The 576,716-nt window shown below is 41.1% G+C and overlaps 1 protein-coding gene across 6 annotated transcripts; it reads right to left on the bottom strand.

Annotated features, from left to right (window-relative positions):
• Window positions 1-244,428: 244,428 nt before the first annotated feature.
• On the bottom strand, window positions 244,429-558,027 carry UNC5D (unc-5 netrin receptor D). 6 transcript variants are annotated; one of them, XM_050939898.1, is made up of 17 exons: window positions 557,737-558,027; window positions 402,106-402,324; window positions 388,268-388,411; window positions 381,273-381,376; window positions 320,874-321,054; window positions 319,601-319,768; window positions 317,483-317,647; window positions 305,642-305,674; window positions 297,180-297,365; window positions 292,108-292,485; window positions 287,047-287,131; window positions 269,588-269,756; window positions 268,048-268,275; window positions 264,900-265,049; window positions 258,366-258,530; window positions 253,428-253,606; window positions 244,429-248,284 (listed from the first exon to the last, which is right to left on the bottom strand). In XM_050939898.1, exons 1-17 carry the CDS (start codon window positions 557,831-557,833, stop codon window positions 248,080-248,082), a joined length of 2,856 nt encoding a protein of 951 aa, XP_050795855.1. In that variant the 5' UTR covers window positions 557,834-558,027; the 3' UTR covers window positions 244,429-248,079. The 6 variants fall into 6 exon arrangements, with proteins under 6 accessions (XP_050795855.1, XP_050795858.1, XP_050795856.1 ...); XM_050939901.1 differs by having other exon boundaries at window positions 557,847-558,027; XM_050939899.1 differs by lacking the exon at window positions 305,642-305,674.
• Window positions 558,028-576,716: the final 18,689 nt, after the last annotated feature.

Below are 576,716 nucleotides of genomic sequence, written 5' to 3'. Positions count from 1 at the left end.
TTTTCAGTGGTGTCTGGTGTCTGTGTTGCTCCGCTCAAGCCTGGTCAAAATTTTAAAGTTTTATTTGTATAACTCTTGGGTTAGAGGGGCTATTTATTTATTTATTCATTCATTTATTTTTACCAAAACAATTATATCCATACAATCCCTGGTGTGGCTTCAACAACAACCATATAAAGCTGTTTTATACAAGTAAAATTATTCCTCCTCTTGTATGGGAATAATTATACCAGGATAAAGCACCTTTATACCAACATAACTGCATGCACACTAGGAGGCTGTACTCCTTCAGCTGCATCAGGAAAGTGCTACAACTTTTCAGTGTAGACAATCTTTCAGTTGAATTCCGACTGAAAGGGTCACAGACCAACCCTTGAAAACTTTACAGTTTTGCTAACTTCTTGGAGAACAATCATCCCAATCCCACCTCAGGGTTGAGATAAGAGGGCTCTTCTTTGCAACAACATTCCAGATAGCCTGCTTTTGTTTTAAGAGCACTTTTTCATCTCCAATCTATAAGTCTGTCATAACAAGGCTTTATAAATTACTGCCAGTGCCTGCCACTTACCACCTACAGTCTTTCTGTAATAATATATGCCCATAAATCTTACTGACACCCCTTTTCCACTGCTGTCTCTAATGTGCTCTTTCTCTCTCCTTCCCTCTGCCCTAGACTAAGAAGTCTGGTGTTTCCACCAAAATGAAAAAAGGGATACAATGGCATGTAATCAGAACTTGTGCAGAACCCAAATATAATAAGAAGTCAATCAGCATTGGATGTGGAGTTCTGCTTCTTTAAGTACTTCACATCCTAAAAATTGCTGAAAGATTGGCCAGTGGACATACGTTCTTTAACGAAATGTGTGCAGCAGAGATGGTTCTGGGAGCTCACACAATCCTGTTCACTGTGGATTTCTCCTTGTTGTTGGATTTGTATCTTGGGGAGGCTGTCTCTTCAGATTGAGTCAGATTCAACACTGGATTAATTGGGTGTTGCAGGAGCTACACGTGATTATGATAGCAATGAATCTGACTCTGCAGATCTATTTCAAGTTCAGAACGTACGCACACATAGACACACACACAAGTATATGAAAATTCATTTTATTGCACAATATATACTGTTAAAATTACTGAATGAAAGATATTCTCTTAGCAGGAAAAATTATACAGAAATGATTTGTACAATGATTACCAAACATGTCTTCTCATTAATTAGCCTCTGTCACCACTAATTTTTTATTTAATTTACTTTTTTGTTCTTTTTCATTTTTTCTACTTTGACAGCAAATGCCTCCGCTGGCTGCAGCCAGATCAGTACCTAAGGCAGGATCTAAACTTAAGTTTTACTAGAATTACTATACCTTACCAAATTAGAAATATTGGGATAAGCCCTAGTATGGCTGCAGTTATACTGATATAAAGGTGATTTAAGCCACTCACACTAGAAACACTTTACCAGTACAGGATTACTGGTCTGCTATACCAGAAAAGCCCTCCTGGTGTGGACACAGTTGTACCAACAAAGCTGCACCTTATACCAGTATGGTAAAACTACACCCCATGAGCGAAATAAGTTAGACAAGTAAAAGTGCAATATACTATGCTACGCTGCACTGGGGACTTCTGCCAGAGCAGCTCTGTCCATTAGAGGTCACCCTTTATCATGCCTCTGACCAGTGTAGTTAAACTGAGACCATCACAGCTACAACACTCCTGCATACAATATAGCTAAATTGGCAGAAGTCTGTAGTGCATCCATAGCCTCATATTGATATAGTTATTCCCCTTCCCATGCACGAATAGCTATACCAATATAAAGCACCTTTACACTGATATATCTGTCCACATGATGAGTGTTGTATCACTTTAATTATATTTGGATACTGTTTTTGTTCTCCATTCAACTTGTAAATTCAGCTTGGTGAGAAGAAACCCGAAACAAGATCTTCAAAACTCTGAAAATCCAGTTTGGTCAAATTCATTCCAGGATAATTCCACCCCCGAGGCTTTAGTCTCCAAGAAGTAAGATCAATTCATGGTAATCACACCTACTTTATTTGCATTGGTGCACTAGTAAAAGGCTCCTATTGTATTGAACAAAAAATGCCATTTAGGGAACTTGCTTGAAGAATATAGAATCAATAGCTCAGTAAGATGCTGAATTGCTGTTAGTTAAAATGTACACTAGATTAATTTAACCCTTTACAATCTGCAGCAGCCAGTAATAATAAATCTTAGTCTGAACCACTTTGATATAACAATCATGCCATGCTGTTCTCTGATAATGTAGAAATAACAAAGCCCGAAATAGTGCAGCAGGGAGTTAATCGACCTTCTTTATACAACCCTTGTTAGACATCATCTGGAATACTGCATTCTGTCTTGCATACCTCAATACCAGAAAGACACAGACTAAATGGAAAGATTTGACATAAGAGGAACCAGTTATGTGAGACTCAGTAAAGGTATTTAATATGTGCATGTCATAAACAGATAAGTAAGAGTTAATAGAACAGAAGTACTTCATATCTCTTTTGCCTGTAAAGGGTTAACAAGATCAGTGAGCCTGGCTGTCACTTGACCAGAGGACCAATCAGGGGACAGGATACTTTCAAATCTTGAGGGAGGGAAGTTTTTGTGTGTGCTGTTAGATTTTGGTGGTTGTTCTCTCTGGGTTCTGAGAGTGACCAGACGTGCAACCAGGTTTCTCTCCGATCTCCCTGATACAGGTTCTTATAGATTCAAAATAGTAAGTACTAGATGATAAGGTGAGTTAGGCTTATGTTTGTTTTCTTTATTTGCAAATGTGTATTTGGCTGGGAGGAGTTCAAATTTGTATTTTGCTGAAAGGATTTTAATTTGTACTTGTATACTTAGGGTGGCAGGGTATTTCCAGTGTCTATAGCTGAAAGACCCTGTAACATATTCCATCTTAAATTTACAAAGATAATTTTTACTGTTTTTCCTTCTTTAATTAAAAGCTTTTCTTGTTTAAGAACGTGATTGTTTTTTTATTCTGGTGAGACCCCAGGGGACTGGGTCTGGATCCACCAGGGCATTGGTGGGGAGAAAGGAGGGAAGGGAGAGAGAGAGGTTAATTTTCTCTTTGTATTAGGGTTACTTTCTCTCTCAGGGAGAGTCTGGGAGGGGGAGAGAGAAGGAGGGGGAAGGTGAATTTTCCTCTCTGTTTTAAGATTCAAGGAGTTTGAATCACAGTAATCTTCCAGGGTAACCCAGGGAGCGGAAGCCTGGGAGAGGCAACGGTGAGGGAAAGGGTTTACTTTCCTTGTGTTAAGATCCAGAGGGGCTGGGTCCTGGTGGTCCCTGGGCAAGGTTGTGGGGGGACCAGAGTGTACCAGGCACTGGAATTCCTAGTTGGTGGCAGCGCTACAAGTACTAAGCTGGTAATTGAGCTTAGAGGAATTCATGCTGGTACCCCATCTTTTGGACGCTAAGGTTCAGAGTGGATAATTATACCATGACAGTGCAACTTGGTGAAAGAATGACAAAGGAGTTGGAGGGGGCCTAGAGAATATAACCAGGCTTGGAAGCTTCAGAAGGAAGTAAAGGAGAGTAAGGCATCATCTCATTCCAATGCACAGGGTATGACTCATGGGTACCAGTGTAGGGAGGAGGGCAGCTTGCATGGGGCTCCTACATTCCTCACTATCTGTGCAAATGAACAGAATGAGACAGTAGTTAAGACTTCTCCTCCCAGCAAGCATAGCTAGACTGATGTGCTAGGGTATGTATGCTATATAGGTATAGGCTCTCAGGGCACTATTGTTTTAATTTAGATGGAATAAAGAGGGGGCAGAGAGTCAACGGTGTAAACATGACCCTGAAACTGTTCAACATTAAACAATGTTAAACAAATTTCAGGATACAGAGACCTCAGTCTGCTTAATACCATGGCAGTCACACCACTAAAAATCCTTTTAACCTTTTATTAAAGATACAGGAAAGCAGGGGAAACAGTTAAAACATTTGAAATGTAAAGTATTAATTTAAGCTCTCACTGTAACAACACCTCTTGTTCCTTTTAGAGATTCTTGAGCGGAGGGGAGTGGAATCTTGTCTGACTGTCTCTTAGCTGATATTAAAGATGACAATGCCCTTTTGGGGAAGAGAGAAGCTAGTTTAGATGGGCTGGAGTTGTTATTGCTGTTGTTGTTAACGTGCAATCCCATTTCCTTGAAGACAAAACAAGACACACACATGCAAAAGGGGCAGACAAAAGAACAGCAAAGCTAGAAAATCCAGCATCTGTCTCTGGTGCTGACTTTCATTTACAGCCTCGCTTCTGGAAAAACACCGTGCCGGGACATGGTATATCAACCACTCCAAGACTTGGCAAACTTTTACCAGCATCAGCCTTTTTAGGGCATTGCATTTAGCTGTCTCTTTCTGGTCACAGACATACAGCAGTGTTTCAAAATATAAAGAGTTGGCTGGTGAGGCCAGATACTCAGTAGACAGAAGGAGAAAAGGAGAGGGATAGGAAAGAGATTAAACAAAGTGAGGAAGCAAAAAGGACATGCTAGGTGGAGCTGGGCTGTGACCAAGTCTCACATCCCAGCAGTTTTAGGGATTTGGCCAAAGCCAGTGGAGGCTGCAGTGTCATCTGGCTTCCTCTCGCTGGCCCAGTCTGCTCAGCAATCTCTCAGGATTAGGATGAAGACAGTCTGTCATACAGAAGATGATGGGGGGAGGGTATCCATGATGGTGAAGCTCCCTCATTCCCCTTGTCTTTCAGTCAGCCAGCATTTTGGGTGCCGCCTCCTCATTTCTCAAAAAAACCCACTCTTCTGTAAGGCCCCCGAAAGGGAGTGATGAGTGGAAGAGCCTGTCCTTTCACTATTTTGTACATTAGTTTGGACACACCAATTTTGGCCCCATCAATTTCCAGTCCCCCATATTTTTTGATTACAGGCATGAAATCCTTGAGTTATATCTGGAGGCCTCTTTATTTGGACAAATTCAGTCTTTTTTTGTCTTTGTTTTGCACCTTTTACCATCAGTGTCTGTTGTGATAGTTTATTGTGGCATTTTCTGAACTTTTATTCCTTTTTTACAGTGCAGCTCACAATTAGGGTAAATTTGTAGGTGCAGTTATCACAACAGCACTTACCCCATGGAGCACTGATTCAGAGACACAGTGTGATTCCCAGGCTGCTCCTGAGGCAGCACAACAACACGCTGTCCCTTATCTGGCACTCTTGGTAAAGCCACGATGGAACAAAAAAGATAGAGAGGAATTTTTTAGGGTGACATAAGGGTGGACCTAGGAGGGATGGACTTAAGCCAAGATAAGGAAAAATATAACTTGACTGAGGAGAACTTCCCAAGTGTGAAATCTATCTGACTGTGAAAGTCTCTGGAGCAAAACAGTGGAAGCCACATGATTTGAGAAGCCGAAAATAGATGAATATAACATGAGAACAATCTTGTGGCTGGTTTACACTAGGGAAGGGGATCGATCTAAGATACGCAACTTCAGCTATGTGAATAACGTAGCTGAAGTCAAAGTATCTTAGATCGAGTTACCTACCGTTCTCATGGCGCGGGATCGATGTCTGCGGCTCCCCCAGTCGACTCCGCTACCGCTGTTCGTGTTGGTGGAGTTCCGGAGTTGACAGGAGCGCATTTGGGGATCGATATTGCTCGTCTAGATGAGACGCGATATATCGATCCCCGAGAAATCGATTGCTACCCACCGATACGGCCGGTAGTGAAGACCTACCCTTGCAGTGAGACTTGAGATGGAATCGTGCATCCCTATAGCTCTGTAATAAGTTGGCAGGATTTTCCTGCTGCAGGTGCTGGAGCCCTGCAAGGAGCTATGGGGTAATTGTCAGCTGATTGGGAGCGAGTGTGGCTCATTGTGGCTGGGACAATGGGAATGGTTCACTTGCTGATTACCTGTTCATTCCCTCGGAAGCACCAGGCATTGACTACTGCCAGAAGACAGGATACTGGGCTAGACAGACCTTTGATCTGACCCAGTATGGCCATTCCTATGTTCACTAGACTGCCTAGAAGGTGGAAGTAGCTCTCTGTCAGAGGAACAGTCTCTGGGACTGCTCTGGCAGTTGAAAGAGAATTGGCAGTGGAAATAGGGTGACCAGATGTCCCAGTTTTATCGGGAAGGTCCCGATTTTTGGGTCTTTTTCTTATATAGGCTTCTATTATCCCCCACCCCCTGTTCTGATTTTTCACATTTGCTGTCCGGTCACCCTAAGTGGAAAGGCCCCTTTACACTGCAAGAATAGCATGAAGGCGTCTCAGGGTATGTCTACACTTGGATCTGGGGGTGTGATTCCCAGTTCGTGTAGACATACTCATGCTAGCTGTCATCAAGGTATCATGCTAAAAATAATAGTGTAGCAGGGGTCAACACAGGCAGTGGCAAGCAGAAGCACGGGCTAGCCACGCAAAGTACAAACCTGTCTATACCCTGTGAGTATGTACACAGCATGGCTAACCCATGCCGCTGCTTCCAAGCTCGATGAAAGCTAGCGTAAGTATGTCTACACAAACTGGGAATCACACTCCAAGCTCCAAGTGTAGGCATACTTACAGTGTACATGAGAATCAGGCTCATAGCTCCTTAGGGATGGATCCTCTAGAAGCAGCCAGGCATGGGGAAAAGACTGAAGGTTGATCTACACTTAAAACACTGCAGTGGGACAGCTACAGCACTTCAGTGAAGACTCTACTTATGTGGATGGGAGGGCTTCTCCCATTGGTGTAGGTACTCCAACTCCCCAAGGGGCAGTAGCTATGTCAACAGGAGAATTCTCCCATTGATTTAGCATTGTATACACTGGGATTAGGTCAGTTTAACTGTGTTGTTCACGGATTTTTAACTGTGTGGACTTTTCACACCCCTGAGCGACATAGTTATACCATCCTAATATCCTAGTGTAGACATGGCCTCAAGCTGGGGAATTGTGTCATGTTAAGTTTCAATTATTTTTTAAAAAATCAAATCAAGTCCCGATCAAGATGTGTGACAGAGGGTTCTGCAGATATTTTATTTCCATTTTTGAAAAAGAAATAATTTTATAGTTCCAAAAGAAAAAGAAAAATATATTACAGGGAGGCACTGTCTATTTTAACCAATCACCTGGAGGGATGCAAATAAGGGAGCACAAAATTCAAATCCATCATTGTCAAGGCCTGGCAAAAATGTGACCATTCTTGACTTCTTCCTCAGTAATTTGAAAGTTAAGTGGATTCCAAGCAGAGCAATTAACCGGGCTGATGTGACTGCGATAAAAAGTAGCCAATTCCTGTGAAAGAAATGGACTATTGTAAATAAATAAATAAATAAAAAGGACTCTAGAATGGTCCTTATGGGAAAATCAATTCAAGGGAATAATGCCAGCATAGACACCAGGAGAAACAATTACATTAATTGATGCCTAATTTTATAAATAATTCATGAGCTGGAAACTGGACAGCAAAAGGGAGGTTCACAACTCCTAATTTAAAAATCAGGTAGAGCATTTCTGGATTGTTGTGTTGACTAGCCAGATAGCTGGACAAGCAACATACAGTCTGGGACTTCAGTGTAAAACCTTTCTGAAGCTGCGGTGAATGCATGAAAGGAAAGGATCATGTGTGTTCCTGGGAAAGTCCACATATTAGCTGTGGTCGTTTGGCAGCTTCCTAGCAGCAGTTCTCCATTTATTTTGTTGTGAATTAGCATAAATATATCAGTACAGCAGTATAATTAAAGTGGTACAATGCCCCATGCTACCAACATAGATAGTTATATGTATATATATTTTTACTATATAAAATGTGGTATTAAAAATAGAACTGGTTGAAATTTCCCAAATTTTCAGTTTTCAATCAATTTTTTTGTCAAAAATTTGATTATTGACCAAAAAAAACTCCAAACCCAGGAAGATGTTCAGGCTGATTGAGAATAAGGGGCCATCACATACAGATGTCCTTACACTCCTTCTCTGATACACACAAGCTTTTCCCCCTCTCCTCATCTCTCCTGAGGTAGATTTACAGCAACTCTCTGCCTTTTACCTTTGCCAGTTTGGTCTCAGCATGGAGAAATCTGTGTTTCAGTTTTTAACACATAATGCTGTAAATTGATGTGATATTAATCTTGAGACAATTAAGATGCAAAATTATCATGCTTAGTGCTACTCACGTCTTGGTGAGAACCAAAATTCAGGTACCCCCAAATTATTAAAAGAGAAAATGTCTATGCAAGTTGAAAGCACCTTCTCAATTGACTGTAGACTGGACACATTAATATTGCCAACATTGACTCTTCTTTTAAATCTCCATTCCTTACCAATGGGAAACAAAATTCTAATGCCATTTTAAGCGACATTCCTTTGAGCTATACAAACACTGTGCATTTTTGACGAGAGCATAGTCAGTTGATATGGCAAACACTGGGTGTCATGAGCTATTTTTGTTACTATCGTTGCCTCTTTTTGACCTGAACAGCTAGCCAAAGTTCAGAGCACTGGGGATGTTCCAGTTGTGAGTAGAAATTAATAATTATATCTGGTATTTTCTTTGATGCAATCTTGTTTATTTACAAGGATTATACAAAGTCCTGCCGCTGTGAATGCAGACAGAACCCAACTCAAGTCATTTCTTTACTTACATCTCCAATTCTGTTTAGCCAGCACCAGACTCAAAAGTTCTCTGTCTAGCTTCTTCCAAGGTTATACACCAGACTGCTGCTTGGCTTTCCTGCTCTGCTTCTCAGTCTCAGTTTCTTTTCTGTCAAGTGTGCCCCAGCTAGGGTCTTCCACACCCACAGACACACGTATACAGCTGGTCAGAACAATAGCTGGTGGAATTAGGGTGACCAGATGTCCTGATTTTATAGGGACAGTGCCGATTTTTGGGTCTTTTTCTTATATAGACTCCTATTACCCTACCCCCCCATCCCGATTTTTCACATTTGCTGTCTGGTCACCCTAGGTGGAATGTTCCAGCCAGATGTTGCTAGTTTTGAGGCAGACTCCATTATGCCTTATTTTAGGCATGCCCCATATTTGTCTCTTTTTTTTTTTATAACTGTCTTAAAAGAAGGACGAGGTCATACCTCAGTTGCAACAAGGTTTTAACTCAACCAATAACAAGGTTTAGCCTAGCTCACAACAGTACAGTGCCCAGAGTAGAGTCAGGGAAAGCAAGTACTTAAATGTTCAACACTATTTTAAGCAAAGGAGCATTAGCCGGGCAATGAATGCATTAGAGATCTCTCTCTTTGAAGTTTGTGCACATATATTGATGAAGAATGCTTAGCAGGAGGCTGTATAGCATAATCCTTTGTGTGTTTTGGAGAAATTACAGAGTTTTCAGCTTCCTTTCTTTTTGGAGCTCTGGTGGTGGGGATGGGGGTGTTGGCTTGGGAATCATATTTGCTTTTATCATTTTGCATCTGAGGTAGGGGGGCACCTGAGAAGTCTTCAAATATGTTAGGGGCTGTTATAACGAGGACTATGATTGGCTGTTCTCCATGCACTCTGAGGGTAGATGAGGAAGTACCTGGCTTAATCTGCAGCAAGGGAGATTTAAGTTAGATATGAGAGAAACTTTTAAGCTATAAGAATAGTTAAGTTCTAGAATAGGTTATCAAAGGCGGTTGTGGAATCCTCATAATTGGAGTTTGTCTAACCTGTTCTTAAAAACCACCTGTCACAGATGGTCTTGGTTTATTTAGTTCTCCCTCAGTGCAGAGAGCTGGACTAAATGACCTCTTGAAGTCTCTTCCAGCCCTCCATTTCAATGCTTCTATGATTTAGAAAATGGCAACATTCCAGCTTGTCAGATAAAGGAGAGCAAAATTACATGGAAAAATTGCAGAGACATCCTGTCTTTGAGAGTTAAAGCAGTTTGCACTCATATCACTGATTTTTTAATTTGCTTTGTTCAAAAACTCACATTTGGTGCCTGTTACCACTCTTTACTTGTAAAGAGACAGGTGCTCTTGTCCTCTGGCCTACATATAGTTCAAGAGCTTTGGCTCTAGACTGTGTTACTTACCCCCTGAGGTTCTCAACCTTTTTTTAATCATGTCTCACATTAGTTTTTAAAAAAAATTTTACTTGAGGCCCACACCTCCTTACAAAGTTTTACTAATGTGTCTGTTCTGGAAATACAGTGCAAATTACTCAAAAAGTGAGTCAAATGGTACTACAAAAACATGTGACCTATATTAATGCTGCCGATGTCTGTCAGTGAGAGAATTGACTGAGTGACTTTGCAACCTAGCACTTAGCTAACCACTTTTACTATAATTACAGAATTATCAGAAGGCGCGCCATGGCCCCCTAGAAAGTTTGAGGCTCCCCCGGTTGAGAACCTTTGACTTAATTTCTTTGTTTCCTTATGTGTAAAATGGGGACAACAACCCAAATGTTCAAAAGTGACTTGTTGCTTTGGGTTCCTCAGTCAATGGGTAGCCACCTTAAAGGAACTTGGTTTCCAAAGGGTGGATATCCTAATTAAGAACCCAAAATTACTAAAAACAGTGAGGAGTACTCATTGCACCTTAGAGGCTAACACATTTATTTGTGCATAAGCTTTCGTGGGATATAACCCACTTCATCAGATGCATGGAGTGGAAAATAAAGTAGGCAGATATTACTGTATACACAGTACATGAAAAGATGGGAGTTGCCTTACCAAGTGGGGGGGTCAGTGCTAACAAGACAATTCAATTAAAGTGGAAGTGGACTATTCTCAACAGGAGAAAACAATTACATTTGTAGTGGTAATGAGGCCAATGTAATCAGGGTGGCCCATTTCAAACAGTTGACAAGAAGGTGGAGTAACTGTAGGGGGAAATTAGCATGGGGAAATTAGTTTTTATAGTGACCCATCCACTCCCAGTCTTTGTTCAGGCCAAGGACCTAACCACATTATTGATCATAGGACCTAACCACATCAGCCACACCACCAGGGGCTCGTTCACCTGCACATCTACCAATGTGATATATGCCATCATGTGCCAGCAAGGCCCCTCTGCCATGTACATTGGCCAAACCAGACAGTCTTTATGCAAAAGAATAAATGGACACAAATCAGATGTCAAGAATTATAACATTCAAGAACGGAGAAAACTTCAATCTCCTTGGACACTCAATAACAGACTTAAAAGTCGCAATTCTTCAACAAAAAGACTTCATAATCAGACTCCAACAAGAAACTGCAGAACTGGAATTTATTTGCAAACTGGACACCATCAAATTAGGCCCGAACAAAGACTGGGAGTGGATGGGTCACTACAAAAGCTAATTTTCCCATGCTAACGTGAGGTACTAGCTAGTGTAGCATCTAAGCACCTCACTATCTTTGATATATTTAACTTCTCTCTGTGAAGTAGAGAAATACTATAGGAGGGAGAATAAGTGAACTCTAATTAGTTAATGTTTTCAAAACACTTTGAGAGTGAAAAGTGCTGAGAAGTTTTACTAAATCCTTTCTAAAAAAAATCTGTTCTCATTGCACTCTGATGTCCACTGCTCTGCACCAGTGAATCAAACAGGAGTTTGTGATTACTCACTCAGCTTTATGGCATGTTTTTGGTTTGATGTTTTTAGCATTATTATATTGCTTTATTTAAACTCTTCAGGCTCTCTCAGTGCCAAATTTGTAGCTCTTAGGGTCTTTGGGTAATTTATTTGCTTAAATCTGATAAAGTGCCTACTCCAAGTGCTAGGCATTATTCAGGATTAAAATCCACAACCAGATAAATATCTTAGCACAAGGACTGTATGTCCAAACACTGCAGAACAGAGCCTATCTAATAGTTTTACAACAGTAGTGTGGTTCATAGATTTGAAGGCCAGAAGGGACCACTGTGATCAGGTAGTCTGACCTCCTGTATAATACAAGCCACAGAACTTCCCCAAAATAATTCTTAAAGCAGATCTTTTAGGAAAACATCAATCTTGTTTTAAAAAATTCTCAGTGATAGAGAATCCACCACCACCCTAGAGAAGCTGTTCCAATGGTTCATTACACTCACTGTTAAAAATGTATGCCTTATTTCCAGTCTGAATTTCTCTAGCTTCCAGACAGTGTATCATGTTATACCTTTCTAGGTGAGGTTGAAGAGGCCATTTTAAAATATTTGCTCCCCACATAAGTACTTTGCAAACTATAATTAAGTCCTTACCCCCTTAACCTTCTCTATGCTAAACTAACTAGCTCGAGCTCCTGGACTCTATAACTCTGAGGCAGGTTTTCTAATCTTTTAATGATGTTCAAGGTTCTTCTCTGAACCCTCTCTAATTTATCAACATTCTTCTTGACTTCTGCTCTGAGGAATGAAAATGGTGAGCTACATGGATGGAAATTCATTGTAATGCTACATCTACAAATGCAAAGAGAAAGTAAAGGCCTGATCTACACTTAAAACTTACAATGGCATAGCTCTGTTGGCCAGACTCCCTAGCCAACACAGCTATGGCGAGAAAACCCCCAGTGTAGATGCAGCTATGCCAACAGAACAGTGCTTCTGTTGGCATAGCTAATGTTGTTTGGGGAAGTGGTGTTCCCACGCTGGCAGAAAAACTCCTTTTGTTGTTGGAAGGTTGCACCTCTACTAGGAGAGCATGCCAGAATGGCTATGCCAGCACAGGTTCTGTGGTGTACACAGAACCTATTAAGAGACACTTGTGTTGCCTTAGACCACCACTCTAGGACCTTCTGCTGAGATCATTAAGGGTCAAATTGTGGCTCTTACTACATTCCTGCAGCAAAAAAACATGAATGTAAGGAGTCCTTTTATTTCCCTTCATGGGCTACCTGCATCATAAGTAGAAGCTGAGAGTGGAGGGAGGGATGGGGGACCAGCCACAGCTGGGCCTGCTGCTCCCCCTCCCATACAGGTGGGCAGGAAATGGGATGGCAGGGAGTGGGCAAAATCTTGGCTCTGTCCCCACTGGCATGCTGGTGAGTGCACAATTTGGTCCCTACCCAGCTCCTGTATTTAATGGGGAGGAAAATCTGCTGCGCGCTGACTGCAACTCAATGCCAAGAACACATGAAGAGAGCCAAGGCCTCTCTGAGACTCTAATAGGATGGCAAATCAATACCCCCCTTGTTCAGAGAGCGAAATGAGCGGAGAATTTAGAGTGAAACTAATGGGAGGGCCAGGAAAGAAAAGCCCCAATTGCCGTTGCCATGACAAATAATGACAAAAATGACTGAAGCATTTTAAAAGTAACGTTGCAATAACAAAATATCCTGTGAGTCACTTGGCTATAATCAGGCTGAGCTTTGTTAGAGCTGAGAGCAAGCGCTCCGTAGCCACATGAGCAGTGTGTGCACTGCGTGATTTATAGAGAGGGAGGTAGAGTTCTTGTAAAAAGGGAGAGAGAGAGATTTAATTCCTGCCACATTGCAAGGGCAGGCTGTGAAGGCTAGTGGTTAAAGCAGGTGGCTCAGAACCAGGACTTCTGTGTTCTAGCCCTGGCTCTGAGAGAGGAGCTAGGTCTAATTTTTAGAACAGGTGGTTAGAAATGAGGACACCTGTGTCTTTTCCTGGCTCTGCCCTTGACTTGCTACATGGTCCTAGTCCATCACTTCACCTTGCTGTTCCTTAGTTCTACCTCTCCATAAAATGTAATAATACTACACCTCTGCCTCGATATAATGCTGTCCTAGGCAGGGCCAGCTCTAGCCATTTCGCCGCCCCAAGCACGGCGGCACGCCATGGGGGGCGCTCTGCTGCTCGCCGGTCCCACGGCTCCGGTGGACCTCCCGCAGGCGTCCCTGCGGAGGGTTCGCTGGTACCGTGGCTCCGGTGGACCTCCCGCAGGTGTGCCTGTGGATGCTCCACCAGAGCCTCAGGACCAGCGGACCCTCCACAGGCACATCTGCAGGCGGTCCACCGGAGCTGCCTGCCCCCCTCCTGGCAACCGACAGAGCGCCCCCCGCGGCATGCCGCCCCAAGCACGAACTTGGCGTGCTGGGGCCTGGAGCCGGCCCTGGTCCTCAGGAGCCAAAAAATCTTACAGCGTTATAGGTGAAACAGTGTTATATTGAACTTGCTTTGATCCATCGGAGTGCGCAGCCCCGCCCGCCCGGAGCACTGCTTTACTGTGTTATATCCGAATTTGTGTTCTATCGGGTCGGGTTATATGGGGGTAGAGGTGTACTTTGAAATCCTGGGATGCAAGGTTTGAGGAAGGGGAAAGGTCATTTTCTATCTGGTGCTTCTCTAATATACATGATGCATAGCACATGTTTACCTACCTCCTAGTCATGGGGATGAATTGGATAACGTGCAAATATGACTCGTGTGTCCAAAAACTCAAAACCAGAAGGCAAATAAAAAGAACCAAAAGTATTATTTGTGGTATTTTTCAACTCTCATGATTTGAAAATCAATCTCATGCTTTTTTGGGATCTGACTCATGATTTTTTAATACTTGGCTTTGCCAATATTGTGTGTGTGTGTTCTTTTTGTGGTGCTTTCTCTAATTTGCCCAAAGGACAGGACTTCAGTTGTCTAATCCATAAGTAACTAGCAGTCAATCTCATGTCTGACTAAATCCTGGTCCATTAGAGAAATGCAGGCTACTTCTCTGGTCCCATGAATCTTAGACTGAACCAGTTGATTGTATCACTTTCCTCCATTTCTTATGTACTTTTTAAACTCAAATCCTGACCGGCAACTACACTGTTAGGACACAAAGACCTTCAAAGGTTAATGTCTAGGTTTGGAACTAGATTATTCATGGCTACTTGAACCAGTGCTCTAAGAAATAAATAATAAAGTGCAGATAACCAAGTACCCCATCTGCTTCCTGACCCAGAAATAATATCTCACCAATTACAGGGATCAATAAAGCTTTGAACTAGTTCTCATAAGAGCATGTTCAATTTCAGAAAAGCTCCATATCTTGTGTGTGTGTGCGTGTTCTTTTTTGAATGTGGAGGCTGTCGCTTGTAATATATGGGGTGGGAGGAGGAACCACATTGTGGGGTTATTTTTTACAGTCATGCTTGATTGCATTCTACCTAAATAAGTGCAATCCAGCCAGACACTATAAAACTGAAATCCTGCAGCATAGTAGATTTTTATTCATGAACATACAAGTAGCTGTCAGAAATGAAATCTCCAGGTAGTTTATAACAGAGACGTGAAGAGAAGCTAAGGTTGGCCACGTGTGCAGTTATAGAAAGCTGCAACAATCTTGCGTTAGACCCTATGAGTGTGGGAGTATCCATCTTCAGGAGGAAAACACAGAGTGAGAAAAAAGACAAACCCTTCTAATTAACTGTGCGTTGCAAGCTGAAAAGTGGGAGCAAGGGGCTGTCCTGCGACTATTCTGCTTTTTAAAGTGTTTCATGATGCTGCTGGGATAGAGGGGAAAAAAACAGAAAAATCCAGTTCTGCTGGCTCACCCTATGCCATCCCATTCTGGGATGGAAATCCTTATATCTAGAAAATGGCTGTAGAAAGTTCCCTAAATACCTGTGGGGTTTTTTTGCCATACGCCATGTCTTGCTGATAATGTTATGGGGGCCACTTATCTTTATAGCCCCTATGGTGTTGATAAGCAGTATTAATACAGCCAAGACTTGTAAACCACAAAGTGCAAACATTGCAAGTAGAGATGGGCCAAAACCAAGTCATTACATCTGAAAATCTCCAAACTCTAGCAAATCCAGATCGCAGCTTCATTGCTGCTTCATATCACTATGAACAATTTTTGAAATTTTGGGGAAGTTCAGGTTCAAAACAGGATTCTGAACTTGTGTGCATTGGATCCAGCTCTAGTCTGGTGTTGTCCAGTAAGACAGGCCAATCCGAATTTGCATTCAGAATGGTTGAGAACTGTTGTTACTGCTCTTGAAAGTTTTGGGGAAGAATTAATTCTGACCACCAAAGTTCATCAAAGTCCTCTTCATTTCTAATCATCTTGGCAAACCATTTCTCATAAAGTGATGTGTATGCATAACTAACTCTAGGTTATCTGGATCTTCAAGATAGGGTTGTCTGTGGGTTGATAGACAATGATGTGAGATAGCCAATACGTGCTCTAAATCAAACATGCCAGTTAGTGAGAGGCCTACATGGCAAATTATTCTAAATATCCACAGATTGAAAAAATCCTGCATACCTCTATGCAATCTTTCTTCTTCCATCATCTTAAATGATTGCAAAGAGGTGGAGTGTACCTTCAAATTGGCTAGCACATGGCTAGTTTTTAGATATTGTACACAGACTCATAACCAATAGCAGCTCATTATGCACTTTAGAAAGTCTCATTTTTTTTCCAAGTTAAGACCAACACAGCCATCCACAAGAGCACACAGAATGAGTTAGCACCAGTTTCAATGGGAAAAAAAATCCAGTAGGATAGAAAATACATAATTTTTAATGTGCCTCCAAGTGCTCCCACTAGCCTGTGGTGTGACCACAGACTGTCTGAAAGCAATAATTCCAACATGGAATCACTTTAGAGCAATAACATTATATGTGGAGGCATCAAACATTCATAACCACATCTGAGGTTTTTCCAGTCCATAAACCTTCTCTGAACTCAAGTAATAGAATTATCAAAAAATAGAGCAAATGTTCATCATAAACTGAATATATTCATAGCCATCAATGAAGTGTTGCAGTCTGTATTGGAATCCTGTGGTCTATTGTGTAATAGATTCACTGAAAACCCACAAAACTAGACTTATAAGCACCTTATCCGATTAAACTTCCTTTCCATGTCTGATTCCTCAGGTATTTAGAATAGGGTCACGTCCACTTTTTGCCACCTTGATAGAAAGCTGAATTCAGTCAGTTTTTCCAGTCTCCTGTATTCCAGGGTCTTTAACATAAGCTATGTGCCCTTTGTGTATGTGGACTGATTAAGTCTATAACATATTGGCCATAGGTAGGTGTTGGTCTCCCTAGTAAAGTGCAGCTTTTCTTTAAAATGTTCTTTTTTTTTTTCAAGCAAATGGACTGTTTGAAGCATTGAAGCTCTGTGGAAAGTTCTGTATTCAAAGTCATGCAGAACTTTCTCCATGTTCCCAGTGGGTGAAATTAATATGCATAATTTAAGTCTCACTTAAATCTCAAGTGGAACTTGACTGGAACATCAGCCCGCTCCTGCACAGGGGTGACTTTCACATACAGTACATTACATTCCACCCTGAAATGGACATTACACAAGTGAGCTGAAACATGGGCAGGTCTGCAAGTATTTCTGATACAAATGTAAGGTCATCCTATAAAATGGGATCTTGCCTTGTAAAGAGTCAGATCCACAGCCCATTGACATCCATGGAATAGGTGGATTTCCCTTGACTTCCATGGACTTTCGAGCCCATTATGTAATATGCCAATTTCTGTGTTACAATTTGTTTTCAACCAACAAAACATTTCAACAACTCTCCAGATGACCTTGAACAAGACTGACAAGTAAGCAAGGTCAAATTATAACATAAGGCAGAGTTTTGATGTGAGATGACTCTTCTTTTTTTCTCCTCCCCTTTTACATGCTGAGCAGTCAAAGGACTGAGGAACCCCTGCTGAAACAGTTGCTTAATTGAGTCTTCCATCCTCACAGAAAAGGATGACAGAGTCATTTAAAAGGGAATCAAATTAAAAAACCGTCTTAGTTCAGAGAGGTCCCTCCAAAAACACTAATAACGAGTTGTCAGAAATCATGATGAAGAACTGATACAAGGTATTTACAGTACATATTTTTATTTCAGCTCAAGGGCCCCAGCACTTCAAATAAAAATCCCTGTTGCTGAGCTATGTTTAAGAGAATATTATGTGTAAAATTTCACTTTTTCACATTTATTTTCTCAAATTTTTGTTTTTTTCATAATGTATTTTATGCACATAGTCAAAATGAACATGGTTCTGGGTAGATTCTATTCTAGTCTGTTCACAGCTGGTGGAAAAATGGGTTGGAATTTTTGTGAAAATTTTCATTGAAAATTACTACTCTTTTTTCTATGAAATTTTGAAAAGACAATTCAGTCGACTCTAATTGTATTTTGTTGTATTATAGTCGTTCCATCCCAGATAGCTAGTGATCGGCATTTTTCATAGATGATGACTTCATAGATCCATTTTCATCCAGTCTGGGGTCAGTCAGTATTTACCTTCTTTCATGGCTTTAGCATAAGGCTGAACAATTTCACTTGCCTGAAGTGAGGAGGATGTTACTGATGTTCAAAATGGATTATTTGGCAGCCATCCTAGTTTTGTGTTTAGAGATAAGACCCGCAGAGACTACAACTGTGAATAAGTGAACTGTCTCTTGACTCATAGACTCATAGGTCAGAAGGGACCAATCTGATCATCTAGTCTGACCTCCTGCACAAGGCAGGCCACAGAACCCCACCCATCCAATTTTATAACAACCCCTATCCCAGGACCGAGTTATTGAAATCCTCAAAAATGGTTTGAAGACCTCAAGCTGCAGAGAAACCACCAGCAAGCGACCCGTGCCCCACGCTGCAGGGGAAGGCGAAAAACCTCCAGGGCACCTGCCAATCCGCCCTGGAGGAAAATTCCTTCCCGACCCCAAATATGGCAATCAGCTAAACCCTGAGCATGTGGGCAAGAGTCAACAGCCAGCACCCAAGAAGGAATTCTCTGCAGCAACTCAGTACCCATCCCATCCAACATCTCCCCGCAGACCATTGAGCAGACCTGTCTGGTGGTAATTCAAGATCAATTGCCCAAATTAACGATCCTATCATAACATCCCCTCCATATACTTATCAAGCTTCGTCTTAAAGCCAGGAAAGTCTTTTGCCCCTACTACTTCCCTCGGAAGGCTATTCCAGAACTTCACTCCCCTAATGGTCAGAAACCTTCGTCTAATTTCAAGTCTAAACTTCCTAATATCCAGTTTATACCCATTCGTCCTCGTGCCTACATTAGTACTAAACTTAAATAATTCCTCTCCCTCCCTAACGTTAACCCCCTTGATATATTTATATAGAGCGAGCATATCCCCCCTCAGCCTTCTTTTGGCCAGGCTAAACAAGCCAAGCTCTTTGAGTCTCCTTTCATAAGGCAGTTTTTCCATTCCTCGGATCATCCTTGTAGCCCGCCTCTGAACCTGTTCCAGTTTGAATTCATCCTTCTTGAACATGGGACACCAGAACTGCACACAGTATTCCAGATGGGGTCTCACCAACGCCTTATATAACGGTACTAACACATCCTTATCCTTGCAGGAAATACCCCGCCTGATGCATCCCAAAATCGCATTTGCTTTTTTAACAGCCGTATCACATTGGCGACTCATAGTCATCCTGCTATCAACCAGTACCCCAAGGTCCCTCTCCTCCTCCGTCGCTTCCAACTGATGCGCCCCCAACGTATATCCAAAATTCTTATTATTAATTCCTAAATGCATGACCTTGCACTTTTCACTATTGTATTTCATCCTATTTCTATTACTCCAGTTTACAAGGTGGTTCAGATCTTCCTGAATAGTATCCCTGTCCTTCTCCGTGTTAGCAATACCCCCCAGCTTCGTGTCATCCGCAAACTTTATTAGCACATTCCCGCTCTTTGTGCCAAGGTCAGTAATAAAAAGGTTAAATAAGATCGGTCCCAAAACCGATCCTTGAGGGACTCCACTAGTGACCTCCTTCCAGCCTGACAGTTCACCTTTCAATACGATCCTCTGGAGTCTCCCCTTTAACCAGTTCCTTATCCACCTTACAACTTTCATATTCATTCCCATCTTTTCCAATTTAACTAACAGCTCCCTGTGCGGAACCGTGTCGAACGCCTTACTGAAATCTAGGTAAATTATATCTACCGCATTTCCTTTATCTAAGTAATCCGTCACCTTCTCAAAGAAGGACATCAGATTGGTTTGACTCCATGTCTTACTGGTGCTTTCCATTATAGCAAATGTGTGCACACACATAATAGGCCAGAATCTGTTCAGCACCCTTTATGGAAAAGTCTTACAGAACTGAAGAAAGATTAAACTAATTAAGTTTCTATAGAAACTATTCTATAATCCTACAGAATTTAATAGAAAATAATGTGATAATTGCAAACCAAGTGAACAGAACCCTCTGGTTAAAGTACATTTGCCAGCTTGTTTTACTGTTACTTCCTCCGTGTCTTCTTTTCCTTACTTGCTTCTCTGTCTCATTCACCTTTTGCATCTTTCTATAACTTCAATTGTGAGCTCTTTGGGCCAGGAATTATTTTTTACTATGTCTCTGCACAGTGCATAGCACAATGGGTCCTCGATCTTTATTTGGTACCTACAGGCCCTAGGTATATGGAAATTGTCAGACAGAATCAAAGTGGTGATACCCCTAGCCCAGCACCAATTGCTTCAGAGGGGAGGTACAAGAAACCCTGCAGTAGCAACTAGGGAATATCTTGCCCTCAGAGAAAGCTTTTGTTCTTGTTGATTCAAAATAAATAATAGATAAATAATAATTTCATTTAACCATGCTGTAACATCCTATAGCAGAGACACATTTCTCTATGATAGTCCATTACCGTGGTCCCCAACCGTGACCCTGTGCCTGCTGGGGACAGAGAACTCTGGGGCTGTGGGTGCCAGTGTTCTCTATCCCCAGCAGGCGTGGGGCCTGCCTAGTGCCCAGCATGGGAGAGAAACCACGGCCCCGTGCCTACCAGGGACAGAGAACACTGGCGCCCGCAGCCTGCAGCCCCGCAGTTCTCTGTCCCCGGCAGGCACGGGGCCGTGGCTTCTCTCAGGCTTCTCCGGGACTGCAGGCTGCGGGTGCTGGTGTTCTCTGTCCCTGGCAGGCGCCAGGCCGTGGCTAAGCCTCAGCCCTGCCCCTGCCGGTGACAGAGAACTCTGGGGCTGCAGGCTTCATTCTATGTTAAAGTAAGAATAATAAATATATTTGGACCAGCAGTTCAACAAAGTTTTTCTTTTTAAAAATAAATAAGATGAAAACTGTTTATGATATTTATTTTGTAAAAACTCCTTAATTTTTCTTACAGGTTGATAAAAAAGAGCAAATTCACATGGTAAGGTGAAAGAGTAATTGCCGAATAATTTAATTAATACCTTTTACATGTAAAATTACCCTTTTTATCTTATGGATTCATATATTATGGAATATTAAATATGATGTTTTTCATATTATTTAATGTACAAATACAAAATAAGCCTTGAAAAATTGTTGGCACCCGCCACACTCTTCTGAAAACATGAATGTGCTACTGGCCACAAAATGGTTGGGGACCACTGGTCTATTAAATTCCCTAGGACTTTTCCATAAGAGGCTGAGTGCCCTCAACTATTGGCATGGGGAGCTGAGGGCGTTCAGCGCTTGGGAGGATCAGGCTCTCTAGTGGTAATAGCTCTACATCAGTGAACCAATGTAGCTGGATAGCCACCTCTCTGAGCCAGCTGCAGTAACTGAACAAAAAATTCTATTGATCAGGATGGTTAAAAGGTCTCTACGACCTAGTGAACATTGAACACACTTGGCTGTAGTGAGGTGTCCTCAAGTTGCCATTGTTTTGCGATGATATTTTGCTAGTCTCTCCAAGATGCAGGGAGGAGGTGCTTTCTATGCGCCTACCTGCCATTATAAGTTGCAGGAGAGGGAGGTGGCAAATGGCTTTTCATTGTTCTCACTGGAGAAAATGTATAACAGAATATTTCAGCGAGGTTCACCTGACCTTCCTATTGAATCACCAAATGAACAAACATAAATCAAAGTGGACAAGGTTGAGTCTCTCTCTTCAGAGCTTTGAAAATAATAATCTATCATCCCGTAACAATATGGCATCCTCTTCCATCCTCTCTCCCCCAAACATGCACCGATTTCTTGGTGTCTTCTCAGCAAAAGAGTGTACCATCAACCAAACAAACAGAAAAACAGCTCCTTTTTGTACAATTTTAAGTGTAATTCAGGGAGAAAAAAAATAAAGGGTGGGGTGGGGGTGACGGGGAGTTCACATGAAAGATGTTATTTTATAGCAGTCTCCTAGGGATCATTATATGCAGTAAACCAACTGATAACAGTTTTAATACAAAAAATATATTTCATATCTGGATATCTACTAAAAAAAATTTTTTTAAACAAACATATGACGTCCCGTTCCAAACATTCCGATTTCTGAGACATTCCCTGTGGATGCTATTGTAACTGTGCATTCCAGCCCGGACAAGGGGCAGCACATAGTCGCAGTTCTTTCCTTGCTTTCCCCGGCCCATTGGGAGAAGTAAGCTGCACAAGGCTCTCTCATTTGAGTTGCCCGAAGCTGTTTTGGCAGAGATGAAAAGTCGTGCAGCCAATTCAGCCCTCAAAGCTTTCAGTCTTCTGCTGTTTGCCCTTTAGGCTTGCAATGATGAGCCAGATGAAATACGCCCCAGTGAACTGCTGAGCCTTTAGGGAAACTTCAGACTCTCCAGGCATGTGAGGCAACTCCCCCGTGGGAGGCATAAGATCATCAGTTTGATCTGCTCCAGGTATAAGAGCACTTTTTATTGTTGCCGAGAAAGCGAAGAAGAGAAAGGGGTCAGAGGTGGGGGGAAGTGGACTGAGGAACCTAAAAATCTTATTTAAAAATCTCTCTTCACATTAAATGAGTTTTTTTTGTTTGTTTGTTTTTGTAAAATTCCTTCCTCCTTCATGGGCCAAATTCAGCCCTGAAAAAATCAGGTGCAATCAGGTGAATCTTTCTCATCAGAGGGCAAAGGTAGCTTGTGCTCTAAACCAAAACTTTTAGAGAGGGACTGAGAGATTCCTTGGATTTAGTGGTTCAGGCATGAAATCTGAAGCCATGACTCAGTGCGTGACCTAGATGCTGCTTCTGCATCCCGAGTCTGTAAAATGTGTATGGATAATCATTCTGCCCTGTATCTCTGGTGTATTGTCAGGCTCCATCAGAGTTTGCAAACCTATCAGAACCTGTGATGGGAGGTGCTATGGAAGGGTAGAATTTTATTATTACTTGAATGAAGCTCTTTGTAATTAAAAGGATAAAAAAAAATCCTATTGCACATTCAAGCTGTCTTTCACGCCACTTCAGACATTTGGGGACTGCTTTTCAGAGTGGTGGCGTACTTACAGTTCCTATTAACATCAACCAGAATGGTGGAGTTTAGCATTTCTGGAAATCAGACCTAACGTATCCAAGTGGGGTATCCAAAAACAGAGGCACTCAGAATTAGGGACCACTTGTGTAACGATTGGCTATAAAGCCAAGAGAGACAGATGTCCTCTGTCTCCAGACTGGATTCCCCATCACCTTTCAGCTCTGCTGTTCAGTAAAGTTTTTGTGTTATAAAAAACCCCTAATTCTAAAGAGTAGAAAATAACCATTTTTCACAATGACAAATATCCCTCCTATAATTTCCAGCCTAAGTGATATCTTTGTATCCAATCCAAGAAGTCAAACATGGCTCTCAAGTCATAACATTCAAATGATGAAGGCTATTTGCAAACCACTGGACTTCTTGACAGAAAGTTATCTTTAGCAATTGTAACTCCATGGGAAGGGACATTAAAAGTGGTTAAAAATCTTACAAGTCACTCTGAGGTGCCTCCTTCAATATGTTGCATGGACATGTGTTCACAGAATTCAAATTTAGTTCCATATGCCACGTCCTGAGCAGCTCCCCATAGCAAGACACCATTGTGAATCCAAGTTATTCTCTGAATTCTTATTTCTATTTGACGAAAAAGGAAGGAAAGACGGGGTGTAAGAACCACACATACTAAACCCAACAATGAGTCTGCATTGAGCCAGCACTGTCATTTGCTCTCCTGTTACTTGATTATTTCATGTTTTTTGTTAATGTAAGGAAACAGATTCTAAATGCCCTTAGCTATTCTCTTATCCCTGTCCTCTTCATTAAACACATCCTCCTTTTTCTCCCTGGGTGCCTTGTCTAGCAGTGAGCATGCCTCCTTTTACATCTCTGATTAAAAAGCAACTTTTTCTACCTTTTGTCTGGGGGGGTCTTTCCTTTGCCTCAGCTAAATTATATAGGATTTCCCACTGGCTTCAAAGGGATGAAAGAGTGTAACCTATAGGCCATGCTTTTAGCTGTTTTGTTTTGTTTTTAAACAAAATTTCTGAGGCAGCAAAGCCAAAACTAAAAAGATACAGAGGAGTTTTAAAAAATCAGTCAAATGTATTTTCTGATGTCTTGACTCCAGAAGATAAGGCTGTTGTTTTACCAACTTTTGCGTATTTTAGAATGCTAATTATCACATTTAGGTACCAAAGATGCAAAGATTAGCACCACAAGCCACTGGTAATGCAGCTACATAAGGATAATTCCAATTGTCTCTCTCAGAGGCAGGTCAGCTGGTGGGCTGAGATGCCATGCAAATTGCAGAGCAGATGGGTTGCAACATCCTGTTTTGTTATATGAAAAAAGGCAAGAGTTTTTGTTTGCCCCCCTTCCCTCCCACCCCCCATTTGACAAGCAAAGTCTGGAGAAGACTGAGGGAGAAAAAAGGACTAAACTTGGAGAGAAAAGGATTAATTGTCATTTAGTTTTTGTTATTCATTATTTAATTATTGTGGTGGCTCCCGAGGGTCCAGCAGCTTGTGCTAGGAAGTGTACACACTTATAACAAAGAGACAATCTAAAGGGTTTACAATCTGATCATAGATTAGGATGTCATGGTGGACTGTAAGGAAGAGCAAGAATGTGAATTGTTTGTTATTCATATTTCTGAACCAATTGTGCCAGATACTCAGCTGGTGTAAATCAGTGTAGCTCTGTTCACTTCACTGGAATGATGCTGATTTACACCGGCTGGTGTCTCATTGATGTCAATAGAGTTACACCCTCTGGGGATGTTGACCATTGGTTTCAATTGAGTTTTGTTGATTTCCACAAATTGGAGATTTGACCTATTGATATCAATGAAATTGCTCCAGTTTAAACCAGCTGAGCATCTAGAACATGGGCTTCAATGGAGTTATATTGGGAATTTGGCCCTTTGTCTGTTATAATTGGCTAATGGCTTTAATCAAAGTGGCTATTTGAAAAACAAAACAAATAAAAAGCTTCTGTACAGAACCACTGGAAAAAGTAATCTAAAACAAAATAAACTTCAACTTCTTTCCTTTCTGCAATATTAAAATAGTAAGGGTGTTTTTTAAAAAGCGAGAATAATAATAAAAAAATGTTCCCAAGCTGAGTCTTTGATGTATATCAGATTTCAGCTTCAAAGCCAATTTCTATGACTGAGTAATAAACCCCTGAAAATATGAGTGTGTGGTAAATCGTTGATACAGAACAATCTTAACTACAGCTATACTAGCAAATGTGCCGGTAATCCATGTCACGAAGGCCTACTAATGAAAACTGTTCAGGATTATGATGCGTTCTCTGCACTGGAATCATCTATCCAGTTAGGGGCAGATTTTCCAGAGTACAGCAGCCAGCATTCCCCCAGCATGCTGAGCTTGCTCAGAACTCCAACCACTTACTTTGGGGCCTAAATGGGAGCTGAGCTCTTCTGGTACCAATGGTGGGTGCTCAACTCTTTTGAAAATCTGTCTGCAACAAAATATGATTTATCGGCTCAACTTCCAAGATTGTGTGGGAAAAGGGAGTGGTTTTTGGTCACCATCTGCCCCTAAAACAATAGGGAAATACCTTCTCCTGAAACTTTGAACTGGCAGGAATACAGCAATTCGAACGCAATACCTGAACCTTAGATTACTGGGTCCAGATTTCCCTAGGGCATAAGCTAAGAGCAAATATGCACACACAGGCCAAGGAGATAACCAAGTGGATCCCTCATGCATAGGGCCCTGCAAGGTGAAAGAATCTGGGAATGTAAGGCACCTGTACTTTGCTTTGTTCTAGGAAGGAACAGGATCATGGGATCAAGGCATTGCAAAAGTAGACATCTCACCAGTGAAGCTGCTGAGAGACCAAGGAGGAGAAGGAGGTTCAGGTAGCTTTAAGTTCACATTGGTCTTGTTTGCAGAATTTGATTTTTAAAATGTTATAGTTTCTTCCCTCTATTTTACTGCATCTGTAGCTATATCTATATTTTACTTGGTAAGAGCATGGGGAGTTTTGCTGGTTGTGATGTTTAGACTTCAGACAAATGTTACTCTCCCATGCCAAGGCAAGATCTTGTCATTTCTGCGCCCACCCCTAGGGTCCCATGACATGGGTAAGGGTTACAGTGGGCTTCATAAATCAGGTATTTCCAGTTTGGTCCATACAATCCAATACATCAGATTTCATATGAATTAGGACATATCTACTAGGGATGGTGGGGAAATATGTATTTTCTGTGAAATTGTTTTGTTCAGAATCTAACACTGAATTTGTTGCTTTGCCAATTAAATGAAACCAAATGAAAATTTCAGTTTAAACTTAAATGATTTTTTTTTATAATCTTTTTTCAATTTCTCATCTCTTTCCCAATCCCATTTTCCTCTGCCTTTTTCCTCAATGAAAAAGGAGAGGAAAATTTTAAAAAAGGCAGATAAAAGAACTGGGCAGGAAGAAGAATCTCCAAAAACTGAATACTACAGTATTTTTTTTCATTTTTCCAATTTTTCAACAAAAAGCTTTAATTGAAAATTCTCAATTTAATCAAAAATAGCTTTTTCACACAAAAAAAATGCTTTGCCAGACAAAATTTTGACTAGCTCTAATATCTGCTGAATGCTTCTAGAGTATTCAGTGGCAATCCTTCCCTTGATTTCAGTGGGTGCTGGATAAGGGCCAGGCCTCTCTAATTAGACTAGCAAAAGGAAAATTAATATGACACTTGTTCTAGTTGAATGCTTTTTAGAGGGCATAGGTTGAAGGGCTTCACTAGGAGAATCACAGCCAACTCTTAAATGTGTAAAGTAAGCATTACACTTAATGACCCATTCTACAGCTCTATGCTGGTTCCTTTAACCACCTATAATGTTCCCATGCAAAGGCCAGGCCTGAAGGGAGACTTGTGCTCTGAAGCCACTGAGGAATGGAGACAGTTGTATATAACAAGCAATGCCCTTGGCAAGTCATTTCCTGTCTGTTTCCTTTGCTGCCAATGTTTTTTTTCTGGTACAGTATTTGGGGTTGAACACACAAGGCCTTTCTTTTCCACGGGCAACCAGACATCTCCTCCTGATGGCTCTGAGAGGGAAAAGTGCCAATGTTTTGCAATATATCAGACCTTTCTCATCTTGTAAGATGGGGGTCACAACAGAAAAAAGTTTCAGCACACCCCTCTGATAAGGTAAGGGACAGAACCTCCATCCCAACTTCCACGTAGACTAAAGAAAAGGAGGGTGATCTTGATCCCCAAGTTGAGAACGTGCCATACGTAGTCCCACACTATGGGAAACTCAGCTACTTTGAGGGATAAGGTCAATTAAAGCAGCTGAATTTTCTGCACAAGTGTTAGGGATCTATCAGCCTTTTACATGGAAGCTCAGGAAGCAAAAGGTTGCTGTCTCTACAGACCAACTGAGTTTTGTGGCTTTGCTTTCATTTTTTTAAGAACACTCGTGACAATGGGTCATGAAGTGGCTTTTTACACTTTGATGAATCTTCATAAATTCATGTACAGTGGAAGAAACTCAAAGAAACACCATATTTTTTCAGTCCCTTTCATAGTACTTGTAAGCCTATTCCAGAGCTTAATTGTCCTTATAGTTAGAAAGTTTTAATATCTAATCTAAATCATCTTAGCTGCAGATTAAGCCCATTACTTCTTGTCCAACCTTCAGTGGAAATGGAGATCAGTTGATTGCTGTCCTCTTTATAAAAACTCTTAACATATTTGAAGACTGTTATCAGGTCTGCTATCAGTCTTCTTTTCAGAAAACTAAACATGGCCAGAGCTTTTATCCTTTAGTCACTGGTCAGGTTTTCTAAACCTTTTATCATTTTTGTTGCTGTCCTCTGGACTGTCTCCAATTTGTCCACATGTTTCCTAAGGTATGCTGCCCAGAATTGGATGCAGTAGCTGAACCTGGTGCCACTTGACACAGAATTAAGTGAACAATGAGCAAAGCTGTGTGTTGTCAAATGCTCCCAAAAAGAAGGCCAAAGGGAGGTGAATATAGCATGCAGCTTCAACTCTGTCTAACCAGACTGAAAAGGGCTGTCAGGACTTACAGTTTGTCTTTTTGGGTTTTGTCTTTGCTTAAAAAAAAAACCCTGTGCTTTTTACATTGATATAGCTAACTCGAGACAACTATCTTGATGTAAAATCCTAGTGGAGACAAGGCACTGTGGTTTTTACCTTGATGTCGCTGAGAGAATCCCTATTTGAAGCGTGTAAGATTGACCTCAACTACCTACATCAAGGTAAAAATTACCCATGCCTTGTCTGCAGTGGGATTTTACACTGATAGCTACCTTGATACAACTATGCCAATGTAAAAATACATTCTTTCTGCAGCAAAGACATAGCCTGTGTTTAAAGATCCAACCCAGAAAAGCTTTTATGTTCTAACCTTCAGCACCAGAGCAATCCTAGTGATCTGGATGTTTAAAGTTAAACATGTGAGTAATTCTCTGGCTGGATTGGTGTCAAAACATATTCATAATAAGCAATCCAAATGGAAATACTATTTGTTTTCATCTCCAGTTTTGTAATCCAGCGGGGGGTAATAAAGCCCTAGAGGCATTGTCTTTTACCAGGAGAACTGCAACTGTGTGGAGTAATCCTAACTCATATCCAACCATTGAGGAACAATAACATTAGTTAGAAGTAAAAGCATCAGGTGCTTATTGTCTGAGCTGCCAAGGGCCTTTGGAAAGAGTACAGAGTCTCTTTCAGCTCGTCAGTAATCTCATTTGCTCTACCAAGGTATATGTGATTGACAGAGACAACATGTGGAGGGCACACAGGTTCATGTGCCTCCCTCCCCACCCCTGATTTTTGCCAGAGTTTAGATGCTCTGCCCTAGGGTGACAAGATAGCAAGTGTGAAAAATCGGGATGGGAGTGGGGGTAATAGGCATCTATGCAAGAAAAAGCCCCAAATATCGGGACTGTCCCTATAAAATCGGGACATGTGGTCACCCTACTCTGCCCTGAACCCTGTACATATCATATTAAATTGTACCTTTCCGCTATCAACAGTTACGTGTCATCTCTGGTAATTGCTTTGCCTGCTCTAAAGACTTGATAGTTGGCATAGGTGGTCACAACATTTAGGAACTTCATGGCACATGGGCGAAATAGGCAAAAGTCCAGCCTGAAAAAAACAGGATAAGAAGAAGCTTTTCTGTTTCCCAGAGCTCTAATCACCACCCTCCTGACACCTGTTGGCTCAGTAAACTAAGCCCGTAATAAAATGAACCATCCTTTGATATTCTAATAGGTACTCCCAGGATGGAGGTACATACACCACATAAGTGCATATTGGGTTTGGTCCCTCTGCCCCTGCAATGGAGGATTTGTGCAATCTCCAAGGGAGGAGGGAATGGGTATCCCCTTGGAGAAAATCATTACCTGCTAGTCACCTGAAGAAGAGTGTGTGTCACTTGTGGAAACTGCAAATTGAAGTGCAAGCAAAACTGCAATCTGGAGAAATAAATAATCCCAAAATCCAGAGAGTTAGAAGATCTAGTCCAGATTCTCACTACCTTACACCTGGTACAGCCATTGACACTTTGAAAAAAAGGGCTAAATCCTCAGCTAGAATAAACTTGACAAGCTCTGATGATGATGATGCTAGCTGAGGATCTAGCTTTAGGAATACAAAGTGGATATCAAATGCTACCATGCCACAAGGGCAGCATTTTACATTCATTTTTGCACAAATGCAAACAACTGTGCAAGATGGAAGCCCATGGGGTATCTGACCCTCTGTGTGTTTCTGGAGGAGGAGACAGGAGACTGCAGGTCTCCCAAATTTGATTTGCCTAGTTATCTCTGCAAAAATGGCTTTCAGTGGGACCTTTGTGCTGAAAGGAATAGTTAAGAGCGGTTCTGGTAATTTCATAATTAGCAAAACCAATTGGTTCAAGGGACATTGTCAAGATAAAAATAATCATATTGACCTAAGATGACTAGTTATAACCCGTTAAAGACACCATTGATGCAGTTTGTTTACAACTTGCACTTCCTTCATCTCAGACACTTGAACTTACATGTGCAATTTCATTTTTTTCTTCTGGTCCCTTTCACTTCCCAGTTTCTTTCCCTAGCACAATGCTGCTGTGTTTGCGTGTATAGTGCTGCAAGAAGAGGTTTCCATTTTTAAAAATAAATGTTTTAACTGAAATAAAAATCAAGTTATGAAAAAAAATTTTCATGTTGGATTCTGCAAAAAAACATTTTTAAATACAAACCCCAAACGTGAGGCTTGAGTTACATGCCAGTGAGCCTTTAAGTGTAATTATAGGTACCTGTGACTCTGATGCCTTCTGTCTGAGGCAAGACAATATCATGTTCGATATGGCAAAGTGTATACAGTGAAATTAGACTTGCTTCCTCCTCCTCCTAGTGCCTAGGTGCACCAGTGCCTGCAGAAATATCCAGACAGCTGGATAAAGTGGGACCTGTCTGACCTCTTGCAAAAGAGATTGAATAATGAAAAATAGAGCAGACTTGAAAATGCTGCATTACAATCATGTGCACAGACTTCTATAAAGCGGTGCCTGCCATTTGAGGGCCTCATCTCCTTGTACATATTTCTCTATCTATTTTACAGTTAAAGAAAATAAGGTATACCCAGGTCACAGGACAAGTCAATGGCAGAATAGGGCCTAGTCTACACTACAGGTTTATCTCGAATTTAGCAGTGTTAAACCAAATTAACCCTGTACCCGTCCACACAATGAAGCCCTTTATATAGATAAAAAGAGCTCTTAATATCGATATCTGTACTCCTCCCTGACGAGGGGAGTAGCACTTAGATCAGTATTGCCATATCGGAATAGGGTTAGCGTGGCCGCAATTCGACGGTATTGGCCTCCAGGAGCTATCCCACAGTGCACCATTGTGACCGTTCTGGACAGCAATCTGGAGTTGGATGCACTGGCCAGGTAGACAGGAAAAGCCCCTCAAACTTTTGAATTTCATTTCCTGTTTGCCCAGCGTGGAGAGCTGATCAGCACAGGTGACCATGCAGAGCTCATCAGCACAGGTAACTATGCAGTCTGAGAATCGAAAAAGAGCTCCAGCATGGACCGCATGGGAGGTACTGGATCTGATCGCTATATGGGGAGAGGATTCCTTGCGAACAGAACTCCATTCCAAAAGACGAAATGAAAAAACATTTGAAAAAATTTCCAAAGCCATGATGAAGAGAGGCCACACCAGGGACTCAGTGCAGTGCCATGTGAAAGTTAAGGAGCTCAGACAAGCCTACTAGAAAACCAAAGAAGCAAACGGAAGGTCCGGGGCAAGGCCGCAAACATGTTGCTTCTATGCTGAGCTGCATGCAATTCTAGAGGTGTCTGCCACCACTACCTCATCCCTGTCAGTGGATTCTGAGGTGGAGGTAATCTTAGCCGTACCTGACGATTCTGCGGATGGGGAAGATGAGGAGGACGAGCTTGCAGAGAGCACACAGCACTCCATTCTCTCCAACAGCCAGGAGCTTTTTCTCAGCCTGACAGAAGTACCCTCCCAGCCCTCCCAAGCCACTATCCCAGACAATGAAGCCATGGAAGGGACCTCTGGTGAGTGTACCTTTGCAAATATAAAACATGGTTTAAAAGTAAGCATTTTTTAATGATTAATTTGCCCTGAGGACTTGGGATGCATTCGCAGCCAGTACAGTTACTGGAAAAGTCTGTTGACATGTCTGGGGATGGAGCGGAAATCCTCCAGGGACATCTCCATGAAGCTCTCCTGGAGGTACTCCAAAAGCCTTTGCAGAAGGTTTCTGGGCAAGGCAGCCTTATTTCGTCCTCCACGGTAGGACACTTGACCACACCATGCATGCAGCAAGTAATCTGGTATCATTGCATGACAAAGCCTAGCTGCGTATGGTCCCGGTGATTGCTGGCATTCAGGCAACATCCGTTCTTTATCTCGCTGTGTTATCCTCAGGAGAGTGATATTCTGAATTGATTCATTCTCTGCCAGTTCTGTGTCTAGCCATTGTGGATCTTTTCAGCATAGCTACCTTCTTTAGACATGTTTGCAGAGGCCATGGATCTACGACCTAAGCATGGTTCTTAAAATCCTTCTTTGAGTATCATTATGCCATGGTTTTAAATCTAATACTTGCCTTAATTTTCCATGTGATGCTTTGCAATGATATTGAGTGGCTAATTTCACAGATTTTGTATGCAGCGTAGTTGTCGCTATGTTGGTCTCAGGATAGTAGAGACAGGAGAAGTTGGTCCAATAAAAGAGATTCCCTCGCTCACCTTGGCTCTACAATTCCACAGAATTCTTTGGGTTCGAAAGAACTTCTAGTGGGTCATACAGCCAGTCCCTCCTGCCTCATGTGGTGAATCTACCTAACGTTATCCATTTCATCCCATTGTTAATGGCCATCTGAGGGCCTGATCCAGCAACTTTTACGGATTTTGAGTAGTATCTTACTCCTGAAACCCACCAAGTTCAGTGGGACAGATTGGGCAAATAAATGTTGCTCAATGTGAGTAAAGGTTGTGGAACTGTGTTGTTAGGAAGACAGGACCTGATTCAGTGCCCAGGAAAAGATTCCCATTGAGTTCAGTGGGCTTTGGATCAGGCCCATAGTTATTTTTGACTGGCAAAGTTCCTACTTACAGAAAACCTCATTCCTGGTACAGAAACAAAATTATGCATTAGCACCAATTACTCTGTAATAAATGCACTGGGAGAAGCAACAATTTGACACAATTGTTGCCAAACTCCATTGAATCTGATATGATTAATGATCCATCATTTCAGTTTAATTACGAACCAAAAGAAAACTGGTCAAAACAGCTTGCATCAGAGATTATTTTTACCTTCAGAAGACTTTTCTCCAGATGCCACTGGGGTTTTTAAGTCACTGATGTTTTTTGTTTGTTTGTTTTTTATAAATATCTCAAAATCAAACAGTGAAAATATCTCAAGGCAAAAATAAACAAAATAATAACGTAATTATCCAATACAGTGCAAAAACCTTCAGAGGAGGAGTTTTGTCTTTTGGGAGGAAAAATGAGAAAAAAAATCTTGAAATACTTTTCTTTTCGTGGACTAAACACGTATCTCTAAACATTTGGCATAACATGTTTTGTTTGCTGCTTAGCTTTTTCAATGGCCGATTGTGGGGAAAAGCTGGCCCCAATCATTCCTAACGTTTCATTTAATTCATAGTTTGAATTGACAGTTATGAAGCTAGACTACATATCTGAATCCTAGCATCAAACTATCAATCCTACTTTCACTGGTAAAGACACATTATTTACACTGTAGGCCTAATCTCTTATTGACACAGAGAGTCCTTCAAACCAGCCTAATCATATTTGGTTTGATCATTTTCAAGTGTTATCAAGTTTGCAAATCACGCAATCAACATTGTGCAAATCTGTTAAAGGGAAACTCAGTGTCCATAAAAGGAAAATCTGCTTTTAGATAAGTGCCGGATTGCTACATGCATATTCAAGTATCACTGCAGAAAGCAATGTCTTAAGAAACTAAAGCCACCCAACATTAATGCAGGGATTTTCAAAGATGCTTGAGGATTTAGATTCCTGATTCCTTTTAGAAACGAGAGGTTTTGAAAATTCTATATTGAGTCTATATAGATTTCCCTTGCGTAAGTCGAACAGCAAAGAATGTCAGGCTGATGTTCCCTGGAAAGGCTCCATTTAATATTAAAGCACTCTGCTGACAGGTACATGAATGAAGAACAAACAGTTATTTAGCTGGGCATAGAGAAGAAGCAGCCAGATTTAGATTATAATTAAACTGGTTTTAAAAGCAGAGTTGGTAGAAATCATGTCCTCAGAGCACATTTTATGGCAAAAAAAAAAAATGGCCTTTTGATCAAAATGTTTGTGAAATTATTTAATTTTGATTGAAATTTTCCAGAAACCAAAAATGATAATTTTCTAAACATGATTTTTGAAAACTGAAAATTTGTGAAACATTTTTGTGGGAAATTTAATTTTTTAAAAAAATTTCTGAAACATAAAAATTAACAGTCATTTTTCAATTAACTCTACCTTTTCGATTGACACATTTTTGTTCATTTTGGAAAGTGGGAGTCAGGAAAGGGTTCTCTTCCTGGCTCTGCAGAGTCCCTATGTAAACTTAAATGTCTCTGGATGAAATCCTAGCCCCGCTAAAGTCAGTGGGGAAAACTCCCAGTGACTTCAAAAGAGCCTGGATTTCACCATCTGTGTCTGTTTTCCTTCTTATTCTGCCTTGTCTGTTTAGTCTTCAAGGTGTTCTGTTCAAGACCTCTGCTGTTTTAAATGGAAGTCGATTAAAACTAGGTAGGAAACTTTTAGTACATGATATCAGGGTCCATATGGCCAGTTAGCACGCAGCCTGCTAGTGCACTGCAGATTTACATCCCAGCTTGCCACGAGCTAACTTTCCATCTTTCTATCTAGACAATCCTGGAGTCTATGTACAGCTCCTAGACAAAGAAAGAGAAGTCTGTTGACCCTGTTTGGGAGGCTCACTGCCACAGGCATATGCTAACTGCTACTATTATAATAATTAATTATGATGATAGTTTTGAAATACATAGTAGCAATTTTGAAGACAATATGGCCTTGGTCTTGTAAAGGCATATGCCCGTGCTCACCATTAAATATATCATCAGTGAGACTCCTAACAGGTCATAAAGTTCAACACATGCATAAAACTTGGTGGAATTTAGGGCCTGTCTCTCCAGTTTTTGCATATGTGGTGCATTTGCACTTTTCACACTTTACATAGGAATAGTGTAACTTACAAGCACTTTGAAGAACAGGCCTCATCTAAAGCATTGGTTGGTTGCGAGAGAATTAGAGGCATAGCTGTTTTCCTGTCATGTGCAGAGCAACTTCTTGTTGCATAAATTATAGTGATTTTTGTGGATTTCATTAAATATTTCACCCTCTGTGTGTCTAAACAGCCAAGCATTGCAGTTTCTAGATTGTGCATGTAAATAATTTATGAAAAATATTGTATGGGTTTTAACCCTTCCCCTTTTGGCATCTGCCTTTTTATCTCTGAATGTTACTTGTGTATTACAGGTCTGTGCTATATCAGCTATTTAGTGTGTTGGTTATGGTGGATTTTTAGGGGGAAGCTGAAGTAACTGTTACTCATGCAAATATGCAAAACTTTCCTGGGAACAAACTAGAAAAAAATAGCTAATTAGTGTAATTACCATCATTATAATTTTAATTTAACTGCATAGACTTGCAGTGCGGTAGCATCAGAGCTGTCACATTTGCAAACTGCATAATTATATGTATTAAGTTCTGTCTCTGTTGCACCCAATATATAAAATGGGCTGTTACCTTAAAACACTATACCAAAAAAAAATGTTAAAATGTCATTAAAGGTCTGACTTAATCAGACAAAATCAAGGAAATTGCCAGTAATAGATGAAACATAAAGCTTTCCTTTAAAAATAAATGCTCAAAAATCAGTGCTAGAAGGCAGGCTTAAAAATGACAAACATTTCTTGTTTGCATTTACTTGCACTGCTGCTTTTTACTGGATGGAATCAGAACTGTTTGATTGTGTGTCAGAAATGCTATACTCAAAACAGCCGTGGAAGAGTCTCCTTTAGGGCAACTGGTAGGAGCCTGTGCTTTTGGAACAAGAGGATAACCTCTCTGAGATTCTGATAGGCCACAGTGTGTAGCATAGTGACAATCATGAAATTCTGAGTGCTCGTTATTTTATAACAAATATAAAAAAAGTATATGGAATAGAATGGAAATGTAGTTCTGTGAACTACATTAGCAGCCTCAGTCCATTCCCTACAGGGGTCCGTCTCACAAAATTGACCGGCAAGATTGATATTCTAGCTGGTAATCAAACCCCTTGGAGAAGCCAGAGGTTAACAGGGTATAAGTAGATAGAAGGGCCAGAACATACAGATTTTGGGAATTCTTTGGTGGTAGTGGAGAACTATCTAAACTCAAGCTCAGCGACACATGCTTTAACTGCATCTTCACTACAAAGTGGGCAGGTGAGAGCATGCCTTAAAGTGAAGAATGGGCTGTATCCTGTACCCTCAGCTGTGTAGGCAAGCATGAATTCAAAAGCACATGCGAGCACATGCGGAAAGGTTTTGTGCATGGATGGTAGAGGGGTTTGGTCTAAAACACATGTAAGAATGTGGCATAAATCTACAGTGTAGTCATACCCTAAGAGATGGTACTTGAAGAAGAAAGTTGGGCACATTGGCATGGCAGTTGAGGTACAGGAAAGTTGGATTGCTGTGACGTTTGCCATACATAAGGCCCTATTTCAGCAAAGCACTTAAGTGCATGCCTAAAGTTAAGAATGTGCTTAAGTGCTTTTGCTGAAGTGGGGGTCAAATAGAAGATATCTGCTTGCAAGACTGATGATCCAGGACCTTTCACCAGCACAAGCTGAAATAAAAATGTACTTTTTAAAACAAGTACATAAAAAAAATGCATTTCATTAGCATTAAACTTTAGATTCCTAATAGCTGATTTAATCACAATTAACATGTATAAGTGATTGTTGTGCTTTGGATATCAAATGTGCTTCAAGGGTTGTCAGATCCTGGATGAGCTTGAACATCATGATTGCTGGGGCATAATGGCACCATTAGGTGACAACCCAAGTAGCATGAATTACATCTGGGGCTTTAGCTGTTGTATGGTTCCTCAATCTGTAGCTATCCAGTGCCAGTTTGCCCCCGAGTCGTCCTCATTAAAAGCAAACGCATCAAAATGCCAATGCAAATTGGAGCTAAATTCACCTGTTTAATTGGGCTGGGTGAGATCTGTGGTTACTTTTCACTGTTTTATTCTGGAGATGCTAGATAGGTATTTCTCGGTTTCTAAATTGAGAAATATTATACTTCATAGGGACTACATGTAATTTGAAATTCATTAGGTGGTAATGTTCATTCTGTGAAAATGAATGGTACGTTTATATTCTCATGAGATTTTCATACTCAAACTGCTATTAACATAATAGGGATGCTAATCTTGTTATATGTTGTTTGAAAGATTCTGTTCTCTTCTACTTTGGTCTTTATATTGCACCCGTCACTGTAATAACTGTGAACCATGTTACCCCCATATCACAGATGGGGAACCTTATGCCCTGAGAAGTTAAGGTCAAAAACTTGCTCTCTTTTAGAGTGTCCTATTTTTTGAGACACTGAGCCCCTGATTTTGGAGATGCTGAACATCTGCAGCTCCCATTGACACACACAGACACACATCCCCTCCCACCCTCCCTCTGCCCCAAGTGGAGTTATGTCTGATCTATACTTCTGAAAATCTGACCCAAATTGTCTAACGTTAGGCTCCCAAAAACTGAGGAACCCAGAAATGTGGCTTAAACCATAAGTCAGTGGAAGAACCAGGAATAAAACCTGAGTCTCTTGACTGCCCACCCCATGTTGTATCAGCCAGACTGCACCTCCTCATGCAACTCATATCTTGCATCCTAGAGTGGTGGTTCTCAAACTTTTGTACTGGTGATCCTTTTCACATAGCGAGCCTCTATGTGTGACTCCACCTTATAAATTAAAAACACTTTTTTACATATTTAACACCATTATAAATGTTGGAGGCAAAGCAGGGTTTGGGGTGGAGGCTGATAGCTCATAACCCCCCATGTAATAACCTCGTGACCCCCTGAGGGGTTCTGATCCTCCAGTCTGAGAACCCCTGTCCTAGAGAATCCCACTTCCCTGTACATACTTTATACACTGCACCACTGAAATTCATTCAGTTCCAGTTTGGAGGTTAGTAACCAATCTATGCAGCAACTGAAAGGGGGATTTTTGTCTAAGGACATCCAGACAAACTCTGACTTTTATATGAAGTGCTATGGGGCCTTTGATGTTCATGTGCTGGTTTTTAAAGCACTTAATAGATTGGGTTACAGACACCTTTCTGAACATCTATATCCCTCTTAGATGTAAGAGGGTATGAAGTTCTTGAACAGTGGAGTTTGTAAGGGCTGTGAGAATAGTGTACTGCATCTTTAAATCAAGAAGAGGGTAAGGATGGGAAAGGTTCCCTGCAGAAGCTCTCCAGTGAAGCAGAAAGAGAGAGAGAGAGAGAAGCTTTTGGGGTACTACAGATTTCCTTGTTTTAAGAAACGTTGTTGTTCAATGTTAGATGAAAATGGCTGTCATTTTAGTAGGGGTACTCTACATGTCTTTTCCTTAATGGCCTTGCAGCTATGGAATAGCTTACCCTGTTAGTCTGTGAAAAATCATGGAAGTTCTTTCTGGGTTGTTATGCTTGACCCAAACCCGCACCCTTATTAATGAGGTTGAAAAAAACCTATTTGTTTCTGGTACAACGTGGTCATATTTTCATGGTTTTATGCTTGTTTTAATAATTGGTTTCATCTTACTTGTTTTCGGTATTCTGCATTTTCAGATGGTTTGATAAATAGGTTCCACGTTAATAACATGTATGATAGTGAGTGTTAAAAGAAGAAAAATAAAAAAAAATACTTTTTATATTTAGATTCTGTTTAATTTGCTCAGAATAATCCATAGAGCTAGAAACAAGCAAAGGAAAGCACTAAAAAATGTACTGTTGGGGAAGGCTGGATTAAAGCATAGGTACTATAGGCCAATTTCTAGGGCCCCAGTTTCTGGAGACACGTGATGAGCACAGAATTTTAGCTTCCATTAAAAAAAAAATTATAGCTCCCATGGTTGTGAAGAAAAGCTTTAAAATGTGACCCGAATATAACTAATGCAGCATCCACCTGAGTCTGCAGACAGCCTGATACAATAACTGAGAGGTATGAAGTCCCTATGCATCTCAATGAGGTATTAACTGCAAGACTCACTTCTCCAAGAAAGCCCCATCATAACAACCCCAACTGAGGACTGTGTGTGGGAGGTGGGGAAAAGTACGGAGCGTCCAGGCCACACAACCAACTAGATACATATGGGCTGCTGGAGTAAGTACTAGGGTACCTCTATGATACCATGCCGGAGGAAAGAGAATCCCTTGCTGACAACCTTGATATGACAAAGGGAGGGGAGACCCTGCTGCTGCTCCTAATATGACAAAAGGACCCTCAAGTCATTGCCCCGGCCTCTCTGGGAGGGAGGAGAGGACCTTGCCACTGAAACTCCAGGTGTAGGTACAGCCAAGGCATGGGGGTGGGACCATGGCTCCATGTTGTCATGTTCCAGGGGCCACAGATTACCTTAATCTGGCTTTACTGTCAGGAATAAGCCTTCACTGTCTCCAGCAAAGAGGATGAACTTGATGCTTTTGTAAATGTTACCCATCTCCAGCTTCTGTAATTCCTCTCAAAACTGTTTTTTGATTCATTTACCAAACCTTATATACTTAACCCATTTCCTTTGCACACACATCAGCAATCGAATTTCATAATCTCACTATTAAACCACATAACTTGTGCCTTGATCTGTTCATTGCTGTAAAGAAGCAATATGCTTTTTCAACTGAAGGTGTCGCAGACTCGGCTGATTGAGTTGCAATGTTTAGTAACAATGATATACAATTTACTCTCTGCTTCATTTGTGGCATTAGTGGTAAGGTAAATTTTGCTGATATAATTCTTATTATTTTGGGGGGTTGTTTTTGTTTTTTTTAACTGCAGCTGCAGACTTTGCTGATCAAGCTGAAGTTGCAGCTGAAGTTCCTTATACCTCACATACTAAACTGCACAATGGGTGAAATACTCTGTGTGCAGATGGCCTGTGAATGATTTAAATTTAATTTAAACTATCGAAACAGTGGTTCCTTGTGTCACAAAGTGTGGGGGAGTCAGGACCCTGCACCCCCAACTTCCTGCGATTTATTGTGATTCTCATCCAGCCAGTAAAACAGAAGGTTTATTAGACGACAGGAACACAGTCCAAAACAGAGTTTGTAGGTACAGAAAACAAGACCCCTCAGTCAGGTCTATCTTGGGGGGTAGGTCTCCCTTTTGGGCCTCCCTTCATTTCCCAGCCAGCTCCAAACTGAAACCCCTTCCAGCAGTTTCACCCAGCCACCCGCCCCCGGGCAGAAAGTGTCACCTGACCCCTCCTGGGCTCAAGTTACATGCTCACGTATCATCCCTCAAGAGAAGTCACATCCTGATGTTCCACCACTATCCATCACCAATGCAGTAAAACTCCCATGGAACATTACCAGGTCAATATTCCCCACTCCCAACTCCGTCACACCTTGGCCTTGCACAGCCATTCTGAAGAGATCCACTTAGCATAAGCTGTTTACTCCTATTTTTCTCTCTTACTAGTAGAAGCCCCACTCGTAAGCCGTTGTGCATTCGTCACTTAACACAGCTCACCAGTGATAACTATGCAGTAGCTGAGATTCATACATGTGCTGCAAATAAAACACACTTTGCAGATCAAACCACATGACATGCATGTTCTGATTTATAAGATGAACTGCACACGTTACTTGTAGAGATGAATGCATGGTGCTTGCTGAAATGTAGAGAAGAAGCCCAAGTGACATCGGGAAGAATTCTGGAGTTTCACATTCATTTCAGTATTCAAAGAGTAAGTTCCCAGCCTTGCCCCTGGCAAGAACTGAGTAATTTTCACCAGATGGCACTGCACTTCATGCTGTTGAGGTTTCTTTTCTTCTTAAAAAACAAACAAACAAACTTTATTTTGTAAAGCTGCGTATTTCAAGAGTTGAATGAGCATGTACTTTGCCAAACAATTTACATGAATGTTGATTCTGATGAGGCTTGTTTTATCTATCTGTCTGTCTGCCATTATACAATTTGAGATTCAAATCTGGATGTTATAAGTTTCAAGCATTTAAAAACATGAGGCAGACCCTCCAAAATGATGAGATTTGACTTAAATTTTATGAGATATTTTAAAAAATACATTTTGGCTTCTCTTTCTTTACTGTGTGGATTTTGAACCTTTAGGGTACTCTCACCTCATGTTTCAAGTTTTTCTCAACAACCACAAAGGCTGGAACCTTACTTTAAAAAAAAAAAAAAAGTCTGAGGTTCTCATCTCCAGCAGCTGGGGCTTTAATGCATACACCAAATAATACAAGACTCAAGATAAAATCACGAGAACTGGCAATACTTCTGGTGAAGTATTGTACCTAAGCTGTGTATATGTTATTTAGTGCTGGGTGAAGTCTGTGTCCTATTTAGACAAATATTCAAAAAGGAAATCCCAGACTGTGAAAATCGATCTGGTCTAAAAACTCAGAACTTTCTAGTACTTCCAACTCCATCCCAGGGCAGATATGCTGTAAAACAGTTTCTCGCTCTCATTCTATTTCTACAGTTCACATGGCTCGCCATGTTTCAAAAGTTTGGCTTGTGTTTGGCTCTGCAATGGGCAAAGGTCTGGGCAAGATGGTGAGGGATTTTTGTTTCTGAACAACTCCATCCATCCCTGTTTAATGTGCATAACTTGCTAATAAAACACATATCTGCCCCAAGACCTCCGATCCAAACAATCCTGAACTTTGAGGCTGTTAGATGAGCCAAATGAACCCCCCATATATGAACAATCCCAGGTGCTGTCATGTTCCAAATGCAGATCTGGATTTGAATCTTGTTGCTTGATTTCATCCCTTGAGACCAATACACTTTACTGCTCCCTTTCCCAGACAGCAAAAGCACATCCTATGAGACTTCCTCATTTAATATGTATTTATGCTTCTAAAGCACTCTTGACAGTTTTTCCTCCCCTTCCTACATAAAAAAGAATTGCTTTTGTACTGCTCAGCACCACATTATCAATATTAATCTGGGGTATTTTTGTTATTCTAAGACCCCTTGTATCCTTTGTAAGGAGAAAAATGAGGATATAATTAATCTCTTTGTTAATCTTGATATTTGCATGGAGCAAGAGAACCAAGCTCTTCCAACTACTCGCTTCAGTCTTAAGAAATATTTGCACTGTGGTTCAGAAGGAAACTCAAGGGCTTTTTATTTATTTATTTTCATCTTCTGAGATTCAAAACACACAGTGGGAGACAAACATCCTAATTCCCAGTGAGTTTTATCTGGCACAGCATAGCAGTCTGAAGGCATTTTGAAAGTGTCTGTAGCAGAGGGGTGTGGAGATGTAACAATTTGAAAAGGCAGCTCGTTCAATAAAACATGTGGCCTGGCTTGCTGTGTATGTCTACAGCCTCCAAATGCAAGGGGCTAAGCAAGCAATCACTCAAATGCATGTTAAAACTCAGGACTCGTGCTAAGGGGTGCTGAGTGCCTGCAGCAGCATTGAAGACAAAGGGAGCTGGGGATGCTCAACACTGCTGAAAATCATATCCTCCCACACACCCGGTATCTGTCTGCATTATCTTAAGCGGGGAGATGTGTGCAGTTGGAGGAAGGCTACAATATTCTGCAGCCTTAACTGCGGAATCAGTATATCTTGTGGTCTATGTACTGGACTGCACTCAGGAGATCTGGGTTTAAGTGTGGACTCTGCCTCTGGGTGACCTTAGGTCAGTGCCTTAACCTCTCTGTGCTCAGTTCCCCATCTGTAAAAGGGAATAATACTCTCTGTGTCTGGCTTGCCAATTTAGACTATAAACTCTTTGTGGCATGGACTGTCTCTCACTATGGGTTTGTACAGAGCCTAGCACAAAGGGGCCCCATCCTTGATTGGGTTTTGTAGGTGCTACTGGAATATGAATAACAATCACTAGTGGTGTCATTGCTGGTGACTTCACTATACAGCGGAATGGGGGATTAAACAAGCCCAAAAATGCTAAGAGTTAACCCTTTCCTCCTTTTTAGGTGCAGAGGTCCGCTACCTACAGGAGAACCAGTGCTGTTCTGCAGTGCATTCTGGGATCTCTACATGGACTGTCTTGACTTGATGTATGAAATAGGATTTGTCCCTCCCAGGTCTTATACAATTTGTATATACATTTGGCGTTCACTGTGCCAAAGGGAAATCAAGATTTGTGCAGCCTTATACAGAATTCTATAGCATACCAGTCAGCTATGCAGATAGAACTTAGGAGTGGGTTTCACATCCAACTATATCAGTAAAGATCAAATTATTGAATGCAGATGTAGCATTTCTGCTCTGTGCAAAAAACAACAACAGAAGAAATATTGAATAGTGTACCTGCTCAGCCTAGCTCTGTATCCCAGCATTTAATGTATCAAGCTTCATTTTTCAAACCTGTGAGATCTAGAACGGTCAAAGTAAACCATCTGGCAGAGCTGGTGCAACCATTTAGGCAAACTGGGCTGCCGCCTAGGGCGCCTAATAGTTGAGGGCGCCTAAAAGCCCGCTCAGGAGAGGAGGTGGAGTGGAAGTGAGGTGGCGTGGGGAGGGCCGCCCGCAGTAACGGGGGGGAGGGCGCATACAGTGGAACCGCTCCCCGCCCCAGATCACCTCCACTCTGCCTCCTCCGCTGAGCACACAGCCCCTGTTTTAGGTCTCCTCCAATCGGCACCGCAAGCCTGGGAGGGGAGCAGAATTAGAGCGACGCCGGCGTGCTCAGCGGAGGAGGCGGAGTCGAGGTGAGCTGGGGTGGGCTGCCCAGGCAGGGTTAGCTGCCATGGGGTGAGGGTCTCCCCAGGCAGGGTTAGCTGCCGCAGGGGGTGTCTCCCCAGGTGGGGTTAGATGCAGAGGGGGGGTAGCTGCTGCGAGGATGGAGGGTTCCTTGGGTGGGGGGTATGGTTAGCTGCCACAGCGGGGGAGGGGCTCCTCTGGCGGAGAGGTGGAGTTAGCTGGGTGGTGGGGTGGCGCAAGGTGGAAGTTTCGCCTAGGGCACCAAACTTCCTTGCACTGGCCCTGCCATCTGGAAGCTATGTTTAAAACAAAACAAAACCAACAATGAATCTAATAAGTGACACACTTTTATCACATGCTGTCACTTCATTTGCAGGAACAAAAGGCTCCACTCAGATGCAATCTGGCAGATTTCCTGCTGTTTCAACTCTAATACATTTTTTAACTTTATCCAGCAAAAGTTTTCTTCAAAAAATTCTTGAGCATACAGGCAAGGCTCTTTTACTTCTGTAGGATCTGAACTGGGTTCCAAATTCTTCCTTGTAGCTACCTGTGCTATTTTTTATTATTATTTATGTACAGTTGCTAGGCACATTACAATCAGTGCTGCGTCTTCAAGAGGCACTTAATGTGAACTGAGCTGCGGCTACCCAAGAAAAGTTTGGTTTATGTCTTGGTCAGCATCACAAAGGAACTCTGTGAAAAGCAGGGATAGAGTCCAGTTCTCCAGGGTGACATTTAGCAGCCTTAACTGAGAGAAACATCCTTTCTCTTCTTGCAGTTTACTACATCATTCACTGCACACCCTCCAACTTCTGCCAGAAATGAAGCAGAGCAGAGGTCCTACAAACAACAGCCTCATTCACTACACAACCCGGCTTCATTCCCAAAACACAGTTCGTCTGCTGTACTGAATGAGGCAGGGATCTTATGGAAACTACAGTATGCGATCACGCAATTAAAGACTGTATGATAGCACATACTCACAAGGAGGGTGAATTAAGGTTGCAGGAGCCACTTTAATTCTGACATTTCCTGAGTGCTTGACCTTGCAACCTTAATGTTCTTTTAACTTTTGTTTTGTTTTGGTTTGGTTTGGTTTTGGATGTGACAGGTAGATTAGATCGTTAGTTAGATTTTTATGCTAGAAAGTTATTTCCATAGGGGGAAGTGGTATGGAATAAGAGAGAAGCTCCAGTAGTATCCTTTCTAAAATATGTAAAGATACATCATTGGATCACAGATCCACATCATGCATGCAAAAAGAGGATGAAATGTAGCATCTGGATAACCAGTATAATAAATAGCTGTATTTTAAGTGGAAGGTCGAGATTTATATTAGATTGTATTAACAAGCAGTTTGTAAAAAATGCTTCAAGTGCCATGCAAATGTGAACAATATGCAATACCTGAAAACAGTTCAGCGGTACAATCCAACTTGATAGCTTGTCTTTCTGATCATTATTACATAGACTGGATCTTGATTTCTTAAGGCAAAGAGTTAGTCTTATTGCAACACTGTCTTGGCTGCTGTGTTACTGGCTTCTATAATGGACACGGCAGAGCTGTGAAAGAAATATCCCAGATATTTATGAATTTTTAATAAGCGTCACATAGTGCATAGGAATCTGAATTTGTTTGATCTTGTGTTGTTGAGCTGCTGTTGTTTTTAAAAGAGAGAGAGAGAGAGGGAAAGAAAAATGCTAATTAAATGGAGGGAAGGATCGTTGCACTACTTAAATCAATATGGATCAGCACTGCCTTGAAAATGAACAGGATTATATGTGGCAGGCTGGAAAATGTTACTTTCTCCAACGCTGAAATTAAAGACTCATTTCCTATACGCAGAAACTGGGAGACAAATAGTCCCCCATCTCGACAGGGCCAGTATCCTGCCTGTGGCTGGGGCCAATACGTGTTGCTTCAAGAAAGTGAATAAATCAATAATGAGTAGATGACTCCACCAGGGCTGGTAGGGGAGTTTGTATGCAGCACGTTAGCCACCAAAAGCGTGAGTCTTTAGCATGTGAAGTAAAGCAGTGAATCTGTTCTTTAGTAGCTGTAGCAGATTCATAAACCTCTGTGGATCAGCAAGAGTGGGACATGTCACTCATAATGAACCATGGTGTTTAAATGCACCTGGCGAGTTGTATAATGTGTAGCTCGTCATAGGGGAGATGGAATCCTTCCTGACCCCAGGAGGCATCCTTCAGGGTGGAGTGACTCCCCAGCAGCACTGGAGGCAAAAGGAGGAGGCTAGCCAGGCTTTGTTGCCTGCCTCCACCACACTGGAGCCTGACTTTTGTGGGCACACGTCATTGACTCCACTCCTGTCCCAGCAGCACAAAGAGGCTGAATCTGTTGAGAGGAAATGGGGTCTTTTTGTGGTTACAAAATCCTTCATTGAAAGGCTAGGCCAGCAGTTAGGGCAATAGTCTAGGATGTGAAAACCTTGGCCTCAGTTCTCCATTCTTCCCCAGGCTCCCTGTGTCACCCTGGAAGTCATTTGGGCCCAGATTTTAAAAGATTTTAGGTGTTGTTGCTTTCAGTCTGGCAACACCTAACTGATTTAGGTGCCTAAGTCATGTTCAGAAGTGATGTAGGCACTTAAGACTTTTGGCACCTAAGTGTCTAAATCCCTTTTGAAAATGGAATTTGGGCTCCTAAATCGGTTAGGCACAGCAATGCCTAAGTATCTTTAAAAATCTGGGCTTTAGTTTGCAGAGGCATCAGTTCCTCATCTGTACATCAGGGATGATGGCACTACAGTACTACTGCTAGGAGAATGATAAACACATTCCAAAAGACTGTGAGGGGAACAGATCCTATGGTCTAGGGGTCACATAACTATCTTGGATAGATTGTGGCTCATGGATTTTATGTAAAGGGCTCTGGCCTGCTAAAGCAGCCATGTCATAGAAATGCTTTTAAATGTCAATCACACTTAGCCTAGAACAAAACTGGGATTATTTGCAATTCTAATTTGTATTCTAGTAGTGCCTTTTGGGATTGCAGCCTCATTGTGCTCGGTGCTGTACAAATTCATAGTAAGAGACAGTCCTTGGCCTGAAGACTTAACATTTAAATAGAGGCAAGACAAACCAAGAGTGGGCGGGGACATAGAGGGCAAATGATTTGCCCATGGTCGGACTGCAGGTTAATGGTCGGACTGCAGGTTTTCTGGCTGCCAGCCCGGTGCTGTTCTTACTATCCTTCACTTTGGTGAATCCATTGCAACCTGACATTGGAAGCAATACCAAAAAGCTCCCTAAGTAAGGAGGTTCAGCTCATATACACAGCCATATTCAATTAAATTACACAGTAAAAATCCCTCCCACTCCTCATCCAGCTGATAAGACACTACGAACAATGATGAGACCAATTTAAAGAGCACTGACTCACTGTCAGATTTCACTTGAATCTTGCTATTCAAGCCATATTCTCTTCTTTTTCAAGAAGTACACCTTGAGCCAGATCCTCCTAGGTTCTAAATCAACACAGCTCCCCTGCAGCCATTAGAACTATGTCAGTTTATACCAGCTGAAGACCTGCAATGCTCAATTTCCCTCAGACAATAGAAGCAAAGGTTCCTTACATATCTCATTTGAATAACTCGACCTGCATTTGTTCAGTCCATTAAGAGCAAGTATCTGCAATTGGATTTTTGTAAGCAGAGGCCTTGCATGAGAAAGCTCATAGGCTTTTAATAAGTAATGCTTTAATTTTGTAACTGGATATGCAGGGGTGGATCTTCTACCTGCATAGAATCCCACTGATACCAATGGGGATCCATGAGCATGTTAGGTTCCACTCACATGGATGCAGTTACAGGACTGGGGCCCAAGTGATGTTCTTTTATTTAATTTTGGGGAGGGGGGAGGGTTCCAGCTTGATTTTTCTCTCTTCCATATGTTTTTTTTTCTTTCCTCTTGGACTTTCTGAGAAGAAGTGCTTGGATAGAAGTGTATTCTGGGAGAAGGGCATTTATTATGATCTCCTTTCCATTTAGAAACACTAATTCTTCATTGCCTTGCACTGTGTGTCATTGACTCCTGTGCACAGTGGGTATAAAATGCTCCTCCTCTGCACTAATAGTTTTGTGCTAATCCCAAGACAGATTCTGTTCCACTTACACTGAATAGTATATTTGTTCAGGAACAGCCCAAATGGAATCATTGGGACTGCTTCTGGAGGAAGGCAGTATTCAACCCGAGTAACTGAGCAGAAGTTTGACCCTTGGAGCAAGAATATCTTATGGTACCCGGTGCGCACATCAGTGAACAGTTGAGCCCACTGAGTGGGACAGTGCAGCACGGGGGAATTAGCGATTAGAGCTTAATCTTTCAGGATGCTGAGCATCCTTCAATTTTCACTGGTACCCAGTGGCATTAAGCCCTCAGGCCTCAGAGATGCTCACGTCCTGTCTTTTGCTTAAATCATGCATGTGAGTCTTAATCCTCCCCAGTTGTCGGGGGCAGGACTAAAGAGTAGTGCAGATAGCCTGGTGTATAGCAGTAGAACTGGCTGGAAAACAAGAATTCTGTTTTGCCAAAAAAAAAAAAAAATCAAGGTTTCACCATATGGTTTTGTTCCACATTGAGATGAAACTGATACCTTCCAAGGTTCTTTGTGAAAAAACAAAAAAAAGAGAGAGAGAGAGAGACCACACCAGAATAGCCAGTAGCCTTGTGGTTAGGACACTCACCTGGAATATAGGGGGATCCAGGTTTATGTCCCTGCTCTGTCTGATTCTGTGCCTTAACCAGCAGGCTATAGAGTCTGCCTCTCTTCATGGCCCAATGAATGATGTATACGCAGTAGAATAGATCCAGCAGGAGAGACTGAGGGAAGTCCAGAGATGTGGGAGATGCGAAGCAGACAGGGCAGAGATTTGAATCTGAGTTTCCCATGTCCCAGGTGAATGTCCCGATCATTGGGCAATTGACTGTTCTGTGGTGGGTCTCTCTTGTGACCAGAAATTCCATCCTGGACCTAAGAAACCAGTCCATTGAAAGTTTTGTCAAAACTGATACATTGCTGGGACTTTTCACTATCAATTAATTGATATTTTCCAAACAAACAAACAAACAAACAACCCAAACACATTTTGCAAAAAATTCCCGACCAGGTGCAATAGGAAATTGAGCTGAATTTTGGGAGGGGGAGGAGAGGATGGGAAAGCCCTCAGATAAACCTGCTGCCTATTATTTTTGTCTTGTAAAGTTACTTGCAAATAAGAGGCACATAAAATGTCTAAGTGTATTAAGAGAACTTACAAGTGGATTTCCCTTGCCTTGCACTTCTAATGTGATCTGCTCAGCAGACAGACATTATTTTAGTTCATTTGTCTCAGGGCTCCAGTGCACACTCTTTTCCAAAATCCCCTTATTAAATGAAGTCACAGCTCAAAACCTTGCGAAATTAAAGTATGTATCTTCTAGGAAACAGTTCATAGATTCATAGACTTAAGGTCAGAAGGGACCATTATGGTCATCTAGTCTGACCTCCTGCACAATGCAGGCCACAGAATCTCACCCACCCACGCCTGGAACAAACCCCTAACCTATGTCTGAGTTATTGAAGTCCTCAAATCGTGGTTTGAAGACCTCAAGGTGCAGAGAATCCTCCAGCAAGTGACCCATGCCCCATGCTGCAGAAGAAGGCGAAAAACCTCCAGGGCCTCTGCCAATCTTCCCTGGAGGAAAATTCCTTCCCAACCACAAATATGGCGATCAGTTAAGCCTTGAGCATGTGGGCAAGCACCCAGGAAAGAATTCTCTGTAGTAGCTCAGCTTCCACCACATCTAACATCCCATCACAGGCCTTTGGGCATATTTACTTGCTAATAATCAAAGATCAATTAATTGACAAAATTAGGCTATCCCATCATACCATCTCCTCCATAAACTAACCAAGCTTAGTCTTCAAGCCAGATATGTCTTTTGCCCCCACTACTCCTCTTGGAAGGCTGTTCCAGAACTTCACTCCTCTAATGGTTAGAAACCTTTGTCTTATTTCAAGTCTAAACTTTCTAGTGTCCATTTGTTCTTGTGTCCACATTGGTACTAAGCTTAAATAATTCCCCTCTCTCCCTTATATTTATCCCTCTGATATACTTATAAAGAGCAATTATATCCCCCCTCAGCCTTCTTTTGGTTAAGCTAAACAAGCCAAGGTCTTTCAGTCTCCTTTCATAAGACAAGTTTTCCATTCCTTAGATCATCTTAGTAGCCCTTCTCTGTACCTGTTCCAGTTTGAATTCATCCTTCTTAAACATGGGAGACCAGAACTGCACACAGTATTCCAGATGAGGTCTCACCAGTGCCTTGTATAACGGTACTAACACCTCCTTATCTTTACTAGAAATACCTCACCTGATGCATCCTAAAACTGCATTAGCTTTTTTAATGGCCATATCACATTGGCTGCTCATAGTCATCCTGTGATCAACCAATACTCCAAGGTCCTTCTCCTCCTCTGTTACTCCCAACTGATGTGTCCCCAATTTATAACCAAAATTCTTGTTATTAATCCCTAAATTCATGACCTTGCACTTTTTTCTCTTAAATTTCATCCTATTACTATTACTCCAGTTTACAAAGTCATCCAAATCTTCCTATATAGTGTCCTGGTCTTTCTCTGTGTCATCTTTGTGTCATCCGCAAACTTTAATAGCACATTCCCACTTTTTGTGTCAAGGTCAGTAATAAAAAGATGAAATAAAATTGGTCCCAAAACTGATCCCTGAGGAACTCCACTAGTAACCTCCTTCCAGCCTGACAGTTCACCTTTCAGTACGATCTGTTGTAGTCTCCCCTTTAACCAGTTCCTTATCCACCTTTCAATTTTCATATTGATCCTCATCTTTTCCAATTTAGCTAATAATTCCCCATGTGGAACCGTATCAAATGCCTTACTGAAATCGAGATAAATTAGATCCACTGCATTTCCTTTGTCTAAAAAATCTGTTACCTTCTCAAAGAAGGAGATCAGGTTGGTTTGTCGCGATCTACCTTTTGTAAAACCGTGTTGTATTTTGTCCCAATTACCATTGACTTCAATGTTCTTAAGTACTTTCTCCTTCAAAATTTTTTCCAAGACCTTGCATACTACAGATGTCAAACTAACAGGCCTATAGATACTCGGATCACATTTTTTCACTTTCTTAAAAATAGGAATAGGTTGGAATGTAATGCAGCCAGAATCGGTCGTGAAAGTGGTATAACACCATCCTTGTGCTGGTATTTTACCCTGCTTAGTAGGAGAGGGGTAGAGTGGGTGCCAGGTGATGAGGATGGGATCAAATCCTGCAAGATGTAGAAAATATCCTAGCATGACTCAGACAAACTTATCCTGGGATGTGGCAACTCTTTTGTAAGACTGAGTCAGTGCAGCTTCTACTGGCTGACCTATTGGGTGGATCTCTGTTGTCTTTCCTCAGAATGCTGCTGCCTGTGGATTCTGGTGGATTCTTAGGGGAAGTAGCATACAAGAGACGCATGCAGAAAATCCAGCTACCTGGTGGCGGATTCAAATAACGGGCTAAGTTCCACTCTACGGTGTGGTCACCAGCTGACAGCAATAAAACCATGCATTATACCCCACAATGCAGTATGATTAGTCGATGTTGTAAAGGAAGCTATTCTTTTTCTAAGACATCCTCTTTATATTGAAATCTAAGAGCTAAAGTTATCTCTGGTGTAACTCCACTGAACTTCAGTAGACTTACACCAAGGACATAAACCCTGCATCTGAAAAATAAATTAGACCAATATCGAAGCTTTGCTGGAAACAATAACCCTGTTTTGAAGGCTCCTGTTTTATGAAAGGTTCTTTGAAGGAATTCATTCACTCTGGAATGAATTCACACTATTCATCCTGCCACTCACAGAACAAGTTATAATAGCAGTCAGTCATGATTGCAGTCATCTATCAACAGTTCATTACATACCCGTTAGACTAAGGGTAGCATTTGTGAAAAATATTACTCTGTGTGTGTTGAAAAGCAAAAGCAGCAACATAAAGGAAAGAAAGAAAGAAAAGATTTAGCCTATTTCCCTACAAAACTGGATATGTAATATTTTGAATGTTGAGAGATTGGGGCCAAAGAGGGTATGTCTACACTGCGGTGTAAGCCCCGTGTTTGTAGAATTAGAGTTAGTTTGAATGTCTATACTCACGTGTAACACCAGGTCAGGAGCGGCGCCAGAGTTTCTGGTGCCCTAGGCAGAATTCAGGGGGTGGCATTTTGTGTGCTCCCCATGGGGTGCGCGGGACCTTCCGGTTCCACTCCCATTGCGCTGCCGAAGAAGGACCCTCAGCCGAAATGCCGCAGGCGACAGCGGCAATCATTGAGCTGCTCAATTGCCTGCCGCTGTTTTCTGCAGCACGTCGGCAGAAGGTCCTTCTTCAGCGGCGTGACGGGAGTGGAACCGGAAGCTGCCGCACGCCATCAGGAGCACATAAAATGCCGCCCCCGAATCCTGGCACCCTAGGCGACCGCCTAGGGTTGCCTAATGGAAGCGCCGGCCCTGCACCAGGTTAGGAATTGTTGAACTCTGGTTCCCAGTCTCAGGCTCCAGCATCTATGCTGCATTATGCTGGCATGAGACAAACCACCTATATTACAGTCGTCTTAGCACCCTCCCAAAATGTAGCTCCTCCAGGCCTTTGTTTGTGATGCACTATAGGGAAACTTGACCATCCAGAGGACAAAGAAAATTGTCTCATGGAATTGTGGGATACTTTTGGCAGACTCCCAGAACATGAGTCCAGTGGAGCTGTTCCTACACTGCAAAGCAAGAGGACTTGAATCCTGGGTCCCAGCTTAACTCCAGATCAGACTCTCCACCCTTGTAGGGTCCTGGGACTCTGAGTCTTAGGATGTTACAATTTGTGTGTAAACAGAAGAGGAGCTAGGCTGGATCCTCAGTTCGAACCCTGGGCTTAAACTGTAGTATAGATACATCCTGACACACTTCACCAGATCCTCACCTGATGTAAATTGGTGCAGTTCCACTGGCTTATTTCATACCTGTGCAAAGAAGGTGAAACATGTTACCATATCAGACCAGTAGTATTTTACACCCACTTTGCATGCACAAGTGCAAATGACTGCATATGGTGAATCAGGGGTAATGTAACTGTATGAGATGGAAGATTGTATACACCCACACTTGTAATCGCCTGCATTTCTGACCAGGACTTTGAAAAGACCAAAGAAGAGACTTCCCACTGCAGAACCAATCTCTTGTTTTAAACCTAACCCATTGCATTTTGGAGGTTAGAGCCTCAGTTGGCATAAGTCAGCATCACCCCATTGAAATCAATGGAGTGATGTGAATTTACATGAGACAAAGATCTGGACCAGAGTTTAGCTTGTGTTGCATGGGTAGTTGAGCAGTACAGGCATGATCAATAAAGCTGGAAGTTAGGTACGGCACTATCAAGGCTAAACTCTTCAAGGTGCTCTGGCTACTGTGAGAATTGAGGGTGTTTGATGACATTTAGGTTCAAGCCCTCAGTGCCTTAATTTGAGGAGCTCCCTAAAACAACATAAAGACATTAAATGGCAGAGGGGAGTGAAAGAGACAGGCACATGGAGAGAGCGAGTGAGACCAAAACATAGGGAGAGTGGTGAGGGAGTAACTATTATTCAGTCACTAGAGAAGAAGGATGGTCCAATGGTACAAGTGTTGGCTTTGACTTTGAGAGATCCACATTCCATTTCCTGCTTCTCCACATATTTCCTGCAAGACTTGGGCCAGTCACTTAGGATGTGTCTGCCCTGCATTGTAAACCTGGGTCTGTGGCACCTGCACTTCTAGAATTGGTGTTTCCAAGCCCGTGCTTGAGCATCCACATTGCACTGCACACTGGGTTTACAATTGCTGGACCTGGGTCACACAACCATTCTAATGAGTCCATACTGCACTACACAGACCTTCTGAATTGAGTCTGTGTCCACACGGCAAATGACAGGGCTTGGACCCAAGTCACAGTGGGACTCGGGAACCCTCCTTCCGCCCACACACACTCACTCCCCAGGAGGGTCCTAGGACCTGAGTCCTGAATGCTTGCTGCCCAAATTGAGGTAGATTTGGGTGTGGGACATTAGGGGAGAGGTTGGGCTCAAACTCTTAGGCCTGGTCTACACTGGAGGGGTAGGGGGGATCAATCTAAGTTATGCAACTTCAGCTACGTGAATAATGTAGCTGAAATTGATGTATTTAGACCTACTCACCGCAATGTCTTCACTATGGTGAGTTGACTGCTGCCGCTCCCCCGTCGACTCTGCCTGCGCCTCTTGCAGCGGTGGAGTACAGGAGTTGATGGCGGTTAATTTATTATATCTAGACTAGATGCGATAAATCCACCCCCGCTGGATCGATCGCTGCCCACCAGTCCGGCGAGTAGTATAGACATACCCTTAGAGTCTCTCTGTGCCTCAGTTCCACGTCTGTAAAATGAGGGGAATCCCTACTTCATGAGGCTGTTGTGAAGATAAAAACAGTAAAGACTGTGAGGTGCTAAGATAGCATGGGAGGCATAAAAAAAAAAGCATAGTGTCTATTCTAAATTAATTTCTCTACTTACCAAAGGTTTTCTACCACAGATTTCTGGAGTGGTCTTTAGATTAAGGTAATGAAGAAATATATGTCATTGAAAGCTGTTGTTTCTTTTTGTTTAAAGGATAGGAGGACAGGAGTGGATCTGGGCCAATTCCCTGTTTTGCCTTCCCACAAGGTAAAGAACCAGTAACGCCAACATTCCCAAGAAGAATAAATCTTGTTCAGTTGTTTTGGCAGTACCCACTAACAGGACATGAATAATGAGCCTACGGTGCTCCCATTGGGAGCTCAGCACTTTGGCATATGTCCTTCAAATTGTTGGTATTTCTTTTCTGCTTCCACTTCACGGAGCCCAGCCAAATTCTCATTGTTTTTGCATGGAGCTGGAACCTGCCAGTTAGCAATGTCGGTCATTTATTTACAAGGCAAGTTGGACTCCTCTTGCTGCCAAAATAGCTGCTGCTTGGGGTTTGTTTTGTACGAGGGCAATCATGGCTTGGTAGGGACAGAAATTACAATATCTCTTTTTTTTCTCAAGGGTGGAAAGAAAGCACGATAGAAAGCTGGATGAACCTATCCTGATCATTACACAAAATCAAGACAAAAAGTCACCGCCTACTAATATTGAGCCCGATTTTGCCACCTGTGGAGGAAAGTTCTAGTCAACAGGACTAAAGGTGGCAGGGAGGGCCAACCTTGTGGGTGGACAATGTGGGCAATGGCTCAGGGCACTGTGATCGGGGGGGAGGGTACATTCTGAGTGTCGCAAGTTGGCAGGCCTGGGATGCTGGAAAGGAGGTGAGTGTGGGCAAGCCTGGGGCTAGAGGCCCTGGCCAGCCGGGTGGGGGGCAGGCGATGTTGCCTGGGGCTGCCAGCCTGGAGGGGAGAGACAGGCAGTAGGGTTCACTGCTGCGGAGCCAGCGGGCCAGCCCCTGAGTCCCGTCTTCCTGCGGGCATGGGCGGTGGCTGAACACTTGCTCTCCTCTTGCTAGGTGGTCAAGAGGAGTATAGCTGAGAGTGTCCCAGGCTCAGAAACTCCTCCCCATGCAGCCTGACTGGGTTCTGGGGCCAGGAGCTGGTCCTTGCATCCTGCGCCCCATGCTGCTGTTCTCAAACTAAAAGAAAGGGTCCCAAAACACAAGTTCACCCGCGGCACCATTTTCCCTAAGTCCTTCCCATTGGGCCAAAAATTATGATCTCTTCATACCTTTCTTCCCCTGCTTGATAAAGAGAGTTAATAATACTTCCTGCCACACAGGAATAACTCAAAAATAAATTCATTAATGTATGTGAAGAGCCCAGGCAGTATAGTGATGGGAAGGCATAGAAAAGCCCCTGACTACATAATAATAATACCAAACTCTTATAGCATTTTAATTAAAACTAATAGTGTGTTTCTCATAGTACTAAGCAGGATGAGATCTCTATATACCAAAGCACAAACTTTATTTATATTTTGGAGAATAACTGGGTTATGTTAACCCCTTTGGCCCATATATTCCATTACATTTAATACAACACTATACAGTGTTCCCATAGCCCCACCCGTTTTACTTGCACTCCTCCAAGAACAATTAATTTGGCTTATTACTTTTTTATGTAACAAGGCCCACACTGAGAGGATGCTTTAGCACAGGGATCAGCAACCTTTCAGAAATGTTATTCCAAGTCTTCATTTATTCACTCTAATTTAAGGTTTTGCATGCCAGTAATACATTTTAACATTTTTGGAAGGTCTCTTTCTATAAGTTTATAATATAAAACTAAACTATGGTTGTATGTAAAGTAAATAAGGTTTTTTAAATGTTTAAGAAGCTTCATTTAAAATTAAATTAAAATGCAGAGCCCCCCAGACTGGTGGCCAGGACCCGGGCAGTGTGAGTGCCACCAAAAATCAGCTCGCGTGCTGCCTTCGGCATGCGTGCTGTAGGTTGCCTACCCCTGCTTTAGCATTTCATAGTGTAGCTAGACAGGTGAAGACAACTGCTGGCAAGATATGTTAATATGCTTTCCCACCCAAGGTGGTGCTAAATTTTCACATTGTCATGGTTCTGAAACAGGTTCTCAGTGCTAGACTGAAAACAGTATGCTGTTTACTTGAGAAACTAGGAAAGGAAGTGTTTCTGAGGAATTAGAGCATAGGACTAGGTGTTAGGGGTCCTGGGACCTGTTTTCAGCTCTTCCCCAATGCACTTTGGTCCATATTTTCAGAAGTGCTCATTATGCACAACTGGGGCTAGATTTTCTCAGCATACTGGGTGCCAAGCTATTTGGAAAATCTGGCCATGAACGTCGCAATGGGCAATGTTGCATACTGAGCGCAGTGAGCCCATCTAGGCCTTATTTTGGTCTGTAAATGAGAGAAGAGCTCTTTGGGCAAATCTGTCTCCAATTGTGGGTGCTGAAGCACTTGAAAATCTGGTCATGTGTGACCTTGACATTTGAACCTCAGTTTCCCCATCTGCATAATGGAGATAAAACATTCATCTACCTAACTTATAAGGCTTAATTAACTAACATTTGTAAAATAGTTTTAGATCCTTGGATGCCACCTTCTCTCTAGAATAAAGGCAAAATATTAATACACAGGCTATAATGGCAGTGAGTACAATTTTCCCCAACTCTCTGAAGAATAATTGAGTTAATAACTAGTTAACTACTTGCAAATGTATAATTTTCTCATTTATACAACTAAATTGTAATTAACACATATGGCCTAAGGATACATGGGGTGGGGGTGGAATCTCATTTTCTCCTCTTTTTTTTCCCAAGTATGGATAGATTAAAATGTCCTGTTTTGTGGGAATTACATTTTAATGAACATTAATATGTACGGATCCATTTAAAGACAGCTTTTTTTATCAGTTCTTTTAATTACAGGGATCAGCTTGAAGCAAAAGGACTTGAAAAGCTTTGCAACCTCCCCTCCCCCAAAAAAACCTATATTTTGAAATAAAAGCCTCCAGAAAGTGTTTTGACTTTATTTTTCTTTTGTTATACTCATGGCAGCATTGTGCTTGCAATTACCATCTTTCAAATCAAAACTTCGACAAGCTGCTAACCATCAGCTCATCAACAACATTGTGAGGCTTGCTAGGAAATATTTAAAGATGGAGAGAAGGAAAAAAAAACTCTCATGAGGGTCTGATATGCACCCAAAGATCATTTTTATCTCAGAAGTTTTGATTGAATCAAAGCAGGATGATGCCCCATGATTAACGAAGGGCATTTTTTCCTCATGTTTTTTCATTTCCAGGACTGAAATTGTACAAAACTGATTAAATTTGATCATGAGGCAGGTTCTGATCTCTGTCAATTGAAACAACACTGCAAATCTGTCTTATTGTTCTATTAGAATGAAGGGTGAACCCCAACAGAATCTTAGCTCATGCTCAGCTGAGCTGGAGACGGGGCCAAGTTGCCAAGTTCAGATATGTGATACAAAGTTTGGAGCATATTTGAATGAGGCGTAGCGGGCTTAGTTCAGGCCATAGCTTGTAACTGGATCAGAAAATTTAGGAATGCTCAGATCTGGGAGCTTTGGGTCAAGACCCTCTTTCTAGTTTTGAACCTTTAGAGTTGGTTCTTTGGATTGGAATTTTTTGTAAGAGCAGGTTTCTTTCCATGATTTCCAGTTCTTTCCTGGTTTGAGATGGGCTATTAGGGATGGTCTAGACAATATTTGGTCCTGCCATGAGGGCAGGGGACTGGACTCGATGACCTCTCGAGGTCCCTTCCAGTCCTAGAGTCTATGAGTCTCAACAAGGCTTTGTTATACAATAATGTCATATCTCCTCAAGGTAAAGGTTGGAATCCATTCCTTGTTTGGTAGTTGTTACTAGAGGACAGTTGTTTGACTACCTATGTAAAATGAGTTGGTGGGGCTTGTTCCATATGCTAGTGAACAAGTATCCACATCTCTTTCTCTCTCTCTCACTCTCACTCTCACTCTCTCTCTCACACACACACACACACACACACACACACACACACACGAGAATAAAAATAAACCTCCTCCCCAGTTAACATTGTTTGATGAGTCTGTTTGACAGCCTTTGGCAGACAGACATGGAGCTATCACCCTTGTGCATACATTTACACTGAACACTAAGCCTAGGCTCTGGCTCAGGTTTCAGCCCAAGCCCCCATTCCGTCCACACACACCAGTCTGACTTGGCTCAGCAAGTACTCAGGACCAGTCTCCTTGTGACTCAGGTCCTAGCCCTGTCATTGTGCAGTGTGGATGCAGGTTAAGCCACAAACCCGACTCAGAAGGTCTGTGCAGTGCAGTATGGACATGTTAGCATGGCTGTGAGACTTAGGTCCAGCGACTGTAAGCTAACTTAACAATGCAGTGTGGATGCTCAAGTGAAGGCTTGGAATCACCAAGTCCACAAGCCTGGGTCCCATAGATCTAGGCTTAGTGTGTAGTGTAGACATACCCAGAGTGGGGACACACTGAGGGGAGGTAGGGGTCAGTGTGTAAAAGAAGGCAGCCTTGCTGCTTCCCTGGAGGTACCTCTGCTGTTGATAAAGAACTTCAGTCTCCAGAGTTTCCAGCCCAGCACCTTTTCTTCCCTGTGTGGAGCAGTGGATGTTGTCTGCAGTTCTTTGATCAGTGTTGCCCTCTGGCAGTCTTCAATCACACCTTTGTTTCCATTCCTTTCCCTGCGTGTTTCATTTGTCTTCTGGAGTCAGTTAACTCTGATTTCTTGTTGGTCCCTCCCCTCTTGTGAGATGGCAGCCATTGTTGTTCCTTGACAAGCACTCTCTCCCTTCACCAGAGGTCGAATGAGCTGGTACCTGTCTTTCCCTCACCAGCTCTCTTCTGTTACCCTTCTGATCTGGCACTGTGTCCTCCCCACTTCCCTTGGCCCTTTAAGTTGACCTCAATACTTTTTTGTGGTCCCTCTCATCTCCATCAGAGAAAGAAGCCATTGCTATTCCTCTGGGGAAGACTTTTCAGCTCCCTGCCTCTATACACAACTCATATGAACCAGCAAGTGTCTCCATTATGGGATGAGAAAGAAGGATGGTAGAGTTGGCAGGCTGGTTTTGCTGTTTAGGCATTGGGACAGGGACTCAGAAGAGTGGGGTTCTGTCCAGATCTCTGCTACATATAGATGCAACATAGGACAAATCACTTGGGGTCAGATTTGCAAAAGAACTGTGCATGCTGCTTTGACAATTCAGCCCTTTTTAGGTGTCAAAATGGGAGCTGAGCTTTTCTGATAGGTGGCCCTCAGCGTGGGTGCTAAGCACATGGAAATATGTCCCCACCTCTTAATGTACCTCAGTGCCTCATCTGTAAAATGGGGATAATAATATGAATCTAGTTCTCGTGGATGCTCTAGAGATAAATTAAATAGTGGTTAGGAGGTACTCCATACTATGGCAAAGGGGGCACTATATAAATCCAGTTAGACACATCTTGTGTCTTCTCCTCCATCCTCTAATCCACCCTATTTAATTTCTCCATCACAATGCTGTGACCACCTGCAGCCCTGGCTCTTGCCTCGTCTACAGCTATTATGTGATGGATTCTGATGGGTGTCATATTGTAACACTGTCCCAGCAACAGCAAGGGTCAATCCTGCAACCTCAGAGATGGTGAAATGGATTTTTCTTTAATGCACTCAACTGAATATGTGAAGAAAAAAACATCAGTGTAATCCAATGTGAATGACATAGCGAGCAGGCATCCTACTAAAAGGTATTCGAAGAGCGGAGCCCATACATGAGACACTAGCACAGTATTTTTCCATCAGTTTAAAAATCTATGTTTTACACACTCTTGCCTGTAATAACCACCTCCTGGAAGCATGAAATTGAAACCTTTCCTCCCCCTGCTAATATCTCCTCCTTTCCCATCACATGCACACATACAGGCTTGTTGCATTAGGGTTGTTTGTGAGCACTGTTCTGCTGGCATTGATTTTTGTTTGTTTGTCTCTCTGAGTAAGAAGAGATCAGAAGGACACTTATTTTCAAAATAAAAACCACATCTGAAGGATTTATTCTGACTTTGCAAATAGATGAAAGGGGGAGGGAGGGAAGGAGGTTTGATATGAGGCCAACCCAGGCAGACTTAACAAGTGTTCAGAAAGCAACATGCATCTGACGAAGTGGGTATTCACCCACGAAAGCTCATGCTCCAAAATGTCTGCTAGTCTATAAGGTGCCACAGGATTCTTTGCTGCTTTTACAAAAAGCAAAAGACTTTTTTAGGATTAGGATGAAGAAACAATTACAGTAGCGCCCAGATTCTCATTGTCCTTGGTGCTGTATATACACATAATAAGGGGCAGTGCCTTCCCCAAAGTGTTTGTAATCTACATAGACAAAGGAAGTATCATTATCCTCATTTCACAAATAGGGAATTAGAACACACAGATATTACTTGATTTGCTCAAGATTATGAGTGGAATCTGCAGCAGCACAGAGAACTGAACCCAGATAGCCTGAGTCTAGTTCCTTAACCAGAAGGTAACAGTCTCAGTTATGCAAGTATAGGGGCAGAAGTGTGCTAGAGAAGAAAGAAGATGCAAAGCATCTAAGCAGTAGTTCCTTGTGGGAGTGCTAGTGTGAGCTTCTGTTACCCCAGCACAGCTTTGGTGGTGTGCAGCAAGGTCCAGGCCATGATCCTCCCTCATCCCACCCAGAGATAGCTTTTCTGGGATCACCAACACTCGTAGTGCTTGCCAGCCTTGCTGTCCTCTTGCACATATTTTCCCCCATCCCCTAGTGCAATGGTTCTTAACCAGGGGAATGTGTACCCCTGCGGTATGCAGAGGTCTTCCAGGGGATACATTAACTCATCTACATATTTGCCTAGTTTTACAACAGGCTACATAGAAAGCACAAATTAAATTTCATACAGCCAATGACTTGTTTATAGTGCTCTATATACTATACAATGAAATGGAAGTACAATCTTTATATTCCAAATGGTTTATTTTATAATTATATGATAAAAATAAGAAAGTCATCAAATTTTCAGAAAATTCTAATAATGTGGCTGTGACACCTTTGTATTTTTATGTTTAATTTTGTAAGCAAGCAGTTTTTAAGTGAGGTGAAACTTGGGGGTATGCAAGACAAATCCTGAAAGGGACACAGTCGTCTGGAAAAGTTGAGTACTACTGGCCCAGTGGCTAAGGTCATACAGTGGGACTTAAAAGACCTGGATTCTAGTCACCAGCTCAGCCACTGACGTGCTGTGAGACCCTGGGCCAGTCACTTCCCCTCTCTGTGGGAGTGCGATGAAGTGAGATTCGCAATACCTGTACAACAGGTGTGAGGTCCTGCTTTCCCAACACAGCTTTGGTGGTGTGCAGCAGGATCCAGGCCATGACTCTCCCTCATTCCACCCAGAGATGGCTTCTCTGGGACTACCACTGGTAGTGTTCACCAGCCTGTAAAAGCCTTGCTGTCCTTTGCACATATCTTTCCTCATCCTCTAGTGCACCCATGCTAGAGGACCCCAAACACTTGTGCATGGGAAATTAGAATCCATATTCCATTAGAAGAGAAGAGATTCAAACCAAGAAATCACATGAGGTTCTTGCACTTTTGTAGATAAAGCTAAACTGGAGAAACTTAGACGGACCCATATTCTGCTGGAATATGCATTTCTCCTGAAATGAAAATGCTTCCCCAAACTGGGTTTTTTTGACTGTCATTTCATTTGGGGGTTGGGGAACAGAAAAAAAGTTCCAACAATGTCAAAACTTCACATTTTGACATTTTAAAAGCCTTTTTTAAAAATTTTGAAATGATTTTTCATTTTGAATATTTTTATTTTGTTGTATAATATATTATAATGTAATACAAAATTTTACAGTCAAAATCATAACAAAGGACCTTTTGAACAACCCAAAACATTTTTCCCCTAGAATTTTCCTTTGCAGAGAATTTTGAAATTTTTGATTTTTGCTCTGATTCAGATTGAAACCAGATTTCAAAACCTAGACCTCCTTTGTGAAATGGAATTTCTGTCCTCTGAAGAGCTCTGTTTGTTGGGTCTGCCTTCCCTCCTCAGCAACCCTACCTGCAGGACAAAGCAAACTAGGGCGATGTTATTATTAGTTGGATTCACATCTGTTATCTGGCTAATAGCAACAGCTGATATTCAATATCTGGCAGATCTGAATAAGGGAGTTTTGTCCTAGCACTTCTGTCTTCCTTACAAAGCTGTCACTAGTGAAACAGGAAAACACTAAGGTTTTCCATTTCTTACCATCCACCTGCAGCAGCACACCCCTCTTGGGCAAGCAGTGATGGATATTCAGAGCAAGGAAGCCTCTGCCTTTTGGATCAGCAATACCACTTCTAAAAAAATAGCCCAGGTTCCTGTTTGATGTCTCCCCTACAATCACTGACCCACCCTGTCTTACTTAGTTTTCTAGCCCTATTCATAACACAATGCCTGGTGATCTCACTAGTGCCACTACCTATCAGTGCTCTGAAATAGCTCTGAGAGGGAGATGCCTGCTGGCATGCAAATTAGAAACCAGAATTCCCATACATGTTGCAGCCAGATTGGCACAAAGCTTGTTCAGAATTGGTGTGGGCTTTCTCTAGGCTGTCAGTAACTGTAGCCAGGTATCATAGGCTGTACAGTGAAGTCTGCACACCTTCTTGGGGTCTCAGATCCTGGGGTCCAGCCTGAGCCTAAACATCTATACCGCGATTTTACAGCCCCACAAGCCGGAGTCAGCTGCTACTGATCAGCAGAGGGTGTTCTATTGCTGTGTAGACATACCTAAAGGGCCCTTATCTTTGCTCAGCCACACTACTGCTACGCCAGTGGGATCACAGCATTGTGAAAGAGGGTAGAATTTGGCTTAAATAGGGTTAATGGCTGCAGTGAACAGTTCTGCAGTAAAGTGGTCACAGGTGTAATCTTTAACTAGGAGTTAATGAGGAGGCAGAGGGAGATGTGTATAAATAAGAGGCACTGAGGGGATGTGGTTTTGGTGTGGAGGAGGAAATAGCATGAGCATTCATGCTGCTACTTCAGATAGGACAAACTTTAGGCTACTTCTACGCTGCACACCTTACTGTGCCAATGCACCCGCACCTTTGTAAGGTGCACTCTGTGGCTGCTCTTTGCTGCCGAGAGAGCGCTCTCCCGGCGACGATGTAAAATAACCTCCAAGGAGGGTGGTAGTTTTGTCACTGAGAGTGCAGCTTCCACCAATGAATCACTGTCCACACCGGTGCTTTTTGTCACTAAAACTTTTGTCGGTGGGGGGTGTTTTTTCACGCCCCTGAGAGACAAAAGTGCCAGTGCAGATATAGCCTAAGTCTCAGTTGCTTTGACTGTAATTTTTGTTGGAAACAGAAGGCAATTCAAGATGGGGGAAGAAAAACCTTCCTCTCTTCTTGTTTGTAGAGCTGATTGCTATAAGGCAGTTGATATAACTAATAGCTATTCTAATATTCTGGAGAGTATTACAGCAATTCATGCTGGTGAAGAGGAACTAGGGGGTGTGGGGCTGCTTCTCTGCCCCCTGCATATTGTATAATCAGTTGTGCCTGTGGGTAGTATTTTTATTTAACACTAAGGCCCCAATTCTGCAAACATTTGTGTATGGGCTTACCTTTAATACCATGTGTAATTCCCTTGATTTCAATGCGACTGCTCACGATAGTAAAGTCACACGTATTTGTATCTGTTTGTAGCTGAGTGTTCAATCCAGTAGGCCACCTGGCTCAGAGTTTACAGTCTAAACTGCTACTGTTTGATGCCTACTTTGCTCTCAGCAGGCACTAGCATAAATGACAACACACGGTGCAAGGCAGATGAGAGTGGGATCCAGTGCCCAAATCATGTGGAAAGGAAGGCATGTGGCTAGACTGATACTATGGGATGTTATTACAAAGAATGTCCAATTTAATTGGGGAAGGGAATATAATCCCCCCTAGTGCTGCAATGTTTTAATGAGGCAAACAGCATCATGATGCAATGAAGTGCTCAGATTTTTACAGAGGAAAGCAAAGAGAGCAGCTTGCTCTACAGAGATTACCCTGGTTTAAGGAAAGGGGTGGGTGTCACGGTGCGTGAATGAACTAAACAGACTGCTGGACTGAGGTGGTAATGCAGTTTCAGTGACCTGTTCATCAGGAGCTTTTGTGCCCTCTGTACAAGCCATGAATCCGAAAATATGCACCTTGCTTCCTCTTGTGCCAAGGCCTGGTCCAATCTCCTATAGCCTGGTCTCCATAGCAAGAACGGGCTGAGCTCTCCTGATTCCCAGTGATCCCTGGATCAAGTGTAGCTCAGTGGTTTGAGCATTGGCCTGTTAAATCCAGGGTTGTGAGCTCAATCCTTGAGAAGGCCATTTAGGGAACTGGGGTAAGAATCTATCTCAGGATTGGTTCTCCTTTGAGCAGGGGGTTGGACTAGATGACCTCCTGAGGTCCCTTCCAACCCTGATATTCTATGATGAAGTGTGTATGAGATTCAGGTATCATATTGGCTCCCCCAAACTGCCCTCTTCTCCAATCCTTGTTGTCCCAATTAGAACTATGCTTCCACCTTCCCTATTTCTTGCACATTCACCTTAGTCATTTTTTGTAGGTCCTGCTAATCTTCTCCCTTCTAGTGATTGGACAGGGTGGCTGGCTGGACCTCACAGGATCAGCAGTACGCTGGTGTTGACTGAACAATACCATGCTGTTTTGCAGCTGCAGAATTTGATTCATCCACATTGCGAGATTTCCCAGAGACCCAGCTGAATTGGGTCACCCAAATGCAATTACTGGCTGAATTCTGGCTGAAATAAATTGCCTATTGCATTTCCTTGATGGAAGTCCCTCTCCTCCAGCCAGCCTATTGATCAGTGAATACACACAGACTGTAATATTGTTTGAGTTCCCACCACCACATACACACACGTCAATACTTGGATAATATGCTACATAACATAGTCTGGATTGACTTGTTTGTAATGTCACCATTCACCAGCAGGTGTCCCTTCAAGCTCACCAATTTTCTGCATTTCTTGAAGAGATGCCAGATGAAGCTATTATTAACTGCAAGAAATTAGCTCATACAAGATTGGGTGAAACTTCATGGTGCATAATATGCTCCAGTGAGCTTCTAGTGTACAGAAAGGCACAATGTGAAAATGTGAGGTTTGTAGCAGAAATCAGCCTCAAACCAAACCCCATGTCTGAAAACCCTCAAATTCTGGGAAGGTCTTTATGCTCATGAGGAAAGAATGATCTTGTGGTTAATGCAGTGGGATAGGGGAGAATCTGATTTCATTTCCCAGCTCTGTCATATACTTTCCGTGTGACCTTAGGCAAGTCACTTTATCTGTGGGTGCTTCCCATCTGTAAAATGGAGAGAATTATTTCTTCTTTAAAGGCTATGCTCATTCATTAATGATTTTGAAGGGTTCAGTCAATGTGATAACATAGCCATATAAATACCTAAACAGATTATTTTAAAAAGCCAAAGCCAAATACTCCCAACACATTGGTGGTTTGAATTTGGTTGCCGGTCCATATTTTTATTTCTTATGGCTACAATTTGTAGTGCTGGTAAGGGAAAAAAATGATGGTTCTTTCTCTGTATGAAAACGGACATTTTCCACAAAAATTCCCATTTTGTCAAAAAGCTATTCATTGCTGGAAAAAAAAATTATTGATGGAAATTTTTTGACCAGCTCTCAATTGCACATGTTTAGGCCAATCTGTGGCATATCTGCAAAGCTTATTTCTGAAAAGATGCTTCAAAAATCTACTTGTCAAGAACTGCCAATTTTAAAACCAACAATCTCTGTAGCTGAGACTTAGCTAATGCATGAGATCAAATCTCTACTCTAACTTTTTGGTGTGTAGGAGATTGCTTAGTTGATTTGGATATTTTGTATATTATTATTTACTGAGCACCGCTACCGTGCTGGTGCCATACAAACATGGGGCTCTATCACACATGGGGTATTGTATGTGCTCAGGGTTCCACCTGTGTTCCATCTGATTGTAGAACAACGGTCATAAAGGAAGACATGGTGCCTGCTGCATCTTCCTCACAATGTAAAGCAGTTTGCTAATGATGCATCAGTTTCTCTGAAGCAATGAGAGAGTGTATGAGGGCAACAGGATGCTTGAGACAACATTTTGATACCCACTGAGTAATAAATGTTACAAGGCAACTTTAGAGCTACCTTGTAAGACTAGACCAGGGGCCAGCAGCCTTTCAGAAGTGGTGTGCCAAGTCTTCATTTATTCACTCTAATTTAAGGTTTTGCATGCCAGTAATACATTTTAACTTTTTTAGAAGGTCTCTTTATATAAGTCTATAATATATAACTAAACTATTATTGTATGTAAAGTAAATAAGGTTTTTAAAATGTTTAAGAAGCTTCATTTAAAATTAAATTAAAATGCAGAGCCTCCCAGACTGGTGGCCAGGACCCGGGCAGTGTGAGTGCCACTGAAAATCAGCTCACATGCTGCCTTCAGCACCCATGCCATAGGTTGCCTACCCCTGGACTAGACAAATTATTTAAAGACATCATGTAGGATACAATCCTGCCTTGCCTGGAGAGATAATTCAATAACCTATCAGGCCTCTTCCAGATATTGTTTGTAGGAGGATGATTCTGATCTCACACCAGCATTTATGCTAATGTGACTCAGTGGAGTTGACTCTATATAGATTAGTGTAAATCTGAACAGAGTCAGGCCCTGTGGTTCTACAGCACATCAGGCAAAACTCATCTCTCACTGTGTCTGTAATATATTTTATGCTTCCATGGCACCTTCCATTCACAAATTTTAAAATTCACATAGGGATCAATCTTCACTGACTTCCCATGAATTGAGGATTAGGTCCTTAACAAACCAAGCTTCGTCATAATCCTGTGAGGTAGCTGTTTTCCTCATTTTACAACGGAGGCATGGAGAAATTAAAGGCAACATTTTCAAAAGCTGGCTTAACCTTGAAAGGACCTGATTTTCAGAAAGTGCTCAGCACTCACAGCACCTTTGAAGATCAGACACAAGTTGTCTCGATTTAGACTCAAGTGCATCCTGTGAAAATGTTGTACTTAGTGACTTGTGAAAGATCACAGAGTGAATTTAATTCAAGTTCTCCTGAATCCCAGGCCTGGGCTCTAAATGAGGTGACGGTTCCTCCGTGTTGGATAATTCCTCCAGTGGTAACTCATAAACTGACTCATGTCACCCCTCTGAGGGTAATCATTGCTAATGAACTTCAATTACACATAAGGCAATCACAGTCTGGGCCCATGGCATTAGCTGGGGATTAATGATCGCCTGCAAGAGCTGATCCCCAGTTAACCCCAGTTGGCTGTCAACTTCTCAGAAATGCCTTAAATCAAGGTCATTATTGCAACAATGAGCAGTAAATTCAGTGAAAGCAAAGGCAAAGAGAACTTTTATTCCAGGTATTTTTATTCTCTTGTGCAACATACCTGTACCAGTTGTTTTGGGGTCACATTTCTGATGGCAGCAGCAGTTGTTTCCATGAATGCTACATACTGTGTGGGTAGCTTTACGCCACTTTGTTCTTCAAAATTTGTAAATAAGTGCCTAGTTGCTAAGGTGACAGGAATTTTATAATAGTCACTCAGATAAATAAATATCCCAGGTATTGCTAGGTAATTAAAGTTCCGTAAATTGGCCAATCTCAGTTTTCATTTCCATTCTTCATGTTCCTCTTAACGTAGTGAGTGCATTAAACAGCCCTTATCACTCCACTGCTTCCTACAGAAGCCTGTTTCTTTTCAGTCTTATCCTTGGCAAAACAAGAGATTGGCATCAGATAGCAGAACAGTAGCAAAGACAGAGGAACATAGGAATTGCCATACTGGATCAGCCCAGACGTCGGTCTTGTCCATCAGCCCTTCTCCAACAGTGGCCAGGCCTAGGTGCTTCAGGGGAAGATGCAAGAAATCCCCATAGTACACAGTTAGGGGATGACCTGCCCCAAAGGAAGATTTTCTCCTAACTCTCATTAATCATAGATCGGTTTATGCCCTGATGGAGGAGGGATTTTTATAGGGTCTCAGTAACACAAGTGATTATTTCCATTGGACATTCTGAGCTAGATTCACCTCTGATATCAATTTATTGATTTCTAGTTGTAGCCCTGCCTCAAGAGAAATGTTGAAAAGAGAAATCTACATGTTAATTGATGATGATGATGGCTGGCATTTAAACAGAGATACATTTAATCAATGCTCCTTACCTCTCAAACACCTGTATATGAACTTTCTTTGCTTTATTCTTTGAACTTACACACACGAGGGTAACCTGATATCTCAGTATTGTCCTAGCTTGATTTTTGTTAAATCCTTATTTAGGGGTGTTGTGTTTCCTCTCAAAATCTTATTTATGCTTTCCATGGTTTCCAGACTGCCCTCCATTCCAAACGGTGAACTCATCTATATGATGCTGTCATTATCAGGCTTGCAATAAATTCTTACACAGATGGGCTCTCTTCCACCCAGAAAATGATGGATTTTTCCCCCTGCTATTAATAAGCAAAATGTACAGAAAAGGAAAGTTAAAAACATATGATCAGTTGTTGCCTCCGTAGGCAATTTGTGGCCTCTTCTGTTGTGAGTTCAATCTGGCTATTGATCATAACAAATTAGCAACTGGCATTCTGAAATCTGATTTATGACTGAAGCACAGAGAAGTGAAGTGATTTGTACAAGGTCACACAACCAGTCAGCGACAGAGCCAGAAATAGAAGTCTGGTCTCCCAGTCTTCTGCCTTATCAACTAGACCACATTCCCTCTCCTTATAGGATATTTTAACATTCATCTGAAGTCAGTATTGTACCCCTATCTCCCCACTTCTTTCTGTCATCTCCACCTATTGTCTCTTGTCTTCAATTTAAATGATAAGCTCTTCAGGGCAAGGACCATCACTTTGTTATGTTTTGTACAGAGGTTATCACAATGTGACTATGTCCTCTTAAGTGCTACTGTAGTAGAAATAATAAATAGCACATAACACACGCACCAGTGATCTGTTCTGCTCTGACAAATTCTTTCTTTGTACACAAGAAGCATTTACAAAGATTATTTAGGTCCCTAGAAATATTTGGGACATGTTCTTTACAAACATGTTTACCCCCCCACCCCCACCCCCAAAAAAGAGGGAAATGTCATGTGATTTTCCTATTGCAGTTTAAAATTTATCCTCCCCAAAATCAACAAGCCCAACTATCTTGAGAGCTGCTTGTTGTGAAGCTTAGCTAAGTGCTGGAAATGTCAGTACTCAGTGGGTTTTGGTGACATTTGTGGATCTGCTGGGAGACAGATTCAGGCAGCTCCCCATGGAGGAATCTGGGCTGAATGTAGAAGGAGAGGCATTTTTAGAACAGCTTTTGCATAAGTTTGAACTGACTTAGCTCAGCTAAGATAAACAATTTTGTTTGCTTGAAAAGATTAAAAAGAACTAGCAGCTCCTATCAGCACATCAGTGCAGAGATCTCACCAGCTTGACAGGAAAAAATGAGGAATATTAGGATATTGTATTAAAAATATGTAAATGAGATACTTTTACTTAATTTGAAATAATCATGACCACACTCATTCAATGTAAGGGTTGTCAGCACACAGGCCATGTCTACACCTGTTGCATCAGTTTCACTTAATTCTCTTTTTAAACCATTTTAGTAAAACTGGTACAAACACCTCTCTCTTTTTTTTGGGTGGCTTATTTTAGTTTAATTTAACCAATTCCTAACTGAAGTAAGTGAAGCCAAAATAAGCCCAGTTAAAATTGAATACAAATGTCCACTCAACCTTCTGCAGTGGTTTAACTAAATCTGTTTAAAATCACACTGTTAGTAAAACTGGTGCATGATGTATGTTTACACCAGGCCTTTGAAACAGGGGCATGATTCACCGCTCCTTACCACTGGTGTAAATTGGGACTAAATCCACCAGATTTATACTGGTGTAAAACTTTTATGAGATAAAGCCTCACAGGTCTAGGAAACGGGACATTTATATGGGGAAAGGATACAAGTTCCAAAATTATGAGATGTTTAGTTAGAGGAAGGGATAGGAACATCCTGACAATTAAAACTACTTGGCCAACATGGGAAGACTAGAACTCACTGTACATCCCAAAAAACACCATCACAGTTGGCATGTTTGGTATCTTTGTTGACAGTCCTGGCAGAAAAGCTAGTGTATTAAAATTGTAGTTTCTCCCCTGGAGATGTGGGTTTGGACAATAGCCAGGGTCTTCTATCCTGCCAGGGAGATGAACTGTCTACCCCATCTCAACCTTCTGCAACTTGTAAAAAGCGACAAAGAGTTCTATGGCCCCTTACAGGCTAACAGACTAACAGGTGCCACAGGACTCCTTGTCACTTTTTACAGATCCAGACTAACACGGCTACCCCTCTGATACTTCTGTGTCTTGGTGATTGAATGGGTCAGAATTAACTACCTCAGGGTCAGTGTAGAGTCGCATTGGTGATGACAGCTTTTCCTGGGAAACATGGACTCCATACCAACTTAGACCCCATTCCTACAGCCACCTTCGCACACTTTTAACTTTACTCCCTTGAGTAAAAGAAAATCAATGTAAAGTTAAACCCATGCATAAGTGTTTGCAGGATCAGGGCTTTAGAGAATGGAGATTAGACTTGAGCAAATACAATATGGATATTCGTGTAAATAAAGCTCACCTATTCACTTCCCTTGTATAGGCAATCCCTTTTATTCACTTACTCACAGACATCTGAGTGAGCAAAAAACCCCACCAGGAATGCTAATGCAGATAAATATTTGCAAGAATATACACACCAGAAGTGCTCTGTGACCATTTTGCAAAGCTCTTTTTATTATTCACATAACAGATCTGTCAAAAAATTACAAATAGTCAAGCATATCTTATGTACAGAAAAAGAGACTCCTGATTTAAAACTTAGGTCTACCCACGCAGAAAAAAAGAACCAATACCATGTGACTTGGTGGCCAAACTGACAGTTCAAGCAACAAACAGTGAATACTCACAGGCTAAAGCAGTATGTGAACAAACCATTGGCAAAAAATTGTTTGCAAATAATAATCCAATAATCAAGAATAAATGAATTAGCAAAGAATCAATCAGTTCATGTTTATTTTCAGGAAAAAAAAAGAGCTACACTATACTTCAGCCATCTCTAACAGGGAATATGTTAGAAATTTCAGCCATGCTACTGAGGTTGCATTTTGAATTAAATAAAAAGAAGACATTATGTAGGTTTAAGGAAAAATGGTTAGTATGTAATTAAATATCAGGGGATTGTTAAAAGTATTTTAGAAAAAAATAAGGAGCTAAAGAGGGCTGCTATCATGCCATACTTACACAACATTACACAAGCTGAGAATATGTAATTAGGGTGGAGAAATGTAGATCCACACACTGTGGTGGCATAAAATTACAGTGGTTATTCCAGTTATAGGAGCAGTAGTGCCAGTAAACATGCTCTATATTTTGGTGTTATTAACACACACATGCAGAGTCTCCTCTCATTTGCTGAACAAAGGGACTTTAACATAACACTCCAAGCAGCAAAGAATAAGTTAAAGTTTGTTTTAATATTATGGGCCTGATCTTGGTCTCACTTATACTTGGGAGCATCAGGAGTAACTTTGGTCCCTTTGGAACTATGATGCTTAATATCACCTCCAAGAAAGTAGCACCGAGTAGGAAAAGAATATAATTTAAGTTTAGTTTCATCTCTAAGGCAAATAATATGGATTGCAGCTGAAGCAAATGATCTTAAAAAAAAAACATGCTGAGGAGAAAAAAAACAAGAAAAAATGCTAATGGCAGTTTAAATTTTTGCAAACATCTGATAAAGTACTTTGAAATATTTCTTTAAATATATATATATATATATATATATATATATATAATGTTGATTCAAGGTAAAATATCCAACTTAATATTCTGGAACTTTTTGCTTTTTTTTTAAATGCCACGTTTCAAAGTTATCCTCCTGTTTCCATATGCATTCATTCAAGGCCTATATTTGGTTCCTCCACCTCTCTGTAACACACATGTTTATAATGGCATTATGATTTCAAATCTAACTTTAAATGAAAGGAAACCTCTTACCTGCTGCAAACAGGATGGTTTCCCATGAGCTGCCCCTTGGCTTGTCATCAGTTGAGTTAGTACATTTTCCTTTCATAATGTTTGGCTGGGGGGAACTAGAATGCTTTTAAATTGGGGAAATGGAGACGGCTGAAGTGAAGATGAGCTTGGTGTGCTATGCAAATATCCCCTTTATGTAAGAAGCAGTGTGGCTTAGTAGAAAAGTTAGTGGCTTTGTATTCCGATTCTAACGTTTACTTGATGTGTGGCATTGTTACTTCCCCCTCTCTGTTTCTCCTCCCACCCCTTGTTTTCATAATTTAAATTCTATGCTCCACAGACCAGGGGTTCTCTTATATTCATTTTGCTGTTACACTGATATAAATTGGGGGTAACTGCCTTGAACTCTGTGGTCCAGCTCTTCAGTGAGTGTAATCAGCATAGTTCCATTGGCCAACCTAACACTGGCTGAGCTTCAGGGACAAGGAGAGAAGGGACATCAGCTTTGTACTAAGCAAAATAAAGAGACCCAGGCAAGGAGGAATTCCTTTCTGGGGTCTGACACACGTGGACGTGGTGGTGGGGGAAATGGCTTTCAGAGAGGAGAGAGTAGTGTTTTCCCACACACAAACCAAACAGCCTTTGATTCTGTCTAAACCCACTTCCTCATTTACATTTTCTGGTAGTTAATCAGTCACTGACATTTCCCATTCGTAGGCTGAGCTTTTAAAACAATCGATAAATAAACATCCAGAATATGGTGCCCCGCCACCACTAGTCACCAGAAAGCCGGTATCAAAGGTATATCAAGAGATTTAAGTGTTGCTGCACTCAGCATTGCAACACCTAAGTCTTATTTTCAAAAGTGACTTAGACACTTAGACTTCTAAATCCAGCTGAAAGGTGTAACAGGAAAGGTATAATGTGATACAATGGCTGGAAGTTGAAGCTAGACAAATTCAGACTGAAAATAAGGCTTAAATTTTTTTAACACTGAAAGTAATTAACCATTAGAACAATTTGCCAAGGGCTGTGGTGGATTGTCCATCATGGACAATTTTTAAATCAAGAATGGATGTTTTCTAAAGGATCTGCTCCAGGGCTTATTTCAGGGAAGTTCTGTGCTTGTGCTTGTGCTATACAGGAGGCAGACCAGATGATCAGACTAGTCTCTTCTGATCTTGGAATCTCTTAATCTCAGAAGTGAATAGGATCCAAGTGAATTTAGGTGGGGAGGGATAGCTCAGTGGTTTGAGCATTGGTCTGCTAAACACAGGGTTATGAGCTCAATCCTTGAGGGGGCCACTTCAGGTATCTGGGGCAAAAATTGGTCCTGTTAGTGAAGGCAGGGGGCTGGACTCAATGACCTTTCAAGGTCCCTTCCAGTTCTAGGAGATTGGTATATCTCCAATTATTATTTATTTATTATAAGTCAGTTAGGCATTGCAATGCTGAGTGAAGCAACATCGGAGTCCCTTTAAAAACCTGGGCCTTAGTTTCTTTGTGCTTCACATCCCCATCAGTAAATAGGGTTAATAATACTCCTTTTAGTCTGTGTTGTCTATTTAAATTGGAAATCTTTCATGCAACCACTGCCTTTTGTTACCTGACTATACAATGCATGGCACAGTTAGGCCTCTAGGAGCTATCATAGTACAAATACATGATGATAATAATAATTAATTAATTGGTTGCCTTAGAGGGACAGAAGAATTAACTCTGTAAAGGGTTTGTTTCCAAAAATTAATGTTCTACCAAAAAAAAAAAAACCACGTTGATATGGTTCTAACTTCTTTTCCTTTTGTGAGCAAATCTCTGTGACAGCTGCAATGCACTCCATCTCCCCGGATCCTTAAGGTCACAAGAACTCATATCCCACATAGTGGCTCCCACCCAAATGATTATTCTCTCTGATGCCACATCATTTTGTGGCCTCGTGCTGCTTTCATGTTTTCCTGGAACCCTAATGAATGGATTTCCCATCCTATCCAAGGCCGTTCATTATTGCAGTTTACGAGTTAGCTGTGCTTCACTCCGCACAACTAGTTTGCCGCTTTCCTGCAGGCATCCTAATGCCTAATTTTCGTCAGTCAGCCTCCAAATGAAAATCACTATCAGTATGGTAAGCGTTTGGAGTATTAGTATTGATTTATGCCTTGGGTGAAGAGGTTAATTAAATGTGAATTTTAAGCCGACAACATGATTAGGGGAGTGAGGAAACCTGAATTCATGAATACTTCCAGGGCTGTTAAAACCATTTAAAATGAACAATGACTGGAAAAAAACCCATCTGTTACCAGCAACTGGATTAATGCCATTCTGATGACTTTAAGAGAAATAACAGATTCTTTCTCAGATATTTAAGTCCAGCTGGGTTTTTTGTTTTGCATTTATATTGACATTAGCACTGAATTTCATACATTTTTATTTAAACTGCCCTTATAAATTCTGTTTTTGTTTCTCCTCTTTCTTTTTTTTGCCCTTTAAAATTTAATCATACAGTCATTAGTTCATCTGGATCTATCAAATTTGAGACCAAGGCTAGTCTCAGGCCATGTCTACATCTAAAATTTTGCAGCGCTGGTTGTTACAGCTGTATTAGTACAGCTGTATAGGGCCAGCGCTGCAGAGTGGCCACACTTACAGCAACCAGCGCTGCAAGTGGTGTTAGATGTGGCCACACTGCAGCGCTGTTGGGCGGCTTCAAGGGGTTTTGGGGAAGGCGAGAGCAAACCGGGGAAGGAGACCAGCTTCGCCGCGGTTTGCTCTCGCGTTCCGCGAACCACCGTGCAAACCGCAGGGAAGGAGACCTGCTTGTTCGGGGAACGCGAGAGCAAACCGCGGCGAAGCTGGTCTCCTTCCCCGGTTTGCTCTCGCCTTCCCGGAACCACCCAGCAAACCTCAGGGAAGGAGACCTGCTTGCTCGGGGTTCGGGGAACGCGAGAGCAAGCCGGGGAAGGAGACCAGCTTGATTACCAGAGGCTTCCTCAGGTATGCTGGGATACCTGCTTATTCCACGGAGGTCAAGAAAAGCGCTGGTAAGTGACTATACTTGATTACCAGCGCTGGATCACCAGCGCTGGATCCTCTACACCCGAGACAAAACGGGAGTACGGCCAGCGCTGCAAACAGGGAGTTGCAGCGCTGGTGGTGCCCTGCAGATGTGTACACCTCCTAAGTTGCAGCGCTGTAACTCCCTCACCAGCGCTGCAACTTTCTGATGTAGACAAGCCCTCAGTCAGTACATCCTTAAAGAGCTGCTGAATGGCCTTCAACAGAAAACTTTGAACAACATTGGGCCAGATCCCCACCTGGTGTAAATTGACATGACCCTATTGAAATCAATGGAGGAACATCAATTTACACTTGTCTACTCCCTTTAGAAATGATTGGACTCATAGAGTAGCACTTGATCCAACTCCCACTGAAGTCAAGACTCTCATTGATTTCAGTAGGAAATTAGGACATATGTATGATACTATAGGGTGCTAAAACACCCCATAGAGATTCTGAGTGTCCCTCCCATTGACCTCAGTGAGAAATTAAGGCATTTGGAATTTCCAGTAGCTGCGTATCACCTTTCAAGTTGGAGTTTATCTTGCATAGATTTTTCTTCCCTCTTACATAGTGTCATTTGCATTAAACCAGGATATTTGTTAGGTAGAAATTTGTCACATTTACGTGAACAAGAAAGAAAATGAAATTCAGGTTGGGAAAATGGAAGACAATATGTAGTATAAGGGTGGGGGTGAATGGAGAAAAAAAAACCCTAATGGGCATATATTCAAATGGAAGGGAAAAGAAATATTTGGAAAGCAGTAACCCTTTAAGAGATCAAGTCACTAAGGTACCAGGGTTCATTATAGGCACCTGAAGAGAAGAGTGGGCAGCTTGCTTGCTAGGTCATGTCCTGGCTGTTACTATGCATTAGTGCTCTCAGACAGGTTGTATTCCATGAGTGGGGTTACTCATTCTCCAGCCATCCAACTCTGTCTCCAACTCCTCACCAGAGACATTTTCACTGGGGCTATCTTATCTGGGAGCTGGTCTACACTAGGGGAGGGGATCAATCTAAGATACACAACTTCAGCTAGGTGAATAGCGTAGCTGAAGTCGAAGTATCTTAGATCGAGTTACCCCTACCATCCTCATGGCACGGGATTGACATCCGCAGCTCCCCCTGGCGACTCCGCTACCGCCGTTCGCATTGGTGGAGTTCCGGAGTCAACAGGAGCGTGTTCGGGGATCAATATATCTTGTCTAGATGAGACGCGATATATTGATCCCCGAGAAATCGATTGCAATTGGCCGATACAGCCAGTAGTGAAGACATACCCTGGGCCACGGTGACTTTCTAAGGTCACACAGGAAGTCTGTGGCAAAGCCAGGAATTGAACCCAGATCTCCTGAGTCCCTGCCCAGTGCCTGAACCACAAATTCAGCCTTTATATTGTTTAAGAAACACTGGCAAGGGAGGAAAAGGATGTTTTCAGATGAGAAGTTCAGTCAGGTGAAATCAATGATATACAAGAAGGATTGTTCATGACAGAAGGAGCTACTCGGGTAGAAGCTCTCACATAGCAACTGCAAGAGGGTAGAAGGGGAAAGAGAGGAGGCTGGCAATGGAGAAGCAGGAGAAGCTGGGAGAAAGACACCAGGCCTGGTTCTCCTTTGCCTTGCACCTGTGCAAAGCAAGCAAAAAGCTGAGTGAAAGGAGACTTCTAATTTGGCAGCATGTTGCATCCACTTGACCAAGGTGTAGGTGGCTACACAAAGAGCAATACAGAGGAGAATCAGGCTCAATATATGGGAGAGAAACAAAAGTAATGCAAAGCTGGAAATCTAAACTTGGTGAATTGAACCTAGTCAGAATGTTCACACATACACGAGTACTATGAATCATTGAGTTTCCCAGAGTCTTAGCACAGTGCAGACGCACCACAATGCCAGTCTTATTTGTCAGAGACTTTGATGGTATCAGTAAACATCTGGATGCAGTTGAGGCTTCAGTGTTTGAAAGGACTGATGGAAGATTTCAGCAAAGCTAGTGCTTCGGAGATTCTTTGTGAGAAATCTAGAATGGAAATTAATTTGGAGACTGGGAAGACAAGTGAGATTCAAAAAGTTTTGGGGGATGGAGGAAGAATAAGATATAAGGACAGAAAATGTATAGAAGAGGGGATTTTTTTAAAACAATAGGCCAGATTTATCCCTGTTTTAACTCAATTGAAATCAGTAGAATGTGATCAAGAATGAATTTGCCCCAGTAAACTGGGGAAAAAGAAAATTATGTTTTGCATTTTGCCTCAAGCAGAAACCTGACATTTGGTAGATGATCCTTTTCCTGGGCTAAATTTTGGAGTGTCAAAAAGAGAAGGGACTGCCCCTCTCGGAATGCATCTGCTAAAATAACAAACCAAAAGACATTATTGAATGGACCTTAAAATATGACTTGATCTATTCCTGAAGCCTGCATGGCCCCTGAAATAATAACGAATGATAATTGAATAAATAATTACTACCCAGCTGAGGTTTAATTAGAGGCTGAGACATTAGAATGAAGCAGTTTAGTAAGAGGCGTTGGGTTTCTTTACCTGCTGTAGTCAGTTGTCCTTTCTCATGAAGAGTTCACATCTCTCAGTGCCAGAAATATGAGCAGCATCCAACAGATGGCTCAACAATACATGGCGAATGAGCTGCCAATAGCTCCTGTAGCCCTAATACATATGAACTATGATTCAGCTGGGAACTCAGCCACATGCCTAACTTTAAGTATGTGGCATATATTTGAGTACCTTGATGAACCGGGGCCTTAGATCCTAAAGTAATGGATGAAATACTGGAAAACTTTATGACAGATACAATTCACACAACTATCTCTGGAGTCAATGAGAATTTTGCCTGCATTAGGACTGTAGAATATGGGACAGAATATAACGGCTAGACAAAATAAGTTGAGATTTGACATTAATATCATTGTCTTACCTTCCTTGCCTTTGCCAACCCCTCAGGGTTATCAAAAGAGTTGCTAATTTTTCTTTTAACCTTTGGGAGGAGGATGAGTTTGTTCCGACATGATCCTATTGAGTCTAAAAATGTTAAGAAGAAGAAAAAATGACTGTTAGGTCCTACACCAGGGGCATCATTGGGCTTATATTTTTACCAGGAATGCAGATGGAAAATCCCATAGCAATTCAGTGATTCTAATGGGTCCATCGTGGTAAAAACTATCTATATTTGAGGGGGAATTTTTCAAAGGGCTGAGGCTCAGCTGCCTATTTTTTTCACGTATCAGTTACACCCACAAATGTGTGACTTCGTATATTGCAGCAGATGCAAACTTGAGTTCTTGCATCTTTAACTCTCTGATTTATACCCATCCTTCCACTGGAAGCTAGTGGTTGGTGTATCTTCAGTGGAATTGTTAACTAAAGCCCCAGGTCAGCAAACCTCTTAGCCTTGTGTTTAGAGTTAGGCAGGCTCTTAAGTGCTTACCTGCAGACAAAAATTGTCATCAATATTAGCTATGTGACCGGCCTGATTATAATGGAGTTGCATGAGCATGACTGAAGGCAAAACATGATGCATACAAAGGACCATATTCTGTCTTGCATTACCCTAGTTTTTAACCTCCATTGAAGTCAGAGGAATTCCAGTATAGAACAAGAGCAATACAGAGGAGAATCAGATTGAGAATGGTTATCACTCATACTGACATTTAGATTAGAAAGAACACTGCTGACTTTAAAATCTCAAGTTGAGTTGCATGGGTGACTGATACAGGCAAAAACACCTGAGCCCATCTTTTTACTTGTAAGCTGATCAAATTTTAAGTGGAGTCATTGTAAGATGATAAATCTGGAACCCCACAATGCTCTTTTTACCGAGTCACTCTGCAGAGTACAACTGTGCTCCAAGCCCATTAACTTTCCGTTCTGCCCTAATTGGCCAGTAATAATAATTAGCCCCTCTGCTTCTTATTGCCTCCCTTTATGTGCTGGTAGACTGCTAACCTATCTCCACTCGGTTTTCTTTAGCCTGAACAGAAGGTACACAGCAGTTTTAAGAGCCTGGTGACTGGAGCTTTTAAATATCCCATAATCTTTCCTCTCCAAGTGAACACAAATGGACATATGCTGTAGTGGGCTGAATTAAAAAAAAATGAAGTAGTTGGTGCTAATACATCTGGACAAAAACCCACACAAATTTCATGTCAAACCCAGCTAGAATCAATACAAAGTTTCTGTTGCATTCATGCAGCAAAAAGAAAAGAGTTTGGTGAATGGAGACCTGCTCTTTCACTTTCATGAGTCTCTTCTTTCCAGCACCTAAAAGGTCATTTGTAGGCTAAAGCCTACATTCTACCATTTCAGCACATAATGGCATGGTGCTTCCAAGCTTAAAAGAACAACAGTTAGGATCTTATTTCCCTGGGCAAGGGAGTTATAATGTACTATAATAGATTCTGTTTTGAAACCATTTCTTGCTGAGACAGTCTTGCCAGGTATGCTGCTCATGTATTGACTCTTTATAGCTAATATAAGCAGAGTTATTTAGTTGTGCATATTGAGGTTTTATTGTTGTTTTAACTTGAGCACCAAAGTCTACTTTGTTTCCGTGTTACTTTAAAGTTTATCTGTTTCTTGATAAATGTTAGAAGAAGCCTGGCAATTATTTCTGAAGATGAAAACTCCTGTAAGAGGTAAAGGGAAAAATCTGTAATGGTCAATTGATGAATATTCTGGTATATTTCACACAAACATATTCCCTTTCTCCACAACTTCACGGTGGAAAAAAAGAGAGAAAATTAAATTAAAAGGTCCATTTAAAAAAAGACATTTGAATGTAAATTATTAGAGGGAGGCAAAGAATTTCATATAAAAGATACTTACTCCCTTTCTGAGACTTAGGATCCTGAAAAAATAGATGTAGTTTTTGCAAAGAGAGGCATTTTCTTTTAACATTCTGAAAAGAGAATAGATTCTCTTTGACAGCAATATTACCATACTGCTGTCAAATAGTTTAACACACTGTTAAGGAAAGAATTAATGGCATTAAATAATAATCATAGCACTGTGCTGGAAAAATCCAGTGCCTAGAAAAAACAGAAGAATTGCTGACAGAGAAAGGTTAGAGATAATATTTTAAAAGGGCCTCTTGGAGGCACCAACTCATGTGCAGTGTCTAAGGATGGTCTTGTGGTTAGAGCACTGACTGGGACATAACAGATTTGCATCCATCTCTGGTTTCTCTATTTGATCATGGGCAAGTCACTTATTTCTGCTATGGCCTCAGTTCCTCATCTGTAAAATGGGGATAATAAGAATTCCTTTTCCATTGTCTGTTTTGTTTCTGAGGGGACCTGGGTTCTATTCCTGAACCTGTCAGTGAATTGCTGTGTGACTTCAGCAAGCCACTTCTCCACTCACCCTTTGTCTTGTCTATATAGATGGTAAGTATTTTGGGGCAGGGACTGTCTTTTACTGTATGTGTGTACATGACCTAGCATAATGGAGTTCCAAATCTCATTTGGGCCTTTTATCCTCTGTCATAATCCAAATAATAAATACTAATGCTGCAAAATATTCCTTGAGCAAATTAATGTTTCTTCACTAGCCTAATTCTCTAGGCTCAATGTGTAATGAAATCATGTGCAACAGATAACTGATATAGGTACATAAATGACATTCACGTATGTGACAAACTGAGAATGTTCTTAGTGTTTTCTCTGAATACTGTGTTGGTGCCCCAGTGTCCCCTATGCAGTTCTTAAGTATCTAGGTGGTGAGATAATGGTGTATGGTTGTTGCAGAGCAAAGGGCCGGTGTACATAAATGCCTGACACTCTGCCTCCTAGCAACTGATGGCCTGGGCCTCTCCTCTACAAAGGTGCCAACTGAAGGTGCTGGAGACAAAGATCAGGTGGCCTGCTGGCCTGGGAAAGAGACAAAGGCCAGAAAGGAGGGGTTTTCAGTCTGGAGCTGCCTGGAGACGAGGAGTGAAGTGCAGATGTGGGTGTCTGGCTCACTGCCTCCCAAAATGGACTCAGCTGAAGGGTCCCGTTCGCTGTACCTACAAGCTCTGTTTTAACCCGTGTTCCTGTCATCAAATAAACCTGTTTTACTGGCTGGCTCAGAGTCACGTCTGACTGTGAAGTGGGGTGCAGGACCCGGTGGCTTCCCCGGACCCCACCTGGGTGGACTCGCTGTGGGACGTGCACAGAAGGGCAGAGGATGCTGAATGCTCCAAGGAGAGACCCAGGAGGTGAAGCCATGTGAGCTTCTTGCCCTGGAGACAGTCTGCTCCAAGGGAGAGGAGGCTCCCCAAAGTCCTGACTGGCTTGGTAGGGAGTAGTTCCAGAGCATCGCCCGGGGACTCCGTGGCAGCATACACAACCACTGCAGAACCACTGCAGCATACACAACCACTGCAGGACTTTGGTCTTTCAAAAAACACAGCCCTCTACTTCCTGAGCTAAAAGAGAATGACTTTAATACTCAACATTAGTGATATCACTAGTGGGCTAAGCACAATAAGGTATCATTACTCACTGACTTAGATATGTAAAGGCCAGAACATTACAGACTGCCGCCGCTTCCCGCAGAACCCATTGGCTGGGAATGGTGAACTGCGGCCACTGGGCAGTACTGCGGGCAGCTGTACAAATGTAAACAAATGGTCTAGCAGCACACCAGCAACTTGCCCTGATGCGCAGCAGGTTGCCCACCACTGCTCTAGAATGTGCAATTAGGTTTATTTTCTATAGTGAAGGTGAAGATTGCCTGGGTCAGTGCCATCCTTCCGTAGGCTGAGATGTGCAGAGGTGATGAGAGAGTAGGTAGGGGTCACTCAGAAGGCAGATAACAAATAACCCTCATTCCAGTTATCACTCACATGCAGGATAAATCTTAGGGTTCTGCTGAAGTCTTCTTCATGTGTTTGCAGCTGCTCAGTAGCACAATGCATTCATGAATGCTAGCCATCACTTCAGGCTCTATTTCAGCTTGTCACATCCCATTTATAAACTGGGGTCTTTAGCGGGGAGAAGTAGTTACTGAAGAGGGAAGGTCTCAGCAAATAAATACAATAAAAATTGAGGAAGTCAGTGATCATTAAAGATGACACCATCTTACTTGTTTATTAATTATGGATCCGTTTAGAAAAAGAGCTTTGTGAAATTGCTGACAGGTGCATTCAGCATATTTCTGGGAAGTTCTTTGCCCAACTCATCATCATTTGAGTACTGGGAACCTGAAAGCCTAGATTTCAATGTTTTAAAGTGAAATTCACCACTATGCTAGAAGCCAGGCCAAGGTCTATGCACCACTTAGCTTCCATTTAACCACTAAGGCTGAAATCCTGGCCCCATAGAAGTCAATGACAAAACTCTCTTCTGACTTCAGTGGGGACAGGAATTCAGCCTGGAGAGGGTGAATAAGATGTAAGTGATGCATAGATGTTATGCGGGCCTCTGCACAGGGTAGCTTTCCCTGTACTAAAAAAACCTGGAAAGCTTGTGGTCACTTTTGTAGGCTAGGGGAGAGTGTCCCAGATTAACAAAGCTGAATTCCTATCTTTATTCCCATTGCAGCTACAGAGAGAACAGTATCAAGACATGCTTTCTCCCAGCAACTCTCCGCCAATGTGCTTCTTCAACCCTGCCTTCCATATATAAAAGAAAGACATCTACACATGAAAGAAAAGTTCCACGTCCCATGCCATTCTGAGCGCCTCTGAAGAGTGTACCAGTAGTGGTTCCAACTCTAACCCTGGTTTCCATAAAAAATCCCATCCCCTGGGATTTGGGCTGAGAATCTCTAACCCATTTGACATACACACCTGCACAGTCAACAGACAGCTTTCTTGGTTACTACTGACCTGAGTTGTGTGTAAGCCAGTGACCTAGAGGTGAATACCAGTGCATTCCATTACTAAGTACATCCTCCCGAAGAAAGCCTTCAGTTTGGCAGATGTGCATCAAAGCAGATTTTTAAAAAAACTGGGTCATGATCACTGTTCTTCTTTCCTTACTTTTAAAGCACAATTTTCCCCACTTTCTTTCTTCATTGTTTCCCCTCTCTGGAATCCCACAGACTTTTTTAGGGTTCATTTTAAATTGTTCATGAAAGTTTCAGTGAACTTCAGACTCCTACTGACTGACTTCTTCTATGGCCGAGCAGGCTCAGAAGAGCAGTGAAATCAATACTCCAGTCTTTTAAATGACTTACTGAAACCCATATTAATAAATAAAAAAAAAGGACAAGGGAAGATACCTGTGAAACGGTCTAGCAGCCCACCAGCAACTGAGGCCATGTCTACATGACAAAATTACATTGACTTAACTTAAATTGGCATACAGCCATCACAGTTATTAAATCGCTTGTGTGTGCACACTTGACTACTTGTGTTGGCAGTGCATGTTCTCACCAGGAGTATTTGTATCAATTGTATTGTCAGTGTGGGGCTGTAGCAGAGTGGCTCTCTGCTCCGGCCCTGAAGGAGTTAAAACAGCCCCTGGATAAGGGCTGGGGCTGGAGAAAGCAGCCTTTTAAGCTGGGCTGATTGGGGAAATGGCAGCAGCTGGGGCCATGCCCCAAACTGAGCAACAGGCCCTTATATAGGGGCAGAGAAGCCAGGAGCCCAGATAGTCTCTCTCTGTATTCAGAGAGAGAAGGGCCTGGCTGTAGGGAAACAAATAAGGTACCTAGGGTGAAGCAGGGCTGGGGAAAGGCAGAGGAGCTGGGGAGTTCCTGCCTGGAAAGCCCCAGGCTGCAGCCTAGCAGAAAGCCAGGAGGTACTGAGGTTGCAGGGTGCAACCCAGGGATAGGCCAAGGCAGCAGGTCCAACCCCCTTTGCTGATGATGAGAGGCTAATACTGCAGTCTGCCCCAGGGCTTGGGGCTAGCTAATGACTGGGCAGTTGCCAAGACACTGAGGCAAAGTGGGGATAGAGTGTGGGGGGTTCCCAGGGAGGGGAAACCCCGAAGAGGAAGGGGTTACTGCCAGGGGGCAGAACCCCACATAACAGGGGCACCGGGGTCCAGGGAGGGACAGGGGGCCTGTAGCCAAAAGGCTGATCACTGGCCTGCAGAGGGTGCTCTGAGCTGGAATTTGAGCTAATTCCCAAAGCGACCAGTAGGAGGTGCCGCGGGGGTGAGTCATGCCCGGTTACAGGGGCATTATGTGACATCTCCTGAAAACCAGTAACAGTAAACATAAGCAACACAGGATCTACACCGATCCTGTGTTGACCATGGTTGTATGCCACTTGGGGAGGTGGTGTTGTTAAGTCAGCGTAGCAGGGCAGTTATGTCAGCAGATGTGAAAATCACGTGTAGACACATCCACAGCTCGGTTGATGTAAACTGCCTTGCACCTCGTAACATAATATAGATCAGGCCTGAGCAGCCTTGAAGTAAACTTCTAGAGTTCAACAGCAGACAGACACTTCTGCTTTTCCATAGGCTACCTAGGACTTTAATAATAAGAGTTTCACGAAGTTATATTTTATCCTTTTGGTTATCAGTTGAATGAATATCAGTGACCTCAATGAAGTTTTATTATCATCTCTAACAAAAGTAAGCCCAGATGAAATACCTTCTTATCACAGAGGCAATTATTAATTCCATTGACTGATCATCTTTGAGGAGGGATAAAAACAAAGCAGATTCTGATTCTCCACTGCCTTGCACTTTGTCATCATTCAGACTGAGTGCAAAGTAAGTGTCAAATAACGTTTTGATGGGGGGGAGATGGCATTTTACATCCTCTTTGTACTGGTGTAAATGACAGCATGAGTTACAGGGCCAGAGAGACGCAGGTCACAGTGTACAAGGAAAGAAAAGGAGAGTAGTAATTTTAATCTGAGATTTTCTAAAGCCTGAAACCTAAAGGATTTATTTGCTGTGTAATAGGCATCTGAATCTCTTAGGCCAATTGGGAAATCTCAGCCTCAGCTTTTACACATGGGTTAATGTTACTCTACCATAGTTATAGATTTCCTCCTCCTCTAGAGATGGGAAAAATGGAAAAATATTGGTGACAGCTGAAAATGGGCCTTTTCTGATGTGTACATATATACACACTCACACACGTAAAGTACATTAAGAAAGGCATAGACAGTACATTTGTCTCGCACTCTTGAAAGTATTTTATGGGTCCTCTCGCCAGCCCTTCTGTACTCTTTTCCAGCTGCAAGATCCTCAAAGAGCAATTTCAGGCTGAGATGAATCATGTGCATCTCCCACCAGCTCCCAACAGGAGGAGGCTCTCCTGTAGCCCATGGACCACAAGCAACCCAGTCTGAATATGTAGGTCAGAAAGATGCAGCCAGTCCTTCCCGATGGCAGGCTCCACTAATTGATTAATTACATTCGGAATGTCACCAGATGCCCTGCCTGACAGATGATGTTCCCCTTTAACAGCTGTCTTTCTGACACTAAATATAAGGCATATTACAAATAATAACTTTGTAATTACCTTTCTTAAACAAAGGCAGAAGCTGAAAAGTAGCCAGCTGAAAACCACAGGAAGCATTTGGGACAGATTTTTCCATTAAATGAGTTTAAGTGTTCCCGTGTTGTGCAGCTCAGGATGCATGCCAGCAGAGAGGGAAAAGCTGCCTAAACATGCACCCAGCCATAAATCTTCCAGACCCCATGATAAACAAACTATTCCAGCATCTGTACAAAGAGCTGATGAGTAGCTAAGAAACAGACAAAATGGGACTCAGAGCATGGAATTTTCCAGCATGTTAGAACTCTCACAAGTGCCTAAATATGCAAAGCTTTATAAAAGAGGAGGCCTACAGTTAAGTTCCTAATTTCATGGGAGCTATTAGGTGCTTTTGAAAATCAGGTCATTTTCTTAGGTGCCTAAATATGGATTAAGAGCTTAAGTGCTACAGTACAAGCAGTATTGCAGTGGTTTAACGTAAGGTGTGTTTTTAAACCAGTTTGTTTACTTCAGTGCAAAAGGCTGTATGGATACTTATTTTCTTTTAAACCAGACCTGCATTGATTTAGCTTAAGGGAACAGGCTTAAGCTAAACCTAAATAAGCCACTCAAACATAAATAAGGCCTGTCAACACTTGAAAATTAATGCATATTAAGGCAGAGTGTGAATTTGCAATGCAAGAGCTATTCCAGAACAACTTCATTACATGGATTAAGTTAAACTGGAACCTGGCACCCTTATCTGGAAAGGAGTGTCCACATAATGGAGATTTTCAGGAACAGCTCTTCAGGAATATCTCTGTGTGTGGACAAGCCTCAAAAGTATCCATACAGTGGTTTAATTAAACGAATTTAATTACTGTTATAAGTTTGTATGTAGATGAGGTTTAACTTTAGGCATTCATTTTTCATTTTCTTGGCCTATATACTCTCCCTTCCTCAGCTCCCCTCCCGCCCAGATTAATTGAAGCAGTAAAGACAAGACATTGCCAACTTGGGCCAGATCTGGGCACAGTCTCTGTTCTGAATCCATCAAGCCGTCCTATTTTTCCTTTTCTGCTTCTCTCAAGGGCAACAAGAGGACTCCCTGAAGCCTGGACCAAATGCCAATCTATAGCATAAACTAGCACAGGGTACTCTGTGTCTATGCTGCAGCTGCTGACTGATCCTGGGGCACTTTGTTGGTGACCTCTGCAATATGCACTGTCTCCACAGCTCTTGCGATGGGAGCCTCAGGTAAGCTGCCATATGGCTTTGCTTGTTGGCCTTGTATGTTGCTTCCAGCCAATTGAGAGATCTAGAAATAATTCGTACTATATGTCCCGTACTTTCCTTCGTGTGCCCTGTGTATCATTCCCAGTCATCTCCTCTTCATCTGCACTGACTGTTTAAAATTGCTGAGTCAAACATTTTTAGCCTTGTTAGCAAAAAGTTTCCCTTGATGCTATTTTTTTGCAGCTCCCTCCCTCCCAGGCTAACTGCTAAATCAGGACTGCCATGTCCTCAGAGTCAGCATTGTCTCACTCATCAGGAAGGAGGAATTTGTCTTGATGTAATAACAAACACTAATACTTTGCAACTTGTATAGTATCTTTCAGCTGAGGACAATGAAAACATTTAAAACGTTAAACCTCGTGACTAGAACTGGCTGAGAATGTTTCAATAGAACTTTTTGTTGTTGTTCTTGGAAAATGCCTATTTGTCAAAAGCAAAATTTTTCACAGAAATGTGATAGTTTTGATGAATCTTTTGTTGGGAAGGATTCCCACATCCAAGATGGAATTTCTCAAGAGAAAGAGACACACCTCAGAATACCCTGAGGGCTAGGTCATTCACCTGGGATGTGTGAGTGCCACAGTAAAGTCCCTGATCTCTCACAGGGACTTGAACTAGGATCTCCCATATTGAAGGTGCATGCCTTATTTACTAGGCTACAAGCTATTCTGGTAGTGTTATATGTTCTCTCTCACACATATATTGGTGAACAATTTTTAGAGGTCTTGGTTTCATCCCTCACTGGAACAAAAACAAATTGAAAAACCTTGACATTTTGCAGGAAACAGAATTCTTGTTTTCTGCCCAGCCCTAAGCATGATGCACCAAGGAGACAGAGAAATTGTTATTCCAATGATGTGAATGAATAATTAAACCTACAGGTGGTATAAGTGGCCTAAAGCCACACAGTGAGCCATTGATACAGTTGCGACTAGAACTCAGGGGTCCTCACTCCTAGCCCTCCAACCCACAGTCTCACACTAGCAACTGATTCCCAATCCTTCCAGAGCTGGGCATAGAGTCCAGGAGTCCCCACCCCTCTAGATACAATAACCTAGAACCCTTCCAGAACTGGAAATAGAATCGAGGATTCCTGACTCTCTGTCCTCACCAGATGATATTCTTCTATCCCAGAGCAGGGAATGAAACCCAGGAGTCCTGATTTTCACTTCCTCAATCCCCTATAGACCCTCCCTACACCATCTTAAAATCATCTTTTTCATAGGACTCAGTGTCACACGGTGCCAAATTCCTGCTATGGACCCTCAACGACCATTGCCTCGCTGAGCCTATAGTTTAAATTGCTAATAAATTCTTCAACCATAAACTTTCAGATAGTGGTGGAGGAAAACAAAAATCAAGGAGAATTTGTTTGTTGATGTTATTATTCAAGAATTTCTACACTGGGTTATTGTCCTGTGTTGAACCACAGCACATGGTTTAGTAAACGAATTTGGATTTTGTTACATATACTCTCAACAATGCATCTGCATATTTAAGTGTTACAGTTCAATTACAAAACAAAAGTATTCTGCAATTTAAACATTCTTATTGGTAATTACATTTTGATTGCAAAGACATTATCAGGGCATCTTTCGAGCCTTGATTAATGCAAACCTAATTCTCCCTTAATACCAATCCCAAGAGGAGTTTAATTTAAGAATACTGAGATTTATCTTCTAGCTACTAGATGATGTCAAATGCCTTCTTGTTAAATTTTTATATTATGTGTATGTGAGCATATAAGTGGTCAGTGAAGCTGCACTGATTTATACCAGCTGAGGCCATGGCCACACAGTTCTTACCACAATGAAGTTCTAATGTTGGTTGACAGCCTTAAGTATACCGATTTTAACTAAAGTTCCTAACACAGTACTTAGTCTTCTGCTGTGACCAGAAAGTCCGCAACATGAAAATAATTGTATACAATTCTCATCAATCTCAAAACTTCTTTGTGCCACATTAGGTAATACTACTAATAAAATATAAAAGAACCACCAAATAACTAACAGACATTTATTGACTTACACTTTTGTGCTTAAATACTGCTGGAGTGTCAGGTCAGTGAGTAGTAGTGCAGACTTCATAATTTGTTCCACATTACTCTATCATAATGGGACAGTGTTAACTTTTAATTTATTTCCTATTGTCAGTATGTAGTTTTTGTGTGCCTGCGGTGCTTTGATATACTCCTATTGTGAGTATAAAAATTAAATGTGCATAGCAGTCAGCATTGCTTATTTCAGTCAAGTTATAGGTTTCATTAACATCACAGGACTTCTTTTTTTATGGGTGTCCGTGAAATAAAAAAAGGAATAAAATTTGTTTCCGGTTTAAAATTTTATAACTGAAGTAACACTGAACATTAAGTAGATTGCTTACTAATACTGCAAAAGCATAGCAGCAAAAATATTGATGTGCACTGCTTCCATAAAGTTGGAGAGATCTGTATCAAGTTTATGTAGTTCTCCCAAGTAGCTTCGTCCAACCTAAAATGATTTTTTAAATTGCCAGTGAACCAAAGGATTCACCAGCTCCAGTTATGAGACCTCAAACACAAACTTATAGAAATGCTCAATATTATAATTTTATTAATTATTATCCTAAATATCTACCCAGAAATGTTCCTGACAGAGATAAGTTTGTCTTTACAATGGTATACCTATTATGTACACCTCAAGTTGCTTTGGAAGGTTTTCATTATATTTTAATTAGGTCCCTACTTCCTACCGTCAGTCTATAGTTACTGGTATATTTGGCTACTGGACCTCAAAATATCCTTGTCTTCACCTCAAGACTGCTGGAAACTGTAGAAGCATCAGACAATAAGAAAATTAATTAAGTAATAATTTCCTAGCACCTTCCAATGATCTTTAAGTTACTTATAAATATTAATTAAATCTTGCAAGGCAGATGGATTATCTCCATTTTACAGATGGGGAAAGTGAAGCTCAGGAACGTGAAATGAATTACGTAGGTTGCCGCTGTCATTCATTAGCAGAGCCTTGGAGTCCTGATTGCTGGTCTTCTGCTTGTATGGTTAGAATGCAGTTCCTATAGGGGTAGATTCTCAAAGGCACAAAGGTCTTTTAGGTGCCCCAAACTCATTGAATGTCAGAGCTGGTTAGGTGACTAACTCCCATGAATTGCTTTGAAAATCAACACTTTAATATGTTCTCTCATGAGCTCTCAGATCCTGAGTAGGCCCTGTTAGAAAAAGCCCTTGGACTCTTCCTCCCTCAGGATATTTGTTTTTTTGAATTTCAGATTCATGACTTGCATTTGGAAAAATAATTGGGTTTTGGAAGCAGCAAGCTACCAAATCAATGTTACGTTTACAGCATACCATCTTAGGGTGCTACAGCCTGGTTCTTCCTTCTACCTTCCAGGAGATGCTTACTACTGCTTGACAGCTGGAGTCTACGTATAGCAATACCTCCCTTTGGAGATAATTAGACCCACTGTCTGTCTCACTGCTGGACTTTGATTCATCAGTTTAGATTAACTGAGAGCCCAAATCTATCCTCAGCCAATACACAACATCCTTTGCATCAGCTCAACACCTTGACAGAACTTTCCTTGGATGACAGGATGGGTTACTCATGCAGAATAAAGCATATGTTGGTGTTTTCAAGTGGTCTTAAGATTCAATCATGCCAGTTTTAAACAGCCTTGTCAGAAATTCAGAGATGGTTGAGAACCAGCTCAAATTAAAACAGGGCTCCTATTTTCACAAATCAATCTTCCATCCATCAGCAGGTGCCTAGGGAAAATTGTATGTAATAGGAAAATGGTAAGTAATTATGCAAGAATACAAGATTGGCCCAGGGAATGAATGCTGAGCACCAACTGATGGAAAAACAAAGTACTAGATGCCTTATTCTCACTGACATTAAAGCTCTTTTATACCACTCTGGCAGTGATGGGAAGCTTGCCCCACACAAGGCCTGAATAGACAAAAAGGGCTAGTTAACCCTGTGACAGGCTGCACCTGGAGGAGAATCCATGTGGATAAGCTTTTAATTGATGGTGAAGCCCAGTTGGTCAAGGGCAGGCTAAACTGCTATAAAATCAGGAAGCAGTACATAAGAAAGGGGGCTGCAGTTACTCTAGGCTTAGCAATGGAAAGGGGTAAATGAGAGGGAGAATAAAAGTTCTGGGATCCAGGTTTTGAGGGACAGGCATACCCAGAGGAGGATGGAATAGGAGCTTTTGATAGAGGTAAAGAAGGAAGCAGACCAAGGAAAGAGCAGCAAGGTTGGGGATGATGTAGTTCTTGGCTGCAGGTTGTAGAGTCCCTAGGCTGGAACCCTTAATAGAAGGTAGGTCTGAGTTCCCCTATCAACCATGGAGGAAGTGGCATCACCTGGGCATGAATGGGAAGATTGCCTGAGTCAGTTTTTGTGGAGAGACTTTAATACTCTGGAAGGAAGAAAACACATAGGAACCTGGCTGGAGGGCCAAGCCAGGAACTGAGTTACAAAGAGAGAAGCTCCCTGAGTTGCAGAGGAGAGAGAGAGAGAGGCTGTGGGGTTTGTAAAGGAGAGAAGGAAGAGGGTGTCAGACCTGGGCAGAGCTAATCCCCAGAGCAGCTGGGAGGAGCCCCACTAGTAGTGAGTGAACCCCATGACACTGTTATTATAGACTGAACTTCAAGTGAATGTACATATAATATGCATGCATATTAAGGCTCGTTTATGCTTCCAGGGCAGTATGAAGGGACCTATTAGTGTCAATGAGACTAAGGACCTTCCTCTTAAGGCTCACATCTTTGGGCACAGATGTTCTCTGCTCTGGCAACATTCCAAAGGGTTAGGAGCAAGACTTTCCTTAGCTTGGTCAAAAGAGGAGATTGTAGTGCCAATCGTAGACAGGCAGGCTCCAGCTGAAGCAAACCAAAGCAAAGGCCAAATAAATAATCTTAATGAGAAGTATTCTGGTAAGACTCAAACAGTCCATCTCCAGAGATCTTCAAGTAATGGCGTGGTCTGGGAGCCTCTTGCCTCCATTCTCTCTTAGGCTAGGAGAATAGAGAGGGAGATCATTTCCTTCTCTCCTCTGAGGGCCCTCAATTTACTTATGATTTATATTATTGTAGGACTAAAGGCTCCATGTGCCACTATTAATTCACTGAGCTATTTGGGGCCCCTTCTAGATTAAGTTTATTGAAGCTCCATAGAGCTGATTGCTACCGTTCCTGGGAGGTAGCTATCATAGAATATCAGGGTTGGAAGGGACCTCAGGAGGTCATCTAGTCCAACCCCCTGCTCAAAGCAGGACCAATCCCCAACTAAATCTTAACACCACTATTGTTCTAGCAGAAGGCAAGTACATGAGCTAATGAAACCCCCAAAGCTATCTTTCAACAGAATTCAGCTGCTTCTACAAAGTCTCAGTTTTATTCTCAAGAGTGGATTAGAGAAATTGTATTTAGAAAATATATATATATATATTATGATCCAGAAAGATGAACATCTTATGACCTGGTGTGAGTATAGACACACAGGCATGCACACACACATATGCTTGATTCTACATCCAACAGGGCTGCAGAAGGCAGCACAATAAAGCTGGATTTACAGAGTGGGATGAAAGAGTATATTGTGACTTAAAATTTCTGTGCTCCTCTTGACTGAGTGGGACTCTACTAATTCTAAAAGCCTGAGGATTCAGAGGAGGAGAGATTTGTGGAATTGAGCAGGATTAAGGAAGCAGCTTTAAGGTTCAGGATTACCAGGATGCCGGTGATACGTGGCAAAACATTGACAACTGTTTCCTGAATTTTACTTACATAAAACTTGGTGGGGATGAGAGCTGTAAAAACCTGATCCAGCTGTGGAATTTAAAGGTCTTTCTCTATTTACCATGATCCTTCCTAGCATTTTCTAAAATATGCTGGTATTGAACAATGGAACACTTTTCTTGTCCTCAGTCAATTATCTCCCCTCTGTTTTTATTAAATTTGGAGTTTAAATCCAAGATTAAATCCAAATTTGTAGCTGACTCCTTCATATGGATAGGTTTGCAATTAAATAATAGCTCTTAATACAGAAATAATTATATATTTCCCAAGAGGTTATCTGTTAGTCTTTAAGGTGCCACCAGACTCCTCATTATTTTTGTGGATACGGTAGAACACAGCTTGGAGGCATGGGGTTTCATAGGGAAATATGAACATCCTGGTTCTTATCTAAAATAAGGTCCCCATATGCCACTTTGACAGTGTAAAGGGACCTTAAAGTGCATGTGACTAGTACATATTTACAAATGAACAGTACATAGTTCCATTCATTTTTAGGCCCCTTTTCACTACCAGAGTGGTGTAAAGGGGGCCTCAATGTAAATAAGAATCAGGCCTGAAGACTTTACAAATCATAGACTCATCAGTTTATCATCACTGTTATACTTGCCCTTCAGAAGAGATTATTGGTGGGGGGGAAAACCTGCAGGGACTTCTGGACAGTCAAGCATCAACAGAGCAGAGGTCTGGCACAATCTCTCAGCTGAGGGTCGTCTGTAATGAAACCTTGGATGTGGGTCTGTAGAACATGGCTGAAAACAGCAGTCCTTTGTGCATGAGTTGTAGTGATTATGAAAAGGTGATGGAACCTCAGAGGCACTGCAAGGGAAGAAAAATAGCTACATAGAAGAAACCCTTAACCAAATCTAGCAGGATGTGATTAGTACAGTGGCATTTAGAACTTTAAAAAAAGAAACAGAAAAGATCAAGCTAAAACCTAAAGCTAGTAAAAGCAAAATTATCTCATTAAAACCTTTCCTTTACTGCCTGGAGAAGATCTACAAAAACCTTGAATAGGATTAAGAAAGGACATCAAGATGAATGGAATGCAGCTAAATCTGCTCAGGGTCTTGCAGATGGCATCACTCGCTTTCATGGAAATCCTTTTAGACCTTAAAATAATGTTCAGACAGCTCAACATGAGACAGTGAGCAATGTGGACTCAAGAATGAATATGCAGGAGGCAAATATTACAGGCCATGCTAAAGAGAGAATCTTTTTTTGTTTGTGTTTTTTGGGGCCAACTGGATTTCAGGCTGAGGAAAGCATCCTTATTCCAATGTTGCTAACTTTCATGAGTCTAGCAACAATGAGTGCTTTTCTTAACGTCCCAGCTCCTGGATTCAGGTGGCTACATGAGAATCTCATATTATATATTTTTTTTAAAATGTAAGTGTCTAGCCTTCATGGTTGCAGAGAAGAGCTTGAAAACGTGACCCCCCAATGATGACAATATCAAAAGATAAATAGAAAACTCCATATTTATTATTTTTTAAAAAAAATGATTTTTTTTAGCCCATGCTCTCATGAAATATGGGAGCTTGACTCATGATTTTTCACTGCATGGGGAGGGGAGGGGCAATGCTCATTTAAACATGTGCTTAAGTACTGATCTAATTAGAGATGGATGAAAACACTTGCTTAAGTGCTTTTCTAAACCAGGGCCTTAATGAGCATCAGAAACCATCTAAGCAACATGAATTCTCAATGAGCACAGTATAAAAGCATTTTTGTGTGTGTGTAAAATCATCAAAATTAATGTAGTCACTTCCCAACCGGCCACATAATTATATGGTCCTTGCTTGACCATTTCCCCTGTTTGTGGATTTCTCCCCCAGTTGAACTTATCTTCATTTAGACACCCATCCTGCATTGCACAATCCTCATACAGAATCCCATTGGGGTTGCTGAGCACAAGGTCTGTGGGAGCCAATTTAGAAGTAGAATCAAGGTATTAGGTCTGTAAGCTTCTATTAGCCAATCATTCAACTTGGTTTGTGAAGGAAAATGCACATTGGCACTATACTACTACAAGATTAAATGACATTTTTATGATAATTTATTATTTGTATTATCATAGCACCTAGGAGCGCCAGTCATGGACCAGATCCACATTGTGTTAGGCGCTGTACAAACACAGTGCTTCATTCCATGTAACATGTCATAGTGCCCTTTTGTCTCCTTTGTTATATACTTGCTCCAATAGCTCAGCCTCATACTTTCTTTTTCTGATTCCACATTGTTATTAAAAATCATGTCCACTATTTTTATAATTATTTACCAAGCAATGTTGCTGCACTCTGCTCTGTATAGCATATCTCAACAGAAATAATCCTTATCCTTGAGGCATTTATTATCTAAGGCTCCAATCCTGCAAACATTTGCACTTATACATAACTTTGTACATAAGAGCAGCTCCTGCTAACTGAATCGGGCCTCTCCCCTGAGTATAATTATGCAAGTGTTTGCGAGAATGGCACCTTGCTGAGAGACAAAAGCAGTTTAAATGCAAGAGGACACGGAGACATTGCTGGTGAGATCAGCAGAGGGGGGTGTTTTGTGGAAGAAATGTGGTGGAAAAAGAGGACAGAAGAGACTTCAACACATGGACAGTGGGCAGGTATTTCAAAGGATAAGGTGTGGCATGAAAGAACGTACATCTCAAGTACACATCAAGATCCACAAAATGTAACTTTCAGACACCTCCTCTGAAACATGCAGATTTTGAAAAAAAATATCTTTACACAGTTGTCAAAAACCCCACTGACAGCCTTGAATGCAAGGCCTGAATTATTTCCCATTTAGCTCCTAAGAGGGAATATTGACCCAGTTGGTTTCTCTTCCCACCCCACCCCCACTTCTTTTAGTGTCACTCAGTCACAAGATTCTTAAACACAGCTTGCTACCAAACATTATTTATGCTCCTTTTCTGAGCTGTACCTAATAACTGCTAATTAAGTCTTTTGTAGCCTGACTCTGAACTAATTAGGGTTAATCGAGCCTGCTTGTATATTAGCTACTCCAGCACTTGCCCTGATAATCAGAAGGTTTGGAGCAGATTGAATATGTTGTCATTAGGTAGCCTAGAAATCACATATTCACCAGTTTCTCCATGGCCTTTAGGATTATTCTAATATCCAACAGGAATCTCCCTTTGCTAACTTCTTTTTATGCCAAAACAATAAGATGGAGGGAATTATTGGTCAGGACTGCTGGCTTAACCTCAGTCCACTTTATGATGATAGCAGTGACATAAGCACGTAGGCTCAGATTTCCAAAGGTATTTAGGCACCTAAAAATGCAGACATTGTAAAGAGACTAGTTGCCTAACTAATACTGGTTTTGTTTAATCCAAAACAGCAGCACCCAACACTATGCAGGGGGACTGATTAAGTACTGACTAAGAGGGAAGAATGTCCCCTACTGAATCACTGTCACTATTTACTGCAGCACAATACTTTTTGTTCCCCACTGGAGGTTTCCCATCCAAGTCCTTGACCCAGTCTGACCATGCTTGGCTTTGTTGAGAATATAGCCATAGTTGAACATGATAAAGCAGTCAATCACATGGCCTCTCTGAAGCAGTCAGTTTTATTTGTGGTTAATGACAGGTGGGATGGTGAGATTCTCATCATGCTATCCAAGACACTTTACATTCATCAGGTTACGGCTGACAATGCAAACCTCTGTCTGTAGAAATGATGTTGCAGCTGTAATTCTAACCCCAAAGCATCCACCCCCGTGTACTTTTAACTGCTAGGTACATTGCATTTGCAAACTTGGTGCAGTGTCAGACATACCCTGTTGCAAATCACATGTGCTTCAGTGAGCATGTATATGCGTGAAAAGTGGTGGCATTGCTTCATACTGAGATGATGACAGAGGAGATGAACAGTGTAATTCAGGTATGTTTCATGCAAAGTGAGGATTTTAAAGCATTAGTGCAGACTGTTCTCTCCCTGAATGTGATTAGCACCAGCAGGAGGCTCCCTTTCCCTCAGTATTGGGACCATGTAAGTGACAAATACGTTGGATTTCAAACTCTCGGAACAAATGCACATAGAACATACTGTAGCATGCCATTAAGCAGCAGGCTATGTATGAATATTTATTTTCTTGACTTTGTTAGTTACACACATTTGATGTAAGACAAATCTTCCCTACAATCATTTTAGCTTTTTCCTTTTTTACAATATAGTGTAAGAACCAGCAACACATATTCTTTCATTCCCTCTTCTCTGTTTTCCCTTCCTGTTCTAATACTGGAACTGTGACCATATAATAAGGTAAAATGGTAATAGTCATTCTCCCTTTTGACATAATCTCATTTTAAAGATCCTGGGCTTCACTCACCACTCACTCAACGTCAGTATATGCTAATCTAAATGCATTGATCTGAGTAGTGTTACACTGGAGTAAAACTATTGTAAAGTGGTTTAGTAGCCTATCTCTCCCTGTATGATTCTTTTTTGTGTGTGTGTATATTTGTGCATGCATATATTTATGCATATATACATATATATTAATTTAATTAGGCATTATTTTTTCTCTCTGTCTATGTATGGCACATACAAGCATATATATACACACACACACACACACACACACACACACACACACACACACACACACACACACACACACACACACACACACACACACACACATCCATCAGTAGGCAATACAAAAAGAATAATGCCTAAATCCCAGACCAGTTAGAGAAACAGGAACTATAACTTTAAAATAAGGAAGCAGCTATTAAGATTTATGATCATAACAATAAAGCTGATATCAGGGTTTATTTCATAATGAGCATTTTATGATTCAGGGAAACAGCAATAATGCCTGAGAACAAAGTTAAACAAATGGATTTCCATACTAAATTTCCTTCACACAGAGTGGTATTAGTAAGTCCTGGCATATTTACTGGATAATTCCATCTCTTTTTATTCTTACTGCTCCCTTACTAGAATCTAATTAAAATTAATTGTTCTGTTGAATACCTCTGGTTTGCATACATGGGGATAGCTATTCTGCTGTTTCTGTTGTTTGGTTAAAAATCACAGCCATGCCATGCTGTCTAAAATGCCTGTCTCGTTTTCCACTAGTATTCCTGCAGTAGCTGAAAATTGCAGCACAATGTGGGTGAAGTTTAATAAAATATCAAGAAAGTCAGGCTCTTTTTTAGTGCAATTAAAAGGCTTTTTAGATGGAACTGGGCAATGAACTGGACAGATTGTTCCTCTCCTTCATGTGATCCTGAGCTGAGGACATTTTCTACACTGAGTAATAAGAACATCAGAACAGCCATACTCAGTCAGACCAAAGGTCCATGCAGCCCAGTATCCTATCTTCTGATAGCAACCAATGCCAGGTGCCCAAGAGGGAATGAACAGAGCAGGAAATCATCAAGTGATCAATCCCCTGTTGCTCATTCCCAGCTTCTGGCAAGCAGAGGCTAGGGACACCACCCCTACCCATCCTGGCTAATAGCCATTGATGGACCTATCCTTCATGAATGTATCTAGTTCTTTTTTCAGCCTTGTTATAGTCTTGGCCTTCACAACATTCCCTGGCAAAGAGTTCCACAGGTTGACTGAGCATTGTGTGAGTAAATAGTTCCTTTTATTTGTTTTAAACCTGCTGCCTATTAATTTCATTTGGTGACCCTTAGTTCTTGTGTTATGAGGAGGAGTAAATGACACTTTCTTATTTAATTTCTCCACACCAGGCATGACTTTATTGACCTCTGTTATATTCTCCCTTAGTTGTCTCTTTTCCAAGCTGAAAAGTCCCAGTTTTTTTAATCTCTCATCCTACGGCAGCCGCTTCATACCCCTAATAATTTTTGTTGCCCTTTTCTGAACCTTTTCCAAGTCCAATGTATCTTTTTTGAGATGGGGCAACCACATCTGCACGCTGTATTCAAAATGTGGGCATACCATGGCTTTATATAGAGGCAATATGATATTTTCTATCTTATTATCTATCCTTTTCTTAATAATTCCCAACATTCTGTTCACTTTTTTGACTGTTGCTGCACTTTGAGTGGATGTTTTCAGAGAACTATCCACAAAGGCTCCAAGATCTCTTTCTTGAGTGGTAACAGCTAATTTAGACCCCATTGTTTTATATGTATAGTTGGGATTATGTTTTCCAGTGTTCATTACTTTGCATTTATCAGCACTGAATTTCATCTGCCATTTTGTTGCCCAGTCACCCAGTTGTGTGAGATATTTTTGTAGCTCTTCTCAGTCTGCTATGGACTTAACTATCTTGAGTAGTTTTGTATCATCTGCAAAATTTGCCACCTCACTGTTTACCCCTTTTTCCAGATCATTTATGAATATGTTGAATATGACTGGGCCCAGTACAGACCTGTTGGGGATACCACTATTTACCTCTCTCCATTCTGAAAACTAATGATTTATTCCTACCCTTTGTTACCAATCCACGAGAGAACCTTCCCTCTTATCCCATGCCTGCTTACTTTGCTTAAGAGCCTTTAGTGAGGGTCCTTGTCAAGGGCTTTCTGAAAATTAAGTACACTATATCCACTGGATCCCCTTGTCCACATGCTTGTTGACCCCCTCAAAGAATTCTAGTGGATTGGTGAGGCATGATTTCCCTTTACAGAAACTATGTTGACTATTCCCCAATAAAATATGTTAATCGATGTGTCTGTCAATTTTGTACTTTACTATAGTTTCAACCGGTTTTCCCGGTACTGAAATCAGGCTTACCAGCTTGTAACTGCCAGGATCACCTCTGGAGCCCTTTTGAAAAATTGGCATCACACTAGCTATCCTCCTGTCATTTGGTACAGAAGTTGATTTAAATGATAGGTTACAAACCAAGTTAGTAGTCCTGCAATTTCACATTTCAGTTCCTTCAGAACTCTTGGGTGAATACCATCTGCTTCTGGTGACTTATTGCTGTTTAGTTTATCAATTTGTTCCAAAACCTCCTCTAATTACACTTCAATCTGGGACAGCTCCTCAGATTTGTCACCTAAAAAGAATGGCTCAGGTTTAGGAATCTCCCTCACATCGTCAGCCGTGAAAACCGATGCAAAGAATTCATTTAGTTTCTCCGCAATGGCCTTATCTTCCTTGATTGCTCTTTTAGCATCTCGATCGTCCAGTGGCCCTCATGGCTGTTTAGCAGGCTTCCTACTTCTGATGTACTTAAAAAAAAATGTTGCTATTACTTTTTATGTCTTTGGCTAGCTGTTCTTCAAATTCTGTATTGGCCTTCCTACTTACATTTTTACACTTCATTTGCCAGAGTTTATGCTCCTTTCTATTTTCCTCATTAGAATTTAACCTCCACTTTTTAAAGGATCTCTTTTTGCCTCTCCTTGCTTCTTTTACTTTGTTATTTAGCAATGGTGGCTCTTTTTTGGTTCTCTTACTGTGTTTTTTAATTTGGGGTATACATTTAAGTTTAGCCTCTATTATGGTGTCTTTAAAAAGTTCCCATTGAGCTTGCAGGGGTTTTACTTTTGGCACTGTATCTTTTAATTTCTGTTTCACTAACCTCCTCGTTTTTGTGTCGTTCCCCTTTCTGACATTAAATGCTACAGGGTGAGGGATAGCTCAGTGGTTTGAGCATTGGCATGCTTGAGGGCTATTTAGGGAACTGGGGTAAAAATCTGGGGATTGGTCCTGCTTTGAGCAGGGGGTTGCACTAGAAGACCTCCTGAGGTCTCTTCCAATCCTGATATTCTGTGAGTGTTGTGCAGCCTTGGTGTTGTCTCCACCGCAGTGATGTTAAATTTAATTATATTCTGGTCACTATTACAAAGTGATCCAGCTATATTCACCTATTGGACATGATCCTGTGCTCCACTTAGAACTAGATCAAGAATTGCCTTTCCTCTGGTGGGTTCCAGGATGGGCTGCTCTGAGAAGCCATCATTTAAGGTATCAAGAAACTTTATCTCTGCATCCCTTCCTGAGGTGACATGTATCCTGTCAATATAGCTGAAGTCCTCCATTATTATTGAGTTTTTTATTTTAGTAGCCTCTGTAATCTCCCTGAGAATTTCACAGTCACTATCACCATCCTAGTCAGGTAGTCTGTAATATATCCCTACTGCTGTATTCATATATCCATATATATATTCATATATCCATAGAGATTCTATGGTAAAGTTTGGTTCATTTAAGATTTTTACTTCATTTGATTCTACGCTTTCTTTCACATATAGTGACACTCCCTCAGGGGTGAAAGTAAGCTGGTATGGGCCGGTACAGCATACTGGTAAGAAGTGGCCACCGGTACTGGCTTGTACACAGCCGATGTTAAAGTGCTGCCGTGGCAGTGCTTTAAGGACCCTCCTTAAAGTGCTGCTGTGGCAGCACTTTAACGTTGCTGCCCCTTTTGCCCCCCACCCCTGGCAGCGCTGCCAGTAGGGATCCTACTGGCAGGGCTGACAACGGAAGGGGCGGTGTGGGGAGGGTAAAAGAAGCAGCTGCCCTGGGGCTCCAGCGGTGGTTTAAAAGGGCCTGGGGCTCCCAGCCACTACTACTGCTACCATGGCAGCGCCTGGAGCCCCAGGTCCTTTTAAATTGCCGCTGGAGCCCCAGGTGGTGTAGGCCAGGTAGTATGGATGCGCTGGCTGGGGGAGGCTGACCCCCCTCAGCCCCACCCCTTCTGTCCGAGGCTCCACCCCTTGCGGGAGCCCAGAGCTGGGGCCCCATATTGGTAAGTATTTTATTTTACTTTCACTTCTGCACTCCCTTACCAGCACTACCTGTTCTGTCCTTCTCATATATTTTGTACCCTGGTATTACTGTGTCCTATTGATTATCCTCATTCCACCAAGTTTCTGTGATGCCTGTTATATCAATACCCACATTTAATATGAGGCACTCTAGTTCACCCATCTTATTATTTAGACTTCTAGAATTGGTATGTAAGCATTTTAAAAACTTGTCATTTTTAGCTGCCTGCCATTACATGATATAATTGAATGGGACTTTTTTTTAATTTGACTGTTTCTCATCAGATCCTACCTTATTAGGGCATAGGGAATCTCCATTTATAGATCCTCCCCTAAGGGATGTCCAAACCATGTGGTCCTCTGCACCTGTCAGCTGGATCCATTTAGGTTTAGGTGGAGCCCATCCTTCCTATATAGGCTCCCCCTTTCCCAAAAGTTTCCTCAATTCCTAATAAACCCCTCCTCCCTAAACCATCATCTCATCCATGCATTGAGACCCTGCAGTTCTGCCTGTCTAACTGGCCCTGTGTGCGGAACTGGAAGCGTTTCAGCAAATGCTACCGTGGAGATCCTGGACTTCAATCTCTGACCTAGCAGCCTAAATTTGACCTCGAGGACCTCTCTCCTATCCTTCCCTATGTCATTTGTACCTATATGTACCAAGACCATCGGCTCGTACCCAGCACTACACATAAGCCTATCTAGATGTCTTGAGAGATCCGCAACCTTCGCACCAGACAGGCAAATCACCATGTGGTTCTCCCGGTCATTGCAAACCCAGCTATCTATTTTTATATTGATTGAATTGCCTATTACTAATACCTGTCTCTTCCTAATAGCTGGAGTTCCCTCCCCTGGAGAGCTATCCTCAGTGTGAGAGGATACCATGACATCATCTGGAAGGAGGGTCCCAACTATGGGGTCGTTTCCCTCTCCTCCAGTTGAATGTTCTCCTTCCCTGAGACTTTCATCCTCCTCAACAGCACAGAGGCTGCCAGACTTGGGATGGGACCATTCTACCATGTCCCAGAAAGTCTCATCTATGTACCTCTCTGTCTCCCTTAGTACCTCCTGCTTAGCCACTTTCGTCTCCAAAGCCCATACACCATTGGTCCCCAACCTTTTCATCTGGCGGGTAACAAAACGAATTTCTGCGGCATTTCAGTGGCAAAGCCTCTCGATGACATCACTTGTCAGTGGCAAGCAGCGTCATTGAGAGGCGTCACTGCCAAAATGCCGCCGAAATTCGGCGGCATTTCAGTGGATGCTCCACCGCCGGCCAGGACACAGGTGCATTTAGATGCCCCCGTGGGTGCAATGGCACTCGCGGGCACCACGTTGGGGACTCCTGCCATACACGGTCTCAAAGGGCCAGGAGCTCCTTGCACCAAATGCACACATATGCCACCTACCCATAGGGCAGGTAATCATACATGCTGCATTGGATGCAATAAACTGGGTAGAGCCCAACTCTGTTGCTGGACTTCTGCCTGTGTTATCTTTTTACTCCTGCCACTGGTTCCTTTGTTGTCATTTTGTTTTTATCAGGGGGTGGTTTTTAGCTTAAGTTTAAGGAATGTTAAGTGTATGTAGCCCTCCTCCCCCCACACACACACATACTCCCCTATAAACTCCCTCGCAAAACTCCCCTGTTCCCTAGCTCCTCTGGTTGCTTAGAAGCTGGCTTTTTAAAGACCTGGTCTTCCTGAATATCTCCACCTCCTGGGTAAGGGTTGATTGGATGCCTCATTAAGAAGCTCTCAGCTCTCAGACTTGCCTAGCAGACCACTGGGTTCAGCACCCACACGGTGAGCACACGGTCCCCCAAACAAACAGACCACACAGTATATTTCAGTCCAGTAGCAAGCACACCACAACAAACATAAACACACACAACAGACAACACACTTACCCTAAGGGTCACGTAATTGCTCCTTCTTCACCTGTAGAAGTCCCTTGTGAAACTCCCGTTAACCACTCTGGTTCGCTAGCTCAGACTGTTCATGATAATAAGCACAGTGCTGGCAAATAACCTTACTGGGTCATTCCTGTCTAGAAACAGGTGGACTAAAGCTAAGCAAATAAACTGACCTTCCATCCTAGTGAAGCCAGGCAAATACTGAAAAGCTCGTGAGCATGCTATCGCAAAGTCGCCATAGCCTGTTCAATTCTTGTCCTCTTTGCAGAGATTCCCAATAAGGCTGTCAGTTATGGGGATTGTTTTTAGGTAGTTGATAGGTTCCTACCTAGGAACTAACATAAATCCTCACAATTCATTCTGCACAAGCTACTGAAACACTAGTGAACAGGAAAAACCACCAACCTAGAATGTATTTGAATGGGTGAACAAAGGAAAAAAGACTCTATATCCCACTGGCACAAATAAGGGGCATCTGCTGCAAAGTTTTCCTCAAGAGAGAAAAGTTTTCAAGTGTGGACAGGGAGGTACAGGCTGTGGATTCTGGCATATCCCAAGGCTGAATCAAACTCACCAAGTAATCTTTCCATCTGTCTACTCAAGATAATTTATATAATGTATCTATCCATCTTCATACATATAGCCCTACCTACTTGCTTACCTATTTAAGCTATTTCCATACATATTTCTTTATCCATTCATCCATCTATCCACTCAAAGGTCATATACTTAAATATATATTTTCCATCCCCTTTAAATTTTAACCTCACCAGGACTGGGACCTTGCTTCCTTCTTCTGTTTGGAGACCACCTAGGACACTTGGTCATTACCTGAAATAAGTAATCATAATGATAATTTGTGACTACAAAGTTATTTGCCAGTACTGACAAAGTATTAACATTTTTTAAAAAGTTATGCATAGTGTAACAAAAAGGAAGTGTCATCTGGAATGGTACATTATGTAAACGAAGCATCAAAATTATATTTTTTATGGAAATCAATATCCTATCTGTATTACCCAGCTGCAAGCCTAAAATTTAAGTCACGTCAATTAGAAAACATAACTGATCTTGATGAAAGCTATAACAATACATCCAAGTTACTAATGCTCTGATTAAACAAGGTGATATATTGTGGGGAGGAAAGCTAACTTCCTTGGCTTCTCCTGAATGCTGGTCATGCTCTGTCTTACCCTAACATGCCCCGAAACAATGGATGGAAAGTTAACAGACAAGCTGTTTATGACACTTCCTATTTCAGTAAACACAGTGCCGGAGGGTGGGGGAAGGATCTGGGCTTCTGTCCTGAAAGTTAAATATCAAATCCTGGGAAGCTCACGTTACTGAATGTGTCAACACTTCAAATGTTGCAATCAATGTAATGTTTAGCCAGGCGGGAGGCTGGAAAGGAAGCAGAATTCATTATCGGATGCTGGACTTTTAATTCAGTCACCATCCGCTCTCCTTCCACCTACTGCCGTGCATATACACTTCTATCTAAATATCTTAAGCTTTAAGGAGGCACGTGACTGAATTGCAGGAGTAGAATAAAAATTTCCTGTGAAAGGCAAAACTGACAACACTTTGCCTTTCTCTTAGATATTTCCTCTGATAATCTTAAAGCACTTTGCATCTGTGAAAAGGGTATCATTATTAGACTCACTGAATAGATGGGAAGACTGAAGACAGAAAGGGGAAGATACTTGCCTGAGGTCACATAGTGACAGATTTTCAGTTCCTAGCTCTAACTAGCAGTCAACACACACACTCTGTCAATCCCAAGAATGTTCTTTCAACTTTTGAAACCCCTGACCCATTTCACCTATTGCTGCTTTTAATGTTGTTTACAAGCCTTAAATGAAGCTTGCTATTGAGGCATGTTACATGAGGCCTGATATTGCTGCATGCAATATTAAATCAGAAACCTACTTGCTTTCTGCAGAGAGCAATTTAATTACTGCTTCGGCTGTAATAAATATCTAGAGAAAAATCAAGTAACTACTTCCATTGCCATTCCAGACACATTTTATATTTTTTTCTATTTTCAGTATGTTTGTTTACATTGGAAATCATGGCAATTGGAGTTCACGGAGGTAGACCTGATGCTAGTGAGTTCATTTAGTCATCCTAGTATTGTTGCATTGAGAACAACTCAATATATTCGCTGTTTGCATATGCATCAAAACAAAGTTCTGGCAAACTCAAAAAGCAGCCAGTTTGGGGAGTGGATAACCTAGGACTGCTCAGAACGCTTTTCACTGGTTTGATTCTGTCACGGAGTCCCCGGGCGATGCTCTGGAACTGCTCCCCACCAAGCCAGTCAGGACTTTGGGGAGCCTCCTCTCCCTTGGAGCAGACTTGTTCAGGGCAAGAAGCTCACACAGCTTCACCTCCTGGGTCTATCCTTGGAGCATTTAGCATCCTCTGCCCCTCCGTGTGCTTCCCACAGCGAGCCTGCCCCAGCGGGGTCCTGGGGAAGCCACCGGGTTCTGCACCCCCACTTTGCAGTCAGACGTGACTCTCAGCCAGCCAGTAAAACAGAGGTTTATTCGATGACAGGAACAGGGTCTAAAACAGAGCTTGTAGATACAGCGAACCGGACCCCTCGGCTGGGTCCATTCTGGGGGGCAGTGAGCCAGACCCTCAGGTCTGCCCTCCACCCTTGACCCCAGCCAGCTCCAGACTAACAACTCCTCCCAGCCACTCCTCTCTCCTCAGCCCCTTTCCCGGGCCAGGAGGTCACCTGATCCCTTTGTCTCCAACACCTTCAGCTGGCACCTCTGCAGAGGAGGGGCCCAGGCCATCAGTTGCTAGGAGACAGAGTGTCAGGCATTTAGGTGCACTGGCCCTTTGCTCTGCCAGATACTTAAGAACTGCCATGGGGACACTGAGGCACCAACACAGTATTCAGAGAAAACATTAAGAACTTTCCCAGTTCGTCACAGATTCCTAATGATGTTGGCAATGAATAGAAGTTGCTGTTTCTAGGCTGTTTCAATTCAGTGTAAGATTTGGTAGGAATTTTGCCGATGAAAGGTAGGGTTGCCAATTTTAGTTGAACGTATTCCTCGAGGTTTCATCAAATGATATAAACTTTAAGTGAAGATCACTCTTTAATTCCTGGAGACTCCAGGACAATCCTGGTGGGGGCAACCCTAGTAAAAGGACTAAGTGAAATTGAAATTGAAATTGAAATTGAAGAAGGACGTCAGGATCGGACACTATAGGGATGGATCTGACACTTGTAGGAAATGAAATAGTGATCTTAGCCTACTTCCCAGAGGGCAGGTTTCCACATTACAAAACCCGCTACAAAAGCTGGCTCTAGTTGATGCTTTTAGCCAAAGGTTGCATGAGACTGAACAACACTCTGGCTCCTGCCAGGGGTTACTCCAGGAAGGGGGTGAAGTACGGTTGTAGCGACACCTGTATTTAGGAAGGTAGAAGGTTGTGAGAGGAATTTTCCCTGCTGCTGCTATGATGATCCAGTTCTGAAGGAGACCAGAAGACTTCTATCTCCAGAGTTAGGAAGGTACCTTTCACCAGCATGAAATTCACTTAAAAGAAAAAAAGGTAGGGGTGGAAAAGGCATAAAGCTACAATGACACTCCTCAGCTGCTGGCAGTATGCTGCAAATCTCACTCAGACTATGAAATGGAAGAGAAACAAAGACTTGCATCATGTGTTCACTGGCTTAAAATATTTTGTGCAACACAAAGACTGTGTCTCCCTGGGGAAACCATGAGAGAAAGAACAGGCCTCCTATGACAGATGTTGGCCATGTTGCTCAGTGCACAACTAGAAGGTGAGGGTGAGATACGAACCAGAAAAGAATAGAATAATCTGGTCACACAGCTCATCAGGGACGCCTAAGCCGATGACACCCTCCACGTGGATGCTGGGGATATACTATTTTCAATGATGAGTTCTAAATTGTGGAATTTATTCCCACAGGCAATGAGGAAGAATCACCATTTCTAGGAGGGTTAAGCCACAATGAAAGGGACATCTCTTTGCGAAGGCTTTCCAAAATTACTACAGTACAGAGAACAGCCCTGCTGTGCCTTCTAGGGAAGGAAGCAGGAAGGAATATGAATGAATCCAGCTAGATAGCAGATTCTGTTAAACTATATTGTTTTCCTGGGGATCCTAAAATATTGTATTCAGTATCCAGGAGCCACAGTAATTAGCAAGAAGGGAGGGGCTAAGCAGTTGAAGTTAAAACAGAAACAAATGCAAGGAGTTTCAGATGGCACTTTCTTTTAGCTGTGTTGAAAGAAAACTGATTTTTCTTCTGAAGGAATTATCTGTTGATCAGCTAACAATATCCTTTTATCTGGGTCAGGCTGGGTCCATACCGCATTATGCCCTATGGGGAGTCAGGGGGAACAAACAAACCAGTAGCACTGACACAAGTGCGCACAGTTCCCTGCTGCCCATCCATCACAAGACTCTTTATTGGCTCTTTCGAGTTGATGTTGTTAATGTATTGTGTGAGGTCCTTGAAGCAAAAATGAAATAAGTTTATTAAGGAGTGGCAAAGCAGCTCTCACCGGCGTGTGTGCACAGCCGATCGATGCAGTGGGATGCTTTTTAAAATAGGCTATAGCCTTCACAGCATGCCCATCTTCTAGTCTTTTTTTCACTTTAACTTCTACTAAAGGTCAGGAACTATATTTATCACAACCAAACATACACTGAAGAAGGGGGGCAAGCTTCTTTTGACAATGTTGTTCTGAAGTGGGGACAAAATCTATTTACTTGTGTTTCTTGATTACCGCTGCTAAAATCTATAAACATTAAAAAATATTTTCCACTTCTCTGGAGCCTTTTATCCAGGGGCCCAAAGTACTTTACTCATAGACTCATAGACTCATAGACTCATAGGTCAGAAGGGACCAATCTGATCATCTAGTCTGACCTCCTGCACAAGGCAGGCCACAGAACCCCACCCATCCAATTTTATAACAACCCCTATCCCAGGACCGAGTTATTGAAATCCTCAAAAATGGTTTGAAGACCTCAAGCTGCAGAGACACCACCAGCAAGCGACCCGTGCCCCACGCTGCAGGGGAAGGCGAAAAACCTCCAGGGCACCTGCCAATCCGCCCTGGAGGAAAATTCCTTCCCGACCCCAAATATGGCGATCAGCTAAACCCTGAGCATGTGGGCAAGAGTCACCAGCTAGCACCCAAGAAGGAATTCTCCGCAGCAACTCAGTACCCATCGCATCCAACATCTCCCCGCAGACCATTGAGCAGACCTGTCTGGTGGTAATTCAAGATCAATTGCCCAAATTAACGATCCTATCATAACATCCCCTCCATATACTTATCAAGCTTTGTCTTAAAGCCAGGAAAGTCTTTTGCCCCTACTACTTCCCTCGGAAGGCTATTCCAGAACTTCACTCCCCTAATGGTCAGAAACCTTCGTCTAATTTCAAGTCTAAACTTCCTAATATCCAGTTTATACCCATTCGTCCTCGTGGCTACATTAGTACTAAACTTAAATAATTCCTCTCCCTCCCTAACGTTAACCCCCTTGATATATTTATATAGGGCGAGCATATCCCCCCTCAGCCTTCTTTTGGCCAGGCTAAACAAGCCAAGCTCTTTGAGTCTCCTTTCATAAGGCAGTTTTTCCATTCCTCGGATCATCCTCGTAGCCCGTCTCTGAACCTGTTCCAGTTTGAATTCATCCTTCTTGAACATGGGACACCAGAACTGCACACAGTATTCCAGATGGGGTCTCACCAACGCCGTATACAACGGTACTAACACCTCCTTATCCTTGCAGGAAATACCCCGCCTGATGCATCCCAAAATCGCATTTGCTTTTTTAACAGCCGTATCACATTGGCGACTCATAGTCATCCTGCTATCAACCAGTACCCCAAGGTCCCTCTCCTCCTCCGTCGCTTCCAACTGATGCGCCCCCAACGTATATCCAAAATTCTTATTATTAATTCCTAAATGCATGACCTTGCACTTTTCACTATTGTATTTCATCCTATTTCTATTACTCCAGTTTACAAGGTGGTTCAGATCTTCCTGAATAGTATCCCTGTCCTTCTCCGAGTTAGCAATACCCCCCAGCTTCGTGTCATCCGCAAACTTTATTAGCACATTCCCGCTCTTTGTGCCAAGGTCAGTAATAAAAAGGTTAAATAAGATCGGTCCCAAAACCGATCCTTGAGGGACTCCACTGGTGACCTCCTTCCAGTTCGACAGTTCACCTTTCAATACGACCCTCTGGAGTCTCCCCTTTAACCAATTCCTTATCCACCTTACAACTTTCATATTCACTCCCAGCTTTTCCAATTTAACTAACAGCTCCGTGTGCGGAACCGTGTCGAACGCCTTACTGAAATCTAGGTAAATTATATCTACTGCATTTCCTTTATCTAAGTAATCCGTCACCTTCTCAAAGAAGGAGATCAGATTGGTTTGGCACGATCTACCTTTAGTAAATCCGTGTTGCAATTCATCACAATTACCATTGACCTCTATGTCCTTAACTACTTTCTCTCTTAAAATTTTTTCCAAGACCTTACATACTACAGACGTCAAGCTAACAGGCCTATAATTACCCGGATCACTCTTATTCCCTTTCTTAAAAATAGGAACTACATTAGCAATCCTCCAGTCATACGGCACATCCCCCGATTTCATCGATCGCTTAAAAATTCTCGCTAACAGGCTCGCAATTTCACGCGCCAGTTCCTTTAATATCCTCGGGTGGAGATTGTCCGGGCCCTCCGACTTCGTCCCATCGAGCTGTTCAAGTACGGCCTCTACCTAAGTTGCAGTAATATCCACTTCCAGATCCACATTCCCGTTTATCATCCTTCCGTCATCGCAAGGTTCCTCACTAGTCTTATTAAAAACCGAGGCAAAGTACTTGTTTAGATGTTGGGCCATGCCTAGGTTATCCTTAACCTCCATTCCATCCTCAGTGTATAGCGGCCCCACTTCTTCTTTCTTTGTTTTCTTCTTATTTATGTGGCTGTAGAACCTTTTACTATTGGTTTTGATTCCCTTTGCAAGTTCCAGTTCAATGTGGCTTTTAGCCTTCCTCACTTTATTCCTACATGTTCTGACCTCAGCAAGGTAGCTTTCTTTACTGATCCTGCCTTCCTTCCACTCCCTGTAAGCTTTCTGCTTTTGTCTAATCCCCTCTCTGAGTTGCTTGCTCATCCAGTTTGGCCTACAACTCCTGCCCATGGTTCTTTTCCCCTTTCTCGGGATGCAGGCTTCCGACAGTCTCCGCAGCTGTGACTTAAAGTAATTCCAGGCCTCTTCCACATTTAAATCCACTAATTCCTCCGTCCAATCCACTTCCCTAACTAATTTCCTTAACTCTTTAAAATTAGCCCTCGAGAAGTCAAAAACCCTAATCGCAGATCTACATTTGTTTATCCTTCCATCTAGTTTGAACTGAATCAGCTCATGATCACTCGAACCAAGGTTGTCCCCTACCACCATTTCTTCTACGAGGTCCTCACTGCTCACCAACACCAAGTCTAAAATGGCATCCCCTCTTGTAGGTGCTTCAACTACTTGATGAAGAAATCCATCCGCTATCACATCCAGAAAAATCTGACCCCTATTATTTGTGCAAGTACTCGTCCTCCAGTCTATATCCGGGAAGTTGAAGTCCCCCATAATCACACATTTCCCCTTTGTGTTTACTTCATTAAAGACATTAAAGAGGTCTCTATCCATATCCCAATCCGATCCTGGCGGTCTGTAGCACACCCCAAGCACTATCTCAGGGGAAGCTCTAGTTGCTTTTTTACCCAGCGTGATTTTTGCCCAGACGGACTCTGTCTTCTCCATTCCATCGCATCTTATTTCACTACATTTAATTTCATCATTGATGTACAAGGCTACTCCACCACCTTTGCCTTTCTTCCTGTCTTTTCTGAACAGCACATAGCCTTCAATACCCGTGCTCCAGTCATGAGTACTATTCCACCAGGTTTCGGTAATCCCTATAATATCCGGCTTCACTTCCTGCACGAGTAACTCCAGTTCCTCCATCTTGTTACCTAGGCTCCTCGCATTAGTGTACAAACCTTTTAATTTTCGGCGTTTGGCGTCAGTGACATTCTTTCCCCCGTCGTGCACAAACTTTCTACCACCAGCATCACCCGTTACTCTGGTTTCTACTCCACTATTCCTCCTTGGATCAAATCTTGGGGCCGCAAGGGTATCCCCGCTCACTTTGTTTACTTCCCTCTCCAGGTTATATTCCGGCGTGGAGATCTCCCGAACATTTCCCAACCATCTCCCCTCCTCACCCTATGGGAAATGGGGAAATTGCTAATACCCTCCTCACCCTATGGGAAATGGGGAAAATTACTGACCCTGATAAATTCTGTCATGGAGATGAGTATTCAAACTGCTTTGCAGAAGGAAAGTGAGTCATTGGAGGGGAGGGGGATGTCAGGACTCACATTTTCAAAAGCAGCATCTAATTTTGGGTGCATACCACTTTTAGGTGCAGAATTTCAGGTGTATAGGGTCTGATTTTCAGAGGTGCTTTGGACTCCTAAGCAAGCAGAGTTAACCAGGCAGCTAAAGGTAAAACCGAGCCTTCAAATATAATGTGAAATCAAAATATTTGTAAGTATTGTAATAAATGAAATTAGATTAAACAGTGGAAATATCACCTCCCAAGAAAGCCCATGAAACAGACACACAAATCAAGATCTGTAAAGACACCACCGTATCTCCTTCAACTCACTCCTTACAACTCATCTCTGTCATAATGCTTACAGGAAACTGACCTCTGACAATGGCTAGGCAGGTGGTGAGGTATGATTACTGGGGTTGCTGCTACTGATTGACTAAGAGCTGTGAACACAGCTAGTCTATGCTAAATCATCCCATTAGTTGATTATCCTGTACTACTTTTCCCCCTTACCCACTTCTTTGTTTCATCCATCTTTGCCAGTCTTGTTTATTTAGAATGTATGCTCTTTGGGGCAGGAAGTGTCTCTTACTATGCTGTTTCTGAACTGAAACCTTTGTTTGTTTCATCCAACAAATAAAAGAGCACTTAGGAATTACTGGGTTAATGTAAAAAGTATAACATTATAATAATAAACTATAACTCATTTGTTGCATACCAACTATAAGGGACAAATGAATTTGTTTATCAATCTGGAGCCAGTTCTGAACACTAACTTATGTATAGGTGAAAGGCTCTATGTTCCCTTCCCAATCCCCTTAGCCAACCATTCTCCCCTACTAAAGAGTAATTTAAGATTTGCATCTATTTGGATCAAGTATTTTGGTTTGCTTCTAAAACATGTTCACCCTCCTCACCCTATGGGAAATGGGGAAAATTGCTATCAGTTGTTGCATTGATATTTAAATTAAGCTTTTTCAGAAAACTAAAGATCTAAAACAAAATCCCATAGATGTGGAATTAATTGTTGGATCTGCACTGAATCACCAAGAGACATAATTTTATTTCTGTGTCACAGCCAAAAGTGCTTCATCAATAGGAATTCATGTGGAGGAAAACCAAGCATGTCCCACTTATTTTGTGTTCAATATGCCTGAGATGTTTAATTATTTTGTGATTAATTCATTTAACATTTAACTCATCAAGGACTTTAACGTATTCAGCACTGCATGGTTTGCCACCTATACACACCTTCAGCTCTTATTTAAATCCACCTTGTGGTTTTTACCTGCAGCTGTTGTGAATGAATTAGCTTTTCAATTCAAAGCTACCTTCATTACCCTGAAGAAATGCACGGATACACACTGGAGCCTGAGATGATTTGAGACATCTGTGGTTAAATTTAATGTAACATAATCCACATTTTCAAAGATAAAATATCCTTTTGGTTAAAGGGCAGGAGTTGGTTAAAACATATATAAGGCATTAGATTAATTGTTTGGAAACATTATTTTTTTCTTTATTGTGCATTTTTAATGTGAGTTTAATTATTCTGAAAGGTGGTTAAATTAACACATGTAGAGACTAAAGTCTACAAATTAGCCAAAAATATACACACAGGCATAATGCAGAGACAGCAGCACAAACTACTCCTGAATCTCTCTTCAGTATATATCAGCCCTGACTTAGAGACAACAACGGATGCAAGATCTCTTCCCCTCACCCTTTAGCCACTCTGTTGAGACTGCCAGCTACCTTGCTAAATTGCCATTGATGTTCTTATTTATTTGTGCTGTGGTAGCACCTAAGAGCCCCAGTCACGGACCAGGGCCCTGTTGATCTTACAATCTAATTAACAAAGTCCCTAGTGACAATTAGGTAGTGTTGTTTTCTTCTGGGGATATTTGCCTGGCCTTGGAACTAGAAGGAGAACCACTATAGGCTACCAAAGAGCCATCAAGTTGGGACTACTTTAAATCACGGCTGATCAGGGTTGGATTGTAACCAAAAAGAGGTTCTATTGCCCATCACCAGGCTCTTGCATTTTTACATGCTGACATAATGTTAGTGCTTGTGATAGATTATAAATCCCTTACCCAATCTGTCCTCTATTACTATTATTAATTTGTAATGTGTTGATGCTCAGGGACCTTAAATATCCTTGGGGCCTGTTGTGATAGGTGCTCTGCAGACATGTAGGTTAAGGAGACACAGTGTAATCTTGCACCAAGTGATGGTTCTCATTTGTAAATGCCTCAGCAATTAACCTACTCCAACAGGAATCTTATTTGACTGTATTCATTATGATCATAATGCGGGCACAATATTTACGATGATATGTTTTATACCTTATTCTAGAGATGGGTGACAGAATTGCTCAGGGCTTTGCGAATGGGCTAAAGAGGCTTTCATGGTAGGTTACAGGTGGATAGCAACTACCAGCTTTCAACTAGAATAGCAACCCAGTGAGAGATTAGTCATCAGGCATCTTGGTGATCTGTTTGAAAGGAGCTGATGGGTCTTAGTCTAGTCCACAGAATTGTCTATATCATAAAAATGTTGTTGGTAGTCCCAGTAGAGCAGCCTGGAGACTTAATTCCAGCCTCAGCCCTGAAGATGATTCATCCAGATCAGGGCTGACGCACATTGAAAGGGTACTGAATTGCACTGAGGTCACCAATTCTGTGCTTTTTTGGACTCCAGTCTCCAGAGCTATCAGCCAAAGAACTCTGAGGAACAATACATTTTACAAACACACAAACACAGACAAAATCAGCATTCCTAAATAAAAAAAAAAGCAGAAATTAAATCAGCAGCTTCTGACAATACTAATATGATCATTACTGAATAAAAAAATATGTCTCTTTTCAGGATAACCAGCCAGGCATATCTATGCCAAGATAACCCCTGTAGGCCTTGTTTGGAATTATGAATACTCATAAGTACTCCATTGCTAATTGCAAAGAGCAATTCTGCAAAGTATCCCTTAATACCTTACATAATATGCATCATTAGTGTGAACTATTCTTCTTTATTTATTAAGGCTAAAATTGATATATTTTAAGGTCTTGGCTTGTTTTCCAACTGGATTTCAAGGGAAGAAATTTATACCACAAGAGAAAAACAGACAATCAAAGATATGATGCCTAGGTAAAGAAATCAAACCTCACTTTTGATACCCAGACATAACTCAGAGCAGGAGGAAGGTATGCAGAGGGAGCCTAAGAATTGCATGCCATGTTGCCTCCAACTTCAGATACCTTCATCTGTTCATTTTGCATTCATTTCAAAATTGCCCTTTGGTTTCTCAATACCCCATGACTCACTGCAGCTCTGAAACAGTTGTCGCTTTTTATTGCCTTTTGAGCTCCCTTTGTATACCTAGAACCATTCGCTTTCCCCTCACGTCTCAAAGGCTTACCACTTATGCCACAACACCTTTGTCCTCTGCACCTCCTGGTGCAGCCTCCCTTAGCCTTGCCTCTCTTCATCGCTCGCCTGATTTTCTGTTGTCCAGCATTTTATGTCATCACTTACACGAGCACAAGGTGAGTGATAGAGGGCCTGACTTTCATTTACACTAAAGCCAATTTACACGACTGCTTGTGTAAAGGGGCCTTAAAGCAGATGTGAATTATATTACACGTACACTGCCAGAATGGCGTAAATGGACCTCATTGTAAATGAGACTTGCATTTTACATTCACTTTGCATTGGTTTAAATCACTCTGCAAGGTACAGGGCAATAGACTGTCAGGCCCGCTTTCGTCTCAGATCTCATCTGAGAACAAATCTTTTTGCTTTCTGCAGTTATTGTTGTTGTTAATTTTAACTCTGTCATCTGTACCACAATAAAGTGCTGTGTGCACGGAGTGCATGCAAAGGGCTAGAGAAAGTCAAGAGGCATTTGTAATGAAGTCTGCAAAGCCAAAAGACTTTCAGAATGAGGAGAGATGTCGTCAGTGAAAATTTTATAAATCAGGAAGGGCTGTGCTACAGACATTACCATAAAGGCAGGGCTTAGCAGTGCCAAATGGTGTCAGCTCAAAGTCTGGCAAAGCAGTATGCCAAGGCACAAACAGAAACCACAGGATATCTTTACATTTATTGGGGGCTCATCAATGAGGGTGCAGCTGTCCATTTAATTTGCGGAAGTTGGCTTCTATTTTTTTTTAATCTCCCTTTTCATGATCCATGTCAACTATATGAAGATTTTCAAAGGTATCTTTTTCTAAAAGAAAGTGTTACTGGGTTATGCCTCCATGTGTAGCATCCCCCATAATTCTGAGCTGGATTGCATGAAACACTGTCTGTTTTCTTCCTCATCCAGAGAAATCTGGCAGCTAGCACTTCTGCCAGTGTCCATTAATGCCTAGCAGTTGCTGTCTGCAATAGTCACACATGGTATCTTGCAGCAATACCTCATGCCAGACGTTAGCACCAGTGTAGTAGCTATGAAAGTCTGCACCCCACTGAGCACAGAGGTTGGAGGCCCAGCTTGGAGGTATTTCAACCGTTTTGGTGCAATATTAGACGTATCTGGTCTTTCTAAATCTTTCTCTTAGTGAGTGCAGAGAACTGTATTTTGTATTCCACTCATTAGTTGTACAAACCTGCACACACACCATGATACAATGATTACTCTACTGGAATAGACAAATGGGCCATTAAGTCACTTGTGTGGTACCTCCAGTGCTGGATGTCCTAGCACAGGGAGTCTCAAACTTCATTGCATCGCAACCCCCTTCTGACAACAAAAATTATTACATGACTCCAAGGAGGCAGGACTGAAGCCTGAGCCCTCCCAAGCCCCACTTCCCCAGGCACAGGGCCCAAAGCCAAAGCCCAAGAACTTCAGCCCCGGGCAGGAGACCTGTAACCTGAGCCTCGCTGCCCCTTGGGCTTCAGCTTTGACCCCAGGCAGTAGGATTCAGGCTTCAGCAAATCTAATCCAGCCTTGGTGATCCCATTAAAATGGGGTCATGACCCACTTTGGGGTCCCAACCCACAATTTGAGAACCACTGCCCTAGAGGAAGACATAAACCCCACCAACTTTCTTCCCTAAGTGAAACTGAGGATCTGACTGTGGCTTCTCTCACAGGGGAGCTATGGAGAAGCATATCTGCAGCTTTCAATGAGGAACTAGCCCTTGGGTGGAAAAACTGCCATGCATGGGTTTTATGGTAAGAATCTATGTCCTGAGCCCTGCCAAAATTGCTTGGGGTGTGTGTGTGTGTGTGTGTGTGTGTGTGTGTGTGTGTGTGTGTGTGTGCGTGTGCGTGTGCGTGTGCGTGTGCGTGTGCGTGTGCGTGTGTGTGTGTGTGTGCGTGCGCGCGCGCGCATACTGGGTTAATTTTGGAAGGCTAGATAGCAGCTAGGGATGATGATGATTGTTGATCGATTGATGAATAGGAAGGAAGGAAGGATACATTTTGGATAGTAATACCTAGTTCTACCATAGCAATTTTCATTAGCAGATCTCTAAGAGCTTTAATGGAGGAAGTCAGCAGCATTATTAGAGCTGGTTGGAAATTTTTCAACCAAATTATTTTTTTTAAATGCTGACTCACCAAAGGCAGAACTATTCACAGGCAAAAGTTGGTTTCCTGACTTAAAAAAATCTTGAAAATGTTTTTGAAATTGTCAGAAGTCCCATTTTGACATTTTTAAAACACTACATGCATCCGACGAAGTGGGTATTCACCCACGAAAGCTCATGCTCCAACACGTCTGTTAGTCTATACGGTTCCACAGGACTCTGCTGCTTTCTCTCCTGAAGTATGATATTATATTTATTTATAAGATGTCAATAAATTAATACTGGACTCATGTCTCAGAAATGCACACTCTTGGCCATCTGTCTATCAGTCTAAAATACTGGATCGGTGGGGAAAGGTTTATAATTACTGCAGTCATAAAGTTTAATAAAATGTTTTGATTTCATCAGCCAATTTAATTTAGATGATAAACTGCCAGGAAATGACAGTTTTAATAAATCCTTATTAAAAAGGTTTTGGGAGCCACCAGCTGTGAAGGAATAGTGCTGTGTTTCCTAGTAAGTGGTGGAGAGGGATACCTAGTTCTTTGAACATCTCAGATGTGTAGGTATTCAGATACTATGGTAATATGCATGGCATAAGAAACTAGACAGAAAAAAAAGACCTAAGGTACTAGAAGCAAAGGAATCAGAAAACCAGATTAGTCTATTCTTTTGTCCTGACAGTGGCCAGTATCAGATATTCCAGAGAAAGGTGAAAGAAAAACCCTATAATTGGCTATTATGGAATAATTAGCAGCTTGGGAGTTAGTCGTTGGCTTTTGCTCTGAAGCATAAGGGCTTATATCTCTCTTGTTTCCATATGTGATGTAATTGTGCTTGATCTCATCATGCACATAAATGTGCAATAGTTTTTTTATGTAATGCTGCTTAGCTCTTGACTTAAGTGATATCTTGCAGCAGTGAGTTCCACAGATTGTGTTGTTCAAAAAAGTATTTATCTTTGTTCAGGTTTAAATTTTTGTTTTTCAACTTCATTAAACATTTCCTTCTCTTGTGTGATAAGGAAGTGTAAATAAGAGTGACTGATCTAATTTCTTTATACCATTCACTATGCCCCCTCTGTCATGCCCCCCTTTTTCTACTTCTCGTCTCTAAATGAGTAACAGTCTTTTCAACATTTTCTCATACAGAAGTCTCCTCAGTGCTCTGATCATTTCCATTCCCTGTCTCTGGACATCTCCTCTATAGCTTTTCTTTAAGGTAGAGTGGCCATATCTGAACACAATATTCCACTACTATTTTATAGGCCTTTCTTTACATACAGAAATAGAGGCTCACCAATGAAATGGTGTTTGCAACTCATAAAGAGTGACAGTCATCCTTATTTCCTGATTTATGACCTGATTCAATGAGGCATTTAGGCACATGCTTGACTTTAAGTGGGTGAGTGGTCCTTTCTACTTCAGTAGGACTGCATCTGCTTAGAGATAAGCTTGAATACTTTGTTGAATCAGGTCCTTATATTCAGGACTTCTAAAATTGTAGATGCTGCCAAGGTAAGCAAAGCTTGCCACTTCTGAACAGCTCGAATTCACTGGTTGAACATCCTCCCAGGAAGTAGAGTCTAGTTCTTTTCACACTATTTTAGATGGTCAAATTGATCCAAGCAGAGAAACTCCAAAGGCTATGTGAAATGGTAACTATGAAGCTCACATAGAGCATTCTGCCCAGAGACCTTCTAAATATTAGCTGCCATTGTCAAATGAGACCAGCCACACAAGGCCTTTGCTGAATGCTTAGTAGCTCATGGGTGTAAAAAACAGAATTAACTTTTGCTTAGAGTGAGCAACTCTGAATTCCATTAACAAATGCAAAGCCCATCATCAAGCAAACAACTACAGTGAAATATGTTCTGCTTTTTCGCCATAGACTCAATTAATCATAGAAACTTATTTCTTTTAATTAGCCTCCATCCCCTGTTCCCTCCTGATGAAAATCATTATTGGCTGCAAAGTGCTCTGGTTCCTGGAAACATTCTGATGTGCATTAAGTCAGCTGGGAGCTGCAGAGAAATCCAGCTGCCAGCATGTTCCAGAAAGTTGAGTACAGCCTTAGGTTTGTCTTCCATTTTGATGCCAAAAAATAGAGATAATGGATGGGTGAGTTCATTAACTTTTAAGGCCCTGTAGCTGGAGGTTCATAGTCTTTGTGAAAAGATGTGGTCTGTTCTGAATTTGTTGTAGTGGCTGCCAAACACCTTCCCTATTGAAGTGAAAACTGTGCTTGGGTCTAGATAATTACCACAAAACCCTGCCAAGCTCAGACATCCTCCTCCGTGGACCAGCTCTATGTGGTTTGAAATTTACATTTATAATAATTTGCTTTCAATAGAACTGTCTTATGGGCCAAATCTCAGACATGCAAGCTTGGGGTTACACTTGGCTGCAGCCTGAGGTGTGACTGCCACATCTGTTAAGGAAAATCAATGTTTTCAGATGCTTCTTTGCACTCAAAAATAGTTTGAGCTTCATTCTCCATTTCCTTGTACTTTTTGCAACCATTTATCCCCATACAAAGTGAGTGTAAATCACTACTGTTCTGATTGATTAGTATTTCAAATCTACTCGGCATGTAAATGACTGCACAAGGTGCAGTGCACAGGACAATCAGGCCCTTCATGCTTAAATTTAAACTGTGGCAGGAGGCTGAACATTACGTAAGAAGCTGTTATTCTTGTATTTCTTGCCCAGACCAGCAGTGACTGACCTAGAAAATTCACAGGCATACTTCTCTAGGAGCCCTCACTTCTAGGGATATTACTGAGTGTTGTTCCAAAACTCCCTAGAATCCACACAGATTTGGTGGTCTCACCTCACTTTTATTGTTGAAAATGACTTACATCAGAAATAAAGAGTCACAGGACAGAAGTTAAAGAAAGATGTTTTCACTAAAGGAATGAATCCCAACAGCATTTTAAGTTTTCATAGATTTTAAGGCCAGGATCACCTAGTCTGACCTCATGCATAATACAGGCCTGCAAACCTCACCCAGCAATTCTTGCAACACGCCCACAAATTCTAGCTGAGTTACAACATATCTTTCCTTCATGAATATTATTTTTGTATCATTTTGGGACTTTAGTCACACATTGCATCCAACATTTGGGCCTTGGCAGGTTGAGAGAGATGTCCATGAGACAGCTTGTTCTTGTGAGATTTCCAGCTCATTTCTGCAACTGCCAGATGATTTTGATAAACATTTGAATGTTGGGGTGTTTTACCAAACCAGATCCAAGCTCTGAAGGCCTGATCTTCAGCCAGTATAAATCAGAATAGCTCCACTGATGTCAACAGAGCTATGTCGATTTACACCAGCATGGGATTTAGTCCTGAAAATGTTGAGGTTCTCCCATTACTAAGTAGAGTAAAGATTTCACTGACTGTTAGGGAATAAATGAGGCTTATAAGAAGAAATGGAGCCTTGAATGGAAAATACAATGGGGTTCCACTATATTGGACGACGCAAACTGAGATAAGTATCTAACATAAAAGAATAGATAAGAACATTTAGACTATAGTACATGGTGCTTATATGGCATTTTCCATCCGTAGAGCTCACAGAGCTTTACATCATTGGGGAAAAAATATCTTTATCCCTATGTTACAGAGGGGGGAAATGAAGCACAAAAAGGTGATGTGACTGACTCCTCTCTCTGAGGCGTTTGATAATGAACTACGCTATGAGATCCAGGGTTTTGGTTCAGCACACTGTCCAAATAGAGTTCAAATCTGAAAATCCTTCCAGAAGTTTGAGGTGAACTGGGGGTTTTGTTCTATGTGTAAGAGAGTGTTTTTTCAAAGTAGCCTTAACTTCTGAGTCTGATCACACGTACACCAGTGTAAATCAGGATAACTTCATTCAACTCTGTGTAGTGACATGGTGTAAAACCCTTACAACTGACTCAATTAATCATAGAAACCACATCAGACCCACTGTATAAAGGAGCAAAGACTTTCTTCAGAAACATCATGATTTCATACTCTGCAAGTCAACCCCTAATGCAACAAAACCATTGATTTATTTCCTTTTTTGCTGAAGATGCATCACATTTTTCCCGCATGCTCCTTGTTCTATGTCAAGAAAATAAAAGCAGCATTAATTCCATGTGATTGAAACCTGATCTGTGTCAAGTCACAGAGCTATGGAGAGGTAAACTCCCATGAACTCTTCCTAGCTCTATTCTGATTCCCAGTGGCTTAGATGGCACTCACCTCACTGCTGCTTTTTCCCCTCTGAGAATCCATTCAGAAGAGATTGTGACAAGGACAATATATTACTGACAAACTTTGAGAGAATGTTAGGAAACATCATTCCAACTGTTAGAGTCAATGAGCAAAACTGTGAGTCTTGTCAAGTCCTTTTGCTTCTTCACAGCATAAAACTGTCACTTCATTAATCAGATGAGCCTGTTGCTACTAGACTCCAGCACGAACACCATTCATCCCTGATCTTTGTCAATTTCTTGCAATAAAGCTGCAGTTTAATAATCCCCCCTTGCACATTAGCAATCATTTTATGGTAGAATTTCAGTTTCCTGATGATGCACTTGATTAATCAGTCTGGGGAGGACAGGAATAGATCTATTAGGAAGCTTAATTAAAAAGCAGAAAACTAAAAAGCATGCTGGAAGAAGAGTATTATAGATGCAAGTTCCTTTTCATGCATCACAGTAGTCATATACACCCAGATTCCTGGCTGCAGCTTGGGAACACACAGTACAGCTTGGGGGGAGACAAGGGTGGAATTGTGCTTCTCTCAAACTAGCCTGCACACTGGGAAGGTCCTTCATCGTAAATTAAAGTAGCTTAAGGATGCTATAAAGTAGCATAAATACAAGCCAGAGGTTCCCAAACTGGGGTTTATGAACCCCTGGGGGTTCATGAAATGTTACAAGGGGTTCTCGGGAAAAAATTCCCTAATACTGGACAGAGCTGTCACTAGGGACCCCAGGAATCATGGGGCCAGCAGTCTGGAGCCCCTGGACTTCCAAGAGCTAAGCAGATCAAAGCAAGCATATCTATCACACTAAGGAGATTTAAACTTCAAGACTCCTTATAAGAAATGGAAAAAGAGGTAGTTATTTTTAAAATAGGCAGCTAGTATTGTTTTTTAAATTATTATGAAGAACAAGTTTAAGCTTTGTTTTAATGTGCTTTGCTTGCCTGGACTGCTCAAGACCTGAATGCTTGTGTAGGAGGAACTCTTTGAGTTGGCTTCTTAAATACCTATATGCTGTGTCACATCTGATACTCCCCAATGAAACATAGGAGCCTTGTCTTATAACAGGCTTATTCAAAGTGATACAAGCTATGAAAGTGAGATCTTGGAAGAGTGTTGCCATTTTCATAATGTAATAAAAATACTGTAATGCTAAATAGTAATTAATAATAGCGTGTAATAAGCATGTCATAAAAACAAATTTTATATTTCCAAGATCACTGTTTTCATAATTTATACTCAGGTAAAGGAGAAAATCCCTGGAAATATTCATTTTTAGGAGGGGGTTCGCAAGACTTGACATTTTAGTGAAAGGGATTCACAGGTTGTTACAGTTTGGGAATCCCTGGTATAAGCTGTCATTGGATAAGAGGGAAGGTCCTCTCATGGATCAGTAACTGGTTAAAAGATAGGAAACAAAGGGCAGGAATAAATGGTCAGTTCTCAGGATAGAAAGAGGTAAATAGTGGTGTCCCCCAGGGGTCTGAACTGGGCCAGTCCTATTCAACATATTCATTAATGATCTGGAAAAAGGATAAACAGTGAGGTGGCAAAATTTGCAGATGATACAAAACTACTCAAGATAGTTAAGTCTGTAGCAGACAGCGAAGAGCTACAAAAGGATCTCACAAAATTGGGTGACTGGACAACAAAATGGCAGATGAAATTTGATGTTGATAAATGCAAAAGTACATTGGAAAACATAATCCCAACTATACATATAAAACAATGGGGTCTAAATTGGCTGTTACCACTCAAGAAAGAGATCTTGGAGTCATTCTGGATAGTTCTCCGAAAACATCCACTCAATGTGCAGCAGCAGTCAAAAAAGTGAACAGAATGTTTGGAATCAGTAAGAATGGATTAGATAATAAGACAGAAAATATTATATTGCCTCTTTGCAAAGCCATGGTACACCCACATCTTGAATACTACGTGTAGATGTGATTGCCCCATCTCAAAAAAGATATACTGGACTTGGAAAAGGTTCAGAGAAGGGAGACAAACATTATTAGGGGTATGGAATGGCTGCCAAATGAGGAGAGATTAATAAGACTGGGACTTTTCAGCTTGGAAAAGAGACAATTAAGGGGAGGGATATGATAGAGGTCTATAAAATCATGCCTGGTGTGGAGAAATTAAATAAGAAAGTGTTATTTATTCCTTCTCATAACACAAGAACTAGGGAAGTATTTTTTTCACACAATGCACAGTCAACCTGTGGAGCTTCTTGCCAGAGGATGTTGTGAAGGCCAAGTCTATAACAGGGTAAAAAAAAAGAGTTAGATAAATTCATGGATGATAGGCCTATCAATGGCTATTAGCAGGCAGAGATGGTGTTCCTAGCCTCTGTTTGTCAGAAGCTGGGAATGGGCAACGAGATGGTTCTCCTGATGATTCCCTGTTCTGTTCATTGCCTCTGGGGCACCTGGCATTGGCCACTGTTGGAAGACAGGATATTGGGCTAGATGGACCTTTGGTCTGACCCAGCATGGCTGTTCTTATGTTCTTATTTCATCTGTGAAAGGCCCCAATAAGCCACAATAGTGCATGCTGGCTTTTTTCCGAGCCACAACATCTATGTTGGCTGCAAGGGTCGGCATGTGGCATAGACACAGAGACACTGGCTTTGTGTACATGGAGGATTCCCCATGCTGGGTTGGAGCTCACATAATTGCAGTACAGCAATAACTCAGGCTGCAAATAAACACAACAAACTAACTAATGAGCTTCCTCGATAGGACTGGGAAGGACAAGGACCCTATGATGGAGGCAAAAACTACCCCTTTCTCTAATAATAAAAATGACCATCCACTTTCAGCCAACACTTGATGATTCACAGAAAGAATTTCCCTTACAGACCAGATGATCAACCAGCAGATCAACTGAGGCCTTGTCTACACTGGGGATTTGCACTGATTCCATCTACTGATGTCGCTGCAGGAGTGTAAACACCAAGTGCAGGCAAAGCAGCTATTTGCACCTGCAGATCTTTCTTTAGCTATTTGCACCAGTGAAAACTGTGGATTTTTTATCTAAAGTAGGAGTTTGCACCATTATATCCGCACCAGTAGCTGGAATCAGGGCAAATCCCCAGTGTAGACAAGTCCATGGCTTCTAAAATCACAGCTCAGATATTCTATATTTCCTGATGTGAGCTGAGGACATAAAACCAAATCCTTTGCCAGCATAAATTTGCAGAACTCCATTGATGTTAAAGACACAGTGAAGATTTCCACCAGCAGAGAATTTGGTCCACAGGCTTAAGTAAAACAATATTTAAAAAATAAATAAATAAAATCGGTGTCGCTGCTGTGGACCCGTCAGCACATCCTTCGCTGCTTTTCATACAGACTGCTGCTCTCAGACTCCTCAGATTACAGCACTCACCAATATTATATACAAGCAGTTCCTTAGCAAGTGTGAAAGAGGGAGATATTGTATCAACTCAATCAGTAGTGCCCATGAGAGCTTGTTGACCCTGATTTTGGTTTGCTTGTTTATTTCTCTTTGCCCGGCTCTTTATGAAAAACAAATCAAAGCACTGAAAAGCGGTAGAGAAATATGTGAAAATAGACACCACAGACCGGGGGGCAATGGAATTACATAAAAGTAGAACAAAAGAAGTGTAAGTTGCGGCTTAAAAAGCTGCACACTGGGACCATACTCTAAAGTCAAGTGGGAAAGCATTACCTAGCCACTCAGTTTTTCAGGCCAAGGCTAAGCCACCCAGGAGTGGATCTCAGTTGTTCCTTAGAATTCAATGACTACATTTAATAGCACAACAGGCACTTCATACACAGATAGCCACCACAGGAGTTATCTATCCATTACAGCCTAAGAGGGTCAAGCTTTCTTACACCATAATCAGTCCAGCTGTAATATCAGTGATTCCAAACATTGTCACTTCGGGTTTGCTCCTGCCATATGCTGCACGTCCCCAGTTCTCACTGAGTTATCTATGCTGTACTGTGGGTGCTTAACACGTCTCAGGAGATGCTGAGCACCTTGCAGGACTGTGCTGTATATAAGCTAGGCAGGCTGCTATAGGGTGGTAAGAAGAGAGGGGTTAATTTCTAAAGACGTGAAGTGTGGACTCTGGTCAGAGGCTTACACAACAGTTATATGTACCTCTTCAGCTCTGCAAATTTGTGGTGGAAACTTCATGAGAACAGACTTTCTCATGGGAGGTTCTGTGATCAAATGGAAAAGGCTTCTGTTCCCAGCTCTGCCAGACAGCTTCTGTGTAACCTTGACCTGACTACTATTACTTTTTTCTTGCCACCTCGCTATCCTGGCTTGGCTGTTTTTATAGTCTTCTTCCAAAACTCATGATTGTATGCCTGGCTATCATGCAAATTGATATCTTTAAGCTCTGCTCACATTTGGTCCGTGCACCAAGTCTTTGGTTCCTCCTTGGTTTTCTTCTGTCCATTATCATTGCCAAGGTCACCCTACCAATATAACACTTAGGTCTCAGCTGGACATGTTCATACCAGTGTAGCCTAGTTTCCCTCAACTTGTCTTCAACTGGAGCAACCCTCCTTAGACCCCTCACCAACCTCAGTTCATTTCTTATCATGGCATTTGACCATCTCAACATCTTCATTTCCACTCCATTTTCCCTCAGATCCTTCTAGTCAGTTATAGAGCTCATGATAGACAAGATTTTTAGCTGTAGCAACACTTCCTTTGACTTCTTTTTTTGCCTTCATATATGCCAACTTATCACTGCTCAAGTCACTGGCCTGCCATTTTTTAAAAGTTACTTTTTTCTTCTCAACAGATTCTTTAACTTGAGGACTTCACAACCCTCTTATCCTTTTTGGTACTTCTTTCATCACAGCTAGGACTTCATGTGCTGTTTCCAGCAATGGTACTTTTAGTTTGTACCAGTTATTTTCCACACATTGTTTTGTGTAATCAGGAATTCTACCCATTACTTTTTGTTTAAAGATTTTTTTATTCACATCTTCCAGTTTCCACCACTTAGGCCTTTCTGAAGAGGTTCAGATGTTTCAGTTTCTTGACCAGACTTGTGTGTCACCATTTATCCTCTCTGTACCACAGTTTTCTCACCTATAAAAATGGAGATGATACTTGCCTTTCTCTGAAAATCCCTTTTCAATTTTTCGTATGAAAAGTATTACACGAGAGGTAATTATTATTATTTCAGCAACCTGATTTCAATCTTGGTCAAAAACTTCAAGTGTGACAACCCAATTGCTTACCTGAACATTCCGGAACCTCAGAAAAGGTTTAGTTCAAAACAGTTTTTAAAATAAGTAGAAGTTGAGGCAAGAAGAGATTCTTGGAGGTCACTGAAATTTCTCAAATTTCAAAATTTTAAATTTTGATGAAAAAACACAGGGAAAATATTGAAAATATTTTTGTGAATACTTTTCCTGCTTTTTGAACAGCTCTAGGTCTTTTCCCATATCCAAACCACTTCATCCATCCCTTTAGATTAAACTGATAAATGATGTAAATACTGAGTCAATTGTGCATATATAAACCTGTAGAAATTTCACTTAGGTCAATAAACAGTGCAATTCAGAGAAAAAAGATGGGCAATTATGACAAGATTACAAAAATTGGCAGAGAAAAATAATATCCAACTAGATTCAATGAAAGTCTTTTTTGAAATATTTGAAATAAATTTGGGCTACCTTAAAACACGCAACACTATTGAAAAGTTTGGTTATGGATCCTAACTTCATGGCTGAAGCTGATCTGATCCATCCCTATTGTCTTGAACTTGAGGAAAGTTTAGACCCTCCCCTATCATTGTGAGTGTTCTCTGTAAAAAAAAATAAAAGCTTGAAACACAGAGTTGATGGGAAATTTTTCATCAAAATAACTTTCCATCAAAAATGCCATTTTGACAAAACCTACATTTATTTGGAAACCATATAAAGACTGATTAAACATTGCTATGGAAAAATTGCTGGGGAAAAATGTTTCCAAAAAGGTGTAAATATCCCATTTCACTCTTTTGGGGAATGAAAAGTTTAGAGTTTTTTTGTTTTAAACTGACTTTTCATTTTGAAATTTACTTTATTCTATATTTTTAAAAAGTAAAAATAAAATGAAGTATTTCAAATTTATTGAAACAAAACAATTTAATTCACCCAAAACACAATTTTTTTCCAGCATTTCAGTTGGCAAAAAAGAATTCAAAACTTTTGCTTCTTGTTCCGCTTCAGGATCTTTGTCTAAATATTGAGGGTGGAGTTTTTTTGTTTGTTTTGGTTTTTGTGGCATGTAAAATACATTTTTTAGTCAGCTCTACTGCTCCTAAGCTTTCTGAAGTCAAAAGCATTCTTTTCATTGACTTCAATGTTAATATAGGTTTTCAAATGCATAGTGTATTGTTTACCAGAATGTTAACAGCCAGTGAAAAAGCAGTGACAACTGCAGTTCAGCAATGCCTAATTTATGCCAACATCCTCACAATCATGATTCAGGCTGGGCCACAGCATAGTAATTGCTTTTGAAGTGCTGATAGATGACCTCCTCATGGCTATGGATAGAGGCCAAACCTTAGATAGATAGATAAGATTTTTGTGTCAGAAAGTCAATGAATGAGAAATGTTTACTGGAGAGTAGTCATTCCAGTCCATTCTAAGTTACACTGTAATTGCCAGACATCTGTATATCTACGGAAGTTGGCCATAGAAGGAAAAGGGAGAAAATAGAAGGCAAATATGAATCCTCAACTGGTGAGCACAAAATGAAGTGAGCAAGGAAGTGAGGCAGAAAAAAGGGAGTCACTATTAATTGTCTGGTGAATCAGAGTGTAATTTAAAAAAGTAAATGAAAGGAAAAGAGATCAAATGAATTTTGGAATCATGATCAAAGCAACACAGTTCTGAATTTTCTTTCCAGAAGGTGGGATTTGATATTATCCATGTCCTTACCCCAAAGTGCTTACAATCTAAACAAACAAGAAGGATAGGAAAACACTGGCATAGACAGGAGAAGAGACCTGACCACAGTAGGTCAGCAGCAGAGCTGGGAGTAGAAAAGAAGGTCTCCTGACTCTTAGTCCAGAGTCTTATCAAATAGATCACACCACTTTGGCTCTCATTAGTACACTAGCTACTCAAGATTCACAAGAACAGGTGAAGATCACTTTCCTGCTGTATCAGCAGCCATTCCTTGAAGCATGCTGCTAACAAGAATCAAGTGATCAATCCGCCTAAGATGCTATTAATTTTATTTTCTCTTGGGCACTTAGACTCCAGCTTTGTGCACTTCCACAGCTTTTGATCGTGTCATAGTACAGTAATTCTTTGCTCAGTAGAAGGGATACTTTCATCATGATACCATTAAAGGGCAGAAAAGGACTCAAAGCCAGGCTCATTTAGACATGTCACTCCATATAAATGTCATCAGCTCTGCTGTGTTATAGTCAGAATGGAGCCAATAAGCCATTAATATTTTAGCATGTAGTTACAGAAGCAAAACATGAAGCAGTACTTTGATCAAGAACAGATGAGAGCACAAAGGTATGAAAAATATTTTTCAATCAATTAGCAGAATAGAGTTAAACAGTCAAGTCTATCTCTAGGTTGAAAAATACAGCAGTCCAGAGGGGAAGAGTGTTGGAATTCCATGGCAAAGCTCAGTGGTTCTAAAATATGCCACAGTAAATATTTTACAAGTTAAAAGCCAGTACCACTGTCCCGAGAGCAAAGTGTACTTGACCTCCACTAGGACCTCAGACATGGAGCTGAATCCTAAATCTGGTGAGGTGTGATCCCGAAAATGTTTAAGTTAGGACTTATTAACTTCTGTGTGAATGCTCTTATACAGACAGACTTAAGTCTATCTTCACCTGTTGACTCTTGTCTTATACTTAATCCTTTTCCAAAGTGTTGCCTGACCCTTTTGAAAGTTAATAATATTTAGATTAATGGCCAATTGAGCTGGCTGTGATCAGGGCTGGCACCAGCATTCCAAGCAGGTGCTTGGGGCGGCAATCTGCAAGGGGCAGCACTCCCTGTGGTTTTGCCCCCAGGCAGCGTGCCAAATTGCCACCTCGGACGGTGAGGGCAGACCGTGTGCCATTAGGGTGGCAAGCATGTTTCCGCAGCAGCGGCAATTTGGCGGCAGCTTCTATGTTCAGCTGTCCGCGGTGTCGCAGCTTCTGTCTTCTGGCTGAAGACAAAAGCTGCTGCCAAATTGCCACTGCCCTGGAAACGCACGTGCCGCCCTAATGGCACACGGACTGCCCCCACCATCAGCGGCGACAATTCTGCACGCTGCTTGGGGCGGCAAAAACAGTACAGCCAACCCTGGCTGTGATAAGATTCTTCCTCCAGAATCAGGCTACAGAGAAATAACACTACAGAGTTCAATATATTCTGGAGAGTCTTGCAGTGGATGACAAGACACTCACACTGAGGGCAAAGTGAAACCTTCATTATCTTTATTAAAATAATGAATATGGCTAGAAAAGATTCAAGCCACATAACAAGATAGAGATTGGGATTATCTGTAGTATCATTCTATGTATAAGCTCCTAGAATGGCATACTCATACCCTTAGCTGAGGACCTGGTGGTAAGAGACAAAAGGACCAGCACTGCCTCTGTCATGCCACAGTGTCCAGTGGTCCAAGTTCCTCAATGAATTGAAGGGTCAAGTAGTAGAATAGCAGACAGCAATGGAAGAAGCCCAGGAAATATCAAGCCCCAGACCACAAGCTGACTGCCCTGTGATAGGGCCTGAGCATCATCCGCTCATGCTCAGTCCTCCATCTCCATACTTCGCCTTTGCACTCACCTAATACATAGCTGTACTTATTCTATAGGTTAACAGATGGATACGATACGTGTAGCTGCTATTTCAGCTCATGATCAGACCCATGACCCCTTGCTCAAGTGGATTTGTGGTTATTACTTCCATGTTCCTTGTGGTAGCACTGACTGGAACATTCTAACTCCTACCATTCAGCAAGCTCTTCTTAGTTCCAAGCATCTAAAGATAACTGTTGATCTATGTCAAGGGTTACAGACTATTTAACCTCATTTATGCTAACCTATGCTTCAGATAATGTCTTACAGGACACAAGCCTGTAGGTTTCTTTCATTATGGCTGATTATAATGAAACCAGTTAAATATAATGAAGGCAAACTAGCCTTGTGGGCTACAAAAGTGGATTAAGCTATTTTAGAATAAGAATGTGCATACAGACTGTTAATTGGGAATAGCTGTTCCACTTTAAATTCACACCCTACCTGGATCTGAATTAATTTCCCAGTGTACACAAGCCTACAAATTTATATGCTCATTTAAAATTACCAGAACTTTTAAACTTGCAAAACTGAGTTAGAAATGCCAACTGAACAGATTTTCCCATGATGATTTAGCATGTCTCCTTCCAGACCTGGCTGGCCTAAACTAATAAAGATTTACATCAAAGAAAGAAAGAAACGTTAAACATACATTTTGGAACCTCAGAGTTTCAGGACGAGTTAATTTCAAATTTGAGAGGAAAGTTTGGGCCAATTCTTATTTTATTTTCATAGATGCACAGATTTTAATTTCATAGGCCTCAATTCTCATTTAACCAAGGCCTCTTTATGTCACTCTGGCTATGTAAAAGTGCCTTTAAATGAGTGTAAATTATGGTCCATTTAAGGTCCATTTTACACATCCAGAGTTGTGTTAAAGGGCATTAGTGTAAATGAGAATCAAGCCCATACAGTTTCAGGCAAAAGGAACCACTATGATAGTCTAGTCGGTCTCCTTCATAATACAAGTCATAGAATTTCATAGAATTGCTGAATGTAGGGAATTATTCTTCCCTACTGCATAAGTGAACATTATCAACCCAATAACTTGTCGATTAACTTTTAGGAAGATGTCCAACCTCAATTTAAAGACTCAAAGTGATAACAAAGGTACCACTTCCATTTGCAAGTTGTTCCAATGATTAATTAATCTCTCTGGTAAAAAGTTGCAATCTTTTTTCCAGTTATATCTTCTTTTTTTAACTAGTTGATTGAGAGTTATACAAATGTATGTCTGAGGATATGCTGAAAGAAGCATAGCTATTGTGCAGGTTTAGCATAAGTTTACGTTCTTATATTTGGCTGGAACTTGTAAATAGAGTAGGTTGAATAGAAAAGGTTAAAAATGTGAATTTTCTTTTCAATTTAAAAAAAATCAAAATTTCAAATTTTACCACATTTTGAAAAATTTCAATCAGATCTATATTTGATCAAGAAAGAGGAAAAGGTTTTGGCAAGTCAATCATCAACATTGTTTTCAAGTTTCAGAATTTGACAAATGTTGACCAGCTCCACTAGAACCCATTAGAAAGCTGGGAATTTTGTATTCCAGTGGCCTCTCTTAGACTGCAAGAATGTAAAGGCAGGGAATGTTTTCCCCCTGTGTTTTGTAGGGCACCAGTTAAATTAGTGGGGGGTTATCCATTTAAAATTATAATACAAATGTAGGGCTAAACCCTGTAAGATGTTAACTGTGAAGTCAGTGGGATTGAAGTTATCAGAACAGCCCAAATGCATTCAGGAGCTGTAAATTTCCCCAAGTACTGTTCTCACTTACCCTGGTGTAAATTGAGGGTAACTCCATTGAAGCCAGTGTTAGAGACCATGCTTAAGGTTCAGTGCTATAGCTGGGGCAAAACGAGCTTTCATAGCACTTGCCTGTATAATACCAGCTCAAGCTTATGCCATCTTACTGCACTCACTTATAGACGTTATATTGAAAATGCATCATTCAGTCTTCGGAGCCAAATCTTCAGCAGCTCACTTTATAAACAATGGAGAATCCCTTTCTCCACGTAGTTGACAATGATCATATAGAAAGAATAAATTGCGATCTATGGTTTCTCTGTGAATCACACTTAAGAATATAAGAATGACCTTCCTGGGTCAGACCAAAGGTCCATCTAGCTCAGCATCCTGTCTTCCAACATTGGCCAATGCCAGGTGCCCCAGAGGGAGTGAACAGAACAGGTCATCATCAAGTCATCGGTCACCTGTCGCCCATTCCCAGCTTATGGCAAACAGAGGCTAGCAACACCATTCCTGCCCATCCTGGCTAATAGCCATTGATGGACCTATCCTCCATGAATTTATCTAGTTCTTTTTTGAACCCTGTTATGGTCTTGGCCTTCACAACATCCTCTGGCAAGGAGTTCCACAGGTTGACTGTGCATTGTATGAAGAATTACTTCATTTTATTTGATTTAAACCTGCTGCCTATTCATTTCATTTGGTGACCCCTAGTTCTTGTGTTACGAGAAGTAGTAAACAACACTTCCTTATCTACTTTCTCTACACCAGTCATGATTTTATAGACCTCAATCAAAATAAGGAATTATACCAAAATGAGGAATGATACCTCCTTACTGCCTCATTGTGCTCCTTCAGTTCCCTTCTTAAAACTCTCCTTTGACATAATGCCTACAAAAAGCCTTAACAATGGCTCAGCAGCTGGTGGGCTGACATCACAGTCCATTGTGCTGAATGATATTATTTCTTTGTGCTCCCCGGTTTGTCTATCTCTACCTGTTGTCTCTTGTCTTAGACTGTAAGCTCTTGCAGGTGGGGACTGTCTTTTTGTTTTGTGTTTGTACAGTGCCTAGCACAAAGGGCTCCAGGTCTATTGTTGGACTCTTAGGTGCTACAGTAATACTAATAAATAACAAAATATCATTAAGAAAAAGTACAGTAGAAAATAGCCAGTTGATAAATATAACAAAAATTTAAGTATACAGGATTAAATTATAAAAGGTTGGTACAAAGTAGCAAATGACTGTAAAAGCAGTGGGGCCTGCAGATTACAGCAGGGGACTGGGAGCTGAGTTCTGGCGCTCTAAACCTAGATCTGCCACACACTAGTTTCATGACTTTAAACTCAGTTTACCCTATTTGCAATATGGGAATAACAACACGTTGCAGCCCCCAGAAAGCTGTTGCGAGGCTCATGTTTCCACAGTGATTTGAGATCCTCAGATGAAAGCTCACCTAACTGCAAGGCATTCTTTTTAGTACTAAGGAATCTAAGTTTTAAGCATTCCATTTCAGAGATGGAATTAAAAGGTGAACTGTGAAGCGGTAAGAGGAGTGCACACAAAGTGCTGAGCGGAGCTAGTAGAGGTGAAAACTGCAATGCAGGTATAATCCCAGATTGCTTGCAAAGCAAGTAATGAGCGGAAAGCTACAGTACAGCTAGAATTCTGAATTTATAAACTGCAGAGTTGTAAAGGCTCATGAACAGAGCTAGGTGAGAAAGTTCTCAATAACAAAAAAATGGTATTAAATATTTAGTTTGCAAAAATGGGAAACACTTTGCAATTTTGCCATGAATTTAATTGTGGAGATGAAAGACAGTTTTCAGAGACAACAGAAACTGTCATTTTAACACCTAAAGCTGTAAAACTAATGAATTTCTGCCTGGGGCAAATCCACAAAGAACTACTAATTTTGCTATGGGTATGTGTATTCCCTATCAGAAACAGTGGTATTTCACCCTGGCTGAATTTCAGGAATGCCCCTAATAGTACATATGAGAGCCTAGTGCAACTCTTCTTAAACTGCTACCAGTGGAAGTAAATCAGGAAAACAGCTGCACTAGAGTGGTTTTCAGAACAGTGATCATGGCCTCATCTCACCCATCAGATTGAGGAAAATCTGCTTGACCAAAGCAGATATCATTCCTACTCCTTACTTGGCTGGATTGCCATTGATCATGTGAGCAAATAGGTGTCAGTTAGGTAAATGCATGGGGAGGTGGGGATTCTTGTATCCTGCCAAAAAGAGTAAGGAATAATCTGTGAGGCCTGAAGCTGGGCATGGAAAGAGAACTGCCCCCTGGGCCACGTCATATTTTGGGATCACTCCATAACAAATCTGGGCAAGATCTATAGAAAGACCATAGGATGGAGAGATTCATTTTGTGTCTACACATTCATTAAAGTAACTCTGTGTAACAGAGGAAGAAGCACTGGTTCTGGGAACCTTTAGGCATTTGTTTACTATTGTATGGATTGGCGAACCTTAACCAGAACACATGTATTACATCAGTATTACTGGGCATTGACAATCCACAGAGGAAGACAGAATCTCATAATCTAACTCAGGTGGACAATATGATTCAGCCACAAAATACATCCGAGTTGTTGATGGACTGGAGATCATTGCTTTAACACATTTTTTAACTCATAGGGTTAAATTTTCATAAGCACCTAAGTTAGGAATTTAATGCCCATTTTCAAAAGAGACTTAGGGCCAGATTTTTTAAATTATTGAGGCACCTGAAGGTACAGGTCGGTGCCTAGTAGGATTTTCAAAAGTGCCTAGACACCTAACTCCTATGGGAGGCATTTTTGAAAATCCTTGTAGATGCCTTCCTGCATCTTCAGGTGCCCTTATACTTTTAAAGTCTGCCTTTAGGCTTATATGTTTTACTGAAAGTCAATTGGAAGCTTTCATGGGGCAAGACATGGACTTGAAGTAGGGATTTGAATTAAGAGAGAGTGGTGGTTGAAGGTCTCAGTCCTGCAAACACTTTGGGTAAATCCCGGCCCCACTTAAGCCCATGGGAGTTTTACAATTGACTAAAGCAGGGCCAGATTTCACCCTTTGACTTCAGTTGGACTACCCATGTGAGTACAGTTAACAACATGTACAAATGTTGTAAGGATCAGAGCTTTATTGCACAAGGAGGAAGAAACTGTTCCAAGCAACAGTTAACCGTCAGTGCTTGTTTAAAAAGTTCACTGCAGGTTCTTGTGTCCTGGCTTGATCTCTTAGTTCCTCCTAGGCCCCTCTGCTCATAAAAGGTTGCAAGATCTCATGCAAGGAAGGCAGAGTTGAACTTCCCATAAATGTAGCTGGGAGTGGACTCCCCAGCCTTTGGGAAGATGGCAGTGTAACTCCCAAACTGTTGTGCAAGGCCTTTGTGGGACTTCTCAGATAAGTGGTGGCCTAATCTGGAGAGGTGCTGAGTACTGGTAACTCACCTTGATCTCATTTGGATTTCTGAGTGCCCTGTACCTCTCGGGATCAGTCCCTTAGCACTGAAATCTTGTGAAGAGAAGTCAGCATCAATTTTTCTGTCATATTTTAATAAACTGAGTAGTTGGTGAATGAGAAACAGGGTGGATGAGGTAATATATTTTTATTAGACCAACTTCTGTTAGTGAAAAAGACAAGCATTTCTTCAGGTATTGCCAGAAGAAAAGGACATAGCTGGTCACTTACGGATGGATTTTTAAAAAGACATTTAGGCTTCTGGTGATGCAGATAGACGTGTAGTGGGATTTAAAAAATGCATAGGCAACTAGCTCCCATTCAAACCAATAAGAGTTAGGCACCTTGGCGCTTTGGAAAATTCCACTAATCACCTACCTGCATCGTTAGGCACCAAAACACCTTTAAAAATCTGGCCCTTAGTCCATCTTCTGGCTAGTACAGAATAGTTACCGGGCAATATCAAGTTGCTATGCTGTTCTCTGTGCATGTAGTGTTGAATTATGCTGTGAGTTTTGTCAAGATTTCCTCTGAGACCTTTCCCACTCAGTTTGCCCAGAACTCCTCATCCAGTTCTGGGAGAACACTATATCGAGTTCTCTGGAATCCAAAAGCTCTATTCAAATCTGGGCTCATCACTGTGTTTTCTCTATTGGTATTTCATAAAGCTACATCTGAAGTGATCAGGCTAAGGTTCAGGGGGATAGGTTAGGGTGCACCACAACTCCATCATACATAATGATATATATCAGATTCTATAGATATTCTAAAACAGACCAATATATGCACATTATTACATTGTATGTCGTGTATTGCACACTTTATGATTGTTTTGCTAATTTTGTGAACCAATCCCTGTATAGATCCTAAACTATCCATGTGCTGCAGATTGTGCTAGTAAGCCTACAGTGGCAGGCTTATCACACGTTACTTCTCTTACTATTTCTTTACTAGCCATATATTATTTACAAGGCCACTTGTGAATTTGTGTTTTGTCCATTGTTAACCTCTGTTTTCTTACTTGTTTTCTTTCATTGCTCATGAAAGGCCTACAAATTTTTGTTTAGGCACAGGCCTACTGGATGCCATTACTCGGCAATGTATCATTGCTTGTTAGTTGGATTTAGGGTGTAAATCTGTGTGAGTGGAGGCAACACTTAAACCTGGAAATGGCCTCACAATGCAGGAGTGAGTCACAAACCGATGAGCCAGGTGAGAGAAGCCGAACTCAATGTTTGTAATAAACAGCAGCAGAAGAGAGCAGCAGGGGGTGAAGGAGAGAGCAGGCATACCATAGTTCAAAGCAAATGGCAAGGCAAAAATTACTCACAACATGGGCACTGGTGGCAACTTTAATATGTTGTGAGGAGCCTTGCTAACTGCTGGGCCAGATGGAATCACACGGAGATTGCAATAAAAACAAGAAGAACTAAAAGAGAAATTACAAACATAACATCATCTGAGCTCCCCAAACCATCACACAGAATTCCTGACATTCTGTCAATGTCACAGCAATAGGCAGAGAGTAGCTAGTTGAAAGGGGGGGAATGGTGAGACCCATTTATTGGAGATCTACATGTAGTATTGTTGATTACAAAGGACAATATTTCAACAGATTTTAAGGCCAGAAGGGACCACTGCAATCATGGCCATCCCTAACCATATGCAAAGTATGCAGCTGCATAGGGCACCAGGAAATTTGGGGCACCACATTTCCTGGTGCACCTCCGGAGCTGCGTGCTGCACCACCTCCTGCTCCGCCTCTTCCTCATGGCCCCTGCCCCTGCTCTGCCCCGCCCCAGCCCGGTTTCTTCCTGCCCCTGCTTCGTCCCAGCCCCAGCCCCTCTCCCCGAGGACTGCAGCAGGGGACAGGCCTGCACTCACCGGGGGCTGTAAGTGGAGCAACCTGGCCCCAGCCCCCTCCGCTCCCCTGGCTCCCAGCCAAGCTACCAGGGAGTGCTAGGGGGCAGTTTCCCCCGGCCCCTCAAGCCAGCCTCCCACCACCACCCCGTAGAGGCCTGGGGCTGCGTAGGGCACTAAAATGGCTAGGGACAGCTCTGACTGCAATTATCTAGTCTGACCTCCTGAACAACACAGGCTGAGGCATTTTACCCAGTCATTCTTGCAATAAGCCTAATAACATTAAAAAACGCTCAGCACTCAGCAGCTCCCATTGTTCTCAAGGTTTCTGAAGGGTGGAGAAGGGGATTCTCTTTTGTTCTCAATGGGAGTTGTGACAAGATGTCCATTGTTGCCAACTGGCAAAAAGTTCACAGTTCTTTACAAGCAACTCCTGTCTCAAACCTGACAAACTTGCTACACCTGCTACACCACTTCCAAGGAATTTATCCAGGATAAAGGATAGCATGTGAGATCTCCCCAGAAAATTTGTACCTTGTCGATACTTATAAACATTGTAAGATATGTGTACAGGTAATATTTAAGGAATGATGGGACTATTTTGAAAACTATGGCTTATGGTCTCGGAGTGGAAGTGAGTCACCTGGGAATTGTACGTCTCACTGATGGTGTAGTTCCTAGTTAGTATTTTATGATTTTGTTTTGTTGTAACCATTTGTTTCCATCACTCAAGCTTGTTTCTTGCTGAATCTCTATTCTTTCCTAAATAAGTTTCCTTTTGTTTTACTATTCTTGAACTCAGTACTGTGTGTGATACAGGAGTGGTGGGCTTAGATAAAACGGGTAAATTGGGGTACACTGTTCCTTTAGGGGAAGAGGATCTGGAATTTCTGTATGTAGCCAGTGGTTAGGGGCTGGATACCACAGGGGGACACTTTGAAGGGACTCAGCTGCTGGGATGCATCTATTGTCAGCTGGCAGGACTGGCTCGCCCACAGGAGAGTGAGTGTTTGGCAGGCTGGTTACCTTAGTGAGTTAGCACCCAGCTGGTCCAGGCAAGACTCTTTTATGCTGGAGGCAGGTTGGAAAAAGTGACTCACAGCCCAAGGAGACCCAAGAAGCATCACAGAGGATTTATGAGACTGATTAATGATTTAAAAAAAAATCCAGAGGTGAATGTAGTACTCCTGAAAATGAAGAGAAGATGGCATGAGCTCGAGCTGGGTGTTATACAGGTAAGTGCTCTGAAAGCTTGTCTGATTCCAGCTATGCCAATACACCTTGAACATGGCCTCTAAGATTGATTTAAATGGAGTTACTCTTGATGTACCCCAAAGAGATCAGAATCATGCCCATTATCTTTATTCAAGGTTCTTGTGAAATAAGTTCTACAAAGGGGGTTGTTAATAGCTCCTCCACCTCTGACATATGTAAAGACTGCAGACAGACATCTTGTACAGCTGGGGATGTAGCATAGGCAGTAAGTAGAGAAAATGATCTGAGTGAAATTGAGATTGCAAAAAAAAAACAAAACAACCAACTCCTAAAGGAAAAGAAGTGTCCCCAACACAAAAGCTGCCAAAGCTCTAAGCAGCAAAGTGCCTGCAGCGGATTGAGTGCAGTCCCAGGAGACGGATGTGTTACCAGGTGCAGGCACTTAAGGGGAAACTCTGCAGAGGCTATAAATGCCTGACTGTGGAGTTGCTCTGGTTGTTTGGAAGGGGTTTCTTTTAGGCAGGGACTTCCTTTAGTTGACAAACATATAGATACATAAACTTTGTAGCTGAGGCCTGGTCCACACTACAGCGTTAAATTGATTTAAACAGCATTAAATCGATTTAACCCTGTAACCGTCCACACTACAAGGCACTTTAAATCGATTTTAAGGGCTCTTAAAATCAATTTCTGTACTCCTCCCCAATGAGAGGAGTAACCCTAAAATCGATATTACTATATCGATTTAGGGTTAGTGTGGACAGAAATCGAAGTTATTGATCTCATTCTTTTACTGAGCTACCCAGAGTGCACCGCTCCGGAAATTGATGGTAGCCTAGGACCATGGACTCACACCACCGAATTAATGTGTCCTATTGTGGACGCATAAAATCGATTTTATAAAACCAGTTTTATAAAACCGGTTTTAATAATTTCGATTTTATGCTGTAGTGTAGACGTGGCCTAAGATTCATCACTTTAGTTCTTTCCTTTGTTTTGTTTGCTATGTTAATGAATGGCTTATGTTTGAAGGGTAGGTAATATCCAAGGACAGGTTTCCACTTACAACTCCTCACCTGGCTCCCCCTCAGAGCTGTTCCTTTTCCCAGCAGATGTAAAAGAGACCAAAGAAATTTCTAAAAAGTTAAAATTACTTTTGATCTATTTTTATTACAATATCTACTAGTTTGTATAGGGGTCTCTGAAGGGAACAGGCTCTAAGAATTGCTAGAGCAGGGGTTAGGACAAACCTTGCATTGTTTGTGAAGCACCATAACAGAGTCTCTAGTCTCTGTACTAGCTCACACTCCTAATAGTGATTCATAAAGGTATCTTCCAGCTTCTGGCATGTCCTATTAAACATTTAAAGCAATGAATATCAGGAAAATGTTTCCTATTAGTGGTGGTACTCTTTGTCTTATGTATGGGTTATTACAGTTAGGGAAGGGAACATTTGCTAGAACTGGTAATCTAGACTGCCTAATTAGTCAATCAAATCAAATTGCCTTTAGCAGCAAGAATGACACAGTTGCACTACAATGGAAACACAAGGGGAGTCAGTTTTTACTGCTATTCTGCAAGAATGTAACTCGGAGAGAATGAGATGCGTTTCTCAGAACAAATATTAGCCCCAGTGGTACAAGGCAAAGAGTGTCAAAGAAATTCACAGTACGGGCCACATCTTAGCAGAGGAGTTGTCTCACAAACATTTCCTCTCCCATTCACAATCAGGTCATTTCCCTGTGGCAATTAAGGCATTTGATTGCATGGAAAATTAATATTTAGGAGAATGTTTAGTGAGCTCTTAACTGTCTTTATTCAGATAGAAATACTAGAAAGAAGGGGGAGAGACAGCATCATATAACCAACAAGGGCCCTGTGGATTGCTAAGTGTCCAACGAATGCAATCTGGGAACTACTGGCATAGGTTATTACTTTCCATGATACTGCAGGGGGAGAAAACAGAGCACAAATGTGCACATGGGGATGGAGATAATACATTATAATTTCCCTGTGTCTGTACAGCATGAGCCTATCAGTGGTTAACAAATAGTAATGTAATTATAACTTTTATCTTTGTTGCCACTCTCCTGTCATACACTCAGTTCTACCCTCATGTGGACGGTGGAATAGTTAATTGGAACAATAGATTGTGCTACATGAGGGAAAGCTCATACTGGCCATTTTACTGGCAAACAAAGAAATGTTACTGTGGTAGAAAGCTGGGCATGTTTAAGAAATTGTATATGAATAATGCCAGAACCCAACTGGAGTAGCAACGTGTCTATGTAGCTGGCTTTATATGTTATATATCTTCAATAAACAAAGTTGTTAGGAGCCTGGCTGAGTCTGTCCAGTTTTTACATATTATTTAATTGTGTAAAGAGCAAAATCCACAACTATTTCACAGACATAGATTCTAAGGTCAGAAAGGGACAGCTATGATCATTTAGTCTGACCCCCCAGTATAACACATAGGCCACGGGATTCCATCCATTAATCCATCCAGTGGAGGGAATTATTCCTGCTGCCATATTAGAATGATGCTATCAATCCCAATAATTTTGGCCTGAGTCAGAAAACATCTTTTAGGAAGACATCCATTCTGTCTCTGGTGGTATTGCTCTAGACAGAATCTTCTTTGCTATTATAAACTGTTACAAAATCAGAGAGGGGAAGAAATAAGTATTATCTGTGTGATGTTTTGAATTGAATAAAGCACTTTGAATATTTTCCTTGAATTACAGGAGTAAATGTATGCAGTCTAGTGCATTTATTAAGCAGAAAAGAGAAGCAAATATAGCACTCCACATTGCAGGTGCCACTCTGTGCATGGTTAGAATCAACTCCTATAAGCATCATAACGGAGCAGGAAAAATAGTGCTTGCAGAAAGAATGAAAGAGGCTGAATTTGCTGAGTTTCTAATACGGAATTCATTTCAGGAGAGATTCTTTCCATACAGGAGAGAAAATGCATTTATTGATCAAGCCAGATCAAGAGAAATGAAAGAAACACTGGTTTCATTCAGTGTATCACTTAGATTCTGGAAAATAACTGTATTCTATAGTCAGCACCCAACAATATTTATTTAATTTGAAGTATTGTTTTTAAAAGAAACACAAATCCATGGAGTGTCTTGTGCCAATTAAACCACAACTGGAGCATTCTGTCCAGTTCTGGCCACCCCATTTCAGGAAAGATGTCGACTAATTGGAGAAAGACCGGAAGAGCACAAAAATAAATAATAATAATAATAATAATAAAAGATAAAAGGTCTTGAAAATGCGACCTATGACGAAAGATTTTTAAAAATGGATATGTTTGTCTGGAGAGGAGAAGACTGAGAGGGGACATGACAACTGTTTTCAAGTACATAAAAGATTGTTACAAGGAGGAGAGAGAAAAATTGTTCTTAACCTCTGAGGATAGGACAAGAAGCAATGGGCTTAAATTGCAGCAAAGGCAGCTTACATTGGACATTAGGAAAAACTTCCTAACTGTCAGGTGGTTAGGCACTGGAATAAATTGCCTAGGGGTGTTGTGGAATTTCCATCATTGGAGTTTTTTAAGAACAGGTTAGACAAGCACCTGTCAGAAATGGTCTAGTTATTACTTAGCTTTGTCTTGAGTGTAGGGGACTGGACTAAATGACCTATTGAGGTCCCTTCCAGTCCTACACTTCTATGATTCTATAACCTGAAAGCTAGGATTGGCCCATGTCCAATATGAAAAAAAAGTATTTGGCAAGAGGATATATATTCCACACACAGGCCTCAGATGACGTAAAGGAAAAAATCCATTCATCCATCTAGATTACTTTATATCTGCTCTGAGTTCACATTTGGAAAAGGAAATTTCAAGACTAGGGAAATATTTCAAAGAACAATCTTAAAAACAAGTCAAAATGTACCTGCCATTTACATATTTCCCTTGCAACTCACTTGCCCTGTACTGTGGAAGTATTCAGTAATTCATTGTGGAATGTAGAGTCCTATTCAATTTCCATTTGCTATTTTTGCTTCCATTATACAATTTTACATTAACATTAATTAACTCTCCCTCCCAACCCTGGGATGTCTGTCAGTAGTATTAGGCCAATTTTACAGGTTGGGAAACTGAAGCACAGTGAGATTAAAATGACATATCCAAAAATCCTGAAAAAAGTGTCTTTGTCAGAGTCGTATTAGAACTCACGCACTGTCTGTAGAGACATGTCTGACATCTTTGCCTCCCATTTGTTAGAATGCAGTAAAGTATATTGCTCTTTGAATATCTTTACACAGAGACATAGGGCAAATCTACACTCAAGCGCTACATCAGCTGTTGTAGCACATCTGGTGAAGACATGATATGCCAATAGGAGAGCGCTCTCCCATCGGCATAATTACTCCAGCTCTACAAAAGATGGAAGTTATGTCAGCAGGAGAAGCTCTCCGCCAACATGGCGCCAGTGTGGACAGTGCTTAGATCGGTGTAACTTACATCACTCGGGGAGTGTCTTTTTCACACCCCTGAGCAACGTGTAAGTTACATCAACTTATGTGGTAGTGTAGACCAGCCCATAGGCTCTTAGGAGGAAAGGAAATAGCAATATAAGCAGTTTTCTCTCATTGTTTCTTTTGAACCCTGTAGACAGAGTCCAAAGTTAAATACACTTCTTAGCATGGGGAAAAGATGAATCTATTAGCATGGGGTAAAAATCTAAGGGGGATGGGGTGGGAAAGAGTGAGTAATCTGCCTAGACTTTTATATTAGAAAATAATTTTTGCTTCCCACCTATATGTGGCACTTTAATTATAAAACATATTGTTTAAATCATAGACAATAATTGAGTTTTGTTTTGTTTTTTTAATAAATGCTGGAGTAGTTTAAATATTCACTATGCAGGTTTGATACTCAAAAGAATTAATCAAACTGTCAGGCCTGAGACCAGACTGCAGAAAACACACAGTGGTGTGTCATGGTTACTTAGCAACCATAGCTGAAGAGGTTAAGGTGGAAACGGCTGTCATTTTCTTATATTGGAGCTTGTTTTTTTTCTCTCCACTCTCTGTGTATATTTCTTTTTCCAGCAGATGAAGTCTTTTGTATGTTTTAATGATTCTATGTTATAGCTTCCAAAATAACTTACTATTTTAGAGACTAATTTGAAATAAATGCAGAATGCTGAGGCTTTGAGCATGACATATAACACAAGCAGGAGCTGTTAACCTGTAATGTCTTTGTAGAGCTTCCCAATTTAGAGTAGCAAGATGCTTAATTTTACTGTAATTTATTTCTGCTGGGCAAATGTTGTCAACCAGGGCAGGCACAGTTCCCTCTAAGTCAGTACTGAACCAACACTCCAACATAGTGCGGAGGGATGGGGATGTACACTGCCCTGCTGGAGATGCTGCCTTTCACTTAAAAGTGAGGTCTTCCCCACTTACAGGGATTAATGATTCCCTTGTGCTTTTGATAAAAGTAGGGATGGTTAGTACTGATGCACTGGCCAAATCCCTGTTCGGGTAGTACTTTCTACATCCTTTAATTTCCCGTGTCATTTTACAGGTTGTTTCTTCACATTCACATCTGAAAGCCAGAGACAGAATTGGAGATAAAAATAGTGGCATTCTCCCCAGTTCCACCCAGTTCAGACACCAAAATGAGACACCAAATACATCTCTCAAAATAGACTGCAGAATTTCATGTGTGATTGTCACTTTTATTTCTTCTGTGCTTTGATTAGCAGTAAAAAGGGGGAAATGTGATGTTTTAACATTAACCTCCAGCATTATTAAGATAAACAGGAGCAGCTCACACATCTCAAACCCATTGTTTCAGGATGTCTGCAGACTCAGATACATGATGCTATGTCAGCTACATTCTGTTCACATTCTGAAGGTTTATTTCACAAGCATAAAGGCTAAAAGTTTAATTTTTTTTTCATGAATGCTCAAAAACTGGAGCACAAGATGACTATGTACTTCCTCAGTAACCCCCCTCTGTCTATATGTAGCTGCTCTTCAGCAGTGAGTGAATTGATTCTTCTCTACTTCTACTGACTCCTTGACTAGAGTAGCACTGGAGATGGTTTGAAGGGGTTTCTCACTGGCTTGTAACAACCCCTTACATTTTCACAACTTCACTGTTGTTTGCCCACAAGGCAAACATCTGCCAGATTGACTACTGCTGCTGCTCATTTAATGAACGCTCTGATCTCTTCCCATGCCAAAGCTATCCCCTGGAATCTGCATCATGAGTCCAGGTTGACTTGGAAGGAAGCACTGGGAGATATTGTCTCTTTCAAGTAAGCTGGCTGACACGCAGTCTATGAAACATTTATGGAACCACAAGGTTTGCAAGCTATGGATAACCTAGGAATATTCCATTAGAAGTGAGGACTCTGCAGAATGCAAAGGGGGATTATAGCTTCCATTTCTTAAACCAAATGAAATAAAACATGAGGAATGAATTTGCTAGGGAGAAGCAGGAGGTCGCAAAGGAAATGAAAGGCTGGGGTTTCCACCCCCATCAGAAGTCTTTGAGCTAGTTGCTATATTCTTGAAACTGCTAACATAGGCCAGATATTTTGAGTATTCTGGAAATATGCTATTTCCAGCCACAATTTGGAGACTATTGTGTGAGAAATATTCAAAGGAGTGTAGGACCTGTTGTACCATTGGCCCATCCAGTCAGAGATTTACCATATTGCAAGTAGAAAACTGTACAATGCTGCACATAGGGGGGTGTATGGAGGGGGGGGGTTCCTCCTTCTGCCCTTATGGTGATCATTTTATGCCTTACAGCATAAAATGCAATTAGTTTTGTTTCAGTTAGCATCACTATCCAGTACTAATTTTGCTTATAAATTATCCAGCCATAGAATTTGACTTGATGACATCTAACTTGATGACCTCCACCTCAGGATTTGACTATACACACTATATGAAGCAAATTATTTCCTTTTATTTATTCTGAATGTACCGGACATTAATTTAATCACCTCGAACCCTTGTTCTTGTATAATGGGATTTGGTAAAAAAGAAATTGCTTGTTCAGCTTCCATTGTAACCCTTTTAATCTGAAACAGCTTAGTTCAATCCTCTCTCACTGGTCTCTAATACAAGCTCTCCAGCGCTCTCCTGACACCATTATGGAAAGAGGGACCATTTTGCTGAGTGAACAGTCCTGGAGACTGATTACCTCTATTCCTCCACAGGAGTGGGCAAGGTCATTTTCCATCACACTGCTCTACCATTGGGCCCCACTCTGAAATGGAGAGTACTGCAAGAAGAAGGGTTCATTCAGTGGGTCATTCAATCCTTGGGCCTTCTGTTCAGAGTTCCTAAAGGGGGAGCCTGTTTCATGGCGGATGTCATGATGTAACTGTGATGTGAAGAGCTTTTTCTTTAAGGACTGGTAGAGACCCTTCTGTCTCGGTTGTCACAGGTCTATAGAATGGAAATGACTTGATCACTACACCAATCAGAGCTGGTATTGAATTGGTGACCTGATTATAAAAAGGTCTGGGTCCTACTCCCAGTCCTCAGTCATCCTTTCACCTGGCTTCCTTGTTCATCTCAGACTTGGCTTATATCAGTCTCAGATAAGATTTTCCTCTTTGCCAAGAATTTGTGTCTGCCATCAGTCCCATTGAAATCACACTGTGATACAGCCAGTTAAGCACTCCCAAGGCACCCCAAAGTTAGAGGGACTTGTCTTTTCATTAGTATTATTTAATTTATTCTAGAAAATATATAAAGTTTGCTTGCTTAAGAGGGAATTTCTGGCCTCTCTCAACGCCATTTGCAACATCATCTGCTGGAAGATTTGCCTCTGGCAACGGGGTAAAAATAATAGCGGTTCTGCAAAATTGATGAAAGCTTCAGGGTAAGTGTTCCTTTAACATTGGCAGCTATCACACAAAGAAGACTTAAACCCTGCAACTTATGAAAAGATAATGAGAAAAGAATTCAAAACTTCCATTGTCTTTATAGTTTTAAAAAAGGCACTTTGGAATCAGGCAAACAAACAAAAGATGCAGAAAACCTTTGACAGGAGCAAACCCTCTAAGCCAAGCTAATATTGAAAGACTGATATGATTTCCAGAATCCAATTCTTGTGGAAGTTTAATAATAATATTAATGCTTAGGTCTCCTATTGCTCCATATTGTTAACCATGTTTACTACAGTGTTGCCAAGGTTGGGACTCCGTTGTGCAAGGCGCTGTACAAACATAGTAGACAGTCCATAGAACTCAAGCACTTTACTCAAAGTGGTTTGGTATCATTATACCCCCTATAGAGATACAAAGTGCCTCACCCACATTTCACACAGCATGTTAGTAGTGGAGCCAGGAGTAGAACCCAGGAGTCCTGACTGTCCATTACCTACCACAGGATAGGCAGTAGTGGGACAAAATGTATTTGTTGCAATGCCATAATGTCACAGAGATGTGTTGTATAAATACCTAGGTAGATTTATTGTTTTTTAATTAGTAATGCACTAGGCAATATTTTGGTTGTTATATTTAGTTTATCCTAATTTGGAGGAAAGTGCGTCTAGACTAATATAGCTTCTTAGTTACTAGAATGGAACCGGGGTATCCTACTTCTGCTTTGAGAACACAGAGTGTATATATATAAATTTATATCCTTCCAGAAGAGAAAGCCCGCTCCCTAGTAGAAGTACACATGAGATTTCATTGACAGATGATATCTGGGATTAGAGGATGGGACTGAAAGTTCAACATTAAAGTCCCAGCTTTGCCAGTGACCTGTCCTGCCATTTTGGAAAGGTTGTCTATCTCTGAGCTTCAGCTTGCTCATCTGTAAAATGGGCCTAGTAATATGTCCCCTACCTCACAGGGATGTAAATCATGATATAGACAATATACATGATAAGCAGGAATTGCTTCTCAGGGGATGTCATGAAGAAGTATTTGGTTGTATGAAGCTTTGAAAATGTAAAGCTCTAAAAGTTCTAGTATCTTTCATCCTTAAGGGTTCCCAAAGTACTCTGCAGACTGAAGAGTTTAAATTACAGTGCAGGTAAAAACATCGTCATATACACCATGCAATATATTCCATCGCTGTCAGGTTACCTGTGTGCAGATTTGAGAATGGGAGAGGTTGATGGGAGAAACGTTGATGTAAATATTAATGATGTAAGAGGCATTAGTAATTTAATAGTGTACATAGCTAACTGGGCAGGCAAAACCAGTGAGGCAGTTGTGCAAGAGAACCACCCATTATTGTGGCAAACAGAACAGATTATCACCTGCTAGATAGCATTTATTAAAGCCGGCTCATTTCCTCACTATTTAGCTAGATGTTGTTAATCATTTTCTGGACCTCTATTTTCGTTGCAATAACGTGCATGTGGTTTGAGAAAAGTGACTCTGGCACATTTTCTTATGGATAAATGCAGAGTCCCAAGCATGTTAAATCCAAGTCTCCGAGGACAAGAAGTTGAAGAGAAGCGATAACATCTGCAGTGAAAAGACTTAAATGCTGTCATCCACTTCTCTGCTTGTTTAGAGACCAGAGACAGAGCAGAGAGTGAAAACACCTCAGTAACCTTTAAAAGGAGTCCCAGTCCATTTCGATGCATCCTCCAGTGCTCACCATGTTTTCTCACAGTGAGTGCACATCATCATCGAGATGACATTCGTGTCACCTCATTACCCCTTGTTGAATGTGTATTCTTTCATTGTATTTAGATCCTGCCTATTGCCAATATCAAAAACAGCTAGTTTAAAAAAAAACACGTGTGTAAAACAGATTACCCTTGGGATAAAATGTACTGCAGACATAGAACCAGTCATGTGCTTCTATAGCACACATCCACCAGTTCAGGAGATGTGGATCTGTATTGCTTTAATGGCAGTGCACATGGGTTGCAGCTTGAGAGAGGTCGAGGTCTCTCCAAAGGTACGCTGGTTGAATCTGCAGCCTTATGGGAGTTTTCCCTTTTCATGTAGCAGTATAATTGCATCTTTCCTGGCCCATGTTAAGAGCTGCACAAAGGAAGCCCTTTGTAGTGCACAACAGGAAGTTTTATAGGTTCTATAATATCTGTTCTTGAGCCCAATTTACTGGCACTTTATTAACAAGCTATTTACATATCTATGGACATAGAGCACTCTCGTAATACCCTGTCTCCTTTAGGAAGGATGGTTTAGTGGGTTAGAAACTGGACAGGGAATGTGTCTTCCTGGCTGTGTTTGAGATTCCCTTTGTGACCTTACGCAATTTACTTAACCTCTCTGAACTTAATTTTTCTGATCTGTAACTTGGGGATAATACTTACAGTATTGTCGAATCCACACATCTAAAAATAGTGAGTCAGACACCTCAAAACCATGAGATCTTGGGGAAAAAAGTATATTAAATTGTGTATGTTTTTAGTTTGTCTTCTGCTCTCTGACCCTTAAGGGAGCACTTGTGTTGAGTTTTCAAGCTATTCTCCACATCCATGTGGGCTATAAACTTTTTTTAAAAATGAAAGCTGAAACTCATATTTTCACATGACTCCAGGAGCTGGGGGTTTAAGAAAACACACAAACTATCATCAGACTGTCAAAAAAATTGTGAGAGTTAGCAACTTTGTACTTACAACAACCCTGGGAGGTAGGTGAGAATAAATTTAATTAAAGAATAGCTTCATTTAGTTCCATTGAAGTCAATGGGACTATTGATGTGCTTAAAGTTAAACACATAAGAACATAAGAATGGCCATGCTGGATCAGACCAATGGTCTGTCTAGCATAGTATCCTGTTTTCTGACAGTGTCCAGTGGAAGATGCTTCAGAAGGAACAAGCACAAGAGGATAATCATTCAGTCCCAGTTTCTGGCTGTCAGAAGTTAGGACACCCACAACATAAGGTTGCGTCCCTGACCATCTTGGCTAATGCAGTGTTGATGTAGCGATGTTGGTCCCAGAATATTAGTGAGATAAGGTGGGTGAAGTAATATATTTTATTGGACCAGCTTTTGTTGGTGAGAGTTACAAGTTTTTGAGTTACACAGAGCAGTGGCATAGCCAGGTGGAGGAAACAGGGGGAGCAATTTAAAAAAAAAAGGCGCCACCCACCGCGGTGCTTTTACTCACCCGGCAGCGCTCCAAGTCTTTGGCGGCGGGCCCTTCACTCGCTCTGGGTGTCTTTGGCGGCACTGATGGACCTGTCGCCGGAATGCCGCCAAAGACCCATGGAGAGACTGAAGGTCCCACCACTGAAGTATTGCCAAAGACCCAGAGTGCCACCAGGTGAGTAAAATAAAAGCGCCGCAGCAGGTGGTACCTTTTAAAAAAAAAATCCCTCCCCTGGGTGAGTAAAAAGGCGCCAAGGAATTGACAAGGCTCAGTGGGGGAGCAGCTGCTGCCCCGCTCCCCCCCAACAGCTATGCTACTGACACAGAGCTCTTCAGAAGAAGAAGAGCTCTGTCTAAGCTTGAAAGCTTGTCTGTCCCACCAACAGAAAATCCAATAAAAGATATTATGTCACCCTCCTTGTCTCATCTTGGCTAATCACCAATATCCCTCCCGGGATATTTTCTAATTCTTTTTTTGAACCCTGCTACACTTTTGGCCTTCACAATATCCCCTGGCAACGAGTTCCCCAGGTTGACTGTGCATTGGGTGAAGTATGGTACTTCCTTACAACTATTTTAAACCTGCTGCCTATTAATTTCATTGAGTGGTCCCTGGTTCCCTGGTGTTATGTAAAGGAGTAAATAACACTTCCTTATTCACTTTCTCTGCACCATCCATGATTTTATAGCCCTGAATCGTATCCCCTTTCAGTCTTTTCTTTTGTAAAATGAACAGTCCCAGTCTTTTTAATCTCTCCTCATATGGAAGCTGTTCCAGCCCTCTAATCATTTTTGTTGGCCTCCTCTGTACTTTTCCAATTCTAAAATACCTTTTTTTAGATGGGACAACCAGAACTGTACACAGTACTCAAAGTGTGTGGGTGGGTGCGGGGGCATACCATGGATTTATATAGTGGCATGATGACATTTTTCCGGTTTGTTAGTTTTTTGACTGCTACTGCACGTTGAGCAGATATTTTCAGTGAACTATCCATGATGACCCCAAGACCTTTCTTGAGTGGTAACTGCTAATTTAGAACCCATTACTTTGAATGTGTAGTTGGGATTATTTTTTTCCAGCGTGCATTACTTTGTACTTATCAATGCTTAAATGCTTTGCTAGGGCCACAGTGACTTGGGAAATGGTGATAACCAAAGAAATAAATTGTTACAAATGAATGAGAATGATATAAAGCCAGTGACATATGATGTGATTTCTTTTTCCAGAAACTGTATGACCAAACAGCATAAATAATGCATTCTATAAATATAATAAACATTAATTTTACTGCAGTTGGGCTGTTTATGGTGCGGTCTTGTCTTCCCTCTCCCTTTTTCCTGAAAAACCAATCAGCTACAAAAAGAGGACACAATTTTAAATATAAATGCTGGAGCATTGAGCTCCCCATGTCAGATGTTAGGATTGAGGAGATAGGTCCTTAGCATCAGAGGACCTTACTGCTAGGCATATGCAGTTGGATTAAATCTTAGTCCCAGTGGAAACCAACGATAGTTTTGGTAAAATGGTCCTTCCAAGAGAAAGGACGACAACAAGTGTGATGCAGTCAGAGACTCTTAGCTGTATGACAGATGACTGTAAGTACTGAGGATATTTGGCATTTAAAGAGAAGTTTGGGGCATGTGAGCTCTGGACAGTTGTATTGCTGACTATTATTTTTGTACAGTCATTCTTTATTTGGCAATGTGCCAACAATGTGCCTGAGCACTGCACAGGACACGGATCAAGGCAATCCTTAAATATGATTCTGCTTTATTTATTATTTGCAGGGTTTTGAACATCTTAGTGTTATATCTTAGGGTTCCATTGATTTTTATGGGTTGTATAATTTAGCTGCCCATTGATTCATTTGCTTTCTAGAAGTCAACATCTGTTCCTGTAATTTCCCTGCTTTAGAGGAGGGGGGAGGAATGAATATGAAATATACGTTCTGCTTCACCCATTGCTTTTTCACCCATTGATTGCGTCAAGTTAAATTCTTTTTTTTTTTTTTAGTTACTGATGATCATTCTCACCCCACGAGTTTTTCGTTCTTTACACCAGTCTGAGTGAAATTGATCCAGGGTTCCGGATGTTAGTTACTAAGGAGCTAGAAGCATGAGGTTAATTTGCATCTCTTGTTCAAACCTTGGGTAAAATGTTCTTTGTGCAGGGGACACATGTGAGAGTAGGAATCCACCCCCTGCCTAAAGGCTGGGTGCACAAAGCTGTACATCTGGGCTCCTTGATTCTATTGTGTAGCCCATGTGGGTCACGACTGAACCACTGCACAGCCCAAAGGGGGTGGGGGGAAGTATTGTACCCAGTGGATCATCCTCTCATTTCCTGGTCCTATTGGCCAGTGCTCCAATCAAGAACTACCCAGGCTCGCCCACTGTCTTTCTCAGCATCCCTGTTGCACAGATAGCCATGGGAGTCTCACATGGGCACTGGGAAAAGAGACTCCCAAGGCATAGCCCAAACCTGTAGACCTACTTCATGCTTGTGGCATTGTCGGAATGTGGGGGAAGGGAAAAGGTCTTTTGCTACCAATATTTTTGTCATCCATCCCAAATAGCACAAAGCATTCAAGGAACTTTGGGGATTTTTTATTTAATGTTTTTTTTGGGGGGTGGGTATTAATAATTGCACAGCTCCTTTGGTGCATTATAATTCCATAGCACCTCTTCAATGTTTTTTCCTTGTATAACAGATCCAATTAGAGCACATTATATTGTCATAGGCATCAGAGGAAAAGAGAGTTAATATTAAACCTCCAAACACAGACAGACAGACACACACACACGGAACCAAAAAAACACTACCTAAAACCCTTCCACCTCTAAAGCTTGGAGGTTCATTCCAACTGTAGTAACTATTGAAAAGTCAGATGCAGAATAGCCTACAGATGCTGAGAAGGAAAAAAAAAAAGATGCTCTCAGGGTCAGAGCAGCACCCTCACAAAACACTTGGTGAAGTGATAATTTTATATGCTTCCTTGCTTATACAGATAGAGAGCATGTAAGAAGGGTATGTTTGATAGATGAGACAGCCAATTTGAGCTTGCAGACAATAGCAGGTGATGGAGTTGAATAACAATGACCACAGAGTAGCTTTCATTACTTACAAAGCAGTACTTCTGTGACTGCAACTTAAAACTAGAAATAGTTCATCAAGACTCATGGAGGACCAATAGCCAGTGTTCCTTACGTCTCTTGAAATGGTTTCCAAAGGGTCACCAGATGCCAATCACCATCTCCAATAAATGCTCCCACTTCTATATTTATTCAGTGCAAACTTCAAAACCACATTATTATATTACAATATCTCCAAACTCTCCCTTTTGAAGATGTCCTGTGTTCTTTGGATAATATACAATTCAATTTAACGCGACATTCCTCCATGCTGCATTAGACAAGCAGGTAGAGATTGGAATAACAATGCCTGCTGCAGCCTTTATCAGAGGGAAGTTGTTAAAAAGTCATCAGATATTTTCTTCAGGGAGTGAATATTGAAGGAAATAAAAACCAGTTTGTTTGTATTTCAAATTTTTCTTACAGCTTAAATATTAAAATAAGAGTAAATGAAGTTACTGTACAAGCTGTCTACTGAATCTCCCGCTGTCGCTTCCACATGAATGAATCATTCTTCATATCCTTTCTGAAGAACCTTGTGTAGCCTTGCTGGTGAGGAATGGTCCATCCCAGACACAGAAGTAGTTGAGTGATAGGCCATGTGACTCTGACACTTTTATGCACCCATAAAGCATTGTTCAGATGTGTAAATTGGATGCCCTAACTTAATCTTGTTGTCTGTAATGTATAAGTGGAACTTGATCCATCATTGTAAGATATGGTGATGATTCTTCATATTCTGACATGGGGCAACAACTATGGGACATTAAAATAATCATATTTAAAACCAACTCTAGACTGATGATGGGTTAATTTATAGTTTTAGTGGATTAGTTCTGACCAGACAGGCACTGATGTTTTTGGGGGCTTATCCAAAATCTCACTGGATTTGAAATCAGTCTGAATATCTAACACTTACTCCTTGGATTTTCAATAATACCAGTTTGGCAGAATCAGAAATTACTCCAGAATAATCTGTTTCATGGTATTTCCTCTTCTTTTCCTAGCATAAGACAGGAAGTGAAAATATCCAAGAAAGGCTTGTGGGTTTTTGTTTGATTTTTATCTAAAATGATTTTAAAAACAGTGAGGGACACAAGATGGGTGAGGTAATATTTGGACCAACTTCCACTGGTAGAAGGGACAAGCTTTCGAGCGACACAGAACTCTCCCTCAGGTCCATTTCAAAAACAGTGTGGCACATTGATATTATAGTAGCACCTATGTACCTCAGTCATGATGTGAGACCCCATTACTCTAAGCCAGGATTTCTTATTTCATGTGACCCCCCAGGAATGTCCAAAAAAGCAATCAAGGGAGTTGCAAAGTGTTGAAAATTTTCAATACATCTAAAGCAAAGAAAATCTCACTCCCTGCACACCCTTTCCCTTCAAGACCAAGTATTCAGTGTCAACCTCTCAAAACACACACATTACAGGCTTATCTTGAATACATTTTTTATTTTTACGATAAATGTAAATGGGATTGTGAACATTTTTGACCATGAGTAAGGGACCACCAGCCTGAAAAGGCTGAGAAACATTGGGCTAAGTAATCTAGGACCCAAAGCAAATTCCCAGATCTTGAACACACTTAAACTTCGGGGAAGGCTGGTTGTAAATTGTCTTCTCTGCTAGCCTCACTAGTGGCAAAATTGCCTTCTAGAGGCAGAAGTAATACACAAATCTCATATAAGCAGAATCTGGGAAGAACACAACAAACACACCCCTTGCGGGTTTTATACCGTTTGTGTGTGGCATTATATAGGCATTTATTTCAAAAGATAAGTGAGAGACGATCCTAAATCTAGACAGCAGATTAACATCAGAAGCGATCCCTGCTGCACATAGATTTAGAACAATGACACAGAACTTTGTTGTTCTTGTTTCTTCTACTCTTGGTTACTCAGCTCATATGCATGACACAATATAACAAAGGACTAGGTGATTCCAACTGGTAGGCACATGGAAACTGGCAAGAAATACCTGGGGGCATGAGGAGGAAGCTTATACAGGAGGGAAGCAAATAGAAGAAAGATGTAGAAACAGATTAAATACAAACCTGTAAGGTTAGATATCAGTCTTGGGGGAAATAGGAGATTCTCTGACCTCTTCATCATTGTGCAGTATTCACTCACTCACACACACTCTGTGTGAACTATATCCCTGATTCTATAAAGGATTCCATGCTTGCTTATATATATATAATTGACTGCATTATCAGTGTTTAGCTTATTATAGTAAAGTATTCTGGGATACCTTCACTACAAAGGCACCATATAAAAATTAATTCTTTGCATTCCACAGTATCTACAGTCTTCTTTATTTGTGTCCTGAAAGGGGCTTATTGGACTCAAACTGCAATTTATCAGTGTGTGGAACTGAAACCATTACCTGTTAAATAGCAGAAAGTAGAAAAAACTAGTTTATATTAATGCAGATAATTTAATGTTTTGACTTTGTCCTTGCAGTTCAATATTAAAGTCAAAAAGGTTAATTTTATGAAAGTGTTAAGTGTATTAGACTAAATTACAAGCAGTACTTCAGGAGACAGTTAAAGATTTGTCCAGTATGCAATTTAAAGTGTGAAGGAATTCCAGATATAGTCTTGTCTATGTCTTTGATTCATTATTTACTGAATCTAACTATAGCTGGACCACAGATTGATTTTCTGTGATCAGGGTTCACTCTTGCCTGTCATGGCTTGTGCTTATGGGTGGGGAAGGGGAGAGAATGCTGGATTCTAATATGAGAAATGATTTATTGAGTAGGATCCATGCTGATAACTAACCAGCTCTGAAAAGTGAACCCGGGGCTTACCCAGAAACCACCATTGTGCAATCTATTCACAGGGGGAGAACCAAACTGTTGTTTTAGTAGAAGGTAGCTCTTACAGCACAGCACAACACATTCAAACAGAAGTAAACCAAGAGAGCCATCATGATCCCCCTTTCAAAAGCTAGCACATAAACTTCAATGGTCCAGTATCCGGCTCCTGTTTGGATGAACGTAATTGAACTGTCTGAAATGTCTTTGCTCTGATGATTGGAGTGCAGTGTTTCTATACTGGCATAACTCCACTGGTTATAGTGCAATTGTTCTTGATTCACACCAGTATACGAGAGAAGAATTGGGCCTCTTAGGTCTAAAATCTGGGTATGAAACCAAATCCCAGAAGAAATGGGCATTTTTTTCCCAAGCAGTTCTAGTGCCAGTTGTGACCTGAAAAAATCATCTGTGTTTAGTTACTAATTTTTTCATGATCGGTAAACAGAATTGACAATACCAGTTATTTTCTTACATAAATGAATAATATAGGGGGTGGCAGATGGAATACACATACCAAGTATACTTGTAATACATCTTAATGGAAAAAGAGTCTAACGTCTCCTTTTTGATCCTACTTGCAATTTTCCTGAACTGCCTTCCCTCCCATTTGCCAATTGCATATCTGTCCCTGGGGCAGCTTACAATATTTTCTGACAAGGAAAGTAATAGTAGGAAAGTATTTAATACAATTTTAACCATCTTTTAACGCAATATAGCAGCTGGAAACAAGAAAAGAAGTCAGTTCTTCCCAGGCGATCACATTTTGAACACCACTGGTTTGAAGTATATTCCTTTTTGCTCAGGAATTTCTGGATGTAAGAGGATCTCTCTTAGCTGTTTGGTGCCCATTGTCTCTCTTAACTGCAACATAAAATACATGTTGCTTGGCCTAATTCTAGGAACCACATGCACAAAATTTAACCCCAGTTGTCACTGCATCTTTAGAGTCACTGGGAAAAGCATCAGCAAAGCAATGAATTTAAACAAAGATGTAATGAATGAACAAAGCAGTCCATTTAGAACTCGTTCATCCAGATAATCATTTGACAATAATCTATTTGGAGTAGAAATAGAAAACGGCTTGAAATTTCCTTTTAACAAGAATAAATAAATATGACTTACTGAATAGCTTCCACAAACAAATGACAATACAGACAAGAGTGCTTATCAGTTATTGGTAAGGGACTATATAGCAACGTTGACATTCTAAATCACCACCTCAAAGTTGATCCTAGAGAGGTAGAGGTTGGGAGTTTATCACCTGGTGACTGTTTAAATGACTTGACATGGGCTCAAGCCATTTGCTAGAAAACAGGTGATAATCCTAGAAAAAATTACAATTGGAACCTTAGTCCCAACCTAGATACCAGTGGCTTGAATGGACAGGGAGAGCTGAAGCACCTTCACTTGTTTGTATTGTGACGGACTCAGGCCAGAAGGATATAAGAAGGTAGTTCTTTTGAGTACCGGGATATGGGCGAGCACTAGCTCGCTCACTGCTGAAAGCCCCTCCTCCAGCCTAGGGAGGGGTCATGAAACCCAGAACCCAACTGAGTTCGGGGGACAACAAAGGCAACAACAGGAACAGGGGTGGGGGTCAAAGGGCCAAAACTAAGGAACCAGAAGGGGATACCGAGCAGAGAACCCCGGACAGTGCCCACTTCTCCTCGAAGACATTGAGAGAGCTGGTGGACGCTGCCCAGAGGAACTCTGCCCTAATATGTGAATGGATGAAAGAACAAAAAATGGCCCCACGGTTGCAGCCTCCCCGTCCTGCCAACCTCCCCTCCCTGGTGTTCCGAATGGCCACCTTGGCCATAGCTAGGAGGAGGTTGACGAGGTGGTCCCGCAACTTCGTGAGGCCTTGGATTGGGTGTGCATAGAGAAATAAATGTGGAGAAAAGTGCAGCCAGAACTTCAATAAGAGGTTCTGGGGGAGCCAGAAAAGGGGCTGCAGCCTGGCACACTGAAGGTACACGTGCACCAGGGTCTCCCTCATGTCACAGAAGGGACAGGCGTCAAGGACAGTGGTAAACCACGCCAAGTACATGCTTGTGCTCACAGCTCCATGCAGGAGCCGCCAGCTGATATCCCCAGCTGGCCATAGGTCTAAGGTGGAATAGAAACTGGTCCACCGGGGTTCCCCACCCGCCGCTGCTGGTAAAAGGTCCCGCCACTTGGTGTCTGAGTGGGACACAAGGGTGGGGTAATGAAGAGTGTGCAGCACGAGTGCGTACAGATGGTCCCTTGGCGAAGTTTGGAAACGAACCGGCTGCATGACATGCAGCTGGCTAAAGGTATGCCGGGGGGAAGGCCAGGAAGGCTCACAGGGCTGGGGGCCAATAGAAAGGTCCGGAGGGCCCGGAGTGAGGGGCGGGTGGGGCTCACCCTCTCGCAGGACCCGCTCGAGGAAGAACCGAGCTGTGGGAGGCAGGGCTGCCTCCACCTCCTGGAGTACTCGCCGGAGGGTCGTAAGGGTGGAGAGCCCCACGCGTTGACTGAGCAGCTGGGGATCCACACAGCTCCTCAGGTCGTAGTCCAGGAGGTCTCTGATCTTGGTGACTCCCGCCAGGACCAACCTCTGGCACACCGAGGAGGACTCCGTCACCTGCACACGAAGATAGAGATTGTGTAAGAGGGGCTCCATGAGGAAATCTACCTCCTTGGTGGCCACAAAGGACCTGGTTGCTGAAACCAGCCTACAGGTCCAGAGGAGGTCTTGGTAGAAGACCGGCAGCTCGGAGAGGTCTCGCAGAAGACCTCTCTGATGGAGAAAAAAGAGCTGCCAGTCGTATCGGAGCCCTAGCAGGCGGCGGAGGAAGGCGTGCGCCAATATGCTACACGCCGAGCTGCCTGCAGTCACCCTGCTTTCTAAACCGTGCCAGTTCTCCGGTGGAGACGGATGCGTGGCTGAGAAATAAACGCCAAGATAGAGCAGTGGACCCACGCCCCACCGAATAGCTTGAAGCGAGGGTGGGAGGGGGCTCGCCAGCCACCCGGCCCCAACCACCAGGCCAGAGCTCCTAACCCAGTTGACCCAGGCAGAGGAGGCCGCTGAATAAACAGCTTGACAAGCCTCCACCTGCACCAGGTTGTCTGGGTCCGGGACCACAAGGAGCACATCGCGGGGCCCAGTACCGGGTTTATTATTTGTCGGGGGTGGCCCGGTGCTTTTTCTGTCAGGGACTTTGTTTCTATTTTTGCCAAGATAGAGGCCCTGGGCTTGACCTCAACCACTGAGAGAGTGGATGCCCTCCTGCTGGAGGGCCTCAGTGCGGGCGATTGCTACCTGGAGCCCCCAGTTCTCACCTTCCCTCCGTCTCAGGTGGTTGCCCCTGTTTTGGCCTATACAATGCCCCCGGCCCTGACCACCTGCCTGGCTGCTACTGGTAATCTGGCTGACGCCGCCGTGCCCATTGCGGCAGCGGCCGATGCTGAGCAGCCAGGATCTGAGCCCACGGGTGCCCTACTCCATGAGATGGGACCACAGTTTTGCTTCCCCTCAGCACTGTAATCGTGGATGCCTCGTTTAGTGGGGCACCTGAGCCTAGTGCTGTGGAGGCATCCCATTCTCTTGCTGTCCCTTTAAATGCCATGTCGGGTCAAGAGGCACTGTGCTCTGGTGGTTCTGTCGCTTGGGCCCTAGATGTTGTCCCCGTTTCCTGCCCCCAACCCTGCTCCCGTCCTAGATCTGTGTCCTGTCCCTATCCCTGACCCTGTTCCAACCCTTGTTCCTGTCCTTAACCTCTCTTCCCTTCCTCCTTCTGTTGCTGCCAACCCGAAGGTTGCCTCATTTTCTTTTTATAAGGCTCTCAGGAGGCGGGTTTTGTTTTTCCTTATTCTGGCCCATCTGTGACTGCAGTTCTCCCTCTGCCATTGTCCTTAGGGCTGAGTGTTGCGTCAGGTGGCGCGGTGCCGGACGGACAGGTGCCGTGGCGGGGCTTTGATCCCTGCATGCCCGTTTCTATAGGCCATGGGACTGGCAGGGGGTCCAATTGGGAGACTCCTCAGGGTCCATGACCCCAGGCCTTGTCGCACAAAGGAGTGAGATGCGCTCTTTCTTGGAGGACACTTGTGGCTCTACGAACAGAGCGCATCTCACTCTTCAGCACTGGGGCGATTTCCATCTTGTTTTCCAGACTGTGAGAGCCATTATGGGGGAGGGCAAAGGGACCGGGAAGTGAGATGCTGTGGTTTACCAGAGGACCCACTGCTTCCGTGACGCCCTGCTAGCTTTCGGGGTTGGTCACGGTTTGCTGCATGGTCCAATGGGCGCCACTAGTGCCCCAGACCACGAGGATCATCCCCAGCCCTCTTTATGTCACTGTCCATCTTTGCCACTTTGAACACCCACGACTGTAGGTCGGATCTCCTCAGGTGCCAGGTGCTCCCCTTCCTTTGGGAGGGGGGGTACTCAGTTATTTTCCTGAAGCAGACCCATGCTGACCCAGCCGCCGAGGCGAGCTGGCAGTTGGAGTGGGGAGACGGGGTCTATTTTAGCCACCTTTGAGCCTATCAGGGCGGGGTGGCGACCCTATTCTCCTCGCACTTACAGCCTGAGGTGCTGGGGTTTACCAAGGTCGTGTCGGGTCGCCTGCTGCACCTCTGGGTTCGGAAGGGGGAGCTAACGTTGAATCTTGTCAATGTCTATGCCCCAGCATCCGGCCCGGTGACAGTGTGCTTTTTTCGCGAGGTGTCCACCTTCCTCGGTACCTTGGATCCTCGCGAGTGCCTGGTCCTGGGTGGATACTTCAACTGCACCCTCAAGGAGCAGGACCGCACAGGGATCGAGCCAAGCCCAGCTGCTGCAGACATCCTCAGGGAGATTGTAGTCCATCACTCCCAGGTGGACGTCTGGCGTGACCACCACCAGGATGATGACTCTACCTTCACTTGTGTCCGGGTGGAGGAACACCGGTCGAGCCACTCCCAGTTGGATCGCATTTACTTTTCTCGATGTCATCTCTTGCAGGTTCACTCCTCCAGCATTCGACCGGCCTCGTTCTCAGACCACCATTTGGTAGCCGTGATGGTCTCTCTTTCTTCGGAGAGGCTGGGGCCAGCCTATTGGCATTTCAATAACAGCCTGCTGAAGGATGTGGGATTTGTGGCATCCTTCCGGGAGTTTTGGCTGGCCTGGCGGGAACAGAGGCATGCCTTTCCCTCAGCGTGGCGGTGGTGGGATATGGGGAAGGTGCACACCCAGCTCTTCTGCCGCAGCCACACCCGGGGCGCCAGCCGGCGAAGGGATGTGGTGATAGAGCTGTTGGAGCGAGAGGTATTGGAGCTGGAGAGGCGTCTGGCTGCCAGCCCTAAGATCCACTCCTCTATGGAGCACACTGGGAGAAGCGGGAGGAGCTCCAGTTCCTTGACAATCTTCAGGCCCAGGGTGCCTTTGTACAATCCCACATCCATCTCCTGCGGGAGATGGACCGTGGCTCCCGCTTCTTCTACGCCCTGGAGAAGAAGAGGGGGGTGATAAAGCACATCCTCTGCCACTTGAGAGAGGACGGCGCCCCCCTCATGGTCCGGTGGAGATGCGCGAGAGGGCCAGGGCCTTCTACGCTGGCCTTTTCTCCCCGGATCCAACTGATGCCGATGCCTGCGGAGCGCTTTGGGACAGACTCCCGACGGTCAGCACGGGCGACCGAGACTGGCTGGAGCTGCCTCTCACTCTGGCCGAACTCTCGTAAGCCCTCTGTCTCATGCCCACTAATAAATCTCTGGGCATGGATGGGCTGACCGGGGAGTTCTACCGTGTGTTCTGGGACGTCCTCGGTCCAAACCTTGCCATCGTCTGGGCCAAGTCCTTGGAGAGCTGGGTCCTCCCTCTTTCGTGCAGGCGAGCGGTACTCGCCTTATTGCCGAAGAAGGGGGACCTCCGCGATCTCCGGAATTGGCGTCCCGTCTCACTCCTCAGCACGGACTATAAGGTCGTGGCGGAGGCCATCTCGCTGCGGCTGTGGTCCGTGCTGGCAGACGTGGTCCATCCAGACCAGACCTACACCATCCTGGGGCGTACCATCTTTGACAATCTTTATCTAGGCCGGGATCTCTTGGAGCTTGGGTGTAGAGATTGTCTGTCTGTCATTCACCCTTCTGTCCCTGGATCAGGAGAAGGCGTTGAACTGGATGGACCACGGGTATCTCCTGGGCACTCTGTGGGCTTTTGGCTTCGGACCCCGGCTTGTGGGGTTTCTCCAGGTGCTGTATGCCTCCGCAGAGTGTTTGGTCAAGCTCAGTTGGACCCTGACCGCACCTGTCAGCTTCGCGCGAGGGGTGTGTCAAGGCTGCTCGCTGTCGGGTCAGCTGTACACTCTGGCCATTGAGCCCTTCCTTTGTCTCCTTTGCAAGAGGTTGATGGGGTTGGTGCTCCGTGAGCCGGAGGTGCGGCTAATTCTGGCAGCATATGCCGATGACATGCTCCTTGTGGTCCAGGACTCGGATGACCTTGTGCGGGTGGAGGCTTGTCAAGCTGTTTATTCAGCGGCCTCCTCCACCCGGGTCAACTGGGTCAAGAGTTCTGGCCTGGTGGTTGGGGCCAGGTGGCGGGCAAGCCCCCTCCCACCCACGCCTCAAGCCATTCAGTGGAGCGCAGGTCCACTGCTTTATCTTGGCGTTTATTTCTCAGCCACGCATCCGTCTCTGCCAGAGAACTGGCATGGTTTAGAGAGCAGGGTGACTGGGCAGTTGTGGAGCTGGACGGGACTGCTCCGGTGCCTCTTCCTCTGGGGGAGAGCGCTGGTGCTTAACCAACTGGTCCTGTCCATGCTCTGGCACTGACTCAACATCCTGTGCCCGCCCCCGGTGTTCCTGGCCAATCTCCAGAGGTTGGTTCTGGGGTTTTTTTGGCCGGAACTGCACTGGATCTCTGCAGCGGTTCTCCAACTCCCCTTGGAGGAGGGCGGACAGGGCCTGACATGCATGCGCATGCAGGTCCATGTCTTCCGCCTCCAGGCTCTGCAGAGACTCCTTTATAGCGCAGGTGGCTCGGCGTGGAGCACATTGGCGCATGCCTTCCTCCGCTACCTGTGAGGGCTCCGATAAGACCGGCAGCTCTTCTTTCTCCATCCGAGAGGTCTTCCACGAGACCTCTCCTAGCTGCTGGTCTTCTACCAGGACCTCCTCCGGACCTGTAGGCTGGTTTCAGCAACCAGGTCCTTTGTGGCCACTGAGGGGGTAGATCTCCTCGTGGAGCCCCTCTTACACAATCTCTATCTTCGTGTGCAGGTGGCGGAGTTCTCCTTGGTGTGCCGGAGGTTGGTCCTGGCTGGAGTCACCAAGATCGAAGACCTCCTGGACTATGACCTGGGGAGCTGGGTGGATCCCCAGGCGCTCAGTCAGCGCATGGAACTCTTCACCCTTACGACCCCCCGGTGCATACTCCAGGAGGTGGAGGCAGCCCTGCCTCCCACAGCTCGGTTCTTCCTCGAGCGGGTCCTGCGAGAGGGTGAGCCCCATCCGCCCCTCACTCCGGGCCCTCCGGACCTTTCCATTGGCCCCCTGCCCTGTGAGCCTTCCCAGACTTTCCACCGGCATACCTTTAGCCAGCTGCATGACATGCAGCCGGTTCATTTCCAAACTGCGCCATGGGACCATCTGTACATGCTCATGCTGCACACGCTTCACTACCCCACCCTTGTGTCCCACCCAGACATCAAGTGGCAGGACCTTTTACAGCAGCAGTGGGTGGGGAACCCCGGTGGGCCAGTTTCTATTCCACCTTAGTCCCATGGCCTGCTGGGGATATCAGCTGACGGCTCCTGCCTGGAGCTGTGAGCACGGGCGTGTACTTGGCGCGGTTTACCACTGTCCCTGATGCCTGTCCCTTCTGCGGCATGAGGGAGACCCTGGCGCATGCGTACCTTCAGTGTGCCAGGCTGCAGCGCCTTTTCCGGCTCCCCCAGAACCTCTTATTGAAGTTCTGGCTGCACTTTTCTCCACATTTATTTCTCTATGCACACCCAATCCAAGGCCCCACGAAGTCATGGGACCACCTTGTCAACCTCCTCCTCCCTATGGCCAAGGTGGCCATTCGTAACACCAGAGAGGGGAGGTTAGCGGGGGGGAGGGGCCTGCGACTTGTGGGACCATTTTTTGTTCTTTCATCCATTCACGTATCCAGGCAGAGTTCCTCTGGGCAGCGTCTGCTGACTCCCTTGATGCCTTTGAGGAGCAGTGGGCGTTGTCCGGGGTTCTCTGCTCGATGTCCCCAACAGGTTCCCTTCGTTTAGCCCTATGACCTCACTCCCGATCCTGTGTTTTTCATTAGTTGTCCCCCGTACTTATTTGGTATCACAGACCTGTGGATCCTCCCCTTCGGCTGGGGGGAGGTCCTTTACCAGTGGGCGGGCTTTGCCCACCCACTTCCTGGATACCAAAAGGACTTCAGGACTACCCTCTTATCCTTCTGGCCTGAGTCCGTCACAGTATATATAAGGGAGGAGGGGACAATGCATGGATTTTACATTACTGCTGCATTTGCTTTGTCTAAACAGCGGACTTCGGTCTCCAGGACAATCTGAAATCTTTCAGCCAAACAAAATCCACTTCATCTGATCACTGCAGATTTCTGCTTGATGTGCCTTAGCTGCTGGTGGTAGTGCACAAGTGTAAAAACCAAACAAAAAAACAACTTTGTAACCTGGTGGGGCTTGCTTTGCATGACACCATCAAGCTTTAATTCACCTCTTTGAGTCATTATTTATGCTTTGAGACTAACATGGTCTTGAAGTATAGAAATTTAATAGCAAAAGCAGGTTAAGTACACTTCTTCAGCACCATAGTAACACAGGCTAAAATCTCATCAGATCTCACATGCCCAATAAGGTCAAGCCTAGCCAGTAACTTGAATAGGAAAACTCCAAAGCAATCCTAGGTTACAAAAGAATGTTATGTCGATGATTCAGCAGGTGGTACTCTTTCCCCAATGGCATCATATTGAATTGTTATCCCAGCCTGGTGCTAGGAGATCATGCATGTGGAGATGCCTAAACAAACGACGGTCCTTTTCATAAAGACTAGAAATATTAACCCTATCACTTGGGTAATTAAAACCTATACAAATCCCACTTTTAAAGTACTTAATTATTTATGGTATTCATTTCCCTCAACCCCCTTCCCATCCATGTACACACACTTGTTGTGTAGGATAGTGCTACATGAGCACTATAAAATAGTATTTGACCCTGGTGCAACCACTGCTGGAACACTGTGTTCAGTTCTGGCTACCACAATCCAAGAAAGATGTTGATAAATTGGAGAGGGTTCAGAGAAGAGCCACGAGAATGATTAAAGTATTTGAAGGCATGCCTTATAGTGATAGATTGAACTCCTTGAGTCTATTTAGTTTAATAAAGGGAAAGTTCAGGGGTGACATGATCAGTCTATAAGTACCTACATGGACAATCTAGCAGTGGAGCAGAGTAAGGCATAATCTGATCCAAGGACTGGAAGTTGAAGCTAGAGAAATTCAGACTGGAAATAAGATGTAAATTTTTAACATTTAGGATAATTAACTGCTGAGACAATTTGCCAAATTTGTGGTGGATTCTCCATCACTGGCAATTTTTTAAATTGATTGGATTTTTTTCTAAAAGATATGATCACGGAATTATTTTGCAGAAACTCTATGGCTTGTGTTATATGGGAGGTCAGACCACAGTTATCCCTTCTGGCCTGGGAATATCTGAATCTAGGATCAGCTGTTATGCATTACCCTACATTTGGGTACATTACAGTGTTTGGTGATATGTTGTAAATACTATGTAGAAATGCTCTGTACTTCTGTAAAGTACTATGAAGCCTGGATGATTACTCTGTCTTAATCAATACTTAGAAACACAGGTACCAATTCAGGAAAGGATTGATTTCAATGGGACTAAAATATGTGCTTAAAATTAAGCATGTTTAAGTGGTTTTCTAAACTGGGACCTTAGATTCTAAATTCTCTGGGACAGGGGCTGTCTCTTACTATATATTTATACAGCACCTAACACAACGGGTCGCCTATTTCAGTAATATAAACAGTAATACATCATGATTCCACTGGAAGATCTTGTAAAAATAATGAAATGAACATTGGAATACCACTTTATATAGATTTGCCTAACTATTTTTTAAAACTATTAAGTTACGTTATTGTTCCCATCACCTTCCTTTAAGTAAGATTCACAACAGACCTGTAAAGCGATATCATCTGTTATTAACAGTCATTAAGTTAAAATTTTCTCCAGTGGAATAATTAAGAAATATAAGGCCATTATGTTCTAAATCTAAAGAAGAAATCATATTCAATCATATAGCTCTTTTCCTTTATTTGAATGTAATAAATGCACTGTATTTAAAAATATAATCAGGGAATGTTTATATCTCAAGTTTTTCTGACAAGAGAAGGATAAGAAAATCACTAGTTAAGGATTTCCTGGTTGTTAAATGGTTTGGAGGTGTTGTTATTGATGTGATTTTTATTGGAGCTATTTTCCCAAACAAGTTCTCAGTGGCAGTCCACTAGAGTGCAGTTAATTCATGAGAGCAAGAAGAACTTGAGTTAAATGCATTATAGATGAACTGTTCATATGTAATAAGGTCAACTCGTGCCTAGCAATTCCTTGCCCAGTTATTCAGCAGTTAATGTAGGATCCTAGCAACAAATTCCTTTGTTTTTCCTATGCTTGAGACGATTCCCGTACAATTATTTACTAGCTTTGCTTAAATTCCCTTTGCTGCTTATGCAGAGCAGTATTTTTAAGTCTAAACATATGATTCTCTACTAAATAAAAATTCAGGATCCAGCATTGGGTTCAAAGAGTGGGGTTCACACCCAAAGTTTGATATTGCAATGCAATATGGTTGGTATAGATGAGATGATGAAATTCTACTTTATCATCCACCACCAGGGGGTTGATTTCATGGATTTTTTTAATAAAACAGAGAATAAAGAAAAAAGAACAGACAGTGTCCTGACTAATATACCTTTGTGAAGGTTGTGATGTCCCAAGATCCAGGATAATATTTGAGTAGCAGTCACTGCATTCCCAGGAATCTGCATCTTTGTTTTTCCAAGCCATGTAGTAGAATATAAAATACATGAAAACTTGATTTTGTACTTGTCTTAATCATCTTGTATATATTCTTAGACAGATCCATTTGAACTTCAATGGAGATAAGATATGCTGATTCAGAGGATTTGCCCTATAAAATGTACTGTACAAGTTGCAATTAGGAAGAAGAGTCATATCTCCAGTAACAGGAATATTACCTTTGCTACTGCATCAGAGAGATGCTAGGCTTAATTAGCTGTTTGCAAAGGAGCTGGAAAAGGTATAAAGTATTACATCAATGCTAAAGGTTAGCTGGGTGTATTCTGAGTCCAATCTTTGTGGGAGGACAGGGAGAGGAAAAAATTGGAGTCAAAATAGTCTGTGCTGGATACAAGAGGAGAAATTTACTCTTATCAAAAAAGCATGACAGAAACAGCTGTGTATGTGCCTTTCATTGTTCTATTATTTCACAGTGGAGAAGTGTTTAGCTGAAGCACTGAATAGTAAGGGTTACCCCCAGCCCAGATGTTCATGGAGTTTTCAGTTGCAAATCCAAACTGTTCTTTTTTTTTTTCTCCCCTCTCCCTTCAAGCAGAATGGTATAACTAACTTTGTGAGGCTCTTGCATCTCTTTCCCTCAGTTTTGACACAATAGTATGGACCTCTGCCGGCTGCTGAAATTATCAGCTTTCATGGGAAGACAAATGAAGGGGAAGGGGAAGGTAGTTTCTTCCCTGACTGAGACTTATTGCCAGCCAGTTTCTCAGAATGGGGTATACATTCATAACTCCTCCTTCACTTCCTCCTCCTTCAGGGAACTATTTCTGAAAACACATGGAATTGCTACTTATGACATCATTGGCTATATCATCAAGTAATCTGTGCCAAGGAATTCCCAGCACCAGATATTTCATGGGAAGGTGCAATTATGAAAAAGACCTGCTGACCAGGAAAATATCTTCCAAATCCTTAGAAGCTGCTTTATGCCTTGAAGCCAGCTTTTAAAAAATGCCATTTGCTCTTATTGTTGTGGGTGTTCCCTTTGTCTATATAAATGTCCAAGGTGTAAAAACTGAGCTTTGATTGGATTATCCAGTGGTCCCTTCTGGCATTCAATTCTATGAAACTATTAAATACTTGTCTGAATCCTGCTAAATTCTTGGTATCTCAATGGTATAGTGCTTGTGGCAATGAGTTCCACAGGTCAGTTGTCCATGGGGGAGAGAATATTTCCTTTGTTCAGTTTCAAATTTGCTGCCTTTCAGTTCCATTGACTGTCCTTTGTCCATGCAAAGTGGGAATGGAAGTGACTGATCTATCTTCACTTATGCGATTAATTTATATACCTCTATCATGTTTCTTCAGTTAAAGCAAACAGTCCCGAGTCTCTTCAACTTTCCTTCCTAGAGATGATCCTAATGTTGTAGATGAATTCACCAACAGGGAGGAGGAAAACTTGTAAAGTGGTAGTCATCCCTGAACTTGCAAAAATAAACTGAACACCAGGGCTTACCCCTGCAACAGATTAGCTTTGTCATTTTAAATTGCTTAAGCCATAATGTGATGAAGAACACAAAATGCCATTCTCTCAATATGTCTTCCAGCAGGATGTCCTTGGAATTCCTCAGCAGCTCTTTGTATGTCTTCAGAAACGTCCAGTCATGTATAATGTGCTGTAATGGAGCTAGCTGCTAAACTAACCCTGATAAATCCAGGCCCTCAGAGACTGCCTCTGTGCTCGTAAGGCATGGACTAACTCCCTATCAGATATGGCTTCCACAAGTGCTGCTGAGGTAAAAATCATACCCAATTACCAGTTTTGTCTAAAGAGTGCAAAACTGGAACAACTACAAACAACATAAAAATGATTCTTTTAATTAAAGATAGTTTAGAAAAGATCCAGATGTGTCTAAAGCAAAGTCCAACCTTGATGCCTTATCCTGGCTTAAGGATGTGACCATGATCCAACTGTTGGACCTCTATGATTCTGGAGACTTTGCTTTCTTATAGGTTAAGGGGAGTTCTCCTTTAGCTAAAGTGTCAGGAGCTTGTGCTTTTGAGCCTGAAGCCCCCAAGTTCCCATTGATGGCCATGGAAACTGTTCCTTATGAAATGGGACCCCAGATGGGATTTGAACTACTCTGGAATATTTCGGGGAAGCTCATTCATTGGAGTGTGTATGTAAAATGCTGGCCTAGTGTCTGTGGTCAGGGATCAATCTAATGGTTGGTACCAATGGCTATGTGAAGCCTCTTACTTTCTTGCAGCAAAACGAATTTTCTGTAGTTCAAGTGGTATGTTTGGTGCTGAAAATTCTGGATTTGATACCCTCTGTCTCTGTGTGAGTGAAGCCATGACTTGTTATCTCTGCATTAAATGGGTACTCAGTCTTGTGTTTGCTGGATCAGTTTTTTGTGTTGTCGGAGAAAAACTCAGTTCTCACTTTTTGTTTGGGTGCAGCAGAGTCAGATACTTTATTATTTCTCAAGCAATTGCAATTGAGGGAGGGAGTGCCCTAGGACACAGGGTCGCCCCAGTCCCGGACAGGTCTCTCAACAGGTAAACAATTACAGCAAGCATTTATAGTTTTGTTACAGACAATAATAAGCAACAGCTGCATTTTGTTTATACATAGGTCATCCTGATATCTTGTTTTTCTCACTTAAGAGACTCCAGTCTACATTTCATATTATCTACACATTTTCTACACAAGGTTGAAACAACTTCTCACATAGTTCTTTTCCACTCACCTCACACAATCCTCACTTCTACAAATCTCGCGTTCTTAGGGTTACTCACTCACTCACTCATGCCCATTACCCCAATCGGGGTATGGGCCGCCAACAACAGATCTCCAGAGTCCTCTATCATGGGCCATTCGTTCTAACTGGTTCCAGGTATAGCCCATTTTTTTGCTATCAGCCTGAAGGTCACGTCACCAGGTGTTTCTTGGATGGCCTCTTTTCCGCTTGCCTTGTGGGTTCCACCGCAGTGCCTGTCTAATGATGTTAGTTGGCTGCTTGCGTAGTGTATGTCCTATCCAACCCCACCTTCTCCTTCTGATTTCTTCCTCTGCTGGGAGTTGACAGGTCCTCTCCAAGAGGTGGATGTTACTGATGGTGTCTGGCCAGCAGATCTGGAGAATCCTTCTGAGGCAGCTATTTATGAAGGTCTGGATCTTTCTGATGGTTGTTTTGGTTGTCCTCCAGCTTTCAGCTCCATACAGTAGGACTGATTTCACATTGGAGTTGAGCAGTTGAATTTTTATTGCTAAAGACAGCTCTCTAGAGCTCCAGATGTTCTTGAGCTGTAAGAAGGCTGCTTTTGCCTTACCAATCCTTACTTTGATATCTGCATCTGTGCCACCCTGCTGGTCGATGATGCTACCTAGGTAGGTGAAGGACTGCACTTCTTCCAGAGGGCTTCCATTCAATGTGACTGGGTCATTGCTAGTGGAGTTAATCTTAAGGATCTTGGTCTTGTCCTTGTGAATGTTGAGGCCAACCTGTGATGATGTAGCTGCCACTACGTTGATCTTCTCTTGCATCTGCTGTTTACTGTGCGAAAGGAGTACAAGGTCATCAGCAAAGTCCAGGTCATCAAGCTGGGTCCACAACGTCCACTGGATTCCGTTCCTACGCTCGTAGGTGGATGTCTTCATAATCCAATCGATGATGAGAAGAAAGAGTAGTGGTGACAACAAGCATCCTTGCCTGACTCCAGTTTGCACCTGGAAGCTGTTTGTAAGCTGCCCTCCATGGATCACTCTACAGTGTATACCGTCATATGAGTTCTTGATCAGGTTGACCACCTTTGCTGGGATGCCGTAGTGCCGAAGGAGCTTCCAAAGGGTCTCTTGATCCATGCTATCGAACGCTTTCTCATAGTCAACAAAATTGATGTACAACGAGGAGTTCCACTCTATAGACTGCTCGACTATGATGTGAAGCGTTGCTATCTGGTCCGTGCATGATCTGTTCTGCCGGAAACCTGCCTGCTCATCTCGTAGCTGTGGATCGACGGCATCCTTCATTCTCTCTAAGAGGACTCGGTTGAAGACCTTTCCTGGCACCGACAGGAGTGTGATTCCTCTATAATTGGCACAGTTGCTAAGGTCTCCTTTCTTGGGGATTTTGATGAGATATCCCTCTTTCCAGTCTACCGGAATCACTTCTTCTTCCCCTATCTTCTCAAAGAGGGGGTACAGCATTTCCACTGAAGCATCCAGGTCAGCTTTCAGGGTCTCTACTGGGATGTCATCGGGTCCAGCCGCCTTCCTATTCTTCATCATGGTGATGGCTTTTCTGATCTCGTCTCTGGTTGGTTTATCGCAATTAATTGGGAGGTTCTCATTAGCTGAGTTGATATCTGATGGATTTGGTGGTGCTGGTCTGTTCAGGAGTTCCTCAAAGTGCTCTGCCCATCTGTTCATCTGTTGTTCTATTCCTGTTATAGACTTTCCCTGCTTGTCTTTAACGGGACGTTCTGGCTTGCTGAACTTTCCAGACAGTCGCTTGGTAGTATTATACAGCTGTTTCATATTACCGCTGTATGCTGCCTGCTCTGCTTCTGCTGCCAGTTCATCCACATACTCTCTCTTGTCCTTCCTGATATTCCTCTTCACTGCTCTGTGGGCTTCAGCATACTCTTTTTGAGCTTTGGCCTTTGCTGCTCTAGTCCTGCTGTTGTTGACTGCTGCCTTCTTCTTCTTTCTGTCTTCTATCTTGATCAAGATCTCTGCTGTGATCCACTCTTTCTGCTGGTGTTTCTTAATTCCAAGCACTTCCTGGCATACTTACCTAAGTGTCTCTCTCACTTTCTGCCATCTGTTTAGTACACTGTCTTCCTCTTCCTCAGACCGATCCTGTAATACTGAAAACTTATTCTTCAGCCTCAGTCCAAAGTCTTCCTTGGTCTTATGGTCCTTCAGAAGGCTGACGTTGTACTTCACTCTTCTGTCTGACGCATCTATCCAGTTCTTTTTCAGCTTCAACTTCAATCTGGCCACCACTAAGTGATGGTCGGACGCCACGTCTGCTCCTCTTCTAACTCTAACATCCTGCAAGGATCTTCTAAACTTCTTACTAATGCAGACATGATCGATCTGATTTTCTGTCGTGCCTGCTGGTGATACCCAGGTACTCTTGTGGATCCGCTTATGAGGAAAGATGCTACCTCCTATGACCAGGTTGTTAAGTGCACACAGATCCACAAATCTCTCTCCATTCTCACTCATCTCTCCCAGAGCATGGGTCCCCATGACTTGTTCATATCCTGTGTTGTCAGGTCCAATTTTGGCATTAAAGTCTCCCATAAGGATGATGATGTCTTTGTCTGGGAGAATCTCTAATATTTTCTGGAGTCTGTTGTAAAAATAATCTTTGTCCTCCTCTTCGCTGTCATTAGTTGGAGCCTAGCACTGAACAACATTCATCTTAATCCTCTTCATTTTAGTTCTGGAGGATGCTGTGATGATCCTGGGACCATGTGCCTCCCAACCAGTCAGTGCTCTCTGTGCCTGCTTGGACAACATGAAGCCTACTCCCTGTGTGTGGGGTGCGTCGCTCTCTTCACGTCCTGAACACAGCAACAACTCTCCTGTCAACAGTCGTCTCTGTCCCGCTTGCGTCCATCTTGTCTCACTAATGCCTAATAGGGTCAGGTTGTTGCTCCTCATCTTTGCTGCAACCTGCGCTGTCTTTCCTGACTTGTACATGGTCCTCACGTTCCATGTGCCTATGGTAATCCTCCTGGTTGCAAGAAGGGTAATTGGCTTAGTGGCTTCCTCACGGCTTTTACCACCCAGCGTCATGCATCTTCGAGTTGAAGACCCTTCTTTTTCCAGGGTAAAAGTCTCTGTTGTCTCTATGGTTGGCATTTCTGTAGCAGGTTGATTTTTACAGGGTGGATTTGCTAGCCCCACGCCCAACCCTCCTCCTTTATCCTGACTTGGGAGAGGCAGATGGCCCCAAAGGACCTCTCTGGTGGAGTTTTCTTAGGGTTACAGTTAGCCTAACTCTTGCTCACAGAGACTGTCATGCATTAAGATCCCCTACAAATCCCTGTCAGTAAGGCTGAAAGGAGGAGGTGGATATTTAACACTGATACTCCCTTTTAACAGCTTGCATCTTTCTACTCAGATACCATGGTGATGAGTGTTTTATGTACAAATGTTGAGCTGACTGAAAAATGGTAGTCCTATTCTGTGAAAATTTTCAAAATAAATTTAAAATGTTTATTTTGCATTACATATTAGGCTTTCCAATTAAAAAATATTTTAGGGAGAAAAAAAGCCATTATTTTTCCCAATTTTTTTCTAGTGGAAGAAAGTTTTGTTTTGTTTCTAGACTGAGTAAAAGTTTTTCCCCTTGTACTCTAGTGAAACTTTTTTTTTGGCAAAATTTTGAAATTGTACTTAGAAAATCTTTGACCAAATGTATGTTTGTGAATTTTTTTGTCTTGGTTGAAAGGGTATTTTCCATCAAAAAAGGAGTTTAGATAGAAACTTTTTTTTACCAAGCTCTCTCTAACTGCTTAGATGGTATAGCCCATTATGGGGAAGGCAACTCAGTACTTGCAAATTCTAGGATTAATCCAGACCTTTTCACCTGATCTAAATTCATTTAATCTTCACAAAGGGAAGATTCATCCATTATATAGAGAAGTGTTTTTTAATTCATTAGCTTTAGGGATATTTAAGCTAGTAAACTGTATTTATCTAAAAGACATAAAAGGGACAAAATGAGCCAGGGGCAATGAGGAAGCAGTCCTGACAATGCTAGTTACTGACCTTGAGTTAAAGTGAACATGGCATTGTGAAAGCTATTGTGTGCATTGTAGACTGCAGACTCTTTAAAGTTTAGCTAGGTACTTTTCCTATGCTAAGTTCATTTCAATGGAAGTTTTAATTATTAGCAGAGTTAGACAGATCCAGGTTTGCATCCATTTTTAGTGAAAGGGGCTGGTGAAGGGTACCAAATTATTTCTCCTGGAGCCGTAAACTCTCTACCCTCCAGAACAAAAACATGTGCAGAATGATGCAGTGTTGGCACAAGATTTTTGTACATAATGTCCCCTATAATGTCTGGCCATATAGACACCACTACAGGAGGGTTTGATCCCTGGTATGATTCAGAGCTTTGCTAAGACTTGCATTTAAAAAATATAACAAAACACGAGTTCATTTTTGTGTATGAAGTAGTGATGATGCGATGCTATCCTCCGGTTTACATGTCCACATGGATTGCATATTTCAGAACTACATTTTTAGGGTAGCATGGTTTACAGAGCAATAGATTTCTGCTTTCTCTATAAGTAATATAGAGCATGCTAGGTTTAATGTTACACACATTTAGTATCCCACACCAAAAATCTTTGTGAAGATGATGTTAAGATGACAGGCATCTATGATTTGGTTTGAATGTGTATTACCTTTCAAAAATATTAGTTTATAAACTCAAGATATTCAGATTGAAGGTCAAACCTGCAAACAAATCTAGCTCTTTGAAATTATGGAAATTCATAGTTAAAATTAAATTTCTTTTTGGAAAGAGGAAGAGAGATAGAACTAACACATGAGACACATGCTAGACATGTCACTCAATGCACTTCTGGAAGGTGCTCAGAAATTGGTGATGAGGGCCATAAAAAATAGACTAAGTGGGCAAACTACCTGTACTGTACTCACTGCTATGGGGTAGGATGCTCTATTAGATAAAAGCACCAACAGACTGTATTTTTCAGTCTTGTTAACTTGACTGGCTTGGAACTAACAAGCTAGAGGCAAAATGCTTTATCCTATTTTTAATCTTCTGAGTAATGAGAGGTTGGGAGAGTGGCTTATGTTCTACCTAGCATCAGGTCACCATGACACTGCTCCAGTTAGAATCCCAACATACCTGACTTCTTCACACTTGATATACATCTAAGAACTTTCCAAATCATGCTCTCTTTCCCTTCAGCCCCCCGGGACAATTCATTCTGATTCCTTGTTAGTGAAAGATGTTTTCTAGTTGCCTTTCAACTTTTGACTGTAAGCAGCATACATCAACTACTTCAAAAGGTAGCATCATGCTGTTTCAGATCAATGCAGACCCCACATTTCTGTCTTACTGTGTGCTGCTCTTTTTTGACCAAGAAAAAAACTGAGTTTGAATACTTGAAAAAATCTTCTAAATACTTGCTGTAACTTTGTTTCTCTTCTTGGATTGAAATAACCTAGACTACAAGACATTAGAGAAAGTAGGTCGTGGAAGGAAAATTCATAAAAGCATTCTTGTGCTTTGAAGCCCCACGCCCCTATACATTCTGGAGGTGGGGGGTTGCTTGTTGTTTTTCTTTCTTTTAAGAAATTAGTTTAAGCTCTGAAAAAAAGTCTTGAACTCTGAGAATCCAAAGTGAAGCTGTGGTTCTACAAGTAATTTCTGGTCACAAGATCAAATCTGTAAATTTTTTGCTCTGAGAACATTGTGTCAAAATTCCAAAGCAACTTTAACTCATCCTCTACTGTTACTTGCTCTTGTCATTTCTGCACATAGAAAAATATCAAGGAGTCAGATGCAGAAGCAGAAGTGAAGGTTTTTACTCATGAAAGCTTATGCCCAAATATATCTGATAGTCTTTAAGGTGCCACTGGACTCTTTGTTGTTTTTGTGGATACAAACTAACACAGCTACCCCTTGATAATAGAAAAATGTCTCTTTCCCTGTGTCATCCTGCTACAGCCCCTGTAACTTGCTTCCTTCCTGGGTCTGAAATAGTCTGAATTTTGTGACTTTCCAAGTATGCTGCCAAATACCTCTGTTTAGAGCGCTTTTCTAACATAGCACTTTTTACTTAATAGATCTCAAAGTGTTTTAAAAAGAGGTTAGTATGATTATCCCCATTTTATAGATGAGGAAACTAAGGCAGAGAGGAAGTGACTTGCCAAGGTCTCCAGCAGGCCAGTTTGAAGAGCCTTATAGAACCCTCCCAATCTAGTGCTGTGCATTCAGTCACACTGTTTGCTTTTCAGAGCAATGAAATGGGGGAAGGCCGAGTTCCATGAAGTAGTTACTGTAATGCTGCTGGGATTTTTATTGCGGTGTTGATGATGCTAGAGCACCTACATCCTTTGATATGTCTCTTTTCATACTTTTAAAATCTAAATAAATAAATATGTACTTGCAAATACTAATTTGTGTATACAAATGGCAATTAATACATTTGCATGCACAGACTCTGGGTTTAAGGGAGGGCGCTTATGCATTTGCATGTATAACTGCCAGTAAAACATTCAAGTGCATGAGTATTCAGAGATAATAGCAGGCAACTATGTGCAAGAAAGCTATTCCCCTCATGGATGCCAGTAGCTCCTGTTAGCATAAACGGGAATTCATATGCTTGCACCAAGATGTACACAATCCCTTTAGTCTAGAGCAATTTTGCATTTGTTCTGCATATTTAAAGTTTTACTACAATGTGGAAAATTTGCCTATGTAAGTAATGCCCTATACACTTCCCCATAGTAAAAGTAATTAATTATCCGCAGTTTTTTATCTATCGTGCACTCCATTCTTTTATGGAAAAAAAGTCTTTAAATATAGTTGCTTTAATTAGCACTTTTCAGATGTGTGTTTCCATGTGCCCAGTAGATTATCAGTAAAGTTGGTCTTTACGTTATTTTAAAGGAGCGGGGAGAAGCTTGCGTATCTATACAATCTGAATTGGTGATGTTTTTCCATTTGTTCCTATATCATAACCACTACATAATGATCTGCCTACAAACCAGAGGTCCAAAAGTAAAAGAGAAAAGTTTGCTGCAGATCAGAAAAGCAGGAATGCATTTGAAGAGCTCTGGATGAGGAGCTCCAGGACTGGAATAGCTCAGGGATTGTAGACCAAGTTTAAAGAGCAACAGTACAGGGAGCCCAGGACTGGAGTAGCAGAAACTTTTGCAGGTCAGGTAAAGATGGATGAGGAAAGTTTGCACATTACCCATTTACACTCTGTGTACCAGTTCTTTACTTTCTTTGAAATCACACTGACATCTAAGAAAAGAAAAAATAAATTAAAAAAAGTAGAATGTAATTAGCTTCCATGAATCAATAACTTGTGTTATTTAACATGGTTAAATTCTTTGCTGGGCCTCATGTGCATTTGCCCGATTCCTCCTGATGCTGCTTATGTTTCATTGTAAAGGATTGGGGTGGAGCTTTTATGGAACATTCTATGAGGATCTCAAAGGGTAAAGAATGGGCACAGAAAGTCAAAGCTTTTCAGTTCTATTCCTGGCTATTCTTGTTCTATTCCACTTAGTGGCAGTGGAAAATCATTTTACTATGTTTCCTTGGTTTACTTATTTAAAAAAAAGTCTTACATTGAACTATTTTTGGAATTGTACAGCACTTTGAGTGAGAATTGATAAAGAAAAAGAATTATTGACGCTTTCATTGTACCCGGGAATCCATACTTTGGAACTCTCTAATTTGATATCCAAATTTCCTTCCAAGTGTTTGATGGGTGTGAACGGGAAGAATGGACTGTATATTGTAATTATTGATGGGATCAGAGTTCAAGGCCAGCAGCGACCATTAGTTCAGCTTGTCTGACTTCTTGTATATCACAGGCCGTTAAATTGCACCCATTTACTCCTGTAATAAGCCCAGTAATTTATGTAATCTGAAGTTTTAGGGCTAGGAATAATGGGATGAAAATACTGGTTGAATATTAGAAAACATTTTTCTAAAGGTTGAGATCAATATTTCAGTGGAAAGTTAAATAGGAGCTTATAATTTCAAAGTGCCTCTTTAACAGTATAGCATAATATGTTCAACCCCTGTAATACTAAGCGTCTCTCTAAATATCCATATGGCTGCCAGTCTGGAAAATGCCAGTGTCCTAAGAGTTAACATTGCACATCTTTCAGAGACTACGCTCACAGTGGGCTCAGGAGCTGTGCTGAAATGGAAAGCCCCCAGCATCTTCCTTCTCTGCAGGCTATAATGTTCACTAGAGCAGGATAGGCTAAAAATGGATGCAAAGGGAGCAGAGTGTTTGCAAAGAAGATAAAGTGCAGCTCTTGTGACAGTGGGCTGGTATTTTCTGCTCTGCTTTTTCAACTGCCAGTTTATCATTCATATTCACCACCCCTCATGTAACAATGTTGTATTCTCTGAAGGTTTTGATTTTTGTTATGCTTAAAGCTTCTCCAAAGTTCATGCTGCTCTTCTGGAACTCCCACTTAACCTTTAAGAAACAAGCTGAAGGCTCAGTCTATGACCTTGAAGAACGGGGGCAGAGGAGGTATGAAATATCACTGCATTTTGCTAAAGACACCTTTAGAAATATCTAACAAGGCGTTTAATCTAAACTGGGAGAAAAGGATACTTACTATAAGTGATACCATGTTTTTTGGGGGGAGAGGGGGCATGCAACAGTGACTAAAAACAGCACCTGACATGAATGGTGCCACAGAAATTAAGTACTGGGATTTTAGTCTGGTGAAGTTGTTGTTTCAGCAAAGGATGCCAGAGAATTGAGGCTAGGAGCAACACATACACAGGAGAGAATGAAAGCCAGCTCCTGTGGCAAGATTTTTTTTTTAATGACAGATGTAAGGTTACCAATCCTCATGTTTCCAGGCAATAAAGTAGTCGCAGGCTGTGGCCAGGAAGAAATACTGCTCCTTTCTTTCTCCCCTCCTCCTCTCCCCTGCAACATGGTACTGCACAGTAAGTTCATACCTTTCTTTGAAACATCTGGTATTGAGCATTGCTGGCATCAAAATACTGAACTGCATGACTAATGGATCAGTCTGCTATAGCAAATTCAAATGGCCTTTATGAGACTTCTGAGTTTTTGGCTCTAGTGGTTGACCCTCAGCTGATGAAGTTATAATACTCAAAGAGAGAAATGAGAGAGTCATAAATCATCAGTCTTCAGCACCATTAGACTGAACAGTGACTTTAAAATAGCTCTCAACACTGCAGCAGCTGGGCACCTCCCAGTCATTGGGTTTTTGTTTTTTGTTTGTTTGTTTTTTAATGCTCACAACAGCTCTCTGAGGTGGGGAAGTACAATCCTCAATTTGCTGATGGGGAACTAAGGCACAAGGAAGACTAGGTGACTTGCTCAAGGTCACACAAAATATGTGGCAGAGCTAGTAACTGAACCCAGTCTGTTACGTCTAAGTCCAGAAACCTATCCAGCTGGCCACACTGCCCATCCTTTCTGTGTCTCCAACGTTCTCTACTGACCTAACAAGGCTGTAGTTACAGGCCCACACTTCCTGTGAAGGATATGGTGCCCCTCTCCAATGCAATTTTTCCCTCCATTTGTTGCATCATCATCCCACCCAGTCATCATCGCCCAGGAAGGAGTCAACTGAAATTAGCTTTTTTTTCCCCTCTGTTGGCTTGGCACAAATCTATTGATGATGCCACCTCACACACACGCCATTGCATCCTTCCTCAGGAGAATGCAGAGTGGGAGGAATCAGTCAACGCTAAACAAAAATCCATGTTATATAGCTGCTAATAATGACCATCAAAACGTTTTAAATTCCTCAGTGTCTGCTCTCCACTTTAGTTTCAGTGCAAGAACTACCTGCTTCACAATCATAAATACACTGCACCTCCTTGTAGATCTATAATTGAGTTAGGAAGGTTTCCATAGCAACTGCTATGATTAATTAAAATACTTGGGCATGGTAAGTTTTATAGATGCAGAAAATATTTTCATGTTTAAATAGTGTAATCTGTTTATACTCAAAGGATTTCTCTCCCCCTTTCTCACTCCCAGTCTCTGCTGAGAAATTGGGCTATTTTTCCTTTTTGGTGTTGATAAATCATTGTGTTATTCCCCACAAAGTCTATAAATAATTCCCAATGATTAGTGTCCACTGAAGACCTGGGTTAAATATGGTGAAATACAGAAATCTGTGTGAGGCTTAAAACATTCAACTATTTTGCATGAGGAAAGAGTGCAGAATGGGCTTAGTGGACTGGGGCAGCTGCCTACCTATACGTGCACATGTGCCTGCAATGGGCATGCTTCCATATGCCCTCCCTTGGGTGTCCTATCTGCTCCACAACTCTTCTGTTGTTGAAGTAGGCAACATTGTCTAGTGGTTAGGGCACTAGACAGAGTACAAGTCTGTCCCTCACTCTGCCACTGACTCACTGTGTGACCTTGAGCAAGTCAATTAAGGTCAGACTATGATCCATTCATTTATAGTAGTAAGAAGTTACTTTGAATCATGGCCCAATATCTTTGTTGCCATTAACCTAGCTGAACTTCTCATCACTGTGGAATGAACAACAGAACAGTGAGTCCATCAGTAACTGAATGATTTTCTCCAAAGAAAAAAAGCTGGGTTTTATTTGTTTTGTGTCCTTTATCGGCCTGCTGGCAACAACCTTAATCTCCATTCTCTGAGATTAAAAAAAAAAAAAGGAAGGAGAAATACTGACGGACAAGGCCTGATTGACAGTCATCTCCTCTAATCTCTGGGGGTGGGTGAATGTTTTCCTCTTGTTTGTTTTTTCCACTGGAAATGATAACCTGTTGTCAGCTGTCAGCATCAGACAGAATGCAATTGGGGGACAATATCATGAGTTAGTACAGCAAGAAATATGGGCAAGGTGAAGGTGAGACTTCCAAACAGAGTGACCAGTCAGACATTAGGAGCCGGCGGGTTTCATGTGTGATAAGGAAAGGAAATTGAAAGGTTATAAAATATAAGGCTTTTTTTTTTTTGGTGCCTGTCAGATTGCTTCCTCTTGAACAAACCTCATTCTCTATGCCTGCTTCCAAGTATATTAACAGGCACTGCTGACCGGCCTGCTTCACTGGGTGACATTAATAATGATATTCTGTTACTCCTAAGCTAGGATAAAAAAGCAACAACCCCCAAAATCTCAGCTGCATACAGAATTGTCATCCTAATGTGGGGCCTCCACTGCCTCACGTCTTGTCCAGTCATTGACATCTCTGCAATTTGGATGTATAACTCCATCAAATCAGACCAGGGTGTAGCCTTTCACACTCACTTGGCACAGGTGTCAAGACAAAGGACAGGGGCACTGGAGAATCAACCCCAGTTAATGCAATTTTTAATGCAAATACCAGTTAATGCCTATTTGCATATGCAAATAATCAAACTTCCCTGCATAATTTTATGCAGCCCTGGGCTTCTGATTAATCTAAAAATCTGGCCAGCAGGTTTTCATCTAGGGCTCTCTAAGTGGTTAAATAAACATAGTTTATTTAAACCTCACAAACAACTGCCTGTAACCTTGTTTACATATTTCTATTGTATCATCTCCACTTTGCAGGTGAGGAAACTGAGACACAGAAATGATAAACTGCCACAGTTCTTGAGTCAACTACACTTCTGACCCACTCCTGGTTTCCTTAGGAGTACCCCACTTGGGTCTTAGGCCTCTAACTGGCACCTTTCTCAGGGCAGAAACTTACCATTCACTCCCTCCAGAGGGGACTTGCTGGCTGCTGATTCCTGCTACTCACTGTGATCACCACCTAGCAGATCTAATTTCAGTTCAGCACCTCAAGGGGAGGGTTGCCCAGAGGATTCAGGGGGCCTGCGGCAAAGCAATTTGGGGGCCCCTGTGGAGCCTGGGGCAAATTGCCCCACTTCCCATGCCTCCGGGCAGCCCTGCTCAAGGGCTACGACAGGGTAAGTGACCAGCCAGATCTCATAAAGCAATGTGCTATTTATTCAGAAGAAAAGCATTTCAGAGAAAACATACTTTAAACTCCTCTCCAGAAAGCTCAGATGTATCCCTAGCTTCCCAGGTCATCACTCCTCTTCCAAGCAGAGACCCTGGAAGCTCCAAAGTATTTCAGGTCCTCAACAAGGCCATGTTTCTTGGTCATGGTCTCATACCTGTCAGAGTTCTAGGATAGAGTCTGACTGACGCTCCCCTCTAGTCAGGGCCGATATTTTGAACAGTTTCAAGCTCTATGTTTTCTGAGGCTTTTTGATCCAGGTCAAACAAGTCTATGCTATTCCCTGGGGGAGGAGAGCAGGGGAACTTCAAAAGACTTGTTACCTGCATTGCTTCAGCATTGGGGATTTGCACTAATTAATCCCCATTGACTTCCATGCCCTGCCCACAGGAAACATCTTTCATCTTACCAATTGAGCTACAGATACAATCCCTAGCAAACCCATAAAGACACATGTCACATTTATAACATTAATACAATAGCCTTTTGGATAGTCCATGTTTTCACAGCATTACATTTATCACAGAAGTGACTTGCTCTGTGGTCAATCAGTGAAAGAGCTGGAAACAGAATCCAGGAGTCCTGGCTCCCAGTCCCCAGCTTGAACCAATAAATCAGACTTTCTCTTTGTTTACTTTACCTTCAGGATCTGCTAATGTAAGATATACTGTCCTCCTTTACTGGGTGGGGCTGGGAAAAGACTTTTCACATGAGCATGATACTCTGTTATGGCCGTGTTTGCACAAGCACTGGACCTTACAACTCCACCTGTAATCTGGCCCCATTATGGACATTGGGTGCATGGTGGGTGCTCAACTTTTTTCAAGATCTGTCTCCATTTGGGTTTTACCTCTTTGTGGCACCAACCATTATGAGAGACCTGACACCAGACAAGATGGGACCAATGGTTTGATCCATACTGATAATTCCCAGCTATGTTCTGATGTGACCTGATTCATATAGGGAGCCACTTAAGAGAGGGTCAATGTAACTGAAAACCCTGGAACTGGATACACTGCATATTAATCAAATCTGCTTATCCGGTAGAAAGGTCTCTACCAACTGTCTGCTAAATCAGAGGGATAATGGCAGAGGGGTATTAAAAAGACCGAGCTTTATGCATTAGGTGCTAACAGTATTTTGTTCAAATGAAACAGAAAAAGCCCTCCATCAGCTTCCATTTTCTTGCCCTGCTCCTGGAAGTTTATTCAAAAGAGTTATCAAAGTACAGAGCATAAACTACTTAGTAAATTACTTTCAGCATCTAATGCAACAAATTGTTCAGTACTGTGTGAACAGACTTCCATGTGCAGGCTGAAAGTTTCCTCAATGAGGATGAGAGGCGAGGCTGCTGCAAATGGAGATGAAAGGGTGTTAGGAATCCCAGGCTGAGTAGCCATCACTGGGTAATCAGGTCACCCACAGCCACCTGGCACATGGAAATTGTGCAGGGTGTATAGTCTCAAAGCCAGGCCCTACAGCAGTGGTTACATGAAAATGATGATTAGCTGCCATCACACCTGGTAATGAGACATCAGCATTCAGCGCTGCTGCAAGAGACAGAAACTCATGTTAACACACAGCCCTATGGCTGCCCACGAATGCATACAGAATGGACCTGATTCATCTTTACCATAGTGCCCCTTGGAATGAAAATAGATCATCAAGCTGGATTAAGGCCCCACCAGGATATCTATGCTTGACACAACTAGGTGTGCTTCCACAGCAGCCTCAGGAGGCATTTCAAGGTCTGGGGGCAGGGAAAGGAGGCTGGTCAGGATATCAGATGAGCTGGGTGCAGAACTCATCCTTACCCTCTTCTTAATCCTTCTCCGAAATGTAGGAAAGCTCTAATCTCTACCTGTAGCCAAATCATACAGTTTAAAGCCTGACTTGACAATGGGCTTGGATCTGAACATCCTTGAACTTGGGGGAAAAAAATGTGTCTATCCAAAGGCTAATGTTGGGCCTTGTGCTTGTCTCAAATCCTGTAATCAAGAAGAACTCAGGGAAGGAGATAACAGATAAGCAGAGAAATAGGAGGAAGGTCTTTTTTGTGATCCACTCTCCTGGAACATTGCTGCCTGGAGGGCTAAGGGATCCAGCATCCTGCTGCCCGGAGGGCTGCTGGACCTTGTCATAAAGTATATTGTTCCTCCAAGCATAGAGAGAGATTCCGTCTCCTTCTCTTATGAATACTTTTGACTCCCGGTATATACCATTCAGAGCTGCTGGTTAAGGGGCACATGAATGGACAGGTAAGAGGAGAGAAATCTGCATGTTAAAACACTATTTGGTGAGCTGGTCACACGTACACCCGGCACCACGCTTCCCATCAGCTCTAAAGATCTGTGAGGACATGGGAAATAGAAATGTCATAGCCAAGTACAACCATCTTCTATTAACAGGCTAAGAAGGAGAAGTTTTATTTGTTACACTTCCTCTTCATGATTCTTAATGGCATTATGTGAGTGTTTCTACAAGTTTCTGTAGCTGTTAAATAATATCTGAGTATGAATTGAACAGAGTTCTTGACATTCATTAGCAGACATGGCTCCATCTATCTCTGTCGCTATTCTGCTCTGGGAGCCATCCTTGCATTGCAAAGAAATGTACGCAGAGACTATAAAGACCTGATGATAGAGTGATAGATCTTTTTTAAACACTGGGGCATTACATGGTTTTATGATGCAGTAAAATCTTCTCCAGGCATGACAAGTGCAGACTGACAGAGACCATTTTATCTATAAAGCATTAAAGTATAAGTGCCACATTGGACAAGCATAATAGAAGGGAAAAATAATCTCCAAGAAGACAAGAGCTCCTGCAGCAACAAAACAAATGGACAGGGATGTCACTTAGTGATGGAGCAGACAACTCAGAGCTGGCTAAATTTCTAAGGACACGGCTGACAGTGAGAGAGGGGCATTTTCTAAGAGTGCTTTTGTTCCTTCAAATTATTGTATATACTGCTCTTACTTCTTGCTTAGGATTTGATAAAGAAAGAGGAAGTCAACTGTGTCATGAGGGAGTGTATCTCGGTTTCTCTCTTCTATATAAGGTTTTTCTAAATCAGATGGGCTTGAGTTGATGAAGATGCTCTTGACTGGAGTTCGAGAGAGACAGACATGTGATGTGATGCATTTTTCTCTCCAGAATCTTCAGATGTGTGTGTCTATACTTCGGGGAAAGTGAAGTTTTATTTTTCTGAGCTCTTCTCCAGTTCTCCCTATCATTTAGCCATTTTATTTATCAGCTTGTAGTCAAATGCACTGGGGATTCCTAAATGGTGTGTAAAGTGAACATCTGTCCACTAGCGAGACGGGCACATCTGGACCCACTAATTTTTCATCATTTCCCAATATTAGAGGTCAGCTGTTCACAATGTAGTAATGTCCTGGAGTCTTTCACTGGTGGTTTTAATGTGTCTAAAGCAGATAATTCTAATTACAAGATTGTGTTAAAAAATATTGGAAGCATCAAATACAGTCGTATATCTCATTTATTATAATGCTTCTTATCTGAGGATGTTGGAACACTTAGCCAAATATCAAGTATCAGAGGGGTATCCGTGTTAGTCTGCGTCCACAAAAAAAATGAAGAGTCTGGTGGCACCTTAAAAACTGTCAGATTTATTTGGGCATAAACTTTTGTGGGTTAAAAAAAAACACTTCAAAAATGGGGTTTTTACCCACAAAAAAAGTGCAGGTTTTACCCATAAAAGCTTATGCCCAAATAAATCTGTTAGTCTTTAAGGTGCCACTGGACTCCTAGCCAAATATCAAATTAACTAAGCTATGCAACCCAAAGTATTGCACTTGCTTGCCTTATCTGCCCTCTGTTTAAACAAAGGATCATCAGCTTTCTTATTAATGCAAGCAATTATGTCTAATGTTCCTAAGCACTGCCTGTACCATAGATAGGGCTCCTTGCTATTCCATTCCCAAAGTTAATAATTTTTTTCTCCTTCTTCTGTGATGTCTGCTAAAGAGCCATTAGCTATATTATTATTACCTCTTTCTTTTCTCCTCTTCCACAGTAGAACTGCAGCACAGATTCCTACTAGCTGGCTAGCAAACCCTCTCTTCATAAGCAGCTGCTCTGTTTTGCTTCCTTTCAAATGGCCATATTATGTGGTGCACATCTCTCAGAAAGACAGCTGCAGGTGATGAGTTATAAATGTACTAATAAATGTTTACTTTAGGCGGTGGTGGCATTTAAAAGGGTGAGGGAAGAGAATCCCCACCCTAAATATTGCCCTTGTATACTCAGTATAGTAACAATCCTTTCATAGGAACCATGTCATGTTAATTATAAATCTCATGGTGTATTAAATATCTAAAAGCAACTATTGATTATTCTTCTACATGGAGAGCAATAAAAGCCCCAGGCTGGGAGAGGATGGAAGCTACTGTACTTAAAATAAATAAATAAATAAATCAAGACTTGGACATGGTCCCAGCTTTTCACTTTTCAGGAGGGCAAAGGGGGATTAACAGATTTCACAGACAGTAGTGAAGTAAAGAGGGTTTTTTATTTTGCTATGCTTCACAAACCTGTGCTATCTTTGCAGGATCTGCTTAGGCTCTTCCTCCTGGCTTTGCATCATGCACTACGAAGAAGAATCTTTTATGTGCTGAGAAGGTACTAAAAGACTTATTTGCTAATGCTTAACCTCTGTGAGGAAAGTCAAAGTCAACTGGCCCTAACTTTTACTCACATAGGCTCTTCTTTTCCTCCTCCTTTTTTTCTTAGATATGTCTGAAAAATCTTAGACCTACTTCTATAATCTCTAAGTCTTTCTTGTTTGGGCTTTGGGGGGTGGGAATGAGGAGAATGCTTCTGGCACTCTTTATAAATACATTTTTTAAAAGCAGCATTTGTGAGCAGCTGTACAATGACAAACTGGTGTGGATGTGCAGAGTGAATGGAAATTCATTTGGAGATGCAGCTTTCCACTTTGGCCTTGGAGAAAGTTAATAATTAAAAATTAAAACAGTAAGAAAAATGATTTTATAAGTCAGGAATAAATGATGACCATGTCCTTTGAATGACAGTGCTCTCTCCCTCCCTCATCTGTTCATGAGGCTCTGTGTATGTAACAGGAGCCCAGATTCAGCACAGCTCTTGAGCACATGCTCTATCTTTATGCATGTTCTTCAGTCGCAGGGAACCCGAAAGGTGGAGATTGGGTGGCTGTTGCTTTAGTCAGCTCTGGGACAAGCACAGTGTTCTGGAGACCCCTCTTCCCCCCAGATTGTTCACCAGGTCTTTGAGAGAACAAAAGAGCTGGGACTGTACTCCTGAGAATCTTGCCCAAGGGCTTGTCTACATCACAAAGTTGCAGCGCTGGTGAGGGGGTTACAGCGCTGCAACTTAGGAGGTGTACACATCTGCAGGGCATCACCAGCGCTGCAACTCCCTGTTTGCAGCGCTGGCCGTACTCCCGTTTTGTCTCGGTTGTAGAGGATCTAGCGCTGGTGATCCAGCGCTGGTAATCAAGTGTAGACACTTACCAGCGCTTTTCTTGACCTCCGTGGAATAAGCAGGTATCCCAGCATACCTGAGGAAGCCTCTGGTAATCAAGCTGGTCTCCTTCCCTGGTTTGCTCTCGCGTTCCCCGAACAAGCAGGTCTCCTTCCCTGCGGTTTGCTGGGTGGTTCCGGGAACGCGATAGCAAACCGCGGCAAAGCTGGTCTCCTTCCCCGGTTTGCTCTCGCGTTCCCCGAACCCCCGTGCAAGCAGGTCTCCTTCCCTGCGGTTTGCAGGGGGGGTTCGGGGAACGCGAGAGCAAACCGCGGCGAAGCTGGTCTCCTTCCCCGGTTTGCTCTCGCGTTCCCCGAACCCCCCTTGAAGCCGCCCAACAGCGCTGCAGTGTGGCCACATCTAACACCACTTGCAGCGCTGGTTGCTGTAAGTGTGGCCACTCTGCAGCGCTGGCCCTATACAGCTGTACTAATACAGCTGTAACAACCAGCTCTGCAAAATTGTAGATGTAGACATACCCCAAGTTTTATACTGAACCCAAAGCACGCTGAAGACAGGACTTTAGATTTAGATCTCAGCGCAGGGATGGTTCTTTAGCATATGTATGTGCAGCTCCTAACACTAAGGAGGCCCTGATTTCAGCTGAGCTACAATAATCTAAATAACAGTGGGAGTTTAGTCAGTGCTTTGCTGGTGCTCCTAAAATGCAGAGACTATACATAAAGCTTGTAGTTATGCATCTCACTAGTGATTCCCAGTGCTTTTATTTAAGGAATTTCCCAGAAATATAAGAACTAGCACTTACCTGCGCATTCCCATTTTTTCCCTGCTGTAGACTGTATGTGGCAATATTTTCATCTACTTCAACAAGAGCAGGCTTGGCCCTAGACAAATGCACTCAAATCATGCACACATCCTTCACTCAGATTGTAAGATCTTTGGGAAAGGGGCTGTCTTTGAGTGGATTGAATACTGTATTAAAATTACATGCTATCACTTTAAATGTAAAGTATTTCCTGGTCCTGCTTGCAGGCTGAGGGACTCTATAGGGAAGCATGGGGATTTGGTTCTTGAGCATCAGTTTTTAAAGAATCAGCCTAGAACAAACTGGATTGAGTTGTGCATCTTTGCCTTACGGAGCAGCCTGCTTTATCCCTCTCTGCTTTTGGTTGCTATGTGTTAAGGTTCTGGATTCTAAGAAACAAAATAATGTAACATTGCAACCTTCCAGAAAAAGTATTTTGTTTTTTATCCAATGTCTCTGTTTGCATATTGTGAACATAGGTCTTGTTCAGTATCTGTACAGATCCTAGCACAGTGGGGTTCTGGTTCATGAGTGAGGCTCCTGGGTGCTACTAAAATGCAAACGAGTAATAATAATGAGAGGGGATAGATTTTTCTTGTGGTTAAGATGTTGAACTTGGCTTCAGAAAATGTGGTTCTGCTATAGGCACAGCTGTGTGACCTTGGAAATGTCACTTAGTCTTCCTATAAACTGAGGCTAATAATGACCTTCCAAACTTGACAGGGGTGCTATGAAGGTGAGTTAAAGTTTTTGAGGCTCAGGCACTAGAATAAGGGTATGTTTGAGAGACATCCTTTCTGTGCCATCACTGAATCTCACCCTGGGTGGAAAGAGTTTTCTCTGCATATCCTGTCATTTGGAGTAGCCTTTATATATTAGTTTTGCCTCATCCACTCCCTCTCTCCATTGCATTTCAAACGTGAGCTTGAAGGTACCTTTTCTGTACCTGCTACTAGTGATGTCCCTTTCCGTTTGCTATTATCTCCGTGAACTCTGGAAATTACTTTGAGTTACTGTGTATATTAGAGAAGCTGCACAAAATAAGTGTGTCTATGCATACCACACAGTCGTGTTGGTGTCTCAGGATCCAGTTAAACAATCTAGGATCACCTTGTAGTTAAGTTAGTACCTATTGATTTTGGGATTCTTTCGTTTATCATTTTTAAGTATAAAAGGTTGGTCCTGGCAAAATCAGTGGATTTTGGTTTTGCAGACATTTCAGATCCAGGTCAAGAATGTTTCAGAATCCAGGCCCTATTTTATCCAAAACCTCAAAGTCTACAGGTGGGACCACACAGCTCTAGCTTGTCTCTATCAAAATGCAAGCCAATATCTCTCCATCCATTATCTACAAGCTGTTTTAGGTAACAACAGTGCACAGCTACCTACGAGTCTAGCCGTCAGGCCTGGCTCTGACTGAGGGGGCATTTCTGCACTGCCATTTCAAAAGAGAAAATAAAACAGTTTCACCATATTGTGCTAAGAGCCTAGAGGTTAAAACAGGAATTCAGTCCCTTCGTTTCTCTACATCTGTTAATCTAGCACTTGACATTTAATGACACGCTTGGTCCCATGTCAGAGAAATGAATTATCACATCATCTTGGCAACCTCTCACAAGGCTCTTCTCCACTCCCTCTTTATCCCAACCCTCTGCCAGATGTCAGCCTAATGTAGGAATAACAATCCCTGCTGGTGAGACTTGAGGTGATAAATATTTCAAAACAGATAAATAGTTTCATCTTGTTTTCATTTTCTTTTCTATAATTGTGTGTAAAGAGCAACGTCTTTTCATTTAGCAGGGTCCCAGTGATGTTTTTTCTTGATATTTGGAACATTTAAATAAACAAGAGCTCCTCCCCTCTAGACCTACCCCTCAAAACCACGTGTTGCTCATCTTAAAGTTATGGGAGTTCTGTATCATGTTTAGGAGTACCTTTCAGAAGGCAGATGCAAAGAAATGAGTGGGGAGAGAGTGCTATAGTATGAAGCTTCTGATCTTTCTGTAAAGACAAGAAAATGACAGGCACTTGAGGAAAAAAAATGAGGTGGCTTCTCGTTGCTGTCTGTGTCAGGTTTCAGTTCATGAACAGCAGGACGAAGTTTGCTTATCACAAATGTTCAGTTCACACCAGACTCTGGTGTTATTTCTGCTGGGAAATCTAAGAGGTGAACTGAGCCAGAGTTTCCACAATGTAGCAACGTGATGAGCCTAAATGACAAAACACTTGCATGCTGAATATTTAAAAGCGTGTCAACTACTTGTTACTTTGAGAAAGGGAAGGGGGGGAAAAAAACAAGCCCAACATGTTTTGTGTTGTGTTTTAGCTGTGAAACAAAATGAGCAATGGGGCCAAAGTGTAAAAATTTACAGAGGGGATGGAACGTGGTTAAGAATGGGAAGTGAATCTTTTTGCTTCTGGATCCTCAGCTCCATTCAATGATGTGTGACCCCCTCCATGACAGTTGATTGGTGGCCTGTGTTAATAAGCTTGTGAGAAGAGATTCTCAGGCCAAATGCTATTGGACCAGGTGTCCAGATCAGATCTGTCCACCTTGATGACAACAAAGGAAAGAGCTGAATGAGCCCTTGAAACTGAAATGACCTGGACACAGTACTCCAGATGTGGCCTCACCAGTGCTGAATAGAGAGGAATAATCACTTCCCGTGACCTGCGGGCAATGCTCATACTAATGTCCTTGTTGAACCTCATCAGATTTCTTTTGGCCCAATCCTCCAATTTGTCTAGGACACTCTGGATGCTATTCCTGCCTTCCAGCATATCTACCTCTCCCCACAGCTTAGTGTCATCTGCAAACTTGCCTCAGGAGGAAGCCTACATTTGTAAGTACATTTCTCCCTTTGGGGACTGGGCAATCTGTCTCGTGTGTGTGTGTGTGTGTGTGTGTGTGTGTGTGTGTGTGTGTGTGTGTGTGTGTGTGTGTGTGTGTGTGTGTGTGTCACTGTGCTAGAAGAGGATGGGAACACTGCCAAGTTTCACCTCTGTTCACAATCAGTAGAGGTGGACCAAGCCCCTCTGCTTCTCTACACACTTCTGAACTCTGAGGAAGTTCACATTTGGATGGGAGTCTGAATGCTGCAGTTTGGGCTGTGTTGCTAATCAGCAGCCGCTTGATTGAAGCAGATCAGGAGGAGTAGTCTGTGATCAGCAGGCCCTTCATCACACACATTGAAAACTTCATTCTCAAGTGCTTTTTCTTAATGGATTATTATTATTTTCATTTGTATTATTCCTCTTGAAAGCTTCAAGAAATACATTTAACTGGAAGAAAGTAGGAGCTCATTCCCTGGTATGTGGGACTGGCAAAGGCTTCCAGCATGGCAGAGACCCCCATAGAGATATGGGAGCATGAGGACACACTTAAGTCCAACCCCTTATGGCCAACACAGAAACAGCTTTGATAGGCCGAGAACAGAGGATTGCTCTGCTCTGCTCTCCTCTGACAGAAGAGTAGGTTGACCTGCTGTAGGAGCTTTCCTAGTGGAGTCAATGAATGGGAAAATCAAGGAGATCCCAATGGATTCCCTTTATTTTTGCAAAGTAAAATACAGCTTCCTTCTCTTTCCATTTAGAAAACAATAATGTAGCTTTTGGGGTCCTGGTCGATGACTGGAGATCTTCACAAATAATAACTGGGACAGTAGCAGGAACTAAACCACAGAACCTCCGGCTGCAAAGTACAGATTCCTACCACATAAGCTGGTGAACTAATGTCATTGGAAAGTAGCTACTCCCTCTGTAGTTGAGCCACAGAGTTGGGGACACACATGCACTTGGACAGTGTGGTATAATGATTTTTTCCAGCCCCCTCTGCTCCAGAAGGAAATGAAGCCAGAGCAATAGCTCTTGGCTATGTCCTGTCTTGCTTGTGCAATCAGAATCATCAGAGCTCAGCAGGGACATTGCATAGCTCTGGGAATGATTTTAATTATTTGTTACTGAACTGTCCTACACACACAGTATGTATAGCTAAAATTCTCAGAAACAGACAACGGAAAATGGAGAGGACTTCAGTTTCCACTATCTGCCTCTGTCTTCACCAGCACTGACTACAGAGAGGGGCTTGAACTAAGCCTGCTTGTGCTTCCCACACCTAGATTTGAAATTAAGTGTGCAGCTCAAAATCCCCTCTGTGGTGGGTCAAACTCAATACCCCAAACTGAAAGTCTCCAATTGGAGGCATCATAAAGGGGCCCTGATTTTCAGAAGATGGGTGCTCAATAAAATCTCAGGTCAGGCCAGGGGTGAAAGAAAGGCCATACAGGCTGGCATGGCATAACGGTAAAAAGTGGTCACCGGTACTGGCCTATACAGCTGACTTTAAAGTGTTGAAGGACCCTGCTTCAAGTGTTGCTGTGGCGGGTGATTTAAAAGGGCCCGAGGCTCTGGCCGCTGCTGCTGTTACTGTGGCAGCAGCTGGAGCAACAGGAGCAGCCGGAGCCTCGGACCCTTAAAATCAACACTGGAGCCCTGGTTGGTGCAGGCCAGGCAGCGCAGATGGGCTCGCTGGGGGATACTGACCCCCAGCCCCACCCTTCTGCCCGAGGCCCCATCCCTTCCGGGGGAGAGGCAGAGCCAACCCCCGTACCGGTAAGAGCTCAATTTTACTTTCATCCCGGGTCAGGCATCTACACTTTGGGAAATTTAGGCCACATCCACAATCAAGCACAGACTGACCACATGTCAAGCCCACTTCCTTATGTCATTCTGGGCACATGCAAACTAGTCTCGCTCATCTTTGAGAATCTACTGTGCTAAAATCTGTTATGGAACCTGTGATCTCACATGACCTTAATTTCTCCAAAGTGGAAGCTTCATTTTCAATAGGATGGCCTCACTTAGAGAATTAATTTAATTATTGTAATCATTAGACTAAGGACCTTTAGGTGAACTATCAGACATATTTAATTTCATATTTATTTTCATATTTAATTTCTGTAATCAACAGTCCATAATGAATGAGTGACCAAATTTCAGGCTTTGAATGGTTGAAATTAGTTGATAAAGACTTGGTGACCTTTTGGGAGACCTCTGGTGAAAAGGTCAAAGGTTTAAAAAAAAAAAAAGGTATCCCTTCCCTGCTCACCTCCTTGTACTAAGCAGCCTGTACCTGTAACATGAACTGATACAATATGTAATTAAAATGTCAATATATGAATGAGTTGTACTAAATCTCAAGATACCTCTATGGCAACATGGAAATGAATTGTTAGTCACTTCCCCATCGTGACACTTTGAATAGTAACAGAGAAATTCCGCATCCTAGATCAGACAAGAGCTCCATCTAGTCCAGAGGGTCTCTCAACAAAATTTGGGAGTGGGGGCTCAGAGTGCGGCCACCAACTCCTTTCTGACAAATTTTCCTAAAATGCTTAATTAACTTTAGGAAAAACAAATAAATATGCACATGTCTAAATCTTTGTCATTTATTTATGTAGAGTTTTTTTTTTTGCAGTCTCAATAATAAAAATAATGTACAGTTGTATTTAGGTGCCTTTGGTCCCTGCTGCCGCCCCTGGCCCGCACCTACCCCCTGGGCTCCACTGCTTCCTCCTCCCCTCATTGCTCCGAGCTCCCTTCTGTGGTCTCGCACCCCAGGCTCACCCTGCTCCTTGCCTCTTGACCATGGTGTCCAGTAAGGTGGTCCCTGCTGTAGTCCCACCACCCTGGGATGAAGCCCAGAGTCAGAGCCAGGGGAGGCAGCTGGAGTCTGGAGCCCTTCAGCTGAAGAGGAGGGGAGTATAGAGCCTGCTGCCAGAGCCCCAAGGCTGAAGGAGGGAGGGGGATTAAGCCCAACCTCTTTTCCCCACTGTGTAGCCGGATGGGGGGAGTAGGCTAGAGCCTGCCACTAGTCTCTCCAGCTGAAGCTGGGGGGAGTAGGAGGGTGAAGCCTGCTGCCGGAGCTTCTGGCTGAACCAGCAAAGAGGGGATGAAGTGCCCCCCTCCCCCTAAAGTCCTGCATATGAAGATGGGAGGCCTGAAGCCCTTCCCTGGAGCCCCTGGGCACTGCAGGGATGGGGCACAGCTTTTCCCCCTTCCTCATCTCTGCTCATGAGGCTGTAGTGGTGGCAGGAAAAAAACCTGGTGGCTGCATTTGATAAACACTGCTCTACTCTCTTATCCTTTCTCTGATCATAGCCAATACCAGATTCTTCACAGGAAGATGCAAGAAAGACTGCAATAAGCAATTATGAAATAACCTGCCCACAGGGAAAGTTTCTTCCTAACCTCTATTTGTTTGAGGTCAGTGTATGCCCTGAAGCATGACATTGAGCAATTTTTCAGTGTTGGATTTTCAACAAAGTGTGTGTGAGAGACAAGTGCTTGTGTTCGGCAGAAAACTTGAATTTTTCATTTAAAAAACTGAACATCTGATAACTGATTTTTTTTCTTTTTGGTATGTGAATTTCAACAGAAAAATCAAAATGTTTTCATTGCAGCTTTCTGTAGTGGGGAAAAAATACTCGTTAACTAGCTGTAGTCTGGATCTAGATTTTTCCTGGATTTGGCCAATCTGAGAGGAAAATTTGAGCTGCACACTTGGTTTCAGATCTGGATGTATAACCCACACAGGTCCTAAAGGGGTTAACATGAGCCTCAGAGGCCAATTATGGGACCTGGCTGCACCTGGAGGTAGCCAGGCTTAATTGATCATGAAGCCCAGCTGAGCAGGAGCAGGCTGGTTAGTATGCTGCAGGGAGATAGTGTGCAATCACTCCCTAGAGGGGAAACAGAGTTGGCTACTGGTTAGGGGAAGAGTAAGTCTTGGGGTTTTGCCTTGAACTGGGGCAAGAGGCTGAGAAGGGTGAAGTAACCACAGGAAGCAGAGGAATTTCTGTATACTCCACAGATAGGCAAGAAGATAGAAAGGTTGGTTAGGCAGGCACCCAGAGAACCAGCAACAGGCTCTGAGACTGAGCAGACCTGGATTGCTAGTCATAAGATTCCTGGACTGGAACCTGGAGTAGAGGGTGAGCTGGTTTACCCTTCCAGCCCTGGCAGAGTGGCACAGGACCAGATGTGGGAACTGAAGACTACCTGAGATGGCATACAGACAGCTTGTCTGGGATTTTGTTACTTTGGAAGGGGGATGCTAAAGTGACCTGGCTGGAGGACCAAGTCACGGAGAGGAAGTGCCCTGAGTCATGGAGAGGGAGGGGCCGTAGCACGACCAACTGATGAAAGGGGCACCAAACAGCTCAAGAGCTGATTCCCAGATCTAGCCACAAGAAGACAATGTGCGGTGAGTGGAATCCGCTTTACAGGGGAGCATAAGGGGTTTGCTTCAGGGGATTATATGTAATTAGTGCTAGCGAAGACAGAGGCAGATAAATTATGGTGGAAACTGAAGTCCTTTCCATTTCAAGGGTGTGAAGAAACAAAAAAATCCAAGAAACTCTTTACTACCAGTTGTTAACAAGACAAACAAAGAGGGAGCCTGGAATATATCATGCTCTCCATTATTAAATGGAATTACCTGTGATTGCTTGTTTTCTTTTCCTCACCCTGACCCCACCTCATCCCCTTCTCCCTCCCACCCCCCGCAACTAGAAGCTTGACAGAGTATATTTCAGTTCCTCCAAATTCATCTGCCTCTTCTAATCCTTAGTTGTCAGTTCTGTGCTTTCCTCAGGAAGTAACCGCCTGCTCAGTGACAGATTAACAGTGTATCTTCTTGTCTTTCCATCCATCCTTCCCTTGTAAGTTGTAGCCTATGGGAGTCCAACTGCAACTCATATGTTTGAGTGAAGTCAAGAGTCATTTTACACTATCTGCCACTCTGGGTGGCAGAAGGGCAGGGTAGCAGACAAATAAATAACCACTGAATCACTTAAAATAAATGAGAGAAACTTTTAAGACCTGAAGTTACAAACTCAACAAGAAACACATTCAAACCATAAAATCTGCCTGGCATTCCGTAGCTTTCTCTGTAGGCAACTGGAGGGGCTCCAACTTGATCTATCATGGCAACCATAATACATTTTATAAAGCCCAAGGTCCTCACAGTTACAGCCCCAATCTCAAAGTGTGTGTGTGCGCGCGCACGTGTGCATCAGGGAGGAAAGTATTTCAGTTTAAATGGTATCTACTATCGCCTTGGAGACAACAGCAGAAATAAGCAGATGCAATTTGTTACACTTGCACTGCTGACAAGATTACCATGGAATGCTATGGGCAAAGACAACAGCGAAGAGCTTATTTCTTCTGCCAGCCATTCTGTGTCTTAGGGGAATGCGTTGATTCACTGAGTTGACTGAGGGAAGCTATTTTGCAAAATATATGACTCTTGCCTTAGATCCAGGCTCTTAATAACAACATTGGGTGTTGTGTTCTTGGTGTTGCACATGTCCTGTAACCTCATAACAGCACTTTCTTACACAGGGAAATAACTTTGTCTCCAGCCACAGCAATGCCTAAGCACTTGTTTGCTCCTTAGGCTCAGAAACCATGTAGTACAGAGATGGAAAAGAGCTCTGAGCAGCAGTTGCATTCTGGGTATGACTGACAGGCAAATGAGAGAGGTTGGAGCTCTGAAGGATTATATAATTCAAATACAATTGTTAATTCTTAGGAAACTGTCACACTTGAAGAGAAGGAGCCCTGTTTCTTGGGTTTTAGGGAAGTGCTAATAGGGCACTCAGATGCCAAAGTAGTGAGCACAATATATACATATAGCAGATGCTGGTCCACAGGAGGGATTATAATCTGGAACCTTCCCCTCTGTCCCTTGTTTCACTTCTGCTGGAATGCCTTCTGTGCCCTTGTTGCCAAGAAGGCTAACAGCATTTTGGGCTGTATAAGTAGGGGCATTGCCAGCAGATGGAGGGAAGTGATCATTCCCCTCTATTTGACATTGGTGAGGCCTCATCTGGAGTACTGTGTCCAGTTTTGGGCCCCACATTACAAGAATGATGTGGAAAAATTGGAGAGAGTCCAGCGGAGGGCAACAAAAATTATTAGGGGTCTGGAGCACATGACTTATGAGGAGAGACTGAGGGAACTGAGATTGTTTAGTCTGCAGAAGAGAAGGATGAGGGGGGATTTGATTGCTGCTTTCAACTACCTGAAAGGTGGTTCCAAAGAGGATGGATCTAGACTGTTCTCAGTGGTAGCAGATGACAGAACAAGGAGTAATGGTCTCAAGTTGCAGCGGGGGAGGCTTAGGTTGGATATTAGGAAAAACTTTTTCACTAAGAGGATGGCAAAGCACTGGAATGGGTTACCTAGGGAGGTTATGGAATCTCCTTCCTTAGAGGTTTTTAACGTCAGGCTTGACAAAGCCCTGGCTGGGATGATTTAGTTGGGGATTGGTCCTGCTTTGAGCAGGGGGTTGGACTAGATGACCTCCTGAGGTCCCTTCCAACCCTGATATTCTATGATTCTCTCCTCCCACTGTGGCCTGCTCCTCTTGCTTATAGAATGTGCAATAGCCCAGTAAGAGGCATATTCCACCATAGTGAATGGTCCACATAAGAGCATAGGAATCTACTACTGATACTAGTAATGAGAGTTCATTCCTTTAACTCAAGTCTGTGCTTTTGGTGCCAGAGTTCAAACCCTGCTGATGATCCAAGCAGTTACACTGGGAATAAGCAGCAGGAGCAGATACATTGCTAAGCAACAACCTTATTACTGATGGAGTGTCCCTACCATCACTCACAAGTGGTTTGTTCTTTGTTTTAAAGTGTGCATGTACACATACAGATATCATATCATCAGAACATTGTCTGTATAAAATGTTCACCTAATTCCCTCATTGCTCTTTTAGAGAGGATATATATGTATAGTATGGTTTTAACAGCCCATTTCATGAAAGTCAGATTCCTTTTTGCTCCTCTATAAAGGGGGGATAGAATAGTGTATACATGACAGGAGCTATGTTATGTTTGTGTGTGTGTGCGTGCACACGCATGTTTCTTGCTTCCAACTACTAATATATCTAAAGGTTGCACTATTGATTCTCAGTCAAGAGAATTTTCCATGTGTCTAGCATGCTATTAAATAATATGTACACTAATTATGGTAGATGTAATAGTGAGAACACACTGACATTGTTAAAGTTAATGATCTGAGACACTACCACTTAACACACCTTTTGAAGTTCACTCAATTGAATTAATTGCATTATTGAAGAATTCTGAGTGCATTGGTTCCAGATGTTCTGTAGCACCATCTTAACCAGGACTTAAATGACAAAGCAGCATCTACTGCTACCTTCTGAAGTTGCTGAGGAGGATTTTACTTTTTTCTGTCTTGTAATTTGCTAGCACTCTTAAGAATAAAAATTAAGAAAGAGACTGTAAAAAATGGTGATGATTTAGTGTGAGGCAGTGCACTGGTTTTCTGGCCCATGAAACACAAAGAGTCAGGCAGTCCTCAGTTACTTGGGATCCCTTCTTCTCAGGGACACCTTTATGAGAACTTAATAAAGAGTCCAAAGAGAGCAAAACCAGCAGGAACAAAACACAAACTTCAGCCAGCAGTTTCCACATATAGATCTCTGGGTGGGGCTCCGCTGTTCTTCCTGTACCTCCCAGGCAGTCCCTAGATTTCCCCTGCTGTCTAGTAGGTTAGGGTTAACTGGCTGTTGCTTTAACCTGTTAGGGTCTAGGCTAGGGAATGCCTTGCAACCTGTCACACTTAACTTTTTTTTATTTTTTATTTTTTTTATAAAGATGCTTGACTGGTACTCACAAGACCTGGGTTCAATTCCTAGCCAGGACGCATACTTCCTGTGTGACCCTGGGCAAATCATCTAATATCTCTCTGGCTCAACTCCCTGAATATTAAATGGGCATTGTACATTCTACATGACCCACACTGTCTTAGTATCCAAGTACCTCAAAATCTTTAATTTATCCTTACATGATCCCTGTGAGGTAGGGAAGTGTTGTGGTCTCCATTTCACAGGTGAAGTATTGAGGCAACAAGAGGCTGAGTAAAATTGCTCGAGGTCACCTACGAAGCCTATGGTAGAGCTAGGACCAGAACCTGGGTTTCCTGAGTCCTATGCCAGCATCCTAATCACTGGACCATCCAGCCTCTGTTTCTTACCTCACAGATAAATGTGGTTGTTAGCTACTGCTTGTGATGTGCTCAGTGGTTATACTGAGAGCTATAGAAGAACAAAAATATAAAATGTCTACAACATGGCAGCAACCCAGCAAATGTGCGCCAACCTGTGATAATATGGTGTGCCCAGCATACACAAGAGACCCTACAATAATGAACTAATCCATGCATTCAAGCCCTAACGAAGATCGTGATACACCAGGCATACACAGATCATTGCAGGCCTGTCTCAGCCTACCAAGATTTAGCCAGAGCAATTAACAATGTTAACATAACTTGGGTCTCATTTTTCTTGTTTGCCTGTTGTAAATTATTTCCCCCTCAATACCTGATGCTCCATGCTCAGGCTTAGAGTGCCAGCTCCCCCACAGCCTCAAGATTGGAGAGACTCAGATTTATCTTTCTGGCACAATCTTTTCCACTGAAATGAGATACATGTTAAATTATGTAGGGCTGTGCAATTTATTTATATTCTCTCTGTGACATCAGAACTTCACTATAATCAAGACTTTCAAGCATCAGTTTGCTTCTCATTGTAAAAGCTCAGGGCCTCACAACTCCTCTAGAAATGAAATCTTACGCTTGAGTAATCAGGAGGTAGAAAGTGCTCCTGGTTTGTTTTTTTTTTCCTGCCTGAAAAGAAACGTTCTGGTCCAGGGTGAAAAGTTACAATCTGCTATTTTTAAAAGAAATGTAAGGGAAAAAAAATGACTTTGTTTGTATTCTGCTCGGTTTCTGCACGTCAGAAATGACAAGCCCTGTGCAATATCTAGCTTAACCCCCTTCTCAGAACAGCGGGCTTCTATTGATGAAATTAGTACACAGCAATCAATCTGTTGAATATAAATTGATTTTTTTTTAAACTCAAAGTTCAGTAGCAGTATTCCTAGTAAAACCAGAGCATTATGAGTTCTACATATCATCAGCATTCTTGGTTAATTGCTGGGGGCTTTTTTTCCCCATATTGATTGATCTATTACTTGTATTCCTGCATTTATGACAAACTTTTTTTCCTTTCAAATAAAATAACGTATTGAGCTGTGCAAAACTTGCCCAGTGAAAGTTCTTTTCCACTAGCTATTATCTTTGGGAAATCATGGGAGACGGGGGAGATTCCAGAAGACTGGAAAAGGGCAAATATAGTGCCCATCTATAAAAAGGAAAATAAAAACAACCCAGGAAACTACAGACCAGTTAGTTTAACTTCTGTGCCAGGGAAGATAATGGAGCAAGTAATTAAAGAAATCATCTGCAAACACTTGGAAGGTGGTAAGGTGATAGGGAATAACCAGCATGGATTTCTAAAGAACAAATCGTGTCAAACTAATCTGATAGCTTTCTTTGATAGGATAACGAGCCTTGTGGATAAAGGAGAAGCGGTGGATGTGATACACCTAGACTTTAGTAAGGCATTTGATACGGTCTCGCATGATATTCTTATAGATAAACTAGGAAAGTACAATTTAGATGGGGCTACTATAAGGTGGGTGCATAACTGGCTGGATAAACCGTACTCAGAGAGTAGTTATTAATGGCTCCCAATCCTGCTGGAAAGGTATAGCAAGTGGGGTTCCACTGGGGTCTGTTTGGGGACCGGCTCTGTTCAATATCTTCATCAACGATTTAGATGTTGGCATAGAAAGTACGCTTATCAAGTTTGCGGACGATACCAAACTGGGACCGATTGCAACTGCTTTGGAGGACAGGGTCAAAATTCAAAATGATCTGGACAAACTGGAGAAATGGTCTGAGGTAAACAGGATGAAGTTCAATAAAGATAAATGCAAAGTGCTCCACTTAGGAAGGAGCGATCAGTTTCACACATACAGAATGGGAAGAGACTGTCTAGAAAGGAGTATGGCAGAAAGAGATCTAGGGGTCATAGTGGACCACAAGCTTAATATGAGTCAACAGTGTGATACTGTTGCAAAAAAAGCAAAGGTGATTCTGGGATGCATTAACAGGTGTATTGTAAACAAGACACGAGAAGTCATTCTTCCGCTTTACTCTGCGCTGGTTAGGCCTCAACTGGAGTATTGTGTCCAGTTCTGGACACTGCATTTCAAGAAAGATGTGGAGAAATTGGAGAGGGTCCAGAGAAGAGCAACAAGAATGATTAAAGTTCTTGAGAACATGACCTATGAAGGAAGGCTGAAGGAATTGGGTTTGTTTAGTTTGGAAAAGAGAAGACTGAGAGGGGACATGATAGCAGTTTTCAGGTATCTAAAAGAGTGTCATCAGGAGGAGGGAGAAAACTTGTTCACCTTAGCCTCCAATGATAGAACAAGAAGCAATGGGCTTAAACTGCAGCAAGGGAGATTTAGGTTGGACATTAGGAAAAAGTTCCTAACTGTCAGGGTAGTTAAACACTGGAATAGATTGCCTAGGGAAGTTGTGGAATCTCCATCTCTGGAGATATTTAAGAGTAGGTTAGATAAATGTCTATTAGGGATGGTCTAGACAGTATTTGGTCCTGCCATGAGGGCAGGGGACTGGACTCGATGACCTCTCGAGGTCCCTTCCAGTCCTAGAGTCTATGAGTCTATGTCCCATAGCTAGATGTGCAGCAGACATAGGAGGAGGAAGCCATAGTCTGTGGTTAAGGCACTCAGAAGATTAAGGTTCAGATTCTGGTTAGGCTAGATTCCCCTGTGTGACCTTGAGCAGATCATTTCATTTCTCTCTGCCTCAGTTCACCATCTGTTAAATGAGGTGGTTAATTCTGTTGTTTTTCTTTTATCCCATTCTTTGTCTCTTCTGTTTAGGCCCAATGAGTCCAAACTGGTGGCTTCCCATTGAAATAAAAATTAGGAAAACAGTGGTCTGCAAGTTTTGGAGCCTTGGATGGGAAGCTATTTGGGGCAAGTGCGTGTGTGTGTGGAGCATATAGAACACTGTGATATCTAGAACCTCAAATTGCAATCTCAAAATACCAGTATATGTAATTTTCAACTTGATTTACCTGATCTTTAAAAAAATGACCTGAAATAGGTGAAAAAAGGTGCTATAAATATAACTGAGAGCAAGCCTGAATTTGGACAATGCAAAGATTTTGTACCTTCCATAGATCATTAGGGTTGGAAGGGACCTCAAGAGATCATCTAGACTAACCCCCTGCTCAAAGCAGGACCAATCCCCAAATGGCCCCTCAAGGATTGAATTCACAACCCTGGGTTTAGCAGGTCAATGCTCAAACCACTGAGCTATTCCTCCCCGCCCCAGTTGCTGATAGGAAAACATATGCAATGCTTTGGAAACTTTCCTCTTGTCTTGAGTTGTGTTTGCTACTCAAATGTCTTCAAAGGTGAAAGCAGGTAAAAAAAAAATCTGTCCTGTTGTCTGTAGCTAGTGCAGGTAAGCACACCAGCATGCAGTGCTTCCCAAATGGCTCTCAAGCCATCTGGCGTATCCTGAATAGATAAGACCGAAAACTAGGACAGGTCTGGATTCCTGACAGAACTGCATTAAAAATGTATTCTACTTTAAGAGAGACATTTAAGAAGGTATTTTCCTCCCCACTTAACAAACTAGGAGTTGCAGTAACAGGTCATTGTGTAGAGCGTCCCGCTAATAAAACTCTGTATATTAGCAATGGCTTCTATAAAGGTTGAGTATGATGTTTAGAAATTGTCCCAGATCAAGTTAGCTTGAAGTTTACAGCTGCTGCTTTTCTGTCACCCTCAGACCATAAATATAACCCCAAATGCTCTTAGTTACCCTTAAGGTGACCAGACAGCAAGTATGAAAAATCAGGGCGGGGTGGGGTATAAGTGCCTATAGAAGAAAATGCCCCAAATATCAGGACTGTCCCTATAAAATAGGGATATCTGGTCACCCTAGTTACCTTATTGGGACTGCCAGTATATTTTCTGTGGTGTAAAATAAAAGAGCTGATAATCATAAATACACTAAAGGGAGAGGATGGGTTCTAATGCTGACAAATGCAACTCCAGTACACCTTTAATTCAGGCCACCTCTGAAGCTTCTTTAGTGGTGTTTACATATTTCCCGAGGGGCTGGAAGGAATCCTCAGGAAAAGGGAAAATGCACTGGAGAAATGGAACCAAGATACTCTTAAGTGTGAAATATTTTGGCTGTCCTGCTTTTCTTCAGTTAAAGAGGCAACTCCAACTCTCACCATGCTTTCAATCAATGCAATGATGTATTATTTACACAGCATCTCTGGTGCATTAGATGCACACAAAAATAAGATCTCTGCCCTGCGAACCTTAGACTCCAGAGACTCCATATTCCACCCCGACCCCCAGCAGTAGATTTGCTTTTGCAAATAATTATATCTATACTTCTGGGCAAAAATACAACACTTGAATGCAGGGAACTACAAAAGTGGAAGATGCTTTTGAAAATCAGGTCTTAAAATTATCTACTTCAGCTGTTTTCCATCTTACCATTTCCAATTATTGATCAGTTTTCTGTGGCTGAATTGATGGGAAAAATACATTATCCTAGCAGTGCCATTAACCAAGGTACCCAGATAATGTAGCAGGCAGCAGCCAATGACTCTGCCACGTTTCCCAGCTGCCCAAACATCTAATTGGTTGCTGCTCAGCATTCCAGAACCAAATTTTGACAAGACGCATCCAAAGCACTCAACCTGCCTGATTTAATTTAAAGACATCAGTTAGGTTCTGAGTTTGAAAATTAACATATTTAATCTGTGCAGATCGCCTTTAATTTTTACAGTGATGTATCACTTTAAGACAGTGATGCTATTCCTCTCTTTTTTGAGGATACTGTTTCATTCAGCCTATAAGATTAACAATAATGGTCAGATTTCTAGGATGGAGTTTACTTTAATTTTAATAAAAGGCCTCGAAGGAAGGGTCAGTGAACTGTAAGGAATCAATCATTTATAAGCAGTCTTTGGTTCTCATTGAAATATTTATGAATGATAAAGCTATCTTGACAAGGCAAAGTTCAGCACAGAGGCCACTTGTGACAACATGACAAGGTTTCATAACAGACAATGTGTATAATTAAAGCAAGTATGTAGAATGAAGGCAGAAGGAGATGTGTCCATTTCATTACATAAATCTTCAAGGAGCAATAATCCAATGCGACTGTGTATAGCAAGAAACTGTTCTCCAGTTAAATCCAATAAAGGTTCTCCAAAGAACATAACTGGGAACAAGTGAACTAAACTCCACTATCCATTTAGAATTGTCTCTAATGCTTTTTAATGATGGCTGAGCAAAGAGGTTTTTAAAACTGCAAATGTGTTTAACCCAATTGAGGCTTTGCATGGAAAAGCGGGGAGGGGGGGGGCTCTATTTTTCTCTTCTGTTTTTGGATGGTGTAAAACTATTGGGTGGCCTTAAAAAAAAACAACCCTCTGAGATAGCACGATGTTCCCTATTCTAGAATAAAATTTAGTTCCCCTAGCTCACTCAATAAGTCTGTGGCAGAGCTGAAATTAGAACACAGATCTCCTGAGTCCCTGGCCTTGTGCCGTTAACTGCAAGACTTTGATGAACCTGTCAGCTGTGCAAAGGTCTATATATGATGAGACAGATCGCCATTTCGTCCTGTCCCCAATACGGTGACTTAAGCCCTGAAGTATGAAGCTCAATTTCCTTGTCTTGTCTTGTAAAAAGAATGAAAATAGAGTTAGTGGTTATAAGATATCCCCATCCCTTTAAAAATGTTGTGGCAGTATTTGATTTTGCAAAGTCCTGTGAGACACTGTTCCACAAACTAAATATAAACTGCATGAAGCATTTTCATTAAATGTTGGGAAATCAGTGTTAGAAAAGTAAATAAGTCAGCTACTCTACCCCCTCACCATGAGCAAAAACATTATTGCCCTGTAGCATGATTATTATACTAACAGCTTTGTGATCATCCCTCTTCATGTTTTAAATTTTGTACAGGACTCTGTGCAAGTCTGTTCAATTGAATCTCTGCATTAGACTCTCAAAGTAGCCATCTCTCAGCCCTAGAATCTCACCAGCTGGTACCAGTGGCAGGCTTCAAAGTGCCTGTAATTGGCGTGTCACACTGGGCAGCACTAAAGTCAATGGGAAAGAATGAAAGGACGAAGGAAAGGTCTAAATATTTATAGCTATACCAATAACCACCTTAAGAGAGTTTACCTGCTGACAAATGCTCAGACGGTGCATCTACTTTTGCTGCATTAACCTTAATTCTCTGTGGGATGAGAGTCTGAATTCACATTTGATTACATTTTTAAGATCCTGGGGAAATGCTTGCATTAAAAGACATGTATGAGTAGACAGATGTGTGTGCACACAACTGGGCATCCTACTGCTGGCAGCCTTTCTTTTTCCTGGATCAGGCTATCACCTCTGCTACTGCTGCATAATATTTGTATAACTTAAGGTTTTCCATTTCTCTTACAAAAAGAGGAAAAATTTGTGTCAGGATAGAGCAGAAGGTTAAAGAAATTTTGGAAGAACGAGGTAACTGAAGGGACAGATGATATTGAGAGTCTGGCCAAGATTCATTTCTTGCTCCCAGGGTCACACCTGTCCCACTTAGCATGGAGTTTCCTTACTCCTTACCTTTGTGGCACGCTGCAGAAGCCCCCTGTCATTCCACTGAGCTCTGCTTTCCCAGATCGGCTTTACCCTGTCCCACCACACAAGCTTCTCTTCCTGCTCTTGGTTACCCCAGCTACTGATCTTCTAGGCTTTTCTTCCCCTTCTGAGTGCTACACTCAAACTAACAGATTGCTTCTTCCTTAACAGGTATTGTGGGAAGCATGGCTCTGATCCAGTTTTAAATTGTAGTCCTATTGATTAGTGGAATTGTCTAGGCAGCTAAGCAGCCTGTCTACAGTGGGCTGGTTGCTGTTCTGGTGCCTTCATTTCAGTGTTTTGGAAACTGGAATTAAGCAGAGAAACTTCTTTTAAACTAAGTTTGCATAAACACACTATCCAGAGTTACTTTCACATTAAGAAATAGTGAGTATGTCTACATAGGGATAAAAAACCCACAGATGGCCTGGGTCAGCTGGCTTGGGTTTGTGCTCTGGGGCTGAACAATTGGTGTCAATATTTGGACTTTGACTAGGGCCTGAGCTCTGGGACTCTGCAAGAGGAGACGGTCCCTGGCTTGGGCTGCAGCCCAAAAGTGAATGTCTACACAGTGATTTTTAGCCCAGTAGCCTGAGCCCTGCAAGTATGAGTCAGCTGACCCGGGCCCATCGCAGGTGTGCTGCCGGTCTCTTATCTCTTTGTAGACATACCCAGTGAGGCCTAACTAGATTCTGGTTTCATTAACCTTTAAATATGGAGAAAAAGGAGGTGTAAAAGTAATTTGCTGCCAGGGCCGGAAAATATCCTTTTCTTAGACTGTCCTGTTCGTTTTGTGTGGTTTCACCTGTCACTTTACAAAATACTCACAAAATAAAATGCATGTCTAGAAGCCTGCACAGTTGACATTATGCATGATACATGGACTGAACAGAGAGGAAATACTTTGAAATCTTTTTTGACATTATAAAAAGTATTCAACATGTACAAAGTTTTAAAATACAATTAACAGATAAGGAGCCTGAGACTTGATTTCAACTGAAGTTAGGTCATCATAACTACTTCAGTTACTGGGGAGGGAGGGGACCACAGCCCTGACAACATAGATATGCAGCTCTAACCCATAGTATAGAATTGGTTGTGACAATAGAGGAATGCTTCAGTGGATGAAGATAACACTATCTCCCCAAACAAAGTTACTATACTGATGGGAAACCCCCCTTCCATTGGTGTGGCTGCATCCATGCTCTGGGGTTATGACAGATAACTATGCTGGTTAAGTGATGCTGCTGTAGTGTAGCCACAGCCCACTTTGTGTTAGCTGTCATTCCCACAGGTGGGAGTAAAACACTAGCAAACGAGAATGGTCCCAGTTTACAACCACTGTGCACTGGAGGTAATGACTGCAGAAAGGAAAGATGTAGATGAGAATCAGGCCCATTAATTTTGCTTTGCCATTTTGGTTACTTAAGCAAGAGGGGAGACATGATGAAAAATGTTAGTCAGTAAGTAAAAGTGCATGTCTTCATTTAAAAGTTGATTACTCACCTGAATGACATTAGGAACAAAGGATGTTGAAATCAATGCACAAAGGAGGGTAGGAGAAAGCCAGCTAAATTACATTATAAAATGCAATCTACATCACAACAGGAATACATTATTTTAGAAGAAAATTAGCAACCTTCCACTAACAGAATAATGAATACTTACAAAGGTTTATCATATTAAATTTAAAAAAGGCCTAATTGTGTTCATTAATTCACAGCCTTACCACTATTGTGGGGGGAAACGAAATGTGAACAAAGCAATAATCTGCCTCATATTCTTGGAAACCAACACTAATTCTAGTTATCTATTACCATTATTTCAGCATATCCCATTTTAATTACAATGAAAAACACAGAGAATGAAAGAGCCATTTCATTTTAGAAAAGCTATTGCCTGCCTGAGCTACAGCTTCTCAAATTCCGTTGTTGCCTCCTTCGTATCAAGACCAATATATTGACACAGAGAACAAATGGCTGGTTAATTAACAGTATCCAAAGTTTGACCTGCTTTCATATCATTATAATCTAGCGGTGAATTTTCTCCAGAATTTAAATAGCATTTTGTCCAGAATCTAAAGAATTTTCTCTAAACTGCTCTCTATCACCCAAATTTTATATGTATCAAGAATATGCAATTAAAGGGAATAAGTGGAGAAACATTTTGATTTGTTTTTCAATGAAATTATCACCATTTTCTGACTAGTTCTAATCTGTCTCCCTGATACTGTAATCTAATATTGGCACCCATTGTGTAGCATCTGAGTGCTACCCATACAGTGAGAATAACAATGATATGGTTCTCCACTTCTTGCCAGAGTGGAAGGATAGCTTTTAGGGCTTGTAGTTTGCAATCTTGTTTATAGCGAAGGTTAGGGTTTTGTTGTGGTGCTACAAGGAGAAAGTATGCAGTCTGTCTTTGCGCTTAAAATTTAAACTGACATAGCTGTGTTGCTCAGTGATGCAAAAAAATCCACATCCCTGAGAGAAGTATCTTTGCCAACCTAACTCCTGGTGAAGACACAGTTAAGACAAGGGAAGAATCCTCTTGTGGCCCTAGCTACCATCACCCAGGGACATGGTATTCCCGCATCAACTGAAAAACCCTTTCATCAGTGTACGCTGCGCCTACACTACAGTGTTTTGCTAGCTTAATTATGGCATTGTAGCAATGCCAATATAGCCCCTGTAATGTAGACACATCCTGACACTTGATCCATTAATTGCTTTGAGGATTTGGACCAGGGCCGGCTCCAGCTTTTTTGTCGCCCCAAGCGGCAAAGCGGAGGTGGATGGGGCCGCAATTGGGAGCACTTTAGCGGCAGTTCAACCGCGCCACTTCATTCTTCGGCGGCAATTCGGCGGTGGGTCCTTCGCTCTGAGAGGGACTGGGGGACCTGCTGCCGAATTGCCTCTGCAGACCCAGACGTGCCAACCCTTTCCATTGGCTGCCCCAAGCACCTGCTTCCTTCGCTGGAGCTGACCCTTATTTGGACCAAGGTCTTTCAACTGGCAATGGAAGCAGATTGTGAGGGCCTGGAGCACAGGATTTTGGGCCCAGGGTTCTTTAGCATTTTATGTTCTCTTTGGTGATTTTTAGATCTGTTGTGCAAATAATTTTTAAACAATAAATAACAATTTCTCTCTACTTGGTGCCCTTCCTTGGCAGCTTGGGGCAGGGGTCACTTGCTGGTTTAAACTAGGGTAAATGGTGGATTATCTGGAACTTGAACTCTTTAAATGATGATTTGAGGACTTCCGTAACTCAGCCAGAGGTTATGGGTCTCTTATAGGAGTGGGTAGGTGAGGTTCTGTGGCCTGCAATGTGCAGGAGGTCAGACTAGAGACAATCGCGATGGTTCCTTCTGGCCTTAAAGTCTATGACCAATGATGGGCCATACTGGTTGCAGTTTATATTTCCTGATGCACTGGCATAACTATGTCCCTAGGCACATTGAAGGAGGGGTACAGTCAGAAGTTTACCTCCATCCACTAACCTGCATGGGGCACGTGGAGAAAAAGCAGCTCTATGGAGCCTTCTCTTCCCCTTCTCCCGTCCCATGCTGAAGGGAATAGTATAGCACACAGGTGCCAGGAAATGGTGATATCATCTCTACAACCTTGTGCTGATCCACTGAGTGGACGATGATCTGGGCCTTAGGTTTTGTTTCTAATTATTATTGAATGTAGACAAGTGGGATCATTTAGATGAGTGAAGATACAATTGCAGGAAGGCTTGCTCAGAGTGGTAGGTTTTGTATTTAGTTCTGAACATGGTGAGTTTAATCATTTTCCATCCCTCTGTGGCAGTGAGCTCTGTGGTCTTAATGTGGCTTTTGTGAAAATTCTGTGCCTTGCAATCTCACTAGATTTACTTCAGTTCTGAGTCCATCCACTTCTAAAGATCAGAGTATGACATCAAGCAATGCCAATGTTACCATACCGGATTGTCTAAATAGCTCTATTTGTCCTAAAAACACAGAGAGAGAGACATTCATACTATTTTTTCCTTTTAGTTCTGTTTTCATGGAGACTTCTAGGCCAAACCTCCAGGAAGCACATACACAAAGGATAATAAAACAGATAATGGATCCATTAGCTGTCCTTGGAAAAGTCTGAACTGATAGCTCTTAAGGTTCTGAAACAATTATATATGCTGTAGAGCTACTAATATATCTGTTATTTTGTTTGAAAGCATGCTGTCATGCTTTATAATAAAAATCTTTCTGTGCAGGTCATGAAATTCCCTTGATCCTGACTTAGAAAGGTGCAATTTTTAATCTCGTTCGAATGGCTTGTAAATAGGACATATGGTCGGCATAACTCAGGCATAGAGCACGCTATGTGACATAAATGGGAGGCTATGATGAAAGGATGTGGGGGAGAGAGCAAGGACAGCCATTTGGTAGAAATAGTACCAGTAATTTTTAGTCAAACTAGAAAAAATCCTGAATAAGTATACTGAGCCCAATTCTGATTGAGATAAGTACTCATTTACATCAGAGCAGTAACTCCTGATTCACACCAGTGTAACTGAGAGTTTAATTTTGTCCACTGGTTCTTATGAGGGCTCTGTGAGAAGAAGCATATGCAGAATACACCAAGAAAGCACCCTGGGCAATTTTGTATATAGAATTAAAGTTCCCTCACTGACACACACATAGCTTTATTCTGCTTTCACAGTGTTGTGACTCAGGAGATGGTGCAAAATTGGTGTAACAGATAAGAATCAGGCCCACAATACAGAAAACTGGCCCAGTGACTATATAAACGGCACACGTGCAGAGCAGTCTCATTGACCACCTGCTCCAAAATCACATGCCTCTGTCACTCTGTCTAAAGGAAAACTCTCATAATGGTTGGTGGTAGTAGCACTTCCCATATTCTCTGTGGGAAAGCCCAACTGCTGAAGCACATGCATGCAAAGACGGTACATTGCCACAAGAAAATTCTTGCAAGCCAAGAACCAGGAAGAACAGCCACAAAAGTTCCTGTAGCAACGTTTGCCAAAAATACCACTTCACAAGTTGGACTTGCTCAATTAGCAGCTCTGACTTAGATGCTACCCAGAAAGATGGTGTTTGTTTGCTCACTGTACCCAATATATGAGAGAGGAACAACCCTAATCTCCATATCACTGGGATGAATGTCAGTAACTTTTTAAAGGAAATGCACTTCTCCTGGCTTGTAAGCACATCACTCTTATAACCTGGTTACTTTTAACTGCTGGGCCAGAAACACCCATTCAAACTGTAACTGTTTAAAGGCATCACTCAGGAAAATATAGCCACAAATCATCCCCCAAAATAAGGTCAACCAGTATTAATTTAACTCATTTACAGAACTCACTGGAATTAGCAATGTGTTCTTAAATTTGCTTCTTGATTGAGGATATTTGTTTCATTAATCCTAAATAACCTGTGAACACCATTAAAGTTTAATAGAATAATGAGTGAGATTAGAGAGTGCACACACATACTGTACTACAGAAAGGAACAGGCTACTTGGTAGTCTACAAAAATTCCTCTTTACAGAGCCTCCCTTGTTGTAAGCGCAAGAGCTAGACGTGACCTGCTGCTTTAGATGGCCATGCACAAGCAAACATTGGCATGGTGGTTACTTGGGGCAAGTTGTTAAAAATGGCTTTTAAACATGAGTTGTGTGTGGCTAATATAGTTATTGGCCCCAGATGATTCGTGTAAAAAACACAGACCTGTAACTTGAGCATGCTGGAACCTACATTGAAAATCTGGTCTTTTGCCAGGCTCAAAGTAGGGGTAAGCAAGAGGCAAAATTAGGAGAAGAATGTGGTACCATGGTGCCACTTCTCTTCACTTACTGAGTCTGATTCGCTATTTTATTGCTCCTTGTCTAGCTATTTACATCAGGTGATGTTGCACATAAAGTGCTGCTATTCTGATTTGGTACCTTTTTACTCTGACTTTGCACTGGTATAAATGAATTCAGTCCCCTAAAGCAGAAGCACGCTAGTCTAATATCAGAGAAGGGCTGATCCTGTATTTCCAACCCAGTGGGTTCTGACCAGTACAGAAACCTAGGCTGATAATGTTCTTACATACAACTCTGTTCATGCAGAAGGCTCTACATTTAACAAGCATGGCTATGCTTCCCTGGTCACTGGAAAGCAGCCACCTCAGAAGCAGAATGCTGGCATCTGTCCAACAGTGCACCTCAATTTTTAAGAGAAGGAAAATGCCATGCTCTCACCAGACTTTCCTGGGTCGACTTTGTCTCTCTCTCACCACCTCCCCCTTGAACTTGACTGGATAGAAAAGGCATGTACTGGCCCACCAAAAAGATTTTGGAATTAAGAATATCTTCCTCAGTAATTTGCAATAGCAGCCAAACATCTCACTAGCTTATATATTTAATTCTCATTTATTTCCACCCCCCATTCTCAATTGTGGTGTTTTTTCCCCTTGTCTTCCATCTTCAAGCCCTGTACTCCGATTGCCAGCAAATCTGTCCAGGTTTGATAGCACGGAGACTGAGGGGGTTGTGTAAGCTGTGCAGATATCTGCTAGGGTTGGCCATTTCAGAAGCAGTGCCAGCTTAATGGTGCAGTATCATTTAATTTCCTCGTGCCATTTATATATTTATTGCTTCTCTTTCTTTGGAAGAAATGAGAGAGAGAGAGAGAGAGGTCTTGCAGTTTCTCTGATATCTGACGCTCATGCCAGTTTAGTCAGGCACTCCATCCAGATGTGCACATACCAACAGTGTTAACCGCACGTTGTTATGACTCTAACCTTTGTCCTTCCTCACCTCATTTCCCTGACACATTGTGTGTCGCTCTGACCTACATCTAAATTAGACTATAATTCTTCAGCACAAGAAGCCAGTCTTTTTAATCTGTTCTCTAAAGCACCTAGGACACTTTTGGGTGCAGTAAGAATAATAATGATGAGAAGGTGCTTCCCTTTCTGTGTGCTACAAAGATGCTGTAAAGGAAGCAATAGGAAGAAATGTTACCTGAGGGGTTGCCACTTTAATTGACCCATGATCAACAAGAGATTTCACTCAGCTTGTCTAACAGCTCAGGAGAGGCAACATCCTTCCACTTTCACTCACCCACCTCCCACGCCTCTGCAAAATTGACATATTTGAGTCGATTGCCATATTTTTAAAGGACCCTACCTGTGGAGGAATATGCAGAGGCAAAAGACATGTTTTCAACCCTGCAGGGGACAGACAGCATTACCATCTGGCCTCATGTTGAGTTATTAATTTAACCAAAAATTTCAATTTCAGATAGCCCGAGGTTAGTCTTCTGCATTGGTAGCACTCTCATCATTCCAAAAGTGTCCTCAGTAATAACCTTTGCCAGCCTCATTACCTTTTTGCATGCATAAAAGCACCATGTACTGTAGGATTAAAATAAGCCTGGGTATAAAATGGTGCACAATTGCGCATAATATTTTACTGCGGTTCCCTCACCTGCTTAGAAAACTGTTCAGCACAAATACTTGTTGCTCAAAGATTATCAGTAAAACACACAGTATTGTTTGTTTTTATGGCCACATCCTCTTGCACTTCCAAAATCTCTGTAAGACACTATTGTATTTATTTTAATGAGGCTGCTATTTGCAAAGCCTCAGTTCTAGCATATAAGTCTGCAGCCAGCATTTGGAAGAAGAGTCATTAGTGAAAGAATAAATCCAAGGAGAAAATCTCAGCACATTCTTCTTTGTTAATATTTTAATTTTTTTATGCAGCACAAATTTAAGAAGTTTCCATTTTTATTCTTTACTTTGAGATCCAGAAAATATAAATACAGGAGATTGCATGACTCTATATTACAACTCCATACTTTGATCAGAGCAGATTCTTTAAAGATCCATGTGGCTTCATGGAAAGCTTTGTAAATCAAGCCATTTATTTTGGTTTCTATATTCTGTATTTAACACATTTATCTTTCCTGGACTATTAGTATTATTGGCTTTTCCATAAAGGCAGGATATTTGTTGCATATTCCCACCATCTCAATTCCCTGTGTTTTTTTAAATAGGTGGCTAGTAGAAGACAGTGGGGATGAAAAATAGCTAGAAACAGACAAGCTTCTCAGCAATAAAGAATGGAGGGAGGGGTATTTAAAAAAATGCAGGGAACGATGCAGGGAATTGAGGGATACTTTCAAAAGAGCTCAGCACCCACAAGGGGGGTCAGATTTTTCAAAAGAGCTCAGCTCCTAATTAGGCCCTAAATGAAGGACCAGATTTCCAAATGTGTCTGGCAACCCTGCAGCTCCCACTATCCACAAAAAACTGTAATAACAGCATTGTTTTCTAAAAACTCTGATGTATGGGTTGGAATCTGGATGCTGTGCTACTTGGACTTGGCAGGCACCTCTTGGGATGCTAGTGAGTGCTGTTCTTCCATACAGGTGTGCGTGTGGGAAAATGGAGTCAAATGAAAGATTTTGTTTTGATTTTTTTTAACCATTGTTAATATTTTAAATTATTCTGAAATAAAATTGAAGGAAACTTTGAAACAAAAATGTGCTTTGAATCACAACATCAAAACATTACATTTAGAAAAAAGTTGAAATGTTTCCTGATTCCCAGACCAGAGCTTTAAGCACAAAAACATCCATCCTCCTCCTTCCACTGTAGCTATATATAAAGTGTGTGTGTATAGTGTATTTTGATATATAAACACATGCTTAATTTTTTGTTTATTTATATTATAAACATTTAGGATCCTTTTCTTTTTTCTTTTTTATATTTGTATCATGTACAGCTAGAATAATCTATTTTTTCCTTTCAGTAATGACTCTTCCAAGTGTTAGTTTTTCCTAAACAACAAAGATCCCATTTTCATGCAAATGTGTCTTGGTAATAACAAAATGGGGTGTCTGTGGGGTGGAGGGGGGAATCAACAACTGTGAAATACGCACAGAAGCAGAAATGTTTTTACACAGAATGGTTTGGTTTTCTTTCAGACCTTTCCATGAGGCACCTGCTGCTCATTTTAAGCATCAGGGGAAGCAAAGGCCTTAGAGATTAAATCTTCAACATCCACACACTATCAGAATCAAGCAGTGTAGTGTCATCTCTGTCCATCTATATTGCCAGTCTCTAGAAGCTTGATCTGCTTCTGCAGTGGTGTTGGATCTCTTCCATTGCCTTGGAGAAGAGCAATTCTTCCCCACAGAGTACAGAGAGCGAGATAGGGCCCTGACCATTCCAAATCCTTTAAAATCATAGATTTAACCTTCAGAGAACCATATGGTTACAGCCCAAAAATGTAAGGGTAAAACAGCAAATCATAGCACAGAGATAATGCCGGCACCATAATCAGCCTTAGGCTATGTCTACACTATGGACCTTACAACGGCACAGCTGTGTTGCTGTAAGGTGTCCTCTGTGGCCACTCTATGAGGGCGGGAGAGCTCATAATTAAACCACATCCAAGAAGCAGCAGTAGCTATGTTGGTGGAAGACACTCTTTGTGTAGACAAAGCCTTAGTAGTGTAATGTCTCTATGATTTGCTTGGTGTCCAGGGCAAACCACTATACTACTAGGATAGGAAGCATTGTCAAGCACTGTGGAGCCATGTAAATGGAACTCTCTCACAGTGGCGCACCCTCACCACTGGCTCTTCTCTTGTTTCTTGTGCAAGTAAACTGAACAGTGCCCTTACTGAACCACTTGGTGAGGACCGAAGTGCAAGAGTCAAAAATAGCAGTAACAATAGTCTCAAGCAGCAAAATTCCTCAGTCAAGACCTGAAGGGACTAAAAGGGGGAATGCAGTCTCTATATCTTATTCAGATCTTGGCTTTTTCCCCCTAATGACACCACCACTATGTGGGGCCAGTGGGCGATTTGGTGGTGGGAGTTATGTGGATGCTTTCCCACTTGGAAAAGGGCACCAACCATTCATCAGATTTAAAACTTTCAGTCATTTACACAGTGGAAGAAAGGACAGGTTGAACTGATGTCCTAGAGATGAAAGGGTTCTGTAGCTCATTCCTGATTATCTTGAACAAACATCTACTTCAATTCACAATAACTGAACGATTACATAAAACATACACTATGCTTCCATGTGCCACTCTGGATTACTAATTGATCAGCTAATCACATTGTTTTACAGTCATTCACATCCTTAAGTCACTGCTACAAAAATGGCACTTTTCTCTCTCTCTTCAAAGGTTGACAAACTGGCCAGGTCTGCTTTGGCTTAGACATGTCGGACTCGTTCTGGTCGTCAGTGTTCTCAATGACTTTGGCTCCAGATCCAAACTCTGTTGGTGTCCTGAGAGCAGATAATCTCAAAATTGTTGTAAAATGATGTGTCCCCAGAGAGGTTTTTGCCTTAGGTTTAATAATACTAATAAATGAATCAGAGGCAAGAGGCTTCTATGGATCATGTTTGCAAGAAATAAAAGGATAAACTATTATTACAGTTGAAAAGAAATATTAATATCTCAGTTATTGTACCTTTCATCTCCTTAATCCACAAATGTTTTACATTCCTTGTAATAGATAGTACTTGCCCATGACTGAAATATAGCCATTTCTCCTGCATGGATTCCAGCTGGAATTTTCAAAAGCCTCTAAGGAGGTTAGACACTAAAATTCAATGGGATTTTAGGCATCATGAGTTCCTTGGCATGAGCTCTTCAAAGGGGTGTTAACAGCCTGCACAATGGTTTAGGATAGGAAGTGAAGAAAAATACCGTCTAGCTTAAATACTACACTGTTTACTTGCACATTAAATTATTTCTTCAGATCTGCATATTAATCTTCATTGTCCATGATTCTAAAACACTTATTTCCCCATTTTTTTCAAAATCTCAATGTGCTTAACTTAACTTATAGTAATGTTTAGCTATATGGTTCACATCCAATGTCCCAAGCTGCCCAATGCATTATTTCCTTAAATTGTTTGCATTATTTCCATTCCCAGTGTTAATCTGATAGATGCATTAGTCAGGTTTTAAATCCTGTACCTTAGCGATTTGCAGAACCATTCTATTTTGGGGTCTCACTCCACTACCAGAAATAGCAATGAAGTTTCACAGCATCAGTCTGAGATGATTGATACAGTAATGGCCCATGACTATATTTTCTCCATTCTACAGATTGGTAAATTGACAGGGAAATGTTGAGTGACTTGCCCGAAGTGTCACAACAAGTCAGTGAAAGAGACAAGACTGGGAACTCTAGATCTCCATCGCCAGCTGGAAACACTTTTTCACATCCCTCTCCAGACTCTGAACATTAGTTGTATTAATTGCAGCTAATTTAAGAGAGGCATTGAGGAGACAGCTCAGTTCCAGTGTTTGTGCCTCTGTGTTCCTCATATTCACTTACCAACATATCCTGTGGAAAGAGAATTGAATATCATTTGTATTTGTCAAGGTTTTTTCCCCACTTTGAACTTTAGAGTTCAAAAAGTGGGGACCTGCATGATCACTTTTAAGCTTAATTCCTAGCTTAGATCTGGTACGCTGCCTCCAGCCAGAAGTTAGCATTTGGCACACTTTCTGTTCCCCCAAAACCCTCCCTGGGGAGCACAAGACCCAAACCCCTTGGGTCTTAAAACAAGGAGAAATAAACCATCCTTCTCCTTTCCACCCGCAGACTCTCCCTTCCCTGGGTTGCCTTGAGAGGCTTACACAGATCCAAACTCCTTGGATCTTAAAACAAAGAGGAATTAACCATCCCCCCTCCTTTTTTCCCCCACCAATCCCTGGTGAGTTCAGGGCCAATTCCCTTGGATTTTAAAACAAGGAAAAATCAATTAGGTTCTTAAAAAGAAAGCTTTTAATTAAAGAAAGAAAAGGTAAAAATTATCTCCGTAAAATCAGGATGGAAAATGCTTTACAGGGTATTCAGATTCATATAGACTAGAGGGACCCCCGTCCCCAGTCTTAGATAGAAAGTTACAGCAAACAGAGGTAAAAAATCCTTCCAGCAAAAACACACATTTAAATGTTGAGGAAACAAACATAAGACTAATCCGCCTTGCCTGGCTATTACTTACTATTTTGAAACATGAAAGACTGATTCAGAAAGATTTGGAAAACCTGAGTGTACATCTGGTCCCTCTTAGCCCCAAGAGCGAACAATGATCAACACAAAAAGCACAGACAAAGACTTCTCTCCACCAAGATTTGGAAGTATCTTGTCCTCCTATTGGTCCTCTGGTCAGGTGTCAGCCAGGTTCACTAAGCTTCTTAACCCTTTACAGGTAAAAGAGACATTAACCCTTAACTATCTGTTTAAGACATGCCCCCCAAATCTCAGACAGTGTGGAACCACACTGGCGGTGATTTCTTCCTAGAACTTTAGAATAAAGAGATTAATAAAACACATGCACCTTTATATATACTACTAATTATGTAAACTACAAGACTTTTCACATTTTAAGGACAATTTTTAACCAGTTGATTCTGGAAAACTTTTACGGGAGAGTGCATCAGTTACTTTGTTAGAAGCTCCTGAAATGTGTTGAATTTTGCAATCAAAATCTTGGAGAGCTAAACTCCATCAAAGCAGTTTTTTCTTGTTTCCCTTGGCAGTATGAAGCCACTTTAGTGCAGTATGGTCGGTTTGTAGCTGGAAATGCCGTCCCCAAACGTATGGGAGTAGCTTTTCCAGGGCACACACAATGGCATAGCATTCCTTTTCACTGATTGACCAGTGGCTTTCTCTTTCAGACAGTTTTTTGCTGAGAAACGTGACAGGATGGAAGTTTTGTTTTGGTCCTTCCTGCATTAAAACTTCTCCCACACCACACTCAGATGCATCTGTGGTTACTAGGAATGGTTTGTTAAAGTCTGGGGCCCTTAGCACAGAGTCAGACATGAGTGTCTCTTAAGCTGGGTAAAGGCCTTCTAACACTCATCAGTCCACTTAACTGCATTCGGCTGGGTCTTTTTGGTCAGGTTTGTTAGTGGGGCAGCAATTTGGCTGTAGTGTGGTACAAGTCGCCTATAATACCTGGCCAAGCCTAAGAAGGATTGGACCTGTTTCTTTGACTTTGGGACAGGCCACTTTTGGATAGCATCCACCTTGGCCTGTAGGGGGTTTATTGTTCCTTGACCCACCTGGTGTCCAAGGTAAGTCACTCTGTTTTGGCCTATTTGACACTTTTTAGTCTTAACAGTTAGTCCTGCCTGTCTCTTGCGCTCAAAGACTTTTTCCAGGTGTTCTGCTCATGAATCAGAAAAAATGGCCACATCATCAAGGTAGGCAACTGCAGATTCTCCCAATCCTGCTACGAGAGCATCCACAAGTCTTTGGAAGGTGGCAGGTGCATTTTGCAGCCCGAAAGAAAGCACATTAAATTCATACACCCCTGCATGGGTGATGAAGGCTGACCTTTCTTTGACGGGTTCATCTAGTGGTACTTGCCAGTACCCCTTGGTTAAGTCTATTGTAGAGATGAACTGGGCACGTCTCAATTTCTCCAATAGCTCATCGGTGCATGGCACTGGATAGTTGTCCGGACGAGTTACAGCATTTAGCTTACGGTTGTCCACACAAAAGCATATTTCCCCATCTGGTTTGGGTACTAGAACCACTGGAGATTCCTATGCACTGGTAAAGGGGCGGATTATACCCATCTGTAGCAAGTTTTGGATCTCCCATTCTATAGCACCTTCGGCATGAGGAGACACCCGGTAGGGTGAGGTTCTAATTGGGTGAGCATTACCTGTGTCAATGGAGTGGTATGCCCGTTCAGTCCATCCTGGGGTGGCTGAGAACAATGGGGCGAAGCTAGTGCACAGCTTCTTGATCTGTTGCCGCTGCAGATGTTCCAAGGTTGTGGAGAGAGTCACTTCTTCCACACCACCATCACTTTTTCCTTCGTAGTAGACATCTTCAGGCCACTCAATGTCATCTTCTCCCTGGGCTTTAAACTGACAAACCTTTAAGTCTCTGGAATAAAAGGGCTTGAGAGAATTAACATGGTACATTTTAGGCTTTAGGGTTGAGGTGGGAAATGCTATGAGATAGCTAACAGCTCCCAGGCACTCTTGGACCGTGCATGGCCCTTCCCATGACGCTTCAATCTTATGGGCCTGTTGCACCTTCAAGACCATAACCTGGTCTCCTACTTTGAAGGAATGCTCTCAGGTATGTTTATCATACCAGGCCTTTTGCTCTTCCTGAGCATCCTTTAGGTTTTCTTTAGCAAGGGCTAAAGAGTGTCGGAGGGTGCTTTGTAGGTTGCTTACAAAGTCTAGAATGTTAGTTCCTGGAGAAGGCGTAAACCCCTCCCATTGCTGCTTCACCAGCTGTAATGGCCCCTTAACCTCGTGTCCATACACAAGTTCGAAGGGAGAAAACCCTAAACTGGGATGTGGTACAGCCCTGTAGGCCAAAAGCAACTGCTGCAACACTAGATACCAATCATTGGAGTGTTCATTTATGAATTTATGTATCATGGCCCCCAAAGTTCCATTAAACCTCTCCACCAGGCCATTGGTTTGATGGTGGTACGGGGTGGCAACCAAGTGATTCACCCCATGAGCTTCCCACAGATTTTTCATGGTCCTTGCCAGGAAATTAGTTTCTGAATCTGTAAGGATGTCGGAGGGCTAACCTACCCTGGCAAAAATGTCTGTTAAGGCCTGGCACACAGTTTTAGCCCTGCTGTTGCTTAGAGCTACTGCTTCCGGTCATCGGGTAGCAAAGTCCACGAAAGTCAGTATGTACTGCTTTCCTCTGGTGGTCTTTTTTTGGGAGAGGACCCAGAATATCCACAGCTACTCGCTGAAATGGGACCTCAATTATGGGGAGTGGCTGGAGAGGGGCTTTGACCTGGTTTTGGGGCTTTCCCACTCTTTGGCACACCTCACAAGACCGGACATAATTAGCAACATCCTTGCCCATCCCCTCCCAGTGGAAGGACTTCCCCAACCTGTCTTTGGTTCTGTTCCCCCCAGAATGGCCACTGGGATGATAATGGGCTAAGCTTAAGAGCTTTCCCTGGTACTTAGTTGGAACTACCAACTATTTTTGAGGATGCCAGTCTTCCTGGTGTCCACCAGAAAGAGTGTCTCTTTGTATAAAAGTCCTTGTTCTACAACAAACTGGGATCTGTTAGAAGAGCTGAGAGGTGGTGGTGTGCTCCGTGCCACCGCCCAAGCTTTCTGAAGGCTTTTCATCTGCTTCCTGCTCAGTCTGGAACTGTTCCCTTGAGGCTGGAGACACCAGTTCTTCCTTAGACTGTGGACTTGGGCTTGGTCCCTCTGGAAGCGATGTAGGTGATGGGGTTGTTTTCGTTGATGGTGAACTGCTCTCCACTGGTGCACTATGCAATATTTCAGGCTCTGGTTGAGCCTCTTGGGTAGGGTTGTCTGCTGCTTCTGCCAGTTCAGGCCCGCTGGTGCCCTCTGGCATTGGGGTTGAAGATGGGTTTGCAAGCGCTGGCCTCAGTGCTGGCAATGGTTCTGGTGCTGGCTGCTTTTCCAGTTCCGGTTGTGGGACTGGATGCACTCTGGCTGTTAGTCATTGGCAGGGGATCCGGGTCCACCACCTCTGTCTGGGTCTCTGGTAACACAGACGGGGCCCTCGTGGACAGCTCAGGAACAGGGATAGATCTGGAAGCCTGCCTGGCTTGGCTGAGTGTAACCATGCCCACCCTCTTGGCCCGCTTCAGCTGGTTGCCCAAGTCTTCCCCCAGTAGCGTGGGGATGGGATATTTGTCATAGACTGCAGAAGTCCACATTCCTGACCAGCCTTTGTACTGGACAGGCAGTTCAACTGTAGGCAAGTTTACAGATTTTGACATGAATGGGTAAATGGTCACTTGGGCCTCTGGGTTGATGAATTTGGGGTCCACTAAGGATTGGTGAATAGCTGACACTTGTGCCCCCGTGTCTCTCCACGCAATAACCTTCTTTCTGCCCACTATCAAGGTTTCCCTTCGCTCCAAGGGTATTTGAGAGGCATCTGGGCCTGGGGATCATTGGTGTGATTGTGGTGTAATGAACTGCACTTGGTTGGGGTTCTTGTGGCAGTTGGCCTTTATATGTCCCAGTTCATTACATTTAAAACATCACCCAGCTAACTGGTCACTGGGTCGAGGTGGGTTGCTGGAGACTGGAGAGGTGGGACAATAGGGTGTCTGGGGCTTTCCTTGGGTTGTAAGTGGGGTCTTGGTTTGTCCTCGGTGGTAGGGTTTATTTTCTGTTTGCCCCCTGTGACATTCGCTCCCCTTGCTAGTAGCTTTTTTCTTTTCTGCCACTTCCATCCGTCTGGCTCCAATCTCTCCCGTCTCGGTTACAGTTTTGGGCTTCCCATCTAGGATGTACCTTTCTATTTCCTCAGGAACACCCTCTAAGAACTGCTCCATTTGCATTAGGAGGGACAGCTCTTCCAGAGATTTAACATTTGCTCCTGATACTCAGGCCTCCCAATTCTTTCCAATGTGGTAGGCGTGTCGGGTAAATGACACATCTGGTTTCCACCTTAGGGCTCTGAACCGCCGACGGGCATGCTCAGGTGTTAGCCCCATTCTGATTCTGGCCTTGGTTTGAAAAAGTTCATAATCGTTCATGTGTTCCTTAGGCATTTCAGCCGCCACCTCTGCTAAGGGTCCACAGAGCTGTGGCCTCAGCTCTATCATGTACTGGTCTGTAGAAGTGTTGGACCCATGGCAGGTACTTTCAAAATTTTCTAAGAAGGTCTCAGTGTCATCACCTGCCTTGTAGGTGGGGAATTTTCTGGGATGGGAAACAGTATCTGGAGAAGGGTTGTTAGGGTTGGCTGTAACATCTGGCTTAACCTTTGCTAATTCCAGAGCCTGCTGGTGGGCCTCCCTCTGGAGCGCCAAAGCCCTCTGGTGGTCAGCCTCTTTCTCTCTTTCTTTCATCTCCATCTCTTTTTCTCTTATCTCTAGCTGTCTCCTGTGGTCAGCCTCTTTGGCTTTTTCTTCTGCATCCAGCCTAGCCATTTCCTGTTTAACTGCTTTCTTGGCACTCATTTTTCTGCTTTCTTGTGCTGCCCGCACCCCTCTGCAGCTCAGGCTGCTTGGTTATCAGAGATTTTCTAACTAGCTATACCCGAGAGGTAGAAAGAAAGAAAACAATTCACTTGTAAATGCCTTTTGCTGGCTGTCTGCTGGCTCACAGCTTGAAGCTTCCTCTTAACAAAGACCCTTGTTGAAAAAACTTAATACCTCTGCCCTCAGGTTGCTTTCCAAGTAGCTAGAAAGGAGAGAAAAAAAATTCCTACTGGCTTTTGGTTCCTAGAAATCCCAACGCTGCTCACCATGTCAAGGTTTTTTCCCCACTTTGAACTTTAGAGTTCAAAAAGAGGGGACCTGCATGATCACTTTTAAGCTTAATTCCTAGCTTTGATCTGGTATGCTGCCTCCAGCCAGAAGTTAGCATCTGGCACGCTTTCTGTTCCCCCAAAACCTTCCCTGGGGAACACAAGACCCAAACCCCTTGGGTCTTAAAACAAGGAGAAATTAACCATCCTCCTCCTTTCCACCCGCAGACTCTCCCCTCCCTGGGTTGCCTTGAGAGGCTTACACAGTTCCAAACTCCTTGGATCTTAAAACAAAGAGAAATTAACCATCCCCCCTCCTTTTTTCCTCCATCAATCCCTGGTGAGTTCAGGGCCAATTCCTTTGGATTTTAAAACAAGGAAAAATCAATTAGGTTCTTAAAAAGAAAGCTTTTAATTAAAGAAAGAAAAGGTAAAAATTATCTCTGTAAAATCAGGATGGAAAATGCTTTACAGGGTATTCAGATTCATATAGACTAGAGGGACCCCCGCCCCCAGTCTTAGATAGAAAGTTACAGCAAACAGAGGTAAAAAATCCTTCCAGCAAAAACACACATTTAAAAGTTGAGGAAACAAACAAAAGACTAATCCGCCTTGCCTGGCTATTACTTACTATTTTGAAACATGAAAGACTGATTCAGAAAGATTAGGAAAACCTGGGTGTACGTCTGGTCCCTCTTAGCCCCAAGAGCGGACAATGAACATCAACAAAAGCACAGACAAAGACTTCTCTCCACCAAGATTTGGAAGTATCTTGTCCCTCTATTGGTCCTCTGGTCAGGTGTCAGCCAGGTTCACTAAGCTTCTTAACCCTTTACAGGTAAAAGAGACATTAATCCTTAACCATTTGTTTATGACAATAGTATACAGTGAGAGGATACTCAGTTACGGTCACTAAGCAATAAAAGGAAGGTAGGCAGGCAGCTCCAAGGACCCAGGCTTAATGGAGTGCCAAGTCTGTCTGAATCAAGAAAAAAGTAACTCAAATTATAAAAGTTTTAAGCTGGATATGAATCTACTCTTTGTTAGAATATACCTTGTTATCTTTCCTTCTAGTCTCTTCATCCTAGCTGCCAAGGCCAGGCTTTTTGTAAGGGGACTTCCAGATGATTCTACAGGCTTTGTTTATCTGTTAAACCTTCCATGGATGGAGGACCATGGATCTGAAAGAGATTCTAGTTTTTATATTTTTGTGTTTGCTGGTTTTCGTCTCTGCCCGCTAGGGAACCAGACCTAGGAAGAAAATTGGCACTTGAGCTTGACAGAATATTGGGAAGATGTTTGTTCAGTTTTAAAAGAGAATCTCTGAGCTGAACTAGGTTTTTGTTTGTTTTTTGTCTCTCTCTTTCTCTCCCTTCTCCCCCATTTCTTTAAAGAAATCAAACTGAAAAAGGAAAACTGTGATGCTAACAGGGGAAAAGTAAACACCATTCGTTTGGAAGATGATAGCAGCCATTGCCAAAAGAAATGAATGGTCCATCTAGTCAATGATCCTTCCTTAAACAGTGGCTTATACAAGATGTTTCAAATAAAGGCCAATACACAGGGCATCTCTGCTGACTGTGAAATCTTATATGGTGTAGAAGGGGAGAAAAACACTCTCAAAACACCCACATAGGAATCCGTGTGGATGAAATTCACCCCTTTAAGGAGAGTCAGTATAAGGTCTAAGCACCACTTAATGTGTTTTTTTCCCAGAGGTAAAGGGGTGGATGGGGTGAATATAATCCTTTATGCCCACAAAAACATGGATGTGACAATCCATAACTTTTTTTTATCTTTTTAGTCTCTTTTAAATGTATATAAAATACTGTGGTGATAGTGTTTTCACACACGACAAAGTTTTTATAATAATCAGTGCAAATATTAGCCAAATAATTAATTTTACTCAGTCCTAACACTGCTTGCTTTCTTTCCTCTTTCTTCCATATTAAATAGTGCATTTTAACATAAAACTGGAGGAGACTCTACATTCAGTCAGTGTGTTCCACGTTGCCTTGCTATCTATACTTTACCCTCTCATATAAAACTGTTTCAATTAATGTGATCCATTCTTCTGTGCTCAGTTTTGGCTGTTGTAATTTTTGTCCTAGCTATCATAGTGTAATTGTGTGGATGCTATTCTTATTTGCTGTATAAATGCATGTTTGTAAAATGCATGCTACCTGCTGTGCAGAATCAATTTAACAATTTCACTTCCTTAACAATTGCTGTGTGTTTGCAGCCTTTTATTATGCCTCTTTTTAAGTAGTTACCTTGTTTTGTTCAAGATGTTGTCCTATGGAGTCCCTTGTGCTGTGCAACAGACGTGGGACTTTGAGGCTATATTTATGTGGCAGTTGCTGATATCTTTCCTAGCTGGTAATCAGCAACACATCACTTCACTTCACTCCAACATAGCATTTTGACTTTTTTTCCCTTTGCATTGAGCCACTTCTGTAGAGGTGTCTCTGGTTTACTTTTCTTGCCAACCACACAGGCTGTTCAGTGGAGCCTGCAGCACTAGAAGGACATACACTTATGGTTCTGACCAAGCCTGTGAGGCTATCCATATGTTGCTTTGCTGCTACACCGTTTCTGATTGATGAGGAAAGGTTGCTGGGGTATTGGGCAAATGTTTTCATGTGCTTCTATTGGGGGATAATTCAGAAGAGTTGCCTAATGAAGTCAAAAAGTTAATTTGTCGCTGCTAGCTGTTGAAAAAGAAGTTATAAAACACTGGCAGAGTGCGGCTCTACCAAGCAGAGCAAACACACTGAGGACTTTTCACAAGCACAATCAATGTGGCCAGCTGACAAACTCAGACAGTTGCCAGTTGGCCTCTTGGAAAAGAGATAACGGACATAATAGCTATAGGCGACTCTGGTTTCTGGATGGTTTTCAACTCAAGGGAATACAGGGCTGTTTGTTTTTTTCTGCTCTGGCAAAAAGTGTGTAACTCCCGTCTTACAGCCTCCAGAACTGGCTTGTGCCAGGCTTGATCAGCTTCTGTTACTGCACAGGAAACCGATAAAAGTGACAACATGATTAATTTTCATTGGAGTTGGGTTTTGTTGTTCTTGTCTGCCTTGCTGATGATTTTAGGCCTTGCCCTGCACTGGAGTTTTGCCCCAATTTCAGCTACCAGCAACATCCATCAATACTTTAAACCTGGGCTGCACCAGTGCACCTCATGGCATACAGGAACTCATCCTCTCCACAGTGAGTGTGTGCACAAGAGCAGAGACATTGAAGATTTTCCTAGATTTCTGCCAGCAGAGGCCATACACCAGTATGGCCAAGGCCTTATTCCTTTTATCCATCAACTGGACAATGCTTCACTGGCATTTTCACTTTCTTTTGCATTGGGGGATAAAAGGGCATAGAGAGTAGCAGATGACTATGTATATTCCACAAGAGAATAATCTCAACCAGCCAAAATGCAGAAAAATCAAATACTATTCCACCTTGTAAACCACATTCAATCTTCGTGGACACTCTGATTACACAGGCTTCATGGACACTTATTGGCCATCACAACACACCATGGAGTTAGCTAAATTATTGTACACAAGCCCAACGTCACCAGTAACTGAAACTGCCTTAGAAAACAGCAGTTCCTGGTTCCCAGCCCTATGTATGCATCACACACACACACCTCCTCTGAAAGAGGGAGTCACTGTGGTCTAGTGGACTAACTACTGGATTGAGACTCAGGAGATAGGGAATATCCAGTGAAAGAGAGTAAGACTTGAGACCTGGGTTCAATTCCTTGCTCTGCCACAGGCTTTCTGGATGACCATGGGCAAATCACTTAGCCTCTCTGTGCCTCAGTTCTCCATCTATAAAATGGGGATAATAGCACTGGCCTCACTCATTAAAGATTGTGAGGTACTTGGATACCATGGTGATGAGGACCATAAAAGTACCTAAGATAGAGACGTGGGTTCCTGTTCTCCAGCTTGGCCACTGACTTGCTCTGTGACCCTAGACAAGTCATTTCCCCATTCTGTGACATATACTTACATTCATCTGACTGTCCCTTTTTCCCTTACCTGTTTAGACTGTGAGCTCTTCAGGATAGGGGTTCTCTCTTACAGTGTCTTTGTACAGTGCCTGGCACAGTGACCTCTATCTTGGTTGCAGCCTTTAGGTGCTCCTGACATACATGTGCCCTTCAAACCCTGACAGGGAAAAAAGGCCAAGTATTTAGGCTAGGATTGCAGTACAGCAGAACTTAATTTTTTCTGTGCAAGGAGAATAATGTCAATGGCTTTGAGACCTGGGCTTCAAGTTGGCATTTAATCATCCACAAACACCATTTATTGCCTCATATAATCCTCCACCAGGACCATTATTCCTTAAGGGTACAGTAAATAATCTGGTGTATATTTTCTCACCTGCCTGCATTCTGCTTCTTTGCTGTGTCTTAGATCCTGCACTACTCCAGTGTAGCCAAAAAGGAGTGTCCTTGTGATGGGAACATTAGAAATCTTTATTCTGAATAGATCAAAGTCAGATGTCCCGTATTCTTATCCTCTTCTCTTCAAAACTTTCTGTAGGTCCAGTCTTTATTTCATACTTGATTGGCACGCAACTGAGCTTCACAGTCTCTGACCAGGCAGGTGATTAGCTATTTTCTTTACGGACCCAGTGGCCAGTGAAGCACTTATAGGGGCAATGATTCATGTAGGGTTTTAGTCACCTCCATGCAAAAAGACCAGTGCAAGATCTATGAACCACTTATGTCTCCAAAATTGCAAGAATGTCCAGAATTCTAACATGGTTCTTATTTTTTAGTATTTACTATAAGAAAAGATATAAACTCAATTGTTTTAGGTCTTAAGACACTAATTAATAGGGATTAGGAGGAAGCAGGTTATGGCATAAACGTCTACTGCAAGATTCCTTGCATCTTTCTCTAAAGCAGCTGGTAATGACCATTGCTGAGATAGGATACTGGGCTACAGAGACCCAGCCTATTCTACTAAGGAAATTCCTATGTTCCTAAAATAGGACTTGCATGATGTGTAGGCCTTGTACTGACCCTCAAGGAGGGATTTCACTTTCAAATCCTAAACCCAATTATATGGACTTGCATTTGTAGAGAGGGTTTTGAGCACTGCTATGACACTGTAAATAATCCAGGACTAGCAGGTGGCATTAGGGAAACCTCTAATTGCCCTGCACTCAGCTCTCTGTTCATACTGTGGTGATGCAAAGGTGCTTGCAGCCCAGCGGCTCATACTGGTATGTTGAAAAATGTTGAATAATCAAATAGGCCATTTCTGCTCAATTGCTCTAATTTATTATCCCACCGAAGCCAGGTATTGTGAATGCTAATGGAAAAAATACCTATCACTCCAGCCCATGTCATTCTGTTTTATGACCTTATTAAATTGTACAGTTTCTTAGCACACAGTGACAATTACTGGAGTCTAGGACAGGACTCCTTCACTGCACCAAGCATGGTGCATATACTTTTCCTTGTCACTGCTACAGGCGGAATGATTTAGGCCAAATGAGCAGCTCCGAGTGATATTTTTATACCTTTGACAGGATTATATAACTGGAGAAAGGCCATTAACAAATACAAAGGAATAAGCAGAAGGGAGAAGGCAGGTGAAAAATGGGAAAGTAAATCTTTAGAACTGTCACTTCTTAATAAAATACCTTCATGTTAAGATTTAATGAGCTGGTTATCCCTCTAAAGAGAGAGGAAAATACTTTCGTACTGCATTTCCCAGGGATTTTCTGCACAATATGCATCCACTTACTAAATAAGATTAGGATATACGCACACACTAGGTGAACAGACTTACTCCCCTTATTAGTGTGGCAACTGTGTCACAAAAAAGAAGCCCCATACCGAAACCTCACTATCTGCAGACAAACAATTAGAACAAAACTTTGGTGCTCTCTATAATGGCACAGCAAGAATAAAAGATTGATGAGCAAATGACCTCATTTTATTTTTCAATATTTCCAGAAAGCTGTTGCTTCCTTTTCAGCATGCGAGTTTGTTTTAACTGTTGCACTCGTTTCAGTAGCTATGCCTCAGCGTCCCCTCTCATTAATTCTTTGGGAGAAGTGGGCCTAGCGGCATGTGGGACTGGGAGCTACAAGTCTTCATTTACATATGGCCTGTGCACAAGATTTCAGTGAGTTTTCAGTAATAGCAAGTTTTGAGGTATCTGTGATATTCCATTGTTCAGGCCAAAAATCTAAAAAGGTCTGACAGGAGGAGGTAAAAAAAAAATTAAAGGACCCATTTTTTAAAATTGATTTTTTTAAGTTGACTAATTATTACTCTTTGAATACATAAATTAATTTTAAAAACTAATTTTGGAGATCATATGCTGTTTTATTCCACACATAACAAACATGTTGCTTTAAGTGCAAAACTCGGCTTACCTTAAAATATGGAGCAATGACCAAGCCTTCATGGTGATATTACTCGTAATACAGGTAGTGAGGGGGTCCCATTGTGATAGGTGCTTCACAAATAGGACAGTCCATGCGCTCAAGAGTTTTTACAGTCTGAAAGACATATGGTGATAGACTAGAAGGATTACTACCCCCATTTTACAAACATGTTAAATGACTTGACCAAGACCACACAGGAAATGTGTAACAGAGCTGGGAATTGAACACAGATTCCCTGAGTCACAGCTCATCTAAACCACACGAGAATTCCTTCTGTCTCCTAGTCTAGCTTTGTCAAATGGCTTGAGATGTCTTGGGCAGGTCACTTCTCTACTCTTCCTTTTCTCCACACTGTGAAATGTGGATAACATTCTTGGAGGGATTAGGCTTTTTTAGTGTTTGCAACTGCTTTGCACTTCTTGGATGGAAGATCATGTGTGTGTGTGAGGGGGATGTTTTACATGAATTTTTATCTCAGAAAGCACTAAAATGGCTCCATTCTCTGCCACTCCTTCAACAGATCTGGAACTTGACTCATCCTTTGAACTTCCCACATGGTCTCCCCTCTTTTGATATCTGGGACTCTACACAGTGTGCTTTGGTGGTAGAAAGACAATTCCTTTCCTTCACACAATCAATAGTGTATATCTTGAAGGCAAGAATATGGATCAAATATATGACTGCAGCCAGAGGATTAGCCTGGTTCACTTCATGTTGAATCCTTACCCCCTTAGGGAAAAGCCTCTCTTCAGCCAAATACTGGCCAGGATTGTGACTAACTTCCAGGAACATGGGTCTGGCTCTTAGAGGAGGGATTGAGAAATGGGGGTGGGGCATGGTAGGGCTGCTTACATTCTTAAGACATCTCTTTGCTTGGCTGCCTCCGCACTGGAACATTAGCTCCCTGGCCAAGTTATCTCAGAGCAGTGTTTTAATAGCATAATTTTAGCTTGTCCTTGTGGATTAGGTGATTGACTTCTTTTTTTTGCCACTTCTATATTTGGGGTTGTCAACTTTTATAGCCTTTTTCCAAAACTCATGATCACACACCAGGCTGTCATGCAAATCAGTCTTTCTAAGGTCTTCTGAGATTTGGTCAATTTACTGAGTCTTTGGTCTCACCCTTGGTCATCTTGTGTGTATAAGTGCAAGGAGCACCCTAACTTGGTCTTGCCGCAGTTGCCTACTGTTTACAATAATTATAAGGGCAATCCTACCAATATAGTTCTCAGGTCTTTGCTGGATATGCCTGTGCCAAAGAAGCTTAGCCTCCCTCAACTTGTCTGCAGTTGGACCATCCTGCATTAGGCACCCCACAACCTCATTTCATTTCCTATCATGGAGCGTCCAATCATTTGACCATCTCATCATCATCTTTTTCCATGGTGGAGAGCAACTGATTTCCTTTCTTGTGGAAGGCCAATTCTCTGTTGTATCCATTAGAATGGATTGAATTAGTTTTCTACACTGTGCCTTTTCTTTTCTTGACCTCTTTTTGTCAGAGAACTGGGGTCAGCTCCCACCATTCAGGCCAAGTGGTTTTGGTACCATGCCAGACATCACTCAGATTGACCCACAGAGCTAGCTTAGCCTTCTATTTTTCTGTGCAGTCATGCAAAGAACTTACCGGCTGGTATCCTATAACACATTGGCTTAAGCAGGTTTGCATAATTGAAGCATAGGCCTGTGACCCTTAGCATAGATAAAATGGCCCAACAGTTAACCTAGATTTTTGGGGAAATGGGAATAGTTGGCTTAAAAGGAGAGTTGGTACTATAATCTGACTAGATAACTGCAAGAATGTTGAAATGATGCTAGGCTTGGATATTTTAGGATAAAATCATTGGCAGATGTTTAACCACAAGCTTGCGTTAGCAATAGTTGACATATATGGTCATGCGCTAAAAGGCATTAATATGTTAATCTATAGGATAAAACCATCCCAATATTATGAGTGTGAGGAAGTTAGATATGGACAAGGGAGACTGGGCATCTGAATGAATATTGATGATAGTCCCCAGGCCCTATAATAGGCCAGGCCACCACGTAGCTGGGGCGAGCTTTCCATCATTGACCCTTCAGCTCTTCATTGTCAACATCTACCTTCGAGGATTGGCATCTGGATCATTGGACTCATTTGGCATGCCAGGTACAGGGCGTGTCCTTTGCCTCTTACCACCGGATCCCCAAGGGAGGGTGTGAATACTTAAATAAAGGAGCATATGCGAGGAAAGATGTCAAAGATATCCCCAATATTACATTATTGCTATTTTTGGGGTTTGGAGCTTTCGTGTCTTTCCTGATAGTATTATTAAAAGTCGCTTAGGCTTTGCTTTGTCCTCAGTGTGAGTGTCACTGCCCTATACCCAGGCTTCCCTACTAGAATTAAAACTAACAAGTTCAGTATCTTGTGTGTCTGATTCTGGGAGTAAAATCCCATTTCCCCCCAGTTCATTAATTTAGTATCAATTGGCAGCCAATACAATTATTAATCATTAAAGAATCAGGCTAGAGCACCACTGTCATCACCAACTGACGGTATTTCAGTTTTTTCACTCTTCTAAGCTCTCTTCCTGTGAGATCCTTTATAGTGAGTCCCGCTCCCTCAGTTATCTAAGGATACATCTAAACCGCAAAAAGAACCCCATGCAAGTGAGCTTCAGACCTCAGATCAGCTAACTCAGGCTTGTGGAGCTCATGCTGCAGGTCTAAAAATAGCAGTGTAGACATTCCTGGTCGGGCTAGAACCTGAGCACTCTGGAACCCGGTGAGTGGGGAGGGTCTCAGAGGCTGGGCTCCAGCCCAAGTGGGAATGTCTACAATGCTATTTTTGGCCCTGTAGTGAGCTCAAGTTAGTTAGGGGGCCCTCCCTGAGAAGAGAGCTCTATGGAAAGGTCATACAGCTGCAGGCAGTATTTAAATTTGAGGGATAAGTTCCAAAGTGCTGTGGAGAATGTAGTGTGTATCATTCCATCCACCAGCTCTGCCCCTCACCTGCTTCCCAACACTGGGACCAGAAGAGAAGAGACCTCCCTGGATTGGGGAGCAGTGCCATGGAGTCAGTTGAGCCCCCTTCCACACAGGAGCAAGGAGTATGGCTCACAGAGGTGCCTTTAGTAAGAATTCCCACCTTCCAACCCTACACCACCAAATATTACAACAATGCTCATTTGGCTCTAGGTGAATGATTAAGGTTCTACTTTCATTGGAGGCTACATGCATTGGCCACTTCTAGAGGTGTAGACCAAGGCATCACACATGCCATACTGCAATATGTTGTTTAAGCCACCAAAGTAAAAATAAATCTAAACCCAAATAAAGGCGACGTGGCCCTGAAACTGAGCACATCCTAGATTCAGCATTAAATAAATAAAAACAAACTAATATTTCCCATTTAAAGGAGAAACAAACAAACAAAAATGCACAAAACTTCTTAACAGAAGACAGATTGGGATTTATTCAGTTTAGCTGAAATTAGTCTGTGGTGTTTGTAACCGAGAGAGTTCTCTACAGAGCTGCCTCCTGTCACAACAGAAGGGATCGAGGATTTGAGTAAGCAACCAAATGGCCTTAAAACAAACAGACTCATTCTTTCCCTAGTGTCCCCTTTCTCCAACCAAAGCTGCCCCTCTCACCAAACATTCTGCAATAGCTTCGTAAACAGCTGCTTGGAACATATTCTAACAGAGGCTTTGGCTCTCCACCATGGGAACTTGTAGAAATTTTATGTCAATCATGAATCACAGGGGGTTCATTCAGTGGACTATGCAAGTGACCTTACATGCTATAGTTGTGAAAGCAGCTCATTTTTCCCCATTCATTATTTCACTCAGGCTCCATGGGGAAGGATAGAAAGACTGAACACTGCAGATTCTCACATCATTATATGTTTGGTTAAAACTGAGTCTCTACCTAGCTGTTCCTTACATCAGCTATCCCTCTTCAAATAAACATTCTTTCTGTGTCGTATGCTCAACATTGTATTTCCTTTGTAGGGGGACAGAGGGGTTAATATTATCTACATCAAATACAGTATTTCAGAGTTTAGAGTAGTAGCAGAAATACAGCATAGTTTTTACTGGACACAGGCAGTAATCTTCGGACCTGGTTTACTGCCATTATAAAATATTTCACTCAGTGCAGATTTAATTACATAGAGATCTTTCCATATTTATGGGCAAATATTTCAGACTGGACATTCTTTTTCCATCGGTTTTATTTCAGGACCTGATTTAAAGGGCATCTAATACAATACTTAAACATAAAGAAACAACAATATGGTTAAGACTGGAGCTTTTAAAGCTTTTAAAAAATTACTGGTTTTTGAAATTGACAGAATAATTTGAAAATTGGAGGATATTAAAAAGAGATGGTTGAAAATTTTCAGTCAGCTTGAAAATAACCAGATCATTTTTAGTCCTTTCCTAATGTGGCAAATATTAGTCTAGTTTTCTGCATTTTCAGTAGAGCACAAACTAACATGGTTTCTCTTCTGTTAACTTCCTTCACTACTTGTCAACAGAGCACATCTGAGCATAGACTTGGTAAATTAACTGGTGTTCCCTCTAGTGTGTGGCTTTTATCTGCTGTGAATTTTACAGTCACATACTGATGAAATTAGAGCTGAAGATATTCCTGAAATGGATTGTGTCATGTAGTATGTTTTATGGCAACAAAAAGGCAATGAATACAGAAAAGGGATATCTCTTATGAGGCTGCTGATTACAGACCAACCCAATTGTTCCCTTTGGCTCCCAAACTCCTTAGTGGACAGTACGATGTGGCCTTTAAAAAAGGACTTATCACTGCATCTGTTCAGGGTCCTCCAAACTTTCTCTTCGCTCCCCACACTGATCTCTACAGAGAGCTACATATCTTCAACGCAGTGTTCTAAGAAAGTAATTAACAAAGCACATCTCACTGCAGTGCATCAGTATATCTCCACGTCTCCTACCCCAGCTGTGTCATAAGCTTAGCTTTTAGAGACTGAAATGGATTTGTTAGTCAGTATCGATGGGCCCCTCAACGTATGAAACAAAGGTTATTAGTTGTTCGCATTCCAGTTTATGGCCTCCTACAGTTGTAGGGTACTTATCTACTTCTGGTAGTGCCCAAAGGTCACCCTGTCTCCACTCTCTTCTTAGATGGACCAGTGTTGTTTCATACTTGAGCCTGTGCATTAACATTCCATGAGCGCTGGAAACAGGTATCTACTAACAACATATGTTTTAATCAGCCTTAATACTCCAACAATTCCTAAGTATGTACAAAGTGGGGAATGAGAATAATTGTGTTTTTAATTGCATCAGTAAAGATTACCTCCTTACTCTGGTGGGGAAAGATATCTATCTAATATTGGGTTACATAAAAGGCTGTTCAAAAGAAAAGAATTTAGCCTTCAAAATGGTAACAGATTTAACCTGTTATGCTTTGATTTTCTCTCCTGAGTGATGCTGGATATTAAGGGCCTGATTCACTCTTGCCCAGTGGTCATTTGCATCAAATGAGAATGACGGTGGTATTTATATATAGTAGATCGGTGCCCTGTTAAGCTAAATGAGGTACAGATACATGGTAAGAGCCAATCTGTTTCTTTAAAGAGTTTACAGTCTCAACAAACAAGACAGGCAAAGGGAGAGAGGAGAGACAGGGATGCAGAGAAGTGAGGTGACTTGCCCAAGGGCATGCAGCAGGTCAGCGATGGAGCTGGGAATAGAACCCAAGTCAGCGTCCCAGTCTGTTATCCTATCCACTAAACCAGGCTGCCTTTCAATGGTATTGTTTTAAACTCACTTCACACTAATGTAAATGATGACAAGTTGCAGGCCAACACTGCTCTGAACCTTAAGTCTACAGGTGTATAGTAGATTTCTCCTTTGGGATACAGATGGGGATAAAAGTTTCACACTGCTTGTAAATGTTTCAGTGGTCAATGAACTGCAGAGATAAATGGCATAGCATGCCATTATGTCACCTCCTTCAAATATTAATACATGTACATGGATGAGATGTGAACCTCTAAAGGTCTGGACTTGGATTTGGCCAAACACCTCAAGAGTGACAGAATTGGCACATTGTAAGTCGCACAAATTGGGGCTGGGATTTTAGGTGATATTTTTTTCTCCCCAAGATTCCACTGCATCTGGTTGGGTTAGAAATACCAGGAGAAAATACTGTTGCACTAGGACCCGTTGGTTACATTAAACTTGCTGACCAATGTCATACTTATCCACTTGCCCCACAGCCCTTAGCATTATTAAACTTTGGTCATTGAAGAAAGAATCTGTTTGGAATTGGGTGTGATAACCCTAAAGTTTTACTGTGAGAAATGCTGGGTAAAAGTTTTTAATAATTTTTGTTTATATGGCACCTTTAATATACTGTAATCTATTGCATGGGTAATACTAAAAGGGAAAATAGGAGGTGAACTAGATATATATATTTTTAACACTGTGATTGATGATCTGGTTCCCAAACAGTCAGACTTTATGAGGGAAAGAAAAGCAGGTTAATTTATCCCAGAAAGGGCATTGAATTACGATCAGAAGAAAGGAGCCATCTCTTATTACAATGATTTTATAAGACAAGTGTAAAAAGGCAAGTTAATTTTACTAACACAAAATAACTCTCTGTATTCTGCCACCACTCTTTGAGGCTCAGGAGAACTAGGTTCAATTTCTGGCTCTGCTGTTGGCCTGCCGAGTGACCTGGGACAAGTTGCTTCTCTGTGCCTCAGTTTCTCTATCTGTCAAGGGCGGGATACTGATAGTGACCTTTTGAGATCTATAGATAAAAACAGTTATATAACAGCTGGGTATGTCTACTTAGCAATGTAAGCCCATGGTTCAAACTTGGGCCTAAACCAATCTCCCCTACCCCCAATAAACAGAAATTATGCTAACCCAGGGCTCAGACCCAGTACCCCAGGACCCTGAAGGGGCAGAGGGGTTCAAGCCCTATTGGTTTGTAGTATAGAAGCAGCCCCACTGGACTCCAAATCTGGGAGTTGGCCAAAAGGATCCCATAATCCCAATTTTCTTTGTCTGCTGGATAGTCAAGATTTCCCACACTGCAGCATGAAAATAAGGGTAGAGTGGCCACATTTTGGAAGGGCACTAGAAAGTCTATGATATGGGCAGTTGGACGCAGGCCTTAGTATTGCAGTGTAGATAGGTGAAGCTCTAGGTTGGGACCCAAGCTGTAAGAATTCCTAACCTGGTGTCACGAATGAGTTAGCAGATGCTGGGCATGAGACTCTACACTCAAGTTCCACTAACTCTGGTCTCACACTGCAACACGGATATGGTCCCCCACCTGGTTTTCAAGGAGAATCCCCCAATCCTCTTTCTGCTTCTAGTTAGAGTACCTCATTCTTCTATTCCCTTTGAGATGTAACACCTACCTAAACCTGCTGCCTCCATTTAAACCCCTCCCAGTTAGTATTAGGATGGTAACTAGCTTGAGTCTTTTTTAACAGCTATTTTATGAAAATGTTAATAAGAAATTACTACGACTTTTGCTCCGTTGTTTGACTCATCTGTCTGCTGTTGCACTGTGCAGCTCGGATATTGACCTCTTGAGTGTTAATATACTGAAGTATCAGGGCTAATTAAAGTGGCTAAGTAGTGGAAATTTTTCGCCTATGCCATGATAGGCATTGGAAGCCATCCTCTAAAAAGTGCTCATCTCGCAGAGTGTAGGGGGCGGGATCTCCTGAAGCACAGTGAGGGCTCCCTGGTTCTCTTGAAAATCTGGCCATGTATGTCGGTACTTGAATGGGAGTTCTTTTGAATATCTGGCTCTGGTGGATTAAATATGGGCTAATGAGCTGTGTGCACGCACGGAAGGGATGTGGCCTGTAAATAATGAGACTGCCACCCCAGTTCTTTGTTCAGCAGAGTCCATCGTTCTATTGAGGAATAACCTGACAGCCACCTCCACTTGCAGTATAATTTCTAAGTGGCTGTTCATTAAACCACAATACAATGGACTTCTTACAATATTAGACATTACCTCCATATAAACATAATTAATCATGATTAATACTACAATGAATATCAAAGGCATTTACGATGATGGCCCCATTTATTATAAAAAGTGTGGCCATTATATTATATGGCATATGATAGCATGGTTGATAACTTAAATGCATGTAATAAAATATTTGAAGAATGTCTTGATTTATAACAGCTTGTCCTAGCATCCTCTGGTAAGTATGCATTAATGATGCATTTTATAATCGCTTACTTAAGCATTGCTGCATCCAGCTATTCATAAATTTGCTGTGCTCATCTATTAAATGAATGACATTTAATTTTACATGTTAATGAAAACATTGGCGATCCTTTGGTACAATAGTCCTGGAGAAAAGCTTGGTTCTATTATTATTAACTTACTGATAAACACAGCTGCTGCTCTATGGTGCGGGTCACAGGATAGTAATGGTCTGGTGGGATGCAGCACTGGTTCTGTATTAAAGATATGGACGTCAGCAACAACGAAACAGTACTTCACTTTCTACTCAATGTCTCAAGTAAGAGGAAAAGGGTGAGATTTCCTTAACTATCAGGCATGATAAAAGACTTTCCATCACAAAGCAGACACACAAAACTGTACCTGACTCTGAGAGAAAGGAAAGAAGTTTCATTGCACTGTGTGGCAGCCAGTCTCCAAATCAGTATTTTACAGCACTGGCAAATTGACCCAGGGGTTCAAACACTGTGTAGCCCTCTCCTGGTTTTACCTATCTCTGACTGATAACTGGAGGGATTTGTCCCTTTTTACACTTTGTTTATGCTTGTATAGCTCGTTGTGCCAATAAAAATCTTATCAAATCTTGCAGCAGGCACAGCAGTGAGTTAGCATTGCCATGCACAAATGTATCCGTGCTGTTAGGACACTAACAGCCAGGAGAAATATGATGGGAATTTGTGGGAAGAAGAAGTTTGCTTATCATAATGATACAGATTTAGTGTGTAATAGAAAGAGCTGTTTCTATAATGGTACTACAATGTGTATCACAGTCACCCAAGGCTTTCTTACCAGGGGGTGTTGTGTGTTGGAAGGGTTTACTGTTTGCTATGGGTTTATTATGGGCTAGATTCTGCCACCCTGACATGAAGCAGTATTGTGCCTTTGAAAACAAACAATAGGAGACTATTAAAATTGAGGGAAACAGGACTGGACCTTATTTGCTCAGAGGATATTTATCAGTTCTCAGAAGTGGGATAAATGATAACTTAATTTTATGAATATTAATCTGTGTAATGGGTGGCCATTTCATGGCATGGGCAACTGCTGACAATTTCATAAATGAAAAGGTGTGTGTGTGCAGCAGAGGGGAAAGAATTCATTGCTTTGGCTCCAGCAGTACAGAATTTAAGGTGCAACCACTAACTGCTCAGGCAGTAGAGGAGCAAGTAGAGAACCACCAGAAGGAATCTTCAATATACACACAGGCAGATACTGCATATTCCAGCTAGTGTAAGACCGACAACAGTGCAGGTGTTTTGTACAGTGCCTAGCATGAAGGTGCCCTAGTCTGTGACTAGTGCAATCAGATCCTGGTCCATGACAAAGATTCGTAGGTGCAATGAGAATATAAATAATACAAGCAAGTTCATCACACAGTGTCTTCAGTTATGCATTCATGTTATGACAGAACCCACTTACTGTGATCTTTTGAGACAGGAACAAAGTCAAATTACTTTTAAGTCATCAGAAAGTCTGATGACTTAAGTGGACTTTGGATCAAGCCCACAGTGAATCCAGTAATGAAAAGTAGAATGATATTCTTGGATTGTGTCAATGTACTTACTATTATGCTGTGTGAACTTCAGTTCCAGTCATGTAAACAGCATGTATATGAGGGGGAAAATGACTTCTTCATAAGAAGAGCCCACACTGTCCTCCATTATCCTGTCTAAACTCTACCAGATTGTCTGACGCTCACTGTAAAACCACAAAAGCATTAGCGCTCTCATATCGGAACATCTTTCCTTATCTCACAAAATTAATGTGCCACTCGTAAAGTAATCTAAGATGTCAATAAAAGACTCTTTATTCATAAATAACTGATATGCAGTAATTTAGGTCTGTACATTTATCTCAAAAGGCTATAGCCATACAATTTTTGCAAACTCTACATAAAACATCCAAACTGTCCATTATTTTGTTTTTTTCAATACAATATAACACAGCTGTTTGGCATTACCAAATATATATATATATATGTATATATATATTTATATTTATGTACACTGATTGAAAAAAGAAGCCAGTGCAGCCTTTTCCAAGGAGTCTTTCCCAAGTATTGACTGTACAACATTCAGAATTTATATTGATAGTACAAGGCACAGAAAGTGTGGTATGAAGCCAAGGCCATGCGTTTTTGTGGATCTTCTGGCTCATTTCCTTACTCCTTCAGTTTCATATTAAAGAAAGCATTCAAACTTGGGTTCTTTTTTCAGTACCAAACACACTTGAAAAGGTGAGAGGAGAGAGAGAGAGAGGGAGGAGACATAACCAGTCGCTAATTTGCAAACCCTGTTCAATGCAGAAACGAAGGGAGTAAGAGGGGAGTACCTTTAGAATAGGGCTAGTTGAAATTTTTTGAATTTTGATAGCTTCATCAAAACTTCAGTAAAATTTGGGGAAATATTTAATTACATTTTCATAAAATTCCTCTTTCCCCTCTCCACCTCCTTTTTTATTAGCCAAAGGACTGGTCAAAGATTTGGAATTTTTTGATTAAAATTTCATTGTTCATTCAAGTGGACAGAAGGGAGAGGTGATTTCATGGACATTTTTTAAAAATCCCTCCCAACACTAACTTTTCAGCTTGCACTACTTTGCATAATACTTCTGATTTAAGTCCATATATGACTGAGTGATATCCAATTTTGGGGATGTAATGTTTATTAAATGTGTATATTTCACACTTCTGTATTTAGATGTAAACTGAGATAAATTTAACTCTCAGCAGTTTTTTGCCTTCTCTGTCTCCCAAGTGACAAATCCCATGTGATCAGCCTTTCCCCATCCCAAAATAGCTTTTAGGAGCATGCCATCTCCCCAATGTGGCATCCATGTAATTTGAGACAGAGTTAAATTCATCTTCCAGACAAGAACTGGGGTTAGTGATGCATCAAAGAATTTCATTGTAAGATTTAGTAACACCTGTTTTCGTTTTGATTTTTTTTGAAAGTGGGATAAGTGTGTGTGTGCCAGGAAGGCGGTGAAGGGGGGGGGGGGAATAAATCTTGGATGATTTTTTTTCAAATTGCGAAATTTAGACAAATTAAAATTTGGAAGTTCAGTGTACCATTCGTGAAGTCTTTTGAAGAAATAGTCATTTTTTAAACCATCTGTACAGCAATAATTTCAAACTTTAATGGGGGGAAATAAGGAAAAAAATTTAAAAAACAAACAGTTTTCAGTGAAGGTGAGAATTTGTTAGAATAGGTTTTTTCATCTTTGGGGCAGATTTATTTGCATCTGTATCCAAACCCCCTTCAAATCAAAAACCTAACAAACACCAGCCTTAGTGCACAGCCCCCTAAACTTCAGTTTGTGCTGTACATTTCCATTTGGTATCAGGTGGGGGGATATGTATACACACACGCACACTCTCCAGGCAACATGGGTTGACATCTTACTGTATCTGCAAATGACATTCCAAATCAGGGTCATCACACCAGAAGGCAGAAACTAAGTAGCAGCTAACAAAACCACAAGTTCTACACTAGGTGAGTGTATAGTCTTGTTTGATTACAGTACACTACATGACAATTTGGGGGTGGTTTTCTAACCCACCCTATCTATCTCTTAGCTAAATTTTCACAAGTGACAGTAGCTCTAGTTATCCTGTGACAGCAAGGCATGGAGGCTGCTAACTCTCAGATCCTGGCTCCCATCGACTCCCTTGTAAAGCACAAACCAGCTATTCAATACAACTGAACAGCTTATTTAAAAGCAGCTTCTGCAATAGCTTGAAAAGTACAATACAACCCTACCAACCCCCTACACACAAGAAACACAATCAGAATCTGTAGTATTTACCTCTAATACAAAAAATATACTGTCAAATGTCTAGAATTTATTTTAAAGAACGGTAAATACGGAGACCACATTTTTTTTTCTTTCCATTGTGGCTCTTGACTACAACATCAGCTATGCTATGATTAATAATATCAAAGGACTCTTGGAGAGTTTGCCATAATCTTAAAAGTAGCATTTTTTTCCTCTTGTTGGAAAGCAGATGTCACTCCTGTTCATATCAGTTTGGATAAGGTGAGAGTAGAGCTGGATTGTATATTAAAAAATAATTCCTGAATAGTTCTGCCAATAGGAGGACTGAGTCTGGTTTGCCACTACATGTATTAGAGTTGTTATATACCAATTGGGTTAGGATTACAGTATTTGTTGGGGAATTCCTAAAGATTTTCACACATTGTAGCATGATCTCTGAATATCCATCCAAAAATGTATGCGCGCTCTGTCAAGTTGCTACTTCTCTATAATGAAAAGTTGTTCTCACTCCCTGAGCAATTATGTCACATGACCAAGTCTGCCCAATTACATACCACAAATACGCCAAGTGAACAAGCTACATGGGGAAAATTTTTCAGCAAATACTAAACCAGGAAAAAAGAGAGAAAATTGTCAATGAATAATGTGATTAGGTCTACTACTGTGCAAAAAGCAGGGAGTAAATTCCTGTGTATATAAAAAGAAATCCATTCAAATTAGTGACATAAAGACGTGTTCAGATCTTTCGTGGTGGTTGTGGACTTTGAGATGACTTCCCATTTATATTCAGCTAATTACCATTCACGCCATAACATGGCCCTTTGTTTCTGCATGGAGAGCACAAACCAAAAAGAAAATGGTCAAATTGGCAGCAAAAGCTCACAGCTTCCCCCTGCCCCATGTTTCAACTCCATTTTATATTGAGGCTATACTTTTGGTAGTGGGAAAGCATTATTTGGAATTAAACAATTACTATGTATTTAAAAATGTTTCCTGTGGCATTGTCTTTCAAAGAGAAAAAGAAAGGAAGGGACTTCATACATCATATTAAAAGCTTTATTATCCTAAGAGGGGACCTCGGCTTTAGTGATCAAGGCTTACTATCGTCTCTCAGAATCTGCTGAAAGAAAACCTTCTACAGGCCACATAGAAGGATAACAGCTGTTGTCAGAGATAAAAATAGTTCCATGCCTTTAAAGAAAACTGTGTCAATTCCTTTTAATCCCTTAGAAAAAAAGTGTGTGGGTGTGGGTGGGTGTGTGGTACCGGTACTCTCCAAGTTTTATGGGACTTCTTGCACTAGTAAATGAAGTTTGCATTTAAATCTAGACGCCTTTCTTTCCTTATGGCTTAACGGATTTTAATGTAAACTAGTAGGACTGCAAAAGCAATGTTGTAAAAATTGTAAATTAACTTTATGATGCTGCAGTCTGGTGAAGCTGTGAAGTGAACCATTTTGGTCACATAATTGTAAATCATTTTAAAAGCACAACTATTAGTCTTAAATGAGCCACAGTACTGAAAGAGCTGGGAAAAAGTGTTTAGGGGGAGGAAAATGCATAAGGGCAGATACTGTACTCAAGTGGTGTAAATCAGACTTGACTTTTTCACTAGATCAGAATCTAGCCCACAAGAGAGAACTTTAAAGTGTAATACAGGATTATGTCTCCATTTTTTGCTCTGCATAGTTAATTCTTCTCAGAGAAGCCTGAATTTGGGACTCTTGGGTTCTAATCCTGGCTCAGACACTGACTTATATGATTGGTGTCCTTGGGCAAGTCATGAATGGCTAGATTTTCAAAAAGACTTAGCACCAATCTTGGCATCTAAATAAAGTGTCCAGAATTTAAAAAGTGCTCAGCACCGGAAACTCCCATTGGTATCAGCACATGCTATTTAGTTGGTATTCGCATATGTATTATATAGATGATGGTTCTATAGGAATACTGTACTTCACTATGTCCTATAGTCTTTCCATAAAAACAAACAAACCTCTGACAAGAACTATTTTATGCTACAGAAAATAGGAGGCTAACATTAATTATTTATGCTATGTAAGTAAACATGCTGTTAATGAGAGCTGCTGGGTACTTCATTTCTGTATCCAAATGAGAGCTGAGCTTTATTATTTTAAAAATCTGCTCCTAAACTTCAGTTTCTCTGTCTCTAAAATGGGCGTAATACATACAAGAAGAGAGGAAACTTGAGGAAATTAGCATATGTCAGGGCTGCCCAGGGTGGGGGGCAATTTGCCCCAGGCCCCTACAAGAATATAGTATTCTATAGTACTGCAACTTTTTTTTATGGAAGGGGCTCCTGAAATTGCTTTGCCCCAGGCCCCCTGAATCCTCTGGACGGCCCTGGCGTATGTCAGTAAAGCACTTTAAACATGAAAAGTGTTAAGTATTTGCTTATAGATTCCCAGGCCAGAAGGGATTATTGTGGTGATCTCATCTGACCTCCTGTATAACTCAGACTGTTGAACTTCCCCAAAATAATTCCTGTAGCAGATCTTTCAGAAAAATCCAATCTTCATTTTAAATATTGTTCCACTGGTTAATTACTTATTTTTTAAAAACAAAAACCCATGCCTCATGTCCAGTCTGAATGTGTGTAGCTTTAGCTTCCTGCCATTGTACCTCTCTCTGCCAGACTGAAGAGCCCATTATTAAATATTTGTTCCCCATGTAGGTACATGTAGATAGTTAAGAGGTAACTTGATTACATTCTCTTTATTAAATTAAGTAGATTGAGCTCCTTGAGTCTATCACCATTAGACATGTTTTCTAATCCCTCAATCATTCTCATGGCTCTTCTCTGAGCCATCAACAATCTATCAACATCTTTCTTGAATTGTGGGCACCAGAACTGGACACGCTATCCCAAAGTGTTTACTTCTGTATTTGGCAATGATGCAATAACTTCTCTACTCCTCTTGTAATCCTTGGATACATAAATGGGAATTTCATTTGCTCTCTTGGCCACGGTGTCACCCTGGGAGCTTATATTCGTCTGATTATTCACCATTATCCTCCCCTACTTCAGAAAACTCTCTCTCTATCTGGTAATGTTACCTTACTGTGATTCTTTCTTTGTGATCATTTGTGTTATCAGAAAGTATGTCTTCACTGCAGGGTTATCTGGGGTGATCTGCACACATATATGAGCAACTGGGTTTAGCCTAGTACAGGTAAAAGCAGGCACGCTGCAAGAGTAACACTATTTACTGTCCCCTCACTGCTGCTGCAAACACCTGTGCTTCTTGCTATGACTCCTGGGGACACATCCCTTGGTGCTGCAGTGAATTGTGGAATAACTAGTGTAACCTGGGCATGTGATAGAATTGTGGGAAGGCACTGGAGGACTCTCAGCACTCTAGGAAGTTAGCCTGAGTCCTTAATGCAAAGTGGGTTACTAGCCCAAGCAAAATCAGCACCTAAGATCTAGTCTATACCCCTAGCTAGGCCAGCTAGCTTGTGTTTAAAGCACCACTAAACTCAAGTGTGAAATGGTTTAGTGTGTGGACACGGAGGGGAGATAGAATAACCAAGTAGGAGCCTGGCCTAACTCATCAGAGATGACATGTCTGGACTACTTTCTGGGGCTGTTCTTGGTTGTGTTCCAGTATTACTGGGTAAACATCAAATGGTTTTAAATTTCAGTCTAGATGAGAGGATTACTGGGACTCTTCTCTAAAACTCTTTGGTCTGGAAATGCTGAGATTTCCGGCACCTTCCTGCTTTTGCGTGATTAGGAAAAATACTGTCAGTGATGGCGTATCTATTCCTCGTAATAGACAAAAAGAAGGAAGTGGAGAGGGGCACAAAAATAAGTAACTATATTTTGCAAATATTAAAAATTGTTCTTTTGGGGTGGGGTGGATGAGCTTGTATATGGAGAAAGGGGGCAGGAGTTATCTTATTTCATCATCCTGCTATGATTCTGACATGCTGCTGGATAGGGTCACATTGGAGGTAAGCTGGCCAGGAATCTGGTTACCACTTTAACCTCAACACTGAGATCAGCAGTCAACTCTTTTTTATTCTAATTAAGGTCTCATTCTGTGGCATTTCCAGTTCCAGCTTGCTTGCATGTTACAAGGGCATCAGAACCACCATGCATTTAGAAAAGGTTGGAATTCTTAATTGAAATGACTCAAAGACAAACAAGGAAATTTGGCAAAAATGAGCAAAAAGGGTCAAAACCAAAAGGAAACAACAGAAAAACAACACTACTGAGCAACACAAGAGAGTCTTTTAACTCGGGCTAGAGCCTGAAGTCTGAGTTTCATGCATCTAAAAGATTGCAAGAAACTAACTTTCAGAGCTGGTCCTCTTTAGGTGCATAATCCAAAGCCCACTGAAATCAATGGTGGTAAAACAATCTTTGACCTCAATGGTCATTGGATCAGTCTGTAGATTTTGGTTTACAACTCAGCTCCCTTTAGTATGAAGACCTTCTCCAGAAGTGCTTTTGAACAACTCAAACAGTGCATGTTCTTTGATTCCTAATAAGGGACCAACTTTTGCTAAACAGACTTCACAGGGCATTCAGTAACCTTATCCACATGATGAATATCAGTAAGCAGGGTTCAGGTGCTCTGAGTGGCATTTCTTTTAGAAACAGCTACAGTTCTATACAGTAAACACCACATTTTTCTGAGAAAACCTTTACACTCCAGATTCCCTGGAGCAGTTCCCTCAACCCCGTATATGCTTTGTGTGTATCAGACATATTTGGAAATCACTAAGGAAACACATTCAGAACATTTGGAATGACAAATACATTACTGTATATATATAGAGAGAGACTTTAGGAATCTTTAGTTTGATAACTTTTCCAGCACTTTGCTTTTTCAAATTAGTTTAGATTAGTTACCAAAATAAACTTGTGTACGGGTAGAAGCTGAGAGAAATCTACTTCAGTATGTTTTCAAGAAAACTGCAGCACATTTTAACTACTATTCTTTTCTCTTGGTGTCATCGCCGGAACTTTTTATCCCTGACTTTTTGAATTGTGTGTCTAGTAACTTCAGTTCCTCCTCTTCTGTACTAGACAAAAGGAGAAAGAGAGCCATGTGCTATGACAACAGTGATAGGTTGGCTACTTTTTTGAGGAATAGGCTGTTAAGCACATTTAAGATTAACAAAATTAAGGTTAAGAGCTATCACTGTTTCCCATTGCCAAAAGGAAGGTACTTTTCAAAAACCACAACAACAAAAAACCACCTCTCACAATATGTTGCTTGAAATGAAATGCAAGAAATATTCCAAGCCCATGTTTCTCAGTGGGATTGTCTAAATATTTATTCTAGACTGGTGAGCAGGTGAAGCAAGGAAGGTTTATACTGGAGATCAGTGAAAATGAACAGCTACTTGCTAAATCACTGCTTGGAAGGAGGTTGTTAATTGTATAACCACAGCTGCAACTTTATTTGAAGAAATAGCTTCAGATAATCATTAGGGTGCATGTTCTGTAAACTACTTTTTGGTTTGTCAGGCTGCTCCCAACCCTATTTGTAAAATCTGCCAGAGAAAATTAAAAATATATATATTTAATTCTCTTGCATCTTCTTGAAATGGGTTCCAATGACAGATGCTCCTGAACTACACAGACTTGTGCCCACACCACCAGTACTGATGATCTGTTTTAAATCAGCCCAAGTGCCGATTATGGCAAACAGATTTCATGGACAGAAGTCCATTAGAAGATCTAAACAGTATATGGTGCAGAACACCAGACATGAGACAGCATTTTTTTAAACTTATTGTAGCTTCTTTTAAAAGGTATTGGGTGGGTGTGGGGCAGGGGGGGGGAATGGTGGAAAGCCTATCTCAACTGTTTCGTGGTTGGTGTCAACATCAATGCTTCCATCTGGTTTAGTGCTGAGCTCAGATTTTAAGATTGTGAAACTCTGCCACAGAGCACAAAACCTTTAGGATGAAAGTGGGCCAATTTCTGGGTGTGCCCTTTGGCTTGGTTTCTATCAATCAGGAACAATAAATCCAACATTGTAATTTTGATTATTTCCACCTGAAACCAGGTCAAAGTTACACTGCTTTGATTTGACTTTTTAGGCTTAGTCCTGAAATTAGGAGCAATGCAAAAAAGTACCAATTTGCTAAAACAGATATGGCTATTCCCAGTACTGCAGTTGGTTGTTACAAAAATGCTGCTTTTTACTGCATGAAACGGAACAACTTCACATAAGAGTTTGGGAGACTTTTTGCTATTAGAAGGGCCAGGAAAATTCTGCAGCAAATGTGTATGTTAATTACATGATCAAATTTTGAAGCGGATTGGCTATATAAATGAAACAGTATAGGTTCCAATTCACTGGATGGCTGAATACCCTGGGTCTGATTTTCTGTAGCCCTGCAATATTTGGAGTTCACTTACACCAGTATAAAGTGAATGCACAGTGCTACCAAATCAGCATGGTAGTATTTTGTACCTTTTTAATTGTAAATTGACAAAGTGCAAGGCAATGGAGAATCAAGCCATGTGGTCAAATCTTGAAACCCAGAGAGCCTAGTAGCTCTAAATGTTCAATAACCTCTTGATCATAGAGCATCATCACTGCCTTCTTTATTTTTCTCTGAGATGCATTACTGTTTCTTTAATACAGTGTCACAATATCTACTGTTATCATCTACAGCTTCCCCACCCTCTCACCCCCTGGGAATCATAGAAAAGTAGACTATTTTCATTACTCTCACATGAGTTTTAATTCTGGGAGGATTGTGGAGTCACAGAGATGATTGCATTTTCCTTGTTACTGTGGTGATTTACTTTGGGGTTTCTTCTGCTCCTTCAAATAAAAAACAGGTGGTAGAAATGAAGGTCTGATTGCCTGTATGCAATGTGCATAAAACCCTTATTTCTTCCCTGCTTGTAGAAATTCGTTAATGTTAAAGTCAAAGCTGGCCATCAGTTCTTGAATGGAAAAGAGATGACTAAAGTCCATTTTGCCTGCTGTAGCTGAAGTCGGTCTCCTCGATCTGAGTTTCTGTAATATTTGAGACTTTGGAATGTGTCCGTCCTATCTCTTCCAGGGCACAGGCTAGAGAGTCAAGGTCACCATCATGCTGATGTCGGGCTTCCCACAGGTCCAAAATGACAGCAGATGGGCTGCTTTGTGTAGCAAAGTAAGAGAGATTCCTAAAAAAAAGCAAGGTAAAATAAAAGGGTTAGAAAGGAATTTATGCTGTTACCTCTGAATGTGAAACTGACCTTCTGTCTATCGTGTCTGGCTGCAGATACGTTTTTAGACAATGAAGTGAACTTCTTGGACATTAAAAATGTAGCAGCTGTCCCTCAGAATGCCAATTTTCTTTACAATATAGCTTTGTTTCTCTAAAATAATTTGACACACCCTTTATCCCCCTCCGCCCTGAAAGCTTCATAAATACAGGACTTGAATGAGTGGGAGGAAGTAGCAGTGCATGGAAATGCCTAACCTTCAGTTGTCATGGGTTCAGTTTTTCAGAGGAAGGATATGTGTGTATGTTAAGAATTTGCCATGGCCACTCATGCTACATAATTTAGGCAGCAAAGCAACTCTACAAGGTAGTATAGGTAAACTTTATATATGTAATTATGTGTCTGCAATTGAGTGTCAAGAAATTGATGTCTTACTGATATCTGTGGTGATGAGTTATGGGTATCATTTGTTTTGCTGGGACTTTTCACTTGTATATTTTGATTTTCTTAAAAGATACTGTCATGAACAGATGGTTAAGGGTTAATGTCTCTTTTACCTGTAAAGGGTTAAGAAGTTCAGTGAACCTGGCTGACACCTGACCAGAGGACCAATGGGGGGACAAGATACTTTCAAAGCTCTGTAAGTCTTTGTTTCTGCTGTTTGTTCGCTCTTGGGGCTAAGAGGGGCTAGACGTGCAACCAGATCTTTCTCCAATCTTTCTAAAACAGTCTCTCATGTTCAAAATAGTAAGTACTAGCTAGAAAGGCGGACTAGTCTTGTTTGTTTTCTTAACTTGCAAATGTGTATTTTGCTGGAAGGATATTTTACCTCTGTTTGCTATAACTTAGGCTAGGAGGGAGGGAGTCCCTCTAGTCTATATAAGCAGAAGACCCTGTAAACATTTTCCATCTTGATTTTACAGAGATAATTTTTACTTTTTTCTTTCTTTAATTAAAAGCTTTCTTTTTAAGAACCTGATTGATTTTTTTCCTTGTTTAAGACCCAAGGGGATTGGGTCTGAACTCACCAGGGATTGGTGGGGGGAAAGGTTAATTCCTCTCTATTTTAAGGCCAAAGGAGTTTGGATCAGTGTAATCTCTCAGGATAACTTGGGGAGCGGGAATGGTTTATTTCTCTTTGTTTTAAGACCCAAGGGATTTGGGTCTTGGGTTCCCCAGGGAAGGTTTTGGTGGACAGGGAGTGTACCAGACACTGAAATTTCTGGTTGGTGGCAGTGCTATCAGATCTAAGCTAGAAGTTAAGCTTAGAAGGGTACATGCAGGTCCCCACTTTCTGGATGTTAAAGTTCAAAGTGGGAAAAATACCTTGACAGATACATACTCATGATTTATGGAACTTTTGTTCTGCCAAGTTCCTTGCAAATAATGCTCTGCAAACTGGTTTTTAAATGCATATTAAACTGAGGTATCATGGCAGAGACTTAGTATGACTCATCCACTTGTATATTTGCTTTTCAGACAATCATCCACATATCTATAGTGCTGACATACACATACAAACACCATATAAAAAGATTAGGCACACGTATATGTAATATACACACATGAGCAAGGAGAGTGATTAAATCATAGAATAGAAAAGAAATGTTAAGGTTTGATAGACCTATTTATTTCTATAATGAAATGCCAAAACTGTAACTGAAATGCTTATTCCAAGTACTACTGGATCATTTCACTAGACTGCAATTTTGTATGCTGCCTTTCTCACTGGATTTTTTCTACTGCAGAATCCATTCAGCTGATGAAACCGTCGCACATCTCCCTAAAATTTAAAAGGCCCACATCTCAGTTATTACATACCACTGAACTCCCCTCAGCCATTGCGGACAACAAAGGAGCGTTGCCACCAGGAGTCGACCCTCTTAGGTAATTACCCATAGATCTTTATCACATAATTCCTGCCAAAACATTATGACTAAACCTTCTGGTATTGGAGTTTAAATCAATATTTACTGATGAAAGCCTGCTGAAAAAAATCTAAACTGATAATGAATCAACATACACATCAGGTCATCTTTGCTCACTACCACCTATGCATATGAGAAAAGCCCCCTGCTGCGATGATTTCAGTGTAAGTAACAGTACAGTTTAAATTAACCCCACTCTAGTTTGCAAGTGGTTGGGTCGCTGGGATAAACTAGCAAAGCACATCTGCACTTTTTATTTCTCTTCCATTATTACCTTTGAATGTAACTTCCTATAAACCCCTATCTCCAAACAAAGCATAGTATAGCTGAGCAATTTATTATTTAGGCACAGCTAGAAAAAATGTTGCTTAAATGTTTGCCACCAAACAGCTTCTACCTGCTGTTACTCGATGTTAGAAAAAGAACAGATGAAACCCCCTTCTTTTCACAGGTTTTGTTGTTTTTTTTTCTGAAGTGTGTACAACACTTAAATGGCAGACTATTATACAGGAATAGTGAACTGTGTGTTTATATAGATATTGAAAATCCCTATAGTGAAGTAGAGTCATATTAATCTACACCTAATAATCCACAGAAATCAAGCCAGGTATTACTCTACATGAGTAGTTCCAATGAAATCAATATGCTACTTCCTGAGTAAGATGGTACTCAATGTAGTAAAGTCAGAATCTGACATATATATAATGAAATTATTTTGTGGGGATTTAAAAAAAACAACCCTTACCATAATTGGGGTGTGGCAGTTTCCCCTGTTTTCTTGTCTGAATGTATTGGTAGCAGTATGGTAGAGACTGTCTCTTACAATGTGTCTGTACAGTGCCTAGCACAATAAGAGATCTTGCTTGGAGCCTCTGGGTGCTATCCTAATATAATTTGCCTTAGAAACCGGGATCAGGGAAGAAGTCACATGAGCCAGCCACATCAGTGTCTTTGGCAGGTATTTCTAAGGAAACTTCTTTCAAAGTTAAAGAAAGAGTTAACTCTCCACTCTTAACTCTTCTTCTTTTAACTCGACTCTTAAGTGAAGTGAAAAGTCTTCTATTTACTCTTCTCCACTTAACTTTTCTTAACCCTTAACTTTTCTTAACTCTTTACTTAACTCTTCTCAGAAGACTTCACTTGAGTTAAGTGGAGAAGAGTAAATAGAAGACCTTTCTCTTAAGTGAAGTAGAGTTTCCTCTTGTCCTCTCAATTCTGTTCGATCATTTACTCTAGTCTTTTTTCTCTTCACTTAAGTGAAGAGACTTTGTCTCTTCTTCATTTCAGAGAGGAAACGAGCTAAGAGAAAAGAATTAAGCGAAGAGAAGAAAAGGGGAGAAGAGTTAAATGAAGAGAGAAAGGACAAGACAGGAAAAGAGTTAAGTCTTCACTCTACTTCACTTAAATCTTCTTCTCTTAAGAGAAGACTTAAGTGAAAAAAGTTAACTGTTTTCTTCTCGTGAAGAGAAGAAAACATACGTTAACTCAAGTTGTGTTTTAACTCTTCTCTTAAGTTACAAATTGTTAACAATTCTTGAGTTAAGTTGAGAGTTAACTCTCAACTTCACTTAAAATACCATGTACACTCTCTAAATCATCTCTTCACCACAAAAAGAGGAGCTTGTTCCTTATGAGCTTTTACTGAGTACCAGCTCTTGCTCTGTAACAAAGGAATATGAGGAACAACCAACAGTTAGAGCAAGGGAAGCATCTAAAATGTTAAAAAAAAAAAAAAAAACCAAAACCAAAGCACTTCAACTGGAAGCTAAAGATCAGTGGAGTGTTAGGAACTATGGAAGTATTTTCAAAGTAAATGAAAACCAGCTCTACACTCTACATTCCAAATGTGCTTTCATATTCCCATTTTCAATACTTAAACTTCAACTAGACTAAGTGGGAATTATTAGCTTAGTGGGAATAAATAGCATAAGGGAGTAAAGGGATTACCCTGAACAACAGCTATACAGTGTGCTCTAAACCACCCAACAGTTCACTTGGATGCCTAACTTTGCAGCAAAGATTTAGGCTTTATAAAAACAAATTCCGCAAAGACTCTCCACAAAAAAAGTCAAAATTTACCAAGAGTTACCATACATTGTGTCAGACTTTTATACAGTTATTTCACGTTCCTAACTACAGGGAAGGGATATTTGGGTATCTGACAGCAAGTAGGTACTGCACTGCAGGGGGACTCAGATAAATACTGATTCCTCACATGGATATAGTGAAGCAAAGAAAATACTATAAATAAATTAATAATAATAATACTCTCTCTGCCTCAAGTCCTCATTTGTAAAATAGGAGGATAAGTGACTCAGCCAAGAGCATATGTGGCAGAACTAGTAACTGCTCCCAGATGTCCTGAGTCCCACTCCAGTATCTTAACCACTAAACCATCCTGCTTCTCACTAGCTACCTTAAAATTTGCCTTTATTAGATCCACTGTAACATTGAGATGTTATCATGAAGTTCACCCAACCAATGAAAAACCAATTATTTGGACATATTTAAATATTATCCTGTACTATTTTCATGAGAAGCAGAAAGTAAGACTGTGATTAGTCGTTTTTCATCAAATGGAAAAAAGCAAGCAGCATAAATTTGATTCCACACACCCCCCCTCGCCCCCAAGTTCTCTCACATTTAATAATGCTGTACTATTGGTAGCACAGATGGGAAATTTTTTTAAACATACTGTTTTAACCTGACAAAAATATCAGTTAGCATATCATACGTCCCTTAGGGTTTGACACACACTGAAAAAATTATTTGGCCTGTTCTCTCCACAGACTAATTAATTTTTTCCTCACATTCCAACTATCTTTGTCTCATACAGCAATGTAGAAATCTCCCCGCCTTCTGCAATTGCCTATTTTGCTAAGACAGCATGTGTATGTATTGGAGAAGATGTTCCAGAATCCAGATAAAGAATTCTGAACTTTCAAGTTAATCCCATGCAGGATAAGCCCAAAACACACATTATCAGGGTAAACTGCAGTTCATACATCTGTTTTTGTGATTAACAATTGAAAACAGCAACCTCTCTCTCCTCCAGATAAAGTATAGTAATTCTTATTCAAATATCTTTTACACAAGCAAACAAAAAAAATCTAGCAGCAGATTATTCCCATTGTGTATGTAAATGTTCACCTTTCAAACTTGCCTTCCATTACCTGTTGATGCTGTTTTTCTGTGCTAACATCTGCCAGTCTTTGCCTTTAGCATTGGGTGTGTCAAATGTCGCACATATTCTCTGTCTAATGGAGTATGGGATTTTGAAGGCTTTTGGACCAGTTTGTGCAGGGAAGTTGCTGTCCTCACGTGCAAACAAAGTGATGGTTTCTCTCTCATTCTACACACGAGATGAAAAACAAAACAATTAATATGTCAGCAGGTATCCAAGGTCCTTTTATAGTATATGAATGCTGTACAGCACTCCTTTGAGGTAGGGCACTGCTATTATCCCATTTTATAGATTGGAAACTGAGGCACAAAGATTGAGTTCCCTGAAATTCACTGGAAGGCTGTGGTGTGGCTGGGACTTAAGTACAGGTCTCCCAAGTTATAGGTTAGTGTCTTAACTACTGGACCATTCTCTTTGTCAACATTGATTTATGCTCTGATTAGTAGTAACTTTCCTTTTAGCATTAAGACAGCTATAATGCCATGCACTGATTGTGACAGTCAGAAAAGAAACAGTACATTCAATGTGCCAAATCTGAAAGACTTTAAGTTGAATCAGTTAAATAGAATCATAGAAATATAGGACTTGACTAGACGACCTATCAAGGTCCCTTCCAGTCCCACTGAGTGTTTAAACCTGTTTACAGAAAGTTTGCTGAATTACTTGCATTTCAATTTGTCCTTTAAGTTCATGAGCAGAGAATAAACATTTCACACACACTAGGCTGTACTGAGAACAGATATTTTCAGACCTATAGTCCCCTCAACCTACCCATTTATTTGTTTTAGACAACTATCTTCTGCATTTAGGAATTTATATAATCCTCGAAGTAGCTAAGATTCTCTTAATTAAGAAATTAATTTAGCTTCCTGATGCAATGAAATATAACCTTTTATGAAGTACTTCTAGCTGAAAAAAAGTTCATCCAAGGAAGCAGAAATAATAGCTCATGACTGGTGACCAATAATCAAATGAATACTCATGACAAGTACTTTGCAAATAACCCATCAAATAAAATATACATTTACCAAACTGCTTTTATGACCAAATTCATAAAATAGTGCTATGTTTGTGGCCCATTATCCAACCAATTTAGACTTTTTTCCTGTTAATTTGTTTGTCATAACTATTTTGACCCAGGTGTGTGTATTACTTAGGCAAATGCCCAAAGAGGTAATGAATGTAGAAGAAAATAAACCCGAAGTGATGGTGCTGAGTTATACTTGCTTGAGTGTACTGTTTTCACTCATGTTAAACTTTCAAGAGGCAACACAGCTATGGGAAAATGGATAATGATGCCGAAGGTAGAACAGAATCCCACTCAATTTCAGGTTGCCTTATCACTAGTGGCGATATTGGTTTGGAGGCAGACAGAGCCCAGCTTCAACTGGAGAGCCCTGATGCAGGTTTTGCATCTGTTGCACTTTGTAGTGCTGACAACCAGGAGACATCAACTCAAAATGAGGAACCCCTGCCCCCCATACACCTGCCTATCACAACATGTGGTATATACCTCATCCAGTGCAGTAATTTCCCCGACACCAATTATGTGGGTGAAATCAGACAACCACTATGCTCTTAAATGAACTTGCACAAGAAAATAAGACAAAACCATCCTATCAGTGAACACTTTTCATAAAACAATCACTCTCTATATGACCTCATCCTCAAAGGAAACCTGCACCACACTTTCAAAAGATGAACCTGAGAACTTAAATTCATTACTGTGCTAGACACTAAAAATGATGGACTGAGCAGACACACTAGATTTTATGACTTATTACAACAAACAGTCTGTAACCCACTAATCTCCTCCATGTCCTATGATCACAGAGGTGTTAACAGGCCACTCTACCTTGAATAGTCTTTTACAATATAAGCTCACTATTTATGCTACACAATCTGTTCCAACTTGCACTTTCTTGTGATGCTGAGAGTTTCTTTCCCAGAACTAAAGAACAACACTGTGTGGCTCAGAAGTCAGTTCAATAAAAGATATTACCTCACCCACCTTGTCTCTCTAATACCCCTGGGACTGACAACTATACTGCATACTATAAAGTCAATATTTCCACTTGTAAAACAGAGGAAATATGATCTGGAAATAAATACGGATACAGTTATACAAGCTTTTCTGACTTGGACACCATGTTGAAATGAGAATTTTTTTCCCATCTTCATCTCTTTTCAGTTCATGAGACTTTAAGCTATACAGGGCAGGGACTGTCTCTGTGTGTAGATATGTGAATTAATAGTGCCTCCTTCTGAACTGAGGCCCCACTGGATGCTACTGAAGTATAAATATTAAATTATAGTGATGTTACCAGTATCTTCATATAACATTTATGATACATCCTAAAAAGCATCAATGCAAAGTAATAGGAATGCTGTAGATACATCACCTTTTCTGATTGTTTAAATTAAATATGCAGAAGAACAGTAGATTTTCATACCCTGCACTTCTGAGATAAGCCATTGCTATCTGGTTAGCTGTGGGAATTGAAAAGCAATGAGAAGTTCAAGTATTCAGTCCCCCCTTCCTTCCCCCATTTTTTTTGGCTGTCAAATTATCCTCCTCCTTCCATCACTTTTGGAGACAGAACAAGAAAACTTGCCACATTGGTGAATGTGTTTGAAGAGAGCATTCTAACATGCACCTGGGGTTTATGGACAGTTAGCCCTCCTCAAAATAACATAACCACAACATTTAACTGAGGAAAAATAGATGACAGAAATCTGCAAGAAGTTATGGCAAATAGGTGGGGGACTTGAGCTGGCCATATTCTGAGGGGTTTTTAAATAATTGATATAATTGTCCCTTTTCATGATTTCATCATAGTTGATAATTAAACTGAATGGCCTTCACTACTGTTGGACTGAGTCATTCAGGGGGAAACAAAGACAACAAAAATCCCCAATGGCATACAAGGGAGATATGAAAAATCAACAGAGCTAATTGAAAACATTACTTCTATGTATTATCTGTATTACGGTATCAATTTCTTAGGTGCTATACAAATGCAGTGACAGACAGTCCAGTGGCCTGAAGAGCTTACAATGTAAATCGACATGACAGAAAATGCCTCCACTATCCCTATTTTATATGTGGGAAACTGAGGATACAAAGAGATTAAGTGACTTTCCCATGCAGGGAGTCTGTGCTTGGCAGAGCTAGGAACTGAACTCCAGTCTTTGGTGTCCCAATCCAATGCATTAACCCACAAGGGCCTCATACAATGAACACCACATTTTACACTGGTCTTTTGCAGGGGTGGCTCCAGGCCCCAGCACGCCAAGCGCGTGCTTGGGGCTGCAAGCCGCGGGGAGCGCTCTGCCGGTCGCCATGAGGGCGGCAGGCAGGTTGCCTTCGGCGGCATGCCTGTGGAGGGTCTGCTGGTCCTACAGCTTCGGCAGACCTCCCGCAGGTTGCCACCGAATTCGCAGGACCGAGGACCTCCTGCAGGCAAGCCGCCGAAGGCGGCCTGCCTGCCGTGCTTGGGGCGGCAAATGCCTAGAGCCGCCCCTGGTTTTTTGAAAGGGCTTCACCACATTGTAAATTGTTGCTCTGTCACCTTTGTATTTGTTAGAAACCTCTGGGACAAAATAAGTGCTGTGTAAAGTTTGTTCTCATATCCTTGGAAAGTTTCAACATTCTCTCTCTAATACTGATAACCTCTTCCATAATTCATATTCTTTCTCTGAAATCCAGCACTGAGATTATGTATTATATGTACCACGAGGCTTCATAGGAGAAGCTTGTTTTCACAGATTATTCAGAAGAGGGCCTTTTCCATGCTGATCACAAACAAGCTCTTACTGAATATTAAGGTAACAAATGCAAATTGAGTCATGGCATCTAAGTACTATGCTGCTGTCATGTGTTTTAAAAAACGGTTAGTCCTAAACATGATGATCTGCAAGATGTTGGAGGCCCAAAATAAAAATCCAGCACTGAAACCAGAAACAGAGTTAACATATGGCCACAATCCTGCAATGACCTCTGCAAGGATACAGGAGTCTGTTTGCAAGGACTTCCTGCACAATCAGGATATATCTGAGTGTACCGGCTTACAGATAACCATATTCTAGAGTTGGAGTTAAGGAGGAGGTGGAAAGGATAGCCTTGTGGCTAAAATCTGTCCATGCCTCATTGCACTCATCTGCACAATATAATGTGCCCTACCTTTTCTCCTTTGTACTTGTGAATACCTACTTGCTTCAGGCCAGTCTGTTATTGCCACAGTAAATTATCTTTGTATGGTATTATTACTTATGGTCCTATCTAGTCCCTCTTCCTCTGCATAATGCCTTTAGTTATGTATCTTTGCACATGCATATTGTGCCTTTTGCCCAGAAATCCCACAATGCTTTTCTCACGTTTGTTAATAAAGGAGACCCCAAAGGCATAGATGAGATACCTATCGTTATGACAATCATCACCAGGTGGTCATGCTATGCATAGCCTTCCAAGTCCTTCTACATGTGAACGAATGTTCAGGTTTGGTAATACATGCTGTGTGGTGGTGGTAGTTTGGGAGTTGTGTGAGCAGCAGGAGATTTTGTCCTCTCTCTTGTTTTCTGACTAAAGTCAATTCATGAGGCAAAGTTTGCTCATTAGGAATTGAGATTCTTGAATGGCAGGATTTGCCTGCATGTTTTTTGACCACCTTAGTTCAATGACTAGTGTGGGTATATAAATAAACCAAGTTACTCTTCTAATATACCCAGACTCTACATAAATTACCTCTCCTCCACTGGGAAGCTGAGCTGAAAAGCTACAGCTCTCCAGTGGAGAAATGCTGACTACAGCTATAAAGGCAACACTATTTTACATAGGGTAAACCGAGGCAGGGTTGTTGGGTTGTCTCCAATGTTATGCAGCAACTTAGTGACAGAATAGGGAACAGAACCAGATGAAAAAATTTACCTCTAGAATAGACGTCTGGATCTGTAGGATCTGCTCATGGCCCTTGACTTGCCGAACACAGATCTTACAGGACAGTTGTGTGGTTGCGGGAGTGTAACGTTCCAGTGAAAAGGCACAGTGCAGTGGCTGCTGGTTACTGCACCACACACGAGAGAAAGGAACTTCCTGTGAAAGAAATGCATCCCAGAGAAACAGAAAGGAGAAGGAAGAGAGAGAGAAGCTGTGACAACTGTAAAGCAGGAGATAAATAATTATTACAAAAGCAATTCTAGCAAAATTGTGTATATAATGTCCCTGTGAATGTCGAGTAGCACAAAGCTAATTAACGTCAATTCCAATTGAAAACTGCAATGTTAAAATTACTGCAAACTCTGTCATCATCCACGTTGCGGAATGAAATTTAACTTTTAACAAAATAAGACCTGTATTTCACTCAGAGGAGTTTATTTATTACCCCATCAAACTCCAGAATTCCAAATTCTTGCCCCACTGTGGGGCCTCTCTAGCTTTCACAATAAGCATTACAGAATCCTTGAAACTGGATATGGAAGAGACTCCTCCCTGAGGTCAACCAGTCTTCCATGAGCCAGTGCAGGATCAATCCGTACAGCACATTTTCCAGTGCTGCCTTTAGTCCAATTTTAAATTGGAGTGATGAGGCTTCAGTCACTTCTCTTGAGATACTTATATACAGCACATTGCACCTCACAGTTAGGCTAAAATTAAAAGGAAAACAGGCTGAATGCAAGACACATTTCCCTATCTTTTTCTTCTTTGCTTTTTGGACCATTTCACACTGCTCCTTTTCTGAATTCATACCATCTACGCACAACACAACCCACACTGTAATGTTTCAGTATAAAACTTCAGGCATTCCTGGCTACCCTGATTTCTTACAATGATGAGGGTCTGGAAGTGCACAAGAAAGCATATGCCTAATAGGGGCAATTAGTTTTCTTAGAATTTTAATGTTGTGAAAGGGATCCTATTAGCCCTCTCACCCTACTCTGCAAATATTGAGGGAAAGTCCTGTATCCTTGCTTTGCATCTAAACAGGGAAAGGAATTTAAATACTTTGAATTTAATGGACTTTGTTTGAAGTCACAACAAATTAGAAAGTGTGTTTGGGGGAATAAGGATTAAATGGCTCAGATGAGCCATTATCTTAATATAAAGGAAGAGAATTGGGTTTCAAATGCAGATTCAAATATTTCGCACCCGTGTTGGTTTCCCTGCTTGTGTTCTCTTTAAATTTTAGTTCCGTAAATACTGAAAGAAAGATATTATTTGAGAAGTGTTCGGAGCTGGCCACTGAAAGAAAGAAAAGAAATCAGATTTAATCTGGTCATACTTAATTTATTAACCCTTTACAAAGGAATCATAATATTAATTGATGCTAAAGCATATTATAGACATAAGTGTGTTTTAAGTGGCTATACTCACATCAGTAGAAGATGTTATAGCTGACTATAAGCAACCATTTAGATGCTGGACTCTAATCAAGTGTTATAAGAGGGTTAATTATAATTTAATCCTCATTAAATCATGTAAGTTAATTATAAATTGACCCTTAACATAAAGTGTGACCTTTAATCCATCATTTCAGTGGAAAACACATGAGCTCCTCTTCTTTACCTCCCTTCTCTACACCATTTCTATCCAAGGGGAGCCCCTTTTTTTGATTATCTGTATACAAGACTCGGTGCACTCACAGCAATCTATATCCCCTATGAAACTAATTATATGATGATACTTTGCATCTCTACAGCCCACTTCCATTGGAGACATCAATGCACTTTCCAAACAAAAATATCATTGCTCCTTTCTGAAGGCAGGTATGGCTGATACATATTAGAGATCATTTTACTCATCCCTGAAATGCAGCTAACTCTGCATCTTCTCAAGACTGTCAGGGTTTACACAAAATGATGCACTAAGTAGTAATTAGAAGAGCTATATTTAGCTCCTGAGTCCTTAGCAGTAGCAAGATACCAATGGTGATAAAGAAAACATTAAAAAAATATTAAAAATGGAGCAACTGTAATTAGATTTTTCCAGAGTAATCATCTTTGGTTTTGTTCGGAGTGGGGAGGGACTCATGTGGGAACTCGCTGAGCTGAGAAGAATTATGTGTAAAGTAATATAAGAGGACAAAGCATTGTGAAGTTCTGAGTGTTTAAAGTACTGTGGAAATGCCTTTAGTTCGATTCCCAATTATAATTAGGCTCCCACCAGATGGAAAGAATGTAAATCATCTCCTATCAGGAGACAGGCTCTGGATCCTCCAAGACACACAAGGTGCTGGGAAAAAACAGCTGCTTTTTACTTACGGAAGATGACTGTCAGGCTTCATACCTTGTTTGTCTGAGCTTTATCTGATCTGATGCATACCCTCTAGAGGGGTTCCCCTATCATTTGTGAATGTGGTGGGAGGGACCCCCAGCTTTAAGTGTCTGCTCCTGTGGGATTCCCAACATGACCAAATGCAGCTGGTATATTTCATGAAAACTCTCCCCCAATACAGTTAGATCTTTTGTGGGATTAACCTCCATCGCTTTTCCTTTTGATTCACAACTTCTAAAAAGCATCCTACCACAGGCTTTGCGCCTCCTGCCATTGCAAAGACAAAAAGCAGCACAATCGGCTCACCTCCTTCTCCCTAATCCACAGAGAGAGATCTAACATCAGTGTGCTTGCTGGGCATGACTCTGGCAGTGCACCAGAGAGTGACACTTTATAATGACGTGTTGCCATGGCATTCAGTTACTTCATAGAAAGTTTTTTTCTAAACTGGAAACTCAGATACAGGCTCCTCCTTCCTCTGAATTTCAAGTGAGCAGACCTGAGTGCCCATATCCATACTGCCCTTGCCTCTATATTATCTGCTTCAGGTTCAACATCCTGTTTTCCAGGCAGTTGTGCAGGTGACTGTTGCAAAACAAAAGTTAAAGCTGCCACAGTCTAGGCAAACTTGGTGGTCTTAGGGCATCACAAAAGCTACCATAAGGAAGACCGAGCACAGCTTTAAGCACTCCCAGACCATGCTGCATTGGGATTTTAGCACACAGCTCCTGTCAGGCAAAAAGGGCACCCGATTCCTGCCTAATGCTAAGGAGGGCATAGACATGCTCCTTACCTCACTCCCACTTCCATGCCTCTTGATACTGCCCACTCTGAAAGGAACAAATCCTTGTCTACTTATGAAGCCACCACTGGGTCATCATTCAAATCCCTTCCAACTTTGCCACATGCTCTCCAAGAACTGAACTACTTCTCTCTCTCTCTCTCTCTCTCACACACACACACACACACACTTGAATTGAACAATCAAGATGCACACACCAAACCCAATTATCTGCAAGCTAGGAACATGGGAATTGCTAGTCTGGATCTGCCCTAGGTCTATCTATCCATTGCTACATTTAGGTTTTGAGTCTGTAGCAAGATACCAATGGTGATAAAGACAACATTAAAAAATTATTAAAAATTGAGCCACTGTAATGAGATTTTTCCAGAGTAATCATCTTTGCCTTCATTTGGAGCGCTAAATGTAGTACTTATAGACTTACTTGTGAGTAAGAACCCACAGGAGACAGACATGGGATAGTCTGCTTCCCACAGTATGTCTCATTCTGGTCTCTGATGTAAGAGATTGGTTTACGGCCTGAAGTATGAGATTTTATAATCTGTATCTGTGGTATCAATAGTACTTATCCTCCCCTTCCACAAAGTCCATTACAACCTTTGTAGATGTGACCCAACAAGTGAGAGTAAGTTCTTTGGGACAGGGCCTTTTAACAGCTCTGTAAAACGTCAAGCACACTGAGTGCTGTCAACATGAGCTTCTTTCAGCCCTCCTTGGTTTTGGGGGCAAATGTTGAGGGTGGGACATGAAATAAAAAGGGAGTCAAAATTGGAGAGAAACTTGCAGAGCCCTGGAGAAAGGGACCTTAGTTAGGGCTCAGGGTTGGGCTTCTAGAGGATAGAAATTGGTGACATTTATTTGTTCATGTGGGGCCCAAATCTAAGCTGTCAGCTGATCTAAAGATTCATCACAGACCACTGAGCAGAGAATATGATGTTAGTGCAAATTGTGCTGCAATTCCTATTAAAAAACAATAATTATTTCTCAGCCATCCAAGTCATTCAAATTACACACAATTATAAAATGCAAATATTTATTCAGCTTCAATATCATCCTGTCAAATCCATTTAGATGACAGAAGTTTTGCAGACACTTTTGTTTGCTGCCAATGCTGCAAGAGTGGGTAATCTGAGCACTACATGTAAAACTCACGCAGGTGCCTGATCCCATCCATCCCATTCTTCACTCTTCTTAGAGCAGACATAGCATTTATTACTTAAATGCGGCTATTTGGGATATGGCTCCCTCATCTGATATTTTTCTCTCAGTAATACATTTAATGGTTATTTTGGAGGGTGCCACTTGCATTAGATCCAGCGAAGTGAGGCCCTTACAATCCATAAAGATAAATATGGAGAAATTTGCATGGCTATCAGGACTTGTTTTAACAGCACCCTGCAGCTCAATTTGGCCTTGAAGCGCCAGAATATTGCTTGCCAGCAGAGTACACAGATACCTAGGTTTAACACACCATATACAATATATTTATTCATAGAAATTGTATGTGGCATTAGAGAAAGTGCTGAACCACACAAAATGCTTTGGGGTCTCCAAGTAACTCTCACCACTTTGCACATACCGGGGACTCTCATCCAGCAAGGAGATAATGCCCTAAAGACATCATTCTGCAGAAATAAACAGCCAGAAATAACTCTCACTGAAATCTTTAAATACACAGAAACATGGGGAAGAGAGTTGGAAAGATCCCAGTGGATCATCTAGATTATCCTTCCCTGGCTAGACTTTGTCAACCAGTCTAATTTTAAATGGCTGATTCCTACTCTCTTATGTAACTGCAGCCTCCCACTGCAGATGTCCATGCAATAAGCCACGTCAGGCTAAAATGTAGAATTCTAGGAGCACCGAAACTACAAGCATTTGTGCTCACTGGTCAGTATAGGAGTCTGAGAACATACATCCCTCTGAACAGTAGCATTATCTACTGGTAAGGTTGTTGAAATTAGTTTTTTGCTGCACTAGCTGTGGCAGAGGGGACTGAATTCTCTCCATTGTAATGTGTTGGCTTTGCTGTAGGTGCCAGGGTGTGCAAATTCATTTAAGCCCCACCAGTGTCGCTATGAGATCTGCTCTTGTATATACTGAACATTTAAATGATACTAATTCTTTATAGTGGAACTTGTGAAAGATACTCCACCCTCTTACAGCACAAAGAACCCCAAAAGTAATGAGTGCAACTGCATTCCACCTTTATTAGAAGAGTCTTCTGTAAGCAAACTACTTCTAATGGTGGCTTGAATCATTCTTGATTGTACTGCAAGATTTTTACTCTCTGGGATGGGTTAATTAGGAGGTGATATAGATTTGATATTAACTGAACTCTGTAGTGCCTTTATCTATGGGTAAGCAAACCCTACCTTGTGATTAGTAGAAAAGCTTAGTAATGCACATATAACTACAGATTTTAAATGTGTGTTTAACACAAGTGGGAGGTGTGCCGATAGATTATGATTGTTTCTTTTATAGTTTACAAAACAAACCTAACATAACAGAACAAGATACTCTGATACTACTTCAGAGCAGGTTGTAGGAATGACATTCTTTTTCCTCCTCCACTTAAATTACGTGGCATAAATTAACTTCATGCTCTATGATCTGTATTTCTAGCATAGGGCTTGCATTCTGGCTCAGTGTCACTGATATTTAGGACAATCTGCCTATACATTTAGGGCAAATTTTGCCCAGAGATCACAAGAGATTCTGCTTTCCTCTTCTCTGTCTACTTGCTTGCAGGGTATGTGAAATGACATATTAACTAAGCTCTTCTCTTTTTTTTTTAACGCACTTTGTGCCAATGTATTGCTTACAATTTTCAGGGACCAATGCATCTGACAGGCTCTTTCCCTCACTTTGTTTTATTCTTCCCATCTTAGACAGCCTCTTTAATTGATGCACTACAGGCGGGAGAACTTGCTGCTCTATCATTTCTAAGCCTAAATGTATACATGCCATGGTTTGAACCCATGACATTCAAATGCAAGCGGACATGCACTCCATTTCAGCTGATCATTCACTGTCTGCATTAAGTCCAGGAAAGGCAACTCAATTACTGATATTGAATAACTTCTCTTAACAGGAATGATGATGCTGAGCACAAATGTAGGGAGTTAGTTGGAGTCAAATGGAATGTGGGGGAAAACAAAAGTATGTTTCTGTAAACAGAGAGATTTACAACCACTGTGCTTTACAGGACGTGTTTCATTCCTCATTTCTCACAATCATCGTTGCATTTTTGTTTGCTGCTCAGAGATTAAATCCACGCTTTTCTTAGGAAAACAAAATAAAAGAGGCAGCTACCTTGTCTGCACTCTACCGTTACTGGTAAAAACTCATACTGCCTCCTAATTAAAAAGTATAATATTGACAAGTACCTGACATGCGGTAAATGGTTTAATTCTCCAGAGGAAAGGAGGAATATCAAGAACAGAGATCTGAAGACAAAAGGTATTCCCTTTGAAATGCAGCAACTTAGGTTCCTCCAGCAACTGTCCTCCTTGGTGTCTTTCACCTGAAACTACTTCCTACAGGAGCCGGGAAGAAAAAACAAAACAAAGATGAGGCTTACTGGGTCTTTACTATTGAAAATATCAATATTAACATATGCGCATGCTCGTTAAAGGTGCCAGACAGCCGTGGAAAATGAATCCATAGTGCCACAACAACAGAACAGGCAGCAGCAATACAGTCTGTGCTGCATAGCCCTGATAAGGTGAGTTGGCACCAATATGTAGGGACCACACAGAGGCAGAGTGACCGAACTCCTCCTTCTCCACAGTCAATCAGTCCTTTCCCCCCCTGCTTGGATGGTGGCTCTTGTGCTCAATCCAAATCCTGGGGGACTGGCATCCAGGTCACAGCAACCTATCTCACAGAAATCAATGGAATTCAGGAACCCAGTGGCATTTTCAAAAGTACCTATCTGCATCTTTAGGCACCCAAATACCTTTATAAATCAGGCCCTGGGAGTTCTGCCATTCAATTGAGTGGGACAAGGATTGCACCCCATGTGTTAAATTCCACATGCATCCATGTTCTACAGAAAAAATAATACATGTCAAAGAATAGCAGAGGGGAAAAATCTGATGATTCCTTTGGTTTGGGGCCTGTCAAAGCTGCAGCTTCACACATCTGGACTGGGCTGCCTTGGACCTTTTCCTATACGTCAGCAGCAGTGTACAGGACTATTATTTGTATAGGGCTAAGTTGTGACCCAAGGAGAAGAGTAGGGTGCACCTGTGGAGATTGCCCAGATCACAGATATTGTAGGGCTGCCACTCCTCATCCTGTGGGGGGAGTATTAACGTGTCCCCCACATACTGGCTAGAGCTGCTGAGGCAGAGTGTAGGGGGAAGTAAGGTGTACATGGAAAAGTGCTGGCACAGTTTACTTCCCTGGTAGAGGAAGGGGGGAATCAGAGATTCAGTCTCGACACAGTCACAGTTTGGTCCCTGGAGTAGTGCAACCTTACTCAGGGCTTGTGATTACTCCATGATGTCACCTTTAGTATTGATGATACTCTTGGCACCATCTGAGGTACAAAGAGAGACTAATCCTGCCCCAAGAAGGTATACCTCCCTACTTACACCTCCCCACTGTATGTTCCACTCCATGCAACTGATGAAGTGGGTTTTAGCTCACAAAAGCTTATGCCCAAATAAATGTGTTAGTCTGTAAGGTGCCCCAAGGACTCCTCATTGTTTTTTTGCTAATAACACCTATATTAAGAGCAGGAATATCCCCGTTTCACAAACGGACAAATTGAGGCATGTAAGCTTGTACTGCAAATGAGCAACAGAACCCAGTAGTCCTGACTCAGACTAGTGCTTCTATTTATTTATTGCTGAATTTTTTCTGATAATTACTCAATGTCTATATTTAAAAACAAGCTGGCACTGAACTGACATAGGATATTTATAGAGAAAACAGAATTTCATAAATATATAATAGTCTTATGTACAGACAACATGTACTGGTTTCTGTAAGTGGAAAAAATGGTAATTCTTCTTAAAACAACTTTAAAAAAAAAACCCAAGATCTAAATTATAGACAGACATGTCTTATTTATTTATTTTCATTAACACTAAGGGGGAAAACCCTCTGGTCTCCTTCGTTTTTTTTTTGAATGCAGCAGCAATTTTTGAACCAAAATGGTCGTATTAAATCAAGCTTTTTTGTTTGTTTTCTTTCAATAAAGTTCAGGCTGGATGAATCATTCAGCAAGAGAATCGCATGCTAAAAAAACGAGTCTGAAAAAAATGATAGTGGATTGCTCTTGCTCTATATAAGACAAGTTTGTTTCTGGTTTTCCCATATGTGCCATTTTCACAGTTCTTCTGTTGCAGAATACTGGTTTCTGGAATTGCTGCTTGCTAAAGTGTTTTGAAGCCCTGTAGTATTACTGTTTTGAACATTCATTATTATGGCATACATACACACAACAATGGGACAGACTCCGTAGCTGATTAAAATTCTTGTAACTTCACTGAAGTCAATGGACTACACAGATTTATACCAGCTAAGTTTCTGACCCAGTGCAAATTAGGGATGTGTATATGTCCTTTGTATGCAAGGCCAGAATTGAGGCCTTGGTATATATGAATGAAATTCTAAGATAAATATTATTAGATATTAGCTGTACATACAATCCATCTTTTGGCAGTGAGTGCAGAGCTACCATACTTCTCTAGCTATCACTAGCTTTTCTTTGGTGGCTTTTCTTTTATTAAAAACATAGTGATATTAGAGTGTGCTTTGTTAAGAGAGTCATGTTTCTGTGATGTAAAATACAGAAATCGGAAAAAAAAAATCAGCTGTCACAACTGTCTTCATCTCTGTTCCCGAAAGACAAGTGTTTTATTATAGCTGCAGCCATGGCAAACTCCAAATAATGCATTTTTTACAGAAACACCATGTGAAAAAAATTATATTAATTTTGATTAACTACCGCAGGGTTCCATTTGAGGTTTTTAAAAGATATTATGCACAATTATTGTGCAACTCTTATGGAAAGGGTCAAAAAACCCCTACCAATTCTTGCTGCAATTCAAAAAAAGGGAGAAATGACTAATGAGAATGTAAAGGTTAACAACCGTGGTAAATATTACACATGACAGGGTAAGCGACCAATATTTTAGTATCTGTATCACAGTAACACCCCATTGTATTTGGTGCAGTGAAAATGAATATTGAGAGAGAGTCTCTGGGCAAATCACTTCATGTCTCTGTGCCTCGGCTTCCTCTCCCACATTTTAAGTGGTTTGGAGCTAAGACACACTGCAGGTCAGTGGATGGGCCAGGAGTAGTATCCTGGTCTCCTGATTTCCAGTCCAGTGATCTCAACAGTGAATTAAATCACATATGATGAGTGGCAGCATAAAGCTAAGTGGGGCAGAGACCCTCTTTTTGTTCTATGTTAGTATAGGGGTCCTTGGCCATGACAAGGGCTTTAAGGTGCTACAGTAATAGAAATAATACATGGTAACAATTCTGTAGAAAAATGCATGAGTTGAAGTAATGTACCTGAAATGCACAAGGGGTGTTGTCTATACAGTACACTCTCAGACTGTAATCCAGCGAATTGCAAGACATGCAGCCAAACACTGCCACTTTCAGCTGTTTAACTGCGCAGTCAGAGATGGGCTCCCCAGCGAGAGCGTAAGTTCCAAAGCTGTCTAAGAGAATGTGACAGGCGTAAGGATCCAATAGGCAGTAGCAGGAAGTAGTTTCCTCTTCCATGGACATCACTTCCTATATAATGAAAACCATATTTCAAAATCAGAAGGCTTTTTAGAACAGGTGCCGTGACATTTCTGTTAGTTTCTTTTCATTTTTTCTAATTTGTTTGAAACGTAAAATACTTTATGGGCAAGACTGTGAACACTTGAATGAGTAAAGTCTATGCAATCTAGCACTGAGTCAGCAGCAGCGCTTATGGCTATATATTGTGCAGAATCCATTGTGCGCAGAATGTAATAATCATCATGCATAAGCAATTTTAGCATCTTCCTAAGTGTTCTTGGAGTCTAGCTAGTTAATTTTTCCTAATGTCAGGTTAAGAAATTACCTTGAAGATGGAAGTCAATAAGCAAACCTTGAACAACAGTCTGCAGCTAACATCCTCTTATAGCATCTATCAAGATAATGTTTATTCTAGTCCAAAAAAATACAACATTTTGCCATGTTGTATTGTCATTAGATAAATGGTTTGGGGAATTTGCACTGCAATATTTCATTCTTCCTCAGTAGTCCTTGAATACTGGCAACCAGCGTGGACAGAACTGACTGCGTACTAATGCAACAGCATCAAGTATAGAAGAACTATGCTGAACTTGAAATGAGGCAGAGAAGTGAAACAAATAGGATAAAATCCTTGGGGAGAGGCAGGCAGAGAAGGTTAAGAAAGTCATGCATGGTTTTACTATTGGGCTTTTCCTACCACTTGAGGAAAAATAGAAAAACTCAATTGAGTCGACTGATACTTTGAAAGTTTGAACTGAAAATGGGAACTACTTTATGCAACATAAAATAAACCTGTACACATTTCTGACACAGGGTAATCCATTGAGGAAACCAATTAAATGGAATACACAATGGCATGGAATATGTAGGGTCCAAGAAGAATCTACTTGAGAAATGTTGGGTAAAATATTAAACTTAATGCTTCAATTCTTAAGGAATTCCTTACCTCTCTTTCCATCATGGTAAAGTTTTGCCCAACTGGTCAGGTTTAGCTATGGATAGGTATCCAAGGAGAGTTTAGACCGACTTGAATTTCTTAATGGCTTAGAAACAGCATACACAACAGGAGTCAATTGATACTGACCCCTGTCATGTGACCTTTGGGAGACTAAACCTAAATCACATGACAGGGACAAGATCATAAAATGCAGTAAAAATTTTCATCAGTTTTGAATTGCAGTGGGAGGAAAGGATTTTTAAAACATCTGGATTTGTCTCTTCCCACCATCCCCATTTGACTAGCTGTAAGTTCAGCCTGGTTGGTTGTATCTTATATTTTCATCATCAGTTGGGCCTTTGGAGGGGGGCAGTTTAAACCTACCTCCCATTTCCCTTGTTGTGTTCTTCTTTTCAAGTGAATATTCCAATGTTCAGAATTTACTTCTGCGCAATGCGGTATAGTCAAGGCAAAAGGAGTGGTAACAGTCACATCTGGAGGGCCACATGTGACTTCTGGACCAAGAAGAACTTCTGTGCCTTCTGACTGTAGACTTCATGTGTAATTAAATATGAGAAGAAGAAAAAAACTCAGTGTTTTTTAAAAGGAGTGAAAATTTTTCTAGCATTTTTTATCAAAATGGAATTAATTTATGTTAACTTCAATACACAAATATCTAAAATATTTGTAGCCAAAATGTGAGTGTCTCGCCCATCTGCTACACAGATAAAATGGAAAACCAAGTACTGTGCTAATTTCAGTATAGAATCTGAAGCTGGATATGAAAGACACTTATTACGCCACATATAAGCCATCCTCCACTGGTCAGTTCAGGATTTTGTTTCTTTAAGTACTTTTACATTTGAATAAATCAAATATAATGTTAATATTACTCTATGTAAGTAAGGCCTATTTCATGCACCAGCTGGCAATATCACCATCTAATTCTTTTCTTGTCATCAACAATATTTTCATAGTAGTAGAGATAAAACAAATTATGGTGTAAAAATACAGCCTCTCATAAATTTTCCCAGACTGAGTATGATTTTCCTGGTTTGAGAACAGATTTATATTCTGCTGATAGAACAAAATAGGTAATCGAGAGATAGCAGACATTAAGTTATAAATATACAGTATCTGATATGAATCTCTTTCTCTGCTCATGCATTCAGACCTACACAAATCAATTTTCCCTCACTTTGTGTATTGTAAACACATATGCAAAACAATGAAATGGAAGTGATAGAAAGGGTCTGATTCAATTTTTAGACAAAAGTGGCATCATTTAAAATGTTACACCCTGTCTTTATTTTATCTGAGGACTATATTTTGGGTCCATGTCTCAACCTTCTGGCTTGGGTTTTTATTACTAATGTTATCATAATTGCTGGCCAAAATCTGCCCATAGAATTGAAGACAGTGACATTGCACAGACATAAGACAGGAAAGAATTGGCATCATGTGCATAACCTTACTCATGATTTTTATTATTTATATCATTAGCAGACAGAAGCCCTGGTCATTGACAGGGCCCTATACAAACACAGAACAAAAGGATGGTCCCTGCCCCCAAAGAGTTGACAGGCTAAGTAATGTCAATTAGACTACTCACATGAATAAACTTAGATATGTGCTCAAGTGTTTGAAGGATCGAGGCTTAAATGAAAAAAACTGAGCATACAAATATATTCACAAATAAATAGGCTGAATCTGCTATGCTGTTACAGGAGTCAAAATATTAATTGGGGGATTTATGAATGAGTTGAGAAATCGTTACATTTGTTTATCTAAAAACTCAAGCAAGAAGTGCATAATTTGGTATGTCTGCCATTCTCCCCTGTATAAAGTCTGTCATCCAATCAGGGAGCACAAACTCACCACCACCACATGGCTTTGATAACCAATAAACACAACACAGAAGGCCCAGCTTCAGTAAAGCATTTAAGCACAAGCTTAATGTTCCATATATCGGTAGTCCCACTGAATTTAAAAATAAGCATATGCTTAAGGGTTTTGCTGGATTAAGGTCATAGCAAGTATTCCAAATGGATGGTTCAGCAACAACCCAGTGTCTTGAAATGTATTCATCCAAAGTACTTTAATTATGCTTGTGACTACCACATTTTTTCAAGAGTCATGAATGGTTCATAAATAATTCACTACTAGCAAAATGAATAAATGAAATCAACCAGCAAGGAATGCTACCCTTTACCAATCACATCTGATTTAATTTTTCAAAAGCTTTCTTTATTGCTTTGAAATATCTGAAAGAAAATAGTTATTTACTTTCAAATATTTCAATTTATTTAAACAGAGATAAATAAATAAACCTAAAAGTACTATGAAGAAACCTCTCTCTACAGCACAAAACGTCATTCGTAAACAACTTTCATAAAAGATGCACTGAGTTTCTTACAGATTCATAGAAATGGTCTTGGAATTATTAGAAACTTTCATGAAAAACTGCTATTTATTTATTTTGAGTAAGTTGTTCAATTATTACTCCCTTCTCTACTGTAACTCAGGAATGACTGGTGCATTTTATCTCCTTATCTCCATTTTGATGCTGCTGCTGGAAGTGATAACAATAGTATATTTCCAGAGAATGAGTTAAACCCTAGTTATTTAACTTGGTAGGTGCATCTCTATCCTATCTCACTCACAACAGGCGCACATCCTTCAACTCTTGCCTCCTATGCCAAATGGATGCTGCTGACAAATGCACAAAATACAGGTGGGGGGAAGAGAAAAGAGAGTTTGCCAAAGTTACCTCCAGCACAAAGTTGGATAATTCATCTCCCATAGTGGGAACAAAATATAGGTTAAGCTGCAAATTACACTACATTTACTCTCAGGAGCTGTGGATTGAGAGTTTTAGTCATGCTACTGGTGATGATTCCCAATAAGTCAAGTTTCTGAAGTGTCAAGAAGAAAACAAAACACTCACAAAAAGAAAGGAAGACGTCTGTCCGGCTGGCTGGAGGATGATGTGAAATGGACTTGGATAACACACGTGTGGCCTAAAACTCCCTATGAAGAAGTAAACGGTGAGCTACAATCACTGAAATAGAATAGCCTCAATAATGGTCACTGGCAGCCTTCCACGGTCACTGTGGCTCAGTGTAATTGCTGACTGAGTAATAATAGGGATGTGTGTGAATGACCAATGACAAGCTCTTCTGTAACAAGCAATTTAATTGCTTTCAGAGAATCATTCCCCCTGTTGCACATATTGTACAAACATATGGGAATTCTGGGAATTATTTAATGCCAAATGAACTGAAATCAACTAATTAGATGAACTTTCACACTTACTGCAAATAGAAGCAGCAAAGAATTCTGTGGCACCTTATAGACTAAGAGACGTTTTGGAGCATGAGCTTTCATGGGTGAATACCTACTTCGTCAGATGCATGTCATAATGGGCATGCATCTGACAAAGTGGGTATTCACCCACGAAAGCTCATGCTCCAAAATGTCTGTTACTCTATAAGGTGCCACAGGATTCTTTGCTGCTTTTACAGATCCAGACTAACACGGCTACCCCTCTGATACTGCAAACAAAAGGAGCCTTTTCTATAACAACTAACAAGGTATTAGGAACCTGATGCAGTTCAGGGCTATTTATTAAGCAAGGCAGGAAAGAGAAACATTACAAGATGCAGGTATTGAAAATTCCCTTAGGTGCATAATAAACAAATCAGTAACTAGATCTAATCCCGCCAAATCCATCAAAATCAAGAGCTTCACAGGTTTCCAGTAAATAAAACAATAGGCAATGGAGCTGTGGAGAAATAGGAAATTATTCTCTGTGAAACTACATGAAAAAAATGGCTATTTTGTTCTACAATATTCTGCCTTTTGCACAATTCAGAGGAAATGGTGGATTTTTGGTTGTGGGGTTTATTGGAGGTGTGTATGTGGAAATCTCAATTACAAATTTGGAATTTCCATGTTTTAAGATCAAATTGATCATCAAACAAAAATTTCAAAATTTGAAAAACATCATTTCCTTTCTAAAATAAAGGAATATTTTTTTGCTGAAAATGGAACTATTTTTTAATTTTATAAATCCTCACAAAATAAACCAAGGCTTGCCTCAATTCTGTGAAACTCAAAAAAAATAAAAATAAAAAAAAATAAAAAAAGCAAGTTTATTTCTTTGCCCTAGTAGTTCCTTTTTTAAATCTATTTCATATTAATATGATGTAATCTTCATATGATAGGTGTCATAAGAAATCAAATACCTTGTGAACATTGAATGCCACTTCACAAAGTCCTTATGAGGCAAATGTTATTCCTTCCCATTTTACAGAAGGCACAGAGAGGTTAAAACTCAAATTGAAACAGGTGGCCTCAGATTTTGGGTGGTTCAGTTTTTGATTTCCCAATATTGACACTTTGGACCTGATTTTCCAGGGACACTGTGCACCCAGAACTCCAAATAAAGTCATTCAGAGCTCAGCGCCTCTGGAAAACAAGCAAAAAAGTGTTTCAAATTGGGCATCAAAAACAGAGACATTGGTGTAAATGACAACACTGGGTTCCAGGCAATGATTAAAAGTTAGTTCACTGTACTACTATTTTCACCTGGTAGCATCTTACCACCCAATTTGCACAACTATGCATGGTGGAGACAAATGATGAACTGTGGCTTAATATTCTTGCCCAAAGTCACAGTGCAAGTCTGTGGTAGAGCAAGAGAGAACTTTGGAGTACACATTCACAATGCCTGGCTCCAACCATTTCACCGTACAACATTTCCTGAGTCTTCAAACATTGCACAATGTGTTTCATTGCTCATATTAATTCATAAACAAAGAAATCTGTGGTTCTCTTTCTATGCTGTAGTACATAACTGCAGCATAATATTTTGCTCTTATTCTAACTTAAGGGTAGGATAGATTAATGCTGGTATGATCACCTTTCTAGCCCATCTTTTGGAACACCATGCCTATCAGCGGTATAGAGGTAATTTTAATATGCTACATACTGTCTTGATATGGAACGCCATGTTCTAATGGAACAGACACACAAGCAGGTAGATCAGAAATGAGGCAGAAGTTGTCTCTAAGGGCTTGTCTACATCACAAAGTTGCAGCGCTGGTGAGGGGGTTACAGCGCTGCAACTTAGGAGGTGTACACATCTGCAGGGCATCACCAGCGCTGCAACTCCCTGTTTGCAGCGCTGGCCGTACTCCCGTTTTGTCTCGGGTGTAGAGGATCCAGCGCTGGTGATCCAGCGCTGGTAATCAAGTGTAGACACTTACCAGCGCTTTTCTTGACCTCCGTGGAATAAGCAGGTATCCCAGCATACCTGAGGAAGCCTCTGGTAATCAAGCTGGTCTCCTTCCCCGGTTTGCTCTCGCGTTCCCCGAACCCCGAGCAAGCAGGTCTCCTTCCCTGCGGTTTGCAGGGTGGTTCGGGGAACGCGAGAGCAAACCGCGGCGAAGCTGGTCTCCTTCCCCGGTTTGCTCTCGCGTTCCCCGAACCCCCGTGCAAGCAGGTCTCCTTCCCTGCGGTTTGCAGGGGGGTTCGGGGAACGCGAGAGCAAACCGCGGTGAAGCTGGTCTCCTTCCCCGGTTTGCTCTCGCGTTCCTCGAATCCCCGTGCAAGCAGGTCTCCTTCCCTGCGGTTTGCAGGGGGGTTCGGGGAACGCGAGAGCAAACCGCGGTGAAGCTGGTCTCCTTCCCCGGTTTGCTCTCGCGTTCCTCGAACCCCCCTTGAAGCTGCCCAACAGCGCTGCAGTGTGGCCACATCTAACACCACTTGCAGCGCTGGTTGCTGTAAGTGTGGCCACGCTGCAGCGCTGGCCCTATACAGCTGTACTAATACAGCTGTAACAACCAGCGCTGCAAAATTGTAGATGTAGACATACCCTAAGAAACACAGCTGAAGGAAAAGATGACTCCTAAGAGAAGGTGGATTCCCAGATTCCACCTACAGAGGAAGCAAGCATAGATATCCCAGAGACAAATTTAACAGTAGTTTTTGCCACTGCTCTTCCAGGCACTGCAATAACTCTACATATATAAGCCAATGGTGTGTGATTATCACATTCTTAACAACCTGAAAAAGACATTAAGCACAGCTGAGGATCTGGCCTTTAATTTTATTTTACCAGCATGCCTTCCTCAGTGGCTACATTTGGACTTGGCAGACATTCATTTCTATTTTTTTATCATTTCAATGGGTGTTTATTTTAAGTATATTTTCATTTTTATTGATGTAATTTTCACAGTGGCACTAAATTATATGTTAAGAATTTTTTATTTTTATCTCTTTAAATTTTCACAATTGTGAGAAATTATGGGATGGTCAGACAATATTTTAACAGTAATTGACATTGCATATTTTGGCATGTGATGTTGGCAGTTTGTTTGAACTGTTATAAGGAGATCTACTTTGTGATAAAAAGTTACTTCTATATCAAAGTAAAAGTTACTTCTATATCAAACACTATTACAAACTAAAGTAACTTATTTTACTTTGCCTATCTGTACATTTTGATTATTATCAAGGGAAATATTTTTTCATCACTTTCAGTTTGGTGAAATCAATGTTAACTGACATTTATTGAAAAATCTAATTCTTTCAAGCCTGCCTACATTGTACTCACTGGTGTGAACGCTGGGACAATCAGCCAAATCATTCACAGTACTTCTGCCTCCTTGTTTGCGGCCCATCCCTTGTGACTGACATCCTAGTGCTCTCACTGAACCTGATGATGCCATGTTTTGAATTATTACCCACAGAGTAGGGGGAACAGTTTTAAGATTTCCTGTTACAAAAACTAATACAATCTCCAAGCTACATAGCTGGGAGATCTGGATCCTGAAATGGACTTTGGCTTCTAGGCCTGAAGTCAGTGTGAGAATGTTATGGAGAGGATCTAACTTCCAAGAGAAGAATTGGTGCCGATTAAAAGCATTATTTATGTTGGCTGTAGAAGTGGCTGCTCACGTATCTTCTAGAGGGAAGGTAGATCATCATCAGCATGGGCTACAGGCTAGATGTTGTTCTCCCCTTACATATTGCAAAGGCACTGAAACCAGAAAGATGGGAGTGGTGCTAAAGATGTGACACACTCAAACTCTAGCAGGCTCTTTGCTTTAACTCAGTGTGGTTGGATGCAAGGTATGTTAGTGGAGAAGGGGAGGAGAGGGATTACACTTGACGACTAGTGTTTTGTTATTTTATTGTTACTGGCTAAAAACAGACCACCAATCAATGTGACAAATAAAGGTAACAGAGCTAACGGCATCTTGTCTCTGAATGAATCATAGTGCCTAGAGAAAGGAAGCCAAAGAGCTCTAGCTCCGTACATGGAGGCTCAATATCTGTGCCTTGAATCTAGATTTCCCATGGTAATTCAGTCTCTGGGTGACAGAAATACTAACTTTCATGTTACTTCAGACTCATAAATGTGCTTTTTTTTTTTTTCTTTGCCTCAAGCTGTTAAATATCAACACCAGAACTGGTTTGGGGGAAAAAAGGAAGTAAATGAATTATTTTAAAAAATCCATTTAAAAATGAATATTTTGGTAAGTGCAACAAACAGCAAAATATATGCAATATGCAGTCATGCACCATCCCCTTTACAATAGAATGTAATGATTTATTGTTTTGGGGGCAATAAATTTGGTGGGGTGAGGAATTTTGCCCAGTTTTTAGTATCAAGTTCTACATTAACACAAAAGTCAACAGAAATATTGCATAAGTTACATATTATATGTAAACCTGAATTAATCTGTCTTCTCACACATTTGTGAAGAATTGATTGATTTAACAAATTAGACTTTTACAAACTACATGCAAATCAACTTTTAAATGACCAGTTCACATACACAGTGTAATGCAGTGTCCATACCTTATATAGAGGTTAGGAAGCAACAATTCAATGAATATCTGAAATACATTCAGTTTTTCATGCAGTGTGGGTTACTGCATTTGATTATCATGGAATCATCACACTTCTCTTGGAATGCAATCAAACCAGAATGTCAGAGAGAGAAATAGGCAAATAGAACCTTGAATCCTGGAATTTTCCCTCCTCCACTTTTCTTCTTCTAATCTTTTCAATCAGCTCCTTTCCGCCTCTACCTCCATATACTCTGACCTCATTTTAATTCATTCTTCTCCAACTTGTGACAGTCTGGGATATCTATAAACATGTATATGGGTGGTGTTTCTAGAAACAGTGCAGCTTTAGCACTAATAGTTAAATACATTTTACGTGTTGGAAAAAGTGTAAATTAAGCAATATTACTACTTACGGTAGCACCCACAACTTGCTAATAATTTTCCAAACATTTAAGAAACAGTGGCCCCAGCTCTGAGTTCACAAGCTAAGAAGCTGACCTGACCTGTACAGGATATTTTATTTTAAGTGATACAGGCTAGATATACTCAGATAATATGGTAATGGAAACTATACCAGAACCTAACACAGACAAATGCACTTACGTTGTGACACCGAGACCTTACATACATTTTTTCCTCCAAATGTCTTTAGAGTCAGACTTAGCATTGTTCAAGAGAGGCGAGCAATTCAGGTATGGGCCACTAGACTTGCGTACAGACAGCCTTGTGCCTTAGAATTCTATTACTCCTGCCAAACTTTTCCTGCTTTGTTGGGAGAATTCTATGAACACTTAAACACAATTCCACTGCCCTGCTAGGAAAGGAATGTCTCAAAACTCTAGTACTGTGCAGTGAGTGATCCTATTTCTTCCTTACATTTGTATGTGATACATCCGTCTCTAATCTGAGCACACACAACGGTATTCATTTATGTGCCCCGTTTTCAGTGTGCAACCAGTCACTTCATTTGGGGAAATGAGCACCATTTTATATTTGCTACAACTAAGATAATGCAGTAGTTACTCGGCCCATTGTCACTCAGCAGTCTTTTGAAGCACAGAGTTCTGGTTCAACAGGTGATCAGTTCTTACATTTACCACTTTAACTATGCTGCAATTAACTGGAGTGGAAATGATGTTTATGATAAATCACCTTAATAGGACTTGCTATTTCTTCCAGAAGAACTGGCAATAAAAGAAAGGACACACACAAATAAGGCATAATTACACTATGTGGAGCCCCTTTTCAAAATGCAATTGGATGCGTGAACCAGTGGCTTTCCCCATAGTGAAGGAAGGTTCATGTTATTCAAACCTCTTAGCGAACACAAGCCATTGTTATCTTTTCAGTTGCATCTTTAAGACTCATTTGGGCTATTCTCATCACTTTCATATTACAAGCAATGTGGTATTAAAATACACTGTTAAAATTATAGCAATTTGTACTGTGAAGTGTCAGAGGGACAAAAAACAAAAAGAGACCTAAGAAAATTGTGACCAGACAAGATTTGAACACTTGGGGGCAGATTCTGCCCGCAGTAATTGGGTTAGCCCTATTGTTTGTATTTAGCCTATATTCTGTGTTGGATAACTTTCTATTACTCTAATCTGGGTAACTGTAAGCTAACAATATTTTGCACTTAGATAGAACCTTCCCACTGAGCATCTCATAGTACTTTACATGCATTCATTAAGTCACAGAAATGGGGAGGTATAGCAATTTTTTTCCACCATGCATGTCAGGATTGTCATTTCTGGATGGAGGATGTTCGTGTTGGTGAATGAGTGGATTGATTTGGCATGGCACGTCACACTCAATCCCTCAACAGAGCTGAATAGCTGTATTCATTACTTTCAGTTTTTATTCTCTCTCTCTACTCTCTTTTAATTGTTTTTACTCACAACATTGTGGTTCTTCCCCAAGAAACAAAAGTGTGAATGTCAAATTGTCAAGGCTACGCAAAAGCCATTAGTGCTTTGAGTGTTTTTATTATAGTAGTCGTCCTGTTCTTTCTGAACCCCAATAAGACATCACATTGACTACTGAATGTGCAGTGCTGGAGGAGACACAGCTGGCAAACTTCTCTCTCCTCCCCTCCCCAACAAACTAATTGAATTCCAGCATGCAATTTTTATTTATTTTTCTTTTAAATCTCTCCAGGCTTGCTGTTGGCAACAGGTTGTTTTGGAAATTAGTATATGAGAGACAAGAGGACCACACAAAGTCGCCTCTCCCTCCAGCCCCTCTGCATGAACAGCTGTGAAGAGTGTGTGGGGTTCAGGAATCAGCTGCTGTGAATGCGAGCACAATTTCTAGTCAAAATCTTATAGCTGATTAAGGGTTCTTAAATCATTACTGTGCTCTGATGTGTGGAGCTGCTGTCACTACTAATGAAGTACTGTTTAGCATTTTGTGACCTAACATGCTCATCTTGCCTTTTTTTTTTTTTTTTGAAGGGGGGGGGCTAGAAGTTGTTGTGTAACCCCTTTAGTAAGAGTGAACCTATCACAAAGTGGTCAAAACCCACTTGGAAATCCAGGACCTAGGTTTTTATTATTCTTTTTTTTGGGGGGGTGGGGGGGGTGTTCAATGGGGAATAGGATTTCAATCAATCTCTTGCCAAAATACTCACAGGACTGCCAAATTTCACTGTCTGATAAGAAATCCTGTTATTCCTTATGATCCAGACAACTCCACTACATCTGGCTTTCCAGTCCTACAGATTCATTTCCAATCCTGAAACATCACTGCTGATGAAGACTCTGGCACATCATTGGCTATTCCCAAAAGTAATAGTAAAGGAAATGTATGCTGCTCCTAACAAATCTATTATTTCTCCTTTAAGTGAGTGCAAACTATTTGTATGGAAAAACAAGCAGCCTATATTGATCAGTCTTTTGCTTCTGAATACAGCTAATTTATTATTTGTATTGCAGTAGTACCAAGAGGTGCCACCCAAGACTGGACCTAGGGTTGGCCTCGAGTCTCCCGGAATCAGCATTGATCTCCTGGGGAATATTGAAAGCAATCCACGAGATTTTAATAGGATATTTTAAGAAAATGATATTACATCATGTTGGAGAAAAAAATATCTCCCAGAATAGCTTCAGTCACAGTTGGCAACCCTAACTGGACTCCTATTCTGTTAGGAGCCCAGTAGGAGGCCGTCCCTGCCCCAAAGAGCGTAAAGTCTAAATGGACAAGACAGACAAAGAATAGGAGAAAGGATACATTATTTCCAAGGGTATGTCTGCACAGTAGAGTTAAACTGGGCTCTTACCTAGATTTTAATCATAACTCCCCCTCCTCCCTGCCATCTACACAGCAAAACCTCTGAGCCAGGTTTGGAGGTCCCTTAAGCCCAGAGGGAGGGGTTTTTTTTAAAGCCCAGGCTTCACTGTAACTTAGGCTGGAACCTATCTGCAATGTAGTGAAAAATCACTCAGGTGCTAATAGTCCTCTAGTGCCCTTTCCACAGTTCCCCCAGCAATTGACACAATTGACTGGGAAAGAATCCTAAAGTGTCTCAGCGCAAAGAACCATTGGCTGTGTCCCAGTCATACTCAGGAGAGAAGCCGTGAGGACATACTTATGCAGACATGGCTTTGCAATCAGGATGCTCACGCTCGCATGCCAGTCAGCTAGGTGTAGATGTAGCCTATATTACAAATGAGAAACGTAAGCATGGGACAACTAAATGACTTGTCCAAGGCCATAAAAAAAAGAATTGGTGACAGAGCTGGAATTGAATCCAGATTTTCTGTGTCATCCCTGTCTCTATGTGCCTATTAATTTATTTCACTAGGAGACAACAGTAGTGGGAAGAATCCCCAGAACTGTCAGGGGAATAACATATTCCTAGCTGCACTAATTCCAACCAGCCACAGTTCCCGGCTGTGTGCGGGTAACTCCAGTGATGTTCAGGGAGCAAGCCACCAGATTGCTGGCTTTTTTTCTTTTTTTTTTTTAAACACAATATGGCTCCTGCTCAGTGCTAGCAGCTTAAGCGGGTTTAGAGAGAGAGAATTAAGCAAGGAGGCAAGAGATGTTTCACTCTAATTCTTGTTAGGGCCTGAATCAACAGGGTTTTTGTTACTTTCTGAGAAATCAATATCCAATGTATTTTGCCAGCATCAAAGGAAGTATGGTGTTTTGAGAGCAAGCTTGCCTATTTCTTTCCTCTCAGGGAGCCTTTCAATGCATCCATTATAAAGCCCCAGCAGCCAGCCCCATTCTTGAGGCTCTACGTGACAGACAGCATAGTTATGATCATGAGACCTTTGGCTTGGACTCCTCTTAGAGAGATCACTGGTTCCACGGCTGATCTGGCCAGGAGTGTTGTGCTTCAAGACTCTGGAACATTAAGACGTGGATTTCTTCTTCTTCTAGATTTAGCACAAGACCCACATTCCAGAGGATTGGATGACACCAATTCACAGCCAACAAAGATGATTTGTGGTAGTATCATAACCTTTGGTCCCCCTGAAAAACCTTCCCTGGGGACCCCAAGACCCAAATCCCTTGAGTCTCACAACAAAGGGAAATAATCCTTTTCCCCTTCCCCCCTCCAGGTGCTCCTGGAAAGATACACAGACACAAGCTCTGTGAAACTACACAGAGACTCCCCCCTCTCTGTTCCCAATCCTGGAAACAAAAAGTACTTTCCTATTCCCCCAGAGGGAATGCAAAATTAGGCTAGCAATCCAACACACAGATCTCCCCGATTTCTTCCTCCCACCAATTCCCTGGTGAGTACAGACTCAATTTCCCTGAAGTAAAGAAAACTTCAACAGGTCTTAAAAGAAAGCTTTATATAAAAAGAAAGAAAAATACATACAAATGTGCTCTCTGTATTAAGATGATACAACACAGGGTTAATTGCTTAAAAGAATATTGAATAAACAGCCTTATTCAAAAAGAAGACAAATCAAAGCACTCCAGCACTTATATTCATGCAAATACCAAAGAAAAGAAACCATAGAACTTACTATCTGATCTCTTTGTCCTTACACTTAGAAACAGAAAATTAGAAAGTAGAACTACTTCTCCAAAGCTCAGAGAAAGCAGGCAGGCAGACAAAGACTCAGATACAAACTCCCTCCACCCAGAGTTGAAAAAATCCGGTTTCCTGATTGGTCCTCTGGTCAGGTGCTTCAGGTGGAAGAGACATTAACCCTTAGCTATCTGTTTATGACAGGTAGGAATTGCTATATTGTACAGATGATGGGACAAAAATTATGGTTTGGTTTTTGAAATGATAACAATGCAAACAGAGCAGGGGGAAAGACCTGGGCTTAATTCAGAATGTGTTTTGATGTCTGCCTTCTCTTCACAGGGTTTGAAAGAAGGAGGTGATAGTAATGACTAGTCCAATATACTGAACAATCTCCGCCTTAATCAATGCATAAGATGACATGATCCCTGTCCCCGATGGCTTCCTGGAACCATACATTCCAGGGTCAACGCAGCCCTTCATTCTTAAGACGTAGGTACATCTGTTCTGGGGGCCATTTAGGGAACTGGGGTAAAAAATTTGTCTGGGGTTTGGTCCTGCTTTAAGCAGGGGGTTGGACTAGATGACCTCCTGAGGTCCCTTCCAACCCTGATATTCTATGATTCTATCCACTTAACGTAGACAACAAATTAGACTGTGATATCTTAAAACCAGGCAGGGAGGACAGTCTTTTGGATGAAACTTTATTAGAACTGTTATTGAATCATAGATGATTACACAGAGCAGAACTTTTGTAAGGAAAAGGGAACAAACATTCTTAACTTGAACCGTTAATTTAACCTTTCATCCACTGCTGTACAGTGAGCTGTCCACATGGCTGATGCCCTTCACTCGAGAGGTGGCTGCTTAATGAATATGGTCAGTAAAGTGACATAGAACTGCAACTCAGTATCACCCTGCAGAGACTGCAGCTTTTTCTGCCAAGGGAAAAAGAAACCCAGGAGCAACAAAAGGCAACCAGGTTTCCTGCATATCAGCACAGGATGCTGCTGCTGCTAAACAAGTCTGTTTTATTCCAGCAAAGCAAAGATGGCTGTATCAATGCTATCTCCGTTATTTGAAAAGGAAACATTGCCTGTATTATAATGGAAAAATAAATCAGTGTTTGCATTTGTTTCATTTTATAGGAGTGTATTAAAAAAAAACAAAAAAAACACCTCCCTATAGTAATTTTCTGGTCTGGTTCTCACCACCCCTTTTTCTGCCCACAAAAATAAAACAGCAGGCAAAATTTGCTACTTGTATTTAATTAACCCATTTTAATTCACTTCTGCATAATCCTTGCACATGAAACAGCTGCTTTTTTCCCTCCTTTCCTTCACATATCTTAATCTTTCACTGAAAATGATCAAAATACTATGGCAGCAGATGGGGATGGAATATAAAAGTTCTCACAAAAGGAGTTCAGAAATCAGAGAAAAGCAGAAAAGGGTTTCACAATAACTTTTGGAAAAATATCCCTGGACTTTAAAATCCACAGACTGCTCTTCCTCTTAGTTTTTAAAGAAAAAACAGCTGCAATTATTTAGTTATCTAAGCTACTGTAACCAAATATTTATATGCAATAGTTTTCTTTTTTTACATCACTTCTTTTTTGAAATATTGTCCACTTTTCCTGTACCTGTATTCAATATAAACTGTTTATCACCACACGCAAAGAGAAGAATGACTTTGTTTAGGAATCTGGGACTAAGTGCTCCTTTCCTTGGACACAAGAGCTTTCTCCATCTCCACTAATGCTTCACAGGGACAAACCTCTAGGAATTGAACAGTGGTCCAAGACTGGCCAAAGTTAAAAATAGAGCTTGGGAGATACATAAGCCTGCTTCTGGCCCCTCTATGCAGAGGGTGCATCTCCCCCGCCAACATCTCCCCCAAAAAGAGCTTGAAATTCACACCAAAATTATTAATGCAACTTGTCTGTTCAGCTCAGTTTGGAATGTAAATTATGAAAGCACAATTGAAGGAAGCTAAAGAAACATGCAATAAGTGGGAGCTTATTTAAATTACACTGTAAGAATGTTGTTTGGAATGTCCCACTGCATCTTGTAGCCAGTGGTAGTGATGGAAAGACTAATAAAGCCAATCCTCACACCTACTGAGCTAAAGCAGAGAAATTTGTTGGAGGCCTCAGGCAAAGATTGAAGGGGAGTTGGGTTTCAGAACAGTTCTTGGTAACAGACTGAAAAAACAGAATTTGCACTTAATGGTGCTGGAACAGATGATAAAATATGAAAACAAGTCAGAAAATTACATGATGAAGTATAAACAGCATCAAGCTACTGTATGGAATTAACCATATGGAATTAACCAGTTGTGCTCTAGCAACATATCAGGGTGTTGTTTCGACACTAATTCAGAGAGCAAAGTGATGCCTAGGTGACTTGAGCAGGTATAAAAACCTAAACTGCCAACAGTACCTTAGAGATCTCACATCCGAGTACCAGGCTGACACTGCTTAGCCAGAGATTTGTCAGGATCACAAGATAAAGAATCTCAGTGTAAACAGTAAAAGAAAAAGGCAAGTTGTACTCAGCAGAAGGGCAAACAAACCTTTAAATGATGCATGCTGTGGCTTAGTAGTTGGAACAAAAGGCGAATTTAAGATTTTAAGTGTCCTGGGCTTACTGATTCTTATCTTTAAGCAATCTTGATTTTATCATTAATTAATGTTAAGATTAATTTAGAAAAATACACCTCCGTAGTATATGTTAACCAGAATTCTTGTGACAAACTCTCTTGAGTACATACATCACTGGGGAAACTAAGTGACAGAGGTGCTCTAGCTTCTCGGGTAAATATAACTTAAGTCAATATGTACAGTAAAAGGGGAAAAAAACAACCCACTAACATGCCAGTTTCTCATGTGCATATCAAATACACTCAAATGGGAATAAGTGGAAAGGAAAATAACTCAGGTGCAACAGTGGTGGCACCAAAGGCAGGAAGTGGCTAGCAGTTAGATAACACTTAGCATTGTTAAAAGTCCAGAAGGCTCTGAGTATTGTCTAATGATTGGAGAGTAACTTAGAGTCAGGGATGGGTGTGGGTGTTTTTTAGCTCCGTCTCTCTTCCACCATTATGATTTCAGGCAAGATATTTTCGGAACAAGTTTTCAAAAGTGCTTTCATTCTGGATACCCAATCTAAAACACCTCCATCCTGATATTTAGAGGTTCTGAGCACCCACATATCCTACATTTCTCAAGTTGGGCACCTCAAATTAGTAGACACTTGAAAATTTTTGGTCTCATCTTTCCATCACAATTTGCCCATCTGCTGAATATATGTAAACTCATCTGCCTTACTAAGAAGCTTTAACTAATGAATGTTTGCATGGTTCATCCCAGGTTCTCAAAGCACTGTGAGACTAGTGCAGTTCCTAAGGTCTGCCAAGCCCCTTCAAGTCACAGATATCCCCACAAGAACTACCCTGATGAGACTCAGCTGAGGGACAAGGACCAAAAAAGTTTTGAGTTTCTAGGTGATGTTTATTCTGTTTCACAATTTTGCATTTCAGGTAAAAGAAATTTGGGCTCTATTGTCACTAATTACAGGACAATCCTTCATTTTTAGAATCTAGTAACTGAAGTGAGCACACTTAGGTCACAAATGTAGCATATTGTCACAATGCTAGTACAAGAATGTGAGAGGAGGCAGGTGTGAAGTGGGTAGAGTGCTAGCCTTACTTCTCAATTAAGTAAAATTTTACTTTGCTCTCAAACATCAGGAGACAGTAGAGTTACAAAATTTTCAGACAGAACTTAGCAGAACCTAGAAAATAACTTGTGCCAAACTTAGCACTGCACATCAGCAAAATCCACTGGGCTCTGAAAAACAACCGATTGGTAGAGCACTTTGATTCTTTATAACCCATGTTGTGTGAAAAGTTAAAACCACTGGGAAACAGAAAATCCTTTTATGGGAACAGCTATCAAAAATCTGTTAAAACCATCTGTTTCTCTGGCTGTTTTCCTTCATAATAAAAAGGACGGGGGGAAAACTTAATCTGAGGTAAGAGACTCTTGGTCAAATTCTACTTTCACACTGATGTAGATCTGGAGTAACTCCACTGGTTACAATATAGTTACTCCTGACATAAGTGATAGCAGAATTCAGACCTCCTACCCATGACTAATGGCCACCTCGTTTATGAAAAGGTCCAAAAGAGTAGCTAGGTACATTTTATGTGGCAGAGATAATGGCAGCACAAAAAGCAGCTGTCTGAACTTACCAAAAGCTTAATAACAACTTCTCTTTTCCTTCTGTTTCTAACTCTTTGAAGTGCCTTTGCCCTGCATTATTTCTGTTTTGTGGATAAATAAAGGAGTTCTTTCTCCCAGGCTTTCAATCCAGCACCATTGCAATCACTTTAAAACACCCTCTTCACCATCTTGCCAAATACAACATACAAGGACCACACTTCTAATGGTCAAAGAGCAGTTCAGTTTCCATGGTCCACTCAATTCTTGCTGGGACAATGTGACAGTCTGTCATCACAGCCAGCCAACAAGAGAACAGACTCTGATAGTGACTTCAGAACAGAGTTATCTATAAGTTAGGAACTGGACTGTCTATGCACTGAGAATCCATTTATTCATTTCCTATAGGTCAACTGAATGTCCCTAGGGCGGTGACAATTATTCACCAGCAATGGGAAGAGTCAGACTGATAACCTAGAAGTGCAAAATTCCTTACTAGAGACCCTGTTCCCCTGAGTTATCCAGTCCTTCAGCAGAGTTCTCATATCTGAATGTGTTTTCAGAGTGGTAGCAAACAAAGCGTCTGACTGTGCTATTGCTTACCCCAGTAATTCCTGTCAAGTCAATAGTTATACCAAGGTAAAAGAGGGTGGAATGAGGCCCATGTAATCCAATAATTGGTATGATGTCTGTCAGAAAAGTATTTTCTGGGATTATGCTTTTCTGGGGGGTGGTACTGCCATATGATTTTTATTGGTTCCTCACCTGGACTCCCCTTGACTGAGGGTAAGGTAGATTTCCCATGAGCTCTCTTCAGGGATAGCTCCATGTGGTATCAGCAAACTGACTCCTACAACAGAACAAGTTTAGAGGTTATTGTTGGACCTCCCAAATCCAAAGCTTCTGGAAATACTTAAGACATAAAGGAAAACCTTCTGAATTATAACCCCTTGAAATGTATAATACCCTAGCAAAACGCTTGTTTGAAAATGGTAGTACAGTGTGGGCCATTATCAAATTAAGGAAATAAACAAACCATTTTAATAAGATGTGTCAGTATGTACTACAGTATTTCCCAAAGGCCCCTATCAGTATCAGATCCTCACTGGGCTGGGCTTTATACAAAAGTGGGGCAGGCACCCTGCCATCATATGAGTTTTTGAGAACCTCTGTCCTACATCATTCACTGGTGCAAAAATACCTCAAAGTCTGCTCTTTCAAACTGTGGTCCATGGACCATCAGTGGTCCGCGAGCTCCATTCAAGTGGTCCAGGGATTGTTCCCTCTAAGGTGTGTGCTTGGGCGGCTGCACAAGAGAGAATGAAGGGCCACCTACCTAATTAGTGGAGCCGTGTAGGAGTGGCTCCACTAATTAGGTGCCTGGACCCTAGAGAAGATGCACATGTCAGATGAGGTGGTGGCCTTGGAGGGAATAGGGATAGGTGAGAGAGGGCAGTGGGGTGAGAAACGGGGAGGGGAGATTTGGGAAGTGCAGGGCTGCGGTAGCCAGAGAAAGAGGCTCAGGGGCTGCTGCGGCAGGGGAGAGAGGGCACATCCCTCACATTAGAAAGGTAAGTTTACTGATATTAAAACATTAGTTGTGCACTTTTATTTGTAGAACAAAAAATGTTAATTATTATTAAGGTGTTATTTTTTTAAATATAGCACTTTTGTCCAAAGTGCTTTACAATAGTTAGCTAATGGTATAAACAACATTTGGATAGATCATTAAGTGGTCCACCAAGACCCTCAGCAATTTTCAAGTGGTCCACGAAAAAAAAAAAAAAAAGTTTGAGAACCACTGATGTAGAATGCGTAACCTTGATGACTGAACTCCTCTCTTCATCCCTAGGTATAGAAAGATTTCTCACCCACTCTGCCATTGATGCCACCTTCACAGGAGGGACTCCTTTACGGAAAGCAGAGGACTGCAGTCTGATGGGTTCATTCAGTCCTTAGCCTCTTTGCTGAGACTGTCAGCAAAGGTTCTGTTTAGTTCCAGTTGGGAGGCTGGTCTCAAACCCATTCCGAGTGGGGACATAATAAAACCACTACCTTATTTAACCCAGCCATCAGATTCAAATAACTTTCAGTCACTTCTGAACTAGGTCTGAATGCAATTCCAGCCACACAAAAGTGAAAGACTCTGTATCCCATTAAAAGGTCTCAGAGTCATCTAGTCCCCTAGGGAATGTACTTCTGGCATTGACTTGATTCTTATTCTGTATGGTCAGATGATATAGCTATTTAGCTTAAAAAGAAAGAATCCAAATTCAATATCCTCAGTAGCTTTTTCCTAGGTGTATACAGTCCAATGCAAAGCCAAGGCCGTTCAGCCTAACCCAGCCCCATAGTTCATGTGGAGCTCCTGTGCTTTCTTTTCTCTGTAGCAATTGCTTTGAAGTAAATCTTTTACATCAGCTAACAGATAAGAGCCCACAGAGCACAGTTCTTCTCTTTAATGCATCTTCTTGTTTATTATAAGAAATGAACTGGCTACGCACAACCAAAAAAGTCCTTTGCAAAAATAAAACCTCAGGGTTTCTTCCTCCCCCTCAAATAATGAAGCTCTCACCCTCTCTTTCATCAGAAGAACCAATGCTAGAGTAGAAAAGCATACAACTTGGTGATTATAATTTCAATGGAGAGATGGCATCCTTCTAATAACATTACCCATGCAGCATGAGCTGTGCTCCTGTAAGCCTGAGAGCTGCTGTACAGTCATGCAGCCCAAGACTCATTATAAAACAAGTTATTTGTGCTTCCAATTTATGAACATTATTCAGTAACATGCTGGTTATCATTAGTCTCTTTCACTTGTGCTAAGAATGAGGCACATTAAAAACCCTGCTTGGAGCCTCCTGACAATAGATTCATTATTAACTAGGTTTTAATATCAATACTAGAGAGGCATGGCCATCATTACACTAGTTAGACACCGTATTTATGATAAACCCCTAAGTAATGCTCTTCCTGTATTGTTATAGGCACACGCTTTGATAGTTAGGGCTAACTTCAGGGCAACCATTTTCCTCCATTAGAATGGGATAGAGAGAAGTTAGCTCTTTTGAGAAGCTGAGAAAATCCACAAATGTTTAAAGGGGTAGATTTTCAAAGGCACAAAGTACAGTTAAGGCAGCTAATTCCCAGTGAAAGTGGATAGAGGTTAGGTGCCTTCTGTGCTTTGAAATTTCCCTGTTATGAAGCATTTAAAAATGCCTGCCTCTTTTCAGGGTGAACCCCTTTGGACAACAGTGAGTTCTGGTGAAACAAAAACAAAAACACACACACCCCCTTCCTACAGGATAGGAAGAAATTGAAGGAGCAGGATCGCATTGTTGGATGTGCACAACAGTAGTCTGACATTCACAAACTTGAAGTCTAGCGTCACTCAGACAGAGCTGGAAATTGAGTCTGAGCTTACTCATAGAGCTCAGAGGTGGCCTGAAATTATCACAGCTTCACCTCAGTCAAAGATCCGCTACCATCTTTCAACCCAGAAGAAAAAGCACAGGAATCAGAACACAGTGACTGAATGCAGCTGAATATCTGTGCCATCAAAAAGGGAGCTCCAAGTTATGAAGTAAAAAAGGTAGATTGTCTAATATCTTGACGCTCTAGGGCCTAGAAAAAGTTGATATTTTTGACATGACTCCAGCAATTGGCTTTGATTTGGGGAGTGAGGAGAGGGGGAACACCTGCTACCTGACAGCCTTTTATTTGATCTGACAACAGAACAACCTGTTCTGAGTTCGCTATTTAGTATTTTTTTGCACAACAAATGCATGCACGACTTTCTTAACCTTTAAAATTAGCTTTGTTAGTTCTCAAAAAGCTGTTAGAGTAAACCAATTATTTAAAAATTACATTATCCGTGCATTCTTCTTTGCCCCCATGTTATCCACCTAAATATCTATTAATATTATGAATCTTGTCATCTGTAAAGCTCCTTATAGTTTGCAAAGCTCAATTATTGTTTAAGGTGTCCGTAAGGATATTTACTCAATGCTACATTGGCAAACGTTTGTCTTTACATTGAATCTGCTGGTGCTTTTGATCTGGAGAAACTCATAATGGAGAGATCACTTACAAAAACAAACTGGATTTATAAAGATTTTCATTTCTTTTAGTTCATATGCACAACAGCCATTGCAGCGTATGATTTGATGCTCCTCTTACAATGGTGTACATTGGAACTTACTCCATTGTGGCCATAATGGAGTTACACTGTTGTAAAGCCAACATAAATGAGGGAGGAAAGAATAGATTCCAGATTCTTTCAATATGTCACCATTGCATACCTTCAGATAAATCCTGAAATGTCGAGATGTTACTGTGATTTGCAATTGTCTGCAAGATTTTATTTCAGACTAGTAGTAGAAGGGAAAAAGTAAATTGCATGGACCAAATACACTTGGAATGTATTTGCTTTGTGGGATGAGCATTATTTAAAGTAATTTGATGCATAAGAAGAATTCTTTTTGATAGCTACACTGCCTTGATATATTTGTAATGTTCATTCCTGAACATACAATCGTCCACGGAGAAACAACTGCCTTGAATACATCATGCATTTCTGTGTGCTAAATATTATCACTATTAATTATGTATCACTATCAATCTATTCTAAATATAAACTATGTTTTTGATGCTTTTTTTTTAAAGCGGCAATGAAATATGAAGAGGAAGGCTGTAAATGGCATTTCATTCAAACAAACAGCAAGAGACAGGCTTGGATGCACAGAACAAAAGTTGTCAAGCGAAATCAAACTCTAGTCGAAAGTGAATCTCAGCTCTAGGATCACTAGAATTCAAAAGGTGCCCAATTAGCTGGAAATAGTGGCATCAGGCCAGTTCTGACACACATTCCATTTCACAACTCCAAAAGGTGTTGTCAGCACCACATAAATGCACTGGCACAGTGTAATATGCTACAGCGATGCAATCTTAATATCCTTTATTTGATTCTAATTTGGTTTCACACAGTGGCTGCAAGTTTAAAAAACTCCATTTCTTTTTAGCAATTAGCAAGCAGAGCTATGACGAGAATCTCACGCTAAATTACAAACCTCAAAAGGCACAAAGCAAACATCATCTATCAGTGATGCAAATTTAGCTCCTCCATTTCAAGCAAAGTTCTGATGCTCAACCCAGTATTGAGCTGGCAATTATCTCACAAGTGATGCAGTATGGAGATGTCCTTTCAGAACAGAACTAAGTTAGAAGGAAAAAAACCAACAACCCTGGAATATCCAAAACCAACAAACTAATTAGACCAACAGCTGTAGTCACACACAGCAGTTTTCATTCAGAATAGCGGCTCTCCTCAATGGTCTCTCATCATTATGATATCCCGCAGATTTTTCTGTAGCATTGTTCTGATATCCAGCAATGTTCATTGGGTCAGTCATTGATATAATTAGACTGTGAGGGACAAATTGGAAAGGGGAATCTAAGACCCTGATTCACCAAATGAACTCCGGAGAGGAGCTCTATGGTGGGATCGAGAACCTGGTAAGAAAAAGGGAGTCTTCTACACTGGCATAAGTTTCATGCTGAGGAGTCAGGAGAACGTGTTCGATTATAACAGCTCAGACACAATGCCGATTTATCAACATATAATAAATTCTCTGAATTTGGCACTGGTTGTAATCTTACTAAATGATCTGATAGTAACAACTGTCTTTTGGGTGAACAAGATTCCTGTCGTTTTCATATTTCCCAATAAGTGAGCTCCTCTCTTCTTTAAATCACAAAATGCTATAAAGCAAAAGGGTTTAGGTCACAGCTTTCTTGAGTGCTTTCAAAAGAAAATGATTGACCCACCTGTGTTTGGCATCACTAAACGGCCACCCAGGTGGCCAAAAATGCCAGTCGTTCTCAGCTCACTTCTTGTTGAAAGAGATGACAGATTCTGAATATATGTAGTTTTGTTCCTAGCATGAACTGTCGTGAAGCCTCTGTTGTTCCCATGGGGAAATGTTCCAGAATGTGCCTTTCCGTGATACTCGGCCCGCTCCGTCACCCCCAGGGAAACCATGAATGAACTCTGAACTTTGACCTTGATGTCTGACAAGGGATTAAAGAGTGAAGATTCTGTCATGAGCTCCTTGTCCATAGGGTCCTGCAGGCAGATGGGTCCGCTGTACGTTCTGCTCACTGTCAAGTCAGGCTGCATGGATGAGTTCAGAAGCAGGGAGTTACCTGATGAAAGGAAATTGATTGAGTACTCAGGTACCATTTTACAAGCAAGGGAAACTGTTATGTGCATAGTGGTTCCTAGAAAAATGTCTACATACCAGAATTTAATCTGAGCAATGGAAAAACAGGGGAAGAAAGTGGAGTTCCACACTCACACAGGGAAAAGTCTGTTTACCCACCTTTCCATTTTATGTTGTATCTTAAAATTTCAGAGTGTGGCCCAGTGGTTAAAGTAGAGGGCTGGGTGTTAGGAGTCCTATATTCTATTCTTGATTTTGCTACTAATTCACTGTATGACCTTGGGCAAGTCACTTTAACTGGAATTTTCAAAAGCACCTTAGTAACTTACAGTTGGGCTTGTGCTCATATGTCAGTGAGGTGCTTTTGAAAATCCCCCTTTTCACCTTTCCATGCCATGGTTTCCCTATCTATAAAAAATGGATAGCATTTTCCTACACAAAGAGGAGACTTGTGAGGCTTAATTAATGTTCGTAGAGTGCTCGGAGATCCTCAGATAAAAGTCGCTGTACTAGAAATGCACAATATACTTTTTGCAAACTAATTCTTTTGTTATTCACTTTAGCTCAAATTATAGGGTCCTTTAGGGTACTAATTCAGTGGCTAGTCTGGAAATCAATGGTGTCAGTTCTATATTAACTGCAAAATTTTGGGTGCCTGACTCTTACGTGGTGTAACTCTTTTGGCTTTAACGGAGCAAAGCTGACTCATCGTTGAGGATCTGGCCCTTGATATCCATGGGCATCTAATGATCATTTGTTGCAACATATCCACCTCACATATTGGCAATAAAAAAAACTGCACTTAGAAGATAATGTGTCTCCCTCTTCTGTTTGCAGTTAAACTTTTAAAAGCAATCTAGGCAATATAACAAAGAATAAAACCAGAACAGATGCTGGAAAATTATTCTGTTGGGCTTCACCAATGTTAAAGCAGAATATTTTCTGATCTAGTTCCTTATCTTGCAATGAGCTCCATATAGGTAGATATAGGTAAAAAAAATCCCAAGCCCACATGGAACTTTAGTCAAGTGGATATATGCAGGTGCCTAGGATCTGCTGGTACAAAGTCCATTGAAGGATTTGTGCTTCTTGCCAGATCAAGTTAAAACTTTAAAACATGCCAGCCTCAGAGGCTAAGAGATGTCTATAAAATGTACCGTTCTCAGAACCCTTAGACTCTGAGATGCAAGGCTTTATTCTTGTTTTAGAGAAATGTGCATGAATTCATCACACTGGCATCCTCCTTCAGACCTCTTCACTACCACCCATCCAGCTTTCCTCTCATTTTCCAGTGCTCTCAGAAATCAGAATCACATGTGGCAATGTCCCAAAGGAGATGAAACAATGCAATAGATCTAAAGGATACTTGAACACTATGTTTTCTATGCTCCAGGCTGTGTCAAGGCACATGTAACCAAGTGTAAACCAAATGAAAACATGTCTGAACACCAACTCTTTTAGTGAGCCTATAGGAAGGTATGGATTCAGGCTTGAAGGAAACTGTGTTGACTAGAAATGTGGGACCACAATTGTGTAGAAAAAGTTCGCTCCAAATCTAATTCTGAGTGCAGACTGACTCAGAGAACACCAGGTGAAAGAGGAGGAGAATCAATAAATTTAAGGCCTAAATTTTCAAGAAGGACTTGTGATTTTTAGGTTCTCAACTTGAGACATTTAAAAAGCATCTGATTTTTCACAAAATGCTGAACCTACCCACCCATTGAAAATTACACTCTTTTAATATGTCTCAAGTTGGACTGCTAACATCACTAATCATTCTCAAAAAGTGTAGAATCTGGATCCCTCAAAAGCTCCATTCTCACATACTTGCAGATCCTTTCATTTCAGCTTGGGTCAAAAGATCCATGTCTAATCTGCTACAAAAACTTGAATTGCAGACAAATGTCCTCTGCAGTTCTAGCATCCACTGAATATTTTCTTCAGCACCACTGATAAATAAGGCAATAGACACTTTAGCTGCTTACTCATTGTGGGTAATGACTGCTCTAATGCAAATTTCTAACCAGATGCTGCTGCCTTTGGTATGATTTCTCTTTAGATGAAAATAAGCATACTTTTTAAGTCTTTCTTTGCAGCTTTCAGCATCTTAAAGGTGTGTCGGGGGGGTGGAGGGAGAGTCATTCCAAAGACCTGCCTTTTTTGGTTTTTCTTTTCTAAATGATGTTGCTGTCAATATAACACAGCAGCAGAGATTCTTACTATATTTTCTCCAGTTCAGATGGTATTAAAGAAACTGACTGTATTGGATGTTTGCGTACTGCTGATTAGCTTAGAATGTAAAAAGAATTCCCAGCTACACCAACTCTTTCCTATCTAGAAGGCGGCAATTAAGCAAGATGCACCATTCCTCAATTAAACATGATAGATAGATTAGATAAAAACTTCTAGGCTTCTCTAAGCATAATGTACTTAAACCCCTTCTACTGCTAACCTCCAGCGTGCTAATGTCAGAAGAACTAGCCTCTTCATCTAAATGGATTAGGGATTACTACAAAAGAGATTATTCTAAACTAGGAAGGTTAAGATTTGGGGATATCACATGAAGCTGTCAACTCAAGAAATCAAATCATGAATAATATGGGATGGATTCTCCTGTGCCATATTTGGGTCAAAATGATTCTCTAGGGCCAATCTGCAACTACCTCAACATAAAACAGAGTTGCCCAAGAGCTGCTCTTAGTTTATGCCATTTGATCATTGTTCCCAAAGACTGTTCAACAGCTAAAAAATGCAGATTAGAGCTGCTCTTTCTCCTTACATACCTCTGACATGTCCCTTACATCTTGGTATGGGAGCTGAGTAAACCGGCTTTACTCCAGTTAAAGGTCACCTTTCCATACAGACTGATGCCAGGTTATGGCTCCTTTGAGCTACCTGTATCATTCCACAGAGCCAGACTAAGGAGACAGAATCTGGCTCTATATATTTAGGGTTTCCAGTTTTAAAATTTATGTCAATAAACCCCCACCAAAACAATTTGCAAGTGATACCGTGGGGGGAGGGGGCAACAAGCCAGATGTTTTCGTTTTTTTCCCCGATGTTTGAGAGAAGGTTCTACAGTCCCTAGAGGTCTCTCTGTCTAGATTTTTATATCATGCTCATCACCATGTTATCAGAGTATCTGAATCTCATTCCTAGCTGTGTGGCATTCTGAAGAAACTATAGCTGTAATTGGCCTAAAAACAAAAAACACAAATCAGAAAATCACGTGTCTCTAAGTTCTAGGAGCCAGATCCCAAAGCCACTCAAGTTAATGCAAAGACTCTCACTAAGATAGATCAATGGAATTTGGATCCAAGCCTTAAAACCTGGATCCACCAAAGCATTTAAGTTTGTGGCTAAAATATTTTAAATAGTGACTTCTAGGTATGGCTGAGGGGTGGGGGTCAGAATACATGTGAAATCTCAGACTGTTTGGGGTTTTTTTGTTTGCTTGCAAGTATTCATTTTAAAAATTCCAAAAACATCCAAAGTAGCTGCAACTGAACTAATGCATCCTCAAATACAAGAAACTGTCTGTGTGGGCATTTCTATGGTGCCTTTGACTGAGGTGTCTGTGCAACATTAAAATCAAACCAAAATCTCCCACACAAAACCCAAAACAAGATTTTTATAACAAATTAGCTTCTTATTTAATTTGGAAACTCAATCTCAGATAATGGGGAAAAGATATAATTGTAAATTATACACCACTCTTCACAGGCAACTTGTACTTCCAAATAAATGACTAAAATTCCTCTGCATCCCAAAGTTGTTTTTATTTATGCTCTGTGGAGTATGTCTCTCTTGGAAAGCAGAATGTGTGTGTGCGCGCGCACGCGCGCTCACACACACACATGCACCAATTGCAACATTTCACTTTCCTAGAGAGAGAGAGAGAGAGAGAGAGAGAGAGAGAGAAAGGGGCCACTTTCAAGCCTACCACCCACAATAAGGCCAGCATCTAGTTTAGAATAATGGTACCAAACCAAGAAACACAAGATTTTATAATTATCACCACTTTATTTCAAAATCTCATTTTTTTTGTCCAAGGAAATATTCCAGGAAACCGACTGCTTTTTAGCATGGGGCTTTAGAAAGTCACTGATAGATTTTTACAAGACATAAATAAAGTCCTTTAACAAAAAAAAAAAAGCAAATAAATATATTTTCACAACTGTGCTTCTTCGACTATTCCATATATATCTTAAGATATAGAAATTTGCATGCAAACAATGTAATGTAAAATGCTTGAAAATGAGTTGTTTAAATTAGGACTATAACAAATGAAAATTTAATCACTTTCAGTTGGGAACCAAAAATAGAAGAAATAGGAACTGAGTAGAAATTTACTAAATGCTAATGATTTCTGCATTTATTAGTTGTCAGTGCAGTAGGAGAAGCTAATAATGTACTCAACTTCTAACACACATACAGAAGGACAAACTGAGGCAAGCAGAGATTAGTCACTTGTCTGAGTTCACACAGAAATTGGTGGCAGAGACAGGAAAAGACCCCAGAATTCCAATTGTCAGACCCAACCCTTGCCACTAGACCACACACTTTGCTCTGCACAAGCCAGTTCCACCCCTTCTGTGGAGGTCTCATGCTGCCAGAGGCTGCATGCTCTCTCTCAACAGAAGCTGCGAGGGAAGATGATGAAATCACAACACTAACCTTGCCGGACTGTTTTAAAATTAAATGTCTGGAAGCCTCCTGTCAGAGCAGACGAATCAATCACATCCACACCATACTCGCTCTGGCTTCGTCTATAAAGTGTAATGCCGACTACCAGCACAGCTACAGCAACGACTGCAGCACCTAGGCCTGAGTACAAGGCAATGTCACTGGCGTTCTCGATATCTGAAAGGAGAAAATGTAGGCACCAGATTAGTGACACATACTCATACTGCCTCTCCCCCCCCCCGCCCCAAATTGCTCACATGAGGATTGATTGGTGCATTTGGGAAGGTAAAAATTAAGCTGGGCTCAGACTAGATCTCAAGACTAATGTTTCTCAGTGAGGAATATGCCGAGATTTGTGGATGGTATGTAATGAGGGCTTGGGGTGCCCTTCTCCCCAGCAATTGCCATGCATGGGTGTTCATTTTATTTCTCTTCCTCTTTTTCTCTCTCATAAACCTTCACGAGTATTTAACCCATGGGGAAGGTGTTTAAAAAAACCCAACACAACAGGAGACAACGGGAACCGAGTGTTTCTAGGAAATGTCTGGCACTTCATCTGATGTTTCGTGTGACTAGAGGGTTCAACATTAGCAGGTCCATGAGTGAAGAGAACTGAGCGCAAATCTCATCCTAGCTTATCCCCCACCACAGCAGTGTATTCCACAGGCCTGGGGAGCAGGGTGGGTACATTGGGGGTGACAAGCATCATTCCCCATTCCAGCCTAGTGAGATTAAGGGCTGAGTTACATTGTTTTAGTAAAGAGGAGACTCCAGCACAACTATAGCTAGGATAGGCGCTGTTAGGAAACAAAATGCCTCTTATAGAACCATTGAATCATAGAATATTAGGGTTAGAAGAGACCTCAGGAGGTCATCTAGTCCAACCCTGTGCTCAAAGCAGGACCAGTCCCCAGCACCAGCTCTTGTCTCTCACTGGTCTCCAGGGACATGTAGGATTTGGGGTTGAGCCCTGCTGCTCATCCAGGAGAGAGCAAACTTGATGGAATGATTGGTAAAGTAAAAGATTTCACATTTCACCCTCTCCTGTGGGTTTTACTTTACCAGCTCTCAAACACACAAGAAAGCTAAGGAGTCAGCCTACAGGGTTTGATAGTGTCCTACTGAGCTGATGGAATCTGAGCCACCATCAGGAATTCCTGCAAGTGCTTTTTGGTTTCATATCTGTTTCTAATGGCAAACGGTCATAAGCTGCCCAATACATAAGCACTACATTTTTTACGTTTTAAAACTTTGGCAACGGGTGAGGGTAGCCCAGATGAGACCTGCAATAACAGAGCTATCTAGGTCCAACTATGCATGATCGGGTGGGAGTTGGGATCAAAAACCGTGAAATTAAATTACTAGGCAAGACACTTTGTGGGCCCTTAGGTAATTCCCCTTATGCTGAACTTTGCTTTAGAGAAAGAAATGGTCATGTATTTACTCTGTAAAGCTTTTACTGTCTCACAAATATGGTCATTGCATTATCAAATGCATATTTAAAGAAAGTGTATTATTTTAAACAAACAAATCATAGTGAAAATAAGTAGGAACTGGAAATTCAGACCAAACTATTCAATAACTGAGCAGTAAACAGAGAATGCATTGTGAAGCATTGCAACACACAGAGGAAGAATGCAGTATTGTATAGAAGGCCAGTAGGTGGCCTTGCACCACTTAATTCTTAGTCTGAGGGTTTATGTAGTGCATTTTCTTGTGCCAAGCTCTGCACAGGTGGGAATTTCACCCTCAAACCCTATATTGTATGTAAGAACTAGATAGTCAGACAATTTTAAGAGAAATAGGACAGAAGGATGCTGATGATGTGTGTTGAGAAATTGTGAGCAACGACCTAATTTGTAAAAGTTGCTTTTTCTGGTTTACCACTTAGTTATGTAAACTAAATGTTGGACACTTAACTTGCCAGGAACACACATCAGCTATTCTGCCAAATGCACCAGTGGAATACTGACAGGCCCCTAATTTCAAGGGAGCTGTACAATAGGAGCAACCAGCAGCAAAAAAAAAGATAAAAAAAAAAATTGAAATTAAGATACACTCTGCTTTAAGTAGGCTGAGGCAATGGGCTATTGGTTATCATGCTGTCCTCTACAGAATCCAAGCCAAGCACTCAGAGATATAAAGCAAATTCTGCTCATAGAATCTCCATTTACCTTAAATCAGTTCTCCTTGGATTGTATTACTCAGTAAAGAGACAGAATCTCAGAGTAAATCAGAGTGGCTGTCAGGCTCTTCCCTGGAAAAAAGCCTTATATTTACAGTGGCCATTCCAGAAACAGTGGCCGAAAATCTCCAACACGTACATACTCATGTACCTGAGTTTAAAGGGGATATGCCCATAAAGATTTCTAGCTTGTGGTCCAGGAACATCTGTGAAGAGTTCAGATCAGTTGTATGAAGGGATTTCCCCTACTCTGGATGGCTAATAGTTTCTGGGACTTTCAACATCCAGCTCCACAAGGGATATTGTAGATGCAAAGCGATGTATTGAGGAAACTTAAACACTATAACACAAATAAAAAAATAAAATAATAAAATCAAGGTCTTTGTAGAATTTAATGTCCTGATATGATCATTAATTTATTGTATTTCTATCAGATGCCACCTTTGTTTGACTTTCATAACTTAATGACCCTTGCACAAAACATAATTTTCTTTTGGGTCAGAGTGTCCATACACAAAAGAAGGCAGATTGTGGTGGCAGGGGAGACGTAGGCTAGGACATAATGTTGAATATATATGATGTACACTCAGTTATTCATGAAGATAACCATCAACAATCTTACTTGTAGATTATAATTTCTAGCTAATTAAATTGCCTCTGCAGCACAAGTTTGTGGAGGGCGGGTTTTTTCGGTACCTAGTTTCTGTTGGGATAAGGTTTGGGGCAGTATCTTCTTGACTGAGGCTCTTCTGCTGTGGAGGGAGTTCTTCCAGGAAGGGGAGTTGCTCCAAAGCCCCTTGCTGGTTGTCGTGAGGGGAATAGTGTGTCTCTTCTGCGTTGAATTCAGAGTTCTAGCTCCTGGAGAGGGCCAGGACACATTGAAGGAACTTAAAGTGAGCGACTTCTGGGTAGGGTTCATTCTCTAGTTCTTTGCCAAAACCCTTGGAGTTTAGTGTCTTGGCTTGGACTGATCTTTGATGCTGGTCGTGTCTCTCTCATTAAGCATTAGATTGGATTTTTCAGAGCTGTTTCGAAATTGGCTATATGGTGATGGTATAAGAATCCGAGTTGCCAATCAGAGCAGCCTCAGGGTACAATATGACCATGTTTAGCCTGCGCTGTCAATGGTTTGACAAAGTGCCAAAATGGGACTTTTAAAAAAGAACATTTAGAAACAAGACATGGTCAAATTATTCTCGTCTACACTTTTCTTTAATTTTTGTGTGTGTGGCGGGGGAGGGGATGGTGTTAAAATCAGAACTAGATGGTTTTTTTTGCACAAAAATTTCCGTCTGGTTGAAAACCCATTTTTATTTGTAAAAATACAAATTATATTTATATTTAAAATTTTAATATTTTTGAGGGGGGAAATATTCCTTTCCCAAGTAGCTCTATTAGAAATAAAGCTCATGTGTTACTGTAGACATCATTAGTGCTGACTGAAGTTTTTAGAATTTCACAATTTTGATATATTTGTATGGGGATTTCAAGTTTCAGTGAAATAATGGCCAGAAAAAGAGAGATTTCTAATACCCTTTTTGTCATTTTTTGGCCAGATATAGCTACTGAAAATTTTTCAAGTTTCAAAGTTTTGTGACACAAATTTTCATCCCTTTCAAATTTTGCCAACAAAACAGCAAAAACATTTGTCTGAAAGATTTATGATCCCCACCAATTTTTTTTTTGGACCAACAATAGAAAGGGAAAGAGAGAGCATATATGTTTTCATATTTAGATGGTGGCAAAGGGGAAAAAGGGATATTTCAAGAGGTTCTGGGTTCTTAAAAAAAAAAAGAATGAAGAAAAATATTTCTGGAACTACAGCTCCAGATTGTAAGCAATCTCTGGTCAGCTTCTTCCCTGAGTAATATTTTACTGATGCAGATGGAGAAGAATAGCTCTATGACTAAGAACTGATCAGCTATAGAGATGCTTCAGAACAGATGTGGAAAGGAATATGAAATGATGCAAAACAAGGATGACTTTAGTCATCCTTAAGGTCATGATGTTTAAAAAAATAAAGTTTAAAAAAAAAGAGTTAGGTGTCAATTTGGTGATTTGTTTTGTTTTTAATCTTGGGTGAAATCAAACTCAAGCCCACATAAGGTTTTAAAATAGCTCAAAATAATGTTATAATGAACATATGGTATCTTTATGACATTTCATTCTTTTATTTCTACTACATTTTTCCTTCCACACAGAAATTGTTGCTCTCTCTCATTATGTTAGGAAATGGATTGGCTTTCTTTCCTAGCATGACTGGAGAAGTTAGCATTTATTGGCAGCTGTCACACAGAACAGGAAATGGAGGGAAGATTTAATCTGCTATTCAATAGTCAATATTTGCAAGCCACCACTGTAATTATGGCATGTTTTCTTGGGCAAGTACCCAGTTTTGACCCATGGTGTGCCCAAACTTTTGCCATAACTACAATGAAAATGTTTCAAAGTCCGCTCAGACCATTTTTTGGAAAGTTTGTCATGCTAGAAAATCTACAGTGGAGTTTTGAGCCCATTTTATTATGAATTATGTTAGTGCTGAGAGACTCCAGTCATTATCAGCATCCTCTCCCGCTCCCCAGTATGGTAGGTGACATACATGGACAGCGTAAAAGACATTTCCTGCCCCAAAAAATCTGACAATCCAAATAGACAAAACCAACAAAAGAGGTATCATTATCCCATTTTTATAGATGCACAGAAAGCTCATGAGACTTGCCCAATATCGCACAGTGGTAGAACCTAGAATTGTACCCAGATCTCCTGAGTCCCTGCCATTAACCACAAAAGTAACATTCTTTCCTCAGTTTCAATCTCTAATACCAGGGTACAAGAAAGGAAGTCTAATAATCAACTGCATTTCAATTTCTTCTCACTTATGTGTCCCCAAGCAATCTTTGTTGTTAGATAATTAACTCCGATACTTTATTCCTGAATTAACTTTTGTGGATAATTGGTACTTTGTGTAAGCCAGGAGATGTGTTGTTTATTATGAAACATCCTGGAGTGGTATATATCCCATCTCTACATTCCCATCCTTTTGAGAGCTACATTGACCTATCCAGTAGTTGTCTTAAACATATAACCTTTAAAAAGTATCCTTTTCTATAGAAAAAAGTGGAAAATTTTAATTTGTTCCCTGCTCCTTTAAAATACGTTAAATTCTGATCTAAAACATGCAAACCCCTGCTAATAATAAAAATCTGCTGCTGCCAGAGGTGTAGAGCATAGGTGGCAATAGATGTATAAAACAGGAGTTCAGAAGTTATTCTTCACAGTCAAAACAGGATATGTAAAACTGAGAATATTTTAAAGAGCTATCACATTTTAAACACTGTTGGGGGTAAAAATCATTAAGAAAATCCCTCAGCTATCTTACTAATAGAAATTTATAATTTTTAATTTTTACATTATTCAAACATATTTACTTAGATAATTTACATTCTCATTTTCACTCATTTTAGACAACAAAATAGATCAGTCAGTTTCATTTTTGGTTTCAGCACAAGATTGCCATGTTTGGATTACAAGTGCTGAGGAGAATATTTAAATACTAATCAAAAAGATATGGAAAAAATACTAACAGCATTAGAACAACAAAACAATTTACTTTAATGAAAACTATGTATTTTTAAAAACACAAGTGGGATCTAAATTTGATGGTTCTCTTCTTGGTATAAGTTTTTTGTTTTCTAGGATTCCTTATCTTTAACAAGATGTTCAGTGTTTTTCGGGGTTTTTTTTGCATTAGATGTGACCTGAAAGTTATACTCAGGTATTCACACAACTACTTCTTAGTCAGGGATGAAAAGACACAACAGCAAAACTACAAACAATTAAGAATCAGAAGGGAAAAAAAGAATTCACTAAGTATGACAATTTAAAGAAGTAAAATGGTACTAATTTTGTTCCAAGAGACAATGCTGCTTATAAAAGAAGTGTTTATTCTTTCATTTCTATTCAGAGCACTACTGTTTGTTTCCAAACAACAAATGAAAATGAAAAAACCCCAACACTTTAATCTCTTTTTCCATTCTCCCCTTTTATGCAGAATTTCTTTCCCTTGGGAAAATGGAGATTCAAGGAAAGGAACTGTGGAATTTTTTTTTACTTTGATACTTTGTGTTTTTTCCACACGGGATTCAACTGAAAACAACACTTGAAGTCAACCAATTAATATTTAATGAACTGCATCTTCCCGACCCAGAGGAGGCAGTGACTTTCTTAAAGCAATAAGTTTCTATGATTTTGTTACAGGGTATGTGTTTGTGGTAATCATAACCAATATTTCACTCCATCTCCTGACACTGTTACACAACATTTATTGAAAGCATATTTGATGGTAATGAAGTTTCTATTAACTATGATTAAGTTTCATAAAGCACCTGAAGATAATTTAAGATGTGCAGGAGCAGAAAATGAAACATTTGGTTTAGTACATTAGGAAATGTAATTGATTAAATTATCTCATTTACAATAAGTGCTTTCCATGAGCCATAGAGGGCACACATTTCCTCTGGTTTGCCATTACAGTTTGTTAGGAGATATCAAAGATTTCTCTAGCTTTCATCCCCCCTCTTCCTTCATTTTACTCTTTTTGTCCTCTCCTGCCTCTGGAAACCTGTCTTTCCATACAATCATTTGTTGAGCATGTTAAAGTCTTAACAGATATGAAACAAGTCAAAGCCAGGCAACCATGTATAAGGCTATTTAGCAGAACAGGTTGTTTCTTAATTATCTTCATAATTGATTGATTTCACATCAATGATGATTCATGTAGTCTTAAACTAAGCCCCTATTTTCACTGAACAGCAACAAGCTGTATTTACATAACGTACTCACAGTTTAAAGAAACACCATTTAATTCCACTAGGAGCCTCATGCATTAAAATTGACTCCCATTAAGGTTTTATTTTTAATAAATCTGAAATTAAAGCAGTTTGATGGATTCTCTTTTAGGATCCAATAATTAAGAAGGAGGTGCATAGAAAAAAAATGCAGCAATTGCTCAAGATAAAGTTACAAAATAGATCAATAGTACAGGGCAGAACTAGGATGGCCCCATTAAGACAAATTTAGAAGGGCATGAAAATGCAAGCCAACCATGGAATGTTTTACAGTTTGCTTTTGATTTTCAATAACCATAGAAATATTTCAAAATTGGAAAAAGCACAGGGAAAATGCTCTTATTCAAGGACTCTGTGCAATACAAGCAATAAAACGTAATAAGCATGGTTATGTAGGACACCACAGAACTTCAATGTGTTACAAGACGAGAAACTGAAGTCCAAGTTCTTCAGCCTGCCAAGAGGTGCAGCTATCTAGGAAGATCATTATTCTTCTTTATTATTACTTTTATTGCATCACGTTTGCAACTAAGTTATATATCATCAATCTGTGTGGATATAATGAGTATCAGTGGATGAGATGCATTATGAAAGGTCATTTTGGTTAGAAATCCCTGTTTAACATAGAACAACACTCTGAATTGTGTTTACTGAACTTCCCTTTATGAAGCCCCATGAAAATTAACTGTCAATTTTACATCTAAAGCCTACTTTACGTATTCCTAACAATATATACCTTGGGCTGGGATTGCCAAATAGATGACCAAACCTCAGTAAATTTTAAATGGGATTTAAGTACCTAATTCACTTAGACCCATTATAAAATGTGGCCTTTATATCTAGGAGTTTCAAATAAATAATATGCACTTATAGGGAATCATTTCACTGGAAGAATTGAAAGAAATTTTCACACATTCAGACTCTGAACTAGCACTTCTCAGAAAACAGATTTTTCCCCACAACATAATTAGGTCAAAAATATAATCAAAATGTCTTCACTGAAATTCTAGACATTTGAGGGTGTTTTTGTAAAAAAGGAAACCTGAAAACTCAAAAATTTCATCTGATTGGGCAAAAACTTTTATTTATATAGACATTTTTTATTTGGTCCAGTTTTAACCATAAAACCACAACAGACCTCAAGAGAGCAATTCTAAGATAAGCATTACTGCAGAAAGGGCCCACAATTTGATTCATAACTGCTGAAGAATAGTCACTTTTTATATTTAATCTAAAATCTATGATTACTAAGAAGAGGCTTTTGTTAATCCATTTGCCTTTCATACAACTTTGTTTTATTTAGCTCCGAAACAAATAAAGCAGAATGAAAGAGAAAATGAAAATATATATATATATATATATATATATATATATATATATATATATATATATATATATTTACAAGACAAAAAACAACTTACTTTGGGGTTTTATTTCATGAAGAGGTTTTTTATCTAAAAGAGAGAGAGAGAAAGTTGCACTTAATAAATTTACATGGAGTGTATCTTTTTCCCATATCACTTTCTGTCTCGCTCTATAAATGAAATGTTTTCTCCTTGTTTGCTGACTGTTAGGATATAGATATTCAGGCCTGTCTGCAAAGGCCTATACTTTAAGAATGTATGTGTATTCTTATCACTTAGCTAGTTATAGAGGTATAAAAGAAAGAATCAAAATCACTGTCTGTGTAATGGCCTTCTCTTACTGTGACAGGCTAAGGCCTTCAGCTAAGATGTAGTTAGATTGCCATAACCTGGGAAGCGTATGGTCACATCCTCACATTCCAAACTAGTCACATTGAAATAAGATGCTATTGGGCTATTAGGAATATCAGGACAAGATTGTATTCCTATCACTTCCAAAGAAAGGGAAGAGTCTAGAAGATGTAAAAGGAAACTTAATTTGATCGCATCCTGTCTGGCAAGAACTCACTCATCAATAGACACAGCTGGAAAACCCTTATGTCTGTATAGATGTAGTTGTGAAATCCTAACTTCTGTATTGTTTTGTATGTTTATTTGCATGGTCTCTGTCTGGTTCTGTGATTGTTTCTGTCTGCTGTATAATTAATTTTGTTGGGTGTAAACCAATGAAGGTGGTAGAATACAATTGGTTAAATAACCATGTTACAGTATGTTAGGATTGGTTAGTTAAATTTCAGTAAAATGATTGGTTAAGAAATAGCTAAGCAAAGGCAGGTTTTACTATATAGTTTGCAGTCAGAGAGGGAAGGGGAATGGGAACAGGGACTGGGGATGGGGGAATTGGGATCATGTTTTGCTAAAGGGGGAATGGGAACAGGGGATGGGAACAGGAACAGGGACATAGGCAAGGCTCTGTGGTGTCAGAGATGGAAGGGGGACACTAAGGAAGGAAACTGGAATCATGCTTGCTGGAAGTTCACCCCAATAAACATTGAATTGTTTGCACCTTTGGACTTTGGGTATTGTTGCTCTCTGTTCATGCGAGAAGGACCAGGCAAGTAAGAGGGTGAAGGAATAAGCCCCCTAACACTGACAATATGAATTTTTTATGTTATCCATATATATTCCGTCATCATTTAAAAGAAGTCTCTTCCAAGGTATTTCTTTCCAGTCATTTCAGTTCTTTGTTTTAGTTTCTTTGTTACCTCTCTTGGTTATTTTACTTACTTACTTACTCACTCACACACTTCACTAGTCTTAACTAACTACTGGCAAGCTCAGATGAAGTTAGTCAAGAATCATCTATATTTCTCAATGTAAAGATGATGTAATGAAATTAATAACTAATCAGTTCTTTAGATTTTTAATATTTGTTTAGCTATCAAAAGTACATACATGGTTAATATTCATTCTTATGTGCCTGTATATGCAGCACACAAATAGACAAGCATGTGTGTGTGTATAAGTATATATTATACTAGTCATTCACACAATACATAATAATTAATTTCCTTACAGATTTTAAAAATTACTGTGCTTATTGGCTTGTTATATTAGGAATGGTGCTGGTCTCTCTCTCTCTCTCTCACACACACACACACACTCTGCATTTTAGGACCCACTCCTACTGCCCATATCTCATAGAATTCAGAGAAACTATCTGTGTGAGTAACTTTCATTAAAGTATTTTTTTATAATCAGTACATAACTAAATTGTGCAATTCATGGCTGCAAGATATAATTGAGGCCAAGGGCTTAGTAGGATTTTAAAAAGACACATATGACTTGGATGAAATAATAGAGGTATGGATATAAATCTCTCTCTAGCTTCCTGGCATTGGGAAAACTTTCTCAATAAGTGAGCTACTCCATAATTTTCCGTTATAGGGATTCTTCCTCAGAAGCAACTGGTATTAGCTATCGTCAGAGTCAGGTTAACAGTCTAGATCAGTGGTTCTTAACCTGGGGTGCGCGATGCCCTTTCCGGGGGTGCAAGACATGCCAGATTTTTTTGGAAGATAAATAAGCAGAAACACAAATGAAGCACAGGCATGTAAGTGCAACTATTTTGTTTCATTAAACCTATGTATTTATTAACATTATACTTTTTTAATGATTGCTGTAATATACAAACAAAAATATGTTCTAGCAACCCTTAAACCTAGATATATTTTTGAGAACCAAAGGGGTGCAGGCTGCAGTAAAGGTTAAGAACCACTGGTCTAGAAGGACCATTTGAACGCATGACAAAGAAAGGAAATTGGTTGTGAGGTGGTTTCTGTCATTTTTATTGACAATAAAAAGAGTCAGTGCTACAGTGATTAACCAAAACTAGTAAGGGAAGTCCACCATTATTCGTTTTGAAAGTCTCATTTTTATGCCCTGTAATTAAATGCTAACCCCCTATGGTACAGTTTTACTTTAAAAAGTTTTATGATGGGAAATTGGGTGCATAGATGGTGAATGAACCACAAATCACTGAATTTGAGATGGAAACAAACATTCCCCTCCTGCAAACAAAGATTACAATCTACAGTAGATCCTATTAGAAATGAAATGAGTTCGGTGTTCTCCTCCTGCTAAATGGCAGAACCAGAAGCCATTTGGCCAAATTTAACATGGCTGGCTGGCTAAGGTATGGAAAAGCAGAATGTTTTGGTGTTTATGATGCACTGGCAAAGGATACTTGCAGTGCATCTGTTTGTAACCTGGCAAACTTTTGTGGGCATTGGGAAAAAAAAATCAATGTTTTTTTTTTCCCACGATAAAACATGCAACTTTAAAGCAAATAGATAAAAATAAAACACACACTCACACACAATCAATCCTTCTTGATGGATTCTACATATAAACCCACCACGGAAACTATACAACCGAGAATAATAGTATGGAATGACCACTGAAATAAGCAACACATGCACAAGAAACTGACAAAAACTTAGGACTGGCTCTAACGAAAGTGATGTCATTTTTGCTTTCACAAGTCAACCTCTGTTTTTCTCAAGCTTAGCGATGCTATGGAAACCTTTTATAATTAACACAAACAAAACTTCACTCTCATTCTGTTTTTGAGGGGAAGGCAATCTGCTATCTAATTTTTAGAAACTGAAAGAAAATGGATTAGTGCATAACTTCTGCACTTGTAATGCCAGCCAGGCATTCCCCATCATGTTGTATCTTTACTAAAAAACTAGTGTCCTTTTAGACAAGAATATTAGGCACAAATGGAGAAATGAACCTTCATTTAGCAGACACATATTTCATTGATTTGCTGCTCTTGGTCTGAAAGCTTGTTTTAGAGTCACATCCTCACTGGACATTTTTGTACCCCTGACAATTTTTGAACTATAACTGTTCTGGTCTCTCCTAACTACCCTATGAAGTTCTTCACTGAAAACTTCTCCTCCTGACCTATCGTGTATGAATTTTGCATTAATATAGGTCTTCATATCATGTTCCATGACAGACAACAGATGAAATTTTTGCACTTTGGCTATGACTGACTGGTCTGTGAATATTGCCAAAACACACACACATTGTACGGTATATTACCACACATATTATGGGGCAACTTGATAGGGGTACTTGGTGAGACCCCCAACACTAAGTATTTAAGAGGAGACTGGACCAAAAACTTATGGGTTTAGTATACAGAAAAATTCTGTGCTATTGAAGTCAAATAGAATAAATGATCAAGAAATTATTTTCCAACATCGTCTTCTATAATACTTATTTATGCAAACATTTAGCACAAGGTAATTTTAACTTTCCAGATGGCTGAAATGGTTAAGCACAATCTGCAATTCATGTGAATTTGAAAAGCAGAAAAAAAATACTATATTGCTGAAGGCAGATTGATCAATCATTTGCCAGACATACTGTAGACTCCAGCAAAGACAGAAGGTGTGTATCAAAATGACACCAAGAATTAGGACTTGATAAGTTCATAGGCACTTATATTTAGAATTCCTACTAATATGCCAGCCATGCTCATTCTACACTGCCCTTTCAATTATCAACATTCATACTAGTCAGTATTGTGTAAACCCAGTATTGTACTCCTAATGGAAAGGGAAAAATGAATTCTGGAATAACACATTTATGTCAAGATCCAAAAAATAGGTTTAGTTTGGTAAATGTCAAGGGAATTTGAGGAAAAGGGTTAGTTTTGTTCCCCATTTCCAGCACCTATGTTTCTCTTAGGCTGTCTCCCTGACAAAACACCACAAGCAAGCTTCCAAACTTCCCCGGGAGACCTTTTCTAGTGGTGAAAAGGAATAGTGGAATAGTTTCCTGCTAATTCAGCCCCATTTTAACCCTACCAGTTTACTGTAATCATTCAGTCTCCCTCCAGGGTTTTTAGACCCCTTAAATAGCTAATATTTAGTCTTGCTGCTCTTACTTATTTTAAATGAGAGCTGTGTGAGCAACAAATATAGACATCTTTAGAAAACCATATTCACTACTGTTTGTCCCAAGTTTGTGCGTTAACATGGCATGGATTCATTTTTGTGGAGGGAAGGCCCTTAGTCTGTTACTTTATTCCCTGTTCCACCTCAAAGATTTCACTTCCTGGAGAACTGTTGTTTCAGCTGAGAACTGGACTCTCATGAAATCTACCTAAAGCAAACTGAGAATCAGATGAAGCTGGGGAGGAAGGATATATTTAAGGATTGAAAGATGCTGCCTCTATATCAGTCCCAGCACCTGCTGTCTGGGACTGATCCAAGAACCTGAGAGTTGACCCCCAACTGGTCACTGAAATTTTCATTTAATGAATGAAAGTTCAAAAATTCTTTCTAAGGATTAGAACTTTTCCTACCTGGAAAGAACTGCTAGGGGCTACATACTATCTGCAATTTAGGTTTCCAACCTTGCCTTTGTAAGAGTTCATACTTGTTAACCACAGAAATGTTTCATTTCTATTTTTGCCTCATGAAAGGAACAAAGTTAACAAGTTGTGCCTGAGATAAATAACCTCCAAGAGATTAGTTTTCTGAAGCACTGCACTGCATTTCCTTCACAATTCCCTGTGGGATGTAAAGCAGAGCTGGAAAGACACATATTGGAACACGAAGGAAAATAAAAACCAGACGGGATAATTGCATCAATTCCTATTAGCTGAGAAAGCAATTATGGCTCTAAAAATAATTTGACATAACTATATACATACAGCATGACCCATAAAGGAGTAATGATATCTCAATCCAAGATGAAAGAAACAAGACACACTTAATATTTCAGTCTAACTGAACACACACGTATGGAGATTCAAGTTTGGGAGCAAACACATGCTCCCCGCCACCCACCATTCCATCAAAACCAGGAGAGCAACCTATTTAAAAAATAAAATACATAATGAGCCAGAGCTGATCTCAGCTCCACTGGTATAAACCTGGAGTAAATCCTTTTAAATCAATGGCCTTCAGTCTCCTCTCTCTTATAACAACTTGGCATCATCAACTTTCAGTACAGTTACTCCTTATATAGGATGATAACACCGAGAACAGACTTGAGCCCAAATTGTTCAATCTCAGATTCAACACCTAGAGACTCATTTCTGACCCTAATGTTGGGTTAGCAATCACTAGTGTGTGCAACAAAAAGAAATGAGCAATTAGTTTCCTCAGCTCCCTTTTCTCCTTGCAAAAAGTGTAGAAACCATAATCTATACAATGAGAGATTTGCACGTAAATTAACCAACTATAGATATTTTTTCAGGTTAGGCATTAATCAGTGCCAGTCGAGAGTTTAATTCTGATCATTTAAATAATATCACTTTGATTTCAATACATGTGTTCCTAATACTCTCTTACTTTAAACTCTTTTTAATTTCAGTAATCTAGTTTGCTTTTCACAATTCGTCCCATATATCCTTTTCAAAGAACTAGTTCATTTTCACTGTCCAAGCTGCACCGAACACTATGCTAAATTTCATTTACCTGTGCTCATTCAAATACATGAAATAGAAACAATTCTTATTGTGACTTGCTCCCAACAATGATTTAATAACTCCTCCCCCCAAGCATACCAACAAAGAAATCTCCACTCATTCACATATTTTAAAATGATAAAAAATTACTCACAAGGTTTTTACCACCCAATTTTTCTTTTTAAATAAAGCTTGCATTGAGATTCAAAATTATTTCACAATGCCCCTTTAAGGTTTCTCATTCAAATTCTGTGTGTACTATTTTACAGACATTATAACTCATAGAATCATAAGGTTAGAAGGGACCGCAAGGGTCATCTAGTCGAATCCCCTGCCAAGACGCAGGATTTGTTGTGTCTAAACCATCCAAGGCAGATGGCTATCTAGCCTCTTTTTGAAAACTTCCATTGAAGGAGGTTGGGGCAGTTTGTTCCATTATTCTACTGTTCTTACAGTTAGGAAGCTTTTTCTGAGATTTAATCTCAATCGGCTATATCGTAATTTGAACCTATTGTGCCTTTGGTCCTGCCATCTTTTTCATGACAGCCTTTCAAGTATTTGAAAACCACTATCACATCCCCCCTTCATTTCCTCTTTTCCAAAGTGAACATACCCCACTTCCTTCAGCCTTTGCTCCGTGACTTCCATTCCATCCCTTTGATCACCTTTGCTGCTCACCTCTGGATCCTTTCCAAGTTCTCTGCATCCTTTCTATATACTGGTGACCAAAGTTGGACACAGTAGTCCAATTAAGGCCTAACTAGTGTCAAGTAGAGCGGTACTATCACCTCCCATGACTTGCAGGCTATGCTGCTGCTAATGCAACCCAAAGTTACATTTGTTTTTTTTGCAACAGCATCACACTCTTAACTCATGCAAAGTCCTCTCTGCAAAAAAAGATCTGCTTCAGAGGGAGAAGATTTTTGCTGTGCTACAAGTGATTTATTCTCAGGCCTCCTCTATTTAGTTAATTACTTGGTAGAAGAGTTTGTGGTGTTGTTTTCAAGTAAAATAATTATACAAACACTTGAGCGTATAGAGTCAATGTCTCTTTAAATGTTAAGCCACATGAAAGTACTAGAATCCTGTGGGAAAAGGCAAGACTGCCTAAAAATAATTACAGTAAAGTTTGGCAATGCATTTTTTTTTTTTTACTGTGATGCAATTAGCCAGATAAGGTAGACATTATAAAATTATTATTTGTATTGCAGTAGCACCAATCCAGGCATGGGCCATGTTCCCATTACGTTAGGCACCCCACACACACAGAACAGGAGGATGGTCCCTGCCCCAGAGAATTTACAAACCAAGTAAAATCAACAAACCGAACACCACACTAAATAAACCAGGTCATTACTGGACAAAGGTTGTTGCCATGTGTCAGCTATTTGGCAACCCATGTGAAAGGAGCTGCTGGGTTCCTTTCCAGTTTTCAGTTAAAACCACCATCAATGACATTAACTGATCCCTTTGCCTGGGGACTGAAGGGGCCTGGGATATGAACCTCCTTTTATCTCTGAGAATTAAGAGTTCCTCCTGGTAAGCACTGGGGGCACATTAACAGGGTAGCAGAGTGAATAAAGCAAAACCAGCTAAAGCTGTACTATATCCATTCTGTGGATAGAGAACTTGTGTCTTGCCCAGAGTTGTCAATATGACACCTTTCACTTAAATTTAATAAGAAAAAAAGTAAATACAGTGGCTGTGCTGTACTCTGCCAACATCTGTAATCAGTGGACTTATTTGTGTCTTGGAGCATAAGTCACTTTTTAAAAAATATTATTGTGTCTTTGTTTCCTGACAAGGAAGATGGATTGGTAACAAGTTCTTTACAGTCTGAAGTTTCTTTGCTTTCAATCACAATTGTACAATTTCCTCAACTCAGATCTCTGTAAAATCAAAGATACTGATCCCTTCTAAAGGAAATCTGCTCTATCTTCAGGACCCAAAGCTACTGTGTTTGTAGCTGCCGGAACAAGTGGAAAGAGTCAAACTCTCTTTTCTATGAGATTAGATAAAATGTACCGTTCCAAATTGCCCAACTCCTAAGAACCTTCTGTTCCTGCTAACAGGACTTACAATCAAGCCCTTCTCTGAAGGTACAGTCCATACAGATTCCAGTATGAATGTCATATTACAGCTAAAGGTAGGTCATTAAGAGAAACCGAACTCACAGAGCACATTTTCAGTCAATTAACTGAGGTGCCTAAGTGTGTGAGATTCACCCTGCAGAATCTTATAGAATTCTGTTCTTTGATATGGAAAATATTCCCACTTGAAGTGTGTCTGGTTTTCAGCTGTTGTTCCTAAAATTGAGAACTGGGAAAGTACAGAAGCTAAGCAACAAGTCCAAGTTTATAAGGTGTATCACTGCTAGGTCCAGGATAGAATTCAAATATTATATGAGACAGAGTCCTCCTCCCCTAACCACAGAAATGTGTCAGCCAAGAGTCTCTTATAGCTGAGATCACTGCTTCTACACAAAGCTCCACCCAGCTTTACCAGTACATTTTTTGAAGACATGTTTTTAAAAACTCCTGGAGTCAATATCAAGTATCAGGTGTCATCCTCAGGAGACACTTGGCTGGCATAGACCTAAGTTTCCGTGTTCCTGCGACATCTAAGAAGCACTTGCACCAATATTAAAGTGATAATTCACTCCAGACAGTCATGATAGGGTTCATCGTAATAAAATCTCTTCTGGCAGGGGCATTCAGAGACAAGGCTACGGATTGCACTAGATGGACTGCTCAGAAAGAACTGGAATGTCTAGAAAAGAGGAAATTAACTCCTTGGAAATAGTTGGAAAAGCCAAACAATAGAGACCTGTCAGATAACACACACTATTAATGATATAACAATCCTCATATGCCCCAGTCAGGATCTGTGCCTCATTGTGCTCGGCCCTGTGCAAACCACAAGGAGATTGTATTCTTGCTCTGTGATTATGAAACTGCCACAAACAATAAAGATAAATTTATCAAGCACTGGTATTTGTGATATGCTCTTCGGAAAAATTTAACCTCTCCTCTGGCAATTAGCTCCTTTCCACACTGTCACGATAACTCTAGGAGGCATCTCTGTCCCTCCATCTTTAATGCATACGTACGTCCTGGGACACTTTGGGTAAGGTACTGGTATTATACTGCAGAGTGTAAGTGGAGGGAATTATCAAATGCAGCTTCCTGAAGCGAGAGCGGTTCCTTTTACCTTTCTAGTAAAAATTCAGTAAAAACAGCAGCCACTGGGGACACTTTCTGTGAGAAACATCCTGATACTACTACAGTGATGAGGACCATAGACTAGCTAGCAAGCCACCTTCATGACTGCCATAAACACAGGTATGTGCTGCAGTGCACAGCTACAGCCTTGTATGCCCCTTTCAGCACATACTCCTGACAGGTCACACCATGGTAACAGCTTGTGATTGATTTTCAATGGACATACTAATATGCATGTTGTAGAAATACACAGGAAGGGATGTGGGACATAGCAAGCATCTGTGGGGAAGGGCGTTCATCTCACGCGTAGCAGGGGAAAGAACTATGAGCATCTTATATTCACCACAGGTTGATCCTCAAAAACTGAATGAATTCTGTATCCCACAGATTCTCACTAACTATTCTGCTTATACCCAGGAAAACAGATACATTTTAAATCCTGCCTAAGCCATCTTAACCAATTAAGGATTGTTAACTTAGTGCCTCAGAAGCTGGAGGGACTGTGCTGTAACTCTGGAAATCTCAGCTAATGAATGAGAGATAATATGACTATGTATTTTTTTTAAAAGCCAGGGCTGGGATATTTAAAGTCTAAGGGGTCTAGGTGTTAAAATAGAAACTCTTTTGAAAATCCTAGCTTAGATAATTTTATATCTTAAGCTTAGGGTGACCAGATAGCAACTGTGAAAAAATGGGACAGAGGATGGGGGGTAATAGGTCCCTATATAAGAAAAAGTCCCCAAAACTGGGACTGTCCCTTTAAAAATGGGACATCTGGTCACCCTACTTAAGCTTCGCTATCTACAGATGGCCATAAAATAAAGGATAAACAAATCTCATGCTGAAAAGTGAGCTGTTTCCCAGATGGGATCTGTAAAGGTACCACTTTCTTCCCATCGAATGTACATCTTTGTGTAATTGGCTAGGCACAATGTATTTTTTTCTTTAATTCTTACTTTGAATTTCTAAGTAGGGTAGTAAGCCTTGCTGAAGGAAAGACACCAGTAGAAGCCATACGGGATCAGAGTATTGCTCTCATTCAGCTAGCAGATATTGGGCCTATATAGAGAGGATGCTCTACTAGTTAGAGGCATTTTAGGCATGGTGGTGAGAAGGGGAAGCAGTGCAAGCTAGAGACTTCAGGCCAAACGCCACATCCGAACTGTGATGTAAATGCCACTGAATTCAACAGAGCTGCACTAGGGAGGGATTTGGCTGCTGAGTGATGAAGCAGCACTGCAAACTTAGAGCAGTCTGCAAGGGCTCAGTGCCACAGGTATCTACAACAGCTAGTGCCAGTTCTGTGCAAGGCACATTGACCTACAGGGGAAGGACCTACAGGGGAGAAGTTCCCTTTACCATCCAATAATACCACAGTAAACTACTTATAAACTATAGTGAATAAAAAGTGAAGTTCAAACACAGAGTGACTAACATAGGTGTCAGGAACTCTTTAAATGTGAAAAAAGCCATAGATTCATAGCTCTCAAAATGCTTTACATAAGGAAGGTCATTATCCCCACTTTACAGATGGGTTACCCAGCAGGTTAGCGGCAGAGCTAGGAATAGAACTCATCTCTCCTGACTCCCAAACTAGTGCTTTATCCACTACTACACACTGCCACACTAACTGGATTAGACTGGAGAGTGAGCTCTCCAATTGTCTTGCTGTGGCTAAGGGGAAGACACTGCCATGGAAACAGAAACAAAGGAAACAATTTAAAAATAAAAAAACTTGGTTTTTTTTTTTCCAGACTCACATATTTCAGTCCTACAGTCCCTGATTGTTTCCAAAGCTGCCGTTTTATTGCTATAACGGGAAGAGGTGACAATATTGCTTCATGGATATGGAACTGAATGTAACAGAGGAATAAACTCATTAATTTCTCATTTATTTCACGAATATGCAGCTGTCCCAGATGTTCTGCACCTCTAGGCTGATATTTCAGCTGCAGCACTGATTTTTCTTGGATCCTTAGTTGTTATTGCATCAATCACAATGTACTAAATACTTTCCAAACATTCAAAAAGCATCAGGATCTTGTTGCAAGAAGTTCACAGTTAACATGCATAGCCTAAATCAGCCCTTAGTTACACCTATGAAATCTTACTGGGTTGCAAAGGTGTAAATGAGAACTGAAAATGACCCAAAGTATCTAAGACACCGACAAGACACATGCTGGTGCTTCACCCATTTAATCCTATGAGAAATTGGAAAGCTAAAAGACGTGTTCCAATACTGCAAGATACATTTTTGCTGGGTGACTCACTGGGGCAAAATTTTACACATATGAAGAATTTTTACACCGCTCACCAGAATCACCTGGTGCTGTACAAATGAAGTGAACTTGGCCTGTACAGGCTACACTTCCTAAATCCTGATAAATTATTCACCATGGGCCTAACCCATAGGCCCTTGAAGCCAAAGCGAGCCTTATAATTGACTTCAGGGGGCTTTGCCTCAGGCCATAACAAAGAGCCAACAGCCAAGTGAATTTCAAATTGGCAGATACACAACTCCCTGAAAATCTATTCCAGTGTATGTAAGGATTTCAGCCATGAGCCTCCTACAGAGTCGACTGAGTTATAGTATTGCATTCTACAGCCCCACACTCCAGCATTTCTTTCAGAAGGAAATACCTTCAGATAGCTGCTAATGCAAGGGGCCATTGGCATGTCACCTACCTTGAATGCAAAGCCCTTCAGTGCAATTTTCAGATTCTTGACTAAAGCCCTCACAGAATTTTCCTCCGTTTCTTGGAGGTGGAGCTGTACATTCCCGAATTCTCAGATGCTCACATTCCGGGCTGCAGACTGACCATTCGCTCCACACCTCCCAACTACCGTCCACTAAACAGGAAGAAAAATACACATGATCAGTATCTGACCAACTGGTGTGATCAGACTGTACTGAACTCCACTTGCTCCACTGGTTATTCAGATGTGTTCAGGGTTACTATTAAAGAAACCTAAGGGCTTGTCTACACTACTCGCCGAATTGGAGGGCAGCAATTAATCCAGTGGGGGTCAATTTATTGCATCTAGTTTAGACGTGATAAATTGACCACTGAGTGCTCTCCCGTTGACTCCGGTACTCCACCAGAACGAGAAGTGCAAGCGGAGTTGACGAAGAGCACTCTATTAGTGTAGACAAGCTCTTAGTCCCCTACTCAGGGGGACTTAGCAACTGGAGCACACACTATCAAACTCAAGAGATGTGTGTACAGAAGATAAAGCTTTATTTCTGGACAAGACCTACATAATACTGATTTTAAAGATGCAGGCCATGTCTGATGACATGTATCTAACATCTATTGTCTAGAAAGCTCCTAGAGATCTTTAGAATTCTTATTTTCTTCTCTCCCATATTATACACACAGATATCCACCACTGAAACACAGTCACCTCTGGGGTGGAACACAGCATCTTTCTAAGGCTATGTCTACATTAGCACATCTGTCAGTAAAATTTATGTTGTTCGGGGAGGAAAAAACCACCTCTTTACCAACATAAGTTACACCAACAGAAACATCGGTGTGGACAGCACTACATCGGTGGGAGATGCTCTCCTGCCGAGATAGCTACCACCATTCATCAAGGATGGTTTAATTATGCCTAAAGGAGAGCTCTCTCCCATCAGCATAGAGTGGCTACACAAGATCTACAGTGGCATAGCTGTGCCACTGTAAGGTCTCTAGTGTAGACATAGGTATTGCTGCTGTGCTCTATTTAGGCTAACAGTTTAGGGCAAGAAGTAAAGACCACCACCTACAGCCAATAAAAGAACTGCAAGAGGGAAGCTGATAGATATTTCTTTGTAATGCAGCTATTAGCTCTTAGTGTTCATCCAAAATTCAGCTCTAAGGAGGCTGGCGTGTGGAGGCTTGACACAGCTCTAGAGCAGGAACAGTGCTGACATTTACCAAAAGAGCATAGATGACTTTGGTGGCCTCTCTTTAATGCCCTGAGTGAGATCTAGGATCAGGATGCCTCTGACTTATCTGTAGTTCTCTCCATCCGGACTCTCACTTAAAAGCATTCCACAGTCCCCTGTCTACACTTCTCACACACAAGTTAGGTGAACACAGCACTTAAGATTCTTTTAAATCCCAAATCAGTAAATACTGGGTCTAAAGCCTATAAAAGTTAATGGAGAGACTCGCATCAATTTAAATGAGGTAAGGATCAGGCCCAACAAAAAAATTCAATCTTAAAATTATACACACACACACACCAGTTTTGTTTACCCATGTGTTGGACATCCCTCTCTTCCCCCAAATCAGACAAATAGTGTTTCAGGTGAACAAGACTGGCAATACACTGTCTCAAGGGACATAACTATGCTTCAGTTATAACCTGAGCTTGGTATAAAAAGGGAAAATGCATTTTAAAGCACAGTATTTGAAAACCAAATCATCCTTTATTTACTCATTATGTCCTGAGCTCAAGGTTCTGTGCTTCTCCTGCTAAAGTTGCCAACATCCCTAAGCCCTACATTCAGGAGATGAAGAACGGAGTGCTGTGCCCAGTTTTAAGGGGGACCAGTCGAATATATGGAGACCTCTCTTTATATCACAACAATCACTGTTTAGTGCCTAAGCACCCAGGTGAATTCACTTTTGCTGTTGCACAAAAAGATAAAAAAGCACAGACTACGAACTTCGGTCTAAACAAATAAACATATTCCTTCCCAGTTCCCCTTTGATCCCAGTAGCTCTGCATAGCACAGGTAGCCACCGAGCACTTCAGATGGAGAGAATGCTCTCTTGGTGTGACATTTAAAATTAGACTTGGATATCTCACCAGGGCAAAGTGAAGTGCAGGTAATTTTCTGCACTGACATTCCCTCACAAAATGCACCTCCGTTGAGCGGAGCAGGGTTGGTACAGGTCCGGGATCGCTTCTGCCAGCCTCGGCCACACCGCACATTGCAGTTAGACCACTCAGTCCATGACGACCAGCCTCCATTCACTGCAACACACATGCATGGCATTATGGATGGCATGGTAAGACTTAAGCACCAAGTCTTCATTTCTGACCCTTTTGTTCTCAGATTTTTCTTTTTTTAAATATTCTGCAAGGTAAATTCCAACCTCAAATAGGGGCATCACCACCTAAATAGCACCAGGATGCAATTACATAAAGGACGCAGTGTCAAAGAACTGCTGTTTGCCTTCGATGGGTTTATATGCCAGAAGGTGTAATGACCGACAGTGAGACTCTGAAGGGAACATGGAGGTAGGCACCTCAGTACTCTTCAAATATGCTTCACTTAAAGGATAAACACAATCGTTCCTTAAAAAAGTGATGGTTTAGGCATGCCTTCATCTGATTGACAGACTTCATCGGTAAAATGTCACTCTCCAGTTTAATGAACACTGTAAGCAACAGGGAGTGGTGAAAATAAATGTTTCTGCTTCTTCTACCAGTGCCACACAACATTTAAGGGCTTGTCTTCACCCCCAGGGTAAGTTAAGCTAAGTTATGCTCCTCCAGCTACGTGAACAAAATAGTTGGAGTCAACACAGCTTAGGTTGCCTTATCCCAGTGTCTTCGCTGCACTGCGTCAATGGGAGATGCTCTCTGGTAGATTTCCCCCTTACTCTTCTCGGAGAGGTGGAGTACCGGGGTCGACCAGAAAGTGCTCTTCACTAGACCCTCTAAATCGGCCTTTGGTGCATTGATTGCAGCAGTGTCAATCTCCCCATAGTGAAGACCAGCCCTAATATCCATTAACTAGTGTTTGTATAATGCTACATAGGTTCAATTAAGGGAAGCACTTGAGCATATTGCTATTCAGAATGTATTTAGACATGTGCTTAAGCCTTACACATGGTGATCTTAAGCCCTGATTCAGGAAAGCACTTATTTCTTTGGCCAGGCTTACAAGTGGACCTTATTAATAACTGGAAAAAGGATTATTTATACTCTTGGAGTGCCTGGAAGCCCTCATCACAGACAAGGACACTATTGTGCTAGGCACTGTACAAACAAATACGATCTTTATTTGCAACCCACTGGTTATTACTGATGTAAAGAATCCAGATAGTAAATATGATTCCATGTTTTCACTGACCATACACCACGACTGTTGCAGACACGCTCCTTCTCTTGGCCACTATGTTGGCAGCCATGCAAGTGTAGTTCCCGGAATCAGACAGACGGGCCTGGCGGATGATTAGGTTGTGATCTGCCCTGGTGTCGATGTTCTCATCCTGGTTGGAATTGATGGGCTCCTCATTCTTAAGCCATTCCACCTGGTGGGTAGGGAGATGAGAAGAGAATGAAGCAGGACAGCTGGAGAGAAAGATGCACAGTGAAAATAACCACAACCCAGGGATAGTTATTGTTACTGTAGAAGCTATCTGCAAGGCACTTCTCCACTTGGAATGTTTGACTGACAATAATTTCAGGCATGGTGAATTGGTGTTTTACAGAACTGAGAAACTGAAAACAGAAGCGGAATCTTTAGATCCCGTTAAGAGGCTGAACAAATGTGTCTCATTTTTATAGACAGGTTTTTCAGACTTAACGGAGGTAGGGTTGTGTCCTGAAGTCAAATATCCTTCCAAGTCTCAGTTTAGATGGATAACCTCCTTGTGGAAGGACTTGCAACTTTGAAGTAATGAGCGTATGGATTTGCAGGCTACAGGCATTCATTAGCACACTGTTCTGTGCAGATGGTCTGCAATTTGTAGGTTTTCCAGTTTATAAACAAATCTGCAAAAGCAGACCATCAAAGCCAATTAGATTTCATGCCAGACAGCAGGTTCCTCTTCCAGTACCATTAGTCATTTTGGTTAGCTGGGGACAGAAGGTGTGCAACTGACATATCCATAGTTCGTAACATCTCTGCTACATGGCACAGTCAGATGGAAGCCAATCTTTGAAGGGAGACAGGGTTTATGACAATGTTTTTCTTATATGATACCCATGGATATAAGAAATACATTGACTAGTATACAGGTCTGCTAAGCAAGGCACTGGATGCACATTTGAGTCATGTCACATATTTTATAAACACAATATCTGAAAAATTCAAGCTTGGGGCACATTTCCTCCTCTATTTTTAACATATGCTATTAGGCAAAAAAGAAATCACAGTAAGATGAGTGAAAGATACAGCATCATTGTTAAGTTTAGCATTAAGCATTCTAAACACTTCTTTGTATTTAGGTACTCATAACGCTCCCATCACCATAACATTAGTTATGTATTTTGTGTTTCAAATCTTACCATTATTAAGCATTTTTCCTTAACATTCTTTTTCATGGAAACTTAAAGACAGTTTCTGGGACATATACTTGTGTGCTGCATGTGAGACCAGACTGAATGTTTAGAGGGAAACTACACAATGGTGGATGAACATCTAAGGTATGTTCTGTCACATCCTAGAAGCCACCTCCTCTATTGCTCAGTTTGGAGAGCAATCACATAGTTATAGACACCTCAATTCATCAGTCCCACTCCTTGCATTTATTCTCACTGGTGTTTCAGCTGACATCTACCCCTGAACAGAATCACTTCCCTTTTACCAGAGCCTAATCAATAAGGACTTGTCTACACTTACCGGGGGACTGACAAGTGACGACTGATGCATCGGCGGTCAATTTAGCAGGTCTAATGAAGTCCCACTAAATCGACCGCAGATCGCTCTCCCATTGACTCCTATACTCCACCAGTTCGAGACGAGTAGGGGGAGTTGACAGGAGACACTGTGTAGTGTGGACCTCGTGGTAAGTAGATCAAAGCTATGTCAATTTGAGTTACGCTGCTGAGGTAACTCAAATTGCATAGCTTAGATCGAATTTCCACTGTAGTGTAGACAAGGCCTCAGGCTCAAGTTCTGGCCTATTCGTTTTACTGGGATTACATAGGATGTGTAAGCAGTATTTGACTGTACCTTTTAAGGTGTCCTCCTCATTTTTAGCTTTAGGGGCTATCCTTCCTTTTTTACCACCTAGAGATTATTTGATTATTCTCTTCCTCCATCAATGATAACTCTTTAGATGTATTTACACAGGCTTATTACAGTTCCCTTTAGTCTGAGTGAGGTAGGAATCTACCCAGTGAATTGAAATCCACATACTATTCATTTTCCTCCATCCAATTAACTTTAACACTTGCAATCAGACTACTCCTCATCAAAGAAACTAGGGATCCAAATTAAACTGTAGACCTACAGCACCAGAACAAGTCAAGTGGCAGAATACCAATGGTCACAGTCAGAATTACATTCATTTTATGTGCAAGGAAATGACAAACATATCTAGTAATATTTAAATGAAAATGACAAATGTGAATAGTGCTAGTGCAGACTGGAGTTCATGATTTTACAACTATATATATATTTTACATTATGACTCTCTCATCAGATCAATTTTTTTAGTTCCTGGTTTCTGTTACAGCAGCACTTTTGGACCTCATGCTATTTTTCCTCTAGACAACTCAATATTTTCCAGGAGAGAGAGAGAGAGAGAGAGAGAGCGAGAGCGAGAGCGAGTGCACTCTGATCCATTGTTTACTGAGCCTGAGATTGCGAATGAAAAACGTTTACATTATTGCAAAGCATTTAAAAGAATGATGATCAGTGTGAAGGGAGAACATTAAACAGACGGAACATAAACATGAAAGCATTGAAAGATGTGCAATCAAAAGATGATTTGTAAGTGAGGGCATGCAGTGCCTTTTGCTTTTTATCTGCATGTTTGACAGCACTGTGAATTCTCCTCACTAATCCCAGCCACCACTGCAAGACCCCCTTCTCTAGAAAACTACTTTCTTTAAACCAGAAAGGTGCCTCTATCACATCTGATTAATACTTCTAAAGCAGCAGGAGTTTAGAAAGCAATTTTTTAAAAGGATGAACTGTTAACTTGGCTTTTTTTTAATTTTACCATTTCCAGTGATCTAGGTTACCTTTAGATAACTTCTCCACAACGGACACAAAAAGCAAAGGTGTGAAATAATACACCATATTTCCATATCCAAATGAAACACTAACTCTGAATTTTTAACTTGGGATCTCTGAAGAGTTGACTTAAATATCATTAGCATTTAACTTCCCTTGCTTTATCATCAGTGGATGTCATGCAATTGCTTATAATGTGCTGAAAATAGCTGCCTTTTTAAGGATTAGACTGTCTGAAGATCTTTAATGCTTGACTCTTGAACTAAGTTTCAGAATGACTGTCTATAATGCAACTTAAGTTTATATATACAAATGTTTTTTCACCCAGAAATCATGCCTGCTCAGAATTAAAATGTTCCCATAAATTTCCACCAAAGGCTAATCACGTAATGATCCACAAAAGAAATGCAGGGGCAGATATAGATTAACTCAGCTTCTCTACATTGGGTGGCAGAGGATGAATTAGCATAATCATAAATTTGTTCCAATTACAGAAGGCAATTATCAGAAACCAGCTTACAGCATTATCAGAATGAAATCAGTTAAGCACAGCATATCGCAGGTAGATTGTAGTGGGAGTTAGTTATATTTAAGACAAAGAGTTCACTAACTAAAAAGCTCATCCATTTTTCTGTCTATTGAAAATGTACCAAAAAAATATTTCAGTGCCAACTTCATAGGCACAAAACCATCATGTGAGATGCTTTAAGTGATGAAGCCTAATAATGTTTAGCCTGTGCAAAAATGTAATCAAATTAATATATGCATATGACCATATTTAAATATGTACCTGTATAAATATTATGGGGACACATCTTCCAATTTCCTGATTATAAATTCAAAGTGCCTTGGGGACTTGTAAATGTCCATCAGAATATTGATGAAGGCAGCAATACAGATTAGGCAGATATGGTGGAGAAGAGTGAGGAAAGGTAGCATGACTCTTTTTAAACCCTGTCCTTTTCAAAGGTGCTTCTCATGAGTGAGATGGCAAAAAACAAACAAACAAAAAAACTCACAGGCCAAAATCCTCAGAGGGTTTTAGAGCCTGATTCAAAGATCATTGAAGTTATTGGGAGGCTTTCTGCTAGCTTCAAAGGGTGCTGGATTGGGCCCTTAAACAGGCATAAACCTGGTCACTTCAATGAGCTATGCCAATTTACACCTGGTGGACACTCTATTCCCTTTAGAGGAATATTTCAAGAGGGTGATACAGACAAAAGTTTTTTGCATACAGCTGTGAGTGGAGACTGAATATTTTTTTTTATCAGTTTAAGTCGCTATGTCATATTGGACGGGTCTTTGAATAGGATACAGGTTTGGGAAGTGTTACATTCAGAAATCCTATTGAACTATATTATTTAATTTAATACATTTTAAGGTCTTTGAGATAGGGCAGTCTCTCTTACATGATTGATGGTTAGCACAGTGGGGTCTGGTTCATGATTAGGTGCCACTACAATACACATAAATACTACTACTTCCCGTTGAGCTGCTTTGTAATTTCAGAAATACTTCAAGCAACTGTCTATATCATTCAATAAAATGAGCAATATAAAAATCACAGCCTCAAGATTATTAAAACAAAATTACTAAATATCTAATTTATATCATCTTTTTTTAGGTTTTATTCAGCTTGGACAATGAAGAATAGAATGATCAGTTCTTCTTCGAGTGATTGCTCATATCCATTCCAGGTAGGTGTGCGCGCCGCGCGTGCACGTTTTCCGGAAACTTTTTTACTCTAGCAACTCCAGTGGGCTGGCAGGTCGCCCCCTAGAGTGGCGCCACTATGGCACTTGATATATACCGCTGCCGGCCCGCCCGCTCCTCAGTTCCTTCTTACCGCTGTGTCGGTTGCTGGAACCTTGGAGTGCGGCTTGCTGTCCTCCACGTACCTAGCTCTCCTGTACACAGTTCGTAGTCGTAGTTGTAAATAGTTTTATAGACAGTTTGAAGTAGTATATTAGTTAGTTGTTTATTATATATAGTTGTTTAACTTGTTCGCGGGTGGGCTGTTGCTCTTCCCGGCGCCCGGCACCGGGCTCATGCCTGGTTTGCCGGGCTTCAAGCAGTGCTCGGCATGCAAGAAGCCGATGCCGACTAGCGATCCCCACGACGCATGCCTCAAGTGCCTGGGGGAATCGCACATCAGTGAGAAGTGTCGTATATGCAAGGCCTTTAAGCCTCGCACAAAGAAGGAGAGGGATCAAAGACTCCGCGCTCTCCTAATGGAAGCGGCACTGACTCCGGCACCGGCGGCGCAACCGCCCACTTCTACTCTGGCACCGGACCGCGCCGGCACCGGCAAGACTCCCCGGCACCGTCCATCCCCGGCACCGGGAGCAGATCCAAGACTCGACGTCTGCAACACCATCAAGGCAGGCTCGAGTGGAACGCCCGGCACCTACCTTGGCCGTAGCACCGCCTGCAGGGCTGCTGTTGACTCCGGGTCCAGAAGGTCCGTCGAGTCCAGCCCCTCCTAGCTCCCCCTTGAGATCAGGGGTCGAGCTGTTAGTCCCATCTACGCCGGAGACCTTTGTCTCGGCACGGGACTTGATAGCGCTCACGGAGCCATCGCAGCCTCAGACCATGGCACCCCCGGGACGGGCAACCTCCAGAGGAAAACCGATGCTGAGAGCGCTGTCTCCGGAGTCCAGGCACCGATCGCCCCGGAGACGTGAACGCTTGCGCTCGGGGCGCTGCTCGCAGTCCCGGCACCGTTCTCCCCGGCGGTACCGGTCGCACTCGTGGCGCCGATCAGCATCTGCACGGTCCCGGTCTGGCTCCTCTTACCACCAGCACCGAGACTCTAGGAGCCGTTCTCCTCGGCGTTCAGCTCCTCGGTCGCCCTCCCGGCACTGAGCTGGTGGTAGGTCCCGATCCCGGTCGACCTCCCGGCACCGCATCGGTGGCAGGTCCCGGTCCCCACTGCCATCCCGGCACCGCGCTGAACGAAGATCGCGGTCCCACTCTCGGCACCGACCTCGAGGCAGATCCCGATCCGGATCCCGGCACCGACTACCACGCCGTTCCCGGTCCCGATCCCGGCACTGGTACGGGTCGCGGCACCGATCCTCGGCACCGAGGAGAGCGTCGGCGTCGGCATATAGAGAGGTCTATCAAACTGGCTCAGCGCCTCCGTGGCCTTCAAGGGAACCATCCGTGTCCTCTCAGGTGGAGAGCGCCTATGCGTTGGGCCAGGACAGACACTCGGCCCTGTTTCAGGACCCTCCACCTCAGCAATGAGGGCCTCAACAGTGAGGGTTTTGGACCCCATGGGCGTACCGCCAAGCCCAGGGTCCACAACATATCACTCCCCGCCCTGCGGCGGAACGCAGGCCACCAGAGGCAACGGTGTCTAGACCTCCTCCCTCGCCGGAAGCAGAAGACAGGTCCAGCCACCAGGACACAGAGCTCCCTCCAGTGACGGAGGTGCAGCCCCAGACAGAACCCCCCATGGACGCTCTGCTGCCAGGGGTCTCCTCGTCGTCTTCCCCGGATGAGGCAGTGGCGGGTACCTCGTCCTCCAGCCCTCCCCCTCTAGATCTTAGGGCACACCAGGACCTCCTCCGACACATGGCACAAAACCTGGACATTCAAGCAGAGGAGGTCTCTGAAATCGAGGACCCTGTGGTGAGCATCCTCTCCGCCGATGCGCCCACCAGAGTGGCCCTGCCTTTTATCAAGACTATTCAGGCCAATGCCGCTACTATCTGGCAGTCACCGGCCTCCATCCTTCCGACCGCTAGAGGAGTGGAAAGGAAGTACATGGCCCCCTCAAAGGGCTATGAATACCTGCACGTTCACCCGACACCCTGCTCCCTTGTGGTCCAGTCGGTGAATGACAGGGAGCGCCACGGTCAAGAGGCCCCGACACCCAAGTCTAAGGAGGCGAGACGGATGGACCTCCTGGGCCGCAAGGTCTATTCAGCGGGGGCGCTACAGCTCAGGGTCTCGAACCAGCAGGCCCTCCTTAGCCGCTACTCCTTTAACTCTTGGGTAGCAGCGGGAAAATTTGCAGAGCTGTTACCACAGGACGCCCGTCAGGAGTTTACCACCATCCTGGATGAAGGCAAAAAGGTAGCGAGGACCTCGCTACAAGCCTCCTTAGATGCTGCGGACTCGGCCGCTCGGACCCTTGCCTCGGGGCTTACGATGCGCCGCATTTCCTGGCTTCAGGTCTCTGGCCTTCCGCCAGAGCTCCAGCATACTATCCAGGACCTCCCCTTCGAAGGCCAGGGACTGTTTTCCGCTAAAACAGACCCCAGACTAAAGGACCTTAAAGACAATAGGGTCATAATTTGGTCTTTGGGGATGCATACGCCTGCGACACAGCGCAGGCCATTCCGGCAGCAGAACCAACAACAGCAGCATCGGCCGTATCCTCAGTTCCGTCCGCGGCAGGACCTCACTAGGCGCCGCGGCAGGAACAACCGACGCAGACAGTCGGGTGGCCAAACGGGGCAAAACCAAGACTCGGCCAAGGCCCCTCCTGGACCCAAGCCTTCATTTTGAAGGTGCGCCCGAGGGCGCAGTACCAGTTTCCCCTCCGGATCCTTCCCCGCAGTTTTCCAACCGTCTTTCATTTTTCCTCCCGGCGTGGACCCAAATAACATCGGACCGTTGGGTCTTGCGTACTGTGCAGGCCGGTTATTGCCTGCAGTTTTCATCGCCCCCTCCCCCACCTACCATCCTCGTCCCTCTTCAGGGACCCCTCTCACGAGCAATTCCTCCGTCAGGAGGTGCAGACGGTCCTCGTCAAGGGAGCCATAGAGGAGGTTCCAGAGAGCGAGAAGGGCAAGGGGTTTTATTCCCGCTACTTTCTAATCCCCAAGTCCAAGGGGAGCCTCAGGCCTATCCTCGACCTGCGGGAACTCAACAAGTATATGGTAAAGTTGAAGTTCCGTATGGTATCCCTTGGAACCATCATCCCATCCCTGGATCCCGGAGACTGGTACGCCGCCCTCGACATGCAGGACGCTTACTTCCATATTGCCATATTCCCCCAGCACAGGCGTTTCCTCCGCTTTGTGGTCAACCGCCAACATTATCAATTTGCGGTCCTCCCGTTTGGCCTCTCTACGGCCCCGAGGGTGTTCACGAAATGCACGGCAGTCGTCGTCGCACACCTTCGGCGCAGCCGCATTCACGTGTTCCCCTACCTCGACGACTGGCTGATCTGGGGCACATCGGAGCTGCAGGTCCGCGACCACGTCCGCAGGATCAGCAGCCTCTTTGCTGCCCTAGGCCTCACGATCAACGTGGACAAGTCTACTCTGCTCCCCACGCAGAGGATAGAGTTCATCGGGGCCGTTCTGGACTCTACCCTAGCCAGGGCCTTGCTACCCTTGCCCAGGTTCCAGTCGCTGTCGGCCATCATTCTGCGCTTGCAGGCGGCCCCGCTGACCTCTCTAAGAACACGTCTGGCCCTCCTGGGACATAGGGAAGCCTGTACGTTCATGACAGCGTATGCCCGACTCCGCATGAGGCCTCTTCAATCTTGGCTCATCGCGCAGTACCGGCCAGCCAGACATTCGTTGGACACAGTTGTCACCGTTCCCCAAAGGGTATTGGACTCCCTTCGGTGGTGGCTGGACCAGTCCGTAGTCTGTGCGGGGCTCCCGTTTCATCCGCCCTAGCCCTCGGCATCCCTGACTACGGACGCCTCAGATCTGGGCTGGGGGGAGCATTGCGGCGCCCGAAGAACTCAGGGCCTGTGGACCCCTCAGGAGCTGGACCTCCACATCAACATACGGGAGTTAAGAGCGGTCCGTCTTGCTTGTCAAGCGTTCGTCCATCACCTTCAAGGTCGTTGTATCGCGATGTTCACAGACAACACGACGACCATGTTCTACATCAACAAGCAGGGCGGCACCAGGTCCTCTCCCCTATGTCTCGAGGCGATGCGTCTCTGGGAGTTTTGTATAGCCCATGCCGTTCACCTTTCCGCCTCCTATCCCCCGGGAGTACGAAACACTCTAGCGGATCGACTGAGCAGGTCCTTCCGCTCGCACGAGTGGTCCCTCCGTCCAGACGTCGCCCCCTCACTCTTCCAGAGGTGGGGTCGTCCCCGGATGGACCTCTTCGCGTCCAGGGAGAACAGGAAATGTCGAACATTCTGCTCCTTTCAGGGTCGGGAGCCCGGGTCTATAGCGGATGCCTTCCTGATCCCATGGGCGACCCACCTGTTTTACGCGTTCCCTCCCATTCCGCGGATACACAGGGTCCTCCTCAAGGTGCGCAGAGACAGAGCTCGTGTGATTCTCATAGCTCCAGCGTGGGCCAGACAACATTGGTACCCCATGTTGCTGGACCTCTCAGTAGCCAACCCAGTTGCCCTGCCCCTACATCCGGACCTGATCACCCAGGACCACGGCAGGCTCTGTCACCCGGACCTTCCATCTCTGCACCTTACGGCATGGCTCCTGCGTGGTTGACAGGCTCCGAGTTACGCTGCTCTACCCCGGTTCAGGAGGTTCTCCTGGGCAGTAGAAAGCCTTCCACCAGGGCTACTTACTCGGCTAAGTGGAAGCGTTTCTCCTGTTGGTGTTCGGAGAAAGGTCTTCTCCCTATGGAGATTCCCATTACCACTATTCTAGACTACATCTGGTCCCTCAAGGCCCAGGGTCTGGCGTTGTCGTCCCTTCGGGTCCACCTAGCGGCTATCTCCGCATTTCATCCTGGAGGGGACGGATGTTCCGTCTTCTCCCATCCTATGTTGGCGAGATTCCTGAAGGGACTGGAGCGTCTCTATCCACAGATCCGCCCTCCTGCCCCTTCATGGGATCTCAACCTGGTCCTAACTCGGCTCATGGGTCCTCCATTTGAGCCGTTAGCTACTTGCTCCCTGCTCTATCTCTCATGGAAGACCGCCTTCCTAGTGGCCATCACCTCAGCTGGCCAGGTGTCAGAACTACGGGCCCTCACAGTAGATCTCCCGTATACGGTCTTCCATAAAGACAAGGTGCAGCTGAGACCACACCCTGCCTTTCTTCCCAAGGTGGTCTCAGCTTTCCACATTAACCAGGAGATCTTCCTCCCGGTCTTTTTCCCAAAGCCCCATTCGTCCCACAGGGAGCAACAGCTCCACTCGCTAGATGTCCGTTGGGCGCTAGCATTTTATGTGGACAGGACCAAACCATTCCGCAAGTCCCCCCCAGTTATTCGTGGCGGTAGCGGACCAGGTCAAGGGGCTACCGATTTCCTCGCAGAGGATATCTTCCTGGGTTACCTCCTGTATCAGGACCTGTTATGACCTGGCCCACGTTCCGACGGGCCGTGTGACTGCTCACTCCACCAGAGCACAGGCGTCATCGCTGGCTTTCCTTGCCCACGTGCCAATCCAAAGATTTGTAGGGCGGCGACCTGGTCATCGGTCCACACATTCGCTTCCCATTACGCCCTGGTTCAGCAGTCCAGAGATGATGCGGCCTTTGGCTCTGCAGTACTCCAGGCCGCGACTTCTCACTCCAACCCCAGCGCCTAGGTAAGGCTTGGGATTCACCTACCTGGAATGGATATGAGCAATCACTCGAAGAAGAAAAGACGGTTACTCACCTTGTAACTGGTGTTCTTCGAGATGTGTTGCTCATATCCATTCCACACCTGCTCTCCTTCCCCACTGTCGGAGTAGCCGGCAAGAAGGAACTGAGGAGCGGGCGGGCCGGCAGGGGTATATATCTAGTGCCATAGTGGCGCCACTCTAGGGGGCGCCCTGCCGGCCCACTGGAGTTGCTAGGGTAAAAAAGTTTCCGGCAAATGTGCATGCACGGCGCGCACACCTACCTGGAATGGATATGAGCAACACATCTCGAAGAACACCAGTTACAAGGTGACTAACCGTCTTTTTCCCCTTGTTCTGGTTATTTGCACACACTGGTTCCTATGCACTGTCCCCAACTTGTCATATTCCAGTTTCACAGGATTTCAGGGGACATTATTTTTTAATTGCCATAGGAAGAAATAATGAAAACATTTTTATTTTAATAGATTTTCTATGTCATGCACTGCTGTGGCCTCCCCAAGTTTTAAATTTTAAGCCAAATTTCCATTTTGAATTGTAAATCAGTTAGTGAAGTATCCCTTCCACAGCAATTAGAACAGCTTATTCACCTGCAGGACCGACTAATACGCTTGGATTTTCTGTTTGCTCTCTTGTATCTTGTTTGAGAATATATAGACATTAAATAACCCACAGGAACAATGCAGACTTGAGGTCCTTTGGGCACAAATGATAATTTTATAGGTCAAAATACAAAAGACCTTAGTACTTCTGCATTTAGATTAAACTATCCTGCCCTTTACCTACAGCATCTGACTTTTTCATTTGGTCAATAACCAGAGTACACATATATCAGAAATAATATAGTTAGAAGGTCAGCTCCCCTTGAAGAGAGAATCAATTGCCTTCTGGATTCAAGATAAATGCTGTGCGATCTTAAGATGGGAAAGGTCAACATCTGGCTAATAGCTACAACAATATTTCCTATTACCTTGTTAGTTTACAGGTTTTAAAAACACTCTCCCTTCTAAATTGGGAAAATTATTAAATATTCCCTTAACCTTCTCTTAATTAAGCCAACACTATTGCTGCCGTAAGTCCTTATGCAACAAGCCATCATTTGCATCTTCAGAAGTGTATTCAGATTTTTGGATCAGTTTCATGCTTTAAAGACAAATATATTCTATCAGCACTTGAACACTATGGTGGATGGCACTTTAGAAAAACACTTAGATAAATTGCTGCTTGTAAGGTGACTGCTGCTAATTACACTAATCATAACTCTCTCTCAGTTACCAGGTAGACACAATGGATAAGGCAAGCAAAAGGTATCATTTGTTTTATACTTAGATTGTAAGCTCTGTGACATTGCACTCCATATGTTTATGGAAATATGTTTATGAGAGTAAATATTATGTAACTGGAATATGCTTTATGAAGAAGGTATCTTATAAGGTATCATTACAAAGCTTATAATCTACTGAGTAAGTTCATCCTATTTGTATGAATGTATCATTCTTGTATCTAAAACTAGAAATATGAAGTATTACTCTGAGGTCCTACTGTAATTATGCAAAGTGTGGGCCATTAATGGTGGCTTGGAATCTTGATGGCTCCCATTAGCTAGGACAACTGGTTGTGAATGGCTCTGTTTACTTGTAAGCCTTCCTGTACACCTGGGTGCCAGCCAGTGAGTAATGAAGTCTCACAGGACATATGAAAATGTCACATGATACTGGAATCCATCTTAAACCTGCTCTTTTCCATTTAGAAGGAAGGGTGGGAACCCAAAGAGAGATAAAGGATTCCTACCTTGTGCCAAAGATATAAAAGGAGGTGGAACAGAACAAGGGGCTGCAGTCTTGAGAAACCCCCTAGTTACCACCTACGCTGGAACTGACAAGAACTGTACCAGCGGAAAGGATTAGGCTCAGACAAAGAAGGAGTCTTGCTGTGAAAGAAGCTTATTGGAACATCTGAGGGCAAGATTTACCTGTATTCAGTTTCTTAAATGTATTAGGTTTAGACTTTCATGTTTTGTTTTATTTTGTTTGGTAACTTACTTTGTTCTGTCTGTTATTACTTGAAACCACTTAAATCCTACTTTTTTATACTTAATACAATCACTTTTGTTTATTATTAAACCCAGAGTAAGTGATTAATACCTGAGAGAGCAAACAGCTATGCATTTCTCTCTATCAGTGTTACGGAGGGTGGACAGTTTATGAGTTTACCCTGTATAAGCTTTATACAGAGTACAACAGATTTATTTGGGGTTGGATCCCTTTCAAAGCTGGGTTTCTGGGTGCTGGAGATAGGAAATCTGCTGAGCAGTTTTGGTTAAAGTCTGCAGCTTTGAGGGGCATGGTTCAGACCCTGAGTCTGTGTTGCAGCAGGCTTGTGTGTCTGGCTCAACAAGACAGGGTTCTGGAGTCCTAAGCTAGCAGTGGAAAACGGGCTCAGAAGTAATTTCAGCACATCAGGTGACAGTCCCAAGGGGGTCTCTGTGACCCAACCCGTCACAAGCTCATTGGAGCAGGGTCTGTCTTTTCATTAAGTGTGTGTAAACCTAGATAGCACAACTGCCACTAAGACCATACAACAGTTTCACAGAAGACATTGATCAGTGAAAATCCTACAGATAACATTTGGCCACTCCGGACTAGAGACTAATTTAAAATCACTGACCTATGGATGAAAGGCTCCATACCTCACATCACCAACCCCCTCTACCCCAGTTCATCTACTCCTCATGCTTTGTTTTGTCCTGATTTACAACTCCCCCCCACCCCAATTTTTGTTTTCACAATATCAGATGGAATTATAATTAGAAAGCAACTTTATGTAATTGTGACATTGCCTCTAACTCTGTATTCCCTGCAGGAATCAAAACTAAATGCCTGGTAATAAGTGGCACCAAAACACATCGACTTTTCTGTAGGAGAAATTATCTTTAATGTGTCCACTTTAAAAAATCTGCACATGGTAAAAGCTAAATACCATGAATCCTCTGATATTTACTGCATTTTTTTGTTGCAATATAATTCAAAATGGGGAAGAGAGGGATAGAATGACAAAATGCAAAGGCAGAGACCATACAGAGAACAAAACTACAAGAAATAATCATGCATAGCAGGTGTACTTCACACCCATGTTCTTTGTCAATAACAGCTGTTCTATCTACCAAGCATCCATTTTTAAAATAACATCCCTACACCAATAACTTTCCAATCATTGGTATAAAGTTGGCTGATATAATTTTGAGCTAGCACCATAAAACTAGCAGAAGGCTATACACAAATCAGTAACCAAGGGTCTTGGGAGGCCTGTCTCCTTCAGTTCTTCATTCTACTCACCTTCCTGTAACAACACCTATCATGAAGCTGTTTCAGGTGACATTTTCTCTGCATGGGTATCATGATACAAATAATACAAGAGATATTTATATCAGAACTCCATGCATCGCCCTCCTCCTTTTTATAATGAAGGGAGATCTGGCTCCAGAGTCCCTGATGATTGCACAGTTACAATGGGTGAGCATAGGCACATCAAGTACTCTAATTACTGAGACCTTTAAGGAGATCCCTCATGCCAGATCCAACCCATTCACATCTACCATTAGGATCACATTGGTATTTCATCAATACGATACAAAGGCATTAACCTTCACTGAAAAACCCTAGTATAAGATTGAGTCAACTATACTTACTGCATTATCTAAACTATTTCATGGAGGGAATGCTGTTACTAAATCAGTTAATCATGGTGCCATCATACTGTTTTGGTAAGCATATGTTTCTGTCATTAGACTGAATGTATAATCTCATTACAAAAATCTGATGTGCCAACTAACTCATAAATCAAACTTGGCTTTTATGTAAACTGCAGGGAGGTGGTGTGAGAACCTAGTTTCTGGAAAGATATTATGTATGGTTTGGTGTAATAGTGAGAATTCTAAAAGGCAAGTGCCTGTGTAGGTATTTTCCTACACTGTCAATTTTCTTTATATTTCCTTTTATCTCGCCCTCATCTATTGCATTTTCTATGAAAAGACAGAGAATGGTGATGCTTGGGCATAACACATGCCATTGCTGCCCACAGCTCTCTCTCTCAGATACTGTGTTACACTCGCTTCATAATGACATATTTACCATTACACAGCCAGGGCTCTGAAATCCACCACCAAAAATGAATCCATCCACAGAATATTCCAGATAGACTGGAATTAGGGAGTTGGGTGGGGGGGAAATCACAAAAGATAGCCATAAATATTTTCAAACACTGAGACCTGTTAGCTCATCTTTAGTTGCAATGTTCAGGGTATGGAGGCTTTCAGTGTTGGGGTATGGAGACTAAATCATAGTATTTAGGACATTGTTCTGTAGGTTCTCAAGATGATCAAATCTGAAAGCAAAGAGTCACTTCATAGGCACCCCCCCTTCTGCAGGAATAAGAATCACATTTGAATTGGAATTCCATGCCTTTCCTTCATGGAAATATGGCACAATGACACAGCACTAATAAAACCAAAAAATATTATGTGGGTTTATATGGTATCTTTTCCAGTAAAGCAATGCTCATGGATCATTTGACTTTAATTATTTTCTGGTGAGAAAGAAATAAATGACCTGGCTGAAGCTGAAACCCCAAGTCCCCTGACTGTAGCTCAGGTGAATAGGTGAGCAAATTAGATGAGGCTCTTTTGGTGCATTTCTTTAACTAGACAGCCTGCAAACAAAAGATATATAGCAATTCACAGACCTTATTTTAAAAGTGTACAATGTGTACTGAAAGTGTATTTCTTGATACTGTGAATCAGGATTGTTTGAAAGATAGACAAATAACTCAAGGCTCCAGAGATGCTGTCCATGGTGCTACTACTAGTTGGACTTCATCTGTTTTTCAATGCACATGCATTTACAAGGTAATTATAAATGTAGGTGATACAAAAACATGTTTAGATAAGAATATTGAGGGGTGTTCTTTGAAATGTTTTGCAGATGTCATCCCAATATGCAACATCTCATTTTTACCAAGCTCATGAGGATAAGAAAATCATCACAGAACATGTATAGTAAGTGAAACCAAAAGCTATAAACAAAGAGATTGCAGCGTCCTTTCATTTTATATGCTTGCAATCAAACGTTACAATGTGGCATTAAGGAAAACAAAAACAAAAGAATGCAATTCCTCCACCAATTTATTTCTTTCAAGAAAATAAAGAATAAAGGCCCAATCCTTTGAACAATTGCTATCAAGTGTAGTGCTCACATACTACAGTAATGAGTATGGTGAAAAGACTCTGAATAGAATAGACTTTTGTGTATTCACATTGTTTTTAACAGGAATTCTCATGGTAGTAATTGTCACAGCTCTGGACTAGCTTCACTTTTGACCACTTTCTGGTCTCTCTGAGAACATCCCCTCCGGTCTCACGCCCTTTCCTCTCCTGAGGTGGAATTCCTCAAGTCTCCCACTCTTAGACTGTACCCTGGGCTATCGCCCAATGTATCAACTGTGCTTACCCAGTAGGCCCAACTGGGTTTGACACCTACAGTTCTGCCCTTTGGGAGTCTGTGAACAGCGCTATATATAGTGACCAAACAGCCTTCTTTAAACAACAGTATTGTTTATTTTGCAGTTGAAACCAAGCATTTAGATTAAAAGGATTTTAAAACAACAATCCACATGCAAGGGAAGCCTTCTTCAAACATCCCAGTGGGTTCTGTATATCAGTCTGGTTCCCCTCAGAGAACTTCCCTCATCTTCAGAGAGTTTTCCTTTTTAAACTATTACTGCCCTTTTGATCTTCTGGTTCCCAGAACCTGTCCATGCTTATCAAATCCAGTTGTGTAAGTTGGCTGGAGCCAGGAGGTCAAATCTTCAAAGGTAATAGTTTAAACATGTCTCTTAACAACTTCTAAGTGTTTGCCAAAGGGTAGATTGTTTTTAGCCAACGTTTGCATTCCTGTTTGTTTTTTCCTGACAACCATCCCTCCATTAAACTAAACCAACATATCACACTGTAAACAAGCCAGGAACCAGGTCAACATACAGTATTCATAAATTATTACAGAGCAGTTCCGGTATCTACTGAAGCAACCACTATGCATGCCTGTGTTTTCAGGATCACATGCTAATATAATCAATCTGATACATTTAGGTCCATATGTACTATTCAAGCAGAACAAGGATAATATCACTATTCAATCTATAGTTAGGATATAAAAATGCATCATGAATAGGAACCATTGAACCTATTAAAAACTTAAGAGGAAGAGGAAACAAAAATCATTAAATGAAGACAGAAGTCTTGTCAACTCAATTTTTTATCAGAACCATCAACTTGATCATAGGTCATGAACTTTGAATGATTTAGATAGCATGCAAGTTTTCAGCATCAACACAGAAAATAAGTACATTTTTCATTTAACTTTTTGTAATTTTGCCAGAAGAGACAGAAGAGAGAGAGAGTAGGTGATAAAGTTTCTATTTTAAAATTCATCCCTTCAGCAGCATAAATATATGTTGCTTGCGTATCCTAAGCAATATGAAGAAGCATTAAGATAGAAAATAACTGGCATGTATTAGAAAAATAAAAGGGTTATGTCATAGTTTCCATTTTGTGGGGGATAGTATTAGATTTGTACAAAGTTCTACTTTTGATTCCCCCTGTCTTGCAGCTAGTGTCATTGTTACACTTCTGCAAAGAGAGTGTAAGACACTCTAATTAGCATTACACACCCATTTTTCACACATTTTAAATAGCTACCAAAGGTGCAAGGCAGTGAAATATCTGGATCATCCAATATTGTTAAGAACTGGATGGACTGGAACACAAAATATCTTTTCAGCAATAAGAGGTGGATCAAAATTAACATTTAAAATTTACTTTAACAAAGCAGGGTAAGTAGTGACTGTCTTTACCCTGACATTAAACATAATAGTCACAGGTTTAAGTCGTGAAATTGGGACTTGTTGCTGCACCACAGAAGTCAATTGGAATTTTAACAATACTACTACTACCTACACAGAGTGCTCTACAAAGCAGGTGAATGACATTATCTCCATGTTGCATGTGGGGAAACTGAGGCAGTTAAGTGACTTGCCTAGCAGACTAGTGGTAGAGCCCAGAGTAGAAATCAAATCTCCTGAGTCCAAGTTCAGTGTCCTAACCCTTGGGTAACACTGCCTCATTTTGCTATTGGTTCTCAGTGGAAGCAGACTTGCACTCTTGTCAACATTTGTATTTCAATGTATTTGGTTTTCTCAAAGCAAGAGTATGAGAATCTTAAACTATTTAATTCACATGTTCATTTGATTCTGCTGGTTTTTTAAAATCCTAGCAATCTTTCTGAAGTTTTCTTATGAAGCTCACAAGTTAATTAACAAGAAATATTTATTCAGCTGCTTTACCTACATATACCTGCAGTTCAGAAACAGGATTGTTAACTCTAGCACTCCGTAGCATCATGATAAATGTACTGGGACCATAGGTGATAAATTACTTCTTTTTGGTTGTTTCTGTGGGCCCCTATTCTTGATTACAGCAGCAACTTCAATACTTCTGCAGTGAGAAGAACAGCACAAGGGACTATAAATGTGTTATTCTCAGAGTTATGGCTTAACTGTTACAATGCCTGATACAATATTTCTTTGGAAAACAGTAATCTTCAAACATTGCCATTTTTGTTTATAGAATACTGCAGGTAAGATCTTACTAATGGAAACATCACTTAGAACCACTAATGAATCTTTCTCCTATGCACACTGGAAATAAGCATTTGAACTCAGGCACTACATATACAGCTGCAGAAATACAATTATTGGTTAACAAATGAGTTACATTTAGGATATGTGTCCAGATGCATACTAAGTGCAACTGAGCATCACATTTGCTGCTAGAATAATGTAGTATTTTCTCCTGCAACATTCCCTTTGTAATTTAAATAGTCAGAGATTTATGTTTGGAGGGGGAAAAACCTCTAAACCTGTAATGCTACAATGGTTTAGTTTTGTCTTTATTTTTATTAAGCTTGCTCCCGATTGTTTACTAGCCAAATACAACCATATTACATCTGCAGAAGGAGACCACAGGAAACCCTTCCTATACTGGAGACAAGCATAAGGTGGGTAGTTTAAAAAAAAATGCAGCTAGACCTCACATGACAAATATGTCTGCAGAAGAAAACAGCTGAGCCCATTAAGGGGAAGTTTCAATGCACAGAGTTATTTGCCACACTATCCTTGTTTTGCTTTCCCACACTGCAGAGTTTCAATTATTTTTCCAAGTTTAACAGAAATCCTCCAAACCACTGTAATTGTAAAGGGACGTCTGTTGAAAGGAGAGAGGTTTCTTTTCTTACAAACCAAGTTATTTATTATTATTATTATTCTCCATCTCTCTGCAGTGAGGCAGAAACTGATGATGGTTCCCACTTCAGAAGTGAGAGAGACAAATAGAATGAGATGATTTTTGTAAGTTGGGCTGCCTCTTAACCAGTTTTCTGCAGCAGTCTCTCAGCCCCAAATGCTCCAAAAGTGACACTGCATTCCTGATTAATTTGAAAGTTACGGGTTTCTATACTTGGGACCATTTGATTGTATTATTATAACACTTTGTTTTATGGCCAACATCGAGTTAACACACTTAGATTGTTATTACTGAAGGACATGAAAGCCTGTCTGCTCAAAGACCTTCAGAAAACAAGACTCATTGATGATCACACCATGCTAACTGCCCAGTGTCCTGCTGATGTGCTTCAAGTTTTTAGTATTAACATTTACAGAGGTTAATTACCAGCCCATCCAAGGGACCATCTGGATGCTTTTCCCAAAAGATGGTAAACAGTTCTGTCCTTCCTGATATCAGTTGCCACTCTCTTTGAAAACCTGTGACTCTGGTGTCTTCTCATCCTTAACACACACCAGAGCAAACCTAGGACATCCTGTTAGGTGAAGCTCAAGACCGGTTTTCTCTTTTGTTTTGTGCATGGTTTGTTAATGTTGGTTTCTATTGCAATTTAGGAATATGTTGGACCATGCTGCTTTAACATGCTCATATATGATTTCTGTTATATTTTGTTGAGTGTCTTTCACTCTCCCTTTTTAGAAGATTAGATATCATGGAATATCATTTTATATTGGAAATCCAATGTAGTGATGCAGAACAAAAGCATCAGATTTCCCTCTGTTGTACATTCACCAGCTATGACAGAGTGACTGTGGACTGAGGGTGTAAATGAAAGCAGAATTTGGCTCAATATCCCTAGTTGTTTCAATGCATTGAAATGCAGAAAATAAGATTCCACTTACAGCAAGAGCTCATTGCATAGTGACAACGTACATTTCAGAAAGGACTGTATTTTGATTTTCCCTTCTTCTTTTGCATTAGGAATCACTTAGGTTAATATTGGCCAGGATGTTCCTAGTATTCCTTAATTGAACACAATGAATTAAATGATAGATTGATCACCTTATATAGAGATACCGCTGCTTTAGTTTACTAAAAAACATCATGTTAATCCTGCTCCTTAAGGGGAAGGTAAATTCCATAGTCTGAACCCTCACAAACCTTGATTTTATCAGAAGCAGGACCGGCTCCAGGCACTAGCGAAGGAAGCAGGTGCTTGGAGCAGCTAATGGAAAGGGGCGGCATGTCTGGGTCTTTGGCAGCAATTCGGCGGCGCATCCCTCAGTCCCTCTCTTCTTCTTGGAGCTGCCACTGAAATGCAGCCGAACAGGAAGAGAGGGAGCGAAGGACCCACCGCCGAATAGCCACAGAAGACTGAAGCGGAGCAATTGAGCTGCCGCCAAAGTGTGCCGATCGGCCTTCATTTTTTTCCCCACTTCGTTGCTTGGGGTGGCAAAAAAGCTGGAGCTGGCCCTGATCGGAAGCAGGGTTCCCTTTAGAAGAGAGAAGTTCCAGGTCCAATCCAGAAAAGTGCTGAGAACTTCCAAATCCATTTGAATTCAATGGAGGGAGAAAAAGCTTGACACATTTTAGGATCAGGCTCTGCAGATGAAATCCTAACCCCATTGAATGGGAGTTTTGCCATTGATTGCAATGGAGCCAAGATTAAACCATAAATAAATAAATTTAAATCAAATGAGTGTTCAGATAACCTACCCAGCTTTAAAATCCTGATCCAAACCAAATGGAACGTCTCAGCATTAGTAATGAAGAGCTCTCTAAACAATACACAAACAATATCCTGAGTTACCCATCTCCTCAGAGGCTACCTGTGAATGCTACACTTCTATTGTTCAATCTGTCCAGAGCCTTGGAGAAATGCATTACATTACAGTCTGAGTCTCCAACAGGTGATCATTCATGTGCTCCCACTTCCTGGCAGAGACATCTGTTGACCTCTTGCAACCTCACTGAGTAATGGTAGAGTGCCCCTAATGGAGGAAAAAGTTGCCCTGAATACTTAAAACATCTTTCTTGGAGCTGACAGAAAGTGCTAGAGCAGAAACAAGATTCCTCAGAGAAAGACTTGTGTTATTCTTTAAAATTATCTCTTTGTCCTTATCAAATTTTGACCCTACACTTAAAATTTATTGGACTAAATGGGAAAAAAAAATAATCACTATTTTCCACTCAGAAACACTGATCAGAATTAAAGCTCTCAGACAGGTAGGAAAGGCCACAATATTTCTGATACAAATAAGTGGATATTTACTGGGAGTATTTGCCAATTCACACCCTTATTGCTCAGTATTCTAATTTGTCCTGTATGGTTCTGACCCATTGGCACACATACGGAATCAGTGATTCTGTAAAGAGACAGCAGTGTAGAGTACTACATATAAACTAAAAGTTATTTTCACCATTAGCTTTGACAGCAAAGGAATGTTCCACTGAGAAGAAGTACTATAGAATTGGCAAGTACTGTTACTATTACATAAACCAATGATGTATTAAGTTCAGTACTCCTGGAGGTAAGTATTACAATCCCCATTTTACAGATGGAGAAACTGAAACATACAGAGCAGTTGAGTGACATGTCCAAGACCACAAAGCATACCTATGATGGAGATGGGAACAGAACCCAGGACATTCCACGTGTTCTTTAAATACTACATAATGTTTCCTGTGTGCATGTTCTCTAGTTAGCCTGATCTGTACTAAGCAGCGGTTTTGCAGCAGACACAGAAATCCCAGCAATTTCCCCTGTACTAGCCCAACAGGAAATTGCAGTATATGCTTGGTTGCTGTGAGATAGTGTTAGGTGCTGTGACATTAAGAATCCTATGCTTTTTCTGCAAAGGAAATTCATGTACAAAAGTGTGTGATGCTATTCTCCCCAAGATAAGCCTGTATCTTAAAAGCCCAATTTTGCAGTTACTCCAGATGGAACACCCAGGCTATGTCTATACTGCAATTAAAAACCCGCAGCTGGCTTGTGCCAGCTGACGTGGGCTTAGGCTAAAGACCTGTTCAATTGCGGTGTAGAAATTCAGGCTGGAGCCTGGGCTCTAGGACCCTGCAAAGTGGGAGGTTCCCAGAGCTCAGGCTGCAGCCCAAGCCCAAACATCTACACCACAATTAAACAGTCCCTTAACCCAAGACCCATGAGTACAAGTCAGCTGGCACAGGCCAGCTGTGGGATTTTAACTGCAGTTTAGACATGCCCCCAGTTACCTCAACAAAAATACAGCTTCAGAAATCTTTAGAACGCATGGATTTATTTAGGTTCCATTGTGACATGCACATCGGTTATCCCAATGGTATCAGAACCGCAGAGTACTAGGTACACTTGCAGCCCACTGAATTTGGAATGGTGACAAGAGATTCAGGCAGTGATGTCAGACGCTCTTGGAAATGGGTCATTAGAAAGAGTAGTGAACGGATACTAGCAGTAGTAGTTGAAACAAGGGAATGTGATACGGTCACCTAAAGAAAGTGTGTTAAAGGGAGAAGGGAGTGGGGGAACGGGCCACACATTCGTAGCACTGTCAATGGAGTATAGGGAGAAAGAGATGGAAGAGAAGCTGAAAAAGATTAAGCTGTAAGAGAGCAGCATCAAGGTAGCACAAGGACCGAGCAGCACAGGAATCACAAAAATCAAGAGACAAAAGGAAGGTAAAGAGCAAAAAACAGCAGAGGCATCTAACAGACCAAGAAGCACAAGTGACTAGGAATGTGCAGCTTACACTTTATCAGGGAATCTGCCAGCATCTGACCTTCAAACCTGCAGTAAAATGCTGTGGATATGGAAATGCTCTTCTCCAAGGGCATCCTGTATCTTCATGCTCACTCCCCTCCTTCCGAATGAGAGGACTAGTCACATTTGTAAGTAAACCAGCTGTTCCTGTGACCACCATGCGATTAAGCAAAATGGGCAGTAATGGGAGAGGATCAAAAACTGCTAACGTATCCTGACTTAGTGCATGAAATGTGCACTCAAATTATGGTATCAGTCCTCTGCCAGAGCCTGCCCTAAGCCTAGAACAGAGTTAAAGAAGTTTGTTGCCTTTCTCACTCTCCTTCAGTTATCCATGGACCTCCTTTCTTCCATTGTTCTGACTGAGACAGTACAGTACATTCCTGACACTGAACAAGGAATCTCCAAGTTCTAAGCCCTGCTTGGTGACAGACTCCCTCTGTAGCTTTATCCTCTATGACTCAGTTTCCCTAGCCATAAAATAGGTGTGTGTGAAATATTATGTGGATGTAAAGCATTATTTGCATGTAAGCAACAGTCCTTGACCTGAACCTCACCCCCCCTTTGCAACCTTGTTTCTTTCACACAAGGCTTATCTTCTCTGGCTGACATGACATAGGCAAATATTCCCCCAGTCAATGCCACTTCAAGAATTAACCAGAAGAGAAGCTGAAAGAACAGCTGCCCCTCCCAAAAATCATCCCAATAACATTGCTGAACTCCAGCAGCAAGAGAAGCAATCCTGCAGTGTTGGCTCCTGAATCCAAGTTGCTCATGTGGCAGTACAACATGTTTGTGAGGGGGTGTGTCCCCCTTCAGTGAATGCTCAGAGGATAATAGCCTGCTGCTTCTACAGCTAATAGATTTAATCCTTTAACTCAAGTGGCAGGGGTCTATTTATGCTTTCAGTACTGAAGTGCGGGTGTTCAAAGCACACTGAAAAGCCATCCAAAGGGATATTAACATAATTCCACAGGCAAGAGGGCTAGATGCTCTTCGGAAATTCAGAAACACAGTTAAAGTGTTAAATTTCAGAAGGAAATGTAAAGTTGCCACATGTCCTGAAGGTCTAAACCTCAGGTTTCAGAGATGGAGCCACAGGCATACTGGGGCTGAGGCCTCTAGGTGCTACCACAATATTAATTAACAACTTCCCTGCCTCTATATGTCCCTGAACAGAAGAACAGCTCCAGATAATGTCCTCACCCAGTGTTTTCTTTTCAAATGCGCACACAAATCTTTCATAAATCCTTATAGGATTACTTTACACAATTTCCTATTGCTTCTTTTTATTTATAACCTTTCACGACTAAATGACATTTTCTTATGCTTACGTATTCAGAATTAAGAACACTATGAAAAGAATAACATCAAACACATACATATAAGCCAATGCAGGACTGGGAAAAATTGAATCCATACAGCCATAAAAGGAACTATCTAGGTAGACTGGAACCACAAGGTTCTCTCTCTCATTTCAGCAAACCCATTAAGCAGGAATGTGTTTTGCTTCAGCATTTCTATTTTATGACCTTTATGGCTCCTTTGTGTACTGACTTGCTTAGTGTGAATCAAAACTCGGAAGCAGAAATGTGTTCTCTACTGCAAGGAACCATAAGTGTAATGTTAATTTGCTTGCACGGAATCCAGAATCTATCTAGCTACATCTCAGGAGGGAACATACAAAAATGTTTCAAATGAAGGACGTGTTTGTAGAGACTAAGGCTACGTCTTCACAACCCGCCGTATCGGCGGGTAGCAATCGATTGCTCGGGGATCGATATATCGCGTCTCATCTAGAAATGATATATTGATCCCCGAACGCGCTTATATTGATTCCGGAACTCCACTAACCCGAATGGAGTTGCGGAGTCGACATGAGGAGCCGCGGACATCGATCCCGCGCCGTGAGGACGGTGAGTAATTCGATCTTAGATACTTCGACTTCAGCTTCGTTATTCACGTAGCTGAAGTTGAGTATCTGAGATCGATTTTACCCCATAGTGTAGACCAGCCCTAAGATGTATCCAGGAGCTGCAGTAGTAATATACAAAGTTGCAAAACAGCCAGCAGGTGTCAAACAGATAGTCAAGGGTTAATAGAACAGGAGTACTTCATGTCTCTTTTGCCTGTAAAGGGTTAAGTTCAATGAGCCTGGCTGTCATCTGACCAGAGGACCAATCAGGGGACAGGATACTTTCAAATCTTGAAGGAGGGAAGTTTTTGTGTGTGCTGTTAGATTTTGGTTGTTGTTCACTCTGGGGGCTCAGAGGGACCAGACATGCAACCAAGTTTCTCTCCAATCTCTCCGATACAGGCTCTTATAAGTTCAGAATAGTGAGTACTAGGTAGATAAGGCTAGTTAGGGTTATGTTTGTTTTCTTTATTTGCAAATGTGTATTTGGCTGGGAGGAGTTCAAATTTGTATTTTGCTGAAAGGATTTTAATTTGTACTCGTATACTTAGGCTGGGAGGGTATTCCCAGTGTCTATAGCTGAAAGACCTTGTACCTATTCCATCTTAAATTTACAAAGATAATTTTTACTGTTTTTTCTCTCTTTCATTAAAAGTTTCTTGTTTAAGAACCTGATTCTTTTTTTATTCTGGTGTGAGACCTCAGGGGACGGGGTCTGGATTCACCAGGGAATTGGTGGGGAGAAAGGAGGGAAGGGGGAGAGAGAGGCTAGTTTCTATCTGTGTTAGGATTACTGTCTCTCTCAGGGAGAGTCTGGGAGGGGGAGAAAGATGGAGGGGGAAGGTGCATTTTCCTCTCTGTTTAAGATTCCAGGAGTTTGAATCACAGTGATCTTCCAGGGTAACCCAGGGAGGGGAAGCCTGGGAGAGGCAACGGTGGGTGAAAGGGTTTACTTTCCCTGTGGTAAGATCCAGAAGGTCTGGGTCTTGGGATTCCCCGGGCAAGGTCTTGGAGGGGACCAGAGTGTATCAGGCACTGGAATTCCTGGTTGGTGGCAGCGCTACAGGTTCTAAGCTGGTAATTAAGCTTAGAAGAATTCATGCTGGTACCCCATCTTTTGGACGCTAAGGTTCAGAGTGGGGAATTATACCATGACAGTAGGAAATAGCATTGAGGACCCAAGCATAGAAGGGCTGATAAATACCATTGTACCAGATATCTGTGGTGAGGACAGATACCACAATCCTCTGAATTTAACAGAGTAGGAGAACAAAGTGCCATGTATAATCTAGTTCACCTTACTAGTCTAGTGGCAGCCACAGAAGTGATTCTGAGTTATGGTCCCAGATTCTTCCCACTTCAGGTTGGCAGGGGGCCATAATTACAACATGCTTGTAAAATACTTGCTTCCCTCTCTATTGGCTGGCTGACTAAAAAAAGGGATTAGTCTTTTAAATGCTTGGCTAACTATTACTACTGATCTGTATGTGGTTTCAGTGAAGTTGCATCTGCTACCACAAACTTGTGCAAAAAGACAGAGCCAAATCAAGTAGTGTAGACAAAAGATTCTCAGAAAGATCTTGGCAAAGCAAAGACAATCCTGTCAGGCAAGCCTGTTCTGGCTAGTCTGGATTTTGACAAAAATATTTCAACTGTGTACTGTTGCATCAGATACAGGTTTAGGTGTGGTGCTGATGCAAAACAGGGAAAAGTAACCAAAAAGCATCCCATCACTTTAACTAAAACATTGACACCCACCAAACAGAGCTCTGTCAGAGAAAAAGAATGTTATGCTATTGTGTGGGCAATCAAGCAGTTAAGACCCTAACTGTTTAACATATAATTTTGGGTCCTGACAGACTATTTTTCCATTGGTATGGCTGCACCAAACTAAAGGTACCAACTCCAAACTGCTACACTTGAGCATCCTCCTCCAGGAATATGACTTGGAAATTGTGCATCTTAAAGGAAGAGGTAATATCATGGGACATGCCTTGTCCAGGCAAGAGGGTTGTGACCCAATGCTACAGATCATGTAGTAGCTGACCCTGCAGCATTATTGTAAGAGGGGAGGTGTGGCCCAAAACCTCTTGATGTCGACTGGCAAGGGGTTTATAAGAATCTCCTGATTTTGGTACGTATATTCTGGTTTACCAAAGAATGTTGTTTGAGGTCTTAAGTGAAATCCAAGGTCACACTGGTTGTTGATATCATTGCAAAATGTATGTACAGATAGTATGCAAGGAGTTATGTATATAGACTGAAAATATGTTCTTAGATTCTTTCTGTATCACAGCAGACAAGGAGAAACAGGTTCTGTCAGACAAAAGATGTTTATTCACCTGTCTTTCTGTTGGATGTAAACCAAGCTTTGTAAGGTAACACAACAGATGCCTATTTTCATATGAAGTTATAGAAGATATGTGAAAGCAACAGGGAAGAGCAGAGAGGAAAACCAAGCAACTAGGGGGCGTTCTGCTGCCTCTGAGTAAAAACAATGAACTCTGGGGGTACACGTAGAAGGTAAAGACGACATCCTCTAATCCTGCACCTAGGAAGTAAATGGACAGTGTTTACATTAATTGAAACAGGATCTCTGTTATCTTGGCTGAAGTCACCTGCAAAAGAATTTGGGTGAGAAACTGCATTAGACAAGAGGTAAACCTAACAGTTTAGAGTCTAGAAAGTATGTTATTATTTTGTTTTATATTTAACCTTTTGTTTCAAGTGTTTTTAGTCACTATCATGTGAATATTGAACTTTTGGTAATAAACATATTCTTGTTTTCACTATAAATTTATCTAAATGCTAAGTTGAAACATACAACCTGTGTACACTGTTCCCTTGGGGACAGCGGACTTGGCAATTCTAAGTAGCCAGTGTCAGGGGTTGGATTTCACAGGGAATGCTTCAAAAGGAATTGGGGTCTATCTATTATATAGCCTGCAAGGCAAAGTAAGGGCTGGCATAGCCCAGAGGAGAGTGCTTGGCTGGCTAACAGGCTGGTGATATTAGGAAGATGACACACACTTAAACACAAGCAAGTCTCCCTCATGCTGGAGGTGGAATGGGAGGTAAAAAGGCAAGTCGCTGTCCTGGGTACCCCAAGAACCATCACACTGGTTCAAATAACAAGTAACAGCCCGCTACTGCTACCAGCTAAACAAGTTACTCCTTCTGCAAAAGTGGCAGAGTTCTGTGCTGCAATGAAGGCTGTCCCCCCACCCTGTAATGGCAGACTTTAGTTGATGTAAGGAGTGATACCACCAACTCAAAAGACAGGCACACCTACTACTTTCTGCTAGGGGGTAGGTGTCACACACAGTAGGCCCTCTGATGCAGTGAGGAGAAAGATCTCCCCAGAGACAAAACTTCACTTGCATTCCTGTAGTTTCCACATCCTGAACTGGCTGCTCTCATCATGGCATTTTCTGAAAATGTGGTGCACTGCCAAATGACAGGCAGGTTAGCCAATCCCTCCACTTCCCACCAAAAAGAACAGAAGTTTCCACTGGAGCATGATATGCAATAGCCAGATTCAGGATAGCTTGATTCCCAAGATGGAACATGGAACAACATGCTTTCCTAGAACTTAATTATCTTTATACTAGGCTAACAACTTTCCTACACAAGAAGCACATTTCAGAAAAAAAAAGTGCCTCCAAGATATCAGTGCACTTCACATTTCCCCTGACTAGCAAATATGACCAGGATGCTTGATTAGGCCTGCCAGACACAGGAAGGGTTGGGTTCAGCCATAAAAAGAATTCAGGTCAGGTGACAAGAGTATTACAGATTCACAACTGGACATGGTCCAGCACAAGCAGATCTCAGAATAAATAGCTTGGATCTAGGCCGTTCATTGTCTTAAGTGCTACGACTCTGACTGCACTCCTGGAATGCAACAGATTTTGTGTATGAGGCTGTGGGGAGTGGAAAGACGTTTATGATGAGTTGGAAGGCTGGAGAGTGATGCTGAATGCATGTAAAGTGCAAGGGCCTTCACGAGGCGCCAATTAGAAATCCATCTTCTGACTCAGATACTCAAAACATGTTTTATCTGGGCAAATCTATTTTCTAGTATTCTTCCAGATTAAATATGATAAACCTGAGGTCAAAATGCTATTAATAGGCTGGCTAAAATCCATCAAAAGCAGGGCAGCTTCTAGAGCTGACTAAAAGATGACAATTCCATTTTGCTAAAACTTTTGAGGATTTAAATTTTTTTGTTCCACACGGAAATAAAACTAAAATCTTTCAAATATTTTCACAAAAAGAAATGCGTGCATGTGTCTGTGTTCAGTATGGGCACGTCCCCGGCCTACCACCAGACTGCAGAGTGTTTCTTACTCATGAAAACTTCATCCTTACTTACATGTCGCCATGAAATGTTTTGGGTTGACAAAACCACCACATTTCAGCCAAATTCCATTAAGCAAAAAATGTTCCAATCAGCTCTTGAAGCTCTCTGTAAGGTTACAAATCAACAATGCAGGGAAAAATACATTTGCCAATATTTTAGTACATATGATCATATCTTCCATTCACAGAGAACCTTGAAATGTACCGTCAGGAGTCCTGAGTTCTATTATTGGCTTTATCAATGACCTGCTGTTTGACCTTAGGCAAGTGGCTTCACCTCTCCCTGTCTAAGTTTCTCATGCTGTACAGTAAGAATAACGATACTTCCTATTTTTTTGTAAAGTGCTTTGAGATTTATGAATGAAAAAAACACTATATAAAGGTAAGTATCATTATGATTATCACAAATGTATTATGGATTTACACCAGTAGGTGACTGAGAGCAGAGTTTGAATTAGTATCTCTTTAAAGGTAAAGAGCTGACATCAAACTCAAGCAATCCTACACGAGTAATTTGTAATAATAATTTGCATATAAACAATAAGTATATTCAGTGCTTTACACACAGAGAAGGAAGGATATGCCCCTGAGCCTAATAAAACAAAACTAGATACGGAGCCACAAGAAATGGCACAATTATAGATATACCTGTGACGGCTGTGGTGTAGATATGGATTAGCTTGTTGTAGTCTGACTTCATGGACGTCAATGGAATCACACTAAAAATGAATATAGCTAAGACAGTTTGAACTGTTCTGTACCACAAACTAAATTAGTCATAGAAACAGGTATGAAAGCCAGGAGTTCTTGGCTCCCCATCCCATTCTTATTAGCCTTATTGCACAGATGGGGAAACTACCTTGTTAAAAATAACAGTATGTGGTTGGTGAAGAGTTAAATTGTGAGTAGTTGCTTTTGAGCTTAATGAAATGCCTCAAAAAGAGCACTGGTCTGAAGGCTCCAACTATCATCTGAAGGGAAGATTTTTTTAAATAACTTATGTTGGGAGTGGGGCATGGTATAAAAAGAGGAAAAAAAAAAACACCTTACACAAATAACCAAAAAACATCACTTCTATTGACATCCTATTTGCAAATCATTCAAACTCATTACACAAATCAGACCACTGGAAATGACTTAGAACCATTCCAAGAGCTGATGTTTCTCTGCTCCAGGAAGAGATCCAAACGTTATGCTATTGATTAAAAACCCTACCAGAAAAACTATGCCCACAGCCACAACACATAACAGGGATGCATGGCATTAACCCTTTGTTTAACTCCCCTTTCTGCCCTCTGTATTTGGCTCTTTATTATTTGGAACAGACACTCACACTAGAGCAGACTACTAGGATTTTAGCCAGGTTATAATTTTGTCTGCCTCAACTGAGAATATCAACAAGAATTGTTACAATGCCAAGCCAACACCATTCAAAACAACAGGGATTTGTGCCTCCAGCGATATACTGAAGATGGAGGCAGAGCATTCATTGGACTTGATGGGATGCTAAAGAACCATTATTCTCCTGAACATATGATTATAAATCCAACCCCCCAGCATACATCTTATTCAGGACCAGATCTACAATTGGCGTAAAGAGGCATAGCCCCACTGATTTTAATCTCATTAATATTTCACTACAACCAACAGAAAAAAATCAAGAGCCCTACAATCGCTTCCATGTATGAAGAGTCCCTTGCTGACGTGTGTGGGGGATCAGACTCTTGCAGCATGTTTGGCTGTGGGGTTATGTTTTACCAAGAACATTTCACTGCAGTTAAATGATTAATAGTCACAACAAAATAATTGTACCATTTTTTTGTTTTAATGTTTGTCCCTTTAAATGCTGAGCCCACAGGATGAGCTTTGTGCCATTTCACAACTGCTGCTGCTCAGTGTGATGGGAACCAGCTCCTCAATAAAACCCTGGAAAACATGGATGAGTCAGGAGATCATAACAAAAAAAACATCTGACCATTAACTAACGCTGCACCATCAGGTGCCAAATAATCTATATCACAGCCAGTAGTGCTCTGACTTATGTATTGCTTAAACAAAACCAAAACCCCAACAAAATGCTCCCTGTAACATTTTAAAAACAAATATCAGTGCTATGCCGAAATCTGTCCTTGCTTCAATCAATCTCCAATTATACTACATCACTATGAAATCTAACCCTTTTCCATTTTATGATATTGAGAAATAGTATTAAAAAAGCTTCTACAAGCACTGATGATCCGAGGACTTTTGCCTTTGAAACCTAGCTCTTTGAACCTCTACAGAGTACTACTCCAGGCTCTTTGCTGTGTCTGCTGTTGTAATAACTAATCCATGATCGAGGTTGACAAAAATATGCTCAAGGTATTAAAGATGAAGAGTTTTAGCAAGAAAAAAAAAGAGAGAAAGATAGCACTGAAGCAGACATTTCTTTCAAAGGATACAGGTGATGAAGTGCAAGGAATGTAGGTCAGATTTGACTGAAGATGAAACAATATATAAAATAAATAAAAACTCAGTGTTTTATTTTTTCTTGTCCGTCTTCTTGTGAATGCCGCCATCTCTCATTTATAAGGCTTAACCCAATAGTTTTAGTTTAGCAAATACCTTACAGGTAAAGAGGGGGCCGCGTGTTGTTAAATGAAGATTGCTGTACCCTTAAGTCAACCAGTCCATGACCAATACACTATAAATTATGCACAATGGCTATAAATTGCACACTCTCCACTGTATGTGTAGCCAACTGTAAAAAATTATGACAAAGTAGTTCTTAAAAGTAGCTGAGGACATGCAGTGGCCTCTGTGCATGGTGAATCAATCAAAATTAGAGCAAGAATTACTAGAATAATTAAATTGAGTGATTAAGCTGCTGTACTGATTTGGTAGAGTAGAATCCATTCTTAAAGGTCACTGGGTCTCTTTCAACAAGGTGTGTAGAATGTGGATAAAAGGATGTGTGGCTAGAACAAGGGCTAATTTGATGTTTCTAAATACAGTGAGGACTCAAATAGATCTGAATTCTAGATGGTTTCAAAACTGCTTTGGTCATACTTGCAGTCTGTCAGTTTTATTAGTGTAGTAACGTCTGCTGTGATCTACGTGCAGCCTTTACTGCTGTACATATAGTGGTAGGTGGGCTAATAATTTGAATTTCTTAGGATTCCTGGGTGGAAGTATAGTAATTCTTTAAGTGGCAAAGAATTAACTGAATTAATAGTGTCTATTCCTTACAGAAAACCCCTCCCTGACTAAATCAATAGCTGCCACTCAGATTGAAAGCAGTGCTCTACTGAACCGAGACTTCTTTTCTCAATATGATGTTATTTTGTGAGCTATCAAATGGAAAAATAAACAAATAAACCAGCCACCGGCTACTGACAACTCAGTCTAGAAAGAATCAGGGGTACATGTGATACAGATTTACCCACTGGACATGCACCTTGGACACAAGTGTGTGTGTATTTAAAAAGCTACATACACATTGTATAACTATTTCTTTAGATAAATATTCACATCTGGAGTTCTACATGAGAACATCCATCCAGTAGATATTTATTTGGCATCAGCTTGCATTTATATAAATAATCACTGACTGATATTGCACACCCTGAGTTTATACCTGAAAGTACAATGTCTTGGGTGAAAAATGAAACACACTTATTGTATTTTAACTAATGTACCTTAAAAGTAAAACAAATATTGATATTCCAGACACACGAGACCCAAGATCTATAACTAAGTGTATAAAATGCATGCTGTTCACATTTAGTAATCACACTCTATTTTCTATAACTGGAAACAAAGTTCAATGAAGGCGATAATTCACAATCCTTTTTTGGAAGCACCACATTGTTTTATTACAATATGGTTATCCTGCCATAATACATTTTACAGTATGTCTACAGGTCCCATAAATACAGCACTCGGTCTAAAATATGCAGCAAGGACTCTCAATACTTTGAGGATACTTGCAGTTTTTTCATTTTATGTAGATTTCATGTTTTGTTGATGTGTTCGCAATGGAATATGTACTGCCCAGAAGAGAAAATATTTTACATTTCCATTAAAAGTAACAGCAGTAAATAAACCATCAGAGTTTATGCAGATATTCTCTAGAACATCTACAACAGTCCATTAAAATGTCAAAACCTATGTTAAACATTTGAAAAAGTAGCACTTGTAAGGCACATTTAAAACTTTAAAAAAATTAAACAACAAAGATATTTTACAGTACTGTACAAACCACTGCACAGCATTCAAATCAACACAAGTTTATGTTCATCAGTAATATAGCTATACAGCTGAGCACAACAGATGCCATTTTATAACATCACAACTCAGACCGAGAAGGTGAGGAAAGATTTGCAAGTTATCACTGACGCTCATCGACTATTGTGGGTTTTTCAAAAATTTGTATGCAAGAGATTGGTTATCTATAATAAATGGAATTTAGAATCACATTTAATACATGACAGCCAATTTCTGCCCTGATTTATATCTCGTGCAACCCAAACAACTTCAGTGGTTTTACACAAGATGCAATTCAAGTTGGAATTTGACCCCCTGGACTTAATCTTGCAGCCCTTCCTCACATCATAAAGTCTTATACTGGGCAGGGAAACCACAGCAGCACTGCACTAGTAGAGATGTGCAAATTCCATCCAGTCATTTTATACTCAACATGTAGGACTGGCAAGTAAAATATGACTATGAAGTTTGCGAAAGTTAATCACCAAATCTTCATGTTTAATTTGGAGTTTCAACATAAAGAGCCCATAAATCAGGGATATCTATTGAAGTTAGTGGAGTTAAACCAGTGTTAAATCAGTGCAGGAGTAACTCCACTGATTTCAATGGGAGATAGAATAATAGAAGATGGAAGAGACCTCAGGAGGTCATCTCGGCCAAACTCCTGCTCAAAGCAGGACCAACCCCAACTAAATCATCCCAAGCCAATGCTTTGTCAGGCTGGGCCTTAAAAACCTCTATGGATGGAGATTCCACTTGAGATACAACAGTTATTTCTGTTTCACATAGGTATCAGGCCCAAACTGTTCTTAAAGTTTAAGATTCTCCTAGGTTGATATTTTTAACTCAAGGCCTGATTCAACTCCCACAGAAGTCAATGCAAAGGATTTTGTGGCAGCTGATTTGTGCATAGAAAGTTTGATCCAAAGCCCCATGATGTCAATGGGAGCTTTCAATTGATTCCAATGGGCTTTGTGATGAGCTCTTTAAACATCAACAACATATGATAGGCTGAGCATTTCAAAGCTATGCTGGGCTTTGAGCCACATAAATTCCATTAAAATTGATGGAAGATGTGTAGCTAAAATACCCTGAACTGCTCTGAAATCTTAATTATTAGACATATGGAGGGAACCAGAAAATGATGATAACTTGAAACTGAGGGAAATGTGTAGTTTTGGCATTTATATCATCTTGAAGGAAAAATAAGCTGTATAAATGATGGAAAAGTACATTATATTTATAAATTTTGTTATTTTATATAGATGGTGTTAACAACATACAAGATTGTTCTGTCTTTGGCACCAGGGTTAATCTAGCCTAGATGTGAGCTTACCCACTGCAAAGTCCTACCTGTGTTACTGTGTCCTGACTGTTTCTACACTCATTTGTGTTTGTCTGGGGCCTTATCCCCTGGTTCTTTATACTGAGATGCTCTCAGACTTCTTCCCAGTAAATTGCAGGAGAACCTATCTGTTCTTTAAGGGGTATTTTGGGAAGGTACTGGAGGATTATCAGTTCTCAGTTTATTTAGCCTGCATGATCACTGTAAAGTAGACAGGTGCCTGCCTGAGTTAAAAATGGTTCTACTCCACACCCTGATCTGGGTATGATAGCTTGGGTTAAAGCACCTCCACACCCACATTGGAATTTTCTGAGTGGGCAATAAGGGAGAATTAAGGCTAAAACCTGGTAAGAGGTTGACCGTGCAGTGTAGACATACCCTAAGAATATGAGGAAACCACATGGACACAATTAAGTTCCAAATAACCATGTTTACAAGCTATATATAAATTTACAAGAATCTAGCTACATATACACACACTGTAATAGAACACTGGGAGGCTTGCTAGGGGGTTCCCAAACTATTTACGCAGATTCTACCCAATTCCTATACATTACAACAAAATAATTTTAAGGCTTAAAATATTTAAAAACATGTTAAAAACAGTGGATTACTACAAAAACATGAAACAGGTGTAGCTAATTAAGTACCTATGACAGATAAATAGCGACCAGATGAGTGTACTGTCTGCTTACTTGAATGGCTAGACACGTGTATTGCAGATTTGATATTTATACACATTCTCTGTCACATGCAAAAAAATTCACTTTGGTCTTGATTAGGTGGTGGTCTAAATATACCTCAATAATACACACAATACCACCCTGATGAGATTATCTGAAATAACAGTTGATTATGCATCACACCAGAAAGTCCAAACAATGAAGGGATCCTTCAGGTCAATAAAACTAATGGAACACTACACACTATAATGTTAAATACATTCTTTGCTCCTATGGTCAAAGAAATAAACATTTTGCTCAATGAAAAAGTAATAAGACAAAACAAACGAACATGAAGATGACCCAAAACTTGATAAACTGGATAATCACCAGGTGTTTTCTAGATTATGGCTCAATATTGGTTTGACAGCAGCCACAAAACGGAACATCATGGCTATCACAGATCAGACAGTCAGAAGGAATTACCATCAATGAACCAGAGAGGATGTGATAGAGTCAGCAAACAGGATAAATTATCAGTAGGAGCCAGAATCCATTAGTCATATTGATTCTGGATGTTCCACCTTAGCTGATACAGAGCTGCAAACAATGACAGAATCAAGCTATCCACATACTTCATTGTTTTACTTTGAAAGTAAATGAATTTGTCACTGAAACACAGTTGCTCCAACACTCACTATATCCTTCAGAACCAGAGAGATAAAAGATCCTTTGGCAAAAATATACCAACACAGACAGAGTACTCAGTACAATATCTTCAGTAATGAGGATACTGAAGACTCACCGAATTGCTTTGTGTAGTGAAAATAATAAATATGAACATTATATCATTTAAGGGCAAGACTGCAATGCATTGAGCATTGCAATACACTATGCATTTTGCAAGAAGTTGGGTTGGATATGCATTTAGAAACTAAGGGCCCAGTTCACCATTACCTGTACCTTGAATAGTCATAGAGGCTGAGATTTTCAAAGAAGCCTAAGGTAATCTAACACCCAGGTGTGCCAAAATCCCAGCTTTATACACTGTGGCAGAGTGGGAGTGAAATATTACGATATTGAACTGGAAGTATCTAAAACTCACTTTGCAATTGGTGTAAATTAAAAAAAAAGGATGCAGGGGAACAGCAAATCCCAGACTAAGGCCAATCCTGAAGTCTGTTCCATGCAGATACTCTCTTGGACCCATAAAGGCTTCTACTGAAGGCAATGGGGCTTTCACAAGCACCTGGATCCAACTGAAGGAATAAGGCCCCAAAAAGCACAATATTCCAAGTGAACGTTATTTATACTTAAGGGGGTAAATGTCAAAGAGAACATAGGAGAGATACAAAATGCAAATATTCAGCACATGCAAGAGTGAGAAGTTTGTCAAGTGCAACAGCAACAATACAAGGTTTTTGTTTTGTTTTTCTTTTTAAAGAAGAGGTGTTTCAAGAAATGCAATGGAAAAGAGTATGAAGTACATAGAACAAGATCTAGAGAAGGACCCGAAGTAAAGGGCAACTGAGGAGACTGACTATATCAAGGAAATTCACTTGAGTCGATGTGTGGGAAAGGAAACAAAGGGTTTTATTATATGTTTTACTCTACAGAAACATGACACTTCAGCAAGAATACATGAATTACATGAATTAATAGAAAGATGGATGCAGTGAAAGAGGGTAGATCTATACTACTTGTCATCTGAACCATATGGCAATTCTGGCTTCAGTGTAATACAATTTAAGAAATATGAACAAAAGCTTTTTTTATTTTTTTTTTTTACACACCGCTACAGTACAGATCCTTTAATGAGCTGAAAGTCACTGATAAACTCTGCTGAGATGCGTATATTTAAGTTCAGCAGAAAATAAAAACAGCCATGCTGGCAGAAGGGTGTCTACAGACATTCCTTTGCAATGACTCTTTGGTTACAGTCTTCATGATACTGCATATATTGGAATGTCTGAGCATCAGATAAGTACATGTTACTAAGAAAGTAGTGCTACACCATCACTTTTAAAACAAGTACACTGCAAAACCCTCTTTTGATAAACCATTTCTACCACAACTGCAATGACTGGAGGAGAAAATTCCTAGAATTTGGAAAAGGCAAGCAGAAGACTCCAATGAAATACACTGAGGATCACACCATCTGTTGGACTGGTGCCAAATTATGATGAATTGCTGTGACTGATATGAAAAATTGTGGTAACCATGAGTTTGGTATGGCTTGGTATGCCTGAACTTGCTAGAGGATTCTGGGAGCAGGATTCTCTTAGCGTTGTATAAATGGTGTGGGCTGTGGAAAATTACTGTTAGTGTTAAAACTTCACCTGGATGATTAATAAAGGCTTGATCTGTGTGTATGTTTCAACATCAAACTTTGGAATATATCAGCCGGGGAGATCAGTTCACAAAATAAAGAATATGTAAAAATATGCGATAGGTGGGCTTGGTACAGGCTGACCTGGGTCAAAATGACCACACTGTGGATGGCATCATGCTAAGAGCGTAAGTGAATGATTGGTGGGAGGGTAAATGGTGATTGAGCTTTGGTCTGTCTGCTTTGCAGTTCCTCCTAAAATATTAGAGAAAACAGTAATGAGCACCCACGGGCACAGGGCATATTTCTGGGACATGTGACTCCTTTGGGAACAAAAGGTATAAATGCTAAGCAAAGTAAATTAGCCAAGCTAGTTCCCCAATTAACATCTGAAGATGCTGGGAGACAGAGGGCTCGGGGTAATCTAGGACCTGCTTCAAGGGACCTTTGCGGGATTCTAGAACCAGAAAGGCTCAGGGTGATCTAGACCCTGCTCTGGGGGGACCCTTGACAGACCAAGTATCTGAGAGGGGAAGATGTCTCCATCTAGGATTGGTAGTTATACCTGCTTTGTTTGCCAGTCAGGATACTGCGTAAAGCCAACATAGTTACTGAGAGTTTATGCTTGAGGAGCTGAGGCTTATTGGAAAAGATGTGTGCTGTGTAACCTTAACTTCTCAAATAAATGATTATGCATTAAGCATACTGTACCCGAGTTTTTCACTGGTACTGGTAACAATCCACCCTGCTGTGGGCCATTGAAGATCCATTTTAACAACAGATCTAATGTACCTGTGCAGTACTAGATACTATGGTTGTAAAGTGTTATGCAAAACCCTAAGATAAATATATGTGGGAACACACCATTTGTCTAAGCATCATGTCTGAAATATTCTCCAGAGCCACTTATCCAAATATCAGCAAAATCAACTCAGCCCTTTCTCCTTCTGTGACTAATAAAATAATTCTAATATCTATGTTGAGCTGACCGGCTACTGATAAAGATTCTTCTCAAAGCTCTTCAAGAGTAGGTGTTTGCTCATGCAATTCTGGCTAAAACATTCTCTTCTCTATACCCTATGCCGTTGTGCAGTGGGCTGTGTGTTCACAGGTACTCAATGTCATTATGTACAATTATTTTTCTTGAAATTAGCAGTATTTTATTTACAAAAGTATTATTAAATCTTGTCCTCCTACACAGAACAGGGATGGAATGCTGGAGACTTGAGTAGACATTTTACAGTCTCAAAAACGATACTTACAAATAAAATACCTTCTAAATAAAGTCTAGCTATAGCTATACAGTAGAACTTTAGGGTTATGAACACCTCGGGAATGGAGGTTGTTTGTAATTCCAGAATGTTCGTAACGCTGAACAAAACATTATGGTTGTTCTTTCAAAAGTTTACAACTGAACAATGACTTAATACAGCTTTGGAATTTTATGATGTAGAAGAAAAATGCTGCTTTTAACCATCTTGATTTAAATGAAACAAGCAAAAAAACAGTTTACTTATCTTAAATCTTTTTTATTAAACTTTCCATTTGTTTAGTAGTTTACATTTAACACAGTTCTGTACTGTACTCCCCCCCACAACCCTTCTTCCCCCTCTTCTTGGTCTGCTGCTGCTGCCTGATTGTGTACTTCTGGTTCCAAATCAGGTGTGTGGTTGACTGGTCAGTTTGTAACTCTGGTGTTTGCAACTCTGAGGTTCTGCTGTAATTTCATCTGGAGCATTAACAACATAGTGCCCCTCTGTTTGGGTTGTCAGTGGGGATGGAACCCAGAACTCTCTCAAAGCACAGATCTTTACAACATCCATTAGCTGCGAGCAGTAGCAGTCTCTGTGGGTCAACTACAGAATGGGAATACACCATTTTGTCAGTCTCTCTCTCCCCCCCTTTAGGCAACTGAATTTGGGAGCATATACGTGACCATGTTTATATACATATTATAGGCATAGTACAGCACGTGAAGAAAGATGCAACTGATCTTTATGCCTACAATGATGATGTTGAATTGCTCAATATTGTTCAAATACAGGATGGGGGAATAATTGGCTTGGCAGCAGCACTGCTAAGAAGGATCTGGGAGTTGTGGTGGTCACAACTTCAACATGAGTCAATGTGATGCTGTTTCAGGAAAAGCAAATGCAATTTTAGGGTGCATTAGGAGAGGCATAGCATGCAAGTCATGTGAAGTGATAGTACCACTCTACTCAGCACTGGTTAGGCTTGAGCTACAATACTATGTCCAGTTTTGGTTACCACCATATAGAAAGGATGTAGAGAAACAGAAAAGGATCCAGAGGTGAGCGATTAAGATGATTAAAGTGATGGAATACAAATCATAGGAGCAAAGGCAGAAGGAAATGGATATGTTTAATTTGAAAAAGAGGAGACTGAGCGGGGATAGGATAGTGGTCTTCAAGTACTTGAAAGGCTGCCATTAAAAAGATGCAGAAAAGTTGTTCTCTTTTGCCACAGAGGGCAGGACAAGATGCGATGAGTTCAATCTACAGCACAGCAGATTTAGATTAAATTTCAGGAAAAGCTTTGTAACTGTAAGACCAGTAGGACAATGGAACAGACTGACTAGAGAGGTTGTGGAATCTGCTTCACTGGAGATTTTCAAAAGGAGCTGGATAGCCATCTGTTTTGGATGGTTTAGGCACAACAAACCCTGCATCTTGGCAGGGGATGAGACTAGATGTCACTTGCTGTCCTTTCTAACCCAGAGTCTCTGATTCTGTGAATACATTAAACCTGGATTTTTTTTCCTTCTCACTCTTAATAGTCTACAAGCAAGATTTTTAAAAGGTATCTTATTAAAGGAGTTAGGGTAACCAATCAGCAAGAAAAAAAACCTTTGCTTCCATTCATTAGGCATATATCTGGTAGTCATCACCAGCATGAATGTACATGCTTGTAGTGGTGCACTTTTTCTATATCATGTAATGGATAAACATTATCAGGCATCCAATCATAAAAGTCACAAAAATGGACATAACCCAAAGACAGTCTAATTTTGACCAAAATTGGCAGAAAGTTTCTATATACAATTGATAATGCAACTATGTACTCAAAATGTTTTGGAAAGTTTGAGAAATATTTAACCTCAGGTATAATATATTATGCCTTCTCCTGTCCATTTTTTAGCTTTGGTTAAAGCAAAAGTTTGTAGTCACATGGCAGTATGAGCTTGTTTGTACCATATATGGTACATCAAAATATTTGTCATTATTTGTAAAATGGATTGATTTGAGAAATGTGTGTGTGCTATTCTATGAACACTGGCTCTTGTCCTGCACCAACAACTGACAAACACAGTGTGCACCATGATTAAATATTAAGGATATATTAGACTCTGAGCCAAGACTGGACCTATGTCAGAGATGATAAAAATAATCTACTGCAAAGCAGAGTTGATTAAATGGAAGAATCAAAATGAATTGGACAATGACCACCTTGAAATGGGAGGCACGCATCAGGCAATGAATTTCATGGGTGATATAGGCACTTTGATGCAAGAAAGTGGGCTTTCACAAGTATGTCTTCAAACCAACATCTACACCGCTTCAGTCATCAGCCATGCTATAAGAAGGAAAGCATGAGACTGGGATGTTAGAATCCACAAACTTGTGAATGAGGTAACGAATTCCTTGAAATGGATGGCATTTGGTGATTCCATGAACAATTATGTTCTCCCAGAAGAAACATCCTGGGGAAAGCTCCAATGTGCACAGAAGCATTTGAAGACATGGAGAAAGTATACAGATAAAAGAGTAGAAGCACAGATTGATCTAGTAGACTTAATGAACAGTACCTAATTGCTTTGCCAGCTCAGGGACACTTACATTACCTAAGGGGGGGAAAAAACAGCTATTCATATACATTTGCATTCTGAGAAAGCTATATAACGATTTCTCCCAACTACTGATGAATTTCAAAGCAGCAAAGAGAGACAACAACAAGTCCATGGAGCTTTTGACATTTGCAGGGATGATGCCACTTACCTTCTAGTGTCGTCATGTGAATTATACTAGATGAGGTTGTGTAACTACAATAGAATCCAGACTTCGAGAAGTCAAATATAGATCACACCCTAATTGATAATTAGGGAGCAGCATATCAGACTGCCAGACCCTTTAAGTGGTGTATGGCATGACCTGACCATTGAGCAATCTCTTATCAAGGACTGCATCAGGGTCTGTACATGGGCAGTCTGACCTAATGGGCAAAGCCCAGAGAACAGTCATGCAGGAGTCACACCCACAGTCACAGCTGGAGTCAGTCAGAGATAGAAACCATGCAAGGGTCACAGCCAGAGTCACAACCAGAAGCTGCGCCAAAAGTCACAGCCAGAGTGAGAGGAAGAAGCCATGCCAGGGTCAACCCAGAGTTGGAGCCAGAAGTCATGCCAAGGGTCAAAGCCAGTGTCAATACCTGGATCAGGCTGAAGAAGCAGGAACAAGGAAAGGTAATGGAAACAAGGAGTGGGAACCAAACAAGGAGGTATGAGCTTGATATTAGGAGTCTAGCCAGCAGCAGACCTGCAACTGGTTGCTCAGACAAGGGGTGTGGCAGGAAGAGGAAGCTTTATGTTAAAAGGTGACCAATCAGCAGTTGACAGCTAATCCTGCTGAGTCAGAGGGTGTAGCATCTTTTTGTTGAGTATCCTCTGCAGTTTCCCTCTCTGGCCTTGTAGCATGGTGGTACAAGAGTAAAGTTTCTGTTCAGCAACTCTGGGATTAAGAGCTCTGGTGCCTGACAGACTGGGGAGCATCAGAATCTTTGCACACAGATAAGGCTGTGATCGAGTACTACATTTTAAGGCAGCTATGACGAAACAAATGTAATGTCAGCAACAGATCTCCACAAAGAAGCTAACACCAAGCACATGGCTGAAGACAAAACTTCTGTCCAACTTATAAAAGTTGTGACTGGGGAAAAAAAGAAAGCCAAATCCTTTTAGCATTAAACCTGGAACAAGCCCAGACAACAGAGAGCCGCTTGTGAACACTGCAACATCAAATCCTGCCTCTGCCCTTGATGAAGGACCTTGAAGAGGCATCTCCTGCAGCCAGGTGTGTGCTCTAGTCTGTGGTGTGTAATAAGGGAGGGTCTGTGATGTAGGGTATCCTGAAACTGGAGTAAGCTTGTGCATGATAAGACAGAATGACACACAAGAAATGAAGCAGCTTATAACCAGTAAGCTTCAAAGGGGTGAGGTAGATTACATAAAAGGCATAATCTCAAATCATTTTAACAATACTATCGAACAAACAAAAAGAAGCAGACAGCACAAGTAATAACTATTAATTTGTCAGATCATCAGCAAGCTGACAGTTATTACCCAGTCCAGAGATGTTGCTATCCAGGGTTTGATGAAGGATGTGCTGGCACTAGTCCCACTTTCCCTCTTCAACTTGGATGACACTCTAAGAAAGACCCAAAAGAGCAACACACTGTCTCGGCTGGAAAAAAATCTGTCAATGATTGAGCTACTAGCATCCAATGAGCCAACATTAGCTATTATTGACCTCATGATGCGTCTGCAGATGGCGTGCACTGACATTGCCAAGTGGAAAACTTTTGGGGAGCTGTATGATCAGCTGCTGAACATTATACTTGGACTACAATGTCAATACACTGCTTGTGTTGGTGACAATTATGCAAATGACAAATCAATCAAATCAGTGAGAGCGCTCTCCTGGAAAATGTCCAAATGCAAGAAGTTTGGAACCCCGCTGTGTTAACACTATTATCAAAGCAACACTTGAAGATGATACCAGTTTCCAAAGTTAGATTTAGTCTTTGAATTTTTCTCCTCGCTGATTGGATCATAAAGGGTGAACAGAGACTGTCACCTGGTCGAAGTGCACCTTGCTAATGGGTTTCATGACATTGCCCTAGCAGTGCCTGGCAGCTATTCTGCAATACCAGATCACAAGGAAACTGATTTGCATATGTTCTTGTGAGTCGCTCATGCAAAGCAAACACTCAGAGTAAACAGGGTGCTAATATGGAACTTGGGCACAAAGATACAACCTCTAAGACCAAGATATTGCTCTGTTCTTGGGGTAGACGAATTCTATTTCAAAACTGGAGTTGGCCAAAAGAAGAGATTGATTCCTAGGCATAGAGTGGCTGAGGAGCTGGGAACAGACATGTGCCTTATACTGCCAAACATTCATGCTGTCAATGGACGTGATTGTACTTCAGACATTTCTTTTTTCTCCATGCCACTGAAAGCTGAAGACAGCATCTAGTGCCCACAGAAATGAATGGAAAAGGAGTTTAGAGCTCTTCTCCCCACCCCCAAGAAGCAAGAGTGAGGGGGAAGTGGGAGCTCCAGAATGCTTCTCTCACACACTCATTTAGACCCCTGCCCCACTCACCCCCCGTGTCAGACACTGAGACTGCCTGTTCTCAATTTCCCACACTGGTGCTGGGTGCAAGGCTGTGACCGGCACTGAGAGTGTCTGTTCCGCATTCCCTACCTGGATCTCGGTGCTTGCGGCATTCACAACACATGCCCATTCTCAGCTCTATCGTTTAAGAGACTGCTCGCCTAGGTTATGGCAGCTGCGCATTCAAATCCCGCCTCTGCTTTTGATGAAGGACCTTGAAGAGGCATCTCCTGCAGCCAGGTGTGTGCTCTAGTCTGTGACGCAGGGGACCCTGCTTCAATTTCCCCCTCTGCCTGAGGCAAAGGAATTTGAAGAGGGATCTATCACCCAGTGAGTGCCCTAATGATTGGAATATGAGTGATAGCAAGGAGGGGGGGTTCCCTCAGTAGTCTTGACTGTTAAAGCTGTTCCACTTGAATTAAATATTATTTGGGCCACATCCCAACTGAATACCCTAATCCTGTTATGAAGGAGACCTGCTTCTTCTCTCAGGACACCCATCTGAGAGGTGGCAGAGCCCTGTTCAAATCTCTTTTCCTCAAGAGACAGAGAGAGGAAACTGACCCATGATATCCTGGCTGAGTACCCTAACCCTTGAGCTGAATATTATTTCCTCCCTGACTGCTTTGATTGGAGTAAGATGCCCTCTGAGCCTGCCTACTAAATTGAGCCCCACAGGGAAGATGGGCAGAGCAATGCCTCTTTGTTCTCAATTGGAGAATCATGCAGGGGCTTAAGCCATGAGTTCGGCCTCTGGTGCCTAGAATGAGGTCGCAGGATGCATGCTCAGAGCAGAAAGAGAAAGTTACTCACCTGTGCAGTATCTGAGGTTCTTCGAGATGAGTGTCCCTTTGGGTGCTCCACTCCAGCTGTTGGTGCATCCCTGCACCTTCGGTGGAGATTTTTACAGCAGTACTTGCACGGACAGCGCATGCACGGTGCCTGCCTCACACGCTGAACATGCCTCAATGCGCATGCATGGCCCGGGCTAATCAGTTCCTTCTCTACAACAGAGACCGCTCCAAACTCCGAAGTAGAAGGGAGGACAGTGGGTAGTGGAGCACCCACAGGGACACTCATCTCAAAGAACATCAGTTACTGCACAGGTGAGTAACCTCCTCCTCCTCTTCTTCTTTGAGAGATGTCCCTGTAGGTGCTTCACTCCAGGTGACTGAAAAGAAGTATTTCCTTAGAAGGCAGGGACTTCGGTTCTGATAAGAAAGCTGTAAACAACACAGCTCAGTCAATTTGAATGTTGGTCAGGGTCCTTGAGTAAGAGCATAATGTTTAGCAAAGGTATGTGCCGAAGCCCAGGTGGCAGCTTTGCAAATATCTGTGAGGGGAATGTTATGCAAGAATGCCACAGACATTGACACAGATCTGGTGGAATGTGCTCTAACAGAAGTTGGAGGATTCATCTTCTTTAGTTGGGAGCATAGGTGAATGCAGTCTGCTATCCAATTGGATATTCTCTGGAACGAGATGGATTTGCCTCTGGATCGTTCTGCGATTGAAATGAAAAGTTTAGGGGAAGACCTAAAGGGCTTAGTCCTATACAAATAAAAGGACAATGCTCTGCGCACGTCGAGTGTGTGCACTGCTACTTCGAAAGCGTTCGTATGTGGTTTAGGAAAGAAGGTTTGTAGATGGATACGTGCATCTCTTAAAACCTGGAGAGCTAGGCATAGTATAAACTGTCTAGCTGACAGACAAAAACTGAAAAGGATTTTTTTTCTTTAAAGAGAAGAAGGGGAAATGAAACTTATCTGACTAAAAAAACTAGATAAACTGTATAAAACTAACTAAAACGAGAAATAATTGAGTGAGACTCCTGAGCTCCATCTCAGGCCGGGGACAGTAGAGGAGAACGGGCCACATGCACGCGTTATTTTGGCGCGTGAGGCAGACACCACGTGCGTGCGGCCTCTGCGAGTACTGCTGGAAAAATCTCCAAGTGAAGGCGCAGGGGCACACCCAACAGGGACATCTCTCGAAGAAGAACATAAGCAGCTAGGAAAGTTTAGAGCAAAAACTTAGGTGCCAAGTGAGCTTAGGGGGCTAAAGGGGTGGGTGGCAGCTGAGCAGGAGGTTTGCGGATCCCAGTGTTGACTATATCTGGGACTTAAGCATTTAGGGCCCTTTGTGCGCCTATGTTATAGACTAATGTACCTATTCTCAGCTCCCCTGAATTCTGCATTGTGGGCCTGTGGCCCATAGGGAGCACATTCGTTCTCAGCTCAGTGCTGCAGCTCTGCTGTCTATGCCTCCAACTAAAAATCTGCTGGATTTCCCTGGGCAGTTTGTCCCATTATAAAAACAGGCTAGGGGACAGGGGAGGATCTATTCATCAAATGCCCCCTCCCCCATTGTACCTCAGCGGGTGTTCTGGGGCTTCAGCTGGCATACCAGTTCTCAAACCTTCCTGGCTCTGCCTTTAATTTTTAAGTTCTCTAAAAAGCAAACACGTTATTTGCCAGGAGGGGAAGTGTGCGGTATCTCAGGAGCTGCTTGACCATGACCCCAGATTTGCACCACAAATAGTACCCAAGGCCTTCGCGCCTCACATACAAATTTCTAAGCCAGTTTGACTCTGTCTAGTGCAGCCTTTGTGTGTCTTTTGTACCTGTGGGCATCCTATGTCTTGCTGCCAACCGCCCCACATTGTAGAACCAAAGTGAAAGTCTTAATCATATTTTGATTGTGGGGTTTTGGAACTGTGGGGTGGTCAGATCAGGGGAAGGGTAGTCATACATGTTGTGTCTGCAAACTGCTCATTTCCCGCCCAGCCTTGTGCAAAAGAAAAGTGATTTCTTTCTATCCCAAAAGCAAGCATGAAAGATCAGCTGTGGTGTGTCAGTAACCTAATTGCATGTTGACATTTATAAGACTGCTCCCATTACCTGCACTGTGAGCAGTTTTAGAATCATAGAATATCAGGGTTGGAAGGAACCTCAGGTGGTCATCTAGTCCAACCCCCTGCTCAAAGCAGGACCAATCCCCAACTAAATCATCCCAGCCAGGGCTTTCTCAAGCCTGACCTTAAAAACCTCTAAGGAAAGAGATTCCACCACCTCCCTAGGTAACCCATTCCAGTGCTTCACCGCCTTCCTCGTAAGAAAGTTTTTCCTAATATCCAGGGCAAAGAGCAGAAACACTCAGACATGGTCACACATCAAAGATGATCCAATGGTCCAAGAGGTACCTACATCTCTGGCTGTTGATAGCTTTATAAATTAGGACCTTTATTTTGAACTCATGGCATGGACAGACCTGATCTAACCAGAACGTTAATGAAGGACCAAGCAGTAGCTGAATCAAGTTGTCCTTGCTCAGTACCAGTAGCAAGATTTGAAGGTAGGTAACTGCAGTTCAACCCAACTGCAGCTTTTTCTGAGTTAGCAGCCTATTAGTATAATTATTTTACAGTGGTAAGAAGCAAGGACCTTTGGATAATGTGTGCTACAATTTGGTTGCTAAGAAGAACAAAACAAGTGAGAAACTGCCACCAACAGCAGCCTCCTTCAGGCAGTTCCTGAAATCTGTAAATTATCTAATCATGCACATGGAATCATGCAACAGTTCAGTATCTTCATGTGTCTTCTTCCTAAATGATAGCGCTGGTATCTGCTCCAGATGCCTTCCTCCCTGTTTAGTGCAGCTGTGAGAGCACTTGTGCAACAAGGAGATGCAAATGCCACACAGAAGATTTGGTGTGTGCTGATGCATGCAGCTGTGACAGCAGTTAGCCTAGCAACAGAGCATTGAACACATCAGACAGATTCTGAGGGGGAGTAGAAATGTTTCAACTATCTGCAAATGATTATTTTTGTGAGTAAATACACTGCATTAAACATTTAGTAGCTGATAGTTACATGTAGGAGTTGTTCATGTAATACAGTCATACAAGACAGTATACAGCCCTTCTACTACTAACTATTATTACTGATATACAAGTAGTTTACAAGTATTGTCATTTTATTCAGAGATAGTAAGATTATAATCACAGTTGAACCATATGTGCATTAGACTTATGTCACCGGCCAAGGAGAAAACATCAAAAAATATATTTGATAATTTAGGGGTAGGAATCTTATCTGCATAACTTCATAGAAATAGCAGACTGACATCTGTTCTCACATCAGTCTACTCTACAAATGATGACAAATATCTTGATGTATTCCATGGTACAAACAAGTTCCTACTATCATGTGACTACATACCTTAGCTTTAACTGCAGGCAAAAAAAATACAGGAAAATGCAGAAAATAGATCACCAGGGGCTAAATATTTCTCAAACTTTCCAAAACAGTAGTTTTTTTGAGCTCATGGCTTCATTTTATCAATTATATTTAGAAGCTTTCTTCCAATTTTTGTCAAAATTAGACTACATTTCAACTAGTTCTGACTCTTTGTGATTTTATGATTTTTTCAGATTCGATGCCTGATAATGTTTAAACATGATGTTATATAGAAAAAACTACACCATCTCCAGCATCTACATCCACAATGATGATGGCCACCAGATATATTCCTAATGTGTGGTAGCAATGACATTTTTCTAGAGGATGGGTTACCCCTTAGTGTCCAAAATGGGCCTAGGCTGGTAGACTACAAACACGTAAGGTTTCGTGCCTGCATGATTGAAGTTTTCAGCTGCAGGGCACCCTTCTATTCCCCATTTTTTTTCTAGCTGTCTAAACTAGTTATAGACGGCTGTCTGACTGATAATAAATGGTCACCTTATTTTGAAAGGTTATTTTTTTCTGGGTCCTACTGGCTGTTTATTACTAACATGGTGGTCTATGTATCTTCACAGAAGTCTTGGACTTTTCTGTATGGTGCAGTCTTTGGAATACTTTATATCTGCCATAATTGCCTAGTCCTTATAATTTTTCTATATCTTGAATTAGCTGAAAGGATATGGCATGCCAGCTCTGTCCTTGCTGAATGCCGGGATATATTTCGCACAACATTTTACAACTGACCTAGAAGTGGCAGGCGCAGCATGAGGGATGCAGCATAAGCTGGCATGGTGCTTCTCAGATAAACAGTATTGTCAAAAAAAAAGAATTCAGAAATAGTGAGCAGTCAAACTAGATTACAGCCAGAAGATCTGTTTCCAAACAGACATGCACATAATAAACCTGCTCCCCTGTGCGTGGATAGCACAGCATCACTTCAGTAAAATGTTCTTCTGAAAAGAGTGGAAAACTGACAGGGAAATACATTAGGATAGTTATTGCTGACTTCTGTTTTCCAGACAATGACCACCTATTTTAGCCTGAACTGTGTTTCATGTGCCAGAGACAAGTCTGAACCCATGGCCACATTTCCCATCTCATGGACTCAGGGCCTTGGCTAAGACTGAAAACAGCGGGTATTTCATGCAAGTTTGTACATTTTTTTTTTACGCTTGCCCCTAATAAATGATGGAAAACATAGCTCAGCCTAGGCAAGGGGCATAATCTAAAGGTCAGCTCAAGTTAAATCAATACAGAAATGGCGCATAGTCTGTGAACAGTGCATGGACGTGTCCACCAATAATGCAAGGAAGTAATAATTAATAAGCAGCTTATAAAGTGCAACACACACAGCCAAGCACATGCACAATAACACAATACAGTTAAAACCTCTTTAAAAACAAAAAGTACAAAAACACGAATAAGGTCATGACACTGTTTAAACAGACGCCAAGGACACACTTATGCAGGGGCTGGCAGACATGAACACGAGCATATCCGTTACTTTTTAGGGAGGGGCTGATAAGGTATTCAGGGGGTGAGTGAGAAAGATGCAACCTCTCGCACTTCCACTCTCAAGGTGCAACCAGGGTAGAGCTCCTGGATGGGCAACTAGTGCGATTGCAAAGATCTCTCTGCAAGGAAGGACTCAAGCAGGATTCCCTGAATATAGCCAGGGCCTATGCCATTCAGGGCTTCCAAAGCCGAACAGAGCCGGATTAAAATCAATCCGCCATTTTGCTGGCGAGCCCTGTTTTCTTTACACTGATTGACTGTAAATGAAGAAGTGATCCGACTTTGCCTACAGGGTGCTTCAATCTGCTACTTCTGCTCATCCCTTTGAAGCTATCCTTTAAGTTAACTCCATGGCAGGCTCCATTTCAGAAACCACAGGGACTTCTAGACAAAAAGAATTTGTGTTTTAACAATCCATTTGGTGCCTCACAGGATCTCTTAGCAATAGAAGCTGACAACCTTCTGTGTTAGCAGATCAGGGATGCTTATTTTCACCTTCACTGGGCTCAGGATGCTCATGGTATTGGTTCTAATGCACACCTTGCTATCAAGAAGGTATCACATGCACACGCTCTCTCTACACCTGAATTTGTGTTCATGCACTGGCGCTGGGGAAGCTTCCCTACTGGTTTGCATAATACATCAGGCCAATAGTAGCAAGGTCAGCTGTGGCAGCAGCAGGATAGAGACTGATCAGACCATTGGGTGAGACAACTCTATGTCATTTTACTTCTCATGGAGCAGACAGCGTGCATCACTGTCACAGGGGGTGTTTGAAATGTCACTGGAGCAGAGAGAAGTTCTTCCCCTCTCTGGTTAGCCACAGACTGCATCGCAAAGACACAGCAGTGGCGAGCCTTCTTCAAGCACTGATGTTAGCTGTGTAGTGAGCGGATAGCTCTGAATGATAAAATACTGGCAAAGATAAAGATGTTGCTCTGGCAAACTAAGCTATCGGTCCTGCGGCTCAAGGGAGAGGAGAACTGAGCCTCATTTCCCCCTCACTTGCAGCACACCAGGGTAAATAGGAGTAGCTCCACTGAAGTCAATGAGGTTTAACAGTATAAGTGAGAGGAGAATCGGGACCAGAGTTAATTGAGCCCAACCTGGCAGCTTAACTGCACCACCATTAGAATGCTGAGATTGCAATATTGTGGCACTCCAACCTAAATGAGGCCCCTATTGCTCACAGTTCCTAAACGTATCTATGGGGAGAATCTGTTGTGGGGACTGGGAGCCAGAACTGTTTTCTCCCTGGGCCAATTCAGAGTCAACAGTAAAAGGAATGGCTCCAGTCCCACCATGCTCATGCCAGCAGAGACTCAGCTATGTTTAAATCAACATTTGCCACAGCAGAGGATTATCAGAAGTGCAGACTGACACATAAAAAAATAATATTCCAGCATTCAACTCATAAAAACTGCACTGATTTGGGTTGGGTGCTGAAGCCTGCAGCGCAGCTGCTTAACAGCTCCATTTTACTTGCTGTGCCAGCGCATGAGAAGGAGGATTAATTTTATTTTGTTTTAATTCTCCTAATGCTGTGGCAATGCACCAAGAATGCCCACAGAAATCCAGCTACCTCCAAAAGGGGAGAGGCACAGAGTTTGCCTCACCTTATCCAGATAAGAGGGACACAGCCATATGCCCAACTGGGAAGATGGAATGTGTGCCAAATACTGAACCTGCTGGAAGTTGAGGACATCTAATTCCTGGAAGCACATGTAACCCCTTTCCAAAGGCAGTACATTCTAGGAACAGAGCTAAATTGCTCCTGGACAGATGGTGCGTGGGCTTTTCTTGTCACATCTATAGGCAGAGGCATATGGTAATGGTAAACACTCATCTCTACTGCTGAAGAATTTAGAATGTCTTCATATTCTCCTGGGGCCATTTAACCTATCTAAAATGAGAAGGCAATGGGTGATACATAACTTATTCAGTTTTCTTACCAACTGTTGCTGCATGAGGATTTTAGTACTATTAATAACAGGCACATTCCATCACATCTCATATGCAAAGGACTACTTTCGTTCCATGTAGTTTGCAATTGAGTTCTTGGGAAGAAATCACATATTTAAAGAGATGATCTTTTATATAGTTTTTATTTAAGTCCTAGCTGACACAGGCAACTGAAATTTGCTGCTAAATTAATCAGGACAGGGTAGTATAGTGCATTTCGAAGCAACATTAAAATCAGTGCTGCCTCAGCAGGATTTGGAGCTCTTGATTCATCCCTGTGCAACGTTAAACCTGAATTATAGTACTGCAGTTCCTTATTTGCAGGCTTACCTGATTATTTGCTTTTACTAATGTGTAATTCAGCTTAAAGACTATTTACTAAAACTATACTGCGTGAACACACAGAGCATTGACAATGCTACAGTAGCTTCTTTTATTTGTAAATTAATTTGATACAAGCAAAACACATATTCCAAATCTTTTGAACTATGTTCTCCCATCTCCTCCTCTTGGATATTAACATTTGAAGTATACTGAATCTGGCACCTTTCACCGACAGCCTTGCACACTGCACTCCTGTTTATCCATGGAAGAGGTGCTGCATGAGCAGCAGAAATACACACTTCCCCCAAACAATTTCAAAGCAGGCCTGGGAGAACTCTCTCTAAAGATGAAAGGGCAGTTTAGTCACGATGCCTACATGTTCTTTGGCCTTTTCATAGCCCCATAATACTTGGCATCTCTGCTAATGCTGCCAATCAGTGCTACTATAATGTATTTAGTAATGCAGACACCTATCCATTAGGAAATGCATGGAGATCCACCAACTAGTTTTTTCACACAGGCAAACAAATAACTAGCACTAATTATAATCACTTGGTTGCAAGCAGGGTGGGGCAGGGAGAAGGAAGATTGGTGAAAGGGAAAGAACAGCTCCCCATCTCCCAAAGCATCACCTGTATCTATCCTGATTTCTCCTACAGAAGCATGACAACTGCTGTCATGGAGAAACCCTGCTTTCCATTTCCTTTGGGGAAGGCAACCACACATAAAGTGGTGGTTTGGGTCATTTGTGACAAGAATGATTATTTTTAACACCTCCACACTTAGCTCTAGCTGATCTTCGGCACCTTTACATTGCAGAAGAAATAATCCTAGAGATGAAGATTTATATTGTTAGCAATGGACACGCTCAAATGATTAACTGAATTGGATTTAAATTTCATTCCAGTTGTAAAGCGTTTGCTTTCTATTGATGAGTTTTGCATGATCAGAAGTTTGAGCATATCAGTCAGTCACAGAAATAAAGAGATCGATTGATTATCTGGGGACTAGCTCAACCACACAACATGCTGGCTCATCAGAAAAATAATAGTCCTGAATTTTCATCTAGTGAAATAGAATAATCAGAACCTTTTATAGGGGATTTGGCCAAATACTGGCATGATGATAGGAAATGGGAGTGAAATGTCTTTTCTACATTGTTTTCTATTTGGTTTCAGATCCATAAAGTTTCCTTGGAGGGAAAAAAGGGGGGATGTCTGTACCAAAAATAGACAATACTCTTAGAAAAATGGTGATATATGCAACTGTGGAATTTCTAATGACATAAAAAGCCTAGGTCTGTCATAGATTATAAATCCAAAAGGGACTGTTGTGATTAGTCTGACCTGCTGCATAAACCAGGCCACAGAACTTCCCTGGATTAATTCCTGTTTGAACTAGAGCATCTCTTTTTTTTTTTCCTAGAAAATGACATCCAGTGTTGATTAAAATTGCCAATGATGGAGACTTTACCACAATCCTTGGTAAATTGTTTCAATGGCTAATTGCCCTCACTTTTACACGTGTGCCTTATTTTCAGTTTCAATTTGTGTAGATTCAATTTTAAGCCAGTGGATCTTCTTATACCTTTGTCTGCTAGGTTGAAGAGTCCTCCATTCTCAAATATCTGTTCCCATAGAGGTATTTATGGACCTGGACCAAGTCACCCCTTCACATTCTCTTAGACTCAAGGAGCTCAATTTATTTAGCTCAACTTATCACTCTCAATAAGGCTGGTTTAACAATTGTTTAATCGGTCTCATGGTTCTTCTCTGAATCCTCTCCAACTTTTCCACAGCCTTCTTAAACTGTGGACACTAGAACTGGGCACGGTACTCCAGTAGCAGTCATCTCAGTGCCAAATACTTAAGCAAAATCACCTTCCTCATCCTACTTAATATTTCTGCGTTTGTACATCCAAGGATGGCATTAGCCCTGCTAGCCACAGTATCACATGGGAAACTTATGTCCAGCTGATTAAAAAAAAAAATTGGAGGCCATGATTAGAGTCACTGCTTCCCTTTCCATGCTTACTGATTTGTCCAAACTTCGCCTTGTTACACAGGGACTAATCCAAAGCCCTGGAAAATTACAAAATTGCTATGAAACACACTTTGTTGAAACTTACAGACCAACTTTGCTTAGTTGGGACAGATTTGTTGTGGCTACCTGCTTTCTGAATATCTTAGTAGCCCATTGACTACTCATAATTACTTTGTGGCAAAAGGAATTTCGAAAAAATTACTTGTGAAGATCCTTCCTGTCTCTAACAACATCCTAGTATATTTATCCAGTGCTTCCCTTTCTTCAGAGTCCATTAGGTTTCTGTAACAATGTTAGACATTCTAATAAAATACTAATTATTGAAAAGGTCACCACTGCCAGATCCCTGATGTAAGCTCCATCCTCCATTAGTCCTCCCTGCTATAGCCACCTCAGATTAGAGTAACATACACGTTGCAGTAACATTCTGGAAAGCATCATCCCATTCAAAGCCCATAAGCCCAAATGAATGAGTTTTCATGCACAATCCGCATGAAAGCTTAAACTGTTTAGAAAAGAATTATCAGGTCCTCTGCAGCATGGGATAAAAGGTAACAGGCTCCACAGGAGGAGCTCAGTCTAACACATAACAGCTTTATAAAACATTCAATAGTAATATAACCAGAGCCTTCCCAGTCTAAAATAATCCCACTGACTCCGACATTGCAGGTTCCACTTAAGAAATTACTCTTCTCATGTTCTTTGACTTAAACACACATATCTTCACCTCACTCCCCTTCTGATATAGTATTAGTCTCTTCTCTATTCAACTTGTTGGTTCAAGAGCCTTCTCCCCTGCAGCTCCCACTATTTGGAACAACTTTGCCATTTCTCTCACACTCACATTAGATTAGAAGTGCATACTTACTTCTCTGCCCTGCCCAAGCCTCTGAATAAATCACCTCTGCTGTGTGTTCTTGGGTACAACATCCTTGTGAAAATTTGCATCCCTCAAATCCTTTTTAGAGTAAGGGAGAGATTTTCAGAAACACCAATGGAAGCCTCTCTTTTACTGGGAGATGTGCACCTTTTTGTCTTTGAAAATCCCCACCTTCTCCCTCACATAAACAGATTTAATAGACAAGAGGCTCAAAATTGGGCCCCTGTTAATGGATAATTCTGCCTTTATATAGGACTCGGCTATTGATTTATTAATCCCATCTGAAATCCCTTCTATTTATTGAACTCTGAGTACTACACATTACCAGTGAGAGTGATGCACAATCCCCAGCGGGCTGCAGGGATCAATTTATGAGCCTCTTGCCCCATTCTGCAAGGAGCTCTTTGCAGCTTCAGAGCCATATTTAGCTCTATTATCACCCCTTATATGTTAAGTTCAGCTAAGATGGCAAAATGAAACTACAAATATTTGAAGGATGTAAACATCAAGAATAGAGTGGAAATATTTAGGGGTGGCAAAAGGGGATTCAAACTGGCAGTAAGAGGATAAAATTAAAGGGGAATATTTGAATGAACCTTGAAGAGGGATGTGGAGAGGACTTCCTGACAGGGAGAATGCATTTGATCAGGAAATAATCACAAACCCATCATTCTCCTTCAAATCCCTTCTGAAAACTCTTCCTCTATGTTACCTACAAAATATGCAAAACTGGATGGCATGTAAAGCAGCAGGCACAGCACACTAGCTACCTAATCATCTTTGTGTTCCCTCTTCCTGTTCTATCCACCTATTGTCTCCTGTTAATACTTCAAATGTAAGCTCTTTGGGGGAAGGGACCATCTCTTTGCTGGGTGTCTTTACAGCATTTAAAACTGTGAGGTCCTGGTCTACAGCCGGGGACCCTCAGCATCCCTGCAATATAAATAAATAATAGCCTCCCAAGGGAAGCAGTGGATGTGCTGGACCTTGGAAACTGTTCAGTCAAACTTAAGAAACCATATTTCAGGGAACAGTCCTGCATTGGCAGGGAGATAAAAATCACAGGAATTGGAGTCAGAGTTGACTGAATAGGTGCTATTGAAATTGGATCCGATAGGCATTTTCCCCTCTCTGAATCCAATTCTCAGTGCTTAAACAGGAAACTGTCATCAAAACATGGTGCAAACCATATAAATGTACTGAATCTCCGACACCATTCAGGAAGCTTTGGCTGCTTCTTAAAAGCTCCAACCCTTCTTAGTGCATGAGAATTAATAAATAATAATTTAATAAATTACTATTTATTAATTTATTATTATTAATCATTTGTATTTCTGCAGTACCAAGGAGCCCCAGTCGTGGACCATGACCACAAAAAAAGACAGTCTCTGCCCCAAAGAACTAATGAGCTTACAGCCACAAGAGCTATTGCCACAGACTATGCTCTGTTCTGGTTTGAATTTGGTACCCGGTTTCCAAAGGGACTGAATTATTTTACGTAAGCCGTTTACCTTCATGTGAATAGAATTAGCCTTATACAATGAGCCTTTATGTGAAGTTTTATGGTCCAAAGCAAATATGACCTGTTAAGATTTACAGGCTTTATTAACAGCAATAACCATTTTACAACCAACATCAGTAAATCAGGGTTTATTGAGAGCTCTACAGTTTTAATGTGTGGAAAATCATTAAACTGTCAGCTTTTCATCTGACATAATTCCTAACTTTTTATGAAAGAGAGATTTTCCATTTAATTGGGGAGTACAAAGCAGCACAGTTTGGAATAATGAATTGTTCTGAAAACAATACATAGGTTTTGTCTAAATAATGATGAGTATCAAATGGTGAAATGGTTATCTTTAGTTAGTACCATTCCCATAAGCTTAAGGTAAATAAAAATGATAAACCCAGGCAAATTAGTCATGTAATAGTCAATATTCTGCATGCACTGGCTCTGAACCTATACTGATATTGCCAACTCTTGCAATTTTATTGAGAGTTTCACAATATTTAGAGTTTTCTTATAGCCTCAGCATCCAAAATCATGAGATAACTTGAGAATATTAGCTTGCATTAGGAAAAAAAATTAAATTCTTAACTCTTTATGGTTCACATTTTAAAGTTTTTCTCCATAACCATGAAGCCTCAAAAAGAGGAAGGCAAATAAAAAGAACTCAAATTCTATTTATTTATTTACTTTTAAATCTCATGATCTTTAAGTCAATCTCATGATTTTTGGAGCCTAATTTGTGAGTTTTGAACATCTGGGGTCATCTGAACACCTAAGTCATTCAGTTAGTCCTGCCTCCACCCTGAACTTCCCCAATAACTTGCCCTGACTTTACATTTTAAGATTTTGATTTAGTACTGGGATAGCTAAGCAGTGGAACAAGTTACCTAAGGCAGTTTTGAAACTGCAGTCATTGAAGGTTTTTAAGGCTAGGTTGGACAAACACCAGTCAGGGATGGTCTAGGTATACTTAGTACTGTCTCAGCACAGCGGGATGGGCTAACCATCTTGAAGTCCCTTTCAGGCCTATATTTCTACGATTTAAGGATTCAACTTGTCAATTTCTATTTAAGGCTGGAGAGGGAAGGGAAATGCCTATACCAAAAACTCTGAGTGGCATAATAATAAATAATAAACTTACAACACTGATAAAGACCAGCAGCATTAAATTCTAATATACAAATAAATGACCTGGACAAATTGAATGACACTATTAAACCTTCTGCTAAGATTCCCTCCAGCATTCTCAGAAGGCCCCAAAGCAGATATACTCTCTTCTCTCCATTCTACACTGCTGGGAGGGGCAATAACTTCAATCTCCCAGCATCTAAAGGCTTGTCCCACTCTAAGCCTCATATTATGTACATCCTCAAAAGGCAAGGATTTTTTTTAAATATGCTAATCCAAGCCTTTAAGTGCTACTATAGAAATTTACTATTCTGAGTGACCATTTTATTTAGGGGGGGAATTCAATATTGGTAACAGAAGTGTTGCTATGTAGTTGAACAGTCAGAAAAGAACATGCTATTGTATCTAATCTTTAATGCTTTAACAATAATGACACCAAAGTGGGAAAATCCATTGGGATTACATCAGGGGCATCTTTGGCCCAGTTTGTTTTAAAAGGCAGCAATTGCTTAAAAATGAATCACCAATTACTGACCATTATCATATTTTTCAAGGTTTGATATCTATTTTCAAATGGAAAATTGCTGATAATTCTCAAATCCTCAATAAAATTCAAAACATGTTGGCTCTGAATCACCATAATTTCTTATCCTCTTTCTTTCAAATTACTGAACTCCAACAGTGAAAATGGTCTTTGATTGTTTAGCTATCTGCAACGGGAAACACCCAAATTTATATAATTGTTCAGTTCAGCACACATACTAGCTAGGTTGGATAGCGTTTATTTACCTGGTGTGTTAAAATCTGTCTCTTTTGTTTCCAAAGAAAATGCCTGAAATTTGTTTAATTTATCACTTATAAACTGTCTGCTCACCCTGGAGCCTATGTATTTGGAGAATTAATGGCAAAAAAAACAAGCCTTTCAAGAATGTGATATAGTAAACTGAGCAGTGGGTGAAATTAGATACCATTGAGGTGGATGTAGTAGCAGAAATTCTCTTGATAGAGAAATGAGTGCTAGATGCATAGATACACCTCCTCCCTACCCTTATTTCTATACTAGCCTGCAGGATCTTTTAATGTGTATCCCAATTTGCCTCATTTCTTAACTCTTCCTGGGTTTTTAATGGCATCTGCGCAGCATGTTTTCCATCTAACTCAGACTGTTTTCTTTTTTGCAATTTATTTCTCCTGCTTCTTTTGTCCCTCCAATTAGTAGATACCATAGTGATTTGAGAGACAAATGACTTCTAGTTGATACTAGTTTCTCTGTTTATCAAAGGATGCTAAATATCAGCATCACAGATGCAGCTCTGGCATTTTGGAGAGTAAATACAGCATAGTACAGCATGGGCAGGCCCAGACTCTTAGCTCCGAGCCTAGAGGTGGATTAGCTAGCTAGCTAGTACTATGACATGTTTCAGAGTAGCAGCCGTGTTAGCCTGTATCTGTAAAAAGAACAGGAGTATTGTGGCACTTTAGAAACTAACAAATTTATTTGAGCATAAATTTTCATGGGCTACAGCCCACTTCATCGGATGCATCAGATTTGATGAAGTGGGCTGTAGCCCATGAAAGCTTATGCTCAAATAAATTTGTTAGTCTCTAAGGTGCCACAAGTACTCCTGTTCTTCTAGCTAGTACTGTAACTCCCAGAGGAGTTACATAGCTATGTTTATTGACGTACCATACACTGTATTGTGGGACTGCTGTCCACCCCTGCTATTCAGAAAGGGAGGTAGTTTCATCTATAATACAAGAGCCCTCCAAATAGCGATGCCAAGCATTTCACTAGGCATCATTTAGTTAGCCCACTGCTTTACATGGGCTATTAGACAAGCCCTCCTCTGAACCAGGAAGCAGAGAGAGTAACATCAACAGGGCCAAAATCATCATTAGTTTGAGTCCAGTAACCTCAATGGAGCTAAACCCGAATTTACAGATAAAGCATCTACTGCGTCCCCGGCATTTTGAAGACAGATATGAAGACAAGTGCTTAGCCCTAATGGACGATGCACACATGCAAGAGGAGCAGCATAAAAGCAGTGAGATTGAACAGTGTTATTCCACGTGCATCTTGTTAGAGTCACTTTTTCCGCCTATATCAGAAATGAATTTGGCCCATTGCATATTTTAAAATAAAACAGATTGGGATTAAGAGAAGGGGAGTTATGCATGTGGGGTGCTACCTATTTTACCCCAAACTGTGTGTGCTACTCCAAAGTGCTATTTTGGAGGTGGGTGGTTAAGAGATGGGGAGGGAAGAGAAATGTTCAAATAAGCACTTGTTTTTGAAAAGCAATTACACTGGGGGGTGGAGGGGACAAAAAAAACCAACCAACAACTTAGTAGCCTCAAAAATCACCTGCCACTTCATTCTGAAGATGGAATCATGAAATAACATCAAGACAAAGGCTTTCAAAACAAAACCCTTCAGAATGGGTAAAATATGTAAAACGATCAGAAGTACAAAACAGACCGTTTTACCCTGCTGCACTACTGGACATAGTGGAGTGTCCAGCCATGTCAGTGTTTGCATCGTGCTTTGAACACAGAAGATGCTAGAAGTGCAAAGTATCGTCATTATTATTCCATCCGTTCTTTACACTCACCTTTCACCATTTCAAAGCAAAGGCTACCATCTATTTCTCTGCATTTGACAGGTAAGAGCAGATTTGTGCCTTGCTGTCGTGCAGTCTCACATATTTAGTCTTTAAAACCAGTCATCCTCAAGCTTTCACAGGTGAAAAGGCCAGTTCTACTGATATCTGTGCCTTCACCTCCCCGTTACTCTACTCCTTAGGCACAATTTCATTGACAATAAAAAGTTGAATTGAAACTGGCTTTAACAACAACAAGTCAAGAGGCCCTAGAGTAGAATATTGTAATGGCACTGGATTTTTACAAACACCTGGAAGGCTTTAGTTGATACTTCCCCACTTCCCCTTCAAATATATCCAGTCCAAAAGAGACTAGCTAATAACAGTGATGTCAAAACCAGTGCCTCCTCTCTCACCTCAGCTGCAGGTACTCCCTCTGGTGGCCGACAGTGCAGAACAATCATCCCTTCAATAGGAACCTCCTTTCCTTGTGGGTCTTGTTCAAAGTTTTTCCGTAAATCTGAAAAGAGGTGAATGCAGTTGTTACATCACCAATGCAGTTTATTTGAACTAGTTCCAAGCTCAACTGCTGGGATGTGAGGTTTTCCAAAAAAAATTCATCATGCAGTTTATTTTGTATATACTAACAATAAGGATTAGTAATTTTCTACCACTATGTATGTTCAAAGCACTTGACAAACATTGACTAATATTCCTCTTTGGAAGGTGGGTGTATAAATATTTTTATCCCCATTTTACACATAGGAAAACAGAGACCGAAAGTAGTGACTTGTCCAAGGCCACACAAGTGAATCAGGATTAGAACCCAGAACTTCCTCCCTCTCACCTTGCATGCATCCCCCCTAAACCATTCTGGCTTTCAAAGGTGAAGAATAATCTCCAGGAATGCTATGTAGTGACACTTAAACACGACTTTAAAAACAGTTTTTTCCAGTGAATACTGATAAGTCAAAGGATATTATTTTAAAATAAAACAAATGAAGCTGATCTTGGCTTGTTTAGCCTAACCAAAAGAAGGCTGAGAGGGGATATGCTTGCTCTTTATAAATATATCAGAGGGATAAATATTAGGGAGGGAGAGGAATTATTTAAGCTTAGTACCAATGTGGACACAAGAACAAATGGATATAAACTGGACACTAGGAAGTTGAGACTTGAAATTAGACAAAAGGTTTCTAACCATTAGAGGAATGAAGTTCTGGAACAGCCTTCCAAGGGAGTAGTGGGGGCAAAAGACATATCTGGCTTTAAGACTAAGCTTGATAAGTTTATGGAGGGGATGGTATGATGGGATAGCCTAATTTTGGTAATTAATTTGGCAATTGATCTTTGATTATCAGCAGGTAAGTATGCCTAGTGGTCTGTGATGGGATGTTAGATGGGGTGTGATCTGAGTTACTACAGAGAATTCTTTCCTGGGTGCTGGCTGGTGAGTCTTGCCCACATGCTCAGGGTTTAACTGATCGCCATATTTGGGGTTGGGAAGGAATTTTCCTCCAGGGAAGATTGGCAGAGGCCCTGGAGGTTTTTCGCCTTCCTCTGCAGCATGGGGCACGGGTCACTTGCTGGAGGATTCTCTGAAGCTTGAGGTCTTCAAACCACAATTTGAGGACTTCAGCCCCTAATCTATGTCCGAGTTACTGGTTACAGGAGTGGATGGGTGAGATTCTGTGGCCTGCATTGTGCAGGAGGTCAGACTAGATGATCATAATGGTCCCTTTTGACCTTAAAGTCTATGAGTCTATGATCTGTATATTGCGGCAATATGATTCATTAAAATTTCTATCATTAACTATCCCCATGTGTGACTGGATTTTCTAATGCAAAAAAAGTTTACTTATAAAACATTGTGTCCAAAGGTTCTTTGGACACTTGGCAATACACAATTAAAAAAGGAGGCACAATACCGCAACTAGCAATTTGAAATCTGTGCAGACACTGCAGCAAGTTATACAGTTTCCCCCAGCACTAGACAACATGCCCATATCTTCCAAGATAGACACCATTACATACTGTCTGGTCAACAACTTAGTGGGTTAGAACTTTAAACAGTGTTAATAAAAGGCTGACGGAAGAATAATGGTACTCTGTGGGGACTGGCAGGTTTTTAAATACCATTTTAAGCCATTGTGGATTTTTAGATCTGGCTATAGCTATGCTCAAGCATTGGGACCCACCAGGAAAAGAATGGAGGAGGGTGGGTAGGAAAGAAGGTACACAAGTAACCCATCCAGTACCAAATGAACAAAAACACCCACACAGCTTCCTCCAACAACCAACCAAATATGAATGACAAGGAAAGAAAAGCAGCTTGAGGCTTGCCCAGAAGGATTCTACCAAAGTCATAATGGATTAAATTCACCCTGTACAGTGAGGCCAGCATAAGGTCTAAGATTCACTTAAGTCCCACTTACACCATATTTTGATTACTTAAATCTCTGCACTCCATTTTTATATCCCCGTATGTGTGTTTTAATAACTATTTTATTCACTACTCCTTTGGTCCTCCTTGATATTGGGATATAATTCCACAAAGGCAAATACTGATCTTACTTCCACAAATGCAAAGAGGAACTGCAAAGCTCCACCATGTAAATGGAAGGTCTGCAGGTGGGACGCATGAAGAGGTGCACACCACTGGCACAGAGTCGATATATGTGGGGACACCTCCAATGGTCATGCTTTAGTTTGGCTGGAGGAAAGGCAGATGTGGCTAGCGCATTCACTGTTGGAAAAAATTCTCCACTCAAGGTGCATAGTAGGGCTACAGGCTACCCTCTTAGAGTAGAGTTGCCTCCATCATTTCTCCACACGCTTGGGAAAGCTTTCCACCTCTTCTCCAAGGAGATTTCCAGGTGACAGGTAAATCTCCTATTACACAAATCCTCTAGTCCTTCTTCCCCCTCTCTCCCATGCTAGCACTGCAGAGGATACTCGATGAGGCTGGAGCAGCCTCCCCAAGCAGTTCCACCACTGATGTTCAGCCTTGGGAAAGAATCCCTTATGCCATGGGGATCCCTGTGCCAGAGTCTGGATTTGCCCACTAATAGACAACACATTCCTTGCAGCCATGCAAGCACGTAAGAGACTAACCAGAAGGAAGGTTATTTACAGCATGTACTCCAAGTCAGGATGTTTCTGTTAGACAAAGTCGTTCTCTTTAAACAGATTGCTCAAATTCCACAATTTGGATTTATTGATTTAATTTTCTCTAGTGCTTACAACTTCATGAAATACGTCTCCCTTAAGCAGCAGAGGCCCTGAATCAGTTACACTTTTATACATTTTATAAATACATTAAGATTTATTTTTAGCAAGTCAGCCACTCACTGGAAAAAAGATGCAAATATCACATTTATGATTCCCTTTTAATGTTTTTCCTCCCACACAGGGCACTGTAAATAAATATTGGTTAACTATTTAGAGAGTTATTCATTAATACTTAGAATACAATTGTGTCCACAAGGGCTTTTTATTTCTCTGTCTTCCAAATTGCTCTATAAAAATAGCTACCTGCTATTTCAGAAAACTATAAATTGTAATATTGCTTTAAAATTACGATTCAGAATCACAGGTTCTGAGTGAAAGAAGGCCACCTGAACTGGTGTAACAAGTACTGTGATACAGGTCTGAAATGAAATACTAGTGCTCTCTGCACTATCACAAATTAGATCTGCACGTTCTCATCTGTGGTCCCCTAGGGGATATTCCCTGAGTCAAAAAATCCATGCTCCAAATTAAGCAACTGGGTTGTTCATCAGAGACAGTCTGACACAGGTCCATGATAAAGTGAGCTCCTGAAAACACATGGGGGGATATTACAGAATCCTATTCAGAGATTATTCATTTTGCTTGTCTGAACTATGCTCAAGGTCCCACCATCTTTAATGCTCTAATTTCTGGATGAGTTTTTGTGCTCTCCATCCCATCCCCCACAAAAACATAGTGCAAGAAAAGGCATCAAAGGGAATGGTGAATGAAGCAATACCATTCTCAGATGCACAGCTCTACTGCGGTCAGTATGTTACAGGACACAGAGATGGGGAAGAACATGGTCCATAAGGCTTGCCAAATTTGTAAAATATCTGAAATTACATATGAGAGGTAGGTATGTATTATGCAGATGATCAGATTACACTGTGATTGGCACGATGTATATAAAAAACCAGACAGCTAAACCAATCCACTTGCTTCAGTTCATTCCTTGTTCTCTTTTCACTCTGACACATTAGGGGGAGAAAAAAACAAATAGCACAGAGAAAAGTCAATAAAAATTCAATTCAGAATAATAGTCTTTTGCAGCTCAGCAATACGGGGGAATTATCAGCTCATTCAATGTTATGACAGTTAATGCAGTGAAATAAAAATTGAATTTACACATTCAAACTAAATCAGCCAATGAAAATTCAGTCACTTATAAAAATCAGGGGGTTAATATGCTGTCCTATTAGTTTGCCCAACTGTTTTATTTAAATTGGTCCTGCCAATGAAGCATAATTGTAGAAGCAAACTCCAAAACAATCTTCATCTGGGCCAAAAAGGAAATACACAGTTAAGGCAACATTTCAATGTGTTCATAGTCATCTGAGTTTATGATGCTTGCTTAATTCTGCGGAGCATTTATGGTCCTTGGATCAGAGTAATATTGTACCCATTTTACAGATGGGTAAGCTGAAAGCATGGAAAGGAGAACTAGTTTGTCTGAAGTCACCTAGTGAGTCAAAGACTGAGCTGGAAACAGAATCCAGCAGTTCTCACTCCCAGTCCCCTACAAGAATCCTAACATAATAAGTGCAAATCAGAGCTGTTTCCTTCTTTTACAGACTGTTTTATTTACTTATTAATTAACAATGTAGGGTATTTGCCTAATAACCAGAATTAGTGATTTAAAAATAAAAGATAAACTGAGACCACAAGAGAGTCAGAGGAAGTATATTCCTGAACCCTCAACTAACTGCAATGCTGCAAACACACAGCTCAGACCCCTTCATGAGAAAAATGCACCAAATGTAATTGTAAAGTGAAAACTTGATGAAGCTTTGAGTACCTCCAGTCATATCACAGTCTGTATTATAAACATTCGTATTCGGGTACTGTCTACTGCCATTGGATTTTAATGTTACTCCTCACCATAATGCTGTTTATTGTGTTTCCTAGTTTCTTCTGCATCAAGATAATGATCTGTTGATTGTGAGTGATAACACTGCAGTGTAGCAATTCTGATATGAGGAGCAGAGATGGACTGAGACAGAAATAGCTCCTCAGCCTGAGGAAAACTTCTGCCCCTTCTCCCCAGTATTTTACAAATACTGGCATTATGAAACCTGCCTGGTAGCTATGTTTCTTCTATACTGTTTCGGTGGTTAGGACAAATTCATCTCTAATCTACGGTACAGTGGCTGCCATTAAAGGAAATTAACATTTGTCAGACCAGATGAGCTGTATCCACAAAACCACAGCCTTTCGTTATACTTGTTACAAGAAATAATGGCAGTGTGCGCGCTAACTTGGAAAATAGTGATTTTTCAGTGGTGACTACTATAACTACATTATAACTACACTGACTTTAGTGGAGTAATACTAGGAATGAATCTGGAATGAATTTAACCTTCAATGCAACATCACCAGCATACCCTAAAAATAAATATACTCTAAATTCATTCTTTACTTTGCTTCTCTGCACATTGGAGTGCCTTTCAAACCCACCTTTGGGTAAGAAACTCACATATATGGCATGTTTTGGAATTAGTTTAAACAGCAGAGCATAAAATAAACAAGCTAATACTGCAGGACAGAAAACAGTTGAAGTTTTTCATGAAAAATACTGGAGGTACAGCAGAACCTCAGAGTTGTGAACACCTCATTATGGTTGGTCTTTCAAAAGTTTACAACTCAACACTGCCTTAATACAGCTTTGAAACTTTACTATGTGGAAGAAAAATGCTGCTTTTAACCATCATAATTTAAATGAAACAAGCACAGAAACTGTTTCCTTATCTTGTCAAAAAAATTTTGTTAAACTTTCCATTTATTTTTTAGCTGTACAATAGTCCTGTATTTGCCTTTTTTTTTTGTTGGTCTGCTGCTGCTGCTGCCTAATTGTGTACTTCCAGTTCCAAATCAGGTGTGTGGTTGACTGGTCAGTTCATAACTCTGGTATTCGTAACTCTGAGGTTCTACTGTATTTAAAATTTTGACAAGCACAGCAAAAATTTTTGACCAGAGCTAATATGTTATACACATCTAGAATACAGAATTCAGTTAGCCTTGGCAAGTTAGCCAGATTCACAACCCCGGCACTAATTTACAGTATAGCTGCTGAAGTAGATTACTGTTGGCTATATTATAATACAAGAAGTTTTGATCCTCTTCACAATGTCTCCCACTTTGGGAAGCATATGTTGCGCTTGTCACTATATTTTTTAAGTGCAGTAGATGGCATGACCTTAGGAGTAACAGCTCCTGGTTTTCCAAGCCAATGTCAAAATGTGAAAACAGCTAAATAAGGAACAACTTCTCGTTGCCACATGAAGAAAGACAGTCTCTATAAAAGTACCAGGCAGTAGGATATTAGCCCAGTTCACAAGTGAAATGAATAACCTCTTCGTTAGACTTACCTGACCTTTTCTTCAATAGCTCTTTTAATGTCTTAAAAACAAGGGCTCTTCTTATTTTTTTTTTATTGTAAATGATATGTTTGTTCCCACAAGGAATAATCTCTTCTTTCCAGGGACTCTGAAATGTCTGGCAGGCTGTACCCTAGTCTCAGTTCTAATAGGGATGTTTTTATCCTTTTTCTTTGTAGATCTTTCTCCTCATTTGTTTTCTGGTGACTGTATAATTAAAAAAAAAAACACACCCCATTTTCCTGTTCTCATCCTGCTTCCCCCATATCAGCCCACACAATCAATGATGTGTTTCAATATTCAAAAGCAGATTTAGAATAGCAGAACACAAAAGCCTCTAATGTATTCTTGCATATTTTTTCTGTAAAATGTAGCAGATATACATTGTTAAATGCTTCTGCAGATGTCTTTAGACCCTTGTCATCAGCACAGAGCAATAGGGCATATTCCAGTAGATTTTCAATTTACATTAATATTTCTTTTGCATTGCATTGTTATGACACCTGTATGCATGCAATCCAAGCAGAATCTCTAAAAGAAACAGACTTGCTGAGTACACTTCAAAGAAAATCATCAACCAACATTAAAATAAAAAGGAGCTCCGACAAGGCAGCACCAGAACAAATATGGTGTGTTTTCTCTGACACTCCTGTAGTATTTCACAGGGAGCGCTAGCAATGACAACAATACTTTCCTAGTGCCCGGTTACCTTTAACCCTAGCATAACAGCAAAAGCGTGAAAAGCACACACTGATTCCACTTACAGGCTATGCGGACTGATGCCTTCCTACTTTTTGAGGTCCCTAAATGGCTCCACGCAACACACTGACACCAGTAATCTTCTGGCCCATGAAAATCCTCCACTTGCTGCCTTGTCACGTTGATGAACACCTCTCGAACCTTCAAGCCTGAATAGGAAAGATATAGGAAATTAGCTGATACAGGACATCTTACTCAGGCATAAAGCAAAGGTTGGCCAAACCTTTTCTCTTTAATTAACCAATTCCATTTTTAATCAAGGCAAAGCTTTAATTAGTTTGACAATAACATATTACTGCTAATTAAATCCAAACAGCTGAGTAGGCCAGAATGCACAAGTCAGAAGCATTACTGACCAAGTTTGGGCTTTCAACAATGTAATATCTGCCTTAAAAACCTTTTTTTTTTGTGCCTTTGCTTTCCCAGTGTTTTTATTTACTGATTTGATTTGTTTATAAACTACAATAAAAGTGCATCCCCATCCAGCCCTCTTGACAATCTACTGAAAATACACTGACAGGCCAGTCAATTGACGTCCAATCAAATTAAACACCCAGAGACAACATAAGTATGACAAGAACTGATTGACTGCCCCACTGAATCCCTGCCAAAGTTACAAGCCACCTACACTCATGAGGAAGGGAGAAAATGTGAGCCTTGCACTGTGCACCAGGGTGTCTGTCTAAGTCTGGCTGCTGCAGTTCTGGGGACAAGTGAGATCCCAAGGTCTGAGGTCCTGATGGAGAATGCCCTGCCAGCTGACCAGTCTTTCTTGTATTGACGGGTTAAGTAAACGATCCACCATTTTAAAGCATTGTCTTTCTTTACAGTTATCACAGATGATGGTGTTCATACCATTCAGACAAGCATCTTGTTTGTTTTATTCAGACTCTTTCCACAAGCCCCTATGCATGGTATAACCACCCTGAGTTCATCTGCGGTCCTACATTTAAGTCCCTCTTAAAGGCCCATTGGTGCTGTGCTAACTAGGGTAAATCTAGCTGATGTATATATTGTTATTCCCCGTTCCCTAACCTATGCCCACTTATGGCTGTCTGTCCTTAGACAGTTCTTCAGGGATTAGTCCTTCTTCAATCTCCTAGCCCATAATAATTATAGTGGGCATTAAATGCACTGATCATCGTATTTTAGAGTTGGTAGAACATATCTTATTGTGGGAACAAACAGCATAAATTATTTTAAGGCAAACAGGGATCTTCCATATTATTATGTGAGCTAATGAAGAGTAAGGTGTACCGGACACAAGTTGTAACTCGGACCATACATTTTACCCAGATGAAAATTCTAGCACTGGTTCTGTTTGGGCATACAATTCCCAGTGATTTTGGGAGTGAATAATCTGTGCTGATAATACATCAGAAAAAAGTTTACAAATATTTCCTCAAAGTTGCACTAGTTCTAGGAGAAGCATGAGCAAAAAGGTGCATTTTCAACTTTTACAGTATTATAGGAGGCTCATTTTCATTACCAGAAAGATGCAAATAATTCGGAAAGAAGTGACAAAAGAGTGAGACAGTGACCAGGAGAAAGGATTGCCTAATTAAGAACAAACAGAAAGAGAGCTAACTGTTCTCTAATTGCTATAGTCTACCATTCATAATCTGCTGGGCATTGGAGATATTCAGCAGGAGCTTCCTTTAACCCAGAGGTGCTTGACATCAGGCTTGAGGGCATGTATGGGACATACTTAGTGAGATCTGACATTTGTTACATGCTGCTGCTACCACAGTTGTTTTACTTAATATAAGAAACACTGTGTGTGAGAGTGGAGATGGTCTCCTTTGAAGACTCAGGAGGTTTTAACTCTGGTTCTAAAAAATGAGACTGGGAAGAAGAGGAGGCAGTAGCAGAGAGACAATTCATTATGAGGATTCTTCTGAGGGTTTCAGGAGTTCATAGAGTTCCAGGGGATGAACAAGAAAGGTGATATTTCTCATCAGAGCCAACACACACACACACACACACACACAGTATATAGCAACAGCGATATCCTCATATTTTCAGTTCCACAAAAGCACAGAAGAGAAAATTACTCACCTTGCAGTAACTGAAGTTCTTCGAGATGCGTGTCCCTGTGGATTCACCACTGCAGCTGACGGTGCATCCCAGCGCTGCTGTTCAGAGATTTTCGGTAGCAGTGCCTGGTTGGGACACATGCACTCAGTTGGTATCTCCCGTCCCATTGGAATCTTCTTGAGTGCATCCGTCCCGCACCCTCCTCAGTGCCTTCTTTACCGCGCAGAAATCATACTAGTACTCCAAAGGAGAGGGGAGGAGGGTAGGGAGTGGAGCACCCACAGGGACACACACCTCGAAGAACGTCAGTTACTGCAAGATGAGTAACTTTCTTCGAGTGCTGTCCCTGTGGGAGCTCCACTGTAGGTGAATGTGAAGCAGTACCCACTATGGTTGGTGGGATTTTGGAGTTGTGTGAGGAACAAAGCTAGACAGTACTGTATGGCCGACTATAGTGTCTGCTGCGGTATCCCTTGTGATAGCATAATGTTTGGCAAATGTGTGGTCAAAATGTCCACATGACCGCCTTGCATATGTCTGTAACAGGTACGCTGTGGAGGAAGGCAATGGATGTTGACGTTGCTCTAGTAAAATGAGTCCTAACATCCTCTGGTGGTTGAATATTCTGGGTCTGACAGTAGGATCTGATGCAGGCGGAAATCTGTTTGGAGAGTCTTTGCTTAGAGATAGCATCATACTTTGATCTCTTGGTAGTAGAAACAAAGGCCTAGGGGATTCACAAAATGGTTTAGTTCTGTCAAGATAGACTGCACGGGCCCATTGGACGTCGAGGGTATGTGATGCAGCTTCCTGTGGTGTCATGTGAGGGCTGGGATGGAATACAGGTAAGTGTATTGACTGGTTAAGGTGGATGGTAGACACCACCTTGGGGAGGAATTTGGGGCGAGTTTATATGGTAAGTTTGTGTTTAGAGAAAATGGTGTAGGGAGGGTAGGACATCAGGGCGCTTATTTCACCAACCCTTCTTGCTGGCGTTATGGCAACCAAGAAAGCCCCTTTCCTGGACATGTGGAGCAGGGATGAGGTAGCCAGGGGCTCAAAAAGGGGTTTCATAAGAGCACAGAGAACTAGGTTGAGACTCCAGGAAGCTACTAGTGAATGAATCTCAGGATAGAGATTCCACAGGCCCATGAGGAAGCGTTTCATGGTAGGGCGTGCAAAACGAATAGCCATCCAGAGTGTCATGGAAGGTGGTAAGGGCCGCGAGGCATACTCTGATAAAACTGAGTAAAAGTTTTAAAAGTAAAAACTGCAACCGTCCCTGTTTTAGTTCGAAAAGATGTCAGGGACGCTTGCAGTCTGGGGTATTAGGCATCTGTGGAAGCACCAGATGGAGAAGCATTTCCACTTTTGCAGGTAAGTCTTAGGAGTGGAGTCCCTTCTCCGTGCAGGAGGACATGGTGGACCTGTTCTGAGCAGGCTAATTCGTGAGATTGAAACCATGAAAGAACACCACCATCTGATGGAGTTTCCACAGCTGCGGATGAGGAAGCCAACCACAGTTCTAGGAGAGGAGATGTGGTCTGTCGGGGAGAGTACGGGGAGGACGGATGGACATGTGTAGCAGGTAAGGATACCATGTCTGCTTGGGCCAAGCTGGGGCAATAAGTATGACCCAGGCCTTGTCCTCTGTGATGTTGTGTAGAACTCTGTGTATGAGTGGAATCAGTGGAAAAGCGTACATGAGGGAGTTGTTCCAAGGAATGAAGTGCGTTTCCAAGTCCCGCTCTGGAGCAAAATAGATGGCATTTGCAGTTTTGAGGAGTGGCAAACAGGTCTATCGATGGAGTTCCCCAGTGGCAGGAGAGCTGTCGGGGTATCAAGGGATGTAATTCTCATTCGTTTTTCTCAGAGAAGTGTCTGCTGAGTTTGTCAGTGGTAGTGTTGTGACACATGGGCAGGTAGGAAGCGGTGACTTTTATGTGATGATGTATGCACCAATTCCATAGTTTAATGGCTGTTGTGCATAGGGAGTGAGATTGTGCTCCTCCCTGCCTGACAGCTCAGAGTTCTAGGAGATTGATGTGCAGACACACCTCTGATAGGGACCAGCAGCCCTGTGCCTTGTGGTCACCCTAAGTGCACTCTGCGATCTATCTGGGAAGTGACTGTGGTCAGCATGAGTACTGGGGAGTGTGAGTGGAAGGGAACGTCCATGCATAGGTTCTCTAATTTTGTCTACCAATGTAGGGAGGCCAATATGTTTGGTGGCGGAGTCAGTGTTATGCAGAAACTAGGTCTGCTGAGTTGGATGAATGTATATATGGAAATAGGCATCTTGTAGAGTGAGGGCTGTGAACCAGTTCCCCTGTGCAGTGTGGGTATTATTGTGCCTAACGTGACCATCTTGAATTTTTGTACATGTACAAACTTGTTCAGTTGGCGTAGGTCCAATATAGGTCTCCACCCCCCGCCTTTCTTTTGGGAGTAGAATCCTTTTCCCCGACGTTGCATCAGCACATGTTCGACTGCATCTAGGTGGAGAAGATGAGCCTTTTCCACGCAGAGAAGATGCTCATGAGAGGGGTCCCTAAGAGGGATGGGGAAGGGGAAAGGGTGAGCAGGGAAATAGGAAAGGGATAAAGTAACCTGACTGAGCTATTTCCAGGACCCAGTGGTCCTGTGTGATCTGTTGCCAAACATGGTGGAAAGTCTGGAGGCGGTAGCCAAATGGGCAAATAGGCGGCGGAGTCAAGGGGCGGTTGAATATACCCCCGACCAGTACTTCAAAATTGTTTGGGTGGGAAGTAGTTGGTTGCACCTGGCTTTGCCTGCATCTAGGAGGTCTGTTGCAGTTTTTTCCAGTATTATACAGGGACTGGAGTCGGTGATATTGTTGTGCACTGGGCCTTTGGTAAGGTTGATACCATTGTCTCCTGATGAGGGATAGGTATATGCCCAACGTGCACCAAGTGGCTCTGGAATCTTTCATAGTGTGAAAGATTTCATCAGCCCCCCCTTTTTGGGGGGCAGGGGGAAGAGCTTATCTTTGTCAAAGAGGAGACTGTCCACTTTGGACTGGAGATCTTAGGGGACACCGGATGCCAAGAGCCAAGAAGACCAGCACATCATCACTGCAGTGGTGCGGGCTGCTGGATCAGTCACGTTCATGGATGGTTGTAGTGCCATCCTAGACACCAACTGGCCTTCGACGAGGACTAACTGGAAGTCTGCTCTCCTGTCCTCCGGTATATGGGAGGCAAATCAAAGAGCTTGTTGTAGTTGTCATGGTCATAGCTTGCAAGGAAGGTAGCATAAATTTTCAATTTTCAATTGAAAAGTAGAGTATAAACCTTGCAGTCCAGGAGGTCAAGATGTTTGAGGTCCTTGTCCTGCAGAGTGGGCGGGTAGTGTGGCTGCTTTGTTCTGTGCATCGCTGCATCAACCACAATAGAATTGGGTTGTAGGTGGGAGAATAAGAAATCGATGTCCCTCAAGGGCATGTAGTATTTATGTAGAGCTTTCTTGCATGTTGGTGGAATGGAGGTGGGGTCTGTTACAGAGTACCAGCTGGTTCTAGGAGAGCTTTCTCTATGGGTAGTGCTATCTTTTAAGGTGCAGAGGGTTGGAGGATTTTGAGAAACCTATGTTGTGTCTCCTGGACTTCCTCCAAAGGGATGTCCTGGCTGAGTGCCATTCTCGTAAAAAGTTCCTGGAATTGCATTAAGTCGTCCATGTTTTGTGGAGGTGGAGGCATAAGGGCGACTTCTGTGGCTGATGGCAAGGCAGGAGCCAGTAAAACAGGGAATGGATCATAGCCCACGTCTTCAGAAGGGGGCTCAGAAGCTCTAGATGTTGATAGAGCTGAGGATATTGGCATAGGATGAGCTAGCGGTCTGGCAGAAGGGGCTCAAGGAGAAGCGGTGGCAGGAGCCAACCACAGGTATCACTGAGGCCAGGGCACTGGGTAAGAAAAACAAATGGGTCCTGGCCACTGGGGGGCAAAGTAGGGAAACTGAGGCTGATTCTTATGATGCCCCATGTCTTGGAGCATGTATGGCTCTGGTTGGGGGGGAAGACTCAGGCAATGAGAACTCTGCTTGCTGCTGTATGCTGTTCTCATTATCAGTGAAAGTATTCAGGTCATGTGGGGAGAGCTGCTGTTCAAAGAGTGAGTGCTCCCTGTCCAGGAGTGGAGAGTCAGCCTGAGGGGCCATAGAGATATCCAGCTGATGCAGAAATTGTTGCTGCTCCCTAGGCTGGTGTGCTCAAGAGCATGAAGTCTGAGCGGCAACCTGGAGTGATTTTAGTTTCACTTTTGCAGGAGCCAAGAGCCGTTTGTGAGAGCCTCGCAGGGGGTCTGAATCTGCGCAGGGGTAGCAGGCAGTCTCAGTGCCGGGGGTGGAACACGTTGTCGGCACCGGGTCCATTGTCGGTGCCGGGGGAACCAGTACCGAGGAGAGCTTCCCGCTGTGGGAAGTCAGGTGCCTGCTTTTGAGCCCCGTAAGAACTGCTTGTAAAGTGCAGGGGCAGTCAGAGTTGCCTGCTCTTGGCGCTGACAGCACCAAGAGTAAAGACCCTGCAGGAGATCCTTCACCCTCTTGAGTGTCTCTGAGAGGAGACATTAGGGCTTCCTGCAGCTTCACGTGAGAGGGTGAAGCCGGGGTTCCGGTCAGTTCTGACCTGGCAAGGGAGCGTGAGGGAGAGGGTTTACTGCCTTGCTCCACAGGCAGCTGCAGAGCTTCTTGCTCACCTACAGTGGAGCACCCACAGCGACAGCACTCGAAGAAGAACAATTGGACTGAGGATGAAAGCAAATGAAAAGCCATGCAGCTAGCAAAGCTGCCAAATGCCATAGGAAATAAAAATCCCATAATCCACTTCTATTGAGCTACTGCAAGAGAATGGAGAAGGTAGTAAGCAGAGTCTGTTAGAAAACTGAATTTCTGACCTATAGGAAATTATGACTTTTTGAAATTCCTTTTTGTTCCAATTTGGAATGAAGCCAGTATTTCAAATTTTTTCACAGAATGGAAATTCTGAACCATTTCAATTTGGAAATATCAAAATATTTGTTTCAGTAATATTGAAAATAAATTAACAATATTGTAATGTATATATTATACTTTTAGTTTAATTTCATTTTGACTTACATTGTAATTAAACTAAATGTTTTTACCTAATCAAAATGAAAGAAGACTAAATGATTCATTTCAATACTTTTCCATTAAAAATCTTGTGGAAATCTAAACATTTGCCTTTTTTTTTTTAAACCAGCTCTAATACCGAGGCCATCAAGAAAACTGTTTTCCTGTATAGTTACACTTCACAGAAGTAGATACTGTGGTTGTGTCCACTCCCCTACAAATACCCTTTAAATGTGATTGCTTTCATCTTATTGTCGCTATGGCCAGAGATTGCTTTGTGTCATCTTGTCTAACATTCTCTTTCAGAACAGAGCACCACAGTCAGTTGCATCCTTTCTGTTGTTTGCAAAGGGCATTTCAGGGGACCCCAGATATTTCCAGCTTGGTTCAAGAAAGATACCATCTCACCTCTAGGGTAAAATGATATGTTAAGGATAGCCATAAATCAGAGAGGGGAAAATAACATTACACTACAAAGTGTGGCCCTGATTCTCTTCTCCTTTAAACTAGCAGTGGAACTGGAAGGTTCTCTTTTCCTAGATAAGACTGAGAGGAGAGTCAGTGTCCATGCATTCTTCCCTCCCTAGACTGATAGGCTGTGGCTGTTAGCCACATCTTTGACACTCACTGTAGGACAATCTGGGGGAGTGGAGATATAATCCAAACCCAGCAAAAAGGTATCACAAATAATTTGAAAGATAGCTGGTCATAAAAGCATTAATTTGAAAATGGAGCACATTCATTCCTGCCACTTTTTTCTCTCTCCTCTCCTGTGCCCTCCTGAGATACTTATTTCCCCTTGGCTGGAAATGAATGGAAACGCAATCTCAAAATATTTCAAGCCTGTGAAGTTTATAAAGCAGCAAGGAATTTCTAAACCTGAACTCCATAAATTGGCTTCCACTTAATCTCAGGCATCATTAACAGCTGGGTATTTCACTTCTGAAAGGCATTAGGAAGTCAACCTGTTCCTTCAGTAAACAGTAGAGATAAGGCCCACCAGGAATACTAGAGGGGAGGTCAAATCAGCCTTAAATGCTGTAAAGCAAAACAAAAATTGTGCTACTTTGCCAGCAGCTGTTAGAGGACATTTTACTTTCTTTTGCTTACTCTATTTGCTTTGTCATACTACTCAATGGGACGGCCTAACCTGTGATCTTTTATAAAGGTATCTCATTAGCCCTATTAGTCACTCAAATGCTCATTCTGTAACAAGCAAGCGAACATCTTTCTTGTTTGTTTTGTTTAAATACGCACACTGATGTTGCAATACTGAAAATAGCTGTTTTATAAAGATTCCCTATATCTTCTCTCATGATGGAAACACAGTAAGGGATTATGAACCAAACACAGCCCAGGGAGCTCTGCAGTACCATCAGCAGCTTCCCTTCTCTGTAACACAGCACTGTGGCAATGAGACTGCACGCTCCATGATGAAAAGTTGGAACAGCTCAGAGAAATGGAGCCTTGCATGCTCAGCCATGTATGTAGGTTGACCTATGGTTTAAAGATGAGGACAGCTGCAACAAGCTCCACTGGGGCAGTCCTGAATCAAGGCAAGTTGCCAGTGCAGCTCTTAGCTGGACAAAGTGTGATGCCATATCAGATTACTTTCAGATTATATATCTGCCTAATGCTGCACATGATAAAGCCATGCTATATACAGCAGCGACTTGTTAGAGTTGAACTCTTCCAGAACTGCTTAAAGTGTTTCATAGTCCCTGTACTGTTACCAACTTACAGAGATTCTCCTTCTAATGTGAATAGTAAGGGCCTGGAAATGACTCCTCATTATTACTATGAAATTTTGAGCCGTCATCATTCTGGATTTAGCCAATTATGGCTTAAGTTTTGTTAAGATACATTATTTCCAACCTAGAACCCAATTTTTTTCAAAAGTGATTCATGTTTTTGATTGCCTAAGCAGAGATACATTAAAAGTTCCTGGTTTTAACAGGGCAGGTGCTCAGCATTTCCTGAACAATCAAACCCCTTTAAGATGTCCCAAGAGAGGCATCCAAAATACTTGGGAAATGCTTAGAAATACTTTTCTCTTCATCAGAGTGCCATCCTATTTACAACTATTTTAGAAAAACTTGGGCAAAGTAGTCCTATTTGTGGCAGGAGGAACGTACTGCAGTTCACTCAATAGTACCAAGAAGGTATATCCACCTACCTCCTATATCTCAAGAGATACCAGTAAAATTGTTCATAGGAAATGTCATAGGTAGAGCCCAAAGTCCATGCAAACAAAAGCTAGTATGTCATAAACACAAGAAGAATTGTACCTGATAACTTGCATAACTCTAATAATCACTGAAAGTCCAACCCTTTAAATTATTGTGCAAATTATAACTGTCATCTTTTGTTATACAGTACAGCCTTACAGAATATAAAATTATGATTGTGGTACTGATATGCTAATAAGCTTTCTGTGCTGTTGGATGGTTTAGTTGCAGATAGACTAATGCTGGCAGCAGATGAATAATTGCTCTGTATGCACTAAACATAACGCAGCAGCACAGAACTTCATCATTTGTCAGCTTTATTTGTTTAAATGAGAAAAACGCTCACAGCAGTTATTGCTGTAATCCTTTTATTTATCAGAAAAGAAAACTCTAGTTACTCTTCACAGGTCTGATCCTGTTGGGAACCCCAAATATGAAGTATTTTAAAAATAATTTGAGGTATGTTCTGGAATGTTCAAGTGAAAATAAAAAAAATCAGAAAGAAGTTATGCCTTAATTTAATGTTTTTATTACAGATGCACCTACAGGCCCCAACTAAAGCTACATCTCACACTGTGAGCCAGTTGTTATTCCCCTGCTTGTGTGCACATACTCATCAAGCTAGTGTGAATATAATTAGCCATGGTAGCACTAGCAGCAGCATACAATTGCAGTGGATATGTACTCAGCCATGCCTCCCCGCTACCACTGCTCTGCTGCTGTTCATACTCATGCTAATTCACTGAGAGAGGAGGAGTATGAGTACATGAGCAGGGGAATCCCACCCATAGCTCGTAGTGTAGACATGGCCTAAGACTGGGTCTTTATTGTGCTAGGCATTGTTTGTACACATAGTACACTCCCTACCTTGTAAAATGAGTAAGACAGACTTAGAGTGGGGTAAAGGAAGTTTGACTCTCTCCAGTCTACAAATCAGGAACCAAAGCAGAGAGAGATGATGTGACTTGCCTATGGTCACACAAGGAGGTTATGGCAGAGCTGGGCTGGCATCCGGGTCCTCTTGTGTCTCAGCCTTAACCAAAAGCCCATCCTTCCTTCATACTATTTCTACCCTTCAAATTAATAAAGACCTCTGTCTTATTCTAAGACTATTATTTCTGCTTTGTAATACCCAGATCTGGGAAATCATATTTAATATTCATTGCAGTGTCAAAGGAAGCCCAATGCCTACCACCAGCTGTCCCTCCTACCTTTTTATACAAGTGTAATAATGTGTTGTAGATAAAACCCATCAGTAGCACTATGCCTTTGCTACTACTGCCAAGTACTTCTTGTGTACATCTGATTAGGAGTAGCTGGGAGCAATCTGCAGATATATATTCCTTGCTTTGTTATTAAATTTCAAGTTTTTTTTTTTGGGGGGGGGGGGTGTTTTTGCTGCTTTTGGGCATCATCTTTCTCTTTATCCCTTCAGCAATTGTCACACTCACTGCTAGCAGAAAGGCAGGGAGCAAAGGACCCATTTCCATTTAACATGATCTGCTTTCACAAGTTCTATGGACTATCTCTGAATATGAGGGTGCACTCTTGGCATAATTCCAAATACCACTCTAAAACTGAAGGCTGTCCAGTACCCAAAATGCTATGCCAGCCTGCCAATAACTGTCTTACTTGTGTCTAAACCTTGGAGGAGTGACGCAGATAAGAACTAGGACAAATCTCTGTAGCAGCCATTATACTATTCAGGATTAAATATCAGGAATCAGAACAAGCAATCACATTCATGACCTGTCACATGCTTTCAGACATGCGGCATTTTTGTCACATGTCCTGAGAGGTGAATGCTTTGTTAATTCGATTGTTGAAGATTATAGAATGCCTCAGAAACTGTGGACCACACAAGGAGAATTAAAGTCATTTTTATGTCACTGAGAAGCTAGATACAGAAATACAGTTTTACATTTTGTGGATCTCATTAAAATGCAAAGAAACTTTGAGATTAAAAGGGACTTCACAGCTCATATTACCCAATACCATAGACAGCACAACTGGGCTTCCTGAGCTAAGAGTACATCCATCCATTCTGCAGATTAGTGCCTGCAGGCTAGAATACCTGCAGCAGGAATTTAAACATGGATAATTAAAAAAAGAGATGCCGTATTTCTTACTATCTTTTTTTTTTAATCTAATGATTAAGTGAAGCTAAAATGACTTTTGCATCTTCATCCTAGCAACAAGATTAAAGTGTACTTGTATTATATTAGATTGTATTTATTAGATGGTGACAGTATGCCACAATTTGCAGTCCCTTTAGACAACAATAAATAATATTCCATATATCTCAAAAGTAGTACAGCTTCCGCTTTGAGCGGAGATACCAAGACCTAAAATCTTGCACTGAATGCATTCTCCAGTTTAGCATATATTGTAAATTGTATACAAAGGAGATACCAGTACCACCTGATTTAACACAAAGGGATGGAACGTGCAGGGTTGTAGACACACATCTGGGCAATTACGCAGTGTTCTTCACACCTATAGACTCCTTTGTAATACACATGTACCCACTATTTCACAAGTATAGTTCCCAGAATTATTGGAATCTTCCTTTCTAGCTTTTGAACTGGCAATTCGACTGGTACCATTTTCTGCTAGAGATTTAAAATGTCTATTCTCAGAACAGAGGCACACCTGGAAATCCGCTCTGGTCATCTGCATTATAACTTTCAGCAACAAACAGAGCAGAAGTAAATTTTTTTTTTTAAAGTCAGCAGGACTTATGTGCTTTTGGAAAGTTTACACTAAGTTACAAAAATGGCAATAAACAAGTAGCTGAAAAAAAATTCACCAGGTATATCCCTCAATTTAAGGCTGCTGACCTTTCCATCCATTCTCCACCACTCCCACCCCCCGCCATTAAATGTCTCAGAACAAGATGTAAACATACAAAAAGACTAAAATACCTATCAACTATTTTGAGACACTTGAGATAAATGAAAAAATAAAGTTTCATTTACGGTTATGGCTCAGCCTTCACTCGCATTTTGGATTATGAAAATCCAAACAAAAAGGATTCTGACCATATCCATGTTCAAATAACAATTTTTGGTCAGTTCTAATGCTGGGCTGCATTCAAGCTTGCAATTTTTAGGTTCTATATCCAATTTATAACTGCCTGAGCCACTAAATTCAAAAATCTCAATGTTATCTGTGCAATTTTAAAAAAAATCTATGTTGCTCTCTCAATCAATTTTGCTATTAGTCCAAGGCTTAGAAAACATAATTACAGTGTGGACAAGACACATTTTCATTAACCATATGGAAGAAAAACATTTAGGAACGACATTTCTTCTATATTGATTCAGAAATGTCTTTGGAAGTAAAGGTTATGCCTATTAAATGCTTTTCAAAAAGGTAACTGTAAAGATTAAAATTCATCCTGAATAGCATTTACAAAAAGCCTTTAGTGTGTAATCTCTTCAGAATCTGTCACTTACACATGAATGCCTTACACCACCAGCATTTTAGATATAAAACTTCTTTTTAAATGGTGGCATTTTTCCCCCAAAAAGGAATTTATTGTACTGACAGAGAGGATGTTATATCTACACAGCTATTTCCAAGACATGGAGTTGCCTAGCAATCTTGGAATTTAACAGGCAGAGAAGGTAATAAAGAAAACAGAATTGTGAAATTACAAGAGGGTGCCGCTTTAAATTGGTTTGCAATACTTATCAAGATGTCTCTAAATGAGAGGGGCTATAGGATGGTTTAGGAGCATGATAAAATCTGCTGATCATTTTTCAGCATTCTTCCTTTTTGCTCTCGATTTTCAGACACACACTTTTACAAGATGCAATGCTCCCACTTAACTTCATTAGCTGCCAAATATCTCACGGGGGGGAGGAGGGGAAGCATTCAAGCCCTACAGTTTAGTAGCACTGCTACAGACTTCCAAGCTCATCCCTGCTGGGTAGGGACACGGGGTTCCGCAAATGCACCGATATTCCCTACTTGTAGTTCAAGTACTTGTCTTAGTTGCAATACCAGGGACTCTTGCTCTCTCTAAACCCCTCAGTCATTCTCTTTCAACGCCTAATCCTGCTCTCATTGATATCAGCGGCAAGAAAAGCAGCAGGATCCATCCCTTAACCACCTCTTTAAAACTTTGACTGTATTAAACTTCATTCCCCTTTACACTTATTACTTCCTGCAGCCCCACTCACTTTTCCTCTCTCCCTTTCCCTGTGTCTATTCAGCCAGAATAGTTAATTACAGCTATACATTTCAGGGCTAATCTTTTCCTACACTATCTCCATCCATGACTCTCCCTTTCTGTCTTTTAAGAACTGTTGTCCTCAACTTTCTGAAAGAGATGCCCTTTATTCTTCCCCTCTAAATCTCACATTCTCTCTCTCCATCCTATTTCTCCCCTCTGCCTTTTGTGTTTTGCCAATAAGTAATGTATTCTAAGATATTTTCACATGAACACGTAAGTCCTATTCTTACCTGTACTTTCATCCATGCTTTCCTCAGAGACATGCTCATTTTGGTGGACCCATTCACCATTACACTTGAAGAAAATCTGCATAGCGGGCATGGCTTTGCATCGCAAGGCAATGGGGTTGCTTTTAATGATGTAAGCATCATCTGGTTCCTGCATAAAATGAGGCAATGTTCCAGGAGCGGATGGGATAGACTCAGGAAGGGCTTCACTGTTGTCATTTCCTGGCAGGAGAGAAGAAAGAAAATATTTGCATACTGGAACCCATAAGAGGTGACAATGACTTACATGTTAGCCTATAATTCAATAGGAATACTTCTGGTTTGGGTTCAGTTAATGCTCAATTTTCTACCATTTCTGCCATGTTATTTTGCTGCCTAAATAATACCTGGAAACGTCTTATCTAGTTGTATTATGGTAGCACCTATGGGCCTCAATTGTGATTGGAATGGCAGGCATTTTACAGACGAATAGTAAGAAAGAGACCCTTGCCCAAAGAATTTGCCATCTAAATATAGTCAGGACAGACAAAGGAAGTATCATTATCATTATCCCCAATTCACAGATGGGGAACCAAAGCACAGAGAAATTGAGTTGCTCAAGCTCAAACAGGAAGTCTGTGGAAGTACTGGAAATTAAACCTTGATTTCCTGAGTCTCAGTCCAGTGTCTTAACCACAAAAACACCCTCCTCTCAAATACGGCATTTAATTTCCTTTAGGCAGTTGTTGCAGATTTAACAGGGATCAGCACGTTAACCATAGAAAAGTCTATTGATATGACCAGTGTTATTTTAGCATCCTGGCAGTGGAATAAACAAACAGCCACCACTAACAGGGTTTGAAGAAATTTCAACACACTTTGATATTGATTCAATTTATTACTGTCCTTTTAAAGATAACCAAGGAAGGGAAAGATCTCACCTAGCAGCTTTCATAGAGCCAGAACCTGCAAGATGCTGAACTTGTCCAGAGAAGTACTGAGCGCCCTCTGCTCCTGTTACTGTCAGTAGGACCTGAGGGCACTCAACTCCTTGTAGGACAAGGCCATTTACACTCTGTACTCCCAGACTTAGTCAACCAGATGCTCAAGACTGTGAAGGGCAAGAGAGAAGTACTGCAATACCAGCCTGTTATTTGTTTCAGCTCTGTTTTAACTTAGGCAAATCCTGATCCCACTCGAGTCAACGGTAAAACTCCTGTTGATTTCAGTGGAAGGGGGGATTTGGTCCCTGTATATTTACTTCAGTGGCTTGGCAGCTTTGTGAAGGAATTTGGAGAACGGCAACAAAAATAAATCAGTAGGGCCTGATTTGTGAAGAAAGATTAAAAGGACTGAATATGTACAGCGTGGCCAATTGATAACAAAGAACAGAGTCCACAGGCAGATAAAGAGAGCACACTGTGAAAGAGAAAGGAATAGCTGACGGCAGTGTATGTGATTTAAATAAGAATAATGAGATGAAATTAGACGAAAGGTAAATTACAGTGAAAAAGCATGACAATTTTTTTAAGATGACAGATCTGTTATATTATGGAATAGTGAGAATATGGTGGTTACTTTTAATAATAATACATACCTCATCATTTTTCGTGTGTGTGTGTATGTTTCTATAAACATCATTTTTCATCTGTGAGCGTGCACATGCTCACAACACACAGACAATAAATGCTATTTAACATTATACCTATAATTATGATATAATATATTTACGCTATTATAATTATGAATATATGTTTATATATAGTGTTTTATAATTATTAATATATTAATGATACCTTATTTTATATGTAATGTATTACTTTATATAAATATAAGTAAAGATATCTTACACACACACACACACACACACACACACACAGTCTTTAGATGTAGTGTAAAGACATCTCGATCAGAAAAACAAATGTTTTTTGGATAGGCCAGAGAAGATCTTTGGCATGTTTTAAGTTACATTCACAATGCACTTCATAAAATAGATCATAATTCTTAGTATTTTATTACTGACCATTTTTATCAATTTCCATTATGTCAATCTTCAATAAACACCGTATTCCTGCAGACTTTATTGAATCCAAGCATTGGGAGAAATAACAAAAAGGTATAAGATTTGATATGGGCATCAAACCTTCATCAATATCTTGAAAGTCTTACAAAGCACTATACCCCTGCTTATCCTCAAATAATCTATTAGACAGTGAATGGATGGGAAAGAATAGTGAACAATTTGTTAATTATTCACATGCAGAGTTAGTCAAACAATGAGAACACACTGTAATTTAGTAGTTACGTTGCTCAGCCTTAATTTTGCTTAGTTAGGACTTGTCTATACAGAGACTTTGTGCATGGCAAGTTGGGGTATAAATCAATAGCACACTAGTCTGCCACATGCTAATTTGCAATGTGGACCCTGCTGCTGTACATTAGAAGTCTCATAGTGCACATTGACCTACCACTAAAAGAGAAACAGCAGTAGGTCAAAGCACACTACAGAACTTTTTGTGCAACATAGCAGGCTCCATGCACTGACTTAGTGCACTACAGATTCATACCCTAGCTTGTCCACACAGAGACCTAACACGTGCCAAGCACTTACTGTGTTCACCATTTGGGGCAAAGGACTGATACTGTGAAAACCTGGCCCTACTGACATCAGTGGAGGACGTAATTTTCTCCTAGGTCCTCAGATGCTTAGTTGCTTGCTATCAATGAAAAGTCAGTTAAAAATGATTGCTAATTCCCCATTGAGGCAAAATCCAGGGCAATTTCTCTCCTTGTGGCCCTGTGTTACTAACCACTACACTTTTAACATACATACAATGTATCATGTCAAATTACACCACCATCTCTCTTTAATATTGCTATCAGTCTATCCTCCAACTGACCTCATCAGTGGTTAAATTTAATGGACATAAAAATGGCCATACTTGATCAGACCAATTGTCCATCTAGCTCAGTATCATGTCTCTGGCAGTGACCAGTGCCAGATGCTTCAGAGAGAATGAACAGTGCAGGGCAATTTATCAACGGGTCCATCCCATTATTCAGTCCCAGCTTCTGGGGTACCCAGAGTATGAGGTTGATTCCTGACCATTTTCGCTAACAGTCATTGATGGACCTATCCTCTATGAACTTAGTTAATTTTTTGAACCCAGTTATAGTTTTGGTTTCCACAACATCCTATGGCAATGAACTCCACAGGTTAATTATGTGCTGGCTCAAGTACTTCTTTAGCTTTGTTTTAAACATGTTGCCTGTTAATTTCATTGGGTAACCTCTGGTTCATGTGTTATATGATGGGATAAACAGCACTTTCTCATTCTTTTTCTCCAAACTATTGATGATTTTATAGACCTCTACCATATCCCCCAGTCATATCTTTTCCAAGCTGAACAGTCCTAGTCTTCTTGATCTCTCCTCATATGGAAGCTGTTCCATACCCCTAATCACTTTTGTTGCCTTCTCTGTACTTTTTCCAATTCTGACGTATCTTTTCTGAAATGAAGCAACCAGAACTGCATGCAGTATTCAAGGTGTGTGCATACCATGGATTTATACAGTGGCATTATGATATTTTCTGTCTTCTTATCTATTCCTTTCCTAATGGATCTTAACATTGTTTGTTGTTTTTATTTTGTCTGCCGCTGCACACTGGAGCAGATGGGTTTTCAGAGACCTATCCAATGACTTCAATATTTCTTGGTAATGGCTAATTTACACCCAATCATTTTGTATGTATAGTTGGAATTATATTTTCCAATGTGCACTAAATTGCTTTTATCAATACTGAATTTAATCCGACCTCCTGCCCAGACACCCAGTTTTGTGATGTCCTTTTGTAACTCTTTGCAGTCAGCTTTGGACTTAACTATCTTGACTAATTTTGTATCATCTCCAAAAATTTGCCACCTCACTCTTTACCTCCTTTTCCACATTTATGAATATGTTGAACAGCACTGGTTCCAGTGCAGAACCTAGGGGGACCTCGCTATTTACTACTCTCCACTGTGAAACTAACCATTTATTCCTATCCTTTGTTTCCTATCTTTTAAACAAGTTACTGATCCATGAGAGAACCTTCCCTCTTATCCCATGACTCCTTACTTTGCTTAAGAGCCTTTGGTAAGGGACTTTTGAGAAAGTTTTTGACAAGGTCAAAGTACATTATATCCACTGGATCACCCTTGTCCACATGTTTTTTGATCCCCTCAATGAATTCTAATAAACTGGTGAGGCATGGTTTCCCTGTACAAAAGCCATGTTGACTCTTCCCCAACAAATCGTGTTCATCTATGTGTTTAATGATCCTATTCTTTACTATAGTTTTAACTAATTTGCTTAGTACTGAAGTTAGATTTATCAATCTGTAATTGCCAGGATTGCCTCTGGAATCTTTTTTTGTTTGTTTGTTTGTTTGTTTTAAATCAGCATCACACTAACTATCCACCAGTCATCCTTTGAACACTGATCTTGCCATCCTCAGTAGAATGGTTTTCATTTGTAGTGGAGGAATATAACCCGTAAAGAAACCATTTAGTGCATGAATTAATGCCAATTCAAGCCAAGCTGTGTCTGTCTCTCAACTTAAATTGGCTTTAGATTACAAGTCAATGGAAAGTCAAGATGACACTTTCCAATGACTGTAATACAATGCCAATATAAATCAATAAGACGACTCATCTTAGCTTGAATTGGCATTAGATTACACGTACTTAAAAGGAGAATGAAACAAATATATTGAGGAGGAGGAGGAAACAATCCTGTGTATCTTGCCCCAAATCACTCACTTGTAGATCTTGGAATATTTTCACACTGTGGCTGCTTGAAATCATTTCCACACCTCATGTTATAGTGTAGGGCCTCATGTTCCAAATCTGCACCTGAAAAATATAGTCCCACTGACTTCAGTGAATAAGGACTTCCATTATCCTTAGTGTATGTAAGCAAGATAGCTCATTACCCAACAGTATGAACTGTTGGGTTGGAAAGCAAATCTGTGCCTCTGAAGTTACCTAATCTCAAGGAAAGCCACTAAGGAATTGCATTCCTTGGTTTTTGTTTATGGAGATGTTACTTGTCTCCATATGGTTACCTAATTAGATGAGAACTGCAGGCACACCCATCTGAATGTGCTACAATAACCAGACTTTTATATATGAAATATTTAATGTAATTTATGATACCTGGGACTCTCTCAGTGGTCCCCATTACCATGTTCAAACAGAAGAATTGTTCTGCAATACTCCTGATCTGTATTAAAGTAGAAATATTTTATATCTCACCTATTAGCATTGCCCTTCCTCTCATCCCCTCCCCGCACACATTGCACTTCACACTCTAACCCTAATTAAGATGACATTTCCTGGCAAGCACAGTGCAAAATCTTTGATGAATACATGAAATACCATGGTGACAGCTCCCTGGGACTGGAACAGGTACAGCAGCATGCTGAACAAATGCTCGTCTCCTTCAGTATGTAATTTAGCAATGATTTTGGGATGTGTGCTCCTCCTAATGTACAGTTTTAACACTTCCTGATCCTAAAAGGGAGTTAACATCAAGGACTGAGAAATACACTGCTTTGTTCACTTTCAAAGTCAGCGCCCCCTTCTCTTACTTTTTTTATCTTGGCTCTCATCCTTACCATATCTTCTCATGCTTCCATCAGCACCAACCCCCAAATACTCCTTCCTCTTGTTGCTTTCTTCTATCTCTGGTTCTCAGCATATCCCTTTTGCATCTCAACCTGTAGTTCTTGATTGCCTCCGTACTAAAACACATATTTAAAATGATTTATGTGCTATAATAGGATGAACTTATACAATTGTCAAGAGATAATCTCAAAGTACTTTAGAAAACATTAAGAATTACAGCACAGCTCAGGGTAAATAGAAGACCATGCTTTGTAGGCATCAGGGCTGATATTATGAGGTTTCACACTCCTTTGAAGAATCTATATCAGAGATGGGCAAACTACGGCCCGCGAGCCACATCCGCCCAGCGGGACCCTCCTGCCCAGCCCCCGAGCTCCTGGCCCAGGAGGCTCACCCCTGGCCCCTCCCCCTTGTTCCCCCTTCCCCACAGCCTCAGTTCACTGCGCTGCTGGCACAATGCTCTGGGTGACAGGGCTGTGAGCTCCTGGGGCGGGGGACAGGGAATAGGGGGGGGTGGATGGGGCAGGAATCCAGGGGAGGGGGGTGCGCTGTCAGGGCACAAGAAGTGGGGGGGGTTCAATGGGTAGTAGGGCCAGGCTATGCCTGGCTGTTTGGGGAAGCACAGGCTCCCCTAACCAGCCCTCCATATAATTTCCAAAATCTGATGCGGCTCTCGAGCCAAAAAGTTTGCCCCGCCCCGATCTATACAGTAAATAAATGTGTCCAAAGAGAACAATGGGTATAAGATTAAATCACTGAACACACTATTTTATGACACTAGCAACTACCTTCTGACAATTTATAAAAATGAAGAGCTCTCCACAGTCAAATGTTCATTCCTTACAACCGTAGTCATCTGCAAAGGGCCATTGGGATTATCCAGTACATCCCTCCATTCCCTATGGAAGTTCAGGTATGTTAGAATATCACATGCACTGCTTCTTCAAGTAACCTGCCATTACATGCACCTAGGCATGCATGGGTTTACCACCTCTTCTTTTCCTGTAAAAACAGGTACTGGGCCAGATTCTGTTGCCTTCTAGACTGCTGTCAATCTGGATGAAGTTCATTCAGTGCATTGTTTACAGTAGCTGATCTCTAGAATCACAGCAGTGTCAATGAAATCAGAAAATAGCCCACTGTTTCTGGTACCCTACAGAAAAACTGCACGAAATACCACTCGTTCAAGTTGATGGGCCATTTCCTAGAGATCTCGGAAATATCTGGTCTTTTGATTTCAAATTGAATCCCTCAGTCCGCTACTCATTTTGAGGCTGTGTTTAGCAGATGCTATGTCACAGAGTCATACACGCTTCAGTGGAAGGTAAAATTATGGAAGCAGTGTGATTAAGGCAAACGGGATTTGGCCTAAAATGTTACTTCACATCGAAGTCCTAAAGAGTTCAGCTACTGTAATCAATAGCAAAACAAGACTAGACAGAGTATTACGAGACATTTCAACTCTCCTTAAAAACAATTTAAAATGTTCTGTTTAGTCGAAACAGAAAAAATGTATTGAACCTGCCAAATCTATCACACAATTCTCACCTCCCTTTCTGATAGTCTGAATTGAGTGCAGTTCATTGTTTTCAGAGGTATACTTGCTGCAGATACACTGTAAGGTCCCTGCTGCTAGATAGGGATGAACTGAACAAATTTAGAGTAGAGTAAAGTAAATATACTGGATGTGTGACTTTGTATGTACACACACACAGACATATCTTTTTATCTAGCTATATCAATATATAATAGTAGCCCTCAGACACCTCAATCAGAATCAGTGACCCATTGTATTAGCAATGAACGGGCATATAGCAAGACACAACCTTATACTCTTATAAGACCCAGATTCTGCTACTCCCAGCCACCTTGCAGGATAAGGGCCTAGGAAATAAATCAGCTTACAAAATTATTCCTTATGCCATGTGAAATATAAATACACACACACACACACACACACGTATCTCAAGATAAATAAAACAATGTTCTGGCTGTGGTCACCAGAGCAGCTTTTGGCCAAATCAAAGCCTCTTCTAAATGTTATTCATTTATTTAATTTCTACCTCTTTTTTCCCCCTGCAACATCGTTTTTGTGCATCGACTTGTTTTTAAATTCATCTGAAGCCTGGTGGAACTTCTGAAGGGTTTTGCTTTCAAATTATTATTGCTTTTCATTTATAACTGTCAGTTTTCAAGATTAAGGCCATTCATAGTTATAGAAAAATGGTTGTTTTAATGCAACTGTGAATGACAGAAGACCAAACAATCAAACACAATTCTTGTATTTTTCATTCTTGGAAAATTACCTTTCAGGAAGCGCTTTGTGTTTTATGTTCTGCACACTAATACAATGAGGACTTTAAATCTTTTTATGACAATAATAGAAACAAAAAAAAGTTAGGAGCAAACACTAAATTCTTTATAGAACAAATATGCTGCTGTTAGTTGTCAGGTCATGTTTTAAAACCTTGATAGCAGCATCAGCAGAGGTAAATCTGTTAAAATTTAAAATCTTAGCAAGACATAATTCAGAGGTTACACTGAAAGCTTGGAATGAAACATTTTAAACAGGAAGCAGAGTCAGACTGTTGTAAATGTTTTTGCAAATTAAGGAAGTGGTGTTGTTTTAAAATGAAATGTTAGGGAATTTTTTGGGCATAGGGGAAGATGGGACACAGAGCCCCCAATCAAGGGAAACTTCTCAGAATTAAACAAATATGCACGTTAACCTCATTATAGTCAATGCTAGATACCTATCAGAAAACTATATCCTGCATTTGTCAGGTTTATGGACTATGATATGGTATTTTTTCCCATTTAATATAATCCTACAAAACCAAGTACTGCATTATTGCAGTGAATATGCTTAGTAAACGACATATGAGATACCAATGAAATGCCTTTTGTTCGCTATAACAAAGTCATAAAAACATTTTTTCAGCGCACTGAGTGCGTTTCCCAAAGAGAAAAACAGACAGGTAGATACTGTTGATGCCATAAGCAGCAAACAAAACTTTCTCTGCATTCAGAGTGAAGTATCTAAGCAACATAAAGAGTTATGTGGGTCCACCACAAAGTGTAATCATTGTAAATCTTCTGGATTTTCTCCCTACTCTGCCCTCAGATTATATAAAATTTATCCTCCCATCTTTCTTTCGTTTGAAAAAGCTGTGTGGAAGGGACAAGTCCTGCATCTTGTCCTGAAAGCAAATGGAGGGAATTCCAAAGCCATGGAGAAAGTTGTGCACTATAAATATTGCCCTTCTTGTTGACAAATCCAGAGTAGTCAATTATAGAATGTCAATCACAGATAACAGAATAATCTGGGTTTAGTCAATGAATAGTTTTAAAGTTAAGGACCAGAACCTTACTTTCAGACTCAATGTTGACTGTATTGACCATAGTGTTCTCTCTCGAGCAATTCTGAATATTTTTATTTGTATCTATATCTACGTTAAAAGCAACAAAGAGTCCTGTTGCACCTTATAGATTAACAGATGTATTGGAGTATAAGCTTTCGTGGGTGAACACCTACTTTGTCAGACACATGCTTACGTTCCAATACATCTGTTAATTTATAAAGTGCCACAGGACTCTTTGTTGCTTTTTACAGATCCAGACTAACACAGCTACCCCTCTGATACTCCCTCAATCTTTGTTGTACAAGTTGTATCTCTAGGTTTTCTCCTCTATACTACCCTCCCTATTATCCTCTTCTGCTCCCCATTACCTTCCAAGACTTTTGTATTCTCTCTTTTTATCCATGGTCTTCTCACTTCAGTTCTCTGTTCCTCAACCAATCTTTTCCCTCCTCTTTGCTTCCAAGGCACTACATTTTTCTGTCTCCCTCTTATGATCCTTTCAGATGCCAGAAAACCCCATTGCTTAGCCACCTCATTTGTCCAATATGCTTTTCCAATAAACTAGTCTATCTTCTCTCAATTATCACATCCCTTATTATGGCCTATCACATGTATTGATCTTTAGTTCCAGACTCTAGTTTTTCTTCTCTTAACGGTTATTCAAACCCCTCTAGACAATACTCAGCTTTACTGTTAGTTTGTTTTGATTCTATTTTTACCTTACAGTCCCTCTTCCACACACCTGTGCTCCATCACTTACTGCAAAACTAAAAGGCACTGGATGTCTTCTGACTCTCAATTAATTTCTATGGCAAGATGATGGAAGATAGCAGCATAGAAAGGGTGTAAGGAAAAAAAACAGGATTGGAAAGATTCATATATGTTATAGGATATGTAAATTGCTCATGCAAGGAATGGTATTAGTAATGAAACCAGAATCATTATTCAGTCAGAAAAGCAACTGGAGTGGGATTTGTCTACATGCTCTTAATCAAGTGACCCTGCCCCCTATGCAATCATGTGGTTTTCTTGGAAGTCACTCAAGACATTGATGGCAGTATGAGGTTTTGATGCCTATATAAAATCCTTTAATACCTTTGTTATTTCCTCTAATACATGGATTTACTAAAGCCTACAGGGACATGGTATTTAGTAAAGATTGACAATACAGAAAAGAGTAAGAGTGATCAGCAATAGAACATGCATGCTGATGTGTTTCATGGCATATTTTTAAACCTTATATGCTGAAGGAGAACACACTTACTACTTACCTTGTTAAATGACCACTGCTTCATAGGAATGGAGAATCGGTCTATCTAAATGGCTCACCAAGCGTTGTACCTATCTATGGTGAATCATAGAACTGGAAAAGCAGCGAAGAGTCCTGTGGCACCTTATGTGGCACCTTATAGACTAACAGACGTTTTGCAGCATGAGCTTTCGTGGGTGAACACCCACTTCGTCAGATGCTCCTGACGAAGTGGGTGTTCACCCACGAAAGCTCATGCTCCAAAACGTCTGTTAGTCTATAAGGTGCCACAAAACTCTTTGCTGCTTTTACAGATCCAGACTAACACGGCTACCCCTCTGATACATAGAACTGGAAGGGATCTCGAGAGGTCATCTAGTCCCGTCCTCTGCACTCAAGGCTGGACTAAGTATTATCTAGACCATCCCTGACAGGTGTTTGTCCAACCTGGTCTTTAAAATCCCCAATGATGGAGATTCCACCACCTCCCTAGGCAATTTATTCCAGTGCTTAACCACTCTCACAGTTAGGAAGTTTTTCCTCATGTCCAACCTAACTGCCCTTGCTGCAATTTAAGCCCATTGCTTCTTGTCCTATCCTCAGAGGTTGAGCAGAACAATTTTTCTCCCTCCTCCGTGTAACAACCGGTTACAAAAAAGTGAAATGGCACTAGTTGGGTCAAGCCTCCAACTCTGCAGCCATTACCTCAATGCTTGCTGCTTTTCTGCTTCCATAAGGTTCGTGATGCAGATTTAATCTTACGGACCCTTTTTAGTGCTTTGTACATTGTTAGAAGCAATTCATGGAGTAAGTGTCTCCTAGCTTAGTCTCCCACTCTAAGAATTGAGCTGTTGCTTCACTGCACCCACCAGCATCTGTGGCAATGTTGAAATTTCTACTATATATATATGTATGTATATATATATAATGACCGTGCTGGAAATGCATCTGTTGCATACAGAATATGGCTTCTGCAGATAAAACTTCATGTATGTGCTGCCTAAGATGCAATTGCACTCAAACTCAAAACTATTGCACAAGTTGCCAGTCCTCCTTCCTCACCAGCTCCATAAACCCAAGAGCAGCTTTCTAGAATGTGATAAGAGCAAAGAACTGAACCGTGCATGAATTCTACAATAAACCTTGTTGCGTATCTCAGGATGCTATAGATCCAATTCACTGATGTCCTGCACCTTGTGTAATCACATACACCAGTGTATAACATGAATAAAAATCCTACCCTCATTCTCATTAGACAGTATTTCATACCCACTTTGCAGCGATGTAAATGACGACCTAAGGTGGCAACAGTGAGTTGTGCCCTAAGATGATACATGGAATAACCAAAAAAAAAGTTTTTTAACTAAATTTATCATGAGAAAAACGTAATCTTTTTTTTCCTTCTTGTTAGCAAATTTCATGGAGTCTCTGGCACCACTGGTTGACAATGAAATTTTGTGCAGGCACGCTCATTGATTTTAAATGCAGTTGAGTCTGCCTGTAAAAACACTGATGGGAATTTAAGATACTGGCTGTTGGTAACATGGAACATCATAAGAGTCTGGGAGAACACTACATGGAAACTCAAAATGGGTATGAAAAGCACGGAGAAAAGGGCATAAGTGTGACTGAAGTGAGGGTTCCCACCTGTCAAGGTGTCCCTACTATCGTCCGTTTTTTTTGACAAAGCTGTCCTCAGAAATCTGTAAGGTGTTCAGCAGACACTGCCAGATATTCAGTTTTTTAGACTCAGGATCATCCTGTATGACTTGGTTTTTTGTCCCTCAGAGGTAGTCACTCAAATTGAGGTGTTTCACAAAAGGTTGTGAGATGGCTAAACCATTTTGATGGGGAAAGAATGTGTAATTCGTTCTGAAGTATTTACATTATTTACTCAATTTTTCTTCCCCCAACACGTAAGTATATTTCTAATTTCAGTGGGGGTTGGGATCATAATTAGGTGGCCAAGACAATACCCCTACAAGTGTAATATGGGAATACAATGTCAAAATGGAAAACCATAAAGATGTCACTGCTGTTGAACAAGGATAACTTTCTAATATCAAGATACAAGAAAATAAATGTCCATGCATGGCTGTGGAGACAACAGGACAATGTCAAGGCACTGAAAAGAAAAAATACCAGTGCTAACATAAGTCTGCGGATATGACCATATAATGTATAGATAGTGGCACAACGTCAGTGGAGTCAACATAAATGACATTACAACATCTAAATGCAAGAAAGTGGTTAGAAACTACTCTCCTGTTTAATTTCCCTTCTAATTTGTAAGGATAAAAGGGGTTAACAATCTGCCGTGCATTTAAGGATTCACATCTCCTCCTTTCCTCCAACAGAAGGCTGTTTGGATTCACAGCACCTACAAACACATCTTAGAACAGGGGAGAGAAACTACAAGGCTGGCACTGAGACCCTAGAATTTGAGTTCAGCTCTCCTCTAACAGTCTTCCTATAAGACCTGGGGCAAGATGCTTCATCTCTCTGGGCCTTTGTTCCTCCTCTAAAATAGGGGTAATAGTCCTCCTTTCCCTATCTTTTGTCTGCCTTGCCTATTTAGACAGTAAGGTATTTGGGGCAAAGACCATCTCTTATTATGTTTATATAACAGCAGTTAGTACAATGGGGCCCTGATTGGCTTCTCTAGGCACTATCATACTACTAATAGTGATAAATTAATTCATTAAAGTACAGGGCTGCAGTGCACTGCATGTAATTATTATTAATTTAAGGAATGAAACTATTTTAAATGTCACTTGCAGTCAGGGTACTGTACAGCTATATGTTGTACTATACATAGTGCTGGTGAAAGAATTTCACCACAGCCTCAATAATAGTAATACTGCCTTATATACAGGATGTTTACAGATTTAAAGAATACTACACACATCAGCTTAGAGATTCTCCCATGAGACAACTTGCCAGTTCCCTCCTCCCCCCCATTGTCTATACACTTGAGGAGCAACTTTCTGAAATAACAGTGGTATCTATAGTGGTACTGTGCTTATGTAATGCCACGCCCGCAGGTTGGTTGTCAGCAGTGGTTACTGAACTGAAGACCGCTGGATCTAAAAGCCAAGGATGTGCTTATCAATGTATATGTTGACCAGTCATCATTGAAAGGGAATAAGTTGCCACACACAACTGGGTTATACTTAAGATGGGAAGGGAAATCTTTGGATTAACTGGCAATTGTTGATTTAATAGTACTGCAGTTTCCTCTCTCCAGAAAAAAGAACTAAGGATACAAGAAAATTATACATCTACAATTCCGTAATGTTTCAATGCATCTACGGAGACTTCTTTTCATTGCAATGTGACAACTGTCCAGCAGTGATCCACTAAAAAAAAAATAAAAAAAATTTAATGAGCCAAATACAAAAGATAATTATGCCAGTTTTACTTGGAATACACATGAAATAACAATATTTCTGGACTGTTTATGTGAATTATACTGACTCCAAGGCAGACAATTGTTAAATGGAGAAACAGGATTTTGAATAAGTTAATAACTTTTTGCAGTAGCTTGTCTCCTTTTCAACCAGGAAAAAAAGAAATGAAAAAAAAATCCACTGTGCTTCTCTCTGTTTTTATATATTCTACCTCTGGCATTAGATGCTGTGAAGCACAAATAAAATATTATTCATCTTAAGGACTCTAAATTAAACAACTTCAAACCCCAGAATCATCTTCAGTGATCACTTTCACTTCATTAGAAAAACCCAACTAAGATGGTGGTGAAGATTTTAGGCTGGTGTAATTATATTGCACCCAAATTGTTTCCATTCTATTTACAAGGTTCATTACCTCATATTGCAAAAGAAGCTCCTCCAATCATTCAAAGCATCAGGTCTTTTACTAGGAACATGTCTTATCAAAAGGAATCCACTGAAATGAATGTTCAGGTGCCATATAATTCAGCTGGCCTAGTGGCAAGTAACTACACTTATGAAGGAAAATTATCTTATTGAGACTCTCTGTACCCCAGTGGTAAGAAATCTTGGGAGCAGTCACAATGTGTTTTCTATTAAAGGATATTCTACAAATGCAGCTAAACCTAGAAGCTTCCTGCTTCCATAGCTCCTTTGGCTGCAGTTAGGAAATATGTCAATCCAACTAGATTCCGGGTTTAGCTAGCATGTGGAAGCCCTCTAGTGGAAATCTAGGTGCTGCAGTAGTTCATTTAAGAGGGCAAGTATTCCTCTGAAAAAAGAAACTGTTGGGCAATATAAGGTTGCTGGGGAGATGGGGGAACAACAAAAAAACCCTTTACCAAAACGCATGTGTGCATGTCACGTCTTTGCAGCCAAGGTCTCTCAAATTGTTAGTGCATATTGAAAGTCATAAGTGCTGCATATACATCTCAGCAAGTCAACCACTAATATCAGGATATTAGATTCATCAGACCCTCTTGCTTCCTATGGATATAAAGTATAAACTCTCAGTGGCTGTACCATAATCCTGCTCATCAAATATTTGGGCGACAGGTGGAAAATTGTTCTGCCAGCTGAGGAAGACAAAATCCATTCCCCCTGGCAATTTTCTGCAATGAAAACTCGAAAAAATGAATGTGCAATAAGTTGTGGAAATAAATCTAAAATATTATCACACAAAACCGGTGTGCTCAAAATCTCTAGCTGCAAACTAACTCCTGTTTATCTGACTTTTAAAACCTTGATTTCTATTTATATGTGCACTGCACCAGTCCGTAGATATTAAAACTAGCTAATTCTCTTTGAAACTATTAGTTACGCACCTGTTAAAAAACATAATTGCACTATGATGTCTTTCATCACAGTTCTGAGAGCATATTACTTGCATCAAATAAGACTGACAACAAATGTGGGTAACTCAGTATTATCACATTAATATTAGAGATGGGTAACCTGTCACTATGAAAAGGAATTGTGTGACTCAGATCAAGCCACAAAGTCAGGAACAAAATGCCAGAGTCCTGATTTCCAGTGCCACTTTTAACCACTAAACCACAGTATGTGGTGTACAAAATTCCCTTGTTATTTATAAGGGCTTGGGTTGCATGAAGTACTCAGCTTATTGGCCTGGAAGGAGTTGCAGAGATTCAGGATACGAGTAATGTGAATGAAAGTGTTTGAATAGGATTCAAAATCAAGATAAGTCTGAAATACATTTGTAGATGTGTGTGTATGCACGCACATTTTATAAAATGGACATTTCTCTGGTCGCTTTAGCAAATTCTCGTGTGTCCTGTACACTGGGATTTTAAGGGGCTCAGTGCTAACTATGTCAACAGAGATTCTAGAACTGAGGGAGAGAGAGTGATATGGGGGCGCTAAGAGAGAATCAGAATAGTCCCAGTGTGCTCAAGAGGGCACGCAGGAAGCTCATGAACTGGTGAGCAGAACTGTTCAGAGGACCACAATTCCATTTCATGGCAACTTCAAGATTTGTTTTCATTCTGCACTGGAACAAAAAGAAAACTTTTGAGACATTTTCATGAACATGGAATATAGGAAAGAAACAAACCAAGTGATTAGAGGAACTGACCTCTGGGATGTGGGCGACGCAAGTTCAAGATCCTGCTCTGGCTGACCGTGAACAGTGTTTTACTACCCCAAACCACTCCCAATTTGCATCCCAGATCTCTCTCAAACCCTTCTGGCAATACATCCTCAAAACAGAAAATTTCAACCAAAATAAATCCAATCAGCTCTACTGGTGAACGGCTCTCCTCCCCAGATATAAAAGTTGTTGTTGGGGGCTCTCTTCTATTTTTCACCCTGCCTTATTCCATGCTGCCTCACTATCTGCATCATCTGAACTTAAAAAGGAAGCACGAGGGAGTTGTATTTCTTTGTCCCACCTTCCCCAAGCCTAGAGCTCCAATGAGCACCTGTGTTATTTTGGACACTCTTACCACACAGGCTCACTGACAGGACTTCATGCTGTAGTTTATCCTCACTGTGAAAGGGGTGAGATCAATCCTTGTCCATCTACTAACAGCACCTAACTCCTTTGACGAAACAGACATCAGATATGATATTGCATAACCAGTGTGGAAGGATACGTAAGAGGAAGGAAAAACAACTGCTAGTGAGGAAGATAGATAGCTGTCAGCATCCTGAGTGCTACTTGGTCCCAGTACTGCAAAAGATGATTTCAATAATCTAACCAAGTTGGAAACTTAATGATGAATAGAAGAGCAACAGTTGTTCACCTGCAATGCAATCAGGTACAGCTTGGGTGGTTTAAAGCTTTCCATGAGTGCAGATGAAAAGGAAGGGAACATAATTTGACTTGCCACACTATTTTTTCCCTATCCAAATTCATTAAATGGCGCCTGGCCAGAATAAACAAAAGAATTTCAATTATGTTTCTTCTCTTGGAAGTTTGAAGAGAGAGAGGTTTGTTTGTTTTTAAGTCTAATGATTTTTTTATGAATAACTATTGTCTTTTTGGAGAAGCACGTGGTCTGGTAAGTAACAAAACAACTGCATTGCAATCATTCTTTTCCTCTGTAGCCTGTAGAAAAAGATGCTAAAGAAAGGGTAAGATCAGACTAGAAGAGAGCAGGATTAACAAGAACAGACCAAATGTTTCCTTAAGTGTTTGAAACCACCAATACAAATGCAACATAATAGTAAAAATAAATAAATAAATAAATCTATTTGTAGTGCTGAAGATTTAGTATTACAGTAGTGCCTAGAGGCCTTAACTAGATCAGCATCCCATTGTGCCAGATGCTGTAGGGACGAATAGTAAGAGACAGTCCCTGCCACAAATAGCTTACACTCCCAGAGCAGAGTCAAAGAAGGTAACCTTGAAGCATGTTTGAGTTCTTTAAACTGTGTGTGTATGCAATTTACAACTGTATTAAGATGTAATCCCATTTCCCTAAATGTGACAGTGTACTCAAACACACCCCAATGACATTTGTGTGTGTACCTTTCATTCTCTCCTCCATCTGAAATGTATTTAAACCATTTAGATTTGGTGACCAAGGTGACAGTATTGTGCTCCATGCACCTCTGACAAAGTACAATCAAATTAGAGTATTAACTTACAGACACACCCATCCCTCTACCTTCCTTTTGACTGAAAAACAACCTCACCAGAATCAAAGCCAAAAAGAGTATTCCACCTCTTTATCTTGCCCTGCTCTTCACCACACAGCCCGAATAAAGAGGTGAGCCAGGGAGGGAGTCTTGAAGGTCAACGGAGTCAGGCTAGTTTTGGATCTAGGAACGGGGATTAAATTCCATAGCTGAAGGTACTTCACAGACAAGCACGCTGCTGGCACCTACTTCTCTTTACAGAGAAGAAGTTCCAATTCAAGTGACTGTGACTGCAACCACAGCACTACGGAACAAGGAGAGAGGCAATCTTGCCAATGAGCAGGTCCCAAGCAACGTTGGAATTTTTAAGTCAAAACATACATCAGCTTCTCACTTTCAGTCACCAGACCAAACATCACCTAGGTGGATGAAGAGCAAAAGCTCTTCACCATTGCGTCGTTTTTGTACGCTGCTAGGCTGGCCTGGAACTAACAGGACGATTTCACACAGCCCAACCAGAGGCCCAAGTTCCAGTGGGAATAGTTAGGAGCCTCAGCAAAAAGATCAAGGGCTGAGTGGAAACTTCCCTTTTTACCCCTAAAAAGGGCTCTCCCTATTCAAGGAAGAGAGGCACATCAGCTGGGAAACCAGCCTGGGGGCACATTTGCACCATTCTTCCTTTGTTCAGAGCGGTTATCAAGTCAGCACCTTTCACCAGTACTATTCTCCTTCTCAGATTTAAAACTTGACGTTTTTGGTATCTTCCCTTCAGCAGTTTCCATGTGAAACTTACACATTGGGGAAATTAGGAAGATCAACTTTGCATAAGACACATTTATAATTGGTTGCAGCAGGGTAGGGCATTTATCTCCACCAATGAGGATTAATATGTTCATAAAACACTAGTGGCCTTTCTCCTGCTAGCAGAGATGAATGTGTTATCCTGTTGTAATCCCGTATGTATTCTAAATCTATCTCTATCTTAGTTATACATATTTATAAAAAATGATATATTACATTTATTAAATATTAACTGGATTACAAATTTGAAGAATCATTCATGCATTCATTTAATGTCTAGGTTTTTTTTTCTTTAAGTAGCATGCAAGGAATATAAATCTTTAAAAAGAAAAAAAACAAGGGTTTTTTAATTGGCATTCTAAATAGGCAAATCCGTATCAAAAAGGCTTCCAGCATGCAGTGTGCAAAGAATATCAAACCAGAAAATAAAAAGATGTTGACTCTTAAGGCATAACAGGGAATATGTGGTAATGCCAAAGGCATTCATGTGTTCAGAAAATCTTATGGATGGAGACTGGGGTCCCATGCTTAGAGCAGAAGCAGGCCACCAGGAGACCTACACTCTCACCAACTTGCTGTATGACCTTGGAACAGCCTCTCTGGTGCTCAAATAATACCTCCACCTAAGTCTTACAAAGCACTTTTCATAAATGAAGGTTAACCCAGCCTCACAACATCCTTGTGAAGTCGGTAATGCTTGTACGTTCTTTGAGATCCCCAAAGGACATAGTAGCCATTTTGTTATAGACTTCCAGTGGTGTAGTAAGACTTCCATACATATCCCCATCATGTAATTAAAAAAAAAAAAGAGTATATCATAATGTGTATGCACAAGGGGGCTGAATTAAGGATTCAAAAACAACCTGGATTCTGGCATTTACTAACTTTTGAATGATTGACTTCACAAACTTACTAATGTTCTTTTAACAGTGTGCACATGTGCGTGCGTGTGTAATTTCCAAGGTGTTTAAAAAGCAAATTGGAAAAAAGCCCTAGTAATTTCACCATGTGGCCCCACCCTGACACCCACATGGACCCATCAGTAGAGTTGGAATCCTTAGAATCTCCCCACAGACCTCTGATCACTTGACCTAATGAAGTAAATGATAGCAACATTAGGTTGGCATCCTGAGTGAGAGTCTAGCACTACAGGAGGATGGGACATTTTGCCAGTGGGTTTCACAGATATTTTCTGACAGCAGAGGAATGGTGTGACTCAGGAATCTTGGGTTCTAGTCCAAGCTCTGGAGGGAAGTGTGCACAGACTCTTCTGCTCATGTCCCCTAAGCTTGACCTCTTCTACCCCACACCTTCCAACCTGTCCATGTACCAGTCCTGTCACCTCCTTATTTCTAGCTCTTTATTCCAATCCCATTATCCACTCCTCAGGTTTCCCCTACCAGTCCCAGTCTCCTTGTCCAGCCAATTCTAGTCTCCCGCTCTGGGCTTGCTATCTGAGTTCCAATCTCCCTCTGACTTCCAGTCTCTCCATTTCTCCATATTCAGTGCCAATCGCTTTGCTGTTGCTGAGTTTAGTGGATGAATCAGTTTAGGAACCCTAGCCTGAACCCCTACAGAATCTTATTACTCTCTTCATCAGTAAAAAAATATTGTCTTCAGGGCAAATCCTGCTTCCTCTCCACAGCTCTATCACAACAAATAATAGAATAAGTCCATATAGCACAGAATTTCAAGGCTGCAGACTGTCACCAACTCCATACTATACTTATCTATTGGCCATTTGCTCCCACAGATGCTGTGGTGACTACTGCACTCCTGAGCATGCATTGATAGCCATGGAGAGGCTCCACTAGTGTTGCAGAACCTGAAGAAAAAATGATAACCAGATTTCAAGGCCAGAAGGGACCATTGTGATCATCTAATCTGACCTCCTTTATTGCACAGGTGACAGAACTTCCCAAAATAATTTCTAGAGCATAGAGGATTCTATTGTTCTCAGAGAAAAGAAAAACATTCATGCCTGACTGTGCTATTAGCAACTGCAGACTGGTATTTCTTCTTTAAAATGCTAATTTATGTCTACATTTATGTTTAACTTGGCATTTTTCATCAACCTTGAAATGTGTATATATATATGTATATTTGTATGAGGCAATGTTGTAAACACACTATTAGGGACGAGCTCTGCAATATGAAGTTTGCTTGTTGCCAATTTGATATTTTCTTCTTTCACAAAATCCAGTTAGACTATCAGATGGGTTCCACCCTCCCGCCTCGTTTTCTGACACATGCCTTCCAGAAGGGAGAAAAAGTAGAAACTGAGATGTTTGACTCAGTGAGATTCACCAGTATATTTCAATACATGGTGCAGGATTCTAATGAGGACTAACTGAGAAATGTGAAGTACTATTTCATATTTTTAATGCAATGCTTGGGAATTAAAAATCCTGATCTAAAGCCCTCTGAAGTCAACAGACTTTGGATCAAGCCTTGAGGGAGGCATATAGGGCAGCTTCTGGTATATTTCAAACCCACAGCTGGAACACAGGTCAGAAATAGACTGGCCCAACAGTGCACAGAATGGGTATTCGTCAAGTCTGTTCCAAAAACAGCCATGGAGATGTTTTCCAAGACAGGATATAAAGGTCACGTTCCGCATATGGGAGAACTCAAAGTTATATCAGGCCAAAGACCCCAGGTAAAAGGATTTCTAGCTGCTGTTATTCTCATACTCCTACTTCCCCCATATAATACATATTGTAATATCTTGCTTCCATTTAGTAGGGGCCCAATTCAAATCAGTTATGCACAAAATTACCTGTAATGGTTTAAAGGGAAACTATGGTATCAATCCCCAAATTCAGTCTTGTAGAAACAAGCAATGAATGTTTTGCTAAATTTTCAAACAGTATGTTTCTAGAAGAACAAAACTGATCTTTCAAGCATCTGTGACCAAAAAAAACGTGCTAACAAGATAAATCCATTAAGCAGACAGATTAGAAATCAATGAGGAATAAAAATGAATGGCTCTTTTGCTCATTTCACTCTTTTCTGGACAACAAACAGAATAAAAACAGTAGAAACTATTTTTTTAAGCTGAAAGGATATTTAAAACCCAGTATTACCTTTACTGACATCACTAATGACATAACACATGACAGTAACTGAACAGGACTTATTTTATGGACAATTAACAATTGACTGTAACATTCAAAGTGATGTTATCAAATTAATGTATTTTTAATTTTATTTTCATTTTAAAAGTCAAGTGATAGTGGTGGTAACAGTTTAATTAAATATCTATATCAGGACAGTTTGCTACAGAAAGTGATAAGCCTACTAATATATATGGGTCTGATTCTTATCTCATTTACATCTGTGTAACTATTGACTTCAGTGGAGCTATTTCTGATTTACAACAGGACACCAAAGTGCAGTCCCCTCATATTTTAGGGTAGAAATTGACTGAAAACCTGCACTATATGTTTCTCTGGCTACTGGTGCTGCTTGAGAGAGACTCAAAATCTAGCTACTCTTGCTTCATTGGCAAGAATGTAACTGCAACTGCCATTACCTATGCTACAATGTATCAAAGACAGAAACTTCCATGGGGGAAAACTAACCTGCAATAAACCAAGACTCCAATTTGCCCATCAATGATGAGTGTAAATTACATTTCCTCCTAAGTACAATTATTGACTTAACATAGCTGCTTATCATACCTTGGACCAAAATGGTTTTGCTCATGCAACAAGGCAATAATAAATATAATAGATTCACACCCTGTTCATAATTGCACCTGCAGTACAGTGCTTATTCTTAGCTAAACTAGCACTTTATTTACTGAGCCCATTAGTTTGAATAAACTGAAGAACTGGTTCCCCCAACTAAATTCACAGATCAATGGTCATTATTAAGGTTGAAGGCTTTGATGTGGCCAACTGCTGATTCAACCGCTGGAGGAGATGCTTACTGCTGAGTTATTCACATTCTACTTCAGACTGGACTAGAGATATTTCTTGGTTGCAAACAAAACAGAAACTAAGTATGTTGTACAACTGCTGATAGTGCTTTTGGGAATGGTGTTAAAAACCCAACACACACACACACACACACACACTCTTCAGCTACACGGGGCTGTTAAATTTCAGTATGTTTAATTTATTTTGCAATTTTTGAAAACATTGGGTAAACCGCTACCCTAGGAAAAGCGCACACATAACTACTGCCAACATGAACAGAAGTCTTACACACAAATTCTTCCATCAGATACTAGGAAAGAAAAGGTATGCAGAGCATTTTTACCATCATGCTTATGAACGTAAGAAAGGCCATACTGCATCAGACCAAGGGACCATCGACCCCAGTATCTTGTCTTCTGACAGTAACCAGTGTCAGGTGCCCCAGAGGGAATGAACAGAATAGGTAATCATCAAGTGATCCATCCCGTCACCCATTCCAGCTTCTGGCAAACAGAAGCTAGGGACACCGTCCCTGCACATCCTGGCTAATAGCCATTGATGGACCTTCCTCCATGAACTTATCTAGTTCTTTTTTTAACCGTGTTATAGTCTTGGCCTTCACAACATCCTCTGGCAAGGAGTTCCACAGGTTGACTGTGAATTGTGTGAAAAAATACTTCCTTTTGTTTGTTTTAAACCTGCTGTCTATTAATTTCAATTAGTGACCCTCTACTTCTTGTGTTATGAGAAGTAGTAAATAACACTTCCATATTTATTTTCTCCACACCAGTCATGATTTTATAGACCTCTGCCATATCCCCTCTTAGTTGTCTCTTTCCCAAGCTGAAAAGTCCCAGTCTTATTAATCTCTCCTCATATGGCAGCCGTTCCATATCTTAAACATTTTTGTTGCCTTTTTTGGACTCTTTTCCAATTCCAGTATATCTTTTCTGAGATGGGGTTACCACACCTGCACACATTATTCAAGCTATGGGTGTACCATGGATCTATACAGAGGCAATATAATATTTTATGTCACATTATCTATCCCATTCTTATTGATTCCCAACATTCTGTTGGCTTTTTTTTGACTGCTGCTGCACATTGAGTGGATGTTTTCAGAGAACTATCCACAATGACTCCAAGATCTCTTCCTTGAGTGTCAACAGCAAATTTAGATCCCATCATTTTATATGCATAGTTGGGATTATGTTTTCCAATGTGCATTACTTTGCATTTATCAACATTGAATTTCACCTGCCATTTTGCTGCTAAGTAACTCAAATTTTGAGAGATTCTTTTGTAGCTCTTCACAGTCTGTCTGGGACTTAACTATCTTGAATAGTTTAGTATCATCTGCAAATTTTGCCATCTCATTGTTTACCCCTTTTTCCAGATCATTTACAAATATGCTGAATAGAACTGGTCTCAGTACAGACCCCTGGAGAACACTACTATTTACCTCTCTCCGTGTAGCATGACAGCTTATCTCTCTCACCACCAGAAGTTGGTCCAATAAAAGTTATTACCTTACACCTCCCACCCTTTTGTCTCTATAGTATCCTGGGATTGACATGGCTGTGACAACATTGCCTATATTTACGTTACAGGCATGTTAGCATTCACTCAAATTTAGGGAGAAAATCCTTCTAAGACCAAGTTTATCTATGGAAATCCAAGCTGAGATTTCTTAAGTAGTCTAGGGGAGATTTAGACACACATCTTCCAATAGAAGTGTCTGAATTGGATACACTACTCAGCTGAATCCCTATTTTATCTCTATGCTATCTAATCTACAGAACTGATAAGGACTTAATTCAGTAAAACATAAGTCCCTGTACTTAAGTGCTCTTTTGAATCAAGGTCTAAATGCAGATTTCTTCCCTTTGTATTATGTATAAGAGAAAACACATACGAGCGTTGTAGAAAAAAATTCAATGAAAATTGAAGTTGTAAAATCTTCCACTGAAACTAACTCAAAACTCAAACCTGGCTAAGTCAAAAGGGTTCATTCTGAGATTCAATAAGTTAATGAAGGTTTTATTGCACAACCTTTGATATAAACCCATACGTTACTCCATGTCCCACAAATTTACTGGTTTCATGTGACACGACATGAAGCAGCGATCCAACCCCTCCCACCCAATACACGGTGCAGTGAATAAGTGCTGCATAAGGTGACTAGGTGTCTGGCTTTCGACTCGAACACCCAGTCAAAAAGGGACCTTGGCCGCTCCAGTCGGCAGTGCTGCAGAGCCAATGCAGGCAAGTATCTACTTGTCCAGGAGCACCGTGCTGTACCCTGTGAGCAGCCAGCAGGTCCGGCTCCTAGGCGGCAGGGGGCATGGGGCTCTGTGTCCTGCCACCACCCCAACCACTGGCTCCAAACTCCCATTGGCTGGTTCCTGGCCAATGGGAGCTGGGGGAGTGGTGTCTGAGGGTAAGAGCATGTGCACCAAGGAGCCTCCTGCTCCCCTCAAGGGATGGGGAATGTAGTGAGCGGGTGGCGAGGCCTTAGGGAAGGGGCAGGGCGGGGGGGGCTCAGGGAAGGGGCAGGGCTAGGGTTTTTGGTTTTGTGCCAATAAAAAGTTGGCAACCCTAGTACTGCAGGTAGTGGGAACAGGAAAAGCTAGACCTCACTCTCCAGGTGTATGCAGAACATTATTAAATACAGTCTTCATTGTTCACAGAAATAGCTCTTATGCTCCCACATGCTAATTGTCATATTATCTAAAATATTGCACCTACTTAAAAAGTTGGCATTTCACATTTATTTTCTTTACATGCCTTATATAGTAACTTTGCTGTGAATCAAACTTGAACATCAATCTGTCACCATCAAAAGTAAATTACAGTACAGAAAAAAGTGTATATGGCATTTCAATCACTAGTATCTGGATATTTGGTAGTACAACTCTAAAAGCACAAAAGACAAGCTTTTTTGAGCAGTATCCAGCTATGCAGAGAGAGAGAGAAAGAAAGCATGTAAGGGTGGAATAATATTGCATTTATGTTTAGCTTTGTAAAGGCGTACATGGAAGAGATAAAACAGAAAGTTACAATATCTTAATAAACAACCCAAGAGGTTATTGTTAGACCATCAGATGACTATATCTCCATTACTGACTTCAATTTTTTTTCAGTTCACTACATACCTAGATCAAGAAACTCAATCCACTTAAATTATTATCCATATATGATTATGCCATAAATTGAAGTCAGGGCTCTCAATGCAACACACTGACACTAGTCCACAGCAATGTGTCACTTACAGACTATTAGAATACAAAACAACTGACACCTCTCTCTAACTGGAGATTTATTCTCAGGAATATAGAAAACTAAATTAATCCTTTCAGGTAGTTTGACTGAAAAAGGAGATATAGCCACATGCTTACAAATAATTCACACACATTCTTCCCCAACTTCCCATTATATTGTGATACAAAACTAAAAAAGATGCAATTCCTTTGGGCGATTCCTTGCTATGGATTTTTTTTTCCAGTGCAGGAAGTAGTAGTACATACTATATCATGATTTAATATCCTATACGTAAGAGAAAGCTAACATGACTCCTATTTGGTGGGCAGGATAGTGGTTTAAGGGAGACATGTTTAATTGTTGAATTTCTCTCTTAATTTGGTATGTACAGACAGTCCCTGAGTAACACAAGACCCAACTTACGCAAATTCACACTTATGGAAAAAGTTCTATAAGCCAGAAACAGGATTTTTGAGTTGCGGAAATTTTTGAGTAATGTACGGGGATACATTTCCGACTTACGCAAAATTCAAGTTACGCAAGGCTTTCCAGAATGGATAGATTGTGTAAGTCAGGGGGCGTCTGTAGAGGCCAAGCTTGTGTAAATGGACATAGCTTCACTAAGTTCAATGGAACAGCACTGATTTACCCCACCTGAGGATCTGGCCCTTGATCTTTCAATGACTTTGCAATGACAAAACCTGTTTTTTTTTCTCAACAGGTGGGTTGAGCAGGCATGTGGTAGGGATCAAGGAGGGTTTTGGCTTTAGAATACTTAAGTGCTAGTTGATATTTTGGTAATTTTGTTAAATATGAGTAAATTAAAAATAGCGCCTGAGTTGTGGAGATGAATCAATGCATAGCTGAAATGGGATGGGCTATAATCAAGGGTTAAAGTAAAGGGGAGCTGGAAAGGAGGGAAAGCACAGTTCCCATTCCTCTGCTAAAAGCAGACGGAAGCTCCCCATTCCTACCCCTGGCTTAGGTAAACGGTATTCACCCACTCCTCCTTGGCAAGGGTGGGGAGAGAACCCTTTTCCTGTTTCAACTGACCTTATCCATTGGCTCTAGTTACACTATACATTTCCATTGTACTTCCCCAGCTTTGGGGGGGGGGGTAGATTCCTGAGCACAATTTATTGACTGGAAATGCTGCTCTGTTGTACCTTTTGCTCCATCCTGGAAAATATACAGTTTTACATGCCAGAAATCACAAAGTTACTAGGTATTTGCTGAGAGGCACTTCATCAAGAGATTAAGCAGAAAGAGTCTTCTACAGATAGACTCTGCACTAGCTATTTTCAGGGTGGATTTTTTTCCCCCTTCCCTCAGGTCACACTGGCATTGACTGGCAACTATTTACCTATTCGATCCTGACAAATGCAACCTCTAGAAGAAACAGATAAAGAGTCTCCCTTAAATTAATCAATTCATTACAAAAAATTTTAATTTCATATAACAAAAGGCAGGAGGCCAGATTCGTTCCTGGCGTAAGTCCACTGAAGCCAATATTGTGATGCCAAGAATTAATTGGGCCCAACTAATCTAAGTGACCAACATTATGAGACCCAGTGGTTCCCATCTGAAAGGAGGAAAATGGGTTTACAAAATGCACAAGAGTTTTAGAAGGACAATGGACTCGGTATTGTACATATACATAGGCTGACAGTCTAGTTTCAGTACAGGCAATAGAGTGATGGTATCAGTTCAAAGTGCTGAAGAAATTTTGCATAGATCATTAGTGATTAGGCAGAAAATATTTGTTTTAGAATTTAAAAGGCATGATGATAAACATTACACTACATAATTCTAGAGAGTTGAAAAGCTAGTGTGACATTTCACAGCACATTTTTCTGTAAATGGAAATATTTAAACATATAAGTTTAATTTTGTCACTAGTCTTTCAAAATTTTACCATAAAATTTACTTGTTATCCATAGTAGGACCTACGAAGTCTTACATGAAAACTAACTGCCTCATTTGCAAAGGTGCTAAGCACCGATAGCTTCACTAAAAACCAGACTCTGGATCACCAAATGCTTTTAAAAAGTTAACTATTCTTTGCTTTTATTAATTTGTCTTTCTAACTATAGATATCAAAAGACAGCAACTCATAAAATGAATAATGGATTATACAGTTAAAGCTCCACCCAAGTGTCCGTGCATGGGATATAGCGAATTCTGATGAATGTGCAAAGTATTGTATAGGATTTTCCTCAATATTAAGGGCAATGGATAGTTCACTGCTACATAAATTTAGATCTCAGAGATGCTATGTAAATCAATGTCAGATTCCCTCAGCCTAAAATGAGACAAAGCTCTCCAAATACATGCCCTTTATTTTCATGCTGTAAAAAAACCTCTGCTGTAATGCATAGCTTGAAATGCAATTTAAATAAACTCAATAGCCAGGAGTGAGGTGCCAAAGTGTAATTTGAGCAACAGAGCTTTAAATCCCTAACGATCTAATTAAAATTGAGTTAAAGAATGCTGCAGTTGACTTTTGCTTCCTCAGGTATCTTAAACTTAAAAAAAAAATACAAAAGATTCAGTGTTAACACATTCCAGTGAAATAAATTCAAACCACACTATATGGCATTCAGTTGAGACTGAAATAAATTAGGAAGAGGGCAATGCAAGATTTCTAAATTCCTATAAAGTACAGTACAGAAGCAGGTATTTATCATCCTGATAGAACTTTATATGTAGTAAAAAGAGCTGTGAGGGAAAAGGTAATTTTGTTTCACTGAGGATTTCAATATTTTAAAATTTGGTTTCAAATTCAGAACTGAGAACAAAAATTTTGAAATTCTCCATGAAAGAAGATGGAGCCCTGGCTTGCTCCAGGAAAGTCTGTCTGGTGGGCTGTCCCAGAGATGCAGAACCCGGAAGATCTCGGGTTCCCAAGCAGCCCAGCTGTTGGACTGTTGAGACACCAGACGGGCAAGGTGGCAGGAAAGGTCCAACAGATCTTTGTCAAAATTGAACACTTTCACAAAACGTTTCAATTTTGACAAATCAGCAAATTCTGATGCTCAATAGATGTTACAGATAGTACTAGTATATATGGTTAAAGACATACCAGTAGAAAGTGTTACAGATGATTAAAAAACATGGATATAAGCAACCTATTGACTTGGTCTCCATAACAATGGATTAACCATTTATTAACCCTTTATAGACTGTTTATAATCTGAACCCTAGTAGAAATCGTAATTATAATTTGGGTCAAACTTTAACAAAAAAATTCTCATAGAAATATGACACACAGGCCAAAACTTTCAAAGCTGGTCTAAAAAATGTTGATAACCAATTTGTGTTAATTTTCACAAGAATTGGGCATCCGACTCTGGGTGTCAAAAATGAACAGAAACAAATAAGATCTCCATCTATTATTATCCCCCCTCCAATCTCCTGAGGGTGTTGCATTTTCTAAGAATGCAGTTTAGTAGAGGTAGGGAAAGTGACAATTTCATAAAAGGAAGCTTCAGTTACTAAAAGTGCATTACTTTTACGTAATTGTATTCACTCATCACCCAGGAGGGATAAAGTTGCTTCAGCATTGATTGAGTGGCATTGATGGAGTTTTAGATACTGATTCTCATTTACAGCATGACCCATTTACACTGCCAGACTTATGTAAAAGGGCCTTAGTGTAAATGTAAATCAGGCCTTGTCTCTAAGAAAGCCAAATACTTGGAAGTCATTCAAAGAAAGCACCTAGTTACCTCCTCTCTCTTGTGAAAGATCTACTAAAATGAAACTTCTATTTAAACAAATCCTTAACACCTACTTCACAAAGCCGCAGGGACCATTTTCTGAGTTGAATGAAACTTCATCTCATGAATTCCACTTGTTGTTTTTAACTACAGCACATGACCTCTCTGTAACGAGGGGTGGCTCCAGGCACCAGCACATCAAGCGCGTGCCTGGGGTGGCAAGCCATGGGGGCGCTCTGCCAGTCGCCATGAGGGCAGCAGGCAGGTTGCCTTCAGTGGCATGCCTGCGGAGGGTCCACTGGTCCCGCGGCTTTGGCGGACCTCCCGCAGGCGTGCCGCCGAATCTGCGGGACCGGGGACCTCCCACAGGCAAGCTGCTAAAGGCAGCCTGTCTGCTGTGCTTGGGGCAACAAAATACCTAGAGCCACCCCCTCTGTAACTTAATGATGCAGTTTTGGATGCAAGGAAAATTTACAAAATATAAACTTTCACTTTTTTTTTTTTAAATGTTGCTTTCTTGCCTGATATATCTTAGGTTTTTGTGATCCTGTGCATGTATATGCTAAAAGTTTCTAAAGGATATAAGTAATATTCTCTTTGTGATTATCTCTATACACATGTGATTTAAATCATCAGATGATATATTTGCATTTTATATTATTTATTGGTATTTGTAGTAAGGTCAATAATCAGGATCCCAGTGTGCCAAGCACTGGATAAGCACATAGCTGAAAAGAAGAGAACCACCCTGTCGTAAATAGATAAGAGTTAATAGAACAGAAGTACTTCATCAGTCTTTTGCCTGTAAAGGGTTAACAAGATCAGTGAGCCAAGCTGTCACCTGACCAGAGGACCAATCAGGGGACAGGATACTTTCAAATCTTGAGGGAGGGAAGTTTGTGTGTGTGCTGTTGGAATTTGGTTGTTGTTCACTCTGGGGGCTCAGAGGGACCAGACGTGCAACCAGGTTTCTCTCCAATACAGGCTCTTATAAGTTCAGAATAGTGAGTACTAGGTAGATAAGGCGAGTTAGGCTTATGGTTGTTTTCTTTATTTGCAAATGTGTATTTTGCTGAAAGGATTTTAATTTGTACTTGTATACTTAGGCTGGGAGGGTATTCCCAGTGTCTATTGCTGAAAGACCCTGTACCTATTCCATTTTAAATTTACAAAGATAATTTTTACTGTTTTTCTCTCTTTAATTAAAAGCTTTTCTTGTTTAAGAACCTGATTGTTTTTTTATTCTGGTGAGACCCCAGGGGACTGGGTCTGGATCCACCAGGGAATTGGTGGGGAGAAAGGAGGGAAGGGGGAGAGAAAGGTTATTTTCTCTCTGTGTTAGGATTACTTTCTCTCTCAGGGAGAGTCTGGGAGGGGGAGAGAGAAGGAGGGGGGAAGGCAGATTTTCCTCTCTGTTTAAAGATTCAAGGAGTTTGAATCACAGTGATCTTCCAGGGTAACCCAGGGAGGGGAAGCCTGGGAGAGGCAATGGTGGGGTAAAGGGTTTACTTTCCTTGTGGTAAGATCCAGAGGGTCTGGGTCTTGGGGGTACCAGAGTGTACCAGGCACTGGAATTCCTGGTTGGTGGCAGCGCTACAGGTTCTAAGCTGGTAATTGAGCTTAGAGGAATTCATGCTGGTACCCCATCTTTTGGATGCTAAGGTTCAGAGTGGGGAATTATACCATGACACACCCCCACCCTCAAAGACTTTATAATCTAAAGATTATGATAAAATGCAGCAGGTGGATGAAAAATGCAAATGAGGAAGGAGGGACTAGATAACCATGAAGCAAGCATAACTTTGTTAAAAAACTGTGGTCTCTCTGGTTCTGTAATGTATTTGTACTGTGTTAACATTACCTCTCACTCACTGTTGCAATGGCATTGTAGACTGGGGAGCTCTTCCTTAACCCACATGCCATGTACTGGTCATTATTTATCTGCAGCAGCATTGTCCTTAGTATTATTCATGCACCCAGATCCCACTCCATAGATGAGAATCATTCTAATTCTGAAACAGAATCCTTGCTGAAAACATCAAAGAGCAATAGCTTATAAAAATTGCTTATATATTCCCCCATTTCCTCCAGAGTTAAAAAATGAATTCACACAGTCAAACACAACATGGAAGGAAAACTTAGGCAACAGAGTCAAACAAAATGAGTAAAAATGCTCTAGAAGGACCACCCGACACAATTATGAGTAATGTTACAAATTAGTATGTCAAGTTATGTGCACCAAAATGTACTTGTGAAACATGCTGCAGGTACAAATCTTATGATACACTCTCCAAAACAGATTGACTTGCCAGACCCATCCTTGTCATACAATCAAGTCTCAGCAACATCTGGTAGTTCCTTACTTAATGTCACAAAGGTCACAGAACCTAATTGTTATCCTTGTGGTCTCCACGATTAATTATAATTACAAATATAACAAGGAGTTGAAAGCTCAGATCCATTACATGTCCTTTTCTGACTTTAAGCCATAATGGAATCCTTTCCCCACTGACAGACTCCTCCATCCAATTTATATAGAAGCTTTGAAGAAATTGTGGATTCTTGCTAACAGTGGATGACCAATTGAGAGAGGGAAGATTGGAGGCCTAAAACAGTATGAAACTCATCACGGTATTTACTTACCCTATTATCAGTATTTGCCAAGGATAATATTAAATCAATCTGTTTATTACTATAATTTCTGTTCAACGTATCCTGTAGCTTTATTGACCTGTTCTGATTAATCCAAATATATTTGTAATTTACTAGGATATAGGAAGTAGGTGTATTTTGCAGATACATGATTAAGTGAAATAAATATTTTCAACTTTAATATCTTTACTGAAATTGAAAGACAACTGCATGGGGCTGCTTCTGCTTTAATATAAATCCCCAAATTTATAATGGATAGCCGTAAAAGGATGTTCCAGCCTCCATCCAATATGTGCTTATCTGAATGTAGGTGCAACTAATAAGAAAAACATAGAAAGCATGGCTGTGGTCTGTTGCATCATGATAACATTATGGGATCTCGGAGCATTAATTAAGTCTTAAATATGAAGAGAGGAAAGAATGCACACACAGAAAATGGGAAAGGCATCATTGATAGAAAGGCAGAAAAGGGTGAGGGGGGGAAGAGAGAGAAAGGTGCATTTAAAAAGAAGCAATGTGTTAACTTTTCACTCCCTCTTTGTCAATTAATTCATGATGCTACCCTCCAGGCAACTAAAATTAAAATAGTGAAATATTCTAGCACACTGTACTAGTATAGAGAGTCCTGCAAGGCATTTTAATTCGTTCATTTATGTTATTATAGTCTTCATACACTGTTTTCTGCGCCAAAACATGATTAGCTTTCTTTAGTGCCCTCTAGTTAACTGGTTGAGCAAATAAAAAAAATTCCTTTGCAATTCTTCCCCCACTTTTCTTCTCAATACCTGACAGCTGTTATTAAACCCTGAAAAAAAAAATAAGGAAATCTTTCAAAGATTAAAAGCCCAGCAGGAATGATCCATTACTTCAGTTTTTCCAATGGGAAAATATATTTTTAAATCCTGTAAATACAAGTGGCTAAGAAGTAATTTATCAACAAGCAGCATGACCAAAGTCACATATAGACTAGAAATACCCAGAAAGGTCCCAACCCAGCTAAGGCTGGGAGAGGGGGAGGGTTAGGGAAGGGCTGGTGATGCATCTCTAATGGAGCTGCACTCCACCAGGGCCAACCCTGGTGCAGAACATGTCGTCACAATGTGGATGGCCCTGGTCTCTCAGCAATCTGTCTGGTCTGGAGGTGACAGGACTGAAAACCCTTAGTTGTGGCAGGGTGAGCTGCTCCCTGCACCCTCCTAGATGCAATGATGTTGGAAGAATGTTTCATTTCACAGGCTTTAACATGGGAGGGGACAATATGGTCCTTTAGACTATTTTAACAGAGGTGGGTATCTAGCATAATTCCTACAGAGACCTATTCAACACCTACAGAAGGTAACCCATTTCATCGTCTATTACACCCTGTGGTTATTTTCCATAACAGGCAAAAAGCAAAGGGATGGAGATCCCAAACTATAGCACGTCTAGATGAGTATTTTAGGACCTCTGCCCCTACCAAAAATGAGATTCTATTGCTGCTTGGGGAATGGATCATTTCTTGACCTCCTTGTTCAAACTAGACTCCTTCAGCTGTGGCCTTCTGACAGTCACACATTTACACTGGGTGAAATCTGTTATAAATGATTACAGTTTTAAACTCACATCTGCCCCAAAAGAGAGACAGTTCTGCTTAACAATTTGGAGACAATAACCATCACATGAAATTATGTCTAAGCTGGGACTAGATGTTTAGTTCACATCAGTCTTCTTTCACTTTTGCTAGATGGTAACACCTGTGCCACTTATGAACTAAAGTGGGTTACTAATATTTCTTCTATAATTGAATAAGGCCTCACGTGTTGACATATCCGTCAAAAACCTCCAACCTCCTTTCCTCCCTTATAGCCCATCTTCCCATACAGCAGAAACAAAGGAAAGGAGATGGTTAATTTTAACCCCTTGACATATGGCCCATCTGAATTACACATTTTTTGCCATTATATGTCACTATTCAAGTAGTATGGTAGAATATGAGTTTGATTGGCTTTTGTAACACTAAGGAGCAAAAGTTAAGTTGTAGGCTGTGGTATAATCAGTTCATTGCCACACACACACACCCTGCCAAAACAACAATTACAAAAATAATTTGTGTTGTGGTCTAGCCAGTTATCAACTGCATTTCATTTTTTTAAAACCCTATCTACCCTAGGGATTGCAAGTAAATTGATTTTGGTCTTCCATAGAACAGACAGTTTTACAGAGAAGACAAGTTAACAAAAGACCACTCTGCAAGATTTGAGATCAAGAACATTTCCCCATGTGAAAATTGGTTCTTTTGAGTAAAGAAACATGAATCATCCTACTCCAGCATTTCTCAAAATGTCAGGCCAACATCCCAAGGGAAGATCTAACCTCTCCCCATAGCAAGCTTGGAGACAGATTGCTAAAAAAAGGATATTTCTCTTTTCCTATTTTTTGCATAGGACTCAGCTAAAATAGAACTTCCTGCTGTACAGCCCAATTAACATCCTCTATTTCTTTTTCTCCATGAGGAAATGCTGCTTGATAAGTTAGCCTGACAGTTGTGTTTTTGCTCTGAGTGACAGAGAAAAATAAATAAATAAAAGTTTTCAGGAGTCCAAGAAGGAAAACACTGACTCATAAGGATGTGAAGGAGATTGGATGTTGACATTCTCTCACACCACACTTTAACATTGTTCAGGGGAAGGAGAAAAGGCTTTACCTTGTCTGATGAAATGTTCTTTTTCTAGTTGTTCTTGTCAAAAGAACACAATGGAAACAAGAAATATCTAGTGGGCAGCTTTAATGCAAATATTTGTCAGTTACAGGCAAATTGTCCACTACCATCAAAATCAAGCTACAAATATTCTTAACATGAACTATCAAAACAGGAGCCTCATTAGCACAACAGGAAGGTCCAGATTTGAAACAAGATGCTCCCAGTTTGACAGTGTAGTAAGGATGTTTGGCAAGAAATGAATTCCCTTCCCATAATTTGATGAATAATACATATCAATGATTGTGACAGATTTAGTCAGAAGTCTGTTCCCATTACAGAGCAGACTTCACATCTCCTTTATATCTTCCCTCTTCGATACGTGCCATGACCTTCAAGTTTTGTGATTGGAATATCTGGCCTCAAATGTCAAAAGGTTTGTACAGTCAAGCCCTGCAAATTTGACGGCGGCAAGACTGGATTCACTATGAATTTCAGAATTAATGCAAGTTCAGTAAGGAGTTTGTACATCAATAACATTTCAGCATACAGAACTATTGGTCAGGGAATTAAGTAACCAAAATATTTTTAAGGAGACCTGAAAGGAGTGCCAAGTGAAAGCTGCAAGAGGATTTAGGAGTTCCAGTGAATTTTCTCCTGCTTATGTTTTCTTTCTGGATACCCAAGTAAACAGGGGATTGAGGGATTTAAAAATAAAATTTAAGAGAGAAGTAGAATACCACCACGATAGCTTACTGAAGTTATGATACATATAAAATTGCCATTCTCCCCATCTTTCCTTCCCCACCCACATTCCAATAGTTAGCTATTTCTTATTGAGTCATTGTTGTAACAACATGTGGCAAAACATTCCAGGCCAATACTGTTATGCATCTGTGGTCCCTGTACTGCTATTAATTAAGTCTTTTACATTGCAGTGGGCAGGGGCCAATTCCCAGAGTTGCAGGGTCAGGGAGGACTATTTCAGTAAACACTAATATATTTCTTCCATATTTGAAGCCTCTAGTCAAGTCCTTGGAGGGAAGAAAACTGAAGAGGTCAATAACCACCATTAACACGGCTCCTCTGTGGTTTTTTTTTGTTTGAGATCATTCACAGATTATCTTAAAATCTTAAAAAAAGATTTTAATATGTAATTATAATTACCAAGTAGACATTATAACAGGTCATGTGCAAAACTCCCATTGACTTCAATGAGGACAGAATTTCACTCTTGAAATTTAGATCCTGATTGCTCATGTTTTTTGTTTGTTTTTTTTTTTAAAACAATGTTTATTACTTCTCATTAGTTGAATTAAGGTGGTAGTACATAAAATAGGATCGGAGTCCAATGTGCTAGTGCTGTACAAATATATAGGAAGAAACAGTCTCTGACCCAAGCTGCTTACGGTCAAAACAGACAAGACAAGCAAGAGCTAGGAATCATGCCTCTCACAATTCTGTCCCTAAATTCACCTTCTGCAGCCACATACCTTGGGCAAACTGATATGAAACATTCGAGTCCACAATGATTGATGGTATCTGTGTGGTTGCTGTTCCAAGTAGCATCATGTAGCACTACAGCAAGCAACTGATGGGAACCATACTTTATATGCAATATAATTCCTGTTTTCCCCCTATGTAAAATGAGAGGCTTGGGTTTGGTAAAAGGTTTCTGGACTAGTGAGTTTGATCATGTGTGTCTTATGACCCTGTGCACTTCCACTGCAAAGAAGAGCAATGCACTTCAGGTACCCTTCTATTTTTATAAAATTTCCCCCAAAGCACGTCAAAGAAAATTACTGAAGATGGCATTCTGATCCATCGTCTCCAAACTCTACAAGCATGATGTTTAAGTTCAACTCCTCTGCTATTAAGAGATATGGTGCTTTATTAGCTGTAACAAACACCAACTTTCAGCTAGTACTTTGATGGATAAGGTGCCAATTATATTGACAGCTCTTCCAGCTGATGCCTAGCTGGGGTTTTGTCTTGCCTCACCTGCCACGCTTTTCATTAGCGGGTAAAGTGATGTCATGGGGAGTGACACAATGAAAATCCCAAAGCTGAGCCAGAGACATTCCCCTAATTCATGTATCTATCATTTAAAGAATCAGCACATATTCCTGCCCTGGATATTTTGTCTACATTTTTATTTCTATTAACGTACTATCTGATGACCTCTAATTCTGTTTGCCAAGGTACAAAACATGGGACAAATCTCCAGGAAATAAATATCAGCGGAAGAATCTTAAAGTGAAGCAGGATTAGTGTCTATACCATAATAAACACCCTACAAAGTGTCTAGAACCTTATTTTCCTAGCTCAGTATAAATAAATTTTATGCAATAATAGTGAGATGGCACCAAGACTCAAATTAAGCAAACACTAGGACCTAAGTATGGGTGGGATGAGGGTCTATTTTGGCCTAAGAGGAAGGATAGCTGCACTGCCCACTGGTGACTACTGGTCCTCTGGTGACCCTGCTCGTTGGCTGGAAGCAGCTGCTCCTTTCAATTTAAGAAGGAAGAGCTGAAGGGAGTGAAAAGAAGGCAAATCAGACAAAGAAAGGGCATCTGTTGTTAAAGGGACAGTGTATAATGAAGGACAAACTGAACATACAGTATGGAAGAACAGATTACAATGTGGGACTGTTCACCGGACTTTAGCATCGGATCCTGCAGGAAGATAATGAGAACTTTGCAGATTAACTCAATGGCCATTGGATCAGCCCCTTAATGCAAAATTATATGACACAAATATGGAAACAGCCATAAAGACAACAGTATCATATTTAAATACTTCTACAGCCAAGTTTGCAGAAGAGCTTTACACCCAGCAAATGAACAACAGAAAATCTGGCCCATATTTTTAGGTACCAAAAAAGGAGCCGAGCTCTTTTGAAATCTGGACCATGTGGCCCCCATCACAACATTATTATTTGCATTATAGTTGTATCCAGGATCCCCTGGCTTGGACCAGTACCCCATTGTGCTAGGTGCTATAAAAACACAGAATAAAAAACCTGACTCTGCTCCAATGAGAGTTCAATCTACATTTTCAGCTGTACGTATAAGGTGGTTGAGAGGCTGGAAAATATACAATATAAACCAATTCACTTAGACTCCCCAAAAACTTACACTCTCCTTCTGAATTTTCCCCAGTATACTGAACTACAATGTTAATATTGTGCACATGGTATCCGATTGTCCAGAATATATAAAAGATTTTGAAACATAAGCTTCTAATGAACACAGTTTTGGAACGTGGCCCTTTCACAGGACACTAAGATACTGGAGCCTACTAGAATTGCTGGACTTTATATTTTGTTCATGTGCTTCATGTGCTTCATGGATAAACACCATTTGGAGGGGAATTACTAATCTTTAATTTGCATTTTTTAGGTTCTTCTTTTACTGATCATAAAATTGAGATATTAGCCATTAAGAATACATCAATAAATGCCAAAATTTTCCACTTACTCACATTGAGTAGTACCTTATTTTGCAGATAGTCCTATTGATTTCAGTGGCACTACTTGTGAAGTAAGGTACTATTCGATGTGAAAAACCATAGCAGAATCTGTCTCCAAGCATAGAGCAGAGGTAAAATGTGCATTTAAAACTAGGTGTCCCAAAATAGCTCCTAAAAATATCTATTTTCCATATTACCAGGACAGGGAAAAGCAGCAAAAATAGATGATACTCCCTATTACACGCAAGCTTCAGTGAAGTAGACCAGCTAACCCAAGTGTTCCCCACAGACCTTTTCATAAGCTCTATTTTAAAATAATAGGTGTTTCTGCACTCAGTAGACAAAAGGTAAAGCTAATTACCGTCATTTGGAAGCCTGGCATTTATTATATGTTCTTTCATCAATTAAAATTGTCACTTGGAAAAAATTCTCTCTTACCACCATCCCACCCAAAAGGAAGAGAAAAACAGAAGTAAAGGAAGAACTGGAACCTCTCCAGAAACAGCCACTCCATGAACACTTCAAGCATGACACCTAGACTTCTATCTACCTCCTAATTTATTTCCACTGATTTCCATAACAAAAAAACTTAAAGTTCCATCTTTAGCTCAATTTTCTCTGTATTACTTTGTATAGATGGACAGGCATTGATTATTGCAGGAGAGGTGGACTTGGATTTGTGAGGTAGGTTATCAGCACTCAAGGGAGTTAGGAGCCGATCCAAAGTCCAGTGATCAACTGAAAGTCAGTGGGAGTTGTTTCAGTTTGCTTTAATGGGCTTTGGATCAACTCTAAAATAGGAGACCAAATCAGAATGAGGCTTGTGTTCAGAGAGCGTAAAAAGAAAGTAGCATCAGTTCTCACAGTCATAGAACTCTTCAAACACCTGGTGAGTTCAGGAGATCTGTTATCCATTTTTTGACCAGTGTAGCCCAGTGGGCCATCTGACCTCTATTATAGTCACTGCTTTGCATTATATTCTGCTTTATTATAGTCAGAGGTAATGCAAGGAACCTACAGACTTGTATCCTGTAAAGACATTGGCTTCAACAGTTAGCATTAGGCTTGAGGCCTATGAACTTGGCACAGATAAACACAGGTAACCCATACGTTCTGGGGAACTGGAAGTAGAGTGTAAGGGGGAATTTTGTCCATAATGACATCAGCCAACCACAGAAACAAACTGACACCAGCTTCTGGAAGGTTTTGGATGGATCATCCGACTGCAAGAGCTCCATGGCAATGAATTAACATATATGATAAGGAGTTAAAATCATAAATATACTAACCTATAGAAGAAGGCACCTTAACATTGATAAGGAGAGGAAATACAAATAAGGAAGAGGGGAGAAACACCTATTGAATATGCATTAGAGATGGTAACATCAGCATAACATTATAAAAGGGGCATCCCAACCTGGGGTAGTAGGAGAGAGAGAGCCCAGAATGATGGCCACTGGTGAGGATGAGGAAGGTGATGGTGATGAGGAAGATAATGGCTAACATTTCAGGTTGTTCTGCAAGGAATGGTGTGAGTATGGATGTTTAGATGTACTTTCTGTATTCTCTCTACCCACCTTACTGAATTAGAGTGTGAGTGACTTTGCTAAATGTATTAATAAATTATATAGTTGTCAATATAAAAGAGTTCCTATAGTGCTGCACCTGTACACATCGGTGTTCTCAACTATAGAATAATTTTAACAATATTGAGCCTGATCTGAGGACAAGAACCCGCCTACCCTTAAAGTGATAACTGGAAATTCTTATTCATAATTTATAGATCAGGTTACACCAGGAAAGGACTTCAAGGGAGTTGCTTGCCCAACTCTCATTTTAAATGGAGTTGAGCCACTAACTCCTATAGGCTCCTTTGAAATGCCCAGCCAACAAGTATTGCTCCAAAACAAGGAATAATAAAAACTGGTTCTGGTAGCAAGGGGTCTATCTGTACAGTTGCAGTGTTAAGATTTCTGAGTACGGCACTAGGGTCACTATAACGTGGAAAACAAGGAAGACTTGAGAGAAAATACAAAGGCACTTAAAAAGGGAATACATTAGATCTAACTAAATCCAGGCAGTAGACTATTTGCTGCCCTTCGTCATTAGTGCATTGTAGTTTCAGGTGTGAAAAGAAGCTAAGCCTTGATTGTGACAAGACTTCCTTTTGAAATTCATGTCCTCTGCCATGATTAAAAATAATAGACAATCTTACTGTCTTAAGGATTTAATAAGTAGCTCTCTACTCAGGATTAGAAGCATCTGGGTCTCTTGTTCTGCAGACTGATAGAGACTGACATTTATGGGGTGACATACATTTTCTAGGTAAAGGGTTTCAAATGTGTCCTGCTGCCAAGCATAGCACTGGTGGGCTGTACGCATGGCAGCTCTAGAAGCCTGCTCCAAAACCCAGTGAAGTCAATGGGAGCATTTGATTTGATTTCAATGGACTTTGGATAAGCCTCAAGAAGTTTGTTAGTCCTTGTGATATTCTGACACTGTGCATCATACCAATGGCAGATTGGGAGAGAAAAGGATTACATGAAAGAGAGGAGCAAGAAGAGGGGGAAGGCAATAGAAACAAGTTTTTTGACACAGTGTAACATGACATCTAAGCACACTAGGAAAATGTGATGATGAAATTACTATAACGTCGTTTGAAAGTCTGTACTCAAAAAGCAGTTATCAGTGGTTCACTGGCACATGGAGGAACGGGAAATGGGGGAAGGAATGCATCTAATGAGGCTCTGGGTACTATTCAGTATTTTCATCATTTGGATAATGGAGTGGAGAGTATGCCTATAAAATTGCAGATGACACCAAGCTGTGAGGGGGTGCAAGCACTTTAGAGGACAGGATTAGAATTCAAAATAACTCTGACAAGTTGGAGAACTGGTCTGAATTCAACAAGATAAAATTTAATATAGATAAGTGCAAAATACTTCACTTAGGAAGGAAAAAAATCAAATGCACAACTACAAAACTGGGAATAAGTGGCTTGGTGGTAGTAGGGATGAAAAGGATCTGGGAGTTATAGTGAATTACAAATTGAACACGAGATGATAATGTGACAGTTGAGAAAAAAGCCAATATTATTCTGGGGTGTATTAACTGGAGTGTCATATGTAAGACAAGGAAGGTAATTATCCTGCTCTACTCATTCCCTTCCAATCCTACATTCCTGTGATTCTATAAACAGAAGAAAAGGAGTGCACAAGAATCACCACTCAAACCAACCCACCTGGCAAACTACTGCTCACTGGGGCTGTGTTTAGAACCCAGCTCATTTCTGAATCAAATCCCTGTGAATCCCTGATTTAAAAACTAGTAAGAAATCAGGGAAATGTGAAGCATATTGAGAAGTCAGCAAATAAAAAGTATAACTTGTTCCAGTTCAAAACAGCAGCATACAGACACTCTGCCCAAAAGAAGAGTGACATTTACTTTCTTAATTCCAGAATACTGTACATTTAAAATAAACTCTCGCAAAAGCTAAATTAGGATCTTACTGTTATATAGCAAACAGGACTGCACCGGGAGTTCCAACTCAGAACCTTACACCATACATCAGAAAACTGAGGAATTGCTGCAATAACAGCAGGAAAACTATCCCAACACTTAAGTGCTCTTAGCAATGTTGTGTATGTCTGGTGTTTGGTTATGCTAAGCCCATATCAACACACACATTTCACAGTAGGAGTTGACAGCAGCAAAATAAATAAATAAATAAATTATGCTGATCACCATAGTCTCATCAATAATTTACAAAGCCTTTGCTCTGGATCTATACTCTGCTTGAGCCAAAGGCATTTTCACTCCTTAAAAAAAAAAAGTGCATAGGACTTTCCCCTCTTATAAATGCAAGCTGATCCTAAAAAGAACTTTTAGAAAACTCTCGAAGACACTGTTTTTGGCTTACTTTTAATAAGCAGATGCTGTTAATCAAAAATCTATTGCAAGGGACATTTGACTCACCAAGACAGAGACAGATGACTAACCCTTGATGTACTATTTATCTGTCTATTTACCTACTTATTTGGTCTCAATCATAAAAGTACCTCCCAAAAGAATGAACAATAATGCAATCTCTCTTTTTCTCTTCACTTTGCCAGGAAGAGGGAAGCTTGATGATTTTTAAAAACACACATTCAAACAATGGCAAGATTTGCATGATATAATCATGGAATCACAGAAATTATCTATTCAATATTTAAAAAAAAAATCCCACTGGTGGTCTGTGATCTGATTTTTTTATTATTTTTATTTTTTTTTGTGCATAACATCAGATTAAGGTTGCTAAATTTGTGACAGAAACAAAACTTTTAGCATCTCAAAGAGTTTGCATCCATATTTAATATGATTTTCCTGTTTAATGGTAGGAATATTTGCTTCCGAAATTTCCCCACTGTCAGAAGTTCCTAAAACCAAAAGCATTTTGAATTATTTCAGGAGAAAGGAGAATACTTTCAGACAGGGATGGTCATGTGGTTAAGGGACTCAGATCTCTGTTTAATCCATAGCTGTGTCACAAACTGTGTGTGACCTTGGGCAATATTCACGAAATATTTCTGAGCCTCATGCTCCTCATCTGTAAGATGGGCATAATACTATTTCTCTCCTCTCGCTCTTTGAGTTGTCTGTTTATATTGTTAAGTCTTTGAGTTAGGAACTTTCTCTTGGTACATCTATGTACATCACCTAGCACAATGGGGCCCTGATTTTGGTTGGTGTCTTCAACCAGAATACAAATAAATAACAAAACAAAATATAAAGATATAGACAGAGAGAAACATACTACTTTAGAGCAAGCAGATAATAGATACAGCTCAAAACAAGTGAACCTTTTCAATAAGAATTTTTTTAAGGCTATGAACATGCAGCCATCCATTTTAAATGATCAATTATGATTTTTTAAAATCAATCAATCAATCTACAGATGAGAGAACCATTTTAGCACAGGATTATCAATACTCTCAATTTCATCCATATGTTTCCGGAAGTGTCCCAAGTTCTAGGACTTAAAAGATGGAAAGTCAGTCATAAAAATACTTTGATTCTTTTCACCGAGGCAAAGTAATTGACATTTTAAAAATACGTGTTTACATAAGACTTAAGAAATACTGCTTTAATAGTAAAATTTGTGCACCTAGTACAATTCAAAAATATGAATTATTTTTCTGCACGGAAAAACTTGAAATCATGAGCAATATGAAAGATACACATGCTGCACCCCAGAGCTGCTTCAGTGAGTTTAACTCCACTTTACGTATTATCTTCACCATGAACTAACTGAGAAACAAATTGAGGGAAAGTGAGCTGATATGCATTGCACATAACCCTGGGCTAAACGTTACAGCCCTTACAGAGAAGTCATAAGGCTAAGGTTTTTGCACAGAGAGGGGAACAACTTGTAAACTAGGTGAAATCATGCCCTAACAACAACTGGCTGATGCATTGAGCCTATTCACCCGCAAGGCCCATTTAAAAGAAATAACAAATGCTCTCGGATTCAGTCAACCTGAAACATATCTTTATATATCTCAATACATACATGCACACATACTGAGGTCAATTCTTTGGGCTAAGAAATGAAAGCAAGCTGGTTTCTTGACTGAGCCTATACCTACTAAATGTGTACAAACAAGTTCTCCATCTTATAGACTTTAAGATCAGAAGGGACCATTATGATCATCTAGTCTGACCTCCTGCACAAATGCAGGTCACAGAATCTAACCCCCTCCCCCACTCATGTAACAAACCCTAACCTATGTCTGAGTTATTGAAGTCCTCAAATTGTGGTTTAAAGACCTAAGGTGCAGAGAATGTCTCTTTTAAGACAAGCAATGAGGATGACAGGGCATTACTCAGACATGATGTGAAAACATCCTGTGAACAATAGTGGCTTTTCATATTTGCAAAATGCTAAAAATGTCTGTTATCTAGCTGCAATTTGACTCAATTTCTCCCTTCTCGCCTATGAAAAGCAATATTATTAATCTAATATGTTTATCACTCACTCTGTGATTGAAAGGACTTCTGTTCTAAGATTTGAAGACTTATTTGTCAAGTCAGAATGCTCTATTTTAGCTTTTCAGCTAGCAACAGTGTCTGAAAAGACATATATAACATAATGAACCCTAGAAAAAGACTGAGATCATGACAAGGGATTTTGGGGATGAGGAGGAATGTGGAACAAATGACTTAATAAAAATTAGAGATGAAGAAGAGGACCTACTGGAGGTGGAGAAGTTTTATGGTATTAGCTATATTATAAACATCTATATGGAACAGACATGTCTCAAAAACCAGGCGACACCACTATCAAGACTATTTATCTCATTCTCTTTTTTGCCAACACTTTTCACAGGCACATCTAAAGCAGATATGGAAGATCAATGGCCAGACATGGAAGAGATGAAGTCTTAAGTCTTGTCTACATAGAAAAATGGGACAGATTTAACTAAATTGTTTTAGTTGGTGCAAGCTCCTCGTGTGGCTACTCTTATTTCAGGAGTGCCATGTGTCAATTTAACTGAAGTCAGTTTCTTAATGAGCAGTGTGCGTCCATACTGTATTGTGGGAGATTTACTCCTTCAGTTGTGTCTACAATGGCTTAACTAAATCGGCTTCTAACCACCAGAGGGATGTGTAAACCGCCACCCCATTGATATCAACAAGAGTTATATGCATGCACCCAGTATCACACCATCCACCTCATCAACAAATAACACCTCTCATTCCTGAGGCACTTCATTCTTCAGTCAATAGCTGTGAAATACATAGTGGAACGGGATCGTTTCATCTGCCCCTGAAATGCAGCCACATCTGGGAAAAAACCTGTTTGCTGTTTTTCAGTGCACAGCAACTCTGCATGACTGTATGATAGAAACTGAAGAATACCATCATATCTAACAGAAACTGCAAAACGAATCACGAAAATGGCTCTACCAGAAAGCTGTTTTAATGGAGACTAAAACCAGTAAGTTCCTGAGAATATTGAGGGCCACTCAAGCACATTCAACTCACATTGCAGGTATTGGGAGCTCAGCACAGATTTGGGTTCTTGGTGCTTACTTTACTTCTATTTATCATATTCTCTAGTTCATTTTTCCCCTTTAAATGTAATTAGAATATATATTTAATACGGATATTCAATTACCATATATAATACAATGGAAACACCTCATGCACCATGTGATATACAACTCATGTATGTATATGCACACACACTACCTCTAGGCCACATCCTCACCTGGCATAAGTTAGCATATCATAGTGAAAATATCCTTGGCTGGTGAAAATCTACCACCTTGACTTCAGTGAAGCTACTTTGCACTAGATGAGAATGTGGCGGGGGTGAAGGTGGGGAGAGAGAGCGAGAATGCATATAAACCACATATACACAACTCATATTATGTGTATTTAGATGTAATACTGGCATTGATGTCGAACCTGACAGTGAATCTGAAACCAGACAGAATCTCCATTACGTGGTTTAAACCTGTTTGAGTATAATAAAGAAGTGAGAGAATCTGCCTGAATTCTACAAATCTAGCTGTAGTTGGATAGTCTCCAATTACACCAAAAGCTGTTTTGTCAATGTGAGAGGAATAAATCAGAGAAGATGCATTTCACCTTTAGGAAAGCCAAGGAATCAGCTCATTCATCATCTTCCATCAGTAAAAAATTTAGTAAATAGCAACAGAATAGAAGTCGATAAAATGTGCTTAAATACAATGCAGGCTTTTACTTGCTGTGCTTTTAATTTGGTAAATAAATGCCTTCCGTTGGGCGCACACCCCAGAGTCTCTCCAGTGATGTGGATTAAGTGCTCTGTTAGCACTGAAGTGCTGAATGGATCTCCGAGGTATAGCTAACTATAATGGCCTTGAAACATTCAGCCTAAATCTCCCTGCTGTTTAATTTCAAACATTAAAAGGTGCATGTGGGGGTAACAAAACTCTGGAGTTAAAAATATTACCCTTTTTATGGTTTTATTTAGTCTGTTAACTGTACAAATAAGAAGAGTGTGTCTTGCAGGCAAAAAATACAAGTGTAATAATATCTGAGAGTCTGGCAGAATATATTGTTAATTAAATTGAGTTTAGCCCCGAAAGGCATGCACTTTTTTGTTTTTAAGAAAAGACTTAATTAAGAATAAATATCAGGAAAAGAAATAGGTGCACACACATTAAATAGAATGGGTGGGAAGAGGAGGGGGGTTATAACCAGTCAGTGGAGACCATTCTTATATGAAGTAGGGGTTTCTCATCTAGTGGGTTTTTTCACTGACTAGTTTTGTAAGTAATGCGTCTTGTACAGTGCATGTTTATTGAGTTTTTATCCTGCTGATATAAAATCTAATTCCTTTCCGCCATAGGAAGAGAATGAAGCAGCAAAAAGCCTGTGCGCTAACAACTGGATTTCCAAAATGTTCAGCGTCCAGGATTGCTGCCAGACTTTTGAATGTAGCTCAGGGCTAGATTTGCAGGCAAGCTTGATGGGTGGGTGGCTAGCCTTTTTGAACATCTGACTCAACGGTCACAATGGGAAGTGCTAGGTACCGAGCACTTTGGAAAACTGGGTTCCTATTTAGGTTCCTAATCGGGAGCTGGGCTCTTGAAAATGTGACACCAAGTCCCTGCCCTTGCAAAAACTGATGCACATGTACCAGTTTCAATGCAAGTAATCCTCTTGAGTTCGGATAGGACTACTCATGCACTAAAAGTTAAGCACATGCATAATCTTTGCAAAATAGGAGACTGAAATAACTAGCAATCACTCCCGCAGGGCCGAATGTGTGTAGTACTGAAATCCCTTCATTCCCATTGAGATAGATAGTAGCTGAAGGTGCTTGGCACCTTCTAAATGTCACTAGAAGCCTGCAGTGATGCTGAGGAGCAATAGGGTGGTGAGAAAAGGAGAAAGGGAGGGTTCAAGAAGTTGCAGTATGTTGGAAGACGACGACTGTCAACCCTGCATGCCCAGATAGAATAGCACTGACTGACTGCAAAAAAAAAAAAAAAACAGTCACAGAGGGAGGTTGGAAAGGAAGCAGTCTGGGATGAGAAAAACATTATTTAAAAACATTTTAGCTTTTTAAGAAATGATAGGCAAAAATAAGGGAAGATGCTGCTGAGTACAGGTGGCTCCTTGAGTGAATAAATGTAATTGTTTTAAGTGTGATGTTGAGCTTTTGCAAGAGATATGACCCACTGTGCATGACACACTCCACTTGTAGACAATACATACACATCTGATAAGTAGTTTTATTAGCACAATGAGAGATTGTGATGGTCATCTTGTGTGCATTTAACACCAATTTATTTTGAGATGGGGTTGGCAAAGCTGCTAGACATATGCTATCTGCAGATTTCTGCTTTCTGGCATGAAATGACCTGTACTATTTTTATTAACGTTATGCATCTAAGGTCACTGCCTCCTCTCCAGCCTTCTCCCTGAAGTGTTAGTTGCAGTGCCCAAAAAGTCTACACAAAGGCAATCAAGTGCCAACATGCCACAAGTTATGCTAGAGAGGGGAATAAAACCAACTGCTGCAGCATATTCTCACTTTGGAAAATTAAACTGTGATAGATTTGTTTCACACGACAGAATTGCATTTCCCTCTTTGCATTCTACACTAGAGCAAGAGCAGAGAGAGCATAACTGACCCTACAGATGAGAGGCTCTCTCCAGGCTTAGTAAACACACAGCTGCATGTACAAATTAAAAAAAACAAAACCCTACACCACACACACACACGATGATGATAAAGAAGGCATTACAAGTGACAAATCTCAGTCAATTATTGCACTACTGGTAGGTGCTCATATACAATGGTGATGAGGAGTGTATACGAACCTATGCAGAGTAGAGTAGAATAGATTACATCTTTGCATTCAGATACCACAGCTGGGCAATCAGTTAACCATACTACTTCTCTAAAGTTAGGTACATTAAGGAATGGGAAGGTGGTTTACCTTGTCCCTTTTTTCTCCAAAGGACAATACAATATGCCTGATATCCTCTCCTGCTATGCTCAGTCTTAAATAGTACTATTCCTACAGAACTCATCACCTGGTGCACGAAGTCTAGTAGATTCAGCACTTTTTCAAACTAATTTATCTGGGAGGTGCTCAGACCCTACGATGATGAGTAGATTCCCAGTCCCTACCATGAATATGGCTGTATGAGGTCTTGGCTCTTTGTTACAAGATCTTTATGAAGACGTGTGGCCTAGTCTCTTACCGGGCCTGATCTAAAGCCACTGGGAATCTTTTCTTTGACTTCAGGGGGTTTGAATCAGAACTCTGAAGATAAGGCACATGTCAAGGTCTTTTCCCCATTTCAAACTTTAGCGTGGGGACCTGCATGATCACTTTTAAGCTTAATTACCAGCTTAAATTTGGTATGCTGCCACCAGCCAAAAATATAGTGTTTGGCACACTTCCTGTTCCCCCAGAATCTTCCCTGGGGAACCCAAGACCCAAACCCCTTGGATCTGAACACAAGGAGAAATTAGCCTCCCCTTCCCTTTCCCCCCCCCCCCCCCGGGTTACCCTGATAGGCTACAACGATCCAAACTCCTTGGATCTTAAAACAAAGAGGAATTAACCTCCGCCCCCTCTTTTCCCCCCACCAATCCCTAGTGAGTTTAGACTCAATCCCTTGGATTCCAAAACAAGGAAAAATCAATCAAGTTCTTAAAAAGAAAGCTTTTAATTAAAGAAAGAAAAGGTAAAAATTATCTCTGTAAAATCAGGATGGAAAATGCTTACAGGGTTCTCAGATTCATATAGCCTAGAGGGACTCCCCCACACCCCCCTAGCCTGAGATTCAAAGTTACAGCAAACAGAGGTAAAAATCCTTCCAGCAAAAGACACATTTACAAGTTAAGAAAACAAACATAAGACTAATCCGCCTTTCCTGACTACTACTTACTATTTTGAAACATGAGAGACTGATTCAGAAAGATTGGATAAAACTTGGGTGTACGTCTGGTCCCTCTTAGCTCCAAGAGCGAACAATGAACAAAACAGCACAAACAAAGACTTCCCTCCACCAAGATTTGAAAGTATCTTGTCCCCCCATTGGTCCTCTGGTCAGGTGTCAGCCAGGTTCACTGAGCTTCTTAACCATTTACAGGTAAAAGAGACATTAACCCTTAACCATCTGTTTATGACAGCACATTTGAACACATTGTGGATATTATGACACATTTTCCCTAATCCTACAACTTGCTGCAAACTAACTATTCTACATTTACAGTGATTTCTACATAAATACTGTGAACAGCTACCTTTCTTGATCTTGCTGTTACCACAGAGCCCAGTTTATGACAGTAGAAGTGTTACAATGATGATAAATGGAATTTCTAGGGAGGGGGGAGTTTGTGTCTGAATTAATGTCAGTGAAACTGGAACTATAAAATAAAAACAGCCCATGGAAATGACAGAGCTGTTCAAAATGTAAAGATGTTAAAATTCAACACACACACACACACACACACACACACACACACATCAGGAAAAAAATAAATAGTTTAAATGTTTGCATTTTCCCCTTTCTTCAACCTGCTCTCTCACACTCGCACTTTTTTCCTTAAAAGAAAAAAAATAAATTTAAAAACTATTTCAGTTAAAATACTTCAGGGTTAGTTTAGTTCTAAAGTCACCAAACACACAAACGGAGAAAATCTTGAGTTCTGTGACCTCTCCCTCTATATCTTGAAACACTTCTCTCACATGTACATGTAGGTACAACATCATGACTAGCATTTCTATAGAAAGTCAGCCTATGGTGATTCTACCTCATTTCTCTCTCTGCCTAAAGCTACGTGTACACCGGAGCTTGAAGGCGTCATTTTGAGCTCAAGGACATATACCTGTGCTAGCTCTGATTGAGCTAGTGTGCTAAATATACAAGTATAGCCGTGGCAGCACAAGCAGCAAGAGGGGCTAGCCGACTCCAGTATAATCCCATCTGAGATTTTAGGCACCTACCTGAGAGAGTGAGCCACTTGTGCGGCCATGACTACCCAGCTATTTTTACTGCACTAGCTCTATCGGAGTTTCATTAGTCATTTTATGAAGCCCACTTCTAGAGTTCAGATGAAACAAGCTACAATTTCTCTACAAATTCAGTATTTTGAGCTACAAACCCAAACAGATAATCTCCATAGATAACGTATACCATCGTATGAGCCTGTCAATATTTCGTTCTGGAATTACACTTCCACACTGGGGGAAAAATTATCTTAAAAAAAAGTCTGCTTTTGCATTTTCTTATAGTGCTTGCAGATTCCATACTCATCACTCACAAATGAGCTGGAATTATGGGCACTTGGAGCCGAGTTTCATTTTTTTCACATGCTCTCCAGTTATGCTTAGCAATGCAATATATGAAACATACACACAGTCAAGCACCATTGGGAAAAGCCATAAAAGCATCAGTGTAGAAGGGAGAGGAGAGGGAAAAAATTGCTTTAGTGAACTCTAATGAGATCTTTTTAGCCCCTCACCTAAACTTCTAAGAGTATCAAAGAGATTTTCAAACGGTTTAAAAAAAAAAAAATCAATCTCCCAAAAGTATGAACTGGAACTCAGCTAAACATAACAATAACCTTAAAATATTAGAACATTTAACACTATTCCATGTCATTTTACTGTAGAAGCTTTATTCCTATCAGATATCATCTCTCCCTCTGTTATATCTAATTATCAAACAAATCTTGCTTTCTTTACTGATTTTGCCTTAATTTGAGGCACCAGATTTCAATATCTAGCTAAGGTACACCTCTTCCCCGACATAACGCGACCCGATAAAACACAAATTCGGATATAACGCGGTAAAGCAGTGCTCCGAGGGGAGCAGGGCTCTGCACACTGGTGGATCAAAGCAAGTTCGATATAATGCGGTTTCACCTATAACACGGTAAGATTTTTGGCTCCCGCGGACAGTGTAATATCGGGGTAGAGGTGTATTTATATGCTCCCTACTACCTAGGATCTGAGCACATCTCAATCTTTAATGTATTGCTCTCACACTGTTCCTGTGAGGGTGGGCAGTGCTATTCTCCTAATTTTACAGATGGAAAACTGAGGCAAGAAAAGACTATTTGACTCGCTCAAGGTCATGCAAGAAATCTGTAGTGGAACAGGGAACAGACCCCATGTCTCTCCAAGTCCCAGGCTCGCACCCTAATCCCTGTGTCACCCTTCCTCCTAATAACGCAGGTGCTCAGCCCTTTCTGAAAATCAGGCCCCCTTCCAGGACGCAAAATCATTAGTCACTTCTGAAAATCTTGGCCTACTTAAATAATAGAAAGCCACCCAGTAAGTTTCTAATTTAAAAGGTATAGGGAAATAGGTCAGTAACTGATTATTAATTAGATTTAAAATTTAAACATTTCCTCAGCTAAGAAATTTGATGAGCAGTTTAACTGGCATGACTTAGGATGCTGAAGAGCTGATTGTGAATCATCCTTTTCACCATACGTGAACATTGCATCTCACAGAATGTAGCAATTAGAAAGTAAATACTGAGGAGTTTATTTGTTGCCGCAGTGTGTGTTATATTTGGTAGGGAGCATGGGATGGAGGGAGGATTCTTCTGTTAATATTGGTTGCTGCAATCATTCCATCCCATCTACTTTATCTAAAAATTTGCTCAGCTACTTATGATCTTTGCATGATTTCCCACAAAGAGTAACTAACAGTCACATGAGCACACTTTTCTTTTTCTTTCGTCTTACTTCCTCTTCAACCATTTGGTGTAAATTGATTTGCAGAGATACAAGATTTATTTATTTTTGCCTATGAGATTTTCCTGGGTAATGCCAGAGCTCAAAACTAGAAGACACTTGATGGCTGCAGAGAAGCTTCAGGTCACAAGAAAAGCCTGTTTCAATACATTACGGATTGGTTTCATTAGCAGAGTTTTTCAGAATTGTGAAGAGCATGGTTTTGTGGGGATCCAGAAGCCCTGAGTTTAGTTTACAGCCATGCTAGGGATTTTCTGTATGACCTTGGCCAAGTCACTTAATCTCTCTGTGCCTAAATCCTACATCTGTGAAACCGGGATAATAACTTCCTTTCTCTCATCCTGGCCTATAAAGATTACAAGTGCTTTATGGCAAGGACTCTCATTTACCTATCTGTGCAGTGCCTAACACAACAGGAACACAATTTCAGATGGGGCTGCTAGTGACTATATTTTATTATCAATAATAATTATTAATTATTAATATTATTATTATATGTTAATGATTAGTTCAGGCTTAACACAAGGGAAGAGGCACTGCAGTTAACTTACTGGTGCATCCTTTATGTATATCTTACGCTTAAACAGGATTCATAGCTTCCTATTCCACAGAGTAGCACACCATTGGAAAAATATGCATGTTTGACTTCCCAATATGGGCTCAGCATCTGCACATGAAATTTAAATATTTTTTCCCCTAAAATAAGGAAAGATTCTTTTCCTCTCTCAAAACCTCCTCTCCTGCTGTTCCACACAACCACCTCTCTTTGCTTTGTGCATTAGGAAAGAGAAAGATAACAAGACAGTACATATCATAATGCCACTATATAAATCCACAGTGTACCTACACCTTGAATACTGTGTGCACTTCTGGTCACTCCATCTCATAAAAGATATATTAGAAATGGAAAAGGTACAGAGAAAGGCAACAAAAGTGATTAAGGGGATGGAACAGCTTCCACATGAGCAGAGATTAAAAAGACTGGGACTGTTCAGCTTGGAAAAGAAACAACTAAGCAGGGATATGATAGAGACCTATAAAACTAAGAATAGTGTGAAGAAAGTGTTATTACCCCTTAATGTAAACACAAGAACCAGGAGTCAATTAAATTAACAGGCAGCAGGTTTTAAAACAAAAGGAAGTACTTCTTCATACAAAGCACAGCCAACCCAAGGAACTCATCGCCATGGAAACTATAACTGGGTTCAAAAAAGAATTAGATAATGTCAGTGTCTACCAGCCAAGATGGTCAGGGATGTGACCTCATGCTCTGTGTCTCTAAGCCTCTAACTGCCAGATGCTGGGATTAGAGGACAGGGGATGGATCACTTGATTAATTCCCATGTTTTTTCATTCCCTTTGAATCATCTGGTATTGGCCACTGTCAGAAGAAAAGATACTGGGCTAGATGGACCATTAGTCTGGCCAAGTATGGCCAGTGACCTACTCATTTGTTATTCTCCCTACTCCCTGCCCTCCCAACAGGAAATCACATACTCAGTATTTCAGCAGATTTTTTGGAAAGGTAATACACTTCATCACTGTCCACCTAACTATTTAAATAGGGACAGCTAAACATGGACGCTACTAACAGAATCATCAGGGCTACTCGAGTTTGTTTCTTAAACGTCACATTTTAAGGCACTGATACTATCGCTGTGAAGTATCACCTCGTGGCAATGACACAGTGGGTAATAAAACCCCTCCTATCCCCAGGATAACAGTTAAGGAAAGGGGGGGAATACAGAAAGAGTGAGTGTGGAAGAGAGAAAGCATGTGAGAGTTATTGCCTTTTATTAATATTCACTAGTACAAATTGGGGCATGCAAAGGCATTTTTCAAGCATCATAAATGCTCCTGGCATCCCATGATGGGACTGGAATGAAATACAAGCAGTGGTTTTACATATCTGCAGAGTCTCCAGTAGAAACTGCTTCCTTGGGGCAGCGAGGTCTGTAAGTAAAGAGCGAATGTGCAGGGGTCGCCATAATAAAATCTTGAGATTATTTCTGAATTCACTGTTATGGACACTGAGCACAGGCAATGAGCCAGGAATAACAGAAGGAAAATAAAAGCAATACATACATTAAAAAGAAAGTATGCTTGGACAACAGGATATCTTGCGCTAGCCTGCTTCTCTTATTTTTCCCTTTGCCTGGAACTCCCTTCCCAACAGCCTGGGGCCACAACACCTCCCTAAAAGCCAACTTCAAGAACTCTTATAAAAGTTATCTATATATTGTTATTCTCAAGCATCCTGACTTTCAGAGCAGCTGAGCAACTTCTACCTCAATTTCAAGTCAACTGGTGCTTGGTACCTCTGAAAGTCTGCAGCAGCTTCTCAAGAGACCACATGAACATAATTCTATGTTTACACAGTGCCTAGCACTGTGAGATCCTGGTCCATGACTGGGGCTCCTAGGCATCACCACAATTCAGTTAACATATCTGTGCCTCAGTTTCCCCATCCATAAAGTGGAGATAATCATACACACCTTCTTTGTAAAGCACTTGGAAATCTTCTGAAGAGCACTCTATGAGAGCTAGGTATTCATTATTAATTATTATTATCAATTAACAATAGTAAGACCCCCTCTACCTTGTTCTTTTGCTTCTCCTACCTTCCCTGTGAAGTCATATGCTCCTCTTCTCATATTAGATTGGCACTATTTCAGTATGAGTAAGGAAGGCACAAATTCCTCAAGCAGTGTCACTGATTTCATTAGAACTGTGAGGGACAAGGCCTTAGTACATTAATAACAAGAGATTCTTATTCATGATGGGCAAATACTAACTTTTTAAGTCAATGAGAGCTTTTTTGACTGACTATGGGCAGGTCCAGACTAGAGCTTTAAATCGATTTAAATAGCTTTAAATCGATTTAAAGCTGTAACCGTCCACACTACAAGGCACTTAAAATCGATTTTAAGGGGTCTTAAAATCGATTTCTGTACTCCAGCTAAACGAAAGGAGTAACCCTAAAATCGATATTACTAAATCGATTTAGGGTTAGTGTGGACGGATATCGAAGTTATTGGTCCTATTCTTTTACTGAGCTACCCAGAGTGCACTGCTCCGGAAATCGATGGTACCCTGGGACCATGGACGCACACCACCGAAGTAATGTGCCCTAGTGTGGACGCGTAAAATCGATTTTATAAAACCTGTTTTATAAAATCGATTTTACTAATATCGATTTAAAGCTGTAGTGTGGACGTAGACTATGTTTTAAAGACTTCAGAATTTTGCACTTAGTCCTACAAGGAGCTGACACCCTGGTCTTTATCCATTAGAACACGTCAGTACATGCATGGGACTACTTGCATGATTAAAGTAAACCATGTGCTGAAGTATATTTGTGGATCGGGACCGAAGAGCTCAGCATCTGGTAGGAGTAAGCCTTTGGCCATACATTGGACCTCCAATGTTGAATTAAGAAATTGAGCTTATGGAAAACGTTAAACTCCCATTGGTTTAAATAGTCTGTGCTATGTTTCTGGTACCCCTTGTTCTCAGACTTTGCCCTCTATTTGGTCCTTATTATACGTAGAGGCTGGCCCATTCTCTTTTGCATCGACAATCTCATTGCCAACAAAACCATTGGTTACTTCTTGTAGTTTGTGCTACAGTAAAGCTGAAATATAACACTCTGATTTGACCCTTAAACTGTTCTTAAAAAAAAAAAATCCTGCTGCACTGTTCAATCTTAGGGTACCCTTGACATGGGCAGATACTGCAGGACACAAATGCAGAAAAGAACATTAATAAGGTAAAACAAAAGGAATTTTTAGCCTGGGGGAGACTTATGTATATATTATATTGACCCCTTGCTTCAAGCTAAATAAGACCAGCATTCTGTATTGATGCATCCATTCTATGTTGTATAGTTTTTCTGTACACTATTTTCAAACAGATTTTTTGGAGAAACTAAAATCAATCTTGCAGGCAGAGGTTCTTCTCCACATCAATCTTACTTAAAAAGAATACCAAATCCTCAATATAAAGTGACCTGAGTAAGCCCTTCTAAGAAGACTGATATTTAAAATAAATAAATAAATACAAAAATCTATGGCACAGGACTTCCTAACCTCGCTTAAGTAAAATAGAGTTCTACATTTTTTTTCTTCTAAAAAAAAAAACCACCTATAAACATGCATCAGTCAGGAAAGAGTGACCTTGTTATCCAACACTAGAACAATTCACACTACTTACATCCACACATTTCATAAAAGCCTTCCCCCCCGACCCATTTTCCAACCAGCTAACAATGTTTGAATGTTTAGTGTTTCCAAGTGGAGTGTGAAATAACAGCACTATGCAGCTACTAACTGAAACTAAGAAGCAAACGAGAGCATTTACTTAGGGCATGTCTTCATGTGCAGCGCTACAGCAGCACAGTTACACCATTGTAGCACTTTAGTGAAGACGCTATGTCGATGGGAGATCTCCCACCAGTGTTGTTAATCCGCCCCTCCCCAAAAGGCGGGAGCTATGTTCATGGGAGAAGCTCTCCTGTCAACTTAGTGCTGTCTCCAGGGGGTCAGGGAGGTAGGCTGGTCTAACTACGTTGTGCAGGGATGTGGATTTTTCACACCCCTGAGCAATGTAGTTATAGTGATATAGGTCTGTAGGTGTAGACCAGGACTCACTGTTGATAGGCTTTGTTAAAATTTTATTAAAACACTACACATAAATGCTTAGTGAAAGACATGACAACCTCAATCTCTCCTTTGAATAGTTAACAGCAGTAACTAAAACCTCTCACGAGATAGAGAACATTAATTGACTTTCTGTGGATGGTACAAATGTTTTCAAGTAGACATGTCCTTGTTTGAACAAACAAGTTCACCAGAGGCCTAATTTTCCAAAGTGGGGGATAAGCACCTGGAACTGCGATTGAAGTCAGCAGGAGCTGCTGTAGCTCAGTATATCTCAAAATCAGGCTACAAGTATTTAAGAATGATGTAAGCAGAGCCTGCAAGGGTGTGGACACCAACATCTCTGCAAATTCAGGGCCTATTGGATCCCAAAGCCCAAACCATGATCCAAGATTTGCTCAGAGACAGCCCCATTTTCTTCAGTGAGCAGGGGACTGGTTTTGAAGATAAGTTCCTTCAGGGAGAAGATTCATGCTGGAACCACTCTGAGTTAAGCATGAAGTAAGCTTAACAACAGTAGATTCAGAATAGATTTTAATTTTAAAACCAGATCCACTATTTCCTTAATCAAACCTGCTTTCCTGTTTTTTTGCCAATGTTTTTCTTCATTTTAAAACATAACTCCACTTTTCAGTACCCCTAGAATGTGACTATTTTCCTTTGTCTTTGACTGTTTGAGCTTGCTTTTGAGCCATTGCATGTTGAATTTTAAAAGGGTTTTTGAATAGTTTCTGATGACTGCTTCTTAAATATTAAGGCTTCTCACCATTTGACATAGCTTTCCTTTCTGACAACAGAGCACTTTATTCTGCTACATGCACGCAGAAGTTGGTTCTAGCCAGTTTCTGCCCTGGTTTTGTCCAATCCTCCACCTCCTCTGTACATCAATGTTATCTATTCCTTTTGAGTCCTCCTTTGCCATCTCCCATCTTTGTGCCATTTTGTCACCCATTCAGAGTTTTGAATCCTCCCAACTAATGTTTGCCAAGGGCTGCTCCTCTTCCCTTCCAACTATGGTCTAAGAGTACAGCTACACTGCAAAACAAAAACAACCCCACAGCACTGAGTCTCATAGCCTGGTCAAATAACTCAGTTCTCCTGGGGCTTGTGCTCTGAGACTAAAAATAGCAATGTAGATGTTCGCACTCAAGCAGGAACCCAGGCTCTAAAACCTGCTGAGGTGCGGGAGGAGGAAGGGCTCAGAACCCAAGCTCCAAGCCTGAGCATGAATGTCGATATTGCTATTTTTAGCTCTTTAGTGCAAGCCCTGAAAGCCCAAAACAGTTGACTCAGACTCACTGCCATGGTTTCCCCTCCCCGCGCACTACAGATTTACCCTAAAAGCCAAACTAGTAGGAGGCTAAAATGAACACATCTCATATACCTATTCTATAGCCAGGGTGTTGTTTCTATTGTTTTGTCTGCCATCCAGATTGTAAATTCTGTGGGGCAGGGACTGCGTCTGCTGAGTCGTGTAACAGCACAGAGCACTGTCTTGACAATTAATTATAGTGTATTCAGACTGTAATCAAAGTAGTGCTTTGCCAAGTTCTCCAGGGTAAGGATCTGTTATTTGCTTGGCATACTCTTCCCTTATTTTATGTTGCCATATTATTTACTGAGGAGTAAACATGTTGTGATGGTCAGCAAACAAGTGTAAAATTCTTGAAAAGATCAAGGTCACCAGCTAGTGTAAAGAACTAGGAATGCCAGATTCTGCTCTGGAAAGCTTTCAGTCTGCTGTGTGTACATGTTACTCTCCGGTCAGCACTGGCTGCATTATGCTGACCTCACTTCCGAAAGAACACTGAAATGAAACAAACCAGTTCCCTACAATATCAACAGCAACAGATCTTATGTGCAGCACTTACTGTGAGCTCATTTAAATTCCACTCTGTTTATGTTTGAAGAAAAATTAGCATTTTCGCCTACAAAAGTCCAACAAACACTCTATACCATGAAGACTTTCTGTCACTCAGCACTTTACCCAGCCTCAAATAAAATCACCAAAGTCTTTATGGATTAAACACATTGATCTTTTGCTATCAAAAGTTTCTTCAGACAAAAAAATGTTCCACTTTTATCATTTATCATCTGTCTGGTATTTATGGGATAATATATCTGAAGACAGTGAAGAAGACTTTTCATGTGCCATACCTAGTGTAAATAGCAGGCTTCTGAATGCAATACACTCCAGGCACTCTAGCATTTGGTTTACTTTCTCCAGTTCAGAATGTAGCAATCAACTATATATTTTGTTTTGTGACAGAAGTACTAAAAAGCTGGTCAGAGTTTTGCCATGAAAATGGGTCTCAGGAGAATTATAAGATTAAGCAATTATTTAAAATGTGACTTTGCCATTTTAGACCATGGAGACTTGAGAAAATTATGAATAGAGAACGCATTCAATGTTAAATCTTGAGACTAATCTAATCTAATGTGGACCAGAACCTTGGCTGGTATAGCTATAAGTACTTGAATGGAGGTGGTCCAGTATATTACAAATAAAACTCTTCAACGCTATGCATGAATAGATCATTTCAGCACATGTCCATTTTCTGAGACATCCATCCGAACTCTCTGTGTGTGTGTGTGTGTGTGTGTGAACAGCTTGTGTGAAAACGTGTTTTACTACAAGCGTATTGTTAAAAGATTTATTTAAAACTGAATTTGTAATGACAAATTCCTCAGAAAACAGAGGAGTAGTATAACATTTCAAAATAATCTTAGCAAACAAAAAACATTTATAAAGTGCTTTGAGATCGATTAAGGAAAATGCTATAAAAGAGCTAGGTGGTATTTTTGTTTACACCGTTGAACAATGTTTTCCATTTAAAATGTCCACTATTTTTTGACCAGAGCTACATTACTTACCTTGTCACTTAATGCTGATTTTAAAACAAACTACCACCCCGCACCACATTCCCCCAAGTTTCACAGAGCTTGTGTCTGTGTATCTCTCCAGGAGCACCTGGAGGGGGGAAGGGAAAAAGGATTATTTCCCTTTGTTGTGAGACTCAAGGGATTTGGGTCTTGGGGTCCCCAGGGAAGGTTTTTCAGAGGGACCAGAGTGCCCCAAAACACTCTAATTTTTTGGGTGGTGGCAGCAGGTACCAGGTCCAAGCTGGTAACTAAGCTTGGAGGTTTTCATGCTAACCCCCATATTTTGGACGCTAAGGTCCAAATCTGGGACTAAGGTTATGACACACCCCGCACCACATTCCCCCAACACTTTTCTCCTACGAAGATCCTCTCCACCTTTTCTATTATTAAAAACAAAACAATTAGAACCATTGATTTACATCTCAGTTACAAACTATATACTCTTTCTTAAGGTTCTGGTTTTCATAACTACCATTTAAACACATCATATGAATAATTTCTTTATCCAGTGATTATTAATGTATGCAAAACCTTTAAGCATTAGGGAGGATACTTACTTGAAATGTGATCATGTCAAGCTGGAAAATTGAACATCACTGAGAAGCACAAAGTGAGCTGAATGCACATGCTTTAATCAACCATGCAACAGTATGAAACCTACTGAAATATGGACACTGGAGACAAGAATTACAGAAAATCTGAGATGGAAGAGACCTATCAAGTAGAGCTGGATGAAATTTTTCAGCCATTTTTTCCTGTGAAAAAAAAAGGAGATTCAGCACTACTGTAATGTTTTGCAAGTTCATGTTAAATTTGGCAAATTGTGCATTTTGGAAAAAAAAATCTAAATGTTTTGTTTTGATATTTTCCAAACACCACATTTTGATTTTTTGGTTTGATTTTTTTTTTCAAATATCAGAGAGGTAGCCGAGTTAGTCTGTATCCACAAAAACAACGAGGAGTCCGGTGGCACCTTAAAGGCTAACAGATTTATTTGGACCTGTTTCTGTAATTTTCACTCCGTGCACCTGAAGAAGTGGGTTTTTTACCCATGAAAGCTTATGCTCAAATAAATCTGTTAGTCTTTAAAGTGCCACAGGACTCTTTTTTTTTCCCCTCCTTCAAAATTTCATTTAATTTTATTTTTTTTAAATGGTCATCATTGCAACTCTTCAATTTTATCAAAATGAAAAGCTTAGTTTGGCCTGAAACTATTTTTTCAACTTTTCAAAATTGCCAACGAATTTTGGGGGAAAAAATAAATAAATAAAAGTTGTGTCACACTTTACTCTTAAGTTACCTTGTCCATCCCACACTGTATGGGTGAAATCCACCCAAGTGTAGTCCTATTACAAGCTTCTCTACGCATCACTTAATATAGGGTCTTGGATAGGTCCTCAGCTCTGGGATGAACTTATTCCTAAACACATAACTGTTTACTAGAGTATATTCAAGCATTTTGCTCAGTTCCATTTATAGATTAAAGACCTTCGACCACTCCCCTGGGAGACCATTTCCTATTCTAATAATTCTTCCTTTCAAGAAAATATTCCTTTATTCTAGTGCCATGCTTCTATTTATGTCAAAGAATCTGTTTCATGTTCTGTATCTGTAGGCTGGACATAAAACGCTGGAAATTTTTCCTAGTAGGTAGCGAAGGTTTTTATGAACAGCCTGAACTTTGCTTAAAGAAAAACGAGAAAGAGAAGCAGCACTCTTATTCACTCATGTATGCTGAATAAGAAAGCATTCACTTCCCTTGAATCATACTACAACATGGTGTCAGCTTTGGTGACTGATTCTGTGCAAAGACTTCATTAACAGAGTTGTAAACATACGCAATAGGTCATTCCTCAAGATGTTGATTATTCATGACTTGCTTCCTCCCACAGTACATATAAATTTTGTACTAAAAAAGAAAAGCAAAACAGAAAAGCAGACCCACAACCACTCAATCTAACATGTATCCTACAGGGGTGGGGTGGGGTGGAATCTTCTATTTCAAGCAAATAAAAGGCTATAAAAATTTACAGGCTCAAACTGGAAACACTGAATATTTTTCCTTTTATCGGTCTTCCCATTTAATTATAATCTCACTCACACTCTCTTGTGAAGGGGAATCATAAAATTCATTTTAAAGTGCAGTTTTGAAAGTTGCCAGAATGACATAGCTTAGAGGCTAGGTTCTATTTATGATATAGGGGGACAAATGATTCTACTATCGTTATCCCTGCTGAACAGTTCCCTAAATGAATGGGGCTCCTTGCAGAGTAAACTGCTAACCCCCATGAGTAGGGGTAAGCACAGTCTGCTCCTACGCAAAGTGTGGCAGCAATGCTAACTCCCCCTAAACAGCATTCCACCCATATGCCTCCACCTTGACTTGCAGAGACCTCCTACAGGAATAAAATGTAAGTTCTTTCCCATGGCCCGTTCAATCTTTCACCTCCTTCCTGGGTCAGCCAACAAGGAAGGTAATGCTAACGTATGTATTTCTGAGATGAGGACACCAGTCTACTAGCTTCCAGAGACCCATCAACCATTCTACATAAGCCACTGAACAGCCATTAAAAGAGGCAATGACTATGAGCTAGCATTTTACATTGTGAAAAGTAATTATGCTTAAGGATAGCCTCCCTGAATGGCCTCAACTAATGGCACTGTAATTTACAGTAACTAACATGTAATACATGACTCCAAGTTTGCCATTTTATTTTGTTTGTTTGTTTCCAAATTACACCAGGTTTGTGTTGTTTGCACTTTTAATCTTGTAAAAAAAACACTGGCAGCAGCGTCCATGCCATAGGAGAGCATCCCTAATTTATGTAAAGTATTACACAAAATGATCTATATGATAGTTTGGTATAAAATGCTAAATGCAAGTCATTACTCATTGAAGATAATTTGAAACAGTATTGCGTCAAGGGAGACATTAGATTACAGAGGATAAAAAGTGGGAATAGGTATTCAGATACTTAGTCATATTTGCATAATCATTTGAAGGAGATAGCGGATTCTCTCCTGGGCCTAACTAGCATACAATGAACAGAACAGCAATTTGGAAACTTTGCATTATTTTCACACCACCCACCACCACAGTGCAGATTGTTTTTTAAAAAAAACGTTTGCTAGAGGGACCTTGTTCTTACTTCAGAAACAAGGCTTCCTAATTCTTGTTTGCAAGTAGCACAAGGGATGCCATGGCTGGCTGCTGACCAAGGAGCTGCAACTATCTCAAGATCACTTTGGCAGTCAGATGCTGCAAGATTACAAAGTTCTCCTTATTGCTGGGATTGTGAGATCCATTGTCTATTCTCTGGCATTGAGGGTTACACAGTTCTCCCCATGTTTTTGATTAAGGCTATTGAAAAATGGTAGCAGCTTGCAATAACTCTGCTAGTAAGAGAAAAAAGGGTAAAACATGGTTGCCCCATAGCCATTTAGAAACTTCAAGGTTATTGAAATGCTGTTCTCCACAGCCATGCAGAATTTCACAGTGACAGGTGAGAGAGCACACAGATCCTCCAGGCCCATCTCATTAATATTATTTTGTAATATTACAGCAGCAACCAAGAGGTTCCACAGGTGATAGTGTAGCATCTGGCACAATGAGGCCCGCTAAGAGACACAGTCTCCACTCCAGAGAGTTTACAACCTAAACAGACAAGACAAAGGGAGGGAAAACAGGGGCATATAGAGGAGAGTTAACTTTCCTCAGGGTCACAAAGCACGTGAGATACAAATACCCACCAACACATGCATACAAGAAGATCAGGGTTGTGCATACACACCCAAAGGTTCATTGACCAATGGGGTTCCACGTTAATATGAGGATCTACACATCTGGGGCCTAGGTTGTTGACTTAATGTATTAAGTCGTATTAGCAGTGGATAAATCTTGCTGGAAAACTAATGTAACTGTGTGCTCTTCATCTCAAACCTTTCTTCAAGTGATTTTATATTATAGAATGTAGCTGATCTGTCTAATGAACCTTAAGGGGTACATGCCCTGATCTGAAGTCAAGTGAAATCAAGAAAAAGTCACAGAGTTGTTTTTTCAAACATGGTGAGCTCCTACAGGGCCCACCAACTTCAATTAAAGCTGAAGGTGCTCAGAATCTCCGAAAATTAGGCCCTAAGGGCAGGATGTTACATCTTGCAAGATTTCTCTCTTTCTGGTGGGACTCAATTTCGTAACACTTCAGAATGAGAGAAGAGAGCAGTATGATGCATTTTTTTTGGGGGGGGGGGGACGAGATTAGAATAGCCACTAAAATCCATTATAGCCCAATTACATTCATCAGCGGTAGCCATGAGTTTTCACTAGTGAACATCAGTGTTTAATCCACGGAGCAACTAATGAGATATTTGAAAATGGAATCCATGCATCAGAAACTTTGGAAAGATTTCACTGGGATTAATGAACTGCCAGAACATCCACACATTGGAAAGCTATTCCCTCTAGGTTTGTTTACTCGCCAAAAGGAACTACTGGACTTCCCCCCCCCTTATTCTTATTATGTTCAATTTGGCTTCCACACCTTGAAGGTTTTGTTTTCCTTTTGGGGTCTGTGTGCTCAGAACTCTTTTTGTTGTTGTGTTTTAATGATTCTCTCCTGGTTTGCTCTCTGCTGCAGCCATTGCTTACTCTTTAAAAAAAAAACAAAAAAAAAAACAAAAAAAAAAAACCCAACCATCAGCTATACCAGCTCTCCTTTTCCAGAAAAGATTCATTTTAATCTTTCTTAGTTCCTTCTGTTTCCGATTATCCTCGATACAACACTAACATGGTCTCAGACAAATAAAAAGCTCAATAACTTCCAGCATGCCATTACAGAGTTTAACTGTGGTTGCAGTGTTGCTGATATGGTGCATTACTGTTCCCTACCTCTGCAGTTTTCACCTAAATAGCTATTTAAATTTAGAGGACTGAATTTGTTAATATATAAATGAAGAAGAAAAAAATAGAGTCCCCCAGCCTGAACCCATGAGTTCTTTTGTCTGTTTTCATGCCAGCAAGATCTCCTCTCCAGTGTATTCAGAAAGATTAAATGGTAGAAATTAAGTCCCCCATATATTTGTAATCACGCTACAGGACAGGTAGCTATACAGCAAGCTTGTCAAATATACATTTCTCACTGTGTGAAAGGCCCTTAAGGATCGTCACACACAGCACTAAAGAGATACTAGTTCCACCAATGTGCCTCCGCCAAGGCAAATCAACCATTTAATAATATAGTGCACTTTGTCAGCTCAGTATCAATTGTACATTTCATGAAAGATGATGCATTTTACCTTGTAGATTTCACGTTCTCATTTCCTCAGCAGCAGAACTGAGCTGAAATTACTAAGCAGTTCAAGTTGGAGTCGGACTCCATGCACCATAAAAGGAGTATTTATTTCCCCTTTACTGATGATTGCTATCCCAAATTTAAACATGGATTTAGGATCCATTATTTAAATAGCAACAAGAAAATACTAAAGAAATATTTTCCACCCTCAGGAAGTCATGAATGCTCTGGAGAAAACATTCTATATTGGACAGAATGCAATTTTCTCTCTGACATATTAGAACTCTGGCAGAAACTTGCCTACATGTGTATTGAAGCTACAGTAACAACAAAAGAGTGTGTTTGGCAAACCCTCCCTCTCACATCCAGGAATCTTAACAAATGATCCCTCGTCTCACCTGTCCTGGAAATCACATAAGTGCAAAAGTGAGATGTTCCTTTTACGATGTGGAATTTTGTGCATCACAGCAGATTTAATCATCATATCCCTTGATCGAAGCTTATATTCAACCTTCACAATCTTTTTCTTTGTTTGAGATGAAGGCTATTTCTACTCTCTGTAGAATGTACCATCATTTCTAATTCACTCATGTAGCGGATACAGAATTATTCTCGGGGCCAGGTTATACAGCCCTTACTTTTCCTGGTGAGCACTTACCCACATGAGTAGTCCCACAGAAGTCATTGGGGCTACTCACCTAGTGCTTACCAGATAAAGTATGTATGTCTCTTGTGTCTTTGTTCTTTATATAATATTAAGCGTGTAGTGTACAAGAATTGGGTAATATCCCTTTAAATGGTTTGTAAGCCATCTAATAGGCCTTCTATTTTGGAAGATTAGGGATCAGCCCACTAAACGCCTTACCAGCTATTTAAAGAGATACTACCCAATTCCTATACTCTACAGCTTCACATTTGGCTCTTAATTAGCCTAATAATGGAGCACTAATATTATGTTACACTAAAATCCTAGAAAAACAGTATCGAGAAAAGGAGAAAATGCCTTTTCAAATGTTATGTTGGAGGCCTACATTTCCAAGGGATTGAGACATACTGGGTCTGATTCTCTTGCCTGCTACATCAGTTTTACATCACTGCAATTTCATTGAAATCAATGCAGTTTCACTGGCACAAGAGGGTAAAAATATAATGGTGAAGCAGACCCACGATTCTCATTGAAGTTGGTAGGAGTTGCATGGCTTAAATTCCCATAAAACTGTTTCTAAAATGTAGGGCCAGAATCGGATTCCCTTATTTCACAAGCTGCCACAATGGGACTTTGTATAGAGTTCAATTTCTTTTAAGGTAACATCCTCACCCACACACTCTTCTAAATCATCGGTTGATAGAGAACAAAATTCAAACTGTATTTCAAGATATAAAAACACAGACCTTTTAGCCAGGGATTACTCCAATTGCACAAGCCCTCCTAGTATTCACATTCTCCACATACAATTTTTCAATCTATTCATTTCATAGCAGCAAGTACCAGGTTTGCTGCACTTTCTTACATTTGAGGTTGTCCTAGAATACTTGAGGAGAAAGGCTTAGTAGGCACTTCTGACATCTCTCTCACTCTCTCTCTATTGGTGGTATGTTTCTGATTGGAACTGTCTTTGTCTCTTTTCTTTTCAATCCAGCTGGTTTCATTCGGTTGCTGATTTAAAAAAAAAAAAAAAGAAAAAAAAAAAGAAAAAAACAGCCCCACCCTCTTTGACGAAGTACAAACCAGAATTCTTTTCAACACAATATTCTCTATTTCTTTTCTACTCAAACAAAATAAACCAAGAGAACTCCAAATAAAATTCTAAATAGGTCACAATTCCAGAACTCTAGTGACGCTGGATTTTTGTCAGCAATAGGTTGATATTTATTTTGAAATTTTAATCTCCTCTCTTCATCTTAAAAAATATGTATATATTCTCAGTCAATTGTCCTGATGAAAATATTTTGGTTTCTAAATAATTAACTGATTAGATCACTCCTCAGTCTGGCTATTAAGCATGCACTGGAAGTAATTTTTAAAGACAGCCAGTGGATTTACAAGTTTGCACTCTTTGTTAAAGTAGAGTTTTACGCCTTACAACAACATTTGCACATAAATAGGTTCTCCTCTGTAGAATATGAGTTTGTGCTTTCCTAGGAAATGTGCCTCTATGAACATTGCTGAGCCAACTTGTTTTCTATCACAGAACTGGTAACTGCACTTGCTGTTTCTTGCCAAAGTATCACTTTTATAGTTCAAACATATGGTATTCATAACAGTAAATGGAATTTACAGTGCATATTTATTTTTAAACAATTACCTCCATATTTCTGAGTTCTAATGTACGGCAGCTGCTATTTATTTTATTTTTTTACTTGGGTTATATTTCATATTAGTCTATGGATAATGCATCCCCAAATTATGAAGCATGCTTGTGCCCGGTGAAATGCTTTAAATTATTGTGAAATTTGTTGCCATCGAGACCATTAGAATTCATGAAAACACAGAATCAGAAGTATCTCTTGTTAATGGGAATTCAGGACCTGATCCAAAGCCTATTGAGTCAACGAAGAGATTTCTATTAACTTCAATGGGCTATGGATCAGTTCCATGTAGTACAATTAGTATTTTTACTGTAATTTTCTTATTGACACTGGAGTTGTTGATTTGGGCTTGGTTTAGAGTTTTTTGTATGTACAATGGTATGAGCACTTGAGAGTCCATTACACCATTAGTGTCCATTAGCACACTTTGCTCCAATCACCTGAGAACTATTTGGCTGAGAATGGACATAGGGAACATGACTCAGCCAAATAGACCTAAATACATTTTTTAAATGGAAGCCCTGGCAAATTCCACAGCCTTAATCTCACAGTCAGATCCATGCAAGTGGCCTCCAGGGATATTATTGTAGATTTCAGGCCTATATTTTTTCCCATCAATGTATTCTGGTGAGGGTTTCGGGTCTCCTATCTCTGAAGCAACAGAGGGACACAGCCAGAGATGGGTCACTGGGCAGGGTGGGCTGATATTCTGAGAAAGCCCTGAGCATTCTCTCTTTCACATGTTTACCTGGCTGGTTCTTGCTCATGTGCTCAGGGCCTAACAGATCACCATATGTGGGTTGGGAAGGAATTTGTCTCTAAGTCAGAATTGCAATGACCGGGGGTGGTGTGGGAAGGGGGCGGCATTCACCTTCCTCTGCAGCATGAAGGATGGGTCACTTGCTGGAATAATCTGGGTATATCTTACTTAAACATTTCCCTACCAATGCAGGGGCCTTGGGCACTGGTGCACCTCGGTCCATCCTACTCTCTGCATGTGACACATAATAGTTTAGTCTCCTAAGGGCTGTAATACTTTGGTCTAATTTTGGTCCTTGGGTTTAGTGTGAGGATGCTGGCTCATGTTATATACAGGAGGTTAGACTAGATGGTCTAGTGGTTCCTTCTGGCCTTCAACTCTATGAATCTCTGATTTTAACTATGTGTAAGGGGACTGTTCTCCTCTTACTAACATTCAGTGGGGATGTTTGGTCGCTAGCTCCCAGCACTAAAAGGGGAGGGATCGATGGCAAATCAGGACCTTGAGACTGACAGTCCCCAGGAACAATGGCGAGAGGCCAATGCTCCAGGTCAGCCTGATTGACAGGGCAGGCAGGCTAATCAAGGAGACGGAAGGCCAGGGTGGGTCCCGTCCTCTGTGTGAGCTGGAATTGCCTGGGTCAGACAGAGTGGGGCCGAGCTAAGGAGAGAGCAGGGGCCCAAGCTAAGCTGCTGGGAGCAGAGCTGCAGCCCAAAAAGCCAGGGCACAGCCCAGAGAGAGAGACCTGCCCTGGGAGGGGAGCTGCAGCAACCAGAGCCAGAGGGGCCAGACAAGCAGCCCAGGAAGCAGGTGAGAGCTGAGAGTGAGTCACAGAAGCAGCCTGCAGAGCAGACCTGCCCTGGGAGCAGGGCTGTAGCAACTGGAGCCAGAGAGGCCAGAGAAGCAGCCCAGGGAGCTGAAGGCAGAGCAGCAGCAGCAGCCTTGCTGAGGCAGTGTGGAGCTGGGGCTGGAGCAGTCCAGAGCTGGGTGCAGTGAGCAGCTGAGGAGAGCGAGGGGGACCCTGGGCAGTGGGCCCAGCACAGGGAGACGCCTCAGCCTAGAGGCCCTGCAGGCCAGACTTGGAGGGGGATCATAGCCCTGACAGAGCGGGGGTGACACTGGGGAGAAGGGTCCTGCCACCCAGAACCTGAGAGAGTGTATGGCCACCACCAGAGCAAGTGTCCAACCCGCAGCATCCCTGCAGCACAGCCAGGGCCTGAGATGGAAGCCTGGGACCTACAAGGAACAGACTGTGAGGTGTCCTGATGTCCAGAGACACTGTTTGTGATGATCCCTGCCACAGAGCGGGGTGATGTATTTTCCTTTAACCTTTCCCATTTTTCCTTATTCTTTTTTTTAAATTAATTGTTAATTAAATAACTTGTATTTGCTTTAAATTGTATGATGTGATCAGTGGGTCAGGGAGGTGCGCAGTGCAAAGAGAGTACCCTGGAGTGGGGACACCCTAGCCCCTGCCCTGAGTGACCACAGCAGGGTTTGGGGTTGAGCCCCCCAGGCATCCTGGGCCCAGCCTTGTTGGGGTTATGAGGACTCTGCCAGACAGGAGAGTGGAAGGGGAGTCCTCAAGGGCAGGGAGGCCTCTGGGTAAAGGAAGTGGAAGCGAGGACTCAGATCCTTTTGCTAGTCCACTTCACCGGGGTAGTGCAGAAGCCAGGAAAGTTCCCCACAATAGCAGGACCATTCCCCCGCTTACATATGTAAGGCAAAAAAAGCATAATCCCCTATGAGGGATTCACTCTGCTTTATTCTGCTGCATGGCAAGGTAGGAAAAACACAGCAGCCAAAGCAACCATCCCATCACCTCCTTCTTGATTCTGCTTTACCCTTCCAAAACGGGAAGATTCAAGTGGTCAAACAATATCAAACGAAAAGACACAATGAGCCTGTGAGCACTATGAAAGCAGAAGCAAATCAAAAGAAATTTAGCATGAAGAAAAATCAATAGCCTATTGCTAGAGTAATTTCAAGCAGAATAGGACAAAGTGCTGGGAACAGTCCTGCCCTGCCTTGGGAGGAGGAAAGGCCTGGTACTGATTTCTCCATCTCTAAATTCTACTGTTCTGTCTTTTACTCCTTTTTTTTTTTTCCCCTGTAGAGACACAAGGTGGGTGAAGTAATAGCTTTTATTGGACTAACATCTGTTGGAGAGAGAGAAGCTTTCAAGTTTGTCTTTTTTTCTTTGTCACTGTTTAAATTAATAAAACTTACTTTTTAGTAACGGGGGACATTTGAGCCCTGATCCTGTACCCGTTGAAACCAACTGCAAAACTTCTATCAAAATGCAAATAAAAACAATTAAAGGCTCTTTAGTAAGAACCAAAAACCACCGCCATGGTCAGATCTCAGCAGCCTACTGGGGATTCAGAAACATACCTCTTTTGAGTAGACAGGCCCTAGGGCATGTCACTCATTCTCTCCTCTCACATGTCCCAGTACATGGCTAGGTTTTCATTTAAAAAAAACAAAAACAAAAACAAAAGTCTGTTTTTACCCTGAAGACAGCTATCTCAATGTAAAAATCTTATTGGTGAAAGGGCACTATACGTTCCCCCCGCCCCAATGTTGTTAGGTAAGGTAAACTACAGGTTAAGCTCAACTAGCTATATTGAAGTCAAACTACCTGTGCTTTGTCTCTACTAGGGTTTTATATCTGGATAGCTATATCTGTGTAAAAACACACACTTTTTTTCCTGCAGCGAAGATACAGACTTCTATCTTCACTCCCTTTTTAAGTAGGGCACTAAACACCTTTTTCTTTCATTCCAACAGGGCATAATCACAAGTGTCACTGTCCAGAGCAACTGTACCCATATTTCCCCTCAGTGATTCAGCAACAGCACCCACGCTCAGACTTCTACCTCCCTGGGGCGCCACCTCTCTTGGGTGGAGACCCGGGTACCTTTTGCTCCTGCCTGGGGTATTTCCAAGATGAACAGTTCCCTGCCTTCACTGTGTTATTCTCAGCAAAAGGCAGTCTGAGGAAGCAGACCTGCTTCTCTTCTTTCCTCAGAAATGGTACAGAGTGTAATTGCTACAGTTATAAGGTGTGACATAGCTCTTTCTAAGCAAGCATATGTTATTCTTCAAGTAAAAGCACTAGAGACAAAGCACATTACAACCTTAAAAGAACCTATATGCATGCATATAAACTTAACAAATATCTCTCTCTCTCACACACACACACACACACACACACGGTCTCCTTCCAATCCTTGCCTAAGGACTGGAGCATGTCCTGTCCCTTGGCTGGATCAGAATGAAGGCACCGAGTCATTAAACTCAGGCAGTTATTCCAAAGTCCTTTGTTTGTCTGCTGGTCTTTAGGGAATCAAGTCTGAACTTTTGAAGAGACTGAATAGGTAATCAGCCAGACAATTGGTCCCTTCCCCAGGGTGAAGTTTCAAATGGCTGATAAGAGGAATTACATTAGTATGCCCCCTCCTCCTAGGAAAGTTACATACAATCTCATAACACATAAATAATTTCACTTTTAATACAATGAACCCCAAAGGTATTAAACTTAATTCAATAAAGTTTAACTAGGACATTGCAGGATATTGTTATATCTGCTACAATAAGTTCATTAGTGTCCCTATCTCATGACGCAAGAACAAGAGAACATCCCACAAAGTTCAGCAGGTGAATTTAAAACTGATAAAAGGAACTACTTCCTCCCTTCACCCCCTACAAATACACATTTAGCCTGTGGAACTCATTGCCGTAAGATATTACTGAGGCCAAGAGCTTAGCAGGATTTTAAAAAATGGTTGGGTATTTCTATGGATAATATGACAATCCAGTGGATACTATGACAATCCAGAATTATTATAGTAAACAAAAGAGGAGGAAAAAAGAGGAAAGTAAAGAACGACCAAAAGAGTTCTGGAAAGACTACCAACTCTCTGCTTCCATGTATGCACCAGTTTCTAACAGGAGTTAGGAGGAAACTTTCCCCATGGTTGCCTGTTCAGATTGGACTCCATGAGGTCCACTGGGGACTTCACTAATGCTACCGATTTTATGTGAAAAGTGCTCAGATACTGTAGTGATGGGCAGCAGCATAAAACCTTTCTTGCAGTTCCCTGTGAAGCAGCTGGTACTGGCCACTGTCAAAGACAGGATATTGGATTTGATAGACCACTGGTCTGATGAAGTAGGACAGTTCCGATATTCCTGGGTCCCATTTTATACCTCCCATTTGGTCCCCCCCTTCCTCTTTATTTGCCTTTCACATTTTGTGTGTTGAAATTTTGGAGAGTGGAGGGAGCAGGGGATTCTCTGTGATTTTTTTTAAAGTATATTTTACTTTTTGAAAAGATATTTAAATAGCATGCTAGTGGGTGGGAAGGAGAATATTTTATAAAGTTATTTAACAAAATCACAGGTGGAGGGCAAGAATGCACTTAAAAATGGTTGTCGATTTTTTTTTATTTTTAAGTCATGGTGCAGTAGAAGGTTAAGAGCACCAGTAAGATGTCAGCAACTAAAGATATTTGCATCTGTGCAGAGTAGTGGGGTGTTTGTTGGGCAGGGGGTTGAGTCTAGTTAGGAAACACAGCTGGTGTACGGTGGATGAAGGTACAGTGTTAATTCTGAGCTCTGTGAACCAGAATAAAGATAACTTGAATTTTGTGCCACAGAACACCAGGCTTTTGCAAAAAAAATCATCTTGGGCTTTTTGTCAAAACCAAATAGCATATTTTTTCTTCTTTCCAGCAAGTGTAAAAAATATTTTACTTTGGATTTTGTTTTCTGATGAAAAATAAACAGTTTCATTCAGTCACAAAAAACAAACTGATGGACATAAGCTGTAATAAATTTGACCTAATCTACAAATGAAAAATGAATCCAGTGGTCTCAGTCAAGACCACGGTCAGGTGCAGTTAACACTGCATTCAGGAAGTGCACAGCACTTGATTGCCAGCTCTAAAGAGAAGGATATTGACAGACTAATCTGAGTGCTGTAGAAGAAACAGAAAGAAGCCAGCTACCCTAAGTCTTAAACTATATTAAGGCCATCTGTATACCGATATAGTTATACTGGGTTAATTAGTATTTAAGGTTTTTCGTAATGCTACTTACATTTCAACTTCATTCTTCATGAAGAATGATTTCAATGTGCCATCTAATTAAAGATTATTCTTAAACACACACAATAATCCTGCTAAACACCCTACTAAAATCACAAAAGTGTGTATCCCAAGATGCAACAGAGAAGCTGGCAAATTACTGTTCCAGAACATTTGCGAGTTTCATTTGTCAGGGAGAGTCTAATCTTTTTTGAAGCTGTAAATCTGCCCCTCGTTTATATCGGATATATATTGTCCTCAGTGTAAACTTTGCTTATTACAGATAGGACATCAGAAAAGCTAGACACACAGATGCCACTTCAGAGTTAATCCCTTGCTGCTATACGCTGTAATCAAATGGCGTATAATACTATGCATATAGCATTAGCTAGTTAGAAAACAAACTAAAAAAAGTCTTGTTTTGACCTAACTTCTGAAGAAGACAGACAGCAAAATAGAGCCTGTACAGAACCAAATTACAGCAGAATTTTACTGACAGATTACTAATTTCCCAGTAAGTGAATACATGCAAAAGAACAGCCATGATGTATCACAAAACGGACTGACTGCTACCATCAATGGTAGTTTGGGTTTATTAGTATTTTTTTTAAATTATGTGATCTATTTTTTCTCTCTCTGTGTATATACGAGGGATTTGTACTCTCAAGCAATCGTTATATCTAGGTGCCTTCCACTTCACCAGCTTGACCACAGCAAAGCCCCTGGCGGACTGATGGAGTGTCTGCTCTTTAGTAATAGTTTAATTGTTTTTTTGTTTTGTTTGTTGGAAGGGGGGCAGAAAGGGAAAGAGAACTTAGCACTTCAGGGTACTTTACATTATTTGTGCAGAACAGGAGGTCTGCTAAGCCAGTAAACACAAGGCCTCACTGCTACATCTACTAATAAATCACAGAAAGGTGGAAGATGTCACCAACATGCTGTATGGATTATAAATTTGCAGTGCAGAATAGAGTGGGTTAGAGAGATTCTCCTGTACTTCTGCTATAACACTAGTGAAATGTAGGCCTGACATTAGCAAGAGAAACATCATCTCACTAAGGCCCTTAATAAGGCTTCCCATTTACACTTGCACACTTTAACGGCATTAGTGAGAAGGTGCTTTTCTGATTGTCAGGTAGATACTTTGCACGCACACACACACACACACACACACACACACACACACACTCTCTAAAGCCTTATCATTCCAATTCTACCTGTGCTGTAGGGAGAGTGGCATTTTTTGTTTAAAGCTGCCATGACAACAAGAGCAGGAACTTTTCTAATTCATCCTACAGATCAGGCATCATGTTGGGCTCCCGGACCATAAGTCTACAGTGCTCACTGCTGGCCCTAGAAGTAAGCATCTCTGACCATGTCACTTCTCAGTCCTACAGCAGCTGCCTTAGGATCTGTATGTGTTCGAGTCTTATCCAACATCACACCGTAGCCCCATTGAGTTCTGGGAGGGAAGGAGGCAGAGAATACCTTGTCATTGTTATTCCCATATGGGGGGCACAAAGTATTTTCTGAAGGGGTTTTCTCCCAGTAGAGTCAGATTATTCAACCTTCTTTTCAACTGTGGGTGCCTTGTCTCCACAGTACTGTCTCCACAGTACTCCACAGTACTACTGCAATGCAGCTGCCTACAGGACGGGTCAGGGATGTGCATGATATCCCAGCTGTAATGCGTGGCAGAAAGCAAACAGCGTAGCCAACTGAAAATGTGGGAAATTTAGAGGCCAGAATGAGAGTACCTGAGTTGGAATTTACCTAAGACATCAAGAATAGAGTTCTTAGCCATTCACCGAAGTCCACAGGTCCCTGGATGTGCACATATGGTCAGGGCTTCAGCTTTCTCTCTCATTTGAAAGGCAATATATTTTTTTATATTGTGTAGCTTAGGTCAGAGGATTTGAACCTTTGCCATACCAAGATTTCCCTGCCATGTGGCCAAGATCTATTTGAGACACCCTCTCTTTTCCATTTAGCCATATGAGAACGGCAGGTTGGCCACAAATCCTGGGTTGTCTAGGAGAACTGATGGTCTAGGAGAGTTCCTTTTTCAAAGCTAATTTAATATAAAGTGGTTTCAATCCTTTTAAAATTCAAGATTGCTTATTTGTAGCAATGCAGAAACACAGTGGGACAAAGCAGCTTTGAGGGATGAAAGAAGCAGCCTGTGGCTGTCGTTGATTTTACATTCTGGTTTGCTAACTCTAGCCCTGCCACCACCTCATACAGGTGGAGAGTTGCGAGAATCACTGCATACTGTGAATTTTCCCTTTGTATCACAATTACAGAAACACCTGTGCTAAACAGTGCTATGCCAGAAGCATGCTGTTAACAAAGAAGTCAATGTTTAAATACCTTGACATTTCTCAAGCATCACCTGCGGGGTGGGAGGCAGAATACTGGCATGAACAATAATAGAGCTTTGGGGAACTGATTTAAAGACCTCTTCAAATGGAGGACGTTTTCTTAAAAACCATCCACCGCCTGCAGGGTACACCTGTTTTTTGTTTCTCGAGCTGCAGCAAATGGCCTGATCTGCTGGCAAACTGAAGTGAAATGGTTCCGAAACTTCTAACTGTTCACCTGCTTGGCTCCTCCCTCGCTCTTAGCATAGGTAGCTCTTTTCACCTCATCTTGTTCCTGACAAGATCAGATAGCTGACTGAATGAACTGCATCAGCTTCTCTCTACATTCTAACCATCAGGCAGTGCAGCATGGTTCCTTGTAGGTATCTTTTTTGTGCTCGCAAAGCTTTGGTTTATACCTTATATTCCAATGCCTTACTCCTTTACAAAACAGTCCTTTTTCTAATATAACTGTACCTCCTCCCTGCTGTCCTCCCTCCTACACACACAAGTGACACATTTCATTTTGAACATGCAGCACCTGCACTGTGACTCACACATGGGAGAAGGTGGAAAAGCATTAATCGAGAGTTTGCGAATCAAACAAGTATCACTTATTTTTCATTTTTTTAAACACTAAAGTGACAGCTCAAGAGCCAACTGCATCACCATTTTATTTTATGATTATATATTATTTTAAAACTGAGTCGTACTGTTATTTTCCAGAAACTGAATGATGTTGTCTTAACTGAAGAGCCATAATAATAATTAGCTTAGGGACCCAGATACAGTAAGCTGGATTCTGGAACACCTCTGCTCGAAAGCTCCATAGGTCTCCTTAGACAAGGACTTTAATGCATGGAAAAATCTGAACTTGGATTTACAAAATACATCTTTCAAAATATTTGCTACCTATCAAGGTAGATTCAGCACAAAAACAAAACAAAAAACCCTACATCATTGTAGAAGTTTGGGTGAGAGTATAACCTACAGAATTCTGGCATTCTGAAGCTACCATTCTCACGTGTTGACTCTATTACATGTTGTATGTCGTATTACTCTGATTTTCAGAGAAGTTGTGCTTCCACAGGTACTATTGATTTCAAAGTGCGTTGTTGATGCTCCTCAGCTCTGAAAAATCAGATCCGAAGTCTCTCAGTTGGGCCTCTAAAATCAGAAGCATCCAAAATCAGTAGCCACTTTTGACAACAGGGATCAAGATTAATAGCATCTGAACTTTATGTCTTTTGTATGTTTTTATGTTTCTTACAGGAGTGCCTAAGGACCAAAGAAGATCAGACCCCCATTGGGCTCAGTGCAGCACACATAGTAAGAGACCGTACCTGCCTCAAAGAGTTTGCAGTCTAATAAGACAAGACAAAGGCAGGGAAGAGAAAGAATGCAACAGAAGCAAAGTGAGCCACGTGAGAGCCTGCAGACATCATATTAGTGCCACAAATTTGTTTTTGTCTTTATTTTTTTGGTTGGGGTTTAGTTAGAAGGGGATCAGCTAACTGGAAAGACAAAGGCACAGAAAGGAGAACAGGGAAGCTGTGGAGGGGAAGAGGAGGGGAAGTGTATGAAGGACAAGTGGAGCAGGGGAGAATCGGAGCAAACCGTCAATCGGGACTGGAATTCACGTTTTATGAAACACTTTGCACAGAAGTGCAAAATGAATTAGCAAACCATACTGCAGGGTAGGGAATGCAGGGATATATTAAGAACATAAGAATGGCCATACTGGGTTAGATCAATGGTCCTTCTAGCCTAGTGCCCTGTCTTCGACAGTGACCACTACCAGAGCTTCATGGGTGGTGTACAGAACAGGGAAGCTGGAATGACCACGCTGTCTTCCCTTCCCGGCTTCTGGCAGTCAGAGGTTTAGAGTTGCCATCAGCATGAAGTTGCATCCCTGACCTTCTTGGTTAATAGCTACTGATGGACCATCATGAACTTATCCAGATTCTTTTTTGAATCGGTGATATTTTTGCCCATCACAACAATGAGTTCTAAAAATTAATTGTTCGTTGTGCTCACTTTAAGTTTGCAACTTAAAAGTAAAACTCCACATAATAGCATTTAGAATCTCTCCACCTAAGTAAATTTGTTTTGTTTTGATTTGATTTTTAAAAAGGCTTTAAATCACTCAGTCACTTCCTTGCTTGCTTTTTCCTTAAGAAAAATCTAAAGAAAATAAAATATGCCAAAGTGTGAAGCCAGCCTTGATCCTGGTAACCCTAGTGCTCAGCTGAGATAAGGAAGTGTCTGCGTTGATGGATTCATCTTTATATTTTTCATAGTGATAACACAAAAGGGAGGAGATAACTAGGATTTAAACATTCAAGTGGTGAACAACTACAGTTGTTTAAATCTACCTCTCTCCTTTCTCCATTCCCTGGCTCTTGGGCCTGTCCAGAAACTCAACATGCATCTCCGGTTTTCTGTATAAAAAGCAGAAACTAAGATAGAAAGCTCAGAGGTGTCCCTCTTCTGCCTAAATTTGTTGTCTTAATACACTAGATATATTAGTTAAAATTTCCACAGGGGCTTGCTGACACCAAAAAAACCTGCAGATCAGGCCCCTATTCTACAAATTGCTCCACACTGGAAGAACCCTGCGCCTGTGCAGAGAAACCTACAGGGACATGGCCCAAGACTGCCTGTTACACAGGAAAAAAATCTGTGTTAAAAATAAAGCTGACATAAAAAGAAGCACAACTCTGAGCCACCACATTGCTTCTTAAAGAAAGAACCACTCATTTTTACTAAACAGAAGGCAATGTTCCCAGCATGTCAGTGCATTCAATGCAGCACCAACAAGCGTACTTTTCCTTCACTGGGCATAGCTGCTGCCTATGAATCAGAAGGATCCTGGATTGAATTTGAGAAGGGATGACTTGTAGGACACCCAATAAGTCCAGCCACCATATGGAGGATTATAGTAATTGGTCAAGTCAATCTCTGAGTGTTTGGTTGGTAGACACCTTATTAGACACAGTGATTATGTGGTTCACTTTATTATGATGAAAGACATTTTTTCTCTTCATTTAATTATTTGATACTGCAAATGGTTCATTTTTTTTTTAAGTTAAACAGTGGGCAGCTCTAAAATGATTAATTTGCTTTAGCCCTGGAATTTTAAAAGCGTATCATTCTGCTTTTTTAAAAAATGTCATTTTTACTTCCTTCCTCCCTACCCATAATGTGTCATTTCATGGCTTCAGAAATACATTTGACAAGCTTTTCCGCTCCAGTTGCAGTGGCTGGGATACGCACAAAGGCCCCAGTATGGCAAACACTTATGGATGTGCTGAATTTTACATGTGATTAGACCCACTGAAGTCAATAGGGAGGTAGTGCAGTCTGGTGCACAGGGCGCTGTACTGGGGGTATGTCTACACTGAAAGTGCTACAGTGGCACTGTTGCTGCTGTAGCGTAGACACTTTGGTTTTTTCCTTCACTGTAGTAAATCCATCCCCTCGAGAGGCATTAACTAGATCAACTGAAGTATTCTTCATCTACCTAGTGGTGTCTATGTTGAAGCTTAAATCAGCTTACCTACATTTCTCAGGGAGGTGAATTTTTCACACGCCCTGAGTGGTGAAGCTAAGTCAAACTAAGTTTCAGGTGTAGACCAGGCCTGGGATTTAGCACACTTTGGTTCTGTTCCCATCTCTGCCACTGACCTTATGTGTGACCTTGAACAAATCTCTTCTCCCTCTCTATCCTTGTTTTCCCCCCTCACATCCTTTGTCTGTTTTGTGTATTTAGATGGTCAGCACTGAAGGGTATAGGACTATCTTTTATTTTGTGTTTATACAGTGGTTAGCACAATTTTGCTTGTGGCTTCTATACATACTAATAACTGTAAGTGACCGTATATATTTGAATTCTGAAAACAGTTAGATTTCTTCCAGGATAATACTTTCTTCCAGCGAAAAACACGATGGGCACGTTCCTCATCTAGCAACCACTTGACACTTGGGGAGCTTCCTATGTTGTTATCTAAATTATCCAGCAAGTCTTATCTGAGTCAAGGTAAGAATGTGCAGAAGTGCTTGCACGTAATTTTCTAAAACAACTTATTCTCAAATGTTAGCGCCAATCTCCCCTAAGCAAGGTTAGAAAACTACTGAAGCCTTCTTTAAATAGAGCATTTTCAGGAATTATCCCATTGCATTGCACTCGCATTGGTGGGAGCACTGTCATAGACTGGCCACTCAGAGTTTTACTCCCATGATGTCTAGACTTGCAACTAAGTAACATACTAGTATGAACACCTGTAGTTGGCCTAAACTCATCCTCTTATTTCTCCATTCTAACTTGATTCATTCAATCACCTCCCTTGTGACATTTAAAGAAGTCCCCTACCCTGTTTATCTAAGAATATGTTTTGTCATTTTCAATTAAAACAAAATTAAATTGCTTAATAAATTCCTCAAAATGTAAACACCTATGCTCTTATTTGGGTCTAGACAGGACAAGGACATTGGTACCTGCAACCCAATATTTCCTATACTGGCCTTCACTGCTTCTTTGAGATATATATCGAACAGAACAGTGAATGCACAGTTTAATATGCAGAAGCCTGCCTGTAACAGGTACTATAGCTTTAATTTTTTTCTCTCTTCCAGCATTAATGGGACCCAGGTGTTACAATCATGATTAAGATGTATAAATCCAATGGCAAAGCAGTGCGGGGTATAAATCAGAAAGCTGCATAATTGCCACATTCACACACTCACTATCTCTTGCTCTCTCCTTTTTTAATAGTCTTTTGAAATTAAAAATAAAAAACTTTGTATGAAATGTATTAACAAGTGTAGTGCAGGTAATTCTGTGGAAATTACACAGAGTCATTACAGACAACTGACAATGGCGATTTAATGCTTGATAACTGACTTCTTCGCAAAATATATATACATATGTGACAGCTACTACTGACTGAGTCATCTTACAATGTTTGATAAATATTGTTGGACTTCAGTGCTAAGAAACAAAAATGTTTCAGTACCACAATTGCTTCATGTGCTTTGTATTGTCACTAGTGTTGTTTCTATTCACTCTTCGTTTTCTGGAAAGCAGAATGGAAAGAAAATAAAACCTATTTTCTTTTAAATTCAACATTCCAAACTGCACAAGTATGTGAATCATAAAATTTCAGTGAAATTACTTTTTTTTCATATCCCAATAACTGTTTAATTTTAACCATTCAATATTCATATGAAATCTCCTAGACAATTATTTTGAAAAGGTATCATACATTTAAAGAGAACATGACAGAACACTTAAGTGATATATTAAAGATTCATTGTAAATTAAATATTAAAAAAAATTCCACAGATCCAAGTATAGTTCCAATCCATCTGTTACAATAAACTACATTTTTTCTTTATCTTAATGTAGCCATATGCCATGGAGTAGTAACCAACATTTAAGTGTTCAGTTCAAATCTCTGTTTATGATTAAATGTCCATATTTAACATATAACTTTGAAAATAATTAAACACACTTTTTTTCTTTTTTTTTTTTTGCTAGAGGGCCTGTGACAGAGAAGCGGCAAAATCGTTTAATGAGAATATGGTTAAGAAAAAGCTCTTTACTGTGCCACAGAGGACACAAGTGGACAGAGAAACTCAATCCTCAAACCACCAGAAGCTTGTAGGGGGGTGTTGTAAGGAGAAAATATCAATCATCAGGAAAAACTCCCATTGACTTTGATTACCCTAATGCTTAAGCCTTCCGAGGCAGCTGTCTGGAACAGGGCTTTGTGAGGTAGTTGTCTGCCTGTTGGGTTTATCTGAAGATCCTCACGTCAAAGCAGAGGTGAATTCAGGTAAATCAAGGAAAAATAAGAGTAGACTAAAGACTCATGATCAACTTGTTCTCAGCAATTTACTCATCCAGTCAACGGCTACTGGATGGTGAAAACCCTTTGCATGTGTGTCTATTTAAAATTTGACCATGAGAGAGGGAGAGAGAGAGAGAAAAGTCTCTTCTACCTGAATGAATGAGGCTCACGCCAAAGCACAGTGAGCGGAGGGAGAGAAATGCAAAACCCATGCAGAAATGACAGTTGGCGACAGTCAGAAACTCCAAAGCAGGGTAGCACAACAGCATGAATGTACTCGTGTTTAAAAACTGAAGCGTATGCTTAAACGCTTTGCAGGATGAGGACCTTACTAAGCAGTAACTTTACATTTAAAAATTACCCATTACAGAGCAGGATTTTCTGTTCAGTGCAAAATTAAAAAGGTCTTACATGAGTTTTATACCAACAAAAGTACTGGATTAACTTTCACTAGTTAATGAAAATTGGTGATAAAATGCAACAACAAAAATACCATGAGCATCCTGGTTTACCATTTTTGGTTTTATCCTTTTGGTGCCAGTGTGGCTGAGATAATACAGACCTTCACCAAAAAAACAAGAAGAAGAAGAAAATACCACAAATCCAATCTAATCCTACATACCTATTTCCTCTAACATTGCTCCAAAGAATTGTTAATAAAACAATACCTTTTTATTACCCGGAAAGCCACTGATGGAAAGCAAGCATTCTCTTAACATTGTATTACTGCACAAGTATTTTGTACAGACACTGTCACTACAGCATAGAGCAGACACCTTAATATCTTACATTATTTTGTTAAAGTTATCATCCTAGGAGTTTGATAAAGAAAGAATGCATGATTGGTAATGCTCTCTGTTATGACATGAGCTGAGAAAATAATTTCCATTAATCTGAAGTGATTAGAGAGTTCATCTTGCTTCTGTCTACTGCACACCATAGAAGAATGCATAATGTGTTTGAAGTTGCTATAACATCCATTAATAAATCTGTTTTCAGCTCACATTGTTTTAAAATTACCATAAAGGTTCATATATACCCTCACTATATTTTCCTAAAGAACTGAAATTAATTGATAAAAATCCCCAGTGAACTTATATGGTAGAGTACGTACTTGACTTATCAGGCAGATGCAGTTAAAATGCAGATACGTAGACAGATAAGACAATTTTCTTTCCTCGTAATGACTGGTAACCTATAGACACTGCATTAAATAAGACAAATTACAGAACACTGGCACAGTCAGCATTCCAGAAGATATTGCTACACATATCAAGCCAGTTAGTAGCTCTAGCAAAGCACAAGATCACAGGTCACATCTTCCATAAGCCAATTTAATGAATTCGTAAAAGCATGATTTGCTTTTTAAGAAAAAAGAAAAATGTTTTGACAAGGTTCCTCTTATGTTGATTTTCTAATTAAAATATTAAAAATGTGTGAAAATTCCTAAATGGGAAGGATACGAACACAATGATACAACATAGAAATGGAGACAAATTGATTCCTCAGTTGATTTCAACATTTATTTCATTGAGTTTCACCAGGAACGAGTTTGGTCCAATGTGATTTAACATTGGTGGGTGAAGGTTGGGGGAGGAAGTGTGTGTAATTTTTCAAACTTTTAATAGAAGTATTTTTATAAATATAAATGTCCAGCTCAAGTTTAGGCTTGTAAGTGTTATGAAGATGAATACTTCATGTTTGGGAGCAGCAAAATAAGAGAGACACAAAATACCACCAAACTCTACATTTCTCTGTCCGCAGTTACAGAAACTATACAATATTGCAGAGTAAATCAACCGCAACTCCCAAAAAGAGTCATTCTTTTCTCTTTGAAGCACAAATCACTGGCAACAAGGCTAAATATTCTCAAAAGTGGCCACTGATACGGAGTGTCCAACTTGGGCCTGGGTTTTCAGAAATGCCAAGCAGCCAAAATTTCCATCTAGGTTACTGGAAGCTCTGGGTGCTCATGTCCTCTCAAAATCTAGTTCTAAGTGTTCCAAGTTGGGCACCCTGTCATGGAAGCACGCAAAATTAAAGGCCATTTTTGAAAATCAGACTGTGTGTCACAGCACTTTTTTCCCATATTGGGCACATTTTGGACAATCCTTTTTATACCATCCCAGTGCCGTCACTATAGGGTGACCAGATGTCCCTATTTTATAGGGGCAGTCCTGATATTCAGGGCTTTTTCTTATATGGGCACCTATTACCCCCCCACACTCTGTCCCGATTTTTCATATTTGCTGTCTGGTCACCCTAAGTCAATATTGGGAAACACACAGCAGTGCTAGGGTGCTGGCATCTGTGGGGGTGAGCAGAAATGTGAGACAGTCTCACAAATCTAATAAGTTTCCAAATAGATGTCCTCCAAAGACAGGACTGCAGCCCTTCCCTAAGTGAACTGCAGAATAATCCAAATAAGCTCAGAGCACTAATTAACCTGCTCAGCAAGCAGAAGAGATTCACAGTCAAGTACAAGAAGCCAGACTTAATACTCATTCCAAAATATTTTTGCTATGGACAAAAGTGACACCGATTGACAATCACCATGGCTAATGGAAAAAATATGGCAGCATTTTTCCTTCTATTGCAGTAACTTGCACTATGCACATCAAGCTCTAGTGGCAGTAGCAGACTAAATGAAATGATGGTGGTCATAAACAGATAGTTAAGGGTTAATGTCTCTTACCTGTAAAGGGTTAACAAACAGGGAACCAAAAACACCTGACCAGAGGACCAATCAGGAAACAAGATACTTTTAAATCTTGGTGGAGGGAAGCCTTTGTTTGTGTTTTTTGGGTTTGGGGTTGTTCTCTCTGGGTCCTGAAAGGGACTAGACGTGCAACCAGGTTTCTTGCCAATCTCCCTGCTACAGTCTCTCATATATTCAGAATAGTGAGTATTAAGTAGGAAAGGTGGTTACAGTCTTTTGATTGTTTTCTGTATTTGCAAATGTGTATTTTGCTGTAAGTATTTTAAACTGTATTTTTGCTGGGGGGAAGCTTCCCTCTAGTGTCTATAAGCTGAAAGACCCTATAACTTTTACCATCTAAATTACAGAGACAACTTTTATTTTTTTTCTTTCTTTTTATTAAAAGTTTTGCTTTTTAAGACCTGTTTGATTTTTCCCCCTTGTTGAGGCTCAAGGGAATTGAGTCTGTACTTAACAGGGAAGGAGAAGGGTGGAATCCCTTTGTTTTAGATTCATGGAGCTTGAATCTGTCTCTCTCTCCAGGATAGCCCAGGGAGGGAAAGCCTGAGAAGGAGAGAGGAGGGGGGGAAACAAACCTGATTTCTCTGTGTTGTGATTCAAGGAGTTTGAATCACAGTAATCTTCCAGGGTAACCCAGGGAGGGGAAGTCTGGGAGAGGCAACGGTGAGGGAAAGGGTTTACTTTCCTTGTGTTAAGATCCAGAGGGTCTGGGTTTTGGGGGACCCTGGGTAAGGTTTTGGGGGGACCAGAGTGTACCAGGCACTGGAATTCCTGGTTGGTGGCAGCGCTACAAGATCTAAGCTTAGAGGAATTCATGCTGGTACCCCATTTTTTGGACTCTAAGGTTCTGATTGGGGAAAAATACCATGACAGTTATGAAGAAACTCGTAGCAGAGAGCTGTGCTGTAGCATGAGTGGGGCAGATGGGCCCAGTAATCTGCCATCTGTGCAATCTCTCTCATACTACCAACGAAATTGTTGAATGCAAATTTCTGCAGAGTAAGGGGTGGAGGGATGTGATTGGTTGAGTCACTTCTTATATCATAATGGTCTAGGACTCTTGGCATGGCAAGGAGACATACCTTACAGTAGCTGTACAAATTATACTAGTGCACTGCAAAGTCAAAATGGCGGAAGATTAAAAAAAAAAAAAAAGGACAGTAACAGACCGCAAAGCCAAATCATGATTGAACCTAGTGAACTTTCAACTATGCTTGCATCAGTTTCCAACACTTTTCACTGATTCAGACTTTCTAAACTTGTGAGTGACACACAAAGTGATGATCCACACATTTTCAAAGGTCTCTACATGACTTAAGCACTTTTGAAAATGGGACTGAGAAGACTACGTCAATGGAACTTAGGCTCCAGTCTGTCTCACTCAATTCTGAAAATGGGACTTAGACCTTTTAAGACACTTTAATTCTGCCTCATGTCTGGAAGTGCCAACAGTAAGGACGTTCAGTTTCCAGGAGTGACCTCAGTGCCAGAAACACTAAGCAGCTGCAGAAATAAAACACACTATGTCTGAGCATGTCCACTGTTAGGCAGCTTTAGTTAAAGAAATGACCATTAGTGAGCCATTTGGACACAGCATCACTACCACCAGGAAAGTGGTGGGATTCTTACTTTGACAAAACTTACCTGAATCTTCATAAGATTCAGACTTCTACATACAATGAACAGTCACCTGTGGAACTCATCACCAGGGTATGTTGTGAAGGCCAAAATTATAACTGGGTTCAAAAAAAGAATTAGATAAGTTCCTGGAGGTAGGTCCCTCAATGGCTATTAGCTAAGATAGCCTGGGATGCAACCCATGTTCTGGGTGTCCTTAAATCTGTGCCAGAAGCTGGGACTGGATGACAGGAGATGGATCACAGAAAATCATATGTTCTGCTGATTCCCTCTGAAGCATCTGGCACTGGTCATTATCAGAGAAAGGATACTCGGCTCTGATAGACCATTGGTCTGATCCAGTATGGAAGCCCTTAAGTTATGTTCTTATATAAAATGTTCCTGAATATATCCTGAGTTATAATTAGAATTTTTATGTTATTCTCTCTTAAATTCTTGCAGTGTGCTTCTGTGTTCTGTGAAGTGCTTTATACTCCAGTAAATTTCCAAGTCATTCTGTTGACCAGCACTCCAAGGTGCTGGGTGTCTTTCCACTTCTTCAAGTCTAGATAACGACTTCTCTGAGTAAAGAATACAGATTTCAGCCCTAACGTTATGTAGATTGTAGGATCTAGTCCTATTTTCTTATGCCATTTTATGTAGATAAAGTTACGTAAGAAATGTCTTATAAAATTACGTAAGGAAAAAAATGTTCCTCCACTCCCGTCAACATTCTGAGACTTGGACACATTTATCACCTCAGTGTTGAGATATAAGTGATAGAGCTGTATGTCATAATCATTTAAAACCCTCTACATCTTACTCAGCAGGATGAGTGAAAACCAACACAAGGTCATCTCCATGGAGTTTCCCTATCCATTCTCATTAGCGTAAGCAACAACACAATACCTTTTACTGGTGGCTTTTTTTCTATAAATACTAAATTAAGATTTACTGCCTCTTGCCAGGGGAAATAGTGTACACAGAACTAAACAGAAAGTGGTTTAGACACTTGGCCACCGAGTCAGCTGGAAAGCTCCTTTTTCAAAAGAGATAAAGTTTATGGTAATTGCTTGAGAGCACATCAGAGAATGCAAGCACAATTATTTGGAAAAAGACATGGATTGTACACAAACATTTATATTTAAAAAAAATTGAAATTAAATGTACAAATCTAACTTCTACTTCTGCATGTCAGTTCTCACCAACACCTGAATATGCATTTATATATTATATTTTTAAAGTGTTAAGACACTTGAATTAGAGGCTTACATCAACTCTTAGGAGTGGAGATGTATTACTTTTATTAGACACTTCTGCATAGATAGAGATAACTCTAATACATATTTCATATTCCCTAAATTTTTGTGAGTGCTAGGGAGAATATTTAAATAAAAGTTTATAGGGCAGACCAGAGACTATGAAAGAACATACTATGTTGCTAGATGTCTAGCCTAGGTTTAAAATGGATTTACTGTACTTTTCATGCCACAAAATGGCAGACAACAAAAAAGACATAGGCAAAGTAATCTGAAAACTTTTGGAAGGAAAGAAGTCAGTTTCCTTTAAAAGCAAGATTTAGTTTGAGTGAAAGGGGAAGCCTTCTTGACAGTGAGAGCTGTTAGACTGTGGAAGAGTTTGTCTGGGGAAAAAGGGTAGAAACATCACTTGAGACATTTAGAACTAGTCTAGTTACAACATTAGAGAATGTCCTGCAGGGAACAATCCCGCACTGGCTGACAGTACGAATTAAGGTAACCAATTAGTGCTAGCTGGGAACTAAAACTTTTCCTTTCCTGTCCAAAAGTGTAAGAGAGAATGTTATAGGGGAGTGTGTGCACACTCACATACGCATGTGCCTATATACTGGAAGTGAATTTTAAAAATACAGGCCGATAGGAATAAACATTGGCTTTATGGAATTCAGATAACACATACTCCAATTAATATAATTAGACTACTTGGCATTCATTTAAAAAAAATGTTCTATTAAGGAATGCCTAAGACATAGCAACTACCAAAGTTAACATGCAGATTGAACTTTGCTATTAGTAGGACATTAAGAGTAATAGAGATACAATGTAAATGCTTTTTTGTACCCATTCTCTCATCCACATAATTTTGTACTGTGGAAAAATGCAAAGATTAGCATTATTTTTTTAAAAACATATTACTATTAACATCTCACTCGTACTCAGAGAATGAATGCTTTGGGGGAGACGGGGGGAAGTGTAATTTCGCTGCCTTTAATATAGAGCTTCAAAAATAAAATCTGCATCTGTTAATGATATCTCATTTCTGCATAAAAGAAACCAGAAAAAAAAGTATAAAATTTCAAAGATAAAATATTCAAATAGTTTGAAGCTAATGCCATTGCATCAAAGTGCTAGATAACCACTCACAGAACCTAAAGATTCAGTGCTGTAAACCCCTTTATGAGACTGTAGTAGTTAGAGATGAAATTGTAAATGGGGAAGTGTAGATTGCTTTGATTTAGAAAATTGTTGCCATTAAACAGTTTACAAAGAGCCTAGTTGTTTCTGCATCATTATCCCCAATGTATCAAAGTCAGCGGTTTCACAATATTTAAAGCACTCCCAGCTTCCTCATAAATATCATTTATATTCCTAGGCTGCTATTCAATGTATCAAGAAACATCATTTACATTCCTCTATAGTTATGCAGCATGATTACCTGAACCAATATATGCTAACCTGACATAAATAAAGAAAGCACAGAGGGCATGGCTTGTTTACAAGGTTTAACATATAATATAGCACATTGTGCGAGGGATGTACTGCAGTTTGTTTGAAAATTGTTTGTTCTGCGTCTATAAAAACAAACAAATATATGGGACATGTCAGGACTTTTAAGCATGCAGGTCATTGTGCATATTCCCAACTGCCATTTAAGTGCAGTTGGCAATCCACATGCAGCATAACAGATGGACAGTGCATACTTATTTATTTTCCTTTTAAAATTTCCAGGTAAATTTTATTCAGTGAAAACTAAATTCATAACCCTGGCCACAAGCAAGCATAATGAAATCAATTTCTGTTCACTTGCAGTCCTGAAGTAGACAGATCCTTCCTGCAGTAAAGCTTTTAGGTTTGCCCTGTGGTCAGATACACCACCACCTTCACATTCCTGGATATATATATGTATAGATAGATAGATACATACATACACACACACACACACACAATCCCTTCTCTCCTCCTCCCCTCAAATCTTCCCCAGTCCTTCACATCTTAAGGATCACATCAACTTTCAATGGAAATTTGGCACATGCACTGGAATGAAAATTCAATCCCAATCATCTAGAAGAGGAAATTTTTTTATTTTATTTTATTTTTTTTTTTTTTTTACTATCATAAGAAAAACTTTCCTTTCTGGACCACATATCTCCTGACCTAACCCACCTCTTAGCTCCATTCCGAACTGTAACGGGAGGGGAAAATGTTGGTACCAGCTCAGCTTCCTCAACAGGGGCCTGATCTAGCAAAGCACTTAAGCCCAATAACTTGGGTTAGACTAGACAAAGCATTTCAGTCCTCAGGAGACTGAACTGCTGTGTGCACAGGCAGAGAACAGGAGAGACTGAAGTGACACCAAAGGATCTCTGAATGCACCTAAAGGCTTTCTGTACAGAGCAGCAGATCTCAAAGAACTTGGTTTTCTAAAGTTCTCACAACACCCATTGACTTCAACTGAAGTTTTGGGCACTCAGAACCTATGAAAAAATCAGACCTAGGGGTTTTATACAATGAAGGTCAGTATGTGCCACGCCATCTCAAATACAAGTCAAAACTATCCTCCAATCAACTGTCCCATCACAATTTTTTCTCTCTTCCCCGCTGACTTTGTTTATACTGAATTTGCTCAAATTTCAACCATTGTTGTAGCTGCACTAGCGCAGACCTTGAAGGAAGACAAACACATCCACTATTTGCACCTGTGGGGCTAGCCCCTGCTTGATCACTGATAAAAAAAGATCATATCTTAGCCCATCTTCAGTAGGAGTTTGAACCAGTCCAGTGCAGCTACTTCTCTGACTTTCTATCAGTTGGAGACATCTCCTAGCACAGACACAGCCTACATTATGAAACCAAAAGTTTATCCAGCAATCAGAAAGATAAAACTGCTTTTCACAAGGGCTATTGTTTTGGTAGCTCAACACTTTTCACTCCAAGGAAATTAAAAAAAAAGAAGCCTTGCCAGTATCCACCAGATGATCTACAGCAGATAGGAAAGCGGAGCAGTGGACAGACACCCTGTGCATAAAACCCACAGATTCAATAGTTACCTGAAGCAGGCAGTTCTCCGTTAGGCAACTAGCTGAAGAATTCAAAACCATATTTCTAGTGAGGATTGTCAGTGATAGAGGAAGTAGTGCACATGCACAAGGAACAGGAGATGAAACTCTTAAGTAATAGTTAGCTGGTATGGGAGAGATGGGTAAATGTATCACTCTAAGAATAAGACAACAGCAACCAGAATCTGCACACATACAAGTCATCCAGTGTGGAAGAAACTGAAATCCTTATGCAAAGTGGTCAGCTGGTTATTGCAACTTCAGACTGACCTCATAATGCAGGTGGAAATTGGCTGATTTAGAACCTCAGATCAGCAATAATCAAATAAGTTCTCTATAGCTACAAGGCATCAGCAAGGCACAATTTACAAAACGACCGGGCAGGCCATGTCAAATGTGTACAAGTTAGGCTGTTAAAACTGTCAGTACACAGCATGGCTATCCAACTATACAGAACTTCAAGTGAGACAGCAGGCTAATGTGAAAGGCATAGAGTGATGGATGCTGACACACCAAACTACTGTAGATTAGGATGCTGGTGCAGGGTATACCTTTCCTTTATTGCTCCATTGTCAATCACAGGTTGCACATTGCTAACAGCTAGTAACTAACCTGCTAGCATGTCAAAGCAAGGCACTTTGCTCAGTCAGCATATTTGTACAAAAAAAAAAATGACCTTACGATCAGCTTCAAAAAGTAGTAAATTATTGTTCTCAGCTAATGAAGAGATTTAATAGGAAAATTACAAGTGTCTTTTTGCAGGTGCTGCTCCCTCCGCCCCCATTTGGAGAATCTTTGGTATTCAGTGGGAGGAACGGCTGGGACTAGAAAGACAAAGAGAAGGAAAAGCAGTGTACATTGAAGCAAGCCACATACTGAAAGACACCCAATGCCAGGGCAATATCTCTGCTATGTATGCAAACAGCTACTACCAGATAGCAAGAAACATGTTTTGTTTTTTTTAAAAAAGCTGATAGACCTGAGAAAAGGCTGTTTGCCGAGAGGATCTTGACAGAGATATAACAAATCCCACCAAAACGTATCGGGGGAACTAAATGCATCAGATAATGATTCAGTATCTAACATGCTTTACATCCCATTTGTCAGAGACAGTATTGCTGACCTATTAATTTACTTTCAATTGGGAGTGAAGGGAGAGAAAGGGACCTGTAAAGCTTCAATAGGCAAGGTGTGGTTCAAAGGCAAAAATATTTATGAGTGCACCCTCCTGGGTATGATTATGCCAATACTAATGTAAAAAAAAGTTCTTATGATCACTGTCAGATAAAATGCTCTGACCAGAGGCTTTCAGTCTCCACCAAGAAGGTACAATAGTGGCAGATTCCTCGGCATGTTCATAGGTAGGTAAAGAATTTAATAAGATCAAATGGCCAAGAGTCACACCTCAGTTAGCTATATTCTGATAGTCCCATAAGATACAGCAATTTCACTTCGTGTGCATCAAGGTGTAAAAGGTCACAGTAAGACTATCTTGATGGGTATAAAGTGTATGTTCTTCCAATCAAGTTAACCTAATCATGATTGCTTAACAAGATTGGAAAGGCCCATTAAGGTGCGGGATTGACATGTATGCAAGAGTGTTAGTTGGCCATGCTGTAGCCTAGGCTCTTCCTAGTCTTTCTTAATGGGGCTTTTCAATCAAATCAGCTAACAGTTTTAAAAAAAAATGCCCATCAGGCAAGGCCTAAGAGAAACAAGAAAACATTAACTCATGTGAGTACTCAGTTGCATAAATCCAGCATAAAAAGCAAGTCATTTTGAACATCAGATTCCCATTCTAAAATCCTTGGTTTCAATTATTTCCATATAACACAGACAACTAATTGTGCCAAGCCAACTTAATCAAATCTTTAGGCATAATTACTGTTCCCATATAACAAAGATATTTATCAACATCACAGGTGCCACTCAGGATGCAGGGCCGGCTTAAGGCCTATTCCACCAATTCCCCCAAATCGGGCCCCGCGCCTAAGAGGGCCACGCGCCCAGTGAGAATCCCTTTCCTGGCTAGAGGTGCTTTTCTAATTTTTACTCACCTGGCAGCACTTCGGGTCTTCAGCGGCACTTCAGCGGCAGGTCCTTTGCTTGCTCTGGGTCTTTGGCGGTGGGTCCTTCAGTGCCACTAAAGACCTGGAGCGAGTGAAGGACCCGCCGCTGAAGTGCCACCGAAGACTCAGAACACCGCCCAGTGAGTACAAGTCCCACGTGTTTTTTTACATGTGTGGGGGTTTTTTTGTGTTTTTAAGTCATCCCTGCCGGGGCCCCGTCGAAACTGTTCGAATTGGGCCCCGCACTTCCTAAAGCCGGCCCTGTCAGGATGGTTATAAATACCGTTTTTAAAACAAAGTTTGAATGCCAGAAAAGGAGGACTTAAGGGAATCCAATATTTTTATACAAGGACATTGTGTCTAAGATGATATAAGATAGTGGAAAAACTGGTATCAGCATAATGCAACGGAAGTGGAAGAACTCCAGTGTGAAAAAACAACTCCTCCTCTGGAACAAGTTTGTTTCATTTTCGGCTAGTTGTAACGGATTGTCTCAAACACCCATTTAAAAATTACGGCTCATTTGGATTACCCCCAATTCCAAGTCATGAGAGAACAGCTGCAATGAAAAGCCAACAGAATTCCTTCTTTGGAAGACAAGTATTTAACAAACAATGGCATTAGAAGGAAGGGGATCCAGGTCCAATAATGGGGATCTAGATATGTGACTGGGAAATAGTTTTACAGTAGACTGTTACAACCTGTTAATTTACAATGAGCTTAGTTTGAACACTGGTCACTTAAAATGGGAAATATCACTGGAATCATCGTTATCAATAAAAAAGTGTCAAGTATCAGAGGGGTAACCGTGTTAGTCCGGACCTGTAAACAGCGACAAAGAGTCCTGTGGCACCTTATAGATTAACAGACATAATGGAGCATAAGCTTTCATGGGTGAATACCCACTTTGTCAGATGCATGAAGTGAATTTTTAAGGTGTAAAGAATATCACACTGGCTTGAAGAATATTTCAAAAGTGAATGAATTTTAGTGTGACCACTGTAGTGCCTAAGATCTCACTTGCTCAGTTTTCCATACATAAAGCAGGAATTCAAAAGTGTGATTATGGCAGGAGTGGGCAAACTACGGCCCGAGCTGTTTTAAGCCGGCCCGTGAGCTCCCATTGGAGAGCCAGGTTGGGGGCTGCACCATGTGGTTCCCGGAAGCTGCAGCATGGTCCCACTCTGAGGGTGAGGGACCACTCCATGCACAGAATCCAGAGAAGGGACATGCCAGTGCTTTTGGGAACCGCTTGAGGTAAGCGCCACCCAGCGCCTGCACCCCTGAGACTCTTCCCATGCCCCAACCCCTGCCCCAGCCCTGATCTCCCTCCGGCTCCTTAAACCCCTCAGTCCCAGCATGGATCTCCCTCCTGTATCCCAAGCCTCTCATCCCCAACCCCACCCCAGAGCCCGCACCCCCAGCCAGAACCTGCACCCCTTCCCACAACCCTACGCCAGCCCTGATCCCTGTCCGAACCCTCAGTCCCAGCATGGATCTCCTTCCTGTACCCCAAACCTTTCATCCCCAGCCCCACCCCAGAGCCCGCACCCCCAACCAGAGCCCTCACCCCCTTCTGCACCCCAACCCCAATTCTGTCAGCATTCATAACCCGCCATACATCTATTCCCCGATGTGGCCCTCAGGTCAAAAAGTTTGCCCACCTCTGGATTAAGGGCAAAACAATTAAACCAACTTTAACTATGAAGCCCCAAACAGTGTCTCCATAAATATCCATGTGTAATACGTTTGTGTGAATATATTTATGTGCATACATATTCATACACTTTATAGTATTTACATAACACATTTATCTACATTAATAGAAATTGATGTTTACATTAATCTATGCCAATATAAATATGTCTCTGATATAATTATGTCAAAGCTCATACACCGACAGTATGCAATGGTACTGCATACCAGGCTGGTGGCACAGCATACTTCTCTCAAGTTGTGTTCTTGTTCTCCAGGATCTCAGCTTTCACTAAAACATATAAATGTCTAACCATCATGATTACAAAGAAAACCATGTAAATGAACTGAGAGCAAACCAATGCATTGACTTCAGCCAAAGATTGTAAAGAACATGAAACAAAATAGCTCTGAGATCTGTGAACTCTCCCATTCATTTAATTAACACATATGCCACATTATGATATAGTTTAGTATGCCCACATTGTGCAGTTCTTCATAATATGATACTTCCTCTCCTTCCATGCAGTGAAATAGTTGATAATAGATTGAGTGACCACTAGTTTTGGTGCTACTAGTAGGCGAGTGGGTTTGGCAGAGAACCCCCAATTATTTCCTGCACCCCAAAATCAGGTACAAAGTCTAAGAAGCCCCCCAAAGCATCTGAATTTCCCCAAGATGAAGCCAAGCCCAGCAGACTTCACAGGTGTATATGAACCCAAATGAAGTGGAAAAAAGCCCAAGGAACCCAGTGGAGCCCTAAGAGTATGGCATGATCATATGTTGAGTATCTGCACAACCTATTGAGAGTGGGATTCATTCTGACATTTTGATGAGGTGGAGATTAATTTGTAAGTGAGGTTTAGAAAAACATCACTCCCCCTGCCACACATTTGATGCCTGTATAAAATATGCATGCATGCATGCATACACAGTTTCCTTGCACCCCAATTTTCCACCCTGAATGACACGGATCTTATGCTTCCTATATAAAACGCTCACCCTTGAAGTGCTCCAAAGTGATTTTCAGACTAGACACAGATAACTTTCCACCTCTGTGGCGGATGAAATGAAGTAGCTGTTCAACAATACACAAAGTTTGGGACAGGAAGAGAAGAGTTGTTTACCCAAGTCCTAGGGTTTCCAGGGGGAATTTAGGCAGGCACAACTGGAAGTGGAATTTGGTCTAACACCTTCACTCTTCTATGGGCAAGGGCTCAAGTCCATTGAATTCAATGAGAGTCTTTCCACTGATTTCACTAGGCTTTGGATCAGACCCTATATATCATCATCTTTAATGTTAATGGTCAGGATTTTGGTTTTACATCTTATCCAGAGAGACAGATGGCACTAAACTGCTCGAGCTCCCAACACCGGGACTGGGAATTGTTTAATAAGAACTCAAAGAAATGTACCACCTAATACAACACCAGCACCACTTTTGGAAGCACATTTGGAGGCCTCACCTCCTATATTGATCCAGTTTAGCTTGAGGGATTTGACAGAAACATGGCAAAAGGCAACAACACCCTGCATAGCTTTTGCTTTATAATGTCAATAAACAAGCTATAGTGGAAAATTGATTTGCAAAGTCCATTTATGGGACTGCCCTGGACCATGTAATTCACAGTGAAAGCCATCTTATAGCACCAATCAGAACCAGAAGGTAAAAATCATCATATGAAACCTTTGCCTCCCCAATTAAGTGCTTTGTTGCCAACAATGGCCCAACAGTATCCTCCAAACAAGAGCCATACTGAATAGTTGAAGCATAAGTAAATCATGTGTTTCCTCATCCATTACACTGCAAGAGGCTGATCTTCTTCCATTGTTTGATGTCTTGCTGCAAGACCACTGCATGTGCAGCTGTTTCTAGAGAGTTTTATTTGCAGAGCTCTGTATTGCTAAGCTCCTCTGGAGTCAGAGATTGCCATGAATGGGTTTGTACACATGGCAAAACAGCTTATGTGTGGCTCAAGATGCCAACTATTCATCCAGTTTAAATGGATTCTTTAGCAATGACTATAGCAATGGGGTACACCATAAATAAACAAAGGTTGGACAGTTTGCCATGTAATACTTTGTTGGGACTACATACATCCAGCATTGATTTTTGGCATTAGACAATTACATTTCTGATGCACCCTGTTTATTACTTATGTGTAGCAACAGAGGTCTGGTATTCCGTTTATGGGGAGAAAGAGGCATGGGTCTGGTGAAAAGGATAGGAGTGGATCTAATTAAAATATTTTTTTTTGGTGAAAAATCTTGAAGTCATTTTTATTCCACAAGTTTAGAAGAGAAACATTTTGTATTAAAATTTATTTGTGAAAAACTGTTTTTAAAAATGTTTCATTTTTTCCTCCCATTTCCTCTCTGTCCCACTTTTTCCCCCATTTTGCCGCAGAAAAAGGAGAGGAAAAGGAAAAACAAACTTCTTTTTTCTTTTCAAGTGTTAGCTATAAAAACAGAAAATTATGAAACGAGGGAATATTTTAAAGAGCTTTTTCAACAACAACAACAAATATTTAAACTACCTCTAGGCAGCATGAATTCAGCTCAGAGTATATTTAAATACCAAGTCCAAGTATCCTCCAAAGTATGGAGGATTGATGCCCAAGTTTAAACTTAAAATAAATTAGATGGTTCATAAAAACTGTCATAAAGCACACCAAAACATTCACTACACTTTATCATCTCTCCATTAGCTATGAGTAAAAATCTTTTGAACCACAGTTACACTCAGTCCTCATACCTTAATCCTAAAAGGCAAATCTCCTCTACTTAGTCTCCCATCCAAACAACATTTCTTAGGAGCTTGGCTTTTATCCCTTCTATCCTGGAGTTGATGAGGTCTGTGCTGCAATAATCCCCAGCTCTACCTCAGAGCACTCATCTATATAAATCGGAACTTTCAGCAACCCACACATCCTCAAGTATGTCACACCCCAAACACTAGCCCAGTCACGAGCAATGGGAGGCTGTTTGAGGTAAGCAAAGGGCCTGGGTGTGTTCCATCTTCTCCCTAAATTGGTTTATAAATTCAATATTCATACAGATCCTATCTTACTGCAAGCAAATGTGGCCATTGTGGTAGCCTCCGTTTTTACTGAGCAGCCTATGGTATCTGTTCTACATGCATTTTCTTTTTCCTTCCACTACTTCATTGCAAAAAAACTCTCGAGTTTCCCTGAAGGCTAGTCTACACTAGAGTGACCAGGTGTCCTGATTTTATAGAGACAGTCCCAATATTTGGGGCTGTGTCTTACTAGGCACCTATAACCGCCCATCTCCGGTCCCAATTTTTCACATTTGCCTTCTGGTCATCCTAGTCTACCCAGTCTTCGTACTGTTATAACTACACCTCTACCCCAATATAACGTGACCCAATATAACACAAATTCGGATATAATGCGGTAAATCAGCGCTCGGGGGGGGGGGGCAGGGCTGCGCACTCCAGCGGATCAAAGCAAGTTCAATATAACATGGTTTCGCTTATAACACGGTAAGAATTTTTGGCTCCTGAGGACAGCCCTCTAGTGTGGACACTGTTGCCTGATGTATAGATTACATATTAATTACATTGAATACTTAAGAATTCCTAGTTCTCTCTTTGAAGGTTGACAGGTTCTCATCCCAGGATCACGCCCAGTGTTATTCAAATAATTATAAAGTTGGGAACCCTGATGTTCACAGTTGCAACACTCAAACTATTGGAACTCTTCTATATTAAAAAATAGTTTATTAATACATTTAGCACAGTCACATGTACTCCAACTCAGGAAGGTAGACAGAAATACTACAGAAGGTATATCTGCATATCCATATACCCACACCACCCCTTGCAGAACAACCTGAAATGTGAGCCATCATCTTCCTCATCACCATCACCATCCCCCTCATCACCAGTGACCATAATTCTGGCACCTCCCAAGGTCTACATCTTTCTCCTACTGCCTATAGGCTGAGATGCAACTTTTCTAACATGTTACGCTGACACCACAATATCTGATGCATAATCAGTAGGCATTTTCTCCCCTCTTCCTTATTTGTGTTTCCTCATCCTTCTCCTATAGGTTAGTATATCAATGATCTCAACTTATTATCATATATATCAATTCATTGCCAAGGCCCTCTTGTGGTTAGGTATCTGCAGATGTAGTTCATGGACCTGTTATTATATATATTATATAGTTCATCGCCATGACACCCCTGTGGTTGGACTCATTCCTGTGGTCAGAAATTTCCCTTAAACACACTATTTTCAGCTCCCCAATATGTGGGGTTTTCTGTTGGGCTGTTTATCTGTGCCAAAGTTCATAGGCCTGAAGCCTGATGATAACATCTTACAGGATACAAGCCTGTAGGTTCCTTGCATTACTGCTGAATATAATAAAGGTAGAATATAGTGGAATATAATAAAGGCAAGCTAGCCCTATGGGCTGGCTACAGCAGTCACACTCATGTAAATGTGTTTATATTAGTATAGCTCATTGTTGTAACTAAAACCACAATAGAAGATTGTGCCGTTTTAACTGTATCAATTCATAAATCAACATAGTTATAACAGTGCAAAAACTGCATATGAACTCGTCCAAAGGCCCCTATTGCCATGGTATTGCTGTTCTACAGCTCACCATAATCAGTTCTATATTTTATATACCTATTGCATGGAAAGAGGCAGATTGTGCCAAACACGGATGTAAGGAGCTTCTCCTCTGAGATTTGAAGGAGATAGTAACAACGCAGGTGCAACCTCATACTTTTTTTTTTTTTAAAGCCTGTAGAGATTCCTTCTCCACACTCTCCCTGTTGAGATGGATGATCACATGAAAAAGGCTCATTTTATGAAAATGCCCAATTCTTTCCTTCTCCTTCTCTGTTCCCTTTGCTACCATATGGCTTGCTAGTGCCAAGAGGAAAGCCATTTTGATAAGAAATTACAGTGGCACCAGGAGATCTTCCTTATTTGTGAAGCCAGCAAAAAACCCTCAACCATCACCTCAACCAGTTTTGTTTGTGTGTATGTGTAACGCGAGAGAACTGTGCTGCTCCTGTCACATAGCAGAGCTGCAGCCATTCCAACCTTGTGAATCTGCTGTGAGGCCCAATTGCAATGATGTTCCAAGGCAATTTCAATTTACAATTAAGCTGCTATGATACACAGGTTTTATTTCATTGCAACACTAATGCAAATTGCCTCTGTACTGCTTATCTTTTGGGGCAAGCCTTTTTTGGGCAGCTCCTCCTGCCCACACCCTTCTGTCCCCCCTCCCACCACCCTAGTTCCCCCACCTGCACCAGCCCCCAAAGCGCACACATTAGCTATCCACCCTTCCAATACGATGAAGGATTGGGAATACTTCTTTGAGCCCCTATTAATGCCATCTGGCGTTACATGAAGCAAGATGCTTACTTGGAGAGACACGCTGACACATTGTTATAAAATCAAGAAGAGTCCGTCTAAAAATTTGAATTACTTTATTCTCGCATTATATCTAGATCCAGGGAGGAACCAGATTTTCCATTTCACAGGAAATTCTATAATTTTGAAATTGTTTCAAACAAACAAAGAAACAAACAAATAAAAATTTCTCATAAAAAGAAGAAATGTATACAAATATTTTGGATCAATTGAAACATTTTGATCAAACAAACAAACATTCTGTTCCAATTTCAGCCTTTAACTTTTAAAACAAAATATATAAAAACTAGCATGTTATTTTAAAAGTCATTTCAAAATGAAAAATCAAAACAATCCATTCTGAAAATGTCAAAACAAGACATTTCATTTTTTGGTAAGGGAAATTAAAATGAGTTTTTCTAAATGGTTTTGATAAAAAAAATTTTTAATTGTGATAAACATTTTCAACAAACTCTGTTAACATAACACTAATTAAACCAGAACACACACTCAGCTGCAGCACACAATTCTGTCTTTTCACATTAGAATGAAAGGCTCAGTGAATGCTGAGGAGTGACCCCTGAATACTTCATCCATCTTCCTCATATTTATAGAACAACAGTGTGTACTAATAGATAGAGAACTGATTGGCACTCAAGAGACCAGGGTTCTTTTCTACATTAAGCCACTAGCCTGGCTGGAAACCTTGGGCAAGTCACTTTACCTCCCTGTACCTCAGTTTTCCCAGCTGTAAAATTGGTATAAAAATGCTTATCTCCTTTGTAAAGAGTTATGTATCATTTTTATTCACATAATGCACTGCTGCCAAAGTGCTCTCATCCCTTGCCATCACAGAATAGGATTTTACCTTGACTCTCTTCTCTGGCAATATAGTAGACATGTGGCAATATTTTCAAAAGTGACTAATGATATTTGAGATCTCTACTTGAAACAATTGTGAGGGACTGAATTTTAAAAGGGTGAGTGTTCAAAAAGACCTGATTTTCAGACATGCTCTGAGGGGTCACCGGGAAATTAGGGCACCCAAAATCACTAGCCAGCCTTTGAAAATCTTGGCCAATCTTCCCATGATAAGTTGCTTGATATTTGATGGTTTGTCAACTGGTCAGCTTTATGACTAGCATTTTAGAAACATGGCTAAGGTAACATGGACCTTATAACTGCCAAGCTTACGATTTATCCACTCTTACATCACGCACCACTTGTTTTTAAATTATAATATTAGCAATCTGTTTAAAATGTTGCATAAACAGAACTGAAGAGCGAGAGAGTTTGATCGTTAACATAAAAGTGGTGTAGGTGGTGACTGATGTGTAGGAGTTCAAAAAGCTAAATAATGAAGTATAATACTGCAGTAATTGAAGAATCAGAGTTTGATGTGCCTGCGAGCATTTTACACTGTTTTAGTAGAGTCATGTAGGAAAAAGGCCTAACCCAGCGAGATATCTTTAGGTTTGCCATAGGATTGGTCTTCCGAGACAAATAAAAGGGGTGTGTTAACCACAGGGTAACTAACTACTGTGCATCCTATAGTAAAGAAACATAATGGAGACAAGGCACAAGTTTTACTGAGAGGTAAACTAGCTGAGGCCAATCATGGGCAGGAGATATGGCACTGACCTTGCAGTAAACACTACAAGTGCCTTGTCTCCACTATGTTATCTTTCTGTAAAAACCCACTGGGCATTTGTTTTCCTGTAAACAAAACAAAACCCAAAAAACTTTGTATCACTGAAGACAAAGCCTTAGAATTATGCTGCATAGCTATGTATGAGAAATGACCCATTGTATACGGTCCAGAGTTCCAGAAATGTTCAGCACCACAATGGGACCCAGATTTTAAGATAAGCTCAGCTACCATTTAGGCATCTCAAGTAATGTTAAGTTTGGCCAGATTTTCAAACAAACATTCTCTGAAGATCCTGTTGTTATCCACAGAAGTTGCTGAGCACTCTTGGAAATCTTGTTCCCAGTGTCTTCACTTTTCATTCTTATTCATGGCTAACTGCTTTACATGCATATGTCACCTCTCATCTATTTCACCAGTAGGGTGGTGAAGCACTGGAATGGGTTACCTAGGGAGGTGGTGGAATCTCCATACTTAGAGGTTTTTAAGGCCCAGCTTGATAAAGCCCCAGTGTGATGGAGTAGGGACTGTCTGTGTGGGGGATGGAAGCGCAGGGGGTAACTTTAGGTGAGGGACAGGTGCTCAGCCTGTAACCTGAGCTAGGCAGGGGGGAGGGGTGTCAGCACCTTTGCCCTGGAAGCCAGACAAAGGAAGGGGCCAGCTGGAGGGAGTTGGGTGAGTTCAGTTTCAGTTTTGGGCTGAGTGGTTGGAATTCAGGGAATCCCAAGCTGGGGACTAAGCTTCCTGAACCCCAGAAGGACTTGATTGAGGGGTCCTGGTTGTGCCTTTAAGCTCTACTGTATCCTTCATTCCTGTTGTCCAATAAACCTTCTGTTTTACTGGCTGGCTGAGAGTCACTGTGAGTCCCAGGAAGAGGGGTGCAGGACTGGACTCCCTCACACTCCGTGACACCCGGCTGAGATGATTTAATTAGTGTTGGTCCTGCTTTGAGCATAGGGTTGGACTAGATGACCTCCTGAGGTATCTTCCAACCCTGATCTTCTATGATCTTCACCTTTCAATGTATCTGACTGACCTGGGGTGATAGCTCCCTACCTCACAGGAACTTGTGAAGCTTAAATATATCAACAAGTATTCTCATTGTTGCATTTAAGCACCAAAGTCAGTCATCTCAAGGAGAAGAGAATAAAGAGAAATAGAGGTAAAGATTCTAGAATATACCTTGCCAAGTCAGGTCTTTACTATTCCGATTGTTGTCAGATTCAATGTCATTGTTCAATCTTCCAGTAATTGGTTCACACTGCAGATAATATTAAATGAAAGGTACGTGTGAGTGCCCAATTTCTAAATACTCAGCCCACCTTTTACACTTCTATCAGGACAATGAGCATTTCTATATTCAGGGCTGTATTTATCTTCCTCTTTCCAGCTCACACATACCACCATTTTGAATAGCAAGTTGGGGGGGTGGATTAGAGACTTCAATAAAATGGCAGCTGTACAAAAGAACCTAACAGGCACTTTTAAGGGAAGAATTAATATCAAGTTACATTCTGTTGCCCGAGGGTAAAATACTTTACTATATGACAGTGCACTCAACTTATACAATCATTTTTAAACTCACTTATCACTTTATCCACATTTTGTATAATACAGTGAAAGAATACACTTGAAAACTGAAGCATCAGCATATTAAGGAGGCCTGTCACGGTTCATATCAAGTTTGATTTCATAGGTTTTTATATTATAGCCCCCAGCTATATCACTCTATGGTAATCAAAGCCAGAATGATAGCCCGCTATGTATATTTCAGAGCTTCCAAACCTCAGAAGGTTAGAAACCTCCTTGTATTTTGTTCCCCCCACACACTGCACAAAACATCCCCCGCCCCCCACAACAACAGGATCTGCAAAAACATTTCTAGATTAGATCTTAATGGAATTATACCACTTTGGTTACTGATGAATCAAGAACTGTGCTAGAGCTATGCAGCATATAGTCACCTAGTGGCTGCTGTGCAAATGACTGGGTTGTGAGTTGCACATAGTTTGCCTTAAGGCTTCGTGGCCCCACCATCTATTCACATAGTTGCTGTGCACCTCTCATCTTGTGTAGCACTCCCTTAAAACTCAGAGCTCCACTGCACTGTTTTTATTGCCCAATAGCACCTAGTAAAGGACTCGCAACAGGCCCTGGATGGGTCCAAGAATAACACTTGGCTTTTTGGCTCTTCTCTTCTCCCCACAAATCTTGACTCAGTGGTAAGATTATGTACCTTTCCTCTCCAAGAAGTGTCCAGGAGTTCTCCACCGTCCTTAGAAAGCATTTTGAGGGAACACTGAAGTATAACCTGAGCAGAAGCTCAGTGCAACTACAGGTTTGGAAAGTCCTATTGAGGGCTACAATGATATCAGTGACACTTAAGTTAAGCATGTGTTTCAGTGCTACCCTGAACCAGGATGAATTTAAACGCATACTTAAATACTGCACTGAATGGGAGTCAGATTGGGAATGCAAGGCTAGATTAGATCTGGTTAAAAGATGAAGTCAATACATTTTCACTGGTGTAAAACCAATGTAAATGAAATCAGATTTAGTTCCGCCATATCAAAAGCCTCGATGAAGCTTCTACAGAATCCTAACAAGGAGTTGCAAAGGCTGCTATACGGACTTTTTGAAGTCTTAATCCCAGTTATAATGAAGCTGCATAACTACAATTAAGCAGGAAGCAGGGCTCCATTTTCTTGAGCGGCAAGCATATGGAAAAAATATACCGCTATATCAGGTAGCTAGAGAAATTAATCATGCATAGAATAATAGTGGGAGCTGATATAACTTAATATAGAAACAGAAAGGAAAAAATTTTTGTTTGATGCTACTTCAAATACCTGTGTGTGTGTGTTTTTTTATTGGTGTCATAAATAATAGCCAGTGCAGAATTTTTAACCTGCCACCCTATCAATCACATGAATAAGACCATTGGACAGGGAGAGCCCTATTTATGGATGTTTTATGCACACATCAGGCCATCAATAATGGAAGATTTTATGGTGCGTTTGTACATAAATCAAGACTTTGGCACAAGTTCTATTCATAACCACCAAATAAATACAAGATCCGTCTTTAGCTACCACTATGTAAAATAGAAATGACAAATACCCAGGAAGAAGGAGAAGATTGTCATTGTCACAAATCACAGAATTCTCAGATATTTAGAAGGTCTTGTTGTTGCAAGTCTCCCCGGAAGCTGAACGTAGACAGTTCTGTAAGATGCATTCTATGGTAATGATAGGGCTTAAGCCTAAGCAATAGAGAGTATGGGAATCTTACAACTACAAAGCAACGAAAATGTAACCAATATCAGAGTCAATAAAACCATAACATTTACCATTATTTAAATCTATTTTTATACAAACCCTGATGTAGCAACTGAAGCATATTCAGACCAGAATAAAACAATGCTTGTCAGTTACCATTCATAATCCTAAAAGATGCATTAATTTAAAATAAGATAGGCAAAAAAGGCTTGACAAAGCACTAACTTAGATTCATAGACTCTAGGACTGGAAGGGACCTCAAGAGGTCATCGAGTCCAGTCCCCTGCCCTCATGGCAGGACCAAATACTGTCTAGACCATCCCTAATAGACATTTATCTAACCTACTCTTCAATATCTCCAGAGATGGAGATTCCACAACTTCCCTAGGCAATCTATTCCAGTGTTTAACTACCCAGACAGTTAGGAACTTTTTCCTAATGTCCAACCTAAATCTCCCTTGCTGCAGTTTAAGCCCATTGCTTCTTGTTCTATCATTGGAGGCTAAGGTGAACAAGTTTTCTCCCTCCTCCTGATGACACCCTTTTAGATACCTGAAAACTGCTATCATGTCCCCTCTCAGTCTTCTCTTTTCCAAACTAAACAAACCCAATTCCTTCAGCCTTCCTTCATAGGTCATGTTCTCAAGACCTTTAATCATTCTTGTTGCTCTTCTCTGGACCCTCTCCAATTTCTCCACATCTTTCTTGAAATGCGGTGCCCAGAACTGGACACAATACTCCAGTTGAGGCCTAACCAGCGCAGAGGAAAGCGGAAGAATGACTTCTCGTGTCTTGTTTACAACACACCTGTTAATGCATCCCAGAATCATGTTTGCTTTTTTTGCAACAGTATCACACTGTTGACTCATTAAGCTTGTGGTTTACTATGACCCCTAGATCTCTTTCTGCCATACTCCTTCCTAGACAGTCTCTTCCCATTCTGTATGTGTGAAACTGATTGTTCCTTCCTAAGTGGAGCACTTTGCATTTATCTTTATTGAACTTCATCCTGTTTACCTCAGACCATTTCTCCAATTTGTCCAGATCATTTTGAATTTTGACCCTGTCCTCCAAAGCAGTTGCAATCCCTCCCAGTTTGGTATCGTCTGCAAACATAATAAGTGTACTTTCTACGCCAACATCTAAATCATTGATGAAGATATTGAACAGAGCCAGTCCCAAAACAGACCCCTGCGGAACCCCACTTGTTATACCTTTCCAGCAGGATTGGGAGCCATTAATAACTACTCTCTGAGTACAGTTATGCACTCACCTTAGAGTAGCCCCATCTAAACTGTACTTTCCTAGTTTATCTATAAGAATATCATGCGAGACCGTATCAAATGCCTTACTAAAGTCTAGGTATATCACATCCACCGCTTCTCCCTTATCCACAAGGCTCGTTATCCTATCAAAGAATGTTATCAGATTAGTTTGACATGATTTGTTCTTTACAAATCCATGCTGGCTATTCCCTTTCACCTTACCACCTTCCAAGTCTTTGCAGATGATTTCTTTAATTACCTGCTCCATTATCTTCCCTGGCATAGAAGTTAAACTAACTGGTCTGTAGTTTCCTGGGTTGTTTTTATTTCCCTTTTTATAGATGGGCACTATATTTGCCCCCTTCCAGTCTTCGGGAATCTCCCCTGTCTCCCATGATTTCCCAAAGATAATAGCTAGAGGCTCAGATACCTCCTCTATTAACTCCTTGAGTATTCTAGGATGCTTTTCATCAGGCCCTGGTGACTTGCAGGCATCTAACTTTTCTAAGTGATTTTTTACTTGCTCTTTTTTTATTTTATCTTCTAAACCTACCCTCTTCCAGTAAGCATTCACTATACTAGACATTCCTTCAGACTTCTCAGTGAAGACCGAAACAAGGAAGTCATTAAGCATCTCTGCCATTTCCAAGTCTCCCGTTACTGTTTCCCCCTCCTCACTGAGCAGTGGGCCTACCCTGTCCTTGGTCTTCCTCTTGCTTCTAATGTATTGATAAAAAGTCTTCTTGTTTCCCTTTATTCCCATAGCTAGTTTGATCTCATTTTGTGCCTTTGCCTTTCTCATCTTGCCTCTGCATTCCTGTGTTATTTGCCTATATTCGTCCTTTGTAATCTGACCTAGATTCCATTTTTTATATGACGCCTTTTTATTTTGTAGGTCACGCAAGATCTCATGGTTAAGCCAAGGTGGTCTTTTGCCACATTTTCTATCTTTCCTAACCATCGGAATAGCTTGCTTTTGGGCCCTTAATAGCGTCCCTTTGAAAAACTGCCAACTCTCCTCAGTTGTTTTTCCCCTCAGTCTTGATTCCCATGGGACCTTACCTATCAGCTCTCCGAGCTTACCAAAATCCGCCTTCCTGAAATCCATTGTCTCTATTTTGCTGTACTCCCTTCTACCCTTCCTTAGAATTGCAAACTCTATGATTTCATGATCACTTTCACCCAAGCTTCCTTCTACTTTCAAATTCTCAACTAGTTCCTCCCTATTTGTTAAAATCAAGTCTAGAACAGCTTTCCCCCTAGTAGCTTTTTCAACCTTCTGAAATAAAAAGTTGTCTGCAATGCAGTCCAGGAACTTATTGGATAGTCTGTGCCCCACGGTGTTATTTTCCCAACATATATCTGGATAGTTGAAGTCCCCCATCACCACCAAATCTTGGGCTTTGGATGATTTTGTTAGTTGTTTGAAAAAAGCCTCATCCACCTCTTCCACCTGATTAGGTGGCCTGTAGTAGACTCCCAGCACGACATCACCCGTGTTTCTTACCCCTTTTAGCCTAACCCAGAGACTCTCAACACTTCCATCTCCTATGTCCATCTCCACCTCAGTCCAAGTGTGTACATTTTTAATATATAAGGCAACACCTCCTCCCTTTTTCCCCGTCTATCCTTACTGAGAAAACTATACCCATCCACACCAACATTCCAGTCGTGTGTATTATCCCACCAAGTTTCAGAAATGCCAACAAGGTCATAGTTGTATTTATTTATTAGCACTTCCAGTTCTTCCTGCTTATTACCCATACTTCCTGCATTTGTATATAAGCATCTAAGATACTGGTTTGATCTTGCCTCCCAGCTTTGCCCTGACCCTCCTTTCTCTCTGCCATTATAGCCTGTGCTCCCTCCTGTTTCCAACCCATCTCCCAGGTCTTGTTCCCCACTTACCTGTGGGGTTTGCTCACCTGTCCCCACCGAACCTAGCTGGATGATTTAGTTGGGGATTGGTCTTGCTTCGATCAGGAGGTTGGACTAGATGACCTTCTGAGGTCCCTTCCAACCCTGATATTCTATGAGTCTATGAATATATGAGGAGAATCAAGGGGTGACATATACTGAACCAAAAAATGTTGATCATAACACCACCACCCATTTTAAAGATGGGGAATTGAGGCACAGGAAGGGAAATGACTTGCCCAAGTAGTGGCAGAACTGGGATTTGAAACCAGAGCTCCTAAGTCCCGATCCAGTACTTTAATCACAAGACCATCCTTTGTCATCCCAGATAATTTCATCTATAAGTAAGTCACCCAAGATAAGGTTCCTAAGTGGTCTGTATATAAAATCAATATTTTAATTAGTCTGATAATGACCGTTACACACCAGAACCCAAAGGAAAAAAAAATTAGAAATGTATGTAAGATGGATTCATTTTGTTCATTAAAGGGGAAAATCAAACATTTTTTAATAGCATCTTCTATCTTTGGATCTCAAAGTGCTGCACAAACACAGAATCGCAGCACCATGTGTGGTAGGTATAAGTATACCACAAATCTAATATTCAAACCAAATTTAGCTGGCAACTTCTGAAGACAAACACAGTTCGCAGAGTGACAGCATACCTCAGAAAGAACAAAATGTAGAATATCAAAGATTCTCTCAATTCTTACCCAGTGGGTTCAGTTTCTATGTTGGACACAGTGCCTCAGGCACCATGAAAACCTAACGTACTCATTTTTGGACCACCACCAAATTATTGCAGACATTTAATGGAAAAGGATACATGGATACCACTGAGGGCTGGCACAGCCAGAATCTCACACTTTCATTCAAGCTGCCCATGTCGATTAGGGTCCAAATACCTAGCTCCACTGACTTCAGAGCCAGGCCACTTTTACAGCGGCTGAGGATTTAGCCCTATAAAAACTAGTGTAACTACTGTTCACATTTCATAACTCAATCTAAGGCTACTTAGTTTGAGTAGACATACTCATACTCACGCTGATCGAGCCAGCACGCTAAAAATAGTAGTTTTGCGAGGACAGCAGAGGCAGCAGCAAGCAATGGTATGAGATAGCTGCGCTGAGTACAAATCACCCTGGATCCCATGGATACATACACGGAGTAACTAGCCTGTGCTGCCGCTCACCACTGCCCATGCTACATAGCTACACTACTATTTTTAGCACACTAGCTCCATGAGAAGTAGTGCCGGTATTCCTATTTGAGCTGGGAGCCACAACTTCAGCTCCAAGTGCAGCCGGAGCCTAAATACAGATGGTAAAAGTGTCAGGATAGAGGTGGAACCTACAGCCTTGCACACAATTGTTTTCCATCTTTTGCAGAATCTCCCCCTTTGTTGGGATGGAAGGTGTTTTATTCATACAACAATAGCTATAAGGAGGATCTGCTGGGACGCACAAAGCCCGTTGCTCCAAGTATCCAGGGTCCATACTTCAACTTGCTTCAATAAAAGAGAACAGTAAGGCCAGCAGAGCCTAGCTATTTGCATAATCCATTCAAAGGCAACCTAAGGACGCTGTCAATCCCCAAACAAGAGGCAGACACAGAGTTAGCGGCTTCTTACTATGTTCTTTAGAACTCTTCTGTCTCACCTCAATGTTTCTCTTGTCAAAAATATATAGTGATACACAGGGAGCATGTTTGTGGGAAGCAGAACTGAATGGCACAACTGTCAGAAGTCCCAGGGTTAGCAAACTTAGCCTTGGAATTTAGTCCTGGATAGCATCCCAGGGGATATGGCATATGAAACCTGAGGGGATTTGCTAGCCACCACTAGGGGGTGCTGTGCAGACAGGATAGGAAGGCAACTGGATACTTCCCCTTCCAAGGAAATAGGAATGAAATGGCAGCACAACTCTACCATCTCTGGCCCTTCCAAGGTCTTGTAAGGGAAGAGACAGGAGGAAAAGTGGTAACAGAATTTTAAGTAGGGCTAGGTGGGGAAAGAACATAAAAACATAAGCGACAAAGAGTCCTGTGGCACATTATAGACTAACAGACATATTGCAGCATAAGCTTTTGTGGGTGAATACAGATCCAGACTAACACAGCTACCCCTCTGATACTTAAAAACATAAGAGCACCTTCAGGGCAAAGAGCAGCAGGAAAGATGGCCACAGATTTTATCAGTGAGGGAGACAGTAGCCTGTGGCTACTTGTCCAAACTCCAAGAGGCTCTTGCTGTCACAGATTTAGCTGGGCTGCCTTTACTGGTGGTTCTCCAGATTACTCCAGCAGAGGGGACCAGACACTGAATCCCTCCCCTGTGTGCTTGAAGTCTAACACACTATTGCTATTTAATCAATTTTATAAAGATCTGTGTATTTCTTGTACAAGTAATCCCAACATGCAGTTCCCTGCCTCAGTTTCCTCACCATTCTGGAGGCACTTCAGGCCTGTCCAGAGTCCTTCTGCTCCAGTGAATGGCCTGTGTTCTGAAACATGGAGCCTTCTCATTAGGTCAGCATGGTTCCTCTGACTTTGACCAGTCCTTACCCTTCCTTCTTCCTGCGCAAACCTCCTCTGTGGCTCTGAGAGTCTATTTACATAACTCCGCTCCCAACACCATGGCTTTTTTGTTCTGTCTTGGTAACTTCCCACTGTCCTACTTTGCACTCTCTTCTGAATGGAGATGGAAGTACCGTTTCCCTAGGCAAATCACTGCCCAAAAGTACTTAATCCTGAATGGACAGTATGACAAAGTTCCTCATCTAACTTGGTGGGTCCTGTGCTTATTGGCAGATTCGCTCACCTCAGCGATCTTCCCCACAGTCTGGATCAACTCCTCCTGTGTCTGATCAGGAGTTGGGAGGTTTGGGAGGAACCTGGGCCCGCACCCTACTCTGGGTTCCAGCCCAGGGCCCTGTGGATTGCAGCTGTCTATAGTGCCTCTTGTAACAGCTGCACGACAGTTACACCTCCCTTAGCTACTTCCCCATGGCCTCCTCCAAACACCTTCTTTATCCTCACCACAGGACCTTCTTCCTGGTGTTTGATAACACTTGTACTCTGTAGTCCTCCAGCAGCACATCCTCTCACACTCACCTCCTGGTGTTTCTTGCTCCCAGCTCCTCACACTACTCTGGCTCCTCCTTGCCTGACTGGAGTGAGCTCCTTTTTAAACCCAGGTGCTCTGATTAGCCTGCCTTGATTGGCTGCAGGTGATCTAATCAGCCTGTCTGCCTTAATTGGTTCTAGCAGGTTCCTGATTACTCTAGTGCAGCCCCTGCTTTCGTCACTCAGGGAACAGAAAACTACTCACCAGTGACCAGTATATTTGCCCTCTACCAGACTCCTGTACCCCACTGGTCTGGATCTGTCACATATCCCTCCCCCCTGCTCAACACCAAGGGGTTGGGCAGCTTGGGAAACCAGACAGTGCACACATGACAAGCCATCGGCATTGCCGTGACGGCTTCCTACCCTGTGTTGCACACGGAACTGGAAAGGTTGGAAGGATAAGAACCACCTGGTCACCCTTGTGTTCTTCTCCTTGTTCCGCTGCATCCATTGAAGAGGGGCATGGTCGGTCACGAAGACAAAACTGCGTCCGAGCAAGTAGTAGCGCAATGCTTCCATGGCCCATTTTACGGCGAGGCACTCTCTCCACCACTGCATATTTTTGTTCCCTCAGAAGGAGTTTCCTACTGAGGTAGAGAATTGGGTGTTCCTCCTCCCCGACTATCTGTGACAGAACGGACCCAACCCTACTTCCAATGCATCTGTCTGCAGAATAAATTCCTTGGTGAAATCAGGGGCTATCAGAACGGGGTTACTGCAAAGGGCAGTCCATAGGTCTGTGAATGCTTCCTCTGCTGCATCAGACCATCTCACCAGATCAGATCCATGAGCTTTCACTAGGTCTGTCAGGGGCTTGCCTTTGTGGCAAAGTGAGGGATAAATCATCGGTAATATCCCATTACACCTAGGAATGCCCGGACTTGTTTCTTGTGACGTGGTCGGGGCCAATTTTGGATGGCCTCCAACTTGTTCACTTGGGGTTTTACCAGACCTTTTCCCACAATGTAGCTAAGATACTTGGCCTCTGTAAACCCTACAGCTCACTTGGCAGGGTTTGCTGTAAGGCGAGCTCACCTGAAGGTATCAAAGACTGCCTCCACCTTCCCTAGGTGGGTTTCCCAGTCTGGAGTATGAATGACCACATCGTCCAAGTAGGCAGCAGCATAACTCTTATGCGGGTGTAACAGCTTGTCCATGAGGCACTGGAAAGTAGTTGGGGCCCCATGCAGTCCAAAATGGAGGACGGTATATTGAAAAAGACCTTCTGGTGTAGAGAACGCAGTCTTTTCCTTTGCGTTTTCCGCAAGGGGAATCTGCCAGTACCCCTTTGTCAAGTCTAGAGTAGTCAAATACCGGGCATTACCCAGACGGTCCACTAGCTCATCTATACGAGGTATGGGGTATGTGTCAAACTGGGATACTTCGTTTAGTCGCTGAAAGTCGTTGCAAAACCTTGTGGTGCCATCAGGTTTGGGCACCAGCACGATTGGGCTAGACCACTGACTGCGGGATTCTTCGATGATCCCCAACTCCAGCATTTTTTTTTTTTTTACTTCTGCTTTTATTTCCTTCCTTTTGGCCGCTGGCACCCGATAGGGCCTCATTGTTATTCTGGCCCCAGGGTTCGTGATGATGTGGTGATATGTCTCGGTTGTTCGACCCGGTTTTGTCAAGAACACATCTTGGTTCCGGAAGATCATCTCAGACACCTCATTCTTCTGGTCTGGTGTTAAATCGGGAGACACTCTCACCTGTTTGGAAGGCTTGTTTTCCTGGGTTAGATCTTTTTGGACAGTTATGCACGCCTCTTGTGCATGCCAGGGTTTCAGAAGATTGATGTGATAAATTTGTTCTTGTTTTTGGCATCTTGGCTGCTGCACCTTGTAAGTTACTTCCCCTACAGGTTCAACCACCTCATAGGGTCCCCTGCCATTGGACCAGAAGCTTGCTTTCTGCCGTGGGTACCAACACCATTACCCGATCCCCTGGTTGGAACTGTCGGACTTTTGCCTGGCGATTGTAATGGGTTCTCTGGGCCTCCTGTGCCTTTTACAAATGTTCCCATACAATAGGGGTGACCCGGGCTATCCGGTCTCGCATCTGTATTATATGTTCTATTATATTTCTCCCCTCATTGGGTTCCTCTTCCCAGATCTCTTTGGCAATATCTAGTGTGCCATGGGGGTGACGCCCGTATAATAACTCGAAGGGGGAAAACCCAGCTGAGGCCTGAAGTACCTCCCAGATAGTGAACATAAGATAGGGTAGTAGGGTGTCCCAATCCTTCCTATCCCGCCTTACCACCTTCCGTATCATAGCCTTGAGGGTTCGGTTAAACTTTTCTAACAACCTATCAGTCTGCGGATGGTAGACTGAAGTTCTCAGGGTATGTATATGGAGCAGCGTACAGAGGTCCTTCATTAGCTTTGACATAAATGGGGTTCCTTGGTCTGTTAATATCTCCTTTGGTAGTCTCACTCAGGCAAAGATCCCCACCAGCTCTTTGGCTATCGTTTTAGAGGCTGTGTTCCGCAGGGGGACGGCTTCTGGGTAGCGAGTAGCATAGTCCAAAACAACAAGTATATATTGGTGGCCCCGAGCCGTCTTCTCCAGGGGTCCCACTAGGTCCATGGCTATTCACTCAAAGGGGACTTCTATGATGCGAAGGTGTACTAAAGGTGCCCTCAGGTGGGGACAGGGACTGTGCAGCTGACACTCTGGGCAGGATGCACAGTACCTCCGCACTTCTTCATGTACTCCGGGCCAGAAGAACCGTCATAGGACTCATGCCAGAGTCTTCACTACCCCTAAATGCCCCCCCAAAAGATGACTACAAGCAAGACTTAATACAGCATTCTGGTGTTTTTGAGGTATTAGGATCTGCTGTACCTTCTGCCCCTGTACTGGTGCAACCCGGTATAAGAGATTCTTCTTCATTATGAAGTAGGGTCCTGGTCCCTGGGTTTTCCCTTCCACAGGGACCCCATCTATTTCAGTCACCTCCTTCCTAATGTTGTCATATCTTGGGTCTTCAGCCTGGTCCCGTCCAAAATTTCCTCTCCCGGTGCTAATCTGCCCAAGATCTAGGGGCCCAGTCTCTGTTGCCTCTACTGGTTCAGAAGCATTAGGGTGGGGGTCAGATTCAGGTGCTTCTCCCTCCTGGGTGGCCTCCTTTTCAGCTGCTCGGGTCAGCCTACCTGCGAGAGCGACCCTCTGGATTTGAGTCAGTATTCGGGTTCCCAAGGCCTTAGCTGCCCTCCTTTCCCTTTTTGACTTTCTACCCTGTCTGGGAATGGAAAATAAATCTGAGGGTTGACAGTCTACTGTGGATGCCTCACTAATTTCAGGGTTCCCCTTGTCCTCCAATTCTCCTACTGGGAGTAAGTTTCCAAACCCTGAGAAGTCCTTTCCTATGAGCACCGGGTATGGGAGTTTAGGGGCTACACCTGCTGCTTCCTCAGTAGTATTCCCCTGAATCTCGAGTTTTACTGGGATGGTGGGGTAATAACCAACTGTCCCATGGACGCATGTTATCCCCGTACGCTTAGCCCGCAGCAGCTGACTACACTTCACAAGCTTCCCCAAGACAAGTGTGATAGCACTCCCTGAATCAACCAGTGCCGTGGTCTCTATCCCATTTAGTTTCACTGGTCTGGTGTACATATGTGGGGTTAGTGAGATCCCCACAAGGTGGATTAGGGAGCATGGGTCTGCCCAGTTCCCCAGGTTACACTGCATAGGCTCCTCAGCATTGGGACACTGTGCAGCTGTATGTCCCCACTCCCCGCAGGCATAACATCTGTATGGAGCCCCAGGCATTCCCCTGTCTCTTGGTTTGGGCAATTAACATCATGATCCTCTTCTCCCTCCATGCTCCGACTCTTTGTGGCCTCTGGTGGGCCTTCAGCCCCTCTCTTTTTCAACCTGGGCCCTTCTGGTGGCCCGAGCTCTAGGGCTTGGTGCTGCTAGTTTGACCCGGGATGCTTCTTCCTTAACTGGTCGGGTCAGCTCCCTCACCATCCTTCGCCCCTCTACCAGTGCAACAACCTCATGATAGGTGGAGGGTTCGTTCTGGCTTACCCAGGTACGAAGATCTGGTGGTAGTCCCCTCATGTATCGGTCGATGACCAGAACCTCTAGTATCTCTTCCGGACTTTGGGAATTCGTTCGCAACCACTTTCGTGCAAGATGGATGAGGTCATACAATTGGGACCGCGGGGTTGTGTTTTCCTGGTACCTCCACTCGTGATACCACTGGATCCGCACTGCGGTCGTTACCCCAGATCTGGCCAGGATCTCTGCTTTCAGCCGGGGGCAGTCTGCTGCAGTCTCTTCAGGCAGATCATAGTAGGCCTTCTGGGCCTCCTCAAACAGGAATGGGGCAAGGATGCCAGATCACTGATCTCGAGGCCAGGCCTCCTGTAGGGCTGTCCTCTCAAAGGCCAGAAGGTATGCCTCTACATCATCCTCCCGCATCATTTTCTGCGGCCAATGGCTGGCCCGTATGATCTGCGTCCCATCATGGCCGCGGTGCAGCTCTGTAAGGGTCTTTACCTGGTTTACCAGTTCCCGCAACATAGCCTGGTCTTGAGAAGCCTGGTCCATCAGCAGGCGATTAGTCTCTTGCTGCAGCTGCATTGCCTCCTGTTGGGCAGCTGCCTGGATGCGGGTAGCCTCCTGCTGGGCTGCCGTAGCTTGTATCAATGCCCGTACTAAGTCATCCATTGTGGTGAAAAAAAAAACCCTCAACTTTTTTTTTTTAAATCACCTTCCTTCTGCTGCGCTGTGCACACCAAAATCCCACTCCTGACACCAGTTGTGACAAAGTTCCTCCTCTACCTTGGTGGGTCCTGTGCTAATTGGCAGATTTGCTCACCTCAGTGATCTTCCCCACAGTCTGGATTAACTCCTCCTGTGTCTGATCAGGAGTTGGGAGGTTCGGGGGGAACCCGAGCCTACCCTCTACTCCGGGTTCCAGCCCAGCACCCTGTGGATTGCAGCCGTCTATAGTGCCTCTTGTAACAGCTGCATGACAACTACAACTCCCTGGACTACTTCCCCATGGCTTCCTCCAAACACCTTCTTTATCCTCACCACAGGACCTTCCTCCTGGTGTCTGATAATGCTTGTACTCCTTAGTCCTCCAGCAGCACAGCATCTCACTCTCAGCTCCTGGTGCTTCTTGCTCCCAGCTCCTCACACGCACTTCCTCTCCTCTGGCTCCCCCTCGTCTCACTGGAGTGAGCTCCTCTTTAAACCCAGGTGCCCTGCTTAGCCTGCCTTGATTGGCTGCAGGTGTTCTAATCAGCCTGTCTGCCTTAACTGGTTCTAGCAGGTTCCTGATTTCTCTAGTGCAGCCCCTGCTCTGGTCACTCAGGGAACAAAAAACTACTCATCCAGTGACCAGTATATTTGCCCTCTACCAGACTCCTGTACCCCACTGGTCTGGGTCTGTCACAACAGTCACTGATTTCTGATCACCCACTATTGTCCCTGATCTGGTAGACAGGGGACACAACCCGACCAACTCATGGTGGATACACATAAAGAGGGGCATTCATAAATATAGCAGTTTTTCAAAGTAAAAAATTCATAATCTCGCACAAAGCTCATAACATGGACAGGTTTCCCAATGGTTACACTAGCCATTATTAATTTATGTAGGCTTATCATCAGAAAAAGCACAATAGTTTTGAGTTTGAGTTTTGAATCTCATTAAAAAAAAAAAACCTAAAATTAATCCAAACACAATCTTTTTTTTCTGGCCCCAGACTCTTGGCATACTTAAAAACAAATCCCTGCAGGGTAGGGGTGGGAGTTGAAAGGGAGAAGGAATTAAAATGCTGGCAACCATGAAGCTGGGAGTCTGAGGGAGTAGCTGAGAGGAACTCTACTTCACTTCCCATTAGTTCTTGACCTGCATTTCAGATGGTGTACACACTGGCCCATAGCGTGTCTGTCATCTGAAATAGATGGAGGAGTTATTTTACAAGCGTGGCAGGGTGTGACATATGCTATAGGGATTTTTTTTTTTTTTTTTTGCTGCAAAAACTGAGGTAAGAACAACCCAGGCTCTTTCCTGAGTGGCGTTCACCACTTACATTTCTTGTGTTCATATGTTAAAGCCAACATCCATGCAGTCCCTTGGCTTGAAGTGAAGCACCAAAAAAAATCCTAGCATCTTCTTCCTCAACACATGGATTTCAGGAAAGGTAGCAATTTCCAAACAAGGCCAAACCACAAGTTGAAGTGGAAAAATAGAAGAAAACTTCTTCTCAGCATAGCTAGTGATCAGCGTTTGCCCTGAACAACAAGAAACTCTTAACATTTTAAGCTTCTCCATATTTAACCTTAACTCCAAAGACACCTTTCAGCAGATTGGTGATTGAGAAGTAGAGCAACTCTCAAGTAAGGTACTGAGCACCGCACAGATAAGGGTCTTATGACTCTCAGAAATAGATGTATTTTAAGTGGGAAAGTATCACTTTCTGTAAAAGCATATGTCACCTCTGAAGGATACAGGTTAATCCTTCCTTTCATCCACAGTGCACATTACCTCCAGGTCTCAGACTGTCACTCTTACTTTGTGATAAAAGATTCTTGGCTGGGGCCTATGGAGCAGAAAGGACGATTATAAAACTTACTTCACTGACACAGAGCAGGACAAGTTAAATGTATAATTAAAAGCTAATTTATTAATGAACAGGTTCAAGGCTACGGAAGACTAGCATGCTCAGGGGTTGCACAAGATATAATGGCTGCAACCTTGACTACAGTGGAACCAAACACTGGCTATTCTAAAACAAAATTTCTGACTTAAGGTGAGACAGATGGTGACCGTATAGCTAAAAATTCAAAAATGAATATCTTTAATTTACCCAAAAATGGCCCTGTCATGCATGTATAACTTCATTCACGTCCAAGTCTAAGATGACTATGCATGTACATTAGTCATGTGCATAGGTGTTTATAGGAACCAGCTCTAAAGTTATACCACAAAACAAACTAAGGAAGTTGAAATGGAAATACAAAGGAATACTTTTATGCTGCAGGAAAAAAAGCTAGTTTTGGCGTTGACAACTCAGTACCGAACCAATTCCTGACATGAAATTAGGAGTGTTATCTTGCTCTGGAGGTGTAGTCCCTCTCAGGCAAGATGCTGTCATTAAAGAACGTATAGCTATTTTAATGAAAATTATCATAGAAAGAACAACCACCATTTCTATTTCCTGCTTTCTGCATTAAGTGGAACACAACACGGCACAATTGTGTCACAGGAGAGGAAACGTTGTCGTTTCAAAGACATATGCATGCAATCTATGAACCTCCTCTTAGTTAAGGATTTCTGCCAGTGACCACCATCAAAGCAGGAACAAGCTTTCTATATAGTCATATAATACAGCAGCATAACCCGTCATATTGCTGAAGCAATGTAACTACAGAAGACGCCACTGTTTTTCTGAACTTTAATTTTTGCTAATATGAAACAAATCCCCCAGCATTATGAATAACCCACTAGTGGGTTTACTACTCCCCTCTACAAGATAGAATTAAAATTACTTAACTGTACTATAGTCCCTAAACTGCTAACAGATTTTTCTACAGTTTACCAACAAGGCACTTGTCTATTTGCGGCAGGAGGAATTCAGTTCTATCTTTACCATCCCCAGTTCAGAGTAGCAACATTGTGTTGCCTAGTAACAGCTGTGAAATGCTCTATTACCAAAGGCCGTTGCAATATGTAGTTTCATTTAGTTAGGGTGTCCAGATGTCCCGTTTTTATAGGGACAGTCCCCATTTTGGGGGGACTTTTTCTTATATAGGCACTTATAACCCCCCCCCCCACTTCTGTCCCGTTTTTTCACAGTTGCCATCTGGTCACCCTACGTTTAACAATAGTTTGAAAAGCATAGGCACCAAGGTTTGAGAATGATTTGACCTTAGCACAAAAGCTTACTCCATCATGTTGGTTAACAATGATGGTAGCTGGAAGGACCCCAATATCAAAGTATCATGATGTCTTACAAGGTATTTCCATTGAGTACATTGGCATTGGAATCGGAATTTAACTTGTCCTCATGATTCATATACATGAGGCGATACTAATCAATTACTCCAATTTTATAGCATCTGACTTTTTTTTTAAATATTACATATTATGACACATCCTATCCTGAGTTCTTTTTAAGGCTTCCAAATCCATTTTCCACACACAATGATTCCGAGCTGAATAATCTGATTCGGAGATACTATAGATGCTTCACAAAACTTAAAAAGCATCACAAGTGGATAGAAAGCAATCACCAGTACACAAGACATTAAAATTTAATATCACTAAGGAAAATTGATGCTTTTTGATCACAATATAGGACATACATTTAACTGATTGCATAGCCTAGAGTAGTATTTTCTGACATTTTCAAGCAACTGTGAATGCTACAGGCTGTCAAAGCATAGTTATGTATTTGACAATTATGTCATCGTGGTTAAGCGGTCTGGGGGTTCCTGCAAGCTATCAGGAAGGCTTGAAAGCAGAGACTTTAGTTTCTGAGACTCATCAAGGGCATAAATCCATCTCAAGGACTTATTGCACAGAAGGTTATATACAATTAAATCATTCTTAACATGGAAACAACAAAATGTTATATTCAGCAATGTTACTATATCTCTCAGGATGTAATAATGATTCAAGCAGCCAAAGGGAAGCAACAGTACCCATTGTAAAGAGAATTTAATTCAAATCCACAGGTGAAATCCTGACCCCCATTGAAATCAATGGCAAAGCTCCCATTGACTCTGGTGTGGCCAAGGTTTCATCCTAGATGCATACAGATTTGTTTCTGCAATTAACCTGTGTGAATCCATCTATCACTGATACAGTTCACAGCCAGTAGAATGCATCCTTCCACTTACAGATACATTATGCTATACAATATCTAGTGAGGCTGCTTTATACCTCAAGTGATCTATTCCCATCTCAAGATATGAACAAGTTGCATGTGTTAATCCTATATAGGAGCAGGCCAAAATATCTGTCCCATTCACCAATCAGAGCTATACATGTCAAAGAACAGAATCTGATCTCAAGAATTAAAGGGTATCACTTTGTTACTGTTACTAAAAGTAACACAGGTAAGTCAATGTGTATCTCTAACTGACTGTTTGGGGGAGGATACGTTATTTATTTCTTGTATATGAAAATACTGCCACACAAAATCAAAAGAGGAACAAAATTCATGAGAAATAGCAGAATTATATTACATAAATATAAAAACCACATTTAGCTAGAACTAATGAATTCTGGACCTGAGAGCCCTGCAGACTGAAGTTTGTCTCTCCAAAGAACAGTTATAGCACAAACAGCAGTGCCAGGCTGGAAGGATTCACCTAAAGTGAGTGAAGCCTGAACTGGGGTGACCACCTTTAACAGTAAGATGGGAGTTTAGGTTTTGATGACTCACTCAGTTCCAGACCTCTGCTAAAACTGCTAAAGGTGCATTTTAAAGTTTTAACAATTGTTCCCCCACTGAACTGGAATGAAATCAAAACCTTTTCCACACACGAGAGATATCCACCCAAGAACAGGCAACTGCATGGTGGTTAAGGCACTTGTCTGGGACATGGAAGACCCAGGTGCGAGTGCCTGGTCCAAATGAGGCAGACGGGGTGCCCAAACTACTTAACTATTGGCTATTCTGGCTGGTCTTAGTCTCTCTCTTTCTGGTCCTGAGAAACCCTCTCAACAGAAGTTTTGTGGTACATAAGAACAGACATACTGGGTAAGACCAAAAGGTCCATCTAGCCCAGTATCCTGTCTTCTGACAATGTCCAATGCCAGGTGTCCCAGAGGGAATGAACGGAACAGTTAATCATCAAGTGATCCATCCCCTGTTGCCCATTCCCAGCTTCTGGCAAAGAGAGGCTAGGGACACCATCCCTGCCCATCCTGGCTAATAGCCATCGATGGACGTATCATGTGTGAACTTACCTAGTTCTTTTTTGAACCCTGTTACAGTCTTGGCCTTCACAACATCTTTTGGCAAGGAGTTCCACAGGTTGACTGTGTGTTGTGTGAAAAAATACTTCTGTTTGTTTTAAACCTGCTGCCTATTAATTTCATTTGGTGACACCCCTCTAGTTCTTGTGTTGTGAGATGGAGTAAATAACATCTCATTATTTACTTTCTCCACACCAATCATGATTTTATAGACCTCAAACATATCCCCTCTTAGTCATCTCTTTTCCACAAAAAGTTTTGGTATCAAAGAATCAACGTTTTCCAGACAAAAAGCATTTAGCTGAAAAGTTCCAAGCCAGCTCTATCCGTTGTCATTATAGTGTACCTGTATTTTCAGAAAGCCTTTGCCAAGGTCCATTACCAAAGGCTCTAAAGGAAACTAAACAGTCCTGGGCTAAGCGGGAAGGTCCTATCATGGGTCAATAACTGGGTAAAACACAGGAAACAGAGGGTAGGAATAAATGGTCAGTTTTCACAGAGAAAAGAGGTAAATGGCACGGTCCCCTAAGAATCTGTACGGGAACCTGTGCTGTTCAACATATTCATTAATGATGTGGAAAAGGAAGTGAATGGTGAAGTGGCAAAGTCTGTGGCAAACATAAAAATTATTCAAGATAGTCAAGTCCAAAATTGACTGCAAAGAGTTATAGATAGCTCACAAAACTCACTGACTGGACAAAATGGCAGATGAACATCATTGTAGATTTGTGAAAAGTAATGCACATTGGAAAAAATAATCTCAACTACACATATATATCAATGGTTCTGAATTAGCTGTTTCCACTCAAGAAAGAGATTTTTGAGTTATAGAGGGCATTTATCTGAAAACTTCAGCTCAATGCTCAGCAGCAGTTAAAGAAGGAACTATTAGGAAAGGAATAGAAAAGAAGACAGAAAATATCATAATGCCACTATATAAATCCCAGGTGTACCCACAACTTGAATACTTTGTCTAGTTCTGCTTGCCTCTTCTCAAACAGAATATAGGGGAACTGGAAACATTTCAAAGAAGGGGAACAAAGATGGTCAGGGATATGGAATGGCTTTCTTAAGAGGAGAGATTAAAATTATTACTGCTGTTTAGTTTAGACAAGAGACAATAGACGTCTATAAAATCATGATTGGCAGGAAAAAGTGAAAATAGAAGTGTTATTTACCCTCTCCCATAATACAAAAACCAGGGGTCACTCAGTGAAAGTAACAGGTAGCAGGGTTAATACAAACAAGAGGAAGTACTTTTTCATATAACACACAATTAAATGCAGAACTCATTGACACGGGATGCTGTGATGGCCAGAAATACAACAGCGTTCAAAAAAAGAATGAGATAAATTCATGGAGGATAGGTTTATCAATAGTTATTAGCCAAGATGCTAGTCCAACCTAGTATTGCAGTTCTTATGTTCATTCCTTAGCTCTGTTGGATAGTGTAAGAATATAGTTTCTCCCCTGCTCTGAAGCAAGAAAGAAATTCCTGTTTTTATTGGGTTTCAAAATGTCTTCTGGAAACAAATACACCAGTCAGGAGTATGCTTTGAAACGCTCCAAATAAAAAATTCTGGAGTTTTTCCCCCTTGCAATCAATGTTTTACCTTGGACAGTAAATCAATACTGGTTGAAAAGTCACAGCATGGCATTTATGTGTTCTTGCATGTTTATGTAGCAAACCAAGGTCAATATTTATTCAAAAGCCATTCTGTTTTTATGAAGAACATGAAACTGAATTTGCAAGGCTGATTAAGCATAAGGCAGCTAGGCTTTTGTCCTTTAACCCTCAACACAGTATTCTAACCTAGGTACTGCCACATGCCTTAGAATTCAAATCTATTTAGAGCTTAACTTGTGAAGAAATTAGTATGAAATAAAATTTACTCCTTCCATTTGTTTATAACAAAGAGACAATCAATCTGGTCATCTCCAGTGAAAGTAGCACCATTGATCTGAAGTCCAGTTATGTAAGTTATAATCATCTTGACATAATTACAACCTTGGCAGAGCAGTTGACATTAAATCTGTCAGAAGTCTCATGCAACTGCTTAAAAACCATCATTTCAAACCTTCTCAAGTAAGGATAGATTGTACAACTCTACATTCTCTCTCTCTCTCTCTCAACATCTTCTGCAGGAATTTGGAGACAATAGAGGTCCACGGTATAATCTCTGTAAATTCAATAATTTCCTTGCAAATTAGGTGTAAAATTAAAAATATTAATAGCTAAACTATTAATTGTACTAATTTGCAAACCTACAAACATCTGTGCTGGATAACCTATTGCCAAAATTATTTTGATACAGAATATCATGCACTTTCATTGGTTAATACAAAGTCCAGTTATGGCATATTATGTGTATATATCAATACTATAATTTATCATACATACATTCTGCTGCAAGCACATCAGTCCTTACTAACTAAATTAGTTTCAAGTCAGTACTTGGGCATTCCTTGTGGGTCCTAAAGTGCTGTAAATATAGATTTGAGGCATCAGTAGGTGATGTTCAAACCTCATTAAACCAAAGTTTCATGTTGTTAGGCAGGGGGTGGTTGCTATACTGGATATGCAGTCTTAAGTGGAGATTTAAAATGTAGTAATAAAGTTCCCAGGATGTGTATTTTTATTTATTTGAACAGATTATATACACATACATGTGTGCGTTTGCAAGAGTAAGGATACTATTCTTATTTTCATACATACTACCCACCCTTCTATTTTTTTTAAGCAAAACATTTACCACTTTTCTAGCTGTGCTCTCTCTCTGAAAACTCTTTTACCCCATGGTATTTCAATGGCATTATAGATTTGTCTCTACTTACAGTTTTCATTGAACTTCAGCCAGGAAACCATACTTACCAACTTTGGTTACTACTTTGCCAGCTAAATTCCCCCAGCAATTTTCACTTGGGACATAGTATTTTTCACATTCTGCTGCTGTTTTGTTAGAGCTGCTGAGTTCTACTTCCAGCAGCAAATGAAGAGACCCTCCCTGTACATAGCTTGTTTCTATTCCTTTGCAACACACTCAGGAATTAAAAAGGTTCCATACAGAAAGTAAGACAGCTAATATCAAAAAGTGTTTTGTTTAGCTAAATGATAGCTACAAAATCTTGGGAACTTACAGAGATTCTATTTTTTGCAATTCTTACTCATGATTACTAGTTATTTCTACCCATTTTGGATTTTAGGAGCTCAAATAGGGATTAAGGTTTCATTGTCCTAGGTACTGTACAAACATGCAGAGTCTCTGACAAGGCAGAGCTCACAACTCAAGATATAGATAACAAACAGTAGACAAGACAAAACAAATGAGGAAAGATAGATAACTTTACAGTAAACAATTGTGTTCCCTATGTCAAGATGAACAGTTGTCTGAGTCTCAAGTGGGTGTCAACACACTTGCTATTCTCAGACATCAGCGGAGCCACTCAGACGAATAAGGGTCTTCAAATAGGGTACTAAGAAGTTTATTCATTATAAAGGCATGATGAACCAAACATTAAGTTCAGAATTTATGCAACATCAAGGTTCAGGAAACGTAAGCAATAGTTTCAGTATTAATGAACTATTTCCCCAATGGGAAAATCCCTATTCATTTTCTGCTTGCTTGCCCTCTGCAACTGCAGTAAGTTTTGTTTGTTTGTTTGAGAGAGATGTATAGTTACTTCATTTCCCCTATCACCTTTCATTCTTTAATTATAATGTGTGAACTTGCCTTTTTATCTCCATGCAACCCTTCTTAACATGCACTGCCTATCCCCTCCTCTGCCTTTGGCTTCTGCTGCATGTTCCTTCACTTTTGATAAGAGATGTTTCCTTCAGAAGTGCTTGTATTCAACCTGACACAGCTGATTTACTTACATATGAAAGTTTTTAAGTTCTCCAGTCTCATGACGATGACCTACAGTGCATGTTTTGTTGTTTCTCCAGGGGGAGGGGAGGGGAACACAGCATTGAAGCTTCTCAGCGTCTCCAACCGAAATTACTGGAATACATTTCTATGGCTTCCAGACTAACCTACTGTAAATGAGTCTAATAATTTTCTTTTGTTCATGACTGATTACATTACATCAGCAAGGCTTCTACAGCCAGCACCACAAGACTAATTGGTTTTCGCCACGTATATAATAGAACAGTTCATATCATTCTCAGTCATAACTTTGGCAAGGTAAAAAAAGTAAATCGGTCTAAGAAGTCACATGCTGGAAGTGTGATTTAGGAGAGGCTATTTTTATACCTCAATTTTAATACAATTTAATATATTAAACTAAAAATGGGCTTCTTTGAGATGCACTACAACATTCTAACTTTAACAGCTTCACTAGTCTGAACAGTAATGCATCACTGCCTCGCTATGCAACACTACTTTGTTATTAAAAAGTCATTCTCATTTAGGTTTTGATCCATTTTATTTTTCCTGACACAGATTAAGTTATTACAAAATTAACTAAAATTGCCTATGTGGCAGCAGATTTATTTATTTATCAGAAATTTAATTATCCACTAGCAGAAGAGAAGGCAAAGTGAAGAAAGGGTCTTCTGTTACTGAGAAATATTGCCATACATTTTTAACACAAGGAAAAGAAACGTGCTGTCAAACATGCAAATCATTTACAAGGAAGTATTTTCCCCTGGGACCTTGTTTACAACAGATAAACTAGTAATTGGGAGTATAGTAAGTGTTGTTTTTATATTAGCCAGAAACAAAGAAGCATCAAAGCGATTCTCTGGTGAGGCTACAGCAAGGGAAGCCAGGTCCATGGCAATAATCCCTGCCAATCAAAGTATGTCCTCTGGATTTCACTAGCTTTGTAAACCAGACCTCCTCATGAGCAGATCAATGCTCCTCCCTCAAGAAAGGCCGCCTAACCACCTCTGTTTTTAAACATGAAAAAGACAAATCAGATCCACGAAAAGTTAAACTCCCCTCACCATTAACGAAGTACAGTAGGAGATTGCTAGAAACACACACACACACACACACACACTTTAGATGACTATTTGGCTTTCTTCTAGTTTTGTCAGCATTATGTCTCACCTAAAAGGTTACCAATGTTGCCAGCCCTGAGCGATCAAGTATCATCATGACTCAGGATATTCAACCCCCCCGCCCCCCACCTCTCTCAAAAATGTAGTTCACTTAAAAATCATGAACATCTTATATGGGTTTTTATTTGCTTTCTAGGTTTCTGAGTCTTTAAGTTATACTTGCTTTATGCTTTCAAACTTTTATCTGCAACCACAAGGATAGAAATTTACTTGTTAAAAAATGGAAGCTGAGATTTCCCCATAATCACAAGACTCCATAAGATGGAACTTTAGGAAAGAAAATCCAAGTAAATCACAAGAGCTGGAAATCTCTTGGTAGTCCATCAATCCGATGATGACAAATCTGTGCAGATCATCTATTGTTGGTCTCATGGTGTGATGACTGATGACTGTACAAGCCTATTCTAGAGGTGCACGTTTTGCTGCAGATGGTGCATGGAAAGTTCGCAGTCAGTGGATAGTGCGCTGCTGATGCTCTGTGATGTCGTTCGTGTGCCTCTTGTAGACGCTGGCAGCGGTCTCTCTCAAAGGCGATGCAGGTATTTCTAACTGTTGCACGCCACTGTGTTCTGTCGCTGGCGGCGTCTTCAAGGTCCCTAGGTTTGATACTGCTGTATTGCAGATTGGCTTTGATGGTGTCCTTGTAACGTTTCCGTGGACGACCTATATGCCGGATGCACTGTGAGAGCTCACCATACAGAAGCTGGCGGGGGATTCTGTTGGCATACATGCGGCTGACATGACCGGTCCAACGCAGCTGTGACTTTATGATCATCATTTCAATGCTTGTCATCTGGGCTCTCTTGAGAACCTTGAGATTGGGCACTTTGTCTTGCCAGCAGATCTTCATGATGTTGCAGAGGCAGTGCATGTGGAATGCTTCAAGCTGCTTGATGTGACGCCTATATAGCTTCCATGTTTTGCACCTGTACAAAAGAGATGAGAGAACAACAGCTCTGTACACAAGCAGTTTTGTTGACATCCGGATGTTGTGGTGGTTTAAAATTTTGACACACAGACAGCCAAGTGCCTGGCTTGCTTTGGATATACATGCGTTGATCTCATTATTCAGTGATCCATCACTGGATATGATACTACCCAGGTATTTAAAGTTTTCCACTACTTTAAGATGAGTGTCGTCAATGGAGATACTCAGGATAGAAGCATTTGATCCAGGTGCAGGCTGATGAAGAACTTCTGTCTTTCTGAGGCTGATAGTTAGCCCGAAGAGTTGCGAGGCCTCAGCAAACTTGTTGACAATGTGCTGAAGATCATTTTCAGTGAGAGCCATGAGGGCACAGTCATCAGCAAAGAGTGCCTCAAGAAGGAGTTTCTGTACTGTCTTAGTCTGTGCATTCAGGCGACTGAGGTCAAAAAGTGAACCATCATGCCGGTATTTCAAGTATACACCTCGGTCCAGATCTTTCATTGCATGGTTAAGGATGCATGCAAAGAACAGGTTAAATAGGACAGGAGCGAGAACACATCCTTGTTTCACGCCATTGATGATGCTGAAGGGGGCTGATGTGGCTCCATCAGACAATACTTCACCTGTCATGCTGTCATGAAAAAGGCGTATAATCTGGACAAATTTTCTTGGGCAGCCAAGTCGTGTTGACAGTATAAAACGCCTTTGTCAGATCTATGAAGACAGCATACAGGTGCATATTCTGTTCAATGCACTTCTCTTGTATTTGTCTGACAGCAAACACCATGTCGATTGTGCTCCGGCCAGGTCGGAAACCACATTGACTTTCAGGTAGATTTGCCTCGGAAATACTGGCTATTAGGTGGTTCAAGATGATGCGAGCGATGATCTTCCCACCAACGGAGAGGAGGGATATGCCTCTATAGTTTCCACATTCTGCTTTGCTGCCTTTGTTCTTGAAAAGAGAGACAATAGTAGTGTCACGGAGGTCCTGTGGTATGTTTTTATCCTCCCAGATGCTGATGATCACGCTGTGGAACACTGCTAGCGCTGCTGGACCTGCTGCTTTGTATCTCTCTGCTGGTATCCCATCTTTTCCAGGAGCTTTTCCTGAACTCATCTGGCTAACAGCTTTCTTAATCTCATCTATAGTGGGCAGAGAGTCAAGATCTGTCAGAGCAGGTTGTTGTGGAATTTCATTGAGGACATTATTATTCACAGTTGATGGTCTATTGAGAAAGTTGCTAAAATATTCTTGCCATCTTTCGTTGATGCCTTCTTTATCTTTAATCAGCGCTATGTTTTCTGATGAGAGCAGTGGGGTTGTCCTTGGTTTAGAAGGTCCATAGACAGTCTTAATAGCACTGAAGAACATCTTTGAGTTATGAGTCTCAGCATAGTGCTCAATTCCTTTGGCTTGGCTCTCCCACCAGTTGTCTTGTATCTGACGGAGGTCTTTGTGTTTTGCTCTGAAGGTACTTGAAATGGTCCCGTTTAGAGACTGAGGAGGGGTCATTCTGCCATTCGATAAAGGCTTTTCTCTTTACTTCCAGTGCTGAGCCTATTTCTTCTTGGTTCTCATCAAACCAATCCTGGAAATACTGGGTCACAATATCAAGTTTTCACAGAGAAATAGGTGTTTTGGGGTGACTCTTCTCAGAGTCCATTCCTTAAACAATGTGCACTTTTGGTATTAACATTACTGGAGGTTGGGGTGGGCGGAATGAAAAGTCACATATGCCAAGGTCTGGAGGTTCCCAGCTGATTTTAACTCTTCTTTATAAGCAACGAGAAAATATACAAAGGAGGAGCAGGAAGAAGCTGGAACAGGCACAGCATGGCTGAAAATTTTAAGGATGGTCGGTAGATGCTTCCCTCTGTAACCAATTGGCACCATTTGTGATGGCCAGAAAGGATAGCAGTGTAGAAACACATTTCTTCCTCCCCGCCTCTCCCCCCACCAAGTAATCAAACTCAGGATTTCCCTTCTTCTCCAACACAGTACTATATTTCATTGCTGCTATTAATATTGGCATTGTCTCGTCCTACATCCACTTCAATAACAAAGTTAGCTTTAGACACATGTAGGGAATGAATTGTCACAGTGCACAGAGACATAACATAGCCTTTTGTCCCAGTCACGGTCTGCTAGGATTACAAAGAAGAATCGAAGCAATCTTCATTGCTGAGCACAATCAGAAGGACACTGCAAATTTTCTAAATGTTCGAGAGGGGACTCTAGCAAGCCTGAAGTCATAAGAAAGGATTTGATAACATAGCTGCTCAGTTTCATGTCAATTTTTTCCAGCTTTTATTTCTCAAGGTATCAAGTATGGAGGTTTCTATGACCTCTATTAACTTTCAGCACAATTTCCCTCTCTCCCAATTTTTGCTTTTTGTGTGACAAACAGGAATAAACCATGTAATTTTCTACATTCTTAGCTTCTTAATGGTCATTCTAATTATACAGGGAAGATTTCTGTAGCTTCCCTGCCTTTCTTTTTTAGGGCAAAGGTTGAAGACACTAATATAATGTTTCTTTCAGGCCAAGACAACTTTCTTTGATGAAGTACTAAATTCCATTAGCCCACCAGCATGCAAAAAAAGACTGTCTATCAAGAGGTAATTGGGCATAAATAGATTTTTGTAAAGTTGGAAATGGTCAGTCAGTACAGGTACTCTTGACCTCATACCAAAGATCAGTGGAAAATCCCCTGCTTATAAAATTAAAAAAAGTTAAAAAGATGGTTTACACCATGCATTGATGCCAAATGCTTTGGCATCCGAGAGAGATTAAGAAATGGCAACAGACTATAAGAGGGAGTGAGTTCCACAGAGAAAGTCCTTCACCAAGGATGGTCATCTTCCAAGGATGCACAACTACGAGCATAACAATCTATAGAGAATTCTAAACAGAGCTTTTAAGACTTCAGATGCTACACCCAGAGCTGGAAGAGGCAAGCAGGCAAGACTTTTGGGGTTGCTCAGTTTGAAAAGGGAGAACACCAAACTTTCCAGAAGATACTTGGCATTGTGAATGTTTATGTAAGTGTGAGGGGGGGGAAGGGAAAGAGAAATACCACTTTGCACTCAGTCTCTCATATTTGCAATTAAGAAGGTTGAATGGACACTGTTCTGGCTCTCAACTCTATTCCTATGTCTGCATCTCAATACTGTGTGTGTCACTATCTTTACTTTGTAGCTTAGATTTTCCTGGTTCTTTTATTTATTTTATTTTAAAGTTTTGTATTTACTAAATGTAATGCTTGTGAAGAATTCTAGCCCTAGATGTCTTATTTATAGAATAAATACAGCCCAGAAGCAGCAATACAAAACTTGCCACATACTATCCCTACCAACACGCTTCAACCTGGAGGATCACCTTTAGACTAAAGCTACTTCAGAAGACACCTGTGTGACCTTATGACTCTCTGCTAACACTACAAACAAGGAAAATAATTAATGCCAGAGATGGTGGTGGTGGTGGTGGTCATGTAGACACCCATTCCTTGTCCAGTCCCTAATGATCATGTGCGCGTACACACACCGTCAGTCACATGCACACAGAGTCAGTCATTATTGATCCCAGGGTAGAGTTGAATAAGGTGTTCTCTAGAGCCAATAAATAAAATAAAAACACAGAGTTCAAGCAAAGTCACTTAATGACTTCAAGGAATCTGGAATCCTAAAGTTACATCGTTTGCATTATCCCCAAAACAACTTTGATGTCCTGTCCAAAAATTCTGTGTGTTGAAGCAGCAGGTGAAGACCCTACAGTGGGGTACCCAAGAGTTCCTGTCCAAGTATACATCTAACCTGATCTTCAAAAGGTGTTGAGCATGCCTAATTCCTAGTGGCATCAACAGGAGCTTAGCATGTTATAGACCCATCATTTCCAGGAAATGAGCTCGCTTCAGACATAAAGGCAATTCTAACAGTACTGGGTGGCCCTTGTGAATAAGAGTAACCATGCCCATATGGAATACTGCCAACTATCCTAACTGGCAATGGAGAACTACAGCTCTGCTTAGTCAGTGTAGGCTGGAGAAGAAGAAGAGGGTCCTCAGAATACCTGCTGCTCCATACAGCTGTGTTTAGAGACTGCAACGTGATTAATGTGGCATGCAAAGAGGCACCAAACTGATAAAGAAAAGTAAGCACAAGTAGTGGACATGAGTCATCTTTTTAATCCCTCTGCCTTGCATAATAGTTTAAAGCACCAATATGGGCACTAATCAACTTGCAGGTCTCAAATGCTAATGATGCCAAAAAACAAAGAGTTTTTACCGATCTAAGGTCTTCATCAGCATATTACCTGAGCATCTCAATTTTTAATGCATTTATCCTCATAACATCCCAGTGAGGGAGAGCAGTGCTATTATCCACACTGTACAGATGGGAAACTGAGGCACAAAATGACTAAGTGACTTGTCCAAGGTCACACAAGGAAATCTGTGGTGGATCAGAGAACCAAACCCAGATTTCCAGAGGCCCACTCCAATGACATTCTTCCTTTTGTTCTATCATCAATTCTGATTTTTCTTTCCCTTTCAAAAGCCCCCAATATTTGGCCAAAAGTTCTACCAGTCATCCCATTATCCTAAAGTTGGATATAGTGTTCCTCCCATCAGCAATTCCACAGCTCCCATGGCAGGCAAGCCTAATTAGCCGTTACACATTGGATCTACCTACTTCCTAGGCACCAAGCCTATATGAACTCTGATGTCATTTAAAATTGCTTGTATTTCTCCAATGTTGGTGAAGTTAAATGGAAGTCCACTTGTGATGATAATACCATTTAACAGTTGTCAAGACAGATTTGAAAAAAGAGAGTAGTTTAAGGTTCCAGAAAGTGTTCTTTATCCTTTTTATAAAAACCAAGGGAATCCATGAGACGAAGATATTCTTTTGAAGTTTCCTTTAAAGACCCAGACACTGAGACGTGACACTCATATTTCTGATAATTAATGTTATTTGTGCACAGCACTTCTAAGAATTCCCTATGAAATAGTTAGCAGGGTTCTTTGGTTTTCCCTTACATAACCAGATTGATGCAAATAACTACGTGATGTGGGTACTTGGAGGTGAAAGACATCTGTTTAGGTCATCTGGTTTGCTCATCTGTTACTGTAGGATTATTCTCTAAAAGTTATATTATCTATTGTTTGTATTACCACAGCTTCTAGGCTCCCTAATCAATTACCAGAAGAACGGCAGTGTGTTAGGTGCTATACAAATACAAAAAGATTATAAGCTATTTGGGACAGGGACCAAGTATAAAACAAGAAACAACAGTTGGAGGGAGACAGATGAAGGAGTACAATGAAATGAGAGAATACTGGTCATCATGACAAGCTGTGGTCTCAACACCGCTGCAGCATAACAACTGGGGTTTTTTTAAGCAACATGGAAAAGGACAGTCTTAAGGAGGGTTCTGAAGGTGGCTTTGCAGATGTTATTGCGCCTTCCAAGAATGATGAGCAGCAAGAGAGAAAGCCCAAAAGCGCTTTTAAAAATTTGCAAATGAGCAGGCAATGGAGGTTGGCATCACAGGCTGACCCAAGGTAGGAGTCGAAAAGAGAATAGCTAATGAGAGATGACAGAATGGAGATGGCTTGTGAAGGGCCTTACAAGTGAAGACAAGCAGATTATGTTTGATGTGATACAAAACAAGGAGCCAGTGAAAGGATGCATAGAGAGGGATGACAAATCTTAGTGTGGCGCTATGAAAATGATGTTTGCAGCTGCATTCTGAAAGGATACAAGCAAGCCAAGACTGCACCGGTCAAGGCCAGAGAAAAAGATATTTCAGTAGTCAAGATTTGATATGGTGAGAGCCTGGATGAGAGTTTTAGCTGTGTGAATGGACAGGAGAGGTTGTTCCACAAAGATTCTACAAAACTTAGATATAGCCTAAATTTGAAGGCCTACAGAGAGGTCTGAGTTGAAAATAACACTCAAGTTACAGCATGAATGACAGGGAAAATGGTGGTGGTGTTGTGTACAGCAACTGAGAAAGGAGGTAATAGGGAGGATTTGAGGGGACAGGGAAATAAAGAGCTCTGTTTTAGCCTCATTGAACTTGAGCTGATGGCTAGACATCCATGGGGAGATGCCAGAGAGAGAGAGGCCTAGATTCTAGTTTGGAGTGGAGCAGACAAGTCTGGAGTAGAAAAGTAGATCTGTGAGTTGTCAGAATAGATACAGTAGTTGCATTTGTGTTTGTGGATGAGACTACCCAGAGACAAGGCGTGGAAGGAGAAGAGAAGGGGACCAAGGACAGAATCTTGCGGAACCCCCACAGAAAGCTGGAAGGGGGTGAGAGGAGGATGCTCTGAAGGACTGGTGGAAGAAGAGTTTAGAGGAAAGAAGAAAACCAGGAAAGGACAAAGTCACAGAAACTGAAGGACAAAATTTCAAGAAGAGCATGGCTGATTGCATTGAATGCGGCTGTCAGGTCCAGGAGAATGAGGATAGAGTACCAGGCCTGAGTTTTGGCTTGGAAAAGGTGATTAAAAATGGATATTGGGGATGAACCAGAGCTGGGGGCTGGTAGGGTGGACCTTTCAGTGGGAGAGAATCAACAACCATATCGATGGAGGAGAGGTCTGAGAGCAGACATGAAGCTGTCAATGATGGTGGATGACAGGGTCAGAGGTAAGGGCTAAGGGACAATGCTGAAAGAGACCAGGTGATGGTCAGAGAGGTGGAATACTGCAAGACAGAGCAGTGCCTGGTGATGACCATGTCAAGTAAACTGCTCTTTTGAGGAGTAGGGGAGTTGAACCAAGGCTACGGGTCGAACGAAGAGGCAAAGACAAAGACGTGCACATAAGGGCTCAGATGGGTCATCAACATGGAAGACAAAGTCACCGAGAATGAACGTAACAGATTCTGCAAAGAGGAAATGAGAGAACCAGGAGTTGAGATCAGAGAGGAAGACCGGTGAGGAAGTGTTGGGTGAACGGTAGAGGAGAGCAACATGGAGAGGGGAGAAGAGTCAGATACAGTGCTGTTCAAAAGAGGAGAAAGTGAAAAGGGGGAGGAGGCTGGGGTTGGAAACAGCAGAAATAGGAGAGAAGAGCAGCACCCCCACCAGGGTCTGAGATAAAGGGAGGACCAGGGTTGTGGCAAAATGTAACCAGAAGTATTGTCCAATCTAGTTTTAGACAGTGTCACTTTTAGCACTTCCCTTGCAATACTTGTACGGTCAAACTGATCTCACCATTCATTACAACAACCTTGCACTGTGTTCTTATGCTCTTGATTAAGTTAAATACCTTATTTGAAAGCAATTGTAAACGGAATTGGTGATTTGATAGTCAACTTTTAGTTCAAAGAGGAAATTATTTAGGACACCTAAAGCTAACAGTGATGCTGTACAACTGCAAAATCTAGAGTTACAACACATCATGCTTGTACAGCTCCTTCAAAAATAATGTTAATTTATCCATTAATTTGTTTTTTTTTAATCAAAGTAGCAGGTCAAGACAACAGCAGATGTTTTGATTTCACCACATCATGAGCCCAGATGAAATATCTGAGAGTTACTGGAGAGCATCAGATTAACCTAAAACTTTATTCTACCCCATTCACTCTAAAGAAACCCAAGTGAGTGATATTTATAAAAATACACTTGAATTCATACTGCCTAAGAACAGCAGGCTACATAACTGTCCTAACAAATGAAACAGATCAGAGAATATACATACATAAAATCTACAAACACTTTATAAATCATGTATGTAGAGAAAACCAATTGGGTTCCTACTGAATTACAGAAGAAAATCTCTCTGTGTTCAGGATGTTGATACATTAAAAGACGTGATTAGGACATTACTATGTAACTTCCGTTAGAGAAAATATGTTTGAGAAAATGCCATTAAGAAGAAAAACAAAGTTCTCTGAAAATGGTGAAATCAAGGCAAATTTCATTGCTGGAAAGAAAAAGCATATACAAATAACCATATCAAAGTTGACCATCATGGACTGTAGTGAAGTTTAATGTACTGCATCTGCCTGAAATAACTCCAAGGCAGGAAAACAATGAAAGAAACTAATGTTGTAAATCTAAAAGAAAAATCAAATTCTGGAACCTTGACCAATATTGCAATATGCAGTACTGTGAGTCAGAGCAAGACTTCTGTGCTCCTTCATCTTGTTTTGGCGACCTGCAGAGAACTCCACAGTCCCTCCCTATGGATGTAAGCAAGTATTCCTGTTGCTCCCAAAATGTTGGTTTAAAAGACACAAAACTGAAACAAGAGATGTTGTGAATTACCCAATGGCACTCAGCAATTCACTGGCAAACCTGGCATTATAACTGACGATTGTCTTGTCTCCCACTCTAACACTCAAAACTCATGCCCATGCCTCACATCCTGGGGGTCTTCCACATCATCTCACAGAATGTCTCCTCTCTGTTCCATAGCCTTGCTCATTTATAGACTCCCTTAATGCTCCTCCAACAATGGTGGCAGGAGATGGCTGCAGCTCTTATGAACATCTCACTCTCCTTCCCTACTTCAGTATCCATTTTCAAATGATGCACAAGGTGCAAATATCTTTCTTTCCTTGTACCCTCTTCTTCATTTTACTCTGTCTTTGTCTAAACAAACTATTTAGCTTAAGAGTTTTCAACCAATCTGTATTTTAAAAAGATTCCATAACAATTGTTCAAGTGCTATCCACATACCTGGATATTTATAAAGCCCCACCTGATGAGAAGCCAGAAGTCCAGTTGATTATCTCATTGGTATTTTAAGGCAGTAATATATTTGCCAAAAGCACTAAGATGACCTAGAAACTCTCTGCAGTTTTCTGATCCTAATCAATGAAGATTCTGTTCAGCAAGTTCCATTAAGATTGGGTGAAGTGTCCACATTTGTGAAAATTCATTTATAACAAGATTCCATCTCTAGCAGCTGAAGAATGAAATAGTGACAGTGATGAAATTAAATGTCTCCAACTTAAGTGTGTGTCATGTGAAATTTTAACAGCATGGCACTTGGCGTTTTGTGTGATTTATCAGACTCTTATAATATAAGACAATGAACATTACTCCAACACCATTCCATATGGCAAGTTTACCCAAAGTATACAGTACAGCTCAGCAAACAGTACCCACTATACAAGTGCACTGTAAACACCTGTCAGGAAAAAAACTTCTTAGAATGCAGAAAACCCTTAACAGCTTGACAAAATTGATAAAACAAAGTTTTTGGCTTGTTCAGTGGGCAGAGCTACAAACAGAACCCAAGAGTCTTAATTCACCATTAATCTTCAGCTAAATTACCAGATAATATTTGAGTTTCATATGTATCTACACAAGGAGGATGGTCTTGAATGTTGGCCAAAATTGTGATCCAGGACATGTGAAAAATCAGCTAGAAAGTGTGTTTTTACTTCATGCATTTCCTGAAATGGTATCTGTTGTCTACTGAATATAAAAACTTTAAACTGCTGTTGCTGACTGCCTCCCCATTCGCCCCAAGGTATGTTCTGGGGTCTTTATGTCTTGATTATATAAGTTTGAACACATGAATTCCATCTCCTGTTTCTTTGTCAGCTAGATTTCTTCTGCAGCTTATTGGAAGCCAGGGAACTCTGCCTATGGAAAAGCCAGCAGCAATTGCAGCATGCCTCTACTAGAATGTGTCATTCTAAAGTATAGCAAGGTCATTTTAAAGAGATGCACATAAACAAGGAGAAAGAGAGACATACCAACATGTAATGAGGCAGTACTGGTTATTAATTAGTATAAGATGACTAAAAAGGAGGTGGTACTATTCCAGCTTTGCACCAAATACTTCAGCTCATTACTCATTGCTTTGACATGCAACTAAAATACAATTCAGGCACCTGTTCTTTATTCAACAAAGAATGATGCAGGGTAGGAACAATTTACAGGCTATAAGAAATCGATTTTTTATGCTCTTGTGTTTGTAGTACAAGTACAGACCTACAAATACCAAGTGGTGTTTATTCTTGTTTTCTTTCCTAACCATAGGTGAGCAATTCTCAGGAATTTTTCGACCACTATAAATAAGTGCCTATTGCTTTTTTCTTGGCACCTGCTTTTTCCCCTCTCAATGCTACCCTGGGAACAGAAAACCAAGTCCTTTCCCTGAATGCTGTGTGGAGTGCTGCCACATAGTTTTCAGAATCCTTCGCTTGAAAAACAAACAAAAACAAAAACTAAGCTAAGATGTGAGTCACTGGTTATTAAAACAAAAAACTTTTCCCTCTCTCCCTTTCCTTTCTGCTGTACCAAGTGAATGCTTACTATAGTAACTGTGGTAGATAAAACCAAGGAGGGCTTAAAATGCCCCAAATGGATTTTGCTAATACTGTAATTTCAGCAGCTTCCTAACTGGTTCTGTTGGGAAATAGGAAGCAGGTTATCTATTCACCAGTGTATGAACTTGCTTACCATTATTTTAGGACACTGTACCATTGGTCTATCTTAGGTACTTATCTGCTCCCCATCACTATAATATTTGAGCACCTCAATCTTTAATGTATTTATCCTCCTTACACCCCTGTGATGTAGGGCAGTGTTATCTCCATTTTACAGATGGGGACCAGAGGCACAGACGGATTAAGTGATCTGCCCTAGTTCACACAGAAAATCTATAGCACAGCAAGGACCTAAATGCAGGCATCTCAAGTCTCAGGCTGGCGCCATCCATCCTCTCTGGGATTGATAGCTGTATTGAGGCCAGTGACAATTCCCCAAGAAATACCCTTCTATTTTCAAGCATTTTAAAATTAAGAGAAAAATCTGAGTACTCTCAGATTTGGAAATTCAGGGACAAGGTGCCATTGCAGAACAGAGTGAGGAAAGCTCTCTTTGTTACTCCCTATGTCGTACCTTTTCTGAGGCCAGAATGTTTCAGTCTCCTGGCGTGTCACATTTGCACTTTTAGCATGCAGAAATATATTCAATATAGCCCAATAATTGCATAATAGCCAACTAAGGATTTTTCCCAACAACAACAAATTATATCAATCTCCAAACCCCATTTGTTGCTACTCATTTTATTCCATAAAGTTCAGCCTAGACCATCCCCATTTATCAAGGGCAATAGTGACCCTAAAAACAGATGCCCAAGAGCTGCTGGTGACTTACCAAAGCAAGGCTAAGGCACTGTACACTGAAGGATCATGTCCATAACAGAATCCAGACTAGATCCAGGTGAACTAAATATTCAAGTTCTAGATTCCAAGAGGGTAAATAGCTAAATGCAGCATAAATGGGATTCTAGCTTAAATGATGATTTCATTATGTGAGTAAGAAGATGGTATTCTCAAGGTAACAGCTCAGGTATTGCTCTGTTAAGTACAGAGTATAGACTTTGAGAACTACACAAGGATAACGTCTACTGCTTATAAACCCTTACCTGAGTTTCCTGCTGTGGCAAGCACACAAAACTGAATTCCCACCCTCTGAATGAGCCACCGGTGAGAAGAAATATTTCACAGTATGTAATTCTAGTTATGAATTGACTGACTCATTTCAATAAACCTTGAAATTTTATATAGACATCCCTTTTTATATGTGCAGGGTAATAAACAGCTAAAGAGTGTTGGTCATTTTACTGCACCTCTCAGCCCTTAAAAGTTTACACTTGACTTTGGTCTAGTGGGTCTATGTGGCTAAAGCATGAATCTGGGGACCGCTAGGTTCTATTGCAGGCACTGAGTCACTCTCCGAACTGGGCAAGCCATTTCATGTCACCATACTCCACCTAATCCATCTACGAAATGGGTATACAGTACCATCTCAATTATTTAATATCATGGAGGATACTGAATAAATTTAGAGAACTTGAAGAAAAATATATCAATTTAATAAATTGGGGAGCACAACTGTCTTTTGGATAACTGAGGTTCAGATAAGCAACACTGTTATTTATCTAAGGCCAGAATTGAGAACCAAAGTTTATGGAATCTTTTGAGACAAATGTCACCATGTCTGGATGAAGAATTAAGAGCCATGTTTTCAAAAGTAGTGTCTAATTGTGGATGCCCACCTGTAGTTCCCATGCATTTGAACAAGAAGTGATAAAGACAACAGATTAAACAGGAGCTGTGAGTGCTCAGTAGTTCTGACTGTCAGGCCGTAGGTGTCTCAGGTGTTATTTCAAAGTTAGACACCACTTCTGGAAATTTGGCCCTGATTCCAACATAGCTGCCTAAGCAGCTAATCATCCTTTTGGACTCTTAATAGCAATTTCAGCTTCGGAGCTGTCCTCATCTAGGGGTGCTGAAGCAGAAAACTGGGATTCATGTGAGTTTTTGGTTCTATTTTTAGTTGTTTAAAACAAAAACAAAAACCTGCACATAGCTGATGTGTGTCAGAAGGGGCACTACAGAGGTCACCTGAGTTCCTTGCAAGTCAAGACCTCCTAAACGAAAAATGGCAAATAGTTTGAACCTCTTAAAGAAAGGTGCTGAAACAGAACTGTCCTACGTGCATTAAAGGGAGATCGCCATAGTCATCTTCTCATTGTCTTTTCCTTACTGAATCAATCTAGCTTGTGATGACACTAACATACTTGTCATGCCATGTCGATGGAATAGGTTACTTGGACAGAATCCACAGGAGATTTGCTGATCTCCAGCCCAAATAATTTAATGACAAGATGAAGTCAACATCGGCTTTCACTGCCCCAGCACCTCTGCCTCTCACTGCTTTCGACAAGAGCTTCTTCATGGATTAAGCTACAGCTCACATTGCTAAAACTAAAATTACAGTGGTGATCCTGTCATACTGAAAAGCTACTCAGACACCATATAAATTTTGCACAGACAGTATTGCACTTCAAGTTACAGGTAACTCATGCCACACCTTGTCATGACCAACACCATTAGTTCTTCAGTCTTGAGCATGTTCTTTCATGCAACACCTAAAGCAAATTATCCTCTTGTTTTTAAGTGTATTTTTAGATATCAAGACATCATGTATGGCCTATAGACTATGTAATAGATTAGCTGCCTTGAATTAACATACACAGGGGAAAAAAATGGTTGCAAGGATTGTTTTCTTTTTCATGGTTGCTGTAACAAAGCTAGAAATGGCAGTAAACTTAAACTAGCAATAGGATGGTCAGATGTCCTGGCCAGATTCCAACTTGGACGTATTTGCATTATGCCAGGTAGTTGTTCTTCACTTCTCCTACTTAAATAAATCAAATACTACTTATGTAGTGTCACAGCCATTCTGTCCCCAGCATTTCAGATTTAACTGAAGGAATGATTAAAAACACTATCCATAAAGCATTCAGAGTTCCTTTAGGAATGAAAGGTGTTATTACAAAGTAATGGCCATTCCCGCATCTAGATTTTCCAGTAAGTCCTGTTCTTGGGTATATTTTTAAGATGGTGGGCTTTTCTGAGTTGGGGAAGCCTTTAGTTTTCTATGCCATTATAGTGCTAAATATCACCTATGTCTTCACCAAACCATCTTAGAAGTTTTCAGTTTTATCTTAACTTTCATCTAAGGGGTGGTTTGGGATCCTTTCCCTAAATTTTGTGACTAGATTATGGAGGAATGACTTGAAAGATGTAAATGTCACTAATCCAATACAATCAACAGGGTCTGACAAACGACTGGCCCAAATGGATAAATCTTGAAAATGAGGAATGGCAATAGGCTATTTTTCAGCAATATGCAACAATACATTTATAACCAGAACTAGGTAGAATTTTTCAGATGAAATTTTTTTTCCCCTCTTGAAAAATCCAAATTCAGATGGACCAAAACACGTCACAAATCTGTGTTAAATTCTCCACATTTTTACCCTAAAACAAACACCATTTCTTTTCAACATTTTTAAAATAAAACTGACTTTATGATTCAAATGAATGTTTATTTTGAATTTTACTTCAATTTTATATTAAAATACATTGTTAAAAAGTAAAAAACCCTCAAAAAATTCAAAATACAAATATTTTAGAGTCAAACAGCTGGTTTCAACTTTTTCAGTTTGGTCACCAAATTGAAAAATAGGTTATTCATACAGCTCTATTTGAAACACAGTTTGGGGGTACATTTCACTAGTAAGAGTAAAAGGAATAAAAAAGTGTTTTATGACTGCTGACACAAGTACCTTGCCAGAAGCTTGAATAAATGTGTAAATTCATTGTAAGCTCTGGGACACTGTTTTAAATGGCCACGAAGCAGATGTTTTAAGTCTTTAACAGTGCTAAGAGATTAATGCATAAATAAAATTTAAAAGAACCAAACAGACCTTATAACAGATTTTATTTATGTCCCCAAGCATAGAGGTCTTTTTTATTTAAAGTGTGTTGGGGGACTAAACAATTGCTATACATACTGAAACACCTTAGCTATCCAACTTAATCCCACATAAGCAAGACAATCTAAGGTTAAAACAAAGAGGAAATAAAAGTGAAGGTCATTAGGCTATGACATGGGACTACCTAAATTCAGCCCACTGGAAGTTCTATCAGCTGCAAATGTTTTTGCTGGGAGTGGCAGGATTTGGCAAGTGCTCTGTGTCATGGAGGAAAATTCAATTTTCTCTGATTCTCTGTGAACAATGCAACATGTGTGTGCGCGTTTGGTGGGGGGGGAACATCTTGGTTATGATGGAGTAAACTACTCCAAAGCACTAGAGGGAAAGGAAACTTTCTTGTGAACTCACACATTATGGACTGATCAGTCCAATTTAAATTTTTCAACAATGAACTTTTTAAGTCCAAATTCAAGCTTGATTAAAGTCCTATAAATGGAAACACTGAACTCCCTTCAGCGGTAACAGCCCCCGATGTTTACCTTGTGGACGCCATATATTCCAAATGTATTTAGTTCATCCTTATTAATTTATCCTTCTCCCTACCACATCTTCTTATGAGAGTTACTTATTTTAAAAGGTGACAATTTGCCTTGATAAGTAGCAAGAAATTTGTTTATCAGAATGCTTCCATGGCATAAAATAAGAGGCTTTTTACTAATATTATGTAAGATTCTGAATAGTTCATTGGGAACAAAAAAAGATACTGGCAATAAATTATAATACTGTTGCCTTCTTTATGTGTTTCAGGTATTTCTTCACCGTTGCTACTATGCATCAGTTTTAAACAGCTGCTTAGATGAGAAATCATGAGAAGCATTACGACACATTACCATGTATTACAATCAGCTAAGCCTCTGTAGTAGGATGTCACTATATTGCCTCGTCTATGCCATAGCGGTAAGTTGACCTAAGTTATGCAACTCCAGCTACGTGAATAATGTAGCTGGTGTCAACGTAGCTTCGGTCGTCTTACTGCAAAGTCTCTTTTTACTTTTGTTCCTCATGCCTTGGTTGCTTGCTCTACCCTATTCTGGCCTCCCATCGACTCCTCTTCCCATCATAACTCCATATGTTCCTCAATGCGGAAGCCCATTGGTGGTTCCACAGAGCTGGGCAGCATTTGATTTTTCAGTTGAGCCAAGTTTCACTATAGGAGAAGAGGGAATCTTGGGAGAGTGGACTACTGCATAAAGTCTGCAGTCCACCAAGAACTGCTACTTTGGCCAGCTGCATTAGGTGCCACCATCAGTGTGTGGGTCTCAAAGCACTACCTACTGGCTTACTTGCAGCTTTTTAGACAAAATTTACCATGGGAAATGAGGCAGCTTCAAGGTCATGATATTTTCCACCACTTCACTCACGCTTGCCTCTGCTCCACCACCTCTGCTGCAGTTATCAACACATCCCTCTCTCCCCAGTCGGGAAACTTAATCCCCCACAGAGCAAGTTCTGATGCTCTTAACTTAATGATTTAATATCGCACAAAGAGTGAAGTAAACTTCTTAAAAACTGCCATTTAGATTCTTCAAAAAGAGTGTTTTATTTATTTATAGCACTTGCACATGCGCACACACACACACACAAAACCCCAACAACTAAGGGGGGGAAATATCAAGCAGGCAAAGTCCTCTTTTCCAGGAGAGGATCAGTTTCTCCTGTTAAGCTGCTTTGGAGGTTAAGTATGATGGGTCTAGATGATGGAACTTTGTAAGTTGCATGATAGTGCAGCAGGTGCAACACAGGCACAATATAATGTGAGCATCAGTTGGCTGTTATTTGTTTCCATCCTGACAGGTGCACCTTTTCTCTCCACAGGATCAAGGAGACTATAACTATAACTGACACTCCGAAGGCAAAAATTTACTCAAGAATAGCTCTGCTGACTTACTGATGGTTATGATTTCATTCACAGGGGTTATAGGTTGGCAAATCATTGCTGAAATGGCTTGCAGCAGTGTTCTGAATTCAGCTCCCATGCATTCACTTTGGGTGTGTGTAGATGAGGTGGGTCTCTAGGAGGAAGGGGAGGAAAAGAAGAGGCAGAGAGATTTCATAATATATTTTTTGGGACAAGAATGATTTTCAGCCTTCAGAAAGAAGCTCCCTTACCTCTCTACCATCTCTGCACAAGAAGCTACAGAATATTTATTGAACATGTTTTCTTGACAGCACTTTCAAAAAGTATAAAAGATAGAGGAGAGTACAGAAAACTGACTGCTCTTTCACTAAAGTTGCTACTGCCCTTTGAAAATATGAAAGCACTCAAGAGCTTTCATATTTTTTTAAAGGGTAAAAATGCTAAAGAGCACCCTGTATTTCAAACAAACAGAGAAATCAGTTCACTTCTGCTGAAATTGTTCACTCTGAAAAGGTAAAAATAGCTAGAAAATGTCACTTAGTTACAGAGTCTATCTTATTTTGAAGGGATGAGGAACAAGAGCTGAGAGCACAGTGGTCACCATTTACCACATTTTACGAGGCCCTTCTGTATACCACAGCTGCAGAATCCATCAGGAAATCTACCCCTATACAGCATTCATTACCTTTTCACATTTAAAACTTTTCATCTCAAAAAGCAGTGATTAGAAATAACAGCGCTTGTGAAAGGTGCTGGATGAAACAATGCTGGAGACTGAAGACTTCCAGTTAACCACAGAACAGAAACAGCACCTAGAACGTTGTTGGCTTTCAATAGTCACGAAATACAAGTCATACATATGGACAGCGGTACTGCAATGCTTTGTCACAGCTGACCGGAGGGAGGTTCATTCCCTATTCACATTCAATCTTTGGCCTCTCTGCTGAAAGGAATAGAGAGCTGACAGTGCTAAATGCAATGGTAACACCAGCCCACTACAACATGGGCTGAAACCATCATCTCATTTCAGAGACAACCAAACAGGACTCAAACGGTAACAAAATTCAGTCATTACCCAGGACTCAAACTTGCCTCAAACCTTCTTCTAAAAAGGTCTGGCCTTCCAAGCATGCCGCAGAAGGCATGACATGGTTTTGGGGGGAGGTTAAAGGTATGTTTGGGCAGATGAGGTCAGAGAGGGGAAAAAAGGAACTTACTTTGTTGTTTTTTTATTTATTTATTAGCTGGCTTAGTGGATTCATTATTTGATGTTAGGTGATCACCATTCACAATTTTAGATGTAATTGTTAGGCCACTGGGAGCTTGGTAAGGGCATTTTTTGTGTGTTATTTAAATCTAAAGAACTAATACAATAAAAAATACTGAGTTAGACTGTCTGAAGTAGGAAAGTTTTTCTATCCATTACATTTCCACCTCCTTCGTTCCCATAGAACCATTCAATCTCATCTAGACATAGAATGTGCAGTGCGGATTTTCTAGGAGATAACTGGATGTTTAAAACTATTTCAGTCCCCTTTGTAGTCCTTAGAAAGAGATCCATTGACTTCAGTGAGTATCAAAGAATTCTGCCACTGATTTCAATGGGAGCAGGGTCAGACCTGTAATGAGCAGAATATCAGTTTTGTTCTATTCCTGCTCTTTCAGTTTCATTACATTTCCTGAAAAGGGGGAAGCAGGAATTGGCTAGTGCATAATTTGTGGGATGTGAAATTCTAGTAATTAGCTTGAGCTGTTAAAAGGTCACATTTCCCTACAGCTCAAAAAAAAAAAAAAGCTCTCCACAATTGTTATGAAGTGTTATAGAAGCAAAGAATGGAACTAGCATTCAGACAATTAAAGCAAAGTTATCGATCGTAACAAAAGTCAAGGTAGCCCATTAACAAGGCCCAGATTCAATCAAAATATAGCAGGAATATTTAAGTTGTAGTATAAATTAGATCTGTAACAATCTTTATAGGAATGGGCAAGTCAAGTAGCAAAGTTATCTTTGGAAAAAATCTATTAGCACTAATGGAGCGATAATCTTTTTAGATTCATTGATGCTGACAGATTAAACACTTTCAATTCATTTTTTATTTGGTTAGCTCATTTGACATTGGATAAGTCCTAGATTCTATATTACAGTGTGAACAGCAGGAGCTTTTCCGTTATTGTGACAAAACTGAGTAATACTGGCATGTTTTCTGGGGGGTACCAAGTAGTATCCTGTAGGTATGGGTAATACTACACACTGCTCCCAGAAGGCAACTGGAGTAGCTACATTTGTTTTAATCTTGAAAACAGAAACACCGTGGCTCAAAGGTTAGACTAAAATTACTGACTTTGCTTCTTATATTAGAGAGGCTGCAAAGGAGAAATACGAAAAATTATAAAAGAATGTGTGAATGTGCTTAAACACATACAAACACTCCCTGTAATAAGGGCTTGATATGAGCGGTCAGCCTCACTTTAGGACAGTGGTTCTCAACCAGTGATAGGCATACCCCACGGGTATGCAGAGGTCTTCCAGGTGGCATGTCAACTCATAGAGACACAGTATTTGCCTAGTTTTACAACAGGCTTCAGGAATAGACTCAATGTGGGGAAAAAACTTAATTGTTGCTATTGCTTCACTGTCTCCCAGAATGACAAGGCTCACGAATGAAAAACAGGCTCAAGTATCACACTGAAATGGAAGTATAGTATGTATGTTCCAATCAATTTATTTTATAATTATACGATAAAAAGGGGAAAGAAAGCAATATTTCTGTCACCTTTTAAGTGAGGTAAAACTTGGGGTACGCAAGACAAATCAGACTCCTGAAGGGGGTACAAGTAGTCTGGAAAGGTTGAGAATCGCTGTTTCAGGAGATGAGGAAGTCGCTGTCTCTGTCTCCAATAGCAGAACTAGTTGGGAAAAAAATTGATGAAATGTTCGTCTCTGTTGAAAAATGCTGTTTCAGCAAAAACAAAACATTTTGCAGAAACATTTCTAGAGAAAGAAACTCACTCCAGAATAGCCTGGTGGTTAAAGCATCTCTGCTCCAGAATAGCCAGTAGCCTGGCACTCACCTAGGATGGGAAACCAAGGGTTAAGTGCCAGTCCCTAATCAGACAGTGCAGGTACTCAAACTTCAAAGTGTTTTGCAAAACGAAGTTGTTGTTTTCTGCCCAGCCCTATCCAATAGAATTCAGGGTTCACTTAACATAGAACTCACTCTTGTTAAACGGAGCTGTGCTGACTTCACCAAGTGAGTGTCTAGTCCATTGGGTCTAACAGGATTCCACTGCTTCCCAACAACATAATACACTGTAAATTATAGCATGAAGACCAATTTTCCAAACAAATCCAATTTATGACAGCTACACAAGCCATCTCTTATAAAAGACAAATTTCTGTTTGTACCATATATGGGAGCTATCCAGCCTTAAATAATATGTAATACGCTGGGTAAAATAATTCAATTTCAGAATTAGAAGGATATTTTAATGTACCTATACAAATATACTCAACTCTCAGAACTACACGATATGCACAGCAGTATCTGGAGCATTATCTGGAAGCTTTCAGTTAGAACACAGTGCTAAATAGGCAAGGCATGCATTAAATATATGCACCACCTAGCGTCTTTAGAATGTCCACTGCATTCATTATTCAATTCCAGTACAGCACTCTGGCAGGCAAAGTGTTGCTAAATGCTATCTAGAATTAAAGTTTAAACTCTAAGCAAACAGTTTACATTGTATATATTTATGCTAAAAGGAACAGACACCAGTATGTGTGTGTGTGTGTGTGTGTGTGTGTGTGTCTCTCTCTCTCTCACACACATACACACACACTCTGACAAAATATGCACGCAGTAAATATCTCCTAAATTAGTAATTTCATATGTAATGCCTATCCTCAGATTTACAGCAGTCTTAGTTTTGGTTTACTCCCAAGAAGTCATGAGGCATCTATCACCATAACAAGTGCCCATGACTTTATGATTGTGGACTGGACAGGATTCTATACAAAAACTTGAATTCAATTTAGTAGAGCAAATTCATTTCTATAATACAATTTATTACTAGGGAGTGTGGTAGAAGAAGCGACTCTGAGTAGTTGGTTTACAGTTAAAAACAATTCTCTCACTTAAGCTGTATGTGCCTATTTTATGTTTATTCTCTGAAAGCATTAAAACAATTGATTTTTGCTGGCACAAATGCTCAGAAAAAAATGTTAGTTTCACAAAGGCACTTTTACCAGATTAAAAAAAAATTATACTTATCCAACTAGGGAACACAGTAATAGCATATGACTTGCAACCAATCACAAATAGGAAATTCAGCTCAGATTTTAAATTGTTTGAATAGCAAGCCAAATAAGTGAAATTCTCTCCCTCTCTCGCTGACCCACATCCACAAATATGAACCAAGGGAAACCAAAAGATCTCATTCTTTCTGGGCATTCTCCAAACAGACAGGCAAAATTCAAATAAAATATTCACTCAGAGTGAGATTTTCAAAATTGAAACATTCATTGGGAGTTCAGCTAATTCCCTTAGGCTCTTCTACAATGCCCACCCCTAACTTGCTTTGTCGCTCTTCTGAAAATCTCACTTTCAGCCCTTTACACTGATATACATACACACTCCTCAGGTGGAGGAGATGCAATGATGGATACAATAACCCACTCCCACAAATGCTTTCCTCCATAAAGAAAAAGAAAAACACAGTCAACTGAAACAGTGAATTTACATTTCTGCTATTAGCAAGTTTTTGATATTGCCTCCTTAAATCAGATATCTGTTCCTCCCAGTGTGGCACTGTTCCAGGTCACTTGGAATTAAGAGAAGACTGCAAAACTTCATTTTAAACTCAGATCAAATATCTGCCGTGAAGTCTTTTGTTCATCATTCCTTTCCTCCTCCATAACTCTAATGAACAGCAATCAGGAGAAAGATTTTTGGAAGCTAACCTGCTCTTATCCTAAATTACCAAGATGAGGAACATGTCAGCCTTATTCTGAGCACAGCACAAATGCATGCTTCTAGGGACTACATAGTAGGCCAGGGGTCCAGAATTCTTTGCCCATATTGGATCTTTGCATGTGCATTGCCTGTTTTGATGTGGAAGTCCATATTCTGTATTGCAGACTAGAGCATATGCATGCATGGAAAGCGCAGACATTAAGTTCTGACCTTTTATAATGAATTTTTTTTTTTTTGTCCACACCAAGGACACACCTCAGCAAACACTTGTTAATATCCCCCCTCCCCCCTCACTTCCCCTGAGGAGAAAACTTTATTCAAATTTGGTTTCTGGGTTATCCCTTCTTTTAATCAAATCCTGTGTGTTCACATGACCACTTGACTCCTTACACACCAGTCTGAGTTCTGGGGAGGTAGTGTTGGATGCAAGACTTTGATACAACTCTTTGATACCCATTGGACTCCAGTTGTGGTACCCCTCAGAGCTGGAACTCTTTGCTTGAGCATAGAGGCAGACATTTTCCATTCTCACAACTTGCTTTTAAGGTTTCTTTTCTACATTTTATCCAGTTCAATAGGAGTTTTGCTTTGAGTGTTTTATGGATTGTAAAGTGCCTTAGGATACGCAGCATGATAAGCATTTGAGAACGGGCAGATTGTGTTGTATCACTGAAGTTCTTGTCAAGCACAATTTGAGAGACTTTAATCTCTTGTTATGATGATACCCTAAAAGAAGCCACAATTTGATAACAAAAAACAAGTTGGATTGGGAGAAAAACAAAAGCTCACTAAGGAAAATTCTTAAACACATTTTTTCTTTCTGTAAAGCTTTAGATCTTACAACATGTTTAAAGAAACAATGAATGCTTTGATTTTTCATTTGAAAGATTGGTCATCCTAAACTTGAGGGAAAATAAGCAGCATTTAAAAAAAAACTGGTTGTGTTAAAAAACAAAAACTAAACACTTTCTCTCATTATTAATTTAAATGGAAATTTTCTGGATCCAGTATAACTATTGTGTTACTGTAACACTTAGAGTCCAACTGAGACCAAGGTCCCTTTTTGCTACATAAACTATGAGATCTTCTAATTGTGTATAAGTAGACAAAGGAAAGGTGGGGAAATAGGCACAAAGAGCCAAAGTCATTTGCCCAAGGTCATACAGAAAGTAAGTGAGAGTTGGGAATAGATCCAGGTCCCTATGAGTTCCAGCCCAGTGCTCTATGCACTAGAACACACTGCCTCCCTCGCCTTTGCCTGGGAAGATTTCCTAGTTGTGATATTGTTAGCGTATGTTTTGCTTTCTCTCTAGAATTAGAGATTAGGAAAGCTGTGCATTCATGAAAGGAACCAGACAGAAACCCTCTTTGTACACAGAAAGGACAGAGCCCAGGTAACAGTAGTGAAAGTTGCCACCATTGGTACTAAGAGGGACTACTTTCCATGCCTGGTTGTTTGTGGGTGTCATAAACAGATAATTAAGGGTTAATGCCTCTTTTACCTGTAAAGGGTTAAGAAGTTCACCTAGCCTAGCTGACACCTGACCAGAGGAACCAAGGGGGAACAAGATGTTTCAAAAGGGAGGAGGGAAGTTTTCCTTTGTTTAGAGTCTCAGTTTCAGCGGGAGTGAAAAAGATCAAGGAACCAGCCTCTTATCAGAGTAGTAAGTTTTAGAAAGGGATAAATATGTTTATGTTTATTTTCTTTGTAACTTGTCTTGGCATCATTAAAGGAATTATCAAAATTGGGTATTTGGGTATTTTTTTGTGTAACTAAATTTGTGCCCAGGGGAACATCCTCTGTGTTTTAAACCTGTCGTCTGGGAGAGTAGCTGGTAAGCTAATCTCTCCCAGAGGGTTTTCTTTTACCTTTCTTTTCCTTAATTAAAAGCCTTTTTCTTAATACCTGATTGATTTTTCCTTGTTTTTTAGATCCAAGGGGGCTGGATCTGGATCCACCAGGAGTTGGTGGGAGAAAGGAGGGGGGGGTGGTTAATTTCTCCTTGTTTTAAGATCCAAGGGGTTTGGATCTGTGTTCACCAGGGAATTGGTGAAGTCCCTCAAGACTACCCAGGGAAAAAGGTAGTACTTGGGGGTGGTGGCAGTGATACCAGAACTAAGCTAGTAATTACGCTTAGAAGTGTCCATGCAGGTCCCCACATCTGTACTCTAAAGTTCAGAGTGTGGAAGGAACCTTGACAGTGGGCTTCTTCGATGAGGCCTCTGCTAAAAGATTTTTTTCCAGGGATGGTGGTGGGTTTGTGTGACACGGACATTTGCTCACCAGGAACTGAACTGAGCTGCCAACTCATTTCTTACAAGCCAGCCAGCCAGGCATTAGTTGGTAACTATGTTTGGTTACTACCAACCTTGGCAGGATGCAAAAAGACAGAATGCCCTAACACCAGTTCATCCCCCCTTACCAAAGTCTTCCCACTCCAGGCTTGCTATTCTATCACCTGCAAATAATTCCTTTTTCGGGAAGGCTTTCAAAGGCACATACGGGCAGGTAGGCAGCAAATTTCCACTGAAAGTCAACTAGGTTTCGGCACCTAATTCTCATTTGTGCATTTTAAAATCACTTTCTTTATTGTTAAAGAACTTTTCCTGAAACAAACAGTAGTAGTCAGCAAATTATTAGTACCACACTAGCTCCTAGACACTCAAATAAAGATAGGAGCACCATTGTTCTGGATGTTGCACAAAACACATGGTAAGACAGGACCTGTCCCAGAGAGCTTGCCATCTAAATGAACCAGACAGACAGACAGACTAAGGGAAGCCTTATTATTCCCATTTTACAGATGGGGTCAAGAGCCACACACACATATTAAGTAAAATGCCCAAGGTCACAGAGAGAATTTGTGGGAAAGCTAGGAATTGAACTCATAACTCCTGAAGGCACTCCCATAACCACAAGATTATCATTCTTCTCTAAAGGTAAGGCCTGCTAATAATTCATAAGTGACTAAGTTACATTTTGTTTCTCTAATCATAATATTTCTATATATTGCTTTCTTTATTGTTACTAAAAAAGTCATCTCATTAGAACAATCCAACCCAGGTTATAAACTGTGGAAGAGACAGTAGAAGCAGCTAATGGATCCTTAAAAGCAGCCATGAGGACAATATTGCCCAGCAGGCTTTCCTCCCCTCTGGTCTGATTCAAGAGAGCATTAGACATTTATGTAGATAACGAGACATCCACAGCAATTCTAGGTAGAATTTTTTGTGGGGGAAGGATAAGGGCATATTTGTTTACTTGTTTTAGAAAGAAGTTTCCCACATGGGGAAATTCTTCCATAGCTGACTACTGCTGGATTTCTCCCAAGCATCTAGTACTGTTAGACAGGTCCCTCAGCTGACTGTGGCAATTCCTGTTCTTCTACATCACCAACATTACTGGATAGCTGGATGTCACTGAGATGGTTAGGAGGACAAAACAATCAATTGAAGTTAGATAAGTAAGTTTCAAAAGGTGAAATAATAAGTGTAGACTTGCTTATATTGTTAGCTATTTTCATAAGCTACTTGCAGTGTGCATTATAACGTAGTTTATTGTCTTCTAATGATCTGTAAGAGACTATAAAAACAGCATACTTGCAAATATCCATGCTATATGGGTAGGCCAAATGATACACTGTGGCACAAAAAAAATTATTTAAAAGGAGAAATGGAAAATGAAACAAGTTTCTATTTTCTCTAAATGAATCCAACCATCTGCTCCATTACAACAGCAGTAACATCCAAAACAACAGAAACAGCAGCCTCTGGTGTTAAATTTCTGCTCTCAGTCTCAGACTCCACATTTCCTCAGAAAGCAGGACTAAAAATACAGAAACGATATGTCAAGTTGCCCTGTGGGATCCCTTCTACCGCAAGCAATTTTCCATCTTAGTATATATCACATCACACTATTTGTATTTGCTGTCTGTAACTCACTGTGAAAGTACCATTATATTAGCAATTTTCATTCTGCATTAGTGAAAGTCCATATAGGTCTAAAATTCAGTTATGGTATCAAAGAGAACACTTGTTTTCATAGCATGGTAAGCTCATTTCACCTCTTTAGAGCTATTCTTTGCATATGAAGACACAGAAATTATATATCCCCCTAGCACCTGTGAATAAATTAGGCACCAAGGAGCACATGCATAGGGGGAAAAAAAAAGAGACTAACCATAAAATCTCAGAAATAGGTTAGCACAAAGAAAGTGTTATGCTAGTTCTAATTACATTAATGGAACATGTCCACAGAAGGATGTCATCCAGTAATCAGGTAGACGATGGACTTTATTTGCAGATCTGTGTGTCATGACAGTATTATATGTAACACTTTGATTTGATGTTTCGCCACAGAGGAGGGAAGCTATTGTGCAGAGTTACATTGACATGCACTAAGTTAGAGGTAGTGTACTGTATTTTCTTTGCAAAGTAGTAACGTGCAAAAGTTCTTTGTTATGTAACGAGTGTGCTGTTAAAAAAAACAAAAACAATGGGTTGCATCTATCTACTGCATCTAGATGCTGAAGTGACTGCTGCCCTCTGATGTAAAGAATTAGAGCCCATTCATGCTGGAGGAAATTCTGGCATTCTACATGTGTAATCACACCACACCCCTAAAATTTCATGCACAATTTGTGGCAACATTTTCAGGAGGATAATGAATTGGGAAAGTTATCAAAGAGGGCAACAAGGATGTGAGACGATGTCTGGCGTTGACCTGTAAGAATTATTAGAAAAATCTAGATTTGCATTCATAAAGAAAAAGATGAAGGAGTGATCCAAATACAGAACTGGGACCGGGAACCTCTGCATTCTAGGCTCAGCTTTGATACAGAATCTTCTCTGTGGCCTCAGGCAAGTCACTTTACCTCTCTGAACCTTAGTTTCCCAATCTGTGAAATGGAGCTAACATGTTACTATGAGTATACCAAGTGTGCATCATTCTGAAGGACATAGCAAAGGCAGGTATCAACTACTAAGTAAATATGGTGACATGAACAGAAACTGTTTCTGAGCTAACACCTGCAATCTCTCTGCTTAGAAGGTAATTTGTGTGAGCAACTGAATGAAGAGTGATAGACATACTCTTGAAAGGTATTACACACTGAAGTACCAAACAGATGGATGGACCATATGATCTTCTTTCCAGCCTTAAGTCCATAAGCAGAAAGCCCATGCAGAAGACTCCTTACATGACATTCAGAACCAAATCACACAAATGGACCACAAATATTATCCATTATTATTTCCTTACATTTTTTATATTTCCTACATCAAGTGATTAGAATATTTCATGTACATCTAGACAACACATTCACCACATATGGACTTGAAAAAGATCAAACAAATCAGTATGTTGACACTGTGTAGATTCAGTTAGCACTTGGCAGGTCAGAATATCCCCAAACACACACTTTCAAGTAGTAAACTGTTAAATGTATTTTTAATAACCAAGATGCCTCATTCTCAGCAGGGTACCAGGTACAAAGAAATGAACCTCAGTGAGACTCTCCAGAAAACAACATACAAATAATATATTCCTTTCGAATGCAGAATCAAACCGTTTTTTTTTTAAACACCCACTCTACTTACTCTACTTATTCAAAGATGTGGAACTAGCCACAGCAAGACAATAATAAGCCTCAAACGAAATGCCATAGAGAACTGTTAGAGCTACAATCCAGTGACTTAAAATACTTAGCAAATACTAAAGAGTTCAGATGAACAATACCCCTATGAAACATGAGTTCCATTTACAAATGAGAGAAACTGAAGCAGACAGGTAAAATTAATTTGCCTAAGGTCACAGCAAATCAGTGGCATGGATGGGATTAGAACCCATGTCTCCCAACCACCAGTCCTCTACCTTAACTACGAGACTATTACAAATGGAATTCAGTATTTGTGCCTTTTCCCAGCAAGCATTTCCTCTGGTTCCATCTCCAAGGGTGATATCTTCCAATAATTGTATTGTATTGCCCCACTGGTCCATAGAATCCTGGATAGTGTCTCAGCTATGCAACTATCTAGACTGCTTTTGTCCTCAGTTTTACACACATATTACCAGACATTTTAGACTGAAAACAGATATTGTTCCAATACCTTGTTGGCCACAGACCCATCCTTATTCCATTACATGGGTTAATGGCGCTCTTTATCTTCATAAAATCAGTAGCAATACGCAGTGGCTGTCATGCAGTACTGTAAATGCATAGGCACCACATGAAGAAGAAGGAAAACACTTAATGATTCTTATTTAGAACAAAATGTGCTTAGATCTAGCAACACCACCCAATGCATAGCCATGGGCTTTATAAACAAGACAATGAGAGAAGGATGTTTAATGTTTATATTTTGCAGGCATCTTTATATCAGATATGGGGATGGACACAAAGTACAGTTTTCCATGCATCAATGAGTTAATTACCAGGGAAATATTAGTGATTTTATGTCCTATTTTTCAAATTACCATTATCTCTCTGTACGTTTATTGTAAAATAAAAGCCTGCAGCTATGCACACATTCATTCTAATAGACTTAAAATGCAATGCGAAGATTATCTGCAATCATTCCTTTTTGCTTTTAAGCCCTACTCAGAGTGAAACTCCGGAATACAATTTCTCTTAGAGATGGCTTTAAGACAACTTCATAAACCGTAATCTTATAGCTCAACGGGTCAGTAACTGGGGTTAACTGTTCCAGCTAAAGCTACAAGTAAACACTATGCAGCATCAAAAAATGAGAAAGACTCTGCAGCCACTGAAGTGATTCTAAAAATACCTTGCTATCCCTCATAATAATGTCTAAAAACAATTGCACGTTAGCCTGGTACCTAAAACATCCTGTATGGTACATAATAATTAAGTAGCTGAAGCTCGTTTCTAACAAGAGAGGACAGAAGAGTTGGCCTGCTGCATATGACCTGTAGTGTAAAATTTCAACTACTTAAAGGGGCCTGATCCTGTTACTACTGAAGACAACCGCAAAAACTCCCAGTGCTCAAAATGTGCAGGAGAAAGTCCTTAAGCCTCCCTTCACCCCACACTTTCTAATATTTCAAATTTAAATACACACATTTTCCCAAGGAATCATATATAAAATTACTATATTTACAGTCGCATAGGGGGTGAAAAAGTAGTTAAACTACACTTTGTTGCTCTGTCACATTCAGTCCTGAAAAAGTTCACTTTTTATGTATAGAAACTTTTGTCCCACAGCTCCTAAATACTACGCTTCACCCAATTACACCAAAATCTTCCCACATATCCCCTCTGCAGACATCCTTATTCCAAACAAATCATTTGGTTTTATTGTGGAATACCAGATGAGGCTGGACAGCTAAACAAACAGAAACTATAACGAGATGTTATCAGCTACCTGCTAATGACATTTTATAAAAAGACTAAAACAACAAAGTACATGGGAAAGAAAATGGAGTGACGAACATAATACACATGGCAAGGATGGAGACCTACACAGACATTATTATTCCTGCATAATAGACAGTCTCAAGAGATTCCTTCAGGATCTATTCAGACAGCATCAGATTTTGATTACTCTAATCTGGAAAAGAAGCCGAACAACAACTGATGGATCAATCTCAAATTCCAAACGGTCAACGACAACAATAACAAAAGCTCCACCAAAAAACACCAGCTTCCAACAGCAAATATTTTCCTTGAGAAGAATAGCAAACAGGAACCGTCCCCTCCCCCGCACAAACACACTTGTGAGAAGTCCAGATGTAACAGCCAAGGTGTCAAGGATTCCAGATGCTGAGCAGTTGACATTCTTTGGCGAGTTGCTCGGCAGATTTTCTAATTGAAGTATTTTAGCAGGCGGACGTTAAATAAAAATGTGGGAACCAGTGTGTACCAAAAATAAACATATTCCAGACAGGAGTGTTATTTGACAAATAATTAAGTTCTCATTGCTACAGGAGGTTGTAAAGTAAGGCAGGAGGCTTAGAAATGTTGTCCAATGGGTACATTTTCACACACTGGAGTCCAATGGACACTTGTGCTATATCTTTCTCACCCCTTTAACAAGCTGGAGTTCTATCTGCCTATAAAACAAGCAGTCTTGTGGTAAATCACTTCTGTTCTCATTAAGGATTCAAACTACTGGCCACAATTTCCACTGCAATTCTCTCTCCCTCCTCCCCCCCCCCCCAATGAACTCCTGGACACGATGTCCTGCAGCAGAACATGTTTTTTTTCGGATCCCCCCCCTCCCCCTCTGAGATCTTTTTTTCAAAACAGTCCATCCATTAGAGGTGCACCATAAAAACAAAAAGGGTGATCCCTGTTCAGCGCATGCAAAGAACTCCAGGCAGCAGACAGCTATAAAGGTGCCACTGAGTGGCAAGAGGAAGGGAGTAACCTCACCCTCCCTACCCTTTTTATTTTTGGAAGCTGGCTGAGTAATTTTCCTTGCATGCATCAAACGTACACACACAAGGAAGAAAAAAAAGGGGGAAGGGGTTTCCTTGCGGTGCAATCTGTGAGAATTAACTAAAGCCATGGCTGCCTAAGCAAACTTTGCAGCCCCAGCTAGCCGGGGATGCAGTCAGCACTTGCGGAGCCAGCTTCCAGCTCAGCGCTCTTCCAACTCAACTCCGCAGCACCTCTCCGGGTCTGACGGGGCTCCCTTGCACAGTGTCTTGCTGTCTCGTCCCTCGCTTACCTCTGAGGGCAGCCGCCCAGCTGCAGAGCCCCAGCAGCAAGAGCAGCCGCCTCCTCAGGCGTGCGGGCCCCCCTCCTCCTGCAGCCCGTATCCCCATGCTCTCTCCACACCTCCTTTTCCGCTTCTTCACTCCTGCTTTCCTTCCCCTGCCAAGGGGGATAATTTCCCGTCAGGCTCTCAGGGCTCGAGTGCCAGCCTGGGACTCGCCTCCCTTTTATTACTGAGCGCTGTCCTGGGAGGGGCTTTGAGGCTCCGGGGATTGAGGAGGGGGGTCAGTGGGTGCCGGGCGCCCCCAGCTCCTGCCTCTCGCCGCTCTCTTTCCGCACCTCGCTGCTGCCGGGCGCCCGGCTCCAGACTAACCGGAGCAGCTGCGAGCCAGCATCCCTAATGAGCTCCCCTCCGCCGACAGCCAATTAGGCCAGGGCTGGGCGGGGCCTGGAGGCAGGAGGAGGAGGACGTGGTTCCCGGACCCAGGCACCAGCGAAGGGATGGAGCAGGTGCGCCCGGGAGACAAGCGGGAGCAGGGACAAGCTGCTGCCGCAGCAGAATCGGGTGATCTCCCCCTGCTCCTTTCCTCCCGTCCCCGTCCCTACTTGTCTCGCTTTCCCCGTCCCCCTCCTCCCGAACTGCTGCCCAGCCTGCTGGGAGAGGGGAGACGCGGCAGCTTCATCTTGCTCCCCAGAAACGTGAGATCGCTTCCCCTTCGATCCTCTCTCCCCGCCTTGATTGCCTTCCCAGCTATCCTCCTGCAAACCTCCTCCTCCCTCTTATTTTCCAGTGATCGCTCCTCAAGATAAACCTTTCCCCAGACATACAGCTGTGGGGAGGCAGTTACACTGCTGGGGGCAGCCTTCTATCTCCATTGGAGGAGTCTGGAATCCTTCTAATTTCCTTTCTGGGTTTTTGTTTTTGTTTTTTTTTAAGCCCTAGAGAACCTGTCTACCATCAACTCATGGTTGAGTGTATGAGCAAGACAGAGTGATATCCTAAGTCATCTTACAGCCAGACTCTGCTGATTTTACACTGGTGTAAATCAGGAGCAGCTCCACCAAAGTCCACAGTGCAAAACTGTAGAAGTGCATCAAGATCTGGTCTTTAGTTTTAAAACATAGTGGGGGAGTCCCAACTCCAAGTGAAAATCTCAGCTCATCATTAACTATGGAGTCCTGACTAGCACCACCACAATAACCGTGTTAAAAAACACTACAACCCCACCAGTCAATAAAAATACAAAGACCATCCCTGCCACCTCCATCCCTTCCACAGTGTAGGTAGGTTTTGTGCCATACTTGATTTACATTACGTCTTGCTAAATGCATTTTTAAATACTTTTCCTTGCCAGCCTATAACTTCCCACCAACCTTTATTTTTTTACTCTAATCCTTCATTGTTTCCATCATATTTTTGATGAGGGGAAAAAACAGGTGCACCGAAGTAGCTGACACATGAAATCAACTGAGCTATAGTAGATAGATTTGGCTGATGAAGTCAACCTGCAAAATTGAAATATCAGTATATGCTCTGTCGAAGAACATTATTCATCAGCCAATGATGGAGAAACTTTCAGGTATGAAGAATAACAGCAAAGCATGACCCCAGATTCTAAACAAACCAACATTTTCAAATGTAGCCTACTCACACGATTTCAGTGGGTATTAACTATACAGAAAGCTTGAACAGTCCAAGTTATTTGTTACTGACATCATTCAGGACAAAAATGGTCTAACACTTGATGCTAAATTTCTTAAAGTAATTTTAACCCAAAGTAATAGATTGACTTGTAAATTCTCAGGAAACTCATTTTCTATTCAAGGAGTAAGTGCTATAATTTGAAGGGAGGGTATTCTTCATACATGATAAAGCAGTTGAATCCCTACTTTAAGAGCAACCTCAATTCATCCTAAACTAGGAGCCATGATCAGCCCTTCCCTAATAATACACAAACAAGAAATGTCTATCTGAGGGTGTGAGAAAAAGGAGACCAAGACCAGTGCAGGAGGCTGGACTTGATGACTTCTTGAAGTCCCTTCCAGCCCTACCTTTCTATGATTCCATGAAATGGAGACACAGGAAAGTTGAATCAAATTTAGAGAGTAAGATAATTTAGTCAGGGCTGACAATGATTTTAGGGAATCCAGAAATTGTGGCAATGGAACAAACAGGCTTGTTTCAATGGGAATAGAAAGAGAGAAAGGAAGGTAAGGGTTAGTACTAATGAAGCACACATCACCTGATTCCTCAACTACCATTGATAAGAGTGAGTGGATCATATTTATATTGTCCCTGCTATACAAGGACTGTTTACTGGGACTGAGCATTTTGTGTTTCTAGACAATTAATTCCAATGCTGCCTAACTGTGTAGAAACGTCTCTCCTGCTGGGACTCTGCCTTCCATTTTTGGTACAAAATAGCCCAGTATGGTGTAGTGGACAAAATACAAGACAGAGTCAGGACTACTGGACTCTATTCCCATCTCTGAAACTGAAGCACTGTGGGACCTTGTTTAATCTCTGTGTCTGAGTTTCCTGATCTGTAAAATATGGAAAATATCTATCTCATGGGGGTAAAAAGACTTAACTGATCTCCAATTCCCTGCTCATGAAACTTCACTGGCGCCCAATGAAGAGCAGATGTTGCAAAGGCAGAGATCAAAACCATAAAATGTACATTTTCTCCAGTAGCCTTAGGGGGTCACCTCCATACCATGGAGCAATAAACTGGGAAGGAGCCAAAACTTTGCCGGCTATACTGTATATTTCAGAGCTAGTCTGAGAAAAGCCCACCCAAAGCAGTTGCTATAACAGATGTGGGCACATCACCAGCACCACCAGCCCAATTGTAATTATGTAGAGTCTACCTTGCTGCAACACTTTCTGGGTCAGTGAAGAGAAACGGTGCCTAAAATACTGCCTGTAGTGCCTTAGGGTCTCAACACTAAAGCACTCCTTCTCCTGGTCTACCCACCCACGCAGATTTACTCCAAGCCCAACTAATTATCTATTCCTGCCATGCCACTGAGTGAATGATTGATGCTTTGGATAAAAGTTCCAAGTTTCCTGCTTGTAATGCAATTATGAGAGGGGCAGGCAAGAAGCACAAATTTGGAAAAAGGGCAAAATCTGGTAACTTCAATCAATACTTATGGAAGTATAATTAAATGGAATATTCAACAAGAAATATATCTGGGGGGAATGCTGCAATTTTGAAGGGAAATCCTACTTCAGTCAGAACTTTGCATAATTTAGACATCTGTGCATGCTGATATTATACATCCATGTATAGACACAGGAGGCCAGTGGCATGATATATGCAAGACCTTACTGTATGGCTGTCCATGTCTTAACAATGCAGTTGGGACAGCCTTCTGCCATAAGGCAACGCACAGTGTTTAATAAGGGAGATACTCTCATAATGACTACCGGCTGCTTTTTGATGTTAGGATCTAAGCAGGAGTAGAGAGGCAGTCAGGGCTTCTGCCAGTGGGGATGGAGGGGAGAAAGGAGAGACACTAGTCAAGAGAGAGAATGGAGCAAAGGTTACAAAGGAAAACTCTACTCTTCTCTAGGTTAAGGCTCACAAAAAAGTAATATTTGTTTTCTGTCAGTGCATATTCCCCATCTGGGACTCTCCTCCGAGAATCTGGCAGCCTGAAGTTCTGATGCAGCTGCTGACACAGAGAAACAAAAGAAGGAGGCAACAAAATGTTTTTCAGCATCACCATCTTTGAACATGTAAAGTGCTACAGAGATGCTGAGTGAGTTTGCCTACAAGAGATATTAGGCTGTTGAAGAAAGGTGCCCAAGTTTGAACACAGGGCTCTGTATCTTCCTTACAAGGCAATAAACAACACTTGACACTCAATGGAATCTTCCAGCTGAGTTTGCAAAGGGGCTCTCAGACACTATTTCTCTTCAAGTGAAACAGATAAAGTCTGCAGTTGTGTGATTAATTTTTGTTTCTGATTTGAAATAGAAACCTAAAGGGCCCAATAGTGATTTGTAATAAATCAGTACACACACCATCTCCATGTCAGATAACAGGGGCATCCCAAGACACATTTTCAGTGGCAGATAGGGTACTGCTTTTTTTTTTTAAATTCACTTAGAGGTGCCTGCAACTAAAACGTACATGGGATGTCACTGGGATCTGATAAGATGTAGCACAGCTATGCATAATGTATTTAATAATGCAAAAGACAGTAAGTGTATAGCCAGGCCACCAGTCTGTACGACAGTGAGTACTAGGTACTTACCATTTGACACTAATGCAATTATTCCTATCTTGGTAATGGGGAATGCTGCTGGAGTATACATCAAGTCATCTGCTGTTTTACTTTTAGCTTGAGTGGAACTACAAATATGTAATTAAATAATGCAAAAGCACTTGGGAGGACTCAATTACTGGAACATAGAATACAATTAAAAAGCTAGTTGTCTTTAGTAGATTTCGGATATTTTGTCATCGTCCCCCCAATGTTCATAAATGTTCCTAAATAAAATGTGAGCTGAAAAATATTCCTAATCTTCTGACATCACATGCAGATGAGTTAAATGCTGAGCCATCAGATTGCACTAAATATTATAGTTAAAACAATATTGTTATTTCTATTACAGTAGTACCCATGGGTATGTCTATACCGCAATTAAACATCCATGGCTGGCCATGTCAGCTGACTCAGGCTTGAAGGGCTTGAACTATGGGACTATTTAATTGTAGTATAGATGTTTAGGCTTGGAATGGAGCCCAGGGCTACTTATGGTATAGACGTACCATAGGAGTCCCAGTCATACACCAGGATCCCATTGTGCTAGGAGCTTGTAGCGAGGCGGTGGGATACCCCACAACCCCGCTGAGAGATGAGCCTCCCCTAACACCAACGTGGGCGGAGCCACTGGGTCCTGCGCCCTTCCCTCAGAGGTCACGGTGCAGACCCAGAAGTATAAAAGCTCACCTGCAGAGCTCAGTGAAGAACCAGCCACCACAGAGGCCAGACTTCTGCGACCAAGCTCCCCCTTGGGAGACAGCAGCAGGCCGCAGCCAGACGGAGCTCACACCCGGCCAGCCGAGCCTGCCCCGCGCTCGCTACCCCAAGGAGGACTGGCCGAGCCTGCCCCGCGCTCGCTACCCCGAGGAGGACTGGCCGAGCCTGCCCCGCGCTCGCTACCCTGAGGACGACTGGCCAAGCCTGCCCCTTCTAAGTGTGTTGTGGCCAAGATCCCCACTGACAGCAGCGAGTCTTTGCCACTGCTAGGGCCTCGCTTTGCCCTGCGTCCCCCCTGACACCCATTCCTTGGGTGGCAGACTCCCCCTTTTCCCTGGCCTGGAGAGGCTAGGACTTTCTGTTATGTAACTACTGGCTCGGCCCCTGCTTAAAGGCTTGAGTCTCTGACTGTTTGTTTGCTGCCCCGCCCTGACCTAGGGCCTGGGCTGTTATTGAACTGCTGACTCAGCCCCTGCCTAAGGCCCTGAGTCTCTGACTGTTTGCTTGTTGCCCCGTCCTGATCCAGGGTCTCGTCTGATATTTGGACTCTTGACTCAGTCCCCACTTAAAGGCCTGAGTCTCTGACTGTTTGCTGGCTGCCCCGCCCTGACCTAGGGCCTGGGCTGCCATTTGACTATTGACTCAGCCCCAGCTGCAAGGGCCTGAGCCCCTAACCGAGTCTGCGTTATTCCCCCTGACCGCAGAGCTGACGGCCGGTGGACTAGAGCAAGGCGGTGGGACACCCCACAGCCCGCTGAGAGATGAACCGTGGCAAAGCCGCACCACAGAGCTGCACAGAATAAACAGAACTAAAAGGACAGTCTCCACCCCAAAGACCTTACAATTATAAAAATGACCTGTAGAGGAATGGGACCAGACTGTTTCAAATGGAGGAAGAAAACCCCATCTGGAACGGTTGTAGCTGTGACAAAGTTAATCATTACAGTGACATCCAAAAGTCCCAGTCGATATCGGACCCTGCTGTACAATGACAGATGAAGAAGAGGTACTAGTTCTCCCCAGGGCAGGTGCTAAGTCAGTTTACAGCACCCAAACAGGGAAATGGCCAGCTGTCTATTAACATACTTGGAATGTGGAGGAAAAGATTTCTGGCCTCTTGTGACTAGACACACAGAAAGGGAGGAGGTAGATCAAATTCCCTTCTGCAGTAGCACTCACCCCTTCCCTCAGGTACTATAGAGGACTCTCTTTGTAGGTCTGAAAATCCAGACGTGCCTAGTATTGGGACATGATGGACTTCATATCCCTTCATTCACACCAGGTCTAGCAAAATGCACAAGCAATACGTTAATACAGCCAGTGGCTGTTCTAAGACCCTAGCTGAGGCCCCTCCAGACTGCAGAATAGCCTTACCAGGTGTTACTAGCCCAAGCTACAGAGAAGTGATGCGACAGGATTAGCCCTTTAGGAGCACCAGCTGCTCACTGCCAAGGCTCAAACCACTATTAGACGACACCTCTCTATGTAAGGCCTGATCCTGAAAGACAGCAGCAGTTGCAAATGCTGAGCACTTTTCAGTGTCAGGGGGCCTGATTCGTCTCTTGCTTAGAAGCATCTGAAGCCAAAGGAGCCATTACTCTAGTATGTGTGATTAGGTCATTAGACCCAAATTTCTACTGGGGATAGCTTTCAGCTTGCCATATTGCTGATTATGAAATAGGTTTTCATCCCAGTCCGACTTCACTAGGCGATCCCACTGGAATAAGCAGAACACCAAGATGTTAACAGTTGTGTTTCGCACCCCACTAGGTACAGTTTCACATACATGGACATTCAGCAAGAACTCAGCAGATCCTTTTCATTTGCCCTAAAGTTTATACCAATCTGTAGCTGCAGCTGTATGGTTTTATAGCTTTTTCTAATGAATTTTTTAATTGTTGTTTAACTCTTCTTTGGTCTGGGATGGATGCGTTATTGAAAGAACTATGGATTGTCTGACAGTAAAAGAATATACTTTATTTTTTTTAAAAAACCCTGGATATTTTCCATGTCCTCATCCTCTGATGCTATGTCAGCAATAAACTAACACTGCAGCTGTTTGACTTTCAAAAGGAACAGCCATATGCCATCTGTGTCTACCCATTTCACAAACACTCATGCAAAGGTCTCTGCATGCATGTTGTCCCTTAAGCATGAAACACCTGGCTTCCTGCACTGAGCTGTCCTCAGCATTCTCCTCTACCACATCATCTATACAAAGACTCAGCAAATTAATGATGGGTAAGGCCCCTGTCTTGTAACTGATTCCATGCAGGTGACTCCCTTTGCCCATGGGGCACCACACAGAAATCAGTGGGGCCCTTTGTGGGCACAAGAGTCCAGCTGCACGGACTCACCGGCAAAAATCAGGGGTAGAACTTGATCCATTTATAATTTTTCTTCAAAATTGCTCTAATATAAATATTTGATTGCATCTCTCTCCTCCTACCCTTCACACTCCACTTCTCTTCTAATGCCCCAATCCTAACACCCAGCCATCTTCTTAATTTTACATACTTGTAGCTCTTTGCAGGAATGAGACGTTAGATTGTAAATGTTTTAGGACATATTCTCATGCATGTCTGTACAGCCCCACAGCACAATGGGGCTGTCCCTTGAATGCTACCTTAATATAATAAACAACAACAACAAATGACCATATTGGGCCATCAAATGAATGGGAAATTCTGCTTAATCCATGACCTGATATCATAAATTACAAGAGCCTCCCATCACCAAGGCACTTCAGACACTTCAACAATCAATCATAGCAACACATTAAGATGCTAATAATAATATATGATGTTATATCATCATATAAAATGACCTACCAAAAGAGAGAACTTTAAAACATCTATTCATACCCTTAAGAAATCAAATAATTATGATCCTGAACATGCAATCAGATCTGCATAATGCACTCTTGTACCCTCTCATGACACAGAATCTCAGTTTTGAAGAAGAGGCATGAATTAAAAAAAAAATTAAACTACAGAGTCAAGTTTTCTACACAGTTTGAGTCCCAGCTTTCTATTTCATGTTTACCAGGAACCACACCATCTAGCGGTAGAATATACGGCATATAAATATATTATTAAATACCCACATAATTCTGATTACCAGATTGTGGCTTATATCTATTTTCCAAAGCTCAGCAAAATCGACTGGTGAGCATTTTATGACATATGCCTATTTGCACACCCTGCATTACAATGCATAACTAATTGCCTGGTAAAGTGCTTTGAAGTACTCTGAGTATGAAAAGAATGACAGGTATCTAAAACCAATTTCTACTGTATCTTTCATCAAGATATCAGGGTAGAATGTTTCCCTCTGATCTGTACTGCACTCCTACTCCTTACAATGTACATTACACGTTTTAGCTTGGGAAAAGTCTAAATAGATTTTTCTTTATTCTAAATTTTTAATATCTTACAAAGATGAAATGCTGCTCTTTGATTTTATGCTATTTTACTTTCATATGCATCAAAAATCATGCAAAACCTTTTATTCAAAACGTACAGATCTAACATTTTCAATGATAGTAAAATATTGCCTTTTAAAAAAAAAAAATCTCAAAAAGATTCCACATCCCTCACTGGAAAGCAAAGTAGCCATATGGGCAGTCATAAGCCATCACTTTTGATGAGATAAAATCTATATCATTTTTAAGATGATTAACCGAAGATGAAACATGATACAACTGTTTGCATTTTTCCTGTGTGTTTACATTTTCTACAATTGACAAACACCATAAGGCAAAGTTAATTTGATAAAAAGAAAAATGCTAAAGTGGTTGGATTTGCACCAGAGAGGGAATCTGTGGTTTAGAGTGTCAATTGGATGATCAAGATTTGAAATCTGCTAATGTATTTTAAATCATAACATTTGGGCATTTAGAGAAGAGCATAATCTTTAACACCTAATTCATTCCTTGAACAATAAACTTGGGGAAATCAGATCCACTTGAAAATTCACCTAGGGCATTGCCAGGAAAATACTGTATTTCTCCTCCAGTGGGGCAGATGAGGTTTCCTGGGTATTTGTTTATTATTATTTTCATGCCCTTGTTTGCTTTCACTGCACAAATGAATACTCCGCTCCCACTACATTCATTTGTCACAGATCCAGGCCTCTTGTTTTTGTTGCTGCTGCTGAATTAAGGGTAAAAGGGCAAACCATCCAATGTGCTGAAACCACTGAACGAACAGCTCGATAGACAGATGCAAAATGTCCGTTAGTGGCACTTCATTCCCCTCCCCCTTTAAAGTCGCCCCCTAAGTGTCTATTACTAGTGGAGCTTATTCTCTTGGTTCTTGGCGGGAGAGAGAGATTGACAGAAGCAGAGAATACAACAGTGGCGAGTGTGTGCATGCGTTTGTGTTTATTATATGTATATTATATACATACACAGAAAGAAAGAGAGAGAGATAATGTGCTTTCAGAGAACACAAAGGAAACCAAAAGCAGCAGGAACCTAGACTAGCAATTCAGCAGCTCTGCTATTTGTAATTTGTGGTTAAAAGAGAAAAAAAGGGTTTCACATTCAACCAATAAGGAAATTCACTTGGGAGTTTCTTTAGAACATCATATACATTGCTGTGCAGTGCAGCTCAGAGCTGGCAGGGTGCTGCTGTCTGCAAGGAGTAGTATAGTTAGAGGGCAAAGGACAAGAAACACCAGGTGAGTCTGTTTCTGTTCTGTCTCCACAGAGGAAAGTGAGTGACATACCTACCCATTTTAGTCCCAGCCAGGGGTACTGTTGTTCTCAAAGGGCTATTGCTGAATGAGTTCAGATCCTTCTTGTCCAGTGGGAAGTTGGGGCATCTTTGCTGACATCTGAAGTTATCCAGCACTGGATGGGGAATTCAGTTAAAGACTTCCTCTGACAATTAACTAGTGGAGGCCAAGAGGAATTCCTGGACTCTGTATGAATGCATTTGTGAGTTGTGAGATGCCGATGAATGGAATCTCAGATCACAAGACACTGAGTAATATGTACAGAAAGAAGAAAAAAATATTTTTCCCTTTCCTTCTTGAGTACAAATGCCCAAAATATGTACATACAGTACATTGAAGATAAGTGCCAATTAACAGCAGAGGAAGTGGGGGTCTCAAGAACTGGTTAATAAGTAGATCTGGGTTTTAACCTAGACTCTGTCACTCACCTCCAGTGGAGCTTTGGACAAGTCAACCTCTCTGGACTGGAGTCACACACTGCTAGTGTGAAGGAGCCATACAGAAACCCTAAATGCCCAAAGGAAATTCCCCTAATATAGCAAGTGTCCCCAAGAGGTACAGAGTAGGCATAGCTGGCTCCACACCACTTCTCACTGGTTCCCGGATTCAAAACACATGTTGGGTGCACAGCAGTCACACACTGCTAGTGTGAAGGAGCCATACAGAAACCCTAAATGCCCAAAGGAAATTCCCCTAATATAGCAAGTGTCCCCAAGAGGTACAGAGTAGGCATAGCTGGCTCCACACCACTTCTCACTGCCCGGATTCAAAACACACGTTGGGTGCACAGCAGCAGAGGAAGAGAGGGATCATGGTCAGGGAATTCCTAACCCTGGCTATGACCAGCTGCCAGCAAAGCCCCATAGGAGCCATTGGAAGCTGTACACACAGGTAAGGCAGTCCTCAAGTCTGTTCTGACCTGTGCTAGGGGCTGAATTGACCCCCTACCAGTCCCTGGTCAGGTGAAATGTAAAGTTGCGTTTGGGACAGAGATTAAATACAGCCAGGTGTGTCTCAGATTACCTATCTGCAATGACGAGTGTAGGCTTCCCCTGTCCCGTAGGACTGCTGTACAACTTAGTTCAATAAAGGTTCTGAGCACTGTAGAAATACCAGGCACCACTGTGATGTGGGGTCTTAGCACAGGTGATAAACCAGTTTCCGTGCTCTTTATCCTTTAATGTAGCCCAATCCACAAGGTGCTCAGCTCCCACAAAGGATGCACTGCACCTCACATGTTTGGGCCCTGATTCAGTAGCATCTGCAGTCACTAACCTAGCCTTACTCATTTCAGCTGCTCTCACCACCTGGCTTTGTTCTCAGGCTCCTGCCGACTGAGCAGAATCTTAGCTCTGAGAGGAGGGGAAGGAGCTGAAACAGGCTTCTGGCATCAGTCATTTACATTGTAAATGTGCTTGGCATGATTAAAGATAATTTGCCCTGCTTTGATTTGCTCAACACATTGGACTGATCGTACACAATTTCTGTCCCCTCGCCCAGCTCACCAGAGCACTGAGAAGCTACCCAGTGAGTCATGAAAAATGGGAGATTATTTCCATCCCAATTTACATACAATGTTGATGAGACTGGAAATATGCAAACCCTGTATTATCAAATTAGGCAATCGTGCCTTTGCAATGACCACTAACAAGAGGGAAGGATGGAGGGATGGGGAGAATCCTTTGCTTTATTATTTTTTGTCATAATCTCCTGAACAAAAGCAGAGTGCAGCCTCTTGGTAACTAAGCCCCTAAATTATTCATGGTTAGTAGGACATTGTGAAATACAACTGTCTGCTGAAATTGGGGTAGGTTGGGGAGGAAGGGCAGTAGTCACCAGATGGCTTCCTTTAGAAGTAGAGTCAATTTCAGAATCAAGGATGAGAAAGGGGGGAAATTCAACTTAGCATGAGGTACACCGATTACTGTCTAAAGACAAAAGCATCAGCCAGCACACCTGACCCTAGTCCCAAGCAGCTAGCAAAGTCCCTCCCTCTGTTAATGAAGTTAGAAGACAAAAAGAACTGGATTCCTGACAGCCATGCCCTTTGTACTCAACATTCACATGGAAATGCACTTTAGCTACCCACTTGCTACTCCCTGTATATTGCACTAGTGTCTGCTACGGAGCACAGGACTTGTTTCCTGGGCTACAGAAAGGCTGGCAGACCTGCGCACACTGTCTGTCCATCTCCCTGTGGACTGCAGTAGGAGTCAAATCCAATGAATTGTTACCAGGTGGAAATCACTGAGGGGAAGGAATTATGGTCTTTGGCCACTCAGGGTATGTTCTGCCACCAAACTGATCTACTATGGTACACAGTTCATAATACTTTGTGTTGCTCCAGACCAACAATTTCATATTCTGAGTCTTAGAGGCCAATTTGTTTGAATGTAGCCTTATTCCATCTGTGTCTGGGAGGTCAGGCAGACTTTGGCTAGTCATACACTCATTTCCACAACTGCCTAAGATTTCTGTGGCAGCATCTCCTATAAAAGACTCAAAGAAGCTAATTCAAGAAAAATCTCCAACAATCCTAAACTGGAGCTACCAAAATGCCCACACTGTTTCACAGACTAATACGTGTGTGCTCTGTGGCAGGGCTGAAGTGCTAATATGACCCTTTATCTTTTAGAATCTTCTTGTAATTGAGTGAGTGATGTCATGATGGAGGGAGGGGACAGCTGTTTGAACACTGTATTCAGTTCCTGAATAAAGAGGAGAGTCACGTGGGCAGGCAGGTGGAGTCAACAGACCCAGCTGAGCCAGTCCAGGATAAACAAGAAGCTCCCTACACTACATAAGGACACCCACACCTGTACTGTCACTTATTTCGGTCATAAAAAATGTTCACAGTTCTGAAATATTCTCACACCTTCCTTTTGCTTCAGTTTCCAGTGAAGGCCAACTAGAACCCCCCACCTGCACTGCAAATCCAACTAAAGTTGTTGCTTGCACCATGAAGACCAACCCACCTTTTTAGTCACTTTCAAAAAGAAAAACACATATCTCTGCACGAACACCTATAATGCAGAGGTAATAGGAAAGAACCTTAGTGCAGTGTCTTGCAGACAGGTAATGCACTAATGCTATTTATTTTAATGAAGAATGAGCTGATACGCTGCAAGGAATGCATAGCTGCATAGGAAAACTTCTACACTATATGCAATAGGTGACGACAGTGGGGGTCCGCTGGTCCTGAATTACAAGAGATCCCCAGGTCAGCAGGGGTACCATATAATAGATTATCATTGGAAGAATCTCACGATAATGCAGTCTTTGGGGCACATGTTCTCGGGATAGGATACTGATTCAGCTTTTCTTTTATGGAAAATTCTGACAGCATTTCATTGAAAATGAACCTGTAAAATGGTGATATTTAAACCATCCTATAGAATTCTATAGAACTGTAGACAAGTGACCATCCTCTGTTAAAGTCTATAAGTTTTTCTACAGAAACCCAATTAAAATAAGTACCTAGAGAACCCTATTGGTTTCACCCCTATTAAAGTCTACAGAACTTTCCTTGTAGAGGTAACTATGGGTATCCCATAATATATAAACAAAAAGACACATTGCCCTGTTACACACACACACCATTGACATACTGGTAATAATGCCTGTAGCAATTTTTTCAACAGTTTTCAGTGGGTCCAGCCTGACTCTACATAATCCTTTGTATCCAATCAGGTTCAGAAGAAAAGAGGTGTTGCAGGCTAGGGCATGTAGCAATAAGATGACACTGCTCATATATTTTTCTATGTCATGGGATATCCTCCCTCCTGACCACACCATGCCAATGACCACAACACTAGTCCCTTTTAAAAGCAGACTTAGTCTTTTTTTCCCTCGGTGCCTCCAGCATACTAGTTACATTGAGAGATCATACAAAAATGGATTGAATGTACCCAAGTTGGTAAATTAAAAAGAAAAAGTCTATTTACTGTAAATAAGGAATGACAGCAAACGGTTTACTCAGTCAGCAGTGGTGTTTAGTCATTTTCAAGTTAACCCTGTACTCCATGTCTCCTCTACACAATGTTATCAACAGCATTAAGAACACCACAGAGCCCTCTGACGTTACAGCTAACAAACCTACCACATGACTTCACAGTCTAATTTGCCATGGGTCCACTTTACTTGATTTGGGCAATTTAGCTAGAGTGAAGCTGAATCCTGCTGTATATCCCATAACATCTTGCACTGTTTGGAAGCTGCTTGCTGGAATGAACCCTTGCTATTGCTTTCACTAGGGATGGACAAGTGGAAAACATAATCCAGTACAAATATCAGAACAGTAAGTGGTGCAGTCTTAATACAGTATGTGGTGTCTCTTTTGTAATATCGAAGAGCCAGTCTATAGGTATCAGCTGAGAAAAGAATCAGTCAGTTCAGCATTTTGATAATCCCTTTACCCATCAAGCAAAATATCACTGCCTATTCATGTGAATTAACCTATTCAGCTTGTCAGACATCAGCTGAAAGAAACCCTCTTCTGAGATTCAGCAGACTCAATACACTGAAAACTGGTAACATAAGTTGGCTGTATAACATAAATATTCTCTCCTAGAGAAGCGCACTTCAGAGCTCTGCTGGGTTTTTGTTTTTAATTTCCCCCAGATCAGTAACAATCTTTTTATTTGTGTTACAGTCGCACCTAGATGCTGCAATCAAAATCATGGCCCCAGTGCACCCTGTGCTATACATAAACATAATAAAAGACAGTCCCTGCCTTGAAGAGCTTACAGTCTAAATACGCAAACCAGACAAAGGAGAGGGGGAAAATGAGGCTCAGAGAGGGGAAATACCTTGTCCATGGTCACACACAAGGCCTGTGGCACTTAATACCCAGATCTCCCTTGCCCCAGCCCAGTCATCCATCTACTAAACCATTCCACTTCCAAATTCTTTCAAAAACAAGTGGATGCCTAGGAATATGATGCTAGATGCCATGCTATACCCCATCATCACCTGGATCAGAGCCTCAGCTGGTATGAATGGTCATAGCTCCATTGACTTCAATTGGATTTCCCCCCTGGAATTTCACAGTGGAGTAGAAGTCAGATCCACTGAAGGGGAATCTTTCTTTGCAGTACACAGTTTTTGGCAGACATCTGAGTAGTTCTGACTGTATCCTGCAGAGGGAAGTGCTGTGCACACAAACACACACAAGCCAGTCTATTATTTTGTACTGAAAAATTATGTTCTCAAACAAAATACAATGGACTGTTTTAAACAATCACTCAAGGGACCATTAAGTCAGTTGCTTAGTTGTAGTGGCCTTCTATTAAAGGTGGAGTCAAATTTTACTCAGTGCCTACAGGAAAACATGATGATTTCTTAAAAACAAGAAAGTGATGTCCAATGCAATTGAAAATGAAGTTCCTTTTTTTCCTTTACCTGCCACAGCTGAATTCGCAAGTTGGTGTTTGACCTTCAACCAACACCTAAAATGGAACAATTTCCTCTAGTTTCAGAGATGTCTAAGGGATTTATGATTACATCTGCTTCAGTAGGAGAAATGCAGACTCATGAACTCAAGTCTCGGAAGGTAAGTCAATGAGGAAATACTTTGCTTGAAAAGGTATTTTTAGGCTTGGACATATATTATGTTCTGTTTGGTGCAAATCACCTCTCCACAGGGCCTAGGCCAGGGGTCGGCAACCTTTCAGAAGTGGTGTGCCGAGTCTTCACTCATTCACTCTAATTTAAGGTTTCGCGTGCCAGTCATGCATTTAACCTTCTTAGAAGGTCTCTTTCTATACGTCTATAAAATATAACTAAACTATTGTTGTATGTAAAGTAAATAAGGTTTCTAAAATGTTTAAGAAGCTTCATTTAAAATTAATTAAAATGCAGAGCCCCCCAGACGGTGGCCAGGACCTGGACAGTGTTAGTGCCACTGAGAATCAGCTTGCGTGCCGCCTTTGGCACCTGTGCCATAGGTTGCCTACCCCTGCTCTAAAGGGGAAAAAAAACAAACAAACACCTCAGTCCCCTGCTGCCTGCACTCCCCCTACCCTTCAAGGTTTCAGAAATCCCACTGACCTGATGTGTGACCTTGGACAACTCACTTCACCTTCTGGGGACCCTGTTTCCCCTCTTGCTCTTTGTCTTTGACTATTTCAGTTGTGAGCTATACGGGGCTGGAACTGTCTCGCACTGCGTGATGGTGTAGAACCTAGCAAAATGAGATTCCCAATTATGTTTGGGGCCCCTAGATGCTACTGCAATATAAATAATAATGAGAATGATATTAGACAACACCCATTCATTTCACACTAAAATTTTATCTTCACAAACAAGAGCGCACAACAGAACAAAAGAGTGCAATCTAACCAGCATAAAATCCACCACCAGCCTACTGTGAGTTTGCACCTAACTAATCCGCACCTAGCACTGTTAAAATTATACTCCCCACCTCACAAATTCCTGGAGCAGCCAACTCATTGATCCTGCAGCAAAGAGGATTTGCCAGCAATGAAGGAAGTGTAGACTAGGGAAATATACCAGTTAAAATTAAGTACAAATAGTCAGAGCAGGTCACAAGGGGTTCAGGCCAAATGAGAAAACCTTTGAGAGCAAATTGCTTTCAGTGTGCAGAGAACACAGACTTTTCTGACTTTCCACAACACTAAAGAATAAAATAATATCGAATAATTGCTGTCTCCTAAGATAGAACTAAAGGTTAGAGGAAGGTAATTACTGATTATTTCAAGGGTAATTGTAATGAACTAAGATAAAAAAGACATGTCACATTTCTAATCCTGATACTGTATTTTTAACTAGGAAAATGATCCCATAGACTAGCATTACCCGTAGGCAGTGCTCAGGTTAGAAGTAATGCTGCCATTTTCAAAAGAATTTTTACAATTAAACAAAAATTCGACAATGCTTGAATTTCTAGCTCCCTGGATCAGGATGCAGAGGTATTCCAATGAGGAGACACTGGAGTTTGTATTTCATATGCAGTTAAATAAGAAGGGCTGGGGAGCGTTATTAAGAGAGGCAACAAAGAAAAAAAATGATTTTATAAAAGGTGAAATTTGCACTTCAAGTGACCTGATCTTGACATGGAAAATTCTACAGAACAGCTATCAAATAAAAAGTAAAAAAAAAACACCCATGGAGCAGAACACCTTACCAGGCATAAAATGGAGTCGGAGAATGAAAGCTACAGATTCAAACAAAAATCCGCACAAAGCAGTGTTGTGGGTTTGTTTGTTTCTAAATCAATTTTAAGCTGGGGAAGGGTACAAAACAAAACAAAAAAATTCAAAATGAAATGCAAGTGTGTTGAGAGAATATGAAAAATAAAGAAGGCAAGAAAAGCACCAGAGTTAATGACTGGCATTCTTGTTCCTAAGCACTCACTGTCAGAGAGCTCGAGAATCCAGAAGCATCAACTTCAACCTTGCTGACGAGTCATATTTTTTCTTCTTCTTGTCAGCTGATTTCTCTTCCCTTTTTATCCTATTGTCATCCATCATTATTTAGGACATCCTGTAGCCAGCCATGATTGTGTTGTGGAATTAAGAGATTAAAATTCCCATCCAACAAGATACTAAGCACATATCCAACGTTAAGCATATGAATAGTTCCATTGATGTGCTTAAAGTTAGGCACATGCTTAAATACCTTGGTGAATCAGGGCTCAAGTCAGTTGCTCTGATTTTCACAGGTGCTGAACACCCTTGAATCCCAGAGAAGTCAGAAAGAGCACAGGTACTCAGCTCTTTTGAAATTCAGGCCAAACATTAATGCATAGACACTAGCTCTTCCTGGCCCCCCACTCCTTATCCAATCAACAGACACAATATTGGATTTCAGGCCTGGAAAATCTCCCCAATAACAAAGCATTTGCTGTCTCAGAAACTTTCACCAGGTATCATCATCATTGGTATCTTAGTGAAATGTCTCTAACTACCAGTGCAGCAGGGAGTTCTAATGACCATTTACAGAGAGTGAGAGCGCGTGCACACGATTTTTTGTCTATATGAAAATGAATAGGTAAACAGGAGCAGAAACTACTGAGACTTCTGGAGGTGGCAGCCAGGAACAGAAGGTGAAGCCTGGGGTCTGCATGCTCTGGATATTGATTAGCAAGCCTTTGCCACGCAGGAGCCAGAGTGCAGCATTCCTGCCTTGAATTTCACTAGCTGTGAGGTATAAGCAGCATGAGGATCAGAGCTTCTGCACTGGCATGGCTCCTTTTTTGATTCACGAAATCTGCATGGTGACTATTTAGAAAGAAACAGGATTTAAAATAAATTTCTCAATCCTGCATGGGACAAAAGGATGTGTGTTTGGCCTTCTGTTAGCAGCCCTCCAATCAGCCTGCTGTAGAGCTAGTCACCCTCCTCGGAGATGAGCACAGGAGCATAGCAGCGCAGGCTGTACTTATTCGTACTGTGCTTGCACTCAGAGCTCCCAAATGTGCTAGGTGCTGTACATATACATAAAAAGGCAGTCCCTGAACTGAGGAGCTTACAATTTAGACTAAGATTTTTGGGGATAGCACTGCCTTTCTGTTCTGTGTTTGTACAGCACCTAGCACAATGGGGTTCTGGTCAATGATTAGGGCTCCTCTCTGCCACTGTAATACACCAGATAGCAACAACAATCTAAGAATGAGACAGCAAACAACAACAGGTGGATATAGACAGGCGCACAAGGAAACAATGAGAGGAGATATTAGTCCGCATGACGGGTTGTGGTCTCACCACTGGCAAGTTTTTTGGGGAGAGTTTTTAGGCTGGATTTGAAAGAGGACAATGGGGTGGTTTTGTGGCTATTTACAGGGAACACTTCTCACATACTGGAGGCAGCATGAGACAAAGCACAAAGGTGCTTGCTTGAAAAAGAAGGCTCCTACGATATTATTCTACATGTATTTTGCAGCAGTATACAGAGGCCCCAATCAGCAGCAAGGCCCACATTATGCTGTACAAACACAGAAGATGGCACAGTCAGTCCCTGCACCAAGCGTACAATCTACGGGTATCAAACAATAATCATAGGTTTTAAGTCTAGCAGGGACCACTGTACTACTCAGTATTTTCATGAATGGACTTGGATAATGGAGCAGAGAGCAAAATTTGTGGATGACACCATGCTGGGAGGGATTGCAAGCACTTTGGAGGACAGGAGTATAAGTCAATAAGAGCTTGACGTATTAGAGAGTTGGTCTGAAGTCAACAATAAAGACAAGTGCAAAGTACTTCACCGGGGGTTAGGGTAGGGAGAATCAAATGCACA

Source organism: Gopherus flavomarginatus, chromosome 2 (genome assembly GCF_025201925.1).
Source record: "Gopherus flavomarginatus isolate rGopFla2 chromosome 2, rGopFla2.mat.asm, whole genome shotgun sequence".
Classification (NCBI taxonomy): domain Eukaryota; kingdom Metazoa; phylum Chordata; order Testudines; family Testudinidae; genus Gopherus; species Gopherus flavomarginatus.
The sequence above is the reverse complement of the archived record's forward strand: the minus strand, read 5'-3'. Positions and strand labels throughout refer to the sequence as shown.

Excerpts from the sequence above, each read along its gene's own strand:
- UNC5D (XM_050939898.1), bottom strand. The coding sequence starts at position 557,833 with ATGGGGATACGGGCTGCAGGAGGAGGGGGGCCCGCACGCCTGAGGAGG. Across the intron at positions 317,648-319,600 it reads CTGCACTTCACTTTGCCCTG|TGGACGGTAGTTGGGAGGTG; the intron begins GTGAGATATCCA and ends CTTCCTGTTTAG. Across the intron at positions 269,757-287,046 it reads CTCAGTCAAGGGGAGTCCAG|TCTACAGTCAGAAGGCACAG; the intron begins GTGAGGAACCAA and ends TTACACATGAAG.